Genomic DNA, 576,716 nt, shown 5'->3' on the forward strand with positions numbered 1-576,716 from the left:
AGGGTGTGATTGATGGGCATGATCAGTGCATCAGTTCGCCTGTCCCTCATCTCCTTCCGCCTTCTTCAGACTGTGCGGCTTCATGGCCGTGGCATGCGATAAGGGATCAGCTGACGCCGCACAGTCTGAAGCGGGTGTAAGGACCCGAGTGCGAGAGGCGAACATATGTGCTGCGCCAGGCCATGAATCCCAGCCCCGCAGTGTTTTAACAATGTTAAGACACCGCGGGGCTGGGATTCATGGTCATCGCGAACCGCACCGGCCGACATTAAATGAGGTCAGAAGATGGGCAGCGCTAACAGCGCTAGGCCAGGGGATAACACGACAGCGCAGACTCCTGTACAGCAAATAACAACGCTCAGGAGGCTGCACCCAGCACCAAGGTGGGATTCTTGACATCTGTGCTGCGTCTCATTACAAAGGGAACTCGCGCCTCCAACACAGTTTGACTGTATAAAGGGCTAAATGTTATACGTGTTTCATTCAGCGTGTGCAAGGAGCAAAATTAAAAGAGCAACCTTTGACTTGTGCAGCACTACTGCTGCATAAGCTGTGGCTCTTCTACTTTGTAACCCCTGAGGGGGGGTTAAAGGTTACCTTTGAAATTGGTTCAATTAGGCTTCGGCCTACACTCTGCTCCCCCTGCAGAGCCCGGGCTCCAACACCGCCAGTTGGGGCCCGGTACTGCTAGCTGCACAGAGAAAAACACCAGCCAATGTGTCAGTGGGGTTCAGCACCGCCAGCTGTTCCCCTGCTGTGCAGCCGGCAACGTGTCCTGCAACTGCCACTCAGGCACAACAGACCCAAAGCTGCCGCCAGTGCAGGCTTCGGCCTACATTCTGCTCCCTCTCCTCCTCCTGCTGACCCCGGGCTCTAACACCGCCAGTTGGGGCCCGGTACTGCTAGCTGCACAGAGAAAAACACCAGCCAATGTGTCAGTGGGGTTCAGCACGGCCAGCTGTTCCCCTGCTGTGCAGCCGGCATCGTGTCCTGCAAAAGCCACGCAGACACCAGAACTGAAATTGAAGGGAACCTGTCCCCCCTCCCCCAGGCGTTTGTACGTTTTACAGCCACCTTGTAGAGCGGTAATGCTGCATGTGTGCAAGGTGGCTCATAAACGTATTCTCCTCGCACATATGGAACTGAAAACACATCTAAAATGTGTCCTCTGTGTGACCATTTAACCGTCCCGGAGGTGTGACTTTCCTTTGTAATGACATGCTGCAACCCCCTTGGTAGCGCTGCCCATCTTCTGGCATCATTGTTTGGCTGCCTGCGCCTCTGCGGCCGCCCTGACCCACACAATGCCCCTCGGTGTCTTATTTATTGGGACTGCGAGGGTGTGATTGATGGGCATGATCAGTGCATCAGTTCGCCTGTCCCTCATCTCCTTCCGCCTTCTTCAGACTGTGCGGCTTCATGGCCGTGGCATGCGATAAGGGATCAGCTGACGCCGCACAGTCTGAAGCGGGTGTAAGGACCCGAGTGCAAGAGGCGAACATATGTGCTGCGCCAGGCCATGAATCCCAGCCCCGCAGTGTTTTAACAATGTTAAGACACCGCGGGGCTGGGATTCATGGTCATCGCGAACCGCACCGGCCGACATTAAATGAGGTCAGAAGATGGGCAGCGCTAACAGCGCTAGGCCAGGGGATAACACGACAGCGCAGACTCCTGTACAGCAAATAACAACGCTCAGGAGGCTGCACCCAGCACCAAGGTGGGATTCTTGACATCTGTGCTGCGTCTCATTACAAAGGGAACTCGCGCCTCCAACACAGTTTGACTGTATAAAGGGCTAAATGTTATACGTGTTTCATTCAGCGTGTGCAAGGAGCAAAATTAAAAGAGCAACCTTTGACTTGTGCAGCACTACTGCTGCATAAGCTGTGGCTCTTCTACTTTGTAACCCCTGAGGGGGGGTTAAAGGTTACCTTTGAAATTGGTTCAAGTAGGCTTCGGCCTACACTCTGCTCCCCCTGCAGAGCCCGGGCTCCAACACCGCCAGTTGGGGCCCGGTACTGCTAGCTGCACAGAGAAAAACACCAGCCAATGTGTCAGTGGGGTTCAGCACCGCCAGCTGTTCCTCTGCTGTGCAGCCGGCAACGTGTCCTGCAACTGCCACTCAGGCACAACAGACCCAAAGCTGCCGCCAGTGCAGGCTTCGGCCTACATTCTGCTCCCTCTCCTCCTCCTGCTGACCCCGGGCTCTAACACCGCCAGTTGGGGCCCGGTACTGCTAGCTGCACAGAGAAAAACACCAGCCAATGTGTCAGTGGGGTTCAGCACCGCCAGCTGTTCCCCTGCTGTGCAGCCGGCATCGTGTCCTGCAAAAGCCACGCAGACACCAGAACTGAAATTGAAGGGAACCTGTCCCCCCTCCCCCAGGCGTTTGTACGTTTTACAGCCACCTAGTACAGCGGTAATGCTGCATGTGTGCAAGGTGGCTCATAAACGTATTCTCCTCGCACATGTGGAACTGAAAACACGTCTAAAATGTGTCCTCTGTGTGACCATTTAACCATCCCGGAGGTGTGACTTTCCTTTGTAATGACACGCTGCAACCCCCTTGGTAGCGCTGCCCGTCTTCTGGCATCATTGTTTGGCTGCCTGCGCCTCTGCGGCCGCCCTGACCCACACAACGCCCCTCGGTGTCTTATTTTTTGGGACTGCGAGGGTGTGATTGATGGGCATGATCAGTGCATCAGTTCGCCTGTCCCTCATCTCCTTCCGCCTTCTTCAGACTGTGCGGCTTCATGGCCGTGGCATGCGATAAGGGATCAGCTGACGCCGCACAGTCTGAAGCGGGTGTAAGGACCCGAGTGCGAGAGGCGAACATATGTGCTGCGCCAGGCCATGAATCCCAGCCCCGCAGTGTTTTAACAATGTTAAGACACCGCGGGGCTGGGATTCATGGTCATCGCGAACCGCACCGGCCGACATTAAATGAGGTCAGAAGATGGGCAGCGCTAACAGCGCTAGGCCAGGGGATAACACGACAGCGCAGACTCCTGTACAGCAAATAACAACGCTCAGGAGGCTGCACCCAGCACCAAGGTGGGATTCTTGACATCTGTGCTGCATCTCATTACAAAGGGAACTCGCGCCTCCAACACAGTTTGACTGTATAAAGGGCTAAATGTTATACGTGTTTCATTCAGCGTGTGCAAGGAGCAAAATTAAAAGAGCAACCTTTGACTTGTGCAGCACTACTGCTGCATAAGCTGTGGCTCTTCTACTTTGTAACCCCTGAGGGGGGGTTAAAGGTTACCTTTGAAATTGGTTCAATTAGGCTTCGGCCTACACTCTGCTCCCCCTGCAGAGCCCGGGCTCCAACACCGCCAGTTGGGGCCCGGTACTGCTAGCTGCACAGAGAAAAACACCAGCCAATGTGTCAGTGGGGTTCAGCACCGCCAGCTGTTCCCCTGCTGTGCAGCCGGCAACATGTCCTGCAACTGCCACGCAGGCACAACAGACCCAAAGCTGCCGCCAGTGCAGGCTTCGGCCTACACTCTGCTCCCTCTCCTCCTCCTGCTGACCCCGGGCTCTAACACCGCCAGTTGGGGCCCGGTACTGCTAGCTGCACAGAGAAAAACACCAGCCAATGTGTCAGTGGGGTTCAGCACCGCCAGCTGTTCCCCTGCTGTGCAGCCGGCATCGTGTCCTGCAAAAGCCACGCAGACACTTGCTCTTGTACCTTCTGCTCCCCATCCTGGTTCCAGTACCGTCAGCTGGTTCCGGGCAGAGCCTTTGGCTTAGGTGCCTCCCTCTGGGTATCCGAGTTCCACCAACGTCAGGTGGTCCTTGGTAGTGCTTTCAGGCACGGGTACCTCCTGCTTAGTAACCGGGTTCCAGTAACGTCAGCTGGTCCTCGGTAGTTCCATTGGCTCTTGGACCTTCGGCTACCCATCCGGGTTCCAGCACCGTCAGCTGGTTCTCGGCACTGTCTTTTGCTCTTGTACCTTCTGCTCCCCATCCTGGTTCCAGTACCGTCAGCTGGTTCCGGGCAGAGCCTTTGGCTTAGGTGCCTCCCTCTGGGTATCCGAGTTCCACCAACGTCAGGTGGTCCTTGGTAGTGCTTTCAAGCACGGGTACCTCCTGCTTAGTAACCGGGTTCCAGTAACGTCAGCTGGTCCTCGGTAGTTCCATTGGCTCTTGGACCTTCGGGTAGCCATCCGAGTTCCAGTTCCATCAGCTGGTTCTCGGCATTTTCTCAGCCTTCTTGTACCTTCTGCTACATTTCCAAGTTCAAGAGACTAAACACGATGACCCGGAAGACCACCCCTAAGATGACGACGACACCAGAGACGACAACCACCGTGATGACGACGACCCTGGAGACGATGACCCTGAAGACCACCCCGATGACGACGACCCCGGAGACGACGACCCTGAAGACCACCCCGATGACGACGACCCCGGAGACGACGACCCTGGAGACGACGACGACCTGGAAGACCGAGAAGCAGAAGAACAAGAGGCTGCAGAACAAAGAGCAGAAGAACATTAAGCATAAGACTAAATATCAGAGCAAAAGATATTATCTAAATTATAAGCAGAATAAGACTAAGCAGTGTATGGGGGTGCGTCCGTTCCTCCTCGTGGTGCCCCTGGATAAAGCCTGATGCTGCAGGCCAAACTGAACACGGACAAATGTAACTGTTTTGTGACAGGCAGAACGGAAGGTGTAATCTTCAAACTTTTATAGATAACAACTACGGGAATGCCTGTCACAAATAAGAATATGATGAAGAAGTAGAATATGATGAAGATAATAGTAAAATAAAAAGAATATGAACAATGTAACCAAAAAAATAATAGGTAGAAGATGAAGAAGAAGATGAATAAGGTGAAGAAGTTGATGTCAAAGAAGCTGATGATGAGGATAATGAAGAAGAAAGTGTGGGAGAAGTAAAAAAGAAGGTGAAGGGCGTGGAAGTAGTGAAACATCAATATCTGACAAAATAAAAAAAAAATTAACATAGTCAAAATCTTTCTAACGCCGAACGTCATAAAAAAAAAAAGAATCCTGCTATTCTATTACATTGGGCTAAACCTCTGTGCCTTTAATGTCTCCGCCACGTCCCCCAATACATCCTACATTATTCTTAGTTGTTTTCCTTCATGTAGAATGAACCTACAAGTTTATAAAGGGTTTATTTTAATTCCGATATTTTCGTCCCATTGACTTGCATTGGGATCAGGTATCGGTATCGGATTAGATCCGATATTTTGACGGTATCGGCCGATACTTTCCGATACCGATACTTTCCGATATCGGAAGGTATCGCTCAACACTAGTCTTTGCTCCTCAAACCATTGTCCCTGCAAGTGGCAGTTCTGTATTGCCCTCCAGGCAAAATCAAACCAGTTCCTGGGTCATTTTGGCCACCTGGCTTCCACATTTTCTATCCTGTAATATTCCCAGTCTTACCATGGGGGAAATTAACATCCTCATTAATAATCCACTCTCAGCATATGCTACGCATATTCTTTCTATAACCTTCTCTCTCACCTCTTAACAATTTACTAATTCTTCTACTAGTTTTCCTGCGCATGAAGACAAGAATACACTGGACCTGGTCTTCTCTCAACTTTACTCACCCTCCTCTCAGACCAAATCTTATTTCTTTTGCTGTGAAAAAATGTTGCCCCACTCAGGACAACACCACTTATCACACAAACAGAAATACACGTGCCATCAATACACAGCAGCTTAGGAATAATATACAGTTATCTTTAGCTCTGATATCCTCCTTTTCCTTGTAAGGCATAGTCTTATCACATGATAATAAGACATTTGAAAGTGCCCTGGATTAAACAGGATGCACTAAAGACCCAACAAAGTTGATGGCAACCCTGGCACATGCTGCAAACAGGATTTCTCTAGCAGTGCTCAAGGTTTGCAAATCGGCAGTGGAGAAAATTAGTTTCAGCACAAGACTTTATCCACTTTAAGTTCTTGTTCAAAACTTATAACTTCTGCTCTTCATTTGTCCAAATAGGCCTGCTTCACTGGCCTCAACACATCACTATCCAACAATCCAAAACCACTGTTTCCACTCATTCCTGAGCCCTAAAATAAAGGCCCTTGTCACCAACCTTATTGCTGAGGATCTTGCAACTTAATTTCAAGAAAAAATCAACCATATCTGCCAGTTGTCTCTTCAGAGAGGATAAGGACTAGAACTCTAGTGCCACCTATAGGAAGTAGCAATCTTAAAAGTCAATATCGACTCTTTAATGAGCCTTGTCATGTGACTTAGGATAAAGGCCAAAACCAAAATCTCAATTTGCAGACACTGTGTTTCGGGGTACTGCCCTGTGTCAGTGCAAATTGGGAGATTTGGTTTGGCTGGGTGACAGGCATATGACTTATCCTAAGTCGTGATAAAGGCTTGTAAAAGAGTTGAAATTGACTTTCAGTATTGCTACTTCTTATAGGTGGCACTAGAGTTCTAGTCCTCTTCGTCTCAGAAGAAATAATTTGAATATTTCTCAGAGGTGCATTGCAGCTTAAAAGTCTCCTCCCCTTAGCATATCAAACTTGACATGTCACTCTCAGCAAGGAGAAACGTTATCCCTTGGATTCATATCTGTTTGGACATGTTCTCCCAATTCCCTAACAATTTGCATTCTCTTTCCCCTGACCTTTTAAGTTCATTTTCCACCTTTGAACTTGTCACAAAAGATGAAGTTACTAGGCTCCTTGCTTCTTCTAGCCCTACAATTTGCACTAATGACTAGTGTTGAGCGATACCTTCCGATACTCAAAGGTATCGGTATCGGATGGTATCGGCCGATATCCGAAAAATATCGGATATCGCCGATACCGATACCCGATACCAATGCAAGTCAATGGGACACAAGTATCGGAAGGTATCCTGGATGGTTCCCAGGGTCTGAAGGAGAAGAAACTCTCCTTCAGGCCCTGGGATCCATATTCATGTAAAAAATAAAGAATTAAAATAAAAAATATGGATATACTCACCCCTCCGGTGGCCCCTGGACCTTACCGATGTAACCGGCAGCCTCCGTTCCTAAGAATGAGGAGTGAAGGACCTTCGATGACGTCGCGGCTTGTGATTGGTCGCGTGACCGCTCATGTGACCGCTCACGTGACCAATCACAAGCCGCGACGTCATCGCAGGTCCTAAACTCACTGCATTCTTAGGAACGGAGGCTGCCGGTTACATCAGTAAGGTCCAGGGGCCGCCGGACGGGTGAGTATATCCATATTTTTTATTTTAATTCTTTATTTTTTACATGAATATGGATCCCAGGGCCTGAAGGAGAGTCTCCTCTCCTCCAGACCCTGGGAACCATACACTGGGAACTTCCGATTCTGATATCACAAAAATATCGGAACTCGGTATCAGAATTCCGATACAGCAAATATCGACCGATACCCGATACTTGCGGTATCGGAATGCTCAACACTACTAATGACCCTATTGCCTCACATCTCCTTTAGTCCATCTTCCTGGCCACCTAACTAAAATATTTAACCTCTCTTTCGTCTGATATCTTTTACTCCTCATTCAAACATGCATTCTTGTTACCTGCATCTTAAAAACATCTTCACAATTTGACCTTTTCTCTCCTTTGAAACTGCAAAAACTATTGTTTTTGTTCTTATTCATTCTTATCTGGACTACTACAACTTTCCCACAATCGGTCTCCCTCTTACCAAACTTTCTCCTCTCCAAACTGTTCTGAATGTGGCAGCCAGGATTGTATTCTTGTCCAGTAATTTTACTGAAGCCTCCACCTTTTCCAGTCACTGCAGTGGTTACCCGTATGCTACAGAGAACAATATAAACTTATATATCTTACCCACAAATTTTACTCCACAGTTCTTACCACCATACCTGCCAGTCCTGTGTCTCTGCACACCTGCCAGTCCTGTGTCTCTGCATACCTGCCAGTCCTGTGTCTCTGCATACCTGCCAGTCCCGTGTACTCTCTGCTCTTGTTAGTTCTGTGTTCCTGCCTTATCCGCCCATCCAATGTCTCTTTCACTCCTGCTAGTCCGGTCTCTCCGTGGATTGCTTTCTTATCCATCTTTGTCTCCCAGCAGCTGAGGTGATAGTCCCCCATGGGCCTGCCCCTAACTCTCCCTGTATAGGGGGCGGTCTATCTGGTCAGCTCATCCGTGGGTGGGTCATTGTCACGGTCCAGTGGGTCCACTTTTTGTTTTTTCTATAGAATTCTCACAACTAGAAGGAGAGACTAAGGCTGGAGTCACACTAAATGTTTAAAAAAAATTGGTTTAATTCTCACTGCCGAGAGTGTTCTCCTTATGGTAATATGTGTGTAATGCATTTACAATACGTTTATGAGATTTTCCCTCAGCCATTTATCCATATGACATCCGTATGACTTTACATTTCTCAAATATTTTTGCAATGTACCGTCCCATTAAATTAAGTTAAGTGGTTCAATAATCTGAAATGATTAAAAACTTAATCAAGAAGGGCAAACATTGGGTCCACAAGCAGTTTAGTCCTCAAATCTTTCAAATAGAGGCACTGCTAGTCTCTTGTTTGTCCTGGTTTGTGTCAAACATGTGTGACAGGCTAACCTTAAGCACATATGATTGGGTACTTTTACATTAGGTCTTGTCTCAACGCTTTAGGGAGCCTTACCCAGTGATTGTTGATCTGTGGAGGTGTGTTCCTGGATTTTTTAAAGGTTGACAGTACTATCTGCATGTCAAGCTTCCTGTTCTTGGCTGATGCAATTTCCCAGCTTCAGAAAAATGTATGCATATTTGTTGCACACTATAAGGCCTCTTTCACACGTCCAGATAATTCCGGTACCGGAGTTATCCGTGTCCCTGTGTCCGTGTGCGCAAGTGGCACATCAGTGTGGCACACGTGCGGCATCCGTGTGCCACCCGTGTGCCGCCTGAGGACCACACGGACCGTGCAGGAGAGCTAAGCGCTGTCCCCCCTGCATGTGGTGCTGAAGGCAGAATTCATCTCTTCTCCCCCAGTGTTCGTTGGAGAGAAGAGATGAAAGATCTTTTTTTTGGGGGGGGTGAAAAATAAAGTTTGCATGTGCCCCCCGCCTCCCCCCCCAGTGCGCTGCCTGGCCCCTTGCCGAAGAAATACTCACCTAGCTCCCGCGATGTCTCCTCTGTCCTCTCCGTGCTAGCAGCCTCTCCTGTGTGAGCGGTCACGTGGTACCGCTCATTAAAGTCAGGGAATATTCACTGACTGTAATGAGCGGTACCACGTGACCGCTCACACAGGAGAAGCTGCCAGAGCGGAGAGGACAGAGGAGACATCGCGGGAGCTAGGTGAGTATTTCTTCAGCAAGGGGCCAGGCGGCGCACTGGGGGGGGAGGCGGGGGGCACATGCAAACTTTATTTTTCACCAAAAAAAAAAAAAAAAAGATCTTTCATCTCTTCTCTCCAACGAACGCTGGGGGAGAAGAGATGAATTCTGCCTTCAGCACCACATGCGGTGGAGGGGGACAGCGCTTATTGTAGCGCTGTCTCTCCTGCGGGCGGTACGTGCACACGGAGGAGAGTGCACACTGTTCTCCGTGTGCACGTGTGCAGGACGTATTGCAGTACGTGCTGCGGGAGAAAAACGAACATGTCTCCGTGTTTTGCACACGGACACACGGTCCGTGAAGACACGGAGACATGTGCATAGACCCATTAATTTGAATGGGTCTACGTGTGTCACTGTCTCCGGTACGTGAGAAAACTGTCACTACACGTACCGGAGACACTGACGTGTGAAAGAGGCCTAAGGATGGTCTGTGTGGCATTCGAGTTTTTATTGCACCCAAAGGCTTGCATTGGCAAGTCTCAGATGATATACAAGTACAATCGCAGCCTGCTGCGATTTTGCTCACATGCCGAATACGCCTGAGAAAAAAACCATGGATCTGGATTGCCTCATTGAATAACATTCGATGTTTTATCGCATAGCACTCAGCCGTATTGTACGGTAGTGTGACTCCGGCCTAACCCAGTGATTCTGGAGATGGAAAACAACTCTGCTGAACAAACTGTGCCCAGCTGGGAACCACTGATGTATGATGGCCCAGGTACTGAACTCAACTGCACAACTGCGCTTCAACAGTGTGAAACTGGCAAGTATTTCTTATTTTTTGCAAATGTGATGCCCCAGGTTCCTGGTTGCCACAGTGGCATTGCATTCTTCATGGGGAGAGTGATGTCACGCTTGGAAGTGATGGAAGATTCCTTTTAACAGTTAATTAGCACATACAACACCGTTCGTTCTGACTCCAGGCCAGAAGGGGGAGCTCTACACCCGACTTCAGGGGAGCTGCTCTCTCTGGTCGGGAGGAGGAGTTAGTTGCTAGGCAGTTGCTAGGCAGTGGGGAAGAATTAGACAGTTGGTGCCAGACAAAAGACTGGAGGACACTCAAATGGTTTCTTTCAGATGAAAAAAGTGAACATCCTATTTATTTGTGCATCCAGTTCAAAGATTATTTAAACGTTTTTGGTCAAATCACAAGACCTTCATCAGAAATATCTTTAACAAAGCTGGAAGCATAGGACAATGAGGTATATGAGCCTAGGCAACCCGGGATGGAAAGCGCACCTGGAGCGTCTCACAGATCCTTGAAGGGAGAAGGAGGGCGTGTATCCGCCGCTGCATATGGCACTCATAGACGTCCGGTCCGTCACGCTGTGTGGAGTAATCCCGGGGCCGCGTCCTTCAAGGATCTGTGAGACGCTCCAGGTGCGCTTTCCATCCCGGGTTGCCTAGGCTCATATACCTCATTGTCCTATGCTTCCAGTTTTGTTAAAGATATTTCTAATGAAGGTCTTGTGATTTGACCGAAAACGTTTAAATAATCTTTGAACTGGATGCACAAATAAATGGGATGTTCACTTTTTTCATCTGAAAGAAACCATTTGAGTGCCAAGTGATTTATTACTATTGGATTGACGGGCTGGAAACCTGACTTGGGCACCACACAGGATCCTTGAGTGCTGTGTGTTTTGTCTTTAAAAGACTGGAGGAGTCTGACGCAGAAGTACAAGGGAAGGGGCCATACAGCCTGAAGTGCTGTAGCTCCTAGATGGCAAGATATAGAAGGAAGAACAACTTTTAGCTAACGTGCCTGAGAGCAAAGCACAGAAGTGTGACCACAGGGGAGAATAGCTAGGACTGGGCTACATCCCTGAATGAGCGCAGACACGGGTAGCCCGAGGCTTTTGTGGGACTCTAAGACACATAGCAGAAACTGGCAGGACAGCTGGATTATACATCACCTGTTCTCCCTAACACCAAGGAGACACAGTGACACATAGAGCCCGGGTCGTGATAGAGACCCTGTAAAAAGGCTCGAGTCACCTGTCATACGAGTTTGCGTCCCAGTTCAACAAAGTACAGAGATAACTGAGAGGACCTTGCTACAAAGGCATAGGCAGTAAAGGACTATAACAACACAGTGCTAGAAGGAAGGCTATTAATTCCACCTGATAAAGCTGGACTCTGAATTTGCTTCCAAGCTGGCTGAACCCTACCTGTACCTGTGATCTGGTGCCCTGGACTGTGGCTACCTTCTGCCATCAGTAAACCAGGCAAAAATACTGCATAACTGTGTCCTTCCTTCTTTTCTGCACCACTCACCATCCTCCATCTATTCATCGTGAGCCCTGGGGACCTACTTCACCTGTGGGAAGTTATACCATCCGGCTGCCATAACATCACCCCAGAGTACCCCTTTAAGCAGTGTCGGTCCCCACTGACCGAATACCACAGGTGGCGTTACAAACTTTCCTAATTTCAAAAACCCCTTTAAAGACCTTCCATTTAACATAGGCACCCAGGGCCACGGACTGGGTTGCTGCCGCCATGACACATCCCTTTAAGGACTGGACCCGGTACCGAGTACCCCACGGTCCTGACGGGCGACCCACAAACCGCAGATTTGATCTCAAAATGCTCAAATTTGTGTGGGACCGCAAGTTTCAGGAAATTCAATTCAAAGTCGATCTTACAAGAATCGATCCGCCTATTTCTAGTTTTTACTTTACTGTTGGCCTCATAAACATGTCCACTATATTTTGATGCTTAGCTCTTAGTTAATCCTGTGGCCTCTGTAGACTACTTCCTTGACTAGCAGTAAGGAGCCAGCACAGGACCATAGAGGTCACAGTCCTCCTTTTATATCAAAAAGCAGAATGTACTACATACTATTAGTCTTGGATATACACAGTTTTACAAGTGCATTGCTTCTGTGCAACAAAAAGGGAGAAACAATACATTTTAGTTCCATTTTTTTTTTATATAGTTAGAGTGAAATTAATGATCAAAGAGTGGAAAATAATGTAAAAAATCTTGCTCACCTTTTTTTCTGAGCAAAACACAGAAATGACAAGGGAGGCAATTTATTCGCAATGACATTCACTCAATACCATTTGCAAAATGATTTTTTAATACAATTAAAAATGATTTTCTGTAGAATGGAAAGAAGGGAAAAAAATCTGATGAACTTTTCCATTGGAATGAAACATTGATCAATTGATCAAATGGTGTGTGATTTTTTTTATGAACTTATAACTGTTTCAGTGCTGGAAACAAACCTATATGACTTATGTTACTGAATGTCTAAGCAAATCACCTATTTGTCTATGTCCTTCTGACATTAAGACTAGCTTTGCAAATTACTTTACAGTAGGAAAAAATCTATATCACTCTATAACTGTAGGAAATTCATATGGTAAATGCACTCAGATCTCCACTAGTTGTACTTAAAATAGAAATCCAGGAAACGAAAAAAAGATCTGGTAGCCGTAAGCTGTTATGCCATCTCAGTCTTTCTCTACTTTTCTCTGATCTTCTTATTTTCAAATTAGTTTTATAAGGACAATTAAATAATCAAAAGAACCTAAACTGACATGGAGAAAGAAGAATACAAAAATATATATTCCTGGTTTAGACCATTGATTTATTATGTGTCCATAACAAGTATTTGTTTTAAGGGAACAATATTACAATTGGAGTTGTAGTGCCTGTTATTTTCCATGCGGTTGCATTTGTCTCCATTTATTGGGTAAAAAATGCATATACAGTAGAGACATACTGTATAGAGCACTCTGCATTTTAACTTCCATTCCAAGTTCTAAAGTCCATGCATATTTTAACTTGAATTTAAAAAGAAACTGTCAGCAGGATTTGCTAAGTAAACTACAGACATTGTCATGTTGCCCCTGTTATACTGATTAAATTGATACCAGGCATGAAGAAATCCGTCTTGTGCTTTTTGTAGTAATGGGCGAGCACTAAAATGCTCGGGTGCTCGTTGATCGGGTCGAGCAATTTGGAATACTCTGGTACTCGACCCGAGCAACGAGCCCAATGTAAGTCTATGGGAAACCTGAGTATTTTTACCGCGATCACCTCGGGGGTCCTTTTACGGTCTTAAAACGTCTGAAAATTATGGAAATATTGCTCAAATGATGCAGGAACATCATGGGGATCACCCCGGAAACCTTTCTGACTCCCAGGTCACAGCTGTAAGCAATGTTATCAGAGTTTCACGCCATTTTTACAGGTGCACCAAAAAACATACAAAACTAAACCAAAATGGATTTTGCTGGGAAATATGTTAACATACGGTACATCCTTTCCAGGGTAATAACTTGTCAGTGAATGACGAACCCCAATACCCCTTTCATGAGAGGTACAGGAGGGCTTCTTGAAAAATGTTGCATTGAATGCAAGGCCTGCCCTGCTATCAAGTCATATGCACCTCAAGAATCTTTTGAACCCAAGCACTGGATCGCCACAGGAAAATACACTTCACATTAGTCATTTTGTAATCCCATACTGTGTTCTTATGTATTGACTGCAAGGCCTGCTGTGCTACCAAGTCATATGCACCCCAATAAGCCTTTGAACCGAGGTACTGGATGGCCACAGGAAAACCCACTTCGCATTATTAAGTTGGTCCTGCCATACTGTTTTCTTATGTACTAACTGCAAGGCCTGCCGTGTTACCAAGTCATATGCAAACCAATAAGCCTTTGAACCCAGGTACTGGATGGCCACAGGAAAACCCACTTCACATTATTCAGTTGGTCCTGCCATAATGTTTTCTTATGTACTAACTGCAAGGCCTGCCATGCTGCCAAGTCATATGCACCCCAATAAGCCTTTGAACCCAGGTACTGGATCACCACAGGAAAACCCACTTCACATTCTCCAGTTGGTTCTGCCATATTGTTTCCTTATGCATTGAATGTAAGGGCTGCCTTGACCCAAATTTGAACGCAACACAATCCCCCCTTGGAAGAAACATAAAAAAACTCATAAAAAATGTCCCATTACCAAAGAGCGGGTCTCTTAGACTCGTAATGCCCATACACTAAGTGCATGAGCTGAAAAACATTTCCCCATGGGGGGTACATTTAAAAAAAATATTTTATGGGGATCATAAACACCCTTGCCAAAAATTGGACTGGCTGTAGCAGCACGGAACACGTTAGCCCTGGTGATCTAGTGGCGGTGGATGATGAGACGTTGAGGAAGGCCTCATTAAAAACTAGGCCCAATTTAAAGGAGTGGGTCTCCTAGACTCGTAATTCCCATACACTAAGTGCATGGGCTGACAAACATTTCCCTCTGGGGGAGTAAAATTGTTAAAAATATTTTATGGGCATCATAGACACCCTTGCCAAAAATTGGACCAGCTGCAGCAGCCCCGAACACGTTAACCCTAGCGATCTAGTGGCGGTGGATGATGAGACGTTGAGGAAGGCCTCATTAAAAACTAGGCCCAATTTAAAGATGTGGGTTTCCTAGACTCTTAATGCCCAGACACTTAGTGCATGGGCTGACAAATATTTCCCCCTAGGGAAAATTTTGGGGGGTTTCAAATTATTAATGGGCATCATAAAAACACCCTTGCACAAAAACGTAGTGACTTTTGCATCACGGAATGCGTTCACCCTGGTGTTCTAGTGGTTGTGGATGATGAGGATGAGGATAAGGAGGAGGATAACACCAAACAGACCAAATTATGAAGCGCATACCCATTTGTGGTTGTGAAGAGGTGCATGAGAATACACCTCCACAAAAAAGACAATATTTTGGCGGTTATGTTTCACTGCTTTCATTCGGTGGTGTACAGAAGTCTTGCCCAATCCAGCCCTTGTTCATTTTTATGAGTCAGCCTGTCAGCATTTTCAGTTGACAGGCGGATGCGCTTATCTGTTATAATTCCACCAGCGGCACTAAAAACCCTCTCTGACAGAATGCTAGCAGCAGGGCAAGCCAGGACCTCCAAGGCATAGAGAGACAGTTCATGCCACATGTTCAGCTTGGACACCCAATAATTAAAAGGCACAGAGAAATCACGGAGGATGTTTGTACAATCAGCAAGGTACTCCCTCAGCATCTTCCCAAACATTGCACTTCTTGTGACAGCACCATTGCCTCTGTGCCGGCACGATGGGAGGGTCTGAGAAAACTGTCCCAGAACTTTGCCATTGTTCCCCTGCCTGTGCTGGATTGTACTTCTGTCTCTCTCACTTGGACTCCTTGGTTGTACAACAAACTCTGACGTCTGCTGCAGCATTCTCAGATGGAATATTTTTAGTAATTCCGCTACTTGTAGATTGTGAGCCCTCGCGGGCAGGGTCCTCTCTCCTCCTGTTCCAGTTGTGACTTGTATTGTCAAGATTATTGTACTTGTTTTTATTATGTACACCCCTCCTCACATGTAAAGCGCCATGGAAAAAATGGCGCTATAATAATAAATAATAATAATAATAATAATACAAGGGGCCTCTGGTACTGCAACATTTTAGTTCACCTCTCTGCCTCTGGAAGAAGAGATTGAAAGTTCTCCTTGTAGCGTGGGTCTAGAAGTGTCACCAACCAGTAATGATTGTTACCAAAAATGTTAATAATGCGAGGGTAACGGGAAGCACAGTGCAATGAAAAGTCAGCCATGCGTGCCAGACTGCTAACAGGCAAGACTTCCGTGTACTCACCAACAGGACGACTGACCATGCTGTCCTCCTTCTCATCCTCATCCTCCCTGTCCTCAGGCTATCCACAATGAACAGAGGGTATGACAGCTGTGGTTGTATTACCGTCTATAGCGCATGAAAGTATCTCCTGTTCTTCCTCCTCCTCCTCTTCCTCATTGTCTACCAATCCATGTTGGGACGACATGAGGCTATAATCACTCACTGTCCTCGTGCTCCGCCTGCAATGCATCCTCTTTAATTGTGAGCACAGAGGTTTTAAGAATGCAAAGAAGAGGGATGGTGATGCTAATTATGGCGTCATCACCGCCCACCATCTTTGTGCAGTCCCCAAAGTGTCATGTCTGACATCATGTCCGCTCCTGAGGTTTTATGTCTGAAGTCTGAACTGAATAACAATGGCCTTGTGGATAATGGTAGTCAACAGCTGCCCTCTTCTGCTCACAAATCCTTTTCAAAATATGCAGTGCAGAGTTCCAACACGTGGGGACATCACACACCAGTCGGTGAGCCGGAAGATGCAAACGCTGCTGAAGCACGGCACGGGTGGCTGAAGCTGTACCTGACTTTCTAAAATGGGCAGACAGGGGGCGTACTTTAACTAGCAGATCCAGCAGTTCCAGGTAGATTTTGTGAAAATGTTGAAAGACGAGTTTAAAGACATTGGCCAGGCAAGGTTCGTGTGTGAGCTCACCTTGCCTCAGAGCCGCCACCAGGTTCTGGCCATTGTCACACACGACCATGCCTGGCTGTAGGTTCAGTGGTGTCATCCAAAATCTGCACTTTGAGCACTGTCCACAACTGTGCGGTTTGTCACCTAAGCAGATTAGCTTCAACACAGCCTGTTGCCGCTTGGCTGAGGCAGTGCTGAAGTGCTTCCAGCTTCTGACTGATGTGCTTATTTAAGAGATGGAGGCTGAAGAGGAGGAGGAGGTGCAGGAGCTGTAGACTGTGGGGGCAGCCCTGATTGACGTAGGTCCGCCATCCTCGGTGTCGGTAGAATGTGTTCCATCCCACGGTCTGACTGGGTCCCGACTTGCACTATGTTAACCCAGTGTACCGTCTCTGCCCACAAGCACTTAGGTGGACTTTCCCAGTCCCATGTTGTCCCAGTCAATGTTGTGGGACATGTGCTGGTGTAATGCCAGTACGGCACACCAGGAGAAATAGTAGCAGCTGGGGATCGAGTACCTTGGGTCGGCCGCCACTATCAGGTTGCAGAAAGCTTCTGTCTCAATGAGCCAAAAAGGCAACATTTTCAGCGTAAGCAGATGAGAAATGCTAGAATTTAGTACTGTGACCTGTGGGGCATTGGCTGTGTATTTCCACTTGCATTCCAATGACTGGGGTAAAGAAAACTGAAGGCTGTGCTGGGACAAGGACGTGGACAGGCTTGATGATTTTGCTGGTTAACTGTGGGCTAAAACAGGTGCAGGGCATGAGGCATCTTCGCATGCACCGTGGACTGGGGATTGGCTTCAACACAAAACAGTGGAAGAAGCTGTGGTGTCACCTGCAGACAATGTTCCTGGAGCCTGGAGTTCAGCCCACAAAGTCGGGAGCTTTGCTGCCATGTGCCTGATCACGCTGGTGGTGGTCAGGCTGGTTGTTTTGCTACCCCTGCTGATGTGGGCATGGCAGGTGCTGCAAATGGCCTGTTTGCGGTTATCAGCAGAATCTTTAAAAAATAACCAGATTTGGGAAGATCAAACAGTTGGAATGTAAACTTCCATTATGTTGGTGTTACGAGGAACGGATGCACGCCTTCTGTCTGCAGCCACCGCACTGCTTCTTCCTGCCAGTTGGGGTGCTATGCCTCCTTCCCCATGTGTGCTGCTGTCCTTGCTCTGCATGTCCTCCTGCCAGGTTGGGTCAGTTAGTATGTAATTCACCATGTCATCTTCCACATCTGCACCCTGCTCCTCCTCCTGACTTTCTGGCAATTGTGTCTCATCATCGTCCACCTCTTGTGACACTTACCCACCATCGCCTTTGTGTGACCATGGCTGCTCAAGTATTTGGGCATCGCTACATCCGATCTCATCTTGCCCCACTTCAAGTTGACCAGCCGAGAGTCCGGAGTCTTTAAAGGGAAAACTTAACAGATGTTTGGATTGTCCAAGTGTAGGATCAGCTGTCTCAGGGTACATGGCATGGTGGGAGGAAGGAGGATCAGGGTGAGTAATATGAAGCTACTCAGACACTGGGAAAGGAAGGTTGAGAGAGAAGGTGTGGGTCTTTGTTGTGGCCCACTTTCAGCTTGGCCACGGCCTCGTCCTCTGCATGCACATTAAGCATCACGTCCACTTCCCCATCCCTCGCCCATTCCCTTGCCCATTTTAAATGGACTACTGAAATATTTTAAAAGTTCAATACAAATGTATTAATTTTGAAAAAAGCTATATGTGATCAGTATTCCAGAAAAGCAAATATTTGGAAACCACAGATAGACCAAATACACCGGGCGTCTGAGTGCGATAACAGACTGTTTCAATATGTTGCCTGGATTTTGCTAAAACTTCTTAACCGCAAAATACTGTATAGACCAAGGCTAGCAGACAAAAAAGGCAATGTATGTCTGTAAAGCGAGGATTTTGACACCACAGATACACCAGGCGTCTGATGGAGATATCAGACTGTTTCAATATGTGGCCTGTTTTTTGGTTTTAACATTTTTTTACCACAAAATACTGTATAGTTCAAGGCTAACAGACAAAAAAAGGCAATGTATGCCTGCAAAGCGAGGATTTTGACACTGGGCGTCTGACGGAGATAACAGTAAATTAATTTTTTGGCATTCAACTTTGTGGTATAGAAGAATTTTATTTGTTTCGGTCAAACAACTGACCTTCTTCAGCACACCAACTGCATATTGAGGTGTCATCAATTCAGACACTTCAATAAGCAGTTGGTGTACTGAAGAAGGTCAGCTGTTTCATAGAAACGTTTATATACCAGAGACTGCAAATAAAATTCTTCTATACCACAAAGTTGAGTGCCAAAAAATTATTTTACTATTAATCTGGTGTGGGAACCTTTTTTGAGCACCTTCACAGCTGTGCCACGTTTTACACATACATATGACGGGGATAACAGACTGTTTCAATATTTGGCCTGTTTTTTGGTGTTTAACTTTTTACCACAAAATGCTGTAGAGAAAAAGGCTAGTAGACAAAAAAAAGGAAATGTTTGCCTGCAAAGCGAGGATTTTGACACCACAGAAACACCAGGCGTCTGATGGAGATGACAGACTGTTTCAATATGTGGCCTGTTTTTTTGTTTTAAAATTTTTTTAACTGCAAAATACTGTATAGACCAAGGCAAAAAATGCAATGTATGCCTGAAAAGCAAGAATTTGGAGACCGCAGATAGACCAGGCAGCAGACGGAGATAACAGACTGATCAAAATGTGGCCTAGATTTTTTTGGCACACCAAAATTGTGTCAATAAGTAGGCTATGACACTAAAAAAAAATTGGACTACTAAAATTGCAAAATATTTAGCACAATGATATGCTATGCATTTGGCATACAAATCACAGTGATAAATATAACACCTGAAGCTAAATATTTTGGGGCGAGCAACAGATTTTTTGGGCAGCAAAATGGTGTCCAAAAATGTTGTAAGACACTCCAAAAAGTAATATAACACTAAAAATTAAGGCCAGATTTTTCTGCGCATTCACATATCATGCCTGGGACAAAAAAAAGTTTAAATTGTTAGATTTTCACGCTCTTGTATTGCAATGACCTGGCTGTAATCTGCAGTGTGACCAAGCAAATAAATGAAGAAAAAAGGGGGCTATGGATTAGCACTGGCACATATTTGCCAGTGGGGTATTTCTGTGAGAACCCTCATATATCTGCGTGCTCCAAGTTTGGTCATTGTAGGCCGGAGGACCACTTTTTTTGCTGTCTGTTACTGAAATTATATACAGCACTATTTAGCATAAAAAATATTAAAAGGGCACATATTTGCCAGTGTGGTATTTACGTGAGAGCCCTCATATATCTCTGTGCTCCAATTTTGGTCATTGTAGACCGGGGGACCACTTTTTTTGCTGTCTGTTACTGAAATTATACACAGCAATACTTAGCATAAAAAAATATTAAAAGGGCACATATTTGCCAGTGTGATATTTCCATGAGAACCCTCATATATCTGCATGCTTCAATTTTGGTAATTGTAGGCTGGAGGACCACTTTTTTTGCTGTCTGTTACTGAAATTATGTACAGCAATATTTTGCATAAAAAAATATTAAACGGGCACATATTTGCCAGTGTGGTATTTCCGTGAGAGCCCTCATATATCTGCGTGCTCCAAGTTTGGTCATTGTAGGCCGGAGGACCACTTTTTGTGCCGTCTGTTACTGAAATTATATACAGCACTATTTAGCATTAAAAAAATATTAAAAGGCGACATATTTGCCAGTATGGTTTTTCCGTGAGAGCATCATATATCTCTGTGCGCCAAGTTTGGTCATTGTAGGCCGGGGTACCTCTTTTTTTGCTGTCTGATACTGTAATTGTATACAGCACTATTTAGCATATAAAAAATTAAAAGGCCACTTATTTGCCAGTGTGGAATTTACATGAGAGCCCTCATATATCTCTGTGCTGCAAGTTTGGTCATTGAGCACTCCTGAGCACTCTGAAACAGGTCTTTCTGGGAACTCAAATAACTCATGATATGGCGCTAAAACTGCTGGCACTGACACAAGGCTCATCCTTGGTCAGCCATTTTTCCGTCCACTTCTAGACTTTAGCATCTGAGCTGGAGTGTCCCCTATGACTGTCCTATTGACCTCTTGCCTGGTTCAAAGCCTCCCCGTGGTCAAGTTTATCCCCTTTCTCTCCCAGAGACGGAGGCGATGACCCAATGCATTCAGGAGAATCTGGCAAGAGGATTCATTAGGAAGTCAGTGTCACCTGCATGGGCGGGGTTCTTCTTCGTGCAGAAGAAGAATGGAGATTTACGTCCATGCATAGATTACAGGGGTCTTAACGCCTCGGATACGTGAGCTATTTGATAGGTTGCGGGGAGCAAGAGTATTTACTAAGCTTGATCTGCGGGGTGCTTACAACCTGATTCGCATCCATGAGGGTGACGAATGGAAAATGGCATTTAACACCAAGGACGGGCAAGACTTTGTGAATGATATCTTCTGGGATATGCTCACCACCTCGGTCGTAGTCTATCTGGATAATATTCTCATCTGCTCTCCAGACTTAGACTCCCACCGGAGAGATGTTTTCAAAGTCTTCGACCTCCTACGGGCAAACTCCCTCTATGCCAAGCTGGAGAAGTGTGTGTTTGAGCAGGAATCGTTGCTTTTCCTGGGCTATATCATCTCCGCCCGGGGATTGGCCATGGACCCTGCCAAGCTACAGGCTGTGATGGACTGGCAGGAACCACATTCTCTTAAAGCAGTGCAGCACTTTATGGGGTTCATTAATTATTATCGCCAGTTCATTCCCCACTTCTCAACTTTGGTAGCTCCCTTGGTTGCCCTCACCAAGAAGGCAGCAAATCCCAAATTATGGTCGGAGGAGGTCTCCAAGGCCTTTCTCTCTATCAAGTCACACTTCACTAGCGCACCCATGTTACATCGCCCCGATGTTGATAAACCATTTATCATGGAGGTGGATGCCTCTTCTGTCGGTGCTGGAGCAGACCTCTTCAAGAAGGATGCTCAAGGTCGGAAGCATCCTTGCTTCTTCTCCAAGACCTTCACACCAGCAGACAGGAATTATTCCATTGGGGACAGGGAGTTGTTAGACATGAAGTTGGCTTTCTCGAAGCGGAGACACGTCCAGAAGGATGCTCGCTTTCCCTTCCAAGTTTACACCGACCACAAAAATTTGGTGTATATACAGACGGCCCAGCGGCTAAATTCTCATCAGGCTAGATGGTCCCTGTTCTTTTCCTGGTTACATTTCACCCTCCATTTTTTCTCCAGGGAGAACAACATTCGTGCCGACGCTCTCTCTCGCTCCGTAGTCTCATCAGAGGAGGAGGAGCCTCAACTTATTGTCCCTTCTGAGAGCCTAAAAACTGTGGCCCCGGTTTCGCTAGAGTCTGTGTCCCCGGGCAAGACTTTTGTGCCTTCTAATCTGCGACCAGAGGTTCTCTCTTGGGCTCACTCGTCCAGGGTGGGTGGACACTTTGGGACCAAAAGGACATCTGAGCTTCTGGCGAGGATGTAATGGTGGCCGCATATGGCCCATGACGTTGGAGACTATATTCGGGCTTGTGTCTCCTGCGCCAAGAATAAGTCTCCTCGACAACGGCCTGCTGGGCTACTTTATCCCCTGTCGGTGGCGGACAGGCCCTGGGAAATGGCCAGGATGGACTTCGTGGTGGGCTTACCCAAGTCCCGTAGCTGCACCATTATTTGGGTAGTCACCGACCATTTTTCCAAAAGGGTTCACTTGGTGCCTTTTCCACAGCTACCTTCTGCACGGGCCTTGGCGGCATTGTTTATTAAGCCCGTTTTCCGCCTAAACGGTATGCCTGACAAAATTGTCAGTGACCGGGGTACCCAGTACCCGGAGAGAGCTTTGTCGTCTTCTCAGCATCAAGCTGAATCTCTCTTCAGCAAACCATCCCGAGACGAATGGGTTGGTAGAGAGGGCCAACCAGACCCTGGTCACAGACCTGCAACATTTTGTCTCAGCCAGGCAGGATGACTGGGCATCCTTTCTACCGTGGGCGGAGTTTGCGCTGAACAACGCCGTAGCCAACTCCACTGGGCAGACCCCATTCCTCCTTAATTACGGCCAGCATCCGCGGATTCCTGTGCCCATGGCCGTTTCTTCCGCCGACTTCAGGGTGGCAGACTGGGCCTCCAAGGAGAGAATAAGGGTCTCCGCTGATGCACATCAGTTCCCTGTTCCGACCTTTGCTCCTGGCGATTTAGTGTGGCTCTCCGCCCATAACATCAGGCTGCAAATTGAGTCCACTAAGTTTTCACCTCGCTACTTGGGTCCCTTCAAGGTCCTGGAACAGGTTAACCCTGTGGTCTACCGTCTGGCCCTTCCTGCACGCCTTGGCATCACCAACACCTTTCATGTGTCCCTCTTAAAGCCCGTTCACATGTCCCGGTTTTCCGAGTCCTCTGCTGGGACGTCGGGTTCATCTACGGATGATTACGAGGTGAACGCCATCATGGGGTGTAAGGTGGTACGTGGCAAAAAGTACTATCTGGTGGACTGGAAGGGTCATGGCCCAGAGGACAGACCTGGGAACCTGGGCTCCACTGCTCATTGCAGCCTTTGAACATAGCGAGACCCAGGAGGGGCCCTAGGAGGGGGGTAATGTTAGGTGTCGAGTTCCCGCTGTTGCACAGGGGGAATCTCGAACCATGTCCACTGCGGTCTCTCATTCTTCTCCAGCCACAGTGGAGCCTGCTCAGCAGAGACGTCGGTCCCAGCGTCTGGCTCAGGCAGATACTGTGTGCTTAGTTACTGCTGCCTTTCCAGGTCCAGCCATTGTAACCAGTACTGATCAGCGGCGAGCAGATGCTCCTGGGACTAAGTCCTGCTTTTTCTCTACTGAGAATGCCAAAGGGACGACCTCTCATTGGAGGTTGGGGGTCACATGCTCAGGTCCTGTAGCAGCTCCTATTGGATCACTAGGAAGGTCCCGGAGAGCTTCCACTATAAAAGGTTTGCATGGCCGCATGGCCACGCGTTAGTATAAACTTGATAACGTGTGTGTGTAGACGAATGACTGTCAATGGATGAAAGCTCCTTAATCATTCCGATTCTTTGTGTAGTTGACTGCTTGCAAATGGTGGAAGCTATCTAGCGCCCGACAGTGCTACCTGCACACGTAGCACACGTTACAGTGTCTTTTTGCAGTGCCCATCTGTACGGCACCGTGCGCAATCAGTGCACTTTCCTGACAGCCTGTCAGTGTAGGGTGGGAATTCCTGCTTGGACTCTGCATCTGACTCGGGGCGTCCTCAGGCACTGGCTCAAAAGCCACCAAGGGTATGAGCGAGTCCAATCACCAGATTAGTGGGGGTGATTCATAGGGACCCCACTAGTGTCTTGCAGCTGCACTCTGTGACTGCTAACAGTTCACAGCGTATTTTGGCGACTCTGTGAAGCAACAAAGTTCGCCTCTATTCACACTGGGTGAAGTCTAACCCACGTGTGAGCAGGTTTCCATCCGCCATTACTCAGCAGCAATTACCATCTCTGCATGGTGGACCCCAGGCTACGAACACACCTCATATCTACCTCTTTATTATTTGGTGCGTTCCGCTAGCCCTAACAACATATTTGCCAGTATGGTATTTCCATGAGAGCCCTCATATATCTCTGCGCTCCAAGTTTGGTCATTGTAGGCCGGTGTACCTCTTTTTTTGCTGTCTGTTACTGAAATTATATACAGCACTATTTAGCATAAAAAAATATTAAAAGGGCACATATTTGCCAGTGTGGTATTTCCGTGAGAGCCTTCATATATCTCTGTGCTCCAAGTTTGGTCATTGTAGGCCGGAGGACCATTTTTTTGCTGTCTGTTACTGAAATTATATACAGCACTTTTTAGCATAAAAAAATATTAAAAGGGCACATATTTGCCAGTATGGTGTTTCCGTGAGAGCCCTCATATATCTCTGTGCTCCAAGTTTGGTCATTGTAGGCCGATGTACCTCTTTTTTTGCTGTCTGATACTGTAATTCTATACATCACTATTTAGCATATAAAAAAAGGCCATATATTTGCCAGTGTGGTATTTCCGTGAGAGCCCTCATATATCTGCGTGCTCCAAGTTTGGTCATTGTAGGCTGGAGGACCAGTTTTTTTGCTGTCTGTTACTGAAATTACAAACAGCACTATTTAGCATATAAAAAAGGGCCACATATTTGCCAGTGTGGTATTTCCGTGACAGCTCTCATATATCTGCATGCTCCAAGTTTGCCCATTGTAGGCCGGTAGACCACTTTTTTTGCTGTCTGTTACTCAACTTATATTAAGCACTGTTTTGCATAAATTAACTTCACAAAAAAGCCCCCCAAAATTGAATACAGTCTATGTCAGGCTGAGGCCTGTCTGGTGTTTGGGTTTGAAAATTCGTAGATTTGCAGGTATACTGATCACATATTATTTCGCTACTAATAAATACATTTGTGCTGAGCATTTGAAATAGTGCAGTAGTCCATTTAAAATGAGCAAGGCAAGGGGCGGGGAAGTGGACGTGATGCTGATGGTGCATGCAGAGGACGAGGCCGTAGACAAGGTGAAAGTGGGCAGCAACAAAGACCCACATCTTCTCGCTTGACCTTCCTGTCCCTGTTTCTAGGGGACCACAGCACACCACTATTGAAGCCCGAGCAGTGTGAAACGGTTGTTGGTTGGATAGCGGATAATGCTTCCAGTCACTTAGCCACCATCACCACCATGTCTTCCACACGGTCAAGTCTGAGTAGCTGTGAGTGTGGCAAGGATATTCCTCACCCTGATCCTCCTTCCTCCCACCATGCTGAGTGCCCTGAGACAACTAATCCCACTTGGGATCCCACAACTGATCCCACTTGGACACTCTGAAGAGCTGTTCACTTTTCCATTTCAAGATTCTGGACTCTCGGCCGGTCAACTTGAAGAGAGGACAGTTGAGATCGCATGTAGTGATGCCCAAAGCTTTGACCAGCCCCGGTCACACGAAGGCGATGGTGGGAATGTGTCAGAAGAGGTGGATGATGATGAGACACAATTGCCAGAAAGTCAGGAGGAGGAGCAGGGTGCGAATGTGGAAGACGAGGTGGTGGATGACTTTGTGACTGACTATACCTGTCAAGAGGACATGCAGAGCGAGGGCAGTAGCACACATGGGGAAGAAGGCATATCACCCCAACTGGCAGGAAGAAGCAGTGTGGTGGCTGCAGACAGAAGGCGTGCATCCGTTCCCTGTTACACCAACATGAGGGAAGTAGCCATTCCAACTGTTAGATCTTCCCGAGTCTGGTTATGTTTTAAAGACTCTGCCAATAAACCCAAACAGGCCATTTGCAGCACCTGCCATGCCCGCATCAGCAGGGGTAGCAAAGTAACCAGCCTGACCACCACCAGCATGATCAGGCACATGGCAGCAAAGCACCTGACTTTGTGGGCCGAATGCCAGGACCACTGCCTGCTGGTTACACCACTGCATCTTCCACTGTTTTGCGTAGAAGCCAATCCACAGTACACCTTGCATGTGAAGATGCCTCTAGCCCTGCACCTGTTGTGGCCCAAAGTCAAGCAGCACCATCAGCAAGCACGTCCATGTCCTTGTCCCAGCACAGCATTCAGTTGTCTATAACCCAGTCTTTGGAACGCAAGCGGAAATACCCAGCCAATGCCCAACAGGCCACAATCCTCAATTCTAATATTTCTCTTCTGCTTGCTCTAGAAATGCTGCCTTTTAGGCTTCTTGAGATGGAAGCTTTCCGCAACCTGATGGCGGCAGCTGTCCCAAGGTACTCGGTCACCAGTCGCCACTATTTCTCCTTGTGTGCTGTAACTGCATTACCAGTATGTGTCCCACAACATTACCCGTGCCCTCAACAATGCTGTTACAAGGAAAGTCCACCTAACCACGGACACGTGGACAAGTGCTTGTGGGCAGGGACGGTACATCTCAATGACGGCACACTAGGTTAACATAGGGGAAGCCGGGACCCAGTCGGACCTTGAAATGGAACACATCCTCCCCACGCTGAGGATTGCTGGCCCTACGTCAATCAGGGTTGCCCCCACAGTCTAAAGCTCCTGCACCTCCTCCTCCTCTTCATCCTCCATCTTTGAAATCAACACATCAGTCAGAAGCTGGAAGCATTGCAGCACTGCCTCTGCCAAGCGGCAACAGGCTGTGCTGAAGCTAATCTGCATAGGTGACAAACTGCACAATGCAGAAGAGTTGTGGTCAGCACTGAAAGAGCAGTGAGATGTTTGGATGACACCGCTGAACCTACAGCCAGGCATGGTCGTGTGTGACAATGGCCATAACCTGGTGGCGGCTCTGAGGCAAGGTGAGCTCACCCACGTACCTTGCTTGGCCCATGTACTTAACCTTGTGGTTCAACATTTTCTGAAAAGTAACCCGGAGCTGCCGGATCTGCTAGTGAAAGTAAGCCATCTGTCTGCCCATTTTATAAAGTCAGCTACAGCTTCAGCCGCTCTTGCTGTGCTTCAGCAGCATTTGCAGCTTCCAGCTCACCGGCTGGTGTGTGATGTCCCCACACACTGGAACTTTATGTTGCTTATGTTGGAAAGGCTTTGTGAGCAGAGGAGGGCAGTTGTTGACTACCAACATCAACAAGGCCATCAATATTCAGTTCAGACTCCACACATAAGACCTCAGGAGTGGACATGGATGTCCGATATACTGTATGTGCCATCCTTCAAAACTTTGAGGACTGCACCAAGATGGTGAACGATGATGATGCCATAATTAGCGTCACCATCCCGCTTCTCAGCTTTCTGAAAACCTCTCTGCTCACAATTAAAGAGGATGCATTGCAGGCAGAGCACGAGGACATGGAGCAAGGAACCATACAGGGGGATTAAACTCAGCCCAGCCTCATGTCTTCTTATCGTGGATTGGTAGTCAATGAGGAGGAGGAGAATGAACAGGAGCTACTTTCATGCACTATAGACGGTACAACAAACACAGCTGTCATACAGTCTGTTCAGCAGGGATGCCTTGAGGACAGGGAGGAGGAGGATGAGGATGAGGAGGACAGCATGGTTAGTCATCGTGTTGGTGAGGAAACGGCTTGTTAGCAGTCTGGCATGCATGGCTGACTTTATGTTGTGCTGCGTTTCACGTGACCCTCGCATTATAAAAATTTTGGGTGACACTTATTACTGGTTGGTGACACTTCTAGACCCACACTACAAGGAGAACTTTCAATCTCTTCTACCAGAGGAGGAGGTGTACTAAAATGTTGCAGTACAAGAGGGCCCTTGTAGCGGAATTACTTAGAAAATTCCAATGTGAGAACGCTGGCAGAAGACGTCAGAGTTTGTTGTACCACCAAAGAGTCCAAGCGAGAGAGACAGAAGTACAATCCAGCTCACGTAGAGGAACAATGGCAAAGTTCTGGGACAGTTTTCCCAGACCCTCCCATCGTGATGCCACAGAGGCAAGGGGTGCTGTCACAAGAAGTGCAATGCTTGTGAAGATGATGAGGGAGTACCTTGCAGATCGCACAAACGTCCTCCGTAATTCCTCTGTGCCTTTTAATTATTGTGTATCCAAGCTGGACACGTGGCATGAACAGGCTCTCTGTGCTTTGGAGGTCCTGGCCTGCCCTGCTGCTAGCGTTCTATCAGAGCGGGTTTTTAATGCTGCTGGTGAAATTATCACAGATAAGCAAATCCGGCTGTCAACTGAAAATGCTGACAGGCTGACTCTTATAAAAATGAACAAGGGCTGGATTGGGAAAAACTTCTGTACACCACCAAGTGAAACCAGCAAAACATAATCTCAAATATATTCTCTCTTTTGGGGAGGTGTATTCTCATGCACCTCTTCACAACCACACATGGGTATACACTTCCACATTTGGGCTGTTTGTTGTTATCCTCCTCCTAATCCTCATCCACATCATCCACAACCACTAGATGACCGGGGTGAAAGTGCTCTGTACTGTTATAGACCGGTGAATTTTTGGGCACGGGGGCTGTAATGGCACTCTTTCATTTTTTAAAAAAGGACCCCACATTGGGGAATTGGGCATGACATTACATTGGGCCTACTTCTTCATTCTGTCTCCTGCAATGTGTCCTTTAATTGCCACTAGATCACCAGGGTGAACGTGCTCTGTACAGTGCATTTTGGGCAAGGGGGCTGTGATGGCACTAGTCTATTTTTAAAAAAGGTACCTCCATTGGGGAATTGGGCATGACATTACATTGGGCCTACGTCTTCATTCTGTCCCCTGCAATGTGTCCTTTCACTGCCACTCGATCACCAGGGTGAACGTGCTCTGTATGGTGGATTTTGGGCAAGGGGGCGGTGATGGCACTCTTTCATTTTTTTAAAAAATGACCCCATAATGGGGAATTGGGATGACATTACATTGGGCCTACTTCTTCATTCTGTCTCCAGCAATGTGTCCTTTAACTGCCACTAGATCACCAGGGTGAACGTGCTCACTGTTAGGGTTGGCGGAACGCACCGAATATACTTATTAGATGGGATATGTGCGTTCGCAACCCGGGATCCACCGTGCAGGAAAGAACCTGCTGCTAAGTAAGGTGGCAAAGCAAAATAGAATAAAAGAACTCTGTTACTTCACAGAGCCCGTAGTAAAGAGAATACTGTGCCCTGTTTAGCTCACAGGGGACACAGCTACTGTGTAGAGCCGACAGTGGTCATGCAGTCCAACCAACACGCAGCTCCTCTCCGGTGGAGCCGGAATTCTATCGGCTATTAGCCAGCCCTGAATTCACACATAAACTCCTCGCCGGAGGTGCCAGCATTCTAGGGGCTTATTTCAGCCGGGTCCCTGACTGCATACACAAAACTCCTCGCTGGAGGTACCAGCATTCTAGGGGCTTATTTCAGCCGGGTCCCTGACCACACACACGACCACACTGGCACTGAGCTCGTGCATATTTGACACTAGCGCATGGCCGTGCGGTCATGAAAAACTTATATAGCTGCAGCACCTACAGGACCTTCCAATAAGGACCAATGGAAGGCTGCCACAGAACTTGATCAGGTACAGGACCTTCCTGGAGGACCAATGGAAGTTGCTGCAGTACCTGAGCATGTGACCCTTGATCTCCACTGAGAGATCTTACCCTCGGCATGCTCTGTGTGTGCAAAGCAGGACTTAGTCCCAGAAAAGCCTGCTCGCCGCAGATCAGTGCAGGGTACAATAGCAGAGCCTGGAGAGGCAGCAGTAACCCTTTGCACAATATCAGACTCAGTGAGACGCTGGGACCGACGTCTCCGCTGAGCAGGCTCCACTGCGGCCGATGCAGAATGGGAGACCGCAGCAGACACGGCTCGAGCTTCCCCCTGTGCAGCAGTGGGAACTCGACTCCTAACATTACCCCCCCTCCTAGGGCCCCCCCTCCTTGAGCTTCACTACGCTCAAAAGCTGCAATGAGCAGCGGAGCCCGAATGTGCTCCACAGGTTCCCAGGTTCTATCTTCTGAACCGTGACCCTTCCAGTCCACCAGATAAAATTTCTTGCCACGTACCACCTTGCACCCCACGATAGCATTCACCTCAAACTCATCCGAGGATGAACCTGATGTCCCGGCAGATGACTCAGAAAACCGGGACAAATGAACGGGCTTTAAGAGGGAAACGTGAAAAGTGTCATTGATACCAAGGCATGGAGGAATAGCCAAATGGTAGACCACAGGGTTGACCTGTTCCAGAACCTTGAACGGGCCAATGTAGCAAGGCGCAAACTTAGTGGACTCAACTCGCAGCCTGATGTTACGGGCGGAGAGCCACACTAGGTCGCAAGGAGAAAAGGTCGGAGCGGGGTGTATCAGCAGAAACCCTCATTCTCTCCTTAGGGGCCCGGATGGCATCCCGTGTGTGGTCCCAGATGTCACATGCCTCCACCGCCCAGTCTTCCACCCTAGAATCAGTGGATGACACGGGCATGGGCACAGGGACACGTGGATGCTGGCCGTAATTAAGGAGAAAAGGAGTCTGCCTAGTGGAATCGGCTATGGTGTTGTTCAAGGCAAATTCCGCCCAAGGTAGCAAAGATGGCCAATTATCCTGCCTAGCACAGACAACATGTCGCAAGTATGTCACCAGAGTCTGGTTGGTCCTCTCTACCAACCCATTTGTCTCGAGATGGTATGCAGAGGAGAGATTCAACTCTATGCTGAGTAAACGGCAGAGCTCTCTCCAAAACCGAGACGCGAACTGGGAACCCCGGTCGCTGACAATTTTATCAGGCATTCCATGTAGACGGAAAATGTGCTTTATGAATAACGCCGCCAAGGCCCGTGCAGAAGGTAACCGTGGAAGCGGCACCAAGTGCACCATCTTAGAGAAATGATCGGTGACAACCCAGATAATGGTGCAGCTACGCGACTTGGGTAAGCCCACCACGAAGACCATCCCGACCATTTCCCAAGGCCTGTCTGCCACCAATAGGGGGTAAAGCAACCCAGCAGGCCATTGCTGAGGAGACCGATTCTGGGTGCAGGAGACACATGCCCGAATATAGTCCCCGACATCACAGGCCATATCAGGCCACCAGTACGTTCTCACCAAATGCTCGGATGTCCTTTTGGTCCCAAAATGCCCACCCACTCTGGACGAGTGAGCCCAAGAGAGAACCTCCGGTTGCAAATTTGCTGGCACAAAAGTCTTGCCCGGGGGCACAGACTCTAGCGAAACTGAAGCTACAGTTCTCAGGCTCTCAGAAGGGACAATAAGCCAAGGCTCCTCCTCCTCAGATGACACTACAGAGCGGGAGAGAGCGTCGTCGCAAATGCTCTTCTCCCCGGAGAGAAAATGAAGAGTAAAATGAAAGCGGGAGAAGAACAGGGACCATCTAGCCTGGCGAGAATTCAGCCGCTGGGCCGTCTGTAGATATACCAAGTTTTTGTGGTCAGTGAAAACGTGGAAGGGAAAGCGAGCTCCCTCCAAGAGATGTCTCCACTCTGAGAAAGCCAACTTCATGGCTAGCAACTCCCTGTCCCCGATGGAATAATTCCTCTCCGCCGGTGTGAAGGTCTTGGAGAAGAAGAAGCATGGATGCTTCCGACCTTGAGCATCCTTTTGGAAAAGGACTGCTCCAGCACCAATGGATGAGGCATCCACCTCCATGATAAATGGCTTATCTACATCAGGGTGATGTAGAATGGGAGCGCTAGCGAAGTGTGACTTAACCGAGAGGAAGGCCTTGGAGACATCCTCTGACCACAACTTGGGATTTGCTCCCTTCTTGGTGAGGGCAACCAAGGGAGCTACCAAAGTTGAGAAGTGTGGGATGAACTGCCGATAGTAATTAATGAACCCCATAAAGCGCTGCACTGCTTTAAGTAAATGGGGTTCTTGCCAGTCCATCACAGCCTGTAGCTTGGCAGGATCCATAGCCAAACCCTGGGCTGAGATGATATAGCCAAGGAAAGGCAAGGACTCCTGCTCAAACACACACTTCTCCAACATGGCGTAGAGGGAGTTTGCCCGTAAGAGGTCGAAGACTTTGCAAACATCTCTCCGATGGGAGTTAATATCTGGAGAGTAGATGAGAATATCATCCAGATAGACTACGACCGAGGTGGTGAGCATATCCCGGAAGATGTCGTTCACAAAGTCTTGGAAAACGGCTGGGCATTACAGAGCCCGAAGGGCATCACCAGGTATTCATAGTGCCCATCCCTGGTGTTAAAAGACGTCTTCCATTCATCCCCCTCACGGATGTGAATCAGGTTGTAAGCACCCCGCAGATCTAATTTTGTAAATACCCTTGCTCCCCGTAGCCTTTCAAAAAGCTCAGATATCAGGGGTAATGGGTACTTGTTCTTAACGGTGATGACGTTAAGACCCCTGTAGTCTATGCATGGACGTAAGTCTCTACTCTTCTTCTGTACGAAGAAGAACCCAGCCCCTGCAGGTGACACTGACTTCCTAATGAATCCTCTTGACAGATTCTCTTGGATGTACTGAGACATTGCCTCCGTCTCTGGGAGAGATAACGGATAGACTTGACCCTGGGGAGGCTCAGCACCAGGCAAGAGGTCAATAGGACAGTCATAGGGGCGGTGAGGTGGAAGGGTCTCCACAGCCCTTTTGGAGAACACGTCCGCATAGGGCCAATAGTGCTTGGGGAGAGAGGAAAGATCTGCGGGTACCTCTGTTGTAGCAACCTGAACGCATGTTATGATCCGGTGACCTTGGAGCCGCATGAGACTTTCTCAGGAGTAGGTGGAACCTGTACTGACCGCAAACCCTAAACTGTCCACGCAACTAGAAGTAGCCGTGGGGTGTACCTAACACATCCTAGACACCTCGACACAGCCGGAGGACTAAATACCCCTATAGATGGACATGGGAATTCTATCTTGCCTCAGAGCAGAACCCCAAAGGATAGGCAGCCCCCCACAAATATTGACTGTGAGTATTAGAGGAAAGACACACGCAGGCAGAAATCAGGATTTAGCAATAGAGGCCACGCTAGCTAAATAGGAAAGGATAGGACAGAATACTAAGCGGTCAGTATTAAAACCCTAAAAATATCCACAGCAGATAATACAAAAATTCCACCATCTAACTAAAGACATGGAATGTATATCTGCATCTCCTGATAATCCAACTTGACTGAAATATCCAAACACAGTCTAAGCTGGACAAGAAAAAACATTGAATAGTACTGAATTGTAAAGCACACAGCATGTGTGCTGCAGAAACAAAACCAGACACTTATCTTAGCTGATTTGGCAGAAGGGCAGGAGGAACCAGACAGAGATGCAAAACCTCCAAGAACAATGGACAACTGGCAAGGGCTAATGAATCCTGCACACCTAAATATCCCAGTCAGAGCTGCAATCAGCAGGGACACCTGCCCAGGATTGCAACCCAGGGACAACTGCATTACTATCAACAACCACCGGAGGGAACCAAAGAGCAGAATTCACAACAACGCACTCCCTCTGACATCTACCCTGACAGGATTTACTCCATCCCAATATTCTCCCTGAGGACCACTCTATATGAGGAGAATGATTGCGTAGCCATGGTTTCCCCAACAGGACCTCATCAATTCCCTCAGGAATGACTAATAGGGAGATAATCTCCAGATGTGATTGAGACACAGAATGTGTGAAAGGAATGGTTTGGTGGGTAATCTGTGAGGGTAGTGTCGACCCATTTACCACTCGAACGGTTACTGGTTTGGCAAGCATCACCAGGGTTATTGCGTGACGCTGGGTGAAAGTGGATGACATAAAATTACCTTCCGCCCCAGAGTCCACACATAGCTCTACCATATGAGTGGATGGGCCTATGGTAATTGTCCCCTTGAAGGACAACTTAGAGGCAAACATCGCCGTGTCTAGTGTACCTCCTCCAACTGCCACTAGATGCTGACGTTTCCCCGACCGCTGAGGACACTTGGAGGCAAGATGTCCTGACTGCCAGCAAACATGACAGACCTTAAGTGCACGAGCGGACTGGGACTTGGATCCCGCTCGTGTCACCTCTATGGCCTCATGTGACTCGGACACCTGGACTGGAGATTCCAAAGGTCTGGCAAAGGTAGGAGCCAGCCGAAACCTCTGCCTACACTGGGCTCGCTCCAACCTTCGCTCGTGAAAACGAAGGTCTATGCGAGTTCATACAGCTATGAGCTCCTCCAGTGTGGCAGGAATCTCCCTAGTGGCCAAAGCGTCCTTCACATGGTCAGCCAACCCGCTCCAAAATACAGGAATGAGGGTTTTATCTGGCCATTCCAACTCAGACGCTAATGTCCGGAAGCGAACGGCAAAATGGCTGACCATGGTTGAACCCTGAGTCAAAGCCAGCAGTTGGAGCGCTGTATCATGGGTGACTTGAGGTCCTACAAAGACCTGTTTCAAAGTGTCCAGAAACAGAGGAACACTCCGCACCACATGATCGTTGCTCTCCCACAGCGGTGTAGCCCACTCCATTGCTCTGTCCGACAGGAGAGAGATTATGAATCCCACCTTTGCCCGTTCTGTGGGAAAATGTGCAGCCAGGAGCTCGAGGTGTATACCACACTGGCTCACGAAATCCCTACAGGACTTACTGTCCCCAGAGTATCTCTCATGCAATGGGAGGTGAGATAAAGTCAGAACAGAGGTGGCAGTGGGTAAAGCTGCTGCAGCCACGCTAGCAGCCTGAACAGCTATTGCGGTAACATCCACCGCCGAGGTTGCACGCTCAAGAGAAGCCAACCGGCGCTCCAGCAGCTGGATGTACCCCTGCAATCGCTGTTCATCCGCTATTACTTAGCCAGATCCTGGCGCTAGTATACTGTTAGGGTTGGCGGAACGCACCGAATATATTTATTAGATGGGATATGTGCATTAGCAACCCGGGATCCACCGTGCAGGAAAGAACCTGCTGCTAAGTAAGGCGGCAAAGCAAAATAGAATAAACAAACTCTGTTACTTCACAGAGCCCGTAGTAAAGAGAATGCTGTGCCCTGTTTAGCTCACAGGGGACACAGCTACTGTGTAGTGCCGACAGTGGTCATGATGTCCAACCAACACGCAGCTCCTCTCCAGTGGAGCTGGAATTCTATCGGCTATTAGCCAGCCCTGAATTCACACATATACTCCTCGCCGGAGGTGCCAGCATTCTAGGGGCTTATTTCAGCCGGGTCCCTGACTGCATACACAAAACTCCTCGCCGGAGGTACCAGCATTCTAGGGGCTTATTTCAGCCGGGTCCCTGACCACACACACGACCACACTGGCGCTGAGCTCGTACATATTTGACACTAGCGCATGGCCGTGCGGTCATGAAAAACTTATATAGCTGCAGCACCTACAGGATCTTCCAATAAGGACCAATGGAAGGCTGCCACAGAACTTGATCAGGTACAGGACCTTCCTGGAGGACCAATGGAAGTTGCTGCAGTACCTGAGCATGTGACCCTTGATCTCCACTGAGAGATCTTACCCTGGGCATGCTCAGTGTGTGCAAAGCAGGACTTAGTCCCAGAAAAGCCTTCTCACCGCAGATCAGTGCAGGGTACAATAGCAGAGCCTGGAGAGGCAGCAGTAACCCTTTGCACAATATCAGACTCAGTGAGACGCTGGGACCGACGTCTCCGCTGAGTAGGCTCCACTGCGGTTGATGCAGAATGGGAGACCGCAGCAGACACGGCTCGAGATTCCCCCTGTGCAGCAGCAGGAACTCGACTCCTAACACTCTGTATGGTGCATTTTGGGCAAGGGGGCGGTGATAGCACTCTTTCATTTTTTTTTTAAATGACCCCATATTGGGGAATTGGGCATGACATTACATTGGGCCTACGTCTTTATTCTGTCTCCTGCAATGTGTCCTTTAACTGCCACTCGATCACCAGGGTGAACGTGCTCTGTAAGGTGCATTTTGGGCAAGGGGGCGGTGATGGCACTCTTTAATTTTTTTTAAAAAATGACCCCATATTGGGGAATTGGGCATGACATTACATTGGGCCTACTTCTTCATTCTGTCTCCAGCAATGTGTCCTTTAACTGCCACTAGATCCCCAAGGTGAATGTGCTCTGTACTGTGCATTTTGGGCAAGGGGGCTGTGATGGCACTAGTCTAGTTTTTAAAAAGGTACTTGGGGAATTGGGGAATTGTTTGGCATCTCAGGCACTGTATTACAAGTCTCAGAGACACACACCACTACATTAGGCTTACTTCTTAACTCTGTCTCCTGCAATGTCTCTTGTTTAACCCCTTTCTGTCATTGGACGTACTATTCCGTCCATGTGGGGTGGGCCCTACTTCCCAAGGATGGAATAGTACGTCCAGAGCAATCAGTCGCGCTCACGGGGGGAGCACGGCCGATCGCGGCCGGGTGTCAGCTGACTATCGCAGCTGACATATGGCACTATATTCCTGGAGCAGTCACGGACCGCGCCCGGCACATTAACCCCGAGCACACTGCGATCAAACATGATTGCAGTGTTCCAGCAGTATAGGGAAGCATCGCGCAGGGAGGGGGCTCCCTGCGTGCTTCCCTGAGACCCTCGGAGCAATGTGATGTGATCGCGTTGCTGCGAGGGTCTCTTACCTCTTCCTCCCTGCAGGCCCAGATCCAAAATGGCCGCGGGGCTGCATCCGGGTCCTGCAGGGAGGTGGCTTACCAGCGCCTGCTCAGAGCAAGCGCTGGTATGCGTCCCTGCTAAAATGTGATGTCCCCCTTGGGGCAAAGTGAAAGAGTAAAAAAATTTTTTTTTACATGAGTGAAAAAAAAAATTCCTAAATAAATAATAATAAAAAAAAATATTGTTCCAATAAATACATTCCTTTATCTAAATAAAAAAAAAACAATAAAAGAACACGTATTTAGTATCGCCACGTCCGTAACGACCCATCCTATAAAACTGTCCCACTAGTTAACCCCTTCAGTGAACACCGTAAAAAAAAGGCAAAAAACAATGCTTTATCTTCATACCGCTGAACAAAAAGTGGAATAACACGCGATCAAAAAGACGGATATAAATAACCATGGTACCGCTGAAAACGTCACCTTGTCCCGCAAAAAACGAGCCACCATACAGCATCATCAGAAATAAAAAAGTTATTGTCCTCAGAATAAAATGATGCAAAAATAATTATTTTTTCTATAAAATAGTTTTTATCGTATAAAAGCGCCAAAGCATAAAAAAAATATAAATGCGGTATCGCTGTAATCCTACTGACCCGAAGAATAAAACTGCTTTATCCATTTTACCAAACGTGGAACGGTATAAAAAACCTTCCCAAAAGAACTTCATGAATAGCTGGTTTTTGGTCATTCTGCCTCACAAACATCAGAATAAAAAGCGATCAAAATATGTCACATGCCCAAAAATGTTACCAAAAAAAAGTCAACTCGTCCCGCAAAAAACAAGACCTCACATGACTCTGTGGACCAAAATATGGAAAAATTATAGCTCTCAAAATGTGGTAACGCAAAAAATATTTTTTGCAATAAAAAGCATCTTTTAGTGTGTGACGGCTGCCAGTCATGAAAATCCGATAGAAAACCCGCTATGAATAGTAAATAAAAACCCCCTTCATCACCCCCTTAGTTAGGGAAAAATTAAAAAATTATTTTTTTTTTTTTTCCATTTTCCCATTAGGGTTAGGGTTAGTGTTAGGGTTAGGGCTAGGGTTAGGGTTAGGGTTAGGGCTAGGGTTAGGGCTAGGGCTAGGGTTAGGGCTAGGGTTAGGGTTGGAGCTAGGGTTAGGGCTACAGTTAGGGTGGAGGCTAAAGTTAGGGTTAGGGTTGGGGCTAAAGTTAGGGTTTAGATTACATTTATGGTTGGGAATAGGGTTGGGATTAGGGTTAGGGGTGTGTCAGGGTTAGGGGTGTGGTTAGGGTTACCATTGAGATTAGGGTTAGGGGTGTGTTTGGATTAGGGTTTCAGTTATAATTGGGGGTTTCCACCTTTTAGGCACATCAGGGGCTCTCCAAACGCGACATGGGGTCTGATTTCAATTCCAGCCAATTCTGCGTTGAAAAAGTAAAACAGTGCTCCTTCCCTTCCGAGCTCTCCCGTGTGCCCAAACAGGACACATTGGACAACAACTTTTGGGGTCCAATTTCTCCTGTTACCCTTGGCAAAATACAAAGCTGGGGGCTAAAAAATAATTTTTGTGGGAAAAAAAGAGTGAAACTGTAGTGAAACACTTTGGGGTTCAAAGTTCTCACAACACATCTAAATAAGTTCCTTGGGGGGTCTAGTTTCCAATATGGGGTTACTTGTGGGGGGTTTCTACTGTTTAGGTACATTAGGGGCTCTGCAAACGCAATGTGACGCCTGCAGACCAATCCATCTAAGTCTGCATTCCAAATGATGCTCCTTCCCTTCCGAGCTCTGCCATGCACTCAAACGGTGGTTCCCCCCACATATGAGGTATCAGCATACTCAGGACAAATTGGACAACAACTTTTGGTGTCCAATTTTAACTGTTACCCTTGGAAAGATACAAAACTGGGGGCTAAAAAATATTTTTTGTGGAAATTTTTTTTTTAAATTTTCACGGCTCTGCGTCATAAACTGTAGTGAAACACTTGGGGGTTCAAAGCTCTCACAACACATCTAGATGAGTTCCTTAGGAGGTCTACTTTCCAAAATGGTGTCACTTGTGGGGGGTTTCAATGTTTAGGCACATCAGTGGCTCTCCAAACGCAACATGGCGTCCCATCTCAATTCCTGTCAATTTTGCATTGAAAAGTCAAACGGCGCTCCTTCCCTTCCGAGCTCTCCCATGCACCCAAACAGTGGTTTACCCCCACATATGGGGTATCAGCATACTCAGGACAAATTGTACAACAACTTTTGGGGTCCAATTTCTTCTCTTACCCTTGGGAAAATAAAAAATTGGGGGCGAAAATATCATTTTTGTGAAAAAATATGATTTATTATTTTTACGGCTCTGCATTATAAACTTCTGTGAATCACTTAATGGGTCAAAGTGCTCACCACACATCTAGATAAGTTCCTTAGGGGGTCTACTTTCCAAAATTGTGTCACTTGTGGGGGGTTTCAATGTTTAGGCACATCAGTGGCTCTCCAAACGCAACATGGCGTCCCATCTCAATTCCTGTCAATTTTGCATTGAAAAGTAAAACGGTGCTCCTTCCCTTCTGAGCTCTCCCTTGCGCACAAACAGTGGTTTAGCCCCACATATGGGGTATCAGCGTACTCAGGACAAATTGTACAACAACTTTTGGGGTCCATTTTCTCCTGTTACCCTTGGGAAAATAAAACAAATTGGAGCTGAAGTAAATTTTTTGTGAAAAATTCCTGTGAAACACCTGAAGGGTTAATAAACTTCTTGAATGTGGTTTTGAGCACCTTGAGGAGTGCAGTTTTTAGAATGGTGTCACACTTGGTTATTTTCTATCATATATACCCCTAAAAATGACTTCAAATGTGATGTAGTCCCTAAAAAAAATGGTGTTGTAAAAATGAGAAATTGCTGGTCAACTTTTAACCCTTATAACTCCCCAACAAAAAATATTTTGGTTCCAAAATTATGCTGATGTAAAGTAGATATGTGGGAAATGTTACTTATTAAGTATTTTGTGTGACATATCTCTGTGATTTAATTGCATAAAAATTCAAAGTTGGAAAATTGCAAAATTTTCAAAATTTTCACCATATTTCCATTTTTTTCACAAATAAACGCAGGTAATATCAAAGAAATTTTACCACTGTCATGAAGTACAATATGTCTCGAGAAAACAGTGTCAGAATTACTGGGATACATTGAAGTGTTTCAGAGTTATAACCTCATAAAGGGACAGTGGTCAGAATTGTAAAAATTGGCCCGGTCATTAACGTGCAAACCACCCTTGGGGGTAAAGGGGTTAACTATCAATAGATCACCAGGGTGAACATGCTTTGTACTGCTATAGACCGATGAATTTTGGGCAAGTGGCCTGCGATGGCACTAGTCTATTTTTAAAAAAGGTACCCCACATTGGTGAAACCACATCCTTGTTGGCAAAGACTTGATAACATTTGTGTACCTTAAAGAGCTCCCTTAAAAAGCTCCTATTTGTGTTGCCTGGTTGCTCACATTGGACACAATACACTTCATATACATTTGATAAAGCAATGCTGTTAGCTTGGCTCATTAGTTCATTAAAATAGAGCTTTGTTCACTATATTAGTTTCTCTCCTTGAGAGCCATAACTTTGGCTGCTTCAAATATACAAATGGCAAATATACAAATGGCGATTTGTTACCAAGATTAAAATACTGTATACCTAACGCATTCAGACAATCACATAGCTGCATTTCTTGTAAAACATTTACAGATGTGACAGACAATGCTCATAGTGACACAATCTTGATAAATGTTTGTTTATTCATTTCACAAACAGTTCTAAGCCTCTATATGTTTGCTGTTTGTCATTGTAAAACATTAAGGTTTACTGAAACTATGCCGGTGGTGGTTTGATCTAAATCCTTGTGGGGTTCTCTGTCTTGGTGTTGCTTCTCTGATATTCCAGACGGATGATGTTTAAAAGTCTCTTGGTGATGATCTAAGTATACTGTATGTAGTTAATCTTCATATATACATAATCACTATATTTATTTAATCCTTATATGTAGTTATTAACCTGTGTATGTTAACATATACAAAAGTGTACGCACTCACACTATTCAATCATACTATTCCTTGAATTTTGTAGTTTGCAATAAAATTGCCTTGTATTGCAAGTATTAGTCTTTTTTAAAGCAGTATCTGAACCTTAGTATTAAAAACATGTCAAATAAAATTGCCAAATTCTCCTGTAAATAGTTGTGCAAAGAGGAAACCATCATACCATTAAAAAATATGAGTGGATTTTCATGAGCCCATCCAGTATGTGGGTTCCAAGGCCTAATGGGGTGCATATGACTGACTATGCGGCAGGGCTGGCCTTGCTGCCAATGTGTAAAACAAAGGAGTACGGGAGTACAAAATGCATATTGTGAAGTGGATTTTCATGGGCCTATCCAGTATGTGGTTTCAAAGGCGTAATGGGGTGCATATGACTATGCAGCAGGGCTGGCCTTCCTGCCAATGTGTAAAATGAAGGAGTACAGGAGGACAAAATGCATATTGTGAAGGGGATTTCATGGGCCCATCCAGTATGTGGGTTCCAAGGCCTAATGGGGTGCATATGACTGACTATGCAGCAGGGCTGGCCTTGCAGCCAATGTGTAAAACAAAGGAGTACAGGAGTACAAAATGCATATTGTGAAGTGGATTTTCAGGGACCCATTCAGTATGTGGGTTCCAAGGCCTTATGGGGTGCATATGACCAACTATGCAGCAGGGCTGGCCTTGCTGCCAATGTGTACAACAAAGGAGTACGGGAGTGCAAAATGCATATTGTGAAGTGGATTTTCAGGGGCCCATCCAGTATGTGGGTTCAAAGGCATAATGGGGTGCACATGACTATGCAGCAGGGCTGGCCTTCCTGCCAATGTGTAAAACAAAGGAGGACGGGAAGACAAAATGCATATTTTGAAGTAGATTTTCATGGGCCCATCCAGTATGTGGGTTCCAAGGCCTAATGGGGTGCATATGACTGACTATGCAGCAGGGCTGGCTTTGCTGCCAATGTGTAAAACAAAGGAGTACGGGACTACAAAATGTATATTGTGAAGTGGATTTTCATGGGCCCATCCAGTATGTGGGTTCAAAGGCTTATTGGGGTGCATATGAATTGGTAGCAAGGCTGGCCTTGAATTCAATGCAACACTTTTTCAGGAGTCCCCCCTGGACATTTTATGACAGGGGTATTGTGCTGCGTTGTAATTCTTGGCAGCCCATTCACTCACAGCATAGGCTACAACAGCTTAGGAGACCCACTGTTTCATAATGCCCTTTAAGAAGATTAATGCCGCCTGATGCACCTGTAAAAATGGGCTCTGTGACTTTAGGAGTGCCTCCTTCATAAATGAAACAAGATGGGTCTGCAATGACATTTCCCAGTGAATGCATTTGTAGTGGATGAAAGCAATGTCACAGTTGAAAAAGGCTTCAAAAACGCTGCGTCTGAACTAAGCCTAAGTGGGGGAGGAAATTTTCGGTCTGGTGTTAAATATTTGGCCTTACAGGCAAGTCATTAACCTGCAAAGGATGTACCTTGACATATTTCCCCAGCAAAACCCGTTTTGGTTTCGTTTTAAAGTGTTTTTTTGTAGCACCGGGAAAAAGGGCATGAATCTGGGAAAAAAAATGATTAAAGCTGTGAACTAGGAGTCAGGAATGCTTCCAGTGGCGATCCTCATGATGTCCCTGTGTCACTTGAACAGTGTTTCCATCATTTTCAGTCGTTTTTAGACCTTAAAACGATCCCAGTGGGGGGGATCGCGGTAAAAATACTCGGGTCTCCCGTAGACTTACATTGGGCTCGTTGTTCTGATCGAGTACCCAAGTATTCCAATCTGCTCGACCCGAGCAACAAGCACCCGAGCATTTTAATGTTCGCTCATCACTAGTCTTTGGCAAACTTCAGCTGGGCTCTCCTATGATTCTCATTGATGAAAGGCTTTTTTCTAGCTTTACATGACTTGGTGTCCTGCATATAGGAGCCTGTTACGAACTGTTCTTGCTGTGCACTTCACCCCAGTTACCATTTCCCATTCCTTTTGTAGGTCACTTGATGTCATCCTGCTGTTGCTGAGTAACATTTAAATAAGATGACGGTCATCAGTGGAGTCGTTTTCGACCTCTACCAGTCTGTAGCTTTGTTGTCCCCAATGTCTGCTGTATGACTTCGTTGTAATGGACTGCCATCTTAGAAATTTTAAGGATGTAGGCAACATGACGCTCACTGTGTTCCTCTGCTAGTAAAGCCAGAATTGAGCCCTTCTTTTCTTTGCTCAAGACTTTTCTTTTCAACTCCTTTGGCATGGTTAAACCTTATTTTTTCATTCCTATTACTTTTGGGATATTACTAACACTTGTTTAGCCATCCAGCATGTCCAATTGCAAGAGGATTGTGAACACCACAGCAGTATTTTTTATACTTTGCTTCATTAAATAAGATTTAGTTCAGGTGATCACCTAATCAGAAGCACATTAAATAAAATGAGGAGTACACTGGTTGGAATTTAACTAACACTGGAATGGAATGGTTGTCAGACATGTAGAGAAGCTGATTTTATAAAACTGCAGTGGTTTCTTAATTTTTGCCAGAGCTGTAGAGTCATTACAAACAGAATGATCTATTTCAAGTGTTGTGTGTTTTTCTGTTAATGTTGATGATTAAAGCTTACAGCTAATGAAAAACCCAAAAGTCATTATCTCAGTAAATTATAATAATTAACAAAAAACACCTGCAAAGGCTTCCTAAGCATTTAAAAAGGTCCCTTAGTCTGTTTCAGTAGGCTCCACAATCATGTCCAGAAGGCAGTCATTGACACACTCCACAAGGAGGGTAAGCCACAAATGATCATGGCTAATGAAGCTGGCTGTTCACAAAATGCTGTATCCAAGAGCAGTAATGGAAAGTTGAGTGGAAGGAAAAAGTGTTGTAGAAAAAGGTGTACAAACAACTGGCATAACCGCAGCCTTGAAATTATTGTTGAGAAAAGGCCATTCAAAAATTTGAGGGAGATTCACAAGGAGTGGGCTGTAGCTGGAGTCATTGCTTCAAGAGCCACCACACACACACACACACACACACACACGTATCCAGGACATGGGCTACAAGTGTCACATTCCTTGTGTCAAGCCACTCATGACCAATAGACAATGCCAGAAGAGTCTTAACTGGGCCAAGGAGAAAAAAACTGGTCTGTTGCTCAGTGGCACAAGGTGTTGCTTTCGGATGAAAGTAAATTTAGCATTCATTTGGAAATCAAGGTCCCAAAGTCTAGAGGAAGAGTGGAGAGGCACAGAATACAAGCTGCTTGATGTATAGTGTGAAGATTCCACAATCAGTGATGGTTTGGGGAGCCATGTCATCTGCTGGTGTAGGTCCACTGTGTTTAATCAAGACCAAAGTAAGCGCAGCAGTCTAACAGGAAATTTTAGACCACTTAATGCTTCTCTCTGCCGATGAGCTTTTTGGAGATGGAAATTTCATTCTCCAGCAGGACTTGGCACCTGTCCACACTGCCAAAAGTACCAATACATGGTTAAAAACAACAGTATCACTGTGCTTGATTGGCCATAAAACTCACCTGACCTTAACCACATAGAGAATCTATGGGGTAATGTCAAGAGGAAGAAGAGAGACACCAGACACAACAACGCAGATGAGCTGTAGGCTGCTATCAAAGCAACCTGGGCTTCCATAACTCCTCCGCAGTGCCCAGTGCCCCAGGCTGATTGCCTCCATGCCATGCCGCACTGATGCTGCAATTGATGCAAAAGGAGCCCCGACCCCATACAGTATAGATTGCATTTTCTGAACATACATTTCAGTAGGCCAACATTTCAGATTTTAAAATCATTTTTAAGCTTGTGTTATAAAGTATTCTAATTTACTGAGATAATTACTTTTGGGCTTTCATTGGCTGTAAGCCATAATCATCAACATTAACAGACATAAACACTTGAAATAGATCACTCTGTTTGTAATGACTCTACACTGTGTGCAGAATTATAAGGCAAGTTGTATTTTGATCACATGATACCTTTTATGCATGTTGTCCTACTCAAAGCTGTTCAGGCTTGAGAGCTCTATAATGAGAAGGGGTGTTGTCTAATGACATCAAAACCATATATAAGGTGTGCTTAATTAGTAGGCAACTTCTTTTCCTTTGGCAAAATGGGTCAGAAGAGAGATTTGACGGGCTCTGAAAAGTCCAAAATTGTGAGATGTCTTGCAGAGGGATGCAGCAGTCTTGAAATTGCCAAACTTTTGAAGTGTGATCATCGAACAATCAAGCGTTTCATGGCAAATAGCCAACAGGGTCGCAAGAAGAGTGTTGGGCAAAAAAGGTGCAAAATAACTGCCCTTGAATTGAGGAAAATCAAGCGTGAAGCTGCCAAGATGCCATTTGCCACCAGATTTGCCATATTTCAGAGCTGCAAAGTTACTGGAGTAACAAAAAGCACAAGGTGTGCGATACTCAGGGACATGGCCAAGGTAAGGAAGGCTGAAAAACGACCACCTTTGAACAAGAAACATAAGTTAAAACATCAAGACTGGGCCAAGAAATATCTTAAGACTGACTTTTCAAAGGTTTTATGGACTGATGAAATGAGAGTGACTCTTGATGGGCCAGATGGATAGGCCAGAGGCTGGATCACTAAAGGGCAGAGAGCTCCACTCCGACTCAGATGCAAGCAAGGTGGAGGTGGGGTACTGGTATGGGCTGGTATCATCAACGATGAACTTGTGGGACCTTTTCAGGTTGTGGATGGAGTGAAGCTCAACTGCCAGAGCTACTGCCAGTTTCTGGAAGACAACTTCTTCAAGCAGTGGTACAGGAAGAAGTCGGTATCGTTAAAAAAAAACATGATTTTCATGCAGGACAATGCTCCATCACATGCCTCCAACTACTCCACAGGCTGTGTGGCCGTGGCTGGCCAGTAAAGGTCTCAAAGAAAAAAAAATAATGACATGGCCCCCTTGTTCCCCTGATCTGAACCCCATAGAGAACCTGTGGTCCCTCATAAAATGTGAGATCTACAGGGGGGGAAAATAGTACACCTCTCGGAACAGTGTCTGGGAGGCTGTAGTGGCTGCTACATGCAATGTTGGTCGTAAACAGATCAAGAAACTGACAGAATCTATGGATGGAAGGCTGTTGAGTGTCATCATAAAGAAAGGTGGCTATATTGGTCACTAATTTTTTTGGGGTTTTGTTTTTGCATGTCAGAAATGTTTATTTCCAAATTTTGTGCAGTTATATTGGTTTACCTGGTGAAAATAAACAAGTGAGATGGGAATATATTTGATTTTCATTAAGTTGCCTAATAATTCTGCACAGTAATAGTTACCAGCACAAACAGATATCCTCCTAAGATAGCCAAATCTAAATAAAACCCACTCCCACTTCCAAAAATATTAAGCTTTGATATTTATGAGTCTTTTGGGTTGATTGAGAACATAGTTGTTGATCAATAATAAAAATAATCCTCTAAAATACAACTTGCCTAATAATTCTGCACACAGCGTGTTAGGGCTAGCAGAACGCACCGAGTAAATAGAGATGTTTTTATTGATATTGGTGCGTTTGCAGCCCGGGGTCCACCGTGCAAGAGTACCTGCTGCTAGCAAGCGGCGGCAATATATGGCGGTATGGACTAACTCAGTTAATTCACCGAGTAGCCGTGAAAGCAAAGCACTGTGACCTGTTAGACTTCACAGAGGCACAACATTCTCGGGGCTTATTTCAGCCAGGTCCCTGAATACATACAAACACAAACTCCTTGCCGGAGGTGCCAGCATTCTAGGGGCTTATTTCAGCCGGGTCCCTGAACACACTCTCACGTGACCACACTGGCGCAAAGCACCTAACAAAGAACAATACTAGCGCATTGCCGTGTGGCCATGCGAGCCTTAAATAGTTGCAGCAAGTACAGGACCTGCCTAGAAGGACCAATGAGAGGCTGCCCCAGAGCGTGAGCACCTACAGGACCTTTCTGAAAGACCAATGGCCTTAGCTGCAGTATCTGATCATGTGACCCTCGATCTCCACTGAGAGATCTTACTTTGGGCATGCTCAGAACGAGAAAAGCAGAACTTAGTCCCGGAAGCGTCTGCTCGCCGCTGCCCAGCACTGACTTCAATGGCAGAAGCAGGAAAGGCAGCAGTAACTCTTTGTACAGAGTCAGACTGAACGAGACACTGGGACCGTTGTCTCCGCTGAGCAGGCTCCACTGCGGCAGGAGAAGAATTGGAGACCGCAGCGGAGATGGCCTGAGATTCCCCCTGTGCAGAGGCAGGAACTCGACCCCTAACACAGTGTATATAATATATGAGTTTCACTTTTTGCATTGAAGAACTGAAATAAATTTTGATGATATTCTAATTTTGTGAGAAGCACTCATAATTATAACTACCGTACCAGTACTATTGAGACTTTTTGTCTTTGATACAGTGGGAAGCCATCCAGGCCTTCCTTGAACCCCTCGACTGAGTTCACCATCACCACCTCCTCAGACAAGGAATTCCAGATTGTCAATGCCCTAATAATAAAGGATCCTCTTCTTTGTTGGTGGAAAAACCTTCTCTCCTCCAGATGCAGAGAATGCCCCCTTGTGACCATCACCTTCCTTGGTATAAACAGATCCTTGGAGATATATTTGTATTGTCCCCTTATATACTTATACATGGTTATTAGCCACTCAGTCAACTTTTTTCTAGACTAAATAATCCTAGTTTTGCTAATCTCTCTGTGTATTGTAGTGTCAGTTGTTCTTTTTTAATACATTTGCAAAAATTACCACATTTCTGTTTTTTTTCAGTGAAGATGGGGTGCAGAAGTACATTAACCCCTTCACCCTGAAGCCTGTTTTCAACTTCGAGACCAGGCCATTTTTTTCAATTCTGACCACTGTCATTTTATGAGGTCATAACTTGGAAATGCTTCAATGGATCCTGGTGATTCTGAGAATGTTTTTTCGAGACATATTGTACTTTATGATAGTGGTAAAATTTATTTGATATGACTTGTGTTTATTTGTGAAAAAAATGGAAATTTGGCAAAAATTTTGAAAAGTTTGCAATTTTCAAGCGTAGTTTTTACGGCCTTAAATTAGAGAGTCATGTCAATCAAAATAGTTAATAAATAACATTTCCCACATGTCTGCATTACACCAGCACAATTTTGGAAACATATTTTTTTTGTCAGGAAGTTATAAGGGTTAAAAGTTAACCAGCGATTTCTCATTTTTGCAACAAAATTTGCAAAACCATTTTTTAAGGAGCCACCTCACACTTGAAGTGACTTTGAGGGGCCTATATGACAGAAAATGCCCAAAAGTGATGCCATTCTAAAAATTGCACCCCTCAAAGTACTCAAAACCACAGTCAAGAAGTTTATTAACCCTTCAGGTGCTTCACAGGAATTTTTGGAATGTTTAAAAAAATGAACATTTAACTTTTTTCACAAAAAATTTACTTCAGATCCAATTTATTTTACCAAGGGTAACAGGAGCAATTGGACCCCAAATGTTGTTGTACAATTTGTGTTGAGTACTCCGATTCCCCATATGTGGGGGTAAACTACTGTTTGGGTGCATGGCAGAGCTCGGAAGGGTAGGAGCAACGTTTTACTTTTTCAACGCAGAATTGACTGGAATTGAGATCAGGAGCCATGTCGTGTTCGGACAGCCCATGTTGTGCCTAAACAGTGGAAACCCCCCACAAGTGACACCATTTTAGAAACTATACCCTCTAAGCAACTTATTTAGATGTGTGGTGAGCACTTTGAACCCCCAAGTGCCTCACTGAAGTTTATAATGAAGAGCCGTAAAATAAAAAATCATATTTTTTTCACAAAAATTATATTTTGCCCCAAATGTTTTATTTTCCCTAGGGTAACAGGAGAAATTGGACCACAAAAGTTGTTGTGCAATTTGTCCTGAGTTTGCTGATACCCCATATGTGGGGGTAAACCACTGTTTAGGCGCATGACAGAGCTTGGAATTGAAGAAGCACCATTTGACTTTTCAATGTAAAATTTGCTGGAGTTGAGATCGGACACCATGTCACGTTTGGAGAGCCACAGATGTGCATAAGCAGTGGAAATCCCCCAAATGTGACACCATTTTGGAAACTAGACCCCCGGAGGAACTTATTAAGATGTGTGGTGAGCACTTTTGAACCACCAAGTGCTTCACAGAAGTTTATAATGTCGTAAAAATAATAAGTCATATTTTTTTCACAAAAATTATTTTTCCGCCCCCAATTTTTTTATTTTACCAAGGGTAACAGGAGAAATTGGACCCCAAAAGTTGTTGTATAATTTGTTCTGAGCATGCTGATACCCCATATGTGGGGGGAACCACCATTTGGTCACATGGCAGAGCTCAGAAGGGAATGAGCGCCGCTTTGGAATGCAGATTTTGATGGAATGGTCTGCAGGCGTCACGTTGCGTTTGCAGAGCCCCTGATATACCTAAATCGTAGAAACCGCCCACCAGTAATCCCATATTGGAAACTAGACCCACCAAGGAATTTATCTAGATGTGTTGTGAGAACTTTGAACCCGCAATTGTTTCACTAAAGTTTATAACGCAGAGCCGTGAAAATAAAAAGTACTTTTTTTCCTTTTAAAATTATTTTTAACCCCAAAATTTTTATTTTCACAAGGGTAACAGGATAAATTGGACAGCAAAACTTGGTGTCCAATTTGTCCAGAGTATGCAGATACCCAATATGTAGGAGTAAACCACTGTTTTGGTGCACGGCAGAGCTTGGAAGGGAAGGAGCACCGTTTTACTTTTTCAACGCAGAATTGGCTGGAATTGAGATCGGATGCTGAAAGGGATCTCACAGGTGAAGGGGGCGTCAACTTCGCTCACCTCGGGGGAGGGGAGAGAAGGGCCCAGCAGGGGTCAGGTCTCTGGTGCCACCACTTGCCTCAGGTCAGTCAGGGAACTGCACTGAGGGCAGATAGTCGCCGGAAAGGCTTCCCTTATAGGTACGAGTTAGTGAGGTGATCCCAATGAGGGGGAATATATATCACCAGTTCAGGCTGGGGATATATATCTAAACCTCCTGGCTGTCACTGCCAGAGCTCCTCACTAAAACAATACAGTATTATGCCACCAGTTCCTCATTTAAAATAAGCTCCGTCCGACAGCAGGCTTAGATCGGGTCAGGAACCAACCCTGGGGTAGCTTATGAAGGAGCATGTGGATGTGGGGATTTGTGGATCGAGATAAAAGAGCAGGCCAAGATTAAGTTTATATTTATTCTCCGAAGAGACGCACTAGAAAATACAGCTATACATACAAGAGCAAATATATACAGTCAGGAGTGTAGTACAAGGATAGGGTATAGATAGGTTGCAATTATGTTATGTAGCATGTGACTACAGGGAGGCACTGATGGATCACAGGTCCAAATCTTAGTTACAGGCTTTCCGGGCTGCATCAGCAAACGTAACCTCCGTGCATCAGAAAAACCCTGACCAAAATGAGGGGCTGCCTTATATCTCCTCGGCTGCTACCTCACACATCTGCTCCCACCCTTTGAGTTGTGCAATCTCTCTCCACCCATGTCTGAGAATATTATTTTCTGCCTAGGACCGTGTCTGGCCCATATCTTGGTGCCCAAAGCTCTGAATGGGGTGGTTGTACTGGATTCTGCTGGATTTTATCTGCACATAGAGACTAAATATGACTACCATATGAAATTATTGCTAGCTATGCATTATAACTTCATGATCTAGAGTGCTACAGGTGGCTAACTAATATGTGCACGTGGGAAAAGAGACGCTGATTTGGAATATGTGCTTGGCTCATCTTAGACATATTGCATTATGTTATTATAGTCATTTTCCATATTCAATACCTCCTAGCCTTGCTTTCCCATGTGCTTGATCAGACAGAGTTTCAGGTTTCCACCGCTGCACAAAAGTTCGCACCCTTGTGTTAACAACTTCAAAAGAGCTTGTCCTAGCTCGTTTAATTAAAAGAAAACAAAGAGCCTGGGGAATCCCAAGGGTTAGGGCACATTTCAGGAGAGGAGGGAGACTTAAAATCCAAAATGGATTCTCTCTTGTCCCTCACAGATGCCATGTCACGTTTGGAGAGCCCCTGATGTGCCTAAACAATGGAAAGCCCCCAATTCTAATTCCAACCCTAACCTCAACACACCCCTCACCCTAATCCAAACCCTAACCATAACCCTAACCACACCCCAAACCCTAATCCCAACCCTAACAGCAACCCTAATCCCAACACACCCCTGACCCCCAACACACACCTAACCATAATCCCATAACCACACCCCTAACCCTGACACATCCCTATCCCTAATCCCAACCCTAATCCCATACCTACACCCAACCGTAAATATAATCCAAACCCTAACCCCAACTTTAGCCCCAACCCTAACCCTAACTTTAGCCCCAACCCTAACCCTAATGGGAAAATGGAAAATAATACTCTTTTTCATTTTATTATTTTTCTCTAAGTAAGAGGGTGACAAAGGGGGTTTGATTTACTATTTATAGCGAGTTTTTATAGCGGGTTTTTATGTTTGGCTGCTGTTACACACTAAAAGATGCTTTTTATTGCAAAACATAGCTTTTGCATCACCACATTTTGAGAGCTATAATTTATCCATATTTTTTCCCACAGAGTCATGTTGTTTTTTGCGGGACGAGTTGTCGTTTTTATTGGTACCATTTTTGGGCACATGACATTTTTTCATCGCTTTTTATTTTGATTTTTGGGAGGCAGAATGAACAAAAACCAGCAATTCAGGAATTGCTTTTTTTTAATAATTTTTCTTTTATAACGTTTCATATGTGGTAAGATTGATAAGGCAGCTATATTCTTCAGGTCAGTACGATTACAGCGATACCTCATTTATATCTTTTTTTAATGTTTTGGCGCTATTATACAATAAAAACTATTTTATATAAAAAATAATTGTTTTTGCATTGTTTTACTCTGAGAGCAATAACTTTCATTTTTCTGCTGATGGAGCTGTATGGCAGTTTTTTTTTTTTGCGGGACAAGATTACGTTTTCAGCAGTACCATTTTTATTTTCATCCAACTTTTTGAGAGCATTTAATGCACTTTTTGTTCGGCAGTATGATGATAAAGCATTGCTTTTTTGTTTTTAATTTCTTTTGTTACGATGTTCACTGAAGGGGTTAATTAGTGGGATAGTTTTAAAGAGTTGGTTGTTGCAGATGCGGTAATACTAAATATGTGTACTTTTATTGTTTATTTATCTACATAAATAAATGGATTTATTGGAAATATATTTATTTATTTGGGGATTTAAAAAAAATATATTTTTATACATTCTAATTTTTTCTTGTTTTAACTTTATAGCATTGTCCATGGTTGGGACATTACTATATAAAGTCAGATCACTGATCTGACACTTTGCATAACAGTGTCAGATCAGCAATCTGACATGTAATGTAGGAGGCTTGCCGGCCTCTGTTCTCAGCTGGCGCTGACAAGACAACTCACTAAAGGACCTGGAAGGACCCCGCAGCCATTTTGGATCCAGGGTCTCCATGGAGACCATCGGAATAATAAGATCGCACTGCGTTGTTCCGGAGGGAGAGCGCAGGGAGCCCCCTCCCTGCGTGACTGTTCTCTATGCCGCTGTCACTACTGCAGGCTACTGGGGCTAGCACCAATCATGGGCATTGCTGTGGGGTCTCAGCTGTCACACACAGCTGACACCCACAGCTGACACCCGCTAGCGATCGCTGTGGCGCTCACCGCGAGACCGTGCAATCGTGCCGCCATACTAGTACAGCGGTTTGCAGAAACAGAGTTCCCGCAGAGCAGTACTAGTACGGTGCATGTCAGGAAGGGGTTAATGAGAAAAAAATGAACTTTTTTGAATTTACTAAATGGCTGCAATGAAACAAAGAGTGAAAAGTTTAAAGGGGTCTGAATACTTTCACTGTAGACTTTAACCATTATAAGGAAACTGTAAATATTTTCTTTTAGTATCACAAGTGTCTGTGGCAATTTTTTACTTTTAACTGGGAACTTTTCAAGTAGTGATACAATAAACTCAATATATTTCCAATTTTATTCTAGTTTGTGCTTTCAATTGATTTAGAATTGTACATCTTACACTTTTCTAAGCCTCTTATTATCAGGATAATATAACTGCATGTCAAAAAAACCCATTTCTTGGAATTCTTGAAAGGATTTTATTTAATTAATGAAATCATACAATTTCATGATGAAAAAACTATTCTGAAACTTCTGATAGCCTCTAATTACATTAGCTAAAAACATTACATTGACTGTTTGAAAGTATTTTATTTCCAAAAACTTACTTTCCTCTTTTGCATTCTTAAAAATAAATAGAAATAGAAATAGACATATATTACACTGTACATGTGTATTGACATATCTCAATTATTTTATTTATTTTACTCACTTATATAGCACAATTAAGTCCGCATCAATATGTCTTTGAAGTGTGGGAGCAAACATGGGGTGAACATACAAACTCTTTGTAGATGTTGTCCTTGATGGGATTTGAACCCAGGACCCCAGTGCTACAAGGCTATAAATATATAAATATTTTTATATACCGACTATAAACATTAATACATTTTATTATTGAGGCTAATACTACAAGCCGAGATGTGTTGTGTGACACTGAAATTATTTATTTATTATTATGCTTAGCTTATATAGCGTCATTATATTTCGCAGCTTTTTACAGATGCTGTCATGGCTGTCCATTTTGGGGCTCACATTCTAAATTGCTCTATTGCATTATGACTAGTGTTGAGCGATACCATCCGATACTTGAAAGTATCGGTATCGGAAAGTATCGGCCGATACCGGCAAAGTATCGGATCTAATCCGATACCGATACCCGATTGTTGTGAATTTACCTTTTGGCTCCCTCTAGTGGCTACTAGTGATTTGACTCTGGGTATGTCATTCATCCCTTGTATGCTCACCTGGGTCGTTAGGTCAGGGGTGTTGCTATATAAGCTCCCTGGACCTTCAGTTCAATGCCTGGCAACGTTGATATCAGAGCTAATCTGTAGTGCTCTTGTCCACTGATCCTGGTTCCTGTTTGATCAAGCTAAGTCTGCTTACTTGCTTTTTGCTATTTGTTTTGGTTTGCATTTTTGTCCAGCTTGTATATAATCTGTTTCCTGACCTTGCTGGAAGCTCTAGGGTGGCTGGTGTTCTCCCCCCGGGCCGTTAGACGGTTCGGGGGTTCTTGAATCTCCAGCGTGGATTTTGATAGGGTTTTTGTTGACCATATAAGTTATCTTACTACATTCTGCTATTAGTAAGTGGGCCTCTCTATGCTAAAACCTAGTTCATCTCTGTGTTTGTCTTTTCCTCTTACCTCACCGTTATTATTTGTGGGGGGCTACTATCCTACTTTTGGGGTCTATTCTTTGGAGGCAAGAGAGGTCTTTGTTTTCCTCTTCTAGGGGTAGTTAGTCCTCCGGCTGGCGCGAGACATCTAGCGACCAACGTAGGCATGTTCCCCGGCTACTGCTAGTGTTGGCGTTAGGAGTAGATATATGGTCAACCCAGTTACCACTGCCCTATGAGCTGGATTTTTGTACGTCGCAGACTTACCTGTTTCTCTGAGACCCTCGCCATTGGGGTCATAACAGTTTGCCAGGCCGTATTAAATGTTAAATGCATTGCAGAAGCGGGATTATAAGAAAGAAAGTTCTGAGTTTTTTTTTCTCTCTCTCATTTTTTTTTCTTTTCCCCTTTACCTCTGAGTGGCTTGTGTTTGCTGCAGACATGAATGTCCAGACCTTGATTACAAGTGTGGACCAGCTTGCTGCTCGTGTGCAGGGCATACAAGATTATGTTATCAGAAGTCCTATGTCAGAACCTAAGATACCGATTCCTGAACCGTTTTCCGGAGACCGATTTAAATTTAGAAATTTCAGGAATAATTGTAAATTGTTTTTGTCCCTGAAACCCTGTTCATCTGGAGACTCCGCTCAGCAAGTAAAAATTGTTATTTCTTTTTTACGGGGCGACCCTCAGGATTGGGCCTTCTCGCTGGCGCCAGGAGATCCGGCATTGGCTGACATTGATGCGTTTTTTCTGGCGCTCGGTTTGCTTTATGAGGAACCCAATCTTGAGATTCAGGCAGAAAAGGCCTTGCTGGCTATGTCTCAGGGCCAGGACGAGGCTGAAGTGTATTGCCAAAAATTTCGGAAATGGTCCGTGCTGACCCAGTGGAACGAGTGTGCATTGGCTGCTAATTTTAGAAATGGCCTTTCTGAAGCCATTAAGAATGTGATGGTGGGTTTTCCCATTCCCACAGGTCTGAATGATTCTATGGCCCTGGCTATTCAAATCGACCGGCGGTTGCGGGAGCGCAAAACCGCTAATTCCCTCATGGTGTTGTCTGAACAGACACCTGATTTAATGCAATGTGATAGAATCCTGACTAGAAATGAGCGGAAAATTCATAGACGCCAGAATGGCTTGTGTTACTACTGTGGTGATTCTACACATGTTATCTCAGCATGCTCTAAACGTCTTACTAAGGTTGTTAGTCCGGTCGCCATTGGTAATTTGCAACCTAAATTTATTCTATCTGTAACTTTGATTTGCTCACTGTCATCGTATCCTGTCATGGCTTTTGTGGACTCGGGTGCTGCCCTGAGCCTTATGGATCTGTCATTTGCCAAGCGCTGCGGATTTGTTCTTGAGCCATTGGAAAATCCTATCCCTCTTAGGGGTATTGATTCTACGCCATTGGCAAAAAATAAACCGCAGTTTTGGACACAGGTTACCATGTGCATGACTCCCGAACATCGGGAGGTAATACGTTTTCTTGTTCTGCATAAAATGCATGATTTGGTTGTTTTGGGTTTGCCATGGTTACAGACCCATAATCCAGTCTTGGACTGGAAGGCTATGTCAGTGTCAAGTTGGGGCTGCCATGGAATTCATGGAGATTCCCTGCCCTTGTCTATTGCTTCTTCTACGCCTTCGGAAGTTCCGGCGTATTTGTCTGATTATCAGGATGTCTTCAGCGAGTCTAAGTCCAGTGCACTGCCTCCTCATAGGGAATGTGACTGTGCAATAGATTTGATTCCTGGCAGTAAGTTTCCTAAGGGGAGACTGTTTAATCTGTCGGTACCTGAACATACCGCGATGCGTTCATATATCAAGGAGTCTCTTGAGAAGGGACATATCCGTCCTTCTTCTTCCCCTCTTGGTGCGGGATTCTTTTTTGTGGCCAAAAAGGACGGATCTTTGAGGCCTTGTATTGACTATCGGCTTTTAAATAAGATCACTGTCAAATTTCAGTATCCTTTGCCGCTGTTGTCAGATTTTTTTGCCCGGATTAAAGGTGCCAAGTGGTTCACCAAGATAGACCTTCGTGGTGCGTACAACCTTGTGCGCATTAGGCAGGGCGATGAATGGAAAACCGCATTCAATACGCCCGAAGGTCATTTTGAGTACTTGGTGATGCCATTCGGTCTCTGTAATGCACCTTCAGTTTTTCAGTCCTTCATGCATGACATTTTCCGGAAGTATCTGGATAAATTTTTGATTGTTTATCTGGATGATATTCTGTTTTTTTCTGATGATTGGGACTCGCATGTGGAGCAGGTCAGGATGGTTTTTGAGATTCTGCGTGAAAATTCTTTGTTTGTAAAAGGCTCAAAGTGTCTCTTTGGTGTACAGAAGGTTCCCTTTTTGGGGTTCATTTTTTCCCCTTCTGCTGTGGAGATGGATCCAGTCAAGGTCCGAGCTATTCATGATTGGACTCAACCCTCGTCAGTTAAGAGTCTTCAGAAGTTCTTGGGTTTTGCTAACTTCTACCGTCGTTTTATCGCAAATTTCTCTAGCGTTGTTAAACCGCTGACGGATATGACCAAGAAAGGCTCTGATGTAGCTAACTGGGCTCCTGCTGCCGTGGAGGCTTTCCAGGAGTTAAAACGCCGGTTTACTTCGGCGCCTGTTTTGTGCCAGCCTGACATCTCACTTCCCTTTCAGGTTGAGGTGGATGCTTCGGAGATTGGGGCAGGGGCCGTTTTGTCGCAGAGAGGCCCTGGTTGCTCTACTATGAGACCTTGTGCCTTTTTCTCTAGGAAGTTTTCGCCGGCGGAGCGAAATTATGATGTGGGCAATCAGGAGTTGTTGGCCATGAAGTGGGCATTTGAGGAGTGGCGTCATTGGCTCGAGGGTGCTAAGCATCGTGTGGTGGTCTTGACTGATCACAAAAATCTGATGTATCTCGAGTCTGCTAAACGCCTGAATCCTAGACAGGCCCGCTGGTCATTGTTTTTCTCCCGTTTTGACTTTGTGGTCTCGTATTTACCAGGTTCTAAGAATGTGAAGGCCGATGCTCTGTCTAGGAGCTTTGTGCCTGATGCTCCTGGAGTCGCTGAACCTGTGGGTATTCTTAAGGAAGGAGTTATCGTGTCTTCTATTTCTCCAGATCTGCGACGTGTGTTGCAGAGATTTCAGGCTGGTAGGCCTGACTCTTGTCCACCTGACAGATTGTTTGTGCCTGCTAGATGGACCAGCAGAGTCATTTCCGAGGTTCATTCCTCGGTGTTGGCAGGGCACCTGGGAATTTTTGGCACCAGAGATCTGGTGGCCAGGTCCTTTTGGTGGCCTTCCTTGTCAAGGGATGTGCGGTCATTTGTACAGTCCTGTGGTACTTGTGCTCGAGCTAAGCCTTGCTGCTCTCGTGCCAGTGGGTTGCTCTTGCCCTTGCCTGTCCCAAAGAGACCTTGGACACACATCTCTATGGATTTCATTTCTGATCTTCCGGTGTCTCAGGGCATGTCTGTCATCTGGGTGATATGTGATCGTTTCTCCAAGATGGTCCATTTGGTTCCTTTGCCTAAGCTGCCCTCCTCTTCTGATCTGGTTCCTGTGTTCTTCCAGAACGTGGTTCGTTTGCACGGCATTCCTGAGAATATTGTGTCGGACAGAGGATCCCAGTTTGTTTCCAGGTTCTGGCGATCCTTTTGTGGTAGGATGGGCATTGAGTTGTCGTTTTCATCCGCTTTCCATCCCCAGACTAACAGACAAACGGAGCGAACTAATCAGACTCTGGAGGCTTATTTGAGGTGTTTTGTCTCTTCTGATCAGGATGATTGGGTGACCTTCTTGCCGTTGGCTGAATTTGCCCTTAATAATCGGGCTAGTTCCGCCACCTTGGTTTCGCCATTTTTCTGCAACTCTGGTTTCCATCCTCGTTTTTCCTCGGGACATGTGGAGCCTTCTGACTGTCCTGGGGTGGATTCCGTGGTGGATAGGTTGCAGCGGATCTGGGGGCATGTGGTGGACAACTTGAAGTTGTCACAGGAGAAGGCTCAGCGTTTTGCCAACCGCCGCCGCGGTGTGGGTCCCCGACTTCGCGTTGGGGATTTGGTATGGCTGTCTTCTCGATTTGTTCCTATGAAGGTCTCCTCTCCCAAATTTAAGCCTCGCTTCATTGGTCCTTACAAGATATTGGAAATCATTAATCCTGTATCCTTTCGCCTGGATCTTCCGGTGTCGTTTGCCATCCACAACGTATTTCATAGGTCCTTGTTGCGGCGGTACGTTGTGCCTGTGGTTCCTTCTGCTGAGCCTCCTGCTCCGGTGTTGGTTGAGGGCGAGTTGGAGTACGTGGTGGAGAAGATCTTAGATTCTCGTCTCTCCAGGCGGAGGCTTCAGTACCTGGTCAAGTGGAAGGGCTATGGTCAGGAGGATAATTCCTGGGTGGTCGCCTCTGATGTGCATGCGGCCGATTTAGTTCGTGCCTTTCACGCGGCTCATCCTGATCGCCCTTGTGGTCTTGGTGAGGGTTCGGTGACCCCTCACTAAGGGGGGGTACTGTTGTGAATTTACCTTTTGGCTCCCTCTAGTGGCTACTAGTGATTTGACTCTGGGTATGTCATTCATCCCTTGTATGCTCACCTGGGTCGTTAGGTCAGGGGTGTTGCTATATAAGCTCCCTGGACCTTCAGTTCAATGCCTGGCAACGTTGATATCAGAGCTAATCTGTAGTGCTCTTGTCCACTGATCCTGGTTCCTGTTTGATCAAGCTAAGTCTGCTTACTTGCTTTTTGCTATTTGTTTTGGTTTGCATTTTTGTCCAGCTTGTATATAATCTGTTTCCTGACCTTGCTGGAAGCTCTAGGGTGGCTGGTGTTCTCCCCCCGGGCCGTTAGACGGTTCGGGGGTTCTTGAATCTCCAGCGTGGATTTTGATAGGGTTTTTGTTGACCATATAAGTTATCTTACTACATTCTGCTATTAGTAAGTGGGCCTCTCTATGCTAAAACCTAGTTCATCTCTGTGTTTGTCTTTTCCTCTTACCTCACCGTTATTATTTGTGGGGGGCTACTATCCTACTTTTGGGGTCTATTCTCTGGAGGCAAGAGAGGTCTTTGTTTTCCTCTTCTAGGGGTAGTTAGTCCTCCGGCTGGCGCGAGACATCTAGCGACCAACGTAGGCATGTTCCCCGGCTACTGCTAGTGTTGGCGTTAGGAGTAGATATATGGTCAACCCAGTTACCACTGCCCTATGAGCTGGATTTTTGTACGTCGCAGACTTACTTGTTTCTCTGAGACCCTCGCCATTGGGGTCATAACACCCGATACCAATACAAGTCAATGGGACTCATGTATCGGACGGTATTCCTGATGGTTCCCAGGCTCTGAAGGAGAGGAAACTCTCCTTCAGGCCCTGGGAACCATATTAATGTGTAAAATAAAGAATTAAAATAAAAAATATTGCTATACTCACCTCTCCGACGCAGCCTGCACCTTACCGAGGGAACCGGCAGCGTTGTTTGCTTAAAATTCATTCAATTTAACTTCCTTACGTGAAGTCCCGGCTTGTGATTGGTCGCGCGCCGCCCATGTGGCCGCGACGCGACCAATCACAGCAAGCCGTGACGTAATTTTAGGTCCTTCAGTATTTTAAAATTACGTTCCGGCGTTGTGATTGGTCGCGTCGCGGTCACATGGGCGACGCGACCAATCACAAGCTGTGACGTCACGGGAGGCAGGAGACGCGCGCATTTTAAAATGCGCATGTGTCCAGCCTCCCGTGACGTCACGGCTTGTGATTGGTCGCGTCGCCCATGTGGCCGCGACGCAACCAATCACAGCAAGCTGTGACGTAATTTCAGGTCCTTCAGGATTTTAAAATTACGTTCCGGCGTTGTGATTGGTCGCGTCGCGGTCACATGGGCGGCACGCGACCAATCAGAAGCCGTGACGTCACGGAAGGAAGGAAAAGCGCGCATTTTAAGCAAAGAACGCTGCCGGTTCCCTCGGTAAGGTGCAGGCTGCGTCGGAGAGGTGAGTATAGCAATATTTTTTATTTTAATTCTTTCTTTTACACATTAATGTTGTTTCGATACCGATACCCGATACCACAAAAGTATCGGATCTCGGTATCGGAGTTCCGATACCCGCAAGTATCGGCCGATACCCGATACTTGCGGTATCGGAATGCTCAACACTAATTATGACATGTAATGATTACCTGTGTTGCATTGCAACCTGCGACCTCCTGTGAGTGTGACACAGATTTGCGAACATTCCTAAATGTGTTGAGTTTTTCTGCCATTGGTCTCAAGTCTTTATTTTGACCACGTTTTACAGAAAATCACACCATTAAAAAAGTTATGTGACAGCAAGTTGCAAATTGCAGACAAGAGATTAATCCTAACCTACATCTTACCATTTAATTAAAGAAGCACTACCTTTAAGTTTTTGTTTTTCACTAAATCTGTACATCTGTCCTCTAGGCCTGAATAAAATATATCTTTAATTTCAGGATCCAAATTCCATATCAAAATTTAAGACATATTTGAAATAAATTATCTTTCAATTGAAATTCATTTGTTAGACTTTCTAGGTTTAGAAGGCATAAGGCATTTTTAATAACATAATAGTGTAATTTAGCTAAAATTGGAAAATTCATTATCAGACATTACAATAGTTGAGATTAGAGATGGGACAAACCCCTGGATGTTTGGGTCAGGCGGGATCAGCCGAGCAATTTAAAAAAATTCGAGTTCAGGTATCAGAACAGTACCCGAACCATAGCCTGAAACCAGACCCCATTCAACTGAATGAGTGGCAGGAACTTCCAGTGTTTGCCATGCTGCCATGTGCATGACATCACGGCAAACACTGCTTCTGATCACAGTAAAATCATTACTGCTGGTCAGACAGCCACACTTCCCAAGCTGTCAAATGACAGCAGGAGCCTGCAGCTGTAATTGGAGGTATAAAGCTTACTCCAGTCACAAGTGCAGGCTGATGGGACTACTGTTACCATCAGAGTATGCCTGCTACCACTAATAACAATGAGACCAGGCGGCAGCTGATGAGAGTATTCAACAGCAGGCGCTTGTGCTCTAAATAATAAAAAAATAAAGATTATTAAATAAATAATTGAAAAAAATACATGGGTTTCACCTCTATTTTTGATAACCAGCCAGGCAAAACTGATAGCTGGAGGCTGCAACAATCAGCTGTCAGCGTTAGCAAGGCTGGTTGTCAACAATAGAGGGGTCCCCATGCTGTTTTTTTAAAATATTTAAATAAATAATTTTAAAAAACTGTGTTGAGCTCCCCCCTATTTTTGACAGCCAGCCTTGCTAAAGCAGACAGCTGGGAACTGGTATTCTCAGACTGGTAAGGGGCCATGGATATTGACCCCTCCCAGCCAAACAATAGCAGCCTGCAGCCTGCAAATGAAGTCAACTAATAAGTGGTATAATTTAAAGATCCTTCAGACTTATCCAGCACCATGAACCACAGTCACCAACAATGGTTAATGGACAGGAGGAGGTGAGGTGGTAGGGAATTAGAACATAAATATTAGTTTTTCCACTGCCATTTGGAAATAAAATAAGAAAGATCGGATATATCTTTCACAGAAGTGGTAATTCCACAAAAAAAGTCATATCTGTACATCTTTGTTTCAAAAATTATTGCAGATCAGTTATTTTATTATTATTCTGTTAGTGTAGTGTGTTAGAGTTTTTTTTTTCCTACAGTTACATTTTTACTAAAAGTTTGAATGTAAATGCAAATAGTTTTTCATATGGCCGAAAATAAAACTTTTAAAAAAGTAATCCATGTGCATGTACCTACATTCTGGCAAACATTTATGATTTATAGCTTACTAATCACAAGGCTTTATTATTCATTGTGCTTTTTTAGTATTAAACTTCTAGGGCCCCTTTTTAATCCAATGCAAATAATCTCTACAAGGCTCTCTTAATGCAAAGTGAGATGTCCACTTCTATCTCAGTAATTAAAATTGAAGTGTTGTAACTAAAGGTCAAACTGAAAATAGATTTTATTTTACAGGCAGCGTAGAAGCTGGGCATAAAAATGAAGAAACTAAGCCAATAAAAAGACGGAAGGAATTTGCTTTATTTTCAATGATCTGCCACAAACTAAATTAACTATTTATAGAGAAGGCAGTTTATTTTGATGCGGTATGGACATGAGCGCATTATACTTTGCTCTAGATACTGTATATAATTGTAAATCTACCGCATTTAATATAGTACCACTGCTTCTAACCTAGTGGGTCAATAGTTGTTGTCTCTCAGTGCGGTATAACATTGAAAATAGACAGTGATCTCTTGTTTTGAAGGAAAGTACATATGGTGTAATTCTCCTTTGATAACATAATGGTTGAAATCTCTGACTTAATTTTATCACAATTACTCTTATATTCAATGACTAGAGGTGCAATTTTCCTAATCACCTATTATTGTGTTTCAATCATTTTAATAATTAGGTTCTTATTTCAAAAACCTCTATGTTCAGCTTGTAAACCATTTAAACATGCATTTGATGCAACATGTGGCTTAGAATTAAATAAAGTGGGAAACTTATTTTAAAATTTACATTTACAAGGCTTGAGAAAAGGGTAAAACAAAACTACATTTTCCATAATTTCAGGATAAACGTTCAATCTCTTGAAGATGCCAGCTGTGGCAGCTTTTCACAATTACGGCAAAATCCTTCTAGATTGGCAGTCAAAAATGGAAAATGCTGGTGTTTCAATAGTAGTGACTATGACTCCTATTTAAGAAGCGAGTTCAAGCATCAGACATAAAAATCCACTCAATTTTTGTTAGCTTTGTGCTTTTCTGTTAACTTTGATTAATTAAAAACTTTTGATTTCCCACAATATGGTAAAATTAATTTGGTTCAAACGGCTGCATCTTGATCAAAATGGCTGCCCATGAATGTTAAAGGCAGTTGTCCAGTACTTTAAATTGATGGCTTATCTTTAGGATACAGACAGAAAATTTTACCTTAACACAGAAAACACTGCACTGGGATATGACAGCACAAAAAAGTTTAATTTAACACTTAACCAGACAAATCAATGACTTGTGTAATGATAAATTATCTTAATCGTCTTAGACGAGATAACCTTCTGTGACAGTTAATCAAGATGGTAAGTTATTTGTCAAGTTAAACTTGGCTAAATATGTAGGTCATCACTTTCAGATTGGTGGTGCCCTTACTGATCAGTTGTTCTTGGTGCCAGCTGTGGCCAGAAGTGATCATTTCCAGAGTGAAACGGCATAGCTCAGTCAACGGTATAGTAGCTGTGGCCAAGTACAGAACATGCGCCCTACTTTAATAAATAGGGGTGGATCTTCAATGACCACTATACAGTTGATGCAGCTGTGCTGTTCTACAACTGATCACATCCAGCTGCTCCTTGCACTGAAAACTCCATATCAGTGAGGGTGCCAGGTGTTACACCTCTGTCAATCTGATATTGACTTATCATAAGGATAGGCCATCAAAATCAAGTACTGGACAACTCATTTAACGAATATTCAGATCTCACACATTGCAAAGTTAAAAGGATATCCATCACTTTACTTTAACTATCTCTTGACATGTCACAGTGATGGGTCAAAAGTTTCAGATGGTCCAGGCCCCCACCAATTGCTTAAATGAAGGGAAAAGAGCTCTGAACTGATCACTGTAATCCTTCATTCTCATTTGTCACTATGTCATTCATAAGTTTAATGAAAAACGATAGGCCTGTTTGGGATCTCACATACACTTTGAATGTGACTGGTCAAAAATAAGCAAGCCTAGAAGAATCAGGCAAGATTCACTTGTTCCCATTTACTTACAGTTTCCTTGGTCATCGATTTATTGGAAAATCAAAAGTGTCACCAATCCAAACAATTATTACAATGTGTTTATACTATATGGAAAAAAAGATGGTTATAACAGGAAATAAACTATTAAACTATTCTGGTGTTAATTATTTCATCACTCTCTGACCCTGGAATTATTTATTTTGTAAACTTATTGATACAATATGTTGACCAACCAGTAAAACTGTCATATAGTGATAATTATTGTTACATATATTCAGATGGTTAAAAAAAGTTGACTGGGCTAGTCATTCTGACAAAGCAAATATTGTTAGAAGGTTATGTAGGCAAAAAAGCTGCATGAAATAGATGAAAATCACCGGTGATCTATCTTACAAGATTTGGGGAGCCCAAAGCTTTATCATTAAGTCTGTTATTCTCGGAAATTGAAACATACCACCAGATTACTGGCAAATGCTTCCATCATGTTCTGAAAATAATAAGGCTGTCTATTGATTGAGACCGAGTCCATAGCAAACGGATGCATTAACTACAGTGAACATATATTGATGCTAACATGCTCAGACCACATGCTGAAAAATATATGTGCCATAAGGTAATCTAGATAGAGTAAGTTCTGAGATAGATAAATTATCCACTGCTAGAAATGATGACCACAGAAGAAGATAATAGTTTCCGCAGTATCAGTTTTATCATTGTGGAGACATGACCTAGCAAAGCTAATTTAGTTTTCTGTCACTTGCACATTGTTTGCAGATATCAATATTGTGTTGTTTAGAATGCATGCAAAATGTAGAAGGATCCTTAGAGAATATTCTGCCAGGGATACAAGACAATGTGTCTGAGTGTTTTCCTTATATGTCTTCTTCATTCATACATCTTAACAGCGATTCACTGGAAGAAGAGTTACATTTAATTAATCCCCTATCACGCGACTGAGAGTGCCTCCAGTACATTGAATTGAAGACATCCATCGACATAGACAGAGCAACCATTTCTTTCCCAAGAGCTTCACTAATTTTCTAAACAAGTGATGAAATGATGCCCTTTGTAAAAAAAATCATTGAAATGTTCCAATTCTCACCAAGATCTAATCTATGTGGGTAAAGCTGAACAATAAACACATTATTAATGAAGATGTGGATATGGCACGAAATAGGGTCATATCAGAGATTGCGAGGGTGGTCTGGCTGTCAGAGGCTCAAATTTGGCATAGACTTCCAACAACTAAAGTTTGAAGGGCATTGCATGGAAAATTTAAGCCACAGAATGATATCATGCATCTTCTAACTATCGAGCAATTGAAATCATTGTAATAATTGATTATCATGTACAAGATCAGAAAAAAATATCTTCCATCATGACTAAAAATTAAAAGATGGTTCATTTAGGCTTTGTTTGACTTCTTAGAAAATGTGTTCAGTGATCAACTAATAATTGGGAAAACTGTAGAAGTTTGCATTTGTTTTATTTTAGTAACTAGTTTATGCAAAACATTGTAATTTCTATACATAAAGTAAAAAGTACACTTGGGATAACGCTGTAAAAATAAGAAAATATCTTGCAAATGGGTAATTGCAGCACAGAATATTATTACAGTAGCTATAGGTCTACATATGTGTTGGAATAACAGGTTGGTATACTATTAAACTATTTTGATGTTTTTTAATATTTAATTTGATCATGACAGTAAAATAATTTAATGATAAAAATAGTTGAAAAATACAATGTCTTTCTTTGTTGTACATAAGTGTGCATACATTTTAATAATGAGAGTTTAATAATGAAGCAATAATAGCTTTCTGATATGGTCAGAAGTCCTTGAAGCTTTCTTACTTCCATTGTCGTTACATTTTACGGTGATACATAAGGTTCACAAAAACTTTAAATGAGTTTTATGGGACTATAATATTGATGATTTACTTTAGGCACAAGCAAACAAAAATGTGGAGATTCTTGAAGTAAACCGTTCCCTAGAATTTCCTATGTATGTTATTTATTTATTTATTTAAAAAATACAACTATTGTTCTGAGTTGAAAAAAAACATAAAAAATGAAAGCAATTATTATTCTTGTCTTATCTTATTTTAAGTAAATATTTTATGTATTTTCTCTTTAGCTTTTCAAGTTTGAATCACAAACAAATCAGGTTTTTTTTTTCCAAAGTCAGGCTGCACTGTGTCTATTATCTGGTTTTGGTAGTAACAATTTAATCTGCTTTTCTGCCCAAGGGCTGTGTAAAGTCTCGTCTGTTAAAGAACTGGCCCAATGCCTGGCTGAATAGTTACATCAAAGAAAGAGAGATGGTCACACAAGAGATGATGGCTCATATATAAAGCACCACAGATAAAGCTTAAGGGCACCCAGGACATTATTATTGGTTTCTGGGGTACAACACAAGCCAAGATGTAAAATGAACATCACAATAAAACCCCAAGCACAAAGGATTTTGTAGATCCACGCACAGTTATCAGCTGATGCTCATCCACATCAATGGGAGGCAATTCATTCTAATGAGTTTCCACAATAAAAAAAATCTTCTGCTTCAATTGGAAGCATTATTGGCAAACAGCATTGCTAGCTGAGTGTATGTAGGAAGGAAAAATGGTCTGTGCATCTGCATTGTATTGAAGAGAAACATTACATTTTACAATGGACATGAAAAGCTAATTGGTCAATTCTGTTTGCCATTTTCTTAAATGTTTGTCTTAACGTAATTAGTTTCAATATCTACCCTACCCTATCCATTAAAGGCAGAAGCTATTTTTTGCTTGTTGAATATTAATGTAATTCTGTAAACTGAAAATTGTTGTAATTTTTTTCTTTTTGTTAAAGATGGGTGTACAAACATTTTCTTCATATGTCTGAAAACATTTGCTACAGGCATTTTATGTAATGGGAGTTTGAATTCTTTTTGCACTTTACATATAGCACGAGGTATTTCTCTTTTAAAATCACGACTTTTAACCTTTCGAAAAATAAATAATAATAAGCATAGTGAGTTTAGATACAGTTTTCTTCTAAGCCCCAGGTGGTGTCCCATTTGTCATGCATTACTATAAATGGGGTTTTAGTATTGCAATTCTAACTTTATCCCATTTTTCACAACAGTAAAATAAATGACAGAAATACCACATAAGTATTTTTATTTGGTTGAAACAAACACAATTTTTATAGTATATTTTTCTTCAGGGGCATAAATAGAAATCATGGAGCACCATAGCAAAAGTCATAAATGTTAGCCTTACCCTCGCCTCTGGATGGCTCTCCACTTCTCTCCTCTCTCAAAAAATATATTGATCGGAGAAGGTGGGGTCACTTAACATAGGAGCAATCTGTCATGCTGTGATGAAAGGAAAGGAAAAGGTACCTCAAACTGTCCCTGGATTATAACTATCTCTGTCCCTGTGGTACACTTGAAGGCAGAAAGGCCCAGTTAAACTCTGATCTGTCCCCTTCCCCACCACATGAAGCATGGGACGGAAATGTAATGTAAACAAGACACAAAAGAGATAACAGGGATAACTGAAAACCTCTGTCATGCAAAAGCACTAACCAACAATAGGGAGGAGGATAGGGACAGGAAGGAATAAACTAAACAGGAACAAGGACCAGGAGATAAACACATGTTTAACAGCAAACCACACAACACTTCTACAAAAATTCTACTCCAAATACTTACACACATGGTCAAAATTGTTGGTACCCCTCGTTTAATTACAGGAAAACCAACAATGGTCACATAAATAACTTGAATCTGACATAAAGTAATAATAAATAAAAAATCTATGAAAATCAGACACTGCTTTTCAACTGTGCTTTCACAAAATTAAAAAAAAAAATAAAACTCATGAAATTGGCCTGGACAGAAATTATGATACCATTAACTTAATGTTTTGTCGCACAACCTTTTAAGGCAATCACTGCAATCAAACAATGTATGTACCGTATTTTCCGGCATATAAGACGACTGGGCGTATAAGACGACCCCCCAACTATTCCAGTTAAAATATGAAATCTTCTTAAAAGTCGGGGGTCTTCTTATATGCCGTATGTCATCTTATAGGGCTGGTGACTAATGTGCCTTTTGGAGTGGGGAGTGGTCCCGATGATGAAGAGGGGGCGTCTCACAGGAAAGTGTGAGTGGAGTAGCTCCCTATTACCTCATTGCGGCAGCGTGGGGGTCTCTGTGCTGGGGAGCGGCGGCTCCTCATTGCGGCAGCATAGGGTTTCTGTGGTGGGAGCGGCAGCTCCTCTTCGTGCCGGGGGGGTTCTGTGGGGTGGTGCATCTTCTTGCAGCGTCGGGGCTCCTCCGGCATCACCGCAAGGCCCGGAGGCACTGGCAGCTCCATTTCTGCGATGCGGTGGCCTCCGGGAAAATGGCCGCTGGGGGCGGCGCATGCTCAGATTCAGATCTCGTCTCCCGAAATCTCGGGACGAGATCTGAATCTGAGCATGCGCCGCCCCCAGTGGCCATTTTCCCGGAGGCCACCGCATCGCAGCAATGGAGCTGCTGGAGGAGCCCCGATGCTGCAAGAAGATGCACCGCCCCACAGCACAGAGCCCACACGGCACGAAGAGGAGCTGCCGCTCCCAGCACAGAAACCCTATGCTACCGCAATGAGGAGCCGACGCTCCCCAGCACAGAGACCCCCATGCTGCCGCAATGAGGTAACAGGGGGCTACTCCACTCACACTTTCCTGAGAGACGCCCGCTCTCTTCGTCATCAGGACCACTCCCCCCCACCCACCATATGCACATTTGTCTGTACCCGGCGTATAAGACGACCCCCGACTTTTAAGAAGATTTTGAGGGGTTAAAAAGTCATCTTATACGCCGGAAAATACGGTAACTGTCAATGAGACTTCTGCACCTCTCAACAGGTATATTGGCCCACTCTTCAAGAACAAACTGCTACAGTTGTCTCGTGTCTGAAGGTTGCCTTTCCAGACGGCATGTTTCAGCTCTTTCCAAAGATGCTCAATGGGATTTAGGTCAGGACTCATAGAAAGCCACTTCAGGATAGTCCAATGTTTTCCTCTTAGCCATTCTTGTGTGTTTTTAGCTTTGTGTTTGGGGTTATTCCTCTTGCAAGACACATGACCTGTGACTGAGACAAAGATTTCTTACACTGGGCAGCACATTTATATCTAGAATCCCTTGATAGTCTTGAGACTTCATTGTGCCTTGCACAAATTCTAGACACCCTGTGCCAGATGCAGCAAAGCAGCCTCAGAACATAACAGAGCCTCCTCCATGTTTCACTGTAGGGACAGTGTTCTTTTCATGATATGCTTCATTTTTCCATCTGTGAACATAGAGCTGATGTGCTTTGCCAAAAAGTTCAACTTTTGTCTCGTCTGTCCATAGGACATTCTTCCAGAAGCTGTCAACATATAGTTTGGCAAATTCCTGTCTGGCTTTTTTATGATTTTTTTTAACAATGATGTCCTCGGTAGAAAGACATAATGAGCAATTGTAAGTACACAGTGTTATGTAATATGGTGACTGCAATTTATTAAGAGGATAAAACCTTTAACTCCTTTAACTTCATGACCCAGCCTATTTTGACCTTAATGACCTGGCCATTTTTTGCAATTCTGACCAGTGTCCCTTTATGAGGTAATAACTCAGGAACGCTTCAACGGATCATAGCGATTCTGAGATTGTTTTTCATGACATATTGGGCTTCATGATAGTGGTAAATTTAGGTTGATAATTTTTGCGTTTACTTGTGAAAAAAATGGAAATTTGGTGAAAATTTTGATAATTTCACAATTTTCAAATTTTGAATTTTTATTCTATTAAACCAGAGAGTTACGTGACACAAAATAGTTAATAAATAACATTACCCACTTGTTTGCTTTACATCAGCACAATTTTGGAAACAAAATTTTTTTTTGCTAGGAAGTTATAAGGGTTAAAATTTGACCAGCGATTTCTAATTTTTACAGCAAAATTTGCAAAACCATTTTTTTAGGGAACACCTCACATTTGAAGTCAGTTTGAGAGGTCTAAATGGCTGAAAATACCCAAAAGTGACACCATTCTAAAAACTGCACCCCTCAAGGTGCCCAAAACCACAATCAAGACGTTTATTAACCCTTCAGGTGTCTCACAGCAGTGGAAGCAACATGGAAGGAAAAAATGAAGATTTAACTTTTTAGTCACAAACATGATCTTTTAGCAACAATTTTTTTTATTTTCCCAAGGGTAAAAGGAGAAGCTGGACCACAAAAGTTGTGGATCAATTTATCCTGAGTACGCCGATACCCCATGTGTGGGGTAAACCACTGTTTGGGCACAAGGCAAGCCTAGGAAGGGAAGGAGAGCAATTTGACTTTTTGAATGAAAAATTAGCTCCAATCGTTAGCGGACACCATGTCGCATTTGGAGAGCCCCTGTGTTAGGAGTTGAGTTCCTGCCTCTGCACAGGGGGATCTTGGGCCATCTCTGCTGTGGTCTCCCATTCTCCTCCTGCCGCAGTGGAGCCTGCTCAGCAAAGACGTCGGTCCCAGCGTCTCGCTCAGTCTGACTCTGTACAAAGAGTTACTGCTGCTTTTCCTGCTTCTGCCATTGAAGTCAGTGCTGGGCAGCGGCGAGCAGACGCTTCTGGGACTAAGTCCTGCTTTTCTCATTCTGAGCATGCCCAGAGTAACATCTCTCAGTGGAGATCGAGGGTCACATGATCTGATACTGCAGCTAAGGCCATTGGTCCTTCAGGAAGGTCCTGTAGGTGCTCACACTCTGTGGCAGCCTCTCATTGGTCCTTCTAGGAAGGTCCTGTATGTGCTGCAACTATTTAAGGCTCGCATGGCCGCACGGCCATGCGCTAGTATTGTTCTATGTTATGTGCTTTGCGCCAGTGTGGTCATGTGAGTTTGTGATCAGGGACCCGGCTGAAATAAGCCCCTAGAATGCTGGCACCTCCGGCGAGATTTTGTGTGAATGTATTCAGGGACCTGGCTGAAATAAGCCCCTAGAATGCTGGAACCTCCGGCGAGGAGTTTGTGTGCATGCATGACCACTGACTGCTCTCATTTGGGTAGTTAGCCAGTGCCACTGTGAAGTCAAACAGGGTGCAGTGCTTTCAGTTTCGGCTACTCTGTGAACTAACAGGGTTAGCTCATACCGCCTTATAGTTCCGCCGTTTGCTATCAGCAGGTTCTCCTGCACGGTGGACCCCGGGCTGCGAATGCATCTATTTTAATAAAAACCTCTATATTTACTCAGTGCGTTCCGCTAGCCCTAACATAATACTAGCGCCAGGGTCTGGCTAGTAAATGGCGGACATTCAGCAATCCTTGCGGTATATCCAGCAGCTGGAGGGTAGGTTGGCGGCTCTCAAGAGCTCAACCTCAGCTGTGGATGTTACCGCAGTTGCTGTACAGGCTGCTAGCGTGGCTGCAGCAACCTTGTCCACTACCACCCATGTTCTGACATTATCTCGCCTCCCACTGCCAGAAAAAGTTTCTGGAGATAGCAAATCTTGTAGGCGATTCATGAGTCAGTGCTCTATCTACCTCGAGCTCCTGGCTACACGTTTTCCCACAAAGCGGGCTAAGGTGGGATTTATTGTGTCTCTCTTGTTGGACAGGGCATTGGAATGGGCTATGCTGCTGTGGGAGCGTGGCGATCATGTGGTGCAGAGTGCTCCGCTGTTCCTGAGCACTCTGACAAAGGTTTTTTTAGGACCTCGAGTCACCCATGACACGGCGCTCCAACTGCTGGCATTAACTCAGGGAGTGTCCTTGGTCAGCCATTTTGCCGTCCACTTCCGTACTTTAGCTTCTGAGCTGGAGTGGTCAGATAAAGCCCTTATCCCCATATTTTGGAGGGGGCTGGCTGATCACGTGAAGGACGCTCTGGCCACTAGGGAGAGTCCTGCCACACTGGAGGAGTTAATAACTGTCTCTAGTCATATTGACCTCCGTTTTAACGAGCGGAGGTTAGAGCGAGCCCAGTGTAGGCAGAGGTTTCGGCTGGCTCCCACCTTCGCCAAACCTCTGGAATCTCTTGTCCTGGTTCCTGAGTCACATGAGACCATGGTAGTGTCACGAGCGGGATCTAAGTCCCGGACCGCTTGTGCACTCATGGTCTATCATCTTTGCCAGCAGTCAGGACATCTTGCTACCAGATGTCCCCAGCGGTCGAGGAAACATCAGCGTCTAGTGGTAATAGGTGGAGGTATACTAGACACGGCGACGTTTGCCTCCAAATTGTCCTTTAAGGGGACAATTATTATAGGCTCATCCTCCCACTCGGTAGAGCTCTGCGTGGATTCTGGGGCGGAGGGCAATTTTATGTCTTCTGCCTTTGCCCAACGTCACGCAATACCCCTGGTTATGCTAGCTCAACCTGTAACGGTACGAGTGGTGAATGGGTCAAAACTGCCCTCACAGATAACACACAAGACCATCCCTTTTACTCTGTCCATGTCGCCATCCCATCAGGAGATTATATCTCTGCTCGTCATTCCTGAGGGAATCGATGAGGTCCTGTTGGGGATACCTTGGCTATGGTACCACTCTCCTCATATTGAGTGGTCCTCAGGCAGAATTTTGGGATGGGGTGAATCTTGTGGGGGTAGGTGTCAGAGGGAGTGCGTTCAGGTTGCTACTACAGAGGTACCCGCAGATCTATCCTCTCTCCCCAAGCAATATTCAATATTAGTCTTATGCGGACGTGTTCTCCAAAAAGGCGGCAGAGACCATCCCGCCCCATCGCCCCTATGACTGTCCTATTGACCTCTTACCTGGTGCTGAGCCTCCCCGGGGTCGAGTCTATCCGTTATCTCTCCCGGAGACGGAGGCAATGTCTCAGTACATTCAAGAGAATCTGGCAAGAGGGTTCACCAGGAAGTCAGTGTCACCTGCTGGGGCTGGGTTCTTCTTCGTGCAGAAGAAGAATGGGGAACTGCGTCCATGCATGGATTATAGGGGTCTTAACGCCATCACCGTTAAGACTAACTATCTTTTGCCCTTGATATCTGAGCTCTTCGGGAGCAAGGATATTTACTAAATTAAATCTGCAGGGTGCTTACAACCTGATTCGCATCCGTGAGGGGGACAAATGGAAGACGGCTTTTAACACCAGGGATGGGCACTATGAATATCTGGTGATGCCCTTTGAGCTCTGTAATGCCCCAGCCATTTTCCAAGACTTTGTGAATGACATCTTCCAGGATATGCTCTCCACCTCGGTCATAGTCTATCTGGATGATATTCTCATCTACTCTCCAGATATTGACTCCCACCGGAGAGATGTTTGCAAAGTCTTCGACCTCCTACGGGCAAACTCCCTCTATGCCAAGTTGGAGAAGTGTATGTTCGAGCAGGAGTCCTTACTTTTCCTAGGCTATATCATCTCCACCCAGGGATTGGCTATGGATCCTGCCAAACTACAGGCTGTGATGGACTGGCAGGAACCCCATTCTCTTAAAGCGGTGCAGCGCTTTATGGGGTTCATTAATTACTATCACCAGTTCATTCCACACTTCTCAACTTTGGTAGCTCCCTTGATTGCCCTCACCAAGAAGGGAGCAAATCCCAAATTGTGGTCTGAGGAGGTCTCCAAGGCCTTTAACTCCATAAAGTCACACTTCGCTAGCGCTCCCATCCTACATCGCCCCGATGTAGATAAGCCATTTATCATGGAGGTGGAAGCCTCATCTGTTGGTGCTGGAGCAGTCCTTTTCCAAAAGGATGCTCAAGGTTGGAAGCATCCTTGCTTCTTCTTTTCTAACACCTTCTCACCAGCAGAGAGGAATTATGCCATCGGGGACAGGGAGTTGATAGCCATGAAGTTGGCTTTCTTGGAGTGGAGACATCTCTTGGAGGGAGCTCGTTTTCCCTTCCAAGTCTTCGCAGATCATAAAAATTTGTTGTACCTGCAGACAGCCCAACAGTTAAATTCTCGACAGGCCATATGGTCATTGTTCTTCTCCCGGTTTCATTTCACCCTCCATTTTCTTTCTGGGGAGAAGAACATTCGTGCCAACGCTCTCTCTCGCTCCGTTGTGTCATCTACCTTCTGCACGGGCTCTGGCAGCCTTGTTCATCAAGCATATCTTTCGCTTGCACGGTATGCCGGGCAAGATTGTCAGTGACCGGGGTCCCCAGTTTGCATCTCGATTCTGGAGGGAGCTTTGTCGTCTACTCAGTTTTGAGTTAAATCTCTCGTCGACTTATCATCCCAAGACGAGTGGGTTGGTTGAGAGGGCCAACCAGACTCTGGTCACTTATTTACGACATTTTGTTTCTGCCAGGCAGGATGACTGGGCATTCTGTTACCGTGGGTTGAGTTTGCCCTTAACAACACTGTAGCCGACTCCACCGGTCAGACTCCTTTCCTCCTTAATTACGGCCAACATCCGTGGGTTCCTGTGCCTATGCCCGTGTCCTCTGCTGACTCCAGGGTGGCAGACTGGGCAGTGGAGGCATTTGGGATCGCACTAAGGATGCCATCCGGGCCTCCAAGGAGAGAATGAGGTCCTCCGCTGATGCACATCGGCGCCCTGCCCCGACCTTTGCTCCTGGCGACATAGTGTGGCTCTCCGCTCGTAACATCAGGCTGCGAGTTGAGTTTGCACCTCGCTACTTGAGTCCCTTCAAGGTCCTCGAACAGGTTAGTCCTGTGGTCTATCGTCTAGCCTTTCATGTATACATGTCCCACTTTTCTGAGTCGCCTGCCGGGACATCGGGTTCGTCTTCAGACGATTACGAGGTGAACGCTATTTTGGGGTGCAAGGTGGTTCGTGGCAAAAAATTTTATTTGGTGGACCGGAAGGGTTACGGTCCTGAGAGGCTGCTGAGCAATTCGGGCTCCACAGCTCATTGCTGCCTTCGAATGTAGTGAGGCCCAAGGAGGGGGGCCCTAGGGGGGGTAATGTTAGGGGTTAAGTTACCGCCTTTGCACAGGGGGAATCTCGGGCCATCTCCGCTGCGGTCTCCCATTCTCCTCCTGCCGCAGTGGAGCCTGCTCAGCGGAGACATCAGTCCCAGCGTCTCGCTCAGTCTGACTGTACAGAGAGTTACTGCTGCTTTTCCTGCTTCTGCCATTGAAGTCAGTGCTGGGCATCGGCGAGCAGATGCTTCTGAGACTCAGTCCTGCTTTTCTCGTTCTGAGCATGCCCAGAGTAAGATCTCTCAGTGGAGATCGAGGGTCACATGATCTGATACTGCAGCTAAGGCCTTTGGTCCTTCACGAAGGTCCTGTAGGTGCTCACGCTCTGTGGAAGCCTCTCATTGGTCCTTCTAGGAAGGTCCTCTACATGCTGCAACTATTTAAGGCTTGCATGGCTTCACGGCCATGCGCTAGTTTTGTTCTATGTTATGTGCTTTGCGCCAGTGTGGTCATGTGAGTTTGTGTTCAGGGACCCGGCTGAAATAAGCCCCTAGAATGCTGGCACCTCCAGCGAGGAGATTTTGTGTGAATGTATTCAGGGACCTGGCTGAAATAAGCCCCTAGAATGCTGGAACCTCCGGCGAGGAGTTTGTGTGCATGCATGACCACTGACTGCTCTCAGTTGGGAAGTTAGCCTGTGCCACTGTGAAGTCAAACAGGGCGCAGTGCTTTGAGTTTCGGCTACTCTGTGAAGTAACAGGGTTAGCTCATACCGCCTTATAGTTCCGCCATTAGCTAGCAGCAGGTTCTCCTGCACGGTGGACCCCGGGCTGCGAACGCATCTATTTTAATAAAACCTCTATATTTACTCGGTGCGTTCCGTTAGCCCTAACACCCTGTGTGCCTAAACATTAGAGCTCCCCCACAAATGACCCCATTTTGGTAACTAGACTCCCCAAGGAACTTATCTAGATGTGTGGTGAGCACTTTGAACCCCCAAATGCTTCACAGAAGTTTATAATGCAGAGCCGTGAAAATAAAAAATAATTTTTCTTTCCTCAAAAATGATTTTTCAACCCTCAATATTTTATTTTCACAAGGGTAACAGGAGAAATTGTACCCCAAAAGTTGTTTTCCAGTTTGTCCTGAGTACGCTGATACCCCATATGTGGGGGTAAACAACTATTTGGGCACACATCAGGACTCAGAAGGGAAGTAGTGACGTTTTGAAATGCAGACTTTGATGGAATGGTCTGCGGGTGTCACGTTGCGTTTGCAGAGCCCCTGATGTGCCTAATCAGTAGAAACCCCCCCACCAGTGACCACATTTTGGAAACTAGACCCCCCAAGGAACTTATCTAGATGTGTGGTGAATACTTTCAACCCCCAGGTGCTTCACAGAAGTTTATAACGCAGAGCCGTGAAAATAGAAAATCATTTTTCTTTCTTCAAAAATGATTTTTTAGCCCACAATTTGTTATTTTCACAAGGATAACAGGAGAAATTCGACCCCAAAAGTTATTGTCCAGTTTGTCCTGAATGCGCTGATACCCCATATGTGGGGGTAAACCACTATTTGGGCACACGTCGGGGCTCGAAAGGGAAGTAGTGATGTTTTGAAATGCAGACTTTGATGGAATAGTCTGCGGGCATCACTCTGTGTTTGCAAAGCCCCTGATGTGCCTAAACAGTAGAAACCCCCCAAAAGTGACCCCATTTTGAAAACTAGACCCCCTAAGGAACTTATGTAGATGTGTGGTGAACACTTTCAACCCCCAAGTGCTTCGCAGAAGTTTATAACGCAGAGCCGTGAAAATAAAAAATAATTTTTCTTTCCTCAAAAATGATTTTTTAGCCCACAATTTTTTAATTTCCCAAGGGTGACAGGAGAAATTGGACCCCAAAAGTTGTTTTCCAGTTTGTCCTGAGTATGCTGGTACCTCATATGTGGGGGTAAACCACTGCTTGGGCACACGTCGGGGTCAGAAGGGAGGGAGCACCAGTTGACTTTTTAAACGCAAGATTGGCTGGAATCAATAGTGGCACCATGTCATGTTTGGAGACCCCCTGATGTGCCTAAACAGTGGAAACCCCTCAATTCTAACTCCAACACTAACCCCAACACATCCCTAACCCTAATACCAACTCTATCCATGACCCTAATCACAACCCTAACCCCAACAAACCCCTAGCCACAACCCTAACCTCAACATACCCCTAACCCTAATCCCAACCATAACCCTAACCACAAGCCTAACCCTAACCCCAACACACCTGTAACGGGGTCTACCATGCTGGAGTATTCTGCTTTGGCTGGAGTCTGAAAGGATGCTGGCTGGAATTGCTTGGTTACATGGGCGCATATAAAAGATCACTGCTTCTCCACATATTTCCTGTGTGAACACACTTTACTCACAGGAGCACAGAATATATATCACACAGATACAGAGGGCGGGCCAATTGAAAAGCGGCAGGCCAGACATACATTACAATAGCCACAGGTGGCCCGAGCCTGCCGATATTTACTGAGGGAATTACAAAGGTGGGGGAGGTCAGAAGGGGGATATCTTGTCCCCTCTGCCCAGGGGCGCAGCCTGTGGGCTGATGCATTAGGGACATGCATCTCACATGGAACCTATTATACATACATATAACTGCACCACATATTCTGGGTGCTGGGGGGTTCCGTAACACGTCTCCCCTTTCAGCGACGCAATCGGCATACACAGTCTGATCCCTAACGGATCGGTTTGGGGATGACCGAAGTTTATGGGGTTGGTACAAGTTCCGTTTGTCGACTTAGTCCATTGACGTTACCGTTTTGTTTGCCGGGTCTGTAGTGGATGGTGAAGTCCAGAGGTTGTAGGGCTGAACTCCACCGCAGTAATCTGGCGTTGTCTCCAGAGACCCGATTAAGCCAGACTAGGGGATTATGGTCCATTAGGAGGGAAAACTGTCGTCCATACAAATATGGTTGCAACTTTTTGAGTGCCCATACTACCGCCAGGCACTCCTTCTCGATGGCCGCATAGCTTACTTCACGGGGCAGTAGTTTCCGACTCAGGTAAGCTACCGGGTGTTCTTGGCCGTTCGGCCCGACTTGGCTCAGTACTGCCCCCAATCCAAACATAGAAGCGTCTGTGTGAACAAGGAAACATTTAGTTGGATCGGGTGCGGCCAATACAGGGGTATTGGTGAGGGCATCCTTTAGCTGGCGGAAGACTTCCTCACACTCTGGGGTCCAGGATACTTGGCGGGGTTGGTTCTTACAGGTCAGATCAGTGAGGGGCTTGGCTACGCTGCTGTAATTGGGAACGAATTTCCTGTAATACCCAGCTGTTCCTAGAAATGCCATGACCTGGGTTTTAGTGCGTGGGGTGGGCCATTTGGCTATGGCCTCAATCTTGGCTATTTCTGGTCGCTGTTTCCCACTTCCCGCCCAATGCCCTAAATACTGAACCTCTGCTTTGCCCACGTGACACTTGTTTGGGTTGAGGGTGATTCCGGCCTTGTGGATCCTGTCCAATACTGTCTCTAGGTGATTTAGATGCTCTTCCCATGTCACGCTGTAGATGGCGATGTCATCAGGTAGGCACAAGCATAGTCCTGGAGACCATCCAGATGCCGGTCAGCCAGCTTCTGGAAGGCTGCCAGGGCATTCTTCATCCCGAATGGCATAACTTGAAACTGGAATAAGCCGAACGGGGTGACAAATGCTGACTTGGGAATAGTGTCAGGACTAAGGGGAATCTGCCAGTAGCCTTTGCATAGATCAATGGTGGTCAAATACTTTGCCCCCGCCAGCCGGTCTAATAACTAGTGTTGAGCATTCCGATACCGCAAGTATCGGGTATCGGCCGATACTTGCGGGTATCGGAATTCCGATACCGAGATCCGATACTTTTGTGGTATCGGGTATCGGTATCGAAACAACATTAATGTGTAAAAGAAAGAATTAAAATAAAAAATATTGCTATACTCACCTCTCCGACGCAGCCTGGACCTTACCGAGGGAACCGGCAGCGTTCTTTGCTTAAAATGCGCGTGTTTACTGCCTTCCGTGTCGTCTATTCTGCATTCAGGACCTGAAAATTACGTCACGGCTTGCTGTGATTGGTCGCTTAAAATGCGCGCGTTTACTGCCTTCCGTGCCTAATTCTGCATTCAGGACCTGAAAATTACGTCACGGCTTGCTGTGATTGGTCGCGTCGCGGTCACATGGGCGGCACGCAACCAATCACAAGCCGTGACGTAATTTTAAAATGCGCACGTTTCCTGCCTCCCGTTACGTCACGGCTTGTGATTGGTCGCGTCGCCCATGTGACCGCGACGCGACCAATCACAAGCCGTAACGTAATTTTCAAATCCTGAATGCCTAGAATTAGGCATTCAGGACCTGAAAATTACGTCATGGCTTGCTGTGATTGGTCGCGTCGCGGCCACATGGGCGGCACGCGATCAATCACAAGCCGTGACGTCACGGAAGGCAGTAAACGTGCGCATTTTAAGCAAAGAACGCTGCCGGTTCCCTCGGTAAGGTCCAGGCTGCGTCGGAGAGGTGAGTATAGCAATATTTTTTATTTTAATTCTTTCTTTTACACATTAATATGGATCCCAGGGCCTGAAGGAGAGTTTCCTCTCCTTCAGACCCTGGGAACCATCAGGGATACCGTCCGATACTTGAGTCCCATTGACTTGTATTGGTATTGGGTATCGGTATCGGATTAGATCCGATACTTTGCTGGTATCGGCCGATACTTTCCAATACCGATACTTTCAAGTATCGGACGGTATCGCTCAACACTACTAATAACTCATCCACACGCAGCATGGGATACGCATCCGTCACCATTTTCTCATTGAGCTTACGATAGTCTACACAAAACCATGTAGTCCCATCCTTCTTGGGCACTAACACTACGGGGGATGCCCAGGGACTATCTGACTCTTCAATGACCCCTAAATGCAACATCTCTTGTATCTCTTGTTGCATCCCTTCTCGTACAGACTCAGGGATGCGGAAGGGGGGTTGTCGCAGGGGGTCGGATCCTGGGTCTCAACCTTGTATTGTGCCAGGCAAGTGTACCATGGTCTCCCCGAGAACATCCTCTGTCGCTACCTCAACAACGCCTCCGCCTGCTGTCTCTCCCAGGGACCTAGGTCTTCACCCAAGTGTACCTGGTCCCATGTTTTAGACTAAGTCCTTTCCCCTAAGACATCAGGCAAGGGAAGTCCGGCTAAATCCTCTGCTTCAGGTACACAGATGGCCACTACCTCTTCAGGGCGCTCCTGGTAGGGCTTCAGCATATTCATGTGGAACATGCGGATAACCCTGGGGTTGTCATAATTGGCGACATTATAGGTGGTGTCGGCTATTTTCCCCACTACCTGGTAGGGTCCCTGCCATGCAGCTTGGAACTTGTTCTGCCTAGTGGGCTCTAACACCAGGACCTCTGTCCTATTTACAAGGTGCATTCTCTGGCCCTCAGATCGTACCATATGCGCTGGCGCCGCTGGGCCACCTGCATATTACCACGTACAGCCTGGGTCAGCTCCTGTAGGCGGTCCCGGAATTCCAGCACATAGGGTACAATAGGTACCCCTTCTATGATGCCCTCCCCTTCCCAGTGTTCTAGCACTAAGTCTAGGTGTCCCCTTACCCGCCTCCTATATACCAGTTTGAACGGGGAGTACCCCGTGGATTCTTGGGGCACCTCCCGATAGGCAAACAGAAGGTGTGGCAAGTATTTTTCCCAGTCCCTGTAGGTCCTGGTAAAAGTCCCAATGAGTTGTTTTAATGTCCCGTTAAAGCGTTCACACAAACCATTGGTTTGCGGGTGGTACGGGGCACTTCTAATGGACTTTACGCCACACAGCTTCCATAGTTGGTTTGTCACCTCTGCTGTAAACTGGGTCCGAGATAATCTCCTGTGAGAAAACCTGGAGCAGGGCAGCCGCCACCATCTCTGCCAGTATGTTAGGTAACGCAACCTGTTGTGGATTCTGTTTGTGGGCTCCCTCTGGTGGTTACTGCTGGTACTGGGTGACTTTGGTGGGTTGCGGCCTTTGGTTTCCACCTGTCCATCAGAGGCTGGGTGTTTCCTATTTTACCTGGCCTTTCTGTCATTCCCTTGCCGGCTATCAATGTATTCAGATGTGCTCTGTTTTGTTCCTGCCTACCTGCTCCTAGATCTTTCAGGATAAGCTAAGTGCTGATTTTCAGTTGTTTGGTTTTTTGTCCAGCTTGCTTATTATGTCTCTATGCTAGCTGGTAGCTCTAGTGGACTGAGGTTCTCCCCATGTGCAATGAGTTGGCACATGGGTTCTTGTAATCTCAGGATGGTTTTTTGATTAGGGTTTTTTGCGGACCGCTCAGACCCCTTTTGTATCGTTCTGCTTTCTAGTTTACAGCGGGCCTCAATTTGCTAAACCTATATATATCATCTCTATGTGTGTGCCTTCCTCTCATTTCACCGTCAATACATGTGGGGGGCAACTATACCTTTTGGGGTTCATCCCTCTGGAGGCAAGTGAGGTCTTTATTTTCTCTGCAGTACTAGTTAGCTCTTAGGCTGGTGCGTGGCATCTAGAACCAACGTAGGCACGCTCCCTGGCTATCTCTAGTTGCGTTTGTCAGGCGTAGGGCAGCGGTCAGCCCAGGTTCCATCACCCTAGAGCTCGTCCGTTATATATTTGTACCTTGCTTGTCCTGTGCTATCCCTAGCCATTGGGATTCATGACAGTATAGCCGGCCCACAAAGTGTTAATTGTTTGGGCTGAAGCAGGAGAAAAAGAAGTGTTTAAGGGAAATTTTTTTTTTTTTTTTTTTTTCCCTTCAGAGTTTTGCTGCCTAGCCCTTAATTGCTGTCTAGCTGCTTCTTACCTCCTCTTAACCCTTGAATGGCTCTGATCTTAGCTGTTTAACATGGATGTCCAGAGTTTGGCTTCCAGCCTGAGTAATCTCGCGGCAAAAGTTCAAAACATACAGGATTTTGTTGTTCACACTCCCATGTCTGAACCTAGAATTCCTATTCCAGAGTTCTTCTCTGGAGATAGATCTACCTTCCTGAATTTCAGGAACAATTGTAAATTGTTTCTTTCTTTAAAATCTCGCTCCTCTGGAGACCCTGCTCAACAGGTCAGGATTGTAATATCTTTCCTGCGGGGCGACCCTCAGAATTGGGCATTTGCATTGGCACCAGGGGATCCTGCATTGCTCAGTGTGGATGCGTTTTTTCTGGCATTGGGATTGCTCTATGAGGAACCCAACCTGGAGATTCAGGCTGAAAAGGCTTTGTTAGCCCTCTCTCAGGGGCATGATGAAGCGGAAATATATTGTCCGCCGTATCCCCAGACTTGCGACGTGCATTGCAGGAGTTTCAGGTGGATAAACCGGATCGTTGTCCACCAGAAAGACTGTTTGTTCCGGATGATTGGACCAGTAGAGTCATCTCCGAGGTCCATTCTTCTGTGTTGGCTGGTCATCCTGGAATATTTGGTACTAGAGACTTAGTGGCCAGGTCTTTTTGGTGGCCTTCCTTGTCTAGGGATGTGCGTACCTTTGTGCAGTCTTGTGAAGTGTGTGCTCGAGCTAAGCCTTGCTGTTCTCGGGCCAGTGGGTTGTTGTTATCCTTGCCCATCCCGAAGAGGCCTTGGACGCACATTTCCATGGATTTTATTTCTGATCTCCCGGTTTCACAGAAAATGTCCGTTATCTGGGTTGTGTGTGACCGCTTTTCTAAGATGGTTCATTTGGTGCCCTTGCCTAAGTTGCCTTCCTCCTCTGAGTTGGTCCCTTTATTTTTTCAGAACGTGGTTCGTTTGCATGGGATTCCGGAGAATATCGTTTCTGACAGGGGATCCCAGTTTGTGTCTAGATTTTGGCGGACGTTTTGTGCCAAGATGGGCATTGATTTGTCTTTCTCGTCTGCATTCCATCCTCAGACGAATGGCCAGACGGAGCGAACTAATCAGACCTTGGAAACTTATTTGAGGTGTTTTGTTTCTGCTGATCAAGATGACTGGGTTGCTTTTTTGCCACTGGCCGAATTTGCTCTTAATAATCGGGCTAGTTCTGCCACGTTGGTCTCTCCTTTTTTTTGTAATTCGGGGTTTCATCCTCGTTTTTCCTCTGGTCAGGTGGAGTCTTCGGATTGTCCTGGAGTGGACGTGGTGGTGGACAGGCTACATCAGATTTGGAATCAGGTGGTGGACAATTTGAAGTTATCTCAGGAGAAGACTCAGCAGTTTGCTAATCGCCGTCGCCGCGTGGGTCCCCGACTTCTTGTTGGGGATTTGGTGTGGTTGTCTTCTCGTTTTGTCCCTATGAAGGTCTCTTCTCCTAAGTTCAAGCCTCGGTTCATCGGTCCTTATAGGATCTCGGAGATTCTTAACCCTGTATCTTTTCGTTTGGATCTCCCAGCATCGTTTGCTATTCATAATGTGTTCCATCGGTCGTTGTTGCGGAGGTATGAGGTGCCCGTTGTTCCTTCAGTTGAGCCTCCTGCTCCGGTGCTGGTGGAGGGAGAATTGGAGTATGTTGTTGAGAAGATCTTGGATTCTCATGTTTCCAGACGCAAACTCCAGTATTTGGTTAAGTGGAAGGGTTATGGTCAGGAGGATAATTCCTGGGTGGTCGCCTCCGATGTTCATGCGACTGATTTGGTCCGCGCCTTCCATAGAGCTCACCCTGATCGCCCTGGGGGTTCTCGTGAGGGTTCGGTGACCCCCTCCTCAAGGGGGGGTACTGTTGTGGATTCTGTTTGTGGGCTCCCTCTGGTGGTTACTGCTGGTACTGGGTGACTTTGGTGGGTTGCGGCCTTTGGTTTCCACCTGTCCATCAGAGGCTGGGTGTTTCCTATTTTACCTGGCCTTTCTGTCATTCCCTTGCCGGCTATCAATGTATTCAGATGTGCTCTGTTTTGTTCCTGCCTACCTGCTCCTAGATCTTTCAGGATAAGCTAAGTGCTGATTTTCAGTTGTTTGGTTTTTTGTCCAGCTTGCTTATTATGTCTCTATGCTAGCTGGTAGCTCTAGTGGACTGAGGTTCTCCCCATGTGCCATGAGTTGGCACATGGGTTCTTGTAATCTCAGGATGGTTTTTTGATTAGGGTTTTTTGCTGACCGCTCAGACCCCTTTTGTATCGTTCTGCTTTCTAGTTTACAGCGGGCCTCAATTTGCTAAACCTATATATATCATCTCTATGTGTGTGCCTTCCTCTCATTTCACCGTCAATACATGTGGGGGGCAACTATACCTTTTGGGGTTCATCCCTCTGGAGGCAAGTGAGGTCTTTATTTTCTCTGCAGTACTAGTTAGCTCTTAGGCTGGTGCGTGGCGTCTAGAACCAACGTAGGCACGCTCCCTGGCTATCTCTAGTTGCGTTTGTCAGGCGTAGGGCAGCGGTCAGCCCAGGTTCCATCACCCTAGAGCTCGTCCGTTATATATTTGTACCTTGCTTGTCCTGTGCTATCCCTAGCCATTGGGATTCATGACAGCAACCGCCTCTGGATACCATGTGGCATAATCTACCACTGTCAATATATACCTTTTCCCTGACGGACTGGGTTTGACTAACGGCCCTATCAGATCGACCGCTACTCGGCTAAATGGTTCCTCCACAATGGGGAGGGGGCGTAATTTGGCCTTGCATTGATCTCCCCTCTTGCCAATGCGCTGGCAACTGTCACAGGTCTGGCAGTACTGACGAACATCATAGGTTACCCCTGGCCAAAAGAAGTTTTGTGTCAGATGATGCCTGGTGCGACTGATGCCGAAGTGCCCGGCCAAGGGTATGTCATGAGAGATGCCCAGTAACTCTTGCCAATAATTCTTGGGAATTACCAGCTGTTGTTTTATAGTGGGGCTCGTCCCTGTGTGGTGCTGCTCTGTGATTCGGTAGAGGAGTCCCTGCTTCCATACAAGCTGTTCCCCTTCTAGTACCCCTCTCTCCTCCTGTGCCTTCCCACAATATCCCTCCAATGAAGGATCCTCAAGTAACCCCCTCTTAAATTCAGCTGGGGTGGCCCAAGAAATGTGTCTGGCTATGGGAATACGTGTAGGGCTGGGATGTCTTACCTGGGCCTCCTCTGAGTGTGATTCCGCCTCTGCAGCCAGAGGGGCAACTGAGAAGGCAAACAACATGGGCCCCAAGTCATTTCCCAGCAAGATGTCTGCAGGCAAATCCTCCATCAAGCCGACCTCAAAAAGGCCATGCCTGACTCCCCAGTTCAGGTGAATCCTGGCAGTGGGCAGTCGGTGTATGGCTCCCCCTGCTACACGGACTGCCACTGTCTGGTCTGTCTTCTCTTGGTCCCAGACGGGATGAGGCTTCACAAGGGTCGAAGTTGCCCCAGAATCTCTTAATCCCTGCATATGTTTCCCATTAACCCACACGACCTGTCGATGCTGTTGTCGATTATCTGCCCAGACTGCCTGCACGGGGTCTACTTCATGCAGCACTTTCTCCATCTCTTCCACCCCTGGTTAGTCATAGCCCCCAATGCCGGGTCAGCTTCGCCTTGATAGCAGTGTATAGCGGCCCGGCTGAAGGTAGCTGTTCCCGCCTTTGGCCACTGGGAATGCTGAGTCCGGTTGGGACATTGTCTTTGCGGGTGGCCCGGCTGATGGCAGGTGTGGCATTGCGCCCCAGGGGGACTGTGGTAGGCCGGGTTTTTAGCTGGTCCCCCTACAATCTGTGGTTTGGGGGCCTCCAGGTCCATGGGCGGACCCCTAGTGACCTTCTTTGATCCGGACAACTGAGGCCTCCTGGCATCATGATGTTCATCGGCCAGACGAGCTGCCTCCTCAAGAGTCATTGGCCGCCTGTCCCAAAGTCATTCCTGTGTCTCGGGGGTTAGTCCATTAAAGAATCGTTCTATCAAGAAGAGCTGGAGGACGTCCTCCTTAGTGGTTGCTTGGCTCCCTTGTACACACTGTAGCAGTGACCGCCATAATTTACAGGCCCATTCAGCATGGGTATCGGTTACTCATTTTATAAGTCCATGGAACTTTTGCCGGTATGCCTCTGATGTCAGCGCATACCGGGCCAAGATCACTTCTTTGATTCGCTCATAATCCATACAGTCCTCATCAGGTACCTTGCGATAGGCGTCCGCTGCCCAGCCTGTCAGCTTGCTGGCCAGAATCTGAACCCGTTCCTCCGGCTTCACTTGATGAAGTGTTGTGAACTGTGTTTCTGGGCTCCCTCTGGTGGTCACTAACGGTATTGTGTTAGGTATGTCTTGTTGCAGGCCTGAGCTCCAGCTGTGTCGTTAAGCAGCGGGTGTTTCCTATTTGAGTCTCCTCTGGACTCAGTCTCTTGCCTGGCATCATTGTATCCAGACCTATTTGGTCTCCTCCGGATTACTTTCAGTCTGCCTCATGCAAGAAAAGCTAAGTCTGTTTTGTACAATTTGGATCGTTTGCATTATTTAGTGTTTTTGTCCAGCTTGCTTTACATTTGATTTTTTACTCGCTGGAAGCTCTAGGGGGCTGATATTCTCCCTCCACACCGTCAGTCGGTGTGGGGGTTCTTGAATGTTCAGCGTGGATGTTTTGTAGGGTTTTCTGCTAACCGCATAGTCCACTATCTATTTTCTGCTATCTAGACTATTGGGCCTCACTTTGCTGAATCTAGTTCATCTCTACGTTTGTGTTTTCCTCTTGCCTCACCGTTATTATTTGTTGGGGGCTTTCTATATCTTTTGGGGTTCAATTTCTCTGGAGGCAAGCGAGGTCTTATTTTCTCCCTCTAGGGGTAGTCAGTTCTCCGGCTGGCTCGAGACGTCTAGAACCATCGTAGGCACGTTCACCGGCTACTTTTAGTTGTTTGTGTCAGGATCAGGTATGCGGTTAGCCCAGTTTCCACCTCCCTAGAGCAGTATTTATATTTTTGCTATCTTGCCGGAATATCAGAGATCCTCTGCCATTGGGATCATAACAGAATGCCAGGCCGAAACTCTGCTGCAGATATGAATGTCCAGACTTTGACTTCTAGTGTGGATCAGCTTGCTGCTAGGGTGCAAAGCATTCAGGATTTTGTTATCCATAGCCCTATGTCTGAACCAAAAATACCTATTCCTGAGCCGTTTTTTGGAGATAGATCTAAATTCCTGAATTTTAGGAATAATTGTAAATTGTTTCTGTCTCTGAAACCTCGTTCCTCTGGTGATTCCGCTCAGCAAGTTAAGATTGTTATTTCCTTCTTGCGCGGCGACCCTCAGGATTGGGCCTTCTCTCTGGCGCCAGGAGATCCTGCATTGGTGAATGTTGATGCGTTTTTTCTGGCACTTGGTTTGCTTTATGAAGAGCCTAATCTTGAAAATCAGGCTGAAAAAATGTTGCTGGTTATCTCTCAGGGTCAGGACGAAGCTGAGGTATATTGCCAAAAATTTCAGAAATGGTCCGTGCTTACTCAATGGAATGAGTGTGCACTGGCCGCAAATTTCAGAAATGGTCTTTCTGAAGCCATTAAAGATGTGATGGTGGGGTTTCCTATCCCTACAGGTCTAAATGATTCAATGGCTCTAGCCATTCAAATTGATCGACGTTTGCGGGAGCGCAAATCTGATAATCCTTTGGCGGTGCTGTCTGAACGGTCACCTGATTCTATGCAATGTGACAGAATTCTGACCAGAGCCGAGCGGCAAAATTATAGACGTCAAAATGGGTTGTGTTTCTACTGTGGTGATTCAACACATGTTATCTCAGCATGCTCTAAACGTTTAAAGAAAAAAGTTAATCCTGTCACCATTGGTACTTTTCAGCCTAAGTTTATTTTGTCTGTGACTTTAATTTGTTCATTATCTTCTTACTCAGTTATGGCTTTTGTGGATTCTGGTGCTGCTTTAAGTCTGATGGATTTGTCGTTTGCCAAGCGCTGCGGTTTTGTCCTGGAGCCTTTGGAAAATCCTATTCCTCTTAGAGGAATTGATTCTACGCCATTGGCAGAGAATAAACCTCAGTATTGGACGCAGGTGACCATGTGCATGACTCCTGTACATCAGGAGGTGATTCGTTTTTTGGTACTGCATAAAATGCATGATGTTGTCGTTTTGGGTCTGCCATGGTTACAGGCCCATAATCCAGTTTTAGATTGGAAAGCTATGACTGTGTCTAGTTGGGGGTGTCAGGGGATTCATGGCGATTCTCCATTGGTGTCTATTGCTTCTTCTACTCCTTCTGAGATCCCTGAGTTTTTGTCAGACTTTCAGGATGTATTTAATGAGGCCAGGTCCAGTGCCCTTCCTCCTCATAGGGACTGTGATTGTGCTATAGATTTGATTCCTGGTAGTAAGTTTCCTAAGGGACGACTCTTTAATTTATCTGTGCCAGAGCATGCCGCGATGCGGAGTTATATAAAGGAGTCTTTGGAGAAGGGACATATTCGCCCATCCTCGTCCCCTCTTGGTGCAGGATTCTTTTTTGTGGGCAAGAAAGACGGGTCTCTGAGACCTTGTATTGATTATCGTCTTCTGAATAAGATTACTGTTAAATTTCAGTATCCTTTGCCATTGTTGTCTGATTTGTTTGCTCGGATTAAGGGATCCAGTTGGTTCACCAAGATAGATCTTCGTGGTGCGTATAACCTTGTGTGCATAAAGCAGGGAGACGAATGGAAAACGGCATTTAATACGCCTGAGGGTCATTTTGAGTACCTGGTGATGCCTTTCGGATTATCTAATGCTCCTTCTGTGTTTCAGTCCTTCATGCATGACATCTTCCGGAAATATCTGGATAAATTTATGATTATTTATCTGGATGATATTTTGTTTTTTTCTGATGATTGGGAGTCCCATGTGAACCAGGTCAGGATGGTGTTTCAGGTTTTGCGGGAGAATGCTCTATTTGTGAAGGGCTCAAAATGTATCTTTGGGGTACAGAAGGTTTCTTTTTTGGGTTTTATTTTTTCCCCTTCTACTGTGGAGATGGACCCAGTTAAGGTCCGTGCCATTCATGACTGGACTCAGCCCACGTCTGTTAAGAGCCTGCAGAAGTTCTTGGGCTTTGCTAATTTTTACCGTCGTTTTATCGCTAATTTCTCCAGCGTGGTTAAACCTTTGACGGATATGACCAAGAAGGGTTCTGATGTTGCGAATTGGTCTCCTGCGGCCGTGGAGGCCTTTCGGGAGCTGAAGCGTCGGTTTACTTCAGCGCCAGTCTTGTGCCAGCCGGATGTCTCTCTTCCCTTCCAGGTTGAAGTTGATGCTTCTGAAATTGGTGCAGGGGCTGTTTTGTCGCAAAAAAGTTCTGATGGCTCCGTGATGAAGCCATGCGCCTTCTTTTCAAGGAAATTTTCGCCTGCTGAGCGGAACTACGATGTTGGTAATCGGGAGTTGTTGGCCATGAAGTGGGCATTTGAGGAGTGGCGACATTGGCTCGAGGGAGCTAGACTTCGTGTTGGGGATTTGGTTTGGTTGTCTTCTCGGCATGTTCCTTTGAAAGTCTCCTCTCCTAAGTTCAAGCCTCGCTTTATCGGTCCTTATAAGATTTTGGAAATCCTTAACCCGGTTTCTTTTCGCTTGGACCTTCCAGTGTCCTTTGCTATTCATAATGTGTTCCATAGGTCCTTGTTGCGGCGGTACGTGGTGCCTATGGTTCCTGCTGTTGAGCCTCCTGCCCCGGTTTTGGTTGAGGGCGAGTTGGGGTACGTGGTGGAGAAGATTCTGGATTCTCGTATCTCTAGACGGAAACTCCAGTATTTAGTTAAGTGGAAAGGCTATGGTCAGGAGGATAATTCCTGGGTTGTCGCCTCTGATGTTCATGCGGCTGATTTGGTTCATGCCTTTCACGCTGCTCATCCTGATCGCCCTGGGGGTCTTGGTGAGGGTTCGGTGACCCCTCCTCAAAGGGGGGGTACTGTTGTGAACTGTGTTTCTGGGCTCCCTCTGGTGGTCACTAACGGTATTGTGTTAGGTATGTCTTGTTGCAGGCCTGAGCTCCAGCTGTGTCGTTAAGCAGTGGGTGTTTCCTATTTGAGTCTCCTCTGGACTCAGTCTCTTGCCTGGCATTGTTGTATCCAGACCTATTTGGTCTCCTCCGGATTACTTTCAGTCTGCTTCATGCAAGAAAAGCTAAGTCTGTTTTGTACAATTTGGATCGTTTGCATTATTTAGTGTTTTTGTCCAGCTTGCTTTACATTTGATTTTTTACTCGCTGGAAGCTCTAGGGGGCTTATATTCTCCCTCCACACCGTCAGTCGGTGTGGGGGTTCTTGAATGTTCAGCGTGGATGTTTTGTAGGGTTTTCTGCTAACCGCATAGTCCACTATCTATTTTCTGCTATCTAGACTATTGGGCCTCACTTTGCTGAATCTAGTTCATCTCTACGTTTGTGTTTTCCTCTTGCCTCACCGTTATTATTTGTTGGGGGCTTTCTATATCTTTTGGGGTTCAATTTCTCTGAAGGCAAGCGAGGTCTTATTTTTTCCCTCTAGGGGTAGTCAGTTCTCCGGCTGGCTCGAGACGTCTAGAACCAACGTAGGCACGTTCACCGGCTACTTTTAGTTGTTTGTGTCAGGATCAGGTATGCGGTTAGCTCAGTTTCCACCTCCCTAGAGCAGTATTTATATTTTTGCTATCTTGCCGGAATATCAGAGATCCTCTGCCATTGGGATCATAACAATGAACACTGCCACTCAAAGTCCTGCAGAAAGCCATCAATGTCTTCCTCTGCCTCCTCCTACTGTCGGAAGGCATTATACTGGATCTTTTTGTGGCTTACTGTTGAAGGTACCTGGGCAGAGGCCAGAGCTCCCCCTGCTCGCTGACTCTCCATCTTGGCCAGCTCCACTTTGGTCTGCTCTGTGTTATGATCCGGTGACCTTGGAGCCGCATGAGACTTTCTCTGGAGAAGGTGGAACCTGTACTGACCGCAAACTTTAAACTGACACCGCAACTAGAAGTAGCCGTGGGGTGTACCTAACACATCCTAGACACCTCGACACAGCCGGAGGACTAAATACCCCTATAGATGGAAATGGGAATTCTATCTTGCCTCAGAGCAGAACCCCAAAGGATAGGCAGCCCCCCACAAATATTGACTGTGAGTATTAGAGGAAAGACACACGCAGGCAGAAAACAGGATTTAGCAAAAGAGGCCACTCTAGCTAAATAGAAAAGGATAGGACAGAATACTAAGCGGTCAGTATAAAGCCCTAAAAATATCCACAGCAGATAATACAAAAATTCCACCATCTAACTAAAGACATGGAATGTATATCTGCATCTCCTGAGAATCCAACTTGACTGAAAAAGTCCAAACACAGTCTAAGCTGGACAAGAAAAAACAATGAATAGTACTGAACTGTAAAGCACACAGCATGTGTGCTGCAGAAACAAAACCCAGACACTTATCTTTGCAGATTTGGCAGCAGGGCAGGAGGAACCAGACAGAGATGTAAAACCTCCAAGAACAATGGACAACTGGCAAGGGCTAATGAATCCTGCACAACTAAATACCCAGTCAGAGCTGCAATCAGCAGGAACACCTGCTCAGGATTGCAACCCAGGGACAGCTGTATTACCACCAACAACCACCGGAGGGAACCCAAGAGCAGAATTCACAACAGCTCTGCCAACTCCATCTTGGCTAGCTCTATCCTGGTCCACTCGGCCAACTTTTCCTTCAGATCAGTACGAACATCAGCCATCACCTCTCATATGATCTCTACTGCAGGGTTTGGGCCATAGAACGCCAGTTTGTTCTTTACCTCCCTCTGGAATTCAGTCTCCTCCACATTCACATCGGGGGGCGCTGCACTGTTGTGTTCCATGATGGCTGCTATCAAATCCGCTTTTGTTTTGTTGCTGGCGATTAACCCTCGGGCTTACACCAGATCTTTTAATGTAGTCCTCTGTAACTTCTGGTAGTTGTTTTCCATTCATTCCTTTCCTCCTGTAGACGGGGTATCACATCCTGCTGTCTGCCACCAGTGTAACGGGGTCTACCGTGCTGGAGTACCTCTTTCAGTACCACCCCATGTTTCAGGAGGTCCACTCTGCTTTGGCTGGAGTCTGAATGATGGACACCGGCTGAAATTGCTTGGTTACATGGGAGCAAATAAAAGATCACTGCTTCTCCAGGTATTTCCAGTGTGTCAACACTTTACTCACATGACACAAAATATATCACACAGATACAGAGGGCGGGCCAATTGAAAAGCGGCAGGCCAGACATACATTACAATAGCTGCAGGTGGCCTGGAGTCTGTCGATATTTACTGTGGGAATTACAAAGGTGGGGGAGGTCAGAAGGGGGATATCTTGTCCCCTCTGCCCAGGGCGCAGCCTGTGGGCTGATGCATTAGGGACATGCATCTAACATGGAACCTATTATACATACATAGAACTGCACAACATATTCTGGGTGCTGGGGGGTTCCGTAACAACACCCTTAACCCTGATCCCAACCATAACCCTAACCACAAGTCTAACCCTAACCCCAACACACCCCTAACCCTAATCTTAACCCTAATTCCAACCCTAAGGCTATGGCCCACGTTGTGGATTTGTGTGCGGATGTTTCAGCACTGTTTTTGAAAAATCCGCAGGTAAAAGGCATTGCATTTTACCGGCGGATTTACCGTGGATTTTCAGTGTTTTTTGTGCGGATTTCACTAGCGGGTTCATATGCAGGAACAGGTGTAAAATACTGCGGAATCCGCACAAAGAATTAACATGCTGCGGAAAATACAATGCAGCATTTCCGTGTGGTATTTTCCGCACCATGGGCACAGCGGATTTGGTTTTCCATAGGTTTACATGGTACTGTAAATGTGATGGAAAACTGCTACGAATCTGCAGCGGCCAATCCGCTGCGGATTCACAGCCAAATCCACACCATGTGCACATAGCCTAATTCTAACTCTAACCCTAATTCTAACCCTAATTGCAACCCTAACCCTAATTGCAACCCTAACCCTAGTTCTAACCCTAACCCTAACCCTAGTTCTAACCCTAACTCTAGTGGAAAAATAAAAATAAATATATTTTATTTATTTCATTATGTTCCCACTAGGGTTGAGCGAAACGGGTCGGCAATTTTCAGAAGTCGCCGACTTTTGGCAAAGTCGGGTTTCATGAAACCCGACCCGACCCCTGTGTGGGGTCGGCCATGAAGTCGGCGATCTTCTGAATCTGGAATCGGAATTCCGATACCGATTCCCGATATGTTTAAGATATCGGGAATTGGTATCGGAATTCAGATTTAAGTGTAAAATAAAGTATTAAAATAAAAAATATCGCCATACTTACCATCTGATGCGCCCTGGTACTAAGCGGGAACCTTCCTTCCTTAGAATCAGCCTTCCAGGACCTTGCGGTGACGTCGCGGTGACGTCGCGGCTTGTGATTGGTCGCGCGGCCGCCCATGTGACCGCTCGCGCAACCAATCACAAGCCGCGACGTCACCGTGACGTCACCGAAGGTCCTGGAAGGGCTGATTCTTAGGAAGGAAGGCTGCCGGAACGAAGCCGAGGGTGAGTATATTCCTATTAGGTATATACTCACCCTCGAACATGCCCTGCTTCTTTCCGGCAGCCTTCCTTCCTAAGAATCAGCCCTTCCAGGACCTTCGGTGACGTCACGGTGACGTCGCGGCTTGTGATTGGTCGCGCGAGCGGTCACATGGGCGGCCGCGCGACCAATCACAAGCCGCGACGTCACCGCGACGTCACCGCAAGGTCCTGGAAGGCTGATTCTAAGGAAGGAAGGTTCCCGGTTAGTACCAGGGCCCATCAGAGGGTAAGTATAGCGATATTTTTTATTTTAATTCTTTATTTTCCACTATATATGGATCCCAGGGCCTGAAGGAGAGTTTCCGCTCCTTCAGACCCTGGGAACCATTGGAAACCCAATGCACTGCATTGGGTTTCGAGTTTCGGCCGACCCCGACCCCGACTTTTTTATAGGATCGGCCGATTTCACTCGACCCGACTTTTGAAAAAGTCGGGTTTCGTGAAACCCGACCCGATCCTATAAAAGTAAAGGTCGCTCAACCCTAGTTCCCACCTATGGGGGTGTTAAAGGGGGGTCTATTTACTATTTGTTTATTTTGATCACTGTGATATGATCTATCACAAGTGATCAAAATGAATGAACGAATCTGCCGGCGGGCAGATTCGGCAGGCGTACTGCGCATGTGCCTGCCATTTTGGAAGATGGCGGTGCCCATGCAGGAGATGGACGGACACCGGGAGGGACACCGGAGGTCGGTAAGTATGGGGGGTGGGATCGGAGCACGGGGGGAGGGATTGGAGCACGGAGGAACGGACAGGAGGATGGAGGGGAGCAGAGGACAGGACGGAGGATGGGGGTGGTGGATCGGTGGCAGTGGCAGGGGCAGATCAGGGTTTCCAACCATGTCCGATGATATTGCAGCATCGACCATGGCTGGATTGTAAAATTTCACCAATTTTCATTGGTGAAATATTACAATTGCTCTGATTGAAAGTGAAATGTCACTTTCAACAGCCAATCAGAGCAATCGTAGCCACGGGTGGGTGAAGCCACCCCCCCTGGGCTCAAGTACCTCACCCCCTGTCCCTGCAGATCGGGTGAAATTACAGTTAACCCTTTCACCTGATCTGCAGGAACGCGATTTTGCCATGACGACACATAGGCGTCACAGGTCGGATCGGCACAGACATTCATGACGCCTACGTGGCGTCACAGGTCGGGAAGGGGTTAAATCGCTCTGTTAGCAATTTTTCATTATAACCCGCTGTACCGAACACCTGAAGTCTGTGCAACAGGCTGCACTGAATTAATCAGCATCCTTCATTTGATGCTAGGCTACCATCTTCAGTGCAGGAGCAAAAGTATTAGTATTTTACAGCGCTGAAGAGCAAACTGAGAGTAACAAGCAGGACTCTGCACAGAGTATTGCTGCCTGCAGCCCAGTCTTCAGAAATCTCAGAACCTATAAATTTTATAATACGTTTCTGTGTAGCATAGAGACCAAATTGTGAGCAATTAAAACTATTATTTTTTACATCTTAAATCTCTCTATTCATATTTATCTTTTCGGAGTCTTTGTAACACAACATATCTATCTACATGCATCAGTGAATATTAGATACAATGATATGAAATTTATACAATCTGATAACAATCAACATATGTATTCAAATATATATTTATGTACAACATATAGACCTTTGGTTATATTTTTATGCCAAGTTTGCCTTCACTGGAGCTGAAAAATGTCAGTATTTCTGACTCTATGATTACATGGGAATGACCCTACATATGTCATTCACTAAGTTTAGCTGTCACTCTATGTCTAACATGGGTTGTTATGACTGATAGAGCCATTATCATAGTCAACTTTAAATTACATTGGAACCTGACCTTGAAAAGACATTTTAGATGCCTTAAAATTTCTGTGCAACTAATGTCATTCTAATAAAAGTGCAAGGTAAAGAAACATTTATTGAAGAGTTATGCACCATGAGTAAGTAGGGTGAAGGTCATTCTAAAATCAATGCCTTTGACGTTAATCCCCAACGTGTGCATCTAAATATATGTTTCTGCTAAGCTAGTGGCAGCTACAGACAACACAGGCAACCAGTGTAATCAGAAATGTCTTATATTACATGTTTGTCTATAATAGATACATAATTCTACATTTATATTAATTCATATTCATAGCATATGCATGGAATTACAGTCAAGTTTTGTGCTTAAAATCTAAGTAATTGCATCATGTTTACATGTTTTTATGTATATATATATTTGTGAATCATAATTCCTGTTTGTGTGACAAATTTCCCATACCATTTGTTGTCATGTTCTCATAATTTGTCACCTTTACACCATTATAACTGCGTAGAAGGGAGCATAGCCCTTGAGTTCTTCTAAGCATATTATGCTCATCTCTACTATAAGCCTTTTTACTAAAGTGTGACTACTGGTATGTAATATGCATTTTTGATGTTGGGGAATGTGGTAACTTCATATTATTCTCTGTTGTGAATTCTGCTCTTGGGCTCCCTCCGGTGGTTATAAGTGGTAGTGCTGCTGTCTCTGGATCGCAGCATTCATCAGGTGTGTCAAGTTTTTTCAATCCTAACTGGGCTATTTAACCTTGCTTGGCCCTTTAGTCAGTGCCAGTTGTCCATTGTTCCTGGAGGATTCACATCCTTGCCTGCTCTCTCCTGCTTTGCTGTTCCTTTCAACAAAGATAAGTTCTGGCCTTGATTTTTGCTGTCCACATGCTGTGGCCTTATTGTTCAGTTCTTTTCTATGTTTTTGTCTTGTCCAGCTTGGTCTGAATAAGGATTTGTTTAGCCAAGCTGGTATCTCTGGAGATGCAGATATACCCTCCATATCTTTAGTTAGCTGTGGAGATTTTTGAATTTTCTGTGGTGGATATTTTCTAGTGTTTTAATACTGACCGCATAGTACTCTGTCCTATCCTTTCTTTTTAGCTAGAAGTGGCCCCCTTTGCTAAATTCTGATTTCAGTCTGTGTATGTTTTTTCCCTCTCCTCTCACAGTCAATATTTGTGGGGGGCTGGCTATCCTTTGGGAATTTTCTCTGAGGCAAGATAGTTTTCCCTTTTCTATCTCTAGGGGTAATTAGTCCTCCGGCTGTGTCGAGATGTCTAGTGAGTGATAGGTACATTCCACGGCTACTTCTAGTTGCGGTGTTAAGTTCAGGGTCTGCGGTCAGTACAGATACCACCTTCTCCAGAGTACGTCTCATGCTGCTCTTAGGCCACCAGATCATAACAGTACAACTGGCCAACAATGAGTTAACCGCATCTCAGAAGAAGGGAAGGAAAGTGCTGAGCAATTTTTTTTTCTGTAGTCTGTTGTGTTTTTTTTTTTCCCTCTTTACCTCTGGGTGGCTCAGGAGTTTGGCGCTGGTATGGATGTTCAGGGATTGGCTTCTCGTGTGGATCAACTTGCTGCTAGAGTACAGGGTATTTCCGATTATATCGTTCAGACTCCGGTTTTAGAGACTAGAATTCCAACTCCTGATTTGTTTTTGGGGACAGGTCCAAATTTTTGAGCTTTAAAAATAACTGTAAACTGTTTTTTGCTCTGAAACCCCGTTCCTCTGGTGATCCCATCCAGCAGGTTAAAATTGTTATATCTCTGCTGCGTGGTGACCCCCAGGATTGGGCATTTGCCCTGGAACCTGGGAATCCGGCGTTGCTTAATGTAGACACCTTTTTTCAGGCGCTTGGGTTATTGTATGATGAACCTAATTCAGTGGATCATGCTGAGAAGACCTTGTTGGCCCTGTGTCAGGGTCAAGAAGCGGCAGAATCATATTGCCAGAAATTTAGAAAATGGTCTGTACTGACTAAATGAAATGAGGATGCCTTGGCGGCAATTTTCAGAAAGGGTCTTTCTGAATCCGTTAAAGATGTTATGGTGGGGTTCCCCACGCCTTCTGGTCTGAGTGATTCTATGTCTCTGGCCATTCAGATTGATCGGCGCTTGCGCGAGCGCAGAGTTGTGCACACTATGGCATTGTCTTCCGAGCGGAGTCCTGAGCCTATGCAGTGTAATAGGATTGTGTCTAGAGCTGAACGACAAGGATTCAGACATCAGAATAGGTTGTGTTTTTACTGCGGCGATTCTGCTCATGTTATTTCTGATTGCCCTAAGCGTACCAAGAGAATCGCTAGTTCTGTTACCATCAGTACTGTACAACCTAAATTTCTGTTATCTGTGACCCTGATCTGCTCATTATCGTCATTTTCTGTCATGGCATTTGTGGATTCAGGCGCCGCTCTAAACTTAATGGACTTAGAATTTGCCAGACGTTGTGGTTTCCCCTTGCAGCCTTTGCAGAGTCCTATTCCTTTGAGGGGCATTGATGCTACACCGTTGGCTAAAAATAAACCTCAGTTTTGGACACAGCTGACCATGTGCATGGCGCCAGCCCATCAGGAAGATTGTCGTTTTCTGGTGTTGCATAATTTGCATGATGCTAGTGTGCTGGGTTTCCCATGGTTACAGGTGCAAAATCCGGTGTTAGATTGGAAATCTATGTCTGTGACTAGTTGGGGTTGTCAGGGGGTTCATGGTGACGTTCCTTTGATGTCAATTGCCTCCTCCCCCTCTTCGGAAATTCCTGAGTTTTTGTCAGATTTCCAGGATGTATTCAATGAGCCCAAGTCCAGTTCCCTTCCACCGCATAGGGACTGTGATTGTGCTATTGACTTGATTCCAGGCTGTAAGTTCCCTAAGGGCCGACTTTTCAACCTGTCTGTGCCAGAACATACCGCCATGCGGAGCTATGTTAAGGAGTCCTTGGAGAAGGGGCATATTCGGCCATCTTCTTCACCATTGGGAGCAGGTTTTTTTTTTGTTGCCAAAAAAGATGGCTCCTTGAGACCCTGTATTGATTATCGCCTCTTGAATAAGATCACGGTCAAATTCCAATACCCTTTGCCTTTGCTTTCTGATCTGTTTGCTAGGATTATGGGGGCTAGTTGGTTTACTAAGATTGACCTTCGAGGGGCATATAATCTTGTTCGTATTAAGCAGGGTGACGAATGGAAAACTGTGTTTAATACGCCCGAAGGTCATTTTGAATACCTTGTGATGCCATTCGGACTCTCTAATGCTCCATCTGTGTTTCAGTCCTTCATGCATGATATATTTCGGAATTATCTTGATAAATTCATGATTGTATATTTGGATGATATTTTGATTTTTTCAGATGATTGGGAGTCTCATGTGAAACAAGTCAGGATGGTATTTCAGATCCTTCGTGATAATGCCATGTTTGTGAAGGGGTCTAAGTGCCTCTTTGGAGTACAGAAGATTTCTTTTTTGGGCTTCATTTTTTCTCCCTCATCTATAGAAATGGATCCGGTTAAGGTTCAGGCCATTCATGATTGGATCCAGCCCACATCCGTGAAGAGCCTTCAGAAATTTTTGGGCTTTGCTAATTTTTATCGCCGTTTCATTGCCAACTTCTCCAGTGTGGTTAAACCCCTGACCGATTTGACGAAGAAAGGCGCTGATGTGACGAATTGGCCCTCTGCGGCTGTTTCTGCCTTTCAGGAGCTTAAACGCCGATTTACTTCTGCCCCTGTGTTGCATCAGCCGGATGTTTCTCTTCCTTTTCAGGTTGAGGTTGATGCTTCTGAGATTGGGTCAGGGGCCGTTTGTCTCAGAGGAATTCTGATGGTTCCTTGATGAAACCGTGTGCCTTCTTTTCTCGAAAGTTTTCGCCTGCGGAACGCAATTATGATGTCGGCAATCGTGAGTTGTTGGCTATGAAGTGGGCATTTGAGGAGTGGCGACATTGGCTTGAGGGGGCCAAGCACCGTATTGTGGTCTTGACCGATCATAAGAATCTGATTTACCTCGAGTCTACCAAACGGCTGAATCCTAGACAGGCCCGATGGTCCCTGTTTTTCTCCCGTTTTGATTTTGTGGTCTCGTATCTTCCGGGTTCTAAGAATGTTAAGGCTGATGCCCTCTCTAGGAGCTTTTTGCCTGATTCTCCTGGGGTCTTTGAGCCGGTCGGCATTCTGAAGGAAGGGGTGATTCTTTCTGCCATCTCCCCTGATTTGCGACGGGTTCTTCAGGAATTTCAGGCTGATAAACCTGACCGCTGTCCAGTGGGGAAACTGTTTGTTCCTGACAGATGGACTAGTAAAGTGATTTTGGAGGTTCATTGTTCTGTGTTGGCTGGTCATCCTGGGATTTTTGGTACCAGAGATTTGGTTCGTAGGTCCTTTTGGTGGCCTTCTTTGTCACGGGATGTGCGTTCTTTTGTGCAGTCCTGTGGGACTCGTGCGCGGGCCAAGCCTTGCTGTTCCCGCGCTAGTGGGTTGCTTTTGCCTTTGCCGGTCCCTGAGAGGCCTTGGACGCATATTTCTATGGATTTTATTTCGGATCTTCCAGTTTCCCAGAGGATGTCGGTTATCTGGGTGGTTTGTGGCCGGTTTTCTAAGATGGTTCATTTGGTACCTTTGCCTAAGTTGCCTTCCTCTTCTGAGTTGGTTCCGTTGTTTTTTCAGCATGTGGTTCGTTTGCATGGCATTCCAGAGAATATTGTGTCTGATAGAGGTTCCCAGTTTGTTTCCAGGTTTTGGCGGGCCTTTTGTGCTAGGCTGGGCAGTGATTTGTCTTTTTCTTCCGCGTTTCAACCTCAGACAAATGGCCAAACAGAGCGAACTAATCAAACTTTGGAAACTTATTTGAGATGCTTTGTGTCTGCTGATCAGGATGATTGGGTGGCTTTCTTGCCATTGGCCGAGTTTGCCCTTAATAATCGGGCTAGTTCTGCTACCTTGGTTTCACCCTTCTTTTGTAACTCTGGTTTTCATCCTCATTTTTCTTCGGGGCAGGTTGAGCCTTCTGATTGTCCTGGGGTGGACTCTGTGGTTGACAGGTTGCAGAAAATTTGGGCTCATGTTGTTGACAATTTGGTGTTGTCTCAGGAGGGGGTTCAGCGTTTTGCTAACCGTCGTCAGTGTGTTGGTTCCCGGCTTCGGGTTGGGGATTTGATCTGGTTGTCTTCCCGTCATGTTCCTATGAAGGTTTCTTCCCCTAAGTTTAAGCCTCGGTTTATTGGCCCTTATAGGATTTCTGAGATTATCAATCCAGTGTCTTTTCATTTGGCCCTTCCAGCCTCTTTTTCCATCCATAATGTTTTTCATAGATCTTTGTTGCGGAAATATGTGGTGCCCGTTGTTCCCTCTGTTGATCCTCCTGCCCCAGTGTTGATTGATGGGGAGTTGGAGTATGTGGTTGAGAAGATTTTGGATTCTCGTTTTTCGAGGCGGAAGCTTCAGTATCTTGTCAAATGGAAGGGTTATGGCCAGGAGGATAATTCTTGGGTTGTTGCCTCCGATGTTCATGCTGAGGATTTGGTTCGTGCCTTTCATTTGGCTCGTCGGTTCGGTGACCCCTCTTCAAGGGTGGGTACTGTTGTGAATTCTGCTCTTGGGCTCCCTCCGGTGGTTATAAGTGGTAGTGCTGCTGTCTCTGGATCGCAGCATTCATCAGGTGTGTCAAGTTTTTGCAATCCTGACTGGGCTATTTAACCTTGCTTGACCCTTTAGCCAGTGCCAGTTGTCCATTGTTCCTGGAGGATTCACATCCTTGCCTGCTCTCTCCTGCTTTGCTGTTCCTTTCAACAAAGATACGTTCTGGCCTTGATTTTTGCTGTCCACATGCTGTGGCCTTATTGTTCAGTTCTTTTCCATGTTTTTGTCTTGTCCAGCTTGGTCTGAATAAGGATTTGTTTAGCCAAGCTGGTATCTCTGGAGATGCAGATATACCCTCCATATCTTTAGTTAGCTGGGGAGATTTTTGTATTTTCTGTGGTGGATATTTTCTAGTGTTTTAATACTGAACACATAGTACTCTGTCCTATCCTTTCTATTTAGCTAGAAGTGGCCTCCTTTGCTACATTCTGATTTTAGTCTGTGTATGTTTTTTTCCCCTCTCCTCTCACAGTCAATATTTGTGGGGGGCTGGCTATCCTTTGGGAATTTTCTCTGAGGCAAGATAGTTTTCCCTTTTCCATCTCTAATTAGTCCTCCAGCTGTGTCGAGATGTCTAGGGAGTGATAGGTACATTCCACGGCTACTTCTAGTTGCGGTGTTAAGTTCAGGGTCTGCGGTCAGTACAGGTACTACCTTCTCCAGAGTATGTCTCATGCTGCTCTTAGGCCACCAGATCATAACAATTCTCATTGCTATTAGGGATTCATCTAAAAACATTATCTATCTATTATTGATGCGCAGATTGATCCATGGGGGAACAACTGCAAATTTGAGCACTCTATAAATCAAATTTTTCAAGGATCGACAAAAAAAAATGCCAAGCTATCACATCACTTGGTGTAACCCAGCCAATCAGGTTGCACTATTACAGCCAGTATGGAATGTGGGGGCTGGCCATGCTAGCCATTTTAGGATTTTCCACTGCAGTGATAGAACCACAAACCTATTTTCAAAAAGACACAGAAAAAGGACTAATCTGATTATAGTATACAACTGCAATTCTGATTCATTGAAAGTGGGTGTGGATTTTTTATTCTTCACCCATGCAATCAAAGACGGTAAGTATTAAATCCCTCAGCACTAGCAAAAATCCTGCAACCAAGGCTTGTGTTTCACAGAAAGTGTGCATCTTGTATTGTAAGACAGGCGAGCCATATTTTTTTGAAAGCCAAAAGAAAATACTTCAGAAATGTATATACAATTGTCTACCTCACAAAATGTACATGTTGTTAAACAATGATTTAGTTTTTGCACGCATCTTTGATGTTGTAGTCCAATATTAAACCTGTACAAGTCACCCAAATGCTGCTGATGGTTGCTACTGGTTATGGTCCGTCTAACTCTAGTATCTATCTATGGAAGTAAAGTTACTAAACCTGTGACTGTAACTTTCTATAAAGTACAAGGGGTATTTTCAGACTAGCAGCAAAAATGAATATAAGTTTTACAGGTTGTCATTGGAGATGAATGAATCTTTTAAAATTTGAATTTGTCAGCTTTGTGGTATTTACCCAAAAAGTCGAATTTGTGGTAAATCGATTCATTGCACATCAAAAGCCTTGAATTACCTTGAAAAGATATGAATGAGTCTCCGAGATCTCCTTTCCAAGCTCTAAAAATAACCTGAAGCATTATTATTGTGAAAGTGAGTGTCTTTAATATACAATACATGGCCATACATAACCAGGTGAACACTGGTAAGAAATAGCCTGTCTTGCACATAGAATCATAGAATGTTAGAGTTTAAATGGACCTCCAGGGTCATCATGTATAACCCCCTGCTCAATGCAGGATTCACTAAATCATCTCAGGCAGATGTCTGTCCAACCTCTGTTTGAAGACTTCCATTGAAGGAGAACTCATGGCAGCCTGTTCTACTCATTGATCACCCTCACTGTCAACAATTTTCTTCTAATATCTAATCTATATCTTCTCTCTTTTAGTTTCATTCCAATGCTTCTCATATTTCCTTGTGCAAATGAGAATAAGGATGATTACACTGTAACATCCCACCAGATATTTGTAGATAGTTATTAAGTCTCCTCTTAGCTTTATCTTTTGCAAACTAAACATTCCTAGATTCTTTAACTGTTTTTTGTAGGACATAGTTTGCAGTCAGTTCACCATCTTCTCTGAACTTGCTTCAGTTTTTCAACATCTTTTTTTAAAATGTGGTGCCCAGAACTGGTCAGTGTATTCCATATAAAGCATGACCAAGGAGGAGTGGAGGGGCATAATTGCATCACATGATCTAGACTGTATGCTTCTCTTAATACAGCCTAGAATCGTGTTTGCCATTTTTGCTGCTGCATCACACTGTTGACTCATGTGAAGTCTGTGATCTATCAGTATACCCAAATCTTTTTTTACACATGCTGTTGACAGACTTTTTATGCTTTTGAAACTAAAAAAGGGTGCAAAAATGAATCTGATTTGTGATCATGCAAACCATTCTGTAGCTGCATATAAGTCCAGTAGAACCACTAAAATTTCCTGCACAGGGGCCTACCGGCAGAATTCATCTGCCTTGGCCTGTGGCCCAAGTCAAACCACACAATATACAGACCAAGCAATATGTAAATGAACCCAAGGCAGTGACCTTTATTGAAACCACCTATTCACGTATCATTGGCAATTTTACATGTTGCTTTTTGTGGCGACCAGATCAATGCTAATATAGAAGCAGGGTTTAATTCCTTGTTCAATTATCATCTTTGACCTGGTCAGTTAGTGATGAAAAATAACACAACAACCTTTTTGTTTCCAACCCTGATGGAGGACCTACTTGGGAAATTCATACTAGTCAATGTCCAAAAATTCTCATTTTAAAATGAAGGAGGTGATGGTTGAATAAAATAGTAACCATGAAATAAAATTTTTTTTTTAAATAGAATTCTTCAGTTTATGTAAATCCTGAAAAAGTGGCCTACCAGAGGAATTAACACAAGTTAATGCCTAAATACTCCTCATTTACACAAAAAGGAGGATGATGGTGAATAAAGTAGTAGCCATGGGATATATGTTGAAATGGCAATTTTTTTATTTTAAAAATCATACCAAGAAGAATCATTTCAGAACTTTTTCCATCTTTAACAACACTTACAATCTGTAAAAATCCATTGAGAAACAGCTGCCATTATTAAAAATTATTCTGATTAACTCTATGTAAAGTTTAGTTGTTCTAGTTGGATTTTCTTAATTGTATTTTACAGCAAATGTGCTTTAAACAATTTGCCACACAGCAAAGGGATCTCATTGTTGAATGTGAACAGTCTGGAGAAAAGTAAATAAAAATTTCCAAGGCATTACATACAGTGGGTACGGAAAGTATTCAGACCCCTTTACATTTTTCACTCTTTGTTTTATTGCATTAATTTGGTAAATTCAAAAAAGTTATTTTTTTCACATTAGTGTACACTTTGCACCCCATCTTGACTGAAAAAAATAGAAATGTAGAAATGTTTGCATATTTATTAGAAAAGAAAAACTGAAATATTACAAGGCCATAAGTATTCAGACCCTTTGCTCAGACACTCATATTTAAGTCACATGTTGTCCATTTCCTTGAGATGGTTCTACTCGTTCATTGGAGTCAAGCTGTGTTTAATTAAAGTGATAGGACTTGATTTGGAAAGGCACACACCTGTCTATATTAGACCTCACAGCTTGCAGTGCATGTCAGACCAAATGAGAATCATGAGGTCAAAGGAACTGGCCAAGGAGCTCTGAGACAGAATTGTGGCAAGACACAGATCTGGCCAAGGTTACAGCACAATTTCTGCAGTACTCAAGGTTCCTAAGAGCACAGCGGCCTCCATAATCCTTAAATGGAAAAGGTTTGGAGCCACCAGAAGTCTTCCTAGACCTGGCTGTCCAGCCAAATTGAGCAATCATGGGAGAAGAGCATTGGTGAGAGAAGTAAAGAAGAACCCCAAGATCTCTGTGGCTGAGCTCCAGAGATGCAGTAGGGTGATGGGAGTATGTTCCACAAAAGCAACTATCACTGCAGCCCTCTAACAGTCGGGCCTTTATGGCAGAGTGGCCCAACAGAAGCCTCTCCTCAGTGCAAGAGATATGAATGTTCACATAGAGTTTGCTTAAAAAACACATGGAGGACTCCCAGACTATGAAAAATAATATTCTCTGGTCTGATGAGACAAAGATAGACTTTTTTGGTGATAATTCTAAGTGGTATATGTGGACAAAACCAGGCACTACTTATCACCTGCCCAATACAATCCCAAAATTAAAACATGGTGGTAGCAGCATCATGCTATGGGAGTGTTTTTCAGCTGCAGGGACAGGATGACTGGTTGCCATTGAAAGAAACATGAATACGGCAAGTAGAGAGATATCCTGGATGAAAACCTCTTCCAGAGTGCTCTGGACCTCAGACTTGGCTGAAGGTTCACCTTCCAACAAGACAATGACCCCAAGCACACAGCTAAAATAACAAAGGCGTGGTTTCAGAACAACTGTGTGACCAATCTTGACTGGCCCAGCCAGAACCCTGACCTAAACCCAATTGAGCATCTCTGGAGAGACCTAAAAATGGCTGTCCACCAACGTTCACCATCCAACCTAACAGAACTGGAGAGGATCTGTAGGGAAGAATGGCAGAGGATCCCCAAGTCCAGGTGTCAAAAACTTGTTGCATCATTCCCAAGAAGACTCATGGCTGTACTAGCTCAAAAGGGTGCTTCTACTCAAGCAAAGGGTCTGAATACTTATGACCATGGTATTTCAGTCTTTATTTTTAATAAATTTGCAAAAATGTCTACATTTCTGTTTTTTTTTTAGTTAAGATGGGGTGCAGAGTGTACATTAATGAGAAAAAAGTGAAGTTTTTTTTAATTTACCAAATGGCTGCAATGAAACAAAGAGTGAAAAATTTAAAGGGGTCTGAATACTTTCCGTACCCACTGTATATAATGTAATACTGTGAAGACAGTGGTCAAGAAGTGGCTTAAATTTGGCACAACAATGACATTACCGAGAATTGGAAATCCCTCAACTTTATGAAAAGACAAGAAGAAAATTGATCCAGGAGACTGCTAAGAGGCCTAAAGAAATAGTATAGAAGCTGCACAAATTTCTGGCAGTACTGGTTGCGTACTGCATGTGACAACAATCTGGTCTGCAAAGAAAAACATCCAAATCCTGCTATGCTTTGCCAAAGCCGACATAAAATCTGCTAAAAGCACATGTGAAAACATCTTATGGTCAGATGTGACAAAGGTTGAAATTTTTGGCCAGAGTTTTAAAAGGTGTCTTTGGTGAAAAGCCAACCATGAGCATACCCAAAATAACAGAATATCCACTGTGAAGCATGGTGGAGGCAGCATTATTATTATTAGAGCTCTTTTTCAGCAACTGGAACTAGGGCTTTAGTAAAGGTGGAGGGAATTATGAACAATTCTAAATATCACTTAATTTTGCAACAAAATCTTCAGGCTTGTTCTAAACAACAGAAGGTAAAGAGGAATTTCAACTTTCAGCACAATAGTGCCTCTAAGCATACCTCCAAATTAACAAAATAATGGTTTAACCAGTAGATCAAAGTTTTTGAACAGCTGAAATAAAACTCAGTCCTTAATCCAAATTAAAATATTTGGGTTAACCTGAAGAGGGGGTCTACAGATGAGATGCAATATGACAGTTTTTGAGGGCTATGGCAAACAATAGTAAACACAGATTTCCAATTCTAGATGTGCCATGCTGAAACACTCCTACCTCAAAATACTGAATGCTATGTTCTCAAAGGGTATATGTACAGTACCTTGAAAAGCTTTTCACTTAATGATGCTGCCTCAGTGTAATCAGCACAGTATGATGTCCCAATAGTGATACACAAAACAGTATAACAGTTCCTACAGCCCCAAAACCACAGTACGATAACCCTACAGCATGATGCCTTTAAAGTGCCCTCAAGACAATATAATGTCCCTACATTCTTATACACACAGTATAATGACCCCTACATTCTCTCCCAAGCACAATATGGTCTTCACAGTCCCCCAGATATAGTTTGATGGTATTCAAACACCCTCACCACACACGGTATGATGTCCCATACATACCCACAAACAGTATGATGTCCCCTATTCAGTATAATTCCCACACACAGTATGATGGCCTCTACAGCCCCCACACATAGTATGATAATCCAGTATCATGCATAGTATCATTGTACTCAGTATGATTTCACCCACAACATCCCACTCAGTATGATGGCTCCCACACAATATGGTGCATCCACATAATATAATGGCCCCCAAAGCCTCCCATTTAGTATTATGCCTCTATAGCACACCGAACAATATGAAGGCCCCTGCAGTCTACACACACTGTGTGAAGAAACAGGATTGTATATTAATTAACCAGATGACTATTTTTAGCAAGCGAAGAAGAATATGCTGATATCTTGGGTAAGACTGTAATATTGACTTGTAAGTATTGTCACACCGCTTACCTGAACCCTGTATTGTCTGAGTAGTGTTATGTCCACTTTAAAGGGAAAGTGGGCATTCAGTGGAACAATCCTTGGTCCATGCGGTTTCAGCTAGCTGACTGGGTTGCCTGCCAATCCCCCATGTCTCCACAATATGGTGGCAGCAGTGGGATACTACTCAGCCTGGTGGAACCAGGAAACTGCAGGGGACTGGTGTTCTCAGGCATACAGACAGACCCAGCACACCATTGATGAGGCATTCTCAGCAGGTTTCCGAAGCTACTATGTCCAACCCCACCAATTCGGCCTTGCCAAGAAGACCAGATATATGACCTCAAAAAGAAATGGAAACTAGAGGAGATGTGCCAGCTTCAATGGATTGAATGGAATTTAATCCGGGAACTACAGAATGCGAATGAAGCCATGTGTGGACCCAACGGATACCAGTTGTTACTCTTCAATTATGTGTTTATTTTCTCAAGGAGGGCATGGAATATGCTCTGAGGAAACTGGATGATAGAAAGTTTTGTGTCGTAAAGGTTACATTTGTGACTGTGCTTAAAGACATGTTGTGGACTGTTCCCCATAAGTGGAGAAGGATGATCAGAATCCTATCACATCTGGCTAATTAAGATGGGGAAGCAATTTGAAGAAACAGGATTGTATCTTAATAAACCAGATGATTACGTTTAGCAAATCAAGAAGAATAGGCTGTTATCTATACTTTTGCTTGTGTAAGCATGTACACATATTTCAAATAACATAGTGTTCTCTTATCTTGGATGGCTAGTAATGTTTGCTGATATGCTAATTATGCATTGTGTTATGGAGCTAGTTTGTTGACTTTGAAAGCAGAGAAGGAAAAGCTATGCAAATAGATTAAATAATCATGTAATGCTACTTGATCTCATCACCATTCTTCCCCCATCTGTGATGCTGGACTGTAAGACACTTAATAAATCTAAAAATAGGTTACATGCCTCTGTGTAAAGAGATTCAGAGACTGAGAGAGAGAGACAGCCAGAGATTCTGCCCACACATCCATGCATCTAAAGGACCAGAGACAGGACAGCAGCCATTTTACATCATTGCTCCATCACGAGGGACACAGATCTATCATTCTAGAGGAAGCAACCTAGGGATTTTTGGCCCCGGTTGGGAGATTACAGATCTGCTCCATTGACCATTGCTGAACCATGGATATGTTTGGAGAAGCTAGGTTGTGATCCTTGGATCAACTGGCTTTGTACCTCAATGGACTGTCATCTTCCTATGCTTGTCGTTACCTCCTCTCTGTGCACGTGAAACAGGTGGCGTAAGTGACCCTGGAAGGTGAAGCCAGGTTGTGATACTCGGATCAACTGGCCTTGCACCTCAGTGGACTGTTATCTTCCTACGCATGTTGTTACCTCCTCTCTGTGTGACCTCCTCTCTGTGTGCGTGCCACAGGTGGAGTAACCGACCCTGGAAGATGTAGCCAGGTTGTGCTCCTCAGATCAACTGGCCTTGTATGGACTGAATGGACTGTCATCTTCCTATGCTTGCCATTACCTCTTCTCTGTGTGCGTGCCACACGTGGGGTAGTGACCCTGGAAGCTCTGAAGCAACATCTGCCATTATCCCAATGAGTCAGCTGAAGGGTGTGACTCTGCAATACGCACCATCTTGGGGAATTTTGATGGGACTGGTCTATGTGTTATATGCCTGTTTTGTGGTTCAATAAAGCATTGCCACATTGTTTTACCTTCACCCTGTGTTGTCTGATTAGCGTTATGCCCATGTTAAAGGGAGAGCGGGCATTCGGTGAGACGATCCCTGGTCCATGTGGTTTCGGCTAGGGGAACAGGGCACCCATCGACCCCCCATGTCTCCACACACTGTATTATTGCTACACAGCCCCACAAATAGTATTTTGACTCCCAGTCAGTCTGATGACTCCATATAATATGATGGTCCCCACAGTCCATCACACTCAGAATAATGGCACCCACAGCCTCACATACAATTTGGTGGTCCATACAAAATATGATGGCTCCATAAAATATGATGGCCCCCACAAAATATGATCCATCTGGAGCCCAACACACAGCATTATGAACACCACACACAGAATCAGGGTATCCCCAGACTCCCATAAGTACTGACATTAACCAAATAAAACAATTCATCTCACATAATTCCCAATATGCACAACTCCACTGTAGTACATGTACTGAAGCTCTGCACAGCAGGCATGATCTTGTAATGTTATCGTGACTGCTGTGCTGAGACTCAAATGACCAAGCTGAATGGAGTAGCATGGATCAGCTGGCTACATATTACACTATTCTGTACAATTATATTTTCTTCCTGAGGAGACAGATACCATTAAAATTGTGACAAGTCTCACTGTTCTAGTTGACACAGCTATGCCTTTCGTTCTCTGGACATTGTGTACATCTCGACGTCTTGGCAGCAAGAAACAGCTGATGTTGGTGCTGGCAGACTAAGTGCACCAATTTTATATTGGCAACCTATCCTGGGGGTAAGTTATCAAAATCAAAATCCTAAAAACCCCTTTAAGCTGAAAACATAAAAAAGTTAATTTAATTAAAATAATTTGATCTCAAGCCAACGTTGATACCCAGAATGAAAGTCTTCTATAGTCATATTAAAACTCTTAGGTACTGAAGAGATTTCTGCTACTGGAAAGCTGACACAACATTCATAAAAAAGTACCTTAAGTTTGTTTGTTATAAAAAAAAATAATGATCAAGTGCCATTCGTGTTGTTAAAATGTGACTAACATTTTCCCAGTATCCTGTACCTTATATCTTGCACTTGCAATAAGATTCTCAGCTGCTTTGCAAAAGGAAAATGGAAAATAAATTAAATGTCCTAACTGTGAAGGGTTAATGCCCCCATTTTTATTGCAGAGGCTTTCAAGTATATTGTAGCATGTGACTATTCTACTTAGGGTTAATAATCTACAAACAATCAGCCATAACAGTATGACTGGTTATTTCACACTGATGCATTTGTACAAAAGACAAGTATAATGAAAAACCTCAAGGCTGCAATCATCAGTGTCAAAATAGCAAGTGAATTGAAGCCGGCAGGGAACAAAAAAATTAGACATTTTGGTGAGAAAATATGGCTTTAAAGCATTAGAATAATTGTTGCCATGAATAGATCTGTTGTTAATTTTGAGGGCATGCAACCTGTCAATTATTACTCCCTATTTGGCAATTTATTTTTACATTTCCTTTATCATCCCGGTCACAAAAATAATTAGAAAAAAATGTACCATATTTGTCTGTCTCTGTCTGAGTGCAAAGTCACTCTTTTTTTTCCTTAGGCAATGTTAAAATATGTTAAAATTATAATAAGAAAGTTGAATTTTTAATGAGGCTTAATATTGTTCTGCTCTAAGACATGTGATGGTTTTCTCCATAAGCTGCCACTTATAATGAATCATTTTAGTAGGTAACTTAGAAAGGAAAAGATGGTAAGAGTGAATTTATTTAAATTTACATCTGGCCCCGAAAAAGTCTTTTCAGAAGATGCTCTATAACTTTTTCAGCATGTTTATATCATACAACATATTCATACAAATAAAAAATAACTGAATGCTATTGTGGCTAGAGAAAAATAAAGTAAATAAATTAGAAATATATTTATTTGGGAAGAAGTTATATTTAGAGAACAGAATGTTTTAGTTATGAAAAGTCATGAACATATCTTTTGAGATTCGATTTTCCCCAAGAATTAGATTTGAGGCAAATAAATTCACCGGAAAACACATAATTAAAAAGCCTCTAATTGCCTAGTAAATATGTAGATAATACCTTGAATTTCCATTACAGTTAATTTAACCTATTTTGAGCTCTGCAGTGGAAACACAACCTATATGGTTGTGAATCAAGTGATATCAATCTATACGGCTAGGGAAAAATGGATGGTAAGCATTTTTAACCAGTTGACCTGTTTAACCACACACAGCAGTGTCAAACTTTGTAGGCTACCTTATATTGTATAATCAAAAATTATCCCTTTTTGGGAAGTGGCAGATGCATGCTTGACTGCTGTTTATAGACAGGCGGTGCAAGCGGATGAAGCCGTGACAATTTTACATTAGGAGGTGCAAAAAGAACTTAGCAGAGCTTAGCAATTTGATAAAGGAAGAGATAATAGCTTTCACACACCATACAAAAATTATCTGTGTAATTAGGGAGACAAAGGCTGTGTGCCCACGTTGCGTTTTTTATGTGTTTCCGCATTTTTTTTGCCGTAGCGGAAACGCTTAGAAAACACTTAAAAACGCATTCCCATGCAATCCTATGGGATTCCACAGTTGCTGTGCCCATGCTGCGGATTTTCCCGCTACGGAATCGCATAGTGGTAAAATCCGCAGAATGTTCATTATTTCTGGGGAATCATGGCGATTCCACCGCCATAGGATGGCATTGAAACGCTCACTTTATGCATGTGGCTATGCCCTCCATGCATAAAGTGAGCGCTTCATGTGCGGATGGTACCCAGGTCTGGAGGAGAGGAGTGTTGTCACGGGGAGACTAGGTAGGCTAAGGCTGGATACCCGGGCCCCTGCGATATCCCTCAGACTTGGGAAAACCTTGTCTGTCCATCTCTCAGAATTTACACTAATGGTGTGCTTGTCTGGGCCACCAGGCCTGGCCCTGACTCCTGTTTCAGCCCTATGCTGAAACCACCACCCACCACTGTTATGATCCTTAGTGGCTGAGGATCACGAATAGACCAGCAAGTGAATAAACTAAGAACAATCTCTAGGGAGATGGTAACTGGACTGATCGCAAATCTGAACCTATCCAACACAAACAGAGGTAGCCGGTGAATGTGCCTAAAAAATTCCTAGACGTCTCGAGCCAGCCTGAGGAACTAGCTACCCCTAAAGAGAAAGAAATACATAGTTACATAGTTATTGAGGTTGAAGGAAGACTTTAAGTCCATCTAGTTCAACCCATAGCCTAACCTAACATGCCCTAACATGTTGATCCAGAGGAAGGCAAAAAAAACCCATGTGGCAAGGAGTAACTCCACCATGGGGAAAAAAATTCCTTCCCGACTCCACATACGGCAATCAGACTAGTTCCCTGGATCAACGCCTTATCAAGGAATCTAGTGTATATACCCTGTAATATTATACTTTTCCAGAAAGGTATCCAGTCCCCTCTTAAATTTAATTAATGAATCACTCATTACAACATCATACGGCAGAGAGTTCCATAGTCTCACTGCTCTTACAGTAAAGAATCTGCGTCTGTTATTATGCTTAAACCTTCTTTCCTCCAGACGTAGAGGATGCCCCCTTGTCCCTGTCTCAGGTCTATGATTAAAAAGATCATCAGAAAGGTCTTTGTACTGTCCCCTCATATATTTATACATTAAAATAAGATCACCCCTTAGTCTTCGTTTTTCCAAACTAAATAGCCCCAAGTGTAATAACCTATCTTGGTATTGCAGACCCCCCAGTCCTCTAATAACCTTGGTCGCTCTTCTCTGCACCCGCTCTAGTTCAGCTATGTCTTTCTTATACACCGGAGACCAGAACTGTGCACAGTATTCTAAGTGTGGTCGAACTAGTGACTTGTATAGAGGTAAAATTATGTTCTCCTCATGAGCATCTATGCCTCTTTTAATACATCCCATTATTTTATTTGCCTTTGTAGCAGCTGCCTGACACTGGCCACTGAATATGAGTCTGTCATCCACCCATACACCCAGGTCTTTTTCATTGATGGTTTTGCCCAGAGTTTTAGAATTAAGCACATAGTTATACATCTTATTACTTCTACCCAAGTGCATGACCTTACATTTATCCCCATTAAAACTCATTTGCCATTTATCAGCCCAAGCTTCTAGTTTACATAAATCATCCTGTAATATAAAATTGTCCTCCCCTGTATTGATTACCCTACAGAGTTTAGTGTCATCTGCAAATATTGAAATTCTACTCTGAATGCCCCCTACAAGGTCATTAATAAATATGTTAAAAAGAAGAGGGCCCAATACTGACCCCTGTGGTACCCCACTGCTAACCGCGACCCAGTCCGAGTGTGCTCCATTAATAACCACCCTTTGTTTCCTATCCCTGAGCCAGCTCTCAACCCACTTACACATATTTTCCCCTATCCCCATTACTCTCATTTTATGTATCAACCTTTTGTGTGGCACCGTATCAAAAGCTTTGGAAAAGTCCATATACACTACGTCCACTGGGTTCCCTTGGTCCAGTCCGGAACTTACCTCTTCATAGAAGCTGATCAAATTAGTCTGACATGAGCGGTCCCTAGTAAACCCGTGCTGATACTGGGTCATGAGTAGTGTTGAGCATTCCGATGCTGCAAGTATCGGGTATCGGCCGATACTTGCTGTATCGGAATTCCGATACCGGGATTCCGATACTCTTGTGGTATCGGGTATCGGGTATCGCAACAACATTAATGTTAAAATGTGTAAAAGAGAGAATTAAAATAAAAAATATCGCTATACTCACCTCTCCGACGCAGCCGGGACTTCAGCGAGGGAACCGGCAGCGTTGTTTGTTTAAAATTCGCGCTATTACTTGGTTACGTGAATTCCCGGCTTGTGATTGGTCAGGTCGGCCACGTTGCCGGGACGCGGACCAATCACAGCAAGCCGTGACGAAATTACGTCACGGCTTGCTGTGATTGGTCCGCGTCCCGGCAATATGGCCGCCCTGACCAATCACAAGCCGTGACGTCACGGGAGGCTGGACACGCGCCCATTTTAAAATGAGCGCGTCCAGCCTCCCGGCTTGTGATTGGTTGACCGCGGCGCAACCAATCACAAGCCGTGACGTCACGGGAGGCTGGACACGCGCCCATTTTAAAATGAGCGCGTCCAGCCTCCCGGCTTGTGATTGGTTGACCGCGGCGCAACCAATCACAAGCCGTGACGTCACGGGAGGCTGGACACGCGCCCATTTTAAAATGAGCGCGTCCAGCCTCCCGGCTTGTGATTGGTTGACCGCGGCGCAACCAATCACAAGCCGTGACGTCACGGGAGGCTGGACACGCGCCCATTTTAAAATGAGCGCGTCCAGCCTCCCGGCTTGTGATTGGTTGACCGCGGCGCAACCAATCACAAGCCGTGACGTCACGGGAGGCTGGACACGCGCCCATTTTAAAATGAGCGCGTGTCCAGCCTCCCGTGACGTCACGGCTTGTGATTGGTCAGGGCGGCCATATTGCCGGGACGCGGACCAATCACAGCAAGCCGTGACGTAATTTCGTCACGGCTTGCTGTGATTGGTCCGCGTCCCGGCAACATGGCCGACCTGACCAATCACAAGCCGGGAATTCACGTAACCAAGTAATAGCGCGAATTTTAAACAAACAACGCTGCCGGTTCCCTCGCTGAAGTCCCGGCTGCGTCGGAGAGGTGAGTATAGCGATATTTTTTATTTTAATTCTTTCTTTTACACATTTATATGGTTCCCAGGGCCTGAAGGAGAGTTTCCTCTCCTTCAGACCCTGGGAACCATCAGGAATACCGTCCGATACATGAGTCCCATTGACTTGTATTGGTATCGGGTATCGGTATCGGATTGGATCCGATATTTTGCCGGTATCGGCCGATACTTTCCGATACCGATACTTTCAAGTATCGGACGGTATCGCTCAACACTAGTCATGAGGTTATTCCTCTTCAGATACTCCAGTATAGCATCCCTTAGAATGCCCTCCAGGATTTTACCCACAGTAGAGGTTAAACTTACTGGCCTATAATTACCGAGTTCAGTTTTTGCCCCTTTTTTGAATATTGGCACCACATTTGCTATACGCCACTCCTGTGGTACAGACCCTGTTATTATGGACTCTTTAAAGATTAAAAATAATGGTCTATCAATGACTGTACTTAGTTCCTGCAGTACTCGGGGGTGTATCCCATCCGGGCCCGGAGATTTGTCAATTTTAGTGATTTTTAGACGCCGCTGTACTTCCTGCTGGGTTAAGCAGTTGACATTTAATGGGGAATTTTTATCACTAGTCATATTGGCTGCCATGGGATTTTCTTTTGTAAATACTGATGAAAAAAAGTCATTTAGCAGATTGGCTTTTTCCTCATCCTCATCCACCATTTCACCCAGACTATTTTTAAGGGGGCCAACACTGTCATTTTTTAGTTTCTTACTATTTATATAGTTAAAGAATATTTTGGGATTATTTTTACTCTCTCTGGCAATGAGTCTCTCTGTCTCAATCTTTGCTGCCTTGATTTGCTTTTTACAGAATTTATTTAATTTTCTGTATTTATTTAATGCCTCATCACTACCTACTTCCTTTAATTCTCTAAATGCTTTCTTTTTGTTCCTTATTGCGCCCCTAACAGCTCTATTTAGCCATATTGGTTTCCTCCTATTTCTAGTATGTTTATTCCCATACGGTATATACTGTGCACAGGTCCTATCCAGGATGCTAATAAACGTCTCCCATTTTCTTTGTGTATTTTTGTGTCTCAGGATATCGTCCCAGTTAATTGCACCAATACCTCGCTTGCCTCTAGAGAAATAATCCCCAAAAATATAGAAGCCCCCAACAAATATTAACGGTGAAGTAAGAAGAAGGCACATACGTAGGGATGAAATCAGATTCAGCAAAAGAGGCCCACTAGTACTAGAAAGCAGAAAATAGAGCAGGGGTCTATGCGATCAATAAAAAACCCCTTACAAAATATCCATCCTGAGATTTCAAGAACCCACGCACCAACTAATGGTGTGTGGGGAGAAACTCAGTCCACTAGAGCATCCAGCAAGCGAGGGAATCACATTTTAGCAAGCTGGACAAAAAAACATGATAAACACTGCTGATCAAAAAATGAGCAAAACAAAACTTAGCTTGTCCTGGATGGACTGGGAGAAAGGTAGTCAGAAGGAATCTGAGTAGCACTGATTACATCGACAGCCGGCAACAAGTGGAAGTAAAACAGAGCTATATAGGAACCTCCCAGAGGATAACGAACCAGCTGATAGCCAGAGACCAGCAGGATAACAAACAAAGCCACCAGGGGGAGCCCAACGCAAAAGTCACACCATACCACCAGTGACCACAAGAGGGAGCCTGAAAACAGAGTTCACAACAGTACCCCCCCTTAAGGAGGGGTCACCGAACCCTCATGAAAACCGCCAGGGCGATCAGGATGAGCCACATGGAAGGCACGAACCAAATCGGCCGCATGAACATCAGAAGCGACAACCCAAGAATTATCCTCCTGACCATAGTCCTTCCACTTGACCAAATACTGGAGCCTCCGTCTAGAAACACGAGAATCCAAGATCTTCTCCACCACGTATTCCAATTCTCCCTCAACCAGCACCGGGGCAGGAGGCTCAACCGGAGGAACCACAGGTACCACATACCTCCGCAACAACGAGCGATGGAACACATTATGAATAGCAAATGATGCCGGGAGGTCCAGACGGAATGACACAGGGCCAAGGACTTCCAGAATCTTATAAGGACCGATAAACCGAGGCTTGAACTTAGGAGAGGAGACCTTCATAGGAACGAAGCGAGAAGACAACCACACCAAGTCCCCAACGCGAAGTCGGGGACCCACACAGCGACGGCGGTTGGCAAAGAGCTGAGCCTTCTCTTGTGACAACTTCAAATTGTCCACCACATGATTCCAAATCTGATGCAACCTATCCACCAGAACATCGACTCCAGGACAATCAGAAGGCTCCACCTGACCCGAGGAAAAACGAGGATGAAACCCCGAATTACAAAAAAAAGGAGAAACCAAAGTAGCAGAACTAGCCCGATTATTAAGGGCAAACTCGGCCAACGGCAAAAAAGTAACCCAGTCGTCCTGGTCAGCAGAAACAAAACATCTTAAATAAGTCTCCAAGGTCTGATTAGTTCGCTCGGTTTGGCCATTCGTCTGAGGATGGAAGGCCGACGAAAAAGACAATTCAATGCCCAACTTAGCGAAAAAGGTCCGCCAAAATCTAGACACAAACTGGGATCCTCTGTCAGAAACAATGTTCTCAGGAATCCCGTGCAAACGAACCACATTTTGAAAAAACAGTGGAACCAACTCGGAGGAGGAAGGCAACTTAGGCAAGGGCACCAAATGGACCATCTTAGAAAAACGATCACACACCACCCAGATGACAGACATTCTCTGAGAGACAGGGAGATCTGAAATAAAATCCATGGAAATGTGCGTCCAAGGCCTCTTCGGGACAGGCAAAGGTAATAGCAAACCACTGGCACGAGAACAGCAAGGCTTCGCCCGAGCACAAATTCCACAAGACTGCACAAAGGAACGCACATCCCACGACAAGGAAGGCCACCAAAAAGACCTGGCCACCAAGTCTCTGGTACCAAATATTCCAGGATGGCCCGCCAACACCGAAGAATGAACCTCGGAGATGACTCTGTTGGTCCATCTATCCGGGACAAACAGTCTCTCCGGTGGACAGCGGTCAGGTCTATCCGCCTGAAACTCTTGCAGCACACGTCGCAAATCTGGGGAGATGGCAGACAAAATCACCCCTTCTCTAAGGATACCAGCCGGCTCTGAATATCCAGGAGAGTCAGGCACAAAACTCCTAGAAAGAGCATCAGCCTTCACATTCTTTGAACCCGGCAGGTACGAGACCATGAAATCAAAACGAGAGAAAAACAACGACCAACGAGCCTGTCTGGGATTCAGCCGCTTGGCCGACTCGAGATAAATTAAATTCTTGTGATCAGTCAAGACCACCACACCATGTTTAGCTCCCTCGAGCCAATGTCGCCACTCCTCAAATGCCCACTTCATAGCCAACAGCTCCCGATTACCGACATCATAATTCCGCTCGGCAGGCGAAAACTTTCTTGAAAAGAAAGCACATGGCTTCATCACAGAGCCATCGGGGCTTCTCTGCGACAAAACAGCCCCCGCTCCAATCTCGGAAGCATCAACCTCCACCTGGAAGGGAAGTGAGACATCTGGCTGACATAAGACCGGAGCTGAAGAAAACCGACGCTTCAGCTCCCGAAAGGCCTCCACAGCCGCAGAAGACCAATTAGTCACATCAGAATCCTTCTTGGTCAAATCCGTCAAAGGCTTAACAACGCCAGAAAAATTAGCTATGAAGCGACGGTAAAAATTAGCAAAACCCAAGAACTTCTGAAGACTCTTAACAGATGTAGGCTGCGTCCAGTCATGAATAGCCTGAACCTTGACTGGGTCCATCTCAATAGTAGAAGGAGAAAAAATGAAACCCAAAAAATAAATCTTCTGGACTCCAAAAAGACATTTTGAGCCCTTCACAAATAAAGCATTGTCACGCAGGACCTGAAAGACCATCCTAACCTGCTTAACATGAGACTCCCAATCATCCGAAAAAAACAGAATATCATCCAGATACACAATCATAAACTTATCCAGATATTCACGGAAGATGTCATGCATAAAGGACTGAAAGACTGAAGGAGCATTAGAAAGTCCAAAAGGCATCACCAAGTACTCAAAATGGCCTTCAGGCGTATTAAATGCAGTTTTCCATTCATCACCCTGTTTTATACGCACAAGGTTATACGCACCACGAAGATCTATCTTGGTGAAGCAACTAGACCCCCTAATGCGAGCAAACAAATCAGTTAACAATGGCAAAGGATACTGAAATTTGACCGTGATTTTATTCAAAAGGCGATAATCAATACAGGGTCTCAGGGAACCATCCTTTTTAGCCACAAAAAAGAATCCTGCACCAAGAGGGGATGAGGACGGGCGAATATGTCCCTTCTCTAAAGACTCCTTTATATAACTCCGCATGGCAGCATGCTCCGGCACAGATAAATTGAAAAGTCGTCCCTTAGGAAACTTACTACCAGGAATCAAATAAATAGCACAATCACAGTCCCTATGAGGAGGTAGAGAATTGAGTTTGGGCTCCTCAAATACATCCTGGTAGTCTGACAAAAACGTAGGGACTTCCGAAGGAGTGGACGAAGCAATTGACACCACAGGAGCGTCACCATGAATTCCCTGACAACCCCAACTTGACACCGACATAGCTTTCCAATCCAGGACTGGATTATGAGTCTGCAACCATGGCAGACCCAACACGACGACATCATGCAAATTATGCAGTAAAGAAAGCGAATCACCACCTGATGAACAGGAGTCATGCACATGGTCACTTGTGTCCAGTACTGAGGTCTATTCGTAGCCAATGGTGTAGAATCAATTCCCCTTAGTGGAATAGGGAATTTTAAAGGCTCCAAATCAAAACCACAGCGCCTGGCAAATGACCAATCCATCAGACTCAGCAGGGCGGCACCTGAATCTACAAAAGCATTAACCGGGTAAGATGACAGGGAACAAATCAGGGTAACAGACAAAATGAACTTAGGCTGTAAAGTACCAATGGTGACAGATTTATCAACCTTTTTTTTGTGCTTAGAGCATGCTGAGATAACATGAGCTGAGTCACCACAGTAAAAGCACAACCCATTTTGCCGTCTATAATTTTGCCGTTCACTTCTGGTCAGAATTCTGTCACATTGCATAGATTCAGGTGTCTGTTCAGAAGACACCGCCAAATGGTGCACAGGTTTGCGCTCCCGCAAACGCCGATCAATCTGAATGGCCAGAGTCATTGACTCATTCAGACCTGCAGGCATAGGGAACCCCACCATGACATTCTTAATGGCTTCAGAAAGACCTTCTCTGAAATTTGCAGCCAGGGCACACTCATTCCACTGAGTAAGCACCGACCATTTCCGAAATTTCTGGCAGTACACCTCTGCTTCATCTTGCCCCTGCGAGAGGGCCAATAACGTTTTTTCAGCCTGGTTCTCAAGATTAGGTTCCTCATAGAGCAATCCAAGGGCTAGAAAAAACGCATCTACACTAAGCAATGCAGGATCCCCTGGCGCCAATGCGAAGGCCCAATCTTGGGGGTCACCACGCAAAAAGGAAATGATAATCTTAACTTGCTGAATGGCATCACCAGAGGAACGAGGTTTCAAAGAAAGAAACAACTTACAATTGTTCCTAAAATTCAGGAACCTAGATCTATCTCCAGAAAACAACTCCGGAATAGGTATCCTAGGCTCTGACATAGGACGGTGAACAACAAAATCCTGAATACTTTGAACCCTAGCAGCAAGATCATCCAGACTGGAAGCCAAGCTCTGGACATCCATGTCAGCAGCTGAACTCAGAGCCACACCAAGATTAAGAGGAGGGGAGAAGCCAGCCACAGCAGCTAGACACACGGCAAAAACAAACAAACAAAAAAAAAATTCTCAAGGCTTCTTTTCTCCTGCTTCTGCCATGCAATTAACACTTTAGGGCCGGCTGTACTGTTATGATCCTTAGTGGCTGAGGATCACGAATAGACCAGCAAGTGAATAAACTAAGAACAAGCTCTAGGGAGATGGTAACTGGACTGATCGCAAATCTGAACCTATCCAACACAAATAGAGGTAGCCGGTGAACGTGCCTAAAAAATTCCTAGACGTCTCGAGCCAGCCTGAGGAACTAGCTACCCCTAAAGAGAAAGAAAGACCTCGCTTGCCTCCAGAGAAATAATCCCCAAAGATATAGAAGCCCCCAACAAATATTAACGGTGAAGTAAGAAGAAGGCACATACGTAGGGATGAAATCAGATTCAGCAAAAGAGGCCCACTAGTACTAGAAAGCAGAAAATAGAGCAGGGGTCTATGCGATCAATAAAAAACCCCTTACAAAATATCCATCCTGAGATTTCAAGAACCCATGCACCAACTAATGGTGTGTGGGGAGAAACTCAGTCCACTAGAGCATCCAGCAAGCGAGGGAATCACATTTTAGCAAGCTGGACAAGAAAACATGATAAACACTGCTGATCAAAAAATGAGCAAAACAAAACTTAGCTTGTCCTGGATGGACTGGGAGAAAGGTAGTCAGAAGGAATCTGAGTAGCACTGATTACATCGACAGCCGGCAACAAGTGGAAGTAAAACAGAGCTATATAGGAACCTCCCAGAGGATAACGAACCAGCTGATAGCCAGAGACCAGCAGGATAACAAACAAAGCCACCAGGGGGAGCCCAAAGCAAAAGTCACACCATACCACCAGTGACCACAAGAGGGAGCCTGAAAACAGAGTTCACAACACACCACCCAGTGAATAGACCACACACCAACCCCCAAAGAAAGCATAGACAGGGAAAACTAAAAAATGCACCACGCCGCAGACACACAGGAAAACACAATAATGTGCCCAGGGCAAAACAAATATAAATATAGGAAGGAGAAATATAACAAAGGATAATACACCACCATATACGATATTTCTTCTCCAAGACCACCACTCCAGACCGGAATCACTAGGCACGAGGCACAAGCTATAATCGGTGATGCCCAAAGTCCAGCAAAACTATTTAAAGGCCGTGGGCGTGACCCAGCCTCCAACCCGAGTACCAGCTAGATTAGCCCTGGGCAACCTGGATAAAAATCTAGCCGGCGCCACTGAGCGTATAGTGGACGAATGTGGAATTACCGCTGTCTGTCGAATGCCCTAGTGTGAATAGCGTCCAACATGACAGTACCCCGCCTTCTACGATGGACCCCAGGGCCCTCACGACTTATAGGACCCGGCATGTCCGGATGGCAGCGGTGAAACATACTGACCAGCCCATCTGCATGTATGTCCGAGGCTGGTACCCAAGACCTCTCCTCCGGCCCATAACCACGCCAGTGTACCAGGTACTGTAAAGTGCGGCGCACTACTCGAGAGTCAACCACCTTGGAGACTTCAAATTCCAAATTGCCATCCACCAAGACTGGAGGTGCCATCGGCGCCGCGTCCACGGAACCCACCACTTTTTTAAATAAGGATCTGTGGAACACGTTGTGTATCTTATATACCGTAGGGAGCTCCAATTGGTAGGCTACCGGGTTAATGATGGCGGCGACCCTAAATGGACCAATAAACCTTGGACCTAATTTCAGGGATGGTATTTTGAGTCTTATGTTTTTTGTGGACAACCACACCCAGTCACCCACACTCAGGTCCGGACCTGGCACATGTCTACTGTCAGCCACACGTTTGTACCTAGCACCCACACTCAGCAAGCACTGTTTCACTCTCCTCCAGACAGATGACAGTTGTGCTCCTAGCTGGTCCTCCTCCGGGACGCCAGCAGAGCACCCCTGACGCAGAGTACAAAATTGAGGATGGTGCCCGTAAACACAAAAGAACGGGGACTACCCAGACGATTCCTGGCGGTGATTATTTATGGCAAACTCCGCCAAAGGAAGGAACGTCGACCACTCCTCCTGATTGTCAGAAACAAAGCAGCGTAAGTACTGCTCCAAATTCTGGTTCATACGCTCGGTCTGACCATTTGACTGAGGATGAAACGCTGAAGAATGCGACAACTTGATCCCCAGCCATGAGCAAAATCTTTCCAAAATTTTTCCACAAACTGAGTACCCCTATCAGACACAATGTCAGACGGGACCCTGTGAAGTCTGACCACCTCCTGAACAAATACCTGAGCCAGAGTCTTCGCGTTAGGCAACGAAGGCAAGGACACAAAGTGCGACATCTTTGAGAACCGATCAACAACCAAAAGGATGACCGTGTTCCCAGCTGAGGAGGGCAAGTCTGTAATAAAATTCATGGAGATCTCCGTCCATGGCCTGCTGGGTACCCCGAGAGGATGTAGTGTGCCAGCAGGACGGGAGCGGGGCGTCTTAGCCCTAGCGCACGTGGTGCATGCTGACACGTACGAGACCACGTCCTGTCAGATTTTGGGCCACCAAAACCGACGTGACACCAACTCTAAGGTACCCCTAACCCCTGGGTGGCCAGCCAGGACATCATCATGATGCTCACTCAACACCTTTAGGAGAAGATGGAGCGGTACAAACAATTTGTTAGTGGAAAGCTCTGGTGGTACCTACTCCTGAGCCTCGGCAATCTCAGCCTCAACCTTGGTCGTGAGAGCCGAGACCACTACACCCTTTTGGAGGATGGGTACCGGATCTTCTCGAGGTTCTCCCCCCGGAAAACACCTGGACAGAGCATCCGCCTTAGTGTTCTTGGACCCCGGTCGGTAAGTAACAAAAAAGTTGAATCGCGTGAAATACAATGCCCAGCGAGCCCGACTGGGGGACAGACGCTTGGCTGACTCTAAATAATGCAGATTTTTATGATCAGTGATAACTGTAACCTGGTGGACCGACCCCTCCAAGAAGTGTCGCCATTCCTCAAAAGCCAACTTGATAGCCAACAACTCCCTGTTGCCGATATCGTAGTTATGTTCGGCCGGTCACAGCTTCTTGGAAAATTGGCGCATGGACGCAACTCACCCAAGGATGAGCCTTGTGACAGCACCGCCCCCACTCCAACCACAGACGCATCGACTTCCATGGTAAATGGTTTCGATACGTCCGGTTGCACCAGAATGGGGGCCGAAGCAAAACTGTCCTTCAGGAATTCGAATGCGCGCACAGCAGCCTCAGACCAGGCGGAGAAATTGGTACCATTTTTCGTCATGTCAGTGAGCGGTTTAGCAATGATAGAAATATTTTTGATAAACTTTCTATAATAGTTAGAAAACCCAAGGAACTGCTGGAGCGCTTTTAGGTTATCAGGCCATTCCCAATGCAGCACCGCTTGCACCTTAGCGGTGTCCATTTTAAACCCTGAAGCAGACACAATATAACCCAAGAAAGGCAACTCCTGAACAGAAAATACACATTTCTCAAGTTTTGCATAGAGATTATTCTCTCTGAGTAGCTGTAACACCTGCCTAACATGCTCTAAATGAGTATCACGGTCGCATGAATAAATGAGAATGTCATCTAGGTACACAATAACGAATTTCCCCAGGACATGCGAGAACACATCATTTATGAAATGTTGAAATACAGCAGGTGCGTTTGTCAACCCAAATGGCATTACCAAATTTTCAAAATGACCCTCAGGAGTATTAACCCCTTCACCCCCAAGGGTGGTTTGCACGTTAATGACCAGGCCAATTTTTACAATTCTGACCACTGTCCCTTTATGAGGTTATAACTCTGGAACGCTTCAACGGATCTTGGCGATTCTGACACTGTTTTCTTGAGACATATTGTACTTCATGATAGTGGTAAAATTTCTTCGATATAACTTGCATTTATTTGTTAAAAAAACGGATATTTGGCGAAAATTTTGAAAATTTCGCAATTTTCCAACTTTGAATTTTTATGCCCTTAAATCACAGAGATATGTCATGCAAAATACTTAATAAGTAACATTTCCCACATGTCTACTTTACATCAGCACAATTTTGGAACCAAATTTTTTTCTTGTTATTGAGTTATAAGGGTTAAAATTTGACAAGCAATTTCTCATTTTTACAACACCATTTTTTTTCAGGGACCACATCTCATTTGAAGTCATTTTGAGGGGTCTATATGACAGAAAATACCCAAGTGTGACACCATTCTAAAAACTGCACCCCTCAAGGTACTCAAAACCACATTCAAGAAATGTATTAACCCTTCAGGTGTTTCACAGGAATTTTTGGAATGTTTGAAAAAAAGTTAAATGTTCATTTTTATTTACACAAAATTTATTTCAGCTCCAATTTGTTTTATTTTACCAAGGGTAACAGGAGAAAATGGACCCAAAAAGTTGTTGTACAATTTGTCCTGAGTACGCTGATACCCCATATGTGGGGGTAAACCACTGTTTGGGCGCATGGCAGAGCTCGGAAGGAAAGGAGCGCCATTTGACTTTTCAATGCAAAATTGACTGGAATTGACATGGGACGCCATGTTGCGTTTGGAGAGCCCCTGATGTGCCTAAACATTAAAACCCCCCACAACTGACACCATTTTGGAAAGTAGACCCCCTAAGGAACTTATCTAGATGAGTGGTCAGCACTTTGACCCAAGAAGTGCTTCACAGAAGTTTATAATGCAGAGCCGTAAAAATAAAAAGTCATATTTTTTCACAAAAATGAACTTTTCGCCCCCATTTTTTTTCCCAAGGGTAAGAGAAGAAATTAGACCACAAAAGTTGTTGTACAATTTGTCCTGAGTACGACAATACCCCATATGTGGGGGTAAACCACTGCTTGGGCGCATAGCAGAGCTCGGAAGGGAAGGAGCGCTATTTTACTTTTCAATGCAAAATTGACTGGAATTAAGATGGGACGCCATGTTGCGTTTGGAGAGCCCCTGATGTGCCTAAGCATTAAAACCCCCCACAAGTGACACCATTTTGGAAAGTAGACCCCCTAAGGAACTTATCTAGATGTGTTTTGAGAGCTTTGAACCCCCAAGTGTTTCACAACAGTTTATAACGCAGAGCCGTGAAAATAAAAATTCCTCTTTTTTTTCACAGAAATGATTTTTTAGCCCCCAGCTTTGTATTTTTACAAGGGTAACATAATAAATTGGACCCCAAAAGTTGTTGTCCAATTTGTCCTGAGTACGCTGATACCCCATATGTGGGGGGAAGCACTGTTTGGGCGCATGACAGAGCTCGGAAGGGAAGGAGCGCCATTTGGAATGCAGACTTAAATGGATTGGTCTGCAGGCGTCACGTTGCATTTACAGAGTCCCTGATGTACCCAAACAGTAGAAACCCCCCACAAGTGACCCCAAATTGGAAACTAGACCTCCCAAGGAACTTATCTAGATGTGTTGTTAGAACTTTGAACCCCCAAGTGTTTCACTACAGTTTATAACGCAGAGCCGTGAAAATAACAATTATTTTTTTTTCACAAAAATGATTTTTAGCCCTCAGTTTTGTATTTTCACAAGGGTAACAGGATAAATTGGACCCCAAAAGTTGTTGTCCAATTTGTCCTGTGTACGCTGATACCCCATATGTGGGGGTAAACCACTGTTTGGGTGCATGGCAGAGCTCGGAAGGGAAGGAGCGCCGTTTGGAATGCAGACTTAGATGGATTGGTCTGCAGGCGTCACATTGCATTTGCAGAGCCCCTAATGTACCTAAACAGTAGAAACCCACCACAAGTGACCCCATATTGGAAATTAGACCCCCCAAGGAACTTATCTAGATGTGTTGTGAAAACTTTGAACCCCCAAGTGTTTCACTACAGTTTACAACGCAGAGCCATGAAAATAAAAAATCTTTTTTTTCCCACAAAACTTATTTTTTAGCCCCCAGTTTTGTATTTTCCCAAGGGTAACAGGAGAAATTGGACCCCAAAAGATGTTGTACAATTTGTCCTGAGTACGCCGATACCCCATATGTTGGGGTAAACCCCTGTTTGGGTACACGGGAGAGCTCTGAAGTGAAGGAGCACTGTTTTACTTTTTCAACACAGAATTGTCTGGAATTGAGATCGGATGCCATGTCCCGTTTGGAGAGCCCCTGATGTGCCTAAACAGTGGAAACCCCCCAATTATAACTGAAACCCTATTCCAAACACACCCCTTACCCTAATCCCAACGGTAACCCTAACCGCACACCTAACCCTGACACACCCCTAACCCTAATCCCAACCCTATTCCCAACCGTAAATGTAATCCAAACCCTAACCCTAACTTTAGCCCCAACCCTAACTGTAGCCTTAACCCTAGCCCTAACCCTAGCAATAACCCTAACCCTAGCAATAACCCTAGCCCTCACCCTAGCCCTAACCCTAGCAATAACCCTAACCCTAGCAATAACCCTAGCAATAGCCCTAACCCTAACCCTAGCCCTAACCCTAGCAATAAGCCTAGCCCTAACCCTAGCCCTAACCCTAACCCTAACCCTAATGGGAAAATGGAAATAAATACATTTTTTTAATTTTTTTATTTTTCCCTAACTAAGCGGGTGATGAAGGGGGGTTTGATTTACTTTTATAGCGGGTTATTTAGCGGATTTTTATGATTGGCAGCCGTCACACACACTGAAATACACTTTTTATTGCAAAAAATATTTTTTGTGTTACCACATTTTGAAAGCTATAATTTTTCCATATTTGAGTCCACAGAGTCATGTGAGGTCTTGTTTTTTGCGGGACGAGTTGATGTTTTTATTGGTAACATTTTCGGGCACATGACATTTTTTGATCGCTTTTTATTCCGATTTTTGTGAGGCAGAATGATCAAAAACCAGCTATTCATGAATTTCTTTTGGGGGGGGGCCTTTATACCGTTCCGCGTTTGGTAAAATTGATAAAGCAGTTATATTCTTCGGGTCAGTACGATTACAGCGATACCTCATTTATATCATTTTTTTATGTTTTGGCGCTTTTATACTATAAAAGCTATTTTATAGAAAAAATAATTATTTTGGTATCACTTTATTCTCAGGACTATAACTTTTTTATTTTTTTGCTGATGATGCTGTATGGCGGCTCGTTTTTTGCGGGACAAGATGACGTTTTCAACGGTATCATGGTTATTTATATCTGTCTTTTTGATCGCGTGTTATTCCACTTTTTGTTCGGTGGTATGGTAAAAGCGTAGTTTTTTGCCTCGTTTTTTCTTTTTTTTTTCCTCACGGTGTTTACTGAAGGGGTTAACTAGTGGGACAGTTTTATAGGGTGGGTTGTTACGGACGTGGCAATACTAAATATGTGTACTTTTATTGTTTTTTTTTTATTTAGATAAAGAAAAGTATTTATGGGAATAATATATTTTTTTTTTCTTTATTTAGGAATTTATTTTTTATTTATTTTTTTACACATGTAGAAAATTTTTTTTTTTACTTTTTTACTTTGTCCCAGGGGGGACATTACAGATCGGTGATCTGACAGTGTGCACAGCACTCTGTCAGATCGGCGATCTGCTGTGCAGGGCTGCAGGCTTACCAGCGCCTGCTCTGAGCAGGCACTCGGTAAGCCACCTCCCTCCCTGCAGGACCCGGATGCCGCGGCCATCTTGGATCCGGGACCTGCGGCGAGGAGGGAGGTAGGAGACCCTCAGAGCAATGCGATCACATCGCGTTGCTCCGGGTGTCTCAGGGAAGCCCGCAGGGAGCCCCCTCCCTGCGCAATGCTTCCCTATACCGCTGGTACACCGCGATCATGTTTGATCGCGGTGTGCCGGGGGTTAATGTGCCGGGGGTGGTCCGTGACCACTCCTGGCACATAGTGCCGGATGTCAGCTGCGATATGCAGCTGACACCCGGCCGCGATCGGCCGCGCTCCCCCCGTGAGCGCGGCCGATCGCGTATGACGTACTATCCTGTCGGTGGCCATACGGGCCCACCCCACCTCGACGGGATAGTACATCAGATGTCAGAAAGGGGTTAAAAGCCGTCTTCCACTCATCCCCTTGACGGACTCTTATGAGGTTGTACGCCCCCCCTGAGGTCAAGCTTGGAGAACCACTTAGCACCAGTCACCTGGTTGAACAAATCAGGTATCAGCGGCATAGAGTATGGATCACGAACTGTAATCTGGTTTAACTCCCTGAAATCCAGACACGGGCATAATCCGCCATCTTTCTTCTTAATGAAGAAGAACCCCGCTGCCACAGGTGAGGACGAAGGCCTGATGTGCCCTTTGCTCAGACTCTCAGCAATGTAGTCTTTTAAAGCTTGCCTCTCAGGACCAGAAATGTTAAACAGCCTTGCTTTCGGCAATTTGGCCCCTGGTTTTAACCTAATAGTAGTCATAGGGTCAATGTGGTGGCAATTCTGAGCAACCCTTCTCAGAGAACACATCCGCGAAATCCAGCTGTGACTCAGCAATGCTAGGAGTCACAGCGGACACACATGTGGCTAGGCAATTCTCCTGGCAGAATCCGCTCCACTGGATTATGTCCTGGGTTTTCCAGTCAATCACCGGGTTGTGCATAGATAACCATGGAAAAACCAGAACCATTTGTGCAGGAAGATTACTGAGCACCCTACAAGTAACCTGCTCAAAATGTAGGACACCAATGTGGAGTTTCACCTCAGCCACAAACTCAGTAATCTCCCCCTGTGGGAGAGGAGCGGCATTGATGGTGACCACCCGGATAGGATGAGGCAGTTTTTCGATCCTGAACCCGGCTGTGCACGCAAACTCCTCATCAATGAGATTAGTGGCAGAACCACTATCCACAAAAACAGTGATTGGCAGCTCTCTGCCAGCGACCATAACTCTGGCAGGGAGCATACATTGAGAGACCACCATGGAAGATATGCATAAGCTCAGGTTGAACGCACACAAAGAAAACACCGATAAACAGGCCAGAAGTATATTGAAAAAAATATAACAAACTTTATTTTACAAATATAGTTAAACAGGTGAACCAGTGGGTACTCTCACAGGACATGTGAATAAATACAAACAGCAAGAAAGGGACACGGATGAACTGGCAGTAATGAATAATCAAATAATCATATAAAAAGCCTAAATTGTGAACTACTATAATCACAAAGTTTTTATCCCCATAATAATATAGTGGTGGTTTAAGGCAATAATCATTATGGTTGTTAACACATATATCTTAGAGAGGTAATGCCATAGGGTCTGCCATGATGTTAAATGAACAAGGAACAGACTAAGAATAGTCCAATATAGGATAGTAACATATTGGTCTTACCCAGTGTATAACCAGAAACCACTGAACAGATGATCAGGGGACCTGACGTGGATGGTACTGGCAGGTCCCCTGATCATCTGTTCGGTGGTTTCTGGTTATACACTGGGTAAGACCAATATGTGACTATCCTATATTGTTTTCTTCGTGTGCGTTCGGTTTATATTTATAATGATTGGCCCACTATTGTAGTCCGCCAGGTGTAGTATGAATATGTATATTGATATGGTTATCTTTTTAATATTTATTACCTAAAATGCTACTGGTGTGTGTTTTGAGATATGTGCTCATAAGCTCAGGTTGGCCTCTTCCACACCCTCTGAGCTTAGTAGTTTTCCGCCGTTGCACTTTTCTTAGATAACAGAGGACAAGCATTAACATAATAACCACTTTTATCACAGCAAAAACAGGCTCCCTGCTTCCTGAGCAAAGGGGCTTGATGCTTATCATGTGACACCCCTGCGATCTGCATAGGCTCCGTGGGCTCACCTGCAGCAACCTCACATGCACCTACACCCTCCCCCATAGGCGGCGTCTCTTGCGCCCCCTGACACACACGGTGATCAATGCGGATAACAAGACTCATAGCAGACTCTAGAGAAGCAGGAGTCTCATACATCAGGAGGGCTTGTTTAACCCTTCTGGAAACCCCATGAACAAACTGACTCCGCAGCGCGGGGTAATTCCATTGTGTGTTCACCGCCCAGCGGCAAAATTCAGAACAGTAATCCTCCGCCATTCGCTCCCCCTGGCGGAGAGCGCGTATTTTAGATTCTGCTAGAGCCATTCTGTCAGGATCATCTTAAATGAGCCCAAGAGCAGAAAAAACTCTCCACTGAGTTAAATGCAGCTGAATCAGATGGTAAAGAAAATGCCCATGCTTGGGGGTCCCCGTTCAGTAATGACAATACCAGGCCCACACGCTGAGCCTCATTACCTCAGGAGATCGGGCACATACGAAAATATAATTTGCAAGCTTCAAACAAATTTACTGCGTTCCCCAGCAAACCTCTCAGGTAAAGGGATCTTTGGCTCTGCAACTCTACCTGCAGTTTCAGCTTGCACATTAGATACTACTAGACCCTGTTGCTGAACCGCCCCGTTCAACTCAGTGACCTGTAAGGACAGCGCCTCCAACTGGCAGGTTATGGAAGTCATGGGATCCATGGAATACAAAATTTTGGGGCCTATTATAATGTCACGGGGAGACTCGGTAGGCTAAGGCTGGTTACCCGGGCCCCTGCGATATCCCTCAGACTAGGGAAAACCCTGTCTGTCCCTCTCCCAGAATTTACACTAATGGTGTGCTTGTCTGGGCCACCAGGCCTGGCCCTGACTCCTGTTTCAGCCCTATGCTGAAACCACCACCCGCCACCCAGTGAATAGACCACACACCAACCCCCAAAGAAAGCACAGACAGGGAAAACTAAAAAACGCACCACGCCGCAGACACAAAGGAAAACACAATCATGTGCCCAGGGCAAAACAAATACAAATATAGGAAGGAGAAATATAACAAAGGATAATACACCACCAGATATGATATTTCTTCTCCAAGACCACCACTCCAGACCGGAATCACTAGGCACGAGGCACAAGCTATAATCGGCGACGCCCAAAGTCCAGCAAAACTATTTAAAGGCCGTGGGCGTGACCCAGCCTCCAACCCGAGTACCAGCTAGATTAACCCTGAGCAACCTGGATAAAAATCTAGCCGGCACCACTGAGCGTATAGTGGACGAATGTGGAATTACCGCTGTCTGTCGGACGCCCTAGTGTGAATAGCATCCGACATGACAAGTGTACTATTTGTAATATAAAGAAGATATGGCTTCTTATTTGCAACTGGTTTGTCAGTCACAAAATGATTAGGTAATTACAAATACTTTTCATCATCAAGCCATTTAAAAATCATCCTTTTTTGGTAGACAAAAGAGGAGTGCTCTCTTCAAAGAGAAGGAGCTATGGCTTGTCACCAAGCCTTTTTCAAAAATTTGACTTATTTTGGGAGCTCTTTTATGCTTGTGTACTCCCAAGAGAATGTGTTTTCCAGCAACAGTATTACATACTAGCACTATGAAATATAATGGGCAGTCAGGAGATCTGTGGCTGGCATTGCTGTATCACCCATAGGTTAATAAAAGTCAGCACTGATCCATGCTTGATTGATTTTGTCAAATGTTACGTTTTCCACGGTGGTGGCAGCTAACGCGTTCTACTTGAGTGTGACAAAGCCACTGGCCTCACTGAACATCCTCTCAGACATTACAATTGAGGATGGACATAACAATATGCTCATAGCAAAATGGGCTAGTTCTTGCCACTGGCCCAATTTGTTGACCCAAAAGTTCATGGGATTGGAGCTCGGGGTATCTGATGGAAAAAGGACACAATGCAGTCATATATATTTTTTATTAGTGCTGTTACTGTCTTGGATTATTTGTAAAACTGCTACATTTCTGAAAGAAAATTGCACTCACAGAAGTGAAATAATTTGGGTTTGATAATTTTAAGAAAATTTAGCCTTTTCTGACAATGTTTCTCTTTGTGACCTGCCCTGCATGAAGGCAGCAAACATGAGGAAGTGTTGACTCTGCAGAGACCGCATAGTGGTTACCTGGTCATACATGTGGTCAGGAATGGTCTGCTTTGAAAAGCTTTACGGATAAGGGAACACAGATTTTCTTAGAAATACAAATGTTTCCCCAGAAATTTCTTAATTTTGGATTTGTTTTTATACTTTTCAGAAAAAAATGTCACTTAAGAAATTTTAAAAAATGCTTTGATAATTTTAAATAATTTTGACCTTTCTCACAATACTAATATTAATGGGAAAATTCACTACATATGCAGTAACAATAAAATTATTTTTTTTTTTTGCATTTTGTTACTAAATCTTACAGGTATTGCTGTTTAGTGAAGACGAGTAGCTATTTTGAAATTTGAATTTGATGACTTTGCCAAATTTTCACAAAAACGTTTATTACAGTCAAATAAATTTGCTCAAATCTCAGTATTGGAGAGCATATAATTGCTGGAACAATACACATAGGGAGAGGAAGAGAGAGAGAGAGAAAGAGAGAACCCTGCTGACTATAAGAGCTTACACTTTACTAGAAAAAGAGACTTACCCAGGGCTCTGGAGATGCAAAATCACTCATATCCAATACAAATTGTGCTCCACTGTGATGGTCCAGGTACTGACCACCAATATACAAAGTATGATAATTCTCTGGATGAGATTACAGGGAAACTTGTGCAGCCTCACAAAAAGACATTAACCTGGGCACTGATGCTTTAGCAGTATGGGAAATGGTGCTGGACAAGGTCTTTTTTTTCAGAACTGCAAATTAAAAGTGTTTCAAAATGTTTGAATTTGCTTTAAATTGCATATTTAAGGAAATCCGACTCAAACTTGATCTCCTGTGTTTTTAAAGGGAACCTGTCACCCCCAAAATCGAAGGTGAGCTAAGGGTACTGTCACACAGTGCAATTTTGATCGCTACGACAGTACGATTCATGACGTTCTAGCGATATCGTTACGATATCGCAGTGTCTGACACGCAGCAGCGATCAGGGACCCTGCTGAGAATCGTACGTCGTAGCAGATCGTTTGGAACTTTCTTTCGTCGCTTGATCACCCGCTGACATCGCTGGATCGTTGTGTGTGACAGCGATCCAGCGATGTGTTCGCTTGTAACCAGGGTAAACATCGGGTAACTAAGCGCAGGGCCGCGCTTAGTAACCCGATGTTTACCCTGGTTACCAGCGTAAACGTAAAAAAAACAAACAGTACATACTCACATTCCGGTGTCTGTCCTCCGGCGTCTCAGCTTCTCTGCACTGTGAGCGCCTGCTGGCCGGAAAGCGAGCACAGCGGTGACGCGGTGACGTCACCGCTCTGCTTTCCGGCTATCGTGCTTACACAGTGGAGAGAAGCAGAACGCCGGGGGACAGACACCGGAATGTAAGTATGTACTGTTTGTTTTTTTTACGTTTACGCTGGTAACCAGGGTAAACATCGGGTTACTAAGCGCGGCCCTGCGCTTAGTAACCCGATGTTTACCCTGGTTACCCGGGGACTTCGGCATCGCTCCAGCGCCGTGATTGCACCGTGTGACCGCAGTCTACGACGCTGGAGCGATAATCATACGACGCTGCGACGTCACGGATCGTGCCGTCGTAGCGATCAAAATTGCACTGTGTGACAGTACCCTTAGACCACCAGCATCAGGGGCTTATCTACAACATTCTGTAATGCTGTAGATAAGCCGGAGATGTAACCTGAAAGATAAGAAAAAGTTAGATTATACTCACCTGAGCGGGCAGTCCGATCCGATGGGCGTCGGGGTCCAGTCCGGGGCCTCCCATCTTTTTACGATGACGTCCTCTTCTTGTCTTCACGCTGCGGCTCCGGCGCAGACATACTTTGGGGCTGCATTTCTCTATAGGAAGTGCATTCTGATACATATATATTTACTAGCACTTTAAAAACACCCCTATTGGGAAAATACAGTTTATTATTCCCAGCTCCTGCTAGCTGCACTATGCATGTTTTAAAATAGGTTTCATTAGCATAGGTTTGCAGGGTGAGTTCCTCTATATATATTTATGCAGGCTAATCCATTTCTGCTACTTTGAGTGCTGTTTGTCCTTAACACATGAGTTCTGGATGTACTTTGTCTCTTTTAGTCTGTCTACCCTTGTATTTGTATATTTGGAAAATAAAATATTTTGTACATTTTACTCACATGAGTTTTTGGACTGTTTGCTTCATGAGATATTTGTAGGATCCACATGTGGTGATATGGTCTGGCCGGCCTGGAGGCAAAGGTAGATCCCTTTCCCAGGTGAGGTCCGTAAGCCTTCCCACTCACTCGGGTATGCGAGGTCCCTGCTGCCTGTATCTTGCTGGCAAAGTTCTCTCTCTCGTGTCCTGGGACAGTTACCCGTATGGTGGGTAGTGCAAGCCTTTTTATAGAGTCTCTATCACGACCCAGGCTCTTCGTGTACTGTTGCACTTTCAGGTGTGGGTGCGGGCAAATTACATAAAGTCCTATGCCCTCCGGTTCTGCCGTGCGACCAGGAGTTCAACACAGCCTCAGGCTCCCGGGACCCGATTCCTGCGCTTCGGCCCAGAGAGTGCCCGGTCACAGTTCCCCTTTAAGCCCTTTCCTTCTCCTGTGCTTATTTTCTCAGATGCTCACTACAATCCAACCCTTTAGGTTATCTTCCTTTCCTGGTGCTGCAGCTCACACATGGCTGCACGGCCCCACTGTCTGCTCTCTGTCCTCATTCTTCCTCTGTCTCTGAACAACTGACTAACTCCTCCTCCAGACCAGGATATATCTATCTGAGGGAAGCTCCCCTAAATCCGGGTTCAGAGCTCCCCCTTCTGGCCAGGATTCAGAATGTGTTGAATGTAGGTGCATTGCCTGATAAATGGAATCCCCTTGCCTCCAAGCATGATATCGCCCTCCCCGAAAGGAAGTCAAAATCACTGTAACAACCGGTTACCTGAGGTGTTACACAAGCACTGTAAGTGGCTATATAGATATTGCATACATCAAGAGGATCCATTACTCTCTGCTGCCTATTTCATATATACCTAGCTCCAGGTATCAGTGGCTAGCAATAATTTTTTTTTGCACCTTAATCCAGATTATTTTATGCCATAGCAATCCAGACCCCCTTTTTTCTCCATTTGCTTGATGACAATGCAGACTACAGCCAGATCATTTTAATACTACAGTGTGAACATCCAGCAATTTTAAACAGCTTTGCCCGTCCTTGGCATCACATCTGAGTGCGCAGAAAATTCTGGCATTTTATTGTGGTACTGTAGTATTTTTTGGAGTGTCTTATTAAATTTTTTGACACCATTTTGCTAACCAAAAAAATTTATCTGCCCAAAAATATTTAGCTGCCCACCCAAAAAATTAGCTGCCCAAAAATATTTAGCTGCAGTTCATATATTTAACACTGTGTTTTGTCCGCCACATGCATCACATATCATTGCGCCAAATATTTTACAATTTTAGTCTTTCAAATAATTTTTTTGTAGTGTCATTGCCTAGTTATTGACATAATTTTGGTGTGCAAAAAAAAAAAAAATCTAGGCCACATATTTAACAGTGTGCTATCTCTGTCAGAAGCCTGATCTATCTGTGGCCTAAAAATGTGACATTTCAGGCCTACATTCTCCTTTTTTGCCTGTGTCTTACCATAATTCTGTACAGTATTTTCGGTAAAAAAACAAACATATGGGACATATGTTGAACAGTCTGGTATCTGTATCAGATGCCTGATCTGTCTGTGGGCTACAAGTTGTGGCATTACAGGACTACATTGCCTTTTTTTGTTGTGTCTTACCCTAGTTCAGTAGACTACTTTGGGTTAAAAAATTTAAAAATACAGGCCACATATTGAACAGTCTGGTATCTCCGTCAGATGCCTGATCTATCTGTGAGCTACAAATTATGGCATTTCAGGGCTACATTGCCCTTTTTTTGCTGTGTCTTACCCTAGTTCAATAGACTACTTTTGGTTAAAAAAATTAAAAATACAGGCCACATATTGAACAGTGTCCTATCTCTCTCAGAAGCCTGATCTATCTGTAGCCTACAAATTGTGTCATTTCAGGCCTACATTCTCCTTTTTTACCCGTGTCATATTGTAATTCTATGCAGTATTTTTCGGTGAAAACACAAACATACAGGCCACATATTGAACAGTCTGGTATCTCCATCAGACACCTGATCTATCTGTGGGATACAAATTGTGGCATTTCAGGGCTACATATCCCTTTTTTGCTGTGTCTTACCCTAGTTCAATAGACTACTTTGGGTTAAAAAAATTTAAAACACAGGCCACATGTTGAACAGTCTGGTATCTTCGTCAAATGCCAGATCTATCTGTGGGCTACAAATTGTGTCATTACAGGGCTACATTCCATTGTATTTGCTGTCTGTCACCCTATTTCTATATAGTATTTTGGGGTAAAAAAAAATCCAGGCCACTTATTTAACAGTGTGCTATGTCAGTCAGAAGACTGATCCATCTGTGACCTACAAATTGTGGCATTTCAGGCCTACATTCTCCTTCTTTGTCTGTGTCTTACCGTAATTCTTTACAATATATTTTTGTAAAAAAACAAACATGCAGGCCACATATTGAACAGTCTGGTATCTCCGTCAGGTGCCTGATCTATCTGTGGGCTTAAAATTGTGGCATTTGAGTGGTCCTTTCAACTGGTTTTCTTGTGTCTTACCCTAGTTATTAACAACATTTAAAAAAAAAATACCTACAATCCAGAGAATTAAAACTGTCTTTTTTACACACACTGATCACATATGTTTGCTCCAAATTCAGCCATTTTTAGTGAACGTGGAAAATATTTTAGTAGTCCATTTAAATTGGGTAAGGCGCATGGCAAGGGAAGGGGAAGTGGATGTGATGCTGATGGTGCATGCAGAGGCCGAGGCCATGGGCAAGCTGAAAGTGGCCCACAACAAACACCCACATCTTCTCGCTCGACCTTCCTATCACAATTACTAGGGAACCGCAGCATACCACTATTGCAACCAGAGCAGTGTCAAAAGGATGATGGTTGGAGAGCGGATAATGGTTCCAGTCACTTTGCCACCACCACCACGTCTTCCACATGGTCAAGTCTGAGTAGCCATGAGTCTGGTCCGTATATTACTCACTCTGATCCTCCTTCCTCCCACCATGCTGAGTGCCCAGAGACAACTGATCCCACACTTGGGAACTCTGAAGAGCTGTTCACTTATCCATTTATAGATTCGGGAGTCTCAGCCGGTCCACTTGAAGCAGAGCAAGATGAGATCGCATGCAGCGATGCCCAAAGATTTGAGCAGCCAGGGTCACACGAAGACGATGGTGGGAAAGTGTCACAAGAGGTGGACGATGATGAGACACCATTGCCAGAAAGTCAGGAGGAGGACCAGGGTGCAGATGTGGAAGATGAGGTGGTGGATGATATAGTAACTGACCAAACCTGGCAGGAGGACATGCAGAGCGAGGACAGCAGCACACATAGGGAAGGAGGCATGCCACTCCAACAGGCAGGAAGAAGCAGTGTGGTGGCCACAAACAGAAGACGGGCATCCATTCCCCATAACATCAACATGTCGGAAGTTGCCATTCCAACTTTTAGGTCTTTCCAAGTCTACTTGTTTTTCAAAGACTCTGCTGATAACACCAAACAGGCCATTTGCATCAACTGCTATGCCCGCATCAGCAGGGGTAGCAAAACTACCAGCCTGACCACCACCAGCATGATCAGGAACATGGTAGCAAAGCACCCGACTTTGTGGGCTGAACCCCAGGCTCCAGGAACAGTGTCTGCGGGTGACACCACTATTTTGCGTGCAAGCCAATCCCCTGTCCATGGTTCATGCGAAGATGCTTCATACCCTGCAACTGCTGTTGTCCACAGTCAACTAGCACTATTATCAAGCACGTCCACATCCTTGTCCAGGTGCAGCCTTCAGTTGTCCATACCCCATTCATTGGAATACAATTGGAAATACGCAGTCAGCGCCCCACAGGCCACAGTGCTAAATTCACAGATTTCTCGTCTTCTTGTGGTTGAAATGTTGCCTTTTAGGCTCCTGGAGATGGAAGCTTTCTGCAACCTGATGGCGGCGGCCGTTCCAAGGTACTCGGTCCGTATCGGCATTACACCAGCACATGTCCCACAACATTATCTGTGCCCTCAACAATGCTTTTACTAGGAAAGTCAACCTAACAATGGACACGTGGACAAGTGCTTGTGGGCAGGGACAGTACATCTCACTGATGGCACACTGGGTTAACATAGTGGAAGCCGGGACTCAGTCGGACCTTGGGATTGAACTTGTCCTCCCAGTGCCGAGGATTTCGGGCCCTACATCAATCAGGGTTGCACCCACAGTCTACAGCTCATGCACCTCCTCCTTCTCCTCCTCCTCTTCAGCCTCAATTTCTTAAATGAGCACATCAGTCACACGCTGGAAGCACTGCAGCACTGCCTCAGCCAAGTGACAACAGGCTGTGCTAAAGCTAATCGGCTTAGGTGACAAACTGCACAATGCTGAAGAGTTGTGGACAGCGCTGAAAGAGCAGTCAGATTTGTGGCTGACACCGCTGAACCTACAGCCAGCAATCGTCGTGTGTGACAATGGCCGGAACCTGGAGGTGGCTCTGAGGCAAGTTGAGCTCACACACGTACCTTGCCTGGCCCATGTGCTTAGCCTCATCGTACAACGGTTTCTCAAAAGCTACCCGGAGCTGCCGGTTCTGCTTGTGAAAGTTTACCTCCTGTGTGCTCATTTTAGAAAGTCAGCTACAGCTTCAGCTGCCCTTGCCGTGCTTCAGCAACGTTTGCAGCTTCCGGCTCACCGACTGTTGTATGATGTCGCCACGCATTGGAACGCTACACTGCATATGTTGGAAAGGATTTGTGAGCAGAAGAAAGCAGTTGTTGACTACCAGCATCAACAAGGCCATCGTTATTCAGCTCAGACTCCACACATAAGACCTCAGGAGGGGACTTGGATATCAGACATGTGTACCATCCTCCAAAACTTTGAGGACTCCACCAAGATGGTCAGCGGCAATTATGCCATAATTTGCATCACCATCTGACTTCTCTGCATTCTCAAAACCTCTCTGCTCACAATTAAAAAGGATGCATTGCAGGCGGAGCATGAGGACATGGAGAAAGGAACCATACAGGGTGATTATACACAGCCCTGCCTCATGTCATCCCAATGTGGATTGGTAGACAATGAGGAAGAGGAGGAGGAAGAAAAGGAGCTACTTTCATGCATTATAGATGGTACTAAAAGCACAACTGTCATACCGTCTGTTCAGCGTGGATGGCCTGAGGACAGGGAGGAGGAGGAGGACAGCATGGTCAGTCGGTGAGGACAAGGAAGTCTTGCCTGTTAGCAGTCTGGCACAAATGGCTGACTTTATGTTGCGCTGCCTTTCCCGTGACCCTCGCATTATGAAAATTTTCGGTGACACTTATTACTGGTTGGTGACACTTCTAGACCCATGCTTCAAGGAGAAATTTCAATCTCTTCTTCCAGAGGCAGACAGGTCTACTAAAATGGTGCAGTACCAAAGGGCCTTAGTTGCACAATTACTAATAAAATCCCATCTGAAAACGCTGGTGGCAGATGTCATAGTTCGTTGGACAACCAAGGAGTACAGGCGGGTGAGACACAACTCCAATCCAGCAGAGGCAGGGGAACACTGGCAATGTTCTGGTAGAGTTTTCTCAGACCCTCCCATCACCCTGGCAGAGGCAAGGGGTACTGTCACAAGGAGTGCAATATTTTGGAAGATGCTGATGGAGTATCTTGCTGATCGTACCAACGTCCTCCGTGATTCCTCTACATCTTGGAGGTCCTGGCCTGCCCTGCCACTAGCGTATTGTCAGAGCAGGTTTTTAGTGCCGCTGGTGGAATTATAACTGATAAGTACATCTGCCTGTCAACTGAAAATGCTGACAGGCTGACTCTTACAAAAATGAACAAGGGCTGGATTGGGCAAGACTTCTCTACACCACTTAATGATAACAGCGAAATATAACCTCCAATACAGTGTCTTTTTTGGGAGGTGTATTCCCATGCACCTCTTCACACCCACACATGGGTATATGCTTCCTGATTTTGGCTATTTGGTGTTATCCTACTCCTTGTCTTCATACTCATCATGCACCACCACTACAACACCAGGGTCAACGTGTTCCGTGATGCTACAGCCACTCTATATATAAATGATTTTAAAAAAAATGTGTACCACCCAGATGGAAAAGTTTCTCAGCCAATACAATTAGTGTATGGAAATTCCAAATATAGGAGACACGCTCCTTTAAATTGGGAATAGATTCTTAGGAAGACATCCTCCACGTCTTTTCAGACACCACCACTAGAACACCAAGGTGAACGTATTCTGTGATGCAATAGTCACTCTATTTTTTGGCAAGGGTGTTTTTTATGCCCGTACATAATAATAATAAAAAAAAAAAGTGTACCCCCAGGGAGAAATGTTTGTCAACCAATATACTTAGTGTATGGGCATTCAAAATGTAGGAGACCCTCTCCTTTAAACTGGGAATAGATTCTTAGGAGGACATCCTCCATGTCTCTTCAGACACCACCTCTAGAACACCAGGGTGAACGTATTCCGTGATGCAACAGTCACTCTATTTTATGGCAAGGGTGGTTATGATGCCCGTAAATAATAATAAAAAAAAAAAATGTGTACCCCCAGGGGGAAATGTTTGTCATTCCATACACTTAGTGTATGGGCATTCCAAATAAAGGAGATCCACTCCATTAAATTGGGAATAGATTCTTAGGAGGACATCCTCCATGTCTCTTCAGACACCACCACTAGAACACCAGGGTGAACGTATTCCATGATGCAACAGTCACTCTATTTTTTGCCAAGGGTGTTTATGATGCTGGTAAATAATTAAAAAAAAATGTGTACCCCCAAAGGGAAATGTTTGTCAGCCCATACACTTAAGTGTAAGGGCATTCAAAATATGGGAGACCCGCTCCTTTAAATTGGGAATAGATTTTTAGGAGGACATCCTCCACATCTCTCCAGACACCACCACTAGAACACAAGGGTGAACGTACTCATTGATGCAACAGTCACTCAATTTTTTGGCAAGGGTATTTATGATGCCTGTAAATAATTAAAAAAAAAATTAAAAATTTGTACCCCCCAGGGGGAAATATTTGTAAGCCCATACACTTAGTGTATGGGCATTCCAAAAATAGGAGACCCACTCCTTTAAATTGAAAATGGATTCTTAGGGGGACATCCTCCATGTCTCTTCAGACATCACCACTGCAACACGTGGGTGAACGTATTCCGTGATGCAATATTCACTCTATTTTTTGGCAAGGGTGTTCATGATGCCTGTAACTAATTAAATGAAAAAAAATTTGTGCCCCCAGGGGGAAATGTTTGTCAGCCCATACACTTAGTGTATGGGCATTACAAGTATAGGAGACCCGTTCCTTTATAATAGGAACATTTTTTTATTAGGCCCTTCTCCACATCTCTTTCATGGGGCAATGGAATGCCTCCTAACTTTTTGCTGGCCTTGCATTCACTTCATAGGCAAACACTATGGGAGAACCACTTCCTAATAATGGGAACATTGTTTTCAGGAGGCCCACCTCTACGTCTCTTCCAAGGCTTATTGGGGTGCGTGTTATATTGGTGCAGAGCAGGCCTTGCATGCAATGCATAAGCTAGCAGTATGGCAGTACCGAATAAAAAAATGGGAAATTTGGTTTCATGTGGCCATCCAGTATGTGGGCTCAAAGGCTTATTGGGGAGCGTGTAACTTTGGTGCAGGGCAGGCCTTGCATTCAATGCATACGCTTATTGTATGGCAGTACCAAATTCCTAATATTCCTAATAATGGGAACTTTGGTTTCATGTGGCCATCCAGGATGTCTCTTCAATGTGTTTTGGGGGAGCATGTAAATTTGGGGCAGGGCAGGCCTTGCATTCAATGCATAAGCAAACAGTATGGAAGTGCCAAATTCCTAATAATGGGAACTTTGCTTTCATGTGGCCATCCAGGACTTCTGTTCCAAGGGTTATTGGGGTGCGTGTAACTTTGGTGCAGCGCAGGCCTTGTATTCAATGCATAGGCAAACACTATGGGAGACCCACTTTCTTTTAATGGGAACATTTTTTCAGGAAGCCTTCCTGTAAGTCTCATGAAAGAGGTATTGGGGTGCGTCCTAATTTTTGGCAGACCAGCCACTCACTGCATAGCCAATAACAGTATAGGAGACCCACTGTATAATTATGGCCCTTTAAGAATATTAATTCTGCCTGATGCCACTATAAAAATAGGCTTTGTGACTTTAATAGTCCCTCCTTCATAAATGAAACAAGGCGTGTCTGATGATGTGTCACACACCACATGGCCAGCTAATGTTGTTCAATGTTACAGTGACATTTCCCAGTGAATGCATTTGTATTGGTTGAAAGCAATGCTAAATTGGAAAAACGCATCAAAAATATTACATGTGAACATAGACAAAGTGATGGAGGAACATTTTTCACTTTGGTTAATTATTTTGCCTTAGGTATAATTCATTACCCTGGAAAGGATGTTCATTAACCCTTTCACGACATGCGCCATACATGTACTGCGCATGTCGTGTCTCCGGCGGTGAGCCCACATCAAAGTCATGACATGTCAGCTGTTTTGTACAGCTGACATGTGCGCGCAATAGCGGCTGGTGAAATCGCTATTCACCCGCCGCTATTAACCTGTTAAATGCCGCTGTCAAACGCAGACAGCGGCATTTAACCGGCGCTTCTGGCCGGGTGGCCGGAATTGACGTCATCGCCGACCCCTGTCACATGATCGGGGGTCAGCGATGCATCAGGATGGTAACCATAGAGGTCCTTGAGACCTCTATGGTTACTAATGCCGGCCTGCTGTGAGCGCCCCCCTGTGGTCGGCGCTCACAGCACACCTGCAATTCAGCTACATAGCAGCGATCTCATGATCGCTGCTATGTAGCTGAGCCAATCGAGTTGCGCCAGCTTCTAGCCTCCCATGGAGGTTATTGAAGCATGGCACAAGTAAAAAAAAAATGTTTTTAAAAATATGAAAAAAATATAAAAAATATAAAAGTTTAAATCACCCCCCTTTCGCCCCATCCTAAATAAAACAATAAAAAAATCAAACCTAAATGTATTTGGTATCACCGCGTTTAGAATAGCCCGATCTATCAATGAAAAAAAGCATTAACCTGATCGCTAAACAGCGTAATTCGAAATGCCAGAATTACGTTTTTTTGGTCGCCGCAACATTACATTAAAATGCAATAACGGGCGATCAAAAGAACGTATCTGCACAAAAGTGATATTATTAAAAATGTCAGCTCGGCACGCAAAAAATAAGCCCCCACCCGACCCCAGATCACGAAAAATGGAGACGCTTCGGGTATCGGAAAATGGCACTTTTTTTTTTTTAAGCAAAGTTGTGAATTTTTTTTCACCACTAAGATAAAAAATAACCTAAACATGTTAGGTGTCCATGAACTCGTAATGACCTAGAGAATCACAATGGCAGATTAGTTTTAGCATTTAGTGAACCTAGCAAAAAAGCCAAACAAAAAACAAGTGTGGGATTGCACTTTTTTTGCAATTTTACCGCACTTGGAATTTTTTTCCCGTTTTCTAGTAAAAGACATGGTAAAACCAATGGTGTCGTTCAAAAGTACAACTCGTGTCGCAAAAAATAAGCCCTCACATGACCATATTGACGGAAAAATAAAAAAGTTATGGCTCTGGGAAGGAGGGAAGTGAAAAACGAAAATGCAAAAATGAAAAAAGGCCGCGACTTGAAGGGGTTAACATATTTCCAAGGAAAATCCATTTTGGTTTAATTTTTGTATGTTTTTGGGTTCGCCTGTAAAAATGGAGTAAGACTCTGACAACATTGATCACAGCTGTGACCTGGGAGTCAGAAATGCTTCCAGTGGCATTCCCCATGTTATTTGAGCAGTGTTTCCATCATTGTCAGATGTTTTTAGACCTTAAAGGGCACCTGTCACCCCGTTTTTTCCGTATGAGATAAAATACTGTTAAATAGGGCCTGAGCTGTGCATTACAACAGTGTATTTTGTGGACCCCTATTCCCCACCTATGCTGCCAAAATACATTACCAAAGTAGCTGTTTTCGCTTGTCAATCAGGCTGGTCTGGTCAAAAGGGCGTGGTGTCTTCCCCCAGATCTTGCTTAGTTTTCCGTTGGCCGCGGGATGGCCGCGGGATGCCGCGAATGCGCAGATGGAGATCGCGGCGGCCATTTTCCTGAAGTCGAGATGCGAACTCTGCTTCAGGAAAATGGCCGCCGCGATCTCCATCTGCGCACGCGCGGCATCCCGCGGCCATTTTCCTGAAGCCGCGGCCAGCAGAGCGTCGCTTCTGCGCACGCGCGGCCAAAGGAAGATGGCCGCCCCCACCGATCACCAATGAAATAGTGCACATCGCGCTCTTTTAACTCCCCTGTGCAGTGGATTCGGGACCTTGGGCATGCGCAAACCACTACGCCACCAACGGAAAACTAAGCAAGATCTGGGGGAAGACACCACGCCCTTTTGACCAGACCAGCCTGATTGACAGGCGAAAACGGCTACTTTGGTAACGTATTTTGGCAGCATAGGTGGGGAATCGGGGTCCACAAAATACACTGTTGTAATGCACAGCTCAGGCCCTATTTAATGGTATTTTTATCTCATACGGAAAAAACGGGGTGACAGGTGCCCTTTAAAAGGAACCCCGGGTAGGATCATGGTAAAAATGCTTTTGTTTCCCATACACTTACATTGGGCTCGTTTTTCTGGCCGAGTACCCAAGTATTACAATTTGCTCGACCCGAGCAACGAGCACCCAAGCATTTTAGTGCTCACTCATCACTAGTTATTGATTATCTCTTCCAATAAATTTACTGAAATAACATTTTTTGCTGCAGTATGGTTCTTAGCCACCAGAAGCTTCTCGAGGGTTAAGGGCCATAACAAAAACAGGTGTCATTGACAGCTTAGAAATTCTGCTCTGTACAACATTTAAATGTTAAGTAAATTCTCTCAGTGCAAAAAGAACTGTGAAAAACTAATGCCAGGAGGTAGAAATGCTGCCTAAAAAAAGCAGCAACAGACCATACTATAGCAATTTGGCGTCCTATTGCCAAAATCGAAAATTGATACAGTATAGGTAGACAAAAAGAAAAAACATTTGCAACTGTGTTTTTTTTTTTCATTTCTCTTGTAGTTTTGGTGGTTGAGAGATACTTTTAGTTTTCTTATTCTCAACAAAAAAATGCTTAACCCTAAATAAAGAGCCAGCAATACTGTTGTGACGCTTAGAATTGTTAAATGTGACTATTCAACTGTTGCAAAACCTAAACTTTCTATTGTTAATTGTAATGATTTCTTTTCATTTGTATATTTCAGATTTTTTTTATCTAGTTTTCTTAACATTGACAATCCTCCCCCCTTCAACCACACTGAAACGTAATTTAAGTAGCCATAAAATGCCGGGTTGGAAAAGTTTGTACACGTAGATTTAGGATATGAACATGCACCAACAATGGGCAATGTGGTCCTGGAGTGTAGGATATATATTAAACAATAAAAACTGGTATTAAAAAATACATAGAGCCCTTTTATATTAAAGGTTAAGAAAAATCATAGCTAGGTGCCTTTTTAAAATAGGATGGGACCAGAAAATCAAGGTAGAATCACATCCCAAAAGCAAACACCTGCTATATTCAGGTGTGTAATCAGAAAAAGTCCCTAAGTGTAACCAATAGCACTTCAGCAATACATAACCATGGAAAAGAATTACTAATAATAATAAGTAGTCAGAAAGAAGCGAACCATAATATTAAAACAATTAACATTTATTAAAGCATTTTTAGAAATTATGCGACAAAAAACATAATCATATCAAGACATCCAATAGGAGGGGCTCCAAACAGTATGGCAATATATTCTATCAAAAGATGGTAAATATACAGCTCAAGTATAATATTGATTAAGTGCCTAGTGACCAGGGATATTTCTGTCCATTCAATTCTATAGCAACAGTATATTATCAATTATATCTATGTATCATATCAAAAGCATGTCCTAGGACTGAGAAGAAAACACTCACTGGCACATATCACTATCGATGGTGCTGTGCAAATAACCACAACAAAAAAACACAAGTATAGACCACAATGGTAATAGTGCATAATTTCCAACTAAATACATGAATATATCTGGTTGCCTAATATATTATCTGTAGGGGTAACAGCACAACAATAGCAGAGCCGATATAAATGCCAGTGGACTGCCACTGAGACCCTCATCACCCCAAAGTATGTTTCGCCCTAGCTAGGGCTGACTACTGGCTACTCATTAGTAAGTCTTTTCCGTGGTTATATATTCAGGCGTGTGTATGCATCTAATATTAGACAATTAGAGCAATTAAGCTATAATGAGGCTAAAAATATGTTAACCAACACACACACTTTGGTACGTAAGCACTTAAGTTTAAGCTTCAGGATTATGGAGATTTCTCTTTTAAAACTAATAAGCTAATACAATTATCTTGCGTATCTCAAAATACAGGAATCACTTTCAGCCACACACAAAGTTTGAATTCACAATTTGGATTTAGTTACACAATTAGAAATGAAGGTTGTAATACTAACCTTCCTTGCCGACCCTGTTTGAAACATAATGCAGCTATTAAGGTGCTGTTAATTCAGAATATCACAGATCAATCAATTCACTTTCACACTGAGTAACAATACAGCTACAGCAGTTCCCCAAATTTAATTTGAATCTTAGGATTTGTACCCACAGTCTGAGTGCCCCAGTTCGATTTTTAATCTGGTATATCAGCCCTGAAGTATTGCACCATAATTGCATTCATTAGGCTTTTTTTCTATCCCTGGACTGTGCATTCCTTGGACAGTCCTTTTTTTGTTGGATGTGATAGTCATCCCTGATTGGTTCAGCTAGACTGTGTAATCTGATTGGTGCAGGTTATTGTGGGAAAGCATGCAAAACTTCATTTGATGCCATTGTCACGCTCAGCAGTGTGTGAAATGATGGAGTGATTTTTTTTGCCAATCCTTGCAAATCAAAACCGCAAGTTCAACTCAAACTTAACCCTCCACAGTTCCATCTGCTCATCTATAGTTAGGATCATTACCCAACTTAATCACGATATTACTCACCTGTCATGGCTGCAGCACTGGGTTCTTCTTCCTTACCCTGTGACTGGCTACCTCTGTGCTTGTCTGCTCCAAGCTATGGTCACCTCTCATGTCATCATCCAAAGCCTTCCAACACAGTTTCAAATGACTGTGTATTTCCTGAGTATTCAGGCAGTAGAGCATTCTGCTACCATGTGCTTTCCAGGAGTCAAAATTTTCCTAGCTATATTAAACAGAGAAAGATAGGAAAATTGTGAGGGTGGATATCGTCATGGCGCTGCGCTATAATGAGACCAGTCAGATGGAATAAAAATTAAGGATTTAATGAACACTACATGTTTCAGGAATGGTCTGTCCCCTTCATCAGGTTAGTGCAAGCATTGGGCGTCACTAGTGGACTTGCATAGACTAGTAATAACTTGAGTTGGTTAATTACATGAATACAAGCCATTAAATCAATATAAAGACAGCAATATAAAAACAGGGAAAATGAAATGTATGAAGAAATATGGCGGAAATAATAAGACATGGTTAATTCATTTAAATATGATCAGATTACTCTGACATCGCTCCAGAAAACAAGCAAATGATTGTTCTATTGATTACCCTCATAAATCCCTACTACAATAGAAATAACATATACAGAAAATTTGTTAGCTAGTTCCCAAAAATGTTTGTACACAAATTTTACCAGATACTGTTTTGATGATTTTGTCCCTAACATTTGTACCCCTTTTGTAGGATAATAAAGGATGGAATTTAAATTCTGTTATTGCTGGGCATCCTTTGTCAAGCATATCTAATGTTTCCTCAAAAAATTAAAGATCCTACCACTCATCTTATTGTAGACTGACAAGCAAAAGAATTATCAAAAAAGTCCATATAGTTATATAGAGACCATACAGTTATATGAAAAAGTTTGGGCACCCCTATTAATCTTAAGCTTAATGTTTTAAGATTAAGGCAATATTGCCTTGCGCTGGCGTGTACTCCGGAGGACAGAGAATGAACTTCAATCCAATATTGTGGCCAGCATGCAGCCAGCGGGTAAGGAAAGGGTGAATCAAACACCCGAAAACCCCGCCCGTATGACCCAAAACTGGTCCCGCCAAATTCAGTTGACAGGTTCCCTTTAATATTTTGCGCACAACCTTTTGAGGCAATCATTGCAATCAAACGATTCCTGTAACTGTCAATGAGACTTCTGTACCTCTCGACGGGTATTTTGGCCCACTCATCAAGAGCAAACTGCTCCAGTTGTCTCGTATTTGAAGGTTGCCTTTTCCAGATGACATGTTTCAGTTCTTTCCAAAGATGCTCAATAGGATTTAGGTCAGAGCTCATAGAATAGTCCAATGTTTTTCTCTTAGCATTCTTGGGTGTTTTTAACTGTGTGTTTTGGGTCATTATCCTATTGCAAGACCCATGACCTGTGACTGAGACCAAGCTTTCTGACACTGGGTGGCACATTTCTCTCTAGAATCCCTTGATAGTCTTGAGATTTCATTGTACCCTGCACAGATGCTAGACACCCTGTGCGAGGTGCAGCAAAGCAGCCCCAGAACATAACAGAGCCTCCTCCATGACTCACAGTAGGGACAGTGTTCTTTTCTTGATATGGTTCATTTTTCCGTCTGTGAACATAGAGCTGATGTGCCTTGCCAAAAAGTTCAATTTTTGATTCATCTGTCCATAGGACACTCTCCCAGAAGCTTTGTGGCTTGTCAACATGTAGTTTGGCAAATTCCAGTCTGGCTTTTTTATGATTTTTTTTTTCAAAAATGGTGTCCTCCTTGGTAGTCTCCCATGAAGTTCACTTTGGCTCATACAATGACGGATGGTGCGATCTGACACTGATGTTCCTTGAGCTTGAAGTTTACCTTTAATCTGTTTAGAAATTTTTCTGGGCTCTTTTGTTACCATTCGTAATATCCATCACTTTGATTTGTCATCAATTTTCCTCCTGCGGCCACATCCAAGGAGGTTGGCTACAGTCCCATGGATCTTAGATTTCTGAATAATATGTGCAACTGAAGTCACAGGAACATCAAGCTGCTTGGAGTTGGTTTTTAACATGTTTGTCTATAATTTTATTTCTTATCTCCTCAGACAACTCTTTCCTTAGCTTCCTCTAGTCCATGTTGAGTGTGATGCACACCATGTCACCAACAGCACAGTGAGTATCTGTAGCCCTTTATACAGGCCTACTCACTGATTCCAAGATTGTAGACACCTGTGATGCTAGTTAGTGGACACACTTTGATTTAACATGTCCCTTTTGTCAGGTTCACACTGAGCACGTGACAGACGTGACAGAGTCTGGAGATGCCGTGGAGAGTGATCTTCTGCATGCAACATCCTTCAGCATAACCGGTTTGGCAGTGGGTCAGTAATGGTGTGGGGTGGCATTTCTTTGGAGGGCCGCACAGCCCTCTATGTGCTTGCCAGAGGTAGCCTGACTGCCATTAGGTACCGAGATGAGATCCTCAGACCCCTTGTGAGACCATATGCTGGTTCGGTTGGCCCTGGGTTCCTCCTAATGCAGAACAATGCCAGACCTCATGTGGCTGGAGTGTGTCAGCAGTTCCTGCAAGATGAAGGCATTGAAGCTATGGACTGGCCCACCCGTTCCCCAGACCTGAATCCGATTGAACACATCTGGGACATCAATGTCTCGCACCATCCACCAACGTCACGTTGCATTACAGACTGTCCAGGACTTGGCGGATGCTTTAGTCCAGGTCTGGGAGGAGATCCCTCAGGAGACCATCCACCGCCTCATCAGGAGCATGCACAGGCATTGTAGGGAGATCATACAGGCACGTGAAGGCCACACACACTACTGAGCATCAATTCCTTGTCTTGAGGCATTTCCAGTGACGTTGGATCAGCCTGTAACTTCATTTTCCACTATGATTTTGAGCATCATTCCAACTCCAGACCTCCATGGGATTTTAGTTGTGATTTATGTTGATCATTTTTAGATTGTATTGTTCTCAACACATTCCACTATGTTATGAATAAAGATTTACAACTGGAATATTTCACTCAGTGATATCTAGGATTTTGGATTTTAGTGTTCCCTTTATTTTTTTGAGCCGTGTATTTGCACTCTGGGTCAATTGATGCCACTTTATCTGGTGTCTGCCCTTATTTGAGCTGTTTTGTTGTAAATCAAGTTTATTAAATAGTAAATAACCATGCAATCACAGACAAAGCATTAGTATGTAATCATAATACAAGTGAAAACGTAGAAATATCCAATACGCTGAATAAGTCTGTATAATGCCATTATTTGGTCACTCTAACAGTATTAAAGTACAATTATAGCTGACTCCGTAAAGGAGAATCTGGAAGTCATCGACAGTTTGTGGTGATATCAACCTTGGAAACATCTACTTTAAACTGAAATAAACATATAGTAATTTTTGTAGGAAAGATCTACAAGTATTGCGCATCATAACTCCCATTGTCTAACTGTCATAAAATTTTAATGATGTTTAAGTGTCAGTTGGGAGTAAGGGCGTCTAGGCCCTCTAGAACCCTCAACAACCAAAGGAGAGTCCAGACGGGCCCAGATTATAAAAAGGAAAGGGAGAAAGTAAAGGATGGAGAGAAGAAGGATGGAAGAGAAGAAGAGGGAGGGAGAGGGAGAGGGGGAGGAGGGGGAGAAGGGAGGTGAGGGGGAAGGGGAGGAGATAGGGGATAGGGCCTGGTCTCTTGTCTGATTTGTCTTGGGTCTGGATTTTTTCAGGTTTATATAGTGAACGTTGCCCTTTTAGTAGTAATGATAAGCAAGGGCTGAACTTTCCCGTCAAGTCATTTAACGTAGCCAGATGTTTAGCTCCTCAGTCTCTCAGAAAACAATCCAAGACCAAACATTGAACACTTTGTCTGAGGTTCCCATATCTTGACCAATCAATTGCTCCATTCTAAGGATATGATTGAGTTCAGATCGTGAGGGAGATTTTGATTGTTTCCAGTAGCGAGGGATTAGGTTGCGCGTGGCCACTAAGAAATGTCTTAATAGACTCCTCTTAAATTTGGTGATGGAGAAGTCACATATAGATAGTAAGGCCAATTCCATGATAGGCTGCGTTTTATGAATGTATAATTTGTTGTAAAGATCAAAAATGGACATCCAAAAGTTGTGAATGGGTGGGGAGGACCACCAAATATGTGTGTATGAACCTTCATCCTTCCAACACCTCCAACAGATGTCTGGGGTGGTGGGAAAAATAATGTGAATACTAGATGGACATCTGTACCACCTGGTTAAAAGTTTATAGCCTCTTTCCTGATAATCTGAGCATAATGAGGATCTGAAAGTGAGAAGGAGGATTTTGGAGCGATCCTCTGGTGTAAAAAAAATATCAATAAAAATATGAGCTCTTTGTGCACAAAAAAAGCCCTCACACAGCACTATGGATAGAAAAATGAAAACTGGAAAAAATACCAACACAATCAAACTTTATTTTACGAATTTCTAATTTTTTTCACCACTGAAAAAAACCCATACAACTTTTGCATCTTTGTAAGTGTACTGATTTGGAGAATCATATTTTCAGGATGTTTTACAACACAATGAATCTCTTAGGGTATGTCTCCACGGTACGGATGGGTGGCGGTATCGCCGCAGCGGCGAAGCCGCTCGGCGCTAAGCCCCACCCCCTTAATGGGACGCGATCATGCCGGATGTGTTAACTCTTCACACGCTGCGTCCCCGCAAGGTGTACGGACATGCTGCGATCTGAAAAGACGCGCAGCATGTCCGGAGTCGCAGGGCCGCCGCGTGCGGGTTTCCACGCATAGTGGAGACAGGATTTCATCAAATCCCCTCCACTATGCAGGAACATCTGGACGCTGCTTGTTTGACGCTGCAGCGCTGCGCAGCGTCAAACAAGCAGCGTTTCCTGAACGTGGAAACATACCCTAAAAGAAAAAAAAAAAAAAAACTATTGTGAAATTAATGTATGTTGTTTGCACTTCATCACACCTGGAAACTTTTCACATTTTTCAGTACATTATATGGTAAAGTGTATGGTGTCATTCATAACTACAACTTATCCCACAAAAAAAAGCCCCCACATAGGTATAAGGATGGAAAAATGAAACATTATGGCTATTTGAAGAAGAGAAGAAAAAAACTAAAGAGCAAAAACAGAAAAAAAGCCATCTTAGGAAGGAGTTCAGGATGTTGACCAGAATGTTAGATCACAAGCTTTTTTCATAATTTACTTAGTATTTAAGGGAATAACTGTAATACACATAGTTTCTAACAGTTATTTGTAATTCACATAGCATTTAGATAACTGTGATTCAGTGCACAAAATGTTCATCCTCCGGAGGCAGAGTCTACCCAATTTATAATGAGAGGGAGAGTGGGTTGCGTCTCATCAGCTCTGGTAAATGGCTTTATATAGACCTCACTTTTTTCTTTTCCTTATCTTTTTGCTAAGCAGCTATTAGTCCTCTCGAGAACTAGCTATTGTTGTGCTGTTTGTTGGAGTGGTCCAAACTCTTACGATTGATGCCCCAACAAGGGCTGCACACACTGGAGAACAATATTTTGAGTGCATCAAAATTATTGATGCGGAGTCAAGAACATTTTTATAAGTAATTTTGTCCTAGATTATGATATCACCAATAGTAGTTTTGAGCTGAATGTTTCACTTTTAGGCATACTGCAGTAATACAAGAAACTTTGTATGCTGTTTTCCTAGATATTATAAATCAGCTTTTTTGTCTTGGTATGAGTGACAAGGTTAATTCTAAGTACTTCCAAAATACCACATAGGTAAGGCTAATTATGTCTCCTCGTAATGTGATCAATAACCACAAAGAGGCTCTAAATTCCCTTAGAGGAAATGCGGGCAGTAACATTTAATAATGCATTAGAAGCTTGTAGCATTTGTGTCTTCTAACCTGTGACAACCAAGGGATTGAATATTAATTTTGCTTTGTCTAGTGAGCATTAGATTAATGAAGAGCAAACTAATTACAAACATGTTGCTGTGGGAGGAATCACGTGGTATTTACCGCAAGTTATTGAAATGGCGATTAGGGGATTGTCTTTTTCACGGCATGTATAAAATATCCCCTTTAACTATCACAATCTCTCTACATAAGACTCTTGGTACATAAGTAAAAGCCATAAGGGCTAATACAATGTTAATCACTAAGCTGCAAACATCACAATGAAATAGAACACCCCGAACTAACAACTTGCATACATTTGACACCAGCGAGAATTTCCTTCATCAGACGCCAAGTCATCTTCAAACACAACCATTGTATTATTTATATTTGCATTTGTACTTTATCTACAATTATAAGTGAAAGGTCTTTTACATGTTAATATATTCCGGCTGCTGTTAGATAACAAAAGCATTTAATATTTCTGTGAAAGCGAGCCTTTCTGCGCACCTGTCGTAAAAAACGGAATAATAGATAACATCTTTTGTTTGCATTTGTTTGAAATTATGTTACCGGATTAAAATAAAAAAAAAAATAGACGGTTGAATTATGCATTAGTATGTAAAGCACGCTATGAGACTGACAGTATAAATGGAAAAGAATAAAGACAGAGTGGGAGATCTTAATGTTAGACTGACAGAAGAGAAAAGGGAATTATTCATACACCCTGTGTAAAGAACAGGTAAGGAGTGTTTCAAGCTGTGCTTAAATAGTGTATATTAGAAGATCTCCATCAATCTGCTATATGCATTGGGTTTGATGAATGAATTGCACACAGGCCATAAGGGTAAAGCTGTCAGTGAATATAGAACAAATTCTACTCTTCCTTTACTCCATGAACATGAATTAACTGCTCTGCAGTGGCAATTCCAGGGCAAAGTGAAGCATAAATTCATGTAATCCATAAAGAATAAGTGCATAAAAATGGACCCCAACAGTCACTTTCATTAAGATGACAAGGTGTCTGTTGAAATAAGAGTTCCACACTGCATTAAATAAGCAAAGTCTATTAATACATAATTTTAGCAAAAGTACAAATTATTTTCTGTGAATGTATTTCTTTCTCTAAATGTTGCCCCCTAGAAAAAGATAAGTAAAAAAAATCATCTGTATGTCTTCTTCAGGAGAAATCCTTAAAGGGAACCTGTTAGCTTCTCCAGGATCCCAAATCTTCCCATGTCTTTATTGAACCTCTTATGTAATTCCTAGCAAACCCATTTTCATGACTTAAAGATTTTTTAAATTTCCAAATCAATATTGACTTGTGATATGCTAATTAGTGGGTGATTATTGTTGGGGCGTTGCTGTCCCTGGACTCATCTTCTGACTAATCATGATATCACAACCTTGTGGGAATGAATGACTTGACTTGCCAGAGCATCAAAACTACCAGCGCTTTGCAAATTTCTGCCTCCCTAATAATTAGCAGTGAAGCCAGGGTACATTTTCTGGCTTCACTGGCACTCTGTGCATGCTCATGCTTCGATTCGGATTATGATCACCGAATTTGAATATTGAATATTCGCTGAACACAGCCAAACGCCATTACAGTCAATGGGAGGCAAAAACAAACGCTTGAACAACACCTTCATACAGCCCTAAAAGCTGCCAAAACACATCAAATGAGGGACAGACACCAGGAAAGTGGCCTCAATTCACCCACAGTACAAACTGTAGCATGGCACGGCAGCAATAAGCCATGCATTAGATATCAAAGTCTCGGGCAGCATTTATAAAATTGAATTGAACGTCAAAGTAAGATGAGGTGGGTGAGGGATCGGTGTAGGCCTGCTGTGCTGGGAGCCCTGATACCACATGTAAAAGCTCAAACTACTTTCATGCTCAGCCACACTCAGTTTTGTGGACTACTATTGTCAGAAAACTCTAAGGATAGTAACACGGGTGACGAGCAGTGCATTTCTGGTTTTCTTCAGTCAAGACGGGGCGCAGAGTGTACATTAATGAGAAAAAAAATGAACTTTTTTGAACTTACCAAATGGCTGCAATGAAACAAAGAGTGAAAAATGTAAAGGGGTCTGAATACTTTCCGTACCCACTGTATATGAAGCAAATTAAAATGTACAGTTCCTCTGAGTATAAAAAGTGGAGAGAGGAAGAATAATAAAATATTGATATAGATGTATTATTTGTTAAGTCTCCAAGTATAATGCAAGCAGCAGAAAATCTTCATAAAGCAAATAGACGAAGCAGCAATTCAAAGAGAAGTAATAATGGGGGATTTTAATTACACTGATATAAATTGGGTGTAGAAACCTGAAGGTCCAGCAAAGGACAAAAGTATATGTGCACACAACATCTTTAAGACAGAATATGTCTGAAAAGATGTGTGCACATAACGTATTAAAGAGCAATTAACATTCCCAAATTGTGCAGGACCCAACAATAGGGAAAAGGGGCATTCTAGACCTAGTTTGAAGCAATAGCCTGGACAGAATCAAATGTTTGGGCTAGGGCTCTTTTAATAAGATGTTTAGTAAAAGGGTTACAAAAGCATTAAACTTCAGGATGGCATTTTTTTGCCTAATGATTTATTATCAGTACACAAAGCTCCTCAATAGGAATCTGCAGGTGCAAAACCGCAGGTGAAATCCGCACAAAAAATGCAGGAAATCCGAGGTAAATCCACGGTTAATCCGCAGGTAAAATGCACTGCGTTCAACAACACTAGGAATGGGAATGATTAAGGAGCAATCACCAGACAGGCATACATACACACACACGATAACAGGTTTATAGTACCTCATGGCTGTGCGGCCATGCGAACATTTTATAGAGGAAGCTCTCCGGGACCTTCCTAGTGGTCCAATAGGAGCTGCTACAGGTCCTGAGCATGTGACCCCCGACCTCCAATGGGAGGTAGTCCCTTGGGCATGCTCAGAAGAAAAAAAGCTGGACTTCATCCCAGGAGCGTCTTCTCACCGCTGATCAGTGCTGGTTACAATGGCTGAGCCTGGAAGGACAGCAGTAACCAGCAGTATCAGCTTGAGCCAGACGCTGGGACCAATGTCTCTGCTGAGCAGGCTCCACTGTGGCTGGAGGAGAATAGGAGACCACAGTGGAGATGGCTCGAGATTTCCCCTGTGTAGTGGCGGGAACTCGACACCTAACAGCAACTTCTGACTGTGCAGAAGTCGTGGTCGCAAATTCTTAATGCATGTCTTTGAAAACCAGAGCGAGACTCTTGTAAACTTGCATTGAAAAGTGACCTCTTGCTCACATCAGCAAACACTTAAGCAATTCAGCAGGTCACAAACTGCTGCAGACAGACGGGAGTGGTGATGATAGAAGATGAAGACAACAGCGGGTAGGTATAAGACTAGATAGAGGGACCTTAGATTAGAAGCACCACTCCAGTGCTGAAATAAACAAAAACTGCTGGAGTAGTGCTTTAATGATTCAAAATGGTAGTATTGACACCCTCAAAAATAATCTGGGTGAAATGGTGAAAGAGGATAAGGGAAAAGTACATTTATTAAATTTCTTTCTCTTTACAGTATTTGCACATTAAAATCAGATGACATGACATGTTTAGAGATACTATAAATTCTCCATTAAATGTCATCTTTTTGATAAGTAAAAAAGCACTAAAATAGACAAATTAGTGGGGCCCAGAAGACATACAGTATACCTAAGAGATCTGCAGAAATTAAGTTCTGTGATAGACAAACCATTATTTCTAATATTTAATTATTCCATAATAGCAGAGTCTGTTCCAGAGAACTGTCGTTTAGCAAATATAGTGCCAGTATTCAAAAAGGGGAAAAAACTAAGCCTGGAGACTATTGTTTTAGAAGTGTAATCTCTATTGTGGGCAAAATAATTGAAGGCTTTCTAAGAGATGCTGTTATGCAATGGGTCAATGGAAGAAATAAAAATGTGTAACCCTGCACTAACATGGGTTTATTAGGCCTTATTCCTGTTAAACTAATCAGATTATCTCCTATGAGGAGGTACAGACTGGACAAGGGTAATGCTGTGGATGCTGTATATCTGCACCTTTCAAAGGCATTTCATATTGTTAGGGCTGGTGGAAATAATATAAAGGAAGATATAAGGTGAGTTCGCAGCCCGGGGTCCATCGTGCAGAGATGACACCTTCTGCTCGGTAATGGCAGACAGTATATGGTGGTATAATGAGAACACAGACAGGTTAACTTCACCCGGTATGTAAGGAAGCAAACCATGTTGCGTCACAGGGCCGCAATACCGCTGAGTAAACGCTAGTGTTTGGTCACAGGACTCTGCCCCAAGGACACAGGGCTAGAGTCCCTCTAGACCCACTAGCACTCGGCACAGCAAGGAGAAACTAATGCTAATAGATTTAGTGCACTAGGTATGTGCAGCGCCGTTCTGGCGGATACCACTAACCACCCTAACTAGGGCCTGGAAAGCGTACTAATTGCGCATGGCTCCGTGCTGGCGGACAATGCTTTTTTGATGCTGTATGATCGTGCCTTATGCTGGATGGCACAATCTGGCGCTACTCAGCTCAAACACCCAACACATGCAACAACGCTAGGGAGGGGGTTGATTAGGAGTTTTCACCAGATATCAAACACACATACACACACAAATTCTGTTTATGCTAGCGCTTGGCTGAGCGGCCATGTGCACCTTTTATAGTTGCAGCCTTCCGGGACCTTCCCAGTGGTCCAATTAGAGCCGTTTCAGGACCTGAGCATGTGACCTCCGACCTCCAATGAGATGTCATCCCACGGGCATGCTCAGTAGGCAAAAAAGCAGGACTTAGTCCCTGGAGCTCGCTGCTGATTAATGCTGGTTCCAGTAGCTGAACCTGACAGCAGCACTAGCCAGATGCACAGCATCAGCTTGAGCAAGACACTGGGACCAACATCTCTGCTGAGCAGGCTCCTCTGTGGCTGGGGAAGAATGGGAGACCGCAGAGGACATGGTTCAAGATTCCCTCTTTGCAGCGGTGGGAAGTTGGAACTTAACACATATTTTCCCACATAAAAGGCTGATACATAAAATTCGAATAGTGGGACTAGGGCAAAATATGTGCAATTACAATAACAACTGGCATAGTGACAGGAAACAAAGAGTGTTTGTTTTGGAACAGCCTCTGATTGGATTACAATTAACAGTGGGGAACCTCAGAGGTCAGTATTGGGGTGTCTTCTTTTTAATATATTTTTAATGACCTTGTAGAGGACATATAATAGAGAATTTCAATATTAGCAGATAATACTGTCTATTCACCTTGGAACTAAGGGAGGAAAAAGAAAAGCACAATGAAGAGGTTAAATGGACTGGAATTACGCTCTATGAAATAGTATATGATTGATTATAGAAAACTGCTGATCAGGTGTGAACATCAGTGGAACTAGTTACAAAATGTTTGCTTCAGAGTTAAAAGGGTACCAGTCATCAAGTTTTCCCATGTAACCTATAGCCACCACCGTTCAGCTCCATGTGACAAGATTCCATAATGGTGTACTGTAAAGGGAAGTACCCCTGCTTGTTCTGGTATGTATTTGTATGCTAGGCATGCATGCAAGTGCATATACAGTTCAAACCAGAAGTTTACATACACTATATAAAAAGACACATATGCATGGTTTTCTCAATATATAACATGAAATCAGAATAAACCTTTCTCATTTTAGGTCAATTAGGATTACCGTTGCTGTACCTCCCCACATTCTCCCTGTGCACATCAGCCCGCAGCCTACGCTGCTCCCCAGTGCCCTCACCTGCTGCAGCACCCCCTCTGCTCCCTCCTGCACTATCTCCCTCAAGCAAGATCTTCAGCCATCAAGCAGGATAATCCTCCCCATCAGTGGCTAAGTATCACAACAGTTAACCCCTTGTTCTCTATAGGGATAGTATAGTTATAGGTGGGTGGGCTATAACAATTATTGTGTGTATGCTTTTAGGTAAGTGGGTGGGAAGTATAATTAGGTTATTGTGGGGTTAATTGTATATCAGTATTGTGCATTATTGAATACTGCATTACTGTGCTAATTTAGTAGTATATAACTGTAGACTTGTGTGTAATAACTACCTTTTATTGATACTGGTTTGTCTAGTCACGGTTTGTAGAATACAGTGTAAGGGAATTGTAGTACGCGACAGGTGAGGTATTAGCTGAATATTAATTAGTTAGGCTATGTGCACACGTTCAGGATTTCTTGCAGAAATATCCTGAGCAAAACTGGACACTTTCTGCAAGAAATCCGCATGCGTTTTTTTCCCGTTTTTTGCTTGTTTTCTGTGTGTTTTTGACGCATTTTTTTTTGAGCTTCCCAATGCATTAAATAGCGGGAAAAACGCGAAAAATCCGCAAAATTAATGAACATGCTGCGTTTTTTACCGCGATGCTTTTTTTTGCGGAAAAAAACGCATCATGTGCTCAAAAATTGCGGATTGCTTTCTAAATGATGGGATTCATAATGTATGCATTTTTTATCCGTTTATATAGTGAAAAAACACGGAAAGAAACGCAAAAAATCTGCAACGTGTGCACACAGCCTAATAGTCAAGCTTTACAGGAATAATTAATACCACCGTGTAACATGTATACTTGACTCCAATTCACCCTGTAAGGCAAAAACCCAGATTTATTATGCTCACCTACTGGGTCAGTCCAGTCTGATCGGGGTCACTGGTCTAGGTCCAGCGTCTCCTCTCTTCTTGGCACTGTGGAGAACAGTACTATGCTCTTCCCTCAACATGGCAGAGAGAATTGCACCTGTGTAGGAGCACTTCTGCGTAGGAGCTCTCCTACATCATCCACTGTGTGGGTGATGTAGGACACGTCATGCACACGAAGCAGAGAAGGTGGACAGCATCGCAAAAAGAGAGGATCAAGACCAGCGATGCCCATCAGACCGAACTGCCCAGTAGGTGAGTAGAATAAAAGGTTTTTTTTGCCTCACAGCATGAATTGGAGTCATATATACAGCATTATAGAATGCTGTCACATGGGGCTGAAAGGTGGTGGATGTAGGTAAGGCTTCTTTCACACTTCAGTTGTTTGGCGTCAGTCACTTCCGACATAGTGACGGATCGACGGATCCGTCACAATTGTTGAGAAAACGGTTCCAACGGATCCGTTTTTTTGACGGATCCGTTACTTGGGGGTTGTCTGGGAAAAGTATCTACTTTTTGGAGCATGCGCAATTGAAAAAAACGGATTGGGGCGACGGATCCGCCGAAATGACGGTTGCGACGGATCCGCTGCGAACCGTCATTTCGGCGTTGACAAAAAACGTTTCAATGTCCGTCTATATCTAGACAACGTCCGCCAAATTTCGACGGATCTGTCGCATGACGGATGGAACTGACGACCATCCGTCACAATCCGTCGCCAATGCAAGTCTATGGGAAAATAACGGATCCGCCAAAAAAAAAATGACGGATCCGTTATTTGAGGAAACTGGCGGTTTTAGACTGACGCCAAAAAACTGAAGTGTGAAAGAGGCCTTATATGGAGAAAATCTGGTGACAGGTTCCCAGTAACACGATTGGGTTATATGGAAGCTATTGGAACAGTAGCTAAATAATTAAAATGTGGAAACATTCATTTAAAATTTCAACATTGCAAAATACTTGCTTCTTTTACCCTTCATTTGGGCACTGCTGGTTTTGCTTGCTAGATTTTATATTGAGGTGATTTAGCATTATCTGTCAGTGAAGGAAAAAGATTACCTTCTTATTTGGCTTTGCATTCACTATTACATTGCTTCTTGTATAATTAATAAAGAGATCAGAGGAAGCAATGCGCTTAGTTCCCCTTGATCTTTTACTAGACATGTTCAATATTAAATGGATTATAAGCTATTTCAATTTAACTAAATGTAATCAGATTATTGAGGATTGTGACTGTGGGGTTTTTATGCAATGATATGCCTACTAAGTGTATTTTTATGTAGAAGCTGGATAAGATCATCGTCATTGGGAACAATGTTAGTAATGTATATCGCAATATGTTTTAGAATATCGTTTTGCTACATGTAGCAAGATGCATGTCCTTTTTTCCAATTATCTTCAATTTTTTATATATTATCAATGCTGCTTTAAGATTATTTGTACATGTACATGTAAAGGACTAATTTGATTTAATAAAAAGCATCTTTTAAAAAGCACTTCCATCAAAGTTTTTATCCTCTTAATATATTGCAGTCATCATATTGAACTGCTCAAAAAAATAATGAGAACACTACAATGCCCCATCCTAGATATCACTGAATGAAATATTCCAGTTGTAAATTTTTATTCATTATATAGTGAAATGCATTGAGAAACATACAACATAAAAATGATCAATGTAAATCAACATGAATATCCCATGGAGGTCTGGATTTTGAATGATACTCAAAATCAAAGTGGAAAATCAAATTACAGGCTGGTCCTACTTCAGCGGAAATGCCTCAAGACAAGGAAATGATGTTCAGCAGTGGTGGCCTCTATGTATAACCTCCCTACAATGCCTGGGCATGCTCCTGATGATGGGGCGGATGGGGTGGATGTTCTCCTGAGAGATCTCCCTGACCTGGATTAAAGCATCAGTCAACTCCTGGACCATCTGCACTGCATCGTGGTGTTGGTGGATGGAACGAGACATGATGTCCTAGATGTGCTTAATTGGAATCAGGTCTGGGGAACAGGCAGGCCAGTCCGTAGCATCAATGCTTTCATCATGCAGGAAATGATGACTCACTTTAGTAATATGAGGCCTAGCATTGTCTTGCATCAGAAGGAACCCAGGGCCCACTGCACCCGTATATGGTCTCACAAATGGGTCTGAGGATCTCATCCCGGTACCTAATGGCAGTCAGGGTACCTCTGGCTAGCACATGAAGGGCTTTGTGGCCCTCCAAAAAATACCTCCCCACACAATTACTTACCCAAACCGGTCATGTTGGAGAATGTTGCAGGCAGTAGAATGCTCTCCATGGCATTTACAGACTCTGTCACGTCTGTCACATGTGCTCAGATTGAACCTGCTCTCTTCTGTGAAGAGCACAGGGCAATATTGAATCTGACAGTCTCGATGTTCTCTGGCAAATGCCAATTGCCCTGCATGGTATTGTGCTGTGAGCACAAAACCTACTTGTGGACATCGGGCCCTTATACAGTACAGACCAAAAGTTTGGACACACCTTCTCATTTAAAGATTTTTCTGTATTTTCATGACTATGAAAATTGTACATTCACACTGAAGGCATCAAAACTATGAATTAACACATGTGGAATTATATATTTAACAAAAAAGTGTAAAACAACTGAAATGATGTCTTATATTCTAGGTTCTTCAAAGTAGCACCTTTTGCTTTGATGACTGCTTTACACACTCTTGGCATTCTCTTGATGAGCTTCAAAAGGTAGTCACCGGGAATGGTCTTCAAACAATCTTGAAGGAGTTCCCAGAGATGCTTAGCACTTGTTAATTACTAAATAATTTAATAAAACAGGGTGGGGACCTCTCTATTATTGATAACCAACCTTACTGAATCTGACAGCTGAGGCTTGCAGCCTCCAGCTGTGAGTTTTGCCTGGCTGGTCATAGAAAATAAAGGGGAACTTGTCATGGTTCCCAATGGCAAGGGAACGTAAGAAACATATAAGTAACGAACGAGCTCTCGGGTGATGGAAACTCGAGTTGACCGTGAGCTAAATCTACCACACAACTAACAGTAGCCAGGGAGCATACCTACGGCTTCCTATACGCCACGCGCCAGCCGGAGGACTAACTACGCCTGGTAGAGGAAGAAACAGACCTGGCTTACCTCTAGGGAAATGCCCCAAAAGATGATAGCAGCCCCCCACATGTAATAACGGTGAATTAAGAGGAAAAGACATACACAGTATGAAAGTAGATTTAGCAAAGAGAGGTCCACTTACTAGATAGCAGAAGGATACAAAAGAGGACTTCACGGTCAACTGAAAACCCTTTCAAAAACCATCCTGAAATTACTTTAAGACTCCTGTGTCAACTCATGACACAGGAGTGGCAATTTCAGCCCGCAAGAGCTTCCAGCTACAGAGAATTACAAAAACTGCAAACTGGACAAAAGATACAAAACAAAAGGACAAAGTCCACTTAGCTGATCAGCAGACTAGTAGCAGGAACATGCAACCGAAGGCTCTGGTTACAATGATGACCGGCAAGGAAATGACTGGAGAGCAAGGCTAAATAGGAAACTCCCAAACACTGATGGAAGCAGGTGAACAGAAGCAGCAAAGTGCAAACAAGTCACCAGTACCACCAGCAACCACCAGGGGAGCCCAAAAAGCGGATACACAACAGTACCCTCCCCTTAAGGAGGGGGCACCGAACCCTCACAAGAACCGCCAGGGCGATCTGGATGAGCCCTATGAAAGGCACGAACCAAATCCGAGGCATGAACATCAGAGGCAGTTACCCAAGAATTATCTTCCTGACCATAGCCTTTCCATTTAACTAGATATTGAAGTCTCCGTCTGGAAATACGGGAGTCCAAGATCTTCTCTACGACGTACTCCAATTCACCCTCCACCAGCACAGGAGCAGGAGGTTCAGTAGAAGGAACCACCGGTACCTCATATCTCCGCAACAACGACCGATGGAACACATTATGGATAGCGAAAGATGCCGGGAGGTCCAAACGAAAGGAAACAGGGTTAAGAATCTCCAAAATCCTATAAGGACCGATGAACCGAGGCTTAAATTTGGGAGAAGAAACCCTCATAGGGACAAAACGGGAAGACAGCCACACCAAGTCCCCAACGCGAAGGTGGGGACCAACACGACGACGACGGTTAGCAAACTGCTGAGTCCTCTCCTTTCTTCTGCCAATAAGTTTAACACAGGCCGGTCATACTGTCATGGTTCCCAATGGCAAGGGAACGTAAGAAACATATAAGTAACGAACGAGCTCTCGGGTGATGGAAACTCGAGTTGACCGTGAGCTAAATCTACCACACAACTAACAGTAGCCAGGGAGCATACCTACGGCTTCCTATATGCCACGCGCCAGCCGGAGGACTAACTACGCCTGGTAGAGGAAGAAACAGACCTGGCTTACCTCTAGGGAAATACCCCAAAAGATGATAGCAGCCCCCCACATGTAATAACGGTGAATTAAGAGGAAAAGACATACACAGTATGAAAGTAGATTTAGCAAAGAGAGGTCCACTTACTAGATAGCAGAAGGATACAAAAGAGGACTTCACGGTCAACTGAAAACCCTTTCAAAAACCATCCTGAAATTACTTTAAGACTCCTGTGTCAACTCATGACACAGGAGTGGCAATTTCAGCCCGCAAGAGCTTCCAGCTACAGAGAATTACAAAAACTGCAAACTGGACAAAAGATACAAAACAAAAGGACAAAGTCAACTTAGCTGATCAGCAGACTAGTAGCAGGAACATGCAACCGAAGGCTCTGGTTACAATGATGACCGGCAAGGAAATGACTGGAGAGCAAGGCTAAATAGGAAACTCCCAAACACTGATGGAAGCAGGTGAACAGAAGCAGCAAAGTGCAAACAAGTCACCAGTACCACCAGCAACCACCAGGGGAGCCCAAAAAGCGGATACACAACAGGAACTCATGCCATTTTTTTCATTTACTTATTTATTTATAGTGCAGGTCGGGGCTGATGAATACCCCCATCAGCGGCTCCTGCTGTCACTGTTATTAGCGGCAGCAGGGGTAGACTGATGGGAGTAATAGTCCTTTCAGCCGCCACCTGCTGTCTCTTTGGTATAAAACTCTGTGACACACCCATGATGTCAATATGATCACTGCAATCCTAAATGAATTCATTGAGAGGTGTAGTTCATAAAATGGGGTCACTTATGGGGGTTATGTTCTGGCACCTCATAGGCTCTCCCAGTGGGTAAATGGGACATGCAAACCATAACAGTAAAATCTGGCACTTCTTACCTTCTGAGCTTTGCACTGTGCCTGAAAAATATTTCTCGATTACATGTAGTATATCGGTGCACTCAGGAAAAAATGGACCTCAGTTTGTTGTAAAAAAAATTCTATTAGCCCTTAGAAAAATAAAAACAAGGGGCTTAAACAACATTTTAGTGGTAAAAATGTAATTTATTCTTTCTTCACCACTCAGTGGTTAAAAATTCTGTGAGGCACATGTGGTGTCATTATGATCACTGCACCCCTAGTTGAATTATTTGGGAAGTGTAGTTTGAAAAATGAGTTCAAATATGGGGTTTTATGCTGTTCTGGCACTCAAGGGGCTCTTCCAATGTGACATGGCACCCTCAAACCATTCTAGCAAAATCTGAACTCCAATATGGCGCCTCTTCCCTTCTGAGCTTTGCACTGTACCTCAAAAGTAGTATTCCCCTGCATATGGGGTATTGGCGTACTCAAGAGAAATTGCACAACAAATTGTATGGTGCAATTTCACTTGTTACCCTTATGAAAATGCAAAATTTGGAGCTTAATTAACATTTTTGTGAGGAAAATGTGATTTTATTATTTTCACAGCTCTACGTTATAAACTTCTGTAAAGCACCTGGGGGTTCAAAGTGCTCATCACACATCTAGATAAGTTCCTTTGGGGGTTTATTTTCCAAAATGGGGTCACTTGTGGGGGATTTCCACTGTTTAGGCATATTAGGGGCTCTCCAGACACAACATGGCATCCGATTCTAATTCCAGCCAATTTTGCGTTGAAAAAGTCAAATGGTGCTCCTTCCCTTCCGAGCTCTGCCATGCGCCAAAATTTTGTCAAATTTTGCTCTTGGCCTCAATGCATGGCAGTGCTTTATGATTACTTTAACATGCACCAAAATAGTTGTTTACCCCAACATATGGGGTATCAGCGTACTCAGGTCAAATTGCACATCAACTTTTGGGGTCCAATTTCTCCTGTTACTCTTGGTAAAATAAAAAATTGGGGGTGAAAAAATAATTTTTGTGGAAAAAATAGGATTTTTTATTTTCATCGCTCTGCGTTATAAACATCTGTGAAGCATTTTGGGGTTCAAAGTGCTCACCTCCAATCTAGATAAGTTCTTTGGGGGTCTAGTTTCCAAAATGGGGGGGTTTCCACTTTTTAGGCATATCAGGGGCTTTCCAAACGCGACATGGTGTCTGATCTCAATTCCAGCCAAATGTACATTGAAAAAGTCAAACAGTGCTCCTTCCCTTCCGAGCTCTGCCATGCGCCCTAACAGTGGTTTATCCACACATATCGAGTATCAGCACACTCAGGACAAATTGCACAACAACGGCTTGGGTCCAATTTCTCCAGTTACTACTGTGAAAATAAAAATTTGTGGGTGAAAAATCATTTTTGTGGAAAAAATATGATTTTTTATTTTCCTGGCTCTTCGTTATTCAACTTCTGTGAAGCCATTGGGGTTAAAAGTGCTCACCACACATCTATATATATGCTCCCTGGAGGGTCTAGTTGCAAAAATGGTTTAACTTGGTTTCCACTTTTTAGGCACATCATGGACTCTCCAAACGCGATATAGCATCCAATCTCAATTCAAGCCAATTTTGCGTTGAAAAAGTCAAACAACGCGCCTTCCTTTCGAAGCTCAGCCATGTGCCCAAACAGTGGTTAACTCCCACATATTAGGTATCAGCGTACTTAGGACAAATTGCACAACAACATTTGGGTTCCAGTTTCTCTTGTTACACTTGGAAAAAGAAACAATTGGGGGCGAAAAGATCATTTTTGTGGAATAAATATGATTTTGTATTTTCTCGGATCTACGTTATAAACTTCAGTGTAGCACTTGTGAGTTCAAAGTGCTTACTGCACATTTAGATATGTTCCATGGGGGGGTCTAGTTTCCAAAATGGTTTCAATTGTAGTGGGTTTCCACTTTTTAGGCACATCAGGGGCTCTCCAAACGCGACATGGCATGCAATCTCAATTCCAGTCAATTTTGCATTGAAAAAGTCAAACGGCGCTCCTTCCATTCCAAGCACTGCCATGTGCCCAAGCAATGGTTTACCTGCACATATCTGGTATCATCATACTCAGGACAAATTGAACAACAACTTTTAGGGTCCAATTTCTCCTTTTACCCTTGGGAACTAAAAAAATTGTATCTAAAGTAATTTTTTTGTGAAAAAAAGTTAAATGTTCGTTTTTATTTAAACATTCCAAAAATTTCTGTGAAACACCTGAAGGGTTAATAAACTTCTTGAATGTCATTTTGAGCACCTTGAGGGGTGCCGTTTTTTTTAATCATGTAACACTTGGGTATTTTCTATCATATAGACCCCTCAAAGTGACTTCAAATGTGATGTGGTCCCTAAAAAAAATGGTATTGTAAAAATGATTAATCACTGTTAAAATTTTAATCCTTATAACTTCCTAACAAAAATAATTTTTGTACCAAAATTGTGCTGATGTAAAGCAGACATGTGGGAAACATTACATATTAAGTATTTTGTGTGACATATCTGTGATTTAAGGGCATGAAAATTCAAAGTAGGAAAATTGAAAAATGTTCTAAATTTTTGCCAAATTTCCATTTTTTTCACAAATAAACGCAAGCCATATCAAAGAAATTTTACCACTATCATGAAGTACAATATGTCATGAGAAAACATTCTAGGATCACCAGGATCCATGGAAAAGTTCCAGAGTTATTACCTCATAAAGGGACAGTGGTCAGAATTGTAAAAATTGTCCCGGTCATTAACGTGCAAACCACCCTTGGGGTTAAAGGGGTTTTCCCAAAAACAAAGTGAATTTTAATCAATATCTTAATCAATAGATCTTTGTATTATAATAAGGTCCACTATTGGATGTGTGTAAATAAAATGTTCCTGTGCTGAGATATTTTATAAATTTATCCCTGCTGTGTACTGTGTAATAGCTGCGTCTGACCGTGCAGGAACATGGTCTGATCATACCACATCTCCTGGGCAGGGGAGGAAACAAAAGAGAGTATGCAGACACGATAGCATGGGATAACAGCTGATTCTTTCAGTGAGATAAAACATTGATTAAAAACAGGCAGGGAAATGTGCTGCCTCACAAAAAGAATTATCTTCAATCCGATGCTGTAATGTCGGTATGCTTTTTTACTTCCTCCCATACACTCAGGACAAATTGCACAACAACGGTTTGGGTCCAATTTCTCCAGTTACTACTGTGAAAATAAAAATTTGTGGGTGAAAAATCATTTTTGTGGAAAAAATATGATTTTTTATTTTCATGGCTCTACGTTATTCAACTTCTGTGAAGCCATTGGGGTTAAAAGTGCTCACCACACATCTATATATATGCTCCCTGGAGGGTCTAGTTGCAAAAATGGTTTAACTTGGTTTCCACTTTTTAGGCACATCATGGACTCTCCAAACGCGATATAGCATCCAATCTCAATTCAAGCCAATTTTGCGTTGAAAAAGTCAAACAACGCGCCTTCCTTTCGAAGCTCAGCCATGTGCCCAAACAGTGGTTAACTCCCACATATTAGGTATCAGCGTACTTAGGACAAATTGCACAACAACATTTGGGTTCCAGTTTCTCTTGTTACACTTGGAAAAAGAAACAATTGGGGGCGAAAAGATCATTTTTGTGGAATAAATATGATTTTGTATTTTCTCGGATCTACGTTATAAACTTCAGTGTAGCACTTGTGAGTTCAAAGTGCTTACTGCACATTTAGATATGTTCCATGGGGGGGTCTAGTTTCCAAAATGGTTTCAATTGTAGTGGGTTTCCACTTTTTAGGCACATCAGGGGCTCTCCAAACGCGACATGGCATGCAATCTCAATTCCAGTCAATTTTGCATTGAAAAAGTCAAACGGCGCTCCTTCCATTCCAAGCACTGCCATGTGCCCAAGCAATGGTTTACCTGCACATATCTGGTATCATCATACTCAGGACAAATTGAACAACAACTTTTAGGGTCCAATTTCTCCTTTTACCCTTGGGAACTAAAAAAATTGTATCTAAAGTAATTTTTTTGTGAAAAAAAGTTAAATGTTCATTTTTATTTAAACATTCCAAAAATTTCAGTGAAACACCTGAAGGGTTAATAAACTTCTTGAATGTCGTTTTGAGCACCTTGAGGGTGCCGTTTTTTTTAATCATGTCACACTTGGGTATTTTCTATCATATAGACCCCTCAAAGTGACTTCAAATGTGATGTGGTCCCTAAAAAAAATGGTATTGTAAAAATGATTAATCACTGTTAAAATTTTAACCCTTATAACTTCCTAACAAAAATAATTTTTGTACCAAAATTGTGCTGATGTAAAGCAGACATGTGGGAAACATTACATATTAAGTATTTTGTGTGACATATCTGTGATTTAAGGGCATGAAAATTCAAAGTAGGAAAATTGAAAAATGTTCTAAATTTTTGCCAAATTTCCATTTTTTTCACAAATAAACGCAAGCCATATCAAAGAAATTTTACCACTATCATGAAGTACAATATGTCATGAGAAAACATTTTTGGATCACCAGGATCCATGGAAAAGTTCCAGAGTTATTACCTCATAAAGGGACAGTGGTCAGAATTGTAAAAATTGTCCCGGTCATTAACGTGCAAACCACCCTTGGGGTTAAAGGGGTTTTCCCAAAAACAAAGTGAATTTTAATCAATATCTTAATCAATAGATCTTTGTATTATAATAAGGTCCACTATTGGATGTGTGTAAATAAAATGTTCCTGTGCTGAGATATTTTATAAATTTATCCCTGCTGTGTACTGTGTAATAGCTGTGTCTGACCGTGCAGGAACATGGTCTGATCATACCACATCTCCTGGGCAGGGGAGGAAACAAAAGAGAGTATACAGACACGATAGCATGGGATAACAGCTGATTCTTTCAGTGAGATAAAACATTGATTAAAAACAGGCAGGGAAATGTGCTGCCTCACAAAAATAATTATCTTCAATCCGATGCTGTAATGTCGGTACGCTTTTTTACTTCCTCCAATACCCAGGAGCTGTGGTATGATCAAACCATGTTCCTGCATGATCAGACACAGCCATTACTCAGTACACAGCAGAGGCACATTTATAAGATTATCTTAGCACAGGAACATCTTTTTTATACATATCCAATTGTGAAACTTATTTTTATTGTACTTTTTTCATGGGAAAACCTCTTTAATTTTCTCAAAGCTTCCTCATTGGCTGCTTGTTTTAACTCTGATTGATTAGGTCAGAGCTGTGACTAGTGACTATGCTTTAGCTACACTGTCTACAGAGACTTAAGGTACCTTCACACTAAGCGACTTTGCAGCGAGAATGACGATGATCTGTGATGTTGCAGCGTCCTGGATAGCGATCTCAGTGTGTTTGACACGCAGCAGCAATCTGGATCCCGCTGTGATATCGCTGGTCGGAGCTAGAAGTCCAGAACTTTATTTCGTCGCTGACCACCCGCTGTCATCGCTGGATCGGCGTGTGTGACGCCGATCCAGCGATGTGTTCACTTGTAACCAGGGTAAATATTGGGTTACTAAGCGCAGGGCCTCGCTTAGTAACCCGTTATTTACCCTGGTTACCATTGTAAAAGTTTAAAAAAAAAGTACATACTCACATTCTGATGTCTGTCACGTCCCCCGGCGTCCACAGGGTTACGCACTGCTGCCGAGAGCTTCCTGCACTGACTGTGTCAGCGCCGGCCGTAAAGCAGAGCACAGCGGTGACATCACCTTCAGTGCAGGAAGCTCTGAGCAGCAGCGCGTAACCCTGTGGACGCCGGGGGACGTGACAGACATCAGAATGTGAGTATGTACTGTGGTTTTTTTTTTTTTTTACTTTTACTTTTACAATGGTAACCAGGGTAAATATCGGGTTACTAAGCGCGGCCCTGCACTTAGTAACCTGTTGTGTATCCGCTTTTTGGGCTCCCCTGGTGGTTGCTGGTGGTACTGGTGACTTGTTTGCACTTTGCTGCTTCTGTTCACCTGCTTCCATCAGCGTTTGGGAGTTTCCTATTTAGCCTTGCTCTCCAGTCATTTCCTTGCCGGTCATCATTGTAACCAGAGCCTTCGGTTGCATGTTCCTGCTACTAGTCTGCTGATCAGCTAAGTGGACTTTGTCCTTTTGTTTTGTATCTTTAGTCCAGTTTGCAGTTTTTGTAATTCTCTGTAGCTGGAAGCTCTTGCGGGCTGAAATTGCCACTCCTGTGTCATGAGTTGACACAGGAGTCTTAAAGTAATTTCAGGATGGTTTTTTGAAAGGGTTTTCAGTTGACCGTGAAGTCCTCTTTTGTATCCTTCTGCTATCTAGTAAGTGGACCTCTCTTTGCTAATTCTACTTTCATACTGTGTATGTCTTTTCCTCTTATTTCACCGTTATTACATGTGGGGGGCTGCTATCATCTTTTGGGGTATTTCCCTAGAGGTAAGCCAGGTCTGTTTCTTCCTCTACCAGGCTTAGTTAGTCCTCCGGCTGGTGCGTGGCATTTAGGAAGCCGTAGGTATGCTCCCTGGCTACTATTAGTTGTGTGGTAGATTTAGCTCACGGTCAACTCGAGTTTCCATCACCCGAGAGCTCGTTCGTTATTTATATGTTTCTTACAATCCCTTGCCATTGGGAACCATGACAGTATGACCGGCCATGTGTTAAACTTATTGGCAGAAGAAAGGAGAGAAAAAGGAAGTCTGTAAATTTTTTTTTTTTTTTTCCTTTTTCCCTATGCTTGCTCCATAGTTGGATCAGTTGTATTTCAGCTCTAATTACTGCCTTTGCCTTTCTCTCCTTATAATCCTTGAATGGCTCTGAGCTCACCTGTTTAAAGATGGATCCTCAGAGTTTGGCTGCAGGTTTAAATAATCTTGCTACGAAGGTTCAAAATTTACAAGATTTTGTTATGCATACTCCTATTTCTGAACCTAAAATCTCTACACCAGAGGTGTTTTCCGGAGATAGATCTCGGTTTCTGAATTTCAAATATAATTGTAAATTATTCCTTTCTCTCAGACCTCACTCCTCAGGAGATCCTGTCCAGCAGGTTAAGATTGTAATTTCTTTGCTGCGAGGTGACCCTCAAAATTGGGCATTTTCATTGGCACCAGGGGATCCTGCGTTGCTCAATGTGGATGCGTTTTTCCTGGCTTTAGGGTTGCTTTATGAGGCACCTAATTTGGAGATTCAAGCTGAAAAAACTTTGATAGCCCTATCTCAAGGGCAAGATGAAGCTGAGATATACTGCCAAAAATTTCGTAAATGGTCTGTGCTTACTCAGTGGAATGAGTGCGCCTTAGCGGCAAATTTCAGAGAGGGCCTTTCTGATGCCATTAAAGATGTTATGGTCGGGTTCCCTGCGCCTACAGGTCTGAATGAGTCCATGAGAATGGCAATTCAGATTGATCGGCGTTTGCGGGAGCGCAAACCCGTGCACCATTTGGCGGTATCTTCTGAAGAGACGCCAGAGAAAATGCAATGTGACAGAATTATATCCAGAAGCGAGCGGCAGAATTATAGGCGTAAAAATGGGTTATGCTTCTATTGTGGTGATTCTGCTCATGTTATATCGGCATGCTCTAAACGTACTAGGAAGGTTGACAAGTCTATTTCAATTGGCACTTTACAGTCCAAATTTATTTTGTCTGTAACCTTGATTTGTTCATCATCAGTTATTACCGTGGATGCCTATGTGGACTCTGGCGCCGCTCTGAGTCTTATGGACTGGTCCTTTGCCAGGCACTGTGGGTTTGATTTAGAGCCTCTGGAAGTCCCTATACCTCCGAAGGGTATTGATTCTACACCTTTGGCTTGTAATAAACCACAGTTCTGGACGCAAGTGACTATGCGTATGACTCCAGACCATCAGGAGGTGATTCGCTTCCTTGTGTTGTACAATTTACATGATGTTTTGGTGCTTGGATTACCATGGTTACAGTCTCATAACCCAGTCCTTGACTGGAAAGCTATGTCTGTGTTAAGCTGGGGATGTCGGGGGGCTCATGGGGACACTCCTATGGTGCCCATTTCGTCATCTATTCCATCTGAGATTCCGGCATTTTTGTCTGATTATCGTGATATTTTTGAAGAGCCTAAGATTGGTTCACTCCCTCTTCACAGGGATTGTGATTGCGCCATAGATCTGATTCCTGGCAGTAAATTTCCAAAGGGTCGTTTGTTTAACCTATCTGTACCTGAACATGCTGCTATGCGCGAGTATATTAAGGAGTCCCTGGAAAATGGACATATTCGTCCTTCTTCATCACCTTTAGGAGCCGTTTTTTTCTTTGTCTCTAAAAAGGATGGCTCTCTGAGGCCTTGTATTATCGACTCCTGAATAAAATTACAGTCAAATATCAGTATCCGTTGCCTTTGCTGACTGATTTGTTTGCTCGCATAAGGGGGGCTAAGTGGTTCTCTAAGATTGATCTTTGTGGGGCGTATAATTTGGTGCGAATTAAGCAGGGGGATGAGTGGAAAACCGCATTTAATACGCCTGAGGGCCATTTTGAGTATTTGGTAATGCCTTTCGGCCTTTCTAATGCACCTTCTGTCTTTCAGTCCTTAATGCATGATATTTTCCGTGAATATTTGGATAAATTTATGATAGTGTACTTGGATGATATTTTGATTTTTTCTGATGACTGGGAGTCTCATGTTCAGCAGGTCAGGAGGGTTTTTCAGGTTTTGCGGGAGAATTCTTTGTGTGTAAAGGGTTCAAAGTGTGTTTTTGGGGTTCAAAAAATTTCCTTTTTGGGGTACATTTTTTCCCCTTCTTCTATTGAGATGGACCCTGTCAAGGTTCGGGCTATTTACGACTGGACGCAGCCTACTTCTCTGAAGAGTCTCCAGAAATTCTTGGGCTTTGCTAATTTTTATCGTCGATTTATAGCTGGTTTTTCTGGCGTTGCTAAACCTCTGACGGATTTGACTAAAAAGGGTGCTGATGTTGCCAATTGGTCCCCTGCTGCCGTGGAGGCCTTTCGGGAGCTTAAGCGCCGCTTTTTGTCTGCTCCTGTGTTGCGCCAGCCTGATGTTTCCCTTCCCTTTCAGGTTGAGGTCGATGCTTCCGAGATTGGAGCGGGGGCGGTTTTGTCGCAGAAAAGTCCCGACTGCTCAGTGATGAGACCTTGTGAGTTCTTTTTGCGAAAATTTTTGGCCGCCGAGCGAAACTATGATGTTGGTAATCGGGAGCTTTTGGCCATGAAGTGGGCATTTGAGGAGTGGCGTCATTGGCTTGAGGGTGCCAAACATCAGGTGGTAGTTTTGACTGATCACAAGAATTTAATTTATTTGGAGTCTGCCAGGCGCCTGAATCCTAGACAGGCACGTTGGTCGTTGTTCTTTTCCCGGTTTAATTTTGTGGTCTCGTACTTACCGGGTTCTAGGAATGTGAAGGCAGATGCTCTTTCTAGGAGTTTTGAGCCTGACTCTCCTGGGAATTCTGAACCTGCTGGTGTCCTTAAGGATGGAGTGGTTTTGTCTGCTGTCTCTCCTGATTTGCGACGTGCTTTGCAAGAATTTCAGGCGGATAGACCTGATCGTTGTCCGTCTGGTAGACTGTTTGTTCCTGACGAGTGGACCACTAGAGTCATCTCGGAAGTTCATTCTTCTACTCTGGCAGGTCATCCGGGAATTTTTGGCACCAGAGATTTGGTGGCTAGATCCTTCTGGTGGCCTTCCCTGTCTCGAGATGTGCATGTTTTTGTGCAGTCTTGCGATGTGTGTGCTCGGGCCAAGCCTTGTTGTTCTAGGGCTAGTGGGTTGTTGTTGCCCTTGCCTATTCCGAAGAGGCCTTGGACGCACATCTCTATGGACTTTATCTCGGACCTCCCTGTTTCTCAGAAGATGTCTGTCATCTGGGTGGTGTGTGACCGTTTTTCTAAAATGGTTCATTTGGTGCCATTGCCTAAGTTGCCTTCCTCATCTGAGTTGGTCCCTCTGTTTTTTCAAAATGTGGTTCGCCTGCATGGTATTCCGGAAAACATCGTTTCTGACAGGGGTACCCAGTTCGTGTCTAGATTTTGGCGGGCAGTCTGTGCCAGGTTGGGCATTGATTTGTCTTTTTCGTCTGCATTCCATCCTCAGACCAATGGCCAGACGGAACGAACTAATCAAACTTTGGAGACTTATTTGTGGTGTTTTGTGTCTGCGGATCAGGATGATTGGGTTGCCTTTCTGCCGTTGGCGGAGTTTGCTCTTAATAATCGGGCTAGTTCTGCCACTTTGGTTTCTCCTTTCTTTTGCAATTCAGGGTTTCATCCGCGTTTTTCATCTGGTCAGGTTGAATCTTCGGATTGTCCTGGAGTGGATGCGGTAGTGGATCGGTTGCATCAGATTTGGGGACAAGTGGTGGATAATTTGGAATTGTCCCAGGAGAGGTCTCAGCAGTTTGCTAACCGCCGTCGTCGTGTTGGCCCCCACCTTCGTGTTGGGGACTTGGTGTGGTTGTCTTCCCATTTTGTCCCTATGAGGGTTTCTTCTCCTAAATTTAAGCCTCGGTTCATCGGTCCTTATAGGATTTTGGAGATTCTTAACCCTGTCTCCTTTCGTTTGGACCTCCCGGCATCTTTCGCTATCCATAATGTGTTCCATCGGTCGCTGTTGCGGAGATATGAGGTACCGGTGGTTCCTTCTACTGAACCTCCTGCTCCTGTGCTGGTGGAGGGTGAATTGGAGTACGTGGTAGAAAAGATCTTGGACTCCCGTATTTCCAGACGGAGACTTCAATATCTGGTTAAATGGAAGGGCTATGGTCAGGAAGATAATTCTTGGGTAACTGCCTCTGATGTTCATGCCTCGGATTTGGTTCGTGCCTTTCATAGGGCTCATCCAGATCGCCCTGGCGGTTCTTGTGAGGGTTCGGTGCCCCCTCCTTAAGGGGAGGGTACTGTTGTGTATCCGCTTTTTGGGCTCCCCTGGTGGTTGCTGGTGGTACTGGTGACTTGTTTGCACTTTGCTGCTTCTGTTCACCTGCTTCCATCAGCGTTTGGGAGTTTCCTATTTAGCCTTGCTCTCCAGTCATTTCCTTGCCGGTCATCATTGTAACCAGAGCCTTCGGTTGCATGTTCCTGCTACTAGTCTGCTGATCAGCTAAGTGGACGTTGTCCTTTTGTTTTGTATCTTTAGTCCAGTTTGCAGTTTTTGTAATTCTCTGTAGCTGGAAGCTCTTGCGGGCTGAAATTGCCACTCCTGTGTCATGAGTTGACACAGGAGTCTTAAAGTAATTTCAGGATGGTTTTTTGAAAGGGTTTTCAGTTGACCGTGAAGTCCTCTTTTGTATCCTTCTGCTATCTAGTAAGTGGACCTCTCTTTGCTAAATCTACTTTCATACTGTGTATGTCTTTTCCTCTTATTTCACCGTTATTACATGTGGGGGGCTGCTATCATCTTTTGGGGTATTTCCCTAGAGGTAAGCCAGGTCTGTTTCTTCCTCTACCAGGCTTAGTTAGTCCTCTGGCTGGCGCGTGGCATTAGGAAGCCGTAGGTATGCTCCCTGGCTACTATTAGTTGTGTGGTAGATTTAGCTCACGGTCAGCTCGAGTTTCCATCACCCGAGAGCTCGTTCGTTATTTATATGTTTCTTACGTTCCCTTGCCATTGGGAACCATGACAGTAACCCGATGTTTACCCTGGTTACCCGGGTGCTGCAGGGGGACTTTGGCATCGTTGAAGACAGTTTCAACGATGCTGAAGTCGTTCCCCTGATCGTTGGTCGCTGGAGAGAGCTGTCTGTGTGACAGCTCCCCAGCGACCACACAACGACTTACCAACGATCACGGCCAGGTCGTATCGCTGGTCGTGATCGTTGGTAAGTCGTTTAGTGTAACGGTACCTTAAGCTAGTCTGAGACATATCCCCTGCTTCATCATTGGCTGTCTGCTTTTTTATCTCCCACCTGCCTCGGTAGTGCTGTTTCTTCTGATTAGCTGCTGTCCATAAGACAAGTCTTTTATAGGTTTATCGGTAAGATCACCACATGGAGAGCTGATTTATTTTACAGCAGTTGCAGAAGTACAAATTATTAAAACTCCAGTGTGAAAAAGATTATTAGGAAACTGATAAACATACACCAAGGGAAATAAGCCTTAGATGATGAGAGCTTTTAAAGTCTGCTCCTTACATTCTGACACAAAAGTAATAATGAACATGACCAGCCATTAGGGTGCCAGATTCTATTTTCCTTTCATCTTTCTTCATTTTATGCCTGTAAGATTTCTTATTCTTTATTGTTCCTTTATATTTCTGGATGTGAAGAATACAGTTATTTAAAAGCAATGAAGCATAAGCTTGTGTGGAAAAGAAATTAGGAAATTGGAGAATGGAGTGACATAGAATGTTAACTATTACCAAAAATATTGTGAACACTAAAACTAATACGTGTTGCATGACAATTGAATAACTGCTGACACTAAACAATAAAGACAATTAAAAATATATAAAATATTAAATTATGTTTTTGAAAGCACATTATTGTATTTGAAAGCAGTCCTGATGTAAACTCTTTGGACAATTTCTCATGAAGAATACATCACATACAAAGGCTTATATTACATGCAGAAGACTATTTCCCAAGTATGTCTTGCAGCTAAATGGTCTGTTGTTTCATAATAATCTGTTTCTTTTAATTTTTATTAATTGATATTAAATGTCAGAATCAAGTTAGAAAGCTGTACTTTGCATAAAATATTTGGCTAAAAAAGTAAAAAGACAACACAACGCAAAGTAAAAGGTTAATAAAACAAAAGTACACATCTGGTTGTATAATAAAGCGATTGTCTCATGAGAATACCTTTCAAACTGGCATTAGAGATTAACTATTTTTTTACTGGAATGAGATCCTACTCGAATATACAAAAAAATCTGCATTGTTGACAATATGAATTTTTGTAAATTTGCCGTTTTGCTGAACCATAGATGGCTGCCAAAAGTTAAAAAAAACAAAAAAAACAACCCCTTATAACCTTATATTGATTTCACAGCTCAACTGTTTGGCCTCTCTGCTGTTCACCTCAGAACGTCTTCTTTCTTCTGTTGTCCCACCAGCATATTCTCTCTAGTCAGGTACTTCCAGCCGCAACAAGGGCTCATCACGCAACTGAGATGTCACTGTGTACAATGCCCAGCGACCCCTGCAGCCTGGTTGTGACTGGAAGTCCTGGCCTAGAGTGAACAGACCAGGAGATGTATTGGTGAAGAGCAGAAGTAGCTCTGAGTACCGGACGGCGGTCAACTAGCAGCGGAGTGGCTGGACAGGAGAGTGATGAGTATATATTTTTTTTGTTTTCAACACCCTACATTTATTAAAGTCTGGGGCCTGAAGAGACCCCAGAGAAAGCTTGGACTGGCCCACAGGTGAATCCTTCTGGTGGGCCCCTGTGCAAGAGAGCACTACCATCCTTTTATATGAGCAGTACTAGGCACAATATACTTGAATCACTATGTACAAAGATAGGCAGCATCGTATTCATTTAACAATCTATCCAGTTCATTGTTATATAAATTTGTGATTGAGGATAATGTCACATTTGTACATACAGTTCAAACCAGAAGTTTACATACACTATATAAAAAAAACTCATGCATGTTTTTCTCAATATCTGACAAGAAATCAAAATAAACCTTTCCCATTTTAGGTCAATTAGGATTACCATAATTATTAATATTTGCAAAATGTCAGAATAAAGAGAGAGAATGTTTTAAGGCATTTTTAGTACTTATTGCAAAGTCAAAAGTTTATATACACTAAGATTACTATGCCTACCACCCCTTAACGACCGTCGATATACCTTTTAACGGCGGCAGTTAACCCCTGAGTGATGGGGCCAGTTTTTTAAAAATCTGACCAGTGTCCCTTTATGTGGTAATAACTATGGAATGGTTCAACAGATCCCAGTGATTTTGAGGTTGTTTTTCATGACATGTTGTACTTTATGTTAATGGTAAATTTATGTCTATATGTTTTGTGTTTATTTATAAAAAACTAGATGTTTCCAGCCAGTTAACGCTCGGCACGCTCATTGCTATCTAATTAATGCTGCTGGTGATTAAACTAAAGTAAATAATGACAACATTCAATAGCGCTTTCGCAGGTGGTAAATTAACTTAAAATGAAGTTAATAACAATAGTGTGGTGACGTGTTGGGGGCAGGATTATGTGTGGTGATGAGTTGGGGTGGGATTATGTGTGGTGATGTGGTGGGGGGGGCAGGATTATGTGTGGTGATGTGGTGGGGGGGCGGGATTATGTGTGGTGATGTGGTGGGGGGGCGGGATAATGTGTGGTGATGTGGTGGGGGGCAGGATTATGTGTGGTGATGTGGTGGGGGGCAGGATTATGTGTGGTGATGTGGTGGGGGGCGGGATTATGTGTGGTGATGTGTTGGGGTGGGATTATGTGTGGTGATGTGGTGGGGGGCAGGATTATGTGTGGTGATGTGGTGGGGGGTGGGATTATGTGTGGTGATGTGGTGGGGGGCAGGATTATGTGTGGTGATGTGGTGGGGGGGCGGGATTATGTGTGGTAATGTGGTGGGAGTCGGGATTATGCATGGTGATGTGGTAGGGGGCAGGATTATGTGGAGTGATGTGGTGGTGGGGTGGGATTATGTGTGGTAATGTGGTGGGTGGGCGGGATTATGTGTGGTGATGTGGTGGGGGGGCGGGATTATGTGTGGTGATGTGCTGGGGGGCGGGATTACATGTGGTGATGTGGTGGGGGGGCAGGATTATGTGTGGTGATGTGGTAGGGGGCGGGATTATGTGTAGTGATGTGGTGGGGGGCAGGATTATGTAGTGATGTGGTAGGTAAGTGGGATTATGTGTGGTGATGTGGTGGGGGGCGGGATTACATGTGGTGATGTGGTGGGGGGGCAGTATTATGTGTGGTGATGTGGGGGGCGGGATTATGTGTGGTGATGTGGTGGGGGGCGGGATTATGTGTAGTGATGTGGTGGGGGGTGGGATTATGTAGTGATGTGGTAGGTAAGTGGGATTATGTGTGGTGATGTGGTGGGGGGCGGGATTATGTGTGGTAATGTGGTGGGGGGGATGGATTATGTGTGGTAATGTGGTGAGGGGCCTGGATTATGTGTGGTGATGTGGTGGGGGCGAGATTATGTGTGGTAATGTGGTGGGGGGCCTGGATTATGAGTGGTGATGTGGTGGGGGGTGAGATTATGTGTGGTAATGTGGTGGGGGCTAGATTATGTGTGGTGATGTTGTGGGGGGTGGGATTATCTGTGGGGGGATTATGTGTGGTGATGGGTTGGGGGGATGGAATTATGTGTGGTAATGTGGTGGGGGGCAGGATTATGTGTGGTAATGTGGGGGGTGGAATTATGTGTGGTGATGTGGTGGAGGGCAGGATTATGTGTGGTGGGGGGCAGGATTATGTGTGGTGATGTGGTGGGGGGCGGGATAATGTGTGGTAATGTGGGGGGCGGGATTATGTGTGGTAATGTGGTGGGAGGGCAGGATTATCTGTGGTAATGTGGTGGGGGTGGGTGTTATGACCCCAATGGCGAGGGTCTCAGAGGAACAAGTAAGTCTGCGAAGTACAAAAATCCAGCTCATAGGGCAGTGGTAACTGGGTTGACCATATATCTACTCCTAACGCCAACACTAGAAGTAGCCGGGGAACATGCCTACGTTGGTCGCTAGATGTCTCGCGCCAGCCGGAGGACTAACTACCCCTAGAAGAGGAAAACAAAGACCTCTCTTGCCTCCAGAGAATAGACCCCAAAAGTTGGATACAAGCCCCCCACAAATAATAACGGTGAGGTAAGAGGAAATGACAAACACAGAGATGAACTAGGTTTAGCAAAGAGAGGCCCACTTACTAATAGCAGAATGTAGTAAGATAACTTATATGGTCAACAAAAACCCTATCAAAAATCCACACTGGAAATTCAAGAACCCCCGAACCGTCTAACGGCCCGGGGGGAGAACTCCAGCCTCCCTAGAGCTTCCAGCAAGGTTAGGATACAGATTATGTACAAGCTGGACAAAAATGCAAACAAAAACAAATAGCAAAAAGCAAGAAAGCAGACTTAGCTTAATCTAGCAGGAACCAGGATCAGTAGACAAGAGCACAACAGATTAGCTCTGATTACAACGTTGCCAGGCATTGAACTGAAGGTCCAGGGAGCTTATATAGCAACACCCCTGACCTAACGACCCAGGTGAGCATACAAGGGATGGCAGACATTCCCAGAGTCAAATCACTAGTAACCACTAGAGGGAGCCAAAAAGGTAAATTCACAACAGTACCCCCCCCTTAGTGAGGGGTCACCGAACCCTCACCAAGACCACCAGGGCGATCAGGATGAGCGGTGTGAAAGGCACGAACCAAATCGACCGCATGCACATCAGAGGCGACCACCCAGGAATTATCCTCCTGACCATAGCCCTTCCACTTGACCAGGTACTGAAGCCTCCGCCTGGAGAGACGAGAATCTAAGATCTTCTCCACCACGTACTCCAACTCGCCCTCAACCAACACCGGAGCAGGAGGCTCAGCAGAAGGGACCACAGGCACAACGTACCGCCGCAACAAGGACCTATGAAATACGTTGTGAATGGCAAACGACACCGGAAGATCCAGGCGAAAGGATACAGGATTAAGGATTTCCAATATCTTGTAAGGACCAATGAAGCGAGGCTTAAATTTGGGAGAGGAGACCTTCATAGGAACAAATCGAGAAGACAGCCATACCAAATCCCCAACGCGAAGTCGGGGACCCACACCGCGGCGGCGGTTGGCAAAACGCTGAGCCTTCTCCTGTGACAACTTCAAGTTGTCCACCACATGACTCCAGATCCGCTGCAACCTATCCACCACAGAATCCACCCCAGGACAGTCAGAAGGCTCCACATGTCCCGAGGAAAAACGAGGATGGAAACCAGAGTTGCAGAAAAATGGCGAAACCAAGGTGGCGGAACTAGCTCGATTATTAAGGGCAAATTCAGCCAACGGCAAGAAGGTCACCCAATCATCCTGATCAGAAGAGACAAAACACCTCAAATAAGCCTCCAGAGTCTGATTAGTTCGCTCCGTTTGTCCGTTAGTCTGGGGATGAAAAGCGGACGAAAACGACAAATCAATGCCCATCCTACCACAAAAGGATCGCCAGAACCTGGAAACAAACTGGGATCCTCTGTCCGACACAATATTCTCAGGAATGCCGTGCAAACGAACCACGTTCTGGAAGAACACAGGAACCAGATCAGAAGAGGAGGGCAGCTTAGGCAAAGGAACCAAATGGACCATCTTGGAGAAACGATCACATATCACTCAGATGACAGACATGCCCTGAGACACCGGAAGATCAGAAATGAAATCCATAGAGATGTGTGTCCAAGGTCTCTTCGGGACAGGCAAGGGCAAGAGCAACCCGCTGGCACGAGAACAGCAAGGCTTAGCTCGAGCACAAGTTCCACAGGACTGCACAAATGACCGCACATCCCTTGACAAGGAAGGCCACCAAAAGGACCTGGCCACCAGATGTCTGGTGCCAAAAATTCCCGGGTGCCCTGCCAACACTGAGGAATGAACCTCGGAAATGACTCTGCTGGTCCATTTAGCAGGCACAAACAATCTGTCAGATGGACAAGAGTCAGGCCTACCAGCCTGAAATCTCTGCAACACACGCCGCAGATCAGGAGAAATAGCTGACAAGATAACTCCTTCCTTAAGAATACCCACAGGTTCAGCGACTCCAGGAGCATCAGGCACAAAGCTCCTAGACAGAGCATCGGCCTTCACATTCTTAGAACCTGGTAAATACGAGACCACAAAGTCAAAACGGGAGAAAAACAATGACCAGCGGGCCTGTCTAGGATTCAGGCGTTTAGCAGACTCGAGATACATCAGATTTTTGTGATCAGTCAAGACCACCACACGATGCTTAGCACCCTCGAGCCAATGACGCCACTCCTCAAATGCCCACTTCATGGCCAACAACTCCCGATTGCCCACATCATAATTTCGCTCTGCCGGCGAAAACTTCCTGGAGAAAAAGGCACAAGGTCTCATAGTAGAGCAACCAGGGCCTCTCTGCGACAAAACGGCCCCTGCCCCAATCTCCGAAGCATCCACCTCCACCTGAAAGGGAAGTGAGGTGTCAGGTTGGCACAAAACAGGCGCCGAAGTAAACCGGCGTTTCAACTCCTGGAAAGCCTCCACGGCAGCAGGAGCCCAGTTAGCTACATCAGAGCCTTTCTTGGTCATATCCGTCAATGGTTTAACAACGCTAGAAAAATTTGCGATAAAACGACGGTAGAAGTTAGCAAAACCCAAGAACTTCTGAAGACTCTTAACTGACGAGGGTTGAGTCCAATCATGAATAGCTCGGACCTTGACTGGGTCCATCTCCACAGCAGAAGGGGAAAAAATGAACCCCAAAAAGGGAACCCTCTGTACACCAAAGAGACACTTTGAGCCTTTAACAAACAAAGAATTTTCACGCAAAATCTTAAAAACCATCCTGACCTGCTCCACATGCGAGTCCCAATCATCAGAAAAAACCAGAATATCATCCAGATAAACAATCAAAAATTTATCCAGATACTTCCGGAAAATGTCATGCATGAAGGACTGAAAAACTGAAGGTGCATTAGAGAGCCCAAATGGCATCACCAAGTACTCAAAATGACCTTCGGGCATATTGAATGCGGTTTTCCATTCATTGCCTTGCTTAATGCGCACAAGGTTGTACGCACCACGAAGGTCTATCTTGGTGAACCACTTGGCACCTTTAATCCGGGCAAACAAGTCTGACAACAGCGGCAAAGGATACTGAAATTTGACAGTGATCTTGTTTAAAAGCCGATAGTCAATACAAGGCCTCAAAGATCCGTCCTTTTTGGCCACAAAAAAGAATCCCGCACCAAGAGGGGAAGAAGAAGGACGGATATGCCCCTTCTCAAGAGACTCCTTGATATATGAACGCATCGCGGTATGTTCAGGTACCGACAAATTAAACAGTCTCCCCTTAGGAAACTTACTGCCAGGAATCAAATCTATTGCACAGTCACATTCCCTATGAGGAGGCAGTGCACTGGACTTAGACTCGCTGAAGACATCCTGATAATCAGACAAATACGCCGGAACTTCCGAAGGCGTAGAAGAAGCAATAGACAAGGGCAGGGAATCTCCATGAATTCCATGGCAGCCCCAACTTGACACCGACATTGCCTTCCAGTCCAAGACTGGATTATGGGTCTGTAACCATGGCAAACCCAAAACAACCAAATCATGCATCTTATGCAGAACAAGAAAACGTATCACCTCCCGATGTTCGGGAGTCATGCACATGGTAACCTGTGTCCAAAACTGCGGTTTATTTTTTGCCAAAGGCGTAGCATCAATACCCCTAAGAGGGATAGGATTTTCTAATGGCTCCAGAACAAAACCGCAGCGCTTGGCAAATGACAGATCCATCAGACTCAGGGCAGCACCTGAGTCTACAAACGCCATGACAGGATACGATGACAATGAGCAAATCAAAGTTACAGATAGAATAAATTTAGGTTGCAAATTACCAATGGCGACAGGACTAACAACCCTAGTAAGACGTTTAGAGCATGCTGAGATAACATGTGTAGAATCACCACAGTAGTAACACAAGCCATTCTGGCGTCTATGAATTTTCCGCTCATTTCTAGTCAGGATTCTATCACATTGCATTAAATCAGGTGCCTGTTCAGACAACACCATGAGGGAATTTGCGGTTTTGCGCTCCTGCAACCGCCGGTCGATTTGAATTGCCAGGGCCATGGAATCATTCAGACCTGTGGGAATGGGAAAACCCACCATCACATTCTTAATGGCCTCAGAAAGGCCATTTCTGAAATTTGCAGCCAATGCACACTCGTTCCACTGGGTCAGCACGGACCATTTCCGAAATTTTTGGCAATACACTTCAGCCTCGTCCTGGCCCTGAGACATAGCCAGCAAGGCTTTTTCTGCCTGAATCTCAAGATTGGGTTCCTCATAAAGCAAACCGAGCGCCAGAAAAAATGCATCAATATCAGCCAATGCCGGATCTCCTGGCGCCAGCGAGAAGGCCCAATCCTGAGGGTCGCCCCGTAAAAAATAAATAACAATTTTCACTTGCTGAGTGGAGTCTCCAGATGAACAGGGTCTCAGGGACAAAAACAATTTACAATTATTCCTGAAATTTCTAAATTTAAATCGGTCTCCGGAAAACAGTTCAGGAATCGGTATCTTAGGTTCTGACATAGGATTTCTGATAACATAATCTTGTATGCCCTGCACACGAGCAGTAAGCTGGTCCACACCTGTAATCAAGGTCTGGACATTCATGTCTGCAGCAAACACAAGCCACTCAGAGGTAAAGGGGAAAAGAAAAAAGAAATGAGAGAGAAAAAAAAAAAAAAAAAACCCTCAGAATTTTCTTTCTTATAATCCCGCTTCTGCAATGCATTTAACATTTAATAAGGGCCTGGCAAACTGTTATGACCCCAATGGCGAGGGTCTCAGAGGAACAAGTAAGTCTGCGAAGTACAAAAATCCAGCTCATAGGGCAGTGGTAACTGGGTTGACCATATATCTACTCCTAACGCCAACACTAGAAGTAGCCGGGGAACATGCCTACGTTGGTCGCTAGATGTCTCGCGCCAGCCGGAGGACTAACTACCCCTAGAAGAGGAAAACAAAGACCTCTCTTGCCTCCAGAGAATAGACCCCAAAAGTTGGATACAAGCCCCCCACAAATAATAACGGTGAGGTAAGAGGAAATGACAAACACAGAGATGAACTAGGTTTAGCAAAGAGAGGCCCACTTACTAATAGCAGAATGTAGTAAGATAACTTATATGGTCAACAAAAACCCTATCAAAAATCCACACTGGAAATTCAAGAACCCCCGAACCGTCTAACGGCCCGGGGGGAGAACTCCAGCCTCCCTAGAGCTTCCAGCAAGGTTAGGATACAGATTATGTACAAGCTGGACAAAAATGCAAACAAAAACAAATAGCAAAAAGCAAGAAAGCAGACTTAGCTTAATCTAGCAGGAACCAGGATCAGTAGACAAGAGCACAACAGATTAGCTCTGATTACAATGTTGCCAGGCATTGAACTGAAGGTCCAGGGAGCTTATATAGCAACACCCCTGACCTAATGACCCAGGTGAGCATACAAGGGATGGCAGACATTCCCAGAGTCAAATCACTAGTAACCACTAGAGGGAGCCAAAAAGGTAAATTCACAACAGGTGGGATTATGTGAGGTAATGTGGTGGGGGCGGGATTATGTGTGGTAATGTGGTGGGGGCATGGGATTATCTGTGGTAATGTGGTGGGGGGTGAGATTATGTGTAGTAATGTGGTGGGGTGGCAGGATTGTGTGGTGATTTGTTGAGGGGCGGGATTATGTGTGGTGATGTGGTGGGGGGGCGGGATTTGTGGGGGGCGGGATTGTGTGTGGTGATGTGGTGCGGATTGTATGTGGTGATGTGGTGGGGGCGGGATTGTGTGTGGTAATGGCGTGGGGGGCAGGATTATGTGTGGTGATATGATGGGGTGGAGCTACAGTGCAGGGGGCAGGATTAGCGAGTAATCACGATGCCTCTTATATATATAGATATCAGAAACGACAAAAATGTAAAAAAAATTGCAATTTTCAAACTTTGAATGAGTGTCCCTTTAATCCAGAAAGTCCATACCACACAAAAACATTAATAAATAACATTTCCCACATGTCGGCTTTACATCAGCACCATTTGTAAAATGTTATTTTATTTTGTTAGCCTTTTAGGAGGATTAAAAATGTAGCAGCAATTTTTCATTTCTTCAAGGAAATTTACAAAACTTATTTTTTTAGGGACCTATTCAGGTTTGAAGTGACTTTTGGGGTCCTAGATATTGGAAAACCTCCAAAAGTGATACCATTTTAAAAACAACACCCCCGACATATTGAAAACTGCTGTCAGATAGTTTATTAACCCTTCAGATGCTGTTCAGGACTAAATGTAAAGTGGCATGACACAAATGAAAAAAATGTATGTATTTTTACCACTTAAATGTCACTGACGTATGAAGAGGCCGCTGTAGCCGGCAGACTCTAAGGCCACTATTTGGCTGTGAATTGCCATGGCAAACATCATGACCACACAATCATGATCTCAGGATGCCGATGGGGTTAAAGAGGAAGCCCCCACACTCTGTTAACCATTTATATGTAGTCACTATTGACAGCAGCATCTAAGGGGTTAAACAGATATGGACAATGCCAACACTGATCATGGCTACTGCAGCAAGTTGTCAGCTATATTGTACAGCCAACAGCTGCTGGATTCTCACCTCTATGTCAATGCTATTCTCTTATATCTCAGGTCAGTAAAAAGATGTATTGGTGGTCATTACAGGGTTAAGGGTACTTATTTCTCAGTGCCGCTTTTTAAGCCGCTGAGAAATAAGGGTATAGAGCCCCCCAGCGTCAGAAAATCTTCAGGGTCTTGGCTACCGGGAGTAGCTGACACCCCGGATAACATGATTCGGGTCGGTTTTTACCATTGCCAGTCTTGTAATCGCAGTTATTCTCCGAATAACAGCGATCGCAAAAAAAGTCAGATTTCCCATTCATTTCTCTCCTCTGACATGATCTAGCATACCAGAGGAGAGAGAAATGGGGACCCCTGAGCCCCCCTGGTACCTTGGCCTTCCACAGGCCCTCCAGCTCCATCCCCTAGCCCTCCACGTCAATTTCCCAGAAGACAATGGCGGGCGCATGCATAGTGCACCCACTGAGATCTGCCAGTCAGCACCCGGTAACAACAGGAGGTTTTTCCTATTGGTTCATTTTGATCACTGTGATAGACCCTATCACAGTGATAAAAATAAACAAAATAATTAATCAAACCCCCTTTATCACCCCCTTAGCTAGGTAAAAATAATTAAACATGTATTTTTTTTCCATTTTTCATTAGGGTTAGGGTTGGGGCTAGGGTTAGGGTTGGGCTAGGGTTAGAGCTAGGGTTAGGGTTGGGCTAGGGTTAAGGTTGGGGCTAGGGTTAGGGTTGGGCAATGGTTAGGGTTGGGGCTAGGGTTAGAGTTGGGGTTAGAGCCAGGGTTAGGGTTGGGGTAGGGTTAGGGTTAGGGTTATAGAGCTAGGGTTAGGGTTGGGGCTAGGGTTAGGGTTGTGTTGGGGTTAGGGTTATGGTTGTGGTGTTGGGGTTACGGTTGTGGTGTTGGGGTTATGATTGTGGTGTTGGGGTTTGGGTTGTGGTTAGGCTTAGTTTTTGGATTAGGGTTAGGGTTGGGATTAGGGCCAGGAGTAGGGCTGTGATAGGGTTGGACTTAGAATTGGGGGATTTCCACTGTTTAGGTACATCAGGGGGTCTCCAAACGCAACATGGTGCCCGACATTGATTGCAGCCAATTTTGTGTTCAAAAATAGGGATGAACAAAAATGTTCGGAAAACAATCACCAAACATAAATTCGGCACGAATATGGTACATTCAGATTCGTGATGAGTAACACAAGCATTTTTCTTAAAATCGGAAAAAGTCGGTAACATTTGGTAAAAGATAGAATAAAAGACGGCAATCATTTGGTAAAAGATAGAATAAAAGACGGCAATTTATGTGCCGCAATCAGTAAAATCACAGAGTGACAAGCTAGAATATGATGGAATAGATATATACAAATAGAATACACATATATATAGATGTCAGTGACACACATATCCTTATATATTATTTCTAAACACTCTTTTTCGGTGATTACTTTGTATCTCCGTTCATACTGCACCCACACACACAAATGATACACCATTTGAAAGGTAAAATTGCCCCCTTCAGCAAGAAAATAGCCAAACAAACCACACATCCAGGATGTGATCACAAAATACAGTTTAAACATTAATTTTCATAAACCTTCAGTAAGGAAAAATGACCTGCAGGTGGCACCACACTACCCCAAAGCTGCTTACAGACATCACAAACAAATCCTAACATTTGCCTTGGGGGCTTTCCAGCTCGCCGAACTCTTTGCCCAGCCAATTTCAGGCACATTGGAGGATTGCACACTTCACTGCAGGTGAGTCACATATTCAACCACATTTGTAAACATGCACTGCCTATTCAGTTGCACACTTGCTCTGTTTATACTCCACTGACACACAAATGATACACCATTTCAAAGGTCAAATTACCTGCAGGCAGCATTTGCCTTGGTGTCTTTCCAGCTTGCTGACGTGCTTGCCCAGCCTATTTCAGGCAAATTCGAGGATTGCACACTTCACTGCAGGTGAATCACATATGCAAACACATTTGTAAACATGCTCTGCTTTTTCAGTGATTACTTCACCCCCACACACAAATAATATACCATTTAAAAGGTAAACTTGCCCCCTTCAGCACCAAAAGACACAAACAAACCACACATTCATGATTTGATCAATACAAACAGTTTAAATATTAATTTTCAGAAACCTGCAGAAAAAAGCAGCAACCTGGAGGTGGCACCACAACCTCAAGACAATTTTTTAGCCTCTACTTATCAAACCAATTTATTGTATTACCAATCTACATATATAAATACCTCTCTGATTTCATCACCTTATTAAATACATTAACATTTGACCAGCTTGATTTTGCTGAAATTGCCTGCACCCCAACAACCAATGTGCGAAAATATTGCACGGGCCAACTAGTATATATGTATTCATATTACATAGATAGAGGAAAAGCTGGCAATTCATGTGCCGTGATTAGTAAAATCACAGCATAACAGGTTAGAATTAGTGTGGAGACAGGATAGAAGAGATGGATTTCATACAGTAAATACATAAAGAACACATAAATATATAGATGTCAGTGACACATACAATTAATGCAGTGTGTGTGCAAATTACTGTACATGTATTTAATTAATAAAAGATTAATTTTCGGAAAAAATGACATGGGCTCTCACACAATTATCTTAACCAGCAGAGGGAAAGACGACGGCTGGGGGCACATGTTTATAGCCTGGGAAGGGGGTAATAGCCATGAAATTTCCCAGGCTATTAATAATCTATAAGATGTGCCAATTCTGCAACTTAGCCTCGCTCTTCCCACCAAATCCACAAACAATAAAAACAATTAAAAACATGTAAACATCATGGCAGTTCACCTGTGACCCTCAAAGTTAAAGGGTGACTATCAGATTTTATAACCGTGTGTTGAACCAACAGTAGACAAATTACAGTTAATAATAATCTATTGCAGGATCACAAAAAAATAGAGAGAATAGATAATAACAGATAATACATTGCAACTATAATCAAATGTCAAGCTGACCTGTTCAGGTTGACAATATGTCCCAGTCAGCCCCTATAACAATGAATTAAACTTGAATCAACTATCTTTAGGATTGCATGGTATGGAGGTCGCAACCCCCCCCCCACAAAATGTGTGCATCAAAAAGACCTAATCAAGTGTAATGCTATTCAATTCTAGTAGAGGAGAAGGCTGAAGACCTCAATAGAAATAAGCCAGTGACTGGAAGAAAGGATTCTTAAGTATGTCTACCTGAAAACACAGGAGTCACCAAGAGACTGCCATAATGAGCAGTGCATAAGGAAAGTGGGTGGGTGGAAAAGCCACCTGAGGCTGCATTCCCAGCTGGGCTGAACTGCGATGACCTCAGGACCATGAGAAAATACCAGTGATGAGGTCACCACAATTCAGCCCGGCTGGGAACGCAGCCTCAGTGATGTCATTGAGACTGTGCTCGCAGCATTTCATTCACTGGTGGTTCTCAGCCTGGACGGTCGCATCTTGGTACCATCCAGGTTAAAAACTATTAATCTCCTAGACATGGATTACAGCGTGGGACAGAACGACCGACAGGTATGATATATTGCTACTAATGGAGAATAAAGAGTCAAAAACTGGCCAAAAAAGTAACGTTAAAACATGTTTATTGAAAATTCAACTTTCAACCAGTGCACCAGGTTCACAGATCGGGACAAAAGTACAATGATAGTATAAATTAAATGTCGCGGCAGCAAGTACTTATAATCTCTGCATATGTACAAATAGATCTAATGTATGATAGCTAAAGTAAGTACTACCGTGGCATAATAGTGCTGACCATACCCCGCTTCATACATAAATGCCCAGCAACATATAAAGTGTAAGTAAAGAGGTAAGAAGGTTAATTACCCATGAATGTCCAAAAAAGGCCCGTCCGGATCCTGGATATGTACCCCAATGCGCGTTTTGCGTTCATGTGTCACCGCTTCCCCTGAGGAACATATCCAGGATTTCTAATAAAAGACATAATTCTTGCTGTGTCTTAATTTACAATACAACTATAGGATTAGTAATGGATAGGTGTCTTATAGACGTCTCTCCATTAGTAATCTGTGTGCTTGAGGTCACCTGACAATACAAAGATGACATCAACCCCACAAATATGAACCCCACTTGCCACCGCTACAGGGCAAGTGGGAAGAGCCAGGCAAAGCACCAGAAATGGCACATCTAATAGATGTGCCTTTTCTGGCAGCTGCGGGCTGCTATTTGATTTTAGGCTGGGGGGTCAATGTCCATGGCCCCTTAGGAGCATGAGAAGACCAGCCCCCAGCTGTGAGCTTTAGCAAGGCTGGTTATCAAAAATGGGGGGAACCCAATGATGTTATCATAAATTATTTGTTTAAATAATTTAAAAAAGCAGTGTGGGGACCCCTCTGTTCTTGATAACCAACCTTACTGAAGCTGACACCTGAGGTTTGCAGCACCCAGCTGTGAGTTTTGCCTGGCTGGTTATCAAAAATACAGGGGAACCCATGCCGTTTATTTATTTATTTATAGCGCAGGCAGCAACTGATGAATACCCCATCCGCTGCTCCTGCTTTCACTGTTATTAGCGGCAGCAGGAGTCGGATGATGGGAGTTAGGCCGGCATCACACTACTGTAGAATATGGGCGAGTGCTATGCGAGAAAACATCTCTTAGCACTCTGACCAGTGTTAATCTATGGGCAGCTCACATCACCGTATATTTTTTCAGGCATATTCAGCGTGTGTGTAAAATCGCAGCATGCTGCGATTGTCACCGAGACTCGCCAATGCAAGCCTATGGGTGCAACAAAAAATGAACATGCGAGTGCTGTCCAATTTTTATGCACTGGTGTCCTTTGAAAAACCAGCAATTCCTGTACCGCATGCAGCAAAACCACACTTACAGGTTAGAATAGAATAGATATATGCACATACAGTAGAATACACAGATATATAGATGTCAGTGACATATATATATATATACATATGTATATACTGTATATATACTATACTATATACTACATAGATAGAAAAGCTGGCAATTCATCTATTCATCTGTCCTGTACAGTGGACACACTGCAGGAGCTGAAAGGAATGAACAGATGGATTACATACAGTAAATGCAAATAGAATTGGTAGATATATAGATGTCTGTGAAATATACAAATAGTACAGTGTATGCAGCTTACTGTACATGTATTTAATTAATAAATACTTAGTAATTGCTTCCGTGCAATTTTCGTAACCAGCAGAGGGAAAGCCGATGGCTGGGGGCCAATGTTGATAGTCTGGGAAGGGGGTAATACCCATGCAGCTTCCCATGCTATTAATATCAGCTCACAGCTATATAATTAGCCTTTACTAGCTATTAAAATGGGGACCCCCAAAAAAATGACATGGGTCCCCCTATAATTAATAACCAGCAAAGCTCCATGCAACCATGCAGCCTGTCATCCAGTAGACACTGATCATCGTGGGCTCAGTGTCTGCTGGTCAACTGCTCTTCCCTGTCTGACTGCACCACGAGCGTGAGAAAGTTCTCCTGCTCACGGTGCTGTCTGACAGGTCCTGCGAGTTCACGGCCAATGAACTCACTTCACCTTTCTGATGTCAGAGTGAGCGCTGTGGCAAAATATCCCACTGCTCATGCTGACGTCACATAGGTGAAGTGAGCTTATTGGTCATGAACTCGGAGAACCTGTCAGACAGCACCGTGAGCAGGAGAACTTTCTCATGCTCACAGTGTCTGATGGGTGGCAGGCTGCATAGTCACATCATACAGTCTGCCATCTAGATGTAGCAGAGATGAACCTGTCATGGGACAAATGGGTTAAAAGCATCTCTTCGGAAAGGTGAGGAATATTGTTGCTTGCTTTTTTTACTTCTTTTGCAGATGACGAGGGCATCAGGGAATGGGCGAGGTCATAACTATGGTTTAATTAAGATTAAGGAGTCTGTGTCTTCTTTCAATTAAAGGTCTTTTTTTCTGGGTGTCTATGTTTTCTTCCAATCTGACTATGGGGTTAGTAATGGGGGCGTCTTATTGACGCATCTCCATTACTAACCTTGGGGCCTGATGTCACCTGACAATACAAAGGTGATATCAACCCCTCCAACTATCACCCCACTTGCCACCGCTATAGCAGCTATTTTACCATGAAGGCCTGCTGCACAAAGTCTCCTCTTAACAGTTGTTGTAGAGATGTGTCTGTTGGTAAAACTGTGTGTGGCATTGACCTGGTCTCTAATCTGAGCTGCTGTTAACCAGCGATTTCTGAGTCTGGTGACTCGGATAAACGTATCCTCAGAAGCAGAGGTGACTCTTGGTCTTTCTTTCCTGGGGTGGCCCTCATGTGAGCCAGTTTCTTTGTAGCACTTGATTGTTTTTGCCACTGCACTTGGGGACACTTTCAAAGTTTGTCCAATTTTTCAGACTGACTGACCTTCATTTCTTAAAGTAATGATGGCCATTCGTTTTTCTTTACTTAGCTGCTTTTTTCTTGCCATAAAACAATTTCTAACAGTCTATTCAGTAGGACTTTCAGCTGTGTATCCACCAGACTTCTGCACAACACAACTGATGGTCCCAACCCCATTTATAAGGCAAGAAATCCCACTTATTAAACCTGACAGGGCACACCTGTGAAGTGAAAACCATTCCTGGTGAATACCTCTTGAAGCTCATCAAGAGAATGCCAAGAGTGTGCAAAGCAGTCATCAAAGCAAAAGGTGGCTACTTTGAAGAACCTAGAATATAAGACATAATTTCAGTTGTTTCACACTTATTTGTTAAGTATATAATTCCACTTGTAAATTCCTAGTTTTGACGCCTTCAGTGTGAATGTACAATTTTCATAGTCATGAAAATACAGAAAACTCTTTAAATGAGAAGGTGTGTCCAAACTTTTGGTCTGTACTGTACCTATTGCATCAGATGACATAGCTCCCCAAACCATCATTGATTGTGGAAACTTCACACTAGACCTCAAGCAGCTTGTATTGTCTGTCTCTCTATTCTTCCTCCAGACTTTAGGACCTTGATTTCTAAGATCTAGAGTGAAGTATCCACAATCAATGATGGTTTTGGGAGCCATATCATCTGCTGGTGTAGGTCCGCTGTGTTTTATTAAGGGGAAAGTCAGCGCAGCCGTCTACCAGGAAATTTTAGAGCACTTCATTTTTCCCTCTGCTGACAAGCTTTTTGAAGATGGAAATTCCATTCTTCAGCAGGACTTCTCACGTGTCCACACTGCCAAAAGTACCAGTTCTTGGTTTAAAAACAACAGTATCGCTGTGCTTGATTGGCCAACAAACTCGCCTGACCTTAACCCCAAAGAGAATCTATGGGGTATTGTCAAGAGGATGATGAGAGACACCAGACCAAACAATGCAGATGAGCTGAAGGCTGCTATCAAAGCAACCAGGGCTCTCATAACACCTCAGCAGTGCCACAAGCTGATCTCCTCCATGCCACGCCTACATTGATGCAGTAATTAATGCACACGTAGCCCTGACCAAGTATTGAGTGCATTTACTGAATATACATTTCAGTAGGCCAACATTTCGGATTTTAAAATAATTTTTTCAAGCTGAGGTTATAAAGTATTCTAATATACTGAGATCATGACTTTGGGCTTTTCATTGGCTGTAAGCCATAATCATCATCATTAACCCCTTCATGACCTTGGGATTTTCCGTTTTTCCATGTTCGTTTTTCGCTCCCCTCCTTCCCAGAGCCGTAACTTTTTTATTTTTCCGTCAATTTGGCCATGTGAGGGCTTATTTTTTGCAGGACGAGTTGTACTTTTGAACGACATCATTGGTTTTCCATGTTGTGTACTAGAAAATGGGAAAAAAATTCCAAGTGCAGTGAAATTGCAAAAAAAGTGCAGCCCCACACTGGTTTTATGTTTGGCTTTTTTGCTAGTTTCACTAAATGCTAAAACTGACCTGCCATTATAATTCTCCAGGTCAGTACGAGTTCATAGACACCTAACATGACTAGGTTATTTTTCACCTAAGTAGTGAAAAAAAATTCCAAACTTTGCAAAAAAAAAAATGCGCCATTTTCCGATACTCGTAGCGTCTCCATTTTTCGTGATCTGGGGTCAGGTGAGGGCTTATTTTTTGCATGCCGAGCTGGCATTTTTAATAATAGCATTTTGGTGCAGATATGTTCTTTTGATCGCCCATTATTGCATTTTAATGCAATGTCGCAGCGACCAAAAAAACGTAATTCTGGCGTTTTAAATTTTTTTCTCATTACGCCGTTTAGCGATCAGGTTAATGCTTTTTTTTATTGATAGATCAGGCAATTCTGAATGCGGCAATACCAAATATGTGTAGGTTTGATTTTTTTTAATTGATTTATTTTGATTGGGGCGAAAGGGGGGTGATTTAAACTTTTATATTTTTTTTATTTTTTTCACATTTTTTTAAAACTTTTTTTTAAACTTTTGCCATGCTTCAATAGCCATGGGAGGCTAGAAGCAGGCACAGCGCGATCGGCTCTGCTACATAGCAGCGATCTGCTGTTCGCTGCTATGTAGCAGAAAATCAGGTGTGCTGTGAGCGCCGACCACAGGGTGGCGCTCACAGCTGCCGGGGATCAGTAACGATAGAGGTCTCAAGGACCTCTATGGTTACAATGGAGAAGCATCGCCGACCTCCGATCATGTGACGGGGTCGGCGATGCGCTCATATCCGGCCGCCCGGCCGGATGCGGTAGTTAAATGCCGCTGTCTGCGTTTGACAGCGGCATTTAACTAGTTAATAGCGGCGGGTGAATCGCGATTACACCCGCCACTATTGCAGGCACATGTCAGCTGTTCAAAACAGCTGACATGTCCCGGCTTTGATGCGGGCTCACCACGGAGCCCTGCATCAAAGCAGGGGAGCTGACCTCGGACGTACTATACCGTCCGATGTCAGTAAGGGGTTAATAGAAATAAACACTTGAAATATATCACTATGTTTGTAATGACTCTATATAATATATGAGTTTCACTTTTTGTATTGAAGAACTGAAATAAATTAACTTTTTGATGATATTCCAATTTTGTGAGATGGACCCGTATGTGTCTTTTTATATAGTGTATGTAAATTGCTGGTTTTAACTGTAGCTGAAAAGTAGGGCCTTGGAGTTGGTTACTAGATGGTCCTTGGCACCCCAGTCCAACATTGCCACAGTGTTGCTCTATTGCATAGATATTTTCTTATGTTTCTTCTGGAGTTCACCATCTGAAATCTCTGCTTTGTGCTTGTATGTTTCTTCAGTCTTCCCTGGGGATGTGCACTTTCATCCTTATTCACATATAAATAGAAAGGGGTGCACTACTCGTTGGTGTAGAAACAATAATAAGGAAGAGGGGTGCACTACCTAGTCTATGTATAGCAATATTTGACAACAAGAAGAAAGTTAGACTCTTTTTGTTCCAGTTATCAGGGATATTATATATCCACTAGACTGTGGCCCGATTCTAATGCATCGGGTATTCTAGAATATGCATGTCCCCGTAATATATGGACAATGATGATTCCAGAATTCGTGGCAGACTGTGCCCATCGCTGATTGGTCGAGGCAACCTTTATGACATCATCGTCGCCATGGCAACCATTATGACATCTACGCCGATACTGTGCCCGTCGCTGATTGGTCGAGGCGAATTCGCTGAAGACTGTGCCCGTCGCTGATTGGTCGAGGCAACCTTTATGACATCATCGTCGCCATGCTGTGTCCGTCGCTGATTGGTCGAGGCCTGGTGGCCTCGACCAATCAGAGACGCGGGATTTCCAGGACAGACAGACAGACAGACAGAAAAACCCTTAGACAATTATATATAGACTAGACTGTGGCCCGATTCTAACGCATCAGGTATTCTAGAATATGCATGTCCCCGTAGTATATGGACAATGATGATTTCAGAATTCGCAGCAGACTGTGCCTGTCGCTGATTGGTCGAGGCAACCTTTATGACATCATCGTCGCCATGGCAACCATTATGACATCTACGTCGATACTGTGCCCGTCGCTGATTAGTCGAGGCCTGGCGGCCTTGACCAATCAGAGACGCGGGATTTCCAGGACAGACAGACAGACAGACGGAAAAACCCTTAGACAATTATATATATAGATGGGCCTATGATATATAGGTTGTCCGCCTGGACCAAACAGGGATACTATTTAGGGTTGGCATTTTGGTGCACACAGGGTCTAGCATGTAATTGTACATACATTATTGTTTGTGATTGTGATATTTACTCTGTAATCACAGGGGGCTCATGTTTTGATTCAAGCCTATGAGTGGGGGGGGGCTTTTGTATTGTACTTTTAAATGTTTTTATGTATTTTGTGAGGTGACAATAAAGGTTTCTTGATATTTTTATATATGGTGTGGTTGTGCATACTGCAATTAGTCTAACTTTCTTCTTGTTGTCACACTTTCATCCTTATTGACCGGCCCATTTTCAGATCCCTTATGTATCAACACTCACAGTAATCATACAGTTGCTGCCACAAATTTCCCAGTTCCACACACATAGAACTTATTTTGTTAGTTCTAGATTGCCTATAATTATACAAAGGGGACACATTAATTCCATGCATTGCTCCCGCTAGCATACACAGGACTTCATTCACTGCCGCAGTGTATCTATAACCAGGTATTATTTATATAATTACATACAAGACAACCAATGTCAGCTACAATGTCCCCATTTGTCATCCACAATGCTCCATTCTTGAGCCTCATAGGCCCCATTATCTGCCACTGTGTCCCTTTACTGGTTACAGACTTTTTATAGGCTGCCACAGTGCCGATATTGCTCCTACTCCTAGATACAGAGCTATCATTGTCAATTACATTGCTGCAAATAATGACAGAGCCAAATAATAATTAGACATCTATTACCACATTTAATTTCTACTACAATGTAATACTGCAAACTTTGTTTATGAAAAAAATAAATAAATCGATTTCCAGAAAAAATAAATATTATCACAAAAACAAAGCCAAATACATTATAAAGATAGAAAAGGAGAATGACAGATTTTGTTAGTAGTTTGTCCCCTCTCCTTTACTATATGTCTCATATGTCACACAGCTTAATGCAGAGGTAGTAATCTTCTGAGAGGAAAAAAAAGAATTTCGGTAAAAGATGAGATGTCTGTCTAAGCCACAGATAGCATCTATCTTCCAAGTCAAAGCTTACAGCAAGCAGCGTTATGACAAATATAAAAATGTATTGGGGAAGAAAGCCATTGTGATATCTGTAATGTGTACTCTGCATGGAGCATTGATATATAAAAGAATTAAATACATCTGAAAAGATCAAGAAAATCAAGCTCTGTGAGTAAAGAGATAAATCCATTAAATGACTAAAAAGGATGGCTTTTACTATATATATATATATATATATATATATATATATATATATATATATACATACAGTTATGCTCACAATTTTACATATCCAGACAGAATTTTTGCTTTCTTGGCTTTTTTTTCAGAGAATATGAATAATAAATTCATAAAAAAATGGACTCTACTGAAAATATGCACCCAAGCAGCCTTAACTTTAAGGCCACTATTGTCACGAGCGTGTCACATCCCCCTGGAAGACCTTGAGTTAGATTGTCACGTCAAATAATGAATCGCAGGTCTTTTAAAGGTGCCAGCCACCTCTGCAGTAGATCTGGTCTTCAGCCTCTTGATAATTCAGGCTTTGGTTGCAGGGTGGATTTTTGGCATGTTGTCAGAGCTCAAGTTGCAGTTCAAGTGAAGGTCTGGGGTTACTAATTAACCGATCATTTACTGAGCACAGGTGAGGATGTAAACTAGGATTGGGTGCATTATATGACCAGGCGACAAAACTTTTGTCTTGCCAAAATCTGACCATTCTGTGTCCATTAACTGATCAATATTTCTGCATTGATGCCAATTTATTTTCTTAACCTAAACCACATTTCGGAGGGTTTCAGCTTTCAAAAAGAATAATTTTATACAACCAATGGATGAATTTAACGTCAGGTTATAAGCTTTTATTTACATAACATGGATAAGCGACATAACTTCTGTTCTACTGGTGGTGCATGAAGAGATATGGAGGATATCCTCATATATTTCTATTCCCAATTTAAAGGAGCTGGTCTCCTACATTTTGAATGCCCATACACTAAGTGTTTGGGCTGATAAACATTTCCCCCTGGGGGAGTAAAAAATGTTTTGGTTTCAAATTAGTAACAGGCATCATAAAAACACCATTCTACAAAAATTGAGTGACTTTTGCATTACGGAATACGTTCACCCTGTTGTTATAGTGGTTGTGGATGATGAGGATGAGAATAAGGAGGAGGATGAGAATAAGGAGGAGGATAACACCAAATAGACAAAATCAGGAAGCGTATACCCATGCGTGGTTGTGAAAACGTGCATGAGAATACACCTCCCAAAAAAGACAATGTATTTGAGTTTATGTTTCTCTGTTTTCATTCAGAGGTGTACAGAAGTCTTGCCCAATCCAGCCCTTGTTTATTTTATAAGAATCAGCCTGTCAGCATTTTCAATTGATAAGTGGATGCGCTTATCAGTTATAATTCCACCAGTGGCACTGAAAACCCTCTCTGACAGAACGCTAGCAGCAGGGCAGGCCAGGACCTCCAATGAGTAGAGAGCCAGTTCATGCCTCGTGTCCAGCTTGGATACCCAATAATTAAAAGGCACAGAGGAGTCACGGAGGATGTTTGTACAATCAGCAATGTACTCCCTCAGCATCTTCCCAAACATTCCACTTCTTGTGACAGCACCCCTTGCCTCTGTGCCGGCGCAATGGGAAGGTCTGAGAAAACTGTCCCAGAACTTTGCCATTGTTCCCATGCCTGTGCTGGATTGAACTTCTGTCTCTCTCACCTGTGCTCCTTGGTTGGCCAACAAACTCTGACGTCTGCTGCCAGCGTTATCTGATGGGAATTTTTTTTTAGTAATTCCGCTACAAGGGCCCTCTGGTACTGCACCGTTTTAGTACACCTGTCTGCCTCTGGAAGAAGAGATTGAAAGTTCTCCTTGTAGCGTTAGTCTAAAAGTGTCACAAACCAGTAATGAGTGTCACCAAAAATTTTAATAATGCGAGGGTCATGGGAAACGCAGCGCAACACAAAGTCAGTCATGCGTGCCAGACTACTAACAGGCCAGACTTCCGTGACCTCACCAACAGGATGACTGACCATGTTGTACTCCTCGTCCTCCTCCTCTCTGTCCTCAGGCCATCCACGCTGAACAGACATTGCCACATACAGATTATATTTTTTTGCACTGGTGTGCCACACGGCCAATCCCTGATTGAATGCTTGCTGTCTCATTTGGTATTATTGCACCTGTGCAGTTGCCATTATACTTGGGTCTGCTGCACCCTGTTAGTTCATTTGTATTGAGGCCCAGTTAGTCAGGTAAGAATCTCTGCCTGTTTTGGGTTTTTCTTGAATATTGGAGGACTTTTTCCTCTTTTTGTGGTTTTTATGTTAGAGTAGAACTGGCAAGGGTAAGGACCCTTGACGCGGGTTGCCAGCTTACAAATTATGGCCAGAATATAAACCAATACCTTACATATATTGTTATGGTTTTTTTGCATTTTATTTTACTTTTCTGGGTGCAGTTAGGCCCAAATGGTTCTGTCAACTGTGGCCTCTGTTCACACGGGATGCATTATAGTTAGCACTGGGCAGCCCTCCAAAAGGCATCATTAATATGCTGAGAACCAAATGCTCTGCATTCCTTGTGTGAACATTGCCACATACAGATTATATTTTTTTTCACTGGTGTGCCACACGGCCAATCCCTGATTGAAGGCTTGCTGTCTCATTTGGTATTATTGCACCTGTGCAGTTGCCATTTTACTTGGGTCCGCTGCACCCTGTTAGTGCATTTGTATTGAGGTCCAGTTAGACAGGTAAGCATCTCTGCCTGTTTTTGGATTTTATTGTCCAAAAATGTTGTAAGACACTCCAAACAATACTATAGTACCAAAAAAAGCCAGAATATTCTGTGCACTCACATCTGATGCCAGTACCAAAAAACAGGCCAGAATTTTCTGTGCACTCACATCTGATGCCTGTGACAAAAAAACTCATTTTAAATTGTTAGATTTTCACGCTCTTGTATTAAAATGACCTGGCTGTAGTCTGCAGTGTGACCAAGCAAGTAAATGTAGAAAAAGGGGGCTATGGATTGCTTTGTAATAAAATTAGCAGGTATAAGGTGCAAAAAGAAAAAATCCTAGCCACGGACACCTGCAGCTAGGTGTATATAAAATACGCAGCAGCAGACAGTAATGGAGCCTTTTGATGTATGCAGTGAGATCTATATACTCACATACAGTGCCTGAATGCCTTGCACTGATGTGGATATGTGCACATAGACTCCCCTGCCTACCTAGCATTGCAATCTATATACTCCTGAATTAGCCCTAAAAAGGACTGTTGGTTTGTCAGTATTTGTATTTGTGGATTGAACAATAGTAGACCCACACTAACTAATAAAAGAAGGAATCTGACCCTATCTCAACAGCAGTAGCTCTCCTTACACTAGCTGAGTCGGGAGCAGAATGCGCCGAGCAGGGCAGTGTCAGGTCTCTTATAGACCTGATGATGCTGTGCGGTCAGCCAATCACTGTAATACCACAACAAAGATGGCTGCGGTATTACAGTGTGCGGCGCCCTAGGGTCCTGGTCGTCACAGTGGTATTGCTTTCCTCTCTAGGAGAGTGATGCTATGTTTGGAGGCAAAGAAGGATAACTGCATCCAGGTATCACAAACATGCAACACATTTCACACTCCAGACCACCAGGGGGAGCTTCTGCTCTTATTTATTAGGTCACTCCCCACATATATATATAACTGGTAGTCTGTAAGGAAAGTCAGTCAGTGCCAGACAGGAGTCAGTTCCTGGCAGGGCTTCAGTTCCTGGCAGGGCTCCAGACAGGAGTCCTGTTAGTTCCAGACCAGAATCTGAGGAGGATGTAAGGTTAAAGGACCTCTGCATGCCCTCAGAGCTGCAGCTCCCAGAAAGACATATTGAAAGACAGAACTGTATTGCAGAGAGCATGAATGAAGCTCAAACAAAGGAGAGGATACCAGAATGGGACCAGCCCGGATCAAGCTGCCTCCTTCTGAGGCACAGAACACTAGTAGCCGGGACACCGAGGTAGTAAGGACCTTTATGCCTTACTTCAGAGACTGGCAGGACAGCTAATTGCAGGTTACCTGTTTGCACCTACACCCAGGAGGCACAGTGGCACCCCTCAGAGGCCATGGCATGCTAGAGTCCCTATAAACAGCCTCAAGCCACCAGTCATACGAGTTTTGTCCTCTCTGACTACAGGGGACACAGAGAGAGACACCACATCTGTGAGACCCTTATTTGAAGCTTATGCAGTAAGGGACTACACCAACACAGTGCAAGGGAAGGCTTTTGATTTCCTGCCCTGTGATCTGGTGTTCTGGACTGTGAATGCTGAAGTCTTCAGTAAAGGTAAAGAGACTGCAACCTTGTGTCCTCGTTATTCTCTGCGCCATTCACCATATCACCAACTTCACACCGGGAAGCCCTGGGGACATACTTCACCTGTGGGAAGTTATACCATCTAGCTGCCATAACATCACCCCAGTGGACCCTTTAAAGCAGCGTTGGTCACCCTGACCAAATACCACAGGTGGCATCACGAACATTCCCCTTAAAGACCTTTCCCTTTTACACGGATGTCCCAGGGCCTTGGACCAGGTCAGCCACCGTGACATCCCCAAGTGAATATCGGACCCGGTACCGAGTACCCCAAGGCCCTTGGGGGGCGATCAAATGTATGGCAGACAATCCTTGCATGTTCATTGGCGCTCTAAAAAGCGCCAAAATTTAAAGGCGGAGACCCGAGCTCCCACCGAATAATCCAGAAATGCTCTGTGCTCGCTGAGTACATTGACAATTTTACAATGCCACTAACAATCTAGAATAAAATTGTGGATACTCCAAAGAGGGCGCATGCACTAAATATACTAATTTGAGAAAATGATCTCTCGCTGTAAAACCTGCTACATCAGCTTACAGTTTTTCCAAACTGTGGAAGGCTGGCAGAGAAATCTCCATTTATAATACCAAAATTTCATATCACATTTGTAAACATTAGCAAGTATTAATATGTTGTTACATACAATAGTGAGAGGTTATACTTCTTTACAGAAAAAGTAACTTTTCAAGTTAATACCTAGTGTATCTGTTAGGCATCGGGAATCTCCTGCTGCGCGGGATAGAACACAAGCATTATCTGCTTCTGTGGTCTCCAATTCAGGTCTGGCCACTGTGATTGCTGCTCAGCACAGATGTCGGTCCAAGCATCTTGCTCAGGTTTATTGTATATGTTTGGGCACTGCTGGTGCTCCAGTCAAGTCTCTAGTTACCAGTGATATGCAGGTGCAGCCTTGCGCTCTGGAGTCTAAGTCCAGAGATCACCTTACCGAGCATGTCCGTGATGTGGCGGCTTTTCATTGGTGGTTGGACGTTAGCTGCTCTGATGATGTGGCAGCCCCGGATTGGCCGACGGGCGATGTCTCGGCAAACTGGGCATGGGTGTTTGGAGTGGAGCTTAGCATATAAAAGGCTCTCAGTGGCGCATGTAGTGTCATTTATGTTTGGTGTGTGTGGCTGGCTACTCTACCACTCTGTCTGCACGTTTGTGTGTGTCTTTGCTTAGAGACTGTACACGTTGGCAGACAAGTTGCACACTTATGTGGTTTTGTTCCCTTGGCTCAATGCCCGAGTCTCTATTCTGCTACATGCTTAGGTTGCCGGTCAGGCACAGGTTCAGTAGTGTCAGGACTGGCGTAACTAGTTGCTTGGCTTAGCATTTGTTTTGTTCTTGTGTGCGGTTAACACAGTTCAGTTACAGAACAAGCTCAATCCTTATGCCATACCTCTCGGTGAAGTAACTGAGCTTGGTACTCAGTGCTCCATTCACACTGAATGGCGTTAACTCAGTGTGTTCAAAGTAACCCTTGCTGTTGTGTTCCGTCATTGTTTACTAGCAGCAGTGTTCATCTCTGCATGGTGGACCCCGGGTTACGATTGCACTTCATTTCATATTTTATTTAGTGCTATCTGCCAACACTAACACATGCCATGGTCTAGCTAGTAATGGTGGATGAGCAGCAGCTTCAGCAGTACATCCAGCTAGAGGGCAGGTTGCCCACTCTCGAGCTGGCAACTTCAGCTGTGGATCTTATGGCAGTGGCAGCACAAGCAGCCATCAAAACCGCCACTATGGTTTCTGCTGCGACACTTGGCCCACCTTTTTCTTGCTATTTGCTGCTCGATAAGTTCACCAAGGCTTGCAGGGGTTTCGTGAACCAGTGCTCAATTCATCTGGAGCTACTGGCCTTATGATTCCCATCTGAGCGGGCCAAGGTGGGATTTGTGGTGTCCCTTTTGATTGACAGGGCGTTGGAGTGGGCTACGCCATTATGGGAGCGTAACGATCAGGTGGTCCAGAACGCCTCCCGTTTTCTGGACACTTTGAGACAGGTTTTTTGGGACCTCGGATTACCCATGATGCCGCACTCCAACTCTTGGAGTTAACCCAGGGCGCTTCCATGGTCAGTCAGTTTGACATCCAATTCCGAACTTTAACTTGCAAGTTAGAGTGGTCAGATAAAGTCCTGATTCCCATATTTTGGAGGGGTCTTTCTGACCATGTAAAGGATGCTTTGGCCACTAGGGAGATTCCTACTACTCTGGAGGACTTAATATCTGTGTCCACTCACATCGAACTTTGACATGCTTAGCGAAGATTAGAGTGAGCCCACTGTAGGCATAGAATTCGCTTAGCCCCGAACTTTGGTAATCCTTTGGAATCTCTGGCTCTGATGAGCAATCATGTGGAGCCTAAGGAAGTTTCTCGGGTGGAATTTAACTCCTGTCCTGTACGTCCACAACCAACCTGCTTGATCTGTAGGCAAGCAGACCATTACACCAATACGTGTCCCAGGCATCAGGGACGACCACGTCTAGTGGCTATCAGAGGAGGCTCTCTTGACACAGTAGATTTGTCCTCCAAGTTAACCTTTAAGGCTTCCCTGTCATATGGGTCGACTACTCTCTCTACAGAGGCCTGAGTGGATTCTGGTGCTGAGGGCAATTTTTTTGTCTTCCACCTTCGCCCAACAGCACACAATTCCCTTAGTGATGCTTCCAAGGCCAGTCACCATCCGGGTAGTTAATCGGTCTGTCCTCCTTACTCAGATTACTCATCAGATTAAGCCTGTTACCCTCAGCATGTCTCCAAAACATCAGGAGATAATCTCACTTCTTGTAATCTCTGAGGGCATGGATGAGGTACTTCTGGGCATTCCTTGGTTGCGCCGCCATTCACTCCATATAGATTGGGAAACAGGGAGCATACAGGAATGGGGTAGTTCATGTGAGGGACAATGTCTTAGGGCCCAAGTTCAGTTTGGGGCATCCAAAGTCACAATTGACCTAACCTCCCTACCTAAGCACTACTGGCAGTACAGAGATGAATTCCTCAAAAAGGCCACGGAGATGCTTCCTCCTCATCACCCCTATGATTGCCCTATAGATCTCATACCGGGGGCAGAGCCTCATTCTGGGCATGTTTACCCTTTGTCTCTCCCGGAGACAGAAGCTATGTCTGAGTATATTAGGCCATGTGCACACGTTCAGTATTTTTCGCGTTTTTTTCGCGTTTTTTCGCTATAAAAACGTGATAAAAACGCGAAAAAAACGCTTACATATGCCTCCCATTATTTTCAGTGTATTCCGCATTTTTTGTGCAAATGTAGCCTTTTTTTCCGCGAAAAAATCGCATCGCGGAAAAAAAAGCAACATGTTCATTAAAATGCGGAATTGCAGGGGATTCCGCACACCTAGGGGTCCATTGATCTGCTTACTTCCCGCACGGGGCTGTGCCCACGATGCGGGAAGTAAGCAGATTATGTGCGGTTGGTACCCAGGGTGGAGGAGAGGAGACTCTCCTCCACGCACTGGGCACCATATAATTGGTAAAAAAATAAGAATTAAAATAAAAAATAGTCCTATACTCACCCTCGATGTCCCCCGAAGTGTTCCCGCCTCTGTGCTGCACGCTGGCTGGTTCCTGTAGCTGGTGTGCGGTGAAGGACCTTGCTGAATGACGTCACTGTCCTGTGATTGGTCGAGACCGCTCACGTGACCGTGACGTCATGGAAGGCCCTGCGCGCACACACCATCTATACGGAACGGACGCCGGTGAGGAGATCTGATGTCTGCGGGTGAGTATAAGCATTTTTTTTATTTTTTTTATTATTTTTAAACGTTCTATCTATTACTATAGATGCTGCAAAAGCAGCATCTATAGTAACAAGTTGGTCACACTTGTCAAACGCTATGTTTGACAAGTGTGACCAACTTGTCAGTCAGTTTTCCAAGCGATGCTACAGATCGCTTGGAGCATTCTGCAAGCTAATTACGCTTGCAGAATGCTAAAAAAACGCAAAAAAAACGGGAAAAAAACGCAAAAAAAAAAATGCGGATTTCTTGCAGAGAATTTCCGATTTTCTTCAGGAAATTTCTGCAAGAAATCCACAACGTGTGCACATACCCTTAGGGTATGTGCACACGTTGCGGATTTCTTGCAGAAATTTCCTGAAGAAAACCGGAAATTCTCTGCAAGAAATCCGCATTTTTTTTTTTGCGTTTTTTTCCCGTTTTTTTTGCGTTTTTTTAGCATTCTGCAAGCGTAATTAGCTTGCAGAATGCTCCAAGCGATCTGTAGCATCGCTTGGAAAACTGACTGACAAGTTGGTCACACTTGTCAAACATAGCGTTTGACAAGTGTGACCAACTTGTTACTATAGATGCTGCTTTTGCAGCATCTATAGTAAAAGATAGAACGTTTAAAAATAATAAAAAAAATAAAAAAAATGCTTATACTCACCCGCAGACATCAGATCTCCTCACCGGCGTCCGTTCCGTATAGATGGTGTGTGCGCGCAGGGCCTTCCATGACGTCACGGTCACGTGAGCGGTCTCGACCAATCACAGGACAGTGACGTCATTCGGCAAGGTCCTTCACCGCACACCAGCTACAGGAACCAGCCAGCGTGCAGCACAGAGGCGGGAACACTTCGGGGGACATCGAGGGTGAGTATAGGACTATTTTTTATTTTAATTCTTATTTTTTTACCAATTATATGGTGCCCAGTGCGTGGAGGAGAGTCTCCTCTCCTCCACCCTGGGTACCAACCGCACATAATCTGCTTACTTCCCGCATCGTGGGCACAGCCCCGTGCGGGAAGTAAGCAGATCAATGGACCCCTAGGTGTGCGGAATCCCCTGCAATTCCGCATTTTAATGAACATGTTGCTTTTTTTTCCGCGATGCGATTTTTTCGCGGAAAAAAAGGCTACATTTGCACAAAAAATGCGGAATACACTGAAAATAATGGGAGGCATATGTAAGCGTTTTTTTCGCGTTTTTATCACGTTTTTATAGCGAAAAAACGCGAAAAAAACGCGAAAAATACTGAACGTGTGCACATGGCCTTAGGGAGAATTTGGTGAGGGGGTTTATCAGGAAGTCAATGTCTCCTGCTGGGGCAGGTTTCATCTTTGTTCAAAAGAAAAATGCAGAATTACAGCCCTGTATTGATTATAGGGGTTTGAACGTGATAATTATTAAAAACAAATATCCTCTGCAATTAATCTCTGAGCTCTTCAATAGGCTGCGGGTGCTAGGATATTCACAAAGTTGGACTTGCATGGGGCACATAATCTTATTCATATACGTCATGGGGATGAATTGAAGATCGCCTTTAATACCTGGGACGGTCATTATCAGTACTTGGTCATGCCATTCGATCTCTGTAAAGCTCCCGCAGTCTTTCAAGACTTCGTAAATGACATCTTTTGGGAATTATTATCCACATCTCTGGTAGTATATCTTGATGACATACTCATATATTCCCCAGATGTTGACACTCACCGTAAAGATGTGTAAAGTTTTTGAGCTCTTACGCGCCAATTCTCTTTTTTGCCAAACTGGAGAAGTGCATGTTTGAGCAAGAGTCCTTACCATTTCTTGGGTACATTGTTTCAGCCAAGGATTTTGCTATGGACTCTGCCAAGCTGGAGTCAGTGTTGAACTGGAAGGAACGGCATTTGTTATGATCCCAATGGCAGGGGACCTCAGAGATTACAGCAAAGTCTGCAAAACATAAATACCAGCTCATAGGGAAGTGGTAACTAGGCTGACCATATACCTGATCCTAGCACAAAAACACTAACAGCAGCCGGGGAACGTGCCTACGTTGATCCTAGACGTCTCGCGCCAGCCAGAGAACTAACTAACCCTATCAGGGAAAATAAGACCTCTCTTGCCTCCAGAGAAAAGACCCCAAAGTAATACAAGCCCCCAACAAATAATAACGGTGAGGTAAGAAGAAAAGACAAACGTAAGAATGAACTAGATTTAGCAAAGAGAGGCCCACTGACTAATAGCAGAATATAGTAAGAAGACTTATATGGTCAGCAAAAAAACCCTGCAAAATATCCACGCTGAATATCCAAGAACCCCCAAACCGACTGACGGCGTGGGGGGAGAATATCAGCCCCCTAGAACTTCCAGCGATAACAGGAATCACATTTTGTACAAGCTGGACAAAAAATATGAACAATGCAAATGATCAAAAGTACGAAAGCAGGACTTAGCTTATCTTGCAAAGAACCAGGACCTGCAGACAGGAGCAAACAGAAGTGAACTGATTACAACGATGCCAGGCACTGGACTGAGAATCCAGGAAGTTTAAATAGCAACACACCAGGCCTAACAAAGCAGGTGAGTACCAACCTGGGAAAGGACAATCCAAGTGCCAAACCACTAGTGACCACAAGAGGGAGCCAAGAAGTATAGTTCACAACAGTACCCCCCCTTTAAGGAGGGGTCACCGAACCCTCACCAAGACCACCAGAGCAATCAGGATGAGCAGCGTGGAAGGCACGAACCAAATCGGCCGCATGAACATCCGAAGCGACCACCCAGGAATTATCCTCCTGACCATAGCCCTTCCATTTGACCAAATACTGAAGCCTCCGTCTAGAAAGACGAGAATCCAAGATCTTCTCCACCACGTACTCCAACTCGCCCTCAACCAACACCGGAGCAGGAGGCTCAACAGCAGGAACCACAGGCACAACGTACCGCCGCAACAAAGACCTATGGAACACGTTGTGAATGGCAAACGACCAAGGAAGATCCAAACGAAAAGAAAACGGGTTAAGAACTTCCAAAATTTTATAAGGACCAATAAAGCGAGGCTTAAACTTAGGAGAGGAAACCTTCAGAGGGACATACCGAGAAGACAACCAAACCAATTCCCCAACACGAAGTCGGGGACCCACACCGCGGCGGCGGTTGGCAAAACGCTGAGCCTTCTCCTGTGACAACTTCAAGTTGTCCACCACATGATTCCAAATCCGCTGCAACCTATCCACCACAGAATCCACCCCAGGACAGTCAGAAGACTCAACATGACCCGAGGAGAAACGAGGATAAAAACCAGAGTTGCAAAAGAATGGCGAAACCAAGGTAGCGGAATTAGCCCGATTATTAAGGGCAAACTCAGCCAACGGCAAGAAGGTCACCCAATCATCCTGGTCCGCAGAAACAAAACATCTCAAATAAGCCTCCAGTGTCTGATTAGTTCGCTCCGTTTGACCATTAGTCTGAGGATGGAAGGCAATTGAAAACGACAAATCAATGCCCATTTTAGCACAAAAAGAACGCCAGAATCTGGACACAAACTGGGATCCTCTGTCGGACACGATATTCTCCGGAATGCCGTGCAAACGAACCACATTCTGAAAAAACAAAGGAACCAGATTGGAAGAGGAAGGCAACTTAGGCAAGGGTACCAAATGGACCATCTTGGAAAAACGATCACACACCACCCAGATGACAGACATTCCTTGAAACACCGGAAGATCAGAAATGAAATCCATGGAAATGTGTGTCCAAGGCCTCTTCGGGACGGGCAAGGGCAAAAGCAACCCGCTAGCATGAGAACAACAAGGCTTAGCCCGAGCACAAGTCCCACAGGACTGCACAAATGACCGCACATCCCGTGACAAGGAAGGCCACCAAAAGGACCTAGCCACCAAATCTCGGGTACCAAAAATTCCCGGATGCCCTGCCAACATCGAGGAATGAACCTCGGAAATGACTCTGCTGGTCCATTTATCAGGAACAAACAGTCTGTCGGGTGGACACGAGTCAGGTCTACCAGCCTGAAATCTCTGCAACACACGTCGCAAATCCGGAGATATGGCCGACACGATTACTCCCTCTTTAAGAATACCAGCTGGCTCCGAGACTCCAGGAGAGTCAGGCACAAAGCTCCTAGAGAGAGCATCAGCCTTAACATTCTTCGAACCAGGCAGGTATGAGACCACAAAGTCAAAACGAGAGAAAAACAATGACCAATGAGCCTGTCTAGGATTCAGGCGCTTAGCAGACTCGAGATACATCAGATTTTTGTGATCAGTCAAGACCACCACACGATGCTTAGCACCCTCGAGCCAATGACGCCACTCCTCAAATGCCCACTTCATGGCCAACAACTCCCGATTACCAACATCATAGTTCCGCTCAGCAGGCGAAAACTTCCTAGAGAAAAAGGCACATGGTCTCATCACAGAACAACCAGAGCCTCTCTGCGACAAAACAGCCCCAGCACCGATCTCAGAAGCATCCACTTCAACCTGAAAGGGAAGTGAGACATCAGGCTGGCACAAAACAGGCGCCGAAGTAAACCGGCGCTTCAGCTCCTGGAAGGCCTCCACGGCTGCAGGAGCCCAATTAGCCACATCAGAACCTTTCTTGGTCATATCCGTCAAAGGTTTAACAACGCTAGAAAAATTAGCGATAAAGCGACGGTAGAAATTAGCAAACCCCAAGAACTTCTGAAGACTCTTAACAGACGTGGGCTGAGTCCAATCATGAATAGCTCGGACCTTGACTGGGTCCATCTCCACAGCAGAAGGGGAGAAAATAAAACCCAAAAAGGAAACCTTCTGCACTCCAAAGAGACACTATGAGCCCTTCACAAACAAAGCGTTATCAAGCAAAACCTGAAACACCATCCTGACCTGCTTTACATGAGAATCCCAATCATCCGAGAAAACTAGAATATCATCCAGATACACAATCAAAAATTTATCCAGATACTTCCGGAAGATATCATGCATAAAGGACTGAAACACTGAAGGGGCATTAGAGAGCCCAAAGGGCATCACCAAGTATTCAAAATGACCTTCGGGCGTATTGAATGCAGTTTTCCATTCATCTCCCTGCCTAATGCGCACAAGGTTGTACGCACCAAGAAGATCTATCTTGGTGAACCACTTGGCACCCTTAATCCGAGCAAACAAGTCTGACAATAGTGGCAAAGGATACTGAAACTTAACAGTGATTTTATTCAGAAGCCGATAGTCTATACAAGGTCTCAAAGACCCGTCTTTCTTGGCCACAAAAAAGAATCCCGCACCGAGAGGGGAAGAGGATGGATGAATATGCCCCTTCTCCAAAGACTCCTTGATATAAGAACGCATCGCGGCATGCTCGGGTACAGACAAATTAAATAATCGTCCCTTAGGAAATTTACTGCCAGGAATCAAATCTATAGCGCAGTCACAGTCCCTATGAGGAGGAAGAGCACTGGACCTGGACTCACTGAATACATCCTGATAGTCACACAAATACTCAGGAACTTCTGAAGGAGTAGAAGTAGCAATAGACACCGGCGGAGAATCACAATGAATTCCCTGACAACCCCAACTTGAGACAGACATAGCCTTCCAATCCAAAACAGGATTATGGGTCTGTAACCATGGCAGACCTAAAACGACCAAATCATTCATTTTATGCAGAACAAGAAAATGAATCACCTCCCGATGTTCAGGAGTCATGCACATGGTCACTTGTGTCCAATACTGCGGTTTATTTTCCGCCAGTGGCGTAGCATCAATTCCTCTGAGAGGAATCGGAACCTTTAAAGGCTCCAGGACAAAACCGCAGCGCTTGGCAAACGACAAGTCCATAAGACTCAGGGCAGCACCTGAATCCACAAATGCCATAACAGGGTAGAAAGACAATGAACAAATCAAAGTCACAGACAAAATAAATTTAGGCTGCAAATTACCAATGGTGACAGGACTGACAACCTTGGTTAGGCATCTAGAGCATGCTGATATAACATGTGTAGAATCACCACAGTAAAAACACAGCCCATTCTGACGTCTATGATTTTGTCATTCGGTTCTAGTCAGGATTCTATCACATTGCATTGAGACAGGTGTCTGTTCAGACAACACCGCCAGAGGTTTAGCGGATTTGCGCTCCCGCAAACGCCGATCAATCTGAATAGCCAGCGCCATAGAATCATTCAGACTTGTAGGAATTGTAAAACCCACCATCACATTCTTAATGGCTTCAGAAAGGCCATTTCTGAAATTTGCGGCCAGAGCACATTCATTCCATTGAGTAAGCACGGACCATTTCCGAAATTTTTGGCAGTACACCTCAGCTTCATCCTGGCCCTGAGAGATGGCCAGTAGAGCTTTTTCTGCCTGAATTTCAAGATTAGGCTCCTCATAAATCAATCCGAGCGCCAGAAAAAACGCATCAACATCCGCCAATGCAGGATCTCCTGGCGCTAACGAGAAAGCCCAATCCTGAGGGTCGCCACGCAAGGAGATAACAATTTTAACTTGCTGAGCTGAATCTCCAGACGAACGAGGTTTCAAAGATAGAAACAATTTACAATTATTCCTAAAATTCCTAAATTTAAATCGATCTCCAGAGAACAGCTCAGGACAGGAATAGGTATCTTAGGCTCTGACATAAGGCTGCTAACAACAAAATCCTGAATGCCCTGCACACGTGCAGCAAGCTGATCCACACTAGTAATCAAGGTCTGAACATTCATGTCTGCAGCAAAGCTTCAAGCCACTCAGAGATAAAGGGGAGGAAGAAAAAAAAATTCCAAAAAAAAAACAAAAAAAACTCAGAACTTCTTTTCTTTTAATCCCACTTCAGCAATGCATTAACTATTTATCGGCCTGGCACACTGTTATGATCCCAATGGCAGGGGACCTCAGAGATTACAGCAAAGTCTGCAAAACATAAATACCAGCTCATAGGGAAGTGGTAACTAGGCTGACCATATACCTGATCCTAGCACAAAAACACTAACAGCAGCCGGGGAATGTGCCTACGTTGATCCTAGACGTCTCGCGCCAGCCGGAGAACTAACTAACCCTATCAGGGAAAATAAGACCTCTCTTGCCTCCAGAGAAAAGACCCCAAAGTAATACAAGCCCCCAACAAATAATAACGGTGAGGTAAGAAGAAAAGACAAATGTAAGAATGAACTAGATTTAGCAAAGAGAGGCCCACTGACTAATAGCAGAATATAGTAAGAAGACTTATATGGTCAGCAAAAAACCCTGCAAAATATCCACGCTGAATATCCAAGAACCCCCAAACCGACTGACGGCGTGGGGGGAGAATATCAGCCCCCTAGAGCTTCCAGCGATAACAGGAATCACATTTTGTACAAGCTGGACAAAAAATATGAACAATGCAAATGATCAAAAGTACGAAAGCAGGACTTAGCTTATCTTGCAAAGAACCAGGACCTGCAGACAGGAGCAAACAGAAGTGAACTGATTACAACAATGCCAGGCACTGGACTGAGAATCCAGTAAGTTTAAATAGCAACACCCCAGGCCTAACGAAGCAGGTGAGTACCAACCTGGGAAAGGACAATCCAAGTGCCAAACCACTAGTGACCACAAGAGGGAGCCAAGAAGTATAGTTCACAACAGGCATTACCTTAAAGCAGTGCAGTGCTTTGTTGGTGTTATCAATTATTACCTCCAGTTCATTCCTCACTTCTCCACATTAGAAGCTCCATTGGTAGCCCTCACCAAGAAGGGAGCTAACCCTAGGCAATGTTCCAAGGAGGTCTTCAAAGCCTTTTCCTCCCTGAAGTCTCATTTTGCTAGTTCATCAGTTCTGCATCGGCCCGATGTTGACAAGCCTTTCATCTTGGAGGTGGATGCTTCTTCCGTTGGAGCTGGGGTTCAAGGTTGGAAACATACATGCTTCTTTTTTTCTAAGACCTTTTCACCAGCGGATAGGAATTATTCCATTGGGGACAGGGAGCTGCTCACCATGAGATTGGCTTTTTTGGAATGGAGACATCTCCTGGAGGGAGCTCGGCATCCCTTTTAGGTTTTTACAGACCATTAAAATCTCCTGTACCTCCAGACTGCCCAATAGCTGAATTCTCACCAGGCCAGGTGGTCCTTATTCTTCTCATGATTCAATTTAACTATCCATTTTTTGTCCAGGGAGAAGAATTTACGTGCCGATGCTCTGTCCTTTTCAGTGGCCTCCTCCAAGGAAGGGGAAGAGCCACGTCTAATAGTCCGTTCGGAGAGCCTTCAAACGGTGGCACCGGTGTCTCTAGAACAAGTACCTCCGGGCAAATCTTATGTGCCACCTAATCTGCAGCTGGAGGTTCTCCCGTGTGCACACACCTCCCAATTGGGTGGTCATTTTGGTATCAAAAGGACCACCGAACTTCTAGAGAGGGATTATTGGTGGCCTCAGTTGGCACGAGATGTCAAGGATTACGTGAAAGCCTGTGTCTCGTGTGCCAGGATTTGGCCTTCCAGGCAGAGACCTTCGGGCTTGCTCTTTCCCTTGCCTGTTGCAGATAGACCCTGGGAGATGGTCTGAATGGACTTTATTGTGGACCTACCTAAATCTCATAATAATAAGGTAATTTGGGTCATCACCGATCATTTTTCCAAAATGGTACACCTGGTTCCTCTTCCTCGTATACATTTGCACATGCTCTTGTGGTACTATTTATCAAACATGTATTACGCTTTCATGGGTTGTCTGACAAGATTGTCAGTGACCGGGGTCTCCAGTCTTGTTTCTGGAGGGAACTTTGTCACCTACTTAGTATAGAGTTAAATTTGTCTTCGGCGTATCATCCTGAGACGAATGGGCTGGTGGAGAGTACCAATCAGACACTGGTCACATATCTACAGCATTTTCTGACCTCCAGGCATGACAACTGGTCATCCCTGATGCCATGGGCAGAGTTTGCATTAAATAGTGCTGTCTCTGATTCCTCAGGGCAGACTCCCTTTCTCCTGAGCTATGGTCAGCATCCGAGTCTAAGAGGGTCTCGCATCAATAACCGGCACTGTCGCCAGCACTCGGGACTTGAGCGTTCAGCTGCATAGAAATACATGTAGCCACACACTCCGGTCCCGAGTGCTGGCGGCAGTGCCATGTATTGAGGCGAGAGACTCATGCGAGTTTCTCGCATTGCACTCGCAAGTGTGACCCCGGCCTTAGTGTTACTATCTGTGGGAGTTTGCTTGGTACATGATTGTATATTGTATGTATCTCTCTATATATCTATCTGTCTAGCTATCTACTGTATCTATCTACAGAAAAGAAAAACCTTTCCAGCACTTCCATATAATGTGAATAGGTGCAAGCTGCAATGACTGTACAATATGCAAAAAGAAAGCTCAACAGGAATCTATAAGGGCCAAAGTATATGCAAACCCTGAATACATGAGATCTGAAATGTATTGATGATAAATAAAATGTACTTACAAAAATGAACTTGCAAAAATGAAGGTTCTTAGAGTATAAATTGTCCAATTCATGTGTGCCCATCAACCACGGCAAGGTGACACTACTCTAATGGGTAACTACTCTGATACTTATCAAACATGCCTCTCCTGGGCTTTAAGTCTACATTTTAATCCCTTCACGAAATGCACCATACATGTACTGAGCATGTCATATCCCTTTCTTTTGAAGTGGGCTCCGGCATTGAACCCACATCTTTCCCAGCATGTCAGCTGTTTTGAAAATCTGACATGTGCCCCTAACAGACGTGGGTGGAATTGTGATCCACCCACGGCCGTTAACCCGCTAAATGCCACTGTCAATCACTGACAGTGGCTTTTAATGTGATCACGCTGGAAGCGCGTCACTAATCCCGCCCAACAGCGTCTGTGTCACATGACCGAAGGCTGCTGATGGGTTGGCAAACTGGGGTCTGCAGGAGACGTTGTTGTTGTCATTGCCAATTGCTATGAGCGCCGCCCAGAGGTCCCATGCAGACTAATGAAGCATGCAAAAAGTAAAAATAAAATGTTTGTAAAAATATTAAAAAACTAAAAAATATAAAAGTTCAAATAACCCATTATTCACCCCATTCAAAATAAACAATTAAAAAACCCACATATTTGGTATCGCCGCATTCAGAATCACCCAATCTATCAAGTTATAAAAATAATTATTCAGATCGGTAAATGGCGTACAGAAAAAAAAAGAAGTAAAAACGCCAGAATGACTTTATTTAGTGCTGGACATGTGAAAAGGGTTTACATAAAAAATACAAATATAAATTACAATGAACAAACTAGATGGGTATTTCCTGAAGGAACTACAGATAGTGCTTTGGAATGGTGCCCGGGCTGCCCCTGCAAGACCTTCACACTTGGGTGCCCCTCAGATGCTGGTTTGGTAGTTGTAGCCCCTCAGGGTTGAGGATTTGGTGGGCGGGGCCACTCTGGGTCCGATTTGGGGGGCGGAGCCACTCTGGGTCCGATTTGGTGGGCCGGGCCACTCTGGGTCCGATTTGGTGGGCCGGGCCACTCTGGGTACAATTTGGCGGGCGGCGCCACTCTGGGTCCGATTTGGCGGGCGGCGCCACTCTGGGTCCGATTTGGCGGGCGGCGCCACTCTGGGTCCGATTTGGCGGGCGGCGTCACTCTGGGTCCGATTTGGCGTTCGGCGCCACTCTGGGTCCGATTTGGCGTTCGGCGCCACTCTGGGTCCGATTTAGCGTTCGGCGCCACTCTGGGTCCGATTTGGCGGGCGGCGCCACTCTGGGTCCAATTTGGCGGGCGGCGCCACTTTGGGTCCGATTTGGCGGGCGGCGCCACTCTGGGTCCGATTTGGTGAGCGGGGCAATAATTATAATAAGACTACAGATAGTGCTTTGAAATTGTGCTGTGCTATCACTTTAAGAGCTGATATTATCTGGCAAAACTGTGCTGGTGTGGTCATGTACAGTTCGCAGGCGTTGGCATAGTAACTGGACCTGACTGCGCATATCAATGAGCTAATCAGCCAGGTGGCAAGTGGCAGGTACATTTCAAATTGCCTCAGAAACCCGGCCATTATAACCTATGGGAAAATTTCCCTATTGAAATGCATTACAATGAGGGGAAAAAACATTTTCAAACGCAAATTGCGCCAAAACTACAAATCCGATCGACACGAAAAATACTTAGCACACCTCTTGGGGATGCTGGCTTCGAAATGACACCTCACTGAAGTCTGTGAGTGAAGCGGTTCGGGCCGCATTACGTGCGGACTGAATAATAATAAGAACTAGATGGGTATTTCCTGAAGGAACTACAGATAGTGCTTTGGAATGGTGCCCGGGCTGCCCCTGCAAGACTTTCACACTTGGGTGCCCCTCAGATGCTGGTTTGGTAGTTGTAGCCCCTCAGGGTTGAGGATTTGGTGGGCGGGGCCACTCTGGGTCCGATTTGGGGGGTGGAGCCACTCTGGGTCCGATTTGGTGGGCTGGGTCACTCTGGGTCCGATTTGGTGGGCCGGGCCACTATGGGTCCGATTTGGTGGGCCGGGCCACTCTGGGTCCGATTTGGTGGGCCGCGTCACTCTGGGTCCGATTTGGTGGCCCGGGTCACTCTGGGTCCGATTTGGTGGGCGGGGCCCCTCAGGGGCCGATTTGGTGGGCCGGGTCACTCTGGGTCCGATTTGGTGGCCCGGGTCACTCTGGGTCCGATTTGGTGGCCCGGGTCACACTGGGTCCGATTTGGTGGCCCGGGTCACTCTGGGTCCGATTTGGTGGGCCGGGTCACTCTGGGTCCGATTTGGTGGGCCGGGTCACTCTGGGTCCGATTTGGTGGGCCGGGTCACTCTGGGTCCGATTTGGTGGCCCGGGTCACTCTGGGTCCGATTTGGTGGGCCGGGTCACTCTGGGTCCGATTTGGTGGCCCTGGTCACTCTGGGTTTGATTTGGTGGCCCGGGTCACTCTGACTGACAGCAGGATAAGGGAATGGCTGATAACAGAGAATAGACTGACAGCAGGACAAGGGAATGGCTGATAACAGAGAGAATAGACTGACAGCAGGACAGGGGAATTGCTGATAACAAAGAGAAATAGACTGACAGCAGGACGGGGAATGGCTGATAACAGAGAGAATAGACTGACAGCAGGACAGGGGAATGGCTGATAACAGAGAGAATAGACTGACAGCAGGACGGGGAATGGCTGATAACAGAGAGAATAGACTGACAGCAGGACAGGGGAATGGCTGATAACAGAGAGAAATAGACTGACAGCAGTACGGGGAATGGCTGATAACAGAGAGAAATAGACTGACAGCAGGACGAGGAATGGCTGATAACAGAGAGAAATAGACTGACAGCAGGACCGGGAATGGCTGATAACAGAGAGAATAGACTGACAGCAGGACAGGGGAATGGCTGATAACAGAGAGAAATAGACTGACAGCAGTACGGGGATTAGCTGATAACAGAGAGAAATAGATGGGTATTTCCTGAAGGAACTACAGATAGTGCTTTGGAATGGTGCCCGGGTTGCCCCAGCAAGACTTTCACACTTGGGTGCCCCTCAGGCGCTGGTTTGGTAGTTGTAGCCACTCTGGGTCCGATTTGGTGGGCGCTGTATACTGCGCGGTTCTGCGCTGTATACTGCGCGGCTCTGCGCTGTATACTGCGCGGCTCTGCGCTGTATACTGCGCGGCTCTGCGCTGTATACTGCGCGGCTCTGCGCTGTATACTGCGGGGCTCTGCGCTGTATACTGCGGGGCTCTGCGCTGTATACTGCGGGGCTCTGTGCTGTATGCTGCGGGGCTCTGCGCTGTATGCTGCGGGGCTCTGAGCTGTATGCTGCAGGGCTCTGCGCTGTATGCTGCGCGGCTCTGCGCTGTATGCTGCGCTGTATGCTGCGCAGCTCTGCGCTGTATGCTGCGTGGCTCTGCGCTGTATGCCGCGCGGCTCTGCGCTGTATACTGCGCGGCTCTGCGCTGTATACTGCGGGGCTCTGCGCTGTATGCTGCGGGGCTATGCGCTGTATGGTGCGTGGCTCTGCGCTGTATGCTGCGCGGCTCCGCGCTGTATGCTGCGCGGCTCTGTGCTGTATAATGCGCGGCTCCGCGCTGTATACTACGCGGCTCTGCGCTGTATACTGCGGGGCTCTGCGCTGTATGCTGCGCGGCTCTGCGCTGTATGCTGCGCATCTCTGCGCTGTATACTGTGGGGCTCTGCGCTGTATGCTGCGGGGCTCTGCGCTGTATGCTGCGCGGCTCCGCGCTGTATGCTGCGTGGCTCTGCGCTGTATAATGCGCGGCTCTGCGCTGTATAATGCGCGGCTCTGCGCTGTATGCTGCGCGACTGCGCTGTATGCTGCGGGGCTCTGCGCTGTATGCTGCGGAGCTCTGTGCTGTATGCTGCGCGGCTCTGCGCTGTATGCTGGACGGCTCTGCGCTGTATGCTGCGCGGCTCTGCGCTGTATGCTGCGCGGCTCCGCGCTGTATGCTGCGCGGCTCCGTGCTGTATAATGCGCGGCTCTGCGCTGTATACTGCGCGGCTCTGCGCTGTATGCTGCGGGGCTCTGCGCTGTATACTGCGCGGCTCTGCGCTGTATACTGCGCGGCTCTGCGCTGTATACTGCGGGGCTCAGCGCTGTATACTGCGGGGCTCTGCGCTATATGCTGCGGGGCTCTGCGCTGTATACTGTAATAATAATAAGATTACAGATAGTCCTTTGGAATTGTGCTGTGCTGTCACTTTAAGAGCTGATATTATCTGGCAAAACTGTGCTGGTGTGGTCATGTACAGTTCGCAGGCGTTGGCATAGTAACTGTGTCTGACTGCGCATATCAATGAGCTAATCAGCCAGGTGGCATTTGGTAGTTAAGTTATTTTTAGAAATTGCCTCAGAAACCAGCCCATTTTAAACGTGTAGGAAAATTTCCCTATTGAAATGCATTGAAACAATGCTTTCCAATGAGGGGGAAACAATTTTCAAATGCAAATTGCGCCAAAACTACAAATCCGATCGACATGAAAATAACTTAGCACACCTCTCGTGGACGCTGGCTTCGAAATGACACCTCACTGGAGTCTGTGCGTTCAGCGGTTCAGGCCGCATTAACTGCGAAAAAAAGCCTAATAATAATAACTAGATGGGCATTTCCTGAAGGAAATACATGGTGCTTGAACAGCGCTGCCAGCTTTACAGCAGCACTTTTCACACACGGGACCAGGGGGGCCACTTACTTTTCCACACCCGGGACCGGGGCGCACTTACTTTTGCACACGGGGCCGGGGCGCACATACTTTTGCACACGGGGCCGGGGGCGCACTTACTTTTGCACACGGGGCCGGGGGCGCACTTTCTTTTGCACACGGGGCCGGGGGCGCACTTACTTTTGCACACGGGGCCGGGGGCGCACTTACTTTTGCACACGGGGCCGGGGGCGCACTTACTTTTGCACACGGGGCCGGGGGCGCACTTACTTTTCACACACGGGGCCGGGGGGCACTTACTTTTCACACACGGGGCCGGAGGGGCACTTACTTTTCACACACGGGGCCGGGGGGGGGCACTTACTTTTCACACATGGGGCCGGGGGGCACTTACTTTTCACACACGGGACGAGAGGGTGTCATAGTCACTTTATTCTGATGTTTGACTTTGATAAATGATCATGTCCTAAAATGGACACCGTACATTTGCATAGCTGCCATCTTTGGAAGGTCAACTTGGGGGTAATGGAAAGTTCGCCATTATTTCCTATGGGAAATTTTTTTAAAAAAATGCGATTTAAATAAAATCTACATATCGGATCGACTATAAAAGTCATAGCACACCTGTCCCCACCGAGGCCTTCGAAACGCCGCCTGAATGGGGTCTCTGCGCCGAGCGGTTCGGGCCGCATTAATTGCGGAAAACGCGGAGAAGAATAATAATAATAAACTAGATGGGTATTTCCTGAAGGAACTACAGATAGTGCTTTGGAATGGTGCCCGGGCTGCCCCTGCCAGACTTTCACACTTGGGTGCCCCTCAGGCGCTGGTTTGGTAGTTGTAGCCCCTCAGGGTTGCGGCCACTCTGGGTCCGATTTGGTGGGCCGGGTCACTCTGGGTCCGATTTGGTGGGCCGGGTCACTCTGGGTCCGATTTGGTGGGCCGGGTCACTCTGGGTCCGATTTGGTGGGCCGGGTCACTCTGGGTCCGATTTGGTGGGCCGGGTCACTCTGGGTCCGATTTGGTGGCCCGGGTCACTCTGGGTCCGATTTGGTGGCCCGGGTCACTCTGGGTCCGATTTGGTGGCCCGGGTCACTCTGGGTCCGATTTGGTGGCCCGGGTCACTCTGAGTCCGATTTGGTGGGCCGGGTCACTCTGGGTCCGATTTGGTGGGCCGGGTCACTCTGGGTCCGATTTGGTGGGCCGGGTCACTCTGGGTCCGATTTGGTGGCCCGGGTCACTCTGGGTCCGATTTGGTGGGCCGGGGTCACTCTGGGTCCGATTTGGTGGGCCGGGGTCACTCTGGGTCCGATTTGGTGGGCCGGGTCACTCTGGGTCCGATTTGGTGGCCCGGGTCACTGGGTCCGATTTGGTGGCCCGGGTCACTCTGGGTCCGATTTGGTGGCCCGGGTCACTCTGGGTCCGATTTGGTGGCCCGGGTCACTCTGGGTCCGATTTGGTGGCCCGGGTCACTCTGGGTCCGATTTGGTGGGCCGGGTCACTCTGGGTCCGATTTGGTGGGCCGGGTCACTCTGGGTCCGATTTGGTGGGCCGGGTCACTCTGGGTCCGATTTGGTGGCCCGGGTCACTCTGGGTCCGATTTGGTGGGCCGGGTCACTCTGGGTCCGATTTGGTGGCCCGGGTCACTCTGGGTCCGATTTGGTGGCCCGGGTCACTCTGGGTCCGATTTGGTGGCCCGGGTCACTCTGGGTCCGATTTGGTGGCCCGGGTCACTCTGGGTCCGATTTGGTGGCCCGGGTAACTCTGGGTCCGATTTGGTGGCCCGGGTCACTCTGGGTCCGATTTGGTGGCCCGGGTCACTCTGGGTCCGATTTGGCGGGCGGCGCCACTCTGGGTCCGATTTGGCGGGCGGCGCCACTCTGGGTCCGATTTGGCGGGCGGCGCCACTCGGGGTCCGATTTGGCGGGCGGCGCCACTCGGGGTCCGAATTGGTGAGCGGGGCAATAATTATAATATGACTACAGATAGTGCTTTGGAATTGTGCTGTGCTGTCACTTTAAGAGCAGATATTATCTGACAAAACTTGTGTGCTGGACTCATGTAGAGTTCATAGGCGTTGGCATAGTAAGTGGGTCTGACTGCGCTGTATACTGCGCGGCTCTGCGCTGTATACTGCGCGGCTCTGCGCTGTATACTGCGCGGCTCTGCGCTGTATGCTGCGCGGCTCTGCGCTTATACTGCAAGGCTCTGCGCTGTATACTGCGGGGCTCTGCGCTGTATACTGCGCGGCTCTGCGCTGTATGCTGCGGGGCTCTGCGCTGTATGCTGCACGGCTCTGCGCTGTATGCTGCGCGGCTCTGCGCTGTATGCTGCACGGCTCTGCACTGTATAATGCGCGGCTCTGCGCTGTATACTGCGGGGCTCTGCGCTGTATGCTGCGGGGCTCTGCGCTGTATGCTGCGGGGCTCTGCGCTGTATGGTGCGCGGCTCTGCGCTGTATGCTGCGCGGCTCCGCGCTGTATGCTGCGGGGCACTGCGCAGTATAATGCGAGGCTCCGCGCTGTATACTGCGCAGCTCTGCGCTGTATGCTGCGGGGCTCCGCGCTGTATACTGCGCGGCTCTGCGCTGTATACTGCGGGGCTCTGCGCTGTATGCTGCGGGGCTCCGCGCTGTATGCTGCGCAGCTCTGCGCTGTATACTGCGGGGCCCTGCGCTGTATGCTGCGGGGCTCTGCGCTGTATGCTGCGGGGCTCTGCGCTGTATAATGCGGGGCTCTGCGCTGTATACTGCGGGGCTCTGCGCTGTATACTGCGGGGCTCTGCGCTGTATACTGCGGGGCTTTGCGCTGTATACTGCGGGGCTCTGCGCTGTATGCTGCGCGGCTCTGCGCTGTATGCTGTAATAATAATAAGACTACAGATAGTGCTTTGAAATTGTGCTGTGCTGTCACTTTAAGAGCTGATATTATCTGACAAAACTGTGACCTGGTGGAGTTGGCAGGCGTTGGCATAGTAACTGTGTCTGACTGCGCATATCAATGAGCTAATCAGCCAGGTGGCATTTGGCAGTTAAGTTATTTTTAGAAATTGCCTCAGAAACCAGACCATTTTAAACGTATAGGAAAATTTCCCTATTGAAATGCATTGAAACAATGCTTTCCAATGAGGGGGAAACAATTTTCAAATGCAAATTGCACCAAAACTACAAATCCGATCGACATGAAAATAACTTAGCACACCTCTCGTGGACGCTGGCTTCGAAATGACACCTCACTGGAGTCTGTGCGTTCAGCGGTTCGGGCCGCATTAACTGCGAAAAAAAGCCTAATAATAATAATAAGAAGAAGTTTACCACGATGGAATAACAGTATAGTGCTTTGTTCCAAAGCACTATAATAATAATAAGAAAATATAAGAAATCGGATTACAATATGTTGCTTGAACCTAGGAGGTTCAAGCACCATAATAATAATAAGAAGAAGTTTACCACGATGGAATAACAGTATAGTGCTTTGTTCCAAAGCACTATAATTAACAATGATAGACTACTGTAGTACAGAGGGAATAGGACTCTACCCTCACAGGCTTATTTTCCCTGTTGTCTGTCTATCATCTTCCTTTCTATGATATAGTATGTTTATCTATCTCAAACAATCTTTTTATATTCCATAAGTGGAAACATTTATTAATATACATCTTTGGCTCCACTGTGAGCTAGGTAAATAGCTTTTTCACTTTCCAACCAAAATCCAATACACAGTTGACATTAAGGGATACTGTGATTGTATTACAGCTTTCTTTTTGTTCTAAATGTTCTCTCCTTTCAAGTCGTACTTCGTGATGGGCTCTAAAACACATTTTGGATCTTGTTCAAGTCCAAAAAACAAATGTCTTAATATAGTTTACTAAATCAAACTAAGCATTATAAAGAAGAGAAAAGTAATTGTGTTTTTTATCCACCCTGATGAGGTTCATCCAATCTCTTTCTTTAGCAGGAATGCCATCCATCTCAATCGGTTAGAACAGGGACAAATCAATGGTAATGGACAAAACTCCAAAGTGGACTTACTGCATCAGTCAGACTTAAGGATGCCGTCTGTATGAGCCGGGATAGATATATCATGGTGGACAGACCTTTCCCAGCATGTGAATGTTGGAAATTGCTCAATGACACTTAAAGAAAGCATTTTTCATATTGGAAAAGACATCTTCACTAAATCAAGTTAACCCTTCTTTTGACCTATTGACTAAGAAAATGGACGAAGTCACATTATTTGCTAAAAGAACATGAAAAATAGATTTTTTTCTGTAAATGCCTTTATTTACCATAGCAAACTTTTCTTCTTTCACATTTATCCAGACATTTACACTACATACATAGGTCAATGTTCATTACTTCCAAAACAGGATGTTGCATTGAAAATGTATGATTTTTTTGTGATAGAACAAAATGGACATTTTTCTGAAGAGCGAAGTCAGACCAACCTTATACGAAACCAACAGTGTAGCATTATGGCTCTGTGCTATGTTAAATAAGTGTACACACAATTGGAATTTGCTCTGTAGGACAGGATGACCCAACGACAGTTATAGACATTGTCTTGTTAAATAGGCAAGAAGTTAGAGCAATGACTCTAAACGGAAAAAGACGTCAATCAAATACGGTCAGCTTATGCTCTATTTCAGGGTAAAGCAAGAGGACACTGATAATACAGTACTTTAATCAATAAATAATTGTATTTATAACTGTAATATTTTACATTTATCTTTACTTTAATTGTTTTATTAACACCTTACCAACAAATGATGTACCAGCAGTGGTATAACTAGAGTGTAATGGGCCCACTGCAAGATTTGGACAATGGCCTCCCCATCCCGATAATATATATATATATATATATATATATATATATATATATATATATATATATATATATATATATATATATATATATATGCACAGCATGTCACATAAAATACTTAGAAAGTAACATTTCCCACATGTCTACTTGAAATCAGCACAATTTTGTTAGGAAGTTATAAGGGTTAAAAGTTGACCAGCGATTTCTAATTTTGCAGCACCATTATTTTATTAAGGACCACATCACATTTGAAGTCACTTTGAAGGGTCTATATGATAGAGAATACCCAAAAATGAAACCATTCTAAAAACTACACCCCTCAAGGTGCTCAAAACCACATTCAAGAAGTTTATTGACCCTTCAGGTGCTTTACATGAATTTTTGAAATGTTTAAAAAAAATGTAACTTTTTTTCACAAAAAGTTTAGTTCAGATCCAATTTGTATTATTTCACCAAGGGTAACAGGAGAAATAGGACCCCAAAAGTTGTTGTGCAATTTGTCCTGAGTACTCTGATACCCCATTTGTGGGGGTAAACCACTGGACGCATGGCAGAGCTCGGAAGGGAAGGAGCATCGTTTGACTTTTCAATGCAAAATTGGCTGGAAGTGAGATTGGATGCCATGTCGTGTTTGGAGAGCACCTGATATGCCCAAACAGTGGAAACCCCCCACAAGTGACACCATTTTAAAAAGTAGACCCACTAAGGAATGTATCTAGATGGATGGTGAGCACTTTGAACCCCCAAGTGCTTCACAGAAGATTATAATGTAGAGACGTAAAAATGAGAAATCATATTTTTTCCACAAAAATGATCTTTTTGCCCCCAATATTTTATTTTTCCAAAAGTAACAGGAGAAATTGGACTGTAAAAGTGATTGTCCATTTTTTTCTGAGCTCGCTGATAACCCATATGTGGGGGTAAACCTCTGTTTGGGCGCACAGCAGAGATCGGAAGGGAAGGAGCACCGTTTGACTTTTTCAACGCAGAACTGGCTGGAATTGAGATCGGATGCCATGTCATGTTTGGAGAGCCCCTGATGTGCCTAAACAGTTGAAACCCCCAATTCTAACTCCAACCCTAACCTCCACACACCCTTAACTATAATTCCAACCCTAACTATAACCATAACCACACCCCTAACCTGAACACACCTCTAACCCAATCCCAACCCTAACCACAACACTAAGCCAATACACCGCAAACCGCAACACACCCCTTAGCCTAATCCCATCCCTAACCATAACCCTAACCACACCCCTAACTGCAACACACCCCTAACCCTAATCCCAATCCTAACCATAACCCTAATCACAGGAAAAATCGATCACATCGCATTGTTCTGAGGGAAGCACGCAGGGAGCCCCCTCCCTGTGTGATGCTTCTCTATACCACCGGAATACTGCGACCTTGTTTGATCGCAGTGTTCTGGGGTTAAAGTGCCAGGAGAATCAGCTGAAACCCGGCCTCAATCGTCCGCACATCACCCGCGTGCGCGGCCGATCGGCTTCGACGTACTATCCCGTCCATGGTCAGACAGGCCCAGTTTTTTCGGACAAAGTGTGGCTCTCTAATTATCCCTGGTTGTGCTGTGATGTTATTTCATTATACACATGCATTCCACATGATTTAGCTATGCGTGCCCTTCAGTTTCACCTAGACAAATTCAGTAATTATTCGGTGGATTTAAAAAACTTTATTTTACAGGCTACTTTTTTTCTAATGACGCACCATTTTTTTTTTTTGATGGTCAATTTTTTTTACAGAAATCTGGTGTGGCCATGGGTGCCAAATTCTCACCTTCTTTGGCTAACCTTGTAATGGCATTTTGGGAATATGAATTTATATTTTCTGTATCCAATCCCTTTCTTTCCTGTTTAGTATGGTATAGCAGATACATCGATGATTTGCTCATAATTTGGAGTACCGATGTATCTGCCATACCAGAATTTATGAATTATCTCAACTCTAATCAGTACAATATTCATTTTACTTATAGACAGGAGTCTGGTCACATTCAATTTTTGGATTTAAGTTTATGTGGTACAGTAGATCGATTAATTTCAACCAGTACATATCACAAATCATTAAGTGGCAACACTATTTTACATGCCAGCAGTGGCCATCCTAGACACACTATTCGGTCAGTTCCTGTGGGTGAATATGTTAGAGTAAAACGTAACTGTAGTAATAATCTCGACAGAGAAATTGATTTGATATCCGGTAAATTAAAGCGCCGTAATTATCCAGATTGGACTTTAAAAAGAGCAAGTAAAATTTTAAGTCATAAAAATCGTGAGGACCTTATTGCACGCAAAACAGAAATGGTATCTTCTAATTCGGAAAACAACATTGGCAACAAACCCTATGTATGCTTTCAGTTCAGTCCACAGTTTTATCAAATCAAGGGAATTGTTAATAAATTTCTTCCGGTTTTATATGAAGATGAGAATCTGGCCAAAATATTGAAAGCTGGTAGCCAGAAAAGCCCCATCCATAGGTAACAAAATTTCGCCCAGTATGTTTTGTGCAGATAGACATAGAAATAAGACGTGGTTGGATTGCAGCGGTTTTTTCAAATGCAGTTCGAAAAACTGCAAAACTTGCGCACATGCACTCAATACTAAAGTGATTTATAACTATAACAACTCAGAAAGTTTCAACATCAAGCAATATATTAATTGTAATACTAATTTTGTTGTTTATAAAATTAATTGCACTGCATGCCATTTATCCTATGTTGGGTGTACATCGCGCAAACTGAAGGTTCGCATTAGCGAACACCTATATGACACAGGTTACATTGGGGACTCAACTCGCACTGTTTCTGCAGCCTCTAAGCATTTCATTATGAAACATGCTCGCAGCACAAAGTTTTTTCAAGTACACGGTATAGAACGTGTGAATAGACCCTTACGTGGTGGGGATGCCAAACGGTTTCTTCTCGCACGTGAAGCCTTTTGGATCTATTATCTTAACACTCGATTTCCAACAGCTCTCAACAAACGTAATGAATTGATGTATCACTATTGATGTCATATGCACCTGTCTAGCATGCTTTTAATTCTAATATATTTGTTGTTTTTTATTGTATTTCCTCCTGTTTTTCATGTGGAGGTCTGTAGTCTTGTATATTTGCAAATAATTGTTTTTTTTTTTTCTTGCTATTATGCCATTTACTATGATTCTTTTACATCTGAAGGACCTTTGGTTAATCATGTGACTATCTAATTGTTTCTCATTGGTCTGTGGGATCTATATATTGTGCATTGAACTATTTGTATATAGCTTTGATAAAAATCTTTAGTGATCGAAACGCGTCGCTCTTGTCCCGCTGTGCTTCTGGAGAGCACATTTCCACTGCTTTTAAATTGGCAAAATAAAGTTTCAAGCCTGAATTTTACAGATATGGAGATGGAACAAGTTCTTTTTTTTTTCCTTTCTCCTGAGACTACGTTGATCAGCGTGGTGTTCCTTGCACCTGCGGTGGTTACTCGGTGAGCTGGCTTTACTTACTATAGTTGTGTCCTCCACCCTGGTATACATATATATATATATATATATATATATATATACAGTACAGACCAAAAGTTTGGACACACCTTCTCATTTAAAGATTTTTCTGTATTTTCAAGACCATGAAAATTGTACATTCACACTGAAGGCATCAAAACTATGAGCCCAACAATGACCCCAAACACACCTCCAGGCTGTGTAAGGGCTGTTTGACCAAGAAGGAGACTGATGGGGTGCTATGCCAGATAACCTGACCTCCACAGTCACCAGACCTGAACCCAATCGAGATGGATTGGGGTGAGCTGGACCGCAGAGTGAAGGCAAAAGGGCCAACAAGTGCTAAGCATCTCTGGGAACGCCTTCAAAATTGTTGGAAGACCATTCCCGGTGACTACCTCTTGAAGCTCATCAAAGCAAAAGGTGGCTACTTTGAAGAACCTAGAATATAAGACATAATTTCAGTTGTTTCACACTTTTTTGTTAACTATATAATTCCACATGTGTTAATTCATAGTTTTGATGCCTTTAGTGTGAATGTACAATTGTGATAGTCATGAAAATACAGAAAAATCTTTAAATGAGAAGGTGTGTCCAAACTTTTGGTCTGTACTGTATATATACGCTCCGTCCAGGTATTTGTGTCCCTCACCCTGGCTCAAATCTTGTATATGTTCCTTATCTTTGGCCCTATCTTGATATGAACTGCTCAAAAAAATAAAGGGAACATTTAAACAACAGAATATAACTTGAAGTAAATCATACTTCTGTGAAATCAAACTGTCCACTTAGGAAGCAACGCTGTTTGACAAATAATTTCACATGCTGTTGTGCAAATGGAATAGACAACAGATGGAAACTATTGGCGATTATCAAGACACAGTCAAAAAGGAGTGGTTCTGCAGGTGGGGACTACAGACCACATCTTAGTACCAATGCTTTCTGGCTTATGTTTTGGTCACTTTTGAATGTTGGTTGTGCTTTCACACTCATGGTAGCATGATGCGGACTCTACAACTCACACAAGTGGCTCAGGTAGTGCAGCTCATCCAGGATGGCACATGAATGCGAGCTGTGGCAAGAAGGTTTGCTGTGTCTGTCAGCGTAGTGTCTAGAGGTTGGAGGCACTACCAGGAGACAGGCCAATACACCAGGAGATGTGGAGGGGGCCTTAGGAGGGCAGCAACCCAGCAGCAGGACCCCTACCTCAGCCTTAGTGCAAGGAGGAACAGGAGGAGCACTGCCACAGCCCTGCAAAATGACATCCAGCAGGCCACAAATGTGCATGTGTCTGCACAAACAGTTAGAAACCGACTCCATGAGGATGGTTTGAGTGCCCAACGTCCACAGATGGGGATTGTGCTCACAGCCCAACACCGTGCAGGACGCTTGGCACTTGCCACAGAACACCAGGATTGGTAAATTCACCACTGGTGCCCTGTGCTCTTCACAGATGGAAGCAGGTTCACACTGAGCACATGTGACAGACGTGACAGAGTCTGGAGACGCCATGGAGAGCGATCTGCTGCCTGCAACATCCTTCAGCATGACCGGTTTGGCAGTGGGTCAGTAATGGTGTGGGATGGCATTTCTTTGGAGAACCGCAAAGCCCTCCATGTGCTCGCCAGACGTAGCCTGACTGTCATTAGGTACCGAGATGAGATTCTCAGACCCTTGTGAGACCATATGCGGTTGGCCCTGGGTTCCTTCTAATGCAGGACAATGCCAGACCTTATGTGGTTGGAGTGTCAGCAGTTCCTGTAAGATAAAGGCATTGGAGCTATGGACTGGCCCGCTCGTTCCCCAGACCTGAATCCGACTGAACACATCTGGGACATCATGTCTTGCACCATCCACCAACGTCACGTTACACCACAGACTGTCCAGGAGATGGCGGATGCTTTAGTCCAGGTCTGGGAGGAGATCCCTCAGGAGACCATCCGCCGCCTCATCAGGAGCATGCCCAGACATTGTAGGGAGATAATACTGGCACGTGGAGGCCACACACACTACTAAGCATCATTTCCTTGTCTTGAGGCATTTCCACTGAAGTTGGATCAGCCTGTAACTTCATTTTCCACATTGATTTTAAGCATCATTCCAACTCCAGACCTCCGTGGGATATTAGTTGTGAATTACGTTGATCATTTTTAGGTTTTATTGTTCTCAACACATTCCACTATGTAATGAGTAAAGATTTACAACTGTAATATTTAATTCAGTAATATCTAGGATGAGGGATTTTAGTGTTCCCTTTATTTTTTTGAGCAGTGTATATATCCCCATTTCCGGTATTTGTCCCTTATCCTGCGCCCCATTCTGGTTTGCATACGTGGTCAAAATTGTTGGCACCCCTTGTTAAATGACAGAAAAACTCACAATTGTCATAGAAATAACTTGAATCTGACAAAAGTAATAATAAATAAAATATCTATGAAAATGAACAAATGAAAGACAGACATTGCTTTTCAACCATGCTTCCACAGAATTAAAAAAAAAATAAAACTCATGAACTAGGCCTGGACAGAAATGATGGTAACCTTAACTTAATATTTTGTTGCAAAACCTTTTGAGGCAATGACTGCAATCAAACGATTGCTGTAACTGTCAATGAGATTTCTGCACCTCTCGACAAGTTAGATAGATATAGAATTATTCATTGCTTGCATTTAGACAATACAAGGGATAAATAGCGATATTCATCCCTGTCATTCTATATTTTAAATGTCAGACCCAAGGACAGTCATGGCAACTAATATAACTTTACTATAATGGGGGTCATTTGGTTTCAATTAAAGTGTCCATCATTTGGCAGATGCCCTAATGTAAACTAAACAGACTCGATTAAAGATAAAGTAATATAGATATGTATGATTATTTTTAAAGAATCATTCCTCCTCCCATCAACATTTTTATTCTCTTAATATATTGCAGTCATAAAATAATATAGCACTGTGTACTTACAATTGCTCATTTTGTCTTTCTAACCAGTTAATTCTTCCCCTTACCATTAGATCAATGACATTACTTGATTAAAAACTGATTAGCTGAATCCTTCTAAGTCAGGCTTAATATAGGTTTGTATCTCATGAACCTTCAACTCCCAGTATGTCCTTAAAAATGGTAAGGAGATTAGAGATGGGCGGACACCTGCATGTTCGGGTCCAGCGGGTTCGGCCGAACAGTTACAAAATGTTAGGGTTTGGGTACCAGAACAGTACCGGGACCTGAACCTGGACCCCATTCACTTGAATGGGGGCCCGAACATCCAGTGTTTGCTGCTCTGTAATGTACATGACAGTGTGGCAAACACCGCTTCTGACTGGCGGTGAAATCATCCCCGCTGGTCAGAGAGCCGCGGTTTCCACGCTGTTAGAAGACAGCGTGAGCACTCAACTGTGATCGGTGGTATAAAGTTTACCGCCGTCACTGGTATCAGCTAAAGGGACAACTGCTTCCATCATCTGAAACCTGCTGCCACTAATAACAGTGAGAGCAGGAGCGGAGGATGGGAGTATTCTAGCTGCGGCTTTGGTGCAGGTGTACTTTGTCTGCCCTGATGAGGGCAAAGTACAGCAGTGCGCAGACGCCGGGAAAAGTCAGAGAGTCCCGGCAACTGCGCACTGCAGTACTTTGCTCTGCCCTCAACAGGGCAGAGAAAGTACGCCTGTGCCGCAACTGTGGCAGAAGACAAGAAGAGGACATCATCTAATAAAGATAGGAGGTGCTGGACCGGACCGCGATGCCCATCAGACCTGGACCACAGCGGGACCACCCCTGGGTGAGTATAATCTAATCTTTATTTCTCATCTTTCAGGTTACATCGGGGGCTTATCTACAGCATTACAGAATGCTATAGATAAGCCCCTGATGCTGGTGGGCTTAGCTCAGATGCGATTTTTGGGGTGACAGATTCCCTTTAACCAGCCAGGCAAAACTCACAGCTGGGGGCTGCAACCCTCAGCTGTCAGCTTCAGCAAGGCTAGTTATCAAGAATAGAGGAGTCCCCTTCATTTTTGACAACCAACCTTGCAAAAGCAGACAGCTGGGGGCTGTTATTCTCAGGCTGGTAAGGGGCCCCCTAAAGCCTAAAAATAGCAGCCCAGAAAAGGTACATTAGATGCGCCAATTCTGGCGCTTTGCCCGGCTCTTTTGACAGCGTGGGAACCGAGTCTCTCTGACCGGCGGGGATGATTTCACAGCCGATTAGAAGCTGTGTTTACTGCGCTGTCATGCCTTTGGTTCGGGCAGTTGAACCCAAACAGTAACACTGACTTCCTGGTGAAGTCCGTGTTCGGTGTCCGTGCCCGAACAGTAGTTGTTCGGTACGGATGCAGAACCTTACTGTTCGGGCTCGCCCATCTCTAATGGAGATACTGGGAGTTGTTATCAGTTTAAATCAGACTGTGGGCCATACAAGAACCAGAGTACTGATGAGACGTAATGCGGTAAACATTTACATCCAGGTACCTTATGGGTAACCTCTTCTCTGATCGAGCCTTTTCTTATCATCTCCATCTTGTCGAGACGCCATGATGGATTTCCACATCCACAGCTCATCTCTCCATATTCCATCTGCTCCAGTAGGGTTGAGCGACTTTTACTTTTTTAGGATCGAGTCGGGTTTCGCGAAACCCGAGTTTGTGAAAAGTCGGGTCGAGTGAAATCGGCCGATAATCGCGAAAAGTCGGGGATCGACAGAAACATGAAACCCAATGTAAGTCAATGGGGAATCAAAGTCGGCAGTGAGTGTAGGACAGGAAAACACCAACAGTGCCCATTTTAATGTCAAAAACATCAATTCTTGTCACTTAAGCTTGTGAATCTTAATTTACCTTATAATAATAGTTAGGCATTGAAAATTGGGGGTCATTTGGCTAAAGTTGTGGGGAGGGAGGTAGGGATCTGGCTCAAGTTTTTTGTGGGCCCAGGAAACGCAGACTACGTCACGGTGGTGGAGCCGGGAGAGGTAAGTATTAAAACTTTGCAAGTGCTATGATCCCGAGCAAGCAGGGGGGGCCCACTTGTTCACATTGGCACTGGCACAGGGCCCCTCAAAGTACGGCGGTGTGTTTGATGGCGGGGGTGCCTCCCATGGCAGAGACACTTTTGCGTACTATGAGGGGCCCTGTGCCAGTGACATCGCCAATGAGTATGCTCCCCCACCTGATGAAGGAACCTGCACTTTCATCTGCACCTTCCTCTTTGTCCCCGTGTAAGGTGGTATAGTATGCGGAAGGGGAACCTGACTTTCAGCAGGGTCAGATTCTGGCTGTGTAGAGTGCAAGGGGAATGTAGTGGTCTGGGTCAATGTGCCAGCAGACTCATTTAGCAGTGGCTGGACAATGGGCAGGATGAGGAGGAAACACAGATATAGTCCCAAAGAATAAAGTAGGCTAAATTCAGTTCAAAATTGGTAACAGGAGTAAACAAGCGGCACTGCTTTGTTCATTGGAGGAGAATACCAAGCAGCGGCAGACACCGTTAGTAGGCCCAACCAAACAAGTAGGCCAAATGCAGGTTAATATCTGATACAGGCCGAAAGCCTGAAAATTGAAGCTCAGCTATATTCAGTGGAGGAGACAAGCAAGGAGCGTCAGACACCGTTACTAGGGCCCAACCAAACAAGTAGGCCAAATGCAGTTTAAAATTTCCTATAGGCCAAAAGCCTGAAGATTGAAGCTCAGCTTTGTTCAGTGGAGGAGACAAGCAAGGAGCGGCAGACACCGTTAGTAGGGCCCAACCAAGCTGGTAGGCCAAATGCCGTTTAATATCTGATATAGGCCGAAAGCCTGAAGATTGAAGCTCAGCTTTGTTCAGTGGAGAACACCAAGCAGCGGCAGACACCGTTAGTAGGCATAAATAAGAAAGTAGGCAAAATGCCGTTCAAAATTGGTTAGTGGAGTATACAGGCAGCATAGCTTTGTTCAGCGGAGGACAACTGTAATAAGTGGCTCAGACAAACAGAGTAGGCCTACAATTAAAAAAGATGGCTAATTGCAGTTCAAAATTTGTAATAGGAGTACACAGTCGGCATAGCGTGGTTCAGCGGAGGAGGACAAGTGTAATTAGTGGCTCTGACACACTGAGTAGGCGTAAAATAAAAAAGAATGATATATGCAGTTCACAATTGGTAAGAGGAGTACACAGGCGGCCTTGCTGGGTTCAGCGGTGGAGGATAACTGTTGTGAGAGTCTGACACAGTTACTAGGACAAAATAAATAAGTAGGCTAAATGCTGTTCTACATTGGTAAGAGGAGTACACAGGCGGCCTAGCTTGTTTCGGGGGGGACAGTTGTAATGTGTGGCGCCGACAGACAGACAGACAGAGGCCTAACCTAAAAAAAGGTGTCTAAATGCAGTTCAATACTGCTAGCAGGACTAACCAGGCGGCCTAGCTTGTTTCAGGGGGGGACAGTTGTAATGTATGGCGCCGACAGACAGACAGACAGAGGCTTAACCTAAGAAAAGGTGTCTAAATGCAGTTCAAACCTGCTAGCAGGACTAACCAGGCGGCCTAGCTTGTTTCAGGGGGGGACAGTTGTAATGTGTGGCGCCGACTGACAGACAGACAGACAGACAGGCCTAAAATAAAACTGTTATGAGAGGATGACACAGTTACTAGGCACAAATAAGTAAGTAGGCTACATGCAGTTCACAATTGGTAACAGGAGTACAGAGGTGGCTTTGTTCAGCGGAGGTCAACTGTTAGAAGTGGCTGACACAGTTAGTAGGCCAAAATACTAAAGTGGGCTAAATGTCAGCCAAGGAATTGGTCATAAATAAACTGGTGGCATAGCGAGGTACAGGGGTGGGCTCCTCTGCAGAGCTGCAGACAGGGGTAGTTCGCGCAAAGTATTAAGGGGTCTAAATGGAGGCCAGGGCCCCTGTATATTTTTACTATCATCTATCATTGCAACAAATTTGTTATGGCAGTGCCATTTAAGGATTTAACAGCACAGACTACACAGTGGTGGGGCAGGGAGCGGTAAGTTTTACAAGTGGTAGAGCACAGTTCGAGCTGGGGGGAACACTCTATCGTGGGCGGCGGTACTGGCCCAGGGCCCCTCATATTACGACGGTGTGTCTGACGTTGGCTGTGCACCACCACCGTCAGAGACACTTCATTGTACTATGAGGGACCCTGTGCCAGTGCCGTGGCCCAAGAGTGGGCACACCCACCTGTCCAGGCAAACGGCACTCGCACGGGTGCTTGCGCCACGTTGTGACCACGGCCCTGTGGGGGGTGTCAGCCCATTTAGGGAGGCATACAAATGGCCTAAGGTGGACATTCGGCACCTGCAAATGGCGGAATTGGAGCAGTCAGTAAGAGGAGGCTAAAAACAAGAAATTTTTCTGACAAGCTACGTGTCAGCAGGGGAAGGTGGGGCAAAATAATTAGAAATCCATGATTGGTTCATTTTAATGAAGGTTAGATCATCAACATTTTGGGGAGTCAGGCGTGTCCTTTTTTCTGTCAGTATTGAACCAGCAGCACTGAAGACTCTTTCTGAGAGCACACTATCAGCTGGGCAAGCGAGCTCCTGTAATGCATATTCTGCCAATTCGGGCCAGGTGTCTAGTTTAGATGCCCAGTAATCAAAGGGGAATGACCTGTGATGGAGAACATCGATAATGGCGGAAAAATAGTTGGTAACCATACTGGACAAATGCTGTCTCCTGTCACTTTGAATCGATGCAGCAGTATCTGCCATGTCTGCGGTCATTGCAAAATCACTCCACAACCTGGTGAGAAATCCCCTCTGTCCAATGCCACTTCGGCTTTGTGCACCTCTAGCACCTCTGCCATGTTGCCCCCTACAGCTCGTGTGAGAACCATCAGCGCCACTGTGTGCTGGGAATGCCTGAAACAAACGGTCTACAAGAGTTGCTTGTTTGGTAGCTAATATTTTCTCAAGGTTCTCATGTGGCATGATATTTTGTAATTTGCCTTTGTATCATGGATCCAGGAGGCAGGCCAACCAGTAATCCTCATTGGTCATCATTTTGATAATGTGGGGGTCCCGTTTTAGGATACGCAGGCATACTCTGCCATGTGGGCCAAAGTTCCAGGTGTCAATTCACTGCTTGTGCTGGGTTGAGGAGCACATTCTTGAAAATCTACCTCACTTGTGGCCCGCAAAAACCCTGTACCTGACCTTGCAATGCCACCAGTTTCTATTGCCCCCTGAGAAGCATCCTCCTCCCATAAATATTCAGCCCCATCATCCTCCTCCTCCTCTTCATCCGCCACCTCATCCCGGAGAATACCCTGACCACACAATGGCTGAATGTCATCAAGGCTTCCCTCCTCCTCAGCCGCAGACGCCTGCTCCTTGATGTGCATCAAACTTTGCATCAGCAGACGCATTAGTGGGATGCTCATGCTTATGATGGCGTTGTCCGCACTGACCAGCCGTGTGCATTCCTCAAAACATTGAAGGACTTGACAGAGGTCTGGGAGCTTCGACGCCTCTGCTCGCACAGCCTCTGAAGCATGTGCAGTGTAGAGTTCCACCTTGTTGCAACATCTATTATTAGGTGGTGCTGGGGAAGATTCAGTGATCGCTGATGGTTAAGCATATGGCTGGAGTGGACGGGCGACCAGCAGATGTGCGAGCAAAGTCTGTGCACCTTCAGGAGCAGGGCTGGTAAATCAGGGTAATTCTTAAGGAAGCACTGCACCACAAGGTTCAAGGTGTGAGCCAGGCAAGGTATGTGTTTCATTTCGGAAAGGGCTATGGCAGCCATAAAATTCCTTCCGTTATCACTGACTACCTTGCCTGCCTCAAGATGTACACTGCCCAGCCATGACTGAGTTTCTTGCTGCAAGTACTCGGCCAGTACTTCCGCAGTGTGTCTGTTATCGCCCAAACATTTCATTTGCAGCACAGCCTGCTGACGCTTACCACTAGCTGTTCCATAATGGGACACCATGGGGGCAACACTGGCAGCTGCGGATGGAATGTTCGTGTGACTGAGCTCTGTGGACGAGCTTTCGCTTCTGGAGGAGGAGGAGGTGCAAACGCCTACAGCAAACTGTTTCCTAGACCATAGGCTAGGCAGAACTGTGCCACTATGGCTATTCCCTGTGGACCCTGCATCCACCACATTAACCCAGTGTGCCGTGATGGACACATAAAGTCCCTGGCCATGCCTACTGGTCCATGCATCAGTTGTGAGGTGCGCCTTTCTATTGACCGATTGCCTCAGTTCATGGACAATGCGTTCTTTGACATGTTGGTGGAGTGCTGGGATGGCTTTTCTCGCAAAGAAGTGTTGACTGGGTAGGTCATAGTGTGGTACTGCGTAGGCCATCAGGGCTTTGAAAGCTTCGCTTTCAACCAACCAGTAGGGCATCATCCCTAACGAGATTAGTCGAGCAATGTAGCTGTTCAAACCCTGTGTACGCGGATGAGAGGAAGAGTACTTTCTTTTCCTATCGGGAGTCTCTTGTAGGCTGAGCTGGACTGGAGAGCTGCATATGGTGGAACTAGCGGGGGTGGTGGACATGGCAGATTGAGAGAGGCTTGGTGATGGTATTCTTGATGTGGGCCTACCTACAGTGTTTCCAACCAAGAACCTTGTGATTCCCTGACTGCTTTGGCCTTGCGACAATACCTCCACATTTGTTACTGGTGGTGTCATAACCAGTGGGCTTCCAGTGAGGGAAGCAATGTTGCGTTGCTGACTAACTTCAATTTGAGCAGGTGCATCAACGGTACGGGAAGTTTGGTAGTTAGTCCATGCTTCCACATGCCTGCTGGTTAGATGTTTACGCATGCATGTTGAATTTAAACTTTGTAGATTCTTCCCTCTGCTAAAGGTCTTGGAGCATTTCTTACATATAACTTTGGACTGATCATTCGGATCTTGGTTAAAAAATTGCCACACTGCACTCGTCCTACTATGGAATACCTTTTCAGGCTTTGCACGCCGTGCTACTGTCACCAGATTGCAACGCTGTCCTACACCTGTTGTGGTTTTTGACACACGTTTTGGGCCTGATGCGGGCCTGCCAGATGAAAGCTGTTGCGATGTTGATGCCTGCTGCGGCTCATCGTTCTCTGCTTCAGAGCTACTGCCAGCAGCACCCTGTTCCCCCAATGGCTGCCAATCGGGGTCAACAACTGGGTCATCTATCACCTCCTCTTCAATGTCCTGTGCACCTTCTTCTGTGTCACCGTGTAAGGTGCTATAGCATTCGGGACGGGGCACCATAGTCTCATCAGGGTCAGATTCTGGCTGAGTACACTGCGAGGGCAATGTTGTGATCTGAGTGAATGGAACAGCATAATAATCTAGCTGTGGCTGTGCATCTGTGCACTCCATGTCCGATTCATCTTGTAATGGGCTGTGAACTATTTCCCTTTCTAACCCTGGCACGGTATGTGTAAAGAGCTCCATGGAGTAAACTGTAGCGTCGCCTGCCGCATCCTTCACTTTTGCTTTGGGTGAAGGACACAAGGAAGCGACTTGTTCCTGACCGTGAGCATCCACTGACGACTTGCTGCTTTTAAATTTGGAACTTTCGGAAGAGGAGGCGAAAGAGCTAGAGGCTGAGTCAGCAAGGAAAGCCAAAACTTTTTCCTGCTGCTCTGGCTTTAAAAGCGGTTTTCCTACTCCCAGAAAAGGGAGCCCTCGAGGCCTTGTGTAGCCAGACGATGACGTTGGCTCAACAACTTGAGCCTTAGGTGCTATTTTGCTTTTCCCACTACCACCAGATGCTCCATCACCACCACCACCACCATCACTACCAGCTGGCAATGACCGCCCACAGCCACGACCTCTTCCACCAGACTTCCTCATTCTTAGGAAAATGTAACCAAACTAACAACCGTTATATGGTACTGTAAAACAAGGTAAAAGGCGTATGTAAACTTGTTGTGAATTTAAATCTCCCTTTCTATATGTGTGGGAGACTGCAGCAAAATTCAGGCCCACTGTATTACACTACACAGTATAAGTGGCAGAAAGTGACTGGCAGATATACGCCAAACAGGACTGACGCAGATGCACTCATTGGCAATATAAATCTCCCTTTTTATGTGTCGGAGACAGCAGAAAAATCAGGCCCACTGTATTACACTACACAGTTTGAGTGGCAGAAAGTGGCTGGCAGATATGCCACAAACAGGGCTGATGCAGATGCACTCAGTGGCAATATAAATCTCCCTTTTTATGTGTGGGAGAATGCAGAAAGAAATCAGGCCCACTGTATTACACTACACAGTTTGATTGGCAGAAAGTGGCTGGCAGATATATCAAAAAATACAAGGGCTGTAGTAGAATTTCAATCTCCCTACAATGATCAAAGGACAAGTATGGCAGCAATAAAAAGGACTGCTGCACACAAGAGTGTGGACAAAGAAACAAGAGAACTGTGCAGAAAGAAGCAACAGGATTATTGCTTTGAAAAAAGCAGTTGGTTTGCACAGCGGCGTACAAACAGCAATGCAGCTATCAGGGAGCCTTATAAGCTACAGAGCTGATGCACAGAAATCTAGCCTCCACTGTCCCTGCAAAGAAAAGGTGGTGTTGGACAGTGGAAATCGTTTCAGCACAAGCGGTTTGGGGGTTAATCTTTCCTCCCTAACAATATCCCTGCTTCTGACGAAGCTACAGCAACCTCTCCCTATGCTCAGATCGGCAGCAGTAAGATGGCGGTCAGCGTGCATGCCCTTTTAAAGCCCCTGTGATGCTGCAGAAAGCAAGCCAATCACTGTCATGCCCTTCTCTAAGATGGTGGGGACCGAGACCTATGTCATCACCCTGCCCACACTCTGCGTCCACCTTCATTGGCTGAGAAATGGCGCTGAAAGCGTCATCCGAAACGTGACTTTGGCGCAAAGATCGCCAACAGCATGGCCAATCCCACGCTGGGATCGGGTCGGGTTTCACGAAACCCGACTTTGCCAAAAGTCGGCGACTTTTGAAATTGTCTGATCCGTTTCGCTCAACCCTATTCTCCAGTTTTCTACAGCAAATCCCAACTTGGTACCCTGTGTTATTAACAGTGCAATTAAAATCACCTCTGCATAAAAATATCTTTCCATACTATGACCTAAATAAGCCTCCTTTAGTATATAGCCCCAACGCTGTTCTCTTTAATAGGCTACACCCACCAAACTGTCTGCCTCTATCAGCTATAACCACCACATCATCTGCCCTTATGAACCATGGCTAATACCACGGCTGTCCCCTCTGGTTTTTCCTTACACTCTCTACATTTCCACACTGCCCCCCCACCATGCTAACCTCTCTCCATACTGTGCCCCATTTCAGGCTGCCCCCTCTCTATTCTGTGCTTCTTTTCACACTATGACCTCATACTGTCCACCATGTTGCCTCTCCAAACTGTATCCCTCCCTCACACTGTTCCCATACATTGCATGATGGATACCATTGGGGTCCATACAGTGTGATATCCACAACATCCCTCCAATGCACACTATGATGTTTACCACAGCCCATCAATATACAGCATGATGTCCCCCATAGCCACCTTTACAGTGTGATTTCTCTCCCACAGTCCCTTTTCAGTTATGTCCTCCATATCCAGAGCCAGCCCCTCATATGTCCCCCATAGCCAGCCCTTCATGTCCCCCACACCAACCCCGTCTTAAAGGGACTCTGTCACTCCAAAAATCGTATCTGAGCTAAGCCCACCAGCATCAGGGCTTAGCTCAGATTAAAGTACTGCAGTGCGCAGTACTTTGCTCTGCCCTCAACAGGGCAGACAAAGTACACCTGCGCTGGAGCCGCGACAAGAAGACAAGAAGAGGACATCATCAAATGAAGATAGGAGGCGCTGGGCCCGGATTGCGACCCCTGGGTGAGTATAATCTAACCTTTATTTCTCATCTTTCATGTTACATCGGGGGCTTATCTACAGCATTACAGAATGCTGTAGATAATCCCCTTATGCGGTGGGCTTAGCTCTTATCCGATTTTTGGGGTGGAAGAGTCCCTTTAAGTCCTTCATAGCTAGCCCATCTTATGTCCCTAACAGCGAGCCACTCATATTTTCCCCACAGCCAGCCCCTCTTATGACCCCTACAGCCTGTCCCTCTCATATCCCCTATAGCCAGCCCCTCGTATGCCCATCATAGCCAGCCCCTCATATGTCCCCCGTAGCCAGTCCCTCATATGACGTCCATAGCCAACCATTCATATGTCCCCCATAGCCAGTCACTCATTTGTCCCCATAGCCATACCCTCATATGTCTCCCATACCCATCCCCTCATTTGTCCCCAAATGCATCTCCTCATAGATCCCCTATAGCCAGCCCCTCATAGGTCCCCCCCCCATAGCCAGCCCCTCATATGTCCGCTATAGCCGGCCCCTCATATGTTGCTCATAGCTGGCCCCTCCTATGACCCTCATGTGTTAGCAAAATATCAGTGAAAAAATAAGGCTTATACTCACCTAATCTAGCCTCCCTGTATATCACGACCACCATCTTCTTTTCCTATCTGTATAGCAGTGGACGCTGAATGACCTCAAGGCATCATACCATCCAACATCCCCCAGGTGCGGTGTCTTCAGCAAAGCGCAGGCAGATCTCTAAGAAATTGGCACCTGAGGGCCACATAATTCCACTAAACCTCAGTGATCCACTGTAGAAATTCACAACAGAAGTCCTCAGTGGTGCAACTCACCTGTGTTAGATTAATGATTCTAGCTTCAGCAACCGGGATTTTGATTGGTTCATCATAGAAAACCCCTAAGGTGCCAAAAACGGCATCAACTGAAGACTATTCTGGGACATGATTACCAAGCATGTTAATGGAATCCATGCTCTCAGTAATGTGATGCTGAGCCACTACTCACAGACAAGCCATGAGACAGGGTAGTCAGCAGGTCAGAGGACAGATACCAGCCCGGCTTGTGGCACAGAGGGGCAAAGCAAAGGCATGATCAGGTAACAGTCTGGTGAGAGAGTCCAGAGCACAAGGGTTAATCAACACGACAATTCTTAGGTACGGCAAAAAGATTTGAAAAAGACACAATCAGACACTGAGCTAAGCACACACCAAAACAAAGCTACAGCTGTCACTGAACTGCTCACAGCTAGCTAGTTAAAGCTAGCAAATCACCAAGGATGTAAGGCACATGGGGAAACACCCACAGGTTAGGCCAAATTGAGCAGCAGAGATGTCAATCAAAATGATGAAAGCCCAGCATGACCCAGCAACAGATTGGATGACTGGACTGCACACTCCAAATCGCATAGGGTGGCATGCCGTCACTCACAGCATACCTAGACCACAGTATAGATTAAATAGTGACAGTATATATACTTCCCATCTTGATATATGTCCCCAGTTCTGCTGCTTTTCTTCAATGTATAGAAAAAAATAAACCATTATATTCACCAGGGTTGTACATAGAAGTCATGGGGCCCCATAGCAGAAGTAAAATGCTCTCCCCATAGTCCTCCATGTAGTATAATGTATAGCCCATAGTCCTCACTAGTCCTCATAGTCCTCACTCATATATCAGTGAGTGTAGGACCTGCGATGACGTCGCGGCTTGTGATTGGTCGCGTGAGCGGTCACGCGACCAATCACAAGCCGCGACGTCATCGAAGGTCCTTCACTCTGCATTCTTAGGAACGGAGGCTGCCAGTTACATCGCTAAGGTCCAGGGTCCACCGGAGGGGTGAGTATATCCATATTTTTTATTTTTATTCTTTATTTTTTACATGAATATGGATCCCAGGGCCTGAAGGAGAGTTTCCTCTCCTTCCGACCCTGGGAACCATCCAGGATACCTTCCGATATTTGTGTTTCATTGACTTGTATTAGTATCGGGTATCGGTATCGGCGAGATCCGATATTTTGCCGGTATCGGCTGATCCAATCCGATACCGATACTTTCGAATATCGGAAGGTATCGCTCAACACTAGTCAATATGTTTTGAGTTTATTTATAAGAAATATCAAAAATTTGAGAAAAATGTTAAAAAATTAGCAATTTTAAAAATTTGAATGATTATCCCTTTAATCCAGATAGTCATACCACAGCAAACCATTAATAAATAACATTTCCCACATGTCTACTCAGCACCATTTGTAAAATGTTATTTTGATTTGTTAGCATTTTAGGAGGTTTAAAAATGTAGCAGCAATTTTTCATTTTTTCAATGAAATTTAAAACATTTATTTTTTCAGGGACCTATCCATGTTTGAAGTGCCTTTAGGGGTCTCACATATCCCAATATGTGAGACCCCTAAAGTCACTTCAAACATGGATAGGTTTAAACCCACCAAAACCCACCAAAAGTTAAACCATTTTAAAAACAGCACCCCCTGACATATTGAAAACTGCTGTCAGGTAGTTTATTAACCCTTCAGGTGCTTTACAGGAATTAATGCAAAGTGGCATCACAGAAATGAAAATGTGTATTTTTACCACCTAAATGTCGGTAACTTCTGAACAGGTTACAACAGCCGTCAGACTCTGAGGCCGCTATTTGGTCATGAATTGCCATTGCAAACATAAGGACCACACAATCATGATCTGAGGGCACCAATTGGGATAAAGAGGAAGCCCCCACACTCTGTTAACCATTTTTAATGATGTAGTCACTATTGACAGCAGCATCTAAGGGGTTAAACAGATATGGACGGTGAAAACAGTGATTGTGGCTGATACAGCAAGTTGTCAGCTACAGTGTACAGCCGACAGCTGCTGGATTGTCATCTGTATGGGGATACTATGCTCTTATATCTCAGGTCAGTTAAAAGACATATTGGCTGTCATTAAGGGGTTAAAAAAATGACGTAGGGTCTCTTCTTTTTTTGATAACCTGCACAGGCAAAACTTACAGTTGCGGGCTGCAACCCTCAGCTGTCATCTTTATCATGGCTGGTTATCAAGAATAGAGGGGTCCTACACGTTTTTTAAAATTAATTATATAGTTTAAAAAATGATATGGGATCTCCCTATTTTGGAAAAGCAAACAGCTGGGGGCTGGTATTCTCAGACTGGTAAGGGGCTATGGATATTGGCCCCCCAGCCTAAAAATAGCAGCCTGCTACCACCTCAGGAAAGAGGCATTTATTAAATGAATCAATCCTCGTGCTTTGCCCATCAGCTGTTTTATAGCCGCTGACATCAAGCCCACAGATTAGTAATGGAGAGGCATCTAAAAGCCGCCCCTATTACTAACTCCATAGTTAGATTGTAAAAAAGACACAGTCAAGTGAAGCTGGGGATAGCAGTTCACTGATGAGAGCTGATTACTATGCCTTATTTTAGTAGGGGATTTTCCTGTTGAATGTTATCTATTTGATTGGTGAACTACCTTATTGATACTAAATCATCCCATGCATTCATATCTTCCACATCTTGTGTATCAAGTGTTTGTATCATAATTCCATGATAGATAAAGTATGGTGGGCTATAAATGTTATTATTACATGCTTCACTGAATTTCATCCTTTATATCTAGGAAAACTGTTGTCATCTATTTTTAGGGTATGTGCACACGTTGCAGACTTGCCTGTGGAATTTTCTGGGCAGATTCTTCCCTCTCTTGCCAGAAAACGCAGGTGCGGATTTGCTGCATTTTTTTGCGGTTTTTGATGTTTTGGTTTTTTTTTAATGCAGAGTTGTATGTGTTTTTGAAAGCTAAATAAAGATCTACTATTGAGCAAAAAAAAAAAAAAAAGAATTGTGATGTCATTTCTGGTCCAACCTCCTCTTTAACATTTGTCCAACCCACACTCCATTACACACACAGATAGATAGATAGAAGGAATGAAATAGATAGATAGATAGATACATCTATAGATAGAGATAGATACATCTATAGATAGATATAGATAGATTTATCGATAGATAGATCTATCTATCTATCAAAATATCTATCTATAGATCTATTGATCTATAGATCGATAGATCTATCTATCGATTTATCGATCGATAGATCGATCTATCGATAGATAGAAAAAATCCGCGTTAGGCCGGGGTCACACTTTATGAGAAACTCATACAAGTCTTGCACCTCAATACCCAGCAATGCCACCAGCACTCGGACCAGAGTGTTCAGCTGCATAGAAATACATGCAGTCGCACACTCCGGTCCCAGTATCGGCAGCAGTGCCGGTTATTGAGGTGCGAGACTCGTACAAGTTTCTCGCAAGTGTGACCCCAGCCTTAAACGCAATATCTGTTTAACCGGGGGCCAGTGTTTATAGCCTGGGAATAGCCTTTACTGGCTATTAAAATAGGGGGACCCCCCAAAAAATGTTGTTGGGTCCCCTATATTTTATAGCCAGAAAGGCTATGCAGACAGCTGCAGGCTGATATTTATAGCCTAGGAAGGGACCATGGATATTGCCCCCCTGGCTACAAATACCAGCAGCCTCCCCAGAAATGGCACATCTGTAAGATGCACAAAATCCGGCATTTAGCCTCTCTCTTCCCACTGCCCTGTAGCAGTGGCATATGGGGTAATAAGGGGTTAATGTCACCTTTATATTGTAAGGTGACATTAAGCCCAGTTAGTAATGGAGAGGGGTCAATAAGACACCTATCCATTACTAATCCTATGGTAGTGAAAGAGCTAAAAAAAAGACACAGCCAGAAAAAAGTATTTTAATATTCTTAGTTTCACCACACTTACAACCACACCTAATTCCTGCGACGCCCTTGATCGCCTGCAAAAAAATAAAAAATAATAAACCAACCGTATACTCCCTGTCCCACGTAGTCCAATTAATAACAAGTGTCTCATGACGATCTCTCCTAGAGAGCAGTGACATCAGGATATGTCACTGCTCTATAGGGCCTCCAGTGACACACTGACAGGAGACAATGGCTCCTGCAGTGCATCACTGAAGAGGATACTTTAGTTCATTGCTGTCACTTTTACAGCACTGCTGCATGAGAATTTTCCCACGCAGCTGTGCCGAAAGTGACAGTATGAACAATACTGTCTTCACAGCGGTGGAGGGATACATTGCAGAAAGATGCCTCCCATCATTGTATCGCCAGAGCCCCTGGAGAGCAGTCGCATCTGCTGATGTGACAGCTCTCCACAGGAGATCATTTTGGGACACTCATTATTACATGGATTACTGTGGATCAGGGAGTATATTGTTGGTTTATTATTTTAATATTTTTTAAAGGTGATCAACACCTTTGGGGACAAGGTGATTGGTGAGTATGTACTCTATGTTGTATGTTGTATGTACTGTATGTCTCAATGTGTGTACTGTATGTTGTATGTTGTCTGTACTGTATGTACTGTATATGTGTGTATGTGGGTTTTTGGGTTTTTTTACACTTGAACACCATAGCCGGATGATGGGACAGTATAGTCCTGTCACTGTAGCAGGCATAGCCGGATGGAACAAGTAGTCCCATTGGACGATGCCTGCCTACATACAGACCTGCACACACAGCCCCACACACACACAGCCTCGCACACACTCACGCACACCCACACAGACACAGACACACACAGCTCCGCAGACCCCTGGACAGGCCCTCGATCCCCGCACAGCCCCGTGATCTCTGCACAGCCTTCGATCCCCACACAGCCCAGTGATTTCTGCCTAGCCCCATGATCCCTGTAATCCTCACACAGCCTGTAATCCTCGCACAGCCCCACGATCCCCGCACAGCCCCGCAATCCCCACACAACCTGTGATCCTCGTGATCACCGCACAGCCTGCAATCCCAGCACAGCCCCACGATCTCTGTGATCCCCGCACAGCCCTGCAGACCCCTGCACACAGACACACAATTACGTTTATGGGTACATGAAGAAATTTACATGTACCCAAAAATTTGATTGAGGTTTCGACTTAAAATATGTGTTGTAAAGATTTGTCTCTGAAGCATTTACTGCTATTCTAATAAAGGATTTACAGCTACAAATATGGTTGGAAATCCATAGTGTATCTGCCATATATGAATATTTCCTAAGATTTTTAGAATATTTTACTTAGTACCATATGCTACTTTGAATATTTATATACACACAAGGTTTATATAGGTATGCGCTGGTTCGGGTAACGGAACTGATAATAGGAGCTTAAATATAGCTGTTAAAAAACTGAAAGACCTTTAAAAACAACTTAAAATGACAAGTAATCCTGAATGAAGGTATAAAATTCAAGTGAGTGCTAATAAAAGCCCAATGTGTTCACTTCAATGAACAGAGAGCGAGGTAGACACTTATAAAGAAAGATTTCTTCCTACCTCCGTTGCTTGCTGGCAGTCTTAAATCTTGATTCCGTTTCAGAAGTTTCTCGGCAAGTGGAGTATAAAATATAGGTGGGTGGCTGCCCCGGCCAGCGGCAAGCCACCATCAAAAGTCTTCCAGGTGGGAACGGGATCCTGCAGAGACGCCACTGTGTGCCGTCGCGGCGGTGAATACGAGCGGTGCGCAGGACCTGAGTGACGTAATTGTCACGTGACCGTAACCCCCGGAGAGTGAGTACGGAGTGCAGCTAGGACCAAACAACCAACGCGTTTCGGAGACACCTGTCTCCTTCCTCAGCAACCCTAGATGCTTGTCGAAGTTTTTTGTGAGATAGTTATGCCAAGGTTGCCTATTGGTTCGTCGCACTGTGCCATACATGAGAGGGGCGACTGAGTATATGGCTGATGTGAGGGTGGAGTTATAGAAAGCGGTGGCGCTGTCCGTGTCATGGAGTGAAGATATGGAGGACAGGGGTAGGAGAGAGTCTGAGAGTCTGTGAATGTCTAGATGTGCGAGGTTTCTGTGTGGATGTGGTAATGGCTGGACATGGGGGCAGGTGAGGAGGACAAGGATGAGAAGGTGAGTAGATGGTGGTCAGATGGGGGAAGGGAAAGGTTGTGAGATTAGATAAGGGACAGAGGCAGGTGAAGATGAGGTCTAGTGTATGTCTGTCTGTGTGGGTGGCTGTGGAGGACCACTGAGTGAGTCCAAAGGATGAAATAAGGGCCAGTAGTTTGGAGGCTGCTGGCTGGTGGGTGTCAGTAGGGATATTAAAGTCACCCATAATGATGGTGGGGATGTCAGCAGAGAGAAAGTGAAGGAGCCAGGTGGAGAATTGGTCGATTAAGGCAGTGGCTGAGCCCTATGGTCGGTATATGACAGCCATTTGGAGATTGGAGGGAGCGTAGATATGGACAGAGTGAACCCCGAAAGAAGGGAGGATGAGGGAGGATGGGGGTTGGATAGGGTTGAAGGAACAGTTTTTAGAAAGAAGGATACCCACTCCTCCACTATGTCTGTTGCCAGAGCAAGGAGTGTGGGTAAATTGAGGCCACCGTAATGCAGTGCTGCAGGCGAGGCCGTGTCAGGGGGCGTCAGCCAGGTCTCAGTGAGGGCCAGGAAGAAAAGGTTGCGGGAAGTAAAGAGATCACGGATCATGTGGAGCTTATTGCATATAGAGCGGGTATTCCAAAGTGCCCCAGAGAGAGGAAGCAGGAGGGCGGGGGTCAGTGGGACAGATTTTAAGTGTTGCGATAGTTTCTCATAGTGTGAGAAGGATAGGGTGAGGATTAGTGATGAATGGGGGGGGGCAGGATTGGGGGATGTGTCACCAGCAGTGAGAATAAGCAGAGAAAGAGAAGCAGGTGGGTGAAGGAGAGTGATTGGCTTATGTTATATTTTGGTAGTAGAGGTCTGAGGTTAGAGAGCAGGTCTGCAGATGAAGCGAGGTGGGGGTAAGAGAGAGGGGGAGATAGTTATGTGGTTTGAGGGTATGGGGAGAGGAGTGGAGGAGAGTGAGGATTAGTGGAGCAAAAATGGTGGGGGAAATGTGAGCATGGTTAAAGAGCAGGGGAGAAAAAGAAAGGCAAGTAAATTTAGAAGACAGTGATTAGTCTTACCATCTGGACGATTTCTGGACTATTTCTGGTATATTTCACATGATACACTTAAAATATGTCACTTGAAATTATGTCACATTTGACTAAAGTCAGATCTGACCCGCTCCATGCAACTTATATTATTCAAATGTCTAAGAAATGAAGCCAGGTGAGAGAGGGAGGTGTTGTGAACTGTGTTTCTGGGCTCCCTCTGGTGGTCACTAACGGTATTGTGTTAGGTATGTCTTGTTGCAGGCCTGAGCTCCAGCTGTGTCGTTAAGCAGCGGGTGTTTCCTATTTGAGTCTCCTCTGGACTCAGTCTCTTGCCTGGCATCGTTGTATCCAGACCTATTTGGTCTCCTCCGGATTCCTTTCAGTCTGCCTCATGCAAGAAAAGCTAAGTCTGTTTTGTACAATTTGGATCGTTTGCATTATTCAGTGTTTTTGTCCAGCTTGCTTTACATTTGATTTTTGACTCGCTGGAAGCTCTAGGGGGCTGATATTCTCCCTCCACACCATCAGTTGATGTGGGGGTTCTTGAATGTTCAGCGTGGATGTTTTGTAGGGTTTTCTGCTAACCGCATAGTCCACTATCTATTTTCTGCTGTCTAGACTATTGGGCCTCACTTTGCTGAATCTAGTTCATCTCTACGTTTGTGTTTTCCTCTTGCCTCACCGTCATTATTTGTTGGGGGCTTTCTATATCTTTGGGGTTCAATTTCTCTGGAGGCAAGCGAGGTCTTATTTTTTCCCTTTAGGGGTAGTCAGTTCTCCGGCTGGCTCAAGATGTCTAGAACCAACGTAGGCACGTTCACCGGCTACTTTTAGTTGTTTGTGTCAGGATCAGGTATGCGGTTAGCCCAGTTTCCACCTCCCTAGAGCAGTATTTATATTTTTGCTATCTTGCCGGAATATCAGAGATCCTCTGCCATTGGGATCATAACAGAATGCCAGGCCCAAAGAAAATGTTTAATGCATCGCAGAAGCGGGATTAAAAAGAAGTTCTGAGGTTTTTTTTTTGTTTTTTTTTTGCTGCAGTTTGCCTAGCTTCTGTCATCCCCTTTTTCTCTGAGTGGCTGAAATTCTGCTGCAGATATGAATGTCCAGACTTTGACTTCTAGTGTGGATCAGCTTGCTGCTAGGGTGCAAAGCATTCAGGATTTTGTTATCCATAGCCCTATGTCTGAACCACAAATACCTATTCCTGAGCCGTTTTTTGGAGATAGATCTAAATTCCTGAATTTTAGGAATAATTGTAAATTGTTTCTGTCTCTGAAACCTCGTTCCTCTGGTGATTCCGCTCAGCAAGTTAAGATTGTTATTTCCTTCTTGCGCGGTGACCCTCAGGATTGGGCCTTCTCTCTGGCGCCAGGAGATCCTGCATTGGTGAATGTTGATGCGTTTTTTCTGGCACTTGGTTTGCTTTATGAGGAGCCTAATCTTGAAAATCAGGCTGAAAAAATGTTGCTGGTTATCTCTCAGGGTCAGGACGAAGCTGAGGTATATTGCCAAAAATTTCGGAAATGGTCCGTGCTTACTCAATGGAATGAGTGTGCACTGGCTGCAAATTTCAGAAATGGTCTTTCTGCAGCCATTAAAGATGTGATGGTGGGGTTTCCTATCCCTACAGGTCTAAATGATTCAATGGCTCTAGCCATTCAAATTGATCGACGTTTGCGGGAGCGCAAATCTGATAATCCTTTGGCGGTGCTTTCTGAACGGTCACCTGATTCTATGCAATGTGACAGAATTCTGACCAGAGCCGAGCGACAAAATCATAGATGTCAAAATGGGTTGTGTTTCTACTGTGGTGATTCAACACATGTTATCTCAGCATGCTCTAAACGTTTAAAGAAAAAAGTTAATCCTGTCGCCATTGGTACTTTTCAGCCTAAGTTTATTTTGTCTGTGACTTTAATTTGTTCATTATCTTCTTACTCAGTTATGGCTTTTGTGGATTCTGGTGCTGCTTTAAGTCTGATGGATTTGTCGTTTGCCAAGCGCTGCGGTTTTGTCCTGGAGCCTTTGGAAAATCCTATTCCTCTTAGAGGAATTGATTCTACGCCATTGGCAGAGAATAAACCTCAGTATTGGACGCAGGTGACCATGTGCATGACTCCTGTACATCAGGAGGTGATTCGTTTTTTGGTACTGCATAAAATGCATGATGTTGTCGTTTTGGGTCTGCCATGGTTACAGGCCCATAATCCAGTTTTAGATTGGAAAGCTATGACTGTGTCTAGTTGGGCGTGTCAGGGGATTCATGGCGATTCTCCACTGGTGTCTATTGCTTCTTCTACTCCTTCTGAGATCCCTGAGTTTTTGTCAGACTTTCAGGATGTATTTAATGAGGCCAGGTCCAGTGCACTTCCTCCTCATAGAGACTGTGATTGTGCTATAGATTTGATTCCTGGTAGTAAGTTTCCTAAGGGACGACTCTTTAATTTATCTGTGCCAGAGCATGCCGCGATGCGGAGTTATATAAAGGAGTCTTTGGAGAAGGGACATATTCGCCCATCCTCGTCCCCTCTTGGTGCAGGATTCTTTTTTGTGGGCAAGAAAGACGGGTCTCTGAGACCTTGTATTGATTATCGTCTTCTGAATAAGATCACTGTTAAATTTCAGTATCCTTTGCCATTGTTGTCTGATTTGTTTGCTCGGATTAAGGGATCCAGTTGGTTCACCAAGATAGATCTTCGTGGTGCGTATAACCTTGTGCGCATAAAGCAGGGAGATGAATGGAAAACGGCATTTAATACGCCTGAGGGTCATTTTGAGTACCTGGTGATGCCTTTCGGATTATCTAATGCTCCTTCTGTGTTTCAGTCCTTCATGCATGACATCTTCCGGAAATATCTGGATAAATTTATGATTATTTATCTGGATGATATTTTGGTTTTTTCTGATGATTGAGAGTCCCATGTGAAACAGGTCAGGATGGTGTTTCAGGTTTTGCGGGAGAATGCTCTATTTGTGAAGGGCTCAAAATGTATCTTTGGGGTACAGAAGGTTTCTTTTTTGGGTTTTATTTTTTCCCCTTCTACTGTGGAGATGGACCCAGTTAAGGTCCGTGCCATTCATGACTGGACTCAGCCCACGTCTGTTAAGAGCCTGCAGAAGTTCTTGGGCTTTGCTAATTTTTACCGTCGTTTTATCGCTAATTTCTCCAGCGTGGTTAAACCTTTGACGGATATGACCAAGAAGGGTTCTGATGTTGCGAATTGGTCTCCTGCGGCCGTGGAGGCCTTTCGGGAGCTGAAGCGTCGGTTTACTTCAGCGCCAGTCTTGTGCCAGCCGGATGTCTCTCTTCCCTTCCAGGTTGAAGTTGATGCTTCTGAAATTGGTGCAGGGGCTGTTTTGTCGCAAAAAAGTTCTGATGGCTCCGTGATGAAGCCATGCGCCTTCTTTTCAAGGAAATTTTCGCCTGCTGAGCGGAACTACGATGTTGGTAATCGGGAGTTGTTGGCCATGAAGTGGGCATTTGAGGAGTGGCGACATTGGCTCGAGGGAGCTAGACATCGTGTGGTGGTCTTGACTGATCATAAAAATCTGATTTACCTCGAGTCTGCCAAGCGCCTGAATCCTAGACAGGCCCATTGGTCGTTGTTTTTCTCCCGTTTTGACTTTGTGGTCTCGTACCTGCCTGGTTCGAAGAACGTGAAGGCTGATGCACTTTCTAGGAGTTTTGTGCCTGATTCTCCGGGAGTCTCTGAGCCGGCTGGTATTCTCAGAGAGGGAGTAATTTTGTCTGCCATTTCCCCAGATTTGCGACGAGGGCTGCAAAAATTTCAGGCTGATAGGCCTGATCGTTGTCCACCAGAGAGATTGTTTGTCCCTGATGGATGGACCAGCAGAGTTATTTCTGAGGTTCATTCTTCGGTGTTGGCGGGACATCCTGGGATTTTCGGTACCAGAGATTTGGTGGCCAGGTCCTTTTGGTGGCCTTCCTTGTCGCGGGATGTGCGTTCTTTTGTGCAGTCCTGTGGGATTTGTGCTCGGGCTAAGCCTTGCTGTTCTCGTGCCAGCGGGTTGCTTTTGCCCTTGCCTATCCCAAAGAGGCCTTGGATGCACATTTCCATGGATTTCATTTCGGATCTTCCGGTGTCTCGGAAGATGTCTGTCATCTGGGTGGTGTGCGATCGTTTTTCTAAAATGGTCCATTTGGTGCCCTTGCCTAAGTTGCCTTCCTCCTCTGATTTGGTTCCTTTGTTCCTTCAGAATGTGGTTCGTTTGCATGGCATCCCTGAGAATATTGTATCTGACAGAGGATCCCAGTTTGTGTCCAGATTCTGGCGATCATTTTGTGCTAAGATGGGTATTGATTTGTCTTTTTCGTCGGCTTTTCATCCTCAGACTAATGGCCAGACCGAGCGAACTAATCAGACGTTGGAGACTTATTTGAGATGTTTTGTTTCTGCTGATCAGGACGACTGGGTTACCTTTTTGCCACTGGCCGAGCTTGCCCTTAATAATCGGGCTAGTTCTGCCACCTTGGTTTCACCCTTTTTCTGCAACTCTGGTTTTTATCCTCGTTTCTCCTCGGGTCAGGTTGAACCTTCTGACTGTCCTGGGGTTGATTCTGTGGTGGATAGGTTGCAGCGGATTTGGAACCATGTGGTGGACAATTTGAAATTGTCACAAGACAAGGCCCAGCGGTTTGCCAACCGCCGCCGCGGTGTGGGTCCCCGACTTCGTGTTGGGGATTTGGTTTGGTTGTCTTCTCGGCATGTTCCTTTGAAAGTCTCCTCTCCTAAGTTCAAGCCTCGCTTTATCGGTCCTTATAAGATTTTGGAAATCCTTAACCCGGTGTCTTTTCACTTGGACCTTCCAGCGTCATTTGCTATTCATAATGTGTTCCATAGGTCCTTGTTGCGGCGGTACGTGGTGCCTATGGTTCCTGCTGTTGAGCCTCCTGCCCCGGTTTTGGTTGAGGGCGAGTTGGAGTACGTGGTGGAGAAGATTCTGGATTCTCGTATCTCTAGACGGAAACTCCAGTATTTAGTTAAGTGGAAAGGCTATGGTCAGGAGGATAATTCCTGTGTTGTCGCCTCTGATGTTCATGCGGCTGATTTGGTTCATGCCTTTCACGCTGCTCATCCTGATCGCCCTGGGGGTCTTGGTGAGGGTTCGGTGACCCCTCCTCAAGGGGGGGGTACTGTTGTGAACTGTGTTTCTGGGCTCCCTCTGGTGGTCACTAACGGTATTGTGTTAGGTATGTCTTGTTGCAGGCCTGAGCTCCAGCTGTGTCGTTAAGCAGCGGGTGTTTCCTATTTGAGTCTCCTCTGGACTCAGTCTCTTGCCTGGCATCGTTGTATCCAGACCTATTTGGTCTCCACCGGATTCCTTTCAGTCTGCCTCATGCAAGAAAAGCTAAGTCTGTTTTGTACAATTTGGATCGTTTGCATTATTCAGTGTTTTTGTCCAGCTTGCTTTACATTTGATTTTTGACTCGCTGGAAGCTCTAGGGGGCTGATATTCTCCCTCCACACCGTCAGTCGATGTGGGGGTTCTTGAATGTTCAGCGTGGATGTTTTGTAGGGTTTTCTGCTAACCGCATAGTCCACTATCTATTTTCTGCTGTCTAGACTATTGGGCCTCACTTTGCTGAATCTAGTTCATCTCTACGTTTGTGTTTTCCTCTTGCCTCACCGTTATTATTTGTTGGGGGCTTTCTATATCTTTGGGGTTCAATTTCTCTGGAGGCAAGCGAGGTCTTATTTTTTCCCTTTAGGGGTAGTCAGTTCTCCGGCTGGCTCAAGACGTCTAGAACCAACGTAGGCACGTTCACCGGCTACTTTTAGTTGTTTGTGTCAGGATCAGGTATGCGGTTAGCCCAGTTTCCACCTCCCTAGAGCAGTATTTATATTTTTGCTATCTTGCCGGAATATCAGAGATCCTCTGCCATTGGGATCATAACAGGGAGGGGAGGAAGGAGGTGGAGGACAGTCCACAGCAGGGGAAAATTAGCATATTGCAGTTAATACAACATTTGACTACCAAAGATGAAGACAGAGGCAGGATAAGATCAAAAGATGGGGCTAGGTGTAAGGAGCACAGACATGTCAATATGCAGTCAGAAAATTTTCAGAATGATACAGGAATTAAAGTCAGGGAAAAAGAAGCAACGCACCACTTAGAACAGAGGGAGAGAAGTACATGGGATTCAGGGGTGCAGTGGCTATTCCAGAGTAGAAGATAGTTCATTAAATCATCCCAGACAGATGTCTGTCCAGCCTGTTTGAAGACTTCCATTGAAGGAGAACTCAGCACCTCTCGTGGCAGCCAGTTCCACTCATTAATCACCCTAACTGTCAAAAAGTTTTTTCTAATATCTAATCTGTGTCTCCTCCCATTCAGTTTCATCCCATTGCTTCTAGTCTTTCCTTGTGCAAATGAGAATAAAGATGATCCTTCTACAATATGACAGCCCTTGAGATATTTGTAGACAGCTATTAAGTCTCCTCTCAGTCTTCTTTTTTTGCAAGCTTAACATTCCCAAATCCTGTAAACGTTCCTCATAGGACATGGTTTGCTGACCTGTCACCATTCTAGTCCCTCTGGACCCTATATTCTCTCATCTGAAAAAATAGGGTCGATTATGGTGTTTTTTCAGTTGGAACAGACTGGTGGACAGTTTTGGTTACACAAATAAGTGGACGATACTTCATACGGGGCAAATGTAGACTTTAATGACACCTGCGTGATGGGAATGATTCTTTTAACTATGTTTCCTTAAAATGATTGGATGAAGACGGATGACAATGACTAGTTAGTTTCATGATTAAAAGAAATAAAAAGCTATGAAAATGGTTTGATGGACCAGGTGTATTTTAGAGAAAGGAATAATTCAGGCTGAAGAACTAAGCATACCCCGAACAACATTTGTCAATAGATCTGTTAATAACCATGTTGGTACAAGAACCTACTTTGAGTGAAAAATGGCTTTGGCTAGAAACTTGTCTTAAAAAAGGGTTACAATATAATAGGAGAGTCAAGCTGGTTGTCTGGAGCTAAAGTGAATGGTAGTGCAAATTTCTATTTAGAGTTAATGTAATGTACTGCAGGACTGCGCTGGTTCCAGAAGCAATAGAAAATTTGTATTCAGCTGTACTAAACAAAGGGCTACAAATAAAAGCAAATGTTTACATAAGCATAAAAAACATAGAGCGAGTGCTCTGCAGCCAGGAATAACCGAACACCGACATGCAAATGAGAACAAAGTCACCCATTTCTCATTTACACATTCAAACATCAACGTTCTTAAATGGAACTGCAATAATTAGCATTTGCTGCTAATTATTGTTCCTCAAGTTTTGCTAAAGTAATATTTGAATTGCAAGTAAAGTGACGGAAAAAAACATTTAAACTCAAACTCTTCTAAATGCCACATAATGTAATTTTAAAGGGAACCTGTCATGTTGAAAATGGCATCTGGCCTGGAGGAGCGATATTATAGATCAGGAGGAGCTGATCAGATTAATGGACATTTTTGTGGGAAATGTTTTAGTAAAGCTCGCAGTTTATTCATTGAAATTCCTTGTGCTTGGATGTATTAGTCCAGTGGCAGTCTTTCAGATATGAATAAGTATGCGAAACTTATGATAAATCACTAAAAAGACCACTTCCTGGACTCACATTTATACAGTATTAACACCAGTGATTTCAATTAACTCCTTCTTGACATTGGAATTTTCTGTTTTTGTGTTTCTGTTTTTTGCCCTCCTTCTTCCCAGAGCCATAACTTTTTATTTTTCTGTAAATGTAGCTGTGTGATGACTTGTTTCTTGTGGGACGAGTAGTAATTTTAAAGGGAACCTGTCACACACCCCCCCAGGCGTTTTTAACTAAAAGAGCCACCTTGTGCAGCAGTAATGCTGCATTCTGACAAGGTGGCTCTTTTAGTTCTGGGTGCTGTAACTGCCGAAATAATCAGTTTTATAATTTGTCCTAAATACCTTGTCTTCAGACAAGGAGGCAGGCCTTTCCCCCCCTGCTTCAGACACCACACAGCCGTCACTCAAATCTGTGCGGCCGCCCTGCTTGTGAATCCCAGCCCTGCAGTGACTTATGATTTATTCACATTGCGGGGCTGGGATTTACAAGCAGGGCGGCCACACAGGCGCAGTCACCGAGACTGCATATGAGGAAAGACGGGCAGCACTCACTGCGCCTGCCAAAGGCAGGAGAAAAGAGCGCAGGCGCCGGCTATTTTCAAAACAGCGCTGAAGAGGCGCCGCCAAGAAGATTTGAGTGATGGCTGTGTGGTGTCTGAAGCAGGGGGGAAACGCCTGCCTCCTTGACTGAAGACAAGGTATTTAGGACAAATTATAAAACTGATTATTTCAGCAGTTACAGCACCCAGAACTAAAAGAGCCACCTTGTCAGAATGCAGCACAAGGTGGCTTTTTTTTAGTTAAAAACACCTGGGGGGGGGGGGGGGGGGTGACAGGTTCCCTTTAAACAACATTATTGATTTTATCAATCAGTGTACTGAAAAGTAGGAAACCAATTCCAAGTGAGGTGAAATTGCAAAAAAATTGCAATACCACAGTAGTTTTTTTCTTTTACATTGTTCTATAAATAATAAAACTGACTTTTCCAGGTCACTATATGATTTTGCAGGTACCAAACATGTATAGGTTCTTTTTTATTTAAGTGGTGAAAAAAAATCCAAAGTTTGTAAAAAAAACCCAAAATTGCCATTTTCCGAGACCTGTAGCGTCTCCATTTTTGGGATCTGGGTCTGGATGAGGGCTTATTTTTTGCTCACAAAACTGACATTTTTACTGATAAAAGTATACTGCAGCCATGCTATGTGTAGCAAATATCATCATTTACAAACGCCAGCTACATGCCGGCATTCATAGCAGATCAGCCCCAAAATCATGTGATAAGGGTTTAATGTGGTGCTCTTTTGACATGATTGTGTTAAATGCATTTAACATGTTAACAGATGCAGGTGGATCATGATTCCACTTTTGGCTGTTAGGGGCACTTGACAGCTGATCAAATCAGATGTCATGAGCCTGAAAAGATATGAGTTCCGACCTACGATAAACCTATCCGTCATCGGTCATGACGAAGTCAATTAAATGTAAGTATTGCTGAAATTTGTTCCCAAAAAGTTGTATCTATCTGATCAACTCCTCTTGCTCTATAACACATTGCCTAAAGGTCAGATACCATTTTCAACATGACAGGTTTTCTACATCCTTCCAGCAAACTTATATACACTGATCAAAAAAATAAAGGGAACACTAAAATGCCACATCCTAGATTTCAATGAATTAATTATTCCAGCTGCAAATCTGTATTCATTAAATAGTGGAATGCATTGAGAATAAGACATATTATTTATCAATGTAAATAAAAATTAATATCCCATGGAGGTCGGGATTTGGAATGATACTCAAACTCAAAGTGGAAAATCAAATTACTGACTGATCCAACTTTAGTGGAAATGCATCAAGACAAGGAAATGATGCTCAGTGGTGTGTGTGACCTCCACGTGCCTGTATGACCTCCCTACAAGGCCTGTACAGTCTGTGTTGCAGCATTGTGTTAGTGGATGGAAAGAGACATGATGTCGCAGATGTGCTCGATTGGATTCAGGTCTGGGGAATGACCAGGCCAGTCGAGAGCATCAATGCTTTCATCAGGCATTGCATTGTCAAGCATCAGAAAGAACTCATGGCCCACTGCACGAGCATATTGTCTCACAATGGGTCTGAGGATCTCATACTGGTACCTAATGGCAGGCAGGGTACCTTTGGCTAGCACATGGAGGGCTGTACAGCCCTCTAAAGAAATGCATCCATACACTATTACTGACCCACTGCCAAACCTGGCATGCTGGAGAATGTTGCAGGTAGCAGAACTTTCTCCTTGGCGTATTCAGACTATCACATCTGTCACATGTGCACAGTGTGAACCTACTCTCATCCATTAAAAGCACAGGGTGCCAATGTCAAATCCGCTAATCTTGGTGTTCTCTGGTAAATGTCAATTGCCCTGCACGATGTTGGACTGTAAATGTAAGGAGGTTGCTTTCCCTGCTCCTTACCTGGAATCACTTAGTCACACAGCTGGGTTGTAGGGGGAAGACTTTTTGCCCTGGACAGAAGGGACCATGTGACTGCTGAGGGTAGAAAGGAAGAGAGAGGGGTGTGGTCAGAAAAGAGCAGGAGAGCAGAGCACGCAGGACAGAGGGGACAGCACACCAGAGAGAGAGCAGGCTGCAGCGCCACGCTCCCCAAGAAAGAGTGCTCCCCGTGAGGGCACTGAGGCTCAGATACCAGCCGTAGTGAAGGCTGGATGTGAGAGTGTGGACTTGGAAGCCTCCGTAATCAGATAAGACAGTGACAGTGACCCTGACAGTGATCAGAGCGTGCAGCCCCGGTGACCGCAGTGACAAGCCAGGACCACCGAGTGTGACAAGTATACTGCTCAGTGTGTGTGTAGCATTGCTACTGCAGAAAGACTGCCAGGCTAATATACAGAGACTGTGCAGCAGAGTGGCTGTGTTACTTCCTGCTTCCAGCTTCACTGGGAGAAAAGACTGCAAAGACTTAACCCCGGAGTCTCCAGTTCCCAGGAGACAGAGGAGAGACTTCAGGATCTTCAAGCGCTGCTGGTGTCTGTACCCACATTGGAATAAGAACCCTCCAGTCAGGACCGCCCTCTACTTATAAGTTACAAGAACATTTGTTAACCGTTTCGATTCCGCTTAACTGTTTACTGTTTCCTTTATCTCTATTAACCCCCTGTTTAGTCCCTGTGAGGAGAATCTTACTCCTGTTGATAAATTCCCCTCAACAGTTGGTCTGTCGGTTCCGTGGTGACATACTCAACCCTGCACCCTATTACACTTGGCGTAGTCAGCAGGATGTCACATGGTAGAAAGGGCAGACCAAGCAGCTGGGGGAGGCCCCAGGTCTAGCATCTCCCTGGGAGCCATGTTGCTTAACCTGCCAAAATTCTCAGGGAGCGATGTCATGTTGTGGAGTTGGACAGAGCGCATCCGGGGAATGATGCAGATGCATCCTATGATGCCGGCTCTGCAGGCAGAAATAGCTCTGATGGCCCTAGAGGGGGATGTACAGGACTCTGTTATGCTCAGACCCCCCCAGGCGAGAGATACCCTGGACAAAGTATTACGTATACTTGAGGAGACGCATGGGGACCCCCCTGACATAGGGGAGCTGCGCATGCGACTGTTCTGCTGGGTACAAAGAGAGGCGGAGACCGTGACACAATATATGAATGCCCTGCAGGAGCTTCATACAGCCATTAAACGGAAGGACGGAGTAGGTGTGGGGTCAGTTGACGTTGTGCTGCAAGACCAACTGGTGACAGGCTTGCGAGATGTGTTGATGAAACAGGCAGGCCCTACGAGAGCGCATGTGTGTAAAGCCAGACATGACCTTCTCTGAGGTCAGGAGTGAGGTACGCACCCGCGAACAAGAGCAAGGAATGCTAACACCAGTGGGGAAGGTATGGAGCGGGGAGGTAACTGCCCCTCAATGGGAAGAAGACTTGAAGAAGGAGGTTAAGCGGGTCCATGAGGAAGTGGCTGAATATAAGTAGACCCCTGCTGCAGAGTACAGCCCTCCAATGTGAGAAAGAGAGACCGCCCCCCAAAGTGAGACTAGTGCCGCTCGGCGAAGAAGACTGCCGACATGCTACAATTGTGGAGCACCCAGTCATAATGAAGAGGAGATGACAAGGACCCGGGATTCCCAGTTGAAGATAAGAAGAATCTGGGAAGAGATTGAGAGTCTGGGGAAAGCCCTGACTGCCGTTTTGGGGACCAGCGGCATACCCAGAGGTAACATGCGGAAGCAGCCAGAAAGAGATAGCTAAGAGGTGCGTAGCATGAAGAAGGCTTCAGTGGTGGCCCCAGAGTGTAACTCTGTATCCTGGAGTGAAGAGCAACCACAGATGAGAGATGTCTCCCACCGAGGTAGACGATCCAAACTGAAGGGCCCTCCAGACAGACGCAGACATGAGCGCTGGTCGTGCAGAAGGGTAGGACACATGTCCAGAAATTGCCCTACCTGAGAAGAGCGGTGGCAGATATCCGCTCACCCCTCTGCGGGTCCTGCTAACTGGAGGGAACATCGCCCCTGGAGAGAGTGGTACGGCAGGAAGAGAAGAGCCCCACCTAGAGCAAGACAGTACCACAATGTTGGATGCTCAGGAGAAGGGGAAAAAGTGGCAAGTGTTCTTGCGACGCTCGTTTTCAAGGTCCTAGTCGATGAGAAGGAGGAACCACTGATGTCGCCTCCTGAGGTGAAGAGTGTGCTGGCTGTAATCTCACAAGATCCTGATCAGACAGAGGCAATGGAACAGCTGTGTGAGACAGGGCGTGTGGCTGAGAAGCCCTGGGAAGTGATGCCCGCAGAGCCCGGCACAGATGAGGAAGAGTCCGGTCTGCATGGTCTTAATCCATCTGATTCTAGTTTCAACAAGAATGATCCTGTCAAAGAGAGGGGGAGCTATGGAGAAGAATTACTTGTACTAAGCCCCCAGACTGAGGAGCCCAGGCAAGAAGTCCCTAAAGTTTCCGATAACGACAAGGAAAAGGACAAATCATCTATGCAAGCATCTGCTAGCGGCAAAGCCAAAAAGAAGAAGAAAAAGAAGAGGACAGTGGATGCCGTTTGAAAATCTAATGTGACAACACAAAATTCGTAAGAGGAATTTTCCTCTATGGCTGCCGACGAGGTAGAGGAAGGATATCTCAACCTGACTGATGAACAACTCCTAGACCATTTAGTTTGGCAGTATGTGAAATAAGAAAGGCAGAAGGAGATGCGAGAATTGCAGGTATCTGACTCACCTCAAAAGAAAAAGAGAAGCAGGAAGAGTTCTCGCCCATGGAATGGCAAGCTTCAAGAGAGGGGGAATGTAAGGAGGTTGCTTTCCCTGCTCCTTACATGGAACCACTTAGTCAGACAGCTGGGTTGTTGGGGGGAAGACTTTCTGCCCTGGACAGAAGGGACCATGTGACTGCTGGGGGCAGAGAGGAAGAGAGAGGTGTGTGGTCAGAAAAGAGCAGGGAGCAGAGCGCACGGGACAGAGGGGACAGCGCACCAGAGAGAGAGCAGGCTGCAGCGCCACACTCCCCGAGAGAGAGTGCTCCCCGTGAGGGCACTGAGGCTGAGATACCAGCCATAGTGAAGGCTGGATGTGAGAGTGTGGACTTGGAAGCCTCGGTAATCAGAGAAGATGTATCCCCTGACAGTGACCTGAGCGCGCAGCCCCGGTGACCGCACTGACAAGCCAGGACCCCTGAGTGGGACAAAGTAAACTGCTCAGTGTGTGTGTAGTATTGCTGCTGCAGAGAGAGAGACTGACAGCCTAATATACAGAGACTTGCAGCCGAGTGGCTGTGTTACTTCCTGCTTCCAGCTTCACTGGGAGAAAAGACTCCAAAGACTTAACCCCGGAGTCTCCAGTTCCCAGGAGACAGAGAAGAGACTTCAGGATCAGGATCTTCAAGCGCTGCTGGTGACTGTACCCACGTTGAAATAAGGACCCTCCAGCCAGGATCTCCCTGGACTGATAAGTTACAAGAACATTCATTAACCGTTTTGATTCTGCTTAACTGTTTACTGTTGGCTTTATTTCTATTAACCCCCTATTTACTCCCTGCAAGGAGAATCTTACTCCTGTTAATAAATTCCCCTCAACAGTTGGTCAGACTGTTCCATGGTGACATACTCAACCCTGCACCCTATTACTTAAGCACAATACCCACTTGTGGACATTGGGCCCTCATACCACCCTAATGGCGTCTGTTTCTGTCTGTTTAAGTAGACACATGGATGTTAGTGGCCTGCTGGATGTCATTTTGCAGGGTTCTGGTACTGCTCCTCCTGTTCCTCCTTGCACAAAGGAGGAGGAAGTGATCATGCTGCTGGGTTATTGCCCTCCTACTGCCCCCTCCACGTCTCCTGGTGTACTGGTCTGTCCCCTGGTATCTGCTATATGCTGTGGACACTGTTGTGACAGACACAGCTACCCTGTTGGTCACAAATCACAGTCATGTGCCTTCCTGGATGAGCTGCAGTACCTGAGCAATCAATTTCTGTGGGTTGTAGACACCGCTTCATGCTACTGTACTGTACCTCTAGGTCTAGGGGTGAGAGCAATGACAAAATGCAAAAGTGACCAAAAAGGATGATAACAGTGCAATGGTCTGTAACCACCCCCTGCAGAACCACTCCTTTATAGGGTTTTACTTGCTAATTAGCTATTATTTCTACCTGTTTGTTCCATTTGCACAACAGCAGGAGAAATTGATTCACACTCAGTGTTGCTTCACAAATGGACAGGTTGATTTCACAGAAGTGTGATTGACTTGGAGTTACATTGTGTTGTTTTAGTGTTCCCTTTATTTTTTTATCAGTGTATATCGTTTTGCTCAACTTCTCCTCTATATTATGCTGTTCATCCATCAGGATGCATGTACTATATATGATGACAGGCTTTCTTTAAGTTTTATATAGGATTGGTGGCTTGTGTCAAGAGTATCAAACTCAGTTGGGTAAATGGGCTGCACATCAAAAAAAAAATATTGAATTTGACATGTCTCATACTCTGCAGGGGTGAAATGATGTTTTTAGTGATAACATTTTAAGCTAAATACCTTTTTGATCAGTTTTTCAAACATTTTATACTTCCTTGTTATTTCTTTTCTTTTTTTATGTTGTTTATAGTATGGGTTATTGAGTAATTACTAGGGATGAGCTAATAGCTTCAGATAACTCCTTATCCAAATAGCTACAGCACTTATCGAATAGCTGCATTGGTAACCCCAATACCTGGAGTGCTCCTGATAATCAGCTGTTCAGCGCCACAGCTGCATGTGTCGTGGCTGTGTGACAGTCACATCACATGCATGGAGGATCCAACATACAAACAAAATGTGTACTTTTTTTACTTTAGTTTATATATATATTTTTTTTTTTACTTTATTTTTTTAGCATTGTTAACCATTTTTTGTCCCTAATTGACCCCAGACAGTAATATCTGTTTTACAGTTGGCACTATATAGCAATTCTGGCCACCATCCTGTAAAAATGTACCCATCCTGTAATAATGTCCCTCTTTCCTCTAATAATGTTCCCCTTCTTGTAATAATGCCACCATGCATTATGTCCACCCTCTTGTAATAATGTCCTCCGTTCATAGCCATGTAATATTAACCTGACATGTAATAATGTCCCCCTTCATGTAATATTGTCCCCCGTTCTGCAATATTGCTCCCCTTGCTGGCCCCACCTGGTAATAATGTCACTCATATTGTAATATTTTCCAACTTCCTGTTTTAATATACCCATTCCGTAATAATGTCCCCAAACCGCTAATAATGTCTCTCTTTAAAAATGCCCAATTCCCGACCTCATTTCATAATAATGTATTCTGTCTTGTAATAATGTCCCTCTGTCCTGTAATAACGACTCTTTTCGGCAATAATGATCCCCTGTCCTGTTTAATATTCAGTAATAATGTCCCCTGTTTTGTCCCTATCTTGTCTTAATAACCTCCATCCTCTAATGATGTACCCTATGCTGGCTAGCATCCTATAATAATGTCCCCCATTCTGGCCTCATTCTGTAATAATGTTCCATTTACCTGTAATAAAGTCCCAGTCATGTCTCTTGTCCTGTAATAATGTCCCATATCCTGTAAAAATGTCACCCTGTAATATTGTCTTCCTTCCTCTCATCTTATAGTAATGTCCCCCCATCCGGGTTCCCATCTTGTAGAAATGTCCCGATCCTGAAGTGTCCGGAAATCCTGAAGTTAAGTCTTGACCCTGGACTTATGTTTGGTTCTTTGTAATGATAGAATCGATTTAATGTAAATCAAATTCTAATCAAATGTTTAATGTTATACACAAGTCCTGGTAATTTCAAACAATTTACTGCTACAACTTTGTTGTCGAGTATCCAGGGACTAGGGGTTCCTTCCCTGTCCCTAAGGCTAGGGGCTCCCCATCTTGCCCTGTTCCCTGTATTACTACTAATAGTGGAGACACAGGGGCCATGTACCTTGATTTATCTCCTGAATCCGCCCTCAGTCTGTACCCTTCCCCCACCCAGGAAAGAGGGGAGTAGTAGTGTACCGTAATACACCAACCAGATTAACAAAGTAATACAAACAGGGATAATGGAAAATACCAATCATACAAATATACTCACACAATCAACAGAGGTAAAAACCGGGGAGTGGAGGATGAGGAAAAACCAAAGTAGGAGAAGAAGGGGAGTAGCACACACCCAAAACCTCACCTCAATCTCAGATAAATCCAGCAAACACCTTCTCACACAACTACAACAAACCATCTCCTAACCATGCAGCATGAACCTTGCTCTGGCATTGAGTGCTTGCCAGGGCCCATATTATATATGAGATGGAAGTGGTTAACTGGGAACAGCTGAGAGCCTTAATGCAGGAAAGCTTCCAAGAGCTCTAAACTGAGCAGATTAACCCCTGCACTGCAAACAGAAACCTGCACCGTTTAATGTGATGGTAAAGTGCCTCTGATTAGTTCAGGACTAAGAGACATCAGATGCTTCGGTCTTCTGGCTCATCTCTGTCATGTTGACATTACCAATATGAATCACATAAAATGCCCTTCATCTTATTATACATTGCAGAAGACTGAATCAGTCACAAAAACTAACATAACCTCAAGTGCGACTGTGCGGGCTTGCTCTTAATGACTTGCAGCTATTATATGTTCTAGCACTGCCAATGAGTAAGGACTGTCATAGCCTGCATAAAAACTTAAACTAGGAATACAGCAGCCATTTAATGGTAATTTTTGGATAGTAGGTGTTTTTCAAAGCTCACAAGTAAACAGCAGAGATAGCAAGAGAAAGCCCTAAAACATTGGACAAATAATCACTGTGTTTGATCACTGATATGGTGTAACTGGCTATTGTACTGTTGTATTTGAATTACAATAACATCTATTTTCTTCACTTTTAATGCACTAAAAGCCAGCATCAAGAAAACACAATAGTTTTACATACACAAATTAATCTGGAATAAGTGTCAGAAAGTGTGCTTGATTGTAATAAGTCACTGAATTGTGTTTTTGCATTTTTTGCATAATCATGTTTATGAAAGTGGGAATTATTGATTTTTTTAAATAAAAATACACATTTTTTTGTATATTTGTTATACTAGTTAAATTTTACATCTGTATGCGCCATACTAATGCTGTGCCCTGTTGCAGGTGCTGTTTTCTTGGACATGTATATATCCAATCTTTAATATCTTATCATTTTTGTTAAAGGGGTTAAATTTTGTTGAAAAAAAATAGTGTAAAAAATGTAAACATCTAGTGCATGTCTGCTTTTGCACCCCTGTTTTACCAGTCCAATTTGACAATACATGCCACTAGAGTTGAGCGACTTTTACTTTTTGGGGGTCGAGTCGGGTTTTGCGAAACCCGACTTTGTCAAAAGTCGAGTCGAGTGAAATCGGCCGATCTTCTTGAAAAGTCGGGGTCGTTGTTCGGCCGAAACACGAAACCCAATGCAAGTCAATGGGGAAGCATAGTCGGCAGTGAGTGGAGGCCAGGAAAACACCTACAGTGCCCATTTTAATGCCAAAAACATTAATTCTTGTTACTTAAGCTTGTCAATCTTAATTTACCTTACAATAATAGGTAGCCATTGAAAATTGGGGGGTCATTTGGCTAAAGTTGTGGGGGGTAGGGCTGGTTCAAGTTTTTAGTGGGCCCAGGAAACGTGGACTACGTCACGGCGGTGGAGCAGTTAGAGGTAAGTATTGCAACGTTGCAAGTGCTGTGATCCTGAGCAAGCAGGGGGTCCCACTCGTTCGCATTGGCACTGGCACAGGGCCCCTCACAGTATGGCGGTGTGTTTGCACGGCGGGGGTGCCTCCCACCGGCAGCGACACTTTTGCGTACTATGAGGGGCCCTGTGCCAGTGACATCGCCAACGAGTGGGCCCCCCCACCTGATGAAGGAACCTGCACTTTCACCTGCACCTTCCTCTTTGTCCCCGTGTAAGGTGGTATAGTATGCGGGAAGAGGAACCAGACTTTCAGCAGGGTCAGATTCAGGCTGTGTAGAGTGCAAGGGGAATGTAGTGGTCTGGGTCAATGTACCAGCGGGCTAATCTAGCAGTGGCTGGGCAATGGGCAGAATGAGGAGGAAACACAGATCTAGGCCCAAATAATAAAGTGGCCTAAATGCAGTTCAAAATTGGTAACAGGACTAACCAGGTGGCATTGCTTTGTTCAGTGGAGGACAACTGTAATGAGAGGCTGACACAGTGAGTAGGGCCAAATAAGTAACTAGGCTAAATGCAGTTCTAAATTGCTAACAGTAGGAAACAGGCGGCACTGCTTTGTTCAGTGGAGGAGAACACCAAGCAGCGGCAGACACCGTTACTAGGCCCCAACCCAAGTAGTAGGGCAACAAAAGTGTTACAGTTAAAAATGCTTAATGAGAGCCAGAAGGTTGAAGCTCAGACAAGGAAACCTGGAGGAGAACACCAAGGAGGAGGAGAACACCAAGGAGCGGCAGACACCGTTACTAGGCCCCAACCCAAGTAGTAGGGCAACTGCAGTGTTACAGTTAAAAATACTTAATGAGAGCCTGAATGTTGAAGCTCAGACAAGGAAACCTGGAGGAGAACACCAAGGAGGAGGAGCACACCAAGGAGCGGCAGAAACCGTTACTAAGCCCCAACCCAAGTAGTAGGGCAATTGTAGTGTTACATTTAAAAATACTTAATGAGAGCCTGAAGGTTGAAGCTCAGCTTTTTCAGTGGAGGACAGCGTGATTTAGTGGCGCAGACAGACAAAGGTAGTATGTGTTAACTAAAAAAATTGGCTCTATGCAGTTTTAAATTGGTTACAGGGGTACACAGGCAGCATTGGTGTGGTCAGTGGAGGACAATTGGAAGGAGGGACCGCAGACAGACTTCCTAGGCCTAAAATAATAAAATAGGCTCTATGCAGCTTAAATTTGGCAACAGGGGTGCACAGGCAGCATTGGTGTGGTCAGTGGAGGACAATTGGAAGGAGGGAATGCAGACAGAATTCCTAGGCCTAAATAATAAAATAGGCTCTATGCAGCTTAAATTTGGCAACAGGGGTACACAGGCAGCATTGGTGTGGTCAGTGGAGGACAATTGGAAGGAGGTATCGCAGACAGACTTCCTAAATCTAAAATAATAAAATAGGCTCTATGCAGCTTAAATTTGGCAACAGGGGTACACAGGCAGCATTGGTGTGGTCAGTGGAGGACAATTGGAAGGAGGGACCGCAGACAGACTTCCTAGGCCTAAAATAATAAAATAGGCTCTATGCAGCTTAAATTTGGCAACAGGGGTACACAGGAAGCATTGGTGTGGTCAGTGGAGGACAATTGGAAGGAGGGACCGCAGACAGACTTCCTAGGCCTAAAATAATAAAATAGGCTCTATGCAGCTTAAATTTGGCAACAGGGGTACACAGGCAACATTGGTGTGGTCAGTGGAGGACAATTGGAAGGAGGGACCGCAGACAGACTTCCTAGGCCTAAAATAATAAAATAGGCTCTATGCAGTTTTAAATTGGTCACATGGGTACACAAGCAGCATTGGTGTGGTCAGTGGAGGACAATTGGAAGGAGTGTCTGACACAGTAAGTACTCCCAAAAACAAACTAGATGTTAATGTCTCCCAACCCCCCCCCCAAAAAAAAAAAAATAAATAAAAAATGGTGGCATACTTAGGTACAGGGGTGTGATCCTATGCTGACTTTCAGACATTGTAATTTTGCGCAAAGTATTTACTGGTGTAAATGTAGGACAGGGCCCCTGACTATTTTAACTAGCATCATACATGTCAACAAATTGTTATTGTCTGTGCCAGGCATGGAAGGATTTCAGCGCTAGACTAAACAGTGGTGGAGCAGCGACAGATAATTTTGCAAGTGGTAGAGCACTGTTTTACCTTGGGGGGGACACTCTCTCCTGGCCGGCGGTACAAGCCCAGGGCCCCTTATGTTACAACGGTGTGTCTGACGTTGGGTGCATGCCACCACCACCAGAGACACTTCATTGTACTATGAGGGACCCAGTGCCAGTGCGGTCGACCAAAAGTGGGCACACCCACCTCTTCAGACAAACGGCACTCTGACGGGTGCTTTCCACAAGTGGCGAGACCACGGCCCCGTGGGGGGAGTTAGGGCATTTAGGGAGGTGTAAAGATGTCGTATGCTGGACAAACAGCAGCTGCAAATTACGATATTGGAACAGTCAGTAACACCAGTCCCAAAGCAAGACCTTTTTACAGGAAAGCTAGGTGTCAGCCAGGAAAAGTGGGGCAAAATAATTTGAAATCCATGAGTGGTTCATTTTAATGAAGGTTAGATCATCAACATTTTGGGTGGCCAGACGAGTCCTTTTAGCACACTAGCTGCTGGGCAAGCAAGCTCCTGCAATGCATATTCAGCCAATTCAGGCCAGGTGTCTATTTTGGATGCCCAGTAGTGTTGAGCATTCCGATACCTCATTGAGGAGTTTAGGGCCTGCGATGACGTCGCGGCCTGTGATTGGTCGCGTGAGCTGTCACATGAGCGGCACGCGACCAATCACAAGCCGCGACATCATCGAAGGTCCTAAACTGCTCATTCTTAGGAACGGAGGCTGCCGGTTACAATTGGTAAGGTCCAGGGGCCACCAGACAGGTGAGTATATCCATATTTTTTATTTTAATTCTTTATTTTTTACATGAATATGGATCCCAGGTCCTGAAGGAGAGTTTCCTCTCCTTCAGACCCTGGGAACCATCCAGGATACCTTCCGATACTTGAGTCCCATTGACTTGTATTGGTATCGGGTATCGGTATCGGCGATATCTGATATTTTTCGGGTATCGGCCGATACTATCCGATACCGATACTTTCAAGTATCGGAAGGTATCGCTCAACACTAATGCCCAGTAATCAAAGGGGAATGACGGTTGAGGGAGAACATCGGTAATGGAGGAAAAATAGTTAGTAACCATACTGGACAAATGTTGTCTCCTGTCACTTTGAATGGATGCTGCTGTACCTGTCGTGTCAGTGGTCATTGCGAAATCACTCCACAACCTGGTCTGAAAACCCCTCTGTCCTATGCCACTTCTGATCTGTGCACCTCTAATGCCTCTGCCCTGTTGCCCCTGCAGCTCGTGTGAGAACCATCACCGGCGCTGTGTGCTGGGAATGCCTGAATCAAACGGTCTACAAGAGTAGCTTGTTTGGTTGCCAATATCTGTTCGAGGTTCTCATGTGGCATGATATTTTGCAATTTGCCTTTATAGCAAGGATCAAGGAGGCAGGCCAACCAGTAATCGTCATCTGTCATCATTTTTATAATGTGTGGGTCCCTTTTGAGGATACGCAAGGCATAATCCACCATGTGGGCCAATGTTCCAGTTGTCAAGTCAGTGCATATGCTGGGTTGAGGAGCACTTTCTGGCAAATCAACGTCACTTGTCTCCCTCAAAAACCCTGAACCCGGCCTTGCACCGCCAGCAGTTTCTATTGCCCCCTGAGAAGCTTCCTCATCCAAAAAATAGTCATCCCCATCATCCTCCTCATCCTCCTCCTCTTCGCCCGCCATCTCGTCCTGTAGACTTCCCTGAGCAGACAATGGCTGACTGTCATTAAGGCTTCCCTCCTCCTCGGCTGCAGATGCCTGTTCCTTTATGTGCATCAAACTTTGCATCAGCAGACGCATTAGGGGGATGCTCATGCTTATTACGGCATTGTCTGCACTAACCAGCCGTGTGCATTCCACAAAACACTGAAGGACTTGACACAGGTCTTGGAGCTTCGACCACTGCACAACTAACAACTCCATGTCTGCCATCCAACTGCCTGCCCGTGTATGTGTATCCTCCCACAAATACATAACAGCACGCCTCTGTTCGCACAGTCTATGAAGCATGTGCAGTGTGGAGTTCCACCTTGTTGCAACGTCGATGATTAGGCAATGCTGGGAAAGGTTCAAAGACCGCTGATGGTTCTGCATAAGGCTGGAGTGTACGGGCGAACGGCGGATGTGAGAGCAAAGTCTGCGCACTTTCAGCAGCAGGTCGGGTAACCCCGGATAACTTTTCAGGAAGCACTGCACCACCAGGTTTAAGGTGTGAGCCAGGCAAGGAATGTGTTTCAGTTGTGAAAGGGCTATGGCAGCCATAAAATTGCTTCCGTTATCACTCACTACTTTGCCTGCCTCAAGATGTACAGTACCCAGCCATGACCGAGTTTCTTGCTGCAAGAACTCGGACAGAACTTCCGCGGTGTGTCTGTTGCCGCCCAAACACTTCATTGCCAATACAGCCTGCTGACGCTTGCCACTAGCTGTTCCATAATTGAACACCTCATGTGCAACAGTGGCAGCTGCTGATGGAGTGGTCGTGCGACTGCGGTCTGTGGACGAGCTCTCGCTTCTGCTGGAGGACGAGGAGGAGGAGGGGGGAAAAACCCTACAGCCAACTGTTTCCTAGACCGTGGGCTAGGCAGAACTGTCCCAATATTACTGTCCCCTGTGGACCCTGCATCCACCACATTAACCCAGTGTGCCGTGATGGAGATGTAACGCCCCTGGCCATGTCTACTGGTCCATGCATCTGTTGTCAGGTGCACCTTTCTACTCACAGATTGCCTGAGCTCATGGAAAATGCAGTCTTTTACATGCTGGTGGAGGGCTGGGATGGTTTTTCTCGAAAAGAAGTGTCAACTGGGTAGCTCGTAACGTGGTACAGCGTAGTCCATCAGGGCTTTGAAAGCTTCGGTTTCAACTAACCGGTAGGGCATCATCTCTAACGAGATTAGTCTAGCAATGTGGGCGTTCAAACCCTGTGTACGTGGATGTGAGGATGAGTACTTCCTTTTCCTAACGAGAGTCTTATGTAGGGTGAGCTGGACTGGAGAGCTGCATATGGTGGAACTAGCGAGGGTGCCGGTGGACATGGGTGACAGAGAAGGTTGGTGATGGTATTCTTGATGGTGCCCTACGTACAGTTTTTCCGACCACGAACCTGGTGATTTCCTGACTGCTTTGGCCTTGCGATGAAACCGCAACATTACCTGCAGGTGGTGTGGTAAATGGTGGGCTTACAGTGAGGGAAGGGATGTCGCCTTGCTGATTAGCTTCATTGTGAGAGGGTGCTACAACGTTAAGGGACGTTTGGTAGTTTGTGCAGGCTTGCAAGTGCATGGTGGTTAAATGTCTATGCATGCAACTTGTATTTAAATTCTTAACATTCTGACCTCTGCTGAAGGTCCTTGAGCATTTCTTACAGATGACTTTGCGCTGATCATTGGGATCTTGGTTAAAAAAATTCCAGACTGCACTCTTCCTATCGGATACCTTTTCAGGCATTGCACACTGAGCTACTTTAATCTGATGGCCACGCTGTCCTACAACTGGTTTTGGTTTTGCCACACGTTTTTGGCCAGATACGGGCCTGCCAGATGGAACCTGTTGCAATGTTGATGCCTGCTGCAGCTCCTCCTCCTCCGCTTTAGAGCTACTGCTGCCTGCACCCTGTTCCCCCAATGGTTGCCAATCGGGGTCAACAACTGGGTCATCTAGGACCTCCTCTTCTATGTTCTGTGCACCTTCCTCTGGGTCACAGTGCTATAGCGTTCGTGACGGGGCTCCATAGTCTCATCGGGGTCAGATTCTGGATCAGTACACTGCGAGGGCAATGTTCTGATCTGAGTCAAAGGAACAGCATAATAATCTGGCTGTGGCTGTGCATCTGTGCACTCCATGTCCGATTCATCTTGTAATGGGCATGGCCTGTTAACAATTTCCCTTTCTAACCCAGGCACAGTATGTGTAAAGAGCTCCATGGAGTAACCAGTTGTGTCGCCTGACGCATGCTTCACTGTTGTTCTGGGTGAAGGACACAAGGAAGCGACTTGTTCCTGACCGGGAGCATCCACTGACGATGCACTGCTCTGACATTTGGCACTTTCCGAGGAGGAGGTGAAAGAGCTAGAGGCAGAGTCAGCAATGAAAGCCAATACTTGTTCCTGCTGCTCCAGCTTCAAAAGCGGTTTTCCTTCTCCCAGAAAAGGGAGCCTTCCAGGCCTTGTGAAGCCAGACAATGACGCTGGCTCAACAACTCGAGACTTAGGGGCTATACTGCTTTTCTCACGACCACCTGATGCTCCATGACCACCACCACTACCATCATTACCAGCTGCCAATGACCGCCCACGGCCACGACCTCTTCCACCAGACTTCCTCATTCTTGGAAAAATGTTACCAAATTAACAACCGTTATGTGTTCCTGTAAAACCAGGTATAACGTGTGTGTGAACTTGTTGGGAATGTAAATCTCCCTTTTTTATGTGTGGGAGAATGCAGTGAAAAATGAGGCCCACTGTATTACACTAGACAGTTTGATTGGCAGAAAGAGGCTGGCAGATATGACACTAACAGGAGTGACGCAGATAAAAACACTGGCAATAGAAATGTCCCTCTTTGTGTGTGGGAGAATGCAGTGAAAAATCAGGCCCACTATATTACAGTAGACAGTTTGATTGGCAGAAAGAGGCTGGCAGATATGGCACTAACAGGAGTGACGCAGATGCACACACTGGCAATAGAAATGTCCCTCTTTATGTGTGGGAGAATGCAGTGAAAAATCAGGGCCACTGTATTACACAACAGCACAGTTTGATTGGCAGAAAGAGGCTGGCAGATATGGCACTAACAGGAGTGACGCAGATAAAAACACTGGCAATAGAAATGTCCCTCTTTATGTGTGGGAGAATGCAGGGAAAAATCAGGCCCCCTGTATTACACAATACACAGTTTGATTAGCAGAAAGAGGCTGGCAGATATGGCACTAGCCGGACTGACGCAGATGCACACACTGGCAATAGAAATGTCCCTCTTTTTTTGATAGGGGAGACAAGGGATTCAATCAGGCCCACTATATCATGGTATAGTTCCTGTGGCACAAAATGACTGACAGATACCACAGACAGCACTCGCACACATGCACAGGTTTGGCAAGATTATTCTCCCTTTATTTTAATTTTTTTGGGGGATATGTGAGACAAGTGATTTAAGGCTACTTTCACACTAGCGTTAACTGCATTCCGTCACAATGCGTCGTTTTGCCGAAAAAACGCATCCTGCAAAAGTGTTTGCAGGATGCGTTTTTTCGCCATTGATTAACATGAAGCGACGCATTGTGACGGATTGCCACACGTCGCACCCGTCGTGCGACGAATGCGTCGTGCAGTGGCGGACCGTCGGGAGCAAAAAACGCTACATGTAACCGAGCCCGACGCTAGTGTGAAAGAAGCCTAATCTGGCCCACTGTTACACAGTAGGTTTTCTGTGGCAGAAAAATAAAAATAAATGCCACACACAGGACTGGCACTAATGCAGATTTGCCAATCTTAATCTCCCACTTTTATTTTTTTTTCTGGGAGAATTGTGAAGAAATCAGGCCCACTGCTATACAGTAGGTTTTCTGGGGCAGAAAAAAAAGACAGAAGCCACACACAGGACTGGCACTAATGCAGATTTGCCAGTCTTAATCTCCCACTTTTTTTTTGTTTTATGGGAGAATTAGGAAGAAATCAGGCACACTGTTATACAGTAGGTTTTCTGTGCCAGAAAAAAAAGACAGATGCCACACACAGGACTGGCAATAATGCAGAATTGCCAGTCTTAATCTCCCACTTTTTTTTTTTTTATGGGAGAATTAGGAAGAAATCAGGCACACTGTTATACAGTAGGTTTTCTGTGGCAGAAAAAAAAGACAGAAGCCACACACAGGACTGGCACTAATGCAGATTTGCCAGTCTTAATCTCCCACTTTTTTTTTGTTTTATGGGAGAATTAGGAAGAAATCAGGCACACTGTTATACAGTAGGTTTTCTGTGGCAGAAAGTGGCTTGAAGAGATATAACAAAAAAAAAAGTACTACATTTACTATCTCCCTACAGTAATCTCAGAAAAGTGTGGCAGGCAGCAATAAAAAGGAGTGCTGCACACAAAAGTCAAAAGTGTGGACAAACAAACAAGATAGCTGTGCAGAAAGGAAGGCGCAACAGGATTTGTGCTTTGAAAAAAGCAGTTGCTTTGCACAGCGGCGTACACACAGCAACGCAGCTATCAGGGAGCCTTATAACCTACAGAGCTGATGAAGAGAAATCTAGCCTCCACTGTCCCTGCAAAGAAAAGGTGGTGTTGGACAGTGGAAATCGCTACAGCACAAGCGGTTTTGGGGTCAATTTACCCTGCCTAACGCTATCCCTGCTTCTGACGAAGCGATAGCATCCTCTCCCTACGCTCAGATCAGCAGCAGTAAGATGGCGGTCGGCGTGAACGCCCCTTTATAGCCCCTGTGACGCCGCAGAAAGCAAGCCAATCACTGCCATGCCCTTCTCTAAGATGGTGGGGACCAGGACCTATGTCATCACGCTGCCCACACTCTGTGTGCATCTTCATTGGCTGAAAAATGGCGTCATATGAAACGCGACTTTGGCGCGAAGATCGTGTACCGCATGGCCGATCCCACGCTGGGGTCGGGTATCATGAAACCCGACTTTGCCAAAAGTCGGCGACTTATGAAAATGACCGATCCGTTTCGCTCAACCCTACATGCCACATTAACAGTGATGCCACATAAAGCTTTCTATACTTGCACCTACGTACCTAGCATTTATTATTGCTTCCTTTTTGGCAAGGGTTAAAAAAATTGGTGTTGAAAATATTGTCAAAAGTTAATAAAAGTGTTGCACAAAATGCATGGTAAAAGAAAAAGTGGCAATGACAATGGATGGAGTACTGTAAAAGAAAAAAAAAATACCATGCCTATGAATGTGGGAGCCACTAGTAGCAGCAGAGGCACCAGTACCACCACTGACACCAGCCATACAGAGAGTAGCAATGCCAATTGAAGGTCACAATTGACTTCTTTTGTCTCCAGCAAGTATATTAATGGAGAAAAAGCAGAAGGTCTTGTGGAATACAAAAAGAGAAGGAATATAAACCAGCTCACCTGTGATGCATAAGCTGAGTTTCGGGAGCACGGACCTGCTGTGTCCAGGCGTGTAGAGTCCAAGAGAAGAAAATGTCCAGCTTCACCGATGTGTCATGATTAAGGGAGCCTAGTCTCCAGAAACGCGTTGAGATTCTTACCCATATGGTTTGTGCTGAAGTTTGTATCCTCTATGTTTAAGTTTGTGAATAAAGAAAACTTTTTTCATGAATTCGGTGAAGCTGGACATTATGGAATATATTCTTGTACTTTTGTCTCAGTCATAGCAGGATGATGCTACCTTTAATAGCAATAATACAAAAGTCGACACGTCCGTCATTTTTAAACAAATCGCTAAAAACCACACATAAACACAAGTCTACAGACATCTCAATCATTTTGGAATTAAGCAGCCTAGTTTACTTGTGGATTTTAATGATTCATTGAATCACTAAAGATTTATATTTTGCAAACAAGACCCAACTAGTTTCATGTTGTATTTGCTGCCATTGCTCTTGGTACCGGCAATAAAGTTCTGCGGTTGTAATGAGCTTTCATTATGTTTGTTATGATTTATCTTTAACAGTGACATCATTAGCTTGAGTCACTGTACTGCACACAATGGTCTACCTGCTCATAAATTACTAAGAGGACTAATTCTTGTATTGTTTTTAAATTTTAACCCCTTCCTGACATGTGCCACTCATATACTGCTCTGCGGGAGCAGTGTTCCTGCAAACAGCGGTATATGTATGGCAGCGCTATCGCACGGCCTCACGCTGATCGCTGCGGATATCGGGTGCGGGTGTCAGCTCTGTGTGAGAGCTGACACCCTGCAGCAACAGTCACGGTCGGGGTTGACATAGTGTTACGGTTGTGTCAGAGGCTGCAGACTGTTGCTCTGCCTCTGACTGCAGAAGGTCTCAGCAGTTTGCTTTTAAGACTTCTTCATGGGCCTTCTGATTCTAGGACCCAGTGGCAACCTTCCCCAGACTCTAGTTAACACACCTGAACTGGGGTGTTTATAACTTCCAGCTTGCTGCTTGAGGTTGCAGGTGATATTGGTATTTCCATTTCCCTGTTGAGGCATGGAGCTATAGCAGTCAGCTATCTTCCTCTCTAGTTTTTGGAGGATGTCCGGGTTTCTCTCTGTGTTTACTCAAGCTAAGTGTTTTCCTTGTTTGTTTATCCCATCTGTCTTTAATGGTAGTGGGGATTGATTAGCGCTAATCTTGTCTTTCCTGGTGCAGGGATTAGGTATCCTGCTTGACGATAGGTGCGGAAACTATGTAGGGATGATAGGTCATACAGGGTGATGGTAGATCTGCCTAGGGGTCTCCACTCCTCCCTTCCCTAGTATTTGGTTCCCTTTTCCTTATCCCATCATGTTACACTTAGCCTTTCCTACACGTTGTGTGACTCTTAGAGGAGCATCACGCTCACACTCAGGGACTGAGTTCACTGAGCGCTTCCATCAGGACCGACACAATGCGATCACGTTATTCTGATGGTCTCCATGGAGACCCCCAGCCACAAGATAGCCACGAGGTCCTTCAAGGTCCTGCAGGGAACGTGGCTTATAAGCACCTGCTGAGAGCAGGCGCTGACATGCCTCCTCCCTGCCTGTCAGATACTGATGTGATACTCTTCACTGACCAATGGTATAAAAGTCTGTGACACACCAGTGGTGTCAATATATTCACTACCCCACTGGATGAATTCATTGAGAGGTTTAGTTTGTAAAATGGGGTCACTTATGGGGATTTCTTCTGTGTTGGCTCCTCAGGGGCAGCAAAATCAGCACTATAATATGGCATTTCTTCCTTTCTGAGCTTTGCACTGTGCATTAAAAGTAATTTTTGATGACATATTGAGTATCGTTAAACTTAGTAGAAGTTGCACAAAAAATTTTGGGGTCCATTTTCTCCTGTTACCCTTGTGAAAATACAAAATTTGGAGCTAAAAAAGATTTTTGAGGGAAATGTTTTTTATTTTTATTTTCACGGCTTAATATTATAAACTTCTGTGAAGCACCTGGGGCTTCAACAAGTTCAATGCACACCTAGATTAATTTCCAATGGGTCTAGCTTCCAAAATTGTGTCACTTGTGGGGGATTTCCACTGTTTTAGCACATCAGGGGCTCTGCAAACACGACATGGCACCCACTAATTATGCCAGCAAATTTTGCATTCAAAAAGTCAAATGGCCCTCCTTCCCTTTCAAGCCCTGCCATGCACCTAAACAGTTATCTCTACATATTGGGTATCGGCTTACTCAGGAAAAATTGCTCACCAAATTTTATGCAGCAATTTCTTCTATTACCCATATGAAAATTCAAACTTTCCAGCTAAAAAAGATTTATCTGGGAAAAATGTGATTTTTTTTTTATTTCACGGCTCTACGTTATAAACTTCTGTGAAGCACCTGTGGGTTCAAGGTGCTCAATAAACATCTAAATAAGTTCTGTAAGGGGTCTCGTTTATAAAATGGTGTCACTTGTTGGTGGTTTCCACTATTTAGGCACATTAGGGGCTTTCCAAACACGACCTGGCATCCGCTAATTATTCCAGAAAATTTTACACTCAGAAAGTGAAATGGCACTCCCTCCCTTCCGAGCTCTGCTGTGTGCCCAAACAGTAGATTTAATCCACAAATAGGGTATCGGCATGCTCAGGAGAAATTGCACAACAAAATGTATGGTCCATTTTCTTCTATTACCCTTGCAAAAGTTAAAAAAATAGGTCTAAAGGAAAATTTTTGTGAAAGAAATGTAAATGTTTATTTTTTCCTTCCACATTACAAAAATTCCTGTGAAGCACCTGAAGGGTTAATAAACTTCTTGAATGTGGTTTTGAGTACCTTGAGGGGTGCCGTTTTTAGAATGACATCAATTTGGGGTATTTTCTGTCATATAAGCCCCTCAAAGTCACTTCAAATGTGCAGTGGTCCCTAAAAAAATGGTTTTGCAGATTTAGTTGTAAAAATTAGAAATCGCTGGTCAACTTTTAACCCTTATAACTTCCTAACAAAAAAATTATGTTTAAAAAATTGTTCTGATGTAAAGTAGACATGTGGAAAATGTTATTTATTAACTATTTTGTGTGATATGACTCTCATTTAAGGGTATAAAAATTAAAAGTTTGAAAATTGCAAAATTTTCAAAATTGTTGCCAAATTTCCATTTTTTCCACAAATAAACGCAAGTCATATCAAAGAAATTTTAGCATTATCATTAAATACAATAAGTCAGGAGAAAACATTCTCAGAATCAGTGGGATCCATTGAAGCATTCCAGAATTATGACTTCATAAAATGGCAGTGGTCAGAATTGTAAAAATTGTCCTGTTCATTATGTCATTAAGGTGAAAACAGGCTTCAGGCTGAAGGGGTTAAAACTAAGCATGAAAGCTTGTCACTGTACTGTGTCAGTAAATGGACTGTTGGTTTACTGACTTGCTATCCATTTATATGTTGAGGTTACTTGGACATTACATGGCTGTATTTGCGTTTGAAAGACTGAAAAGGGTTGGATACAGTCCTTAGAGTCCTTAGAGTATTATACACATCTTTTCAGTGCCATTGGAGTACCTGCAGTTTGCATCAAATTTATTCAGCATGATCATTATTTTTTATATTTATTGAACCTGACAAATTCGAATTTGAAATTATTCGAACATTTTTACTGACTCCGCAACCTAAACTACTTCTGCAATAATAGATGTTATTTTTGCATCTAAGCTTTCAACATGAATGGAAACAAGCACCCCATTCACTAAGACTATGCAGATTTGTTCTGTATAGCAGTGATCTGTAAAATACCAGATTTACCTTATATACTGTATCTATTTTTCTGACAAGCTTTCTTTGCAACCTAAGTGTGAAGAAAAAAAATATATATATGCACAGTATACAATAGTAACAACACCAGCATCCTAATTTCATGTTTCCTCCTACTTGGGCATAACTGTGTCCTTGCAGGAAAAAGTTTGACTTTTCTGCTTTTAAAAACTATCTCTGGCACAGCATGCATATCCACAACTGTTAGCAGGACGTTATTCTGTGCTTTGATCAGACTGTTTATCTAGCTAAGATGGACCAAAGGTTAATTGAAAAGCTGATGCATCCTCAGCCGCAGAGCCCCTTGTGAAGCGGAGAGTAATTGGAGGCACCCAAACACTGCTCTGTAGGACCTGACAATGTGACCCTAGGGAAGTAATCACATAATGTGCACTAGGATTCCTGTGCCTGTCCATGCCAGCAAACAATTAGTAGTGTAGGGGTGTTCTGTAATGCTTCATTAAATCACAGATAAAGAAAGCAAGGTCATCTATGAATTAAGAATGTGAACTTCTAACAGACACACAGACTAAACTAGGATATTTTGGTTATTTGATATATGGGCTATTGTGGCTCTTACGATAAAAAATAAGACAGCAGACACTGGGAAGTGCCATGACCAAATACAACACAAGGTCTCACAATGACAGGTTCTGCCATCATCATGATTGTCATTCTGTATTTATGTATATAAATAGTATTTATCACTAAGCCAAAGAATAATTTCTATTATTAGTATTACTGTCAGGGATCCCGGGTGTAACTACTGCCGGGAGGCTACTCACCGCAGTAAGAGAGTCCAGAGCAGAACGGCGGAGAACTCACCGGTTAGCAAACAGGACCTTAACCCTGTGACAGAGGGGGAGTAGCCAGGGGCGGAGCCAGGTGCCAGGGTGCAAAGGAGGCAAACAGCGCAGGAGAGTAGTCAAATGTGCCAAGGTTAATTACCGGGAGATAAGCGAGGTACTGGAGGGTGAGACAGAAGGATAGTCAGGTGGAAGCCGGAGATCAGGAAGCCAAGAGAATCAAACAGACCAGATCGAAAACAGAGAGCAAACAAACAACACAGTATGCTCACGCACACCAGGGGTCAGGCACTCAGACAGAACAAGAGTATAAAGGTACCTTCACACGAAGCGACGCTGCAGCGATAGCGACAACGATGCCGACCGCTGCAGCGTCGCTGTTTGATCACTGGGGAGCTGTCACACAGACCGCTCTCCAGCGACCAACGATGCCGAGGTCCCCGGGTAACCAGGGTAAACATCGGGTTGCTAAGCGCAGGGCCGCGCTTAGTAACCCGATGTTTACCCTGGTTACCAGCGTGAATGTAAAAAAAACAAACAGTACATGCTCACCTGCGCGTCCCCCAGCGTCTGCTTCCTGACACTGACTGAGCTCCGGCCCTAACAGCACAGCGGTGACGTCACCGCTGTGCTTTCACTTTCACTTTAGGGCCGGCGCTCAGTAAGTGTCAGGAAGCAGACGCTGGGGGACGCGCAGGTGAGCATGTACTGTTTGTTTTTTTTACATTTACGCTGGTAACCAGGGTAATCATCGGGTTACTAAGCGCGGCCCGGCGCTTGGTAACCCGATGTTTACCCTGGTTACCAGTGTAAAACATCGCTGGTATCGTTGCTTTTGCTTTCAAACACAACGATACACGGCGATCGGACGACCAAATAAAGTTCTGGACTTTATTCAGCGACCAGCGACATCACAGCAGGATCCTGATCGCTGCTGCGTGTCAAACTAAACGATATCGCTAGCGAGGACGCTGCAACGTCACGGATCGCTAGCGATATCGTTACAAAGTCGTTTCGTGTGAAGGTACCTTAACTGACAGAGAATCCTAGTCCAGAGTGGGTATAAATATCCCTCCCAGATCCAGACCTGAGAGGGCAGGACATTAACCCTGTCCAAACCATGACAGTAACAGGGGGCTACTGGACCCCCAGGCTTTTCTGGATATCTGGCAAGGAAGGCTCATACCAGATGATCAGCGTGCACTGAACTGCCCGGGACCCATGACCGATCCTCAAGGGAATACCCTTTCCAATGTATCAGATACTGGAGCTTCCGGCACACCAACCAACAGTCAATGATGCGCCCCACCTTGTACTCCAGCTGTCCCTCTACCAATACTGGCAGAGTATCGGATGAGGAATCTTCCCTAACCATCCCCACTGGCTTTAACAGGGACCTGTGGAAGACATCAGATATTTTGAAGGAGGTGGGCAGCTGTAGTCTGTAGGCCACCGGATTGACCGCCTCCACAATTCTGTATGGACCAATAAACTTGGGGCCCAGCTTCATATTTTAGAATCATATACCATAGAGGGCCACCAGAAACCCCTAGCAACTGCCCCCGCATAGCTGCAGTCCCAGGATGGGCACATAACACAGAATCGTGAAACTCCTGAGGAGTCTGAGATGGAACTGTTCCAGTACAAACAATTTACCTGGAGGTTTACTATCAGGAGCCCAGGTTTGGGCCTCCAAAATTTCTCTCTGCAAATCGGATGAGATTTCAGCCACCACTACGCCTGGCTGAAGAATGGAGAATGGGGGTTCTGGAGGGGACACAGAATCAAAGCTTTGGGATAAAGCATCAGCCTTAATATTTTTAGATTCTGGGCGGAATGTGATGGTAAATTGAAATCTAGAAAAAAAAACACCCACCGAGCCTGTCTGGGGGTCAGTCTCGTGGCAGACTCGATATACACCAAACTTTTATGATCAGTGATAACTGTAATGGGGTTGACAGCCCCCTCCAGGAAGTGCCTCCGTTCTTCAGAAGCCAACTTAACTGCCAACAATTCCCTATTGTCGACATCATAATTTCTCTCGGCCGGAGAGAATTTTTTAGAAAAGAAGGCACATAGCATCAGATTAGTGAATGTGGAAGGATCATGAGACAAAACTGCTCCCACCCCCACATCAGAAGTATTAACCTCCACAATAAAGGGTCTTGACGGATCCGGTTGTACCAACACAGAAGCTGAAGTAAAACTTTTTTTAGTGTCAGGAAATAATTTTTTGCAGCCACCGACCAATTTTTCAAATCAGCCCCTTGATGGTGAGGTCCATCAAATGCTTTACCATCTGTGAAAACCCCTTAATGAACTTCTTATGGAAGTTAGCAAAGCCCAAAAATCGCTGCAACCCCTTCAAGTCATGAGGCTGCACCCAATCCGTAATGGCCCAACCTTTTCAGGATCCATGAAGAATCCCTACCCTGACTGTTATGACCCCAATGGCAGAGGGTCTCAAAAGTACATACCAAGTCTGCAAACACAAAAAAACCAGCTCATAGGGCAGTGGTAACTGGGCTGACCATATATCTAATCCTAGCACCACAAATAGCAGCAGCCGGGGAACGTGCCTACATTGGTTCTAGACGTCTCGCGCCAGCCGGAGAACTAACTAACCCTAGAAGGGAAAAGATAGACCTTTCTTGCCTCCAGAGAAAAGACCCCAAAAGTTGGATACAAGCCCCCAACAAATAATAACTGTGAGGTAAGGAGAAAAGACAAACGTAAGAATGAACTAGATATTTAGCAAAGAGAGGCCCACTGACTAATAGCAGAATATAGTAAGATGACTTATATGGTCAGCAAAAACCCTATCAAAATTTCCACGCTGGATATTCAAGAACCCCCGAACCGTCTAACGGCCCGGGGGGAGAACACCAGCCCCCTAGAGCTTCCAGCAAAATCAGGAATCACATTTAGTACAAGCTGGACAAAAAATAAGAGCAAAGCAAAAAAACAAAAAACAAGGGAGCAGGACTTAGCTTAATTTTGCAAGATCCAAGACCAGCAGACAGGAGCAAACAGAAAGGAACTGATTACAACGATGCCAGGCACTGGATTGAGAAACCAGGAAGATTAAATAGCAACACCCCTGGACTAACGACCCAGGTGGGTGCCAAACTGAGGAAAGACAATCCCAGAGTCATATCACTAGTGACCACAAGAGGGAGCCAAAAAAGTCTAATTCACAACAGTACCCCCCCTTTAAGGAGGGGTCACCGAACCCTCACCAAGACCACCAGGGTGATCAGGATGAGCAGCGTGAAAGGCACGAACTAAATCGGCCGCATGCACATCAGAGGCAACCACCCAGGAATTATCTTCCTGACCATAGCCCTTCCACTTGACCAGATACTGAAGCCTCCGCCTGGAGAGACGAGAATCCAAGATCTTCTCCACCACGTACTCCAACTCGCCCTCAACCAACACCGGAGCAGGAGGCTCAACAGAAGGAACCACAGGTACAACGTACCGCCGCAACAAAGACTTATGGAACACGTTGTGAATGGCAAACGACACCGGAAGATCCAAGCGAAAGGACACAGGATTAAGGATTTCCAATATCTTATAAGGACCGATGAAGCAAGGCTTAAATTTAGGAGAGGAGACCTTCATAGGAACAAATCGAGAAGACAGCCATACCAAATCCCCAACACGAAGTCGGGGACCCACACCGCGGCGGCGGTTGGCAAAACGCTGAGCCTTCTCCTGTGACAACTTCAAGTTGTCCACCACATGATTCCAGATCTGCTGCAACCTATCCACCACGGAATCTACCCCAGGACAGTCAGAAGGCTCCACATGTCCCGAGGAAAAACGAGGATGGAAACCAGAATTGCAAAAAAATGGCGAAACCAAAGTAGCGGAACTAGCCCGATTATTAAGGGCAAACTCAGCCAACGGCAAGAAGGTCACCCAATCATCCTGATCTGCAGAAACAAAACACCTCAAATAAGCCTCCAGAGTCTGATTAGTTCGCTCCGTTTGTCCATTAGTCTGAGGATGAAAGGCAGACGAAAACGACAAATCAATGCCCATCTTAGCACAAAAGGATCGCCAGAACCTGGAAACAAACTGGGATCCTCTGTCAGACACAATATTCTCAGGAATGCCGTGTAAACGAACCACATTCTGAAAGAACAAAGGAACCAGATCGGAAGAGGAAGGCAGCTTAGGCAAAGATACCAAATGGACCATCTTGGAAAAGCGATCACATACCACCCAGATGGCAGACATGCCCTGAGACACCGGAAGATCTGAAATGAAATCCATGGAAATGTGTGTCCAAGGCCTCTTCGGGACAGGCAAGGGCAAGAGCAACCCGCTGGCACGAGAACAGCAAGGCTTAGCTCGAGCACAAGTCCCACAGGACTGCACAAATGACCGCACATCCCGTGACAAGGAAGGACACCAAAAGGACCTAGCCACCAGATCTCTGGTGCGAAAAATTCCCAGATGCCCTGCCAACACCGAGAAATGAACCTCGGAAATGACTCTGCTGGTCCACTTATCAGGAACAAACAGTCTGTCAGGTGGACAAGAGTCAGGTCTACCAGCCTGAAATCTCTGCAACACACGTCGCAAATCCGGAGAAATGGCTGACAGGATAACTCCCTCTTTGAGAATACCAACTGGTTCTGCGACTCCAGGAGAGTCAGGCACAAAGCTCCTTGAAAGAGCATCAGCCTTCACATTCTTTGAACCTGGTAAATACGAGACCACAAAATCAAAACGGGAGAAAAACAATGACCAGCGGGCCTGTCTAGGATTCAGGCGTTTAGCAGACTCGAGATACATCAGATTTTTGTGATCAGTCAAGACCACCACACGATGCTTAGCACCCTCGAGCCAATGACGCCACTCCTCAAATGCCCACTTCATGGCTAACAACTCCCGATTGCCAACATCATAATTCCGCTCAGCAGGCGAAAACTTCCTAGAGAAAAAAGCACATGGTCTCATTACAGAGCAACCAGGGCCTCTCTGCGACAAAACGGCCCCTGCCCCAATCTCAGAAGCATCCACTTCAACCTGAAAGGGAAGTGAGACATCAGGCTGGCACAAAACAGGCGCTGAAGTAAACCGGCGCTTCAACTCTTGAAAGGCTTCCACGGCTGCAGGAGCCCAGTTAGCAACATCAGAACCTTTCTTGGTCATATCCGTCAAAGGTTTAACAACGCTAGAAAAATTAGCGATAAAACGACGGTAGAAGTTAGCAAAACCCAAGAACTTCTGAAGACTCTTAACTGACGTGGGTTGAGTCCAATCATGAATAGCTCGGACCTTGACTGGGTCCATCTCCACCGCAGAAGGGGAAAAAATAAAACCCAAAAAGGAACCTTCTGTACTCCAAAGAGACACTTTGAGCCCTTAACAAACAAAGCATTCTCACGCAAAACCTGAAACACCATCCTGACCTGCTCTACATGCGAGTCCCAATCATCAGAAAAAAACAGAATATCATCCAGATAAACAATCATAAATTTATCCAGATACTTCCGGAAAATATCATGCATAAAGGACTGAAACACTGAAGGAGCATTAGAGAGCCCGAAAGGCATCACCAAGTACTCAAAATGACCTTCGGGCGTATTAAATGCAGTTTTCCATTCATCTCCTTGCTTAATGCGCACAAGGTTGTACGCACCACGATGATCTATCTTGGTGAACCACTTGGCACCTTTAATCCGGGCAAACAAGTCCGACAACAGAGGCAAAGGATACTGAAATTTAACAGTGATTTTATTCAGAAGCCGATAGTCAATACAAGGTCTCAAAGATCCGTCCTTCTTGGCCACAAAAAAGAATCCTGCACCAAGAGGGGAAGAGGATGGACGGATATGCCCCTTCTCCAGAGATTCCTTAATATACGAACGCATTGCGGTATGCTCAGGTACAGACAGATTAAATAATCTTCCCTTAGGAAATTTACTACCTGGAATCAAATCTATAGCGCAGTCACAGTCCCTATGAGGAGGAAGAGCACTGGACCTGGACTCGCTGAATACATCCAGGTAATCAGACAAATACTCAGGAACTTCCAAAGGAGTAGAGGAAGCAATAGACACCGGTGGGGAATCACCATGAATTCCCTGACAGCCCCAACTTGACACAGACATTGCCTTCCAATCCAAGACTGGATTATGGGTCTGTAACCATGGCAGACCCCAAACGACCAAATCATGCATTTTATGCAGAACAAGAAAATGAATCACCTCCCGATGTTCAGGAGTCATGCACATGGTTACCTGTGTCCAAAACTGCGGTTTATTTTCCGCCAATGGCGTAGCATCAATAACTCTAAGAGGGATAGGATTTACCAATGGCTCAAGAACAAAACCACAGGACAATGAGCAAATTAAAGTCACAGACAAAATAAATTTAGGTTGCAAATTACCAATGGCGACAGGACTAACAACCCTAGTTAGGCGTTTAGAGCATGCTGATATAACATGTGTAGAATCACCACAGTAAAAACACAACCCATTCTGACGTGTATGATTTTTCCGTTCATTTCTAGTCTGAATTCTACCACATTGCATTAAATCAGGTGTTTGTTCAGACAACACCACCAGAGGATTCGCGGCTTTGCGCTCCCGCAAACGCCGGTCAATTTGAATAGCCAGCGCCATGGAATCATTCAGACCTGTAGGAATGGAGAAACCCACCATCACATTCTTAATGGCTTCAGAAAGGCCATTTCTGAAATTTGCGGCCAGAGCACACTCATTCCACTGAGTAAGCACGGACCATTTCCGAAATTTTTGGCAATACACTTCAGCTTCATCCTGACCCTGAGAAATAGCCAGCAAGGCTTTTTCTGCCTGAATTTCAAGATTGGGTTCCTCGTAAAGCAATCCGAGCGCCAGAAAAAACGCATCAATATTTGCCAATGCCGGATCTCCTGGCGCTAGCGAGAAGGCCCAATCCTGAGGGTCGCCCCGTAAGAAAGAGATAACAATTTTTACTTGAGCTGAGTCTCCAGATGAACGGGGTCTCAGAGATAGAAACAATTTACAATTATTCCTGAAATTCCTCAACTTAAATCGGTCTTCAGAGAACAGTTCAGGAATAGGTATTTTAGGTTCAGACATTGGACTACTGGTAACAAAATCTTGTATGCCCTGCACACGAGCAGCAAGCTAATCCACACTTGTAATCAAAGTCTGGACATTCATGTCTGCAGCAAGCACAAGCCACTCAGAGGTAAAGGGGAGGAAAAAAGAGAGGAAAGAAAAAAAAAAAAACTCAGACTTTCCTTTCTTGTAATCCCACTTCTGCAATGCATTAAACATTCAACCTTGGCCTGGCATACTGTTATGACCCCAATGGCAGAGGGTCTCAAAAGTACATACCAAGTCTGCAAACACAAAAAAACAGCTCATAGGGCAGTGGTAACTGGGCTGACCATATATCTAATCCTAGCACCACAAATAGCAGCAGCCGGGGAACGTGCCTACGTTGGTTCTAGACGTCTCGCGCCAGCCGGAGAACTAACTAACCCTAGAAGGGAAAAGATAGACCTTTCTTGCCTCCAGAGAAAAGACCCCAAAAGTTGGATACAAGCCCCCAACAAATAATAACTGTGAGGTAAGGAGAAAAGACAAATGTAAGAATGAACTAGATATTTAGCAAAGAGAGGCCCACTGACTAATAGCAGAATATAGTAAGATGACTTATATGGTCAGCAAAAACCCTATCAAAATTTCCACGCTGGATATTCAAGAACCCCCGAACCGTCTAACGGCCCAGGGGGAGAACACCAGCCCCCTAGAGCTTCCAGCAAAATCAGGAATCACATTTAGTACAAGCTGGACAAAAAATAAGAGCAAAGCAAAAAAACAAAAAACAAGGGAGCAGGACTTAGCTTAATTTTGCAAGATCCAAGACCAGCAGACAGGAGCAAACAGAAAGGAACTGATTACAACGATGCCAGGCACTGGACTGAGAAACCAGGAAGATTAAATAGCAACACCCCTGGACTAACGACCCAGGTGGGTGCCAAACTGAGGAAAGACAATCCCAGAGTCATATCACTAGTGACCACAAGAGGGAGCCAAAAAAGTCTAATTCACAACACCTGACACAATTAAACCCAGAAAAGATAGTTCTTGCACAAAAAATGAAAATTTTTCCAGTTTAGCATATACATGATTCTCCTTGAGTCTCCTAAGTACCATATGCAGATGGTGTAAGTGGCTTTGACTGTCCACTGAGTACACTAAAAGATCAGCCAGGTAGATGACCACATAACACCCAATTATGTCAGAGAAAATAACATTAATGAAATTTTGAAAAACAGCAAGAGCGTTAGTTAGACCAAAGGGCATAACTAAGTTTTCAAACAGCCCCTCAGTCATCAGGAACTCTTTTTTTCATTCATCCAATTCCCAGACCCTTATAAGCCCCTAATAGATCAAGCTTAGAGAACCATTTGGCCCCCGTGAGTTGGTTGCATAAATCGGGGATCAGTGGAAGAGGGTACATGTTTTTTACCGTAATTTTGTTCAGTTCCCGAAAGTCGAGGCATGGCCGCAAACCACCATCTTTCTTTTTTTACAAAAAAGAACCATGCTGCCACAGGTGAAACAGAAGGCCGAATATGCCCCTCGCGGAGACTGTCTGCTATGTGCTCCTTCAAGGCTTCATGCTCTGGCCCGGGCAAAATAAACAAGCGAGCTTTGGGTAACTTGGCTCCCGGGACTAAATCAATGGCACAATCGAAAGGTCTATGTGGTGGAAGCGCCTCAGCCTCGCTTTCGGAAAACACGTCTTCAAAGTCCTTCAGGTATTCCGGAATACCCTCCAGACCGACAGATGACACAGATACAGATTTTACAGGGGTGACAAGAGGTGCCAGGATACAACATATACCGTTATCCTTACATCTCCACTGAGTGATCTCCCCCGTCACCCAATCAAGGATAGGATTATGGCGTTGAAGCCAAGGCATCCCTTGAACCTGTCCAGCAGACAAATTATCTAGAGCAAAACATCTTAATTTTTCCACATGAGTAGAACCCACTTTCAGAGAAAAAACTTCAGACATGAAACAAATTCTGTCCCTGGTGAGAGGAGACGAGTCAATAGCCACAATTTTAACAGGATCCTTAAGTCTGATTGTCCCTATCTTATTAAGAGTCACCACCCAGGCATCAATCAGGTTAATCGTGGAACCTCAGTCAACAAAGGTGGTGGTCATGACAGGACCACCAGCAAGTTCCAATTCCACCTGAAGCAAAATTTTAGCATGTGACGAAAAATGTACCTGGTAGTCTGGGTAACCTCCTCAATCGTTACCCAGACTTAGGCATTTCCCGACGGCTTAGCAGAAGAAGGAAAAGAGGGTCAGTCCCTTTTCCAATGTCCAGAGGCTCCGCAGTAAAAGCATAGTTGGTTGTCTCTGCGGTGTTTTTTCTCTCTTTCCATTATCGAGATAGCCCCAACCTCCATGGGCTCAGGGATGGATGCAGTGTCACCCAGGTTGGAGTATAATGAGGTCTCCTGAAGGTGGTCAGTTGACCTATTACTGTTACAGCATTCTATCAACAGTAGTTATGCAATGACTGGTGGTTATTGGTAGAATACCATATCTTTGTTAGATAATTACGATTGATTATTGGTTTTTGATATTTGATGTACCTCTATAACAATGTTACCAAATTTCTAAAGAATGCCTACTCAGCGCTCTTTAACTTCTTCTACACCACCATCTGTTATTTCTTTGTTCTCAGTATGTGTAAAATCAATAAAAAGATGTTTAAAACAAAACAGTAATAAGGCTACGTTCACATTTGCGGTGTGCGCCGCAGCGTCCTCGCTGCAACACAACGCAGGCGTCGTGCAGCCCTATCTTTAACATTGGGGCCGCATGGACATGCGTTGTCATTAGTGTTGAGCATTCCGATACCGCAAGTATCGGGTATCGGCCGATACTTGCGGTATCGGAATTCCGATACCGGGATTCCGATACTTGCCGCGTATCGGATACCGGAATCGGAAGTTCCCAGATTCAAACTGCACAAATTCAGCCAATGAGAATGATTCCAAGTGTGGGCACATCCTGTTCAGCATGGAGGGCATGAAACTACTGGCAAGGCTGTGATTGGCTGCTGAAATGATGTCATGATGCAGTTTAAAAGTCGCTGGCGCCATTTTGCGCTCACTCTGCTGTGAATTCAGTTAGTGACAGGACGCTGTTTGCTGACTGAGGGCCAGTTTAGAGATAGCGATTTGCTTCTTTGTGCTTTTCCAAGGCTAATTTAGCAACCGCTGTGTTCACCTACTAATCACCTTGCTTTTGCCTTGTAGCGCTGTTTTCACAGCGATCTGCAAGGTCTGTGTGTGTGTGTGTGTGAGTGCAGCCCACTCTCTAGTCTGAGTGCAGCCACATAGGCCATCCATAGCTGGTTGTATTCAGTTCAGGGAGGGTGGTTCATTGCCTCATACTGTTCTTTTTTTTTTTTTTCCAAGTAGTGTAGTCTGCTGCTAATTTTTTCAAAAAAATTCTATTAGTGTCTTTCCACCCGTCTCCAGCTAATTTGTGGAAAAACACTACATAGGATAACGTAGAGGAGGGTTTTTGGGCCTTGCAGCGCCGTTTACGGCTGTCTGCACGGTCTCCGTGTGACTGCAGCTCGCCCTGTAGTCTGTGAGCAGCCATAGCCTGGTTGTCTCCAGCTCAGGGTTCTTCACTGCGTCATACCGCAAAATCAATTTTCATTTTGTTTTAAGTAGTGCAGGCTGCTGCACATTTTTTCAAAAAATTCCTATTAGTGTCTTTCCACCCGTCTCCAGCTAATTTGTGGAAAAACACTACATAGGATAACGTAGAGGAGGGTTTTTGGGCCTTGCAGCGCCGTTTACGGCTGTCTGCACGGTCTCCGTGTGACTGCAGCTCGCCCTGTAGTCTGTGAGCAGCCATAGCCTGGTTGTCTCCAGCTCAGGGTTCTTCACTGCGTCATACCGCAAAATCAATTTTCATTTTGTTTTAAGTAGTGCAGGCTGCTGCACATTTTTTCAAAAAATTCCTATTAGTGTCTTTCCACCCGTCTCCAGCTAACTTGTGGAAAAACACTACATAGGATAACGTAGAGGAGGGTTTTTGGGCCTTGCAGCGCAGTTTACGGCTGTCTGCACGGTCTCCGTGTGACTGCAGCTCTATCTGTTGTCAGTTCAGCCCCCAAAAAATAAATAAATAATAAAGTTCACCAAACACACCAGTGACACCACTTTACATTTGTGTAGGCCACATTAGCTCATATTAAAGTCTAGTCCACACTTTAGAAAATTAGTGTTTCTTATACCTGTTAGGAGTTGTTCAGGAATAAGCACACAAAGCCGTTAGTACTTTTCTGCTTATCTTTATCAGTCAACCAAGATGAAGAAGGCAGTGAGTAAGGCACGTGGGCGTGGGCGCGGAGCAGGGAGGGGACGTGGGGATTCTGTGCCTGCTGCGGGCACCGGTGACTCATCAGCACCCACTTTCACCAGGGAACAGTCATTCATGCGCAGCTTTGTCGCAGAGCGCCGTACACCGCTGCTGCGTGAAGAACAAATTGAAGCCGTTGTTGGATGGATGGCAGCTAATGCATCAACTTCAATTAGTGCTACATCCTCTCAGACACAGAGCACTGGAGAGCAGCCATCTGTCTCTTCACCACCTGCCAAATTGCCCAGGCAGACAGAGAGCCCAGGACAGGAGCCATCTCTACTTCTGTTCTCTGAATCTCTTGGCTTGGAAACAGGGGGCCAGCCAAGCAGCATTGGAGAAATGGAAGAAGAGGCAGGGTGCAGTGATGCCCAACAGCTTTTTCTCTCTGAGTCTGAAGAGGCGGGTGGGCCAGTGGCTCCGGTCACCACATCGCAGGCCGCATCAGCTGATGATGACACTCAGGTGCCACTTACTGGTGCGTGCTCTGCTGCTGAGACTACCCAGGAGGAGCAGTTGGGGGCAGAGGGTAGTGTAGATGATGAGGTCCTTGACCCATCTTGGAGTGAGGGACAGGAAGGTGGTGGGAGCAGCTCTGAGGAAGAGATTCCCCATACGGCCCAAAGAGGGAGAGGGAGGGGGAAGACTGCGGATCCTGCAGCCTCCGCTTTGGCACCCGTTAGGAGTATGTCTCTTCCAAAAGCCAAAAAGGGCGCTCCCAAGACTTGCAGTGCCTGGTCCTTTTTTGACACAGTTGCAGATGACATTTGCTATGTCAAATGCAAGGTGTGTCATCACAAAGTGAAAAGAGGGAAAAGTGTCAGCAACCTCAATACCACAAATATGTGGAAACATGTGCGCAACAGGCACGCGGCGGAGTTACAGAAACGCACTGAAGAGCTAGGCCAACCAACAGCGGCAGCTACCACCTCTTTAGCTCGTGTTGCCTCTTCTCCAGCTCACACGCAGCTGGTTCGGCTTCCTCCCAGGATCGCCGTGGAAGAACCTCTGGCCCTGTTGTCCAGAGTCCCGCTGTAATTCCACCCGCAGCACCACTTTCCCAGTCATCCACACACTCCCAGCCCAGTCTACAGCCATCGGTAGTACAGGCATGGGAGAAAAGGCGGCCTTTCTCGTCAAACCACCCACGAGCACAGGCTCTGACTGCAGGCATTGCCAAACTTCTGTCACTGGAAATGCTGTCATTCAGGCTGGTGGAGACTGACAGCTTCCGTGACTTGATGTCATTGGCAGTCCCACAGTACAATGTGCCCAGCCGCTTTTACTTCAGCAGGCAAGCCGTCCCTGCCCTGCACAAGCATGTGGAGGGACACATAAAACACGCGCTACTGAACGCCGTCAGTAGCAAGGTCCACCTCACCACCGATGCGTGGACCAGTCAACATGGACAGGGGCGATACCTTTCCCTCACTGCCCATTGGGTTAATGTCGTTGAGGCGGGTACAGATCGTGCGAGTGGCGCAGGATGTGTCCTGCCCACTCCAAGGATTGCAGGAATCCATTCTGTACGCATTGACTCCTCCTCTTACACCAGTTCCTCAGAATCATCGCTGCAGGAGCCGTCACAGTCCGCCTCCACATGGACCCGTGATGAACGTTTACCTGTTACGACCGACATGAGCACAACCGTGGCCAAACGTCAACAGGCCGTCTTGAAATTAATTTATTTGGGGAATCGAAGCCACACAGCGCAGGAGCTCTGGAATGCCATCAAGCAGGAGAGCGATGTGTGGTTTGTGCCAGCGAATCTCCAGCCAGGCATGGTAGTGTGTGATAATGGCCGAAATCTGGTGGCAGCTCTGGGCCTCGGCAACCTCACTCACATCCCATGTCTGGCACATGTGCTCAATTTGGTAGTGCAGAGTTTTTTGAGGGACTATCCGGATCTTGATGCACTGCTGCACAAGGTCCGCCTAGAGTGTGCTCACTTGCGGCGTTCCTGCACGGCAAAAGCGCGCATTGCGGCTCTGCAGCGCCGACACCGCCTGCCGGAACATCGCATCATATGTGACCTACCTACCAGGTGGAATTCCACGTTACATATGTTGGAGCGGTTGTGTGAGCAGCAGCAAGCTGTAATGGAGTACCAGCTGCATCACGCGCAAAGAAGTCGCACTCCGCGCCGTACAGACTTCACAACCACAGAGTGGGCCACTATGAATGACGTCTGCCAGGTTTTGCATCCCTTTGATTATTCCACGCGGATGGCGAGTGCAGATGATGCACTAGTCAGCATGACTGTCCCCCTTATCTGCCTGCTTGAAAAATCACTGCAAGCGCTAAGGGATGATGTTGTGGAAGAGGTGGAGGATGAGGATTCAGCATTTCCATCATCTTCTGGACAGTCAGCGCCACGTGGTTCCTCACAAACGCGTAGGCAGGGGACAGTTTGTGAGGAGGATGAGGAGGAGTCAATGGAGGAGGAAGACATCCGTCCAGAGGAGGGAGTTACACAATTGTCCAGTACTCAGTGTGTACAGCGAGGGTGGGGTGATGACGAGCGGGCAGAGATCACGCCTCCAGCAGGGGACAGCGTTTCTTGGGCAGTTGGCAGTCTGCAGCACATGGTGGATTACATGCTGCAGTGCCTGAGAAACGACCGCCGCATCGCCCACATTCTCAACATGTCTGATTATTGGGTGTTCACCCTCCTCGATCCTCGCTACCGGGACAACGTAGAAAGCCTCATCACACCGTTGAACCGGGAGCGAAAAATGCGGGAGTACCAAGACACACTGGTGAATTCCATCATCTTCTCCATTCCAACTGAGAGAAGTGCTGCTAGTGCATTCCAAAGCAGCTCAGTGCGTCCAGGCAGTGGTGGAGGCTCTGCACAAAGAGGGAGCAGAAGCAGTGCCTCTGCCCAAGGCAAGACCAGTATGGCCCAACTGTGGCACAGTTTTCTGTGCCCGCCACAAAAGTCTACACCATCACAGACGGCTCCAGTCAGCAGGAGGCAACGGTTCCGTCAGATGGTGACAGACTACATGTCTTGCCCTCTTGCTGTACTCCCAGATGGCTCTTCACCTTTCAAGTTTTGGGTCTCAAAGCTGGATACATGGCCAGAGCTAAGCCAGTATGCATTGGAGGTGCTGACTTGCCCTGCGGCCAGTGTATTATCGGAACGTGTCTTTAGTGCTGCAGGTGGTGTACTAACTGACCGTCGCATGCGACTATCCTCCGATAACGTTGACCGGCTTACTTTCCTGAAAATGAACAAGGCCTGGATCTCGCAGGAATTTGCCACTCCTCTTCCTGATTAAATAATTAGGTGACTGTCTACAGTATCCAGGTCTCCTGTTGTGTTCATCTTTCTACCACCTGAACTTTAATTCCTGGGCTCCAACACCGCCAGTTGAGGCTCAGAAGTGCCGTCTGCACAGTCAAAACATACGACCCAGTGTTATTGGGTTTCCGTAACGTCAGCTGATCCCCAGCTGTGTAGCCGGCAATGTGTCCTGCGACCGCCACGCTGACACAACAACTGAAATGTAAGGGAACCTGTCCCCCCCCCAAGGTGTTGGTTACTGAAAGAGCCACCTTGTGCAGCAGTAATGCTGCACAAGGAAAAGGTAGCTATTTTTGTTTAGCTCCTTGCACACGCAGAACTTAACACTTATAAAATGTGTCCACTGATACCGTAAAACCGTCCCAGAGGTGGGACTTTCCTTCGTAATATGACGCAGCACAGCCGTCATTCCTACCCCCTTGGCGCTGTGCCCCAGCTCCTCAGTGTTGTTTGATTCCGTCCCGGAGCCTGCGCTGTTATGTTATCCCTTGGCCAGGCACACTTAACGCTGCCCATCTTCTGACATCATTTGGTGTCAGGCTGGCTGTGCCTGTGCGTCCGCGCTGGCCGAGAGCCCGCCTCGCAGTGTCTTCTGAATTAATCCCACTGGGGGCCTGAGATCCATGGACATGCGCAGTGCATATCTGAACCTCCGCCTCTCACTCATCTCCCTACGCCTTCTTCAGACTGTGCGCCGTCAGCTGATCCCTAATAGCATGCCACGGCCGTGACGCCGCACAGTCTGAAGAAGCCGTAGGGAGGGGAGTGAGAGGCGAGGATATGCACTGCGCATGGCCACGGATCCCAGGCCCGCGGTGGGATTACATTAGACAGAAAGCCAAGAGAAAGGCAGACTCATATGGTATGCACAACCACACAAAAAAATCAGATATAGAGATCATATATGTATATAAATATCACTAAGCCTTTATTACACCTCAAAAAAACATAAAAACATTTAAAATATACATATCCGTACATACACCATACCCCAAGGCAAATGAAAGCCTAATAAATATGTCCATACATGATGGATACCTCCAAAACACTCTATATATTGAATATATTGAATATGAGAGAAACCACATGGAGAACCCTAGAGGCCAACCCTGATAGTATATCTATCACACACCAAATTAGGTGTGTCTAAGCAAAAACCGTCCGTGCAGGGCAAGTGGTAATAATATCCAAAGTCATCCAAGTATATACAACCTGTCGATGGTCAATTGAACCCATGCATCAGGCTGGTGAAAAGGAGCAGCATAAATGATACAGGGTGATAAGCCAGGTTTAGGTATCCATGTGGCGAATAGAGGAGGCAGTAAAATAGCCTAGGGCTATGCCAGAGGTATGATGGGAGCAGACCCCACGCGTATCGCTGCCGCAGCAGCTTCGTCAGGGGAAGTAACCAGAGGTGTATTAAGCTGCTTTAAATAAAAAATGAAGTCATAATCATTACATACCGCTGTGGAGCAAAAGCGGCACCAGGAGGCGCGGGGAGAGGGAGCGCCATGTGCGCCATGTCCAATACACTAGCGTGGTGCTGGGAATAATGCAGCGTCCATAGGGTACACTGCGCGTGCGCACACCGCGATTCCTGATAGGGTCGCGTTGCGCATGCGCTGTCCCAAGCCGGCCGGACAGAGCAAAACAAGTAGAAAATATATGGCATAATAGGTAGTGAGGCAATGAAGCTGGAGAATAGATGTCACAGTTTGACTATACGGGAATGTGCTGAGAAGGGACAAGGAAAGGAGGAAAACTTAAAAAAAAAAAAAAAAAAATGTGAAGGGGGGGAAAAAACAGGACCAGATGTGTTGATATACATAGTTGCCACAAAAAATATATATGTGAAAAGCCCCAATGAGGCCCTATCACCTAAGGAGAAAACAGCCTGTTAATGGACAAACCATGTGTGCAACAGCACTTCATAAATATGCATCGATATGTATCTGGCATACAGTGCATGACATTGTGCCCATCAAAGTACATAATAAAACAATGATTGGTGATAAATGATGCACATACCCAGCTGTATAAGAATCCCCAATAAGATGATGAACCACCAACCATGGAGCATCCCAAAAGGGGGAAGGGAAGGAGGGGGGGAGGGGGAGAGGGAAAAAGAGAATGGCCACCGTATACATGAGTAGAAAGCATATATTGCTTGTTTATTCAGGAAAGTAACTGACCCTATATATGCATAATTGGACCAAATAGTCCAAGCACCTCTCCCATAATATAAGTCAATATAAATTAGTCCATGAGCTGTCCAGATGGAGAATAAATACAGCTCTAAATATCCTGTTATGGAGACTTGTTTCGTCTGGGTCCAAGGTGCTGCCATTCTCCTGAGTCACCATCCACATCCACCATTCCTTTAAGCCCTCTGGATCAGTGATAGCTTCCGGAGCTATACGATAGTTCCCAAACTGATGATAATATCCAATCCCAAGTGCTTCCATTCTCCTGAGTCACCATCCACATCCACCGTTTCTCAAGGCGTAATGGATCAGTAATAGCTTCCGGAGCTACACGATGATTTCCAAGATGATAGTATCCAGTATACAGACACGTAGTCACATTCCATATGCTCTCAGTGTCCCTAGAACAGAAATAATAAATAAAAGGCCAATCTTCAAAAGAAGAGAAGGCAAATGTCTGCAAGATCACCTACATCCAGAATCATATTGATAGTCTATCCAAGGAATCCCGTGAAGAGAAGCTCTTCATTGAGTCCCAGTGGTGTAACCGCCTGAAGATCAAATATCCACCTGGATTCCATGTGCAAAAGATGGTTGTGTATATTGCCACCCCTTTCACCACAAGAAACTCTCTGTAGCCCCACAATTTTGATATTAATGGGGGAGCCACTATGAGTCAATAAGAAATGTGTTGCCACAGGGGTAAGTATTTTACCTTTTACTTGATCTGTGGCTGCCAAACGTATGGTGGAGATGTGCTTCTGTGCTCTTTTCCGTAGTTCTTGAGACGTTTGCCCCACATAGATCCTGTTGCAGGGACATACAAGAGCATAAATGACATTCCTGGTCTTACAATTAATGTATGCTTTGAGGGTATGTATACTGGAGTTGGTAGGGTGAATAAAAACATCTTGGGTGGGTACCATAAAGGGACAAACGTTACATTCTCCACAAGGGAATGACCCCTTCAAAATGATGCCCCTATTAAGTCTCACCGTCGGCCGAGAAAAGTGACTCCTGGTCAGCAACTGTCTCAAATTTGGGGCCCTTCTGGATGTCAGAAGTGGCCTGCTACTGATGATATCTGTAGTTTGAGTATCCATTTGTAACACCGGCCAGTGTCTAGTCAAGATGGCTCTTACCCGTCCCCAATTATTATTAAACTCTGTGATGAATCTTGTTTGTTGTTGCCGAGGACGTACAGCCGGGGTCAATAGGGAAGCCTGGTCCCTTTGTCTCGCACGCTGGAAGGCCGTGGAGACCACACGTTTCGGGTAGCTCCTCTGTCTGAAACGATCTGTTAAATCCCGAGCTTGTGTTAGGAAATCCTGATCCAACGTACAATTGCGTCTAGTGCGCAAAAATTGCCCCGTAGGGACACCCACCTTGGTATGCCAGGGATGGAAGCTGTTAAATTCCAGAAGCGCATTTGTCGCAGTTGGTTTCCGAAACAAGTCTGTCACTAATCGATTATCCCTCACGAAAATCTTCAGATCTAAAAAATTAACCGAGCTGTTAGAGATAGAATGGGTGAGATAAATGTTATGGGAGTTGGAGTTAAGCCCATTGATAAATTCAGTGCAATCTTCCCTGGTACCCAACCATAAAAAGAAGATGTCATCGATATATCGATGCCAACTTCGAACCTGATCTTGAAAGGTGGTGGATGGGTACACAAACCGTTCCTCCCACCAACCTAAAAACATATTTGCATAGGTTGGTGCGCATTTAGCCCCCATTGCCACTCCTGCCGTCTGTAAGTAAAATGTCCTGTCAAACAGGAAGAAATTATGGTGAAGTACAAATCTGAGGAGATCTAGAAGAAAGGAGTCATGTCCACGATCCGAGTTTGTGTTCTTATCAAGGAAAAAAGTGACTGCATGTAGGCCGTCTTCATGCTCGATATTAGAATATAGAGCCTCTACATCACAGGTCACCAAATAAAATTCCTCAGGTAGTTCAACCTGTCCACACACCTCGATGAAGTGCGCAAAGTCCCTGATAAATGAGGGCAGGGTAGTGACAATTGGTTGGAAGAAAAAGTCCAGATACTCACTTGCCCGCTCGCATATGCTGCCAATGCTAGAGACGATCGGTCTTCCAGGTGGCCTCCTCTCATCCTTGTGTATCTTTGGCAACATATAAAATGTTGCCGTGACCGGATGTTCGACCCAAAGATACTTTTTCTCTTGAGGTGAGATAATACCAAAACGCTGTGTCCTGCAAAGTAAAGCGTCAAGTTTAGATGCAAAGATATCTGTTGGGTCAGATGGTAATTTTTGGTAGCACCTGGTGTTAGTGAGTTGTCTATTCGCCTCAATCAAGTATGCTTCCACGGACCATAGCACCACATTCCCCCCTTTATCTGCCTCTTTGATGACAAATTCTTTGTTGTTTTGTAGGTCCCGCAGTGCTCGTTTTTCCTCATGGCTGAGATTGGAAAAAGTACCCACCTGCGTTGGCATGGCCAGTATGTCCCGTTTGACTAGTTCAAAAAATATCTTGATGGCGGGTACCAACGAGAATGAAGGAGTTTTTAAAGATTTGTTTCTTCCAGGAAATCTTCTCCTGTTACATCCCGATTCACTTTCCTCTAGTAGTTCTAATAAATCCTGGAAGGCTTGGCGTTCATCCAGGGGCATAGACTGCAGCATGTCCGGTTTTTTATACATGACTTGGAATGTGAGATTCCTACAAAACAAATAGAGGTCTTTAATCAAAATAAATTTGTCCACCACATGTGTGGGGACAAAAGTTAGACCCTTCTGGAGGACAGCAAGTTCGACAGTAGTCAATACATGGTTTGAGAGATTTATTACCTGTAGAGTGGAGGTAGAGGGTCCTGGGGTCCGTGACGTATGGAGGGAGGCAGTTTCCAAATTTACTTCCGCCTCGTTGGATATTGGTGATAGAGTGGTGGATTGCGGCCCTTGTGACGTACTCTCCGTTTTCTTATGGCCCCTCCGTCTCTTCCCTCGTCTGGTCCGTGATCTATTTCGCTTCCGGTGGAGGATAAAAAATCACTTGAGTTTTCTTCACCACGAGACGGTATAGTAGATGTGGTGGTGACCACTGGAGACCCATTTCCATGAGCTCTAGTCCGGCGTGGATTGCCCCTGTGTGTCCATCTATATACCGCATTTTGCTCATAATCCATCTTATCCCTAAGCAGTTTTTTACGCTTTCTACCAGTCACCTCTGCTTCATATTTATCCAAGGTCTCTTTAAGTGTGGTTCTAAAGGTGTTGACCTTGGTCCCCTCAAACATACCCAATTTAGTATCAAGCTCTTTAATCTGAGCTTTTGTGGTGGCAAAGAGATCCTTATCATGCTCTAATAATAAATTTAGCACTATGTTCGAGCACCTTGTCAGACCCTGTTCCCAGACCTGTTTGAATGATACAGAGGGTTCCCACGCTGGGAAGATGGATACCCGTAAACCACGGGGTATCAAACCCAATTTAATGTACTCTTCAAGACTCCTCATGTTCCACCATAATCGGATACCTGTCTTATGTGCCCTCATCAGATCTGAACAAACCATAGAAAAACCTGCATCGGACTCTGTAATAGCAGAGCCTGAGAGATCAAAAGCATTAAATGGCTTGGCTAACCATGCCGCCTCCCTAGCCTCCCAATCCATAATGCTCCACACAAATATGTCATACAATACAAAAATATCTGTAAATATCAATAACGCTAAAATATGCGTGTGCCGCACCCCGAGAAAGCCCCGGAACACGAGGCCCAAGTAACCATACAAGTTAAGCAAAGATGGGGGCGCACCGATGTCTTATATAAGCTCATGAGCACAAGGGGGTGCAATACCGAGTCTGTACATCATAACTAACAGAAAGCCAAGAGAAAGGCAGACTCATATGGTATGCACAACCACACAAAAAAATCAGATATAGGGATCATATATGTATATAAATATCACTAAGCCTTTATTACACCTCAAAAAAACATAAAAACATTTAAAATATACATATCCGTACATACACCATACCCCAAGGCAAATGAAAGCCTAATAAATATGTCCATACATGATGGATACCTCCAAAACACTCTATATATTGAATATATTGAATATGAGAGAAACCACATGGAGAACCCTAGAGGCCAACCCTGATAGTATATCTATATTACATTAGACGACACTGCGAGGCGGGCTCTCGGCCAGCGCGGCCGCACAGGCGCAGCCAGCCTGACACCAAATGATGTCAGAAGATGGGCAGCGCTAAGTGTGCCTGGCCAAGGGATAACATAACAGCGCAGGCTCCGGGACGGAATCAAACAACGCTGAGGAGCCGGGGAACGGCGCCAAGGAGGTAGGAATGACAGCTGTGCTGCGTCATATTATGAAGGAAAGTCCCACCTCCGGGACGGTCTCACGGTTTCAGGGGACACATTTTATAAGTGTTTAGTTCTGTGTTTGCAAGGAGCATCATGAAAAGAGCCACCTTTTCCTTTTGCATCTTTTGTGCTGCACAAGCTGGCTCTTTCAGCTACAAACGCCTTGGGGGGGGGGGTTAAAGGTTCCCTTTCGACTTTCTCCAATCAGGCTTCGGCCTACATTGTGTTCTTCTGCTTCTCCTGCTGTCCCTGGGCTCCAACACCGCTAGTTGTTGCCTGGTAGTGCTGTCCGCACAGTCCCAACAGTCGCTCCTCTGTTATTGGGGTTCAGTAACGTCAGCTGTTCCCCAGCTGTGTGTGTGGCAATCCCTCCTATCTCCTCCACCTCCTCCTCCTCCTCCTGTCCCTGGGCTCCAACACTGCTAGTTGCCGTCCAGAAGTGCTGTCCGCACAGTCCCAACAGTCGCTCCTCTGTTATTGGGGTTCAGTAACGTCAGCTGTTCCCCTGCTGTGTGTGTGGCAATCCCTCCTATCTCCTCCACCTCCTCCTCCTGTCCCTGGGCTCCAACACCGCTAGTTGCCATCCAGAAGTGCTGTCCGCACAGTCCCAACAGTCCCTCCTCTGTTATTGGGGTTCAGTAACGTCAGCTGTTCCCCAGCTGTGTGTGTGGCAATCCCTCCTATCTCCTCCACCTCCTCCTCCTCCTCCTGTCCCTGGGCTCCAACACCGCTAGTTGCCGTCCAGAAGTGCTGTCCGCACAGTCCCAACAGTCCCTCCTCTGTTATTGGGGTTCAGTAACGTCAGCTGTTCCCCTGCTGTGTGTGTGGCAATCCCTCCTATCTCCTCCACCTCCACCTCCCCCTCCTGTCCCTGGGCTCCAACACCGCTAGTTGTTGCCTGGTAGTGCTGTACGCACAGTCCCAACAGTCCCTCCTCTGTTATTGGGGTTCAGTAACGTCAGCTGTTCCCCTGCTGTGTGTGTGGCAATCCCTACTATCTCCTCCACCTCCACCTCCCCCTCCTGTCCCTGGGCTCCAACACCGCTAGTTGTTGCCTGGTAGTGCTGTACGCACAGTCCCAACAGTCCCTCCTCTGTTATTGGGGTTCAGTAACGTCAGCTGTTCCCCTGCTGTGTGTGTGGCAATCCCTCCTATCTCCTCCACCTCCTCCTCCTCCTGTCCCTGGGCTCCAACACCGCTAGTTGCCGTCCAGAAGTGCTGTACGCACAGTCAACAGTCACTCCTCTGTTATTGGGGTTCAGTAATGTCAGCTGTTCCCCAGCTGTGTGTGTGGCAATCCCTCCTATCTCCTCCACCTCCTCCTCCTCCTCCTGTCCCTGGGCTCCAACACTGCTAGTTGCCGTCCAGAAGTGCTGTCCGCACAGTCCCAACAGTCGCTCCTCTGTTATTGGGGTTCAGTAACGTCAGCTGTTCCCCAGCTGTGTGTGTGGCAATCCCTCCTATCTCCTCCAACTCCTCCTCCTCCTGTCCCTGGGCTCCAACACCGCTAGTTGCCATCCAGAAGTGCTGTCCGCACAGTCCCAACAGTCCCTCCTCTGTTATTGGGGTTCAGTAACGTCAGCTGTTCCCCTGCTGTGTGTGTGGCAATCCCTCCTATCTCCTCCACCTCCTCCTCCTCCTCCTGTCCCTGGGCTCCAACACCGCTAGTTGCCGTCCAGAACTGCTGTCCGCACAGTCCCAACAGTCGCTCCTCTGTTATTAGGGTTCAGTAACGTCAGCTGTTCCCCAGCTGTACGTGTGGCAATCCCTCCTATCTCCTCCACCTCCTCCTCCTCCTCCTCTCCCTGGGCTCCAACACCGCTAGTTGCCGTCCAGAAGTGCTGTCCGCACAGTCCCAACAGTCCCTCCTCTGTTATTGGGGTTCAGTAACGTCAGCTGTTCCCCTGCTGTGTGTGTGGCAATCCCTCCTATCTCCTCCACCTCCACCTCCCCCTCCTGTCCCTGGGCTCCAACACCGCTAGTTGTTGCCTGGTAGTGCTGTACGCACAGTCCCAACAGTCCCTCCTCTGTTATTGGGGTTCAGTAACGTCAGCTGTTCCCCTGCTGTGTGTGTGGCAATCCCTCCTATCTCCTCCACCTCCTCCTCCTCCTCCTGTCCCTGGGCTCCAACACCGCTAGTTGCCGTCCAGAAGTGCTGTCCGCACAGTCCCAACAGTCCCTCCTCTGTTATTGGGGTTCAGTAACGTCAGCTGTTCCCCAGCTGTGTGTGTGGCAATCCCTCCTATCTCCTCCACCTCCTCCTCCTCCTCCTGTCCCTGGGCTCCAACACCGCTAGTTGCCATCCAGAAGTGCTGTCCGCACAGTCCCAACAGTCGCTCCTTTGTTATTGGGGTTCAGTAACGTCAGCTGTTCCCCAGCTGTGTGTGTGGCAATCCCTCCTATCTCCTCCACCTCCTCCTCCTCCTCCTGTCCCTGGGCTCCAACACCGCTAGTTGCCGTCCAGAAGTGCTGTCCGCACAGTCCCAACAGTCCCTCCTCTGTTATTGGGGTTCAGTAACGTCAGCTGTTCCCCTGCTGTGTGTGTGGCAATCCCTCCTATCTCCTCCACCTCCACCTCCCCCTCCTGTCCCTGGGCTCCAACACCGCTAGTTGTTGCCTGGTAGTGCTGTACGCACAGTCCCAACAGTCCCTCCTCTGTTATTGGGGTTCAGTAACGTAAGCTGTTCCCCTGCTGTGTGTGTGGCAATCCCTCCTATCTCCTCCACCTCCACCTCCCCCTCCTGTCCCTGGGCTCCAACACCGCTAGTTGTTGCCTGGTAGTGCTGTACGCACAGTCCCAACAGTCCCTCCTCTGTTATTGGGGTTCAGTAACGTCAGCTGTTCCCCTGCTGTGTGTGTGGCAATCCCTCCTATCTCCTCCTCCTTCTCCTCCTCCTCCTGTCCCTGGGCTCCAACACCGCTAGTTGCCGTCCAGAAGTGCTGTCCGCACAGTCCCAACAGTCCCTCCTCTGTTATTGTGGTTCAGTAACGTCAGCTGTTCCCCTGCTGTGTGTGTGGCAATCCCTCCTATCTCCTCCACCTCCACCTCCCCCTCCTGTCCCTGGGCTCCAACACCGCTAGTTGTTGCCTGGTAGTGCTGTACACACAGTCCCAACAGTCCCTCCTCTGTTATTGGGGTTCAGTAACGTCAGCTGTTCCCCTGCTGTGTGTGTGGCAATCCCTCCTATCTCCTCCACCTCCTCCTCCTCCTCCTGTCCCTGGGCTCCAACACCGCTAGTTGCCGTCCAGAAGTGCTGTCCGCACAGTCCCAACAGTCCCTCCTCTGTTATTGGGGTTCAGTAACGTCAGCTGTTCCCCAGCTGTGTGTGTGGCAATCCCTCCTATCTCCTCCACCTCCTCCTCCTCCTCCTCCTGTCCCTGGGCTCCAACACCGCTAGTTGCCATCCAGAAGTGCTGTCCGCACAGTCCCAACAGTCCCTCCTCTGTTATTGGGGTTCAGTAACGTCAGCTGTTCCCCTGCTGTGTGTGTGGCAATCCCTCCTATCTCCTCCACCTCCTCCTCCTCCTCCTGTCCCTGGGCTCCAACACCGCTAGTTGCCATCCAGAAGTGCTGTCCGCACAGTCCCAACAGTCGCTCCTCTGTTATTAGGGTTCAGTAACGTCAGCTGTTCCCCAGCTGTACGTGTGGCAATCCCTCCTATCTCCTCCACCTCCTCCTCCTCCTCCTCTCCCTGGGCTCCAACACCGCTAGTTGCCGTCCAGAAGTGCTGTCCGCACAGTCCCAACAGTCCCTCCTCTGTTATTGGGGTTCAGTAACGTCAGCTGTTCCCCTGCTGTGTGTGTGGCAATCCCTCCTATCTCCTCCACCTCCACCTCCCCCTCCTGTCCCTGGGCTCCAACACCGCTAGTTGTTGCCTGGTAGTGCTGTACGCACAGTCCCAACAGTCCCTCCTCTGTTATTGGGGTTCAGTAACGTCAGCTGTTCCCCTGCTGTGTGTGTGGCAATCCCTCCTATCTCCTCCACCTCCTCCTCCTCCTCCTGTCCCTGGGCTCCAACACCGCTAGTTGCCATCCAGAAGTGCTGTCCGCACAGTCCCAACAGTCCCTCCTCTGTTATTGGGGTTCAGTAACGTCAGCTGTTCCCCAGCTGTGTGTGTGGCAATCCCTCCTATCTCCTCCACCTCCTCCTCCTCCTCCTGTCCCTGGGCTCCAACACCGCTAGTTGCCATCCAGAAGTGCTGTCCGCACAGTCCCAACAGTCGCTCCTTTGTTATTGGGGTTCAGTAACGTCAGCTGTTCCCCAGCTGTGTGTGTGGCAATCCCTCCTATCTCCTCCACCTCCTCCTCCTCCTCCTGTCCCTGGGCTCCAACACCGCTAGTTGCCGTCCAGAAGTGCTGTCCGCACAGTCCCAACAGTCCCTCCTCTGTTATTGGGGTTCAGTAACGTCAGCTGTTCCCCTGCTGTGTGTGTGGCAATCCCTCCTATCTCCTCCACCTCCACCTCCCCCTCCTGTCCCTGGGCTCCAACACCGCTAGTTGTTGCCTGGTAGTGCTGTACGCACAGTCCCAACAGTCCCTCCTCTGTTATTGGGGTTCAGTAACGTCAGCTGTTCCCCTGCTGTGTGTGTGGCAATCCCTCCTATCTCCTCCACCTCCACCTCCCCCTCCTGTCCCTGGGCTCCAACACCGCTAGTTGTTGCCTGGTAGTGCTGTACGCACAGTCCCAACAGTCCCTCCTCTGTTATTGGGGTTCAGTAACGTCAGCTGTTCCCCTGCTGTGTGTGTGGCAATCCCTCCTATCTCCTCCTCCTTCTCCTCCTCCTCCTGTCCCTGGGCTCCAACACCGCTAGTTGCCGTCCAGAAGTGCTGTCCGCACAGTCCCAACAGTCCCTCCTCTGTTATTGGGGTTCAGTAACGTCAGCTGTTCCCCTGCTGTGTGTGTGGCAATCCCTCCTATCTCCTCCACCTCCTCCTCCTCCTCCTGTCCCTGGGCTCCAACACCGCTAGTTGCCGTCCAGAAGTGCTGTACGCACAGTCAACAGTCACTCCTCTGTTATTGGGGTTCAGTAATGTCAGCTGTTCCCCAGCTGTGTGTGGCAATCCCTCCTATCTCCTCCACCTCCTCCTCCTCCTCCTGTCCCTGGGCTCCAACACTGCTAGTTGCCGTCCAGAAGTGCTGTCCGCACAGTCAAAACAGTCACTCCTCTGTTATTGGGGTTCAGTAACGTCAGCTGTTCCCCAGCTGTGTGTGTGGCAATCCCTCCTATCTCCTCCACCTCCTCCTCCTCCTCCTCCTGTCCCTGGGCTCCAACACCGCTAGTTGCCATCCAGAAGTGCTGTCCGCACAGTCCCAACAGTCCCTCCTCTGTTATTGGGGTTCAGTAACGTCAGCTGTTCCCCTGCTGTGTGTGTGGCAATCCCTCCTATCTCCTCCACCTCCTCCTCCTCCTCCTCCTCCTGTCCCTGGGCTCCAACACCGCTAGTTGCCGTCCAGAAGTGCTGTCCGCACAGTCCCAACAGTCGCTCCTCTGTTATTAGGGTTCAGTAACGTCAGCTGTTCCCCAGCTGTGCGTGTGGCAATCCCTCCTATCTCCTCCACCTCCTCCTCCTCCTGTCCCTGGGCTCCAACACCGCTAATTGCCGTCCAGAAGTGCTGTCCGCACAGTCCCAACAGTCCCTCCTCTGTTATTGGGGTTCAGTAACGTCAGCTGTTCCCCTGCTGTGTGTGTGGCAATCCCTCCTATCTCCTCCACCTCCACCTCCCCCTCCTGTCCCTGGGCTCCAACACCGCTAGTTGTTGCCTGGTAGTGCTGTACGCACAGTCCCAACAGTCCCTCCTCTGTTATTGGGGTTCAGTAACGTCAGCTGTTCCCCTGCTGTGTGTGTGGCAATCCCTCCTATCTCCTCCACCTCCACCTCCCCCTCCTGTCCCTGGGCTCCAACACCGCTAGTTGTTGCCTGGTAGTGCTGTACGCACAGTCCCAACAGTCCCTCCTCTGTTATTGGGGTTCAGTAACGTCAGCTGTTCCCCTGCTGTGTGTGTGGCAATCCCTCCTATCTCCTCCTCCTCCTCCTCCTCCTGTCCCTGGGCTCCAACACCGCTAGTTGCCATCCAGAAGTGCTGTCCGCACAGTCCCAACAGTCCCTCCTCTGTTATTGGGGTTCAGTAACGTCAGCTGTTCCCCTGCTGTGTGTGTGGCAATCCCTCCTATCTCCTCCACCTCCACCTCCCCCTCCTGTCCCTGGGCTCCAACACCGCTAGTTGTTGCCTGGTAGTGCTGTACGCACAGTCCCAACAGTCCCTCCTCTGTTATTGGGGTTCAGTAACGTCAGCTGTTCCCCTGCTGTGTGTGTGGCAATCCCTCCTATCTCCTCCACCTCCACCTCCCCCTCCTGTCCCTGGGCTCCAACACCGCTAGTTGTTGCCTGGTAGTGCTGTACGCACAGTCCCAACAGTCCCTCCTCTGTTATTGGGGTTCAGTAATGTCAGCTGTTCCCCTGCTGTGTGTGTGGCAATCCCTCCTATCTCCTCCACCTCCTCCTCCTCCTCCTGTCCCTGGGCTCCAACACCGCTAGTTGCCGTCCAGAAGTGCTGTCCGCACAGTCCCAACAGTCCCTCCTCTGTTATTGGGGTTCAGTAACGTCAGCTGTTCCCCTGCTGTGTGTGTGGCAATCCCTCCTATCTCCTCCACCTCCTCCTGTCCCTGGGCTCCAACACCGCTAGTTGTTGTCCAGAAGTGCTGTCCGCACAGAGCCAAACACCTCGCCAATGTGTTAGTGGGGTTCAGCACCGCTGGTGTTTGGCTCTCTGCAGCCAGCACATCTGGGCCCCAACTGGCGGTGTTAGAGCCCAAGGTCAGCAGGAGGAGGAGAGGGATTAGAGTGTAGGCCGAAAGCCTGCACTGGAGCAAGTTGAAAGGGAAACTTTAACCCCCCCCAAGCGTTTGTAGCTGAAAGAGCCATCGTGTACAGCACTAATGCTGGAAAAGGTAAACTTAGCTCTTTTAATTATGGTCCTTGCACATGCTGAACCTAACACTTATGAAAAGTGTCCCCTCCTACCGTGATACCGTCCGGTAGGTGGAACTTTCCTTTGTGATGTGACGCAGCACAGCCGTCATTCTTACCCCCTTGGCGCCGTGCGCCGCCTCCACAGCGTTGTTTGAATCAGTCCCGGAGCCTGCGCTGTTATGTTATCCCTTGGCCATGCACACATTTTGCGCTGCCCGTCTTCTGACATCATTTGGTGTCAGGCTGGCTGCGCCTGTGCGGCCGCGCTGGACGAGATCCCGCCTCGTACTGTCTTCTGATTTAATCCCACTGGGGGCCTGAGATCCATGGACATGCGCAGTGCATATCTGAACCTCCACCTCTCACTCATCTCCCTACGGCTTCTTCAGACTGTGCGGTGTCAGCTGGTCCCTAATAGCATGCCACGGCCGTGACACCGCACAGTCTGGAGAAGCCGTAGGGAGGGGAGTGAGAGGTGAGGATATGCACTGCGCATGGCCTACACTCTAATCCCTCTCCTCCTCCTGCTGACCTTGGGCTCTAACACCGCCAGTTGGGGCCCAGATGTGCTCTCTGCAGAGAGCCAAACACCAGCCAATGTGTCAGTGGGTTTCAGCACCGCCAGCTGTTCCCCTGCTGTGTAGCCGGCAACGTGTCCTGCAACAGCCACGCAGGCACAAGAACTGAAATTGAAGGAAACCTGTCCCCCCTCCCCCAGGCGTTTCTACGTTTTACAGCCACCTTGTACGACAGTAATGCTGCATGTGTGCAAGGTGGCTCAGAAACTTATTCTCCTTGCCCAGGTTGAACTGAACACGTCTAAAATGAGTCCTCTGCGACCATTAAAACGTCCCTCAGGTGTGATTTTCCTTTGTATTGACATGCAACAAGCTCCTTGGTAGCGCTGCCCGTCTTCTGGCATCATTGTATGGCTGCCTGCGCCTCTGCGGCCGCCTTGCCCCACACAATGCCCCTCGGTGTCTTATTTATTTGGACTGCGAGGGTGTGATTGATGGGCATGAACGGTGCATTTCTTCGCCTGTCCCTCATCTCCTTCCGCCTTCTTCGGACTGTGCGTCTTCATGGCCGTGGCATGCGATAAGGGATCAGCTGACGCCGCATAGTCTGAAGCGGGTGTAAGAACCCAAGCAAGAGGCGAACATATGTACTGCGCCAGGCCATGAATCCCAGCCCCGCAGTGTTTTAACAATGTTAAGACACTGCGGGGCTGGGATTCATGGTCATCGCAAACCGCAACGGCCGACATTACATGATGTCAGAGGATTGGCAGCGCTAACAGCGCAAGGCCAAGGGATAACACAAAAGCGCAGACTCCTGTGCAACAAAGAACGATGCTCAGGAGGCCGCGCAAAGCACCAAGGTGGCATTTTTGCCAGCTGTACTGCGTCTCTTTACGAAGGGAACTCACGCCTCAAAATCAGTTTGACTGTGTAAGGGCCTAAATGTTATACGTGTTCCTTTCAGCGTGTGCAAGGAGCAAAATTAAAAGAGCAACCTTTGACTTGTGCAGCATTACTGCTGCATAAGCTGTGGCTCTTCTAGTTTGTAACCCCTGAGGGGGGGTTAAAGGTTACCTTTGAAATTTGTTCAATTAGGCTTCGGCCTACACTCTGCTCCCTCTCCTCCTCCTGCTGTCCCTGGGCTCTAACACCGCCAGTTGGGGCCCAGATGTGCTAGCTGCACAGAGCCAAACACCAGCCAATGTGTCAGTGGGGTTCAGCACCGCCAGCTGTTCCCCTGCTGTGCAGCCGGCAACGTGTCCTGCAACAGCCACGCAGACACAAGAACTGAAATTGAAGGGAACCTGTCCCCCCTCCCCCAGGCGTTTGTATGTTTTACAGCCACCTTGTACAGCAGTAATGCTGCATGTGTGCAAGGTGGCTCATAAACTTATTCTCCTCGCACATGTGGAACTGAAAACACGTCTAAAATGTGTCCTCTGTGTGACCATTAAAACGTCCCTGAGGTGTGACTTTCCTTTGTAATGACACGCAGCAACCCCCTTGGTAGCACTGCCCATCTTCTGACATCATTGTTTGGCTGGCTGCGCCTCTATGGCAGCCCTGCCCGACACAACGCCCCTCGGTGTCTAATTTATTTTGACTGCGAGGGTGTGATTGACGGGCATGAGCAGTGCATATCTTCGCCAGGCTGTCACTCATCTCCTTCCGCCTTCTTCAGACTGTGCGGCTTCATGGCCGTGGCATGCGATAAGGGATCAGCTGAGGCCGCACAGTCTGTAGCAGGTGTAAGGACCCGAGCGAGAGGCAAACATATGTACTGCGCCAGGCAATGAATCCCAGCCCCGCAGTGTGAAACACTGTAAAGGCACTACGGGGCTGGGATTCATGGTCATCGCGAACCGCACCGGCCGACATTAAATGATGTCAGGAGACGGGCAGCGCTAACAGCGCAAGTCCAAGGGATAACACGACAGCGCAGACTCCTGTACAGCAAATAACAACGCTCAGGAGGCTGCACCCAGCAACAAGGGGTGATTTTTGACATCTGTGCTGCGTCTCATTACGAAGGGAACTCTCGCCTCCAACACAGTTTGACTGTATAAAGGGCTAAATGTTATACGTGTTTCATTCAGCGTGTGCAAGGAGAAAAATTAAAAGAGCAACCTTTGACTTGTGCAGCACTACTGCTGCATAAGGTGTGGCTCTTCTAGTTTGTAACCCCTGAGGGGGGGTTAAAGGTTACCTTTAAAATTGGTTCAATTAGGCTTCGGCCTACACTCTGCTCCCCCTGCAGAGCCTGGGCTCTGACACCGCCAGTTGGGGCCCGGTACTGCTAGCTGCACAGAGAAAAACACCAGCCAATGAGTCAGTGGGGATCAGCACCGCCAGCTGTTCCCCTGCTGTGTAGCCGGCATCGTGTCCTGCAACAGCCACGCAGACACAAAGCTGCAACCAGTGCAGGCTTCGGCCTACACTCTGCTCCCTCTCCTCCTCCTGCTGACCCTGGGCTCTAACACTGCCAGTTTGTGCCCGGTACTGCTAGCTGCACAGAGAAAAACACCAGCCAATGTGTCAGTGGGGTTCAGCACCACCAGCTGTTCCCCTGCTGTGTAGCCGGCAACGTGTCCTGCAACTGCCACGCAGACACAAAGCTGCCGCCAGTGCAGGCTTCAGCCTACACTCTGCTCCCTCTCCTCCTGCTGACCCTGGGCTCTAACACCGCCAGTTGGGGCCCGGTACTGCTAGCTGCACAGAGAAAAACACCAGCCAATGTGTCAGTGGGGTTCAGCACCGCCAGCTGTTCCCCTGCTGTGTAGCCGGCATCGTGTCCTGCAAAAGCCACGCAGACACAAGAACTGAAATTGAAGGGAACCTGTCCCCCCTCCCCCAGGCGTTTGTATGTTTTACAGCCACCTTGTCCTGCAGTAATGCTGCATGTGTGCAAGGTGGCTCATAAACTTATTCTCCTCGCACATGTGGAACTGAAAACACGTCTAAAATGTGTCCTCTGTGTGACCATTAAAACGTCCCTGAGGTGTGACTTTCCTTTGTAATGACACGCAGCAACCCCCTTGGTAGCACTGCCCGTCTTCTGACATCATTGTTTGGCTGGCTGCGCCTCTGCGGCAGCCCTGCCCGACACAACGCCCCTCGGTGTCTAATTTATTTTGACTGCGAGGGTGTGATTGACGGGCATGAGCAGTGCATATCTTCGCCAGGCTGTCACTCATCTCCTTCCGCCTTCTTCAGACTGTGCGGCTTCATGGCCGTGGCATGCGATAAGGGATCAGCTGAGGCCGCACAGTCTGTAGCAGGTGTAAGGACCCGAGCGAGAGGCGAACATATGTACTGCGCCAGGCCATGAATCCCAGCCCCGCAGTGTGAAACACTGTAAAGACACTGCGGGGCTGGGATTCATGGGCATCGCGAACCGCACCAGCCGACATGAAATGATGTCAGAAGACGGGCAGCGCATGGCCAAGGGATAACGCAACAACACAGACTCCTGTACAGCAAAATGCGATGCTCAGGAGGCCGCGCCAAGCACCAAGGTGTGATTTTTGACATCTGTGCTGCGTCTCATTACGAAGGGAACTCTCGCCTCCAACACAGTTTGACTGTATAAAGGGCTAAATGTTAGACGTGTTTCATTCAGCGTGTGCAAGGAGAAAAATTAAAAGAGCAACCTTTGACTTGTGCAGCACTACTGCTGCATAAGCTGTGGCTCTTCTACTTTGTAACACCTAAGGGGGGGTTAAAGGTTACCTTTAAAATTGGTTCAATTAGGCTTCGGCCTACACTCTGCTCCCCCTGCAGAGCCTGGGCTCTAACACCGCCAGTTGGGGCCCGGTACTGCTAGCTGCACAGAGAAAAACACCAGCCAATGTGTCAGTGGGGTTCAGCAACGCCAGCTGTTCCCCTGCTGTGTAGCCGGCAACGTGTCCTGCAACAGCCACGCAGACACAAAGCTGCCGCCAGTGCTGGCTTCGGCCTACACTCTGCTACCTCTCCTCCTGCTGACCCTGGGCTCTAACACCGCCAGTTGGGGCCTGGTACTGCTAGCTGCACAGAGAAAAACACCAGCCAATGTGTCAGTGGGGTTCAGCACCGCCAGCTGTTCCCCTGCTGTGTAGCCGGCATTGTGTCCTGCAAAAGCCACGCAGACACAAGAACTGAAATTGAAGGGAACCTGTCCCCCCTCCCCCAGGTGTTTGTATGTTTTACAGCCACCTTGTACAGCAGTAATGCTGCATGTGTGCAAGGTGGCTCATAAACTTATTCTCCTTGCCCATGTGGAACTGAACACGTCTAAAATGTGTCCTCTGTGACCATTTAACCGTCCCGGAGGTGTGACTTTCCTTTGTAATGACACGCTGCAACCCCCTTGGTAGCGCTGCCCATCTTCTGGCATCATTGTTTGGCTGGCTGCGCCTCTGCGGCCGCCCTGACCCACACAACGCCCCTCGGTGTCTTATTTATTTGGACTGCGAGGGTGTGATTGATGGGCATGAGCAGTGCATATGTTCGCCTGTCCCTCATCTCCTTCCGCCTTCCTCAGACTGTGCGGCTTCATGGCCGCGGCATGCGATAAGGGATCAGCTGACGCCGCACAGTCTGAAGCGGGTGTAAGGACCCGAGTGTGAGAGGCCAACATATGTACTGCGCCAGGCCATGAATCCCAGCCCCGCAGTGTGAAACACTGTAAAGACACTGCGGGGCTGGGATTCATGGGCATCGCGAACCGCACCAGCCGACATGAAATGATGCCAGAAGATGGGCAGCGCTAACAGCGCAAGGCCAAGGGATAAAACGACAGCGCAGACTCCTGTACAGCAAATAACAACGCTCAGGAGGCTGCGCCCAGCACCAAGGTGGGATTCTTGACATCTGTGCTGCGTCTCATTACGAAGGTAACTCCCGCCTCCAACACAGTTTGACTGTATAAAGGGCTAAATGTTATACGTGTTTCATTCAGCGTGTGCAAGGAGAAAAATTAAAAGAGCAACCTTTGACTTGTGCAGCACTACTGCTGCATAAGCTGTGGCTCTTCTACTTTGTAACACCTGAGGGGGGGTTAAAGGTTACCTTTAAAATTGGTTCAATTAGGCTTCGGCCTACACTCTGCTCCACCTGCAGAGCCTGGGCTCTAACACCGCCGATTGGGGCCCGGTACTGCTAGCTGCACAGAGAAAAACACCAGCCAATGTGTCAGTGGGGTTCAGCACCGCCAGCTGTTCCCCTGCTGTGTAGCCGGCATCGTGTCCTGCAACAGCCACGCAGGCACAACAGACCCAAAGCTGCCGCCAGTGCAGGCTTCGGCCTACACTCTGCTCCCTCTCCTCCTCCTGCTGACCCTTTGCTCCAACACTGCTAGTTGGGGCTCTAGGAAGACAAGCTTGAATAGGTCCCCATCCTGGTTCCAGCACCGTCAGCTGGTTCCGGGCAGAGCCTTTGGCTTAGGTGCCTCCTTCTGGGTATCCAAGTTCCACCAACGTCAGGTGGTCCTTGGTAGTGCTTTCAGGCACGGGTACCTCCTGCTTAGTAACCGGGTTCCAGTAACGTCAGCTGGTCCTCGGTAGTTCTATTGGCTCTTGTACCTTCTGCTCCCCATCCTGGTTCCAGTACTGTCAGCTGGTTCCGGGCAGAGCCTTTGGCTTAGGTGCCTCCCTGTGGGTATCTGAGTTCCACCAACGTCAGGTGGTCCTTGGTAGTGCTTTCAGCACGGGTACCTCCTGCTTAGTAACCGGGTTCCAGTAACGTCAGCTGGTCCTCGGTAGTTCCATTGGCTCTTGGACCTTCGGCTACCCATCCGGGTTCCAGTACCGTCAGCTGGTTCTCGGCAGTGTCTTTTGCTCTTGTACCTTCTGCTCCCGATCCTGGTTCCAGTACCGTCAGCTGGTTCCGGGCAGAGCCTTTGGCTTAGGTGCCTCCCTCTGGGTATCCGAGTTCCACCAACGTCAGGTGGTCCTTGGTAGTGCTTTCAGGCACGGGTACCTCCTGCTTAGTAACCGGGTTCCAGTAACGTCAGCTGGTCCTCGGTAGTTCCATTGGCTCTTGGACCTTCGGGTAGCCATCCGAGTTCCAGTTCCATCAGCTGTTTCTCGGCATTTTCTCAGCCTTCTTGTACCTTCTGCTACATTTCCAAGTTCAAGACCCTAAAGACGACGACCACCCCTAAGATGACGACGACACCAGAGACGACGACCACTGAGATGACGACGACCCTGGAGACGATGACCCTGAAGACCACCCCGATGACGACGACCCCGGAGACGACGACCCTGGAGACGACGACCCTGGAGACGACGACGACATGGGAGACCGAGAAGCAGAAGAACAAGGGGCTGCAGAACAAAGAGCAGAAGAACATTAAGCATAAGACTAAATATCAGAGCAAAAGATATTATCTAAATTATAAGCAGAAGAAGACTAAGCAGTGTATGGGGGTGAGTCCGTTCCTCTTCGTGGTGCCCCTGGATAAAGCCTGATGCTGCAGGCCAAACTGAACGCGGACAAATGTAACTCTTTTGTGACAGGCAGAACGGAAGGTGTAATCTTCAAACTTTTATAGATAACAACTACGGGAATGCCTGTCACAAATAAGAATATGATGAAGAAGTTGAATATGAAAAAGATAATAGTTAAATAAAAAGAATATGAACAATGTAAAAAAAAAAAAAATATAGGTAGAAGAAGAAGAAGATGAATAAGGTGAAGATAGTTGATGTCAAAGAAGCTGATGATGAGGATAATGAAGAAGAAAGTTGGAGAAGTAAAAAAGAAGGTGAAGGACGTGGAAGTAGTGAAACATCAATATCTGAAAAAAAAATAAAAATAAATAACATAGTCAAAATCTTTCTAACGCCGAATGTCATAAAAAAAAAATATAAAAACCTGCTATTCTATTTGTGTGGGCTAAACCTCTGTGCCTTTAATGTCTCCGCCACCTCCCCCAATACATCCTACATTATTCTTAGTTGTTTTCCTTCATGTAGAATTTACCTACAAGGAAAGAAAGGGTTTATTTTAATTCCGATATTTTCCTCCCATTGACTTGCATTGGGATCGGGTATCGGTATCGGATTAGATCCGATACTTTGACGGTATCGGCCGATACTTTCCGATACCGATACTTTCCGATATCGGAAGGTATCGCTCAACACTAGTTGTCATGCGTTGTGTTGCGTAGTTGTAGCGCCCCCACTGCCGCACGGCCGAGGGGTACCCGGTACCGGGCCTCTGAGTCTCTGCTCTGGGGTTGTCACGGTGGCTAGGCCCCGGTCCGTGACCCTGCCGAAGGGCGCACAGTATCTGATAGATGTGGATGGTGGTGGTGGTGCGGTGCAGTAAATAACGAGGACACCAGGTTGCAGTCTCTTTACCTCTTTACTGAAGATCTCTTGGTCCTCAGTCTGGAATACGGTTCACCAGGCTACGCAAGTCCGGCCGGCCCAATGGCACCTCCAGAGTTCTCTTTGCAGGTGGAAATCTGTGCCTTCCTGCTAGCGCTATGTGTTGTGGTCCTCCCCTGCTGTGCTTACGGGATAGTACCCCACAACTGTTGTGTCTGTTTCTGATGTTCCCTCACAACTCGTTCGGATGATGTTCTTCTCCTCCGTCCCTCCCTGATGTTCTGGTTAGGATGGCACCCGTATGACGAGTAGGCTCGGAGCTCTTCCGGGACCCTAGAGTCGCCCCTCTCCTAGTGCGTCCCCCATGTCTTCATAGGTGATGTATGTGAGACAGCCCACCTGAGACTGACTGTCCTGCCGTTGGTTTGAAGTATTGCTTGGAGCTAGATATATAAATACTTCCTCGGCGTTCCGGCCGCCGGTTGTGCGCCTCAGTAGGATGTTGCCTCGGTCTTACAGCACGACTCCTACTGGTATTTCTCCTCTTGCTTTGATCTCGTTTCTCACTCAGCACAATATATCTCGCTTCTAATCCTTTCTTAGGGCACCGCCGCTATGCTGAGCAGGCACGGTCCCGTGACGTTCTTTCTTGTAGCCAGGCCTCTGTCAGGGTCCCAAACCTGACAGGGACCCTACCGAATCTTCCCCCACAACACCCTCTACCACAAGGTGTTGCCTGGTTCCAACCCAGTCAGCTTTCTGTCTAACTTCCTGCCTGACCCCCAGTTTACCCACAGTGGTGAGGAGTGGCCTAATAAATAGCACCCTTAGCTCCCCCTGGAGGCCCAACTGTGAAATGTATTGGTGTATGTGATACCTGGTCAGATGAACTCCTTCAGTGCCATCAGACGTACCATAGCCCCCCTTAGCGGCGGAGCCACAGTACTGCAACGACCAGGACTCTGGGGCGCTGCACTGTACAACGCATGCGTCGTTAGGGCGCACCTGGCAGGGCGCGGCAAACGCAACATGTTGCATTTTTCGGGCGGCGCCAACCTTTTAAAAAACGCATGCGTCGTGTTTGCGTCGTGTTTGCGTCGACGATGCGCCTTTTTCCCCATTGAACTGTATTGACAACGCAGAGGACGCAAGTACTTGCATCGTGGTGCGTTGTACGACGCATGCGTTTTCAATTAAAAACTAGCAAAAAATGTCTAGACGTTGTCTAGACACTGACAAAAGTCAATATATATATATATAAAAAAAAGGGGTTGGCATTGTCTTTCACAAGGCTATTCTCTACAGAGAAGACAGAGAGGAGCAATCTGCTTTCAAAACCTGTAAGTATATAATTTCTCTTTGCATTTTTATTCTGCTTTTATTTCTTGATTTTGAATGTAATTTGTGCAATGTTTGGTCTGTGCTATTGTACGGTTATGGCACTGTGGGTTGTTATTGAAAATTTGTGTTTTTTAATCTGGTTCTGATGTATTTCTGGCGTTATATGATGGCGTTTCTTGTCTTCGGCCTTGCTTGGTTTTGGATTAGTTTTAATGGATTTTGGGTTGTTCTGGTGTCATGCGGTTGTTCAATGTAATTTTTTGGATGTTTTTTAGTTTTTTTATTTCTGGTGCATGTCTTTTTCTGGTTTCTATTTTTGGGGGTAACCGTATGGCGTTTTCTTGGCTCATGTCTTGCTGTGTTTTATTGTTACGTATGCTGTTGGGATTGCCTTTTCTTTACCGTATTTTTTTTTTCCTTGAGTGTCTTTTCTTGGTGGTGGGGGGGCTACATTTATGATGTTTCATTTGTATTGTATTGTTCCTTTTGGCTATATGCCATTCTATTGTCAATTGTATTTTTATGTTTTCATATATGTTATTATTATTTTTTTTCTTTTTCTGATGGTTTTCCGGCGTTTGTAACCGTATGGCATATACTCTCCTTCCTTCCTTGACTGTTTGCATAGTAAAGTTTGGAGTATGGATGTATTGTTTTTTGTGGGGGGGTTTCTTTCATGGTTTTTTTTTCTATTTGACTTATCTTGTATTGGGTTGCTGTATATTTTAACAGCGGTTGTACCATAATGTTTATTGCTTTATATAGAATGGTTTTTAGTACCTGTTTCTGATGTATTTCTGTGGTTCTATGTCACGAGATGGTGTTGTTGTGGATCATGTCTTGTTGTAATTGTAAAGTATTGCGTTCAATAGTTTGCTATTTCATTGATCCTCTTTTTTTTTTTTTTTCACATTTGGACATAGGGGTCTATTTTAACTTAATTTTTTTTTGGTCTATTATTGTGGATGACACTTTTTGCTATACTCTGCATTGTGTTGTATCTGCTATTGTATTCTCTTGCAATGTATGGCGTTGTGGTATCGCTTGTTGAGTTTGCATTGTCCTATGAGTCAACAGTCCTTTGTGGTAGATTTTTTTTGTTTTTTTTTTTGTTTTTTGCTATTTCATTGTATGTGGCAGTGTTTGCTTTGAATTTGATTTTTTTTTCCTTTTTTCATTGCAGAATAACGTGCAAGAATGGCGACTGAGTCAGCATCTAGCCAATCGGCGCAGGGGAGTTCAGTGAGTAATTATGTCCAGTTTCTTACTATTCGCTGTCATTTGTAGCCTTGGCACTAATTTTTGTCTTCAACAATTTTTACAGTCTTCTTCAAGTGAGGAGGAAGGGAACCAGCAGGAGCAGCGAGCTCGGGGCCAAGATGTGGCGTCAAGCGGGCGAGTAAGTTATTTTTTTTTTTTGGGGGGGGGGGAATTTTTTTTTTTTAAGTACATGTGACTAGCATCCTGCTGTGAGGAAGAGTACATTTGACTAGCATCCTGCTTTCACTAGTGATGTTGAGAAAGCATTATTGATTTTAAGGGCTGTAAGTATTGGGGGAAGGTGACATACAGGTGAACTCCCTGCACAAGAACATACATAAAAACAGCTATAGAAATCTGAGTTACATACATCAAATGCCATATTTTTAAAAGACAGGACAGGGCAAAAGTACATATCATGACAGGAGCTGGTGGTTGTTCATATTTTCAAATCTTTAACCTTAATGTTTCCAATTATTCTAGGTTTCACAACGGGACCACGGTGAGAGTATTGATGTAGACCTCCTAATCACAAGCATACAGGAGCGTGGCCCGTTGTGGGACCCCCGTGACCCCCGGCACGCGGACCAGGTGGTGTTGAGGCGGATGTGGGCGGAGGTGGCAAAGTCATTGTGAGATGGCTTTGACAGCGCTCCTGCCAAGGACAAAGGCAACTTTGGTGAGTATTGCTGAAACACCGCTATGACCCATCAGGCCCGGATAACACAACCATGTGTGGTGCAATCAACGCCTTCAACCTTGCATCGCACACGGTTGTTTTATCATTTTAAAATGCTAAATATGTAACCATTTTTGTTGTTTTCATTCATAGTCAAAAAGTTGAAGACCAGATGGCGATCCATGAAGGACCGTTTCAATAAGGGCATCCGTAATGATGAGAAGCAAGCTCGCAGTGGTGCTGCTGCGGCCAGGTCTGTGCCCTATAAATACAACCGGGCGTTACAGTTCCTGAGACCGGTCCTTGGCCGACGACAGTAAGTATTGGTACTGCACAATATGCATGTCCACATACCATATTGCCCAGCCACATAGCATATTGCCCAGCCAAGTACATTGCGCATCCACATAGTATATTGCCCAGGCACATAGTGTATTGGCCATCCATGTAGTCAGCGTAGCATATTGGCCATCCACGTTACTTTTTCCCTAGTGGGATGGTATATTGGCCATTCTCTTTAGTAACTTTTTGGGTTAACTGCGTGAGTTCAAGTAGTCCATGACAGGTTACGTTCAGAGTCAGGGTAGGTCTGATCGCAGGAATTATGATGACGTCTCGATCACATGACCCTAACGTCATGGCAGTTCCTGCGATCAGCGTAAAAATGGCAGTCGTCTGAAAAGTCACTGTAGATAATAAATTTTTTTTGGTTTTGTTTTACATTTTTCTCTTAACTTAAAATTTTTTACTATTAATGCGGCATAGGCAGCGTCAATACTAAAGAGTTTATGACAAAAATGTTTTTTCTCCCAAAAAAAAAAAAATAACGCCAGACGTGTGTTCGCCGATGACAGTGGTATGCGGTCAAAAGGCTTTGGCAGTGGGAAGGAGCGCTCATTTTGTTCTGCAGTTGGTACGTCCATGATTGGTCTCGTCAGCCATAACAAGCAGCTGGCGATAACAATCAGCAATTTATTAAAGGCCAGACAGACTAAGAGACAGAGGATTGTAATCTATTGTTGTGTCATGTAATGTTAACTTTAATTATTACAGGAGTTGGCGTATGTGATAGGTTATTAATTGAAGACTAATGTTTCCCTTATCTTTTCACAGAACACACAGCAGCACCCTCGAGCCTGCTCGCCCATCTGGAGCGGACCTTCATGAATCGCCATCTGACCCGTCCCAGCCATCCCACAGCGAGAGCAGGCTTGCACCACCATCTGGAGAACAGGCAGCCAGTCCATCAGGTGTTCCCCTGGCCGAGGCCTCTGGCGCTCCTTCTTTCGGGTTTTCCCGACAGCGCCAGCGGGCCTCGGACAGGCCAACAATGCCCGAATTTTTGCATTTGGGCACGGTCTTCCAGAATTGTTTCAAGGCGCTGGGCGATAGAATGGACACTGCTCTGTCCAATATCGACCGGCGCCTTGAAAATATGGAATCCGAGCTCTCGAGGCCGGCCAAACATTTTTTAGTGCCATTGCTAAGGGCATGGTGGAACACCATACGCCGGAACTCCAGATTTCGGTGATGCAGGCCTGCAACACTGCCTACGTGAGGGCTCTGCAGGCGGCTCGGAGAATGCAGTCAGCGACTACAATGCCCGTAGTGCCGTCGCTGGCTAGCATGACTCCGACTCCTGCTGCAGAGTCACTCCAGCCACCCCACCGAGGTCCGCGTGCGGAGGGACGCCACCGCAGACACCATGACATCGAGCCGCCGACTCCTGCTCCTGCCAGGCCCTCATCCTCCTGTAGCCATCATGCTGTGGGAGCTGCCGAGGAAGAGAAGGAGGACATCTACTGCGTCTCTGGCTGCTCCAATACAGACACCTACTTCGCGACAGGGGTCTAGCCACAGCAGGGGCAGCCAGAGCCAGTCAAGAACCAGTGGAAGACTTGTTTTGCCTCCTCCCTCCCCTACAGAGGTTGCTGTCTAGTCGCCAGGGTACGTTGAGGGCTTTGAATTGCCGTCTAGCCTACTGGACTATGGCTCAACATCATCCTCTTCCTCTCACCATTCCCCAGAGACTTACCACTCACCCATGGTAGCTGAGGTTGATACGCCATAAGTTTCTTCCCAACTTTTTTTCCTGTTTCCCCAATAAAAAATGTTATGTTTCCATCAATATTTGTTTTTATTGTGCAGTATACTTCTCGGCAATTCACACCGTGCGCCGTCTACACATATTTTGTGCTTCAAAAACCTCATATATATGCAATGTCAGACAGTATTTTAACAATTTTGATTTTGACTTTTTTTTGTTGTCTGTCATTGCTGTATGAGGTGTTTCCAAACACTAAAGGTACCTTCTCACTTAATGCTCCAGCGATACAGACAATGATGCTGATCGCTGCAGCATCGCTGTTTGGTCGCGGGAGAGCTGTCACACAGACAGCTCTCCAGCGACCAACGATGGCGAGGTCCCCGGGTAACCAGGGTAAACATCGGGTTGCTAAGCGCAGGGCCGCGCATATTAGTAACCCGATTTTTAGCCTGGTTACCATAGTAAAACTAAAAAAAAAAACAGTACATACTCACATTCGCGTCCCCCGGCGTCCGCATCCCTGCACTGACTGAGTGCCGGCCCTAACAGCAGAGCGGTGACGTCACCGCTCTGCTGTGCTTTCACTTTACGGCCGGCACTCAGTCAGTGCAGGAAGCGGACGCCGGGGGACACGAATGTGAGTATGTACTGTTTTTTTTTTTTAGTTTTACGATGGTAACCAGGGTAAACATCGGGTTACTAAGTGCAGCCCAGCGCTTAGTAACCTGATATTTACCCTGTTTACCATTGTAAAACATCGCTGGTATCGTTGCTTTTGCTGTCAAACACAACGATACACGGCGATCTGACGACAAAATAAAGTTCTTGTAACCAACGACCAGCGATATCACAGCATGATCCTGATCGCTGCTGCCTGTCAAACTCAACGATATCGCTAGCCAGGACGCTGCAACGTAACGGATTGCTAGCGATATCGTTTAGTGTGAAGGTACCTTAACTATTATTACATAGATTGTATACATAGAATAAGGTCAGTGTTCCTGTGGTTGCAATGGTCACATGGCAAAGTGTTGACACTATTTGAATCAGGATGTATGTCTGCATCCTGACTTCAATACTTTACAATAGCAAGAGTGGAGCGAACTAGATCGGCTCCCTCGTTGGCAAAGTGTACACTTTCCAAATACTAGCATATGGACACGGCTTCCTTGTGTGCGGTTGATGATCTGCTTTTTTCCCGCACTGCAGCCGCATGTTCCAAGGCTGTGTGAGTGGCACAACCCATGCACAACCGAAGCCTGTTGGCCTCGCCATGGTGTGGTGCCAGTCACAGTGCCGCGGCACATGCAGCTGCTTTGGCGTGAAAATGTATTATCAGCAAGCGCGCTCAATGAAGCCGTGTTCCACATGAAAGTAGTCTGGAATCTGGACAGTTTGCCAAGGAGGGAGAGAATCATGTTCGCTCAACCAACGAACACACGGCCATGTGAACAAAAGTGTGGGGTTTTTTGCACACCATTTGGGAGCTGGTGATCACCAGAGTACATTTTTGGCGGTACATTAGCGCAGTTGGTAGAAAAATGTACTTTGGAGCAGTGTAGAAAACTTTTAAATATTTTTTATTAAAAAACATTTAAAAAAAAGGGTATCAAGTTTTTAGATAGGGCACATTACAGTAAGTCAAAACACAAACATTTATGAAGTATAGGCAGATGAAAAATTTGACATAACATTAACCCACCTAAACTGATGACATTTATTGCACATAATACTGTAGAAATATTTTATTATCATTATATTATATTTTTAACACAGTCACAGTAGAGGTATTTATTGGTGTTTAAAACCAGAATAAAGTCCAACAGTAAAAAACATAAACACTACACCATTGTATCTTGCCATGACACACGGCCAACATCTGAAACAAAATAGGCAGCAAATCGATCCCTCATCTGCGCAATTTCAACACTTGTCCTCAGAGGATGATCTTGGTAATCGGGCAATGGGTTTGGTATGGGTTCATCGAGTTCCACGTTCAGTCTCTCTTTGGCCATAATATAATTGTGGAGAACCACACAAGCCTTCACCACCTCATCCACTGTCTCAATTTTAAGATTAATGGCGGATCCTAATATACGCCATTTGGAGACAAGGATGCCAAAGGCGCACTCCACAGTTCTTCTGGCCCTGGACAGTCTGTAATTGAAAATCCTTTTTGTGTGGTCCAAGCCCCGACTGGAGTAGGGTTTCAGTAGGTTGGCACACATTTGAAATGCCTCATCCCCAACCACAACAAATGGCATCGCCGGGCCTTCGGTGTTGGGAAGAGGTCGTGGCTGGGGGAAATTAAAATTGTTCCCATATAATCTTTGGCCCATATCCGACTCCTTAAATGTCCGTGAGTCATTTGCACGGCCAAACGCACCAATGTCCATGGCGAGAAACCTGCAGTCCGCACATGCAATTGCCATGAGCACGGTGGAAAAATATTTTTTATAATTAAAAAACAGAGATCCACTTCTTATAGGCTTTGTAATCCGAATGTGTTTCCCATCCACAGCTCCAATGCAGTTAGGAAAAGAACACAGTTGCTCAAATTTCTGGGCGTTTGCCTCCCAGATTTCACTTGTAGGGATGGGTAAAAATTGCTCCCAGAGATTATCCCACAAAGCCCGTATGTGTCGGCAATAATTCCGGAAAGAGTGGCGACTCCAATCCTGAATTGGAAATGCAGGGATCTCAAGGTCTCGCCGGTAGCCAGGAAACTGCCAAGAAGATAAATAAAGAAATTACATTAAAGTACATTGTAATTTATAAAATTACATTGACCATACCAAACCCAAAACAAATTCCCAAAAAAGATTAAAAAAAAGGGAAGAACATATCACAGTCATTCAAAGAGCTACGTACCGTAGAGTCACCAGCAGCCATTCCTCTGCGGAAATTGATCTCCTGAGCTGCGTGTCCTGCCTGGTAATGGCTCCTTCCACCCGACGCAGAAGATAGCGGAAGCTGTCTTGAGACATCCTGGTATATTCATAATATTTATCCTGGTTCTCATTTAGCTCGCCAAACAAGCAATGGTAGGCTCCACGGCTCTCACGGACTTCCACGATAGGGTGTAGCCAAAAGCGCCGATGACTCCTCCGTTTATCCCTTTTCCTTTGATGATAACAGGCGACAGCATAGGCATTAGCCAAGCCAAAATCCATCTCCATATCCATGTAGATACTCTCCATGGGACGCTCCATCATGATGCTGTAAACACAAGCAAAATGGGAGGAATTCATCTCTGCCAGGGTATATATACACAATTACATTACACCCACCCTCTTCTAGCCATTACACCCACCCTCTTCTAGCCATTGGTGGTCTTTATCTAGTGTCTAGACACAATTTGTGGTTTTTTTGTTGAAGAATGACATCACTTTAGGAAAACGCATGCGTCTGAAAACGCAGCGTTTTTTGTTCACAACGCAACAGTTTTTCCAAAAAACGCAAAGTTTTTTGACGCATGCGTTGAACGCATGCGTCCTAAAACCATGCATTTTTCATGCATTCTCATTGCGTCGTGCGTTGCGGCGAGGACGCTGTGGTGCACACCGCAAATGTGAACGTAGCCTTAGCTCTCCTATTGCATCACTCCTCTAGCATGGAGCCTGTGGTCCATACAGAGCGCCTGTGTCATGGCATCCTTCAGGGTATCGGGGGGAGAATGTTATGCCAGAGCGTCCTGTAAACGATCAAACAGGCCCCTGCGGAACAACCCCCTCAGGGCAGCATCTTTCCAGGATACTTCAGAGGCCCAGCATCTAAACTCTGAGCAGAACCATTTGGCTGAGTGCCTCCCCTGTGTCACATTCATCACCTTATCCTCTGCTAGACACACTCTATCAGGCTCATCATAAATGTGCCCCAAAGCCTCAAAGAACAGGTTCACTGACATATGTTCAGAAGCAGAGGGAGAGAGAGAGTAAGCCCATGCCTGCGGAGCCCCCCTTACAAGGACATAATGATCCCCACCCTCTGCCTTTCATTACCAGAAGCTCGGGGATGTAACTCAAAAAACAACTTGCATCCCTCTTTAAAAATCCTAAACAATTTTTTATCCCCGGAAAATTTGTCAGGTAACTTTACTGGTGGTTCGGGGTCCACTACGGACACATCAGTGGGACCCCCATCCAGAGTCCCCAATGGAACAGGACCCTGTATGGCGCCTGCCACCTCTTTCTGCACCTGTTGGTGCGAGTGAACCAGGGCTTGCTGCTCTATGGACAGCTTCTGCATAAATTGTGAAAGCTCATTAGCCTGCTCTGTGAGAGACCGTAATGGCCAGGGATGGAGCCAGATGCCGGGGATGCAAAGGAGGCAAATGGCGCCAGAGAGTAGTCAAACGTACCTAGGTTAGTTACCAGTAGATAAGCGAGGTACTGGAGGGTGAGACAGAAGGATAGTCAGGTGGAAGCCGGAGGCCAGAAAGCCAAGAGAATCAAACAGACCAGATCAAACACGGAGAGCAAGCAACACAGTATGCACACGCACACCAGGGGTCAGGCACTTAGACAGAACAAGAGTATAACTGACAGTGAATCCTAGTCCAGAGTGGGTATAAATATCCCTCCCAGATCCAAAAAGAGGCCACAACAATTAACCCTGAGAGGGCAGGGCATTAACCCTGTTCAAACCATGACAATTACATTTTAAAAACACTTTACTATTTTGATAACAATGTACAGTGTATTATTTTAGCTTAGCAAAGTAAACGGAATAAGCTTGAAGACGTCCTATCCTCCATTATCTAGAACTTCCCTAGTGATTATTTGAGAAAGAGATGCACGTAACATTAAGACTGACATATGAACGATTATAAAAAGTAAATGTTTCTGGATAAGGTTCTAGAAACACTACACCGATGTATAACAATCACTATGGTTTGCAAATACTATTTATTTCTCACATGATCACTTGCACAGTTGACATCTTAAGGCTGTAGAAATCACATGACCTTATAGCAAAAATGTATTCTAATTGGGCATATCCATCGCCTCCCACCAAAACAATATATTGTACATAAATACAGTATAAATCACACACAATATTATGACCCCCACAAAGTACTGTATCATGGCCAGTCAGTATAATGCCCCCAATCAGTATGATTGCCCTCACTTACTTGCACAGCGTCTAACCCACAGCGTACAGATGTCACAGCATAGTGGATGGAATTTCAAGAAATTCCATGCCCACTATGTGTCCACAGACGCCCGCGGCTCACCCATGGGGATGGACATGCAACGCGTCTTTCCAGACTGCAGCATGTCAATTTATCTTGCGGAGATGTGAGTCTCGGCAAGATAAATTTCACCCTTACAGTATATTGGACACTGTGAATATGCACAGTTCAGTGAACACATGCGTTGAATATCCGGCAGCGCTTTGGGCACAGCGGACATGTGCTGCATCGAAAGTGCTGCCAGTTACTGAACGTGTGCACATACCCTCACTCTGCTGATATATAAATCAAATATTACAGAACCGAACTTTGGACTAGAGTTCGGGTCAGGTACCAGAACCTGAACTTCCAGGGGTCCACTCATCCCTAATAACCATACTAACAAAAAAAACAAAACCAAGCAGAAAAAAAAAACAAAACCTATACCTATTAATTCAGCCAAATGCAGAATTCGATTTAATGTCATGGATGTTGTAGAGGTTGTAAAAAGTTTGGAGTAACTCCTAAACTCCTAAGGCTCCTATCTAAAGTGATCACATAAACCTCTCTGCCCAGAAAAATGGAACCTCCAAATAGACTGCCCCTTAAAGACCTTGCTTCATGTCAGAAAATCGCTATAACCATTCTTCAATTTCAATCCCATAGAGTTTGAATTGTCAGATAGAGTTCCATAGTCTGTGAGAATGAATCCAGTAAAATGGACACTGGCTGACTGCCATTTTGCTGAACTGTAGAGGACTGACAAAAGGTTAAAAAACCTCCAAACTAATACATCACCATTCACCTCTCCAACCACCTTCACTGCTCACTCTACCCCTAATGTTTCTTGGTACATCTTCTTACTGCTGTCACTGCTGCATCTTCTTGCTAAGCCACGACTAAGTCCTGTACAAACCCTGCACACTTGCAGGGTCATCTGTGGCCTAGTTATGGAAGGAAGTCCTGACCTAGGGTGTGCATCGTAAGGTCGTAGTGCATGTGACGTCAAGGAATTCCTGGTTTTGAATGCACAACTTTGCCGAGAACAGAATTTTCCGGTAAAATCCATGTAATGTGGTGAAGTTGAATTTCATTAGACCCGCTCATCCTTACTTAAAATACAGTTTCAATAACCCTAAATACATACTCAGAAAAAATACAAGCTTTATTAAAAAGAATACAAACATATTAAAAAACAATTTTGTCGCTAGATGGTGTTATATATTTATTTTTTAATAAATATATTCATTGTCTACCAGGATTCAAGCTCATCGTCCTGAAGCAGGAACATGCAAGGCAGAAACATTAGCAGCCATTTATTTGCCTAAAAATCTCCTCCTTTATTACAGACATAATGCACTGATATATACTGTATATAGATCTTTTTCTATTTGCCAGTAAATAGGTAAAAAATACATTTTTCCAAAACATTTTTAATGCAATAGTGCAAAAACAATTATGTTATGGAGTCAACTAGTGAGCTAGATTCTTTAAGTTGTGTGTCTCTGTAGGCGTACAGATAGGAGGCAACAGTGCAGTAAAATGAGTCTTCACGTACAACTTATGGATCAGCAAGGACTAGAACAGCAGCTGATGCAAGATGACAGACAGATGTGGAGCAGGTAGTATAGTATAGATATAGCAGAGTCAGTAGTCGTTATGTATTAAATAAACATAACAAACTGGTAATAAAATAGATATTTTATATATGTTAAAACCTGTACAGTACAGTTAACACTGAAGACCTTATTCATGGAGATAGGTAAATGGCATAAATAGAAATCGTGCATTTGTTTTTTTGTGTGTATTTAATCTATTCTAAATGTAATTCTTATATATAGTGACATGTAAAACTTTGGGCACCTCTGATCAAAACTACTTTTTTTGTGAACAGTTAAGCCAGTTGAAGATTAAATAATCTCTAAAAATGCTAAAGTTAAATATAACACATTTCATTTGTATTTTAGGACAACAAAAATATATATATATATTTTTTTTTTCATTCTTTACTTTTTAAAAATTCCAAAAAGGAAAATGGGCCAATGCAAAAGTTTCGGCAACTTTGGAGATTTTGTTCTCAAATAACTTTGATCAAGGTTACAGACCTTAATGAGCCTGTTAGGATTATGGCTTTTTCACTATTTTTGTTAGAAAAGGCTAGATTATGCAAATTTCCTGGCTTTAAAAAAGCCCAGTGTTCTCTAACCTTGTGCCAAAAACAACAGCCGTGGGTTTTCCTAAACAGCTGCCTAGCACTCTGAAAATAAAGATGGTGGAGGCCCACAAAGCAGGAGAAGGCTATAAGAAGATAGCAAAGCATTTTCAAGTTGCACCCCCCAGTGTTCGAAATGTAATTAAGAAATGGCAGTTAACAGGAACAGTAGGGTCAAGATAAGGTCTGGAAGATGAAGCAAAATATCTATGAGATCTCCTAGTAGGATTGCTAGAGAGGCAAATCAGAACCCCCGTTTTACTGTAAAAGACATTCAGAAAGATGTAGAAGACTCTGGAGTTGTGGTACAATGCTTTACTGTTCAGATACACCGGAACAAATATGGCCTTCATGGAAGAGTCATCAGAAGAAATCCTCTCCAGCATCCTCACCATAAAATTCAGTATCAGAAGTAGTCAAAAGAACATCTAAATAAGCCTGATGCATTTTGGAAACAAGTCCTATGGACTGATGAGGTTAAAACATAACTCTTTGGCCACTATGATCAAAAGTATCTGTGGAGAAAAAAAGGCACAGAATTTCAGGAAAAGAACATCTTCTCAACCATTAAGCATGTGGGTGGATCAATCATGCTTTGAGGTTGTGTTGCAGAAATTTTAAGGATGGAGGAAACATGTCGCTCACTGTATCCCTCTGCTAGTAAAGCTAGAATTGAGCCCTTCTTTTCCTCACACAAGAGTTTTCTTTTCAACTCCTTTGGCATGGTTAAAAGTTATTTTTTCATTCCTATTACTTTTTGGGATATTACTAGCACTTGCTTTGCCATCCAACTTGTCCTATTGCAAGAGGATTGAACACAACAGCAGGGTTTTTTTTATATTTTCCTTCATTAAATAAGATTTGGTTCAGGTGATCACCTAATCAGAAGCACATTAAGTACAATGAAGTGTACTCTGGTTGGAATTCAACTGACACTGGAATGGAATGGCTGTCAGACATGTACAGAAGCTGATTTTTATAAAACTGTGCAGTGGTCTCTTAGTTTTTGCCAGAGCTGTATATAAAACTCCATTCTCACCCCCCAATGGGGGTGGTCTTTTTTGTCCTTTCTCATTCTTGGGTCCTCTACCAGAGGCCTAGGAGTTTGAGTGTTCTGCGCAGGATCTTAGTTGCTCCCAGCATTGAGCTTTTCTGGACAGAGAGTTCAGATGTTGCTCCTGAGTAGGGTTGAGCGACTTTTCATTTTTTGAGATCGAGTCGGGTTTCACGAAACCCGACTTTCTCAAAAGTCGGGTCAAGTGAAATCGGCCGATCTTATTGAAAAGTCGGGGTCGGGGATCAGCCAAAACACGAAACCCAATGCAATTCAATGGGGAAGCATACTTTTTTAATATTTGCTTCAGCGCGATAATGTTGAAAAGCCGGTAATTCAATTGTCGGCTTTTCATTTCTCCTGCCTAAACCCGACATGATATGAGACATGGTTTACATACAGTAAACCATGTCATATCCCCCTTTTTTTTGCATATTCCACACTACTAATGTTAGTAGTGTGTATGTGCAAAATTTCGGCGCTGTAGCTATTAAATTTAAGGGTTAAATCGCGGAAAAATTTGGCGTGGGCTCCCGCGCAATTTTCTCCGCCAGAGTGGTAAAGCCAGTGACTGAGGGCAGATATTAATAGCCAGGAGAGGGTCCACGGTTATTGCCCCCCCCCTGGATAAAAACATCTGCCCCCAGCCACCCCAGAAAAGGCACATCTGGAAGATGCGCCTATTTTGGCACTTGGCCACTCTCTTCCCACTCCCGTGTAGCGGTGGGATATGGGGTAATGAAGGGTTAATGCCACCTTGCTATTGTAAGGTGACATTAAGCCAGATTAATAATGGAGAGGCGTCAATTCTGACACCTCTCCATTATTAATCCAATTGTATGAAAGGGTTAAAACACACACACACACACATGATTAAAAAGTATTATAATGAAATAAACACACAGGTTGTTTTAATATTTTATTGCTCTCTCAATCCACCTGAAGACCCTCGCTTGGAAAAATAATAAACCAACAATATACATACCCTCTGATGAACTGTCACGTCCCACGAGGTAAATACATCTGAAGGGGTTAAAATAGTTTACAGGCAGGAGCTCTGCTATAATGCAGCTGTGCTCGTGCCTGTAAACCCCGGCGAATGAAGGTAATGTAGGTCAATGACCTATAGTTACCTTCAGTCGCGGTGATGCGCCCCCTGGTGGATGTCCTCATATGACCTGGAGCGTGGGAAAAAGTTCCCAGGCTGCAGTTCATGAGGACAGAAACTGTATGTAAACCATGTCTCATATCATGTCGGGTTTAGGCAGGAGAAATGAAAAGCCGGCAATTGAATTACCGGCTTTTCAACATTATCGCGATGAAGTAAATATAAATATATATATATATATATGTGTCTCTATGACATATATATACACTCACCGGCCACTTTATTAGGTACACCTGTCCAACTTCTTGTTAACACTTAATTTCTAATCAGCCAATCACATGGCGGCAACTCAGTGCATTTAGGCATGTAGACATGGTCAAGACAATCTCCTGCAGTTCAAACCAAGCATCAGTATGGGGAAGAAAGGTGATTTGAGTGCCTTTGAACGTGGCATGGTTGTTGGTGCCAGAAGGGCTGGTCTGAGTATTTCAGAAACTGCTGATCTACTGGGATTTTCACGCACAACCATCTCTAGGGTTTACAGAGAATGGTCCGAAAAAGAAAAAAAATCCAGTGAGCGGCAGTTCTGTGGGCGGAAATGCCTTGTTGATGCCAGAGGTCAGAGGAGAATGGGCAGACTGGTTCGAGCTGATAGAAAGGCAACAGTGACTCAAATCGCCACCCGTTACAACCAAGGTAGGCCTAAGAGCATCTCTGAACGCACAGTGCGTCGAACTTTGAGGCAGATGGGCTACAGCAGCAGAAGACCACACCGGGTACCACTCCTTTCAGCTAAGAACAGGAAACTGAGGCTACAATTTGTACAAGCTCATCGAAATTGGACAGTAGAAGATTGGAAAAACGTTGCTTGGTCTGATGAGTCTCGATTTCTGCTGCGACATTCGGATGGTAGGGTCAGAATTTGGCGTAAACAACATGAAAGCATGGATCCATCCTGCCTTGTATGGAGCATCTTTGGGATGTGCAGCCGACAAATCTGCGGCAACTGTGTGATGCCATCATGTCAATATGGACCAAAATCTCTGAGGAATGCTTCCAGCACCTTGTTGAATCTATGCCACGAAGAATTGAGGCAGTTCTGAAGGCAAAAGGGGGTCCAACCCGTTACTAGCATGGTGTACCTAATAAAGTGGCCGGTGAGTGTATATATATATATATATATATATATATATATATATATATATATATATATATATATATATACAGGTCCTTCTCAAAAAATTAGCATATAGTGTTAAATTTCATTATTTACCATAATGTAATGATTACAATTAAACTTTCATATATTATAGATTCATTATCCACCAACTGAAATTTGTCAGGTCTTTTATTGTTTTAATACTGATGATTTTGGCATACAACTCCTGATAACCCAAAAAACCTGTCTCAATAAATTAGCATATCAAGAAAAGGTTCTCTAAACGACCTATTACCCTAATCTTCTGAATCAACTAATTAACTCTAAACACATACAAAAGATACCTGAGGCTTTTAAAAACTCCCCGCCTGGATCATTACTCAAAACCCCCATCATGGGTAAGACTAGCGACCTGACAGATGTCAAGAAGGCCATCATTGACACCCTCAAGCAAGAGGGTAAGACCCAGAAAGAAATTTCTCAACAAATAGGCTGTTCCCAGAGTGCTGTATCAAGGCACCTCAATGGTAAGTCTGTTGGAAGGAAACAATGTGGCAGAAAACGCTGTACAACGAGAAGAGGTGACCGGACCCTGAGGAAGATTGTGGAGAAGGACCGATTCCAGACCTTGGGGAACCTGAGGAAGCAGTGGACTGAGTCTGGTGTGGAGGAAATGGGCTACAGGTGCCGCATTCCCCAGGTAAAGCCACTTTTGAATCATAAACAGCGGCAGAAGCGCCTGACCTGGGCTACAGAGAAGCAGCACTGGACTGTTGCTAAGTGGTCCCAAGTACTTTTTTCTGATGAAAGCAAATTTTGCATGTCATTCGGAAATCAAGGTGCCAGAGTCTGGAGGAAGACTGGGGAGAAGGAAATGCCAAAATGCCTGAAGTCCAGTGTCAAATACCCACAGTCAGTGATGGTGTGGGGTGCCATGTCAGCTGCTGGTGTTGGTCCACTGTGTTTCATCAAGGGCAGGGTCAATGCAGCTAGCTATCAGGAGATTTTGGAGCACTTCATGCTTCCATCGGCTGAAATGCTTTATGGAGATGAAGATTTCATTTTTCAGCACGACCTGGCACCTGCTCACAGTGCCAAAACCACTGGTAAATGGTTTACTGACCATGGTATTACTGTGCTCAATTGGCCTGCCAACTCTCCTGACCTGAACCCCATATAGAATCTGTGGGATATTGTGAAGAGAAAGTTGAGAGACGCAAGACCCAACACTCTGGATGAGCTTAAGGCCGCTATTGAAGCATCCTGGGCCTCCATAACATCTCAGCAGTGTCACAGGCTGATTGCCTCCATGCCACGCCGCATTGAAGCAGTCATTTCTGCCAAAGGATTCCCGACCAAGTATTGAGTGCATAACTGAACATTATTATTTGATGGTTTTTTTGTTTGTTATTAAAAAACACTTTTATTTGATTGGCCGGGTGAAATATGCTAATTTATTGAGACAGGTTTTTTGGGTTATCAGGAGTTGTATGCCAAAATCATCAGTATTAAAACAATAAAAGACCTGACAAATTTCAGTTGGTGGATAATGAATCTATAATATATGAAAGTTTAATTGTAATCATTACATTATGGTAAATAATGAAATTTAACACTATATACTAATTTTTTGAGAAGGACCTGTATATATATATATATATATATATATATAAAACGAAACCCGACTTTGGATTACAGATCGTGTACCGCCGACCCGATCCCAGAGTGGGATCGGGTCGGGTTTCATGAAACCCGACTTTGCTAAAAGTCGGCGACTTTTGAAAAGTACCGATCTGTTTTGCTCAACCCTACTCCTGAGATCTGTTGTAGCCATTTTCCCAACTTAGGGGTCACTGCTCCAAGTGCTCCTATCACCACTGGAATCACTGTTGCCTTCAACTTCAACATCTCCAGTTCTCTTTGAGGCCCTGGTATTTCTCCAGCTTCTCATATTCCTTCTTTCTGATGTTGCTGTCACTTGGCACTGCCACATCTATTATCATTACTGTCTTCTGATCCTTGTCTACTATCACAATGTCTGGTTGGTTAGCCAACACTTGCTTATCCTTCTGGATCTTGACATCCCACAGTATTTTAGCCCTTTCATTCTCCACCTCTTTTTCTGGGGTCTGCCACCTGGACTTAGGGGACTTAGCCCATATGCTGTGCAGATGTTCCTGTATACAATTCCTGCTACTTGATTGTGGCGTTCAGTATACGCTGTTCTTGCTTGCATTTTTCATCCTGCCACTATATGTTGGACTGTTTCTGAGGTTTCTTTGCATATTCTGCACCTTGGGTCTTGTCTTGTCTGGTAGATTCCTGATTCTATGGATCTGGGACTTAGTGCTTACTCTTGTGCCACTATGATTAGTGCCTCTGTGCTGCCTCAAGTCCAGATTTCTCTCAAGCCATTGGTAGAATTGCTCCATGTCCGCCACCTCCATTATCTGTTGATGGTACATGCCATGCAGCGGCTTGTCTTGCCATGGCGCTTCATGTTCCTGTTCTTCCTTCCAGATCTATTGTTGCTGCCTTAGGCTTTCTCTCAGCATCTTTTCTTTTGTGTCATTTTTCTGATGTATTCCTGGATACTCCTGGTTTCATCTGTGATGGTAGCTTGCATGCTTATCAAGCCGCAATCATACTCCTTTCTGTTGGTATGCAATCTTTGGGTGTTAGACTTAGGTTGGAGACATCCATGCATTGTGAGGAGCCTTAGTGTCTTCATATTTGCAGCTTCCATCTCTTCTTCTGGCCAGCACACTATGCCAGCAGGGTATCTGATAACTGGCAGGGCATATGTATTGATGGTACGGATTTTATTCTTCCCATTGAGCTGACACTTAAGGACCTGTCTTACCCTTTGATGGCATTTGGATGTTGCTGCTTTCCTTGCTTCCACATCATGGTTAGGCAAGGAAAGCAGCAACATCCAAATACCATCAAAGGGTAAGACAAGTCCTGAAGAGCCAGCTCAATGGGAATAGGAAGAATAAAATCTGCTCCATCAATTCATATGCCCTGCATATGTATGCATATACAGTATATGCTGCCAAAAATGTAAAGAAAATTTGGCATCTTTAATTTTAGGTCTTTTAGAGGTCATTTCATCTTCAGCTTGCTTAACTAATCACAATAATAGTAATTTTAACCAGGGGTGCCCAAACTTTTACATGCCACTGTATGTGTTTGTCTAAATTGCACCTATTAAGTAACAGCCAATGTCACGCACAAAAAAACACTTTAAATATCAATATTTGAATAGAATTAAAAAGGTACAACTGGAATGTGTTAGGACTTGTGGAATGCACCAAATAAACATAAGTATAGAAATAAGGTGCGTTCGCAGTCCCGAGGTCCACCGTGCAGAGATGGTACCTGTTGCTGAGTAAAAGCAGCACTCTATGGCGGTTTTACACCAAAGTACACACGGGTTAACGTCACCCGGTGTGAACAGATGTGAACCCTGTTGCTTCACAGAGTTGCAGAGCACAATAGAACGCTGTACCCCGTTAGCTGACACAGGGCGCAGCAGAGTAGGAGCTAGTGGGATCCCTAATGCTCACCCCCACTGCACTGGTGGATGAACCCGCTCTGTCACTCAGTGGCTTTTGAGCCCATGCCTGAGGACGCTTGGAGACAGATGCTGAGTTCAAGCGAGAATTCCCACCCTACTCTGACAAAGGAATTGTGCTCAAATAATTAATATGGAAAACTGCTAAAGGAAAGCAGTAGTGCAAGGATTGCGAGCAGTGTGGTGCTTGCATACGCTGTTACTGAAGCTGACCTAGAATGTGGCAGAGGCTTAGCCACTGACTGGCGCTGTATCTTAGCTCCACTCACCCTGATGCCAAAGCAACAACCGGAGGGAAGGAGAACTTTAAGGAGCATTCACAGGATACTATGACACAAGCTCAAACACACCATTTAGGTTAATACTAGCTCATGGCCGAGTGGCCATGCGAGCCTTTTATAGATGCAGCCTTCCGGGACCTTCCCAGTGGTCCAATCAGAGCTGCTACAGGACCTGAGCATGTGACCTCCGACCTCCACTGAGAAGTTGTCCCACGGGCATGCTCAGTAGACGAAAAGCAGGACTTAGTCCCTGGAACGTCTGCTCGCCGCTGATCAATGCTGGTTACAAAGGCTGAACCTGGGACGGAAGATATAACCAGATGCACAGAATCAGCTAAAGCCAGACACTGGGACCGATGTCTCTGCTGAGCAGACTCTACTGCGGCTGGGGAAGAATGAGAGGCCGCAGAGAACATGGTTTGAGATTCCCCCCTGTGCAGTGGCGGGAAATTGACACCTAACAGAATGCCTGTGAATGTGGGTTATCTGAACAAATATATCACAAAAATTATAGTGGTATAAAATTGAAATACTAATTTTGCAGCATGCCGCTAACTTTCATTTTTTTTCATGCATTCTTTTGTAGAACATTTTTATCGTATTTAAGTTGTGTATATAATGTGTCTATGTATGTGAATGTGCTTAATTCACGAATGTTTGCATGTAAATGCATGATGGAATTAATGGGGTGGAGTCTCAAACTGCTGACACAGACTCAGGGGCCCTTATATAAGCCTTGTTAGGGTAGACACTTCTGAACATTAATTGATCTAATGAAAATGTTTTCTTTATGGGCAATGATAACAGCAACGTTTAGTAAGTAGATGAGCACGTGCTCTCTACAAACCTTCAAAATTATTTCCTCTGATGGGTCTATAGGTTAGATTGGTCTGACTAGTTTGATAAATGCCGTACAATATTGTTCAATAATTAATGTCATTAAATTAGAAAACTAGAAAAATGACACTCACCAAATTCTTGCAAAAATATGTTTCTTTAATCTTTTAGGGATACAAACATGTCAACAGGCAGGGAGTGAGCTTCTATGGATCCAAATCATCATATATAATTCACCCTAAAAACCTCACTTAAAGGTGACTATAGACTTGTGAATCGTCACAACGCCCAGTGTGCGCACTGCCAACATTCTCTGGTGCCATGAGTGGCATGTGTATGACCTTAAGTATGCAATTTGCATACATGCGGTCACGTGCCAACTAGTCGTACCCGGTCTCATTCAATATAAGTGAATTGAGCAAGGCCTGATATGTCTAGACAGAATCTAGCAGGAAGTATGCAAACCATATACTTGCAGTCACATGACCGCCCGCTCCCGATGCCAACACTATAAGAATCCTGACTGTTCGCTGTGAGCTCCAAGTCTGGACAACTCCTTTAACAGGTGCAAATCAGTTTTTAAATATATATATAATATGTTCACCTCCATCCCTGATGCAAACTTATAATTAATAAGGGTCCATGCCACATACCCTTGCCTCGTTATACATAGCACACTGATGAAGGCCTTGCTGGCCGAAACGTTTGTGATACTGTATGTATTGTATTAAACACCCTTTTGCATTAGACTCACTGGAGTGTGCTAAGTATATTCTATACCACTTTGGATTATAAGACGCACCTTTATTTTCCTCCCAGATTTGGAGGAAGAAAAGTGCGTCTTATAATCCGAAAAATACGGCAAGTGCCAAATTATCAGAAAATGTATACATTTATTTAACTTGTAGAACTCACATAACTGTTCAGCAGTAAATCTTGCATTTGATGGTCCCGAAGTTTGATGTTGTATCTCTGATTTAGAAAATGCTCTTGTTTGCATAAGAACAAAGACACTTTACATTTTTGCACTCACGCTGACCCTTCAGCTGTGAATGAATGCATACTTAAATTGATGAGTTGTTTCACAAACCTTGGCAATTTGTTTACCCTAATAGAGCTAAATGCACTTAAAAGCTGATTTGGGACAATCAGGAAAAGCTTATGAATATTTTATTATACTGTGCTGGCTCATTATTTGGAAAGAGAATGTGATATCCATGACAATCTACTGTCAACAGAAGTGCTTTGTCAGCCGAGCACTGTATAAAAAATTACATACTAGAAGAAGTCTATGAAGTTACCTGTCTGTTTCAATATAGTACCCTGAGCTGCTTGACATTAAACATTTTTTTGTGCTGAACCTAAATAATAAATTAGGATAGACATATGATTAAAACAAACTTTGGTAAACATATTGGTTAGTAAGAACATAAATTTACACTCCATGTTTTACAGAATATCATCTAACATTCAAACATTAATATAGTAGTAAAAAAAAAAGAAAACTGATTATCATTACACAGCACTCTTTTTGAATACTATAGTTTTACACATCAGGATGTAATAAAAAAAAAACCCTGGCCCTTCTAAGGTCTAAATACAATCTCAGATGAACTACAACAAAAGACAAATTACATTGTGTCATTATTTAGTTAACAAAAACTAAGTGAAAATGCAGATGACGTGTGAAAATCTAAGTACACCCCAAGAATCAATAGCTTGCAGCACCTTTGGAAGCAACAAGTTGAAGTACCGTATATACTCGAGTGTAAGCTGACCCGAGTATAAGCCGACACCCCTAATTTTGCCACGAAAAACTGGGAAAACTTATTGACTCGAGTATAAGCCTAGGGTGGGAAATGCAGCAGCTACCGGTTAATGTCAAAAATAAAAATAGATACCAATAAAAGTAACATTAATTGAGACATCAGTAGGTTAAGTGATTTTGAATATCCATATTGAATCAGTAGCCCCATATAATGCTCCATACAGTTCATGATGGGCCCAATAAGATGCTCCATATTAAAATATACCCCATATAATGCTGAACAAAGGTTAATAATGGCCCCATAAGATGCTCCATAGAAACATTTGCCCCATACAATGCTGCATAAAGGTTGATGGCCCCATAAGATGCTCCACACATTATGGCCCAATAAGATGCTCCACACATTATGGCCCCATAAGATGTTCCACACATTATGGCCCAATAAGATGCTCCACACTTTATGGCCCCATAAGATGTTCCACACATTATGGCCCCATGAGATGCTCCATACATTATGGCCCCATGAGATGCTCCATACATTATGGCCCCATACGATGCTCCATATATTGTGGCCTCATGAGATGCTCCACACATTAGGGGCCCCATGAGATGCTCCACACATTATGCCCCATAAGATGCTCCTCATATATGCCCCATAAGATGCTCCTCATGTATGCCCCATAAGATGCTCCATACATTTGTCCCATTTGCTGTTGCTGCGATTAAAATAAAAAAAATCACATACTCACCTCTCTTCGCTCAGGCCCCCGGCACTTGCGATAGTCACCTTCCACGTTCCATCGCTGCGCGCTGCTCTGTCTTCCATCCTCTGCACTGACTGTTCAGGCAGAGGGCGGCGCGCACACTAATTGCGTCATCGCGCCCTCTGACCTGAACAGTCACAGCCAGAGGACGGAAGACAGAACAGCGCGCAGCGATGGAACGAGGAAGGTGACTATCGCGCAATGCTCACCTCCCCTGATATACTCACCTGCTCCAGGCGCGGTCCCTGGCAGCGTCTCACTGTCAGATGGTCTCCGGGAGCCGGCGGCATCTTCCTGTGTTGAGCGGTCACGTACCGCTCATTACAGTAATGAATATGCGTGCATATTCATTACTGTAATGAGCGGTACCACGTGACCGCTGAACACAGGAAGAGCTGCCCGGAGACCATCGGATATGCAGGGACCGTGCCAGGAAGAGGTGAGTATATCACAGCCGCTGCTCCCCCTCACCCGCCGACACTGACTCGAGTATAAGCCGAGAGGGTCACTTTCAGCCCAAAAAAGTGGGCTGAAAATCTCGGCTTATACTCGAGTATATACGGTAATCATATTCTGTATGACATTTTGTGTCTCACTCATCATTCGGAAGGAATTTTGTCTCACTATTCTATAAAATGTTGCAGAAGTCCATTGAAGTTTGTTGTCATTCATTTATGCACAGTACTCCTAAAGCTCCACCAAAGCAATTTAGCTTTAAAGTGATTTTCCCATTAACAAAGTTCATTTTAATCAATAGATATTTTAATAATAAAATGTTCCATAGTTAGATTTGTTTTAAAAAAAATATTCCCGTTCTGAGATAATCTTATAAAGGTGCCCCTGCTGTGTACTGTGTAATGGCTGTGTCTTACCATGCATGGAACACGGTCTGATCATACCACACCTCCTGTGCAGGTGAGGAAGCAAAAAAGTATACATACATACCCAGCTTGCCCTGTGTTATTTATGACATTGTTTACTTAGTCTTGATTGTATGCATCTGGTCCACCCTTAATTCTCTGACCAAGATGAGCAGAGACCACTCCTCTCTGCTCCACACCTGAACGCACTTAGTTTTCCATATATTGCATAGCACAAGTCTGCTAGACTTCAGTCTGCAGTGTGATTTCTAGAAGTGTGTTCTAAAAGTGTGGATTACATTAGAATTAAAACCTGAATTGAACCTGAAGGGAACTGAAGGTAACTGGCCAGTCACTGTAAACAATGTTTCTGTTTGTTGTCACTTTTACCCCGATAATCTTTCACTTTCTGCTACCTCCCCCAATCCCCACACCAAGTAAGGAACTGTTCATCTCCTCTTCAATCCTCCCCATCCATCTCACCTCTTCCTCAGAACTGTTCCTTAACATACAATCCTCTGTCTCAAAGCACAGGCAGCCCCCTCACGCTCTCTCCTGCTCCCACCTGCTAACACTATCTCTGCTCCTTCTCACTGCTGGTGATATCTCTCCAAATCCTGGTCCTCCTCACCACATTCCCACAGTCATTTCTACCTCCCATCCACGCTCCATCACAAACTTCCGTAACCTCTCTAACCTTATACCCATTCGCCCAGCCCCCGCTTCCCCAGTCCCACTAACAGGAGCTCTATGGAACGCTCGCTCTGTCTGTAACAAGCTTTCCTACATCCATGATCTTTTTGTTACTACCAAACTTTCCTTCCTCGCCATCACCGAAACCTGGCTCACCCCTTCTGACACTGCCTCTCCTGCTGCACTCTCTTACGGTGGCTTCCACCTTTCTCACACACCCCGCCCCAGCAGCAAGCATGGTGGAGGAGTTGGTTTTCTCCTGTCAGATAACTGCTCCTTCACCCCAATCCCACTGCCACCCTCTGTTACCCTCCCTTCCTTTGAGGTGCACTCTGTGCGCATCTACTCCCCCTCCAACCTCCAACTGGCTGTCATTTACCGCCCCCCGGGGCCAGCCACCATCTTCTTTGACCACTTCACCACCTGGCTACTTCATTTCCTTTCTGCAGACATCCCCACTATCATCATGGGCGATTTCAACATCCCCATTGACACTTCCCTCTCAGCTGCCACTAAACTTCTATCTCTCTCTTCCTCTTTCGGCCTCACTCAATGGTCTTCTGCAGCCACTCACAAAGATGGTCACACACTGGACCTCATCTTCACCCGCCTCTGCTCCCTATCTAACCTCTCTAACTCACCTCTTCCTCTCTCTGACCACAACCTTCTCACATTCTCATCTCTCTCCACTCCATGTCTAGAGTCCCCACCCCACAAACTTTCACACCCTCGCAGAAATCTTAAACATCTTGACCTACATTCATTCTCTGAATCCCTCCTCCCTCTCACAGACATAAGTTCCATACACAATGCGGATGACGCTGCCGCTCTATATAACACCACAATAGCTGTAGCTTTGGAATCTGCTGCCCCACTTACACATACCAAAGCTTGCAAAATCAACAGACAGCCCTGGCACACCAGCCTGACCAAAGAACTGAGGCGAGCTTCCAGGGCTGCTGAGCGCAGATGGAAAAGATCCCACTCCAACGACCACTTAATCGCATTCAAACAGTCCCTCACTACTTTCAAGACCGCACTCGCCACAGCTAAACAAACCTACTTCTCATCTCTCATATCCTCCCTGTCTCACAACCCTAAACAGTTATTCAACACCTTCAATTCTCTCCTCCGTCCCCCAGCACCTCCTCCCTCCTCACTTATCTCTGCTGAAGACTTTGCCTCATTCTTCAAGCAGAAGATTGATAACATCAGATACAGTTTTGGTCAACAAGCCCCAGAGCCCTTCCTCCCAACTTCCCTACCCTCCACCTCCAAAACGAACTACTCCACCATTACAGAAGATCAACTCGCCACTCTACTATCAAGATCGCATCTCACCACCTGTGCACTTGACCCGCTCCCATCCCACCTCATCCCAAACCTCACCACAATCTTCATCCCAACCCTAACCCATCTCTTCAACCTATCACTAACAACTGGTGTTTTCCCCTCAAGCTTTAAACATGCCTCCATCACACCTATCCTCAAAAAGCCCTCTCTTGACCCATCCTCTGTATCTAGCTATCGCCCTATATCACTTCTGCCCTATGCCTCAAAACTACTGGAACAACACGTCTACCTTGAACTGTCCTCCCATCTCTCTTCTTGCTCCCTCTTTGACCGCTTACAATCTGGCTTCCGGTCACACCATTCCACTGAAACTGCGCTAACTAAGGTCACCAATGACCTCTTAACCGCCAAGAGCAAGCGACACTACTCTGTTCTCCTCCTCCTCGACCTGTCGGCTGCCTTTGACACAGTGGACCATTCCCTATTATTACAGACCCTCTCATCCCTTGGCATCACAGACTTGGCCCTATCCTAGATCTCATCATACCTAACAGACCGGACATTCAGCGTCTCCCACTCACACACCACCTCCTCACCTCGCCCCCTCTCTGTCGGAGTCCCACAAGGTTCAGTCCTTGGGCCCCTGCTCTTCTCCATTTACACCTTTGGCCTGGGACAGCTCATAGAATCTCATGGCTTTCAGTATCACCTCTATGCTGATGACACACAGATCTACATCTCTGGACCAGATATCACCTCCCTACTAACCAGAATCCCTCAATGTCTGTCCACTATTTCATCCTTCTTCTCCGCTAAATTTCTGAAACTTAACATGGACAAAACAGAATTCATCATCTTTCCCCCATCTCACGTGACCCCCCCAACGAACCTATCCATTACAGTAAATGGCTGCCCACTCTCCCCAGTCCCACAAGCTCGCTGCCTCGGGGTTATCCTTGACGCTGATCTCTCCTTCAAACCACATATCCAAGCCCTTTCCACTTCCTGCCGACTTCAACTCAAAAATATTGCACGAATCCGTTCATTCCTCAACCAAGAATCTGCAAAAACCCTAGTCCATGCCCTCATCATCTCTCGCCTTGACTACTGCAACCTCCTGCTCTGTGGCCTCCCCTCAAACACTCTCGCACCCCTCCAATCTATTCTAAACTCTGCTGCCCGACTAATCCACCTGTCCCCCCGCTATTCTCCGGCCTCTCCCCTCTGTCAATCCCTTCACTGGCTCCCCATTACCCAGAGACTCCAGTACAAAACCCTAACCATGACATACAAAGCCATCCACAACCTGTCTCCTCCATACATCTGTGGCCTCGTCTCCCGATACTTACCTGCACGCAACCTCCGATCCTCACAAGATCTCCTTCTCTACTCCCCTCTTATCTCCTCTTCCCACAATCGTATACAAGATTTCTCTCGCGTATCACCCCTACTCTGGAACCCTCTACCACAACACATCAGACTCTCGCCCACCATCGAAACCTTCAAAAAGAATCTGAAGACCCACCTCTTCCGACAAGCCTACAACCTGCAGTAACCACCAATCGACCAAACCGCTGCATGACCAGCTCTACCCTCACCTACTGTATTCTCACCCATCCCTTGTAGATTGTGAGCCTTCGCGGGCAGGGTCCTCTCTCCTACTGTACCAGTTATGACTTGTATTGTTCAAGATTATTGTACTTGTTTTTATTATGTATACCCCTCCTCACTTGTAAAGCGCCATGGAATAAATGGCGCTATAACAATAAATAATAATAATAATAATACATTACAGCGTGGGATCGCAAATAATTCTTTCTTTGACGTAAAACATTTTTAAAAACAGGAAAGCAAATACTTTATCTCAGAAAAAGAAGCAACTTTGATCCCATGCTATCCTTACTGTATACTGTTTTGCTTCCCCCCTGCCCAGGAGCTGTTGTATGATCAGACCATGTCCCTTTACAGTCAGACACAGCCATTACACAGTACACAGCAGGGGCACATTTATAAGATTTTCTCGTCAGAGGAACATTTTTTTTAACACATTCGATTGTGGACATTATTATTATTCCAAGATATATTGATTAAAATCAACTTTAAAATTAACTTTGTTCATGGAAAAACCCTAGAAAAAGTCTAGACTTTGACTCCTTACAACAACTGGATTATTTTCTTTCTTAGTCATTCTGATGTAGATTTACTAGTGTGCTTTTGCATAATTGTCTTATTGCATGACCAAGTTTTCAGCCAAGTATTAACTTTTGAATAGATGTGCTCACATTTGACTCCAGAATATGTTGGTATACGGAAGAGTTCATGTTTGTCTCAATGACTGCAAGGAGCCCAGGTCCTGTTGTTGCAAAATAAGAAGAGATCATGCCCCCTCCACCAACATGCTTGAAAGTTGGTATTTGGTGTTTGTGCTGACATTCTGTGTTTGGTTTTCATTAAACATGGGGCAAGACATAATGGCCAAAACCTTCAACTTAAGGTACCTTCACACTAAGCGACTTTACAACGATAACGATAGCGATCCGTGACGTTGCAGCGTCCTGGATAGCGATATCGTTGTGTTTGACACGCAGCAGCGATCAGGATCCTGCTGTGAGATCGCTGGTCATTGCTGAAAGTCCAGAACTTTATTTCGTCACTGGATCTCCCGCTGACATCGCTGAATTGGTGTGTGTGACACCGATCCAGCGATGTCTTCACTGGTAACCAGGGTAAACATCGGGTTACTAAGCGCAGGGCCGCGCTTAGTAACCCGATGTTTACCCTGGTTACCAGTGTAAAAGTAAAAAAAAAAACACATACTCACATTCCGGTGCCCGGCGTCCGCTTCCCTGCTCTCCTCCTGCATCCTGTGTAAGTGCCAGCCGTAAAGCAGAGCGGTGATGTCACCGCTCTGCTCTGTGTGAGATGCCGCAGATGTTCGGCACTGACACAGGATGCAGGAGGAGTGCAGGGAAGCGGATGCCGGGCACCGGAATGTGAGTATGTGGTTTTTTTTTTTACTTTTACAATGGTAACCAGGGTAAACATCGGGTTACTAAGCGCGGCCCTGCGCTTAGTAACCCGATGTTTACCCTGGTTACCAGGGGACTTCGGCATCGTTGGTCGCTGGAGAGCCGTCTGTGTGACAGCTCTCCAGCGACCACACAACGACTAAACAGCGACGCTGCAGCGATCGGCATCGTTGTCTGTATCGCTGCAGCGTCGCTTAGTGTGAAGGTACCTTAAGGCCTCATCTGTCTAAAGAACACCTGAAAAGTCTTGTTTGCTTATATGAATCTTTGTAAACTTTACTTGTGCTGCCATGTGCTGTTTAGCAGAAAGAGGCTTTCTCCTGGCAACCCTTCCCAACAAGTCATATTTATTCAGTCATTTTTTACCTTTAGTGTCACGAACTTAATCATGATGTCTTTAGAGTCTTACCTAAAGCTCGCAATTGTTTTTGCGCTTTCACTGAGAATTGCACAATTTGATCTTGATTTGAATTTGCTGAGGCATCTACATCTTGGAAGATTGTCATCTTTTTTTAATGTGTTTCATTTGTGAACAATCTTTCTTATTGTAGAATTCTGGACCTTGAATTATTTGTAAATGGCCTTATTCCAAGATTAATGAACAGCAACAATTGCATCTGTAAGATAATTGCTGATGTCTATTCTCATTGGCATTGGGTTCACACAAGCCTACATACTTCATAGAAGCAAACTGATAAGACTTTTGACTTTATAATGCAAATCAAGTTTCTAGTTTGGCTTTTTATACTAAGTCAAGTGGCAAGACCTTTTAAAAGGTTGATAAAAACTTTTAGGATTGCTACTTCCAATAGGTGATACTAGAGTTCTGATCCATTCTTTGCATGGCTTATAAGTCTCCATACATCAACTTGGCACTCTCAGGAAGGAGAAATTGTACCCTTTAGACCCCCTGTATGTTATTCAAAGATCTGTCATCTCTGCAGCTACTGTTTAGTATAGAGCAGAGCTGAATGTGATCACAAACACTTCCATATCTCCTCTTATGGCAATCAATGAGGAGGGAGGGAGAATACAGCAGAGTAGGGTTTTATTACTAACACATTTGCAACTGAAGCTCTCATTTCACAGCTGTGTCAGCACTTTACCTCCCCACATTGATATTCTCATAAGAGGAGGAGTGCTTGTAATCACAGTCAGAACTGATGGACTCGTACCACCAAAGTGACTGCTGTGAGAGGAGATCTGGAAGTGTTTGTAATCACACTCAGCTTTCCTGTATTCTCCATCCCCATTATGATTGTTACTGTTATGCAAAGGACAAAATACATGCCCCCAGAGAAGAATCTCAGGTAATTCCCCATTTGGTTTATTTGTATTACCTGAACTGTATTATTATTTATTTATATAGAACCATTAATTCCATGGTGCTGTACATGAGAAGGGGTTACATCAAAATACAAATATCACTTACAATAAACAAACTAACAATTACAGACTGATACAGAGGGGAGATGACTCTGCCCTTGCAGGCTTACATTCTACAGGATTATGGGGAAGGAGACAGTAGGTTGGGGGTTGCAGTAGCTCCAATGATGTTGAGGTGGCCATGTGGTCATTACAGGTTGTAAGTTTTCTTGAAGAGGTAAGTTTTCAGGTTACTTTTGAAGGATCCAAATGTTGTGGATAACCGGACGTGTTGGGGCACAGAATTGCAGAGCATGGGGGATATTCGGGAGAAGTCTTGGAGGCGATTGGGTGAGGAGCAAAGAAGGAGAGAAGGAAGTCTTAGGAGGACCGGAGATTATGTGAGGGAAGATATTGAGAGATTAGTTTGGAAATATACAAAGGAGAAAGGTTATGGATGGCTTTGTTGTTCAGTATTAGTAGTTTAAACTGGATACCCTGGAAAATTGGGAGCTAGTGAAGGGATTTGCAAAGAGGGGAAGCAGAAGTGTAGCGAGGAGAGAGATTAATTAGTTGGGCTGCAGAGTTAAGGATGGACTGTATAAGCTACAATCTCTAGAATGGATATGAAAAATTACAAAATAAAAAATACATTTTATTCAGCTTTGTAGCCAAAATTTCATGATGGGGATAGTGCAGAATGCTATATTTGTTGAAAGATCCTCTACATACACTAAAAGTCACCTGTCTTTTCAGGATCTTTGTTCTCCTGTATGAAAATTACACAAGGAATCTCTGAGTGATCTCTGCAACTGTGAATAATGCATAGTTGACAGTGCTAGAATACTTAAAACCAGTGTATCTGAAACAGCCACACAGTGTTGTGAGTTTATTGAAATGGTATGATTGAGATAGAGCATCCAGAAAATCCTAAGTAACAGTATGGGGGGAATGTTCTTTTAGTACACATTGGGTTGTTTAATAAATGTGAATGGATGTTTGTCAAAGGGAACCTGTCACGTAGGAAAACACTATTTACCTGCAGATATAGGGTTGCCCCCTTCACCCCAAAGCCTGATTTCACCTTCCTGACCAGGCCAATTTTTATAATTCTGACCACTGTCATTTTATAAAGTCATAACTCTGGAACGCTTCAATGGATCCCACTTTTCTCGTGACATATTGTACTTTATGATAGTGGTAACATTTTTCTGATATGACTTGCATTTATTTGTGAAAAAACGGAAATTTTACAAAAATTTTGTAATTTTTCAAAATTTAAATTTTATGCCCTTATATCAGAGAGTCATATCACACAAAATAGTTAATAAATAACATTTATAACATGTCTACTTTACATCAGCACAATTGTTTAACCTTTTTTTTTTAAGGAAGTTATAAGGGTTAAACATTTTCCAGCGATTTCTAATTTTTACAACAAAATTTGCAAAACCATTTTTTTAGTGACCACCTCACATTTGAAGTGACTCTGAGGAGCCTATATGACAGAAAATACCTAAAAGTGACACCATTCTAAAAACTGCACCCCTCAAGGTGCTCAAAATCACATTCAAGAAGCTTATTAACCCTACAGATGCTTCACAGACCTGTTTTTTTTACTTTCACAAAGGTAACAGGAGAAAATTGACCATACAATTTATTGTCCAATTTCACCCCAGCATGCCGATACCCAATATGTGGGGGAAATCTACTTTTGGGCACACGGCAGGGCTCAGAAGGGAAGGAGCGCCATTTCACTTTTTGAATGCAAAATTTTCTGGAATAATTAGCCAACACCATGTTGCATTTGGAGAGCACCTGGTGTGCCTAAACAGTGGAAACCTCACACAAGTGACATCGTTTTGGAAACTAGACCCCTTATGGAACTTTTCTAGATGTGTATTGAGCACCTTAAATCCACAGGTGCTTCACAGAAGTTTATAATGTAAGCTATAGAAATAAAAAAAATCACATTTTTCCCAAATAAATCATTTTAGTTTTGAATTTTCATAAGGGTAACATTAGAAATTGCTCCACACAATGTGTGGAGGAAAACTACTATTTGGGCACATGTCAGTGCTCGGAAAGAAAGGAGCACCATTTCACTTTTTAATGCAAAATTTGCTTGAATAATTAGTGGACACATTGTCGTGTTTGGAGAGTCCCTGATGTGCCTAAACAGTGGAAATCCCTCAACAAATTACACTCTTTTGGAAACTAGACCCCTTTGGGAATTCATCTAGATGTGTATTGAGCACCTTGAACCCATAGGCGCTTCACAGAAGATTTTACGTTAAGCCGTTAAAATAAAAAAATCACATCTTTCCCACAAAATCTTTTTAAGCTACAAATTTTGCATTTTCTCAAAAGGAGAAAATGGACCACAAAGCTTGTTGTGCAATTTCTCCTTAGTTCACCGATATCCCATAAGTGGTCAAAAACTACTTTTGAGGCACAGTGCAAAGCTCAGAAGGAAAGTAGTGCCATATTACAGTGCAGATTTTTCTGCACTTGTTTGAGGGTGCCATGTTACATTAGCAGCGCCCCTGAAGTGCCAGAACAGCAGAACTCCCCATAAAGCACCCAATTTTACCAATTAAACCTCTCCCTGAATTCATCTAGGGGTGCAGTGATTATATTGACGCGACCGGTGTGTCACAGACTTTTATACCATTGGGCTGTGAAGACAAAATTTTCATTTTGGGAAATGGGTAAAAAATGGCTTCAAAATGTGTCCCACAGTTTCTGCTAAATGTAGAAATACCCCATATGTGGCTGTACAGTACTGCTTAGCCATATAGAGAGACTCGGGAGGGACAGAGCGCCATTTGCCTCCTGGAGTGCATGTTTTCCTAGACTAGTTTGCGGATTCCATATACACAGCAAATATTTGCTAGAAGAGCAGAATCCCCTCTCAAGTGACCCCATTTTGAAAATAATAACCCTTTGGGATGTAGTGATGATTTAGACGCCATGGTTGTTTTCCAGAAACAGGAAGCAGTGGATATTGCTGAGTGAAAATTTCAAACTGCAATTGTATTAAACCGTGCCAGGTTATGCCCAGTTCATGATTCTGGAGACATGTACCCATAAGTTAGGTGGGCGCTCATCACTACAGAAATGCCAAACATGTGGGCGCTAAATGTGATTTAGGCACACTGGGGCTCAGAAGGGAGTGGGGCATTTGGGTTTGGGAGTGGAGAATTTGCTAAATTTCTTTTGGGGAGCGAGGAGCCATTAAGCATTTCCTTTGTGCTTCCAGTAATGTGGAAGCCCCCTATATTTCCGTTAACAAACAGATCACAGACCTGAGTTGAGACTTGCATTTATGTGTGGATTGAGTTGAAGCTTTTATTGGGAACATTTTACATAACGTTTGGAATCACATTTATCAGGCATTCTACGCTGAGCACTTACATCACAGTTTCCATCAAAATTTCCAAGTGACATGACAGATGAAACCCACGATGGATCCATTCACTATAATGAGGTAGCAGAGTTACTCTGGCCTCCTTCTCTCCGTCTAGCCTCTGTTCAGTGGTGTCCTTTTCAGAAGTGCAAAAGACTGTGGCCGACGGCAATTTTATTCAATCCTAAAAAGTCGGACACCGCCAGATAACAGGTCCTATGGCATCCACAGTGCCTCCATCTGTCTCATTATTAGGAATCATCTGCAAGATTTTCGGTCTCAATCATGTATTTCAGAGGTTTACAAGGAAACCCGGGTGTAAGCGCTCAGAGTAAAGCACAGGATAAATATAAAATCAGGTTTTTATGTTTGGCCACTGTGACACACTAAAAGATGCTTTTTATTGCATAAACTAGTTTTTCTATCACCATATTTTGAGAGCTATAATTTTTCCATATTTCGGCCGACAGAGTCATTTGAGGGCTTGTTTTTTGTGGGACGAGCTGATGTTTTTATTTGTTCCATTTTGAGACACATGGCATTTTTGATCACTTTCTATTCTGATTTTTGGGAAACAGAATAAACAAAAACCAGCAATACAGGAATTGCTTTTTAGTTTTTTTTAATACCATTCCACGTGTAGTAAAATTGGTAAGGCAGCTTTATTCTATGGGACAGTACGATTACAGCGATACCTCATTTATATCTGTTTTTATGTTTTGGCGCTTTTACGCAATAACAACTGTTTCATCGAAAAACTTTTTTTTTGCATCGCTTTATTCTGAGAGCTCTAATTTTTTTTTTCTGCTGATGGAGCTGTATGTTGGCTTGTTTTTTGCTGTACAAGATAGCGTTTTTAGCAATACCATTTTTCTTTACATCCATCTTTTTGATCGCATTTTATTGCACTTTTTGTTCAGCGGTATGATGATAAAGCATTGTTTTTTGCCTCATTTTTTATTTATTTTTTGGGGGGAACAGTTTTATAGAGCGGTTTGTTATGGATGCAGCAATACCAAATATGTGTACTTTTATTTTTATTTTTTTATTTACAGAAATAAATGTATTTATTGGAAAAAGTATTTCTCTCTTTTTTTTCTTTATTTGGGGAATTTTTAAAAATATTTTTACACTTTGTAATATTTTTTTTTTTTTACTTTTTTACATTGTCCCATCCCGGAACAACATTGCACATTGTCAGATCGCAGATCTGATACTCTGCAATGCTTCTGCACTGCAGAGTATCACATCAGGATCTGACAGGCAGGGAAGGAGGCATCTCAGGTCCTACTCTGAGCAGTCGCTCACAAGGTATCTTCCTTGCAGGACCCGGAAGGACACCGCAGCCATCTTGTGGCCAGGGGTCTCCATAGAGACCATCAGGACAACGCGATCGCATCAAGTTGTCCTGGTGGAAGTGCGCAGAGAACCTATTCCCTGCCCGATGCTCCTCTATGTCACTGTCACTACTGATGGTGGCATCAGAGTTGTTAAATGCCTGCTATCGGTACTAGCACCGATCATGGACTTTGCTGCGGTGTGTCAGCTAACACAAAGCTGACACCTGCACGTGATTACCATGTCGCTCAGTGTGAGGCTGCGTGATCGCTGTGGGGTACATATACTGCTGTTTGCGGGAAAGCAGCTCCCGCAGAGCAGTATATGTACTGCTCTTGTTGGGAAGGGGTTAACAGCATTGCAGTGCTGTCTGTGACCTTACATCTGGAAGAAAATGAACTTATTTCCTCCGGCCGGCTTTCAGTCATGGGAGCATGCACAGAATCGCTACAGTTATCACTAATACTGATCTGCTCACCATACTGTGAGCAGCGGCTGTAAGCATGCTCACATTGTGATTGATAGCTTGCTCTTCAGATGCTTTGCAGAGTCTACTGTAAATCAAAGTGCTAGAGCATACTTACAGTTGCTTGCACATGGCAGCATGACTGAAAGCCATTGGCTGCATAGAAGAAATAAGCTAATTTCCTCTTGGTATCCTCACTTTTATTTAGGCATCTGGGCGGCATTATTACACTATATATATGCAGATTAACCCTTCATCTATAAGTAAATAGTATTTTGCAAGTTGAAAGTATTGCGCTCAAATAAGTTCATCTCTCAATTCTGCCTTTTAAACTTATGGTAGATGCACACATTAAGCAGCAGAGTTCACCATGCCACAAAGGTCATATAGTCAAGAACTAATTTCAGAAAATATCAGTGAGTTCTCCATGCTTCCTTATTCTTCAAATTCTTCCACCCTAATCCTACTGAGTATAAGTAGACTATTGAAAGCTTGCCAGGACCTACATCTAATTTTCAGCAATTATGAGAAGCAATCCATCTACTCTTACAGAACAATTTCAACATCAAAAATCTTTGATATAATGAATTGCAGTGGCACTGAGTGACAAAAGAGGCTGGTAGGTGGGAGTCTCAAAAAAGTGGTTATTCAGGTTTGTTATAATACTATATATTATATTTATATATCTATATATAAAACAAGGCATCTCCCAAAAGACAATATGAAACCAAAAAGAGGAATGGCGATAAAGTCCAAGAATAGTAATATATAATGCTTTATTAAATACAATTATACAATTAATTAATATGGACACACACATAACACATTTTTGTGAGAAAAGGGGTAAAAACAAGAAAAAAGGGAATAGGTATAGGGTAGTCTATGAGGGCCAATATAGAGAGAAAGGTCAGCCAGATGAATGTAAAGAAGAGGGCCTGTATGAGTAGGGTGTTTATAAGATGCTAGTTATACAGTCTCACAGAAACTAATACATTACCTTTAGTGATGAGCGAGTGTGCTCATTACTCAAGTGCTTGAATATTATGTATGATTCCCCGCTGCTGCATGATTTGTGGCTGTTAGACAACCTGAACACATGCAGGGATTGCCTGTTTGTTAAGGAATCCCCACATGTATTCAGGCTGTCTAGCAGCCGCAAATCATGAAGCTGCATCTTTGCAGGGACATAGTAACATAGTAACATAATAACATAGTTAGCAAGGCCGAAAAAATACATTTGTCCATCCAGTTCAGCCTATATTCCTTCAGAATAAATTCCCAGATCTATATCCTTCTAAAGAACCTAATAACTGTAAGATACAATATTGCTGCGCTCCAGGAAGACATCGAGGCCTCTCTTGAACCTCTCAACTGAGTTTGCCATCACCACCTCCTCAGACAAGGAATTCCAGATTCTCACTGCCCTAACAGTAAAGAATCCTCTTCTATGTTGGTGGAAAAACCTTCTCTACTAAAGATGCAGCTGTGTTGAACAGCTGACATGTGCCCGCAATAGCCGCAAGTGGAATTGCGATCCACCTGCGGCTATTAACCAATTAAATGCAAACTTTGACAGTGGCTTTTAAATCGCGCTTCCGTCAAAAGCGCCGGAAATGCGCACACTGGTGACCTCGTCACATGATCGCGGGTCACCGGTGTGTTGGCATAACAACCTGAGGTCTCCTGGAGATCTCTATTGTTGTCAGTGCCAGCTTGCTGTGAGCGCCTCCCAGTGGTCGGCACTCATAGCAAGTGAGTAAATGTGCTATATAGAGGCGATCTGAACAATGCCTCTATGTGTCAGAGCTGATCGGGTTGAGGCAGCTTCTAGTCTCCTATGGAGCCTATTGAAGCATACTAAATGTAATAAAAAAATATTTTTAAAAATATAAAAAAAAATAAAAAAAATATAAATGTTCAAATCACCCCCCTTTTGCCCCATTCAAAATAGAACAATAAAAAAAATCAATTGCCCAATTGATCAATAATAAAAAAGGATTAACCTGATCGCTAAATGGCGTAGCGAGAAAAAAAGTTAAAACGCCAGAATTACGTTTTTTTGGTCGCCACGACATTGCATTAAAATGCAATAACGGGCAATCAAAAGATTAAATCTGCACCAAAATGGTATCATTAAAAACATCTGCTCGGCACGCAAAAAAGTAAGCCCTCACCCAACCCGAGATCACGAAAAATGGAGACGCTACGGGTATCGGAAAAATGCACAATTTATTTTTTTTAACAAAGTTTGGAATTTTTGTTCACCACTTAGATAAAAAAGAACCTAGACATATTTGGTGTCTATGAACTCGTAATGACCTGGAGAATCATAATGGCAAGTCAGTTTTAGCATTTAGTGAACCTAGTAAAAAGCCAAACAAAAAACTAGTCTGGGATTGCACTTTTTTGGAAATTTCACTGCACTTGGAATTTTTTTTCCTGTTTTATGGTACATGATATGGTAAAACCAATGGTGTTTTTCAAAAGTACAACTCGTCCTGCAAAAATCATGCCCTCACATGGCCATATTGACGAAAAAATAAAAAAGTTATGGCTCTGGAAAGAAGGGGAAAAAAAAGCAAAACCGAAAAAAAGCTCCGGGGGTTAAAGGTTTAAGGATCGGATATTGGTGAATATAGATCAAAATAATTGTAAGTCGATACCTGTAGACATGGTAAGTGTATGGAAAACCTTGATGCTCTTTCATTGTGTTAAGCAACTTCTTCAGGAAGTATAGAGTAATAGAAACAAAGGGATATACACGGCTCGAAAAAAAAAGGGAACACTAAAATATCACATACGTGTTATCACTGAATGAAATATTCCACTTTCAATTCTATATTCATTACATAGCATAATGCATTGAGAAGAACAAAACATAAAATGATCAATGTAAATAATAAAATAATATATTTTTTTATATAGAGAGCTAACATATTCTGCAGCGCTTTATAGTTTTCACACATTATCATTGCTGCCCTCGATGGGGTTCACAATCTAAATTCCTTATCAGTATGTCTTTGGAATGTGGGAGAAAACCGGAGTACCCGGAGGAAACCCACGCAAACACATGGAGATCATCAGAGGCGTAGCTAGGGTTTCACCTTAGGGGGGGCGAAACATCTGAGTGGGCCCCTAACCAGCTAACCCTGATTACAGCTACGGTTGCGCACTCTAATTGTGAATATAGTGGAACCTCAGAATATGACCCTACTGTTATTAAAAATAAATCTATATACAAAAATGAACATTGACTTTACTGCCATATTGTGACCATATGCAACTTTGATGGTCACAATACTCTGAGTGTCCCTATAACAATAATGCTTTAGTGCCCACTTAACATTTAATAATGTTCCCTAAGTTCCCCCATGTACTGCTCCATTATACACAGTATGGTGAGCTCAAAGCTTCCCTATACACAGTCTAAGGCCCCCACAGCTCCCCTATACACAGTATGATGATTCTATAGCTCCCCTATACACCACATGATGTTCCCACTGCTCCCCTCTACACAGTATGATCCCACTGCTCCCCTATAGATAGTATGAGCCCAATGCTCCCCTATACACAGTATAATGCTGACAGAACTCCACTATAGAAAGTATAATGCCCCCCAGAGCTCCCCTATATACAGTGTAATGGGCCAACAGCTCCCATATGCACAATATGCCTTCACAGTTCCCTATACACAGTATGATGGGCCTGCAGCTCCCGTCAAACATTATGATGTCCCTCATAATTCCCCTGTACACAGTATGATGGGCCCACAGCTTCCTTATACACAGTATGATGGGCCCGCAGCTCCCGTATACACAGTATGATGGGCCCGCAGCTCCCTTATACACAGTATGATGGGCCCGCAGCTCCCTTATACACAGTATGATGGGCCCGCAGCTCCCGTATACACAGTATAATGGGCTCGCAGCTTCCTTATACACAGTATGATGGACTCACAGCTCCCTTATACATAGTATGATGGACTCACAGCTCCCTTATACATAGTATGATGGACTCACAGCTCCCTTATACACAGTATGATGGGCCCGCAGCTCCCGTATACACAGTATAATGGGCTCGCATCTTCCTTATACACAGTATGATGGACTCACAGCTCCCTTATACATAGTATGATGGACTCACAGCTTCCTTATTCACAGTATGATGGACTCACAGCTCCCTTATACACAATATGATGGGCCCGCAGCTCCCTTATACACAGTGTGATGGGCCCTCAGCTCCCTTATACACAATGTGATGGGCCCACAGATCCCTTATACACTGTCTGATGGGCCTGCAGCTCCCGTACAAACAGTATGATGGACTCACAGCTCCCTTATACATAGTATGATGGGCCCGCAGCTCCCGTATACACAGTATGATTGGCCCGCAGCTCCCTTATACATAGTATGATTGGCCTGCAGCTCCCTTATACATAGTATGATGGACCCGCAGCTCCCTTATACATAGTATGATGGACCCGCAGCTCCCTTATACACAGTATGATGGGCCCGCAGCTCCCGTATACACAGTATGATGGGCCCGCAGCTCCCATATACACAGTATGATGGGCCCGCAGCTTCCGTATACACAGTATGATTGGCCTGCAGCTCCCTTATACATAGTATGATTGGCCCGCAGCTCCCATATACACAGTATGATGGACCCGCAGCTCCCTTATACATAGTATGATTGGCCCGCAGCTCCCATATACACAGTATGATGGGCCCGCAGCTCCCATATACACAGTATGATGGGCCCGCAGCTCCCTCATACACAGTATGATGGACCCGCAGCTCCCGTATACACAGTATGATGGGCCCGCAGCTCCCTTATACACAGTATGATTGGCCTGCAGCTCCCATATACACAGTATGATGGGCCCGCAGCTCCCATATACACAGTATGATGGGCCCGCAGCTCCCTTATACACAGTATGATGGGCCCGCAGCTCCCATATACACAGTATGATGGACTCACAGCTCCCTGTCATGATTTGGATACCCTGGTCATTTACTCATCCTCCGGCGTATTCACTATTTTGTGGCACTGCTGCAGTGCCGCTGCTCAAACTTGTGAGCGCAGCTACTGACAGGCCAGAAGTTAGAAGCTATGTCATAAGCGCTCAATGTACCGTTATAATAGATGAATGTGAATTTTATCCACATTCATCTATTACAGTATAACGGTTCTGAGAGGTCGCAACGCTGACCTGTGGATCTGCAGCAGCTGACAACTACACGCTTTTACTTTGTACCACCAGGTGAGCAGTTCTCTCATAATTGATTGGAAACAATCCTGGGGATAAGACCCTATTTGCGCTTTTTTGTCTCCTACCTTTCGATACAAGCGCTCAATGCAAGACTATGAGGCTATGTGCACTTGTTGCGGATTCGTGTGCGGATTTACTGCGGATTTCCTGTGTTTTTTGTGCAGATTTCACCTGCGCTTTACCACCTGCGGAATCCTATACAGGAGCAGATGTAAAACGCTGCGGAATCCGCAAAAAGAATTGACATGCTGCGGAAAATACAACGCAACTGTAGCGCCCCCACTGCCGCAGGGCTGAGGGGTACCCGGTACCGGGCCTCTGAGTCTCTGCTCTGGGGTTGTCACGGTGGCTAGACCCGGTCCGTGACCCTGCTGAGGGGTGCCAATAATAGGTGTGGATGGTGGTGGTAGTGCGGTGCAGTGCCGGCCACAGTAAATAACGAGGACACCAGGTTGCAGTCTCTTTACCTCTTTACTGAAGGCTTCGAGTTAGCCAATCCAGAGCACTGTTAACCGGGCTGTCTGAGACCGGCCGGTCCAAAGGCACATTAGGAGTTCCCCTTGACAGGTGAGAATCAGCGTCTACCTGCTAGCACCTATGTGTTGTAGTCCTTCCCTGCTGAGCACCCCGGGATAGTCCTCACAACTGATTCTGTCTGTCTCTGATGTTCGTTCTCTCCGTCCCCCAGATGATATGGCTAGGACGCACCCGTATGACGGGGTAGGCCTGGAGTTCTTCCGGGACTCTAGAGTCGCCCCTCTCCCACAGCTGCCTCCGTTGTCTGCTTAGGTGTCAAAGTGAGACAGCAAACCTATAATTGGCTGTCCTGCTGTGGTTTGAAGTAAAGCTTAAAGTCTCTTACTTTCTCGGTGTTCCGGCCACCGACTGTTTGCGCCTCAGAAGGATGTTGCCTCGATCTTTCAGCACGACTCCTTCTGGTCCTATTGCCTCTTTGCTGTATTCCCGTTGCTCACTTGTTGCGTTGTTCTCTTAGGAGTCTGCCAGGATCCCATCCCTGACAGGTCCTCTCTCTAGCTCTTCCCAGTTACTTCTCTCTGTCTTGCTGTCCAACCCCCAGTTTTACCAGAGTGTGTGAGGAGTGGCCTACTAGATAGAACCACCCCCCCTGGTGGCCGGAGTGTGAAGTGTAGTTTGTGATACCTGATCAGGTGAACTCCCTTAGTGCAATCAGACGCAACATCACTCCCCTTAGCGGCAGAGCGACGTTACTGCAATGACCAGGACTCTGGGGCGCTGCACTCCCCCCCGGTTAAATCCAGTACTCCCGGACTGGGGAAATCAGAACAACAATACATGTTAACAGAAAACACACAAAATTCTGAAATATCATAAACAATTAAACATAACAGTGCTTCCCTTTATGGGAGGTGAGGATTCTTGAACGCTGCAAAGGTTAGGTCATGCACAGTTTTATGACTCTCAGTTCAGTGGTTGAAACAGCGGGGACCCCGGGTAAACAAAGGGGTCCCCTTCTAGAAGTTTTTGGAGCAATCACTGTCCATTACTCCGTTGTCCATTTAAAAACCTGTAACAAAAGATATGCACACAAACAATTGTTGACTAAATAGCAGCCCTCACTAATACCTCCAAGTTTTGTAGCAGAGGGGAGTTTGATTCTGAGTGCTGCGCGTAGACCTTCGCAGCGCAGGGGTTGCTACTGGCCTAACAGGGCCCACTATGCTTGCTACTGCTGGTGTAGTGCACTGCCTTCTAGCGACACTTCTAGTGAGTCTGGGTAGCACTGGCAGGCTGGGGTTCTCAGGGCTGCTGCTAGCAACAGTGGGTACGGCAGGCTCGCCAATAGCAGAGGGAGGATTTGCCAGTTCAACGGTCGGCACAGCATCTTCAGGTAGGGCTTGTTGAGGTTGCGGGACCGGATGATCTGGTACCACCATTGGTTCTGGTGGGTCCGGCTGTTGGAATGTTAGAACAGGTACCACGATGGCCTGATTTATCTGAGTCCAGGACTGGGGAAAGTCACCAAGGACAGTGTGGATCATCTTCTCCTTTTCTACAGATGGGGAGGTTCCTGGATCCATTTCCCTTGCTCTCAGTTTATCAGGGCAGGCTTTAAGGTGGTCCCTGGATATCACCGTCGAGGTCTCCTCTCCATCCTTGCTGATGAGGCAAACCTTCGTGTTGTCGAAATCGGATGGCAGGACAATATACGGTTCCGCTTCCCATTGGTCGTCGAGTTTGTGTAGCCTCCTCTTTCGTTTGAGTACGTGCTCACCAGGTGGCAAGGGAATTGCAGGGGCATGCTGGTTGTAGTCCCTTTCCTGTTTTTGCCTGGCCTGATCAAGGCTTCTTTCCACGCACTCCTGTACCTTGCGGTACCTTTGCCGCCTCTCGGTATCCCAATCGGCATCCGGCGAGGTATCCTCGGGGGTTAGGACCCCCATGTCCAGATCAACGGGTAACTTGCTAGACCTTCCTCGCATCAGGTACGCTGGAGTGCAGTTGGTGGAATTTACTGGGATGTGATTATATATGTCCACCAAGTCAGGCAACTTCGTTGGCCACAGGCTCCGTTCCTCTACGGGCAAGGTCTTTAGTAAGTTTATCACCACCTAATTCATCTTTTCGCACATCCCATTGGTTTGGGGATGGTACGGTGTGGTTCTGATCTTCTTACACCCGTACAATTGGCAGAACTCTTGGAACACTTCCGCTTTGAATGCTGGTCCCTGATTGGTCAGTACCTTCTCCGGGTAGCCATGGGGCCTACAAAAGTACTGCTGGAAAGCCTTGGCGGCCGTCCTGGCCGTTAGGTCCTTGACAGGCACAACCACCAAAAATCTGGAGTAGTGATCCACGATGGTAAGAGCGTAGACATAGCCTGACCGGCTAGGTGTCAGCTTCACATGATCCAGCGCGACCAGTTTGAGCGGCCGCTTGGTGATGATAGGCTGCAAGGGAGCCCGTTGGCTGCCACGGTCCCTCCTGCGTAGGCTACATGGACCGCACTCTCGACACCACTTCTCAATGGCTCTCTTCATGCCAATCCAATAGAACCTCCCTCGGAGTAGCCTCTCCAGCTTCTTCCATCCGAAGTGTCCGGCTCCATCGTGGTAGGCTCCCAGAACCATGGGCGCATCTCGCCTTGGCACTACTATCTGCCATACCAATTCGTGAGTACGTGGGTCGATGCCTCTCTGGCACAGCTTGCCATCATGGATAAACAGTTTACTTCTCCCCTTCCACAGCTGTTGGGTCTCCTGTGGATCGTCTGGGCTGGGATGCAACCCTGCCTGCGTCAAGAGCTCTTTCACCTGACGGACCGCGGGGTCACCATCCTGGGTCTCCGCCCATCCATGGTGGGGCAGGGGATTCAGCAGGGCATCCGGTTGGTTCTTGTGCCTGTTCTTCACATGATGGGAGTTCTGAGTGGCTTTGGGGCGATGGAATGCAGGCAGCTCCACCTCTTCAAGTGCCTCCGGGTCTTCTCCCGTTTTGGGCAAATTGGGCATTCGGGACAGGGCATCGGCATTTGCATTCTTGCGTCCTGCCCGGTACTTGATGGTGAAGTCGTAGTTGGACAGTCGGGCCATCCACCGCTGTTCCAAGGCCCCGAGTTTGGCGGTATCCAGATGCGTTAGCGGATTGTTATCCGTGAAGACGGTGAATTTCGCTGAGGCCAGGTAGTGTTTGAACCTCTCCGTCACTGCCCAGACGATGGCAAGGAATTCCAGCTTAAAGGAACTGTAGTTGTCAGGGTTCCTTTCCGTGGGATGAAGCTTCCTGCTGGCGTAAGCGATTACCCTCTCCTGGCCTTTCTGGACCTGGGACAGCACGGCCCCCAATCCTACGTTGCTGGCATCCGTGTACAGCACAAACGGTTGGTCGTATTCGGGGTAGGCCAGTACCTCTTCTCCCGTCAGTGCCGACTTTAAGCAAGTGAAGGATCCCTCCAGCCCCTCGTTCCAATCAAATGGGGTGTTCCTCCCCTTGGTCTTCTTCGATTGGCCCACCAACAGGTCTTGCAAGGGCGCGGCCTTCTTGGTGAAGTCCTTAATGAACCTCCGGTAATAGCCTACCAGCCCGAGGAACTGCCGGACTTCGTGGAGGTTGCTGGGCTTTGGCCAGTCCTGGATCACCGTGACCTTGTCGGGGTCTGGGGCCACTCCTTCGGCGCTCACCACATGGCCCAGGTACTGCACTTTAGGTTTCAGCAGATGACATTTGAACGGTTTCACCTTTAAGCCAAAGTTGGACAGGGCTTCAAACACCTCAGCCAGGTGCTTCAGATGGTCTTCGTAGGTCTTAGAGAAGACAATGACATCATCCAAATACAGCAGTATGGTTTCAAAGTTCTTGTGCCCCAGGCAGCACTCCATCATCCTCTGGAACGTCCCCGGGGCATTGCACAATCCGAAGGGCATGTAGTTAAATTCGCAGAGACCCATCGGTGTCGTGAAGGCCGTCTTCTCCTTGTCCACCTCCGCCACGGGAACCTGCCAGTACCCACTGGTGAGATCTAAGGTAGAGAAGTAGTTAGCAGATTTTAAGGCAGCCAGAGACTCCTCTATCCTGGGCAGTGGGTATGCGTCCTTATGTGTAATGCGATTCAACTGCCTGTAATCAACACACATCCTCATTGTACCATCCTTCTTTTTAACAAGGACTAATGGAGCTGCCCAGGGGCTATAACTGTCTCTCACCACCCCGGCCTCCTTCATTTCTCGCAACATGTCCTTGGCACACTGGTAATGAGCTGGGGGTACAGGGCGATATCTCTCTTTTATGGGTCGGTGATCTCCCGCGGGGATGTGATGTTGGATCCCTTTCACCTGTACAAAATCTAAGGGGTGTTTGCTGAATACCTGCTCGTACTCATGAACCACCCTGTAGGCCCCCTGTTTCTGATGGGATGGGGTAGAGTCAGTGCCCACATGCAATTCCCGACACCAATCTTTCGAGTGCCCTGCAGAACCGTCGTCCTCCGCCACATTTGACGGGACCAAGGGTTCAGGTGTCTGTATCACACTATTATTGACAGCGAACAGTTTGGCGAGTGTGGCATACTTGGTGAGGTGGATCTCTTCCTCCCCACAATTGAGGACACGTACGGGCACCCTCCCCTGGCGGACGTCGACCACCCCCCGGGCTGTCAGGATAGTAGGCCTATTGTCTGAATATATGGGTTCTACCAAGGCCTGGTAGTCCTTACCCCTGAGGCCTATGGCTGCCCGACACCATATTAACATCTCACTCCTGGGGGGTATCGCGATGGGGTTTGAATCACTCACAGTGACACGACCAATCTCACCACCAGTCAGCTCTACCTGCTGTCTCTGCATCAGAGCTCTGATTTCTTTTTGCAGGGCACGTTGTTCACTGTGGCCAGCGGTTTCTGCTACCTGTTGCAACAAAACAATAACTTCTGCAAGACAATTTTCTATCACATTAGTACCGATAGTCATCATGGGATTACATTCTCGTCGATCAATATCAACAATCACAATCCCTTGGGCTTTCAATTCCACCCGCCCCACCTTGATGGTGACCTCTTTATACCCCACTTGTGGCAACGGCTGACCATTACTGGCTATTATGGTGAAATCATCATCGGGGCCACGAGTAATATCGGTGTCCTCCCAATACCGTTTATAAAGCACGTAAGGCATAGTCGTCACCTGAGAACCGGTGTCCAGCAAAGCGTTCATGGGGATACCGTCAACCACTACAGGAAGAACTGGTCGCCCTCCAATGTATTTGGCTCTCCAATGCTGCGGGCCTGACCGTCCTACTCCTGGGGGTTGGCCCTTTGCCCCAGGGGTTGCTTGTTTAAAGGACAGTACCTTGCAAGGTGGCCCACCTGATGACAGCGGCGGCAGATGGGTCGCCCGTCCCGATGAAAGCGATCGTGGTCCCGGCCTCTGGTCGGCGGAGTCCTCCTCTGTCGCATCCAAGGGACATCCTCTGGTCTGGAGGCCAGCTGGATCTTCTCCTTGGGGGCCTCCTGTAGGGACTGCACCGTCCGGGCCAGGGCAGCAACGCTCTTGGTCAGCTCCTGCATCTGGAGGCGGAGTCCTGCAGGGGAGTCGTCCTCTAGGCTCTGGGCATCGGCCTCGGCAGCGACTGGGGCATCCGACGCCACCTCCTGGTGGTGCGTGAGAGCGGGAAGCCTGGGAGGTGCTGCACGGTTGGGCTGTCGCTCCTGCAACGCCTGGATAGCTTTATCCTTGAATTGCGCAAAAGTCAAGTCTGGATTTTGCATGGCTAGGAAGTGCAATTGGCCCCGTTGGTGACTGCACAGGAGCCCCTCAATGAACCGCTCCTTCAGGAGTTTATCCTCATCCTGCATGCTGTCGGGATCACTCAGCTTAATAGCCCGCAGCGCCTCCTGGAGATTAAGGGCATAGTCCCGTAAGCTATCCTGCGGTCTCTGTTTGCATCCATAGAAAGTCAGTTTAATTTCTTTAGCAGTGCGGGTATCGAAGGTGGCTTTAAGCTTTGCAAAAACCTGCTGTGCATTTCCCTTATCCGCAGCGGGCCAGGACTTCACTTCTCTCAGAGCCGCCCCGAAGAGTTGGCCGATTATCATATGAACCTTCTGAGGCTCCGTCAGGGGATAGAACTCGAGCAGGCTGCAGATTCCCTTTTTAAAATCATTTAATGTGTGCGACTCCCCGGAGTATCGCGGGAGCCAGGCCGCTCCGGGCAGGTACGGCATAGAGAAGGGCATTATGGCCTTTGTGGTAGCGGCAGTGTCTGACTGGCTGATGGGGGCAGCGGGCTCCGTGGCCACCAGTGGTGGTATTAGGGCCGCGGCTACGTCCGCTACGGGGACCGGAGCTGCCTCTGCGTTCATGGCTGCGACCGCCGCCTCCGCTTCCCCTGACTCAGACATGGCTGTCCCTTCCTCCCACTAACCTGCTGGAGGTCGGAGTCCCTCTTCCGGGGTGGGCACCTTACCGCGCTTTCTCGTTCCGCGCTTCTTTTTGACCGGTTCCGCCCACGAAACTAAGGCTCCTCCCTCCGTGCGCAGCGATGGCGAATTGTGGCGGGAACTCTTGGCGGCAATAACAATGCACAGTCTTTGCAATAAGTCACAGTCCAAGCACAATAAATCACAGTTCCAAGGCACACATGACCTGATTCTTCAGGCTTAAGTAGATCCTGTTCGTGACGCCAAGTTGTAGCGCCCCCACTGCCGCAGGGCCGAGGGGTACCCGGTAATGGGCCTCTGAGTCTCTGCTCTGGGGTTGTCACGGTGGCTAGACCCGGTCCGTGACCCTGCTGAGGGGTGCCCAATAATAGGTGTGGATGGTGGTGGCAGTGCAGTGCAGTGCCGGCCACAGTAAATAACGAGGACACCAGGTTGCAGTCTCTTTACCTCTTTACTGAAGGCTTCGAGTTAGCCAATCCAGAGCACTGTTAACCGGGCTGTCTGAGACCGGCCGGTCCAAAGGCACATTAGGAGTTCCCCTTGACAGGTGAGAATCAGCGTCTACCTGCTAGCGCCTATGTGTTGTAGTCCTTCCCTGCTGAGCACCCCGGGATAGTCCTCACAACTGATTCTGTCTGTCTCTGATGTTCATTCTCTCCGTCCCCCAGATGATATGGCTAGGACGCACCCATATGACGGGGTAGGCCTGGAGTTCTTCCGGGACTCTAGAGTCACCCCTCTCCCACAGCTGCCTCCGTTGTCTGCTTAGGTGTTAAAGTGAGACAGCCAACCTATAATTGGCTGTCCTGCCGTGGTTTGAAGTAAAGCTTAAAGTCTCTTACTTTCTCGGCGTTCCGGCCACCGACTGTTTGCGCCTCAGAAGGATGTTGCCTCGATCTTTCAGCACGACTCCTTCTGGTCCTATTGCCTCTTTGCTGTATTCCCGTTGCTCACTTGTTGCGTTGTTCTCTTAGGAGTCTGCCAGGATCCCATCCCTGACAGGTCCTCTCTCTAGCTCTTCCCAGTTACTTCTCTCTGTCTTGCTGTCCAACCCCCAGTTTTACCAGAGTGTGTGAGGAGTGGCCTACTAGATAGAACCACCCCCCCCTGGTGGCTGGAGTGTGAAGTGTAGTGTGTGATACCTGATCAGGTGAACTCCCTTAGTGCAATCAGACGCAACATGACTCCCCTTAGCGGCAGAGCGACGTTACTGCAACGACCAGGACTCTGGGGCGCTGCACAACGTTTCTGCGCGGTATTTTCCGCACCATGGGCACAGTGGATTTGGTTTTCCATAGGTTTACATGGCACTGTAAACCAGATGGAAAACTGCTGCAGATCCGCAGCAGCCAATCCACACCGTGTGCACATAGCCTGAAAGTGAGAAAGAGGCCAGAACGAGGCTCCCATAGACTCACACTGATTAGTGACCTCTGCGCTGCTCCATGAAACACTGGAGCCTTGGACAGGCCACAAACTGCAGGAGACGGAGCCGAGCGGAGTCTAAAACAGATGAAAATGCCAGAAGGTGAGTATCAGACAGGGGGCAGGGGACGGGGATTGTCAGCACCACTCCAGCAATGAAATAAAAGATAATGCTGGAGTGGTGCTGTAAATGTGATGCAGCTCTTGGTTACTGTATGCGGGCTCCTAATACTAATACTCATAAAATACCCAGGTGGTACTTATCAAAGGCCCCCTACCCCCCATCTCCAGCCTCCCCAGACAGCAAATATTACATGATGGAGTACATATAATATCAGAACAAAACATTATAATATTCAGCCCCCAGTGCCCTGTCCCCCCTCCCCCACTTCAGCCCCAATACCCCCATCGTCTCACATCCACCCCTCAGTGCCCTGTCCCACCTCACCCACCACAACACCCCCATGGTCTCACATTTACCCCCAGTGCCCTGTCCCCCCTCCCCCACTTCAGCCCCAATACCCCCATCATCTCACATCCACTCCTCAGTGCCCTGTCCCACCTCACCCACCACAACACCCCCATGGTCTCACATTTACCCCCAGTGCCCTGTCCCCCCTCCCCCACTTCAGCCCCAATACCCCCATCATCTCACATCCACTCCTCAGTGCCCTGTCACACCTCACCCACCTTCTGCCCTCACAACCCCCAAATGGTCTCACATCCACCCCCCAGTGCCCTGTCCCCCCTCACTCACTTTCAGCCCCCACAATACCCCAACGGTCTCACAGTGACATACCTGAATTTAATAAACCTAATAAGTTCCATCCCCAGCACTTACTGATAACGTTTCCACGGCAGGCAGGACCAGGAAGTGTAAGTGAAATGCAAGGTGGGCACTAGGACCCAGCGTGCCTGAGCCAATCCCAGCCTGCACAGAGTGAAGAAAACTGCAGCCAGAAAAGCTTCATGATCAGGTCAGACGGGCGAAACCATTCACTGCAGGGGGGAGACTCTGCAGCCGGCCACTGTACTAATAGCGTGCAGAGTCTCCGTCAGAGGGGAGCAGACATTATACTGCTCTGCTCCTATGCGGTGTTCTGCCCCGTCGCAGAAGTGGCCCTGGCTCCCAGTGGGCCCCTTCATGTGACAGGGCCCGGGGCGATGGCCCCCTTTGCCCCCCCAGTAGCTACGCTACTGGAGATCATACAAACTCCTTGCAGATGTTGTCCTTGGTGGGATTTGAACCCAGGACTCCAGCGCTGCAAGGCTGCAGTGTTAACCACTGAGACTAAATCAAAATTAATATCCCATGGAAGTTTGGATTTGGAATGATACTCAAAAATCAAAGTGGAAAATCAAATTACAGGCTGATCCAACTTCAGTGGAAGTGCCTAAAGACAACTAAATGATGCTCGGTGGTGTGTGTGGCCTCCACATGCTTGTATGACCTCCCTTCAATACCTGGGCATGCTCCTGATGAGGCGGCAGATGTTGTCCTGAGGGTTTTCCTTCCAGACCTGGATTAAAGCATCAGTCAATTCTTGAGCAGTCTGTGGATGAAACGAGACATGATGTCCCAGATGTGCTCAATTGGATTCAGGTCTGTGGAATGGGCTGGCCAGTCTATAGCATCAATGCCTTCATCAAGTTGGAACTTCAGCCACATGAGGCACATGACTCTGTGCATTTGCATATGGTGTCACAATGGGTCTCAGGATCTCATCCCACTACCCAATGGCAGTCAGAGTACCTCTGGCTAGAACATGGAGGGCTGTGCGGACCTCCAAAGATATGCCTCCCCACACCATTACTGACCTACAGCCAAACAGGTCATGCTGGAGGATGGTGCAAGACTCTCTCACGTCTGTCACATGTACTTAGTGTGAACCTACTCTCATCCATCAATAGCACAGGGTGCTAATGTGGCATCTGACAATGTTGGTGTTCTCTGGCAAATGCCAGTCGCTCTGCATGGTGTTGGGTTGTAAGCATTACACACACTTGTGGATGTCAAGCCCTCATATCACCTTCATGGAGTTTGTTTCTGACAGAGCAGACACATGAGTGTTAGTGGCCAGTTGAATATCATTTTGCAAGGCTCTGGCACTGCTCCTCCTGTTCCTCCTTGTTCAAAGGAGGTGGTAGCGGCCCTACTGCTGGGTTGCTGCCCTCCTACAGCCCCCTCAATGTCTCCTGGTGTACTGGCCTGTCTCCTGGTATCAGCCCCATGCTCTGGACACTGTGTGCTGGCAGACACAGTTACCCTTGCTGCCACATCTTGCATTGATGTGCCATCCTGGATTAACTGCACTACCTGAGCAATTTCTGTGGGTTGTAGACAGCAGCTCATGATATTGTACAGTACCTCTAGGTGTGAGAGTAATGCCAAAATGCAAAAGTGACCAACAGCCAAAAATGATGAGAACAGAGAAATGGTCGGTGGTCACCCCTTACAGAACCATGAGTTTATAAGGGTTTTCTTGCTAGTTGCCTATCATTGTTACCTGCTGTGTGTACCTTTTGCGCAACAGCAGGAGAAATTGACTAATAATATGTGTTGCTTCATAACTGGACAGGTTGATTTCAATGAAGTGTGATTGACTTGAAGTTACATTGTATTAAGTGTTCCTTTCATTTTTGTAAGCAGTCTATATACTTGTACATACCATGGCCAAATGGGATGAACATTCATCGAAATGCGCTTCCAGGCACCCAGAGAACCGGTGTGTGTAGAAACAATTTTAACTCCTTCCCAACAATGGACATTCTGCAACATCCTATTTTGAGTCCCTATCTTTGATGCAGGCTCAGGAGCTGCAGCATTGCCGGGCAGATGATTACTGTGTCACACAGCCACCATCTGCCTCTAACAGCAATGAACAGAGCTGAACTCTGCCTGCTGCAGTGAATCCCTTACATGCGACAGTGCGACAGTAAATCTCTGATAATGACATTTACAGTGGGCAGTCTGGGAGGTTTAACATTCTGGGGTACCAAAGGCTTGCCATGGCAGTCAGTTGAAGGTCCCCGAGCCTGCCATAACATTGCTCCTGTGAAAACCATCCTATAGCTTCCATTCATGGGAAACTAGGATTTTACTATACACTGCACATTGGAATTGCAGTATATTTTAAGTAGCAGGACAAATACACTTCCATGTCTTCTGAGGGGACTAAAAAATAAAGTAAGTTTTTTTAAATGCAGAAAAAAATGCATAAAAATTTGAATCACATTCCTTTTCCCCATTAAAAAATTATCACTGTGTCTGTGAAAGTTTGATTTATCAAAACATAAAACAAATTATCCTGATTGGTAAGCAACGTATAGAGGAAATGTCAGATTTGCATTTTTTCAGTCGCCACAACACTACAGAACAGAAAATAAATTATCTAAATATTGTCACGACTCCCGGGTATTACTGCAGCGGGGAGAGCTGCACACAGCAGCAAGGGAGTTGAGCAAAATGCCAGGTAACTCACCAGGTAACCAGGACCTGAAACCATGTCACAGAGTAGGAGGTGGTAGGGGGTGGAGCCAGACCTCGGGGTGCAGAGGAGACCATAAACACAGGAGAGTAGTCAAACAAGCAAATATCTGAGCCAGAAGATCATGAGGTACCAAAAGGGGTGAGACAGGGGATTGTCAGAAAGGAAGCCAGAGGTCAGAAATCCAAAACAACGAACAAGCAGAGTAAAGCACGGAGAGCAAGAAAGACAATTGCAAACCGGGCACACACTCCAGAGGTCAGGCACACAGACTAGAAGAACGTATAGCTGACAGGGAATCCTATTCTGGAGTGAGTATAAATACCCCTCACATAACCCAATGTAGGCCAGCAAAATTAATCCTGAGAGAACAGGACATTAACCATGCCCTAACCATGACAAATATTTGATCTACTTCAAAATGGTATAAATAAAAATAATCAAAATGCCTCTTCCAGTATTGATCACAGCACAAAACAATTGCAAATTTGTTTGTGTGTGTGTGTGTGTGTGTGTGTGTTTGTGTGGGGGGGGGTTGTGCAATTTCACTGTATTTGGATTTTTTTCTGTCTTCCAATACATTGAATTGTAATATGAATGCTGTCATTTAAAACTACAACTTGTCCAGCAAAACTCAGGCCTTGTATGATTATTTCGATGAAAAAGTTAATAATTTATGGTCTTCGGGAGAAAGGGAGGAAAAAATAAAAGTGCAAAAATGCTAAATTGCCGAAACTTTAATGGGTTAAAGATAAAATAAGAACTTTCATTTGTAAACTTTATAGTTGCTTTATGCTTAATGCTTTGCATTAAGTGGTATAATTACATTTGGGGAAGGATACAAAATGTGTAAAATAAAATTTTCCTTTGAGTAAGTAAAGAAAAAATCTTTGTGTGGGCAAAAAGTAAAAAGCGTTGCATTTGTAATGCTTTATTTCAAAAGGTGATATATGCCATAAAGTGCCGAAAATCCTGCAGTGAGGAAAAGCTTAAAAATGACATGCGGCTAAGAAGAATGAGGAACAAGAGTGCACTGAGCAATGTTATTCAGTTATGCTAATATAAAAATGGAACTTGAGGGACACTACAGCGTACAAAGATCTTTCACTATATAGTTTCATGAAATTCACTAAAATACAAATTTGACATTAGACAAAGACAAAGTTATTACTAAAGAAAACCCTCACACTATCCATCATCTAAATTATATACTTGATCTTAAGTTATACATTTTTATATTACAATATCCTTTCTAGAGTCATCATATGCCCAACTACATTCTAATTAGAACAAATTGGTGAACGTTGTATTATTAAAGAACATGTAGTGATATATTGCCTAATAATATCTCTCTGCTGTATAGTTATGGCCAAAAGTTTTCAGACTGGCACAAATTTTGGTTTTCGCAAAGTTTTCTGCCTTAGTGTTTTTAGATTATGCAAAGACTCAATATTTATAGTATTGACCCTTTTTTCCAAAACTTCTGCAATATGCTATAGCATGCTGGATATCAGCTTCTGGGCCAAATCCTGACTGATGAAAAGGCATTCTTGTCTAATCAGTGCTTGGAGTTTAACACAATTTCTGTGTTTTTGTTTGATCACCTGCTTTTTGAGGATTGAACATAGGTTCGCAATGATATTGTGTTCTGTTAGTACAGTTGTAGCAATGCTGCAGCAATACATGCTCTCTGAAAGCCGAATAAGCCTGTGCTCCAGTTAGGGGGGAAATAGGAGCACAAGGCAAGCCACGCAGGTGCTGGTAGTGGAGATTCCATTACTTGGAGAACAGATAAAGAAATCTGTCACAAAAACAGAGATCGCCAAACATTGTGTTGTCTTCCCAGCTCTCAAGTTTGGTGCATCACCGATTGGGTTGACAGATTACTAGGAGGGGATGGTGAGGACCCAGCAGTCATGTTTCACATCAGTACCAATTAAAAAGTTAGAGGTAGGTGAAAGGTCCTTAAAAATTTCAGGGAGTTAGACTAAATATGCACGTTGTCTCATTAGCGAGAAAGGAGACTAGAACTCTAGTGCCACCTATTGGAAGTAGCAAAACAAAAAGTCAATATAAACCCTTTAATGAGCCATGCCATGTGACTTAGGATAAAAGCTAAACTAGAATCTCAATTTGCAGACAGTGTTTAAGGGTATATTCCCTCATCTGTGCAAAGTGTGAGATCTGGTTTGGCTGGGTTAGAGGTGTCTGCCTGGGATCCAAGGAGTAACGTTTCTTCTTCTGAAAAAGTGGTGGGTAAAGCCTGGCATGACAAGGTTAGGAGACATTTAGGCCTTGCAATGCTCCTCTGGGAAATTAAATATGTAAATTGTCTCTTCTTCCTCTCTGAAGAGACAATTTGTATATTTATTTTCCAGAGGTGCATTTTAAGGCTTAAAAGTCTCCTCACATGGGCATGCCAAGCTTGACATTTCACTCTCAAGGAGAAACGTTATCCCTTGGATCCAGGGAATTAGACTGCAAGCTTAAGTCGACAACCTTGAACTTAGCATTATCTGATATACTGCTTGCACCACGACTGAGAGGTAGTAGCAGATTAGAAATGTGAATGTGTTTTCTGTTGGATACAGGTATTATGCTAGAGATCACCAAAACAATTCTCTATACATGATGGAAAGCAACTCATAAGGGTATATATAAAACAAACTAAGAAAAAATAGGAAATATAGCCAAAATAATATACCAATCACATTACTTTATTAATTATTATGCATGCTGGTACAAAAATTTATATTAATTTTGAAAAGTAAAAGCAATTAATAGGAAGGTGAAAAAAAAGGTGGATTTTATAATATCAATAATTAATGTAAACAAAAGAGACACAGGAAATGGGGAGTATTATCAAATGGTTAATATAGTAGTCCAAATGACATATAGAAAGTGTTAGTGCTTATTTAATACAGTTGAAATTAGCTAATAAAGTCACAGAATGTAGTAATCCTAGGAAATACAGTTGTGCCCAAAAGTTTACATACTCTGGCAGAATTTTTGCTTTCTTGGCCGTTTTTCAGAGAATATGAAACTTTTTTCCAGTCCTGTTTAGTGGTTGGGTGAAGCCATTTATTGTCAAACTACTGTGTTTTCTCTTTTTAAATCATAATGACAACCCAAAACATCCAAATGACCTGATCAAAAGTTCACATATCCTGGTTATTTTGGCCTGATAACGTGCGCAGAAGTTGACATAAAAGGGTTTGACTGGCTACTAAAGGTAACATCCTCATCTGTGACCTGTTTGCTTGTAATCAGTGTATATGCATAAAAGCTGAGTGAGTTTCTGGGATCCAGACAGACTCTTGCATCTTTCACTCAGCCACTGATGTTTCTGGATTGTGAGTCATGGGGAAAGCAAAAGAATTGTCTACGGATCTATGGGAAAAGGTAGTTGAACTGTATCCCCTGGCCCGGATGGTATGTACACCTTTCACTACAGGAAATAAAAACCATGGTAGACAGACTGTTATGTTTAATACAATATTTACAGATTCCTCAAGACTGACACAGATACCAAAAGACTGACACATAGCAAATGTTGTGCCAATTTTCCAAATAAGGACAAAATCTGAGCCTGGAAATTATATACCAATAAATTTAATCTCAGCTGTGGGTAAAATCTTTGAAATTTTCCAATAGATTTTATCCTAGAGTATCTCAACGAGAATAACCTCATGACCCAACATCACCATGGGTTTTTGAGGGATCAATTCTGTCAAACTAATCTGATCAGCTTCTTAGAGGAGATAAGTTCCAGACAAGACTAAAGGTACCGTCACATTAAGCGACGCTGCAGCGATAGCGACAGCGATGCCGATCGCTGCAGCGTCGCTGTTTGGTCGCTGGAGAGCTGTCACACAGACCGCTCTCCAGCGACCAACGATGCCGAGGTCCCCGGGTAACCAGGGTAAGCATCGGGTTGCTAAGCGCACGGCCGCGCTTAGTAACCCGATGTTTACCCTGGTTACCAGCGTAAAAGTTAAAAAAACAAACAGCACATACTCACCAGCGCGTCCCCCAGCCTCTGCTTCCTGACACTGACTGAGCTCCGGCCCTAACAGCACAGCGGTGACGTCACCGCTGTGCTTTCACTTTCAGTTTAGGGCCGGCGCTCAGTCAGTGTCAGGAAGCAGAGGCTGGGGGACGCGCTGGTGAGTATGTGCTGTTTGTTTTTTTAACTTTTACGCTGGTAACCAGGGTAAACATCGGGTTACTAAGCGCGGCCCTGCGCTTAGTAACCCGATGTTTACCCTGGTTACCAGTGTAAAATATCGCTGGTATCCTTGCTTTTGCTGTCAAACACGGCGATACACGGCGACCTAGCGACCAAATAAAGTGCAGACCTTCTAGCAGCGACCAGCAATTTCACAGCGGGATCCAGATCGCTGCTGCGTGTCAAATACAGCGATATCGCTATCCAGGTCGCTGCAACGTCACGGATCGCTGGCGATATCGCCTAGTGTGACGGTACCTTAAGGAAACAAAGTAGGTGTTATCTATATCAACTTTTTAAAGACATTTGATGTGGTGCAACATAATAGGCAGGTATATCAGGTAGGAAATAGGTAGGAAAATCAGAGTAATGGGACAAGGGCAAAATATGTGTGACTGGGTTAACAACTGACTCAGTGATAGGAAACAATGGGTGGTCAAAAAGGATGATCTAATGTGCTCGGTGATACTTGGATATCACTCTAGTATTCAGGTGATCGGATGTGCTCGGCACTCAATGAGCATTAGCTAGTGCTTGAATATAAAGCTCAAATTCCTGCACCACATGCTTGACACCTGTTATACAGCCAATAAGCATGAGTGGATTGCCTGCCAGTCACTGTAATACCATAGGCATCTTGGTAATGGCATTACAGTGATTGGCTGGCCGCATCACTTCATCAGAGGTTATAAATGGATTGGCGCCGCAGGGCTTGACTCGCTGACACCATTGCACAGCTTAGGGCCAGTTCTGATTGGAGGTTATCCAGATATCCAGGCCTGTGTGTGCACATTTTAACTAATCAGAGTCCTCTAATGTTGATACTGGTGCTGATGCTAAACCATCATACTAACTCTTTCTAAGGGCCAGTCTTGTGCTTTGTTGTTTGCATCAGGTACATCAAGCATTTTGCCTAGGGACAGTTGCAGGAACAGGGAGAGTGTCAGAATGCCGCATCTACCCAGGGCTTAGGGCTTTGCAGTCCATTGCTAAACATATAGCTGCTGCGCATGACCACATTCTTTTTTGGGGGGTGAAAAAATGTACTCTATTGTCATCCATAGATTATTACGTGCTTTGTATTACATTACAGTGGTATTTAACACTTTAAAAAGGTCAAACATTTTTCTGGATTCAATTAGTCATCCATAGAGTATTACGTGCTTTGTTTTACATTTTCATGGTACATAATACTCCAAAAAAGCATCCAAAATTTTTTGAGATTCAGTTTGCGATCCATAGAGTATTATGTTCTTTGTTTTACATTTCGGTAGTATGTAAGACTTCAATAAAGCATTCAAAAAGTGCTTGAGATTCAATTTGTGATCCACAGAGTATTATGTTTGTTTTACATTTCGGTGGTATATAACACTCCAAAAAAGAGGTCAAATTTTTTTTCTGGATTGAATTATTCATTCATCCATACACTATCATGTGCTGTGTTTTACGTTTTGGTAATATGTAACACTCCAAAAAAGTGGTAAAAATATTTTCTCTGGATGCAATTTGTCATCCATACAGTATTACGTGCTTTGTTTTACATTTTGATAGTATATAACATTCCAAAAAAAGCATCATTTTTTTCTCCATTCAATTAGTCACCCATAGAGTAATACATGCTTTGTTTTACATTACAGTGGTATATAAAACTCCAAAAAAGCATTAAAACTTTTAATAGATTTAATTCATCTTCCTTAAAGTATTACGTACTTTGTTTTTCTTTTTGGTGGTATATAACACTTAAAAAAAGAATTAACATTTTTATCTGGATTCAGTTAGTCATCCGTAGAGTATTTGTGCTTTGTTTTTAATTTTGGTGGCACATAACACTTCAAAAATGTTTCTGGATTCAATTAGTCATTTATAGAGTATTGGTTCTTTGTGTTACATTTTGGTGGTTTATAAACCTCCAAAACAACTGAATTAAATTAGTAATCCATACACTGTAACTAGTGATGGGCGAGCACTGAAATGCTCAGGTGCTCGTTGCTCGGGTCGAGCAAATTGGAATACTCGGGTACTCAACCCGAGCAACGAGCCCAATGTACTGTAAGTCTATGGGAAACCCGAGTATTTTTAAAGCAATTCCCCCCCGGGGGTCCTTTTAAGGTCTAAAAACGTCTGAAAATGATGGAAACACTGCTCAAATGACATGGGAACATCATGGGGATCGCCCCTGGAAGCATTTCTGACTCCTAGGTCACAGCTGTAAGCAATGTTGTCAGAGTTTCACCCCATTTTTACAGGTGCACACAAAAACAAAACTAAAATGGATTTTGCTGGGAAATATGTTAAGGAACATCCTTTCCAGAGTAATGACTTGTATATAAGGCAAAATAATGAACCCCAGACAAAAATGTTCCTCCACCACTTGGGCTATGTTTACACGCAGCGTTTTTTATGCGTTTTTCAACTTTAAAATTGCTTTCAACCAATACAAATGCATTCACTGGGAAATATCATTGTAACATTTCACAACCCTAGCTGGCCACGTGGTGTGTGACACATAAGGAGACACATTTTGTTTCATTTATGAAGGATGGACTCTTAAACTCACAAAGCTTTCTTTTAGAAGGGCATCAGGTGGCATTAATATTCTTAAAGGGCCATTATTAAACAGTGTGTCTCCTATGCCGTTATTGCCTAGGCAGTGAGTAGCTGACCTACGATGCACCCCAATACCCCTTTCACGAGAGGTATAGGAGGGCTTCCTGAAAAAATGCTGCATTGAATGCAAAGCCTGCCCTGCTATCAAGTCATGTGCACCCCAATAAGCCTTTGAACCCATGTACTGGATGGACACAGGAAAACCCACTTCACATTATTCAGTTGGTCCTGCCATACTGTTTTCTTATTAATTAACTGCAAGGCCTGCCCTGCTCCAAGTCATATGCACCTCAATAAGCCTTTGAACCAAGGTACTGGATGACCACAGGAAAACCCACTTCACATTATTCAGTTGGTCCTGCCATACTGTTTTCTTATGTATTAACTGCAACGCTGCCCTGCTACCAACTTATATGCACTCCAATAAGGCTTTGAACCCAGCTACTGTATGGCCACAGGAAAATCCACTTCACATTATTCATTTTGAAATATCATGTTGTTTTCTAATGTATTGACTGGAAGGCCTGCCCTGCTACCAATTCATATGCACCCCCAATAAGCCTTTGAACCCAGGTACTGGATGGGCACAGGAAATCCACTTCACATTATTCAGTTGGTCCTGCCATATTGTTTTCTTATGAATTAACTGCAAGGCCTGCCATGCTACCAAGTCATATGCACCCCAATAAGCCTTGGAACCCAGGTACTGGATGCCGCAGGAAAACCCAATTCAAATTTTTCAGTTGGTCCTGCTTTACTGTTTCCTTATGCATTGAATGCCATGACCCAAATTTGCACACACCTCAATCCCACCTTGGAAGAAACATGGAGGAGGACCTCATTAAAAAATTGTCCCTTTACAAAGAAGCGGGTCTCCTAGACTGGTAATGCCCATACACTGCATACAGTGCATGGGCTGACATACATTTCCCCATGGGGATACATTTAAAAAAATATATTTTATGGGTATCATAGACACCCTTGCCAAAAAATTGACTGGCTGTAGCAGAATGTCATTCACCTTGGTCTTCTACTGGTGGAGAATGATGTGACGTGGAGGAAAGCCTAATTTAAAACTATGCCCAATTTAAAGAGCCGATCTCCTAGACTTGTAATGCTCATAGACTAAGTGCATGGGCTGACAAACATTTCCCCATGGAGGAACATTTCTTAAAAATATTTTATGGGGATCATAGACACCCTTGCCAAAAAATTGACTGGCTGTAGCAGAAAGGAACATGTTAACCCTGGTGATCTAGTGGCTGAGAATGATGAGACGTGGAGGAAGGACTCATTAAAAACTAGGCCCAATTTAAAGGAGTTGGCCTCCTAGACTTGTAATGCCCATACACTAAGTGCATGGGCTGAGAAACATTTCCCCATGGGGGGTACATTTTTTACAAATAATTTATGATGATCATAGACACCCTTGCCAAAAAACTGACTGGCTGTAGCAGCATAGAACATGTTCCCCCTTGTGTTCTACTGGCGGAGAATGATGCGACGTGGAGGAAGGCCTCATTAAAAACTAGGCACAATTTAAAGGAGTGGTTCTCCTAGACTTGTAATGCCCATACACTAAGTGCATGGGCTGACAAACATTTACTGGGGGAGTAAAAATTTTTTGGGTTTCAAATTAGTAAGGGGCATCATAAAAACACCCTTGCACAAAAATGTAGTGACTTTTGCATCACGGAATACATTCACCCTGTGTATATATGTACGGGTGTGTGTGTATATAAATATATATACACACACACCGCAGTGTCACCTATATAATCTATATACATCAGTAGCAGCATTCCCTATATAATGTATATAGACTGCTATATATACATTGCATAGGTGATACAGTGATTATATACAGCAGCATCACCTATATAATGTATATATAGCAGTCTTTACACATTATATAGGTGCAACTGCTGTATATACACATTTAAAAAAATCATCTTGGGACTTACCAGGTCCCTGAGATGGGGGGGAGGTCGGGAGGATGAAGGGCTGAGGTGGGTCGGGTCCCAGCATCGGCGGTGAAGAGGATCCCAGGCAGCACTGGTGAGAGCAGTCTTCTCTGACGCTGGTTCAGGCGGGCCAGCGTCAGACACAGGTGGAGGCACCATATGCGTGCAAATATCTCCGTGTGCACGCGGGGTCTCCTGCTTGCCCATGCTGGCAAGGGCAGCAGCAGCAGACGAGCACACTCAGCACATGCAGGAACAAGGACCGTGGCCGTGCTCATTGCTCCCGCAACCCGCACTGACGCCGGCCGCTGCGGCCCATGTCAGTGCGGGCAACTGAACGTGTGCATACAGGACCATTTAAAGGGCCGACTGGATGGATGGTGCGCTATGTAGTAAAATCGCTGCCGATCTTCCAGCGGCCCTGTGCAGCTGCTCAGGCACTGGCCCGGGGGGCAAATGCATTCCTGCAACCCGGCCCAGTCTGCCCCTGGAAGTATCTAATGTTTTCATCCCTTGACCAAGGCATTGCACTATTTGATGCTTTTCAGCAGCAGAGAGATCCTTTTTCTTTCCCATGTTACTTGAAAATTGTGGCCTGCTTAATAATGTGGAACATAATTTTTAAGTAGTTTTCTTTTAATTAGAATCACTTGGAAATTTAATTATCACATGTGTTTAAGATTGATTTCAGTGATCCATTGAGCCCTGAGACACAATGCTATCCATCAGTTTATTTGAAAAACAAAACAATTAACTCTTTATGATGCTTAAATCCAATTTGCATAGTAATTTAAAACACGGTGTACTCACATACAATGCCTGCCTTGCACTGATGTGGATATGTGCACATAGACTACCCAGCCTTCCTAGTGCTGCATTCTATGTACCCCCAAATTAGCCATAAAAAGGACTGTTAGTTTATCAGGATTTGTGGATTGAACACTAGTAGACCCACACTAACTAATAAAAGTAAGAATTTCACTCTATCTCAGCAGCAGCTCTCCTTACATAATTGAGTACGTAGCAGAATGTGGCGAGCAGGGCAGCGCCAGGTCCCTTGTAGACCTTATGACGCTGTGCGGCCAGCAAATCACTGTAATACCACAACAAAGATGGCTGTGGTATTGCAGTGCATGGCAGACAATCCATGCTTGTTGATTGGCACTCTAAAACATGCCAAAATTAAAAGGAGGAAACCCGAGCTCCTGACGAATAATCCTGGAAATACTCAGTGCTCTCTGAGTACACCGAGCATAGTGATACTTGGGTGAGTACTGAGTAGTGGTGAGCACATTCCCTCATCACTAACTCTAACGTGATAAATGGGTGACAAACATGGCAGAATCCCGTGAGACTATTGATGGAGTGTCCAGAACAATATCCGAGCCAGACCAAGCTGGCGCGACCGCAGAGGTGACAGAAGCCTGTGGTCCGGATCCAGCCGCTTTCCCAAAACTACCAAGGCCCGAACCCAGGTCACAGTCATCACTGCTGGGGTTTTTGCAGACTGCGGATGGGAGATGGGAGAGCCAGGATCAAATAACTAGTGAGCGGATTGCTTGGCCTTTGTTGGTTGGAACAGTGAAGGAGGCGAGCCAGGACCAGGACTGGAGACATGCTAGTGGGCCCACTAGCTGCAAAGTGCAGAGAGTTGGCATATCTGGGGAGGTCAATACTTACGACTGGCAGCAGAGATAGGGGTCTATAGAAGAATTTGTGACCCATCATCACATCTTGTTCAACCAGCGGGCAGTAGAGATGGAACACTTGCCTCAAAGGCTTCAAGAGCTGATGGTTGGAACCATAGCTATGTTTCTGAAAATGGGCAACAACACTGGAAAGTAGTTTGTGCGATCTGAAAGAAAGGAGCAGGATGAACCCTTCTTGTGAATGAATGAAAAGATTTTGGAGAAGCTCCTTGAGGAGTCTCGAGACGAGGTTACCACCCCCTAGAGATAGGACTTTCCTTGGGGTTGCCAAGGTACTATGTGGAGCAGGCAATGGTGCAGATGACGCAAGGGGTTGTCACTCATTTCTACAAGTCGGGGGCTCCGGGACTACCCAAATATGGGTCACTTACAGCCCAGGGACTTGGGAATTAGACTCCAGGAAGCAGGTGGAGACACTCTTCCCAAGGAAGGAGATGAAGAGGATTACTGTATTACCCTCATTACTGTATATTTTTCCTTCAAAGCCTTATTGAATGTAAGAGTATATCAGCTACACTTTCAAAATAATTGAATGAGGCCTGCCAGTTGCTGACTTTAAGCATCTACAGATGACTGGATGATCTTCCTTATAATGTTTGCAAAGCCTTTATGAATGTAGAAGTGCCACAAATATACTTTTTAATTTTATTATGAGACACTCCATTTGGTGCCTTCAAAGGTATATGCATGACCCTATGTATAATTTTTGGCAGGCTTTGCATTGAATGTAAGAGTATATCAACTACACTTTCAAAATAATTGAATGAGGCCTGCCAGTTGCTGACTTTAAGCGTCTACAGATGACTGGATGATCTTCCTTATAATTTCTTTCCTGGCTTTGCACTTGGTACAAAGCCTTTATAACTGTAGTACATCAAGTACACTTTGAAAATATTTGTGTGAGGCCTGCCAGTTTTATAACTGTAGTACATAAAGTACACTTTCAAAATATTTGAGTGAGGCCTGCCAGTTTTTGCCTTTAAGGGTCTATGGATGACTGGATGACCCTACTTATAATGTTTGCAAAGCCTTTATGAATGTAGAAGTGCCACAAATATACTTTTTAATTTTATTATGAGACACTCCATTTGGTGCCTTCAAAGGTATATGGATGACCCTATGGATAATTTTTGGCAGGCTTTGTATTGTGTGCATTGCTTTTATGAATGTAGGAGCACCACAACTAAACTTTTTTTCACAATATTCAAATGAGGCCATTAGTGCCTTCAAGGGTATATGGAAGACCCTGAATGAGCACAATTTGAACATAATGTGTGTGAGGCCCTTCTGTTTGTCTAATACAGGGTTTAACTGAATCCTTTTTTCATCTAAATTTTGGCAGTTCTTGCTTTCTTCATAAATTACACTGAAATTTCCAATTTTTTAAATGAAAAAAATAATATAAATGAATTAAAAAATCAATTTTGGATTACTTAAATTGTATATTTTTTAGATCCTTTTTAAATTTTGCCTTTCATACAAGTTATTATACAGGATATAATGTTTCTTTTTTTTGTTTCCTGTAAACTCCAATTTCTAGTTGATTTTTAATGTTTTATTGTCAGTCCTAAAAGTGGTGTTAGGGTACGTGTCCACGTTCAGGAAACGCTGCGTGTTTGACGCTGCGTGGGGCCGCAGCGTCAAACACGCAGCGTCCAGATGTTCCAGCATAGTGGAGGGGATTTTATGAAATCCCGTGTCCACTATGCGTGGTAACACGCATCCGTCGGCCCTGCAACTCCGGACATGCTGCACGTCTTTTAAGATCGCAGCATGTCCGTGTTCCTTGCGGCGACGCTGCGCTGCCGCAAGGAATAACACAGGGCCCTATGCGAGGGGTGCGATGATGCCGGATGTGTGCAATGAACACATCCGGCATCATCGCGTCCCAGAAGGGGGCGGGGCTTAGCGCCGAGCGGGTTTGGGGTCCAATTTCTCCCGTTACCCTTGGGAATATACAAAACTGGGAGCTAAAAAATAATTTTTGTGGAAAAAAAAGATTTTTTATTCTCAAGGCTCTGCATTATAAACTTATGTGAAACACTTGGGGGTTCAAAGTGCTCACCAAAGATCTAGATAAGTTCCTTGGGGGTCTGGTTTCCAAAATGGGTCACTTGTGGGGGGTTTCTACTGTTTAGGTACATCAGGGGCTCTGCAAACTCAACGTGACACCCGTAGACCATACCATCAAAGTCTGCATTCCAAAACACCACTTTTTCCCTTCCGAGCTCTGCCATGTGCCCAAACAGCAGTTTTCTCCCATATATAGGGTATCAGCGTACTCAAGATAAATTGCACAACAACTTTTGGGGTCCAATTTCTTCAGATACCCTTGGGGAAATACAAAATTGGGGGCTAAAAGATCATTTTTGTGGAAAAAAAAGATTTTTTAAATTTCCACGCTCTTTATTATAAATTTCTGTGAAGCAATTTGGGGTTCAAAGTGCTCACGACACATCTAGATAAGTTACGTAGGGGGGCTACCTTCCAAAATGGGGTCACTTTGGGGGGTTTCCACTGTTTAGGCACATCAGGGGCTCTCCAAATGAGACATGACATTCTATCTCAGTTCCAGCCAATTTTGCATTGAAACGTCAAATGGCGCTTCTTCCATTCTGAGCACTGCCATGCACCCAAATAGTAGTTTACTCCCACATATGGGGTATCAGCGTACTCAGGACAAATTGTACAACAAATTTTGGGGTCCAATTTCTCCTGTTACCCTTGGGAAAATAAAACATTGGGAGCGAAAACTCATTTTTGTGAAAAAAATAAGATTTTTTATTATTACGGCTCTACATTATAAACTTCTGTGAAGCACTTGAGGGTTCAAAGTGTTCACCACACATCTAGATAAGTTCCTTAGGGGGTCTACTTTCCATAATGGGGTCACTTTTTGGGGTTTTCCACTATTTAGGCACATCAGGGGCTCTCCAAAGAAGACATGGCGTTCCATCTCAATTCCAGTCAGTTTTGCTTTGAAAAGTCAAATGGCGCTCCTTCCCTTCTGAGCTCTGCCATGCACCCAAATAGTGGTTTACCCCCACATGTGGGGTATCAGTGTACTCAGGACAAATTGCAAAACAATTTCTCCTGTTACCCTTGGTAAAATAAAGCAAATTGGATCACAAATAATTTTTTTGTGAAAAAAGTTAAATGTTCATTTTTTTAAACATTCCAAAAATTCCTGTGCAACACCTGATGGTTAATACATTTTTGAATGTGGTTTTGAGCACCTTGAGGGGTGCAGTTTTTAGAATGGTGTCACACTTGGGAATTTTCTATCATATAGACCCCTCAAAGTGACTTCAAATGTGATGTGATCCCTAAAAAAAATGGTGTTGTAAAAATGAAAAATTGCTGGTTAACTTTTAACCCTTATAACTCCCTAACAAAAAAAAAATATGGTTCCAAAATTGTGATGATATAAGTAGACATGTGGGGAATGTTACTTGTTAAGTATTTTGTGTGACATATCTCTGTCATTTAAGGGCATGAAAATTGAAAGTTGGAAAATTGCAAAATTTTCAAAATTTTCGCAAAATTTCATTTTTTTCACAAATAAACTCAAGTGATGTCAAAGAAATGTTACCACTAACATGAAGTACAATATGTCCTGAGAAAACAGTGTCAGAATCAGTGGCATCCGTTGAAGTGTTCCAGAGTTATAACCTCATAAATAGACAGTGGTTAAAATTGAAAAAATAGGCCCAGTCATTAACATGCAAACCACCCTTGTGGTAAAGAGGTTAATGTACACTCTGCACCCCATCTTGACTGAAAAAAAACTGAAATGTAGTAATATTTGAAAATGTATTAAAAAATAATATCTGAAGTATCAAATGGTCGTAAGTATTTTGACCCTTTGCTCAGTATTGAGTATAAGCACCTTTTTGAGCTAGTACAGCCATGAGTCTTCTTGGGAATGATGCAACAAGTTTTTCACACCTGGATTTGGGATCCTCTGCCATTCTTCCGTGCATATCCTCTCCAGTTCCATCAGGTTGGATGGTGAATAGTGATGAGCGAGTATACTCGTTGCTCGAGTCTCCCCGAGCATGCTCGGGTGATCTCCGAGTATTTGTTTGTGCTCGGAGATTTAGTTTTCCTAGTCTCAGCTACAGGATTTGCGACTTGTAGACAGGCTGAATACATGTGGGAATTGCCTAACATACAGGCATTCCTCACATGTATTTAGGCTGGCTAGTAGCTGTAAATCATGAAGCTGCGGTGATGAAAATTAAATCACTGAGCACTAACAAATACTCGGAGACCACCCGAGCCTGCTCGGGAAAACCTGAGCAACGAGCATACTCGCTCATCACTAATGGTGAACGTTGGTGGACAGTCATTTTAAGGTCTATCCAGAGAAGCTCATTTGGGTTTAGGTCAGGGCTCTGGCTGTGCCAGTCAAGAATGATCACAGAGTTGTTCTGAAGCTACTTCTTTGTTATTTTAGCTGTGTGCTTAGGGTCATTGTCTTGTTGGAAGGTTAACCTTCGGCCAATTCTGAGGTCTAGAGCACTCTGGAAGAGGTTTTCATCCAGAATATCTCTGTACTTGGCATTCATGTTTCCTTCAATGACAACCAGTCCTCCTGTCCCTGCAGCTGAAAAACACCCCCATAGCATGAAGCTGCCACCACCATGTTTCACTGTTGGGATTATATTGGGTTGGTGATGAGGAGTGCTTAGATTTCACCACACATACCACTTAGAATAATCACCAAAAAGGTCTATCTTTGTCTCATCAGACCAGAGAATCTTATTTCTCATAGTCTGGGACCCCTTCATGTGTTTTTTAGCAAACTCTATGCTGGCTTTCATATGTCTTGCACTGAGGAGAGGCTTCCATCTGGCCACTCTGCCTTAAAGGCCCAGAGAGGGCCTCATTGATAGTTTACTTTGTGGATCTTTCTCCCATCTTCATACTGCATCTCTGGAGCACAGCCACAGTGATCTTGGGGTTCTTCTTTACCTCACTCACAAAGGTTCTTCTCTCACGATTGCTCAGTTTGGTTGGACAGCCAGGTCTAGGAAGACTTCTGGAGGCCCCAAACTTCTTCCATTTAAGGATTATGGAGGCCGCTGTGCTCTTAGGAACCATGAGTACAGCAGAAATTCTTTTGTAACCTTGGCCAGGTCTGTGCCTTGCCATAATCCAGTCTCTGAGCTCCTTGGCCAGTTCCTTTGTCCTCATGATTCTCATTTGGTCTGACATGCACTGTGAGCTGTGAGGTCTTATATAGACAGGTGTGTGCCTTTCCAAATCAAGTCCTATCAGTTTAATTAAACACAGCTGGACTTCAATGAAGGAGTAGAACCATCTCAAGGAGGATCACAAGAAAATGGACAGCATGTGACTTAAACATGAGTGTCTAAGAGGTCTGAATACTTTCTGCACCCACTGTATATTACAGATACTATACTACTCTGTACCTGTAGTACATATACAGTACTATTATCATCTTGTAATACATCTACTGTGATGATCTTTTTTTCTACTTCTACTTTTATTAGTTTACTGTCTTCTTGTACTATATGCACTGTAATGATGTCTCTTTCTCTCTCTGTACATTATATTTAATGTACTATTTTCAACTGTAATATATGTACACTACTATTGTCGTCCTGTAATACATGTATTGTACTCATCTCCACGTGTACTACTTATCTTGTGCTGCACATTTACCAATACTACATATGTTAGCTTACTATATTTCTGTACTATAGCACTGCTTTGATGATTTAAATGCAATCCTCTAGCCATTTATACTTACTTGCGGCTGCCTTCATTGTTTTCCAGCATCGCTTCTGTTGGTGTCCAGCGAAAAGTGACCTGCTGGCTGCTCCTGTGTTTCATGGAGTAGTGTGGAGGTCACTTTTCAATACAAGTCTGTGAGACCCTCTTTCTGTCCTCGGTCTGCCTCTCATAGACTTGTATTGAGCTCTTGTGAAGTAGCTTTTGACTTTATTTTACTCACTTATGTAACACTTTACTGAAATTATTAGCATTGTCTCCATTGGGCCTCACAATCTAGATTCCCTATCAGTATGTCTTAGGAATGTGACAGGAAACTGGAGTACCCTGAGGTAATCTACCGAAACAAGGGGAGAACATACAAACCTCTTGTAGATATTGTACTTGGCAGGATTTGAACCCAGTGCTAACCACTGAGCCACCGTGCTGCCTCGAGTTGCACTCACAAGATGACATTGGAGGGTGAGTATATGACTGAAGGCATGAGACTACACTACAACGCTAACCTGCCCCCCCCCCGGATTGGTGCTTTAAAATTTTATGCTATAAAATTGCTTCCTCCTCCTAAACTGATCATTTATTTTCAGAATTCTTATTTCATGGGTAAAATCTGTATTCAGTGAAGACAAATTTTTACATTACTGCGATAGGAGATGACAGATGACAAGATTCTGTGTAGACTGGAGGAGGGAGGAGCTCTGTCTCTAGCTCCTCCCTCCTCCCTCCTCCAGTCTACATAGAATCTTATCAGCAGCAACTGTCATCTCCTATCTCAGTAAGGTAACAATCTGTCTTCACTGAATACATACTACATTTTGCTCATGAAGTGAGAGTTTTGAAAACGATTTATCGGTCCTGGTGCAGAAGGAAGCAGATTTCTCTGATAACAATTAAAATGACACTTACTATTTAACTAAAACTTGAGATAAGAGTATGAGATATGAAGGATGGAAGATGCTACGAGATTATGAAGAAAATGTACACCGGATTACCTTTAATTCAACGCAACCTGTCATTTCTAGATATGTCATATAAAACAGTACTGCTTTCAATAGTTATATTCATTTTCATTTTAACTTATTTTCTGCACAGATACATTATACCATCTTTTAATACTTGAGGCAATGTTTTGTAATATTTGCAAAAGTCATCAACATGCATCCATCACTATATCTAGCAGACAATTTTGTCCTCAGCTAGAGTGTCCCTTTAAGCGGTTTCAATTTTAACAACGCTGACGAGCATGTTGTCACATTTGAAATAGGTAATCTGTATCAAGTGAATATTGGAGATAGGAATTTTAATAATTTTATTCTCATAAATATGTTTTTGGGTGGAAATGTATTTATCTTTGCACTCAGCTATTTGTCATTTTGTGCTTTCAGTTGATACATTTAATTTCAGTTCCATTCGACGTATTCTAGTTCAAAGCGGGATTGTAGAAGGTGATGGCTAAGGGCTATTATAAGTTCACAGGATGCTACCAAATCTATTGTAGTGTTATTCTATCGATAATGAGTAGTGTTGAGCATTCCGATACCGCAAGTATCGGGTATCGGCCGATATTTGCTGTATCGGAATTCCGATACCGAGATCCGATACTTTTGTGGTATCGGGTATCGGTATCGAAACAACATTAATGTAAAAATGTGTAAAAGAGAGAATTAAAATAAAAAATATTGCTATACTCACCTCTCCGACGCAGCCTGCACCTTACCGAGGGAAGCGGCAGCGTTCTTTGTTTAAAATTCGCGCTTTTCTTTCCTTACGTGAAGTCCCGGCTTTGTGATTGGTTGCGTCGCAGTCACATGGGCGACGCAACCAATCCCAGCAAGCCGTGACGTAATTTCAGGTCCTTAAGGATTTTAAAATTACGTCCCGGCTTTGTGATTGGTTGCGTCGCAGTCACATGGGCGACGCAACCAATCACAAGCCGTGACGTCACGGGAGGCTGGACACGCGCGCATTTTAAAATGCGCGCTTGTCCAGCCTCCCGTGACGTCCCGGCTTGTGATTGGTTGCGTCGCGATCAACCAATCACAAGCCGGGAGGCTGGACACGCGCGCATTTTAAAATGCGCGCGTGTCCAGCCTCCCGGCTTGTGATTGGTTGACCGCGAAGCAACCAATCACAAGCCGGGACGTCACGGGAGGTTGGACAAGCGCGCATTTTAAAATGCGCGCGTGTCCAGCCTCCCGGCTTGTGATTGGTTGACCGCGAAGCAACCAATCACAAGCCGGGACGTCACGGGAGGTTGGACAAGCGCGCATTTTAAAATGCGTGCGTGTCCAGCCTCCCGGCTTGTGATTGGTTGACCGCGAAGCAACCAATCACAAGCCGGGACGTCACGGGAGGTTGGACAAGCGCGCATTTTAAAATGCGCGCGTGTCCAGCCTCCCGGCTTGTGATTGGTTGACCGCGACGCAACCAATCACAAAGCCGGGACGTAATTTTAAAATCCTGAAGGACCTGAAATTACGTCACGGCTTGCTGTGATTGGTTGCGTCCCGGCCACATGGGCGGCACGCGACCAATCACAAGCCGGGACTTCACGTAAAGGAAAGAAAAGCGCGAATTTTAAACAAAGAACGCTGCCGCTTCCCTCGGTAAGGTGCAGGCTGCGTCGGAGAGGTGAGTATAGCAATATTTTTTATTTTAATTCTTTCTTTTACACATTAATATGGTTCCCAGGGCCTGAAGGAGAGTTTCCTCTCCTTCAGACCCTGGGAACCATCAGGGATACCGTCCGATACATGAGTCCCATTGACTTGTATTGGTATCGGGTATCGGTATCGGATTGGATCCGATACTTTGCCGGTATCGGCCGATACTTTCCGATACCGATACTTTCAAGTATCGGACGGTATCGCTCAACACTAATAATGAGACAATGAAAACTACTTTTAAGGTGAACACCTGATGATCACCTATATGGCTACAAAATAAAATTTGTATCACAACAAATCAACTGTAATTTATATTTTATTGTTTTTGCAGAACATGTTCAATCTTAAGTCTATCTAGGGTCAAATTGCTCTTGTTATATTAATTTTCCCTTTTGGGGGATCCACCCCTGTTTAAAGGGAACTCTCATTTCTGCTCAATGTCACTTTACTTTATTATGTAGAGAGTAACCTTATTTTTTGAGGTGTGTTTTGCATAATAGTGAGTACTTTTTCATTAATTGACTTATTGACTGCTCAACAATATTTGTCAGGGTGACTTAGGGTTACTGAGGGCCAGCTATCAATGAGTGGGGTGCCATTATAGCTAATAATTTAGGGTGCCAACGTCCTTGGTAAGGCAGGCAATTACTGAGGTTTATTTAGGGATAAATAGCCCCTGATATACTAATGTGGACACACCCCATGACAGAACATACATTCATATTTACGCGGTACCGTCTTATGTTACATAGAGGCTTACCCAAGTTGAATTTGTTCTGTTTTTTAGGTTTATGTGTAGTTTACAATTTTAATTTATACCTTATTTTAAACGGATTTTTATATAAAATGTGACCTTTCCCTAAACTACTAGAAATTCTTGTTATGCACATATAATCAAGTAAAAATGGATACTGACCATATTATACTGGGTCCTCCCATCCCTGATATTCTGGAGTCTAATTTTTAATCTCATTAGTGTCTATTACTCTGATAGTGTCATCCTCAGAATTTAATGGACAGACTGTACACAATCACGGTGGACCGGTTTTATATATAATTTTATTGAATTTAATATTCAAAGTTATATTTTATTTTTGGTATTCCACCTCAGTCCGTGACCTCTGGCATCTACCATGCTCCCTTGACAAGACAACATCAAGTTAGACCTAGTCACTAGACCTCATGCTATATAAATACACGCTACACAACAATTGTAACTAGTAATGATACATTTCAAACACTGTGTTGCATAGCTTGTTCATAGTCGGGTCCCGGTCTTGCAGGTTCCTTATTCACATTGAGGTCATTTTTTAGACAAGGTAAGGCTTTAATACTAGAAGTTAGGACTGTCCTGATTGTCGCTGGTGCGATGGCTTTTACACTTTTTTTTACATCTAAACCAGTGTTAACTAAGTACCCTATAAATTTTTATGCACGATTATTTTTTACTTACACCAAAGTATATGTTCATTTTGTTTCCTAGTTTTTCAAAAAAATTAGTCCAGAATGGATGCTGCAATTTGACTCTTATGGCCCTGGAGTAAATTCTTCTTAAAAATCACATTATAACTCTTTTTAGACTGATATATTTTCAAGCTATTAGTGTATTTTTTTTTGCCAAGCAAAAGTCTAAGATAGTTATATTATAACTATGAAATGTAATCTAAATGTTCCATAATGTTACATTATAGAATCGTATCTTGAATGCAATAACGAAAATGTTCCCTAATGCTACCTACTGAAATCTATTGCGAGTTCTTTGACTTTTAGATGCTGCATAGCACAAATCTGCCAATATTTGAAAGTCTTGGCCCACAATGGCTTCACCACAGGATCTCCTTTCCTTGTTCTTTAAAATATCACTTTAGCTACTTTTAGAAGCAAAATTGCTGGCAGGTGTCAGGTCTACTCTATTGCATTTTCCGTTTACTTTTCTTGTCAATTTTACATCAATTATTTTTCTTTTTTGTTGTCTTGTTCTTCCTATTTGGAAAGAAACACGAAAAACATTTACTTGTCAGAAGTTTGAAGACTTTAGTTTTTTACTTTTCCTCAATTCTTTTGATCCAAATGAAAATTACACAGCAAAAGAGCTGCAACATTGCCAAATGCAAGACACTTTTTATATAGCTCAGTGGTGTGGATGACATTTAAAACACAAGTTCTATCAGGGAAACTCACATTGTTGCCATAGAGACTCTAGTGGGGAGTCTAATGTTGTATCAGATGCTCCCCCGGAGAGCTAGATGCTTACTGCAGCTCTGACTTATGTCTTTCTGTGTCATCACACTACTCTGAACACCAAAAATGGCTGGGAGGGAACGCAAAGCTTGTTACATGAAAGAAATAGCCAAGAAAGAAGAAAGATATACTCGTACTGTGGAGTATGCACCCTACCATAAAAAAGTATATATTAGTATAGGGAGTAGCAGGAACATTTGTCAATTTTTTGTATAGTTTGTAAAGTAAATGCAACATATCTCAGATGAAGATCCCTTCGGGTTGTCAGAAGGTTTATTTTCTTATGCTATATTCAATTGAAGTGTGCAATTTTTCATTGTTTATTTGCAGTTTAAGAAAATTAACAAAATTAAATAAACAAAAACACAAGTATTGCAAAAAAAAGAAAAGAAAAAATGAAAATGAACTACTAGGAAAAGTGAAGTCAAGTAAACAGAATCAGGCAGCTGCTTTAAGAATATGACGGGATGTGAGATGGCAGAACAATATGCATATTATGTAGCATAGGGAACTGTTTAAGATCATTTAACCACATATCAAAGAAAAAACTACGGCGCTACTGCACAATATGAATAATGAGTGAATCCTGTTCTTGTTGGATAAGGCAAAACGTGATAGGGATCAAAAAGTGGATGAATCCTGTAGGATTGTGTTCATTTAATAATAATACACAGCTGTTCACTGTGGCTGACCATCTGTGATGTATGGAGAAGCAGCTGTTATATTACCAATAAATATGTATATAACTCAGTAAATTAGTATATTAGTGGATATGATTAGCATCACTAGTCAAGGAAACCACAACCCATAGAAGATAAAGTGAACAGACCTAAGGAACTTAATGTACTTAAAATGTTCACTAGAATAAGTTTGAGAAAAGACTGTCAACCACTAGAATTGTGTATACAGAATGCCGCATACATAGTATAGCTATTGAAAGTGCGGTATTTACTGTGATGAATAGGTTGCAGCTTCCATCATGGCACTAGATACTGGCAAGGTCCTAATGGAGCAAGCAGTGAATTTCAGGAGTGTCCTCCTGTTAGTGTGCCTCCCTGGGGCTTGCAAAAGGTGTACAGACCATGGTGTGCTACGGCCAGAAGTGATGACTCTGACTGGAGAAGCAAGCGAGGGCATGGCAGAGCGTGACATCACTGGCAGTGCATTAGGGGCTCTCGGATTGGCCAAAAAACTATGAATTTCGATGGAGACAAAGTCTTTCTTCATCACGGTATGGTCCACACAAGTGAGCCACCTATTTATAGACTTGGATTGTGTATTGGTGCCAGATGGTAGTTCAAATCAAGGAGGGAAAACATATGGAATCCCATAGCGTGTAAAGGATAGATGAAAGAGACATGTCTACATAGTCCCAAATAACTCAATGTTAAATGAATAATTTTTTAATCACTTTGTTATTGAGAAACGTTTAAAATATATTAAAAATGTAAAAAGGACTTTGTATGAGTTGGACAAGTATAGCAGAAGATACGACATGCATATGTACCAACCTCCCTAAATTGTCTGAATCAGAGTAAATGATTGCCTCTCTGACTTACAGATTGATGTTGCCCATATTCCAAATGAAATTGGTAAAAGCCAATGTGAATGCACGATAAATTTAGATATTTAAAATGATGTAACATACAGTATATTTAAAATTATTTAAAATTATTTGAGCTACATATGTTGTGGGAAAATGGAAAACAGAAAACATAGGAGTGGGGGCCTTCACTTATTGCTCAGGGTTGAAGGATACCATATTACCAATAGAGTGGGCGTAGGAATCAACATCTAGTCCATACATCCCTTTTACTATTTATTCTTGAGTTAGTATTATGTGATTAATTATTCAATTTGTGCCCCCCCCCCCATATTAAAAAGCATATAGCTAAATTTTGTGGTTCAATCCCTTCAGGGCCAGACTATCCAATGTAAATATCCACTTGGATTCCATCCAGGAATTTCCAATTCTTTTGTACTATCTAGATGCCACACAAATGAACTCCCATACAGGACTGATTATTATTCTCTGCAAAGTGTCAACAAAGGTGATGCCCCTTGTAACTCTTATTAATATTATCTAGATGTTCCTTTACTCTTTTTGATACCTGTCTCTTCGTTCAGTCTATGCATATTTTGTTGCATGAGCAGCAAATTATATATATATAACCCCAGCTGAGTGACACCAGATAGCATCCTTTATGGCAAACTGATTTGCCCATTAGTAAAAGTGGTTTGGAGAGAATTTCTCATTTTAGTGTGGACATGGACTTTTTACCGACAATTCAGTTTTGTGTTTGATTTCGAATAAAGTTTGCTAAAAGGCTGCAGTGCAGTCAATCAACAAGGTTTTAGGCTATGGGCACTTTTGCAGCCATCTCAGCCATGTCAGATATTGGCATGGCTTTGATGGGTCATCACACCATGTGACCCAGCCTGTATAACTCAGCCTGTGTAAACGCCGAATCACAGATGATGCTGCCATTCTGCTCTGCTTAGTCTAGGGAAGGGACACAGCTGGAGTGAGGGACAGTATTAGGTTTTGTGTGTGCGCAGTTTTCCCAAAAGCTTCTCTGTGTATGCTCTGCACTCGTGTCTGTGGGAATAGTGTGCCTACAACCAATTTTTTATTCTCTGCACCCGTGTCTGTGGGAGTAGTATGCTTATAACCTATTTTTTTCTATTCTACACCGATGTCTGTGGGAGTAGTATGCATAAAATCAAATTGCTCTATTCTGCACCTGTGTCTGTGGGAGTTGTGTGCCTTCAACCAATTTTTTTCTACTCTGCACTTGTGCCTGTGAGAGTAGTGTGCATAAAACCAATTTTCTTTACTCTGCACCCATGTCTGTGGGAGTTTTGAGTGAAAAACAAATTGTTTTACTTTGCACCCGTGTCTGTGGGAGTAGAGTGCGTAAAAACAAATTATTCTACTCTGCACCCATGTCTGTGGGAATAGTGTGCCTTTAACCTATTTTTCTCTACTCTTCACCCATGGCTGTGGAAGTAATGTGCATACAGTGAAATTTTTCTGCTCTGAACCTGTGTCTGTGGGAGTAGTGTGCCTAGAACCAATTTTTTCTACTCTGCACCGGTGTTTGTGGAAGTAGTGTGAGTAAAAACAAATTGTTCTACTCTGCACCCAGTCTTTGGGAGTAGTGTGCCTAAAATTAATTTGTTCTACTCTGCACCGATGTCTGTGGGAGTAGTGTACCTAAACACCACTTCAAAAAATGAGAGCATCAAATAGGGGACGTGGATGTGGCTATGATGATGCTGGTGTAGCTGCTGCTATTGGTGGTAATGTAGCTGCTGCAGGGAGAAGATGTGATAATTCTGTGCCTGCTAGGTGCCCAAATAAAACACCCTTCTCTGTGCATGCAGGCAACAGAACATTCTGCATCATTTTGTAGAGCTGAGTACTGCTACAAGAATATTGAGGCCAGAACATGTTGAGGCACTGTTAGATTTGATGGCTGAGAGTGCCTCCAGTTCATTCGCATTATCTTCCATCTAGGTCCCTGCAGAAAGCATAGAGTTGGCACCTGAGAACCATGGTCATCCGGCATCCACCTCACATCCTTGCAAATCAGCCAAGCAGTCTCAGCACCAAATCATGCAGCAGTCATTTTGCCTTTTGATGACCCTGCTGGCTGGCGTTCTATGCTTCATCCATCTCACCATGCCCCTGAAGTGGAAGAGACTGATTGCACTGATGCTCAGCCACTTGTTTGGTTGTAATAAGCGTACGTGAGAGAGCTAGTGCACATGGTCAGTGGACCATTTCAACACATCTCAGAGGATGACAAAATTAATTTGCCAACTGCAGCGTCTTTCTGCAGTGGGCAGACAGGCATGGAGGGTAGGGATGAGGAGTGGGTGGAAGATGATGTGGGGGATGATGAGGATCTAGACCTCAAATGGCACATCCTAGTAATGTGCACAGTTCAGAGTAAGAGGTGGTGATCATGCTGCTCCAGCAGCACAGCAAAAGAGGGAGGAAGGTGCAAAAGAACAGCGGGCGGCTCCTAGCTAGTATATTGGCTGCTATTGCCCATTGAGCTGAGGAAATGTCACGCACAGTGTAGGAAGACTAAGTGCAACACAGGAAAGAGGGATAGGAAGCCCAACACTAGGGAAAGAGGGAAGAAACTTATCTTGAGCTGATTCAGAGAGGTAACACCAAACGTCCTCCAACAGCATCAGAGAGGAAGATAACTGACTGCTATAGCTCCAAGCCTTCACAAGGGAAAAATGTGAACATCATCGATGACTTCCTGAAGCAGAATGGGAGTCTATAAACACCCAAGTCCAGGTGTGTCAATTAAAGCTGGAGGGAGGTTGCCACTGGGTCCAAAAGTCAGAAGGACTAAGAATGCATCTGCAATGACAAAAGCAAAGACATTCAACAGCCAGATGCAGAGCGACTGCTTGCAGCATCTGACACACCCGTGACAGTACCACCCCTTCTACAAGTGTCCTCCAGACACTCAAGAACAGGTTTCTCAGAATAAGAGGTGTGGAATGAATGAACCAGCCTGGGGGTTTTCACCTCTGATGCTGAAACACACATCCTTTCCTCAGGGCCTTAACCTTTCCAGGGCACCAAGTAATGTAGGGAATGACGTTTGAGAAAAGAAAATACAATCCTCGAAATATGGAACTCTAGATTTCCATCAACTTTTATTGGGGCAGTGGTAGGAGTGAGGGGTGAGGACTCTAGAGGTTCAACATATTTCTTGAACAGAGACCTGTGAAAGACATTGTGGATCTTAACCTGGGGTAACTCAAGACAAAATGCTGCTGTGTTAATGATGGTGGTTATTTTATAGGGGCCATTAAAACTAGGACCTAACTTGCAGGAAGGAACACTCAACTTGATATTCCTGGTAGACAACTATACAAATTCATTCACATTAAGGTCTGGACCTAGCAAGTGTTTTCTGTCAGCCATACGTTTGTACCTGTCTCCCATGATCTTCAAATTACTCAGAAGCCCCCACCACACCAAAGAGAGCGACAAAGCCAAACATTCCTCCTCAGGAAGTCCTGAAACCCCTCCTCAGCTAAAAGTACCAAACTGTGGATGGTAACAGTGCGCACCAAAGAATGGTGACCTGCTGGTAGACTCTTGACGATTATTGTTAGAAGCAAATTCTTCTAGCAGTAAGTAACGTGTCCAATCCTCCTGATTCTTGGAGACAAAACATCTGAGGTAAGTCTCAATATTTGATTAATGCACTCGGTCTGTCCATTTCACTTGGGATGAAGGCAGAGGAAAAGGACAGCTGCACCCCTATTCGAGAACAGAACGCCCTCCAGAACATTAAAACAAATTGGGTCTTCTGACATGACACCACAGAGGAGGAAACTCCAGCACGATGGCAAGCAAGCACAGAATTATGATGTTCCTTATTTATTTTGTGGTGCAGACTAGATGGTACAAATAACCTTCCTGAAGCCAGGAGGCAGGGTCGACCCCCTGGGCCTCCAACACCACAACCTCCAGCTCCAGGTACAATGCTGAAATGACTATCCTCTTCTGCAAAATCGAGGCAGGGTTCTTGTGGTTACCACCACCAGGGAAGCTCTGGGACAAAGCATCAGTCTTGACATTTTTGACCCCTGGACGTAAAGTAACACAAAATTGAACCTTGTAAAAAATAAGGACCATCTAGCTTGCCTAGGGTTGAGATGTTCAGCCGACTGAAGATATCAGAGGTTCTTATGGTCAGTAAAGATATGCACAGCCCCCTCCAACCAATGTCACCATTCTTCAAATGCCAATCTAATCATCAAAAGTTCCCTATTGCCCACGTCACAATTTCTCTCAACTGAGGACAATTTCTTAGAAAAGAAAGCACATGAACGCCATATACACAGGGACAGACCCTGAGGCAACACAGCCCCAACCCCCACCTCCGATGCATCAACCTCCACAATAAAGAATAAGGAAACATCAGGTTGAGGTATAGAGGCCATGGAAAAAATCTCTTTAGGGAAGAAAAAGCCTGCGGGGTTGCATCCGACCATTTGGAAAAATCAGCTCCCATCCTTGTCATGTCAGTAAGGGGTTTCACAACGACAGAATCATTTTGGATGAATTTCTGGTAAAAATTAGTAAAGCCCAGAAAACGTTGTAGAAACTTCAGGTTCTCAGGATGGTCCCAATCAAGGACAGCACGGACCTTCTCCGGATCCATCCAAAAAAATGAAGATTACAACAGGTACCCCAAAAACTGTAACTCCTGGATGGCGAAAACATATTTTCCTAGTTTTGCATATAGTTTGTTATCCTTTAATATTTGCAACACCTGTTTAACATGACCCCGATATATCTCAAAATCAGAAGAAAAAAACAAAATATCATCCAGATAGACAACCACAAACTGGCCCACCAAATGGTGGAAAATATCATTAATCAAATGTTGGAAAACCACAGGTGCATTGGTCAGACTGAAAGGCATGACCAGACTCTCGAGAAGACCCTCAGATGTATTGAATGCCATTTTCCATTCATCCCCTTCTATGATTCTAAACAGGTTGTATGCCCTGTAGGGGTTGTACTCGCTCAGGTGCGGCGGGTGACACTCAGGAGACACGTTCCATTAAAAGTTCACAGGGTTTATTGCTCCATAAACCACATAGCAACAGGAACAACAGGTAAACAGTCTTACATCAGACAGATGAGTCCTCAATGTCCATAGTAGAGCTCCGCTCTCTCAGGTCTGTGGGCACACAGGCTGTGCTATGTCCAGCACGTAGGCGATCCAGCCTAAATATGGTCTGTGTGTTGTTCTGGAACCGTCCAACACACAGGCCACTCTGCAGTGTCCAGCCAGGACACATGGAAGTGTGTCCACCCTGACAGGCTCCCACACACTCACACCTGTCATGGTTCCCAATGGCAAGGGAACGTAAGAAACATATAAGTAACGAACAAGCTCTCGGGTGATGGAAACTCGAGTTGACCGTGAGCTAAATCTACCACACAACTAACAGTAGCCAGGGAGCATACCTACGGCTTCCTATATGCCACGCGCCAGCCGGAGGACTAACTACGCCTGGTAGAGGAAGAAACAGACCTGGCTTACCTCTAGGGAAATACCCCAAAAGATGATAGCAGCCCCCCACATGTAATAACGGTGAATTAAGAGGAAAAGACATACACAGTATGAAAGTAGATTTAGCAAAGAGAGGTGTCATGATTCCCCAATGGCATGGGAACATCAGAAACACAAAATAACAGACTAGCCCTCGGGTGATGGAAACTCAAGCTGACCGTGACCTAAATCTACCACACAACTAACAGTAGCCAGGAAGCATTCCTACGGCTGCCTAGATGCCATGCGCCAGCCGGAGAACTAACTACGCCTGGAAGAGGAAGGAACAGACCTGGCTTACCTCTAGTGAAATTCCCCAAAGATGATAGTAGCCCCCACATATATTAACGGTGAGTTCAGAGGAAAAGACATACACAGTATGAAGGTAGATTTAGCAAAGCGAGGTCCACTTACTAGATAGAGGAAGGATACAAAAGAGGACTTCACGGTCAGCTGAAAAACCCTTTCAAAAACCCATCCTGAAATTACTTTAAGACTCCTGTGTCAACTCATGACACAGGAGTGGCAATTTCAGTCCACAAGAGCTTCCAGTAACAGGAAATGACAAACTGTAAACTGGACAAAAATACAAAACAAAAAGGACAAGAGTCCACTTAGCTGATCAGCAGACTGGTAGCAGGAACATGCAACTGAAAGACTCAGGTTACAATGATGACCGGCAAGGAAGTGACTGGAGAGCAAGGCTAAATAGGGAACTCCCAAAACTGATGGAAGCAGGTGAGCTGAGGCAGAAAAGAACACACAAGTCTCCAGTACCACCAGCCACCACTAGGGGAGCCCAAAAAGCGGATCACAACAGAGAGGTCCACTTACTAGATAGCAGAAGGATACAAAAGAGGACTTCACGGTCAACTGAAAACCCTTTCAAAAACCATCCTGAAATTACTTTAAGACTCCTGTGTCAACTCATGACACAGGAGTGGCAATTTCAGCCCGCAAGAGCTTCCAGCTACAGAGAATTCCAAAAACTGCAAACTGGACAAAAGGTACAAAACAAAAGGACAAAGTCCACTTAGCTGATCAGCAGACTAGTAGCAGGAACATGCAACCGAAGGCTCTGGTTACAATGATGACCGGCAAGGAAATGACTGGAGAGCAAGGCTAAATAGGAAACTCCCAAACACTGATGGAAGCAGGTGAACAGAAGAAGCAAAGTGCAAACAAGTCACCAGTACCACCAGCAACCACCAGGGGAGCCCAAAAAGCGGATACACAACAGTACCCTCCCCTTAAGGAGGGGGCACCGAACCCTCACAAGAACCGCCAGGGCGATCTGGATGAGCCCTATGAAAGGCACGAACCAAATCCGAGGCATGAACATCAGAGGCAGTTACCCAAGAATTATCTTCCTGACCATAGCCTTTCCATTTAACCAGATATTGAAGTCTCCGTCTGGAAATACGGGAGTCCAAGATCTTCTCTACGACGTACTCCAATTCACCCTCCACCAGCACAGGAGCAGGAGGTTCAGTAGAAGGAACCACCGGTACCTCATATCTCCGCAACAACGACCGATGGAACACATTATGGATAGCGAAAGATGCCGGGAGGTCCAAACGAAAGGAAACAGGGTTAAGAATCTCCAAAATCCTATAAGGACCGATGAACCGAGGCTTAAATTTGGGAGAAGAAACCCTCATAGGGACAAAACGGGAAGACAACCACACCAAGTCCCCAATGCGAAGGTGGGGACCAACACGACGACGACGGTTAGCAAACTGCTGAGTCCTCTCCTGGGACAATTCCAAATTATCCACCACTTGTCCCCAAATCCGATGCAACCGATCCACCACCGCATCCACTCCAGGACAATCCGAAGATTCAACCTGACCAGATGAAAAACGCGGATGAAACCCTGAATTGCAAAAGAAAGGAGAAACCAAAGTGGCAGAACTAGCCCGATTATTAAGAGCAAACTCCGCCAACGGCAGAAAGGCAACCCAATCATCCTGATCCGCAGACACAAAACACCTCAAATAAGTCTCCAAAGTTTGATTAGTTCGCTCCGTCTGGCCATTGGTCTGAGGATGGAATGCAGACGAAAAGGACAAATCAATGCCCAACCTGGCACAGACTGCCCGCCAAAATCTAGACACGAACTGGGTACCCCTGTCAGAAACGATGTTTTCCGGAATACCATGCAAGCGAACCACATTTTGAAAAAACAGAGGGACCAACTCAGATGAGGAAGGCAACTTAGGCAATGGCACCAAATGAACCATTTTAGAAAAACGGTCACACACCACCCAGATGACAGACATCTTCTGAGAAACAGGGAGATCCGAGATAAAGTCCATAGAGATGTGCGTCCAAGGCCTCTTCGGAATAGGCAAGGGCAACAACAACCCACTAGCCCTAGAACAACAAGGCTTGGCCCGAGCACACACATCGCAAGACTGCACAAAAACACGCACATCTCGAGACAGGGAAGGCCACCAGAAGGATCTAGCCACCAAATCTCTGGTGCCAAAAATTCCCGGATGACCTGCCAGAGTAGAAGAATGAACTTCCGAGATGACTCTAGTGGTCCACTCGTCAGGAACAAACAGTCTACCAGACGGACAACGATCAAGTCTATCCACCTGAAATTCTTGCAAAGCACGTCGTAAATCTGGAGAGACAGCAGACAAAACCACTCCATCCTTAAGGACACCAGCAGGTTCAGAATTCCCAGGAGAGTCAGGCTCAAAACTCCTAGAAAGAGCATCTGCCTTCACATTCCTAGAACCCGGTAAGTACGAGACCACAAAATTAAACCGGGAAAAGAACAACGACCAACGTGCCTGTCTAGGATTCAGGCGCCTGGCAGACTCCAAATAAATTAAATTCTTGTGATCAGTCAAAACTACCACCTGATGTCTGGCACCCTCAAGCCAATGACACCACTCCTCAAATGCCCACTTCATGGCCAAAAGCTCCCGATTACCAACATCATAGTTTCGCTCGGCGGCCGAAAATTTTCGCGAAAAGAACGCACAAGGTCTCATCACTGAGCAGTCGGAACTTTTCTGCGACAAAACCGCCCCCGCTCCGATCTCGGAAGCATCGACCTCAACCTGAAAGGGAAGAGAAACATCAGGCTGGCGCAACGCAGGGGCAGACAAAAAGCGGCGCTTAAGCTCCCGAAAGGCCTCCACGGCAGCAGGGGACCAATTGGCAACATCAGCACCCTTTTTAGTCAAATCCGTCAGAGGTTTAGCAACGCCAGAAAAACCAGCTATAAATCGATGATAAAAATTAGCAAAGCCCAAGAATTTCTGGAGACTCTTCAGAGAAGTAGGCTGCGTCCAGTCGTAAATAGCCCGAACCTTGACAGGGTCCATCTCAATAGAAGAAGGGGAAAAAATATACCCCAAAAATGAAATTTTTTGAACCCCAAAAACACACTTTGAACCCTTTACACACAAAGAATTCTCCCGCAAAACCTGAAAAACCTTCCTGACCTGCTGAACATGAGACTCCCAGTCATCAGAAAAAATCAAAATATCATCCAAGTACACAATCATAAATTTATCCAAATATTCACGGAAAATATCATGCATTAAGGACTGAAAGAAAGAAGGTGCATTAGAAAGGCCGAAAGGCATTACCAAATACTCAAAATGGCCCTCAGGCGTATTAAATGCGGTCTTCCACACATCCCCCTGCTTAATTCGCACCAAATTATACGCCCCACGAAGATCAATCTTAGAGAACCACTTAGCCCCCCATATGCGAGCAAACAAATCAGTCAGCAAAGGCAACGGATACTGATATTTGACTGTAATTTTATTCAGGAGACGATAATCAATACAAGGCCTCAGAGAGCCATCCTTTTTAGAGACAAAGAAAAAACCGGCTCCTAAAGGTGATGAAGAAGGACAAATATGTCCCTTTTCCAGGGACTCCTTAATATACTCGCGCATAGCAGCATGTTCAGGTACAGATAGGTTACACAAACGACCCTTTGGAAATTTACTGCCAGGAATCAGATCTATGGCGCAATCACAATCCCTGTGAGGAGGGAGTGAACCAATCTTAGGCTCTTCAAAAATATCACGATAATCAGACAAAAATGCCGGAATCTCAGATGGAATAGATGACGAAATGGACACCATAGGAGTGTCCCCATGAGCCCCCCGACATCCCCAGCTTAACACAGACATAGCCTTCCAGTCAAGGACTGGGTTATGAGACTGTAACCATGGTAATCCAAGCACCAAACATCATGTAAATTGTACAACACAAGGAAGCGAATCACCTCCTGATGGTCTGGAGTCATACGCATAGTCACTTGCGTCCAGAACTGTGGTTTATTACAAGCCAAAGGTGTAGAATCAATACCCTTCAGAGGTATAGGGACTTCCAGAGGCTCTAAATCAAACCCACAGCGCCTGGCAAAGGACCAGTCCATAAGACTCAGAGCGGCGCCAGAGTCCACATAGGCATGCACGGTAATAACTGATAATGTAGTAATGCAGTTGTCCCTGGGTTGCAATCCTGGGCAGGTGTCCCTGCTGATTGCAGCTCTGACTGGGATATTTAGGTGTGCAGGATTCATTAGCCCTTGCCAGTTGTCCTTTGTTCTTGGAGGTTTTGCATCTCTGTCTGGTTCCTCCAGCCCTGTTGCCAAATCAGCAAAGATAAGTGTCTGGTTTTGTTTCTACAGCACACATGCTGTGTGCTTTGCAATTCAGTACTATTCAATGTTTTTTCTTGTCCAGCTTAGACTGTGTTTGGATATTTCAGTCAAGTTGGATTCTCAGGAGATGCAGATATACATTCTATGTCTTTAGTTAGATGGTGGAATTTTTGTATTATCTGCTGTGGATATTTTTAGGGTTTTAATACTGACCGCTTAGTATTCTGTCCTATCCTTTCCTATTTAGCTAGCGTGGCCTCTTTTGCTAAATCCTGATTTCTGCCTGCGTGTGTCTTTCCTCTAATACTCACAGTCAATATTTGTGGGGGGCTGCCTATCCTTTGGGGTTCTGCTCTGAGGCAAAATAGAATTCCCATTTCCATCTATAGGGGTATTTAGTCCTCCAGCTGTGTCGAGGTGTCTAGGATGTGTTAGGTACACCCCACGGCTACTTCTAGTTGCGGTGACAGTTTAGGGTTTGCGGTCAGTACAGGTTCCACCTACTCCTGAGAAAGTCTCATGCGGCTCCAAGGTCACCGGATCATAACAGTTTACTACAAGGCAGCGGACTTCCAATACAGGGGAAAGCATGATGTCATTTATAGTGATTAATAGATAGACATGTTAGGGGAGTTAGGGGAGTTGAAGGAAAAATTAGTAGTTTTGTTTTTGCCCACATTTTACAAAGCGTTATGAGAAGAAGGAGGATATGGCTGATAGACACCTTGCAATTCTAAACAGCAGAGAGTGGAGGTCTGGGCCTTAGAGATAGATTTTAGTAGGTACTCTCGCACAGTTTGTACAGATTCCTCACACAACTGCCTCCAAGATTTCTCCCGAATATCCCCCATCCTCTGGAATTCCATGCCTCAACACGTCTGATTATCCACCACCCTCGGATCCTTCAGACGGAACCTGAAAACCCATCTCTTCAGGAAAGCCTACAGCCTACAATAACCATGCTGCCGCCTCACCACCACCAGAGCCGCCACCTTACCACCACCAGAGCCGCCGCCTCACCACAGCCAGAGCCGCCACCTCACCACCGCCAGAGCTGCGGCCTCACCACCGCCAGAGCCGCCACCTCACCACCGCCTCACCACCGCCTCACCACCGACAGAGCCTCTGCCTCACCACTGCCTTCTGTCTCTTCCCCACTATCCCATAGAATGTAAGTCCGCAAGGACAGGGTTCTCTCCCCTCTGTACCAGTCTGTCACTGTAAACAATATCTATAACCCTGTATGTAACCCCTTTCTCATGTACAGCACCATGGAATTAATGGTGCTATATAAATAAATAATAATAATAGTATCATTAGCATAGTCTGTAGAAGATACTGGAAGCTATGGGACTTTATGAGTTGCCCCAGGCAAAAGGTATAGATGGAGAAGAGTAAGGGTCCTAGGAGAGATCCTTGAAGTACACCAACAGGGAAAAGTTGAGATGAGGAAGTAGTATGTGAATGGGAGACACTAAATGTGCAATTAGTAAGGTATGAGGAGATCCAGGGGAGGGCAAGGTCTTTGCTGCTGAGAGAACAGAGGATCTATAGTAAGAGGAAGTGGTTGACAGTATTGAAAGCAGAGGACAGGTCTAGAAGAAAGAGTATAGAGAATTGTCTATTAGCATTAGTTTTAAGTAAGTCATAATTTTGGTTACAGCAGTTTCAGTGGAGTGATGGCAACAGAAGTAAGATTGTAGGCTGACAGAGTGAGTTGGAGGATAGGTGGGAGGAAAGTTCAACATTGAACATTAGAACTCCATTACTTGTTGCTCCTTACTTATAGGGGGGGAGACCACTCTTATACCCCTCACCTATTGAACATTACATAGAGATATCAGTACTTTGCATATAGACTGACCTTCTGCTAAGACGTTTACATACATTTTTCATATGTATTACCTTTCTCACTAGAGAGTTATGTCTTATAAGACACAATACATCTCATGCTGATTAGACTCTGATGTGGGGAAATCACTTTTTCACATCACTCTAGATACAGTGGGAAAAAAGGATTTAGTCAGCCACCAATTGTGCAAGTTCTCCCACTTAAAAAGATGAGAGAGGCCTGTAATTGACATCATAGGTAGACCACAACTATGAGAGTCAAAATGAGAAAACAAAACCAGAAAATCACCTTGTCTGATTTGGCAAGATTTATTTTGCAAATTATGGTGGAAAATAAATATTTAGTCACCTAAAAACATGCAAGATTTCTGGTTCTCACAGACCTGTAACTTCTTCTTTAAGAGGCTCATCTGTCCTCCACTCATTACCTGTAGTAATGGCACCTGTTTAAACTTGTTATCAATATAAAAGACACCTGTCCACAACCTCAAACAGTCACTATGGTAAAGACCAAAGAGCTGTCGAAGTACACAGAAGCAAAATTGTAGTCCTGCACTAGGCTGGGAAGACTGAATCTAGAATATGCAAGCAGCTTGGTGTGATGAAATCAACTGTGAGAGCAATAATAAGAAAATGGAACACATAAAAGAGCACTGATAATTTCCCTCGATCTGGGGCTTCACGCAAGGTCTCACCCCATGGGGCCAAAATGATCACAAGAACGGTGAGCGAAAATCCCAGAACCACACAAGAGGACCTAGTGAATGACATAGAGCTGGGACCTCCGTAACAAAGGCTACCATCAGTAACGCACTACACCACCAGGGAACTCAGATCCTGCAGTGCCAGACGTGTCCCCCTGCTTAAGCCCAGTACATGTCCAGGCCCCTCTGAAGTTTGCTAGTGAGCATTTGGATTATCCAGAAGAGTATTGGGAGTATTGGGAGAAAGTCATATGGTCTGATGAAACCAAAGTAGAACTGTTTGGTAGAAACAAAACTTGTCGTGTTTGGACGAGAGAAAATGCCGAGTTGCATCCAAAGAACACCATACCTACTGTGAAGCATGTGGGTGGCAACATCATGCTTCGGGGCAGTTTCTCTGCAAAGGGACCAGGACGACTGATCCGTGTACATGAAAGAATGAATGGGGCCATGTATCATGATATTTTGAGTGCAATGAAGGAGTGGCTTCATAAAAAACATATGAAGGTCTTGGAGTGGCCTAGCCAGACTCTAGATCTTAACCCCATAGAAAGCCTTTTGGAGGGAGTAGAAAGTCTATGTTGCCCAATGACGGGTCCAAAACATTACTGCTCTAGAGAACATTTGTATGGAGGAATTGGCCAACATACCACCAACAGTGTGTGCCAACCTTGTGAAGACTTACAGAAAACGTTTGACCTGTCTTTGCCAACAAAGAATATATAACAAAATATTGAGAAACAGAAAAATAGAGCAGCACATTCAGAATGGAAAGAATCTGGGTGCAAAGGAGCTTCCACAGGCATATACCAAACCTTGCATGTAGTAGTCCAAAAACGGAAGCAGCACACCACTGTCTGTGAATAAGGAGCTATTTTATTTAGCCCATGATGGCGACTGTAGCATGGCTAAAGGTCATATAGTCGATGGGAGGTATGTGTCACAGAGATGGCTTGTCTCTGTGATGTGACCCGGAGTGTTTTTTTAATGCACATAAGCACTAGTGGATCGTTTAGTACACTTGGGTCCGGGTTACGGGTAGCTGTGAAAGATGGGAGGGTCTGGCTACCCATATACCTCACCCTGGGTGATGATGTCACGACCATGTGACTAATCATGTGATGGGTTCCTGGGTGTGGTTATAGCTATATAATGTAGGCTACTGCTTAACACAGGACCCTGTATGTGGGGAGGTGGAAGCCTCCAGGGTGTGTTGAGGCTCCAGGACTGAGCCTGAAGTACTGGTCACATACATTCTTTTGCCTGAGCTAAAGGCTATTTGTTTTCTGTTTTGTGGGCTTGTGAAGCAAAAAACCCTGTGAACTTTTAAAGGGAACGTGCCTCCTGATTGCCACCCACTGCACCTGAGCGAGTACAACTCCTACACTTGGTGGAGAATGCGGGCAGCTTTCTCAGCAGAGAGGTGAGACTGTTAATGCATGTCCTTGCTCAAGTCTGTAGCAAGCCAGCAAGCATTGCCGGTGAACTGGTCGGACTGGTTGAGAGATACCAGGGGATGTAAGGCTCCTTGGGGAAGCAGCCCATTCCGCACTGGGCTTCCCAACAGGGGGCAGAGTCCCAAAAAGGGGTATGGCATCCAAGGTCAAAAGGGGTGGAGGAGGTGGTGCCCAAGGTCCCTACGGGTGATGTTATTTGCTGGAGGTGACACAGGCCAGGACATATGGCTGCCCGTTGTCCCCAGACCACTGAGCAGATGGACTGCAGCATGGGACGCCATAGTTCATACTATGCATATCCAGCCTGCAGTGTGATCTCTCCACCCAACGAGCGGCCTCAAGCATGTCCCGTGAAGTTGGATGGTCGAGCAGTAACAGCGCTGCTAGACTGCTTGTGAGGGCCACTTTTCCTCTCAACCTACTCCTGGGGAAGAAGGTCAGCATTCGATGCATACTTGGTGATGCAAAGGTCTACCCTATGGCCAGAGTGGACATTGAAACGGCGCATGGCACTCCCATGCATGCAGTCCCATGAAGTCGGCGTCGTTCGGGACTTGTTGCACCCTATAATTATAGGCTGGGATTTCTGTTTGTTTTGAGATCTGTGGGGACAGAGTTCTGAGGTTGCTAGCAAGACTAGGGAACCAATGAACCTTAATAAGGTATTACCACACCCAGAGGCAGACTTGTTTCCTTTTTGTGTCCTAGTTGAGGATGAGGAGGAAGTGTCCCCTGTATCTGACATTCTGGAGCTAGGGGTGGCCAGTGAGGATTTTGGGACTGCACAACATAGGGACCCAACTCTGAGGGAAGCCTTTAACAATGTCACTGTCATTAATGGGGTTGCACAGGAGCAGGGGGCAGAGACAAGATTTCCCTATTTTATGGTGAGTGGGGAATTGTTGTACCAGGTCACGAAAATAAGGGAGGAGTTGGTAGAGCAGTTGATAGTGCCATGTCACTATAGACAGAAGGTGTTGGACATGGCCCATTCACACATCTTGGGTGGACACCTGGGGGTGAAAAAAATGCAGGAACGGGTTGTGCAGAGGTTCTATTGGCCTGGGTGTCACCGGGAAATAGTGCACTATTGCAGGTCCTGCCCTACATGTCAGTTAACTGCCCCCACCCCTCATTTCCGGAGCCCCCTTGTGCCATTGCCCATTACTGAGGTGCCATTCGAGAGAATTGCCATGGACTTGGTCGGTCCCCTAGTTAAATCAACCCGGGGCCATCTGTATATATTAGTCATCCTGGACTATGCAACATGCTATCCTGAGGCAATTCCCCAGAGAAATTATTCCACGAAGAGTATAGCCCACGAGTTGGTCCTTTTATGAACAAGGTGATGAGGGAGTTGTGCAAAGTCCTGAAAATCTCGCAGTTGAGGTCTTGAGTGTACCATCCTCAGTCAGATGGCCTTGCCTGAAGAGCATGCTAAGAAAAGCCATACAGAAAGCCGGTAGAGACTGGGACTATCTCTTACCATATCTGCTGTTCCATCCATGAAGATCTACAGGCCTCCACGGGGTTCTCACGATTGGAGCTTCTGTATGGCAGACATCTGCGAGGTCTCCTGGATATAGCCAAGGAAACCTGGGAAACTGAAGTCACACCCCACAGAAGCGTCATTGAGCATGTGGTACTGATGCAGCAGAGGATTGGGAAGGTGATGCCCATAGTGAAAGAACACCTCCACCAGGCACAAGAAGCACAGGCCAGGGTCTACAACCCGGTCAACAAGTGAAAGGCAGTTCAATATGGGAGACCGAGTTCTTGTGCTAGTTCCGACAGTGGAGAGCAAGTTCTTGGCCAAATGGCAAGGGCCATATGAGGTGCTGGAGAGGCTTGGTGAGGTAAACTATAAGATTCACCAACCAGGAAGACAGAAACCAATCCAAGTTTACCATGTCAACTTCATCAAGCCATGGCAAGGTAGAGAGCCAGCGGTAACTCCGTGTTTGCTGGGCAACCCAGAAGGTGAGGTTGGAGGGGTTTCTATAGCAGAGACGCTATCGAAGGCCCAGAAACAGCAGTGCTGGGAGTTACTCCAGAAAAACAGGGGCCTGTTTTCAGAGTTGCCGGGTTGCACGAAGGTCATAAAGCATGAGGTCCTGACAGAGCCATATGTGTGGGTGAAGCCTTATCAAATTCCTGTGGCCCGTCTAGTAATCTCCAAGGAGGTGGAGCATATGTTGAAGCTTGAGGTCATTAAGGAATCCAAGAGCTGTTGGTCGAGCCCAATTGTCCTGGTCCCAAAACCTGATGGTGAATGGAGGTTCTGCAATGGCTATCGGAAGCTGAATGAGGTCTCTAAGTTCGATATATATCCCATGTCACGTGTTGATGAGCTCATTGAAGGACTTGGGCCTGCCAGGTACATAACCACCTTGGATTTGACGAAGGGGTATTGGCAGATCCCCATGGCACAGAAAGCCAAGGAGAAGACTGTGTTTTCTACACCAGGTGGATGATTACAGTACGTCCAGATGCCGGCGACCTTCCAGAGGGCTAAGGATAGAATCCTTGCACCTCATAAACCATATGCTGCTGCATACCTGTATGTTATCATCATCTTTAGCCCAGACTGGGAGAGTCATCTGGAAAAGGTCCAAGCAGTGTTTGAAGCTCTAAGGGAGGCGGGGTTTACAATAAACCCGAAGAAATGTGCCTTGGGTAAAGAAGAAGCCAAATACCTGGGATATGTGGTGGGTAGTGGCAAAATAAAATGCCAAATCAGTAAAAGGAGGCAATTCAAACATGGCCAAGACCACTCTCTAAAAAGTAAGTTAGAGCCTTCCTGGGGACCGTGGGTTATTATAGGAGGTTCATCCCAAACTTCGCCATGGTGGCTGTGCCTCTGACCGATCTTCTAAAGGGGACAAAATCTGTAATGGTTAGATGGTCCGAAGAGGCAGAGTCAGCCTTCCAAGAAATGAAAGGGGCTCTGTGTAAGCAACCATTTCTGATGGCCCCAGACTTTAAAAAAGAGTTTATTCTTCAGACAGATGCCTCTGATGTTGGGGTAGGAGCAGTGCTTTCCCAGGAGATACATGGGGAGGAGCATCCTGGAGGAGCTTCATGTGTCCCCGCCCACATGAAAAAAATATCATCGATATACCGAAGCCAGCACAGCACATGGTCGGCGGCCCCCGCACCCTCATCGCCAAACAAGGATCTCTCCCAAAAACCTAATGGGCTTAATGAGACACTAAGCTTCTCTTCCTTTTTATAATATAGTGACCGTATTCCGGGGCTCATTTGTTTACCTCATTGTTTACATCATTATGCACCCCCTGGATCATATAATTGGATCCTTTTATTGCTCTTTATATTTCTAAATTCTCCTTTTTTCTATTACTTCTTAAGTTTTTATGGATTTTTGCATGGATCAATATATCCCAGATATATCCTCATATGCCTTCACTTGGACCCCAAAGTTCCAAACATATGCGCCTGATGCAGAGGCACCTTCATTCTTATTAAGACATATATACCATCTGATGAAAAGAGGATCGTCCATGACTACAAACAGAACAAGAACGATGGACATTCTGTTTTGTTTTTATAAGTGCGCACATACTCTGTATCGGCGATTACACTCTGTAGGGAGCTGTGTGGGTTAACTGTACCCAGCTGTGCACGCTGTTGACGCGGCGGCTCCTTCCTCTGCCTCGGCGTCTGCAGGCTCTCTGCAGCTGCGCAGTGAATTAGCATTCCTGCGCATGCGCAGTTATGCCTGACGCCGATGGCCGGTGCAGGACCTGCGGCTCACAGTGCGCATGCGCAGCCTATGCTGGAGTGATTGGCCGGTTCACAACATGTGACCGGCCCCACAATTACCACCAATGGGATATAAAAGGTCCTTGCAGGGACATAGAGCCATCCCCTTGATAAAGCTGGCATACTGAAAAGCGAAACGTACGTTGGGGCGCTCTTGGATGCGATCTAGTGCCACCTTCCCCATCCATCTTTTGGTGAGTGTTGTTCCTGCTGCATATTGGCACATTCTGACCATTTGGTCTGATATAGATACTTTGTATTTGGAACATACTCTTCCTTTTACTTCTCATTATGTACAATATATTATTTGGGTATAGGTGGCGCTATTGATCCGGCACATCATCCGGTTTTAGTATTACTTTTTGGTATATATCTATAATATTTTATATGTTTTTGTAATAAAGTTTACTACTTTTTAACCCTAAATACTCCTGTTTCCTCCGATTTTTTCATGTTCATTTGGAGTGGGGTAACTTTATTCCCTATGGCGTAATTGTACGCAACATTTGAAGTATAATGTGGTTGTCTGGTATTCTGTTTACGGTAATGCTGATGCCCGCTCAAGAATCCCTTGTCTTATGGGGGAAAGTGCCAACCCCGAGCACAGTGCCAAGCACAGCTTTAGGCAGAGGGGGAGGTATGTAGTGTGGCTAAGGGTCGTATAGTAGACCAAACCTTGCATGTAGTAGTCCAAAAAAGGAAGCAGCACACCACTGTCTGTGAATAAGGAGCTATTTTATTTAGCCCATGATGGCGACTGTAGCATGGCTAAAGGTCATATAGTCAACAGGAAGTATGTGTCACAGAGATGGCTTGTCTTTGTGATGTAACCCAGAGAGTTTTCTTTAATACACATAAGCACTAAGGGATTGTTTGTTACACTTGGGTCCAGGTTACGGGTAGCTGTGTGGAGATGGGAGGGTGTACCTCACCCCTGGGTAGGAGCATCGCCATACCTCTATATGTGCTTGAGGACCTGCGGTGATGTCATGACCACGTGACTAATCATGGGATGGGTTCCTGGGTGTGGTTATAGCTTTTTAATGTAGGCTACTGCTTAACACAGGACCCTGTATGTGGGGAGGTGGAAGCCTCCAGTGTGTGTTGAGGCTCCAGGCTGAGCCTGAAGTACTGGTCACTTATACTTTCTTTTGCCTGAGCTAAAGGCTATTTGTTTTCTGTTTTGTTTTGTGGGTTTGTGAAGTAATAAACCCTGTGAACTTTTAAAGGGAACGTGCCTCCTGATTGCCACCCGCTGCACATGAGCGAGTATAACCCCTACAAGACGTTTTGGTTCAGTGTAGCGAACCTGCTTTAAAAAAGTTCGCTGCTTGACTACTAACAAAATATTGAGATGAACTTTTGTTAATGACCAAATACTTATTTTCCACCATAATTTGCAAAACAAATCTTGCCAAATCAGACAAAGTGATTTTCTGGATTTGTTTTCTCATTTTGACTCTCATAGTTGTGGTCTACCTATGATGTCAATTACAGGCCTCTCTCATCTTTTTAAGTGGGAGAACGTGCAAAATTGGTGGCTGACTAAATACTTTTTTCCCCACTGTATCAATATAAAATTACAGCCATGTTCATGATGAGTAGTGTTGAGCGATACCGTCCGATACTTGAAAGTATCGGTATCGGATAGTATCGGCCGATACCCGAAAAGTATCGGATATCGCCGATACCGATACCCGATACCAATACAAGTCAATGGGACACCAAGTATCGGAAGGTATCCTGATGGTTCCCAGGGTCTGAAGGAGAGGAAACTCTCCTTCAGGCCCTGGGATCCATATTACTGTGCAAAATAAAGAATTAAAATAAAAAATATTGATATACTCACCTCTCCGGAGGCCCCTGGACATCACCGCTGGTAACCGGCAGCCTTCTTTGCTTAAAATGAGCGCGTTTAGGGCCTTCCATGACGTCACGGCTTCTGATTGGTCGCGTGCCGCTCATGTGACCGCCACGCGACCAATCACAAGCTGCGACGTCATTCTCAGGTCCTAAATTCCTAGAATGAGGAGTTTAGGGCCTGAGAATGACGTCACGGCTTGTGATTGGTCGCGTGGCGGTCACATGAGCGGCACGCGACCAATCAGAAGCCGTGACGTCATGGAAGGCCCTAAACGCGCTCATTTTAAGCAAAGAAGGCTGCCGGTTACCAGCGGTGATGTCCAGGGGCCTCCGGACAGGTGAGTATATCAATATTTTTTATTTTAATTCTTTATTTTACACATTCATATGGATCCCAGGGCCTGAAGGAGAGTTTCCTCTCCTTCAGACCCTGGGAACCATACACTGGAAACTTCCGATTCCGATTCCCGATACCACAAAAGTATCGGATCTCGGTATCGGAATTCCGATACCGCAAGTATCGGCCGATACCCGATACTTGCGGTATCGGAATGCTCAACACTAATGATTAGTCCATAGACTAACATTTGATTTTTGTTCTGTCCGTGTGGATTTATGCTGATTACGTAATAGTAATTATCTGACTTATTTATAATATGTTGAATGTCAAGTAATTGTATGTGCTAACAAATTGTAGAACCATCTACATAGACAGACAGGGCATTCAATAATGAAGGGCTGCAACTGCTTTCCCAGTGTATTTATTAGTTTTCTTTCATTCAATTCAAGTTATGTTAAAGTTACCAGGTGCATGATGCTTACATTCTCATAATGTCTTAAATAGTAACAAATACATCCAAAATGCATGTTAGGGTTGTTTCACACAGGCGTATAGAAAATCAAAGTTTCATCCACAAAAGTTGTATGATTTTTTTTCTCTCTTGTCATCCGTGTGCAATCTGTGTACAATCGTCTTTTACAGTAGGAGTTATTCATCATTTACAAGACCATTTATAGTTTCCTTATGTTACAGAATTGCAATGTATCTGGATACCATAATGAGCCATAGTACATGATCCAATTTTTACCATTTTTTTGTGCACCTATACAGATAAATGGATGAGTCTCATCAGATTTGCATGCTGCAGTTTTTTTCACACGCAGATTGAGTCCGTGAAAGAAAAATCGCTCATCTGCACTGCCACACAATATTGGTCCAAGTGCTGCACCTTTTTCACAGCACTCACACTGAAAATATAGAATAAGTCCTAAGTGTGTATAAGTAACAACAGTCCTGACTGCAAATAAGGTTTTGGAAAATGAACTACATTGTATTGCATGTGACAAGCAACAATTCTCGGAAAAGTTGCACAACAGAAATATCAGTGTAACTTGTGTGACTTGCTTTCTTGTGATTATTTTACAGCTATAAATAAATGGCCAAATTGCAGAGAAGTTACACGCAAATCACTGAAGTGTGTATCAACTGAGTTGCTCTGGCAAGTCCTATAGAAAAGCCGGCAATTCAGTGCAGCATACAGTTAAATCACACTGACAGGTCATAGTATAGGTATAGTATATATATCTTTACATTTCATAGAGAGTTAGATAGCAGATCATTACCAAACCTGACAGGATATAGACAGGGTTTACATACAGTAAACCATTGCATAGCTGTTAGATTTTTATATGTCCCTCACTAATAATGTTAGTAGTGTATGTGTAAAATTTTGAAGCTGTAGGTGTTAAATTAAAGGATTAATTCACGGGAAGAACTGGTGAGGGGAAAGCCAGTGACTAAGGGCAGATATTAATAGCCCAGAGAGGGACCATGGTTATTGGTCCCACCGGCTAAAAAAAAAAACTGACCCCAGCCACCCCAGAAAAGGCACATGTGTATGATACGCCTATTCTGGCACTTAAGCTCTCTCGTCCCACTGCCTGTAGCGGTGGATATGGAGTAATAAGGGGTTAATGTCACCTTGCTATTGTAAGGTGACATTAAACCCAGTTAATAATGGAGAGGTGTCATTAAGACACCTATACATTATTAATCCAATAGTATGAAAGGTTAAAAATACACACACACATTATGAATAAAGTATTTTAATGAAATAACTAAACACACAGGTTGAACATCTATATTACACTCTCAATCCAAGCGAAGCCCTCGTTCTTCTGTAAAAAAATTTGATGTAAAAAAGCAGCAATATCCCATACCTGTCTGCTTTACAGTCAAGTCCCACACTACAATCCATCTCAAGGGGTTAAATACTTTAAAACCCGGAGTAATGCTAATGCTACCGGCCGGGCTGTAAACCACAGAGGAATGAATGAAAAGCTGTCTGTGCAGCCTCCCCGCCTGACTGGACATGAACTCATTAGCATGGGAAAGTTTCTGAACATTTTCCAACACTGTCAAGTCCACAGCGTCAGGCAGGGAGTCTCTGCAGCCTAAAGGTACCGTCACATTAAGCGACGCTGCAGCGATATAGACAACGATGCCGATCCCTGCAGCGTCGCTGTTTCGTCGTTGTGTGGTCGCTGGAGAGCTGTCACACAGACAGTTCTCCAGCGACCAACTATGCCGAAGTCCCCGGGTAACCAGGGTAAACATCGGGTTACTAAGTGCAGGGCCGCGCTTAGTAACCCGATGTTTACCCTGGTTACCAGTGTAAATGTAAAAAAAAAAAAACCACTACATACTTACATTCCAGTGTCTGTCGCGTCCCCCGGCGTCCGCTTCCCTGCACTGTGTAAGCGCCGGCCCTAAAGCAGAGCGGTGACGTCACTACTGTGCTCTGCTTTACGGCCGGCCGGCGCTGACACATTCAGTGCAGGGAAGCCGCCGGCGGGGGACGTGACAGACATCAGAAGGTGAGTATGTAGTGTTTTTTTTTTACTTTTACAATGGTAACCAGGGTAAATATCGGGTTACTAAGTGCGGCCCTGCGCTTAGTAACCCGATATTTACCCTGGTTACAAGTGAACACATCGCTGGATCGGTGTCACACACACCGATCCAGCGATGTCAGCGGGTGATCCAGCGACGAAATAAGGTGCTGATCTTCTAGCTCCGACCAACGATGTCACAGCAGGATCCTGATCGCTGCTGCGTGTCAAACACAATGATATCGCTATCCAGGACGCTGCAACGTCACGGATCGCTATCGTTATCGTTGTTAAGTTGTTCAGTGTGAAGGTACCTTAAGTGACGTCAGTGGTACTCTCTCTTATATGTAATTTTTTGTGAAAAACTTTGAATCCTAAAGTAACTTGCACCCCATGCCTGCGGTTTATTTTTACACTGTCCTTCAATGATTGGGTGCATGGCCTTGACTACAATGAGTCCACTATTTGCTGAGACTCCCTTGCAATGAGAGGATTTCAAACATCAATGCAGGTAAGTAAATGTGTTGACTACATTTTATGTGATTCACTTAAATAAAACAGATGATTTCAAATAAAAGTATCCCAAGTAAGAAAAAAGGAATAGCATATAAAGTGCTGAGAACTTTGTCTATGAATAATAAGTGGCAGCATGGTTCCTAGCCATTGTATTTATCCAGACATATTATTATAAAGCCTTTTTGGCCCATGGACAGGAACGTTGTTGATGACTTTATAGTCTATAATATCTTGTCTTTTATTTTCTAGTTATCTGGCTACTGAAGTGTTAAAGATGCAATCCATAGTACCTTATTTTAAAGCACTGAAGCGAAGTGTCAGGTTTTATCTGCTCTCGACAGCCGCTCTGCCCCGGAACGGCGTTGTGCAAGCTGTCAATAAGGTTTCCCATTAAATTAAATGGCTTATTGACCGAATGGAGCTGGTGCAAGCAGGATGATAGTGAAGTAGTTGTAAGGCATACTTTCCCAGACGCAAACATTCTCCCGGTCACTGCTCACTAAATCAGCCTATAATGGAGTTTGAAATCCCACTACCAGGCTTGTGTTCTTTTTTTATTTGTTTTTAATTTGTATCAATGGTAATTCTGTCTCCTTCAATTTATGTCATGGCTGGACATGTGCAGGCCCTGCTTTCTTTTCTTTTGAGCGTTGCCTTTGAGGACTGCAAATCAGTCTTACTCTATTAGCTGCGCTTCGTCCTACGCTGGACGTGAGGTGCTTTGGGGCATGTGTAATTAAACAGCTGCTAGAATAGGTAAATAAATGATTACACATAAAATCCCAGCCAAGGATGGGGTATGCTACGCAACACGGGATTACAGTATTGAAGAATAAACAAATTGGGAATGATTCACAATCCCCTTAATTATCCATCTGCAAACGTGGGATTACATCTATCGTGTACACTAATATATGTACGACAAGTCGCGTCAAATCTTTACATAGACATGAGAATGCTTATTGCACTATTTATGATGTGTGCCTGTGAGGCTTGTATACTGTATGTCTTCAAGTTAATAGCATTTGTGTACATTGATTATCAGATAAACTTGACTTGCAAAGTATGTAATTATACATATTCATCTTTGAGATGCATCCCCACACTTAAGCGTTCACCAGTTCTACTTAATCAATATGGTCTATGATTGTTACTTTAAAGAGAAACCCTGGTTCATATTTTACCACATTACTTTGAAAATAAAGTTTAGACTATTCTTACATAAGCAGAGTAACTTCTGTTTTTAGGAGAAAACCCTTTGGGTTCTGTCAAGGTTCTTATAATTTTCCATAAGAATAGCGCAGTATGCTTTGCTTATCATGCAGTCAGAAATGACAGAATTCCTAAGAATGAAATGAAACCCTAAAAGGCAATACAAACGCAGGGAGTAGAAGACAGATTTCTGTTTTGCCAACCATCAAATAAATATAAATGATAGAGAAGTGTTCGCAAATATTGCAAAATTGTTATGGCCTATAAATATACATACTGTACATCTGTCTCAGAATCTAATGATTCCCCTAGGTTTAAATAATATTTACTGAGTTTTACATTATAAAGAAAAAATCAATGATACAAAAAAAATACAAAGTTACAATTTAGTTTAATGGAAACTACGATATACTAAAATAAAAAGGAACAAATGAATTTGAACCTACTATTTCACATGACTTTTCAGAATAAGATGTACTGTGTGAATCCATAAGGAATAACACCATATCTGGCAATTATATGTCTTGTATTCTGCATTAATCATCAGTTTTCCCCTCTGAATGCTCTATCTCTGTTTTTCAGTAGTCTCTGAGATGGGTCTATGTTGTCTCTCATACATAGTACACACAAACATAAGGGTTTTCTTCTCTCCTATCTCTATGTAGGTCTCATCAGAAGCAGCAGCACAAAGTGGAAATTATATAACAGTACTAAGTAGGGTTGCTGTATATCAATCTCTGGGATGAAGTAAAACACCGGAGTTCATCAGCTCCGGTGCACCCACATACGGCACCGCTGCGTGAGAACTTTCCCACGCAGCAGTGCCATAAGTGAGAGCTCCAGAGCTGATCAGCTGATGAACTCCGGTGAACTCTCATGGCTGGTCAGTGATACACTGCGGGAGAGATCACCACCTGTCAGAGTACCGACGGTGGCCGGGTGACATCGACGTAGGACATTTGGTATTAAATAGACTCCAGCTGACAGGGAGTATATGTTGGTTTACTACTGATTATTTGCAGGAGACATGGGCATCGGGGATTAGATGTTCAGTGAGTATGTATTTTGTATGTGATTATGTAAATGTTTTGATTATTTTTACAATTGAACACAGGCGCAGGATGATGAGACTATTCTCCCATCATCAGCCCATGCTGTCTCTGTTATATGTGACAGCAGACATAGCCGGATGAGATTAGTAGTTCTATAAGATGATGCCTTGGTACACACAGACACAGACACCGACAGAAAGAAGCAGACACCCGCAGACAGACAGACACAGACAGACACAGAAACCAGCAGACAGACACACACAGACACCCGCAGACAGACATGCACACATTCTCCGCCCGCACACATTCTCTGCCCACAAACATTCTCCGCCCACACACTCTGATAGGGTTGGCGGTTTGTGCTAAATAAAATAAATAGTAAAGCGCAATCGCCACCTGGGTCCACCGAGCAGAGATGGAAAACGGCTGCTAGTGAATAATGACGGAATACAAGGCGGACAATTACCCATACACACTGGGTTGAACGCCATTCAGTGTGAACAGTATGTGAACTGAACTCGCACACAGAACCAAAAGAGATGCTCTGCAACTGAGCTGTGTAACTCACACGCAGAAATGGAACAGATTCTCTGCAACTGTGCTATGTCACTCGCACACAGAAACAAAGGAGATGCTCTGCAACTGAGCTTTGTCACTCGCATACAGAAACGGAGCAGATGTTCTGAGCTTAATACCCTGACTAGGGTTGTGCTTGCTCTGGAATTCTACTGTGCCAACCGCACACATGTAGGAACCAGATGCTAAGCAAACGGTTAATTGCCTCCACTGATGTTAGCTGCCTGCCTATGTGTACAGTCCCAAGCTAGAAAGACACACAACACTTGCAGACAGAGTGGTAGAGACTCTACTCACATAGCTGTACATAAAATTATGGTAACGTGCCTGTGTGTGCCGCTGGGGGCATTTTATGCATAAGACTGCACCCCAAACACTTACACCCAGTTGGGCGAGACATCGCAAGTGGGCCAACCCGGAACTGCCACATCACCAGAGCTGGAGATGTCTGACCACCAATAGGAAGATGCAACATCATGGACATGCTTAGTAAGGTGATTTTTTAACTTAGACTCCAGAGCATTCGGTCACCGTTGCTTATCGCTGGTTATCATAGACTTGGCTGGAGAGCCAGCAGTAACCAAATGAACAGCATGCACCTGAGCAAGAGACCGGGACCAACGTCTATGCTCAGCAGCAGCCGAAGCTGAATGGGAGACCGCAGAGGCTTTGGGATCTATTCCGTGCAGCTGGAGAATCCCAACACCTAACACACTCTTCCTCCTTCTGACATTAATTCCCTTTGACAAATCACAGTGTTTTCAGCAGCAAATCTGCAAACCTTTTTACACCTGCATTCTTACTGCGGATTTGACTGACTCAATGGAAGTCAATGGGTGAGATCCACAAATAGAATTGACATGCTGTGGAAAACAAAACACTGCAAATAAGGACGGAAATTTCCACATCATGTGCACAACACTTCAGGAATGTCATTGATTAACATTACTAAAGTAATCCATTGCGTTTTTGGGAATTTCTACGTCAAAAAAACACTGTAGAAACTCTACAAATCCGCATCGTGTGCACATAACCTTAAAGTACTTTTTTTCCCTCAAACCATAGATGAAAATTAGTCAGTGCAGACGTCACATTTACTGTCATTCCATGGAAAGAAAAGTTGTAAATTCTCAGGCCCCCACTGATCATCTGCCATCATCTGAATAAAATCTGCATAAAAATATTGTACTGCAATATAATTTCTCACATTAGCATTTTGATATACACACAATCAATTCACATGAGCAACATGCATTCAGTCTAACATCAGCCACCAGATTGCTAAGAGAAATTATTTTATCTGCACACTCTTTCTCCAATGAGCTGGACATAAATCTTGAATAAATTAAATCCTGCACATTACATGTTTACTACTTCTTAGAAAAAAATAGCTTTACAATAAAGAACATATGTTACACTCTATAACTAAAGCAGATCGGACTAAATCGCTTATTTTCTATAATGCATTTTTGTGAAATAATAATGACAACAAGAAAGCAAAAGCCATACATAATTTCTATGTAAAGAGATGAATTATATATTTAATATAACCAAATATAATAATTACATTCTGTCTTTATCAAAATGTATCATTTACTTTCTACTTATTGAAAAAAATACAAATCCAATCAGCTTAGAATCTACACAATAAGGCCGGCGTCACACTAGCGAGTTTTACGGACGTATGAGAGGTGCAGAAAATACGGATTGCATACGGTACAATGATTCTCTATGGCCCAGCTCCTATCTGCCGTATTTTACTGATCCGTATTATACGGTCTTGTACGGCCGTAGAAAATCGCAGCATGCTGCGTTTGTCACCATATTGCGCAAAAAAATCGCCAATGAAAGTCTATGGGGGCGAGAAAAATATGGATTACACACGGACCATGCGTGTGACTTGCGAGAAATATGCACCGGTGTTATAGAGAAAAGCCAGCAATTCAGTGCGGTGTACAGTAGAGCGGCCCCCAAGTGCAGGGCAGCGGGGTACTCGGTACCGAGTCTCTTGGTTCTGGGGATGTCAAGGTGGCCTGACCCGGTCCGTGGCCCTGCTAAGGGGCGCCCAATTAAAGATGTAGGTGACGGTGTAGGTCGCAGTAAATGACGAGGACACAGGGTTGCAGTCTCTTTACCTCTTTACTGAAGGCTTCGGCATCCGCAATCCAGAGCACTGCTAACAGGGCTGGCTGAGACCGGCCGGTCCGAAGGCACATCCAGAGTTCCCCTTGCAGGTGGAAATCAGTAGCCTACCTACTAGCGCCTGGGTGTTGTAGTACTTCCCTGGTGAGCACCACGGGATAGTCCTCACAACTGTCGTGTATGTTTCTGTTCTTTCTCTCCGTCCCCCAGATGATATGGATAGGACGCACCCGTATGACGGGGTATGTTATGATGCCAATGGCAGAGGATCTCTGATATTCCGGCAAGATAGCAAAAATATAAATACTGCTCTAGGGAGGTGGAAACTGGGCTAACCGCAAACCTGATCCTGACACAAACAACTAAAAGTAGCCGGTGAACGTGCCTACGTTGGTTCTAGACGTCTCGAGCCAGCCGGAGAACTGACTACCCCTAGAGGGAAAAAATAAGACCTCGCTTGCCTCCAGAGAAATTGAACCCCAAAGATATAGAAAGCCCCCAACAAATAATAACGGTGAGGCAAGAGGAAAACACAAACGTAGAGATGAACTAGATTCAGCAAAGTGAGGCCCAATAGTCTAGATAGCAGAAAATAGATAGTGGACTATGCGGTTAGCAGAAAACCCTACAAAACATCCACGCTGAATATTCAAGAACCCCCACACCGACTGACGGTGTGGAGGGAGAATATCAGCCCCCTAGAGCTTCCAGCGAGTCAAAAATCAAATGTAAAGCAAGCTGGAAAAAACACTGAATAATGCAAACGATCCAAATTGTACAAAACAGACTTAGCTTTTCTTGCATGAGGCAGACTGAAAGGAATCCGGAGGAGACCAAATAGGTCTGGATACAACGATGCCAGGCAAGAGACTGAGTCCAGAGGACACTCAAATAGGAAACACCCGCTGCTTAACGACACAGCTGGAGCTCAGGCCTGCAACAAGACATACCTAACACAATACCGTTAGTGACCACCAGAGGGAGCCCAGAAACACAGTTCACAACAGTACCCCCCCCTTGAGGAGGGGTCACCGAACCCTCACCAAGACCCCCAGGGCGATCAGGATGAGCAGCGTGAAAGGCATGAACCAAATCAGCCGCATGAACATCAGAGGCGACAACCCAGGAATTATCCTCCTGACCATAGCCTTTCCACTTAACTAAATACTGGAGTTTCCGTCTAGAGATACGAGAATCCAGAATCTTCTCCACCACGTACTCCAACTCGCCCTCAACCAAAACCGGGGCAGGAGGCTCAACAGCAGGAACCATAGGCACCACGTACCGCCGCAACAAGGACCTATGGAACACATTATGAATAGCAAAAGACGCTGGAAGGTCCAAGCGAAAAGACACCGGGTTAAGGATTTCCAAAATCTTATAAGGACCGATAAAGCGAGGCTTGAACTTAGGAGAGGAGACTTTCAAAGGAACATGCTGAGAAGACAACCAAACCAAATCCCCAACACGAAGTCGGGGACCCACACCGCGGCGGTGGTTGGCAAACCGCCGGGCCTTGTCTTGTGACAATTTCAAATTGTCCACCACATGGTTCCAAATCCGCTGCAACCTATCCACCACAGAATCAACCCCAGGACAGTCAGAAGGTTCAACCTGACCCAAGGAGAAACGAGGATGAAAACCAGAGTTGCAGAAAAAGGGTGAAACCAAGGTGGCAGAACTAGCCCGATTATTAAGGGCAAACTCCGCCAGTGGCAAAAAGGTAACCCAGTCGTCCTGATCAGCAGAAACAAAACATCTCAAATAAGTCTCTAACGTCTGATTAGTTCGCTCGGTCTGGCCATTAGTCTGAGGATGAAAAGCCGACGAAAAAGACAAATCAATACCCATCTTAGCACAAAAGGATCGCCAGAATCTGGACACAAACTGGGATCCTCTGTCAGATACAATATTCTCAGGGATGCCATGCAAACGAACCACATTCTGAAAGAACAAAGGAACCAAATCAGAGGAGGAAGGCAACTTAGGCAAGGGCACCAAATGGACCATTTTAGAAAAACGATCGCACACCACCCAGATGACAGACATCTTCCGAGACACCGGAAGATCCGAAATGAAATCCATGGAAATGTGCATCCAAGGCCTCTTCGGGATAGGCAAGGGCAAAAGCAACCCGCTGGCACGAGAACAGCAAGGCTTAGCCCGAGCACAAATCCCACAGGACTGCACAAAAGAACGCACATCCCGCGACAAGGAAGGCCACCAAAAGGACCTGGCCACCAAATCTCTGGTACCGAAAATCCCAGGATGTCCCGCCAACACCGAAGAATGAACCTCAGAAATAACTCTGTTGGTCCATCCATCAGGGACAAACAATCTCTCTGGTGGACAACGATCAGGCCTATCAGCCTGAAATTTTTGCAGCCCTCGTCGCAAATCTGGGGAAATGGCAGACAAAATTACTCCCTCTCTGAGAATACCAGCCGGCTCAGAGACTCCCGGAGAATCAGGCACAAAACTCCTAGAAAGTGCATCAGCCTTCACGTTCTTCGAACCAGGCAGGTACGAGACCACAAAGTCAAAACGGGAGAAAAACAACGACCAACGAGCCTGTCTAGGATTCAGGCGCTTGGCAGACTCGAGGTAAATCAGATTTTTATGATCAGTCAAGACCACCACACGATGTCTAGCTCCCTCGAGCCAATGTCGCCACTCCTCAAATGCCCACTTCATGGCCAACAACTCCCGATTACCAACATCGTAGTTCCGCTCAGCAGGCGAAAATTTCCTTGAAAAGAAGGCGCATGGCTTCATCACGGAGCCATCAGAACTTTTTTGCGACAAAACAGCCCCTGCACCAATTTCAGAAGCATCAACTTCAACCTGGAAGGGAAGAGAGACATCCGGCTGGCACAAGACTGGCGCTGAAGTAAACCGACGCTTCAGCTCCCGAAAGGCCTCCATGGCCGCAGGAGACCAATTCGCAACATCAGAACCCTTCTTGGTCATATCCGTCAAAGGTTTAACCACGCTGGAGAAATTAGCGATAAAACGACGGTAAAAATTAGCAAAGCCCAAGAACTTCTGCAGGCTCTTAACAGATGTGGGCTGAGTCCAGTCATGAATGGCACGGACCTTAACTGGGTCCATCTCCACAGTAGAAGGGGAAAAAATAAAACCCAAAAAAGAAACCTTCTGTACCCCAAAGATACATTTTGAGCCCTTCACAAATAGAGCATTCTCCCGCAAAACCTGAAACACCATCCTGACCTGCTTCACATGGGACTCCCAATCATCAGAAAAAAACAAAATATCATCCAGATAAATAATCATAAATTTATCCAGATATTTCCGGAAGATGTCATGCATGAAGGACTGAAACACAGAAGGAGCATTAGATAATCCGAAAGGCATGACCAGGTACTCAAAATGACCCTCAGGCGTATTAAATGCCGTTTTCCATTCATCTCCCTGCTTTATGCGCACAAGGTTATACGCACCACGAAGATCTATCTTGGTGAACCAACTGGATCCCTTAATCCGAGCAAACAAATCAGACAACAATGGCAAAGGATACTGAAATTTAACAGTGATCTTATTCAGAAGACGATAATCAATACAAGGTCTCAGAGACCCGTCTTTCTTGCCCACAAAAAAGAATCCTGCACCAAGAGGGGACGAGGATGGGCGAATATGTCCCTTCTCCAAAGACTCCTTTATATAACTCCGCATCGCAGCATGCTCTGGCACAGATAAATTAAAGAGTCGTCCCTTAGGAAACTTACTACCAGGAATCAAATCTATAGCACAATCACAGTCCCTATGAGGAGGAAGGACACTGGACCTGGCCTCATTAAATACATCCTGAAAGTCTGACAAAAACTCAGGGATCTCAGAAGGAGTAGAAGAAGCAATAGACACCAATGGAGAATCGCCATGAATCCCCTGACACCCCCAACTAGACACAGTCATAGCTTTCCAATCTAAAACTGGATTATGGGCCTGTAACCATGGCAGACCCAAAACGACAACATCATGCATTTTATGCAGTACCAAAAAACGAATCACCTCCTGATGTACAGGAGTCATGCACATGGTCACCTGCGTCCAATACTGAGGTTTATTCTCTGCCAATGGCGTAGAATCAATTCCTCTAAGAGGAATAGGATTTTCCAAAGGCTCCAGGACAAAACCGCAGCCCTTGGCAAACGACAAATCCATCAGACTTAAAGCAGCACCAGAATCCACAAAAGCCATAACTGAGTAAGAAGATAATGAACAAATTAAAGTCACAGACAAAATAAACTTAGGCTGAAAAGTACCAATGGCGACAGGATTAACTTTTTTCTTTAAACGTTTAGAGCATGCTGAGATAACATGTGTTGAATCACCACAGTAGAAACACAACCCATTTTGACGTCTATGATTTTGTCGCTCGGCTCTGGTCAGAATTCTGTCACATTGCATAGAATCAGGTGACCGTTCAGACAGCACCGCCAAAGGATTATCAGATTTGTGCTCCCGCAAACGTCGATCAATTTGAATGGCTAGAGCCATTGAATCATTTAGACCTGTAGGGATAGGAAACCCCACCATCACATCTTTAATGGCTTCAGAAAGACCATTTCTGAAATTTGCGGCCAGTGCACACTCATTCCATTGAGTAAGCACGGACCATTTCCGAAATTTTTGGCAATATACCTCAGCTTCGTCCTGACCCTGAGAGATAACCAGCAACATTTTTTCAGCCTGATTTTCAAGATTAGGGTCCTCATAAAGCAAACCAAGTGCCAGAAAAAACGCATCAACATTCACCAATGCAGGATCTCCTGGCGCCAGAGAGAAGGCCCAATCCTGAGGGTAGCCGCGCAAGAAGGAAATAACAATCTTAACTTGCTGAGCGGAATCACCAGAGGAACGAGGTTTCAGAGACAGAAACAATTTACAATTATTCCTAAAATTCAGGAATTTAGATCTATCTCCAAAAAACGGCTCAGGAATAGGTATTTTTGGTTCAGCCATAGGGCTATGGATAACAAAATCCTGAATGCTTTGCACCCTAGCAGCAAGCTGATCCACACTAGAAGTCAAAGTCTGGACATTCATGTCTGCAGCAGAGTTTCAGCCACTCAGAGAAAAAGGGGATGGAAGAAGCTAGGCAAACTGCAGCAAAAAAAAAAACAAAAACTCAGAACTTCTTTTTAATCCCGCTTCTGCGATGCATTAAACATTTTCTTTTGGCCTGGCATTCTGTTATGATCCCAATGGCAGAGGATCTCTGATATTCCGGCAAGATAGCAAAAATATAAATACTGCTCTAGGGAGGTGGAAACTGGGCTAACCGCAAACCTGATCCTGACACAAACAACTAAAAGTAGCCGGTGAACGTGCCTACGTTGGTTCTAGACGTCTCGAGCCAGCCGGAGAACTGACTACCCCTAGAGGGAAAAAATAAGACCTCGCTTGCCTCCAGAGAAATTGAACCCCAAAGATATAGAAAGCCCCCAACAAATAATAATGGTGAGGCAAGAGGAAAACACAAACGTAGAGATGAACTAGATTCAGCAAAGTGAGGCCCAATAGTCTAGATATCAGAAAATAGATAGTGGACTATGCGGTTAGCAGAAAACCCTACAAAACATCTACGCTGAATATTCAAGAACCCCCACACCGACTGACGGTGTGGAGGGAGAATATCAGCCCCCTAGAGCTTCCAGCGAGTCAAAAATCAAATGTAAAGCAAGCTGGAAAAAACACTGAATAATGCAAACGATCCAAATTGTACAAAACAGACTTAGCTTTTCTTGCATGAGGCAGACTGAAAGGAATCCGGAGGAGACCAAATAGGTCTGGATACAATGATGCCAGGCAAGAGACTGAGTCCAGAGGACACTCAAATAGGAAACACCCGCTGCTTAACGACACAGCTGGAGCTCAGGCCTGCAACAAGACATACCTAACACAATACCGTTAGTGACCACCAGAGGGAGCCCAGAAACACAGTTCACAACAGTACCCCCCCCTTGAGGAGGGGTCACCGAACCCTCACCAAGACCCCCAGGGCGATCAGGATGAGCAGCGTGAAAGGCATGAACCAAATCAGCCGCATGAACATCAGAGGCGACAACCCAGGAATTATCCTCCTGACCATAGCCTTTCCACTTAACTAAATACTGGAGTTTCCGTCTAGAGATACGAGAATCCAGAATCTTCTCCACCACGTACTCCAACTCGCCCTCAACCAAAACCGGGGCAGGAGGCTCAACAGCAGGAACCATAGGCACCACGTACCGCCGCAACAAGGACCTATGGAACACATTATGAATAGCAAAAGACGCTGGAAGGTCCAAGCGAAAAGACACCGGGTTAAGGATTTCCAAAATCTTATAAGGACCGATAAAGCGAGGCTTGAACTTAGGAGAGGAGACTTTCAAAGGAACATGCTGAGAAGACAACCAAACCAAATCCCCAACACGAAGTCGGGGACCCACACCGCGGCGGTGGTTGGCAAACCGCCGGGCCTTGTCTTGTGACAATTTCAAATTGTCCACCACATGGTTCCAAATCCGCTGCAACCTATCCACCACAGAATCAACCCCAGGACAGTCAGAAGGTTCAACCTGACCCAAGGAGAAACGAGGATGAAAACCAGAGTTGCAGAAAAAGGGTGAAACCAAGGTGGCAGAACTAGCCCGATTATTAAGGGCAAACTCCGCCAGTGGCAAAAAGGTAACCCAGTCGTCCTGATCAGCAGAAACAAAACATCTCAAATAAGTCTCTAACGTCTGATTAGTTCGCTCGGTCTGGCCATTAGTCTGAGGATGAAAAGCCGACGAAAAAGACAAATCAATACCCATCTTAGCACAAAAGGATCGCCAGAATCTGGACACAAACTGGGATCCTCTGTCAGATACAATATTCTCAGGGATGCCATGCAAACGAACCACATTCTGAAAGAACAAAGGAACCAAATCAGAGGAGGAAGGCAACTTAGGCAAGGGCACCAAATGGACCATTTTAGAAAAACGATCGCACACCACCCAGATGACAGACATCTTCCGAGACACCGGAAGATCCGAAATGAAATCCATGGAAATGTGCATCCAAGGCCTCTTCGGGATAGGCAAGGGCAAAAGCAACCCGCTGGCACGAGAACAGCAAGGCTTAGCCCGAGCACAAATCCCACAGGACTGCACAAAAGAACGCACATCCCGCGACAAGGAAGGCCACCAAAAGGACCTGGCCACCAAATCTCTGGTACCGAAAATCCCAGGATGTCCCGCCAACACCGAAGAATGAACCTCAGAAATAACTCTGTTGGTCCATCCATCAGGGACAAACAATCTCTCTGGTGGACAACGATCAGGCCTATCAGCCTGAAATTTTTGCAGCCCTCGTCGCAAATCTGGGGAAATGGCAGACAAAATTACTCCCTCTCTGAGAATACCAGCCGGCTCAGAGACTCCCGGAGAATCAGGCACAAAACTCCTAGAAAGTGCATCAGCCTTCACGTTCTTCGAACCAGGCAGGTACGAGACCACAAAGTCAAAACGGGAGAAAAACAACGACCAACGAGCCTGTCTAGGATTCAGGCGCTTGGCAGACTCGAGGTAAATCAGATTTTTATGATCAGTCAAGACCACCACACGATGTCTAGCTCCCTCGAGCCAATGTCGCCACTCCTCAAATGCCCACTTCATGGCCAACAACTCCCGATTACCAACATCGTAGTTCCGCTCAGCAGGCGAAAATTTCCTTGAAAAGAAGGCGCATGGCTTCATCAGTCAAAGTCTGGACATTCATGTCTGCAGCAGAGTTTCAGCCACTCAGAGAAAAAGGGGATGGAAGAAGCTAGGCAAACTGCAGCAAAAAAAACAAAAAAAAACTCAGAACTTCTTTTTAATCCCGCTTCTGCAATGCATTAAACATTTTCTTTTGGCCTGGCATTCTGTTATGATCCCAATGGCAGAGGATCTCTGATATTCCGGCAAGATAGCAAAAATATAAATACTGCTCTAGGGAGGTGGAAACTGGGCTAACCGCAAACCTGATCCTGACACAAACAACTAAAAGTAGCCGGTGAACGTGCCTACGTTGGTTCTAGACGTCTCGAGCCAGCCGGAGAACTGACTACCCCTAGAGGGAAAAAATAAGACCTCGCTTGCCTCCAGAGAAATTGAACCCCAAAGATATAGAAAGCCCCCAACAAATAATAACGGTGAGGCAAAAGGAAAACACAAACGTAGAGATGAACTAGATTCAGCAAAGTGAGGCCCAATAGTCTAGATAGCAGAAAATAGATAGTGGACTATGCGGTTAGCAGAAAACCCTACAAAACATCCACGCTGAACATTCAAGAACCCCCACACTGACTGACGGTGTGGAGGGAGAATATCAGCCCCCTAGAGCTTCCAGCGAGTCAAAAATCAAATGTAAAGCAAGCTGGAAAAAACACTGAATAATGCAAACGATCCAAATTGTACAAAACAGACTTAGCTTTTCTTGCATGAGGCAGACTGAAAGGAATCCGGAGGAGACCAAATAGGTCTGGATACAACGATGCCAGGCAAGAGACTGAGTCCAGAGGACACTCAAATAGGAAACACCCGCTGCTTAACGACACAGCTGGAGCTCAGGCCTGCAACAAGACATACCTAACACAATACCGTTAGTGACCACCATAGGGAGCCCAGAAACACAGTTCACAACAGGGGTAGGCCTGGAGTTATTTTATAGGGACCCTAGAGACGCCCCTCTCCCACAATTGCCTCCGTTGTCTTCATTAGGTGTAAAAGGTGAGACAGCCAACCTAAAGTTAACTGCCCTGCCGTAGTTCAAAGTAATGCGTAGAGTCTATTACTTCCTCGGCGTTCCTGTCCGCCGGATACGCGCCTCAGTAGGATGTTGCCGATCTCGGGGCACGACTCCTACTGGTTCTATCACCTTTGTGCTGTGATCTCGTTTCTCACTTCTCCACAATATCCTTCACTTCATGTCCTTTCTTAAGATGCCGCCGCAATGAGGTGCAGGCACAGCTCCGTAACGATCTGTCCTTTGCTAGGCCTCTGCCAGGATCCCACCCCTGACAGGGACCCCCCTGAATCTTCCCAAGTAATGCTCTCCTCTCACTACATGTTACCTGGGCAAAAGCCAGTCAGCTTCTCCCTAACTTCCTATCCAAACCCCAGTTTTACCAGAGTGTGAGGAGTGGCCTAATACATAGAACCTTTTGCTCCCCTTGGTGGCCAGAGTGTGAAGTGTAGTGTGTGACTGTGATACCCGGTCAGGTGAACTCCTTTAGTGCCATCAGACGTACCATCACTCCCCTTAGCAGCAGAGCGACAATACTGCAACGACCAGGACTCTAGGGCGCTGCATACAGTAAAATCACACTGACAGAATAGAATAGAATAGGTAGAATAAATGTCAACACATAGAATAGGTATATATATATATATATATATATATATATATACAGTATATATGTCAGTGAGACACACACACATATATATATATATATATATATATATATATATATATATATTTCATACAGCGCTAGATATCATAAAAGCCGGTAATTCAATTGCCGGCTTTTGCTATCTCCTTCCCAAATCCAACATGATATGAGACTTTTTTTTTGCATATTCCACACTACTAATGTTAGTAGTGTGTATGTGCAAAATTTGGGCCCTCTAGCTATTAAATTAAAGGGTTAAATCGCGGAAAAAATTGGCGTGGGCTCCCGCGCAATTTTCTCCGCCAGAGTGGTAAAGCCAGTGACTGAGGGCAGATATTAATAGCCTAGAGAGGGTCCATGGTTATTGGCCCCCCCTGGCTAAAAACAACTTCCCCCAGCCACCCCAGAAAAGGCACATCTGGAAGATGCGCCTATTCTGGCACTTGGCCACTCTCTTCCCACTCCCGTGTAGCGGTTGGATATGGGGTAATGAAGGGTTAATGTCACCTTGCTATTGTAAGGTGACATTAAGCCAGATTAATAATGGAGAGGCGTCAATTATGACACCTATCCATTATTAATCCAATTGTACGAAATGGTTAATAAAACACACACACATTATTACAAAGTACTTTAATGAAATAAAGACACAGGGTGTTTTAATATTTTATTAGACTCTTAATCCACCTGAAGACCCTCATTCTGTAAAAAAGGAAAAATAAAAAAACAGCAATATTTCATACCTTCCGTCGTTAAGGTTACGTCCCACGATGTAAATCCATCTTATTATTATTATTTCATTTCGTACTATTGGATTAATAATGGTTAGGTGTCATAATTGACGCCTCTCTATTATTAATCTGGCTTATTGTCACCTTACAATAGCAAGGTGACATTAACCCTTCATTACCCCATATCCCACCGCTACATGGGAGTGGGAAGAGAGAGGAAGTGCCAGAATAGGCACATCTTCCAGTTGTGCCTTTTCTGGGGTGGCTGGGGGCATATGTTTTTAGCCAGAGGGGGGCTAATAACCATGGACCCTCTCTAGGCTATTAATATCTGCCCTCAGTCAGTGGCTTTACCACTCTGGCGGAGAAAATTGTGCGGGAGCCCTCGCCAATTTTTTCTGCGATTTAACCCTTTAATTTAATAGCTAGAGGGCCCAAATTTTGCACATACACACTACTAACATTAGTAGTGTGGAATATGCAAAAAAAAAAAGGGATATGAGATGGTTTACTGTATGTAAACCATGTCTCATATCATGTCGGGTTTGGGAAGGAGATAGCAAAAGCCGGCAATTGAATTACTGGCTTTTATGCTATCTGTTGTGAATTCCGTTCTCGGGCTCCCTCCTGTAGTCATGAGCGGTACTGTGTGAGTTTGTTCTGGGGCTCCCTCTGGTGGCCTTTAGCGATATGGTTGGGCTCAGCTGCTTCGTTTCCTGCTGTGCTGGGCCTATTTGATTCACCTAGCCCTTCATTTGTTGCCTGCTGTCGGTGTATTCAGTCCTGTTTCTGTGAGCTCCTGAATATTCCTTGTGACCAGTCTCCTGCTGGAGAAGTTAAGTTTGTTTGTTCATTTTGCTCATTATTTCCTTGAAAACGTTTCTCTGTATATGATGAGTTCAGTCCAGCTTGCTTATATGTGATTTTTCGCTTGCTGGTTAGTTCTGGGGTGCAGAGTGCGCCCCTCACTTCGTGAGTCGGTGTGGGGGTTCTTGTATTCTCTGCGTGGTTTATTTTTGATAGTCTTTGTACTGACCGCACAGACTCCTATCTTTTTTCAGTCTATCTAGTGTTAGCGGGCCTCATTTGCTAAACCTATTTCATTTCTACGTTTGTCTTTTCCCCTTAACTCACCGTTATTATTTGTGGGGGGCTGACTAAAACTTTGGGGTTATTTCTCTGAGGCAAGTGAGGTCTTTGCTTCCTCTCTAGGGGTAGTCAGTTTCTCAGGCTGTGAACGAGGCGTCTAGGATTTTAGGAACGCTCCACGGCTGCCTTTAGTGTGTTTGGATAGGATCAGGATTGCGGTCAGTATAGCTTCCACCTCCCCAGAACTTGTCCTATATTCTGGTCATATGTGTCAGGTCAGTTTTGAGATCCTACCACCGGATCATAACAGTACAGCAGGCCCGAAAGTGTTAATGCAGCAGAAGAGGGAGAAGAGAAATCCTGAAGTCATTTTTTTTTCTCTGCACTGTGTTTGGCCTCTCTTCTCCCCTTAATCTCTGGGTGGTTCTGAATTCAGTTGCAGATATGGACATTCAGAGTCTGTCTTCTAGTGTGGATCATCTCACTGCAAGGGTACAGGGCATTCAGGATTATGTAGTCCGCAGCCCTATGTCAGAGCCTAAAATACCAATTCCTGAGCCGGTCTCTGGAGATAGATCTAGGTTTTTGAACTTTAAGAATAATTGTAAGTTATTTCTTTCTCTGAGACCTTGCTCCTCTGGTGACTCTGTTCAGCAAGTTAAAATTATTATTTCTTTGTTACGTGGTGACCCTCAAGATTGGGCATTCTCTCTGGCGCCAGGAGATCCTGCATTGCTAAATGTGGATGCATTTTTTCTGGCGCTTGGAGTGCTTTATGAGGAACCTAATCTGGTAGACCAAGCAGAGAAGGTTTTGCTGGCTCTCTCTCAGGGTCAAGATGAAGCAGAGGTTTACTGTCAGAGGTTTAGGAAGTGGTCTGTGCTCACTCAATGGAATGAGTGCGCCCTGGCGGCGATTTTCAGAAGAGGTCTTTCTGAAGCCCTTAAGGATGTTATGGTGGGGTTCCTGACGCCTGCGGGTCTGAATGAGTCAATGTCTTTGGCCATTCAGATTGATCGGCGTTTGCGGGAACGCAAACCTGTGCACCATCTGGCGGTATTTTCTGAGCAGAAACCTGAGCCTATGCAATGCGACAGGACTCTGACCACAGTTGAACGACAAAATCACAGGCGTCAGAATGGGTTGTGCTTTTACTGTGGTGATTCTGCTCATGTTATCTCAGAGTGTTCTAAGCGCACAAAAAGGTTCGCCAAGTCTGTCACCATTGGTACTGTACAACCTAAATTCATTTTGTCTGTTACTTTGATTTGCTCTCTGTCATCCTACTCAGTTATGGCTTTTGTGGATTCAGGTGCCGCCCTGAATTTTATGGATTTGTCATTTGCCAGGCGCTGTGGTTTTATCTTGGAGCCTTTACAGTTCCCTATTCCACTAAAGGGAATTGATGCTACGCCATTGGCCAAGAATAAACCTCAGTATTGGACTCAAGTGACCATGTGCATGGCTCCTGCACATCAGGAGGTGATTCGCTTTCTTGTGCTACATAATTTGCATGATGTTGTCGTGTTGGGTCTGCCATGGCTGCAGGCTTATAATCCAGTTCTGGATTGGAAAGAAATGTCTGTGTCAAGTTGGGGTTGCCAGGGAATTCATGGCGATGCCCCTTTGGTGTCTATTGCTTCTTCTACTCCTTCTGAAGTCCCTGAATTTTTGTCAGACTACCAGGATGTATTTGATGAGCCCAAGGAGGGATTGTGATTGTGCTATAAATCTGATTCCTGGTAGTAAGTTCCCTAAGGGACGACTTTTTAATTTATCTGTACCAGAACATGCCGCTATGCGGAGTTATATAAAGGAGTCCTTGGAGAAGGGGCATATTCGCCCGTCCTCATCCCCTTTGGGTGCGGGGTTCTTTTTTGTGGCCAAGAAGGATGGTTCTCTGAGACCCTGTATAGATTATCGCCTTCTAAATAACATCACGGTCAAATTTCAGTACCCCTTGCCACTGTTGTCCGATCTGTTTGCCCGGATTAGGGGGGCCAGTTGGTTCACCAAGATAGATCTTCGAGGAGCGTATAATCTTGTGCGCATAAAGCAGGGCGATGAATGGAAAACAGCATTTAATACGCCCGAAGGCCATTTTGAGTACTTGGTGATGCCTTTTGGGCTTTCTAATGCCCCCTCTGTGTTTCAGTCCTTCATGCACGACATCTTCCGAGAGTATCTGGATAGATTTATGATTGTGTACCTGGATGATATTTTGGTCTTTTCTGATGATTGGGAGTCTCATGTGAAGCAGGTCAGGATGGTATTTCAGGTCCTGCGTGCTAATGCCTTGTTTGTGAAGGGCTCTAAATGTCTCTTCGGAGTCCAGAAAATTTCCTTTTTGGGCTTTTTTTTTCTCCTTCTACTATTGAGATGGATCCAGTCAAGGTCCAGGCTATTCATGACTGGACTCAACCTACATCTGTGAAGAGTCTTCAGAAGTTCTTGGGTTTTGCTAATTTTTACCGTCGCTTCATCAATAATTTTTCTGGCGTGGTTAGGCCTTTGACGGATTTGACCAAGAAGGGTTCTGATGTGACGAATTGGTCTCCTGCGGCCGTGGAGGCCTTTCAGGAGCTGAAGCGTCGGTTTTCTTTGGCTCCTGTCTTGCGCCAGCCCGATGTCTCTCTTCCCTTTCAGGTCGAGGTTGATGCTTCTGAGATTGGAGCAGGGGCTGTCTTGTCGCAGAGAAGCTCTGATGGCTCTGTGATGAGACTATGTGCTTTCTTTTCAAGAAAGTTTTCGCCTGCCGAGCGGAATTATGATGTCGGTAATCGTGAGTTGTTAGCAATGAAGTGGGCATTTGAGGAGTGGCGATATTGGCTTTAGGGAGCCAAGAATCGTGTGGTGGTCTTGACTGATCACAAGAATTTGACTTATCTCGAGTCTGCCAAACGGTTGAATCCGAGACAGGCTCGATGGTCGCTGTTTTTCTCTCGTTTCGATTTCGTGGTTTCATATCTTCCGGGTTCGAAAAACGTGAAGGCTGATGCCCTTTCTAGGAGTTTTGTACCTGACTCCCCGGAAGTTTCTGAACCGACTGGTGTCCTCAAAGAGGGGGTGATTTTGTCTGCCATCTCTCCTGATCTGCGACGGGTGTTGCAGGAGTTTCAGGCCAATAGACCTGACCGTTGTCCTCCGGAGAGACTGTTTGTCCCGGATAGATGGACCAGTAGAGTTATTTCCGAGGTTCATTCTTCAGTGTTGGCGGGTCATCCTGGGATTTTTGGTACCAGGGGTTTGGTGGCGAGGTCCTTTTGGTGGCCTTCCTTGTCGCGGGATGTGCGTTCCTTTGTGCAGTCCTGTGGGATTTGTGCTCGGGCTAAGCCTTGCTGTTCTCATGCCAATGGATTGCTTTTGCCTTTGCCTGTCCCGAAGAGGCCTTGGACGCATATTTCCATGGATTTTATTTTGGATCTTCCTGTCTCTCAGAGGATGTCTGTCATCTGGGTGGTTTGTGATCGTTTTTCTAAAATGGTCCATTTGGTACCCTTGCCTAAGCTGCCTTCCTCCTCCGATTTGGTGCCACTATTTTTTCAGAATGTGGTTCGTTTACATGGTATTCCGGAGAACATTGTGTCTGACAGAGGATCCCAGTTTGTGTCCAGATTTTGGCGGTCCTTTTGTGCTAAGATGGGCATTGATTTGTCTTTTTCATCAGCCTTCCATCCTCAGACGAATGGCCAAACCGAACGAACTAATCAGACCTTGGAAACTTATTTGAGATGTTTTGTTTCTGCTGATCAGGATGATTGGGTGACTTTTCTGCCATTGGCTGAGTTCGCCCTCAATAATCGGGCTAGTTCTGCTACTTTGGTTTCACCGTTCTTTTGCAATTCTGGGTTTCATCCTCGTTTTTCCTCGGGTCAGGTTGAGCCCTCTGACTGTCCTGGGATGGATTCTGTGGTGGATAGGTTGCAGCAGATTTGGAACCATGTGGTGGACATTTTGACGTTGTCTGTTGTGAACTCTGTTTTCAGGCTCCCTCTTGTGGTCACAGGTGGTATTGTGTGACTTTTGTTTTGGGCTCCCCCTGGTGGCTTTGTTTGTTATCCTGCGGGTCTTTGGCTGATCAGCTGCCTCGTTATTCACTTGGGAGTTTCCTATTTAGCTCTGTTTCACTTCCACTTGTTGCCGGCTGTCAATGTACTCAGTGCTATTCTGATTACTCCTGATTATCTTCGGTTTCAGTCTCTTCAGGAGAAGCTAAGTTCTGTTTAATTATTTTTTGCTCATCAGTCTGCAATATGATTTCTGTGTATGATGAGTTTAGTCCAGCTTGCTAATATGTGATTTCTTCTGCTGGTTTGCTCTGGGGTACAGAGTTGCTTCCCCCGCACCGTTAGTTGGTGCGGGGGCTCGAGCGATCTCTGCGTGGATATTTTGAATAGGGTTTTTAATTGACCGCACAGTTCCCTTTCTATTTTCTGCTTTCTAGTGTTAGCGGGCCTCATTTGCTAAATCTAATTTCATCTCTGCGTTTGTGCTTTCCCCTTAACTCACCGTTAATATTTGTGGGGGGCTGTTCTATATCTTTGGGGTCATTTCACTGAGGCAAGTGAGGACTTTCGTTCCCTCTAGGAATAGTCAGTTTCTCAGGCCGTGAAGAGATGTCTAGGATTTTCAGGTAACGTTCCACGGCTGCCTGTAGTTGTTTGCGGATAGGATCAGGTTGCGGTCAATTCAGTTACCACTTCCCCAGAGTTTGTAGTCGGTTTAGTTACTTAGCTAGTCCTACTTGCGATCCTTGCCACTAGGATCATAATAGTACAGCCGGTCGGTAAAGTGTTAATTGCATGGCAGAAGCAGGAGAAAAGAAGCCTTGAGAATTTTTTTTTTTTTTTTGCCGTGTGTCTAGCTGCTGTGTGTCTAGCTTCTCTCCTCCTCTTAATCTTGGTGTGGCTCTGAACTCAGCTGCTGATATGGATATTCAGAGTTTGGCCTCCAGTGTAGATCATCTTGCTGCAAGGGTACAAAGTATTCAGGATTTTGTTGTTAACAGTCCTATGTCAGAGCCTAGAATACCTATTCCGGAGTTGTTTTCTGGAGATAGATCTAGGTTCCAGAATTTTAAGAACAATTGTAAATTGTTTCTTTCTTTGAAACCTCGTTCCTCTGGTGATTCCGTTCAGCAAGTTAAAATTATAATTTCTTTCTTGCATGGTGACCCTCAAGATTGGGCCTTCGCATTGGCGCCAGGGGATCCAGCATTGCTCAGTGTTGATGCATTTTTTCTGGCCCTTGGATTGCTTTATGAGGAACCTAATCTTGAGAACCAGGCTGAAAAAGCGTTGTTGGCCCTCTCTCAGGGGCAAGATGAAGCAGAGGTGTACTGCCAGAAATTTCGGAAATGGTTGGTGCTTACTCAGTGGAATGAGTGTGCCCTGGCTGCAAATTTCAGAAAAGGTCTTTCTGAGGCCATTAAGAATGTCATGGTGGGGTTCCCTACGCCTGCAGGTCTGAATGAGTCATTGACTCTGGCCATTCAGATTGATCGGCGTTTGCGGGAGCGCAAACCTGCGCACTATTTGGCGGTGTCTTCTGAACAGACACCTGAGTCTATGCAATGATAGAATTCTGACCAGAAGTGAACGGCAAAATTATAGACGGCAAAATGGGTTGTGCTTTTACTGTGGTGACTCAGCTCATGTTATCTCAGCATGCTCTAAGCGCAAAAAAAGGTTGATAAATCTGTCACCATTGGTACTTTACAGCCTAAGTTCATTTTGTCTGTTACCCTGATTTGTTCCTTGTCATCTTACCCGGATATGGCTTTTGTAGATTCAGGGGCTGCCCTGAGTCTGATGGACTTGTCATTTGCCAGGCGCTGTGGTTTTGTTTTGGAGCCTTTAAAATTCCCTATTCCACTAAGGGGAATTGATGCTACGCCATTGGCTATGAATAAACCTCAGTACTGGACACAAGTGACCATGTGCATGACTCCTGTTCATCAGGAGGTGATTCGCTTTCTTGTGCTGCATAATTTGCATGATGTTGTCGTGTTGGGTCTGCCATGGTTGCAGACTCATAATCCAGTCCTGGATTGGAAAGCAATGTCTGTGTCAAGTTGGGGTTGTCAGGGAATTCATGGCGACGCTCCTGTGGTGTCAATTGCTTCATCCACTCCTTCTGAAGTCCCTGCGTTTTTGTCAGACTACCAGGATGTATTTGATGAGCCCAAACTCAGTTCTCTACCTCCTCATAGGGATTGTGATTGTGCTGTAAATTTGATTCCTGGTAGTAAGTTTCCTAAGGGACGACTTTTCAATTTGTCAGTGCCGGAGCATGCTGCCATGCGGAGTTATATAAAGGAGTCTTTGGAGAAAGGACTTATTTGCCCCTCCTCCTCCCCTCTTGGAGCGGGGTTCTTTTTTGTGGCTAAGAAGGATGGTTTTCTGAGACCGTGTATTGATTATCGCCTTCTAAATAAAATCACGGTCAAATTTCAGTATCCTTTGCCATTGTTATCTGATCTGTTTGCTCGCATTAAGGGGTCTAGTTGGTTCACCAAGATAGATCTTCGTGGTGCGTATAACCTTGTGTGTTGTGAAATTGGATTCTGGGCTCCCCCTGTGGCCACTTGTGGAATTTAACTTGTGTGCATCATCCCCTCTGTTCACCTGCTCCTATCAGGATGTGGGAGTCGCTATATAACCTTGCTCCTCTGTCAGTTTCTTGCCGGTCAACAATGTAATCAGTAGCCTTTCTGTGCATGTTCCTGCTACTAGACAACTCCCAGCTAAGTTCGACTTTTGTCCTTGTGTGTTTTTGCATTTTGTTCCTGTTCACAGCTGCTGTTTCGTTACTGTGTCTGGAAAGCTCTTGTGAGCGGAAATTGCCACTCTGGTGTTATGAGTTAATGCTAGAGTCTTAAAGTAATTTCTGGATGGTGTTTGGATAGGGTTTTCTGCTGACCATGAAAGTGCCCTTTCTGTCTTCATGCTATCTAGTAAGCGGACCTCGATTTTGCTAAACCTATTTTCATACTACGTTTGTCATTTCATCTTAAATCACCGCCAATATATGTGGGGGCCTCTGTCTGCCTTTTGGGAAAATTTCTCTAGAGGTGAGCCAGGACTGTCTTTTCCTCTGCTAGGATTAGGTAGTTCTCCGGCTGGCGCTGGGCATCTAGGGATAAAAAAACGTAGGCATGCTACCCGGCCACTTCTAGTTGTGCGGCAGGTTTAGTTCATGGTCAGTATAGTTTCCATCTTCCAAGAGCTAGTTCTCATATATGCTGGGCTATGTTCTCTCGCCATTGAGAATCATGACAGTTTGACCGGACCAAAAAAGGGTTAAATTACTGGCTGAGAAAGGAGAGAAAAAAGAAGTCTGCTACATTTTTTTTTTTTTTTTTTCCCTCTAGTTCTGAGTGTGCTCTTAATTGAATCACTTGCTAGTCTGCCTATACTGCAGCCTTCCTCTCTTCCTCTCCTTCTAATCCTTGAATGGCTCTGTGTTCACCTGTTTCAAATGGATCTTCAGAGTGTAGCTACAGGTTTGAATAATCTCGCCACAAAGGTACAAAATTTGCAAGATTTTGTTGTTCATGCACCTATGTCTGAGCCTAGAATTCCTTTGCCTGAATTCTTCTCGGGGAATAGATCTCACTTTCAAAATTTTAAAAATAATTGCAAATTGTTTTTGTCCCTGAAGTCTCGCTCTGCCGGAGACCCTGCACAGCAGGTCAGGATTGTAATTTCCTTGCTCCGGGGCGACCCTCAGGACTGGGCTTTTGCATTGGCACCAGGGGATCCTGCGTTGCTCAATGTGGATGCGTTTTTTCTGGCCTTGGGGTTGCTTTATGAGGAACCTCATTTAGAGCTTCAGGCGGAAAAGGCCTTGATGTCCTTGTCTCAGGGGCAAGATGAAGCTGAAATATACTGCCAAAAATTCCGCAAATGGTCTGTGCTTACTCAGTGGAATGAGTGCGCCCTGGCGGCGATTTTCAGAGAAGGTCTCTCTGATGCCATTAAGGATGTTATGGTGGGGTTCCCTGTGCCTGCGAGTCTGAATGAGTCCATGACGATGGCTATTCAGATCGATAGGCGTCTGCGGGAGCGCAAACCTGTGCACCATTTGGCGGTGTCTACTGAGAAAACGCCAGAAAATATGCAATGTGATAGAATTCTGTCCAGAAGCGAGCGGCAGAATTTTAGACGAAAAAATGGGTTGTGCTTCTATTGTGGTGATTCAACTCATGTTATATCAGCATGCTTTAAGCGTACTAAGAAGCCTGACAAGTCTGTTTCAATTAGCACTTTACAGTCTAAGTTTATTCTATCTGTGACCCTGATTTGTTCTTTGTCATCTATTACCGCGGACGCCTATGTCGACTCTGGCGCTGCTTTGAGTCTTATGGATTGGTCCTTTGCCAAACGCTGTGGGTATGATTTGGAGCCATTGGAGGCTCCGATACCTCTGAAAGGGATTGACTCCACCCCATTGGCTAGTAATAAACCACAATACTGGACACAAGTGACTATGCGTGTTAATCCGGATCACCAGGAGGTTATTCGCTTTCTGGTGCTGTATAATCTACATGATGTTTTGGTGCTGGGATTGCCTTGGCTGCAATCTCATAACCCAGTCCTCGACTGGAGAGCTATGTCTGTGTTAAGCTGGGGATGTAAAGGAACTCATGGGGACGTACCTTTGGTTTCCATTTCATCATCTATTCCCTCTGAGATTCCTGAATTCTTGTCTGACTTTCGTGACGTTTTTGAAGAACCCAAGGTTGGTTCACTACCTCCGCACCGGGAGTGCGATTGTGCCATAGACTTGATTCCGGGTAGTAAATACCCTAAGGGTCGTTTATTTAATCTGTCTGTGCCTGAACACGCTGCTATGCGAGAATATATAAAGGAGTCCTTGGAAAAGGGACATATTCGTCCTTCGTCATCTCCCTTAGGAGCCGGTTTTTTCTTTGTGCCTAAGAAAGACGGCTCTTTGAGGCCGTGTATTGATTATCGACTTTTGAATAAAATCACTGTTAAATATCAATATCCGTTACCACTGCTTACTGATTTGTTTGCTCGTATAAAGGGGGCCAAGTGGTTCTCTAAGATTGATCTCCGTGGGGCGTATAATTTGGTGCGAATCAAGCAGGGGGATGAGTGGAAAACCGCATTTAATACGCCCGAGGGCCATTTTGAGTATTTGGTGATGCCTTTTGGTCTTTCAAATGCCCCTTCAGTCTTCCAGTCCTTTATGCATGACATTTTCCGCGATTATTTGGATAAATTTATGATTGTGTATCTGGATGATATTCTGATTTTTTCGGATGACTGGGACTCTCATGTCCAGCAGGTCAGGAGGGTTTTTCAGGTTTTGCGGTCTAATTCCTTGTGTGTGAAGGGTTCTAAGTGTGTTTTTGGGGTTCAGAAGATTTCCTTCTTGGGATACATTTTTTCCCCCTCTTCCATCGAGATGGATCCTGTCAAGGTTCAGGCTATTGGTGATTGGACGCAACCCTCTTCTCTTAAGAGTCTTCAGAAATTTTTGGGCTTTGCTAACTTTTATCGTCGATTTATTGCTGGTTTTTCTGATGTTGTAAAACCATTGACTGATTTGACTAAGAAGGGTGCTGATGTTGCTGATTGGTCCCCTGATGCTGTGGAGGCCTTTCGGGAGCTCAAGCGCCGCTTTTCTTCCGCCCCAGTGTTGCGTCAGCCTGATGTTGCTCTTCCTTTTCAGGTTGAGGTCGACGCTTCTGAAATCGGAGCTGGGGCGGTGTTGTCGCAGAGAAGTTCCGACTGCTCCGTGATGAGACCTTGTGCTTTTTTTTCCCGTAAATTTTCGCCCGCCGAGCGGAATTATGATATTGGGAATCGGGAGCTTTTGGCCATGAAGTGGGCTTTTGAGGAGTGGCGTCACTGGCTTGAGGGGGCCAGACATCAGGTGGTGGTATTGACTGACCACAAAAATTTAATTTACCTTGAGTCTGCCAGGCGCCTGAATCCTAGACAAGCGCGCTGGTCGTTGTTTTTCTCTCGGTTTAATTTTGTGGTGTCTTACCTACCGGGTTCTAAGAATGTTAAGGCGGATGCCCTTTCTAGGAGTTTTGAGCCTGACTCCCCTGGTAATTCTGAGCCCACAGGTATCCTTAAAGATGGAGTGATATTGTCTGCCGTTTCTCCAGACCTGCGGCGGGCCTTGCAGGAGTTTCAGGCGGATAGACCTGATCGTTGCCCACCTGGTAGACTGTTTGTTCCTGATGATTGGACCAGTAGAGTCATCTCTGAGGTTCATTCTTCTGCGTTGGCAGGTCATCCTGGAATCTTTGGTACCAGGGATTTGGTGGCAAGGTCCTTCTGGTGGCCTTCCCTGTCACGAGATGTGCGAGGCTTTGTGCAGTCTTGTGACGTTTGTGCTCGGGCCAAGCCTTGTTGTTCTCGGGCTAGTGGATTGTTGTTACCCTTGCCTATCCCAAAGAGGCCTTGGACGCACATCTCGATGGATTTTATTTCGGATCTGCCTGTTTCTCAGAAGATGTCTGTCATCTGGGTGGTGTGTGACCGTTTCTCTAAGATGGTCCATCTGGTTCCCTTGCCTAAGTTGCCTTCTTCTTCCGAGTTGGTTCCTCTGTTTTTTCAAAATGTTGTTCGTTTGCATGGTATTCCGGAGAATATCGTTTCTGACAGAGGGACCCAATTCGTGTCTAGATTTTGGCGGGCATTCTGTGCTAGGATGGGCATAGATTTGTCTTTTTCGTCTGCTTTCCATCCTCAGACTAATGGCCAGACCGAGCGGACTAATCAGACCTTGGAGACATATTTGAGGTGTTTTGTGTCTGCGGATCAGGATGATTGGGTTGCTTTTTTGCCTTTGGCGGAGTTCGCCCTCAATAATCGGGCCAGCTCTGCCACCTTGGTGTCCCCGTTATTCTGTAATTCGGGGTTTCATCCTCGATTTTCCTCCGGTCAAGTGGAATCTTCGGATTGTCCTGGAGTGGATGCTGTGGTGGAGAGGTTGCATCAGATTTGGGGGCAGGTGGTGGACAATTTGAAGTTGTCCCAGGAGAAGACTCAGCTTTTTGCCAACCGCCGTCGTCGTGTTGGTCCTCGGCTTTGTGTTGGGGACTTGGTGTGGTTGTCTTCTCGTTTTGTCCCTATGAGGGTTTCTTCTCCTAAGTTTAAGCCTCGGTTCATCGGCCCGTACAAGATATTGGAGATTCTTAACCCTGTGTCCTTCCGTTTGGACCTCCCTGCATCCTTTTCGATTCATAATGTTTTTCATCGGTCATTGTTGCGCAGGTATGAGGTACCAGCTGTGCCTTCCGTTGAGCCTCCTGCTCCGGTGTTGGTTGAGGGTGAGTTGGAGTACGTTGTGGAAAAGATCTTGGACTCTCGTGTTTCCAGACGGAAACTCCAGTATCTGGTCAAATGGAGGGGATACGGTCAGGAGGATAATTCTTGGGTCACTGCCTCTGATGTTCATGCCTCCGATCTTGTCCGTGCCTTTCATAGGGCTCATCCTGATCGCCCTGGTGGTTCTGGTGAGGGTTCGGTGCCCCCTCCTTGAGGGGGGGGTACTGTTGTGAAATTGGATTCTGGGCTCCCCCTGTGGCCACTTGTGGAATTTAACTTGTGTGCATCATCCCCTCTGTTCACCTGCTCCTATCAGGATGTGGGAGTCGCTATATAACCTTGCTCCTCTGTCAGTTTCTTGCCGGTCAACAATGTAATCAGTAGCCTTTCTGTGCATGTTCCTGCTACTAGACAACTCCCAGCTAAGTTGGACTTTTGTCCTTGTGTGTTTTTGCATTTTGTTCCTGTTCACAGCTGCTGTTTCGTTACTGTGTCTGGAAAGCTCTTGTGAGCGGAAATTGCCACTCTGGTGTTATGAGTTAATGCTAGAGTCTTAAAGTAATTTCTGGATGGTGTTTGGATAGGGTTTTCTGCTGACCATGAAAGTGCCCTTTCTGTCTTCATGCTATCTAGTAAGCGGACCTCGATTTTGCTAAACCTATTTTCATACTACGTTTGTCATTTCATCTTAAATCACCGCCAATATATGTGGGGGCCTCTGTCTGCCTTTTGGGAAAATTTCTCTAGAGGTGAGCCAGGACTGTCTTTTCCTCTGCTAGGATTAGGTAGTTCTCCGGCTGGCGCTGGGCATCTAGGGATAAAAAAACGTAGGCATGCTACCCGGCCACTTCTAGTTGTGCGGCAGGTTTAGTTCATGGTCAGTATAGTTTCCATCTTCCAAGAGCTAGTTCTCATATATGCTGGGCTATGTTCTCTCGCCATTGAGAATCATGACACTTGTGCGTATTAAGCAGGGTGATGAATGGAAAACTGCATTTAATACGCCCAAAGGCCATTTTGAGTACTTGGTGATGCCTTTTGGACTTTCTAACGCTCCTTCTGTCTTTCAGTCTTTTATGCACGACATCTTCCGCGAGTATCTGGATAAATTTATGATTGTGTATCTGGATGACATTCTGGTTTTTTCTGATGATTGGGAGTCCCATGTTAAGCAGGTCAGGATGGTGTTTCAGGTCCAGCGTGCCAATGCTTTATTTGTGAAGGGCTCAAAATGTCTTTTTGGAGTCCAGAAGGTTTCTTTTTTGGGTTTCATTTTTTCTCCTTCTACTATTGAGATGGACCCAGTCAAGGTTCAGGCTATTCATGACTGGACGCAGCCTACATCTGTTAAGAGTCTTCAGAAGTTCTTGGGTTTTGCTAATTTTTACCGTCGCTTCATCGCTAATTTTTCTGGTGTTGTTAAGCCTTTGACGGATTTGACCAAGAAAGGTTCTGATGTTACTAACTGGTCTCCTGCGGCTGTGGAGGCCTTTCGGGAGCTGAAGCGCCGGTTTTCTTCGGCTCCGGTCTTATGTCAGCCAGATGTCTCTCTTCCTTTCCAGGTCGAGGTTGATGCTTCCGAGATTGGAGCGGGGGCTGTTTTGTCGCAGAGAAGCGCCGATGGCTCTGTGATGAAGCCTTGTGCTTTCTTTTCAAGAAAGTTTTCGCCTGCCGAGCGGAATTATGATGTCGGTAATCGGGAGTTGTTGGCTATGAAGTGGGCATTTGAGGAGTGGCGACATTGGCTCGAGGGAGCTGAGCATCGTGTGGTGGTCTTGACTGATCACAAGAATCTGATTTATCTTGTGTCGGCCAAGCGGCTGAATCCTAGACAGGCTCGTTGGTCATTGTTTTTCTCTCGTTTTGATTTCGTGGTCTCATACCTGCCTGGTTCGAAGAATGTAAAGGCTGATGCTCTTTCTAGGAGTTTTGTGCCTGACTCTGAGATTCAGAGCCGGCTGGTATTCTCAGAGAAGGGGTGATTTTGTCTGCCATCTCCCCAGATTTGCGACGAGTGCTGCAGGAGTTTGAGGCGGATAGACCTGACCGTTGTCCACCGGAGAGACTGTTTGTCCCGGATAGATGGACCAGCAGAGTTATTTCCGAGGTTCATTCTTCGGTGTTGGCGGGCCATCCTGGAATATTTGGTACCAGAGATTTGGTGGCCAGGTCCATTTGGTGGCCTTCCTTGTCGCGGGATGTGCGTTCCTTTGTGCAGTCTTGTGGAATTTGTGCTCGGGCTAAGCCTTGCTGTTCTCGTGCCAGTGGTTTGCTGTTACCTTTGCCTGTCCCGAAGAGGCCTTGGACGCACATTTCCATGGATTTTATTTCGGATCTCCCTGTCTCTCAGAGAATGTCTGTCATCTGGGTGGTGTGTGATCATTTTTCTAAGATGGTCCATTTGGTGCCCTTGCCTAAGTTGCCTTCCTCCTCCGAGTTGGTTCCGCTGTTTTTTCAAAATGTGGTTCGTTTGCATGGGATCCCTGAAAATATTGTTTCCGACAGAGGATCCCAGTTTGTGTCTAGATTTTGGCGGACATTTTGCGCTAAGATGGGCATTGATTTGTCTTTTTCATCGGCCTTCCATCCTCAGACGAATGGCCAAACCGAACGAACTAATCAGACCTTGGAAACCTATTTGAGATGTTTTGTTTCTGCTGATCAGGACGACTGGGTGACTTTTTTGTCATTTGCCGAGTTTGCCCTTAATAATCGGGCTAGTTCTGCTACTTTGGTTTCTCCTTTTTTTTGTAATTCGGGGTTTCATCCTCGTTTTTCCTCGGGTCAGGTGGAGCCTTCTGACTGTCCTGGAGTGGATGTTGTGGTGGATAGGTCGCATCAGATTTGGAATCATGTTGTGGACAATTTGAAGCTGTCACAAGAGAAGGGTCAGCGCTTTGCCAACCGCCGTCGTTGTGTGGGTCCCCGACTTCGCGTTGGGGACTTGGTGTGGTTGTCTTCTCGCTTTGTTCCTATGAAGGTCTCCTCTCCTAAGTTCAAGCCTCGGTTTATCGGTCCTTATAAGATTTTGGAAGTCCTTAACCCTGTGTCATTTCGTTTGGACCTCCCAGCATCGTTTGCTATTCATAATGTGTTTCATCGGTCGTTGTTGCGGAGGTATGTGGTGCCTGTGGGTCCTCCGGTTGAGCCTCCTGCCCCTGTGCTGGTTGAGGGAGAATTGGAATACGTGGTGGAGAAGATCTTGAATTCTCGTATTTCTAGACGGAGGCTTCAGTATTTGGTTAAATGGAAGGGCTATGGTCAGGAGGATAATTCCTGGGTTGTCGCCTCTGATGTTCATGCGGCCGACTTTGTTCGTGCCTTCCATGTGGCTCACCCCGATCGCCCTGGGGGTTTTGATGAGGGTTCGGTGACCCCTCCTCAAGGGGGGGGGTACTGTTGTGAACTCTGTTTTCAGGCTCCCTCTTGTGGTCACAGGTGGTATTGTGTGACTTTTGTTTTGGGCTCCCCCTGGTGGCTTTGTTTGTTATCCTGCGGGTCTTTGGCTGATCAGCTGCCTCGTTATTCACTTGGGAGTTTCCTATTTAGCTCTGTTTCACTTCCACTTGTTGCCGGCTGTCAATGTACCCAGTGCTATTCTGATTACTCCTGATTATCTTCGGTTTCAGTCTCTTCAGGAGAAGCTAAGTTCTGTTTAATTATTTTTTGCTCATCAGTCTGCAATATGATTTCTGTGTATGATGAGTTTAGTCCAGCTTGCTAATATGTGATTTCTTCTGCTGGTTTGCTCTGGGGTACAGAGTTGCTTCCCCCGCACCGTTAGTTGGTGTGGGGGCTTGAGCGATCTCTGCGTGGATATTTTGAATAGGGTTTTTAATTGACCGCACAGTTCCCTTTCTATTTTCTGCTTTCTAGTGTTAGCGGGCCTCATTTGCTAAATCTAATTTCATCTCTGCGTTTGTGCTTTCCCCTTAACTCACCGTTAATATTTGTGGGGGGCTATTCTATATCTTTGGGGTCATTTCACTGAGGCAAGTGAGGACTTTCGTTCCCTCTAGGAATAGTCAGTTTCTCAGGCAGTGAAGAGACGTCTAGGATTTTCAGGTAACGTTCCACGGCTGCCTATAGTTGTTTGCGGATAGGATCAGGTTGCGGTCAATTCAGTTACCACTTCCCCAGAGTTTGTAGTCGGTTTAGTTACTTAGCTAGTCCTACTTGCGATCCTTGCCACTAGGATCATAATAGTTGTCCCAGGAGAAGGCTCAGCGCTTTGCTAACCGCCGTTGCTGTGTGGGTCCCCGACTTCGTGTGGGGGATTTGGTATGGTTGTCTTCTCGTTATGTCCCGATGAAGGTTTCCTCTCCTAAGTTCAAGCCTCATTTCATCGGTCCTTATAAGATTTTGGAAATCCTCAACCCTGTGTCATTTCGTTTGGACCTCCCAACATCGTTTGCCATTCATAATGTGTTCCATAGGTCATTGTTGCAGAGATACGTGGTGCCTGTGGTCCCTTCTGTTGATCCTCCTGCTCCGGTCTTGGTCGAGGGGGAGTTGGAGTATGTGGTGGAGAAGATCTTGGATTCTTGTGTTTCGAGACGGAAGCTTCAGTACTTAGTTAAATGGAAGGGCTATGGTCAGGAGGATAATTCCTGGGTTGTCGCCTCCGATGTCCATGCAGCCGATTTGGTTCGTGCCTTTCATTCGGCTCGTCCTGATCGGCCTGGGAGCTCTGGTGAGGGTTCGGTGACCCCTTCTCAAGGGGGGGGGTACTGTTGTGAATTCTGTTCTCGGGCTCCCTCCTGTGGTTATGAGCGGTACTGTGTGAGTTTGTTCTGGGGCTCCCTCTGGTGGCCTTTAGCGATATGGCTGGGCTCAGCTGCTGTGCTGGGCCTATTTGATTCACCTGGCCCTTCATTTGTTGCCTGCTGTCGGTGTATTCAGACCTGTTTCTGGGAGCTCCTGAATATTTCTTGTGACCAGTCTCCTGCTGGAGAAGTTAAGTTTGTTTGTTCATTTTGCTCATTATTTCCTTGAAAACGTTTCTCTGTATATAATGAGTTCAGTCCAGCTTGCTTATATGTGATTTTTCGCTTGCTGGTTAGTTCTGGGGTGCAGAGTGCGCCCCTCACTTCGTGAGTCGGTGTGGGGGTTCTTGTATTCTCTGCGTGGTTTATTTTTGATAGTTTTTGTACTGACTGCACAGACTCCTATCTTTTTTCAGTCTATCTAGTGTTAGCGGGCCTCATTTGCTAAACCTATTTCATTTCTACGTTTGTCTTTTCCCCTTAACTCACCGTTATTATTTGTGGGGGGCTGACTAAAACTTTGGGGTTATTTCTCTGAGGCAAGTGAGGTCTTTGCTTTCTCTCTAGGGGTAGTCAGTTTCTCAGGCTGTGAACGAGGCGTCTAGGATTTTAGGAACGCTCCACGGCTGCCTTTAGTGTGTTTGGATAGGATCAGGATTGCGGTCAGTATAGCTTCCACCTCCCCAGAACTTGTCCTATATTCTGGTCATATGTGTCAGGTCAGTTTTGAGATCCTACCACCGGATCATAACAGCTATCTAGCGCTGATTTAAATATATATATATATATATATATATATATATATATATATATATATATACGTGTCTCAATGACATATATATATATATATATATATATATATATATATAGATAGATAGATACTGTATATATGTTTTAACAAACATTTGAGCACATAAATCCATTGCATGTCGGTTTTGCAAGCCTGCGAGAAAATATCGCAGTTCGGATGCCATACGGATTACATAAGGAGGATGACATGCACAAAATACGCTGCCACACCCTGCCTACGGATGACATACGGACCACTATTTTGGGAACATTTCTGCGTATTACGGCCGTAAAAAACGGACCGTATTTTCAAATGCTGAGTGTGACGCTGGCTTTTACTGATAAATATCGTTTTAAAGGACTTGTCTGTTATAAAAAAGTGTTACTTTCTATAAACTTTGAAATATTTCTATAAAATAGGCAACTAATTCATATATGAAGCAATTTGTGTTTAAGTGACATAGACCGTTTTGGTTGTGATTAGTTCTGTTTTGTATCACTTTGGCTACAGTGTGATACTACCAAAAAGAGTGGATACAGCAGTCAATAGAACAGGGAGTGCAACTCATTATGTAAAGTTAGAAATAGCAAAAAGGAGAAGTTGCATAACAAGGCTTCTTTTAGAAGTTAGATTTTTTATGTTTGAGAAAAATCTACGGTGTCATCAGTGATTTTTATCAGAGTTTCATCAGTGTGACATCCTATTTTCATAGTTTATTCAGTTTTTCTGATGGAAAAAAAGTTTCTACCATCTGTCTTTAAAAAATGCACGGCATATGGAACATATTCGAGTGCTGTCCAATATTTTTCATGGACCCATAGACTTGCATGGCCAATTTTGATCCAACATTCAGATCAATATCAGACATGTTTACGCAATATTGCACTGACCACTCAGTCCAAGGAAAAAAATGGACATGTGAACATCCCCATAGTGAATATAGCATCTAAATTAGTGCTCTATATATTTAGAACAAGGCAAAGGCGGATGTGAAGTGTGCTACAACTGCTTTATAGGATTGCATCTGCTTTACTAGGTTTATTATTTATTCTTATTAGCTCTTTTTTATTGAACTTATAGACTTTCCCTCTATACATACCAGTTTATTTATTGCATTTGACATGTTATGGTATTTTTTTAATGGCTTAGTTTTCAGTTAGGCACAATAATTTAGTATTTTTCCATTAATTTGGATTTTGTTTCTGTTCTTGGTGTTTCTTTCAGCATATTATAGCCTGAAACTACTGGAACAACATGTCCATCTTGAACTGTCCCACCATCTCTCTTCCTGCTCTCTCTTCGACCGCTTACAATCTGGCTTCCGGTTACACCACTCCACTGAAATTGCCCTAACTAAGGTCACCAATGACCTATTAACCACCAAGGCCAAGCGACACTACTTTGTCCTCCTCCTCCTGCACCTGTCCTGTGCCTTTGACACAGTGGCCCATTCTCTATTATTACAGACCCTCTCATCCCTTGGCATCATAGACATTGACCTATCCTGGATCTCATCATACCTAACAGACCGGACATTCAGTTTCTCCCACTCGCACACCTCCTCCTCACCTCGCCCACCATCTGACGGAGTCACGCAAGATTCAGTCCTAGGGCCCCTGCTCTTCTCCATTTACACATTTGGCCTGGGACAGCTCATAGAATCTCATGGCTTTCAGTATCACCTATATTCTGATGACAAACAGATCTACATCTCTGGACCAGATATCACTACCCTACAACCCGAATCCCTCAATGCCTGTCCGCTATTTCATCCTTCTTCTCCGATAGATTTCTAAAACTTAACATGGACAAAACAGAATTCATCAACTTTCCCCCATCTCATGTGACCCCCTCAATGGACCTATCCATTAAAGTAAATGGCTACCCACTCTCCCCAGTCCCACAAGCTCGCTGTCTTGGGGTAATCCTTGACACTGATCTCTCTTTCAAACAACATATACAAGCCCTTTCCACTTTCTGCCAACTTCAACTCAAAAATATTTCATGGATCCATACATTCCTAAACCAAGAATCTGTAAAAACCCAAGTCCATGCCCTCATCATCTCCCGCCATGACTACTGCAACCTCCTGCTCTGTGGCTTCCCCTCGAACACTCTAACACCCCTCCAATCTGTTCTAAACTCTGCTGCCCGACTAATCCACCTGTCCCCCCTTTATTCCCTGGCCTCTCCTCTCTGTCAATCCTTTTACTGGCCCCCATTGCCCAGAGACTCCAGTTCAAAACTCTAACCATGACATACAAAGCCATCCACAGCCTGTCTCCACCATACATCTATGACCTCATCTCCCGGTACTTACCTGCACTCAACCTCCGATCCTCACAAGATCTCCTTCTCTACTCCCCTCTTGTCTCCTCTTCCCACAATCGCATACAAGATTTCTCTTGCACATCACCCCTACTCTGGAACTCTCTACCACAACATATCCGACTTTCGCCTACCATTGAAACCTTCAAAAAGAACCTGAAGACCTACCTCTTCCAACAAGCCTACAACCTGCAGTAACCACCGACCAGTGGACCGTGCAGAACTGCTGCACGACCAGTTCTACCCTCACCTACTGTATTCTCACAATCCCTTGTAGATTGTGAGCCCTCGCGGGCAGGGTCCTCTCTCCTCCTGTACCAGTCGTGACTTGTATTGTTTAAGATTATTGTGCTTGTTTTTATTATGTATACCCCTCCTCACATGTAAAGTGCCATGGAATAAATGGCCCTGAAATAATAAATAATAATAATACCTGAATGCTTTATATTCCTTCTTTTAGGGCACTTTTTAATTGTTCTTTTTAGTGCTTTTGTTTATTTGTCTGAGTCTACAATAAAATATAATCATATAATTATAAAAATTTGGATATGCACTTAGGCTACATTTCTACATCCCTGTGATTTAGACCATGTTTTTTCTAAAGTGTTATCCTAGTTTCGTATGTTTGACGATTGTTTTATTTCACTAAAGAGGTGAATTGTCTGAATCTAATTAAACCCCTGGAAGGTCACATGTTTTCGCTCAAACTTATCATTAAGCAAAAGATCCGTGAGACATGGAAATAAAACGGAAGTAAATTGGAAGCTTTTCTATTTTCACCTTGGTTTCACGTATCCCTATTGACTTGTTTGGTGGTGTCTGATATGCAAAATCAGAGCTGTCTCAGAGATCTCACCCATGGATTCTTGATTTTCACAAAAATGTGTGAATAGATCCATTTTACTCTATAGGTCCATCTACTGCTTGCTAAAAAATTGGAGAGATTATAGACATTTCACATGGATGTACTAATGCAGCCTGATCTGCCCAATGGTCTTGCAAGTGGATTTGTGGACCCGCTGTAAGAGGGTGAACTGTAAAAACATCAGGAGATCATTAGGACGCTGCTGTTTCTGCATGTCTGAACTGAGAGCAAAAACCTGGAAATCTCTGAGAGCAGAGAAGCTCAGGAGAGAAGAAGGGAGGGGGAAAAGAGAAACTGCTATGTGAGACGGAGTGTGAGGCAGCTGATGATAAATAAGGAGTTTGGACTCTGAAAAGACTGTTTGCTGCAGTGTGTTAGTAAGGGTATTAACCCCTTCCTTTGTGAACCTGTGGTTCTGCTGTTGAACAAGTACAGAGCATTCATGAGAGCTGTGTGACTTTGGAGCTCTATGGAGTCCCTGCTGTGCTGATCTCAGGGAAATTGTGAGTGACTGCTGGAGGAGAGATGGTATCCTGTACCATCCATATTGAGAGGAATCCTGACAAGCCCCGTTGAAGTGGTATCCCAGACCATATCCTGTTGCTACAGAACTGTATGTCCCCGGCGTGTGGGCTCGGCATTGGCCGACAAGAGGTGGAACCTTGTTTTGCTGTGGTTGTTTTGGCGCCAAAGATTTTGGGACTGGCTGCAGCCAATGCAAATTATATGCCTGAGCAGAGTCTCATCTTAGGTTAGTGGTACTGTAATAGATACCCAGGTATCCCCAGATTAACTGTTTAAGAACTTCTGTTATATTTATATGTATTGTTATTGTGGGTTTTGATTGGTGTATATTCAGTGTGCCATCCCAAGAGGTCCTATAAGACCACCTCATCCGATGTACAACTGTTTTCTTAGTACCTTGTTTGACCTTTTGGATAGGTAAATTTATTCTAAACCTCAGTGTAACACACTCAAAGCGGGAACTTTGGGATTAGCACATTGATTTCAGCTCTGCCTGAATGAGTGTAAATAATATGGGAATCTCAGGTTGTTTACTACAATATTTTTTCGCTCCAACTCCTGTCCCAATAAAGTAATTGTTATTTCTGCCTCTGTCTCAGTTTGTGACTCACTGGCTCTTCTTCAGACCTCTGGTCGTTACACTGCTGTGCCACAGGATTGAACCTGCCTAGGAAGGAGTGTACCTGGTGTTCACTGAAGCTACTGATGGTGGAGACTGACTGGGCTGATGGTAGCTCCCAGGTACCACCCTCAGGCAGATCCCAATACTGTAGCTGCTGACTCCAGGGGTCAAGTTTGCTAAAACTGATTAGGGAAACATGCAGACACATCCGTCTGGGATGCTAAATCAGGAACAGGCTGCACATAGACCATGAGACAATGTTCAGGCATTTGCTGCTCATGGACCAGGGAAAGAGGTTCAGGCACTGGCCACTCGTGGAATAAGGGATGAGGTTCAGGTACTGGCTGCTCACCGAACCCGGGAATGAGGTTCAGGACATTGACTGCAGCAGGACCAGGAGACAATGTTCAGTCACTGGCTGCACTGGGACCAGGTATACGGGTTTAGGATGCTGGCCATACCAGGACCAGGGATTCGGGTTCAGGATACTGCCCACACAGTGACCAGGGGACCTCCTAACATCACTGGTAGAACACCACACTTCATAATGACTGAACACATTGTTTGGCATCTCCCTAAGGAAGAGGAAGACTTTTATACAGGATGATTCCCAGCAATTGGCTGAGAGCCATCTAGCAGGTGTACACCTTATGCTAATGCCTCTCAGCTACAGGCTGAGGGCATTTAGCAATATGCACATGCTGTCCCTTTAAAAGCAGAGAGCTTGCATGTATCACAGCAGAAAGCAGGAGAATGCCGGAAAACTATGCCCTGGGTCCAGGGCAGTAAGTATGTTGGCATCCCTATATGGAGGAGGAAGTGGACACCAGGAAGCGGCGCAGGTCAAGGCACTACAGTGACATTTTCAAGATGGCGCCGAGACTTCCGGTTTTACATGGATGCTGTGTTTGGAGCTATGCAGGAGACTGGGTGTTTTTGGTGTGCATTCCAGTGGAGGAACGCAGCGTGGAGCCTGTCTGGTAACGATAGCAATGACAGGTGAGCAGGGGTTTGTAGTAATTACATCACACGCCGGGAGGAGGGACCTTGTGTGTAAGGTATTCATGGAGGTGGTGGGGGCCATACACGGATGACTCACATATCGTGACACATGTCACAGAGGATCGCTTATTCCTGGGAGCACTTAGCCACTGCTAGTATCCTACTTTCATGGACATTTGAGCTTACATCTGGGCCTGTTGGCCATTGAAAACTCCCCTGATGAATCTCCGGAATTGGAGAGGAAACGCGTAGGGAGGCGTTAAAGATATTTTTCAAGTTGGGGGTGTCCATAGTTAGGCCTATTTGGGCCTGTCCTTGTAAGGACAGGAGCTGTTGCTGGGGCACGACAGGGGCTTAGGGAAAAGGTCCCCATATCCCCTACCTCATTCTGCCATCGTGGACCCTCCCTGGACCCTGCACAACTAATGTGGGGATCCTTTCGTCCATAAATGGTGAGATCAAACCAGTTTTTTATTAGAGCACAGTTTTCGTCATGAGCACTTTTTTATTTTGTTATATGTGTCTAGTTTGTCCATTTTAAAATTTATTAGAAAAAATTATGTTTTAATAATTGGGTTATACTCTTCTGGCTGCTATAATCAAAGCACTACACAGCCTTAGATAACCAATAACCAATGAAATGGCAGCATTGCTACTTGGCTCTATGCTTATTTTTCCAAGTTGATGATGACAGAACAATCATCTTTTTAATCCAGTAAATTAAAGTTGACCATTAACATTTTATTGCAGATACCATAAATTCTCACAATTTAGTCTTTCACATCATGACAATTTTAGCACATCTGATGTTAGAGAAAAGAGGTTTTTTTGGGGGGTCCTACAGTCTGTATGCTACTCCACTTATCTCCATAACAATATCATGTACACTTTTCATTAAAACAGTTTTAAATATGTTTAGTCTTGGAAACAAAAGCTAGAACACATTAGTTATCTATCCAATTCTCCAGAGACCCATGGACACTGGGTAAACACATTTCTTTTCTTTTGATGGGCTGTTGGGTTTATTGATGCACAGAGGAGAGTGGTATTGATTTCTATTTTTCAAATATAAAATATTAGACATTTAATAGTGTGGAAAAGTTTTTCCTATATATATTTTTAAGGTTACAATAACTGATTTTGAATATTTTGGTAATATTCCTCAGCTAAAGCATTTGTCAACAGAATAAGAGATGCGGAGGAAGATGCATGCTTTGCTCGATCTGTACTTGGTCATTGTCAGGTGTAATTATTCTCAGTTGCAGTGAAGCTACTTTACAAGAAAAAATGAAGCTTTATCTTCTTGATATGATTTGATTTGTTGTATTGTGAGCAGATTTAGTGCTTTTGGAAATATACAGTAACTTTATGTTGTGAACACGTTTATAAAATGTGCAATCGTATAAGAAAACCTTTATATCCAACAGTAGATATCACTTGATATAAAACAAAGAGCTTTTTCGCTCCTTTCAACAAATGTTGTGTCTCATGGGGCTGTGGGTCACCATACTGTAAATCAGTGGTTAATGGATTCCGAACTCCCTGCTCAAACCTTCTGTACATTTTTTATTTGCTTTTAATTTGTATTGATTTTCTTTCTTTGCCGTCAATCTCTCAAGTGTCAGCAAGGTTAGAGAGCTCTGTATTTCTGCCGGAAGACTGAAGAACAGAATATCCGTGTCTGGATATAATCGAGTCCCTTTCAGGTCTCAAGACACATCCATAAGAGCAATTATAGCAATGTTACAAAAAATATCACATTGTTTCAAATAATGTACAATATTTTTTAGCCTCAGTAGCTTAAGCCCTAAAATTTAGACATCACCACTTACAAGAATTCTTATGTTGAACTGCTCTAGATTTAACACTTCTGCATTAAAAGGGTTATCACACTAATGGTAAGTTACATAAAAGAAGAATTAAAAGTTATGCTAATATGTAATATGTAGTAAGACAGCAATCCAGAGTAAGGTCCTTCAATGGTGATTCCAAAAGTGAAGATATCTATCCAAGCTGCTATGTCCTTGTTATTGGTTGTCCTTTAGTGTACTTGAGATTGAGCTCTTCTGTACAGTCCTTTATGGGGTAGCACGGTAGCTCAGTGGTTAGCACTGCAGCATAAGGCTAGGTTCAGATTGCGTTAGTGCAATCCGTTTAGCGCGAGCGCTAGCGGATTGCGCTAACGCAATGTCTTTTTCGGGGCCGCGTTCAGGGGTCACGTTAACGTCCCCGCTCTCGCAGATCCCCGATCTGCGAGAGCGGGGAACGGACCTCTGGCGTGCCGCGGACGCTGCAAGTAGCGTCTGAGGCGCGCTACAAAAGACCGGCACATCGCTAGCGCGTGCCGAAAATTACACGCACTAGCAATGCGCTCTAACATTGCCGGCAATGGGAGCGCTAACGGACGTGGTGCACGGCGTTAATTTCGCCGTGCAACGCTGTCCGTTAGCGCTATCCCATTAACGCAATGGGAACCTAGCCTTAGAGTCCTGAGTTCAAATCCCACCAAGGACAACATCTGCAAGGAGTTTGTATGTCCTCCCCGTGTTTGTGTAGGTTTCCACCTGGTACACCAGTTTCCTCCCACATTTTAAAAGACATACTGATAGGGAATTTAGGTTGTGAGCCCCATCGGGGACAGTGATGATAATGTATGCAAAAACTGTAAACCACTGCGGAATATGTTGGAGCTATATAAATAAAGAGATTATTATTATTATTATTATTATCATTATTATATATGGGAGTGTGCTAACAACAATCATGTGTAATAAAAAGAATGCAGGGTATATAACATTTTACTGAAGTAAATGCACTAATACTATCAATACTTTACACATTAGTATAACTATGAATTTTCTGTTTATATACATTGATCTCTATTGGTGAGACAATCCCTTTAACAATATTAGATGCACAATAACAGACTCACATACAGTATGAACTATGATATCATAAAAAACACTAAAATAAAAATGACAAGATATCTAACATTAAACAAGTTTGATAGCTAAAAAGTCCATTCTATATAGACATACATTTGACACTGCAGTAGAATCATAATGACATAGATATCATATTACTGCTCTGTAATTAGGAAGAAAATGGTTCATTGAACCATCAAACTGATTATGTAGCTTATCGTGAGCCTTCATTCCGCTACCTGTCACTTCCAAACCAGTCTTCACTAACACTCTTGAAATAGTCATACAACATAACTAAATAGAATTTGTTAGGAAATGGCATTTAATTAAATTGTGCAATTTGATATATTTCTATTTAAAGAAATAATTTCTGTTTCAATGGAGGTTTTGAAATCAGCCTGTCTAACACAGGTTTGGAAAAAGCATATATTTTCATTGGCTGTCAGGAGAAAATGATGTCAGATGGTGACATCAGTGTGAACTGTATAATCAGAAAATTTAAATCGTAATACTGGACAGCACAGAAACACAAATCACATGGCCTAGATGACTAGGTTAAATGCCCAATCTTTCTTCTGCTTCGGTAGTGAACAAGGTAATAGCTCTCATCATTCATTAGTGGCAAAGAAAGCTGCATTTGATGGAGTACGAGTAGTATCAAAGTTAGTAAACCTGTCAGTTTTAATATATTTTATGTAGAATGTGTCTGTCTGTTTTAATGAAAGTAAAAGAATTAGCGAAACATCTTTAAAGGACAAAAAAAAGTTTGATAAAATGTTTCTTTTCTGGACTCTATTGGGCAATTGGACAAACTTCTTTTTTTAAAGTATGTTTTATTTAGCTTAACAAGGTACAGTAACATTAGAAAGCATTGTCCAAATGAGTAACATCATTCCTCATAATTAGTGTTGAGCGATACCGTCCGATACTTGAAAGTATCGGTATCGGATAGTATCGGCCGATACCCGTTAAAGTATCGGATATCGCCGATACCGATACCCGATACCAATACAAGTCAATGGGACACCAAGTATCGGAAGGTATCCTGTATGGTTCCCAGGGTCTGAAGGAGAGGAAACTCTCCTTCAGGCCCTGGGATCGATATTAATGTGTAAAATAAAGAATAAAAATAAAAAATATTGATGTACTCACCTCTCCGACGCAGCCTGGACCTTACCGATGTAACCGGCAGCTTCCGTTCCTAAGAATGAGCGCTTGAAAGACCTTAGATGATGTTGCGGCTTGTGATTGGTCACGTGAGCGGTCACGTGACCGCCACGCGACCAATCACAAGCCGCGACGTCATCTAAGGTCTTTCAAGCGCTCATTCTTAGGAACGGAAGCTGCCGGTTACATCGGTAAGGTCCAGGCTGCGTCGGAGAGGTGAGTATATCAATATTTTTTATTTTTATTCTTTATTTTACACATTAATATCGATCCCGATACCGATTCCCGATATCACAAAAGTATCGGATCTCGGTATCGGAATTCCGATACCGCAAATATCAGCCGATACCCGATACTTGCGGTATCGGAATGCTCAACACTACTCATAATGCATATACTGCAGTAAAATACAATAGTAAAGAAGTTCTATAAATTTCAATAGAACTTGTACGTTTCAGCAAAAATGAAAAAAGAAAAACTATTGTCGTTACATTACCCTTAAAAGAAATATACCCCTACATAACTTTAATATGGTCTGAATATAGTACTGTTTGTAATGGTGCACATCTGAAGGATATTCTGTTATGATAATGTCATTATCCAGGCCGGGGTTTGTTTCATGTTATTCTCTCCCCGGCCTGGTCATGCTGGGGTTAACCTTCTCTGCCTTGTTTTGGTTTCTGTGTGGCTATTTCAGTCGGCTGTACCTGCAGACCAATGTCAGTGATAGTTCTTGCTCCCAGGCTAGAGAAGCTGACCCCTTGATACCGTGTTTTTGTCCTCTGCCCATTTGCTCTGTTCCCGTGACTTCCCTTTCCTGCCACCCCGCTTATCTTAGCATTTGCTCCCTGTTCTTGGACCTCTTGGTTTGTGGCCTGGCTTGTCTTCTGACCTGTTTGACTGTCTCTCCTCTCTGTTATCTCTGCTTCCATCTGGCTCTGACTTCTGGCTTGTATTTGACTACGTGTATTGCTGTGGCCTCTGGTACTTCTTGCCCTGACTGTTTCTGACTCGGCCCATCTGACCACTCTTTTGCCACCAGGTGGCACTTGTGCTGCTGCTCAGTGGTGTTACACTGTTTGTGCAACCTCTCTTCCCTCACCAGTATCCCCTGGTGGAAGTTGCACTATACTGCACTGCAGCAGCATTACAGATAATGTTAAATTTCACACACAGCAGGGGAGCAGCTGACGTTACTGAACCCTAATAACAGAGGAGCGACTGTTGACTGTGCGGACAGCACTTCCAGGCACCAACTAGCGGTGTTAGAGCCCAGGGACAGCAGGAGGAGCAGATAGGAGGTATTGCAGCACACACAGCAGGGGAGCAGCTGACGTTACTGAACCCCAATAACAGAGGAGCGACTGTTGACTGTGCGGACAACACTTCCAGGCGCCAACTAGTGGTGTTAGAGCCCAGGGTCAGCAGGAGGAGAGGGAGCAGAGTGTAGGTCGAAGCCTGCACTGGCAGCAGCTTTGTGTCTGCGTGGCTTTTGCAGGACATGTTGCCAGCTACACAGCAGGGGAACAGCTGGCGGTGCTGAACCCCACTGACACATTGGCTGGTGTTTTGCTCTGTGCAGCCAGCACTTCCGGGCTCCAACTGGCAGTGTTAGAGCCCAGGGTCAGCAGGAGGAGAGGTAGCAGAGTGTAGGCCGAAGCCTGCACTGGCGGCAGCTTTGTGTCTGTGTGGCTTTTGCATTACACGTTGCCAGCTACACAGCAGGGGAACAGCTCGCGGTGCTGAACCCCACTGACAGAGTGGCGGGTGTTTTGCTCTGTGCAGCTAGCACTTCCGGGCGCCAACTGGCGGTGTTAGAGCCCAGGGTCAGCAGGAGGAGAGGGAGCAGAGTGTAGGCCGAAGCCTAATTGAACCAATTTTAAATGTAACCTTTAACCCCCCTCAGGTGTTACAAACTAGAAGAGCCACACCTTGGGCAGCAGTAATGCTGCCCAAGTCAAAGGTTGCTCTTTTAATTTTGTTCCTTGCACACGCTGAATGAAACACGTACCAAATTTAGGCCCTTATACAGTCAAAACTGTCTTGGAGGAGGGAGTTCCCTTCTTAATGAGACGCAGCACAGCTGGCAAAAATACCACCTTGGTGCTTGGCGCGGCCTCCTGAGCATCGCATTTTGCTGTACAGGAGTCTGCGCTGTTGCGTTATCCCTTGGCCATGCGCTGTCCGTCTTCTGACATCATTTGATGTCGGCTGGTGCGGTTCGCGATGCCCATGAATCCCAGCCCAGCAGTGTCTTTACATTGTTTCACACTGCGGGGCTGGGATTCATGGCCTTGCGCAGTACATATGTTCGCCTCTCACTCGGGTCCTTACATCTGCTATAGACTGTGCGGCGTCAGCTGATCCCTTATCGCATGCCACGGCCATGAAGCCGTACAGTCTGAAGAAGGCGGAAGGAGATGAGTGACAACAGGTGAAGATATGCACTACTCATGCCCGTCAATCACACCCTTGCCATCAAAATAAATAAGACATCGAGGGGCGTTGTGTCGGGCAGGGCGGCCGCAGAGGCGCACCCAGCCAAACAATGATGTCAAAAGAAGGGCTGCACTACCAAGGGGGTCGCTGCGTGTCATTACAAAGGAAAGTCACACCTCAGGGGACACATTTTAGACATGTTGCGTTCGGCAAGTGCAATGAGAGTAACTTAATGAGCCACCTTGTACAAATGCAGCATTACTGCTGTACAAGGTGGCTGTTATAAATACAAACACCTGGGGGGGACATGTTCCCTTCAATTTCAGTTCTTGTGTCTGCGTGGCGTTTGCAGGACATAATGCCGGCTACACAGCAGGGGAACAGCTGGCGTTACTGAACCCCACTGACACATTGGCTGGTGTTTTTCTCTGTGCAGCTAGCACTTCCGGGCTCCAACTAGCGGTGTTAGAGCCCAGGGTCAGCAGGAGGAGCAGATAGGAGGTATTGCAGCACACACAGCAGGGGAGCAGCTGATGTTACTGAACCCCAATAACAGAGGAGCGACTGTTGACTGTGCGGACAGCACTTCCAGGCACCAACTAGCGGTGTTAGAGCCCAGGGACAGCAGGAGGAGCAGATAGGAGGTATTGCAGCACACACAGCAGGGGAGCAGCTGACGTTACTGAACCCCTATAACAGAGGAGCGACTGTTGACTGTGCGGACAGCACTTCCAGGCACCAACTAGCGGTGTTAGAACCCAGGGACAGCAGGAGGAGCAGATAGGAGGTATTGCAGCACACACAGCAGGGGAGCAGCTGACGTTACTGAACCCCAATAACAGAGGAGCGACTGTTGACTGTGCGGACAGCACTTCCAGGCACCAACTAGCGGTGTTAGAGCCCAGGGACAGCAGGAGGAGCAGATAGGAGGTATTGCAGCGCACACAGCAGGGGAGCAGCTTTCGTTACTGAACCCCAATAACAGAAGAGCGACTGTTGACTGTGCGGACAGCACTTCCAGGCACCAACTAGCGGTGTTAGAGCCCAGGGACAGCAGGCGGAGCAGATAGGAGGTATTGCAGCACACACAGCAGGGGAGCAGCTGACGTTACTGAACCCCAATAACACGGCAGCAAGTGTTAACTGTGCATCCAGCACTTCCAGGCACCAACCGGCGGTGTTAGAGCCCAGGGACAGCAGGAGGAGAGGGAGCAGGGTGTAGGCCGAAGCCTGCACTGGAGGCAGTTTTAGGTCTGTTGTGTCTGCATGGCATTTGCAGGACACGATGCCGGCTACACAGCAGGGGAACAGCTGGCGTTGCTGAACCCCACTGACACATTGGCTGGTGTTTTTCTCTGTGCAGCTAGCACTTCCGGGCACCAACTGGTGGTGTTAGAGCCCGGGGTCAGCAGGAGGAGCAGAGTGTAGGCCGAAGCCTGCACTGGAGCAAGTTGAAAGGGAACCTTTAACCCCCACCCCAGGCGTTTGTTGCTGAAAGAGCCATCTTGTACAGCACTAATGATGCAAAAGGAAAAGGTGGCTCTTTTAATTATGCTCCTTTCAAAGATTGAACTAGACACTTATGAAATGTGTCCCCTCACACCGTTAAACCGTCCCGGAGGTGGGACTTTCCTTTGTAATGTGACGCAGCCCAGCCGTCATTCCTACCCCCTTGGTGCCGTGCGCCGCCTCCTCAGCGTTGTTTGATTCTGTCCCAGAGTCTGCGCTGTTATGTTATCCCTTGGCTAGGCACACCTAGCGCTGCCCATCTTCTGACATCATTTTGTGTCAGACTGGCTGTGCCTGTGCGGCCGCGCTGGCCAAGATCCCGCCTCGCAGTGTCGTCTAATGTAATCCCACCGCGGGCCTGGGATCCGTGGCCATGCGCAGTGCATATCCTCGCCTCTCACTCCCCTCCCTCCGGCTTCTTCAGACTGTGCGGTGTCACGGCCGTGGCATGCTATTAGGGATCAGCTGACGGCGCACAGTCTGAAGAAGGTGGAGGGAGATGAGTGAGAGGCGGAGGTGAAGATATGCACTGCGCATGCCCATGGATCCCAGGCCCGCAGTGTGATTAAATCAGAAGACACTGCGAGGCGGGAACTCGTCCAGCGCGGCTGCACAGGCGCAGCCAGCCTGACACCAAATTATGTCAGAAGACGGGCAGCGCTAAGTGTGCCTGGCCAAGGGATAATATAACAGCGCAGGCTCCGGGACAGAATCAAACAACGCTGAGGAGGCGACGCATGGCGCCAAGGGGGTAGGAATGATGGCTGGGCTGCGTCACATTACAAAGGAAAGTCCCACCTCCGGGATGGTTAAACGGTGTGAGGAGACACATTTCATAAGTGTGTAGTTCAGCCTTTGAAATGAGCATAATTAAAAGAGCCACCTTTTCCTTCTGCAGCATTACTGCTGCACAAGGTGGCTCTTTCAGTAACACACGCCTGGGGGGGTGGGGGTGGGCAGGTTCCCTTAAATTTGAGTTGTGCCAGCGTGGCATCGCATGACACGTTGCCGGATACACAGCAGGGGAGCAGCTGACGTTACTGAACCTCACTAACACATTGGCGAGGTGTTTGGCTCTGTGCAAACAGCACTTCCGGGCATCAACCAGCAGTGTTGGAGCCCAGGGACAGCCGGAGGAGCAGAGTGTAGGCCGAAGCCTGCACTGGAGGCATGTAAATGTCTGTTAGTTGTGCCAGCGTGGCGGTCGCATGACACGTTGCCGGATACACAGCAGGGGAGCAGCTGATGTTACTGAACCCCAATAACAGAGAAGCGACTGTTGACTGTGCGGACAGCACTTCCAGGCACCAACTAGCGGTGTTGGAGCCCAGGGACAGCAGGAGGAGCAGATAGGAGGTATTGCAGCACACACAGCAGGGGAGCAGCTGACGTTAGGGTTGAGCGACTTTAATTGTTATAGGATCGTGTCGGGTTTCACGAAACCCGACTTTCTCAAAAGTCGGGTCGAGTGAAATCGGCCGATCCTATAAAAAACTCTCCTTCAGGCCCTGTGATCCATATTTAAGTGTAAAATAAAGAATTAAAATAAAAAATATTGATATACTCACCTGTCCGACGCAGCCTGGACATCGCCGCTGGTAACTGGCATCTTCCGTTCCTAAGAATGGCGCTTGAAAGACCGTGACGTCATCGAAAGGTCCTTCACACGCTCATTCTTAAGAAGGAAGGCTGCCGGAAAGAAGCAGAGGGTGAGTATATTCCTATTAGGTATATACTCACCCTCGGACGCGCCCTGCTACTTTTTGGCAGCCTTCCTTCTTAAGAATGAGCACGTGAAGGACCTTTCGATGACGTCACGGCTAGTGTTGAGCATTCCGATGCTGCAAGTATCGGGTATCGGCCGATACTTGCTGTATCGGAATTCCGATACCGGGATTCCGATACTCTTGTGGTATCGGGTATCGGGTATCGGAACAACATTTTATTTTAATTCTCTCTTTTACACATTTTAACATTGTTAAAATGTGTAAAAGAGAGAATTAAAATAAAAAATATCGCTATACTCACCTGTCCGACGCAGCCGGGACCTCAGCGCAGGAACCGGCAGCGTTGTTTGTTTAAAATTCCCGCTTTTACATGGTTACGCGAACTCCCGGCTTGTGATTGGTCAGGGCGCCCATGTTGCCGGGCCGCGGACCAATCACAGCAAGCCGTGACGAAAATACGTCACGGCTTCCTTTGATTGGTCCGCGTCCCGGCAACATGGCCGCCATTAACCAATCACAAGCCGTGACGTCACGGGAGGCTGGACTTGCGCGCTTTTGAAAAAGCGCGCGTGTCCAGCCTCCAGTGACGTCCCGGCTTATGATTGGTTGCGCCGCGATCAACCAATCACAAGCCGGGAGGCTGGACACGCGCGCAATTTTAAAATGCGCGCTTGTCCTGCCTCCCGTGACGTCACGGCTTGTGATTGGTTAATGGCGGCCATGTTGCCGGGCCGCGGACCAATCACAGCAAGCCGTGACGTATTTTCGTCACGGCTTGCTGTGATTGGTCCGCGTCCCGGCAACATGGCGCCGTGACCAATCATAAGCCGGGACGTCACTGGAGGCTGGACACGCGCGCTTTTTCAAAAGCGCGCAAGTCCAGCCTCCCGTGACGTCACGGCTTGTGATTGGTTAATGGCGGCCATGTTGCCGGGACGCGGACCAATCACAGCAAGCCGTGACGTATTTTCGTCACGGCTTGCTGTGATTGGTCCGCGGCCCGGCAACATGGGCGCCCTGACCAATCACAAGCCGGGAGTTCGCGTAACCATGTAAAAGCGGGAATTTTAAACAAACAACGCTGCCGGTTCCTGCGCTGAGGTCCCGGCTGCGTCGGAGAGGTAAAGTATAGCGATATTTTTTATTTTAATTCTTTCTTTTACACATTTATATGGTTCCCAGGGCCTGAAGGAGAGTTTCCTCTCCTTCAGACCCTGGGAACCATCAGGAATACCGTCCGATACTTGAGTCCCATTGACTTGTATTGGTATCGGGTATCGGTATCGGATTGGATCCGATACTTTGCCGGTATCGGCCGATACTTTCCGATACCGATACTTTCAAGTATCGGACGGTATCGCTCAACACTAGTCACGGCCCACGTGACCGCTCAGCGACCAATCAAAAGCCGTGACGTAATTCTCATGTCCTTAATTCCTAGAATGAGGAATTTAGGACCTGAAAATTACGTCACGGCTGAGCGGTCACGTGGGCGGTCGCGACCAATCACAAGCCGTGACGTCATCGAAAGGTCTTTCAAGTGCCATTCTTAGGAACGGAAGATGCCGGTTACCAGCGGCAATGTCCAGGCTGCATCTGAGAGGTGAGTATATCAATATTTTTTTATTTTAATTCTTTATTTTACACTTAAATGTGGATTCCGATACCGATTTCCGATATCGCAAACATATCGGAACTCGGTATCGGAATGCCGATACCAGATTCAGAAGATCGCCGACCTCATGGCCGACCCCACACAGGGGTCGGGTCAGGTTTCATGAAACCCGACTTTGCCAAAAGTCGGCGACTTCTGAAAATGGCCGACCCGTTTCGCTCAACCCTAGCTGATGTTACTGAACCCCAATAACAGAGGAGCGACTGTTGACTGTGCGGACAGCACTTCCAGGCACCAACTAGCGGTGTTGGAGCCCAGGTACAGCAGGAGGTGCAGAGGAACACCGTTTAGGCCGAAGCCTGATTGGAGCAAGTCGAAAGGGAACCTTTAACCCCCACCCCAAAAGGCATTTGTAGCTGAAAGAGTCAGCTTTTGCATCACAAAGGATGCCAAAGGAAAAGGTGGCTCTTTTCATTATGCTCCTTGCAAACACAGAACTAAACACTTAAAGTGTGTCCACTGATACCGTAAAACCATCCCGGAGGTGGGACTTTCCTTTGTAATGTGACGCAGCCCAGCCGTCATTTCTACCCCTTTGGTGCCATGCGCCGCCTCCTCAGTGTTGCTTGATTCCGTCCTGGAGCCTGTGCTGTTATGTTATCCCTTGGCCAGGCGCACTTTGCGGTGCCCGTCTTCTGACATCATTTTGTGCCTGGCTGGCTGCGCCTGTGCGGCCGCGCTGGCCGAGATCCCACCTCGCAGTGTCGTCTAATGTAATCCCACCGCGGGCCTGGGATCCGTGGCCATGTGCAGTGCATATCCTTGCCTCTCACTTCCCTCCCTCCGGCTTCTTCAGACTGTGCGGTGTCACGGCCGTGGCATGCTATTAGGGATCAGCTGATGGCGCACAGTCTGAAGAAGGTGGAGGGAGATGAGTGAGAGGCGGAGGTGAAGATATGCACTGCGCATGCCCATGGATCCCAGGCCCGCAGTGTGATTAAATCAGAAGACAGTGCGAGGCAGGATCTTGTCCAGCGCGGCTGCACAGGCGCAGCCAGCCAGACACCAAATTATGTCAGAAGACGGTCACCGCAAAGTGTGCCTGGCCAAGGGATAATATAACAGCGCTGGCTCCGGGACAAAATTAAACAACACGGAGGAGGCGGCGCACGTCACCAAGGGGGTAGGAATGATGGGTGTGCTGCGTCACATTACAAAGGAAAGTCCCACCTCTGGGATGGTTTTACGGTATCAGTGGACACACTTTAAAAGTGTTAAGTTCTGCGTGTGCAAGGAGCTAAACAAAAATAGTTACCTTTTCCTTGTGCAGCACAACTGCTGCACAAGGTGGCTATTTGAGTAACAAACGCCTGGGGGGGGGGACAGGTTCCCTTACATTTCAGTTGTTGTGTCAACGTGGTGGTCGCAGGACACATTGCCGGATACACAGCTGGGGATCAGCTGACGTTACTGAAACCCAATAACACTGGGTCGTATGTTTAGACTGTGCAGACGGCACTTCTGAGCCTCAACTGGTGGTGTTGGAGCCCAGGAATTACAGTTCAGGTGGTAGAAAGATGAACACAACAGGAGACCTGGATACTGTAGACAGTCACCCAATTATTTAATCAGGAAGAGGAGTGGCAAATTCCTGCTAGATCCAGGCCTGGTTCATTTTCAGGAAAGTAAGCCGGTCAACGTTATCGGAGGATAGTCGCATGCGACGGTCAGTTAGTACACCACCTGCAGCACTAAAGACGCGTTCCGATAATACACTAGTCGCAGGGCAAGCCAGCACCTCCAATGCATACTGGCTTAGCTCTGGCCATGTATCCAGCTTAGAGACCCAAAACTTGAAAGGGAAAGAGCCGTCTGGGAGTACAGCAAGAGGGCAAGACATGTAGTCTGTCACTATCTGACGGAACCGTTGCTTCCTGCTGACTGGAGCCGTCTGTGATGGTGTAGACATTTGTGGCGGGCACACAAAACTGTGCCACAGTTGGGCCATACCGGTCTTGCCTTGGGCAGAGGCACTGCTTCTGCTACCTCTTTGTGCAGAGCCTCCTCCACTGCCTGGACGCACTGAGCTGCTTTGTAAAGCACTAGCAGCACTTCTCTCAGTTGGACTGGAGAAGATGATGGAATTCACCAGTGTGTCTTGGTACTCCCGCATTTTACGCTCCCGGTTCAACGGTGTGATGAGGCTTTGTACGTTGTCCCGGTAGCGAGGATCGAGGAGGGTGAACACCCAATAATCAGACATGTTGAGAATGTGGGCGATGCGGCGGTCATTTCTTAGGCACTGCAGCATGTAATCAACCATGTGCTGCAGACTGCCAACTGGCCAAGAAACGCTGTCCCCTGCTTGAGGTGTGATCTCTGCCCGCTCGTCATCACCCCACCCTCGCTGTACGCACTGACTACTGGACAATTGTGTAACTCCCTCCTCTGGATGGATATCTTCCTCCTCCATTGACTCCTCCTCATCCTCCTCACAAAGTGTCCCCTGCCTACGCATTTGTGAGGAACCACGTGGCGCTGACTGTCCAGAAGATGATGGAAATGGTGAATCCTCATCCTCCACCTCTTCCACAACATCATCCCTTAGCGCTTGCAGTGATTTTTCAAGCAGGCAGATAAAGGGGACAGTCATGCTGACTAGTGCATCATCTGCACTCGACATCCGTGTGGAATAATCGAAGGGACGCAAAACCTGGCAGACGTCCTTCATAGTGGCCCACTCTGTGGTTGTGAAGTCTGAACGGTGCGGAGTGCGACTTCTTTGCGCCTGATGCAGCTGGTACTCCATTACTGCTTGCTGCTGCTCACACAACCGCTCCAACATATGTAATGTGGAATTCCATCTGGTAGGTAGTTCACATATGATGCGATGTTCCGGAAGGCGGAATCGGCACTGCAGAGCCGCAATGCGCGATTTTGCCGTGTTGGAACGCCGCAAGTGAGCACACTCTAGGCGGACCTTGTGCAGCAGTGCATCAAGATCCGGATAGTCCCTAAAAAAACTCTGCACGACCAAGTTGAGCACATGTGAGTGAGGTTGCCGAGGCCCAGAGCTGCCACCAGATTTCGGCCATTATCACACACTACCATGCCTGGCTGGAGATTCGCTGCCACAAACTGCACATCGCTCTCCTGCTTGATGGCATTCCAGAGCTCCTGCGCTGTGTGGCTTCGATTCCCCAAAGAAATTAATTTCAAGACGGCCTGTTGACGTTTGGCCATGGCTGTGCTCATGTCGGTCGTAACAGGTAAACGTTCACGGGTCCATGTGGAGGTGGACTGTGACGGCTCCTGCAGCGATGATTCTGAGGAACTTGTGTAAGAGGAGGAGTCAATGCGTACAGACTGGATTCCTGCAATCCTTGGAGTGGGCAGGACACGTCCTGCGCCACTCGCACGATCTGTACCCGGCTCAACAACATTAACCCAATGGGCAGTGAGGGAAAGGTATCGCCCCTGTTCATGTTGACTGGTCCACGCATCGGTGGTGAGGTGGACCTTGCTACTGACGGCGTTCAGTAGCGCGTGTTTTATGTGTCCCTCCACATGCTTGTGCAGGGCAGGGACGGCTTGCCTGCTGAAATAAAAGCGGCTGGGCACATTGTACTGTGGGACTGCCAATGACATCAAGTCACGGAAGCTGTCAGTCTCCACCAGCCTGAATGACAGCATTTCCAGTGACAGAAGTTTGGCAATGCCTGCAGTCAGTGCCTGTGCTCGTGGGTGGTTTGCCGAGAAAGGCCGCCTTTTCTCCCATGCCTGTACTACCGATGGCTGTAGACTGGGCTGGGAGTGTGAGGATGACTGGGAACATGGTGCTACGGGTGGAATTACAGTGGGTCTCTGGACAACAGTGCCAGAGGTTCTTCCATGGCGATCCTGGGAGGAAGCCGAACCAGCTGTGTGTGAGCTGGAGGAAGAGGCAACACGAGCTGAAGAGGTGGTAGCTGCCGCTGTTGGTTGGCCTAGCTCTTCAGTGTGTTTCTGTAACTCCTGGTCCGCACATGTTTCCACATGTTGGAGGTATTGAGGTTGCTGACATTTCGACCTCTTTTGACTCTGTGATGACGCACCTTGCATTTGACATAGCAAATGTCATCTGCAACTGTGTCAAAAAAGGACCAGGCACTGCAAGTCTTGGGAGCGCCCTTTTTGGCTTTTGGAAGAGACATGCTCCTAACGGGTGCCAAAGTGGAGGCTACAGGATCCGCAGTCTTCCCCCTCCCTCTCCCTCTTTGGCCCGTTCGGGGAATCTCTTCCTCAGAGCTGCTCCCACCACCTTCCTGTCCCTCACGCCACGATGGGTCAAGGACCTCATCATCTACACTACCCTCTGCCCCCAACTGCTCCTCCTGGGTAGTCTCAGCAGCAGAGCACGCACCAGAAAGTGGCACCTGAGTGTCATCAGCGGATGCGTTCTGCGGTGTGGTGACCGGAGGCACTGGCCCACCCGCCTCTTCAGACTCAGAGAGAAAAAGCTGTTGGGCATCACTGCACACTGCCTCTTCTTCCATTTCTCCAATGCTGCTTGGCTGGCCTCCTGTTTCCAAGCCAAGAGATTCAGAGAACAGAAGTAGAGACGGCTCCTGTCCTGGGCTCTCTGTCTGCCTGGGCAATTTGGCAGGTGGTGAAGAGACAGATGGGTGCTCTCCAGTGCTCTGTGCCTGAGAGGATGTGGCACTAATTGAAGTCGATGCGTTAGCTGCCATCCATCCGACAACGGCTTCAATTTGGTCTTCACGCAGCAGCGGTGTACGGCGCTCTCCGACAAAGCTGTGCATGAAGGACTATTCCCTGCTGAAACTGGGTGATGATGAGTCACCGGTGCCCGCAGCAGGCACAGAATCCCCATGTCCTCTCCCTGCTCTGCGACCACGCCCACGTGCCTTACTCCCTGCTTTCGTCATCTTGGTTGACTGATAAAGATAAGCAGAAAAGTACTAACGGCTTAGTGTGCTTATTCCTGAACAGCTCCTAACAGGTATAAGAAACACTAATTTTCTAAAGTGTGGACTAGACTTTAATATGAGCTAATGTGGCCTACACAACTGTAAAGTGGTGTGTTTGGTGAACTTTATTATTTATTTATTTTTGGGGGGCTGAACTGACAACAGGGAGAGCTGCACTCACACGGAGACCGTGCAGACAGCCGTAAACGGCGCTGCAAGGCCCCAAAAACCTCCTCTACGTTATCCTATGTAGTGTTTTTCCACAATTTAGCTGGATACGGGTGGAAAGCCACTAATAGGAATTATTTGAAAAAATGTGCAGCGGGCTGCACTATTTGCAATAAAGGACAATGGAATGGATAGAACTGTATGAGTCAGTGAACCACCCTGAGCTGGATACAACCGGCTGTGGCTGCACACAGACTACAGGGCAAGCTGCACTCACATGGAGACCATGCAGACAGCCGTAAACAGCGCTGCAAGGCCCCAAAAACCTCCTCTACGTTATCCTGTGTAGTGTTTTTCCACAATTTAGCTGGATACGGGTGGAAAGCCACTAATAGGAATTATTTGAAAAAATGTGCAGCGGGCTGCACTATTTGCAAAAAAGGACAATGGAATGGATAGAACTGTATGAGTCAGTGAACCACCCTGAGCTGGATACAACCGGCTGTGGCTGCACACAGACTACAGGGCGAGCTGCACTCACACGGAGACCATGCAGACAGCCGTAAACGGCGCTGCAAGGCCCAAAAAAAAATACTCTAGGTTATCCTATGTAGTGTTTTTCCACAATTTAGCTGGATACAGGTGGAAAGTCACTAATAGGAATTATTTGAAAAAAATGTGCAGCAGCCTGCACTACTTGCAAAAAAGGACAATGGAAAGGATAGAACAGTATGAGGCAGTGAACCACCCTGACCTGAATACAACCAGCTATGGCTGCACACAGACTAGAGAGTGGGCTGCACTCACACACACACAGAGACCTTGCAGATCGCTGTGAAAACAGCGCTGCAAGGCAAAAGCAAGGTGAACACACAGCGGTTGCTAAATTAGCCTGGGAAAAGCACAAAGAAGCAAATCGCTATCTCAACTGGCCCTCAGTCAGAACACAGCGTCCTGTCACTAACTGAATTCACAGCAGAGTGAGCCAGAAAGGGCGGCAGCGTTTTTTATAGTGCATCATGACATCATTTCAGCAGCCAATCACAGCCTTGCCAGTAGTTACATGCCCACCATGCTGAACAGGATGTGCCCACACTTGGAATCATTCCTCATTGGCTGAATTCGTGCAGTTTGAATCCTGGGAACTTCCGATTCCGGTATCCGATATGCGGCAAGTATCGGATCTCGGTATCGGAATTCCGATACCGCAAGTATCGGCCGATACCCGATACTTGCGGTATCGGAATGCTCAACACTAGTAATGAGAAAGGCATTAAGCATTTCTTTAGGAAATGATTTTGTTTCAGTAGCTTCATTAAAGGGTCTTAATAGATATGAACTTAAAAGTGTATATTTTGTAGTACTCATTATGGCCATCCAGGCAAAGAGCTTTGTTAATTTTCAATAGCTTTTATTTTCACTCGTAGGGTGAATGTTTTTGCAAGAAACTTTTTGTTACAAATTTAATTAAGGTAGTTTACCTTTATTTAAGAAGGAAGATATTTTTAAATAATTTGGTTGTGGGTGTTAATTAGAGATGACCGAACTTGTTCAGAAAATGTTCGCCAATCTCAAATTCGGCTCAAACCTTGCACATTCAGATTTGTTTTCATACAGCACCACTATTCTAGCCAAAGTCCTAACAAAAGCATTAGTGTAAACTCGATCATTTACTCATTTACCTGTCATTGGCCACTAATGCTTTTGTTAGGACTTAGAATAGTGGTGCTGTATAATAAGCAGGGGGGGGGGGGGGCGTTCTGCTGCAAGTAGTCATATAGTTAGCTAGGCGGTTTATTGCCAGCTAGTTCAGATATATAGGATCCTGTGTCTAATTGACCTTCCAGCATATGAATCTGGGGTTCTAATTCTGTGGTGTAGTCACAAGTTGCCACTTCATCATATAAATCCATAGTGCTACTGATTCTGTGTTACAGCGACCAGTCGCCAATTCAGTATATAAATGTTTTGTGTTAATTGTTTGGTCAAGCCACCAGTCCACATTTCAGCATGTAAATCCTTTGTGCTATTTGTGTGGTCCAGACACAAGTTCACTATTCAGCATCTAAATCCTTTGTGCTAATTCTGTGGTCCAGCCACCAGTCCACATTTCAGCATCTAAAATCTATATGCTAATTGTGTGGTCCAGACACACAATCTCAGCAAGTAAAGACTGATTGTTAATATAGTGACAGATGACTGATAGGTCTTGGCCTAGGTTTGTGAAACTGCTGGTGAAAAGGGGAAGGGAACATCCAAAAAGAGTGGGAAAAAGCAAGGTCGTAGTGGAATAAGGAATAGGCATTGAGTTTGAGGTGTACGCGGGGTAGATGTCAATGTTACTGAAAGCTCTACTGAACAAGCATCGGCTTTTCCTATCCAAAGACAACTAACAACTTCTGATACTGGACAGGCTACTCAACTCCCTTTCTTTGGCACCCACACTGTAATATGCCTTGTAGAGAATTTTTTGAAATGTGGAGACTCCAAGTTGGGTCTCCATCCATACTGCGCCATTATAACATTTCTACTGTGGGTCAATTGGTGCCACTTTTCCTGGTGTCTGCTCTTGATTTTTGAAAATGTTTTGACTCACTATAATCTTTGCGGCTCCACCTTGAGCCATGCCCCCTTCCATCTTAATATTCCATGGAGTAGGACTCGCCTCACACTGCGCCGGATGCGCTCATTCCTCAGGACACCACCAGCAATGCAAAGACACATTCTGATAGACCGCTGGCTGACGTGCATAACAAAACCTCCAAGGCGTTACAGGCGAGCTTAGGCCACTCTTCCATTTTTTTAGGCTAAAATGCAAAAAGGTCCAAACCCCCTGATGGCATTGATATTGGGCTCCAGATACAACTGCTCCATCTTCTCCAGTTGCTGACAACATGTCAGACTTGTATTCTGTTCTGCTGGTGCACTGACTGGTCTAAAATATATGGGAAATGACTCACAGAAATTGCTTATGCCACTTACACTGTTGCGGCTAATGTATTGGTGGTGAAGCCTTGATGTTCCTGGGGATGGACATCTAGAACTGGGATGCACACTGTGTGCCTCACTGTTGTCTTTGGAAAAAACAGTTGTAACATTGTCTACAAGCATCTGTCGATATTCCAGCATGCGCGCATCCATTTCCAGGGGGAAGCATCTAAGTAAATTTACTCTTGTACCGTGGATCTAACAGCGTGGCAACACATCAGTCATCAGCACTATTTTAAACCCTAAGAATACAGGCATCATGTTGAAGATAGTGCAGCAAGCTGGCGTTCATGTGTCAGGCGCTTCCATAAGGGGATCATTATCCTCTTCATCTCCTGACTAATGAGAGTCCATCATCTCGTCCTCCATTTATTCCTCGGCTCTTGCACCTTCACTAACAGTTTGTCTGGTACAATGAGCCCTTCTCGATCGCTGTAAGCCACCCTCCCATGACACCCACCTGTGTGACAACAGTCTTGAAATTTGAGATATTGTTATCCCTTCCATATCTTCCTCTGCTTCCAACTCTTCCTCTGGGACCATCACCTCCTCACGCAAACTATTCAAAGTGTGCTCCAGCATGTAGATGACCAGAATAGTGAAGCTTAGGATAGCATCATCAAAATTAACTATCTTAGTAACTATTTCAAAACTGTGAAAAATGGTGCAGAGGTCCTTCATCTGTTCCCACTCTGCAAGCATGATTTGCACCATGTCCGTACTGTGTTGGTGCAGGCTATGCAAAAGAACATACTGTACCAGGGCTTGTCGCTGCTACCACAGTCACTGCAACATGTGCAGAGTGGAATTCCACCATGTTGGAACATTGCAAAGAAAATGTTTAACCGATAATGCCGAAAGACCTCTGTAGCAATGCAATTTGATGACCTGGGGGTGTTATTAGCGGAAGTGAGCACACAATGACAGGGCATCTGCTTTTCTGTATAGTGTTCCAGACCTGTGCTCCCCATGAGAGTTGAAGTCATGCAGGCATCAGTTTCAACTCTTGGAATGTCATCGCTTCTTCAAGAGACCATTTGGCCATTGATGCCTTTGTGCCCTTAAGAAGGTCGGTCAAGGGACGTGGATGACATGGTGATATTTGGAATAACCTGCTGATAGTATCCCACTATTCCTAGAAATTCCCAAACCTGTTTCTTGGGGACCGGTTTCTGCCAAATTTAGATTGCCTTCACCTTATTCACTTACAGCTTTACTTTGCCACTTCCGACTTTGAAGTCCAAGTATTTTCCCTTCTTGTTCCCCATGGCACACTTCTTTGGGTTTATGGTAAACAACCCCTTCCTCAGGGCACAAGCACAGCTTGGACCTTCTGCATATCAACTCACCAATCTGAGCTTAATATCACAATTTCACTGAGGTAAGCTGTGACGTATTTTTTGTGAGGGGTTAAGATTCGGTCCATAACCCTCTGGGGGTAGCTGGGGCTCCATGCAGCCCAAATGGAATTCTGGTATACTGGAAGCAATCATCAGGGGTAGTGAAGGCAGTCTTCTCCTTTGCACTTTGAGTGAGAAGGCTTTGCCAGTAACCTTTTGTTATGTCCAGGGTGGTGATGTATCTGTCTGACCTTCTCTATGAGATCATCGATTCGAGGCACCGGAAATGCATCACATTTTGACACCACATTTTGTTTCCTGTGGTTGCTGCAGAAACGACTCTTCCCCAGGTTTCCATACAAGGAGAGTTAGTTTTTCGATTCCTTGATGATGCCCAGGTTCAACTTTTTCCTCACCTCTTTTGAAATCACCTTGTGGTGGACTTCTTAGATTCTATACAGCTGTTGGTTCTCCTGCACATATAGTTCTGTCAGGATTTCATGTTCAACCTCCAGAATCTGTCCTGGCAACTCCGAACACAGGTCCCAGTTCTACTGAAACAGTTCTCGGCACTGATGTCTCTGGGCTGGTGACAGTGTCTCTGCCACAGTGACATCGTCAGTGTACTCTTTTGACTTGTCCAGCCGACAAGGAGTTTCAACGGGGTCCCTATGTTGTCCTGCCTTGATGTGTAGCGGCATGAGAGGATTTTGGAAATGAGAGGTTGTAGCTGTTAACTGAGAGTTAGGACAGTGCTTGCAATACCTTAGGATTTCCCTGTTACAACTGGGCCAATAGAACCTCCACAAGACTTACTCTTGAGTTTTGTCCACTCCAAGATGGCCACATAAGATATGTGAATGGGGCCTGTCCAACTCCCTTTGTCTATAGGGTCCGGGTACCAACAATTGCGCCACTCTCTCCTCCCTCACCTTAGCAGCCAGGTGCAATAAGTCCCCTCTCATCAAGAAATAGGGAAACGTGGTGTAAGTCCCTGACTCCTATGCTAGGCTGTTTATGATGGTGACCTAACTGAACGCTTGTTTTAGAGATAGGTCCTTATGTTGGGTGAACTCAAAATTTACTCTGATCCCCCTATCTAAGGAAAGTCTGCCTCAGAAGATACTACTTTCTCCTCTTCTCCCATTAAACAAAAGGGAAATTCGTCAGACTCTGGGGTTGGCAAAACGTTTTAGGGCCAACTCGTTTCTTACTTGAGCAGTTGCGGTCTCTGCCCCTCCTCCACAAGTCCCAAAACAACACAAAGTCCCGGCCTATGATATTTGGGTGCAATAAGTACTGGACCATGCCGACCTCATGGGACTAAGTACCTCGGGCCATCTCAAAAACCACTCTGGCAATGGGATAGTCTTTAGCATCCCCGTGAATGCAGCAAATTCCCACCTTCTTCTCAGGGATCAATTGGAGAGGGAGTGTGGCCCTCACGAGGGTAACCAAAATCCTGGAGTCTATTAGTCCAGACATTTGCAGATCATTCACTTTTACAGGACAAACATGGGTCCCCATGTTACAGTCCATTTGTTCAGTGGTCAGGGGACAATGGGCAGCTATATGTCCTGGGCCGTGATATTTTCAGCAAATTACATCAGCTGATGAGTCCCTCAGCATGACCTCTGCCACCTCCATGGACTTTCGATTCCCTCCCCCCTTTTTAACCTTCGCCCCCCAGTATGGAGTAGGTTGCCTGCCCAAGGAACCGTAGAACCACGGATACCTTTCTAACAGTCCGACCATGTCATTGGCATTCCGGGCATCACCCTGGGTAACCCAAGTCTGCATCGGGCTCAAAAGTGTATGAACTGGTCCAGTACAACTCGCTCTATAATCTGTGCTGGGGTAGAGGACGCTGGCTGCAACCACTTTTGGATGAGGTGCAGCAAATCAAACATGTGGGAGCGAGGAGGTTTTCCTGACATTGTCACCCCCAAGAGCACAAAAATTTCTGTTTTTCATATTCTTTGGTGTCGAGAAAGCCCAAATCATAGTAGGCCTTTTGTGGCACCCCCATTACATATGGTGCCAGGACTTCCGCCTTCTGCTCTTATGGTATTTCTCCCTATTGAAGACACTTTCAAAAATGGTTAAAAAGGCCTCTATGTTGTCACCCAGGGTCATTTCTGCAAGGCACTACTCACCGCCATCCGGACAGAGAAATCATCAGCTGACCTTGAAGTTGGAGCTGCTGCCATGCCACGAACCGCCTCTGTGAGTAAATCTATCTGCTGCTGCTGTTCACGGAGCTGTTGCTGGTGCTGATGCTGCTGCTCTAGATTGATGTTGCAACTGCTGTTGGTGCTGCTGGTGCTGGCTCTGGATCAGATGCTTGATCAGCTCCTCCAATTTGTTTGACCGCTGTTCCATCCTTACACAACCACCTTCACCCGGACATGCAGCCTGTCCACAGCCATCACACTTGCCTCCTGGGGATCTTGCCCACACTTCTAACACCAACTGTGGTAGGAACCATTTGTATTTAAAGTTTAGTGGTTTTTTCAATCTTTGTAAACCATGTCACCAGAAAATGTAAATACTACCTTTGCCCAGCAGAAGGTAAAGCATAAAGTAACAAGTTAATACAATAGTGTGACAAAGTCACTGGTAAAGTTCTAGAGGGAACATATCTAGCACTGAGGTTGTTAGCTTCAGTAATATAAGCATAGGAAAAATCATATATATATATATATACACTCACCGGCCACTTTATTAGGTACACCATGCTAGTAACGGGTTGGACCCCCTTTTGCCTTCAGAACTGCCTCAATTCTTCGTGGCATAGATTCAACAAGGTGCTGGAAGCATTCCTCAGAGATTTTGGTCCATATTGACATGATGACATCACACAGTTGCCGCAGATTTGTCGGCTGCACATCCCAAAGATGCTCCATACAAGGCAGGATGGATCCATGCTTTCATGTTGTTTACGCCAAATTCTGACCCTACCATCCGAATGTCGCAGCAGAAATCGAGACTCATCAGACCAAGCAACGTTTTTCCAATCTTCTACTGTCCAATTTCGATGAGCTTGTACAAATTGTAGCCTCAGTTTCCTGTTCTTAGCTGAAAGTAGTGGTACCCGGTGTGGTCTTCTGCTGCTGTAGCCCATCTGCCTCAAAGTTCGACGCACTGTGCGTTCAGAGATGCTCTTAGGCCTACCTTGGTTGTAACGGGTGGCGATTTGAGTCACTGTTGCCTTTCTATCAGCTCGAACCAGTCTGCCCATTCTCCTCTGACCTCTGGCATCAACAAGGCATTTCCGCCCACAGAACTGCCGCTCACTGGATTTTTTTTCTTTTTCGGACCATTCTCTGTAAACCCTAGAGATGGTTGTGCTTGAAAATCCCAGTAGATCAGCAGTTTCTGAAATACTCAGACCAGCCCTTCTGGCACCAACAACCATGCCACGTTCAAAGGCACTCAAATCACCTTTCTTCCCCATACTGATGCTCGGTTTGAACTGCAGGAGATTGTCTTGACCATGTCTACATGCCTAAATGCACTGAGTTGCCGCCATGTGATTGGCTGATTAGAAATTAGGTGTTAACAAGAAGTTGGACAGGTGTACCTAATAAAGTGGCCGGTGAGTGTATATATATATAATATATACGTACAGTATATATATATATATATATATATATATATATATATATATATATATATAATGGTACATGGTTAAATGAAAATAGAAATAAAATGTGCATTTGCCACAAACATCCATGCAAGTCTTGTTTATCAAAATATGTATTTTTTTTCCTTAACTTATAGCAAAAAGAAAAATTCTAAACACCGAAATTCTGTTTATCCATCGCCGATCCTCTGTAACAATGCAATAAAAATTGAATATAACATTATATGTCCCCATTACTGTTAATAAAACAAAACATCTTTTCACACTATTTATGATTCATTTTGTACCATTGTAAGTCAATATTGAAAAGATATTAATTTATTTATATTGGTTTACCAGATTTAACACCACCCAGGTAGGGAAGTGATTTTTGTGTAAAAGTCATACTTACATAATACGGTTGAAAAAAACACATGTCCATAAAGACCATCTGAGAGCACATTTAAGAAATGAGCCAAAAACAATTACTCTGCCTAAATGATACCTATGTTGTCCAACAAAATCTCTAAATGACAGTTATAGCTCAGCAGCAAGAAAAAGACATGCAGAGGCATGAAAATATGCCGGACATTAAAGAACTCGAGAAAAAGCAGCAGAACAAGGAAAATAAGTGGAGATGATCGAATTATCGAATTTGACAGCTTCAATAAATTTTTCTCAAGTGCTTCTAAGCCTCTAATTGCAAAGAAATGTGTGACACTCTGTGTTTTCCTATGACTGTATTGAACCACTTTTGAGATTTTTAATTCAAACACAATCTTGTTAATTTCTTGGTGACCTTAACATATATATAAGTCATGTGACACGGGTGCTGATGGGTGGGGTTTACGGCACGCTTGTCGGAATTGCGTATTTAATTCCTCTGTCAGAGTTTGACAACATTTAACCAGTTTACAACCGCGGGTGGATCGCCATTCCACCCACGGCTGTTAGAGGCACATGCCAGCTGTTCAAGACAGCTGACATGTGTCGGGAAAGATATGGGCTCAGACACCAGCCAGTCTGTGCACTGTGATGCGATTGTTGTCTGTGTTATACGGCCGCCTGACTGCGCCCTTAAATTGATTCTCACGGTTGTCAGCCAATAACAGCAAAAGTTTAGTTAAAGGGAAGTCCAGGCTTTTTTTTCTGAACTAGGAGCTGCATTCCAGAATAAGGATACTATAAAGTTTTACATCATATACTGTATGTTTTTCACGATATAAACTTTGAAGAATTTTCTTGCTAAAAGTAGACTTACCAATTGTGCTTAGGTTTGCACTTAAATAGAGAACCAAGATATTTAATTTCGGGAGATATGATTACTTCAGTAAACTAGTGCAATATAGGGAAGGCACATTTTGTCAATCATTTCCCATTTTAATTTACAGGTGCACATCCTTTTCTTTGCCCCTGCAGAGATCTGGGAATTACTGCATCAGCATTTTGCACTTTATAGAAACTGTATGCTATTTTCTACCATGTACAGCCCAGTACATTCCAGCTCTACTTTAACATTTTTTAAATGGAGAATGTAAGATAATTATATCCTTTATTGGTTAATGTATAGGAAATGTTACATTTAATTCCTCACCCTCTTCTTTTTTTGCCGACTTTGTAGTATCTGCATACATTAGGAAGGCAATTTATGTAATGTTTGAGCGACTCATTCACCTGCAATTAAATTGCAATCAGCATCTGTCTACAGTGTTAGCGTATAGTGCTCAACCCAGTGGCCTGTAGAGACATTTTTTGTACAGAAGCAAGACATAGGAAGTAATCCATATAACACTTATTCTGCTACTTTATATATAGCTCCACAGCACGAACCCTGTATGACAGTAGATGGATCTCCTATAATTCTGCTTTATGAAAACGTATACTTTTAATATTCCGCATATGGCACAATTATGATGCATTCTATTCTTCCCTATAAGTAATGCAGTAGAAAGAAAATATCTTTATATTAGAGCATACATTTATACATTACACATTTTCTTTTATATTCCTGACTGGGAAATGTTTGTGTGCGGTTAAGCGAACTGAACTGCCCCTAGAAGAGGTACAGTAGCAATGTACCATAGCACCACTCAAAAAGCGCTTTATAGTTAAACAGTATCAAACACAACAGTCATAAGCAACAGCGTTAACAATAATATAATGATTAAAGTAAAATAAAACAACCCTGCTTGTGAGAGCTTACAATCTACGATGAGGTGGGGGAGATACAAAGTACAGGTGTGTATTTGCAATGATGTATTTACAATGAAGGTTCAGCCATCTTCAGGGGGTGGGGGTAGATGGAGATACACACACACAAGCATAAAATGACCTTGATTAGTTAATGAGGTAGGCAGCTCTGAACAAATGTGTTAAGAGGGAGCGCCTAAAACTGTGGCTGGTCCTAATTTCTTGGGGTAGAGCATTCCAGAGGATTGGCACAACGCGGGAGAAGTCTTGGAGTTGGGAGTGGGAGGTATGGATTAGTGCAGAGGTTAGTCGAAAGTCATTTGCAGAGTACAGCGCTCAGTTAGGCCCATAGATAGAAATGAGGGAGGAGATGTAAGGGGGTACCAAACTGTGGAGGGCCTTGAGGGTGAGAACAAGTACTTTGAATTGGATTCTATAATGAATGGGCAGCCAGTGTAATGACTGGCAAAGAGCGGACGCATCTGAGTAACGATTAGCCAGATGGACAACCCTGGCTGCTGCATTAAGGATGGACTGGAGAGGGGAAAATCGAGTGAGGGGGAGGCCAATTAATAGAGCATTACAGTAATCCAGACGGAGTGGATTAGGGCAACAGTGAGGATTTTTGTTGTTTCCATGGTGAGAAAAGGGCGGATTCTAGAGATGTTCTTTAAGTGTAAGCGGCAAGAGCGCCAAGAGATTGTATATGGGATGTGAAGGAGAGATAGATAGATGCTGATTGAATCCAAAATTGCAATGAGGGTTAAAATTAAAGCGTTTTCCCCATTTTCCCATATTATAAAATATGCCTAAGTAGGAAGACTGTGTTAAATGAAAGCGGTTGTCCCCTACTTTAACCTATCCTTAGGTTAGTAGATCAGTGTCTGACTGGTGGGGATGCGACACTCTCCACCACTGCCGATCAGCTGTTCTAAGTGCTGGTGGCAGATGGAATTTGAGCTGCTCCGTCTACTGATATCTGGAAGTAGTTTTTTTGCTTCTTTCTTATAATAAAGTTCATTTGATCTTTCAAAATGAATAAAAATGTGCATTTTCTCCAAATGTACATTTTTAATAGAAAATTTTGCTAAATCTATCAGTCTGCCTGATGCTTCAAAACAATGCTGTAAAACATATAAAAGTGAATAGGTGGCTGATATACTAGTTTAAGCGGATGCTCTGCAGCTTGGTGGACTGTCAAGACAAGATGAAAATGTGTCCTCCCCTGATAACTCTTGTGAAATAGCTTTATTGGCTGGCATGGTTCCAGCTGACAGGTTTATTAACCAGATACAAACGAAGAGAGAAATTATCAGTCTGCTTATCACAATCACAATCCCTTATCAGTCCTGGAACCTCCATCCTGGAGATTGCAAAAATTAATTATCAGTTTTAATCTACAATTTCCAGGAAATGATTGTCGGAAATGCTGTTATCGTTTTAAAGGTCTCAAGAAAAGAAATAACCTTTAATGGGGACAGGACAAGAGAGCAGTATCCTGTATACCAGACAAAATTAAATTGTAAAAAGCAAATATCTAAGGCTTGTTAATTCCTGTTTTATTTGGCAAACAGCATATTTGTATTTCATTTTTCATCCTTATGCATACTGCATTATTCCAGAATTAAGGTAGCTATCCTATGAATCATTTTTCAAAAGTCCTAAAATTTTGTTCTTTGCTTTTTAAAAAATTGACCATTACTCTAGCATTAAAAAAATCATAATGATTTACTTATGTGTCCCTTTCTTTGCTACTGTTAATTTTTGTTGCTCGAGTTGAGCTTTGAATAGTTATAATTTTTTCTCTTTTATGAGCTGATGATGAGGACTTGTTGTAAAAAAAAAAGAAGCCATCAGCTCAAAAGTAAACTTCTGCACACAAACTTGGTGCAAGCCATTTTGTTTCACAACATCCAGAACCAGAAGCTTGGGTTTTATCACCTTTTTATGTATTCACTGCTGCAGGGGTCTTCTGGTTCGTGTCCAGTAAAAGGTGCCCTGCTGACTAATGGATGCAGCCAGGGCCATACTATACTATGGTGCAGTGCAGATCTGCGATTTTTTTCTCATGCCGATTCAGCATGAGAAAGAAATCACTTCATACTGTGAATCCATCCGATGATCAGATCACGCGCACCCATATAAATCTATGACTGCGCGTGATCTGAACATTCCGCGGACAGAGAGAACGGAGAAGATGGAGAAATTACGTTCACAAGAGAATCGCCTCACACTAAGGTGACACTCAGATTAAACTCTGACATTAGCATAATTGGCCCGATTCTTCCGCATGAGAGACTATACGACAGAGTAACCCCGGCCTTAAATTCAGCCTTGGCATTTGAGAGCACACAGAAGAGAACATGCAATAAGTTTATCAATTTGTGAATTGCTTGAGGTGTATATCACATTTACAGAATATGAACTGTAGTAAAGCCACAATCACACAATGTAGAATTTAAGTTTCCCTCCAGAAAATTTAGATTACGCTTAATCAAGATATATTGAAAATTACATGTAATTCCATAATTCATGCTTGGTTTCTTTCCTGCTGAATAATATGAAATACTGAGGGGCCCGGCTGCAAAGACAAAATGATGAATGGCATAACCCTAAGCAGAAATAATACAATTCACCCCCTTGAAATAAAGATTTTGCACACTGAGCCCCTTGAAATAAATTATCCCCTTAACTTTGCCCCCTCAAAAATCTAAAATAAAATACACTGTGCTTTGGGGGGGAAATAATTTCCATAATTATGTATGACTGAAATCAGAACACTCCAAAATTAGCACAGAAGGGAGGAGATGGTCTGTGTGATGCTGGTGTGTTGTGCTACTTAAAGGCAATCTGTCTTCAGGTTTTGGCTACCTCATCCAAGAGCTGAATGATGTAAGAAAATAGATCTGGTTCCAGTGATGTTTTACTTAGTTCAGAAGAAGCACAAAAAGAAAACTTGGGAAAAGCCTCACCCTGTGGTAAATGTAGCGTTGCTCCTTGATAACACAGCATGGATCCAATACCGTTTACCATAGGAGAAAAAGATCCACATGATGTATGGATGATAAATATGTAACTTTATTTCAAATGGTTAAAAAAAAGTTGTTCAGACAATTAAAACACATTGCCCATTCTGACGCACGTCTCTGGCCGAAGCCTTTAGTCATATTTTTATTGATACAGCCATGTGGATCCTTTTCTTCATTTTTTATCACTTAGTTTACTAGGTGCAGTGGTTCTGATACAATCAGAGTTCTTAGATTTAGCATGAAGCAGAACTCAGAAATCTAATCTCACCCACACCAAGCTCTTTATGTACATTGTCTATTAAGAGTGAGCTGATTATTACAGGAGGGGCTGGAATCAGACCAGGAAGCACACTGCAGCTAGTCACAGCAATGATCATGTCCAGGTGATAAAACCTTCACTGGAAGTTAAGAGCAGCACACAGCTTGATAAGTGACACATCTCTAAATTTTGAGTTTTATTCCCTATGTGACGCCTGGGAGACCGAGGTACCCAGCACCAGATCAATGAAGTCTGTCTCTTGAGGGGGATGTCACTAGTGGCTTGACCCGGTGCTGTGGCCTCAGGCGATGCACAATGTAAGGGATATTATGAAGGAACAGACACTTACTTGATCAGCAGCAGGTCCTCTCAGCTGTGATGACCCCGATCCTGGATCGATGGCTATTGTCCAAATGAAAGACTGAGGCGCTGAAACGTTTAACCAGTTTACTTCAACAAAAAGGGATTTGCAACCAATACTGTCACCGGAATCTGTATAAGAACTCTGAATTACTTTGACCCTGTCAGGATTTCCACCTCTTATTATGCGCAGTTTCTGTATGGCTCTGCTGCTGTATGTGAACTGGCTGCCGACCCAATCTGTCTCTTCTGTGCTCTGGTTCGACGGACAACCCGAGTCCTTTTTGTCGGCTTACCCCCTCTGGGAGTACCACTGAACTCTGTGTCTGTTGCTGCGTCTTACCCTGGTGAAGCCGATATCACCTCACTTCCTTCCGGTTGCTGTATTATATATAACGAATATAGCCACGGATCCGGTATCCGTCTCTGTGCCTATTTTGGGTAGAAATTATTGCTACCCGGTTCTCACAATGTCCTTTTTCTCTATTCCTCTTTTCCTACTATGGGTATTATGGGCCTATAATCCGTCATAGGGCTGTTAGGAGTTCAGTTATACGACCTCTCACTTTCAGCTCCTCAACCCAACTGCCAGTCCTTTTCTCAGACCAGAATAGATCAAGGGGAGTCTCTGGAGCTCCCCCTTCTGGCCGGAGATGGTAGTGCAGTCTTGCTATTTTAATATTTGTTTTTGGTGTCAATAACTATTTTTGTGGCAAATACCCCTAGGGGCGCCACACCTACCTCATGCTGTCCTCTGAAAAGATAGCAAAAAACTGATGACAGATTCCCTATAAAGAGAACCTGTCACCATGAAAGTGCAGTCCAATCAGCAGTCACCATGTTATAGAGCAGTGGAAGCCTATCAGATTAATATATAGTTTTGTCAGAAAAAGTTCAGTACAACCTATGTTTAAATCATATATATCTCTGCACTTTGCAGGATTTTTGGTCCAGTGGCAGTCCTATCATTTTCTGATGTCTGTCTTTGCATAAGAGTGCACATAGAGATAGCTGTCAATCACTGATAGGACTGCCCACTAAGCTGAAAATCCCAGAAAAAACAGAGGTTTAATAAGAAGATGTGGAGCTGCATTTTAATATGAGTGCAACGTAATGAATAAAGGATAGGAAATAGGAAAGTATAATGAATTAAAGGTGGGGGTGAGAGAGGGGAAATCATAATGATTTCAAGGGAACCTGTCACCAATTTTTTGCTTACAAACCCTGCTCATAACATTTAAAATCACGTGAATGGGGTTGCTACAATCCCTCTATATCTGTCACGGGGTTTCCGCAACAGAGAGGAGCCAGAAGACTGCGGCAACTGAGAGTTATCATTAACTGGTGAATGGTTTGTTAGTGTGGTAATTACCTTCTCTCCTCTGCTTTGGTTTATTCCCTTTCTCCACTCCCAGGTGCATTCCTCTTTTATATATGAGTGAATATTTTGTATGCCTGGTGTTTTCTGTTATCCTCATTTGTGTTGCCTTGTTTGTAGGGTTGGTGTACTGCGGTGCACAGTAGTGCCCCTCTTCCCTGGGTGGGGGAAGAGAACAGACAGAGGGCTAACTCACGAGTTAAGGCAAGGGTGGCAGCCCCAGCATCTTCACCTTCAGACATATCCCGGGGAATAGGGCAAGCTAGGGTGCCCTCTAGTGTCAGGGACAGGGAAGGAGTCTCTGGTCCCGGGTCACCTGACAGCCGTGTCGTGATGTTATCCTTAGAGGTGCCCCTGAATACCTCCGAAAATGTGTTTTATGCATGTCCCACTCTGCATGTAAATTGCGTGGTGTGGTATGACGCGAATCCAGATCGCACTCAGCACTGCCCCTGTCCTTTCAAACAAAGCCTCTTCTCTCTGGATGTACAATAAGTGGGAGAAGTCTCAATGTCATCCACACAGTGTGCGATGTCTTGTGCCTGTGAACCACATACTTGGCTGTTCAATAGGGCAGAATGAGGCACGGGTCTCTGAATCCAGTGTACAGGTGTGGGACTTTGGGTATTGTGTGGATGATGTAGAGAAGTCATCAACTTACATCAACAGAGAAAGGCAGCATTTGAAAAGCTTTGGGTGGTGCTGATCACAATCTAGAGACATCCATAGGCCAGGATTGCACAATTTACTTGCAGCGCGGGACGTGTATAAAACACATTTCGAGTTATCTGTAACAGGCTGGGTGATAGAATTGCTGTGCCAAAGCCCAAGGAAGACCTGGAGGGGCGTGAATAGGAAACTCATCCAATTTGACCACACACACGCAGCAGCTAATGACACCGCGGTCCGTGGAGAGACAAGGGAGGTGATCCAGGTACTACTCCAGGACTGACCTTGAGTAGATGGCAGCTGACCTCTAGGAAAGGAGAGCTGGAATGGCCCAGGGGAATGTTCAACAGATGCAGGCAGGCAGAGAAGATGACAGGAACTGCAGGTGCAAACAGGACAGTCTGACGGAGAGATGAGCACTGTTGAGTACAGCTGGCATGGCTGCCGTTAAAGTGAGCACTGGCGGGTGCAGCAGGCTCAGCTGCCATGGAGTTGAGCACTGGCAAATGCAGCTGGCTCAGCTGCCATTGAGGTGAGCACTAGTGGGTGCAGCAGACTCAGCTACCTTTGAAGGAAGCATTGGCGGGTACAGCAGACTTGGCTACCATTGAAGAAGCACTGGCAGGTGCAGCAGACTTGGCTACCATTGAAGGAAACTGCCACGAGGCCCAATTAGCTACTACAAATCGTTTGTGATAAAACTGTGTTTCAGTGGCAAATTAGAAGGCCAGATTTCCACTTAAAAATTGTAAGTCCTAATATAGTGGTGTAGCCATTAGGCACAATTAGCTACTACAAATCATTTCGTGCTAAAACTATTTCAGTGGCAAATCATTACCACATAAAAATCATTAGGCCTACTATAGTAGAGCAACCACGATGCCTAATTAGCTACTCCAAATCATTTGTGCTAATACTGAGTTTCAGTGACAAATCAGAAGGACAGTTTTCTGCTTAAAAATTGTTAGGCCTAATGTAGTGGTGCAACCACAAAGTGAAATTAGCTACTCCAAATCATTTGTGATAAACTGTGTTTCAGTGGCAAGTCAGAAGGCTATATTTCCACTTAAAAATTGTTAGGCGTAACAGTGTTGTTCAGGCACACTATCAAGTCATCATTGCAAGTTTTCACATACAGGTCTCCGGCCACAGAAACTACAATTGTTTACCCACCACAGTTGGGGTGAGTGAGAGCCAGTCAGCTGTTACAGAAGTAGACATGACTGCTGCTTTACTCTCACCTAGCACAAAAAATCTTTCCCAATCTACCATAACATCTAAGCCTGCACCTCAATCACAGATCAGCTGTTTGTCCTGTTCACCATACTCCACTCTCTATCAGCACAGCAGCCAGCCCTTAGTCCGACAGTTGCTGTCATGTAAAAGAATGTTTCCTCTTATACATGTCAAAGCTAAGAGCTTGAACACCACCATCTCCAATCTTTTAGCCATGGAAATGCTGATTTTTTGCCTGGTGGATACAGACTGTTTCAGAAACTTGATGGCCATCGCAGTCTCCCAGTACCAATTGCCAGTTGCCATGACTCCTCTAAGAAAGCTGTGCCTGCACTACACCAGCATGTCGTTGATACCATCACTCGTTCCATGCAAAAATCTATGTCTTTCAGGGTGCATTTCACCACTGACACCTGAATGAGCAAACATGGACAGAAGCATTAAATTTCTCTTAATGGGCACTGGGTGACTCTGGTGGGTGTGGGGGCAGGCCATCAAGGGGCTGTTCCACAAGTCTTGGAATGTCCAAGGCTTGTGAGACAAACATTTGTGTATAACACTTCCTCCACTGCTTCTGGCTCCTTCACCTCCTCTACAGCCTTCACCGGTGCCCTCAACCTCTCCCATAATCAGACATGCTTTCCAACGGTGCAGAGAGAATGTCCCCCACCTCCTTACTGTGCAGCCATGGCTCACCACAACAGGCGGTGTTCAAATTAATATACCTTGGGGATCACAGTCACACAGCTCAAGGATTGTGGACAGCCATCCAGGTCAAGTTAGAGAAATGGCAGTCTCCACTGAACCCGTAGCCAGGGAAGGCCATGTACAAGAATGGTGCAAACCTGGTGGTAGCCCTACGTCAGGGCAACCTCACACACATGACCTGCATGGTTCACATCCTCAACCTGGTGGTATAATAATTTCTCCGCCATTATCTTAGTCAGAATGCACTGCTGCAGAAAGCATGGTCATTGTATGCTCACTTCTAAAGATAACACCCCGCAGGTCATCGACTTGCATCATTCCAGAGGTCTTTCAACCCACCAGTTACCCTTTTGATTTGCGATGTTCCAACATGGTGGAATTCCACTCTGCCCATGTTGTATCAACTGTAGCAGTAAGGATGAGGCCTGGTTCATTCTGTTTTTTTGGCATATCCAGGGCCAATGCAGTCCAGACGTGGGGCAAATCACGCTTGCAGATTGGGCACAGATTAAGGACCTCTGCACCCTTCTGCACAGTTTTGAAATGGCTAATATGAAGGTTAGTGCTGACGATGCCATCATCAGCATCACTATTCCGGTCATCTACATGCTGGAACACACTTTGAATAGTCTGTGTGAGGAGATAGTGGTCCCAGAGGAAGAAGTGGAAGCAGAGGAAGATGTATAAGGGATAACAATAACTCAGATTTTCAGACTGTAGTCGAACAGGCGGGTGCCATGGCAGGGTGGCTTACAGCAATTGAGGGGGGTTCATGGTACTAGACAAACTGTTAGTGAAAGTGCAGGAGATGAGGAACAAATGGAGGATGAAGTGATGGACATGCAACAGTCAGGAGAGGAAAAGGATAATAATGTCCATGGTTGGCAGGAAGGAGGAAGCAGCCTTGAGTGTTCCCCCGCCACCAACACACCATGGACTTGGACTTCATGGAAGTGCCTGACACTTGAACGTCTTCTTGCTGCACTATCTTCAACATGAGAACAATAACAAGTAACATAATAATTTCAGAAAAATTGCACTAGATTGTGCAAAACATGCCCCAAACCAGGGAATTAACCAACTCCATAAATACTACTAAATAAGGAGAAAAAGCTGTATTGCATTTTTTAGAAAAAGAGTAATTTTTATTAAATATGTGTAATCAAGCATAAATACAAAAAATGTATAGGAAGAAAGAGATAAAATGCACAAGGATGATACTGTGCGACCACTGGTGCTAGACACCCACCAAAGATTTTATCTCTTTCCTCCTATTTATTTTATGTATTTATGCTTGATTATACATATTTAATAAAAATTTATCTTTTTCTAAAAACCACAATACTCCTTTTTCTCCTTATTTTGTACTATCTTCAACATGATGCCCATATTCTTAGGGTTAGATATAGTGCTGACTACTGGGTTGCCACTCTGTTAGATCCATGGTACTACAATAAATTTATCCCTGGAAAGGGATGCCAGCATTCTGGACTATCGAAACACACTTGTAGACAATCTTAAGCGTAGTTTTTCCCAAGACAGCAGTAAGGCACACAGTGTGCATCCCAGTTCTATCAGTTCATCATCGCAGGCCTATTATACTGTTTCTGCTCTGTGGAAATTGATGCCACTTAAGAGGTGTGTGACAATTATTTTTTGAAATGTGGTAGGCCTAGGAGTGGTGCTGAAGCAAGAGGCGAACGAGCATGAGCATCCAGTCACCTACTTGAGCAGGAAACGGACTCCAGCAGAGAAAATTATAGCGTAGTGGAGAAGGAGTGATTGGCGATTAAATGGGCCTTGGAGTCCCTACGCTACTATCTGCTCAGGCTTCAGTTTCATTTGGTAACCAACCATTCACCCCTTGTCTGGATGAGAAATGCAAAAGAGGAGTGCCCGAGTCACCAGATGATTCCTGTCCCTACAAAACTTTTGTTTTTCAGTGGAACATTGGGCGAGGGAATCACAGGGCAATGTGGATGCCCTGTCACGGGCCCCCGGTATGGTGACAAATGTTTGAACAGAGGGGGGTATGTGAGGGAGTGACCAGAGTCATATGTGAGGGTCGCTATGTGTCCCCCAGGATGCGTTCAGAAGCATATTAGATCCACTGGAGTGCCTTGTGGTCACATCAGGTTGCCTGTGAGTCACAAGGCAGAATAAAAGTAAGTATGAAATTGGGCAAGTTATTTGACCAAGGAATTGTTCAGGAAAATGTGGTAAGGGCTTTTATTTTTTCAACGGACGGCAGGAAGGTAATGGGGCTGGTCCATTTCCTCCAGCCCAGATCTTATAAGGAGCCCAGTAGAGTGAAGGAAAAAAACCCTGCAGGAAGAGTTTTGGTGTATCAGTTTTGAACTTGCTGGCAGACATAGCAGTTGTTTTAAACCAAAAAAGACAAAAATATGCCCCTAAAATATAACTTTTATTTAATCAGGTAAAAAATGACCTGTTAGGGTCAGGAGACAGTATTAATTAACCATAAACTAAATACTATAAAGGATAGAGGTAAATAGGTGAGGGGGTGCTCTCTCCCTGACTCACCCTACCTTACCGCGGAGGTTGGCACCCTAAGTTCGACATGGCGCCCCCACTCAACGACGGCTCTCCCTTAAGACCCTAGCGGGGACTTACCAAAGAAACACCACCACCGACACCAATAATAATTTAATTAATTAAAGTGCTAATGTGCTGAAAAAGTGCTTAAATAACACCTGCAAGGTATATATCGGTTTTCTCATATACCAGATTTTTTATATTATTTCAGGATTCATTGATAAGAGTCCTGATGCTTAATAACTCGGGTGCAGTTTGTGAGCAGAGATCGATGGCATTATGGTATGTGCCTGGTATTAAGATAGGTACTAATATATAAACTGATACATCCTATCTCAAACCAGATATATGCTAATAAATCTTATCAGATATACATGTTAAACGGCATACAGGAAAAGAAATTACCGATGTAGGGCAGTAACACTATTGAATTCTCAAAAAATAAATAGATAGAAATATATTCATAAATGTCACAATAACATCTTGTTCATGGGTGCTTTTCAAATATTCTTATACACCACAATAGTTGGTATACCATAATGAGCAGGGCCGGACTGGCCATCGGGCACTTCTGGCAAATGCCAGAAGGGCCGGTGCCAGTAGTGGGCCGCTGCACTGTTCCTCCCCCTCCCTCCCCCGCCAGTGCCGCCGCCGCCGCATTTAACTATACCGGCGTCTATGACGCCGGTATAGTTGAATGCAATGATGGAGGAGAGAGCGTCCGCCCCCTCTCCCATCATTCCCCGCTCTGCCTCTGACACTGCGGGTGCGCGATGACGTCATATCATCGCGCACCTGCTGTGTCCCGGGCAGCCTGCAGCCGCCGAGACAGGAGCCAGGAGCAGCGCGCAGCGCGGGCAAAAGGAAAGGTGAGGAGAGTGTTTTTTTTTTTAAACTGGACTGTGGGGCCATTATCGGGGGGGGGGGGGGGGGTGACGAGATGTGGGCTCTGCTGTAAATACCCCTGTGTGGGATCTGCTGTATACTGTGTGGGCTCTGCTGTAAATACCCCTGTGTGGGATCTGCTGTATACTGTGTGGGCTCTGCTGTATATACCCCTGTGTGGGCTCTGCTGTATACACCCCTGTGTGGGCTCTGCTGTATACTGTGTGGGCTCTGCTGTATACTGTGTGGGCTCTGCTGTATATACCCCTGTGTGGGCTCTGCTGTATACTGTGTGGGCTCTGCTGTATACTGTGTGGGCTCTGCTGTATACACCCCTGTGTGGGATCTGCTGTATACTGTGTGGGCTCTGCTGTATATACCCCTGTGTGGGCTCTGCTGTATACACCCCTGTGTGGGCTCTGCTGTATACTGTGTGGGCTCTGCTGTATACTGTGTGGGCTCTGCTGTATATACCCCTGTGTGGGCTCTGCTGTATACTGTGTGGGCTCTGCTGTATACTGTGTGGGCTCTGCTGTATACACCCCTGTGTGGGCTCTGCTGTATACTGTGTGGGCTCTGCTGTATACTGTGTGGGCTCTGCTGTATATACCCCTGTGTGGGCTCTGCTGTATACTGTGTGGGCTCTGCTGTATACTGTGTGGGCTCTGCTGTATACTGTGTGGGCTCTGCTGTATATACCCCTGTGTGGGCTCTGCTGTATACTGTGTGGGCTCTGCTGTATACTGTGTGGGCTCTGCTGTATATACCCCTGTGTGGGCTCTGCTGTATACTGTGTGGGATCTGCTGTTTATACCCCTGTGTGGGCTCTGCTGTATACTGTGTGGGCTCTGCTGTATATACCCCTGTGTGGGCTCTGCTGTATATACCCCTGTGTGGGCTCTGCTGTATACTGTGTGGGCTCTGCTGTATATACCCCTGTGTGGACTCTGCTGTATACTGTGTGGGCTCTGCTGTATATACCCCTGTGTGGGCTCTGCTGTATACTGTGTGGGCTCTGCTGTATATACCCCTGTGTGGGCTCTGCTGTATACTGTGTGGGCTCTGCTGTATATACCCCTGTGTGGGCTCTGCTGTATATACCCCTGTGGGCTCTGCTGTATATACCCCTGTGTGGGCTCTGCTGTATATACCCGTGTGGGCTCTGCTGTATATACCCCTGTGTGGGCTTGGCTGTATATACCCCTGTGTGGGCTTGGCTGTATATACCCCTGTGTGGGCTGGGCTGTATATATCCCTATGTGGGCTGGGCTGTATATACCCCTATGTGGGCTGGGCTGTATATACCCCTGTGTGGGCTGGGCTGTATATACCCCTATGTGGGCTGTGCTGTGCTGTATATACCCCTGTGTGGGCTGTGCTCTATATATCCCTGTGCGGGCTGTGCTGTATATACCCCTGTGCGGGCTGTGCTGTATATACCCCTGTGCGGGCTGTGCTGTATATACCCCTGTGCGGGCTGTGCTGTATATACCCCTGTGCGGGCTGTGCTGTATATACCCCTGTGCGGACTGTGCTGTATATACCCCTGTGCGGGCTGTGCTCTATATACCCCTGTGCGGGCTGTGCTGTATATACCCCTGTGCGGGATGTGCTCTATATACCCCTGTGCGGGCTGTGCTCTATATACCCCTGTGCGGGCTGTGCTCTATATACCCCTGTGCGGGCGGTGCTCTATATACCCCTGTGCGGGCTGTGCTCTATATACCCTTGTGCGGGCTGTGCTCTATATACCCCTGTGCGGGCTGTGCTCTATATACCCCTGTGCGGGCTGTGCTCTATATACCCCTGTGCGGGCTGTGCTCTATATACCCCTGTGTGGGCTGTGCTGTATACTACGCGGGCTGTGCTATATTATGCATGCTGTGCCGTATACTATGCAAGTTGTGCTATATACTATGCGGGCTTTGCTATATACTATAGGGGGTATATTATATTCTATGGGGGAGGCCATGTTATATACTATGTGGCTGTGTTATATACTATTGCGGGGGCATATTATATTCTGTAGGGGAGGCTGTGTTATACTATGGGGGTATATTATATTCTATGGGGGAGGCTGTCTTATACTATGGGGGGCTGCATTATATATTATGGGGAGGTGGGCTGTATTATATTCTATGGGGGGCTGTATTAGATTTTATGAGGGATGATTGCATCATACTCTGATGGGGCTGCATTATATTCTATGGGGAGGTGGGCTGTATTCTATTCTATTTGGGGCTACATTAAATTCTATGGGGGGGCTGTATTATATATATATTCTATGAGGGGTGATTTCATCATACTCTATTGGGGGGGCTGCATTATATTCTATGGGAGGTTACATTATACTCTGTAGGGTGGTGGCTGGATTATACTCTGTAGGGTGGTGGCTGCATTATACTGTATGTGGGCTGCATTAAACTGTATCGAGGACTATGGGAAATACGTTATACTATATGAAGAACTATGGGGTGCATTATACTATGGGAAGTGAATTGTACTACATAGATGACTATGGCGGTGCATTATACTATATGGAGCACTATGAGGAGTGTATTATGCTCTGTGGAGGACTGAGCAGTGTATTTTAATATATGGAGGACTACGGTGCACATTATAATATATGGAGGACTATGGGGTATATTTTACTAAACAAGTAAAATGCTGCATATTCAGATTGTTTTTGCCGGAACAAAAATCATTGTTCTCAGCAGCACATCGCCAGCGTAAACTGTAGATGTGCTGCTGATAACATGATACTGTATGGTCATCTGTTAGTGATCGTTCTGTCCCATCATTCTGTCTCAGACGGTGGAAAGAGGCCGGGAAACAAGCGTTGAACAACTTCAGTATGGTCGATCAAACTCATTTAGCGGCCTGAGATCAGCGCATGTAAGTAAATACAACCGAAATGCTTTTGTGTGATGTGCAATATGTTAGCATTTGGGGCCCCATTTTAAAGGGCACCTGTCACCCCGTTTTTTCCGTATGAGATAAAAATACTGTTAAATAGGGCCTGAGCTGTGCATTACAATAGTGTAGTTTGTGTACCCCGATTTCCCACCTATGCTGCCGAAATACGTTACCAAAGTAGTCGTTTTCGCCTGTCAATCAGGCTGGTCTGGTCAAAAGGGCGTGGTGTCTTCCCCCAGATTTTGCTTAGTTTTCCGTTGGTGGCGTAGTGGTGTGCGCATGTCCAAGGTCCCGAATCCACTGCACAGGGGAGTGGAAAGAGCGCGATGTGCACGATTTCATTGGTGATGGGTGGGCGCGGCCATCTTCCTTTGGCCACGCGTGCGCAGAAGCGGCGCTCTGCTGGCCGCGGCTTCAGGAAAATGGCCGCGGGATGCCGCGTGTGCGCAGATGGAGATCGCGGCGGCCATTTTCCTGAAGCAGAGATGCGAACTCTGCTTCAGGAAAATGGCCGCCGCGATCTCCATCTGCGCACGCGTGGCATCCCGCGGCCATTTTCCTGAAGCCGCGGCCAGCAGAGCGCCGCTTCTGCGCACGCGCAGCCAAAGGAAGATGGCCGCGCCCACCCATCACCAATGAAATCGTGCACATCGCGCTCTTTCCACTCCCCTGTGCAGTGGATTCGGGACCTTGGGCATGCGCACACCACTACGCCACCAACGGAAAACTAAGCAAAATCTGGGGGAAGACACCACACCCTTTTGACCAGACCAGCCTGATTGACAGGCGAAAACGACTACTTTGGTAACGTATTTCGGCAGCATAGGTGGGAAATCGGGGTACACAAACTACACTATTGCAATGCACAGCTCAGGCCCTATTTAACAGTATTTTTATCTCATACGGAAAAAACGGGGTGACAGGTTCCCTTTAAACTTTGCCTAGGGCCCCACTTTGCCTAAAACCGGCCCTGCCTAAAAGTGTACAAAGATATTATACAGTCACCGTGTGACAAGTGGGCCTGTGTAACTTCAAATGCCAGGGCTGAATTTTAGTCCCAGTCCGGCCCTGATAATGAGAGTATATAATAGCCAGTTAGTAAGTCACACTGCCCAGTATCATAAATCAAAATATAATCACAGCTATAAAGGCACAAACCGCTCACAAAAGCTCAATCAGAGATCATAATAGACACCCAGTTATATGGCACACTGCAGGGATTTAGATGATCCATAGTTAGATCATGGTCATAGAAAAAATAGTACAGGTAGTTAGGGTTGAGCGAAACGGGTCGATCATTTTCAAAAGTCGCCGACTTTTGGCTAAGTCGGCGTCTCATGAAACCCGATCCGACCCCTGTGCTTGTCGGCCATGCGGTACGCGACTTTCGCGCCAAAGTCGCGTTTCAATGACGCGAAAAGCGCCATTTCTCAGCCAATGAAGGTGAACGCAGAGTGTGGGCAGCGTGATGACATAGATCCTGGTCCCCACCATCTTAGAGAAGGGCATTGCAGTGATTGGCTTGCTGTCTGCGGCGTCACAGGGGCTATAAAGGGGCGTTCCCGCCGACCGCCATCTTACTGCTGCTGATCTGAGCTTAGGGACAGGTTGCTGCCGCTTCATCAGAAGCAGGGAGAGCGTTAGGCAGGGTCCACTAACCACCAAACCGCTTGTGCTGCAGCGATTTCCACTGTCCAACACCACCTTCGGTGTGCAGGGACTGTGGAAGCTATTTTTTTTTTTTTTTCCCCTCAGCGCTGTAGCTCATTGGGCTGCCCTAGAAGGCTCCGTGATAGCTGTATTGCTGTGTGTACGCCACTGTGGAAACCAACTGCTTTTTTCAAAGCACATATCCTCTTGTTCCTTCCTTTCTGCACAGCTATCTTTTCTGTTTTTCCACACTTTTTATTTAATTTGTGCATCAGTCCACTCCTATTGCTGCCTGCCATACCTGGCTTACATTACTGCAGGGAGATAGTAATTGTAGGACAGTTTTTTTTTTTTTTTTGTTTTTTTTTTTTGTGGGAGATTAAGATTGGCATTTCTGCTACAGTGCCATCCCTGTGTGTGCCATCTCTCACTGAGTGGGCCATAGAAAGCCTATTTATTTTTTCCGTGATTTGTGTTCTAAAATCTACCTCAACACAAAAACAGTACATCAATCAGTGGGAGAAAAATATTGGCCTCAGTCAGGGCTTGTGTGCCACTGCTGTGTGTGCTATCTCTCATTCAGTGGGCTATAGCAAGCCTATTTTTTTTTTTTTTTTTTAATATTATTTGGTTTCTAATTCTCCCTGAAAAAAAAAAAAAAAACCTAAAAAAACAGTGGGAGAATAATATTGCCCTTTCAGCTTGTGTGCCAGTCTTGACTCCTGGGTGTGCCACCTCTCTCCCTCTCATTCAGTGGGCCATAGAAAGCCTATTTATTTTTTTTTTTAAATATTATTGGGTTTCTAAAGTCTCCCTGAAAAAACAAAAAATACATAAAAAAACAGTGGGAGAGTAATATTGCCCTTTCAGCTTGTGTGCCAGTCTTGACTCCTGGGTGTGCCACCTCTCTCCCTTTCATTCAGTGGGCCATAGAAAGCCTATTTATTTTTTCCGTGATTTGTGTTCTAAAATCTACCTCAACACAAAAACACTACATCAATCAGTGGGAGAAAAATATTGGCCTCAGTCAGGGCTTGTGTGCCACTGCTGTGTGTGCTATCTCTCATTCAGTGGGCTATAGCAAGCCTATTTTTTTTTTTTTTTTTTTTTTTAATATTATTTGGTTTCTAAAGTCTCCCTGAAAAAAAAAAAAAAACATAAAAAAACAGTGGGAGAGTAATATTGCCCTTTCAGCTTGTGTGCCAGTCTTGACTCCTGGGTGTGCCACCTCTCTCCCTTTCATTCAGTGGGCCATAGAAAGCCTATTTATTTTTTGGTTTTTTTAATATTATTTGGTTTCTAAAGTCTCCCTGAAAATAAAAAAAAAAAATACATAAAAAAACAGTGGGAGAGTAATATTGCCATTTCAGCTTGTGTGCCAGTCTTGACTCCTGGGTGTGCCACCTCTCTCCCTCTCATTCAGTGGGCCATAGAAAGCCTTGTTTTTTTGTTTTTTTTTTAATATTATTTGGTTTCTAAAGTCTCCCTGAAAATAAAAAAAAAAAACATAAAAAAACAGTGGGAGAGTAATATTGCCATTTCAGCTTGTGTGCCAGTCTTGACTCCTGGGTGTGCCACCTCTCTCTCTAATTGTGGGCCATAGAAAGCCTATTTATTTTTTGGTTTTTTTAATATTATTTGGTTTCTAAAGTCTCCCTGAAAATAAAAAAAAAAAATACATAAAAAAACAGTGGGAGAGTAATATTGCCCTTTCAGCTTGTGTGCCAGTCTTGACTCCTGGGTGTGCCACCTCTCTCCCTTTCATTCAGTGGGCCATAGAAAGCCTATTTATTTTTTGGTTTTTTTAATATTATTTGGTTTCTAAAGTCTCCCTGAAAATAAAAAAAAAAAATACATAAAAAAACAGTGGGAGAGTAATATTGCCATTTCAGCTTGTGTGCCAGTCTTGACTCCTGGGTGTGCCACCTCTCTCCCTCTCATTCAGTGGGCCATAGAAAGCCTTGTTTTTTTGTTTTTTTTTTAATATTATTTGGTTTCTAAAGTCTCCCTGAAAATAAAAAAAAAAAATACATAAAAAAACAGTGGGAGAGTAATATTGCCCTTTCAGCTTGTGTGCCAGTCTTGACTCCTGGGTGTGCCACCTCTCTCCCTTTCATTCAGTGGGCCATAGAAAGCCTATTTATTTTTTGGTTTTTTTAATATTATTTGGTTTCTAAAGTCTCCCTGAAAATAAAAAAAAAAAATACATAAAAAAACAGTGGGAGAGTAATATTGCCATTTCAGCTTGTGTGCCAGTCTTGACTCCTGGGTGTGCCACCTCTCTCCCTCTCATTCAGTGGGCCATAGAAAGCCTTGTTTTTTTGTTTTTTTTTTAATATTATTTGGTTTCTAAAGTCTCCCTGAAAATAAAAAAAAAAAACATAAAAAAACAGTGGGAGAGTAATATTGCCATTTCAGCTTGTGTGCCAGTCTTGACTCCTGGGTGTGCCACCTCTCTCCCTCTCATTCAGTGGGCCATAGAAAGCCTTGTTTTTTTGTTTTTTTTTTAATATTATTTGGTTTCTAAAGTCTCCCTGAAAATAAAAAAAAAAAACATAAAAAAACAGTGGGAGAGTAATATTGCCATTTCAGCTTGTGTGCCAGTCTTGACTCCTGGGTGTGCCACCTCTCTCCCTTTCATTCAGTGGGCCATAGAAAGCCTATTTATTTTTTGGTTTTTTTAATATTATTTGGTTTCTAAAGTCTCCCTGAAAATAAAAAAAAAAAATACATAAAAAAACAGTGGGAGAGTAATATTGCCATTTCAGCTTGTGTGCCAGTCTTGACTCCTGGGTGTGCCACCTCTCTCCCTCTCATTCAGTGGGCCATAGAAAGCCTTGTTTTTTTGTTTTTTTTTTAATATTATTTGGTTTCTAAAGTCTCCCTGAAAATAAAAAAAAAAAACATAAAAAAACAGTGGGAGAGTAATATTGCCATTTCAGCTTGTGTGCCAGTCTTGACTCCTGGGTGTGCCACCTCTCTCCCTCTCATTCAGTGGGCCATAGAAAGCCTTGTTTTTTTGTTTTTTTTTTAATATTATTTGGTTTCTAAAGTCTCCCTGAAAATAAAAAAAAAAAACATAAAAAAACAGTGGGAGAGTAATATTGCCATTTCAGCTTGTGTGCCAGTCTTGACTCCTGGGTGTGCCACCTCTCTCCCTTTCATTCAGTGGGCCATAGAAAGCCTATTTATTTTTTGGTTTTTTTAATATTATTTGGTTTCTAAAGTCTCCCTGAAAATAAAAAAAAAAAATACATAAAAAAACAGTGGGAGAGTAATATTGCCATTTCAGCTTGTGTGCCAGTCTTGACTCCTGGGTTTGCCACCTCTCTCTCTAATTGTGGGCCATAGAAAGCCTATTTATTTTTTGGTTTTTTTAATATTATTTGGTTTCTAAAGTCTCCCTGAAAATAAAAAAAAAAAATACATAAAAAAACAGTGGGAGAGTAATATTGCCATTTCAGCTTGTGTGCCAGTCTTGACTCCTGGGTTTGCCACCTCTCTCTCTAATTGTGGGCCATAGAAAGCCTATTTATTTTTTGGTTTTTTTAATATTATTTGGTTTCTAAAGTCTCCCTGAAAATAAAAAAAAAAAATACATAAAAAAACAGTGGGAGAGTAATATTGCCCTTTCAGCTTGTGTGCCAGTCTTGACTCCTGGGTGTGCCACCTCTCTCCCTTTCATTCAGTGGGCCATAGAAAGCCTATTTATTTTTTGGTTTTTTTAATATTATTTGGTTTCTAAAGTCTCCCTGAAAATAAAAAAAAAAAATACATAAAAAAACAGTGGGAGAGTAATATTGCCATTTCAGCTTGTGTGCCAGTCTTGACTCCTGGGTGTGCCACCTCTGTCCCTCTCATTCAGTGGGCCATAGAAAGCCTTGTTTTTTTTTTTTTTTTTAAATATTATTTGGTTTCTAAAGTCTCCCTGAAAATAAAAAAAAAATACATAAAAAAACAGTGGGAGAGTAATATTGCCATTTCAGCTTGTGTGCCAGTCTTGACTCCTGGGTGTGCCACCTCTCTCTCTAATTGTGGGCCATAGAAAGCCTTTTTATTTTTTTCCTTCATTTGTGTTTTAAAATCAACCTCAACACAAAAACACTACATCAATCAGTGGGAGAAAAATATTGGCCTCAGTCAGGGCTTGTGTGCCACTCCTGTGCGTGCCATCTCTCATTCAGTGGGCCATAGAAAGCCTTGTTTTTTTGTTTTTTTTTTAAATATTATTTGGTTTCTAAAGTCTCACAGAGAAAAAAAAAAAAATAAATTAGGTGGGAGATTAATATTGACATTAGTGCTTGAGTGACAGTCCTGCGTGTGTGTCATCTCTGTGATTTGGTGTCACAGAAAACAGAGTGTGTAACATTGTGCCTGATTTTCCTTGTGGTCTCACCAACCTGTTAAGGGATATTGAAATCATACTGAAGTTATAGCTCACCGTGTAAGTTGTTTGACAGCAACAAATAAAGTTAGTTTGGTTACGATTTTTAAACAATGAGGAAGTCTGGTGCAAGAGGTCGTCGTGGGCGTTCATTGTCAGCTGGTAATGATGGTAGTGGTAGTGGAGCATCAGGTGGTCGTGGGGATAAAAATATTCCACCTAAGTCTGGAGCTGTGGAGCCAGTTTCGTCGTCAGGCTACACAAGGCCTCGAACGCTCTCTTTTCTGGGAGTAGGAAAACCGCTTTTAAAGGCTGAGCAGCAACAGCAAGTTTTGGCTTACATTGCAGACTCAGCCTCTAGCTCTTTTGCCTCCTCTTCCGAAACTGGTAAATGTAAAAGCAGCGCGTCGCTTGTGGATGTTCACGGTCAGGGACAAGTCGCTTCCTTGTCCTCCTCAGCAAAAACTACAACAAGAGAGAAGGATGCAGCAGGCGACACAACGGGTCACTCCATGGAGCTCTTTACACATACCGTCCCTGGCTTAGAAAGTGAAACATTTAACAGGCCATGCCCATTACAAGTAGATTCTGACATGGAGTGCACTGATGCACAGCCACAGCCAGAGTACTATGCTGCTCCTTTGACTCAGACCACCACATTGCCCTCTCAGGGTACAGATCCACAATCAGACCCTGATGAGACTATGTTGCCCCGCCACGAACGCTATACCACCGACCGACACAGTGACACAGACGAAGTTGCACACGAGCTCGAAGAGGAGGTAATAGATGACCCAGTTATTGACCCCGATTGGCAGCCATTGGGGGAACAGGGTGCAGGCGGCAGTAGTTCAGAAGCGGAGGTGGAGGAGGGGCCGCAGCAGGCATCAACATCGCAACAGGTTCCATCTGCCGGGCCCGTATCTGGCCCAAAACGCGTGTCAAAGCCAAAACCTGTTGGAGGACAGCGTGGCCATCCGGTTAAAGCTCAGTCTGCAATCCCTGAAAAGGGATCCGAGTCTAGGAAGAGTGCAGTCTGGCATTTTTTTAAACAACATCCAACTGATCAGCGCAAAGTCATCTGTCAAAAATGTTCAACTAGCTTAAGCAGAGGTCAGAATCTGAAAAGTCTAAATACTAGTTGCATGCATAGACACTTAACCACCATGCATTTTCAAGCCTGGACTAACTACCAAACGTCCCTTAAGGTTGTAGCACCCTCGGCCAATGAAGCTAGTCAGCAACGCAACATCCCTTCCGTCACTGTAAGGCCACCATTTTCCGCACCACCGGCAGTATCTGTGCAGGTTTCTTTGCCAGCCAAAAGCAGTCAGGGTCAGGGAATCACCAGTTTAGTAGGAGGAAATATTGCATCTAGGGCACCGGCGGAAACAATACCGTCTCCAACCGTCTCTCAGTCTGCCATGTACACCGGCACACCCGAAAGTTCCACGATCTCCTGCTCTCCAGTCCAGCTCACCCTACATGAGACTCTGGTTAGAAAAAGGAAGTACTTATCCTCGCATCCGCGTACACAGGGTTTTAACGCCCACATAGCTAGACTAATCTCGTTAGAGATGATGCCCTACCGTTTAGTTGAAAGCGAAGCTTTTAAAGCCCTGATGGAGTACGCTGAACCACGATACGAGCTACCTAGTCGACACTTTTTTTCCAGAAAAGCCATCCCAGCCCTGCACCAGCATGTTAAACAGCGCATCGTCCATGCACTTAGGCAATCTGTGAGTACAAAGGTGCACCTGACTACAGATGCATGGACCAGTAGGCATGGCCAGGGACGTTATGTGTCCATCACGGCACACTGGGTGAATGTGGTGGATGCAGGGTCCACAGGCGACATCAATTTAGGGACAGTTGTGCCTAGCCCACGGTCTAGGAAACAGTTGGCTGTAGGCGTTCGCACCCCCTCCTCCTCCTCCTCGTCCTCCTGCAGAAGCTACAGCTCTTCCACAGAACGCAGTCGGCCAACCACTCCATCGGCAGATGACACTGTTGCACACCAGTTGTCCCATTATGGGCCAGCTACTGCCAAGCGTCAGCAGGCTGTATTGGCTATGAAGTGTTTGGGCGACAACAGACACACCGCGGAAGTTCTGTCCGAGTTCTTGCAACAAGAAACGCAGTCGTGGCTGGGCACAGTAGATCTTGAGGCAGGCAAGGTAGTGAGTGATAACGGAAGGAATTTCATGGCTGCCATCTCCCTTTCCCAACTGAAACACATTCCTTGCCTGGCTCACACCTTAAACCTGGTGGTGCAGTGCTTATTGAAAACTTATCCTGGGTTCTCCGACCTGCTCCTCAAAGTGCGTGCACTTTGCTCACATATCCGACGTTCGCCTGTACACGCCAGCCGTATGCAGACCTATCAGCGGTCTTTGAACCTTCCCCAGCATCGCCTAATCATAGACGTTGCAACAAGGTGGAACTCAACACTGCACATGCTTCAGAGACTGTGCGAACAGAGGCGTGCTGTTATTTATTTGTGGGAGGATACACGGGCAGGCAGTAGGATGGCAGACATGGAGTTGTCAGGTGTGCAGTGGTCGAAGATACAAGACATGTGTCAAGTCCTTCAGTGTTTTGAGGAATGCACACGGCTGGTTAGTGCAGACAACGCCGTAATAAGCATGAGCATCCCCCTAATGCGTCTGCTGATGCAAAGTTTGACGCACATAAAGGAGCAGGCGTCTGCACCAGAGGAAGAGGGAAGCCTTGATGACAGTCAGCCATTGTCTGGTCAGGGCAGTGTACAGGACGAGGTAGCGGGCGAAGAGGAGGTGGAGGACGAGGAGGATGATGGGGATGAGTATATTTTTAATGCCGAACCTTTCCCGGGGGCACAGGAAATTGGTTGCGTGTCACGGCCGGGTTCTGGTTTTTTGAGGGACACAAGTGACGTAGATTTGCCTGCAACTGCCCCTCAACCAATCACAACCGGAGATTTGACAACTGGAACTTTGGCCCACATGGCGGATTATGCCTTACGTATCCTAAAAAGGGACACACGCATTACGAAAATGATGAACGATGACGATTACTGGTTGGCCTGCCTCCTTGATCCACGCTATAAAGGCAAATTGCAAAATATTATGCCACATGAGAACTTGGAACTAATATTAGCAACCAAACAATCAACTCTTGTTGACCGTTTGCTTCAGGCATTCCCAGCACACAGCGCACGTGATCGTTCTCACACAAGCTCCAGGGGGCAGCAGACTAGGAGTGTTAGGGGTGCACACATCAGAAGTGGCGTTGGACAGAGGGGTTTTCTGACCAGGTTGTGGAGTGATTTTGCTATGACCGCAGACAGGACAGGTACTGCTGCATCAATTGAAAGTGACAGGAGACAACATTTGTCCAGTATGGTTACTAACTATTTTTCATCCCTTATCGATGTTCTCCCTCAACCGTCATTCCCATTTGATTACTGGGCCTCCAAATTAGACACCTGGCCAGAATTGGCAGAATATGCATTGCAGGAGCTTGCTTGCCCGGCAGCAAGTGTCCTATCAGAAAGAGTATTCAGTGCTGCAGGTTCAATATTAACCGAAAAAAGGACTCGTCTGGCTACCCAAAATGTTGACGATCTAACATTCATTAAAATGAACCACAACTGGATTTCGAAATCTTTTGCCCCACCTTGCCCGGCCGACACCTATCTTTCCTATGAAAAGCTCTTGCCTGTGAATTACTTTTCTAATGTCTAATTTGCTGCAGCTGATTGTACAGCATACGACATGTTTACACCTCCCTAAATGGCAAAACTCCCCACACGGGGCCGTGGTATCGCGACTTGGCGCAAGCACCCGTGAGACTGCTGTTTGTCTGAAGAGGTGGGTGTGCTCGCTTTTGGTTGACGGCATTGCTACTGGGTCCCTCATAGTACAATGTAGTGTCTCTGGCGGTGGTGGTGCGCACCCAACGTCAGACACACCGTTGTAACATGAGGGGCCCTGGGGCGGTCCCGCCGGCCTCAAGAGAGTTCCCCCCTACCCCAGCTCAAAATGTGCTCTACCACGTCCAAAATTATGTCGCACAGCTCCACCAATCTTTAGTCTATTCGCTGACATCATTCAATGTCTGGCACTGACAATACAAATTTGTAGACATCTATGATGCAACTTAAAGTAGTCTGTGTCTGTGTCCTATATTGGCACCATTAAATAGTTACTGCCAAATTACTATGTCAGAAACTCAGTAGATGAGCCCACCCCTGTACCTAAGTATGCCACCTTTTTTTTTGTTTTGGTTGTTTTGCGAGACATTAACATCTATTTATATTTTGGGAGTACTGGGACAGACACTCCTTGCACTACTCCTCCACTCACCACCAAGCTGCCTGTGTATCCATGTAACCGCTGTAAAGCTGCCATGAGCCTATTGTTTGTTATTTTAGGCCTTTGATAGCCTGTCTGCGGTCCCTACTTTAAATACTCCTCCACTGACCACCAAGCTGCCTGCCCGTGTATCCATGTAACCGCTGTGAAACTGCCATGAGCCTATTGTTTGTTATGTTAGGCCTTTGATAGCCTGTCTGCGGTCCCTACTTTAAATACTCCTCCACTGACCAGACCACTGCTGCCCGTGTACCCCTGGAACCAATTATAAAGTGCCTACAGCCAGCCCATTTTCTTATGTTAGGCCTTTGAAGCCTGTCTGCGGTCCCTACTTTAAATACTCCTCCACTGACCAGACCACTGCTGCCCGTGTACCCCTGGAACCAATTATAAAGTGCCTACAGCCAGCCCATTTTCTTATGTTAGGCCTTTGAAGCCTTTCTGCGGTCCCTACTTTAAATACTCCTCCACTCACCACCACCAAGCTGCCTGCCCGTGTATCCATGTAACCGCTGTGAAACTGCCATGAGCCTATTGTTTGTTATTTTAGGCCTTTGATAGCCTGTCTGCGGTCCCTACTTTAAATACTCCTCCACTCACCACCAAGCTGCCTGTGTATCCATGTAACCGCTGTAAAACTGCCATGAGCCTATTGTTTGTTATTTTAGGCCTTTGATAGCCTGTCTGCGGTCCCTACTTTAAATACTCCTCCACTGACCAGACCACTGCTGCCCGTGTACCCCTGGAACCAATTATAAAGTGCCTACAGCCAGCCCATTTTCTTATGTTAGGCCTTTGAAGCCTGTCTGCGGTCCCTACTTTAAATACTCCTCCACTCACCACCACCAAGCTGCCTGCCCGTGTATCCATGTAACCGCTGTGAAACTGCCATGAGCCTATTGTTTGTTATTTTAGGCCTTTGATAGCCTGTGTGCGGTCCCTACTTTAAATACTCCTCCACTCACCACCAAGCTGCCTGCCCGTGTATCCATGTAACCGCTGTGAAACTGCCATGAGCCTATTGTTTGTTATTTTAGGCCTTTGATAGCCTGTGTGCGGTCCCTACTTTAAATACTCCTCCACTCACCACCAAGCTGCCTGCCCGTGTATCCATGTAACCGCTGTGAAACTGCCATGAGCCTATTGTTTGTTATTTTAGGCCTTTGATAGCCTGTGTGCGGTCCCTACTTTAAATACTCCTCCACTCACCACCAAGCTGCCTGCCCGTGTATCCATGTAACCGCTGTGAAACTGCCATGAGCCTATTGTTTGTTATGTTAGGCCTTTGATAGCCTGTCTGCGGTCCCTACTTTAAATACTCCTCCACTGACCAGACCACTGCTGCCCGTGTACCCCTGGAACCAATTATAAAGTGCCTACAGCCAGCCCATTTTCTTATGTTAGGCCTTTGAAGCCTGTCTGCGGTCCCTACTTTAAATACTCCTCCACTGACCAGACCACTGCTGCCCGTGTACCCCTGGAACCAATTATAAAGTGCCTACAGCCAGCCCATTTTCTTATGTTAGGCCTTTGAAGCCTGTCTGCGGTCCCTACTTTAAATACTCCTCCACTCACCACCACCAAGCTGCCTGCCCGTGTATCCATGTAACCGCTGTGAAACTGCCATGAGCCTATTGTTTGTTATTTTAGGCCTTTGATAGCCTGTCTGCGGTCCCTACTTTAAATACTCCTCCACTCACCACCAAGCTGCCTGCCCGTGTATCCATGTAACCGCTGTGAAACTGCCATCATGAGCCTATTGTTTGTTATGTTAGGCCTTTGATAGCCTGTCTGCGGTCCCTACTTTAAATACTCCTCCACTGACCAGACCACTGCTGCCCGTGTACCCCTGGAACCAATTATAAAGTGCCTACAGCCAGCCCATTTTCTTATGTTAGGCCTTTGATAGCCTGTCTGCGGTCCCTACTTTAAATACTCCTCCACTCACCACCAAGCTGCCTGCCCGTGTATCCATGTAACCGCTGTGAAACTGCCATCATGAGCCTATTGTTTGTTATGTTAGGCCTTTGATAGCCTGTCTGCGGTCCCTACTTTAAATACTCCTCCACTGACCAGACCACTGCTGCCCGTGTACCCCTGGAACCAATTATAAAGTGCCTACAGCCAGCCCATTTTCTTATGTTAGGCCTTTGAAGCCTGTCTGCGGTCCCTACTTTAAATACTCCTCCACTCACCACCACCAAGCTGCCTGCCCGTGTATCCATGTAACCGCTGTGAAACTGCCATGAGCCTATTGTTTGTTATTTTAGGCCTTTGATAGCCTGTGTGCGGTCCCTACTTTAAATACTCCTCCACTCACCACCAAGCTGCCTGCCCGTGTATCCATGTAACCGCTGTGAAACTGCCATGAGCCTATTGTTTGTTATTTTAGGCCTTTGATAGCCTGTGTGCGGTCCCTACTTTAAATACTCCTCCACTCACCACCAAGCTGCCTGCCCGTGTATCCATGTAACCGCTGTGAAACTGCCATGAGCCTATTGTTTGTTATGTTAGGCCTTTGATAGCCTGTCTGCGGTCCCTACTTTAAATACTCCTCCACTGACCAGACCACTGCTGCCCGTGTACCCCTGGAACCAATTATAAAGTGCCTACAGCCAGCCCATTTTCTTATGTTAGGCCTTTGAAGCCTGTCTGCGGTCCCTACTTTAAATACTCCTCCACTCACCACCACCAAGCTGCCTGCCCGTCTATCCATGTAACCGCTGTAAAACTGCAATGAGCCTATTGTTTGTTATTTTAGGCCTTTGATAGCCTGTCTGCGGCCCCTACTTGCAATACTCCTCCACTGACCACAATGCTGCCTGGAGTGCCTGCCTGTGTATCCATGTAACCGATGTAAAACTGCCATGACTGCCTACTGTTTGTTATTTTAGGCCTTTGATAGCCTGTCTGCAGCCCCTACTTGCAATACTCCTCCACTGACCACACCAATGCTGCCCGTGTACCCCTGGAACCTATTTAAAAGTTCATAGAGCCTAGTTATATATTTTATTTACTATTAATAAGGCCATGATGGACTACGCTGTACCACGCTACAAGCTAACCAGTCGACACTTCTTTTGCGAGAAAAGCCATCCCAACCCTCCACCAGCATGTAGAAGACCGCATTGTCCATGCACTCTGGCAATCTGTGAGTACAAAGGTGCACCTGACAACAGACGCATGGACCTGTAGGCATGGCCACGGAAGATTACGTGTCCATTACGGCGCAATGGGTTAATGTGGTGGATGCATGGTCCACAGGGGACAGCCTACTAAGTCTGTCTGCAGTCCCTAATTCAAATTGTGCTCCACTGTCTAAATCGGAACTTCCACCTTCTTGCTTTCGGCCTATAGTATCAGAAATTAAACTGCATTTGGCCTTCAACTTTGGTTAGGGCCTACTAACGGCTTCTGCCCCTCCCTGGTGTTGCCCTCAACTAAATAAAGCTGAGCTTCAACCTTCCGGCTCTCATTATGTGGTTTTAAAAAAAAAAAAGGTGGTTAGGGCCTACTAACGGCTTCTGCCCCTCCCTGGTGTTGTCCTCAACTAAATAAAGCTGAGCTTCAACCTTCCGGCTCTCATTATGTGGTTTTAAAAAAAAAAAAGGTGGTTAGGGCCTACTAACGGCTTCTGCCCCTCCCTGGTGTTGTCCTCAACTAAATAAAGCTGAGCTTCAACCTTCCGGCTCTCATTATGTGGTTTTAAAAAAAAAAATGGTGGTTAGGGCCTACTAACGGCTTCTGCCCCTCCCTGGTGTTGTCCTCAACTAAATAAAGCTGAGCTTCAACCTTCCGGCTCTCATTATGTGGTTTTAAAAAAAAAAAAGGTGGTTAGGGCCTACTAACGGCTTCTGCCCCTCCCTGGTGTTGTCCTCAACTAAATAAAGCTGAGCTTCAACCTTCCGGCTCTCATTATGTGGTTTTAAAAAAAAAAAGGTGGTTAGGGCCTACTAACGGCTTCTGCCCCTCCCTGGTGTTGTCCTCAACTAAATAAAGCTGAGCTTCAACCTTCCGGCTCTCATTATGTGGTTTTAAAAAAAAAAAGGTGGTTAGGGCCTACTAACGGCTTCTGCCCCTCCCTGGTGTTGTCCTCAACTAAATAAAGCTGAGCTTCAACCTTCCGGCTCTCATTATGTGGTTTTAAAAAAAAAAAGGTGGTTAGGGCCTACTAACGGCTTCTGCCCCTCCCTGGTGTTGTCCTCAACTAAATAAAGCTGAGCTTCAACCTTCCGGCTCTCATTATGTGGTTTTAAAAAAAAAAATGGTGGTTAGGGCCTACTAACGGCTTCTGCCCCTCCCTGGTGTTGTCCTCAACTAAATAAAGCTGAGCTTCAACCTTCCGGCTCTCATTATGTGGTTTTAAAAAAAAAAAGGTGGTTAGGGCCTACTAACGGCTTCTGCCCCTCCCTGGTGTTGTCCTCAACTAAATAAAGCTGAGCTTCAACCTTCCGGCTCTCATTATGTGGTTTTAAAAAAAAAAATGGTGGTTAGGGCCTACTAACGGCTTCTGCCCCTCCCTGGTGTTGTCCTCAACTAAATAAAGCTGAGCTTCAACCTTCCGGCTCTCATTATGTGGTTTTAAAAAAAAAAAAGGTGGTTAGGGCCTACTAACGGCTTCTGCCCCTCCCTGGTGTTGTCCTCAACTAAATAAAGCTGAGCTTCAACCTTCCGGCTCTCATTATGTGGTTTTAAAAAAAAAAATGGTGGTTAGGGCCTACTAACGGCTTCTGCCCCTCCCTGGTGTTGTCCTCAACTAAATAAAGCTGAGCTTCAACCTTCCGGCTCTCATTATGTGGTTTTAAAAAAAAAAAAGGTGGTTAGGGCCTACTAACGGCTTCTGCCCCTCCCTGGTGTTGTCCTCAACTAAATAAAGCTGAGCTTCAACCTTCCGGCTCTCATTATGTGGTTTTAAAAAAAAAAAAGGTGGTTAGGGCCTACTAACGGCTTCTGCCCCTCCCTGGTGTTGTCCTCAACTAAATAAAGCTGAGCTTCAACCTTCCGGCTCTCATTATGTGGTTTTAAAAAAAAAAAAGGTGGTTAGGGCCTACTAACGGCTTCTGCCCCTCCCTGGTGTTGTCCTCAACTAAATAAAGCTGAGCTTCAACCTTCCGGCTCTCATTATGTGGTTTTAAAAAAAAAAATGGTGGTTAGGGCCTACTAACGGCTTCTGCCCCTCCCTGGTGTTGTCCTCAACTAAATAAAGCTGAGCTTCAACCTTCCGGCTCTCATTATGTGGTTTTAAAAAAAAAAAAGGTGGTTAGGGCCTACTAACGGCTTCTGCCCCTCCCTGGTGTTGTCCTCAACTAAATAAAGCTGAGCTTCAACCTTCCGGCTCTCATTATGTGGTTTTAAAAAAAAAAAGGTGGTTAGGGCCTACTAACGGCTTCTGCCCCTCCCTGGTGTTGTCCTCAACTAAATAAAGCTGAGCTTCAACCTTCCGGCTCTCATTATGTGGTTTTAAAAAAAAAAAAGGTGGTTAGGGCCTACTAACGGCTTCTGCCCCTCCCTGGTGTTGTCCTCAACTAAATAAAGCTGAGCTTCAACCTTCCGGCTCTCATTATGTGGTTTTAAAAAAAAAAAGGTGGTTAGGGCCTACTAACGGCTTCTGCCCCTCCCTGGTGTTGTCCTCAACTAAATAAAGCTGAGCTTCAACCTTCCGGCTCTCATTATGTGGTTTTAAAAAAAAAAAATGGTGGTTAGGGCCTACTAACGGCTTCTGCCCCTCCCTGGTGTTGTCCTCAACTAAATAAAGCTGAGCTTCAACCTTCCGGCTCTCATTAAGTGGTTTTAAAAAAAAAATGGTGGTTAGGGCCTACTAACGGCTTCTGCCCCTCCCTGGTGTTGCCCTCAACTAAATAAAGCTGAGCTTCAACCTTCTGCTCCAAATTACCATTTTAAAAAATGCAATAGGCTTTTCCGGCCTACTAAAGGTGTCTGCCCCTCCCTGGTGTTGTCCTCAACTGAACAAAGCTGAGCTTCCACATTCTGGCTTTCGCCCTATACTATCAGATATTAAACTGCATTTGGCCTACTAGTGTGGTTAGGCCCTTGAAACAGTGTCTGCTGCTCTTGGGTTTGCTACTCCACTGAACAAAGCAATGCCGCCTGTTTAGTCCTGTTACCAATTTTGAACTGCATGTAGCCTACTTTATTCTTTGGCCCTATATCTGTTTCCTCCTCATCCTGCCCATTGCCCAGCCACTGCTAAATGAGTCTGCTGGTACATTGACCGAGACCACTACATTCCCCTTGTACTCTACACAGCCAGAATCTGTCCCTGCTGAAAGTAAGGTTCCCCTTCCCGCATGTTATACCACCTTACACAGGGACAAAGAGGAAGGTGCAGATGAAAGTGCAGGTTCCTTCATCAGGTGGGGGGGCATACTCGTTGGCGACGTCACTGGCACAGGGCCCCTCAGAGTACGCAAAAGTGTCGCTGCTGGTGGGAGGCGCCCCCGCCATGCAAACACACCGCCGTACTTTGAGGGGCCCTGTGCCAGTGGCAATGCGAACGAGTGGGCCCCCCCCCTGCTTGCTCAGGATCACAGCACTTGCAACTTTTAAATAATTACCTTTCCCTGCAACACCGCCGTGACGTAGTCCGCATTTCCTGGGCCCACGAAAAACTTGAGCCGGCCCTACTCCCCCCACAACTTTTGCCAAATGACCCCCAATTCCCTATGCCCAACTATTATTATAAAGTTAATTAAGATTGACAAGCTTCAGAAACAAGAATGGATGTTTTTGGCATTAAAATGGGCACTGTAGGTGTTTTCCTGGCCTCCACTCACTGCCGACTATGCTTCCCCATTGACTTGCATTGGGTTTCGTGTTTCGGTCGATCCCCGACTTTTAGCGATAATCGGCCGACTGCACTCGACTCGACTCTGGACAAAATCGGGTTTCCCAAAACCCTACTCGATCTTAAAAAAATGAAAGTCGCTCAACCCTACAGGTAGTACTTATCGGTTTGTTGCCCATCCCAAAAAAGGGCTTGTTTCCCGATCCGGGGGCTGCTACAATGTGCTGCACCTCGTCTTGACCGCTCACTATGAAGGGCCCTTCATAACTGGGTATCTATTATGATCTCTGATTGAGCTTTTGTGAGCGGTTTTGTGCCTTTATAGCTGTGATTATATTTTGATTTATGATACTGGGCAGTGTGACGTACTAGCTGGCTATTATATACTCTCATTATGGTATACCAACTATTGTGGTGTATAAGAATATTTGAAAAGCACCCATGAACAAGATGTTATTGTGACATTTATGAATATATTTCTATCTATTTATTTTTTGAGAATTCAATAGTGTTACTGCCCTACATCGATAATTTATTTTCCTGTATGCCGTTTAACATGTATATCTGATAAGATTTATTAGCATATATCTGGTTTGAGATAGGATGTATCAGTTTATATATTAGTACCTATCTTAATACCAGGCACATACCATAATGCCATCGATATCTGCTCACAAACTGCACCCGAGTTATTAAGCATCAGGACTCTTATCAATGAATCCTGAAATAATATAAAAAATCTGGTATATGAGAAAACCGATATATACCTTGCAGGTGTTATTTAAGCACTTTTTCAGCACATTAGCACTTTAATTAATTAAATTATTATTGGTGTCGGTGGTGGTGTTTCTTTGGTATGTCCCCGCTAGGGTCTTAAGGGAGAGCCGTCGTTGAGTGGGGGCGCCATGTCAAACTTAGGGTGCCAACCTCTGCGGTAAGGTAGGGTGAGTCAGGGAGAGAGCACCCCCTCACCTATTTACCTCTATCCTTTATAGTATTTAGTTTATGGTCAATTAATACTGTCTCCTGACCCTAACAGGTCATTTTTTACCTGATTAAATAAAAGTTATATTTTAGGGGCATATTTTTGTCTTTTTTGGTTTAAAATAGTTACATGCTCCGAATTTATTTGGTTTGGTTCTTCTCTTTGAGACATAGCAGTTGGTCTGCAGAGCATTCCCTGTGGGAGGTAACAGCATACACGGCGATGCTGTCGCTAACAACAGCCGGTCCTGAACTGTATTTCATTTTACCGGCTGTGATACGAAGGATACAGCATGATGTGCACTGTGTGATTTCTCTTTTTGGACATTAAACATGTTTTGTTTTTGAACCTGCTTGGGTCACTGCCTCATCACTGCACAGCGTGGACACCCCTGCACTACAGATTCCTCACCACTAGTGTTGAGCGATACCGTCCGATACTTGAAAGTATCGGTATCGGATAGTATCGGCTGATACCCGAAAAGTATCGGATATTGCCGATACCGATACCCGATACCAATACAAGTCAATGGGACACCAAGTATCGGAAGGTATCCTGATGGTTCCCAGGGTCTGAAGGAGAGGAAACTCTCCTTCAGGCCCTGGGATCCATATTAATGTGTAAAATAATGAATTAAAATAAAAAATATTGATATACTCACCTCTCCGGAGGCCCCTGCACCTTAACGCTATTAACCGGCAGCCTTCTTTGCTTAAAATGAGCGCGTTTAGGGCCTTCCATGACGTCACGGCTTCTGATTGGTCGCGTGGCGGTCACATGAGCGGCACGCGACCAATCAGAAGCCATGACGTCATGGAAACCCTAAACGCGCTCATTTTAAGCAAAGAAGGCTGCCGGTTAACAGTGGTAAGGTGCAGGGGCCTCCGGAGAGGTGAGTATATCAATATTTTTTTATTTTCATTCTTTATTTTACACATTAATATGGATCCGATACCGATTCCCGATACCACAAAAGTATCGGAACTCGGTATCGGAATTCCGATACCGCAAGTATCGGCCAATACCCCATACTTGCGGTATCGGAATGCTCAACACTACTCACCACACATCGCAATAACAGTCTTCTCTGATTAAAGCGTGCTTGCTGAGGTTCTTTTATGAATTTTACACATATTTAATGCATTTTGGGCACAGTGTGAAGTTGCATTTCAACAGTACATAAAAGCTGTGATTCTGAAATTAAAAATGCAAGAATGTTTTTTTTTGCATGCGTTTTTTTCTAGCTCCCCATGGAAACCTATACATTAAAAAAAGCAAATCCACACAGTAAAACAGCATCTATAGATGCACACTGGACACTTTATATTAAATCACATCCACTTTGCTTGTACTTTTAGGACTAGAGATGAGTGCACCTTTCAAAGTCGGGTTAGGTCCGCTGAACGTTTAGATGTTCACCGGATGGTTCCACTAACGTACCCAAACGCCATTAGATTCAATGGGAGGCCAAACCAAACGTATGCAGTACACAGCACATTAAGGGGTGACAAAAAGCTTCCCAAACAGCTAAAATTAGGGTCAGACACTATGAATAGTGGCATCAATTCACCCACATTAGAAATTTGCAAAAGGCATGGCAGCAGTCAGCCTTGGGCCATGCATGAAGTATCAGGATCTGGAACAGCATTTACAGCTTTGAATTAAAGTTTAAATTAAGACGTGGTGGCTAAGGGAACATTGTAAGCCTTCTTTGCTGGGAGCCCTGATACCTCATGAAACAGCTCCATTTTTTTAGTTTCCCAGCCACACTCAAGTGGAACAAACATAGACTACTATTGGTAGAAAAATGTAAGGATAGTAACACAGGTAGGTGACTGATCAATTGACCCCCAGTAGAACATTTTATAATGGCACAGCAGCAGTCAACAATAGGCCATTCACTCCCTCACATCAACTGTAGAGGTAAACAAGTGTAGTTTCTGCGGCCGGAAGCCTGTGTTAGAAGACTTTTGACAGAGGTGAAAGAAGCAGTAGATGCGGTTAATGGGATGGACGGTGGTTGAAAAGGACCACTAGTCCACATTTTAGTGCAATGAAATTCCAACACTAAGGCATGCTGATCAAAAATATGCCAGTTCATGCATGTAGTTGTCAAATAATTACAATTTTTGCCTCTACTGAGGTTTTTTGAAAATTTGACAGATAACATGAGTTGGATTATCCTTTTGCGGTCTCAAAAAAGACCCAAGCTAGGTAACATTTGCTGCCCATGTGAACTGAAAACTCGTGACAGGAGTTGACCACAGCCAGAGTGGGGGATGAGGATGCAGTGCTTGTCATGGTTGCATCACTTCATGTCCTCCTCATCTTCCTCCTCCTCTACCTCCTCTACTGAGCCACTCAGCTAAGTACCTCTGGGCAGCGCACATCAAGTGGGATCTTAAACCTCATCATCATCCTCTCTTATCCACACTTCTCACTCTGAGAGTCAGCCTCCTCCTCTTCCTGCCCTGACACCACAGTAAATTCTGTGTGGATCTCAGGTATCTGAGTCTCATCAGGATCACATCCACCCTTGGCGGTTAGCATCTGGTGACGAGGGCCTGGATTCTGCTCGGACCCTACTTCGTCCGGCACAGGATCCAACATGAAAACATTTTGGGCATCTTTGCAGATACTTTCCTCCTCTGGATTGTGTAATTCTTTGAAGCAGACCTCTGATGGAATAAAATGTGTGAACGGCTCTGCATAATGGCCCATTTGAGGTTCCCCACAATCAGTTGTGCGTTTGGAAATTTTTGATGCGGGAAGAAACAAGAGTGATTGGGGTGCCACCTCTGAGGATTGTACTATGTGTGATGTTAAGATGGTGGAAGAGGAGGAGAAGCCACTTGATGCAGTGCTTGCCATTCACTGGAGCACATGCTCTTTCTGATCCACATTAACAAGGCGTACCACTGTATGGCTGCCAAAGAAAGGGAGTCAAGTAGACCAGCCAGTTAAAGATGTTTTCAGTGGTCTTTGGATAGGATGAGATGGTGTTTGTTCAGTTGAGCTTTCATTCACATTAAGACCTAACTCAATTAAACTGCAAACACCAAGCCTATTCCCCTTACCCCCACGAACATTGATTTTTCCCCACTCATGCTATAAGTAGCCTTGCCATCTTTTTTCACAATCTTAGGCCCACAGCTGTCAGTCACCTGTCACTAAATGAACCATCACTATTTATTTTCTTAGATAGTGTGCCTGATCAACACTGTTATACTTAATGATTTTAAAATCTGGTCTTCTGATTTCACATTGAAACACAGTTTTATCACAAACGATTTGGAGTAGCCAATTGGCCCTTCAGGCTGCACTCCAATAACAGGCCTAATGATTTTAAAGTGGAAATCTGGCCTTCTGATTTGTCACTGAAACGCAGTTTTATCACAAATGATTTGGAGTAGTTAATTGGGCTTTGTGGCTGCACTCCAATACTAGGCCTAGTGATTTTTAGGTGGAAATCTGGCCTTCTGATTTGCCACTAAAACACAGTTTTATTACACATGATTTGGCGTAGCTATTTAAGCCTCGTGGTTGCACCCCAATATTAATCCTAACGATTTTTAAATGGAGAAATGGCCTTCTGATTTGCCATTGAAACACAGGATTATCACAAACAATTTGAAGTAGCGAACTATGACTCTGGAGACTGCCACACAGTTTTTACACAATCTACTTCGATGCTGGAAGATTGATTTCACACATTCGAGAATCCTATCTATTTCACTGACAAGTTCACTTTCAGAAGCAGCATTAATGCAGTAGCAAACGCCCTGAACTTTGACACTGGGACAATGGCACCAGCAAAACAAGACATCCGCTCTTTATGTGGCCAGGGACATATGACTTCGGCAGCCAATCACAGAAGACCTTGTGTCATGACGTTGTGGATGATTTCTTCTCTCTGATTGGCTGCCAGAATCAACACACATAAAGTTAAGAGCAAAAAAAAAGAGAAAAAAAAGAGCGCGCTTCTAACCTTTCCACATGCTACGCTAACTTCTCCACATCCACTCCCCTCATCAAATACGTCTCCCTGTACCCCCTGCTCATCATACAGCACCACTATCCTAGCCAAAGTAATATCAAATGCATTAGTGGAAACATGATGATTTACCGAACTGTGATAGAATTTTACCAGCTTTGAGTAAAAATACTCGTGAGAGCAAACACAAATCCAAATATGCTATGCTCATGCCAAATTTGGGATTCACAAACGTTTTCCGAACAAGTTCGCTCATCTCTATTTAGGACATGTTTGAATGTAGCATAAATGCTGTGTTTTTTCCTGCTGTTTTTTGCACAGAAATTCTTCCGTGTTTAACTGACACAAAAAAGCCAGATGTCGAATAGTGAAGCTACATAAAGATGAGAAAGTTCAGGCGACTCCGACTTTGAATGAGCAAAAAACAAATCCATAGGTCCAAACTATAGATGAGCAGGAAGCACAGATGACTTCTGACTAGTCCTAGCTAATCAAAACCCGCACCACATCATAAAGTCAGAGATTCGCAGCCTCCCGTCCAGCTGCCAGGTAGCACTGACCTGGACACTGGACAGGAGTCCCCTGGATACAGCGGACAGTCCTGGATCTGGGTCAAAACAAAAGAAAGTCAAAACCGCACCCTTTTATATATAGATTGAAGGTCTCAGCGGACACAAGGGCGCACGTCCAAAACCAGGGAGCCCATCCCGGACAGTACCAAGACCACAAAAAACAAAAAGACAGTGCCACAATGGATGGTGAAAAAATAGGAGCTTACATTTATTCTGCCTCCTGTAGCGACGTTTCGGTCAACAGTGCTTGATAAAGGTCTATTGACCGAAACGTAGCTACAGGAGGCAGAATAAATGTAAGCTCCTATTTTTTTTACCATCCATTGTGTCACTTTTTTTTGTTTTTTGTAGTCCTGGATCTCTGTCTATGCTTCAGTCGTCTGCTGAATGTCCTGCACTGCCTCTTACCTTCTGACAACTCCTCCAGCCAAGGGAGAAAGAAATGGTAAATAGGTGTAGATTGGGATGTGGCCAGGTATGGCCAAAATTTGCTGCGGCTTGAGATTTGTCCCTTTTTCTGTTTTTCAAAAGTTGGGAGGTATGCATTAGACCTTTCCTAATCTTATCCTGTTGGAACTGAACAGTCCTATCCCTACACAATACAGTCATAAAATGATAGTCCGTAACCAGCCCCTTTGTTTAAAATTACCTGTGATAGTCGCCCCTGATTGGCTGTGCTACACCACATGATCAGATTACTGCTTAGCCTTATGGATGATCCGCACTGTGTTCAGCATGTGTGAAATGGCGCTGTGCATTTTTTTACCTGATCCTTGTGAATCGAAGATTGATAGATTCATAAAATAATTATATCTTAATTTACTTTTTTTTATTTTAAAATGGAAAAGAATCCAAATAAAAGACAATAGCACAACATAAAACCATCATCCATTTTTTTGCCCCTATAAACTGCAGCCACACAAAACAATACTGTTCTAGCACAGCTTCTGCTGTCAGACAATCCAAGACACATTATTTGACACGGATTTTGCTCAGTCTTGTGATTTCCTCGCAGGCTGTTAGGTCATTTTGCTGACTTTGCTTGTAATCCCTTCAGGATCACTAACCGATCTGCCTTCCAGAGGAAGTTGTGACTCTGAGCTTCTTATATAGCTGAACCTAAGGGAGAAGCAAGGTGTAACCTCGTCAAAGTCCGGAATACCTCATTTCTGTTCCTTTGGGATAATATTAAATTAATCTCCATGGTTACCAGAGAAAAAGGCCTCGTCATTTCCAGCTATTTTCATTGAATGATGAAATGATTGTGACTTGGAACCAGGCTATATTATTATATAAAAGTTGTAATATTTATTATTATTATTATTATTATTATTATTATTATTATTAAGAGGTACAGTAATATTTTAATGTATCATTCTATGCATGAATTGAACTATCACATGGAAAATAAAAAAAATCATTTTGATCCATACTTTCAGCTTTCTGAGTGAAATTATAAAAAGGAAGTCTGAACATACAATATAACATCATCTTAAGTGTTAACAACTTGCAAATTGTTGATTCCAGTCTCCAACTAGGTCATAGTTGAATCTTCTACCGCTGCAGAGACAAATACAAGCCATTCAATTAGCCGCCATTGTTGAGGGATAATTGTTCTGCAAACATAATAATGTTCCTTTAATGTTAAGCAGGCACAGAATTTTGTCAGCTGCCTTTTTTTCTTTGCAGGGGATAAGTTGGTATAAGGGTTTATTCAGATGGGGTAAATTTGCTTTTGTGACTGAAAATTCCAGTCCATAAATGTGAATGATGTTGTTACTGTAAGTCTCATTTCACCAAATCCTTGTATCTTTATACAGATTTTGGCAGATGAGGTATGTATGTATGGCGGTATGTTTGACGGTGGGGGTGCCTCCCACCGGCAGAGACACTTTTGGGTCGCCAACGAGTATGCCCCCCCACCTGATGAAGGAACCTGCACTTTCATCTGCACCTTCCTCTTTGTCCCCGTGTAAGGTATGCGGGAAGGGGAACCAGACTTTCAGCAGGGTCAGATACTGGCTGTGTAGAGTGGAAGGTGTTGTGAACTATACTCCTTGGCTCCCTCTTGTGGTCACTAGTGATTTGGCACTTGGATTGTCTTTTACTAGGTTGGTACTCACCTGCTTCATTAGGCCTGGGGTGTTGCTATTTAAACTTCCTGGATTCTCAGTCCAGTGCCTGGCATCGTTGTAATCAGTTCATTTCTGTTTGCTCCTGTCTTCAGGTCCTGGTTCTTTGCAAGATAAGCTAAGTCCTGCTTTCTTATTTTTGATCATTTGCATTGTTTATATTTTTGTCCAGCTTGTAAAAAATGTGATTCCTGATATCGCTGGAAGCTCTAGGGGGCTGATATTCTCCCCCCACACCGTTAGTCGGTTTGGGGGTTCTTGGATATTCAGCGTGGATATTTTGCAGGGTTTTTGCTGACCATATAAGTCATCTTACTATATTCTGCTATTAGTCAGTGGGCCTCTCTTTGCTAAAATCTAGTTCATTCTTACGTTTGTCTTTTCTTCTTACCTCACCGTTATTATTTGTTGGGGGCTTGTATTACTTTGGGGTCTTTTCTCTGGAGGCAAGAGAGGTCTTATTTTCCCATATAGGGTTAGTTAGTTCTCCGGCTGGCGCGAGACGTCTAGGATCAACCTAGGCACGTTCCCCGGCTACTGTTAGTGTTTGTGCTAGGATCAGGTATATGGTCAGCCTAGTTACCACGTCCCTATGAGCTGGTATTTATGTTTGCAGACTTTGCTGTAATCTCTGAGATCCTTTGCCATTGGGATCATAACAGGAAGGGGAATGTAGTGGTCTGGGTCAATGTACAAGCAGACTTATCTAGCAGTGGCTGGGCAATGGGCAGAATGAGGAGGAAACACAGACATAGGACCAAAGAATAAAGTAGGCTAAATGCAGTTCAAAATTGGTAACCGGACTAAACAGACGGCATTGCTTTGTTTAGTGGAGGAAAACTGTAATGAGTGGCAGACACAGTTAGTAAGCCCAAGTAATAAAGTGGGCCAAATGAAGTTCAAAATTGGTAACATGAGTAAACAGGCGGCACTGATTTGTTCAGTGGAGGAGAAAAACAAGCAGCGGCAGTCACCGTTAGTAGGCCCAACCAAACAAGTAGGCCAAATCCAGTTTCATATTTCATATAGGCTGAAAGCCTGAAAATTGAAGCTCAGCTTTGTTCAGTGGAGGAGAAAAGCAGGCAGCGACAGACACCGTTAGTAGGCCCAAACAAACAAGTAGGCCAAATGCAGTTTAATATGTGATATAGGCTGAAAATTGAAGCTCAGCTTTGTTCAGTGGAGGAGAACAACAAGCAGTGGCAGACACCGTTAGTAGGCCCAACCAAACAAGTAGGCCATATGCAGTTTCATATTTCATATAATCTGAAAGCCTGAAAATTGAAGCTCAGCTTTCTTCATTGGAGGAGAAAAGCAAGGAGCGACAGACACCGTTAGTAGGCCAAACCAAACAAGTATGCCAAATGCAGTTTAATATTTGATATAGGCTGAAAGCCTGAAAATTGAAGCTCAGCTTTGTTCAGTGGAGGAGAAAAGCAAGGAGAGACAGACACTGTTAGTAGGCCCAACCAAACAAGTAGGCCAAATGCAGTTTCATATTTCATATAGGCTGAAAGCCTGAAAATTGAAGCTCAGCTTTGTTCAGTGGAGGAGAAAAGCAAGGAGCGGTAGACACCGTTATTAGGCCCAACCAAACAAGTAGGCCAAATGCAGTTTCATATTTCATATAGGCTGAAAGCCTGAAAATTGAAGCTCAGCTTTGTTCAGTGGAGGAGAAAAGCAAGGAGCGACAGACACCGTTAGTAGGCCCAACCAAACAAGTAGGCCAAATGCAGTTTCATATTTCATATAGGCTGAAAGCCTGAAAATTGAAGCTCAGCTTTGTTCAGTGAACGAGAAAGCCAAGCAGCGACAGACACCATTAGTAGGCCCAATCAAACAAGTAGGCAAAATGCAGTTTAATATGTGATATAGGCTGAAAATTGAAGCTCAGCTTTGTTCAGTGGAGGACAGCTGTATTGAGTGGCGAAGACAGACACAGGTAGTAGACCTAAAATAAAAAAGTTGGCTCAATGCAGTTTAAAATAGGTTACAGGGGTACACAGGCGGCATTGGTTTGTTCAGCGGAGGACGATTGTAAGGAGTGGTGCAGACACACTTAGTAGGCCTAAAATAAAAAAGTCTCAATGCAGTTTAAAATAGGTTACAGGGGTACACAGGCGGCATTGGTTTGTTCAGCGGAGGACGATTGTAAGAAGTGGCGCAGACACACTTAGTAGGCATAAAATAAAAAAGTTGGCTCAATGCAGTTTAAAATAGGTTACAGGGGTACACAGGCGGCATTGGTTTGTTCAGCAGAGGACGATTGTAAGGAGTGGCGCAGACACACTTAGTAGGCCTAAAATTAAAAAGTTGGCTAATTGCAGTTCAAAACTGGTAACAGGAGTAAACTGGCGGCATAGGTTTGTTCAGTGGAGGACAACTGTAAGGAGTGGATGACACAGTTAGTAGGTAGTGAGGTAAATGTCTGCCAAAAAGTTTTTCATAAATTAACAGGTGGCATAGTTACATACAGGGGTGGGCTCCTCTGCTGAGTAGCAGACAGTGGTAGTTGGTGCAAAGTATTAAATGGTCTAAATGGAGGCCAGGGCCACTGTATATTTTTACTATCATCTATCATTTCAACACATTTTTATTGGCAGTGCCATTGAAGGATTTAACAGCACAGACTACACAGTGGTGGAGCTGGGAGAGGTAAGTTTTGCAAGTGGTAGAGCGCTGTTCGAGCTGGGGGGACACTCTCTCATGGGCGGTACTGGCCCAGGGCCCCTCATATTACGATGGTGTGTCTGATGTTGGTTGTGCACCACCACCATCAGAGACACTTCATTGTACTATGAGGGACCCTGTGCCAGTGCCGTTGCCCAAGAGTGGGCACACCCACCTGTCCAAGCAAACGGCACTCGCACGGGTGCTTGCGCTAGGTGGTGACCACGGCCCTGTGGGGGGAGTCAGCCCATTTATGGAGGTAAAAAAATGGCCTATGGTGGACATTCAGCAGCTGCAAATGGAGGAATTGGAGCAGTCAGTAAGAGGAGTCCAAAAGAAAGACATTTTTCAGGCAAGCTACGTGTTAGCAGGGGAAGGTGGGGCAAAATAATTAGAAATCCATGATTGGTTAATTTTAATGAAGGTTAGATCATCAACATTTTGGGTAGCCAGACGAGTCCTTTTTTCGGTCAGTATTGAACCAGCAGCACTAAAGACTCTTTCTGATAGCACACTAGCAGCTGGGCAAGCGAGCTCCTGTAATGCATATTCAGCCAATTCAGGCCAGGTGTCTATTTTAGATGCCCAGTAATCAAAGGGGAATGATGTGTGAGGGAGAACATCAATAAGGGAGGAAAAATAGTTCGTAACCATACTGGACAAATGTGGTCTCCTGTCACTTTGAATCTATGCAGCAGTACCTGTCGTGTCTGCGGTCATTGTGAAATCACTCCAGAACCTGGTCATAAAACCCCTCTGTCCAACGCCACTTCTGATTTGTGCACCTCTAACACCTCTGCCATGTTGCCCCTTGCAGCTCGTGTGAGAACCATCACCGCCGCTGTGTGCTGGGAATGCCTGAACCAAACGGTCTACAAGAGTTGCTTGTTTGGTAGCCAATATTTGCTCAAGGTTCTCATGTGGCATGATATTTTGTAATTTCCCTTTGTAGCATGGATCCAGGAGGCAGGCCAACCAGTAATCGTCATCGGTCATCATTTTTATAATGCGGGGGTCCCTTTTTCGGATACGCAAGGCATAATCAGCCACGTGGGCCAATGTTCCAGGTGTCAATTCAATGCTTGTGCTGGGTTGAGGAGCACTTTCTGGCAAATCAACATCACTTGTCTCCCTCAAAAACCCTGTACCTGACCTTGCAACGCCACCAGTTTCTATTGCCCCCTGAGAAGCTTCCTCCTCCCATAAATATTCATCCCCATCATCCTCCTCGTCCTCCTCCTCTTCGTACGCCACCTCGTCCAGGAGACTTCCCTGAGCAGACAATGGCTGACTGTCATCAAGGCTTCTCTCGTCCTCGGCTGCAGATGACTGCTCCTTTATATGCATCAAACTTTGCATCAGCAGATGCATTAGGGGGATGCTCATGCTTATGATGGCACCGTCTGCACTAACCAGGCATGTGCATTCCTCAAAACACTGAAGGACTTGACACAGGTCTTGTAGCTTCGACCACTGCACACCTGACAACTCCATGTCTGCCATCCAACTGCCTGCCCGTGTATGTGTATCCTCCCACAAATACATAACAGCATGCCTCTGTTCGCACAGCCTTTGAAGCATGTGCAGTGTGGAGTTCCACCTTGCTGCAACGTCGATTATTAGGCGGTGCTGGGGAAGCTTCAAAGATCAGTGATGGCTCTGCATACGGCTGGAGTGTACGGGCAAATGGTGGATGTGCGAGCAAAGTCTTCGCACCTTCAGGAGCAAGGCGGGTAACCCCTGATAACTTTTCAGGAAGCACTGCACCACCAGGTTCAAGGTGTGAGCCAGGCAAGGAATGTGTTTCAGTTGTGAAAGGGCTATAGCAGCCATAAAATTCCTTCCGTTATCACTGACTACCTTGCCTGCCTCAAGATGTACAGTGCCCAGCCATGACTGAGTTTCTTGCTGCAAGAACTCGGCCAGAACTTCCGCAGTGTGTCTGTTGTCGCCCAAACACTTCATTTCCAACACAGCCTGCTGACACTTACCACAAGCTGTTCCATAATGGGACACCTCGTGTGCAACACTGTCAGCTGCGGATGGAGTGGTCGTGCGACTGCGGTCTGTGGACGAGCTCTCGCTTCTGCTGGAGGACGAGGAGGAGGAGGAGGAGGGGTGGCGAACGCCTACAGCCAACTGTTCCCTAGACCATGAGCTAGGCAGAACTGTCCCACTGGGGCAGTCCCCTGTGGACCCTGCATCCACATTAACCCAGTGTGCCGTGATGGACACGTAACGTCCCTGGCCATGCCGACTGGTCCATGCATCTGTTGTGAGGTGCACCTTTCTACTGACAGATTGCCTGAGTGCATGGAAAATGCGGTCTTTCACATGCTGGTGGAGGGCTGGGATGGCTTTCCTCGCAAAGAAGTGTTGACTGGGTAGGTCATAGAGTGGTACTGCATAGGCCATCAGGGCTTTGAAAGCTTCGCTTTCAACCAACCGGTAGGGCATCATCTCTAACGAGATTAGTCTAGCAATGTGGGCGTTCAAACCCTGTGTACGTGGATGAGAGGCTGAGTACTTCCTTTTCCTAATGAGAGTCTCTTGTAGGGTGAGCTGGACTGGAGAGCTGCATATGGTGGAAATATCGGGGGTGGTGGTGGACATGGCAGACTGAGAGAGGGTTGGTGATGGTATTCTTGATGTTGGCCTACATACAGTGTTTCCTACCAAGAACCTGGTGATTCCCTGACTGCTTTGGCCTTGCGACGATACCTCCACATTTGCTGCAGGTGGTGTCGTAAACGGTAGGCTTACAGTGAGGGAAGGAATGTTGCGTTGCTGACTAGCTTCATTGTGAGCAGGTGCAACAACGTTACAGGACATTTGGTAGTTAGTCCAGGCTTGCAAAAACCCTGTACCTGACCTTGCAATGCCACCAGTTTCTATTGCCCCCTGAGAAGCATCCTCCTCCCAAAAATATTCATCCCCATCATCCTCCTCCTCCTCCTCCTCTTCGTCCACCACCTCTTCCAGGAGAGTTCCCTGAGCAGAAAATGGCTGACTGTCATCAAGGCTTCCCTCATCCTCGGCTGCAGATGCCTGCTCCTTAATGTGCGTCAAACTTTGCATCAGCAGATGCATTAGTGGGTTGCTCATGCTTATGATGGCGTCGTCTGCACTTACCAGCTGTGTGCATTCCTCAAAACACTGAAGGACTTGACAGAGGTCTTGTAGCTTTGACCACTGCACACCAGACAACTCCATGTCTGCCATCCAACTGCCTGCCCGTGTATGTGTATCCTCCACAAATACATTACAGCACGCCTCTGTTCGCAAAGCCTCTGAAGCATGTGCAGTGTGGAGTTCCACCATGTTGCAACGCCGATTATTAGGCGGTGCTGGGGAAGCTTCAGCGATCGCTGATGATTCTGCATACGGCTGGAGTGTACGGGCGACCAGCGGATGTGCGAGCAAAGTCTTTGCACCTTGAGGAACAGGGCTGGTAACCCCGGATAACTTTTCAGGAAGCACTACACCACCAGGTTCAAGGTGTGAGCCAGGCAAGGTATGTGTTTCAGTTGTGAAAGGGCTATGGCAGCCATAAAATTCCTTCCGTTATCACTGAATACCTTGCCTGCCTCAAGATGTACACTGCCCAGCCAAGACTGAGTTTCTTGCTGCAAGTACTCGGCCAGTACTTCCGCGGTGTGTCTGTTGTCGCCCAAACACTTCATTTGTAATGCAGCCTGCTGACGCTTACCACTAGCTGTTCGATAATGTGACACCTCATGTGCAACACTGGCAGCTGCAGATGGAGTGGTCGTGTGACTGCGCTCTGTGGACATGCTTTCACTTCTGGATGAGGAGGAGGAGGAGGAGGGGTGGCAAACGCCTACTGCCAACTGTTTCCTAGACTGTGGGCTAGGCAGAACTGTCCCACTATGGCTGTCCCCTGTGGACCCTGCATCCACCACATTAACCCAGTGTGCTGTGATGGACACGTAATGTCCCTGGCCATGCCTACTGGTCCATGCATCTGTTGTGAGGTGCACCTTTCTACTGTCTGATTGCCTGAGTGTATGGACAATGCGGTCTTTGACATGCTGTGGAGGGCTGGGATGGCTTTTCTCTCAAAGAAGTGTCGACTGGGTAGGTCATAGCCTGGTACTGCGTAGGCCATCAGGGCTTTGAAAGCTTCACTTTCAACCAACCGGTAGGGCATCATCTCTAACGAGATTAGTCTAGCAATGTGGGCGTTCAAACCCTGTGTACGCGGATGAGAGGATGAGTACTTCCTTTTCCTAATGAGAGTCTCTTGTAGGGTGAGCTGGACTGGAGAGCTGCATATGGTGGAACTAGCGGGGGTAGTGGTGGACATGGCAGATTGAGAGAGGGTTTGTGATGGTATTCTTGATGTTCGCCTACATATAGTGTTTCCTACCAAGAACCTGGTGATTCCCTGACTGCCTTGGCCTTGCGACGATACCTCCACATTTGCTGCAGGTGGTGTCCTAAACTTACAGTGAGGGAAGCAATGTAGCGTTGCTGACTACCTTCATTCTGAGCAGGTGCACCAACGGTACGGGACGTTTGGTAGTTAGTCCAGGCTTGCAAGTGCATGCTGGTTAAATGTCTATGCATGCACATTGTATTTAAATTTAGGGGATTCTTCCCTCTGCTAAAGGTCTTTGAGCATTTCTTACAGATAACTTTGCACTGATCATTCGGATCTTGGTTAAAAAATTGCCACACTGCACTCTTCCTACTATTGAATACCTTTTCAGGCATTGCACGCTGTGCTACTTTCACCGGATGGCCACGCTGTCCTAAAACTGGTTTTGGTTTAGACACACGTTTTTGGCCTGATACGGGCCTGCCAGATGAAAGCTGTTGCGATGTTGATACCTGCTGCGGATCATCCTCCTCCGCTTCAGAGCTACTGCCAGCGGCACCCTGTTCCCCCAATGGCTGCCAATCTGGGTCATCTATCACCTCCTCTTCATTGTCCTGTGCACCTTCCTCTGTGTCACCGTGTAACGTGCTATAGCATTCGGGACGGGGCACCATAGTCTCATCAGGGTCAGATTCTGGCTCAGTACACTGCGAGGGCAATGTAGTGATCTGAGTCAATGGAACAGCATAATAATCTAGCTGTGGCTGTGCATCTGTGCACTCCATGTCCGATTCATCTTGTAATGGGCATGGCCTGTTAACAATTTCCCTTTCTAACCCAGGCACGGTATGTGTAAAGATCTCCATGGAGTAAACTGTAGTGTCACCTGCCGCATCCTTCACTTTTGCTTTGGGTGAAGGACAGAAGGAAGCGACTTGTTTCTGACTGGGAGCATCCACTGACAACTCGCTGCTTTTATATTTGGAACTTTCTGAAGAGGAGACGAAAGAGCTAGAGGCTGAGTCAGCAATGAAAGCCAAAACATTTTCCTGCTGCTCCAGCTTTAAAAGCGGTTTTCCTACTCCCAGATAAGGGAGCCTTTGAGGCCTTGTGTAGCGAGATGATGACCCTGGCTCAACAACTTGAGCCTTAGGTGCTATTTTGCCTTTCCCACTACCACCAGATGCTCCACCACCACCACCACCATCATTACCAGCTGGCAACGACCGCCCACGGCCTCTTCCACCAGACTTCCTCTTTTTTGGGAAAATGTAACCAACTAACAACCGTTATATGGTACTGTAAAACAAGGTAGAATGTGTATATACAGGTCCTTCTCAAAAAATTAGCATATAGTGTTAAATTTCATTATTTACCATAATGTAATGATTACAATTAAACTTTCATATATTATAGATTCATTATCCACCAACTGAAATTTGTCAGGTCTTTTATTGTTTTAATACTGATGATTTTGGCCTACAACTCCTGATAACCCAAAAAACCTGTCTCAATAAATTAGCATATCAAGAAAAGGTTCTCTAAACGACCTATTACCCTAATCTTCTGAATCAACTAATTAACTCTAAACACATGCAAAAGATACCTGAGGCTTTTAAAAACTCCCTGCCTGGTTCATTACTCAAAACCCCCATCATGGGTAAGACTAGCGACCTGACAGATGTCAAGAAGGCCATCATTGACACCCTCAAGCAAGAGGGTAAGACCCAGAAAGAAATTTCTCAACAAATAGGCTGTTCCCAGAGTGCTGTATCAAGGCACCTCAATGGTAAGTCTGTTGGAAGGAAACAATGTGGCAGAAAACGCTGTACAACGAGAAGAGGTGACCGGACCCTGAGGAAGATTGTGGAGAAGGACCGATTCCAGACCTTGGGGAACCTGAGGAAGCAGTGGACTGAGTCTGGTGTGGAAACATCCAGAGCCACCGTGCACAGGCGTGTGCAGGAAATGGGCTACAGGTGCCGCATTCCCCAGGTAAAGCCACTTTTGAACCATAAACAGCGGCAGAAGCGCCTGACCTGGGCTACAGAGAAGCAGCACTGGACTGTTGCTAAGTGGTCCCAAGTACTTTTTTCTGATGAAAGCAAATTTTGCATGTCATTCGGAAATCAAGGTGCCAGAGTCTGGAGGAAGACTGGGGAGAAGGAAATGCCAAAATGCCTGAAGTCCAGTGTCAAGTACCCACAGTCAGTGGTGTGGGGTGCCATGTCAGCTGCTGGTGTTGGTCCACTGTGTTTCATCAAGGGCAGGGTCAATGCAGCTAGCTATCAGGAGATTTTGGAGCACTTCATGCTTCCTGGCACCTGCTCACAGTGCCAAAACCACTGGTAAATGGTTTACTGACCATGGTATTACTGTGCTCAATTGGCCTGCCAACTCTCCTGACCTAAACCCCATAGAGAATCTGTGGGATATTGTGAAGAGAAAGTTGAGAGACGCAAGACCCAACACTCTGGATGAGCTTAAGGCCGCTATTGAAGCATCCTGGGCCTCCATAACATCTCAGCAGTGTCACAGGCTGATTGCCTCCATGCCACGCCGCATTGAAGCAGTCATTTCTGCCAAAGGATTCCCGACCAAGTATTGAGTGCATAACTGAACATTATTATTTGATGGTTTTTTTGTTTGTTATTAACCCCTTCCCGACATTTGACGTACTATCCCGTCGAGGTGGGGTGGGCCCGTATGACCGCCGACGGGATAGTACGTCATCACCGATCAGCGGCGCTCACGGGGGGAGCGCGGCCGATCGCGGCCGGGTGTCAGCTGCATATCGCAGCTGACATCCGGCACTATGTGCCAGGAGCAGTCACGGACCGCCCCCGGCACATTAACCCCCGGCACACCGCGATCAAACATGATCGCGGTGTACCGGCGGTATAGGGAAGCATCGCGCAGGGAGGGGGCTCCCTGCGGGCTTCCCTGAGACCCCCGGAGCAACGCGATGTGATCGCGTTGCTCTGAGGGTCTCCTACCTCCCTCCTCGCCGCAGGTCCCGGATCCAAGATGGCCGCGGCATCCGGGTCCTGCAGGGAGGGAGGTGGCTTACCGAGTGTCTGCTCAGAGCAGACACTTGGTAAGCCTGCAGCCCTGCACAGCAGATCGCAGATCTGGCAGAGTGCTGTGCACACTGCCAGATCAATGATCTGTAATGTCCCCCCCTGGGACAAAGTAAAAAAGTAAAAAAAAATTCCCCACATGTGTGTAAAAAAAAAATAAAAAAAATATCCTAAATAAAGAAAAAAATATATATATATTATTCCCATAAATACATTTCTTTAGCTAAATAAAATAAAAAAAACAATAAAAGTACACATATTTAGCATCGCCGCGTCCGTAACGACCCAACCTATAAAACTGCCCCACTAGTTAACCCCTTCAGTAAACACCGTAAGAAAAAAAAAAAAAACGAGGCAAAAAGCAACGCTTTATTATCATACCGCCAAACAAAAAGTGGAATAACACGCGATCAAAAAGACTGATATAAATAACCATGGTACCGCTGAAAACGTCATCTTGTCCCGCAAAAAACGAGCCACCATACAGCATCATCAGCAAAAAAATAAAAAAGTTATAGTCCTGAGAATAAAGCAATACCAAAACAATTATTTTTTCTATAAAATAGTTTTTATCGTATAAAAGCGCCAAAACATAAAAAAAATGATATAAATGAGATATCGCTGTAATCGTACTGACCCGACGAATAAAACTGCTTTATCAATTTTACCAAACGCGGAACGGTATAAACGCCTCCCCCAAAAGAAATTCATGAATAGCTGGTTTTTGATCACTCTGCCTCACAAAAATCGGAATAAAAAGCGATCAAAAAATGTCACGTGTCCGAAAATGTTACCAATAAAAACGTCAACGCATCCCGCAAAAAACAAGATCTCACATGACTCTGTGGACTCAAATATAGAAAAATTACAGCTCTCAAAATGTGGTAACGCAAAAAATATTTTTTGCAATGAAAGGCGTCTTTCAGTGTGTGACGGCTGCCAATCATAAAAATCCGCTAAAAAACCCGCTATAAAAGTAAATCAAACCCCCCTTTATCACCCCCTTAGTTAGGGAAAAATAAAAAAATTAAAAAATGTATTTATTTCCATTTTCCCATTAGGTTTAGGGTTAGGGCTAGAGTTAGGACTAGAGTTAGGGCTAGGGTTATTGCTAGGGTTAGGGCTAGGGTTGGGGCTACAGTTAGGGTTGGGGCTAAAGATAGGGTTAGGGTTTGGATTACATTTACGGTTGGGAATAGGGTTGGGTGTGTCTGGGTTAGAGGTGTGGTTAGGGTTACTGTTGGGATTAGGGTAAGGGGTGTGTTTGGATTAGGGTTTCAGTTATAATTGGGGGGTTTCCACTGTTTAGGCACATCAGGGGCTCTCCAAACGGGACATGGCATCCAATCTGAATTCCAGCCAATTCTGCGTTGAAAAAGGAAAACAGTGCTCCTTCCCTTCAGAGCTCTCCCGTGTGCCCAAACAGGGGTTTACCCCAACATATGGGGTATCAGCGTACTCAGGACAAATTGGACATCATCTTTTGGGGTCCAATTTATCCTGCTACCCTTGGGAAAATACAAAACTGGGGGCTAAAAAATCATTTTTGTGAAAAAAAAGGAAATTTTATTTTCACGGCTCTGCGTTATAAACTGTAGTGAAACACTTGGGGGTTCAAAGTTCTCACAACACATCTAGATAAGTTCCTTGGGGGGTCTAGTTTCCAATATGGGGTCACTTGTGGGGGGTTTGTACTGTTTGGGTACATCAGGGGCTCTGCAAATGCAACGTGACGCCTGCAGACCAATCCATTTAAGTCTGCATTCCAAATGGCGCTCCTTCCCTTCCGAGCTCTGTCATGCGCCTAAACAGTGCTTCCCCCCCACATATGGGGTATCAGCGTACTCAGGACAAATTGAACAACAACTTTTGGGGTCCAATTTATCCTGATACCCTTGTGAAAATACAAAACTGGGGGCTCAAAAATCATTTTTGTGAAGAAAAAAAAAAGAATTTTTATTTTCACGGCTCTGCGTTATAAACTGTAGTGAAACAATTGGGGGTTCAAAGTTCTCACAACACATCTAGATAAGTTCCTTGGGGGGTCTAGTTTCCAATATGGGGTCACTTGTGGGGGGTTTGTACTGTTTGGGTACATCAGGGGCTCTGCAAATGCAACGTGACGCCTGCAGACCAATCCATTTAAGTCTGCATTCCAAATGGCGCTCCTTCCCTTCCGAGCTCTGTCATGCGCCCAAACAGTGGTTCATCCCCACATATGGGGTATCAGCGTACTCAGGACAAATTGGACAACAACGTTTGGGGTCCAATTTATCCTGATACCCTTGTGAAAATACAAAACTGGGGGCTGAAAATCATTTTTGTGAAAAAAAAAAAGAATTTTTATTTTCACGGCTCTGCGTTATAAACTGTAGTGAAACACTTGGGGGTTCAAAGCTATCAAAACACATCTAGATAAGTTCCTTAGGGGGTCTACTTTCCAAAATGGTGTCACTTGTGGGTGTTTTTAATGTTTAGGCACATCAGGGGCTCTCCAAACGCAACATGGCATCCCATCTTAATTCCAGTCAATTTTGCATTGAAAAGTCAAATGGCGCTCCTTCCCTTCCGAGCTCTGCTATGCACCCAAACAGTGGTTTACCCCCACATATGGGGTATCAGCGTACTCAGGACAAATTGCACAACAACTTTTGTGGTCTAATTTCTTCTCTTACCCTTGGGGAAATAAAAAAATGGGGGCGAAAAGATCATTTTTGTGAAAAAATATGATTTTTTATTTTTACGGCTCTGCATTATAAACTGCTGTGAAGCACTTGTTGGGTCAAAGTGCTCAACACACATCTAGATAAGTTCCTTAAGGGGTCTACTTTCCAAAATGGTGTCACTTGTGGGGGGTTTCAATGTTTAGGCACATCAGGGGCTCTCCAAACGCAACATGGCGTCCCATCTCAATTCCAGTCAATTTTGCATTGAAAAGTCAAATGGCGCTCCTTCCCTTCCGAGCTCTGCCCTGCGCCCAAACAATGGTTTACACCCACATATGGGGTATCAGCGTACTCAGGACAAATTGCACAACAATTTTTGGGGTCCAATTTCTTCTCTTACCCTTGGGAAAATAAAAAATTGGGGGCGAAAAGATCATTTTTGTGAAAAAATATGATTTTTTATTTTTACGGCTCTGCATTATAAACTTCTGTGAAGCACTTGTTGGGTCAAAGTGCTCACCACACATCTAGATAAGATCCTTAGGGGGTCTACTTTCCAAAATGGTGTCACTTGTGGGGGTTTCAATGTTTAGGCACATCAGGGGCTCTCCAAATGCAACATGGCGTCCCATCTCAATTCCAGTCAATTTTGCATTGAAAAGTCAAATGGCACTCCTTTCCTTCCGAGCTCTGCCATGCGCCCAAACAGTGGTTTACCCCCACATTTGGGGTATCAGCGTACTCAGGACAAATTGTACAACAAATTTTGGGGTCTATTTTCTCCTGTTACCCTTGGTAAAATAAAACAAATTGGAGCTGAAATAAATTTTGTGTGAAAAAAAGTTAAATGTTTATTTTTATTTAAACATTCCAAAAATTCCTGTGAAACACCTGAAGGGTTAATAAACTTCTTGAAAGTGGTTTTGAGTACCTTGAGGGGTGCAGTTTTTAGAATGGTGTCACACTTGGGTATTTTCTATCATATAGACCCCTCAAAATGACTTCAAATGAGATGTGGTCCCTAAAAAAAAATGGTGTTGTAAAAATGAGAAATTGCTGGTCAACTTTTAACCCTTATAACTCCGTCACAAAAAAAAATTTTGGTTCCAAAATTGTGCTGATGTAAAGTAGACATGTGGGAAATGTTACTTATTAAGTATTTTGCGTGACATATGTCTGTGATTTAAGGGCATAAAAATTCAAAGTTGGAAAATTGCGAAATTTTCAAAATTTTCGCCAAATATTCGTTTTTTTCACAAATAAATGCAAGTTATATCGAAGAAATTTTACCACTAACATGAAGTACAATATGTCTCGAGAAAACAATGTCAGAATCGCCAAGATCCGTTGAAGCGTTCCAGAGTTATAACCTCATAAAGGGACAGTGGTCAGAATTGTAAAAATTGGCCCGGTCATTAACGTGCAAACCACCCTTGGGGGTGAAGGGGTTAAAAAACACTTTTATTTGATTGGACGGGTGAAATATGCTAATTTATTGAGACAGGTTTTTGGGGTTATCAGGAGTTGTATGCCAAAATCATCAGTATTAAAACAATAAAAGACCTGACAAATTTCAGTTGGTGGATAATGAATCTATAATATATGAAAGTTTAATTGTAATCATTACATTATGGTAAATAATGAAATTTAACACTATATGCTAATTTTTTGAGAAGGACCTGTAAACTTGTTGGCAATTTAAATCTCCCTTTTTTGTGTAGGAGACTGCTGCAAAAAACAGGCCCACTGTATTACACTACACAATGTAAGGTCAGAAAGTGGCTGGCAGATATATGACAAACAGAACTGACGCAGATCCACTTAGGGGCAATTTAAATCTCCCTTTATTATGTGGGAGACTGCTGCAAAAAAACAGGCTCACTGTATTACACTACACAATGTAAGTGGCAGAAAGTGACAGGCATACGACAAAAAGAACTGACGCAGATCCACTTAGTGGCAATTTAAATCTCCCTTTTTTGTGTAGGAGACTGCTGCAAAAATCAGGCCCGCTGTATTACACTACACAATGTAAGTGGCAGAACGTGGCTGACAGATATAAGACAAACAGAACTGACGCAGATCCACTTAGGGGCAATTTAAATCTCCCTTTATTATGTGGGAGACTGCTGCAAAAAACCAGGCCCGCTGTATTACACTACACAATGTAAGTGGCAGAAAATGGCAGGCAGATATACGACAAACAGAACTGACGCAGATCCACTTAGGGGCAATTTAAATCTCCCTTTATTATGTGGGAGACTGCTGCAAAAATCAGGCCCGCTGTATTACATGACACAATGTAAGTGGCAGAATGTGGCTGGCAGATATAAGACAAACAGAACTGATGCAGATCCACTTAGTGGCAATTTAAATCTCCTTTTTTGTGTGGGGGACTGCTGCAAAAATCAGGCCCGCTGTATTACACTACACAATGTAAGTGGCAGAAAGTGGCTGGCAGATATACGACAAATAGAACTGACGCAGATCCACTTATGGGCAATTTAAATCTCCCTTTATTATGTGGGAGACTGCTGCATAAAACCAGGCCCACTGTATTACACTACACAATGTAAGTGGCAGAAAATGGCAGGCAGATATACGACAAACAGAACTGACGCAGATCCACTTAGGGGCAATTTAAATCTCCCTTTATTATGTGGGAGACTGCTGCAAAAAACCAGGCCCGCTGTATTACACTACACAATGTAAGTGGCAGAAAGTGGCAGGCAGATATACGACAAACAGAACTGACGCAGAGCCACTTATTGGCAATTTAAATCTCCCTGTTTTGTGTGGGAGACTGCTGCAAAAACCAGGCCCGCTGTATTACACTACACAATGTAAGTGGCAAAAAGTGGCTGGCAGATATACGACAAACAGAACTGACGCAGATCCACCTAGGGGCAAATTAAATCTCCCTTTATTATGTGGGAGACTGCTGCAAAAAAACAGGCTCACTGTATTACACTACACAATGTAAGTGGCAGAAAGTGACAGGCAGATATACGACAAAAAGAACTGACGCAGATCCACTTAGTGGCAATTTAAATCTCCCTATTTTGTGTGGGAGACTGCTGCAAAAATCAGGCCCGCTGTATTACACTACACAATGTAAGTGGCAGAACGTGGCTGGCAGATATAAGACAAACAGAACTGACGCAGATCCACTTAGGGGCAATTTAAATCTCCCTTTATTATGTGGGAGACTGCTGCAAAAAACCAGGCCCGCTGTATTACACTACACAATGTAAGTGGCAGAAAGTGGCAGGCAGATATACGACAAACAGAACTGACACAGATCCACTTAGTGGCAATTTAAATCTCCCTTTTCTGTGTGGGAGACTGCTGCAAAAATCAGGCCCGCTGTATTACACAACACAATGTAAGTGTAATAATTATAGGGGATAACTCAGGAGACTCTTTGAGTGGAACAAGACAACTACAGGACACAGTTTTATAAGTGGTAAAGTCTATATTATCACACAGTGATTCAAACAGGTGCAGAGAGAAACTCAAGTCCACAACACTTGGTGTAAATATTAAATGCAGCTTAGCAGTATATAGGAAACTTCAGAGGAAAATGCAATCAAGCAGAATGTCTATGAAGCACAGTTATTCTTGAGGATACTTGACACAAATAAATCCTTGTCTTAGTCCAAACACAGATAAATAAGTTTATAAGGCAGTTCAAATAATATCTTAGCTCAACCAGGGAGGCCTGATTAATAGTCTCAGGTTTTTGCAGAGCAGCAAACGCTTACATGTCCAGCAAATGTAGATGGAAGTAAATACGAGCAGCAGATGAAGGAGGATTACTGGAACTGGTGTATGCAGCAGGAACTCAGAGCTGAGTAGCAGGATCACCACACAGGTTCACAGGAGCAGGTATATAGCCAGGGAGTAATCAGAGGTCAGGAGCTGGATGCAAGGCAGAATACTCTAGCACAGACTGAAGGCTGGGGTGGAGTTTTATAGCAGGAAGACACAGTGCACATGAGACCAAAGACGCCATCTTGGAAAAGGGTAATAATGCACAAAAGGTTAAAAATGTTCAGAGTTCTGACAGTAAGTGGCAGAAAGTGGCTGGCAGATATACGACAAACAGAACTGACACAGATCCACTTAGTGGCAATGTAAATCTCCCTTTATTACGTGGGAGACTGCTGCAAAAACCAGGCCCGCTGTATTACACTACACAATGTAAGTGGCAGAAAGTGGCAGGCAGATATACGACAAACAGAACTGACGCAGATCCACTTAGTGGCAATGTAAATCTCCCTTTTTTGTGTGGGAGACTGCTGCAAAAACCTGGCCCACTGTATTACTCTACACAATGTAAGTGGCAGAACGTGGCTGGAAGATATATAAAAAAAGGGACCGTATTACAATACCAATCTCCCTACAATGATCTCAGGACAAGTATGGCATTAATAAAAAAGACTGCTGCACACAAAAGTGTGGACAAATAAACAATAGAACTGTGCAGAAAGGAGCAACAAGATTTTTGCTTTTAAAAAAGCAGTTGGTTTGCACAGCGGCGTACAAACAGCAATGCAGCTATCAGGGAGCCTTATAAGCTACAGAGCTGATGCACAAAAATCTAGCCTCCACTGTCCCTGCAAAGAAAAGGTGGTGTTGGACAGTGGAAATCGCTACAGAACAAGCAGTTTGGGGGTTAATCTTTCCTCCCTAACAATATCCCTGCTTCTGACGAAGCTGCAGCAACCTCTCCCTATGCTCAGATCGGCAGAAGTAAGATGGCGGTCGGCGTGCACGCCCCTTTATACCCCCTGTGACGCCGCAGAAAGCAAGCTAATCACTGTCATGCCCTTCTATAAGATGGTGGGGACCAAGACCTATGTCATCACGCTGCCCACACTCTGCGTCCTCCTTCATTGGCTGAGAAATGGCACTAAACGCGTCATATGACTTTGGCGCGAAGATCCCACACTGGGATCGGGTCAGGTTACATGAAACCCGACTTTGCCGAAAGTCGGCGATTTTTCAATTTGTCCGATCCGTTTCGCTCAACCCTAGTATCACCATCTTGTACATTTATTGACAGGGCCGGACTGGCCATCAGACAATTCTGGCAAATGCCAGAAGGGCCTGTCTGGTCATGGGCTGCCTTGTCTGCTACGTTAACAGAATCGGTGTTCTCAAGATACCCATACTGTTAAGAGTTGTGATAGAGCACAAAGTTGCTGACTCTGTCACTTGCCCCAGCAGGCCACGGGTATCATTAGAAATATTGGTCTTGTAGAAAATCTTCCTTTCCTCCATCCAGGGTAATATTAGTAATATATCCCATCTGGTTCATGGGGACGGGGACAACATGGGACTGTGTGATTTCAAATGCCAGGGCTGAATTTCAGTTCCAGTCCGTACCTGTTTATGGAATATCCACAAATTTGTTCCATCTCCTTCTAAATGCAGTTGAGTGGCTGAGAGAGTAGGGTTACCTATTTGGTGAAGAGCAGAGATCCTTTTTATCAGACCACCATGGATTTAGCATTTATTGCCCATCCAGCAGATAGGTGATAAATAGTGTTGAGCATTCCGATACCGCAAGTATCGGGTATCGGCCAATACTTGCGGGTATCGGAATTCCGATACCGAGATCCGATACTTTTGTGGTATCGGGTATCGGTATCGAAACAACATTAATGTGTAAAATAAAGAATTAAAATAAAAAATATTGCTATACTCACCTCTCCGACGCAGCCTGGACCTCACCGAGGGAACCGGCAGCGTTCTTTGCTTAAAATGCGTGCTTTTCCTTCCTTCCGTGACGTCACGGCTTCTGATTGGTCGCGTGCCGCCCATGTGGCCGCGACGCGACCAATCACAGCAAGCCGTGACGTAATTTTCAGGTCCTTCTAGGCATTCAGTATTTTAAAATTACGTTCCGGCTTTGTGATTGGTCGCGTGCCGCCCATGTGACCGCGACGCGACCAATCACAAGCCGGAACGTAATTTTAAAATCATGAATGCCTAGAATTAGGCATTGAGGACCTGAAAATTACGTCACGGCTTGCTGTGATTGGTCGCGTCGCGGCCACATGGGCGGCACGCGACCAATCACAAGCTGTGACGTCACGGAAGGAAGTAAAAGCGCGCATTTTAAGCAAACAACGCTGCCGGTTCCCTCGGTGAGGTCCAGGCTGCGTCGGAGAGGTGAGTATAGCAATATTTTTTATTTTAATTCTTTATTTTACACATTAATATGGTTCCCAGGGCCTGAAGGAGAGTTTCCTCTCCTTCAGACCCTGGGAACCATCAGGGATTCCGTCCGATACTTGAGTCCCATTGACTTGTATTGGTATCGGGTATCGGTATCGGATTAGATCCGATACTTTGCCGGTATCGGCCGATACTTTCCGATACTGATACTTTCAAGTATCGGACGGTATCACTCAACACTAGTGATAAATGCTTTAATCTGGAATATCCCTAGAGAGGTAGGTGGCTTTCTGTCTTTTACAATTAGAGCTAAATGCATTTACATTTTACATTTGTTGGAGCCTTTTTTAGTCCACTCTACATGGATTTCTGTTCAAAATAAGCAACATTGCAATTTACCTCTTATTTAATGTTCTCTCTATTCTCAAGAAGGAAGGGATTTTTAAACTTATTTCATTCTTTTAGTCTAGGTTACCGGTCACCTCTTATAGAGTTTCCTAACAAAGGAATCTATGTTTGCAAGCAGTGTCGGACTGGAGAACACCAGACCCACCGGAGAACATCATTTTTGGGACCCAGCATCCATTTACTCTAGAAATACTAAAGGTTAAAGTCTACAACAAAATGGAGAACAGCACTGGGTGCAATAAGATAAAGCATATGAAGCTAAATAACAAAAATTTCTTTCATTTTTCTTATTACTATTTGTGCTACATTGGATTTGCTGGACTAAATTGGACCAACATGGGATCAAGTTGGTTAGTAAAATGATTAAAGGGGGATTGTGCAGGGTAGTGGTTGTTTGCTTTTTAATAAAGTATTTTTGTTATTGGTAACATTTTATTACAGCATTAGTAATGGAGGTATGCTGACATCCAATGTGATAGTTTGTACCTGGGATGTCTGCAAGCTATTATTTTGGGCAGCACGGTGGCTCAGTGGATAGCACTGTAGCGCTGGGGTCTTGAGTTCAAATCCCACCAAGGACAACATCTGCAAGGAGTTTGTATGTTCTCCCTGTGTTTGCATGGGTTTCCTCTGGGTACTCCGGTTTCCTCTCACATTCAAAAAACATACTGATAGGGATTCTAGATTGTGAGCCCCATCGGGGACAGTGATGATAATGTGTGCAAACTGTGAAGCGCTGCAGAATATGTTAGCGCTATATAAAAATAAAGATTATTATTTATTTATTATTATTGTGAGATTAGGAAGTAAACAGTATCTAAGGACTTTCCCATCCTAAGAGGATCCGTTTTCCAGTTATGGCATTGGCTGGTTATGAAAATGTGTAGACCCATATAAAAAATGAGTAAATAAGTAAATTAGGCTGTTTCACATACTGTATCAACATATTATCCTGTGTTAGCTTGAATATGCAAACGGATGCTCAAGAAGGCAAAAATTACTTTCTTCTATTTAAAAGAAATATAACACTGGTCAACAGCATTTTTGGTGCCAAAGATATTTAATCGAATTTAGGGTATTTTTGGGGTGCTGATTCTGAATATGTCATCAGTTTTGCCAGATTGGCTCAAGTTTTTGAGATTTTTGGTATCTTATTTATAGCACTTGTTGGTAAATGCGACACATCATCTCATTAATTTCTTTGGATTAGTACTTGAACTGAGCAGTTCTCAATATAGTTTTGTGTTAATTAGTGTTCTAAAAGTTTGTTCATAGCTTGATTTTTGCACTAACTTTATGTTGTTGTCTGTTTTCCAGTGAAAAGCATGAACTCATCAAGAAGAAGTTGTCTTAACGATCCAGACTCATTCTGTTACATTTGTGGTGAATACACACTGCCAAAACATAGAAGAAACATAACAGACTTCGTAAAAAAAGTGTATTTTGCCTATTTTGGGGTTATGCTTGGGGACCAAGACAAGTTTTGGGCACCACACATAGTGTGCAAAGCATGTATCGAATTATTACGAAAATGGAGCAAAGGACAAAGAAAAAGCTTCAAATTTCGTGTTCCAATGGTGTGGAGAGAGCCAAAAAATCATCATGATGACTGTTATTTATGGTAAACACAGGTACAGGCACATCTTCACAATGAGGGACAGGCCTTCTTGCAGATTCCATGTTACTCCCATTTTCGTTTCTTATGCTTATTGAATCCTTGCACTTGCACTGCACAGAAATAACAGTCATCATGATGATTTTTTGGCTCTCTCCACACCATTGGAACACCAAACTTGAAGCTTTTTCTTTGTCCTTTGCTCCATTTTCGTAATAATTCGATACATGCTTTGCACACTATGTGTGGTGCCCAAAACTTGTCTTGGTCCCCAAGCATAACCCCAAAATAGGCAAAATACACTTTTTTTACGAAGTCTGTTATGTTTCTTCTATGTTTTGGCAGTGTGTATTCACCACAAATGTAACAGAATGAGTCTGGATCGTTAAGACAACTTCTTCTTGATGAGTTCATGCTTTTCACTGGAAAACAGACAACAACATAAAGTTAGTGCAAAAATCAAGCTATGAACAAACTTTTAGAACACTAATTAACACAAAACTATATTGAGAACTGCTCAGTTCAAGTACTAATCCAAAGAAATTAATGAGATGATGCGTCGCATTTACCAACAAGTGCTATAAATAAGATACCAAAAATCTCAACAACTTGAGCCAATCTGGCAAAACTGATAGCATATTCAGAATCAGCACCCCAAAAATACCCCAAATTCATTAAAATATTTTGGACACCAGAAAAAAAATTTTTTTTTGTTGACCTGTGTAATAAATGGCCTCAGTATAGTGCAATGCAGACTGTTCGACTCTGCATAAATAGATAGAGAACAAAAATAACATGTGTTCCTCAAATTCTACATAACCAACCAAAGTAAAAATGACAGCAGAGTAGGAGGATCCATGGATATTGGTCCTTTCTCACCCTAAAACACCAGCCAACAGTCACTCCAGAGGTGGCCTGTCGCATTAAATGTCCAAATTCTGGTGGTTACTCGACTCTTCTCAATAACCTGTATTTACGTAGTTAAAGTTGTTTTCCCACAAGCAAAGTACAATTTAATTAATAGATCTTGGAATAATAATAAATTCCACAATTGGATGCTTTAACCCCTTCACCCCCAAGGGTGGTTTGCACGTTATGGACCGGGCCAATTTTTACAATTCTGACCACTGTCCATTTATGAGGTTATAACTCTGGAATGCTTCAACGGATCCCGGTGATTCTGACACTGTTTTCTCGTGACATATTGTACTTCATGACAGTGGTAAAATTTCTTTGATATTACCTGCGTTTATTTGTGAAAAAAAGGGAAATTTGGCGAAAATTTTGAAAATTTTGCAATTTTCCAACTTTGAATTTTTATGCAATTAAATCACAGTGATATGTCACACAAAATACTTAATAAGTAACATTTCCCACATGTCTACTTTACATCAGCACAATTTTGGAACCAAAAGTTTTTTTTGTTAGGGAGTTATAAGGGTTAAAATTTGACCAGCAATTTCTCATTTTCACAACACCATTTTTTTTTAGGGACCACATCTCATTTGAAGTCATTTTGAGGGGTCTATATGATAGAAAATAACCAAGTGTGACACCATTCTAAAAACTGCACCCCTCAAGGTGCTCAAAACCATATTCAAGAAGTTTATTAACCCTTTAGGTGTTTCACAGGAATTTTTGGAATGTTTAAATAAAAATGAGCATTTAACTTTTTTTTCACACAAAATTTACTTCAGCTCCAATTTGTTTTATTTTACCAAGGGTAACAGGAGAAAATGGACCCCAAAAGATGTTGCACAAATTGTCCTGAGTACGCCAATACCCCATATGTGGGGATAAACCACTGTTTGGGCGCATGACAGAGCTCGGAAGCAAAGGAGCGCCATTTTATTTTTCAATGCAAAATTGACTGGAATTGAGATGAGACGCCATGTTGCATTTGGAGAGCCCTTCATATGCCTAAACATTGAAACCCCCCACAAGTGACACCATTTTGGAAAGTATACCCCCTAAGGAGCTTATCTAGAGGTGTGGTGAGCACTTTGACTCACGAAGTGCTTCACAGAAGTTTATAATGCAGAACCGTAAAAATAAAAAATCATATTTTTTCACAAAAATGATCTTTTCGCCCCCAATTTTTTATTTTCCCAAGGGTAAGAGAAGAAATTGGACCCCAAAAGTTGTTGTACAATTTGTCCTGAGTACGCTGATACCCCATATGTAGGGGTAAAGCACTGTTTGGGCGCATAGGAGAGCTCGGAAGGGAAGGAGCGCCGTTTGACTTTTCAATGCAAAATTGACAGGAATTGAGGTGGGACGCCATGTTGCGTTTGGAGAGCCACTAATGTGCCTAAACATTGAAAACCCCCACAAGTGACACCATTTTGGAAAGTAGACCCCCTAAGGAACTCCTAAGGAACTTATCTAGAGGTGTGGTGAGCACTTTGACCCACCAAGTGCTTCACAGAAGTTTATAATGCAGAACCGTAAAAATAAAAAATCATATTTTTTCACAAAAATCATTTTTTCACCCCCAATTTTTTATTTTCCCAAGGGTAAGAGAAGAAATTGGACCCCAAAAGTTGTTGTACAATCTATCCTGAGTACGCTGATACCCCATATGTGGGGGTAAACCACTGTTTGGGCGCATGGGAGAGCTCGGAAGGGAAGGAGCGCCGTTTGACTTTTCACTGCAAAATTGACAGGAATTGAGATGGGACGCCATGTTGCGTTTGGAGAGCCACTGATGTGCCTAAACATTGAAACCCCCCCACAAGTGACACCATTTTGGAAAGTAGACCCCCTAAGGAGCTTATCTAGAGGTGTAGTGAGCACTTTGACCCACTAACTGCTTCACAGAAGTTTATAATGCAGAGCCGTAAAAATAAAACAAACATTTTTTTCCCACAAAAATTATTTTTTAGCCCCCAGTTTTGTATTTTCCCGAGGGTATCAGGAGAAATTGGACGCCAAAAGTTGTTGTCCAATTTGTCCTGAGTACGCTGATACCCCATATGTGGGGGGGAACCACTGTTTGGGCGCATGGGAGGGCTCGGAAGGGATGGAGCGCCATTTTGAATGCAGACTTAGATGGAATGTGTTGTGAATTAGACTTTTTGGCTCCCTCTTGTGGTCACTAGTGATATGACTCTGGGATTGTCTTTCTTCACTTTGGCACTCACCTGGGCCGTTAGTCCAGGGGTGTTGCTATATTAACTTCCTGGATCCTTAGTCCAGTGCCTGGCATCGTTGTAATCAGATCCTTCTGTTTGCTCCTGTCCGCTGGTCCTGGTTTTTGCAAAATTAAGCTAAGTCTTGCTTTTTGGTTATTTGGGTTATTTGCTTTGCTTCTATTTTTGTCCAGCTTGTACTAAATGTGATTTCTGACCTTGCTGGAAGCTCTAGGGGTGCTGGTGTTCTCCCCCCGGCCGTTAGACGGTTCGGGGGTTCTTGAAAATCCAGCGTGGATATTTTAATAGGGTTTTTGCTGACCATATAAGTCATCTTACTATATTCTGCTATTAGCTAGTGGGCCTCTCTTTGCTAAATACCTAGTTCATTCTTATGTTTGTCTTTTCCTCTTACCTCACCGTTATTATTTGTTGGGGGCTTGTATCCAACTTTTTGGGGTCTTATCTCTGGAGGCAAGAAAGGTCTTTCTTTTCCCTTCTAGGGTTAGTTAGTTCTCCGGCTGGCGCGAGACGTCTAGAACCAACGTAGGCACATTCCCCGGCTACTTCTATTTGTGGTGCTAGGATTAGATATATGGTCAGCCCAGTTACCACTGCCCTATGAGCTGTTTTTTTGTGTTTGCAGACTTGGTTATTATTTCTGAGACCCTCTGCCATTGGGGTCATAACAGGAATGGTCTGCAGGCGTCACATTGCGTTTGCAGAGCCCTAATGTACGTAAACAGTAAAAAAATACCACAAGTGACACCATTTTAGAAAGTAGACCCCCTAAGCAACTCATCTGGATGTGTTGTGAGAGTTTTGAACCCTCAAGTGTTTCACTACAGTTTATAACGCATAGCCGTGAAAATAAAAAAAATAAAAATTTCCCCCCAAAATTATTTTTTAGCCCCCAGTTTTGTATTTTCCCAAGGGTAACAGGAGAAATTGGACCCCAAAAGTTGTTGTCCAATTTGTCTTGAGTACGCTGATACCCCATATGTGGGGGGGAACCACCGTTTGGGAGCATGGGAGGGCTCGGAAGGGAAGGAGCACCATTTGGAATGCAGACTTAGATGGAATGGTCTGCAGGCATCACATTGCGTTTGCAGAGGCCCTAATGTGCCTAAACAGTAGAAACCCCCCACAAGTGACACCATTTTGGAAAGTAGACCCCCTAAGGAACTCATCTAGATGTGTTGTGAGAGCTTTAAACCCCCAATTGTTTCACTACAGTTTATAATGCAGAGCCATGCAAATAAAAAATATTTTTTTCCACAAAAATTATTTTTTAGGCCCCAGTTTTGTATTTTCCCGAGGGTAACAGGAGAAATTGGACCCCAAAAGTTGTTGTCCAATTTGTCCTGAGTACGCTGATACCCAATATGTGGGGGAACCACTGTTTGGGCGCATGGGAGGGCTCGGAAGGGATGGAGCGCCATTTTGAATGCAGACTTAGATGGAATGGTCTGCAGGCGTCACATTGCGTTTGCAGAGCCCTAATGTACCTAAACAGTAAAAAAAAAATACAAGTGACACCATTTTGGAAAGTAGACCCCCTAAGCAACTCATCTAGATGTGTTGTGAGAGTTTTGAACCCTCAAATGTTTCACTACAGTTTATAACGCATAGCCGTGAAAATAAAAAAAATAAAAATTTCCCCCCAAAATAATTTTTTAGCCCCCAGTTTTGTATTTTCCCAAGGGTAACAGGAGAAATTGGACCCCAAAAGTTATTCTCCAATGTGTTCCGAGTACGCTGATACCCCATATGTTGGGGTAAACCCCTGTTTGGGTGCACGGGAGAGCTCGGAAGGGAAGGAGCACTGTTTTACTTTTTCAATACAGAATTGGCTGAAATTGAGATCGGACGCCATGTCGCATTTGGAGAGCCCCTGATGTGCCTAAACAGTGGAAATCCCCCAATTATTACTGAAACCCTAATCCAAACACACCCCTAACCCTAATCCCAACGGTAACCCTAACCACACCTCTAACCCAGACACACCCCTAACCCTAATCCCAACCCTATTCCCAACCGTAGATGTAATCCAAACCCTAACCCTAACTTTAGCCCCAACCCTAACCCTAACTTTAGCCCCAACCCTAACCGTAGCCTTAACCCTAACCCTAGCCCTAACCCTAGCCCCAACCCTAACCCTAGCCCCAACCCTAACCCTAGCCCCAACCCTAGCCCCAACCCTAACCCTAGCCCCAACCCTAGCCCTAGCCCTAACCCTAGCCCCAACCCTAACCCTAACCCTACACCCAACCCTAGCCCTAACCCTAGCCCTAACCCTAGCCCTAACCCTAATGGTAAAATGGAAATAAATACATTTTTTAAATTTTTTTATTTTTCCCTAACTAAGGGGGTGATGAAGGGGGATTTGATTTACTTTTATAGCGGGTTTTTTAGCTGATTTTTATGATTGGCAGCCGTCACACACTGAAAGAAGCTTTTTATTGCAAAAAATATTTTTTGTGTTACCACATTTTGAGAGCTATAAGTTTTCCATATTTGAGCCCACAGAGTCATGTGAGGTCTTGTTTTTTGTGGAACGAGTTGACATTTTTATTGGTAACATGCTCGGGCACGGGAGATTTTTTGATCGCTTTTTATTCCGATTTTTGTGAGGCAGAATGACCAAAAACCAGCTATTCATGAATTTCTTTTGGGGGAGGCGTTTATACCATTCCGCATTTGGTAAAATTGATAAAGCAGTTTTATTCTTCGGGTCAGTACGATTACAGCGATACCTCATTTCTATCATTTTTTTTATGTTTTGGCGCTTTTATACGATAAAAACTATTTTATAGAAAAAATAATAATTTTGGCATCGCTTTATTCTGAGGACTATAACTTTTTTATTTTTTCGCTGATGATGCTGTATGGCAGCTCCTTTTTTGCGGGACAAGATGACGTTTGCAGCAGTACCATGGTTATTTATATCCATCTTTTTGATCGCGTGTTAATCTACTTTTTGTTTGGCGGTATGAAAATAAAGCGTTGTTTTTTGCCTCATTTTTTTTTTTTTTTTACGGTGTTCACTGAAGGGGTTAACTAGTGATATAGTTTTATAGGTGGGGTCGTTACGGACGCGGCGATACTAAATATGTGTACTTTTATTGTTTGATTTTTTTTATTTAGATAAAGGAATGTATTTATGGGAATAATATATATATTTTTTCTTTATTTGGGAATTTTTTTTACACATGTGGGAATTTTTTTTTTAACTTTTTTACTTTGTCCCAGGGGGGGACATTACAGATCGTTGATCTGACAGTGTGCACAGCACTCTGTCAGATCATCGATCTCACTTACAGCCGAGCAGGCTTACCAGAGCCTGCACGGCACCCGGAAGTAATCCCTGCAGGACCCGGATGCAGCCCCGCGGCCATTTTGGATCCGGGGCCTGCAGGGATAGGAGGTAGGAGACCCTCGCAGCAACGCGATCACATCGCGTTGCTCCGGGGGTCTCAGGGAAGCACGCAGGGAGCCCCCTCCCTGCGCGATGCTTCCCTGTACCGCCGGCACACCGCGATCATGTTTGATCGCGGTGTATCGGGGGTTAATGTGCCGGGGGCGGTCCGTGACTGCTCCTGGCACATAGTGCCGGATGTCAGCTGCGATAGGCAGCCGACACCCGGCAGCGATCGGCTGCGCTCCCCCCGTGAGTGCGGCCGATCGTGCTGGACGTACTATTCCGTCCTTGGGAATTAGGGCCCACCCCACATGGATGGAATAGTACGTCTAATGGCATAAAGGGGTTAAAAACTGTTCCTGTGCTGAGATAATCTCATAAATGTGGCCATGCTGTGTACTGTGTAATGTGGTGTCTGATTGTGCAGGAACATGGTCTGATCATGCGACATCTCCTGGGCAGGGGAGGAAGCAAAAGAGTATGCAGACTGGGCAGCATGGGATCGCAGCTGATTCTTTTTGTGAAGCAAAACATTTCACTCCCTATTTTTAAGTGATGCTTACCTCAAATTAAAAATCGACTGTTATCCTCTGCTGTAATGTCTGCATAATCTCTTTTGAGATCTCCCCTGACCAGGAACTGTGGCATGATCAGACCATGTTCCAGCATTGTTAGATGCAGCCATTACACAGTACATAAGAGGGGAACATGTATAACTTTATCTCAGCACAGGAATATTTTATTAATACACATCCAATTGTGGAACTTATTTTTATTCAAAGATCTATTGATTAAAACTAATCATGGTCAAACTCCTTTAAAGAGGTTTTACAGGTTTTTTTTAAGTATGGGCCTAAAAACGATCAACCTGCCTTTTTCTCCAGTTTCTGCTGTATGACAAGCTGTATGGTCGCATCATGCAATCATGCAGCCTGTCATCTAGATGTAGCAGAGCTAGACCTATTGAGGGACACATAGATTATCATCTCTGTGGAAAGGTGAGAAATATTGTTGTTTGTTATTTTAACTCTTTTGCAGAAGAGAATCGCGTCTGTGGAATGGGCAATGTCTTAAGTATGGTTTAATTAAGATTTATTAAAGGTGTCTATGTTATTATTTCAATTAACTGACTTTTTTTGGGGTGTGTGCATTTTTATACGATACAACTATTGGGTTAGTAATGGGGCATCTTATTGACACCTCTCCATTAATAACCTCGGGGCTTGATGTCACCTGTTGTGATTTTGCTTTTTGCTCCCTCTAGTGGTCATTAGTGATTTGACTCTGGAGCGTCTGTCTTTTCCTATATCCTCACCTGGGCCGTTAGTTCAGGGGCGTTGCTATATAAGCTCCCTGGACCTTCAGTTCAATGCCTGGCATCGTTGAAATCAGAGCTAATCTGTTGTGCTCTTGTCCTCTGATCCTGGTTCCTGTTTTTCAAGCTAAGTCTGCTTCTTTGCTTTTTGCTTTTGTTTTGTTTGGTATTTTTGTCCAGCTTGTTCCTATCTGTATCCTGACCTTTGCTGGAAGCTCTAGGGGGCTGGTGTTCTCCCCCCGGACCGTTAGACGGTTCGGGGGTTCTTGAATCTCCAGCGTGGATTTTTATAGGGTTTTTGTTGACCAGATAAGTTATCTTGCTTTATTCTGCTATTAGTAAGCTGGCCTCTCTTTGCTGAACCTGGTTCATTTCTGTGTTTGTCATTTCCTCTTACCTCACCGTTATTATTTGTGGGGGGCTTGTATCTTGCTTTGGGGTCCCTTTCTCTGGAGGCAAGAGAGGTCTTTGTTTTCTTCTCCTAGGGGTAGTTAGATTCTCCGGCTGGCGCGAGTCATCTAGCGATCACCGTAGGCATGATCCTCGGCTACTTCTAGTGTTGGCGTTAGGAGTAGCTATTTGGTCAACCCAGTTACCACAGCCCTATGAGCTGGATTTTTGTATCTTGCAGACTTACACGTTCCTCTGAGACCCTGTCCACTGGGGTCATAACAGTATGCCAGGCCAGTATTAAATGTTTAATGCATTGCAGAAGTGGGATTATAAGAAAGAAAATTTTGAGGTTTTTTTTCCCTCTCTCTTTTTTTTTCTTTTCCCCTTTACCTCAGAGTGGCTTAAGCTTGCTGCAGACATGAATGTCCAGACCTTGATTACAAGTGTGGACCAGCTTGCCGCTCGTGTGCAGGGTATACAAGATTATGTTACCAGAAATCCTAGGTCTGAACCCAAGATTCCGATTCCTGAACTGTTTTCAGGAGACCGATTTAAGTTTAGGAATTTCAGGAATAATTGTAAATTATTTTTGTCCCTGAAACCTTGTTCGTCTGGAGACTCTGCTCAACAAGTAAAAATTGTTATTTCATTCTTACGGGGTGACCCTCAGGATTGGGCTTTTTCGTTGGCGCCAGGAGATCCGGCATTGGCTGATATTGATGCGTTTTTTCTGGCGCTCGGTTTACTTTATGAGGAACCCAATCTTGAGATTCAGGCAGAGAAAGCCTTGCTGGCTATGTCTCAGGGCCAGGACGAGGCAGAGGTGTATTGCCAAAAATTTCGGAAATGGTCCATGCTGACACATTGGAACGAGTGTGCACTGGCCGCTAATTTTAGAAATGGCCTTTCTGAGGCCATTAAGAATGTTATGGTGGGTTTTCCCATTCCCACAGGTCTGAATGATACCATGTCCCTGGCTATTCAAATTGACCGGCGGTTGCGGGAGCGCAAAACCGCAAATTCCCTCATGTTATTGTCTGAACAGACACCTGATGTGATGCAATGTGATAGAAAAACCGCAAATTCCCTCATGGTGTTGTCTGAACGGACACCTGATTTGATGCAATGTGATAGAATCCTGACTAGAAATGAGAGGAAAATTCATAGACGCCGGAATGGCTTGTGCTACTACTGTGGTGATTCTACACATGTTATCTCAGCATGCTCTAAACGTATATCTAAGGTTGTTAGTCCTGTCACCGTTGGTAATTTGCATCCTAAGTTTATTCTGTCTGTAACTTTGATTTGCTCACTGTCATCTTATCCTGTCATGGCGTTTGTAGATTCAGGTGCTGCCCTGAGTCTTATGGATCTCTCATTTGCTAAGCGCTGTGGTTTTATTCTTGAACCATTAGAAAATCCTATCCCTCTTAGGGGTATTGATGCTACGCCATTGGCAGAAAATAAGCCGCAGTATTGGACACAGGTTACCATGTGCATGACTCCTGAACACCGCGAGGTGATACGTTTTCTCGTTCTACATAAAATGCATGATTTGGTTGTTTTGGGGCTGCCATGGTTACAGACCCATAATCCAGTCCTTGACTGGAAGGCTATGTCAGTGTCTAGTTGGGGCTGTCGTGGTATTCATGAGGATTCCCTGCCTGTGTCTATTGCTTCTTCTACGCCTTCGGAAGTTCCGGAGTACTTGTCTGATTATCAGGATGTCTTTAGCGAGTCCAGGTCCAGTGCATTGCCTCCTCATAGGGAATGTGACTGTGCAATAGATTTGATTCCAGGCAGTAAGTTTCCTAAGGGAAGACTGTTTAATCTGTCGATACCTGAACATACCGCTATGCGTTCATATATCAAGGAGTCTCTGGAGAAAGGACACATCCGTCCGTCTTCTTCCCCTCTTGGTGCGGGATTCTTTTTTGTGGCTAAAAAGGACGGATCTTTGAGGCCTTGTATTGACTATCGGCTTTTAAATAAGATCACTGTCAAATTTCAGTATCCTTTGCCGCTGTTGTCAGATTTGTTTGCCCGGATTAAAGGTGCCAAGTGGTTCACCAAGATAGACCTTCGTGGTGCGTACAACCTTGTGCGCATTAGGCAGGGCGATGAATGGAAAACCGCATTCAATACGCCCGAAGGTCATTTTGAGTACTTGGTGATGCCATTTGGGCTCTCTAATGCACCTTCAGTTTTTCAGTCCTTCATGCATGACATTTTCCGGAAGTATCTGGATAAATTTTTGATTGTTTATCTGGATGATATTCTGTTTTTTTCTGATGATTGGGACTCGCATGTGGAGCAGGTCAGGATGGTTTTTGAGATTCTGCGTGAAAATTCTTTGTTTGTAAAAGGCTCAAAGTGTCTCTTTGGTGTACAGAAGGTTCCCTTTTTGGGGTTCATTTTTTCCCCTTCTGCTGTGGAGATGGATCCAGTCAAGGTCCGAGCTATTCATGATTGGACTCAACCCTCGTCAGTTAAGAGTCTTCAGAAGTTCTTGGGTTTTGCTAACTTCTACCGTCGTTTTATCGCAAATTTCTCTAGCGTTGTTAAACCGCTGACGGATATGACCAAGAAAGGCTCTGATGTACCTAACTGGGCTCCTGCTGCCGTGGAGGCTTTCCAGGAGTTGAAACGCCGGTTTACTTCGGCGCCTGTTTTGTGCCAGCCTGACGTCTCACTTCCCTTTCAGGTTGAGGTGGATGCTTCGGAGATTGGGGCAGGGGCCGTTTTGTCGCAGAGAGGCCCTGGTTGCTCTGTTATGAGACCTTGCGCCTTTTTCTCTAGGAAGTTTTCGCCTGCGGAGCGAAATTATGATGTGGGCAATCGGGAGTTGTTGGCCATGAAATGGGCATTTGAGGAGTGGCGTCATTGGCTCGAGGGTGCTAAGCATCGTGTGGTGGTCTTGACTGATCACAAAAATCTGATGTATCTCGAGTCTGCTAAACGCCTGAATCCTAGACAGGCCCGCTGGTCATTGTTTTTCTCCCGTTTTGACTTTGTTGTCTCGTATTTACCAGGTTCAAAGAATGTGAAGGCCGATGCTCTTTCCAGGAGCTTTGTGCCTGATGCTCCTGGAGTCGCTGAACCTGTTGGTATTCTTAAGGATGGTATTATCTTGTCAGCTATTTCTCCAGATCTGCGACGTGTGTTGCAGAGATTTCAGGCTGATAGGCCTGATTCTTGTCCACCTGACAGACTGTTTGTGCCTGATAAGTGGACCAGCAGAGTCATTTCCGAGGTTCATTCCTCGGTGTTGGCAGGTCACCCAGGAATTTTTGGCACCAGAGATCTGGTGGCCAGATCCTTTTGGTGGCCTTCCTTGTCTAGGGATGTGCGGTCATTTGTACAGTCCTGTGGGACTTGTGCTCGAGCTAAGCCTTGCTGTTCTCGTGCCAGCGGGTTGCTCTTGCCCTTGCCTGTCCCTAAGAGACCTTGGACACATATCTCTATGGATTTCATTTCTGATCTTCCGGTGTCTCAGGGCATGTCTGTTATCTGGGTGATATGTGATCGCTTCTCCAAGATGGTCCATTTGGTTCCTTTGCCTAAACTGCCTTCCTCTTCCGATCTGGTTCCTGTGTTTTTCCAGAACGTGGTTCGTTTGCACGGCATCCCTGAGAATATTGTGTCAGACAGAGGATCCCAGTTCGTTTCCAGATTCTGGCGATCCTTTTGTAGTAGGATGGGCATTGACTTGTCGTTTTCGTCTGCTTTCCATCCTCAGACTAATGGACAGACGGAGCGAACTAATCAGACTTTGGAGGCTTATTTGAGGTGTTTTGTCTCTGCTGATCAGGACGATTGGGTGACCTTCTTGCCGTTAGCTGAGTTTGCCCTTAATAATCGGGCTAGTTCCGCCACCTTGGTTTCGCCGTTTTTCTGCAACTCTGGTTTCCACCCTCGTTTTTCTTCGGGTCATGTGGAACCTTCTGACTGCCCTGGGGTGGATTCTGTGGTGGATAGGTTGCAGCGGATCTGGAATCTTGTGGTGGACAACTTGAAGTTGTCACAGGAGAGGGCTCAGCGCTTTGCCAACCGCCGCCGCGGTGTGGGTCCCCGACTACGTGTTGGGGATTTGGTGTGGCTTTCTTCCCGCTTTGTTCCTATGAAGGTTTCCTCTCCCAAATTTAAACCTCGTTTTATTGGTCCTTACAAGATATTGGAAATTCTTAATCCTGTGTCCTTTCGCCTGGATCTTCCTGTGTCGTTTGCTATCCACAACGTGTTTCATAGGTCCTTGTTGCGGCGGTACGTTGTGCCTGTGGTTCCTTCTGCTGAGCCTCCTGCTCCGGTGTTGGTTGAGGGCGAGTTGGAGTACGTGGTGGAGAAGATCTTGGATTCTCGTCTCTCCAGGCGGAGGCTTCAGTACCTGGTCAAGTGGAAGGGCTATGGTCAGGAAGATAATTCCTGGGTGGTCGCCTCTGATGTTCATGCGGCCGATTTAGTTCGTGCCTTTCACGCCGCTCATCCTGATCGCCCTGGTGGTCGTGGTGAGGGTTCGGTGACCCCTCACTAAGGGGGGGGTACTGTTGTGATTTTGCTTTTTGCTTCCTCTAGTGGTCATTAGTGATTTGACTCTGGAGCGTCTGTCTTTTCCTATATCCTCACCTGGGCCGTTAGTTCAGGGGCGTTGCTATATAAGCTCCCTGGACCTTCAGTTCAATGCCTGGCATCGTTGAAATCAGAGCTAATCTGTTGTGCTCTTGTCCTCTGATCCTGGTTCCTGTTTTTCAAGCTAAGTCTGCTTCTTTGCTTTTTGCTTTTGTTTTGTTTGGTATTTTTGTCCAGCTTGTTCCTATCTGTATCCTGATCTTTGCTGGAAGCTCTAGGGGGCTGGTGTTCTCCCCCCGGACCGTTAGACGGTTCGGGGGTTCTTGAATCTCCAGCGTGGATTTTTATAGGGTTTTTGTTGACCAGATAAGTTATCTTGCTTTATTCTGCTATTAGTAAGCTGGCCTCTCTTTGCTGAACCTGGTTCATTTCTGTGTTTGTCATTTCCTCTTACCTCACCGTTATTATTTGTGGGGGGCTTGTATCTTGCTTTGGGGTCCCTTTCTCTGGAGGCAAGAGAGGTCTTTGTTTTCTTCTCCTAGGGGTAGTTAGATTCTCCGGCTGGCGCGAGTCATCTAGCGATCACCGTAGGCATGATCCCCGGCTACTTCTAGTGTTGGCGTTAGGAGTAGCTATTTGGTCAACCCAGTTACCACAGCCCTATGAGCTGGATTTTTGTATCTTGCAGACTTACACGTTCCTCTGAGACCCTGTCCACTGGGGTCATAACAGTCACCTGACAATACAAAGGTGACATCACCCCCCCAACTATCACCCCACTTGCCACCGCTACAGGGAAAGTGGGAAGAGCAAGGCTAAGTGCCAGAATTGGCACGCCATAGAGATGTGCCATTTCTGGGGCGGCTGAGAGCCAGTTTTAGCCTTCCTAGGCTATTAATATTAGCCCACAGTTGTCTGCATAGCCTTTGCTGGTTATTAGTTATGGGGGGACCCTATGTCATTTTTTGTGTGGGAGCATTTTAATAGCTAGTAAAGGCTAAGGCCATGTTCACACAGTGCGTTTTTTACTGCGGAACCGCAGCGGTTTTGCCGCTGCGGTTCCGCAGCTGTTTTCCATGCAGGGTACATTACAATGTACGTGGCACTGAAATATGTGATACGTGGCACTGAAATACGTGGCACGTGGCACTGAAATACGTGGCACGTGGCACTGAAATACGTGATACGTGGCACTGAAATACGTGGCACTGAAATACGTGATACGTGGCACTTAAATACGTGGCACTGAAATACGTGATATGTGGCACTTATATACGTGGCACGTGGCACTGAAATACGTGGCACTGAAATACGTGACACGTGGCACTGAAATACGTGGCACGTGGCACTGAAATACGTGATACGTGGCACTGAAATACGTGGCACGTGGCACTGAAATACGTGGCACGTGGCACTGAAATACGTGATACGTGGCACTGAAATACGTGGCACTGAAATACGTGATATGTGGCACTTAAATACGTGGCACGTGGCACTGAAATACGTGATACGTGGCACTGAAATACGTGGCACTGAAATACGTGGCACTGAAATACGTGGCACGTGGCACTGAAATATGTGATACGTGGCACTGAAATACGTGGCACGTGGCACTGAAATACGTGGCACGTGGCACTGAAATACGTGATACGTGGCACTGAAATACGTGGCACTGAAATACGTGATACATGGCACTTAAATACGTGGCACTGAAATACGTGATATGTGGCACTTATATACGTGGCACGTGGCACTGAAATACGTGGCACTGAAATACGTGATACGTGGCACTGAAATACGTGGCACGTGGCACTGAAATACGTGATACGTGGCACTGAAATACGTGGCACGTGGCACTGAAATACATATTACAAGCATTTGTGTAACATTACTTGGTCGTGCTATAGATTATGAGATGACACTATTGTATTTATTGTAGGTTCGTGATTATCCGGCTTTGTGGGACCCATCCGATGAATCCTACAAGGATAAGTACTTCAGGGAGCTAGCATGGAAAAAAATAGTGCGCGACATGATCCCGGATTTAGACAAATATCCTGGGACTACACAGCAGAAAATCGGTAATTCCAATTACATTTATTTAGTACACCTTGAGTATATTAAAAATATAATGTTTTAAGATCTCTAAAAAATTGTTGTATTTTGGCACCTTTTTTTGGTAGATAAAGATGTGAGGCAACGTTGGCGCTCCATCAGAGACCGTTTTAATAAATTCCTGAATGATTGCTCAAAGAGTGGCTCTTCGCCAAGAAAATATAAATTCCCCTTTAGTGAAGAGCTGCATTTTCTTGTGACCAGCAGGACATTGAGAAAGTAAGTTAAAATCCAATCCACAAGATTATTTATATATAATATGTTGTGCGAAAAATTATTGTTTTTTTTTTTAACCAACAGGACGGAAGGAAACATGTCGGTAGCTGATTTGGAGGACAGCGACACAGATGGAGCAGGCAGTTCCTCTGGAGTGGGAGGGACCATCTCTCCCTCCACTCCCACAGCTTCTGCTGAATCAGCATCCACTTCAGCAGCTGCTGCGTCAACATCTACTTCAGCAGCTGCTGAAGCATCTGATTCCGCAGAAGCTGTGAGAGTGGAGAAGAGAGCTGTCTATCCGGTGGCAGCAGAGAAGAAAAAAAAAATCCAAGAAGAACCAAGATGACCAAACGGTCCAAATTGCGTCTGACACATTAGATTTATTAAAAAAAACAAGTACCGATGACCATTGTGACTCCTTTGCCCAAACAGTAGCCAGAAAAACACGCTCCCTGCCACCGGGTAGACAATCTCTTTTCATGTCTATGGTGCAGATGTCCCTCACTGCTCTGGAGGACCCTGCTCCGATTTGTCCCTACAATGAGGTTCTGATGGGGGTGTTGGGACTTTTCAGGCCCCGACACCGAACACCTGAAACAGCTACAAGACCCCAGTATTTGGCCCACAGCCAAGGAGATAGAGGCAGTTCGCAGCATCTGGGGGGAGCACCGAATCAAAATGAGGGAACAAATTACCTCTATTCTCAAGAATACACATTTCTTAATTGAACGTGGGCAAAAGTTTTCAGTTGCACAAAGTTGTGCTTTTGTTTGTAGCTCCAATTGCCTGTTGTATTTGAAAGGGGCTGTTAAATTATATTTTTTTCAAATTGAAAAATGTTTTTTAAAAATTAACAATAATTTGTGTTTTTTAAAATAAATTTTATTTCACACAAAAATTTCTCTTCTTTTTAGACAATGGGAACAAGGCCACTGTCCTGTGTTTATGGGCTATCGATTAGTGGTTTTTGGTTTGATGTGTTAACAATTGTATACCTCATTCTGCTGTTAATTTCTGAAAACACCAACCATATTTTTGACATAAAAAAACAAACCAAATTAAACCAAAATAGATTTTTTATTTATATTACAACCAATTTTTTTAAACTTTTTTGGGTAACATGAAAAAAATAATTTTTTTTAATAAATTTTGTGTTGATTGATGTTGTTTATCATTTTTCGGGATGTTTTCAAAACTGTTAGCAGCGATGTCGGCAACTTTTTTGGGGAGGGTCAGTGTAGATGCATCCTTCTCTGCTGGTCAGGCTGCTCAACACCAGCACAGGAGTATTGCCAGTGCACGGCACCTTCTGGACTCATGAAGTAGTCAGTGAAGGATTCTCTCACACGCACACCAGAGTTGGACGGCCTGCCCAGACCCCCGTTGACCACTGGATTAAATACTGCCTGCTGGTACTCCACATCTACGTCAGTGTTGTACTCACGAGCATAGTTGTGGAGTACACAGCAAGCCTTTATCACAGCATCAACGGTGTCTGTGTCCAACTGAATGGCAGTGTGAAAGATCCTCCACTGACTAGTCATGATCCCAAAGGTGCATTCCACATATCTGCGTGCACGACTCAGCCGATAATTAAAAATCCTCCGTCGGGCATCCAGTCCCCTTCGTGGGTATGGGCGCAGCAGGGTTGTCGTTAAGGGAAACGCCTCATCCGATACCATCACAAAGGGCACTGGATGTGTGGAACCCGGCAAAGGTCTTGGGGCTGGGAGCGTGCCGCCATCTCGAAGAATTTGCATCCCAATCTGTGACGTTCGCAACACCCGAGAATCCCCAGTACTACCATAGGCACCAACATCAATGGCAACAAATTTGTAATGGGCATCAGCCGCCGCCATCAGGACCACTGAAAAATACTTCTTATAATTAAAGAAGCGTGATCCTGATCGTGGGGGCTGCTGGACCCTAACATGTTTACCATCGACTGCACCTATGCAGTTTGGGAAATTGGCCACAGACTGAAAGCCTGCTGCAACCTGCAGCCAAGTCTCCTCGGTTGGGGAAGGCATCACCATGGGCTGCAACTTCTGCCAGATGACGGTACATGTGCACCTCACAATGTTAGAGATGGTAGATTTACCTACTCTAAATTGGAGGTGCAGTGATGTATAGCTCTCTCCTGTGGCCAAAAATCTGCAAAGAAACAAAAAAGAAAATTAGAAATGTCACACAAAAAGGTAATTACAACATGTCACAAGTTAAAGCTGCTATAATATGCATCCAGCACCATTCAATAATGATGGCATTAACACCCAGCACAACACAAAGGGTGTAAAAAAATTAAATAAAAAGCCTGATGGGACTTGTGCACACACGCATGCGAGATATGACCGAGTGTTGCATGGTAATCCCCGGACCTGCTGCATGCACTCCGTTGTGGAGCGTGCGGCTCCATGTATTGGTATGTGGGTGCACACTCCGCTCCAGAGTGCAGGCGGCAGGGCCGGGGATTACCATGCAACACTCGGCCGTATCTCACGTGTGTGTGTGTATGTGTGCCCCCTGTCCAACAGGAGGACTGGGTGGGTTTAATCACACATACTGGACACAGAGACGTGTAAAATAGAGACCTAACGACATTCCCCCCAAAAAATTGTTACTTACCGCAAGGTGATAAGCAGCCTTTCCTCAGCAGAGATGGACTTCCTCATCACCGTGTCTTGCTGTGTTAAATGGGGTGCCAGAATGGTAAGCAGTCTGTCAAATGCCATAATTGGTAGCCGACAAAACGATATAAATTTTTCAGGATATCTGAAAAATTAAAAAGAAACACAAAAAAGGGTTACTTCACAAGTATTGCTAGCAAAAAAATGTAAATTAGTCATTCAATATATTTCTACTTACCTCCTCAAATCATTGTACAGCACATAAAAGTGCCCCTTCTCAGTTCGGTCTGCTACAAGCGGGTGCACCCACATCCTTTTCTGCGCACGTCTTCTCTGCCGCCGCAGCCTCTAAAATAAAAAAATAAAAAAATATTTTGTAAACACAACAATTAGAAAAATATATCAAACATGCCTGGAAAACAATGTGGATTATGTAAGGGTACGTGTCCACATTCAGGAAGGCCCACCCCCTTCTGGGACGCAATGATGTCAGATGTGTTCATTGTACAAATCCGGCATCATCGCACCCCACGCATAGAACCCTGTTTTATTCATTGCGGAGACGCAGCTTCTCAACAAGGAACACGGACATGCTGTGATCATAAATGACACGCAGCATGTCCGGAGTCGCAGGGCTGACGGATGACACACAGTGGACACGTGTTTTCATGAAATCACCTACACTATGCTGTTACATGTGGACGCTGCATGTTTGGCGCTGCGGCCACACGCAGCGCCAAACATACAGTGTTTCCAGAACGTGGACATGTACCCATAACCCAATATATAAAACAAACAGACATCTGCTTACCTGACGTGCGTGTTGATTCAGAATTAGAAGCATCAAACCAAGGATCGCAATCCGGTGTGGCGTGCGGAGCTGGATCCGCGGGCTGTCATCTGGCCTACGCTCAGCACGTCCACTCATTTTGATGTGTAAGTTCCAAAATGGAGGATGGAAGAAGAAAAGGGTTGGACAAGGAAATGACATCATTTTTTTTTTTTTTCCCCCCAACTGCAGTAAGCTTTATTTGTGTCAAACACAGACAATCTGCAGACAAAACTGCATAAAAAAACGCACTAAAAACCGCATCAAAAAACGCACCAAAAATGCACCAAAACCGCACCTGCGTTTTCTGCAAAGACCTGCGGTTTCAGTCCTGAAAAAAAAAGGATGGAAATCAGGAACGTGTGAACATACCCTAAGTGTACAGTTCTGAGCTGATATTAATAGACTGGGAAGCTCGATGGGTATTACCCCCTTCCCAGGCTATAAATATCTGCATCCCGCCGTCGGCTTTCCCTCTGCTGGTTAAGAAACTTGCACAGGAATCCACTCAATTTTTTTCATTAAAATAATCTTTTAATGATTAAAAACATGTACAGTAAGCTGCACACACACTGTACTAATTGTATATATCACTGACATCTATATATTTATCTATTCTCTATGTATTTACTGCATGTAATCCATCTCTTCTATCCTGTTGGCACCTGCAGTGATTTTACAGTACACGGCAGATGAATTGCCAGCTTTTCTTCTATTTATATATCTACCTATCTATGTAATATAGATACATAAATATATGTTGTGTGTGTCACTGACATCTACAGTATATATTTATGTATTCTATGTGTATATATCTATTCTATCTATTCTATTCTAACCTGCCATGCTGTGATATTACTGTACGTGACACATGAATTGCCTGTTTTTCAAATGCAATCGGTGTGTATAAATCAGACTGCACTCGCATAGTCCAAGTGCTGTGTGATTTTTTTTCTCGCACCCACTAACTTCTTTTGTGGGAAGTGATCCAATTTTTTCAGTCTGATCGTGATCCGATCCGAGCTGTAAAAAAAATGCAGATGAACACACAATGATAGAATAACATTGGCCCGAATGCAATCCGATTTTTTATCAGATTGCATTTGTCCAATTTCATCGCAAGTGGGAATAAGCCACAAATGTGCTAATCGCATAAGTGCTGGGGGTGAGGGGTCAGCTGGGTGCCAAACTGAATTCTTGCCTCGGCTGCCAGAAAACCTAGATATACCTCTGATAGGGTGGTCTCATGGTGAGCTGCAAATGGAATTAGTGTTTGCAAGCAGGTACACCACAAGTGCTAGATTTCCATAAAAAACAGAGCTTCAAGTAATTAAAATGCATTGTGGATTTAACACTTTGCATTGCATAAGATAAATGCTAAGCAAAATCCACAAATAATAAGTGTATTATTGGCAACACAAATCATAGTAGAATGTGTTTCAGATTTTTTATTTCAGAAAAAAAAAGATGGGAAAAAGCATATTCACTTTAATGAATTTGTGATCTATTTGCAAAAATGATGGATAGCACACTTACCAAATAACCTGATGTGTGAAAGAGCTCTTCTTGACAGAGATGGGGGTGGATGGGAGGGGGTCCTTAACCATTTATATCTTTATTAATATAGAAAGAGAACTTTCTCTAACTTTCCACCATTATAGATTATTTATGAAAAGTTCTGCTTCTATATCACCTATTAGGTCATAACTAGTGTTGAGCATTCCGATACCGCAAGTATCGGGTATCGGCCGATACTTGCGGGTATCGGAATTCCGATACCGAGATCCGATACTTTGTGGTATCGGGTATCGGTATTGAAACAACATTAATGTGTAAAAGAAAGAATTAAAATAAAAAATATTGCTATACTCACCTCTCCGACGCAGCCTGCACCTCACCGAGGGAACCGGCAGCGTTGTTTGCTTAAAATGCGCGCTTTTCCTTCCTTCCGTGACATCACGGCTTCTGATTGGTCGCGTGCCGCCCATGTGGCCGCGACGCAACCAATCACAGCAAGCCGTGACGTAATTTTAGGTCCTTCAGTATTTTAAAATTACGTTCCGGCGTTGTGATTGGTCGCGTCGCGGTCACATGGGCGACGCGACCAATCACAAGCCATGACGTCACGGGAGGCAGGAGACGCGCGCATTTTAAAATGCGCGCGTGTCCAGCCTCCCGTGACGTCACGGCTTGTGATTGGTCGCGTCGCCCATGTGACCGCGACGCGACCAATCACAACGCCGGAACGTAATTTTAAAATACTGAAGGACCTAAAATTACGTCACGGCTTGCTGTGATTGGTCGCGTCGCGGCCACATGGGTGGCGCGCGACCAATCACAAGCCGGGACTTCACGTAAGGAAGTTAAAGCGCGAATTTTAAGCAAACAACGCTGCCGGTTCCCTCGGTAAGGTGCAGGCTGCGTCGGAGAGGTGAGTATAGCAATATTTTTTATTTTAATTCTTTATTTTACACATTAATATGGTTCCCAGGGCCTGAAGGAGAGTTTCCTCTCCTTCAGACCCTGGGAACCATCAGGAATACCGTCCGATACATGAGTCCCATTGACTTGTATTGGTATCGGGTATCGGTATCGGATTAGATCCGATACTTTGCCGGTATCGGCCGATACTTTCCGATACCGATACTTTCAAGTATCGGACGGTATCGCTCAACACTAGTCATAACTGATTGAGGGCTCATAGCTCAAACCACACAGCTGTCAGTAAGTGTAAGTGTGTACTTGTGTATACAGAGTATGAATGTTTATACTCATGTATGATGCGCATATAGCTGCCAGTGTGAGTGTGGGGGCCATCATTCAGAAAGATGATACTGAGGATGTGGGATGTTTGCCCCAGTCACCCATAACTAATTCAGAGCTGCATCCCCCACCAAACATATCACACTATACTGAATAAGGGCCCCCTCACTCACACCGATAGCTATACATGCATTATACATGAGTATAAGTACTCAGACACAGTGTACACATGTACACAAGCACATGGTCAATAAATATGCACACAGAAAACCTTGCTTTACTGCTGAATTTATGAGTGCAGGTGAAAAGGCTGCACTCGGTGTAGCTGCAGCTTGCAGACCCTTTCCCTCTATACCTTTACAGCAAAGAAGACAAAAGTGTATGGGTGAGGGAGAAAGAAGGAAAGAGGTGTTAAGGTGAGCAAGAAGTTTTATTAAGGCAGTACTACAGAATTCAATGTAGATGCCAGTACTACCTTAAATGATGCTTCAGAATTCAGCCAATTGTCTCTGCTTCAAACAAACAGAAGCAAGGGGGAGGGCCTGCTAGTGTTAGCACTAATTTCATCAGAATGTGCATCCTTAAACACATATCCAGTTGAAAATTACTGTGGCGCAGAGAACTACTGGCATGTAATTCCTATACATTCCATTGGCCAATCAGAGTCCAGCAACAGATGACATTGTGTGTCCCATCCCAAGCCAAAAGGGCGGAGTAAAAAGGAGTTGTTCGTCATAGGAGCAGAGACAGGTGAGTGGAATGGTATTTTTTTCATTTGCAATGTAAAGCGCACCATAATAAGGGACATAATCATTGTATAGTGCCGCAATGGTGGACACAGTAGGAATGTTATCAATGCATGGAGACCACAATATGAGATATCAGTTTATGTGGGACAGAATACGTGACATTATCACTGTTTAAAAAGCAGAATAGGGGACATTTTCATTGTATGGTCATCAGAATGGGGACATTATCATTGTATGACAGACAGAATGCAGGAACATTATACACAGTATGAGAACCACATGGGGACCACAATTATTTTTGTATAGGGGCCATAATAGGGGACAATACCATTGCATGGGGACCACAATGGCGGTCAATATGTAGCACTCTCAAAATTGCTAAAACATTAGATCGTGATCTAGAACCATCAAAAGTTTTGTTGCAAATAGTTAACAGAGTCACAAAAAAATTTGATGAGAAAAAATGCACATTTACTGCAAAATATTTGAAAATAATTAAAGATGAAGCTACTACGAACCTATTATCCTCTGGTGCTGTCATATTTCAGAACTTCAACGTCCCTGTAGTGAAAAAAGTGCAAATAAACCAGTGCTCAGAGACATGGCAATGGTGAAGCTTAACCACTGAACAAGACACATACGTTGAAACATCAAGACTGGCACAAAAAATATCTGATGACAGATATTTTAAAGGTTTTATGGACTGATGAGAGTGACTTTTGATTGACCAGATGGATGGGCTTTGGCAGGATCAGTAAACTGTACAAACCTCCACTTCGACTCAGACACCAGCAAGGTGGAGGTGGAGTACTGCTATGGGCTGGTATTAGTAAAGATGAGCTATTTGGACCTTTTCAGGTTGAAGATTGACTCAAAATCAACTCCCAAACCTACTGCCAGTTTTTAGAAGATACTTGCCTTCAAGTAGCAGTACAGTAAAAAGTCTGTACTTTCAAGAAAATCATGATTTTATGCATGACAATGCATCATAGTGTGCATTGAAGTACTCTACTGCTTGACTAGACAGTAAAGGCCTTAAAGATGAAAGAATAATGACATGGCCCTCTTCCTCACCTGAACTAAACTCTGTTAAAAATTTGTGGCCATTTTTAACCCTACTATACATGACAGTCAAAATACATGTTTTCACTTAACACGGGCTTTTTAGGCCTGTGTGCAAATCATATAGTGGAAATGAAATAAAAACCTTTTTAAATATTTTACAAGTTTATTTCAAAATCATCACGGAAGATATCAAAAATATGCAAAATTGTAATTGTTAACATGGGTATTAAAATGCTAATGTAAGTAAACAAAACCTGCAGCTACATTTCGTTTCCAGCTTACCCTGTTAATTTAGTTGGTCTTCAAAACAATTTACATATGTCATCTTTCCAGAAGAATGATCTTTACAGAAAATGTTTCCACAAATGGAGAACTTCTTTTCCGCAGTAGGTAAGCCCTTTCATCCCATAATAATTGGCAGAATCACACATCCAGAATATTCTCAGTCCATACTTGGCTGGTTTACTAGGCATATATTGAATGAACTTTCAATGTCCGCTGAAGGCTAGAAGTTGCTCATCCACTGTTACATTATCACTAGGATTGTAGATCATGTTGCAATTCCAGTTAAAAAAACATTCCAAATCTAACTAATAGGTGCTGGCTGATTCGTTTCCAACATCGAATGTTGAGTTAGCTTATCTTCAAATCGAAGACTTCTCCGAATATCCTCAGATTTATTCACTGACATTGTTGCTTTATAGTATGGATCAGAACGTGGGTGCAGAAATAATTCTCTGATAAGTACATCATAAGATTTTTGACACACCGCCAGAAGTGTTTGCCCAATATAAGCATAAAATTAATCTCATGAGAATAGATATTTTTCCATGTTTTGTTTGTTCCAGAAGAAATACGTCTTCCTTCTAAATTTGTACATAAAACCACCTCATCTCTAATATCATCAGAATATATAGAATATATTATGTGGTTTTCCAAATAAGTATTTTTAGAAAAAAATGCCTACCACATAAAACTATATACACAACTGGAAATTTCCAAAAACTACAAAACCTAAAGAATACCTAGAGTTTAAAAATTCTTAAGTTAAGTAATCTTGCAGAAAATAGCAAAAAGTTAGCTAATGGGCCTAAAAGGTTTGCATTATGCATCTAAGTGTTATACTGGAGATTTATGGTTAAGGAGAACAGTACACCTCACTGAACACTATCTGTGAGACTGTGATTAGTGACGGCCAATTAGTTGATTGTCAACAGATTAAGAAACTGACTGATTTCATTGATGGAATGCTTATGATTGTTATTGAAAAGAAAGTTGGCTATATTGGTCACTGATTTTTTTTTAACCCCTTCCCAACCTGTGACGCCATGTAGGCGTCATGAAAGTCGGTGCCAATCCGACCTGTGACGCCTATGTGGCGTCATGGAGGGATCGCGTCCCTGCAGATTGGGTGAAAGAGTTAACTCCAATTTCACCCGATCTGCAGGGACAGGGGGAGTGGTACTTTAGCCCAGGGGAGTAGCTTTGCCCCCACATGGCTACAATCGCTCTGATTGGCTGTTGAAAGTGCAACAGCCAATCAGAGCAATTTGTAATATTTCACCTATGAAATTTGGTGAAAAATTACAATCCAGCCATGGCCAATGCTGCAATATCATCGGCCATGGCTGGAGACCGCGATCTGACCCCCCCCACCGACTGACAGCAGCGATCTGCCGCCGCTGTCAGTCTTTCCTCCCCTCCGTTTTGTGCTCCGCTGCCCTCCGCTGCTTTCCTCCCCCTCGTCTCTCCTCCAGTGCCCCCCCGCTGTCCGATCCCATTCCCTGTACCGCTGGAGTCCCGGGGACCCTCCCGGTGTCCATCCGGCATCTTCGATGGGCACCACCATCTTCCAAAATGGCCGGCGCATGCGCAGTGCGCCCGCCGAATCTGCCAACCGGCAGATTCGTGACAGGTACATTTTGATCACTGTGATAGGTTATATCACAGTGATCAAAATAAAAAAAAGTAAATAAATCCCCCCCTTATCACCCCCATAGGTAGGGAAAATAATGAAATAAATAAAATATATTTATTTTTATTTTTCCACTAGGGTTAGGGTTAGAACTAGGGTTAGGGTTAGGGTTAGGGTTAGAACTAGGGTTAGAGCTAGGGTTAGGGCTAGGGTTAGGGTTAGGTCTAGGGTTAGGGCTATGGTTAGGGTTAGCATTAGGGTTAGTGTTGCAATTAGGGTTAGAATTAGGCTATGTGCACACGGTGCAGATTTGGCTGCGGATCTGCAGCAGATTGGCTGCTGCGGATTCGTGGCAGTTTTCCATCATGTTTACAGTACCATGTATACCTATGGAAAACCAAATCTGCTGTGCCCATGGTGCGGAAAATACCATGCGGAAATGCTGCAACATGTCAATTCTTTGTGCAGATTCCGCATTGTTTTACACCTGTTCCTCAATTGGAATCCGCAGGTGAAATCCACACAAAAAACACTGGAAATCTGCAGTAAATCCGCAAGTAAAACGCAGTGCATTTTACCTGTAGATTTTAAAAAAATGGTGCGGAAAAATCGGCACACGAATCCGCAACGTGGGCACATAGCCTTAGGGTTAGGGCTGGAACTAGAGTTAGGGTTGGAATCAGGGTGAGGGTTGGAATTAGGGTTAAGATTAGGGTTAGGGGTGTGTTGAGGTTAGGGTTAGGCTTGTGGTTAGGGTTATGGTTAGGGTTGGGATTAGGGTTGGTTGTGTGTTGGCGTTAGGGTTGGGATTAGGGTTTAGGGGTGTGTTGGGGTTAGGGTTGTGGTTAGGGGTGTGTTGGGGTTAAGGTTGTGATTACAGTTATAGTTAGAGTTGGGATTAGGGTTAGGGGTGTGTTGGGGTTAGTGTTGGAGTTAGAATTTAGGGGTTTCCACTGTTTAGGCACATCATGGGGTCTCCAATCACAACATGGCGCCACCATTGATTCCAGCCAATCTTGCATTCAAAAAGTCAAATGGTGCTCCCTCCCTTCTGAGCCCCGACTTGTGCCCAAACAGTGGTTTACCCAAACATATGGGGCATAACCGTACTCAGGAAAAATTGTACAACAATTTTGGGGGTCTAATTTCTCTTGTTACCCTTGGAAAAATAAAAAAATGGGGGCTAAAAAATTATTTTTTTGGGGAAAAAAAAGATTTTTTTATTTTCACGGCTCTGCGTTATAAAATTCAGCGAAGCACTTGGGGGTTCAAAGTGCTCACAACAAATCTAGATAAGTTCCTTGGGGGTCTAGTTTCCAAAACAGGGTCACTTGTGGGGGTTTCTACTGTTTAGGTACATCAGGGGCTCTGCAAACGCAACGTGACGCCTGCAGACCATTCCATCAAAGTCTGCATTTCAAAACGTCACTACTTCCTTTCCGAGCCCCGACATGTGCCCAAACAGTGGTTTACGACCACATATTGGGCATCAGCGTACTCAGGACAACTGGACAACAACTATTGGGGTTCAGTTTCTCGTGTTACCCTTGTGAAAATAAAAAATTACGGGCTAAAAAATCATTTTTGAGTAAAAAAAATGATTTTTTATTTTCACGGCTCTGTGTTATAAACTTTTGTGAAGCACTTGGGGATTCAAAGTGCTCACCAAACATCTAGATAAGTTTCTTGGGGGGTCTAGTTTCCAAAATGGGGTCACGTGTGGGGGGTTTCTACTGTTTAGGCACATCAGGGGCTCTGCAAACGTAACATGACGCCCGCAGACCATTCCATCAAATTCTGCATTTCAAAACGTCACTACTTCCCTTCCAAACCCCGACGTGTGCCCAAACAGTGGTTTACCCCCACATATGGGGTATCAGCGTGCTCAGGAGAATCTGGAGAACAACTTTTGTGGTCCAATTTCTTCTGTTACCCTTGTAAAAATAAAAAATTGTGGGCTAAAAAATAATTTATAATTTTTGAGGAAAGAAAAATTATTTTTTATTTTCATGGCTCTGCGTTATAAACTTCTGTGAAGCACTTGGGGGTTCAAAGTGCTCATCACACATCTAGATGAGTTCCTTTGGGGGTCTAGTTTCCAAAATGGTGTCACTTGTGGGGGAGTTCAAATGTTTAGGCACACAGGGGCTCTCCAAACGCGACATGGTGACAGCTAACAATTGGAGCTAATTTTTCATTCAAAAAGTCAAATGGCACTCCTTCCCTTCCGAGCCTTGCCGTGTGCCCAAACAGTGGTTTACCCCCACATGTGAGGTATCAGTGTACTCAGGAAAATTGCCCAACACATTTTGAGATCCATTTTATCCTGTTACCCATGTGAAAACAAATAAATTGAGGCTAAAATAATTTTTTTGTGAAAAAAAAGTACTTTTTCATTTTTACGGATCAATTTGTGAAGCACCTGGGGGTTGAAAGTGCTCACTATGCATCTAGATAAGTTCCTTGGGGAGTCTAGTTTCCAAAATGGGGTTACTTGTGTGGGAGCTACAATCTTTAGGCACACAGGGGCTCTCCAAACGCGACATAGTGTCCGCTAAAGATTGGAGCCAATTTTTCATTCAAAAAGTAAAATGGCGCTCTTTCCCTTCAGAGCCATGTCGTGCGCCCAAACAGTGATTCCCCCCCACATATGTGGTATCGGTGTACTCAGGACAAATTGTTCAACAACTTTCAGGGTCCAGTTTATCCTTTTACCCTTGGGAAAATAAAAAAATTGTTGCTAAATATCATTTTTGTGACTAAAAAGTTAAATGTTAATTTTTTCCTTTCATGTTGATTCTGCTGCTGTTAAACACCTGAAGGGTTAATAAACTTCTTGAATGTGGTTTTGAGCACCTTGAGGGGTCCAGTTTTTAAAATGGGGTAACTTTTGGGTATTTTCAGTCATATAGACCCCTCAAAGGGACTTCAAATGTGAGGTGGTCCCTAAAAAAAAACGGTTTTGTAAATTTTGTTGTAAAAATGAGAAGTCGCTGGTCAAATTTTAACCCTTATAACTTCCTAGCAAAAAAGAATTTTGTTTCCAAAATTATGCTGATGTAACGTAGACATGTGGGAAATGTTATTTATTAACTATTTTGTGTCACATAACTCTCTGGTTTAAGAGAATATATATTCAAATTTTGAAAATTTCAACATTTTCAAAATTTTTGCCAAATTTCCGTTTTTTTTCACAAATAAACGCAAAAATTATCGACCTAAATTTATCACTATCATGAAGCTCCATATGTCACGAAAAAACAGTCTCCGAACCGCTAGGATCCGTTGAAGCGTTCTTGAGTTATTACCTCATAAAGGGACACTGGTCAGAATTGCAAAAAATGTCCAGGTCATTAAGGTCAAAATAGGCTGGGTCATGAAGGGGTTAAATGTCAGAAATTTGTTTTTGTACATTTTGAGTTCATTACTTATTATTATCGCTTTAGCAGATCAAAATTAAGAGGGGGAAATTTACATTTTCATTTAATTGTGTAATAATTCTGAAAAATATTTAGAATTTAGAGTACTCAGTGGTTGATACCTTTTAATGGCTAACTGAAAAGATGGTAAAAAATTGCAAACTTTCGAGACTACTCAGGTCCTTTCATCAGGCATACACTTTTTACCTGATGAAGAGAGCTGAGTAGTCTCGAAAGTTTGCAATTTGTTACCATTAGTGATGATCGAGTATGCTCGTTGCTCGAGTTTCTCCAAGCATGCTTGGGTTGTATCCGAGTATTTCGGCGTGCTCGAAGATTTAGTTTATGTCGACATAGCTGCATGATTTGCGGCTGCTAGACAGCTTGAATACATCTGGGGATTGCCTGTTTGTTAGTTAGCCATTAAAAGGTATCAACCACTGAAGACTCTCAATTCTAAATATTTTTTTATCTACTGGCTAACACGGTACAAACCCTTTTATCTTTCCTGTATAATAATTCTGCACATTAATAGTTTCCCAATAATTCTGCATTCATAGATATTCTACTAAGAAAGACAAATCCTCACCTTCTTGAATATTCAGCTTTCAGGTTAATTAACCTTTTGAATTGACCGTCAGCGCTGTAGATGGTCAATATTAAAATGAATCTTCCAAAATACAAATTGCCTAATAATTGTGCCCACGATAAAATAAAAACTAATGTAATGTCCATTACATACGGATGGCATATGGATGACAATATAGATGAAGATTCATCATTTTTTTCTGGATTAAAATTAAATGATTTTTTTTTACATATGTAAGAATTTAGCCTTTGCATATTAACCCCATAATGGACATACATCCTAATTTGCAGTGTATTCCTGCAAATGAACATGTGTTCAATGTTTTGATCGCCTGTTATTGTATTTTTTGCAATGTTGTAAAAAACTGTAATTCTGGCTTTAATTTTTTTCTCGTAATGCTGTTCATATTAATTTACTTTATATTTTGATAGATGGGACAATTCCGAAAGCAATGATACCAAAATGTGTGTTCTTTTCCATTGTTTTTCATTTTCATGGAAAATGGCTAAAGGGGGTGATTTGAACTTTTGTGTTTTTTTAATTTTTTTTAATATTTTTTAAGACTTTTCTTTTTTACTTTTTACTTTATTCAACAGTCCCCTTAGGAGACTTGAAGCTGCGATCTCCAGATCTCTTGTGTATACATAGCAGGACTTCAAGGGACTCAGTGAAATACTTCCGGGACATAGTGCGCCGGCACATGCGCACTAATGCTTTTCGGCTTTGCCCGCAGTTGGGCAAAGCATACTGCACGTGCGCAAGGCAAGATTGCATTGAGCATGCGTGAACTATGGAGGAAACCTAGTCAAATTCAAGACAATATTGCGGCCAGCGGGAAAGGAAGGGGTGCATGAAAGAACAGAAAACACCACCCATCGGACCGTAAACAGAGCCCGCCAAATTCAGGTGACAGAGTCCCTTTCAGTACTGCTATGTACAGCAAAAATCACGGTCTCCTACGAATGCCAACCTCGAGTTGGTGTTAACAGAAATATCATAATGAAAAATAGGCACCGGGATGGTCTGTTGTCATGACAACCCATTTGAACCCCCTGATCATGTGACATGGGCGCTGATGGGCAGGACTTGTGACACACTTCCGGCTGTCTCATATTTAATGCCACTGTCAGTGATTGACAGTGGCATTTAACTTGTTAACAGCCGAAAGTGGATCTCAGATAGGCCCTCAGCTGTTAGAGGCTCTTGATGGCTGATAAAATCAGCCATCAAGTGCAGAAACACGGCCAATGACATAAATATACATCATTGTTCATGAAAGGGTTAAGGTTAATCACACAATGAAGGTTTCAGATGTTAAATACATTAGTGTATGATTTATATGTATTCTGTTTTAACTTCTCCCTGCACCACCATGCACATATTACATCATTGTTCAGTGTTATTTAGGGAAGTGGCTGGTACATTCAGTGGGGCTCCTTCTGCAGTGGCCTGTATCACAACTATATGAGATCCTTGCTGTTTAGCTCCTTGCATGCCATGATCAATTGCAATTTCAGCATGTAAGGAGCTTCACACAATGAGAATGCTTCCTCTTTCATGTCATCGTTCCCCCTGAAGCATGATGGTCTAATCTGGCAATAAGTCAATATGGCAGTATAACACTAACGGGTTGGTATAATTCAAAGCAACACAGTAATGCAGGGTATTAACTGAAAGATTGAAAGTTCTCATATTTAAATCCCCTTTCGGACCAATAAATGTTGTAAAAAAACAAAAATGTTTTTATGTGTAAAAAAGTAAAGAACACTCCAAAATTCTCCAATTAAAGGGGTTATCTTATTTTTTCTTATTGGTCTACAAAAGTATAGGCAGGTCATTACCAACTACCCTCCAAAATTTTATGCCAAGTGCCTATCTCTGCAGGCTCTGAGTGATCACAGAGTGCTCCCACCAGCAATTCTGTGGTTTCCAGTGACATCACGTCGACACAGCAGCTCCTTCTTTTCCACTCTGCTGTGTTAAAAAGAATGACTGCTGAAGTCATGCTGATTGACAGCCAGCTCAGACAGCTGCACAACTGTAGGGAGTTATTTGTGAACCGGCATGATTGAAAAGGAAAAGCTGCTTTTTTACGCAAAACCGCAAAATTGCCGGTTCTGAGCTGGCGCTGGGGAGAACAGACAGATAGCTAACAACCACAGTGACATGTAAAAGTTTGGTTATCCCTGGCCAAAATTACTGTTAAAAAAGTTGAAAATGATATTATCTCTAAAAGGCCTAAAGTTAAAGATGACATATTTACATTGTATTTTAGGCAAAAAATATATACAGTATATAGATTTTCATTTTCATATTTTAAAAATTACAAAAAGGAAAATGGACCGATACAAAAGTTTGGGCACCCTGCATGGTTATTACCTAGTAGCACCCCATTTTGAAAGTATCACAGGTTGTAAACACTTTCTGTAGCCAGCCAAGAGTCTTTCAATGCTAGCTTGAGGGATTTTCATCCACTCTTCCATGAAAAATTCTTCCAGTTCTGTGAGATTTCTGGGTTGTCTTGCATGCACTGCTAGTTTGAGATCTAGCCATATTTCCAATGATGTTCAGATCAGGAGACTGTGAAGGACATCGTAAAACCTTCAGTTTTTGCCTTTTGAGATAGAATTTTGTGGATTTTGATATGTATTTAGGTTCATTATTATCCACTTGCTAGGGTTGGCGGAACGCACCGAGTATATTTAGATATTATTATTGGTGCGTTCGCAGCCCCGGGGTCCACCGTGCAGGAGACCAACCAGCTGCTAGCAAATGGTGGCACAATATGGCAGTAGAAGCGAACTCTGTTACTTCACAGAGTCGAAGGGAAAACTCTGTGCCCTTTTAGCGTCACAGGGGAACACAGCTGCCTAACAGAGCAAAAGCAATCAGTGGTCAGGGAGAAGCAAGCACACAAACACCTCCTCTCCGGTGGAGCCGGAATTCTGATGGCTTTATGCCAGCCCTTAATTCACCATACAAACTCCTCACTGGAGGTGCCGGCATTCTAGTGGCTTATTTCAACCGGACCCTGACAACAAGCAGACAAGACCACTGAGTAGCTAAAGCTCATAACATAAGCTGATACTAGCGCATGGCCGTGTGGCCATGCAAACCTTTTATAGCTGCAGCAACTTCAGGACCTTCCTAGAGGACCAATGGGAGCTGCTACAGTACCTGAGCAACTTCAGGACCTTCCTAGAGGAACTGTTATTATCTGGTGGCCTAAGAGCAGCATGAGACGTACTCTGGAGAAGGTGGTACCTGTACTGACCGCAGACCCTGAACTTAACACCGCAACTAGAAGTAGCCATGGAATGTACCTATCACTCCCTAGACATCTCGACACAGCCGGAGGACTAATTACCCCTAGAGATAGAAAAGGGAAAACTATCTTGCCTCAGAGAAAATTCCCAAAGGATAGCCAGCCCCCCACAAATATTGACTGTGAGAGGAGAGGGAAAAAACATACACAGACTGAAATCAGAATTTAGCAAAGGAGGCCACTTCTAGCTAAATAGAAAGGATAGGACAGAGTACTATGCGGTCAGTATTAAAACACTAGAAAATATCCACCACAGAAAATACAAAATTCTCCACAGCTAACTAAAGATATGGAGGGTATATCTGCATCTCCAGAGATACCAGCTTGGCTAAACAAATCCTTATTCAGACCAAGCTGGACAAGACAAAAACATGGAAAAGAACTGAACAATAAGGCCACAGCATGTGGACATCAAAAATCAAGGCCAGAACTTACCTTTGATGAAAGGAACAGCAAAGCAGGAGTGAGCAGGCAAGGATGTGAATCCTCCAGGAACAATGGACAACTGGCACTGACTAAAGGGTCAAGCAAGGCTAAATAGCCCAGTCAGGATTGCAAAAACTTGACACACCTGATGAATGCTGCGACCCAGAGACAGCAGCACTACCACTTATAACCACCGGAGGGAGCCAAAGAGCAGAATTCACAACAGTACCCCCCCCTTGAGGAGGGGTCACCGAACCCTCACCAGAGCCACCAGGCCGATCCGGACGAGCCAAATGAAAGGCACGAACCAAATCCTCAGCATGAACATCGGAGGCAACAACCCAAGAATTATCCTCCTGGCCATGACCCTTCCATTTGACAAGATACTGAAGCTTTCGCCTCGAAAAACGAGAATCCGAAATCTTCTCAACCACATACTCCAACTCCCCATCAATCAACACCGGGGCAGGAGGATCCACAGAGGGAACAACGGGCACCACATATTTCCGCAACAAAGATCTATGAAAAACATTATGGATGGAAAAAGAGGCTGGAAGGGCCAAACGAAAAGACACTGGATTGATAATCTCAGAAATCCTATAAGGGCCAATAAACCGAGGCTTAAACTTAGGGGAAGAACCCTTCATAGGAACATGACGTGAAGACAACCAGACCAAATCCCCAACCCGAAGCCGGGAACCAACACACCGACGACGGTTAGCAAAACGCTGAGCCCCCTCCTGAGACAACCCCAAATTGTCAACAACATGAGCCCAAATTTGCTGCAACCTGTCAACCACAGAGTCCACCCCAGGACAATCAGAAGGCTCAACCTGCCCCGAAGAAAAACGAGGATGAAAACCAGAGTTACAAAAGAAGGGTGAAACCAAGGTAGCAGAACTAGCCCGATTATTAAGGGCAAACTCGGCCAATGGCAAGAAAGCCACCTAATAATCCTGATCAGCAGACACAAAGCATCTCAAATAAGTTTCCAAAGTCTGATTAGTTCGCTCAGTTTGGCCATTTGTCTGAGGATGAAACGCGGAAGAAAAAGACAAATCAATGCCCAGCCTAGCACAAAAGGCCCGCCAAAACCTAGAAACAAACTGGGAACCTCTATTGGACACAATATTCTCCAGAATGCCATGCAAACGAACCACATGCTGAAAAAACAACGGAACAAAATCAGAAGAGGAAGGCAACTTAGGCAAAGGTACCAAATGAACCATCTTAGAAAACCGGTCACAAACCACCCAGATAGCCGACATCCTCTGGGAAACCGGAAGATCCGAAATAAAATCCATAGAAATATGCGTCCAAGGCCTCTCAGGGACCGGCAAAGGCAAAAGCAACCCACTAGTGTGGGAACAGCAAGGCTTGGCCCGCACACAAGTCCCACAGGACTGCACAAAAGAACGCACATCCCGTGACAAAGAAGGCCACCAAAAGGACCTACCAACCAAATCTCTGGTACCAAAAATCCCAGGATGACCAGCCAACACAGAACAATGAACCTCCAAAATCACTTTACTAGTCCATCTGTCAGGAACAAACAGTTTCCCCACTGGACAGCGGTCAGGTTTATCAGCCTGAAATTCCTGAAGAACCCGTCGTAAATCAGGGGAGATGGCAGAAAGAATCACCCCTTCCTTCAGAATGCCGACCGGCTCAAGGACCCCAGGAGAATCAGGCAAAAAGCTCCTAGAGAGGGCATCAGCCTTAACATTCTTAGAACCCGGAAGATACGAGACCACAAAATCAAAATGGGAGAAAATCAGGGACCATCGGGCCTGTCTAGGATTCAGCCGTTTGGCAGACTCGAGATAAATAAGATTCTTATGATCGGTCAAGACCACAATACGGTGCTTGGCCCCCTCAAGCCAATGTCGCCACTCCTCAAATGCCCACTTCATAGCCAACAACTCACGATTGCCGACATCTTAATTGCGTTCCGCAGGCGAAAACTTTCGAGAAAAGAAGGCACACGGTTTCATCAAGGAACCATCAGAATTCCTCTGAGACAAAACGGCCCCTGCCCCAATCTCAGA

General features: G+C 45.0%; 1 long non-coding RNA gene across 1 annotated transcript; it reads left to right on the plus strand.

Moving 5' to 3' along the window:
- Positions 1-320,077: 320,077 nt before the first annotated feature.
- LOC143818093 (uncharacterized) lies at positions 320,078-323,081 on the plus strand. Its single transcript, XR_013224304.1, has 4 exons — positions 320,078-320,806; positions 321,151-321,346; positions 321,500-321,662; positions 322,460-323,081. It is a non-coding gene; the product is annotated as an uncharacterized LOC143818093 (long non-coding RNA).
- The last annotated feature ends 253,635 nt before the right edge of the window (positions 323,082-576,716 follow it).

This window comes from Ranitomeya variabilis, chromosome 3, assembly GCF_051348905.1.
Source record: "Ranitomeya variabilis isolate aRanVar5 chromosome 3, aRanVar5.hap1, whole genome shotgun sequence".
Lineage (NCBI taxonomy): Eukaryota > Metazoa > Chordata > Amphibia > Anura > Dendrobatidae > Ranitomeya > Ranitomeya variabilis.